This window comes from Stegostoma tigrinum, chromosome 7 (genome assembly GCF_030684315.1).
Source record: "Stegostoma tigrinum isolate sSteTig4 chromosome 7, sSteTig4.hap1, whole genome shotgun sequence".
Classification (NCBI taxonomy): Eukaryota; Metazoa; Chordata; class Chondrichthyes; order Orectolobiformes; family Stegostomatidae; genus Stegostoma; species Stegostoma tigrinum.
This window is the reverse complement of record NC_081360.1, coordinates 106,963,564-107,506,760: the sequence shown is the minus strand read 5'-3', so window position 1 is coordinate 107,506,760 and position 543,197 is coordinate 106,963,564. Positions and strand designations below refer to the sequence as shown.

Genomic DNA, 543,197 nt, shown 5'->3' with positions numbered 1-543,197 from the left:
CCCTACCGAAGCCCAAACCCCGCCCCAACTCCAAACCCCGCCCCAACCCAGTCCCTACCGAAACCCAAACCCCGCCCCTAACTCCAAACCCCGCCCCAACCCAGTCCCTACCAAAACACAAACCCCGCCCCTAACTCCAAACCCCGCCCCAACCCAGTCCCTATCGAAACCCAAACCCCGCCCCAACTCCAAACCACGCCCCAACCCAGTCCCTACCGAAACACAAACCCCGCCCCAACTCCAAACCCCGCCCCAACCCAGTCCCCACCGAAACCCAAACCCCGCCCCAACTCCAAACCCCGCCCCAACCCAGTCCCTACCGAAACCCAAACCCCGCCCCAAACTCCAAACCCCGCTCCAACCCAGTCCCTACCGAAACACAAACCCCGCCCCTAACTCCAAACCCCGCCCCATCCCAGTACCTACCGAAACACAAACCCCGCCCTAACTCCAAACCCCGCCCCAACCCAGTCCCTACCGAAACCCAAACCCCGCCCCTAACTCCAAACCCCGCTCCAACCCAGTCCCTACCGAAACACAAACCCCGCCCCTAACTCCAAACCCCGCCCCAACCCCGTCCCTACCGAAACACAAACCCCGCCCTAACTCCAAACCCCGCCCCAACCCAGTCCCTACCGAAACCCAAACCCCGCCCCAACTCCAAACCCCGCCCCAACCCAGTCCCAACCGAAACCCAAACCCCGCCCCAACTCCAAACCCCGCCCCAACCCAGTCCCTACCGAAACCCAAACCCCGCCCCTAACTCCAAACCCCGCTCCAACCCAGTCCCTACCGAAACACAAACCCCGCCCCTAACTCCAAACCCCGCCCCAACCCAGTGCCTACCGAAACACAAACCCCGCCCTAACTCCAAACCCCGCCCTATCCCAGTCCCTACCGAAACACAAAACCCCGCCCCAACTCCAAACCCCGCCCCAACCCAGTCCCTACCGAAACCCAAACCCCGCCCCTAACTCCAAACGGCGCCTATTCCCCTAACCCCGCCCCCGTGGAATTTTCCAGTTCTCCAGGTTTGGTGACACGGGAGGCTGTAGGCTTGATTGTCCGCAATGGCAGGTTAAAACATTAAGTTTTAGCTCTTAGGATCCAATTCGGCTTTAGCTCAACGTCAGTAACAGGGAAAGTCGTGTTATACAGGACGGAAACAGCTTATCCGCGCTGACTAGACATCCCAATCCGACTTACTCCCATCTGTCAGCATTTGGCCCATGTCCCTCTAAACCCTTCCTATTCATGTACCCATTCAGATGCCTTTTAAATGTTGTAATTATACCAGTCTCCAACATTTCCTTTGGCAGCTCATTCTCTACGCCCTCTGTGTGAAAAGGTACCCCTTTGTGCCTTTTAAATTTTTCTCCTCTCACTTTAAAATTATGGCCTGTAGTTTAGAAAAGACCTTGTCTATTTACCCTGTCCATGCCCTCACGATTTTATAAACTCACCCTTCAGTCATATAAAGTCACCCTTCAGCCTCTGACACTCCAGGGAAAATAGAATATAGAACAGTACAGCACAGTACAGGTTCTTTGACCCATGATGCTATTATCCTACCCCTGACATCTCCCATAATTTTAAGGTGACTGGTGGAAGATATTGGGGCGATGTCAGAGGTAGGTTCTTCACACAGAGTGGTGGGTGTGTGTGGAATGTGCTGCTGGCAGTGGTAGTGGAGTCAGATACTTCAGAGACATTTAAGTGACTCTTGGATAGGCACATGGAGGATAGTAAAATATAGGGTATGCAAGAGTAGTTTGATCTTAGAGTAGGATAATAGTTTGGCATAACATCATGGGCCGAAGGGTTACTGTACTGTTCTGCGCCAGGGGTGCAGGTTTAATTCCAGACTCAGGTGACAGTTTGTGGAGTTTGCACATTCTTCCCGTGTCTATCTGGGTTTCCTCCAGGTGCTGCAGTTTCACCCCACAGTCTGAAGGCATACAGGTTTACTAAATTGGCCATAGTGTGCAGGCTAGCTGGGTTAGCCATTGCAAAGTAATGAGTTACAGGAATGGGCAGGTCATGGGACTCGTTGGAATATTCTTTGGACGGTCAATGTAGCCTTAACCGGCTGAATGGCCTGGGTCTACACTGTGTGGATTCTGTGATTCTGTACAGTTTTTAAGGAATGTAATAGAGTAGATAAAGGAGAACAAGTCGCTGTGGTGTGTTTAGATTTTCAGAAGGCTTTTGATAAGGTCCTACTGAATGAGTTTATTGTGGAAATTCAGAGCTCAAGTAATAGGGAGTAATATTTCAGCATGCATTGAGAATTAATTGATAGACTGAAATCAGAAAGCTGGAGAAAAATGATTTTGGAATGTATGGAAATTGGCGTGCCACAGGGACGAGAACCAGGGTCCTAACTATTCACATTTTGAAATATAAAATATGATTTTCCCAAGTTAGTATGGCTTCATAACTGGGAAATCATGCCAGATACATTTATGGGAATTCTTTGAGGAGCCGGATAGATAAGATGGAAGTGGTGGATGTAAAATATTTGAACTTTGAGGAAGTAGTTGATGAGATAACACACAGTAGGCTAATTAATTTAAAAAAAGAGCCCATGGTTTTGGACATGGTAGAAAGAACAGTAGAGCATAGTACCGAGCCCTTTAGCCCATCACGCCTGTGATGAAAAACGATACCTTTTTAAACTAAAACATTTTGCTTCTACATGGTCCATATTCCGATATTCCCTGCCTGTTCATGTACCTGTCAAGATGCCTCTGAAACATTGCATCTGTTTCTACCATGTCTACAGGCAGGACATTTCAGACACTTGCAGCTCTCTGTGTAAAACAAAATTGCCTTGCATCTTTAAACTTTCACCCTTTTACCTTAAACCAATGTCCCCCAGTAATTGACATTTCTACCCAAGGGAAGAGACTCCTACTATCCATTCTATACATTGCCTGTCATAATTTTGTAAACTTCTTTCAGAGCCCTCAACCTCTGATGTTGAAGTAAAAATAGACCAAGTTTATCTAACCTCTCCTTATAGCTAATACTCTCCAAACCAGGCAACATCATGGTCATCTATTTCTATCCCCTGTCCAAAGCCTCCACATCCTTCTGATAGGATGGTGACCAGAACTGTATGCAGTATTCCAAATGTGGCTTAACTAAAGCTCATTAGAGCTTCAATATGGCTTGCCAATTTTTATGCTCTATGCCCTGACTGATGAAGGCAAACGTGCCCTACACTTTGATTACTTTATTCACTGATGTTGCCACTTTCAAGGAACTATGGGCTGTACACCGACATACCTTTGGATGTTAGGAACAAAAACAAAGTTGCTGGAAAAGCTCAGCAGGTCTGGCAGCATCTGTGAAGGAAAAAACGGAGTTAACGTTTCGGGTCCGGTGACTCTTCGTCAGAACTCTGAAATGTTAGCTCTATTTTTTCCTTTTCAGATGCTGCCAGACCTGTTGAGCTTTTACAGCAATTTTGTTTTTGTTCCTGATTAACATGCATCCACAGTTCTTTTGGCTTTTACCTTTGTATGTTAATGCTTATAAGGGTTCTGCCATTTTCTGTGTACTTTGCCCCTGCATTAGACCTTCCAAAATGTATCATTTTGCATTTGTCTGGACTAAATTCCATTTTCTGTTGCTCCAACCAAGTCTGTAGCCTGTCTGTACTCCATTACATCCTCTGGCAATCCTCCTCATTATCCACAGCTTCCCCAAACTTTGTGTTGTCTGCAAACTTACTAATCAGACCACCTATATTCCGCTCTAAATCATTTACATACTTTCCAAACAACAGTGAACCAGCACCGATCCCTGAGGAACATCACTGGTAACAGATCACCATGTCAAAAAGACACCTTCCTAAACAACACCTATCTAGGCCCTCTGTCTTGACTGACCAAGCCAGTTCTGTATCCATCTTGCCAGTTCACTGCTGATCCCATGTGGCTTCACCTTCTGTATTATCCTGCCATGAGGTACCTCATCAAAGGTCTTACTAAAGTCCATTTAGATAACATCCACCACTCCATATTAGCACAGTTAGAGGGCTAGTTAAATAATAGAAGTCAGAGAGTTGGGATAAGGAAGGTCTTTTCAGAATGGTAAATTGTAACTAGTGGAGAGACCCAGAGATCAGTGCTTGGGCACAATTATTTACAATATGTAAATGACTTGAATAACAGAAGTGAATGCATTATAGCCAATTTTGTGCATGACCCAAAAATAGGTGGGAAGGCGTGTGCTGAGAATGACACAAAGAATCTACAGAGGGGTGTAGACAGGTGAAGTGAGTAGACAAAAGCTTGATCCATTAAATATAATGTGGGAAAATGTGAGGCTATGTACTTTGGCAGGATGAATGGAGGAACAGAATATTATTTAAATGTAGAGCGATGCAGAAAGCTACAGCACAGGGGGAATTAGAAATCCTGTGTGTAAAAAGTTAGCATTGAAGTTCAGGAGGTAATAGACAAGGAAAATGAAATGCTGGTCTTTGTTTCAAAGGGAATGCAGTATAGATACGGGAGAAGTCTATAGATAGGGAATCTACACCAGTCACTAATTAGACCATACTGAGAATATACTGTGAACAGTTTTGGTCCTCATGTGCATTATACTAGCATTCGAGGCAGTCCAGGGAAGGCTTACAAGTCTGATATCTGGTATGGAGGGATTTTCTTATGAGGAGATATTGCGTAGATTGGATTTGTATTCATTGCACTCGAGGAGAACGATACAAGACCTCACTGAACATATCCGATCTTTAGGAGTGTTGACAGAATAGATGCAAAAAAGTTGTTTTCCCTTGTGGGAGAGTTTAGAACCAGAGAGCATAATCTCAAAATCAGGGGCCACCCATTTAAGACAGAGATAAGGAGGAATTTCTTACTTCAGAGTGCAGATGATGTATATTGTGGATAAATGTGAGGACTTCCATTTTGGTCAGCGGAATAGAAAGAAACTTTGTATCCAAATAAAGGGAAGTTTCAGAGTGTTTCAGTGCCAAAGGATCTGGGTGCCCTCATTGGATGAGCATATGTACATACATGGAATAGTGTAGGTTAGATGGGCTTCAGATCGGTATGACAGGTCGGCACAACATCGAGGGCCGAAGCACTTGTACTGTGCTGTAATGTTCTATGTTCTATGTATGAATTGCAGAAAACTAATAGGCAGGTGCAGCAGATAATAAGGAAGGCAAACAGAATTTTGGCATTTATTGCCAGAGGTATAAAAGTAGGGAAGAATTGTAATTCTGTAATTGTACAAGGCATTAGTGAGACTGCACCTGAAGTATTGCAAACAGATCACAGAATCCCTATGGTGTGGAAACAAGCCCTTTGGCCCAAAAAGTCCACATTGACCCTCAGAGCATATTGCTCAGACCCATCCCACCTAATCCACACTATGGGCAATTTAGCATGGCCAATCCACCTAGCTTGCATGTCCTTGGACTATGGGAGGAAATCCATACAGACAGTTGTTTGAGAATGGAATTGAACCCAGGCCCCTGGTGATGGGAGGCAGAGGTGCTGATCAACGAGCCACTGTGCCATCCTTAACAATTTTGGTCAACCTGAGGAGGGATGTCGTTGCAATAGAGGCAGGTCAGAGGAGGTTTACTAGATTGATCCCGGAGGTGACGGATTTTTTTTTGAGGAGAGATTGAGCAGTTTAGGCCTATACTCCCTGGAGTTTAGAAGAATGAGAGGAGATCTAATTGAGGTATATAAGATGCGAAAGGGGATTACCACTGTACACATGGAAAGGATGTTTCCTCATATGGGGCAATCAAGAATGAGTTGTTATAAAGAGTAACAGATTTAAAACAGATGACGAGAAAATAGAAATTGCAGGAGAAGCTCAGCAGGTCTGGCAGCATCTGTGAAGAGAAGGCAGAGTCAACATTTTGGGCCCAGTGATCCTTCATGAGATTTCTGATTGGATGAACACAGCAGGACAAGCAGCATCAGAGGAGCAGGAAAGAAAGAAGAAAGGGTCTAGGCCTGAAACGTCAGCTTTCCTGCTCCTCCGATGCTCCTTGGCCTGCTGTGCTCATCCAGCTCTACACCTTGTTATCTCAGCTTCTCCGGCATATGCAGTTCCTACTATCTCTGAGATTTCTGATTCTCTGTTTTTGTTTCAGATTTCCAGCAAGTCCTTGGTTGCTTGATTAGTTCGTTTGCCGTGCTGGTTCATCAATTCACAGACGTTTCATTACCCCACTGGGTAACATCGTCAGTGTAGCTTCCGGTGAAGTGACTACACTAATGATGTCACATAGCAGGGTGATGAAACGTCTGCGAACTAATGAGCCAGCTCGGCAAGTGAACCAACCACTGCATTCATAACCTGAGCTACAAATTTACTCAAGAACCTTAGCCCTTGTTTTTACTGTATGAGGAAAAATTATTTTGCTTAAAGGTTTGTGAATCTGTGGAATTCAGTATGCCAAAATGCAGTGAATGCTGGGACAGTGAGTACATTTAAGGAGAAGATAGAAGACAGAACATAGATCATTACCACGCAGTACAGGCCCTTCGGCCCTCAATGATGCGCCAACCCGTGAAACCAATCTGAAGCCCATCTAACCTACACATATGTTTATCCAATGACCATTTAAATACTCTTAAAGTTGGCGAGTCTACGACTGTTGCAGGCAGGGCATTCCACACCCTTACGTAAAGAACCTACCTCTGACATCTGTCCTGTATCTTTCACTCCTCAGTATAAACCTATGTCCCCTCGTGCTAACCATCACCATCCGAGGAAAAAGGCTTTCATTGTCCACCCTATCTAATCCTCTGATCATCTTGTATGTCTCCATTAAGTCACCTCCTAACCTTCTTCTGTCTAACAAAAACAGCCTCAAGTCCCTCAGCCTTTCCTCATAAGACCTTCCCTCCATACCAGGCAACATCCTGGTGAATTTCCTCTGCACCCTTTCCAATGCTTCCACATCCTTCCTATAATGTGGCGACTAGAACTGTATGCAATACTCCAAGTGCGGCCGCACCAGAGCACAGCTGCAACATGACCTCATGGCTCCGAAACTCAATCCCTCTGCCAATAAGACCTAACACACTGTACGCCTTCTTAACAACCCTATCAATCTGGGTGGCAACCTTCAGCGATCTAAGCACATGGACACCGAGATGTCTCTGCTTATCCACACTACCAAGAATCTTACCATTAGCCCATGTATTCCTGTTACTCCCATTCTTCTACGCCCTCATCCAGGTCATTTATAAAAATGACAAACAGCAGTGGCCCCAAAACAGATCCTTGCGGTACACCACTAGTAACCAAACTCCAGGATGAACATTTCCCATCAACCACCACCCTTAGCCTTCTTCTAGCTAGCCAATAGCTCGTGATCCAAACCGCTAAATCACTCTCAATCCCATGCCTCCGTATTTTTTGCAGTAACCTACTGTGGGGAACCTTATTAATCACTTTACTGAAATCCATATACACCACATCAACCACTTTACCCTCATCCACTTGTTTAGTCACCTTCTCAAAGAACTCAATAAGGTTTGAGAGGCACGTTCTACCCCTAACAAAACCCTGTTGACTATCCCTAATCACATTATTCCGTTCTAGATGATTATAAATCCTATCTCTTGTAATCCTTCCCAACAGTTTACCCACAACCGAAGTAAGGCTCACTGGTCTATAATTACCAGGGTTGTCTCTACTCTCCTTGAACAAGGGGACAACATTTGCTACCTTCCAGTCTTCAGGCACTATTCCTGTAGACAAATCTTCAGTTACTAATGGGTTGAAGGGTTGTGGAGAATAGGCAAAAAAGTGACATTAAGGCTATGATGAGATTAGCTACGATCATATCAAATGGTGGAGCAGGCTTGAGGGACTGAATTGCCTACTCCTACTCCTAGATCTTAACCTCGAATGTATTCATGTTGTGCTGTTATGTTATGTCTCAGTGAACCTGTGGAATTTTTTACCACAGTGGGCTATTAAAGCTACATCACAAAGTATATTCAAGACTGAGATGGATAGATTTTTAATCAGTAAGGGAATCAAGATTAATGGGGAAAAGACAGGAAAGTGGAGCTCAGCAGGAGAGTAAAGGAGCGGAGTGAACCTGAGGGTGGAGCTTCTGGATAAAAATCTGAGGAGTGGGGCCTGTGAGATATTGTGTTAAGGTTCTCTTTATTAACTCACACATGGCTACTCTTTGCTTACTATACTACATTTCCATGCATTCATTTATAACTCTTTACTAACTCACTCACAAATACACAAATGTTTACTTTCCCGTGTTTCTATTCATTCATTCATAAAACTGCATTCAGCTAAATTAAACATCCTTTCCAACCCATTACTGCTTCTTTTCACCCTTCGATTCTTGTCGACCCCATGCTGCAATCGGTGTTTAGACCTGTTTTTGTATCAAAGGCTAATCCTGAATAAGTGTTTGAACCGTAACCTACTCAAAACAATACCATCCCCGCCATCATGTCTCCATAACTCACTTTGGGGTGGAACAGTGACTCAGTGGTTAGCACTGTTGCCTCACTGTTGTGAAGTTTGCACATTCTCCCCGTGTCTGCGTGGGTTTGCTCCAGGTGCTCCAGTTCCCTCCCACAGTCCAAAGATCCACAGCTTAGGTAAATTGGACATGCTAAATTGCCCATAGTGTTCAAGGATGTGTAGATTAGGGGATGGGTCTGGATGGATACTCTGAGGTTCGGTGTGGACTTGTTGGACCGAAGGCCCTCTTTCTACACTGTAGGGATTCCAAGATATTCAATGAAAAGTATGGAAAGATGTTAATATTAATTAGCCCTTAGTAACTGTCTCTCAGGACCTGAATACATCGTAGAATATCAAACAGTTTTCTCACTAGTATGTACTTTGTAAAGACATATTAAATAAGGCTGCTGCCCCTTTCAGAAACTTACCATCAAAACAACGCTTCCATGAAACTGCATGAATAAATGTGTAAGGACAGTCAAAACTGGCAATAGTGAATGAAAACTCACGACCCAGTTGCGGCAGATCAGTTTAATGTCCTCAACACTTTTATTTCGTGCATGTATAATTACTTACTTATTTAGATCATATAGGGTCTTGTATTTTGACTAACATTATTAACTTTAAAGACCAGACAGAGATTCTAATCTAGCCAGCATTCAGCAAGTACTTAAACCATTTCCTGCTTCCCCAGGATAGAGGTCACGCAAACTCGTGTTGCGTAGATACAACAATGTGACACCAGAATGCTAATATTTTAATGTATGTAAAAACTGTACACAGGAGACCACAGTAAAACTGTATTTTGAATTCCAACAGAAATAGTAGGAACTGTTGATGCTGGAGACTCTGAGACAACAAGGTGTACAGCTGGATGAACACAGCAGGCCAAGCAGCATCAGAGGAGCAGGAAGGCTGACGTTTTGGGTCTGGACCCTTCTTCAGAAATGGAAGGGAGGAGGGTAACCTCTTCAAGGTAGGCATCCTTAGAAGATACTTCGCAGTGGGGTTAAAATTGATTCAGAGATAGTGGGAACCGCAGATTAGATTACCTACAGAGTGGAAACAGGCCCTTTGGCCCAGCAAGTCCACACCGCCCCTTGAAGCGTCCCACCCATCCCCCTATAAGCAAGTCCACAGCGCCCATTGAAGCATCCCATCCATCCCCCTATAACCCACAGACCCCTAAACGCTACCGGCAATTTAGCATGGCTGATCCACCTAGCCTGTGGATCTTTGGACTGTGGAAGGAAACTGGAGCATCCGGAGGAAACCCACGCAGACACGGGGAGAAGGGGAACTCCACACAGACTGTTGCCCGAGGCTGGAACTGAACCTGGGTCCCTGGTGCTGTGAGGCTGGAGTGCTAACCACTGAGCCACCGTGCCACCTGAGATGCTGGAGAATCTGAGATAACCAGGTGTAGAGCTGTATGAACACAGCAGGCCAAGCAGCATCAGACGAGCAGGAAAGCTAACGTTTCGGGCTAGACTCTTTAGAAATTGAAGAAGGGTGTAGGCCTGAAACATCAGCTTTCCTGCTCCTCTGATGCTGCTTGGCCTGCTGTGTTCATCCAGATCTACACCATGTTATCTTTGAATTCCAATACTGCTTTGAACTATACTACTGCAGATGCTCAACAAATGGGCTATTTTCGCTGCTCATCGATCTTGGGCTTTACTGAACATGTCTCCAGTTTGAGCTCCGTCAGAGCGGGAGTGGGAGAGGAGTAGATTGAGCTCAGTCAGAGCAGGAGAGGAAGAGGAATGGATTGAGCGCAGTCAGAGAGGGAGAGAACTGAATTGAGCTCAGTTGGAGTGGAAGATGGAGAGGACTGGATCGAGCTCAGTTACAGCGGGAGCAGACAGGGAGTCGATCAAGCTCAGCCAGAGTGGGAGAGGAGTGCATCAAGCTCAGTTGGAGCAGGAGAGGAAGCGGATTAAGCTTAGTCAGAGGAGGAGAGGAACAAGGGAACTCAGTTGGAGAGGAAGAGGAGTGGTTTGAGCTCAATAGGTGCACCTCACGCCTACCTAAATTAAACTCCATCTGCTGCTCCTCAGACCATTGGACCATCAGAGGTCTCGTTGTACTCTGTGGTAACCTTCTTTGCTGCATACTACACCACCAATTTTGGTATCATCTGCGAACATAGTAATGGTACCTCCTATATTCACATCCCAAAACAGTGGACCCAGCACCAGTCCTTGTGGCACACTGCTGGTCACAGGCCTCCAGTCTGAAAAGCACTTCCACCACCACCCTTAGATAATAAAGTGTGGGGCTGGATGAACACAGCAGGCCAAGCAGCATCACAGGAGCACAAAAGCTGATGTTTCGGGCCTAGACCCTTCATCAGAGAGGGGGATGGGGAGAGGGAACTGGAATAAATAGGGAGAGAGGGGGAGGCGGACCGAAGATGGAGAGAAAAGAAGCTAGGTAGAGAGGAGAGTATAGGTGAGGAGGTAGGGAGGGGATAGGTAAGTCCAGGGAAGACGGACAGGTCAAGGAGGCGGGATGGGGTGGTAGGTAGGAAATAGAGGTGTGGCTTGAGGTGGGAGGAAGAGATGGGTGAGAGAAAGAACAGGTTAGGGAAGCAGAGACAGGCTAGGCTGGTTTTGGGATGCAGTGGGGGAAGGGGACGAGCTGGGCTGGTTGTGTGGTACAGTGGGAGGTGGGGAAGAACTGAGCTGGTTTTGGGATGCAGTGGGGGAAGGGGAGATTTTGAAGTTTGTGAAGTCCACATTGATAGCATTGGGCTGCAGGGTTCCCAAGCGGAATATGAGTTGCTGTTCCTGCAACCTTCAGGTGGCATCATTGTGGCACTGCAGGAGGCCCATGATGGACATGTCGTCTGAGGAATGTGAGGGGGAGTTGAAATGTTTCGCGACTGGGAGGTGCAGTTGTTTATTGTGAACCGAGCGGAGGTGTTTTGCAAAGCGGTCACCAAGCCTCCATTTGGTTTCCCCAATGTAGAGGAAGCCACACCGGGTGCAATGGATACAATACACCACATTGGCAGATGTGCAGGTGAACATCTGCTTGATATGGTAGGTCATCTTGGGGCCTGGGATCGGGGTGAGGGAGGAGGTGTGGGGGCAAGTGTAGCACTTCCTGCGGTTGCAGGGGAAGGTGCTGGGTGTGGTGGGGTTGGAGGGGAGTGTGGAGCGGACAAAGGAGTCGCGGACAGAGTGGTCTCTTTGGAAGGCAGACAAGGGTGGGGATGGAAAAATAGCTTGAGTGGTGTGGTCGGATTGTAGATGGCGGAAGTGTCGGAGGATGATACGTTGTATCCGGAGGTTGGTGGGGTGGAATGTGAGAACGAGGGGGATCCTCTGGGGGCAGTTGTGGCGGGGGCGGGGTGTGAGGGATGTGTTGCGGGAAATGCAGGAGACGCAGTCAAGGGCGTTCTCGACCACTGCGGGGAAAAGTTGCGGTCCTTGAAGAACTTGGACATCTGGGATGTGCGGGAGTGGAATGCCTCATCCTGGGAGCAGATGCGGCGGAGGCGGAGGAAATCGGAATAGGGGATGGAATTTTTGCAGAAGGGTGGGTGGGAGGAGGTGTATTCTAGGTAGTTGTGGGAGTCAGTGGGCTTGAAATGGACATCAGTTTCTAGCTGGTTACCTGAGATGGAGACTGAGAGGTCCAGGAAGGTGAGGGATGTGTTGGAGATGGCCCAGGTGAACTTGAGGTTGGGGTGGAAGGTGTTGGTAAAGTGGATGAACTGTTCGAGCTCCTCTGGGGAGCAAGAGGCGGCGCCGATACAGTCATCAATGCAACGGAGGAAGAGGTGGGGTTTGGGGCCTGTGTAGGTGCGGAAGAGGGACTGTTCCACGTAACCTACAAAGAGGCAGGCATAGCTTGGGCCCATGCGGGTACCCATGGCCACCCCCTTAGTCTGTAGGAAGTGGGAGGAATCGAAAGAGAAGTTGTTGAGGGTGAGGACGAGTTCGGCTAGGTGGATGAGGGTGTCGGTGGAGGGGGATTGGTCGGTCCTGCAGGACAGGAAGAAGCGGAGGGTCTTGAGGCCATCTGCATGAGCAATTCAGGTGTATAGGGACTGGACGTCCATGGTGAAAATGAGGTGTTGGGGGCCAGGGAATTAGAAGTCCTGGAGGAGGTGGAGGGCGTGGGTGGTGTCACAGACGTTGGTGGGGAGTTGCTGGACCAAAGGGGAGAAAATCGAGTCCAGATAGGTGGAGATGAGTTTGGTGGGGCAGGAACAGGCTGAGACAATGGGTCGACCAGGGCAGGCAGGTTTGTGGATTTTGGGAAGGAGCCGTGAGGGGTTGGGGAACAATGAGGTTGGAGGCTGAGGGTGGGTGGTCCCCTGAGGTGATGAGGTCATGGATGGTGTTGGAGATGATGGTTTGGTGCTGGGGGTTGGGGTCATGATCAAGGGGGTGGTAGGAGGAGGTGTCGGAGAGTCTAGCCGAACCCGTCCTCACCCTTAACAACTTGTCGTTCGATTCCTCCCACTTCCTACAGACAAAGGGGGTGGCCATGGGTATTTGCATGGGCCCAAGCTATGCCTGCCTCTTTGTACGTTACGTGGAACAGTCCCTCTTCCGCACCTACACAGGCCCCAAACCCCACCTCTTCCTCCATTACATTGATGACAGTATCGGCGCCGCCTCTTGCTCCCCAGAGGAGCTCGAACAGTTCATCCACTTTACCAACACCTTCCACCCCAACCTCAAGCTCACCTGGGCCATCTCCAACACATTCCTCACCTTCCTGGACCCCTCAGTCTCCATCTCAGGTAACCAGCCAGAAACTGATGTCCATTTCAAGCCCACTGACTCCCACAGCTACCTAGAATACACCTCCTCCCACCCACCCTTCTGCAAAAATCCCATCCCCTATTCCCAATTCCTCCACCTCTGCTGCATCTGCTCCCAGGATCACATCCGCAACACATCCCTCACACCCTGCCTGCGCCACAACCGCCCCCAGAGGGTCGGCCTTGTTCTCACATACCACCCCACCAACCTCCGGATACAACGTATCATCCTCCGAAACTTCCGCCATCTACAATCCGACCCCACCACCCAAGACATTTTTCCATCCCACCCCTGTCTGCCTTCCGGAGAGATCACTCTCTCCGCGACTCCTTTGTCCGCTCCACACTCCTCTCCAACCCCACCACACCCGGCACCTTCCCCTGCAACCGCAGGAAGTCCTACACTTGCCCCCACACCTCCTCCCTCACCCCGATCCCAGGCCCCAAGATGACCTACCATATCAAGCAGATGTTCACCTGCACATCTGCCAGTGTGGTATATTGTATCCATTGCACCCGGTGTGGCTTCCTCTACATTGGGGAAACCAAATGGAGGCTTGGTGACCGCTTTGCAGAACACCTCCGCTCGGTTCGCAACAAACAATTGCACGTCCCAGTCGCGAAACATTTCAACTCCCCCTCCCATTCCTCAGACGACATGTCCATCATGGGCCTCCTGCAGTGCCACAATGATGCCACCCGAAGGTTGCAGGAACAGCAACTCATATTCCGCTTGGGAACCCTGCAGCCCAATGCTATCAATGTGGACTTCACAAACTTCAAAATCTCCCCTTCCCCCACTGCATCCCAAAACCAGCCCAGTTCTTCCCCACCACCCACTGCATCACAAAACCAGCCCAGCTCGTCCCCTCCCCCAACTGCATCCTAAAACCAGCCCAGCCTGTCTCTGCTTCCCTAACCTGTTCTTCCTCTCACCCATCCCTTCCTCCCACCTCAAGCCGCACTTCCATTTCCTACCTACCACCTCATCCCGCCTCCTTGACCTGTCTGTCTTCCCTGGACTGACCTATCCCCTCCCTATCTCCTCACCTATACTCTCCTCTCTACCTAGCTTCTTTTCTCTCCATCTTCGGTCCGCCTCTCCCTCTCTCCCTCTCTCCCTATTTATTCCAGTTCCCTCTCCCCAACCCCCTCTCTGATGAAGGGTCCAGGCCCGAAACGTCAGCTTTTGTGCTCCTGACATGCTGCTTGGCCTGCTGTGTTCATCCAGCTCCACACTTTGTTACCTTGGATTCTCCAGCGTCTGTTGTTCCCATTATCGCTCCACCACCACTCTCAGTCTCTTATGTTCGAGCCAATTTTGTGTCCAAATGGCTAATTCTGCCTGTATTCTGTGCGATCTAACCTTGCTAAGAAGGTGCCCATGCAGAACCGTATTGGACACCTTACTGAAGCCCATATAGACAACATTCACCACTCTGCCTTCATTAATCTTCTTCAACACTTTTTCAAAAAACTCAGTCAAGTTAGTGAGACTCTATTTCCCACACACAAAGCCATGTTGACAATCCCTAGTCAGTCCTTGCCTTTCCAAATAAACGTAAATACTGTCCTTCAAAATCCCTTCCAACAACTTACCCATACTGATGTCAGGCTCACTAGTCTATAGTTCACTGGCTTTTCCTTACCATCTTTCATAAATAGTGGTACCTCAGCAGCCAACCTCCAGTTTTCTGGATTCTGAGGAATGGTCATGGGACCCAAAATGTTAACTCTGTTTTGTTCTTAACAGATGCTACTAGACCTGATGAGGTTTTCCAGCGACTTTGTTTTCATTCCAATCTTCTGGCACCTCACCCGTGTCTACTGATAATACAAATATCTCCGGAAACAGCCCAGTAAGCATTTCTCTGGCTTCTCACAGGTTCTCAGAAACACCTGATCAGGTCCCAGGGGTTTACCCCATTTTTATGCATTTTAAGACACCCAGCACCTCCTCCTCTGTAATATGTACACTTCTCACGATATCACATTTGTTTCCCGAAGTTCTCTAGTTTTCATATCCTTCTTCACAGAAATATTGATGCAAAATACTCATTCAGTATTTCACCCATTTCTTGTAGTTGCACATCTAGGTGGCCTTGCTGATCTTTAAGAGGCCCTATTCGGTCGCTTGTTACCCTTCTGTCCTGAATGTATTTGTAGAATCCCTTTGGATTATCCTTAACTTTATTTGCCAAAGCTATCTCATGTCCCCTTTACTTCCTCTCTTGATTTCCCTTGGATATTCCTACTTCCTTATATTCCAGAAGGGATTCACTCAACTCCTGCTGTCTATACCTGACATTTGCTTCCTCCTTTTTCTTGACCAGAGTCACAATTTCTCCAGTCATCCAGCATTCCCTACAAGCCTTACCGTTCACCCAAACAGGAACATAGAACATAGAACATTACAGCGCAGAACAGGCTCTTCAGCCATCAATGGTGCGCTGGCCTGAGAACTAATCGAAGCCCCTCCCCCTACACTATCCCATCATCATCCATATGCTTATCCAAGGACTGTTTAAATGCCCCGAATGTGGCTGAGTTAACTACATTGGCAGGCAGGGCGTTCTACGCCCTTACCACTCTCTGAGTAAAGAACCTGCCTCTGACATCTGTCGTAAATTTATCACCCCTCAATTTGTAGCTATGCCCCATCATACAAACTGAAGTCATCATCCTTGGAAAACGACTCTCACTGTCCACCCTATCTAATCCTCTGATCATCTTGAATGTCTCTATTAAATCCCCTCTTAGTCTTCTTTTCTCCAATGGGAACAGACCCAAGTCCCCCAGCCTTTCTTCATAAGGCCTTCGCTCCACACCAGGCAACATCCTGGTAAAGATAACAAAGTGTGAAGCTGGATGAACACAGCAGGCCAAGCGGCATCTCAGGAGCACAAAAGCTGATGTTTCGGGCCTAGACCCTTCATCATCCCATTATCTCTGATACAACATCCTGGTAAATCTCCTCTGTACCTTTTCCAATGCTTCCACATCCTTCTTATAATGGGGCGTCCAGAACTGCATGCAATATTCCAAGTGAGGCCGCACTAGCATTTTGTACAGTTGCAGCATGACATCACGGCTCTGGAACTCAATCCCTCTACCAATAAAGCGTTACACACCGTAAGCCTTCTTAACAGCGCTATCAACCTGGGTGGCAACTTTCAGGGATATATGTACATGGACACCAAGATCCCTCTGCACATCTACACTGCCAAGAATCTTTCCATTGACCCAGTATTCTGCCTTCCTATTATTCTTCCCAAAGTGAATCACTTCACATTTATCTGCATTGAACTCCATTTGCCACCTTTCAGCCCAATTCTGCAGTTTATCCAAGTCCCTTTGCAACCTGCAACATTCTTCCACACTGTCCATGACTCCATGACTTTAGTGTCATCTGCAAACTTACTAACCCATCCACCTATGCCTGCGTCCAAGTCATTTATAAAAATGACAAACAGCAGTGGACCAAAAACAGATCCTTGAGGCACACCACTAGTAACTGGACTCCAGGCTGAATATTTTCCATCAACCATCACTCGTTGGCTTCTTACAGAAAGCCAGTTTCTAATCCAAACTACTAAATCTCCCCCAACCCAGTGCCTCTGTATTTTCTCCAATAGCCTACCATGTGGAACCTTATCAAAAGATTAACTGAAGTCCATGTATACCACGTCAACTGCCCTACCTTCATCCACATGCTTGGTCACCTTCTCCAAAAACTCAATGAGGTTTGTGAGACATGACCTGCCCTTGAAGAATCCATGTTGACTATCTCCAATCAAATTGTTGCTTGCTGAATGATTGTAAATCCTATCTCTTATAATCCTTTCCAAAACTTTTCCTACAACAGACGTAAGACTCACAGGTCTCTAATTACCTGGGTCATCCCTACTGGCCTTCTTGAACAAGGGCACAACATTTGCAATCCTCCACTCCTCTGGTACTAAACCTGTAGACAACGAGGACTCAAAGATCAAGGCCAAAGGCTCCGTCACCTCCTCCCTAGCTTCCCAGAGAATCCTCAGAAAAATCCCATCCGGCCCAGGGGATTTATCTACCTTCACACCCTCTAGAATTGATAATACCTCCTCCTTACTAACCTCAATTCTTTCAATTCTAGTAACCCGTAACTCAGTCATCTCCTCTACAATATTCTCCTTTTCCTGAGTGCAAACAGATGAGAAATATTTGTTTAGCACCTCTCCAATCTCCACAGGGTCCACACACAACCTCCTACTTCTGTCTTTGACTGGCCCTATTCCTACCCTAGTCATCCTCTTATTCCTAACACCATATAGAAAGCTTTAGGGTTCTCCTTTATTCTACCTGCTAATGTCTGCTCATGTTCCCTCCTTGATCTTCTTAACTCTCTCTTTAAATCCTTCCTAGCTTATCTGTAAATCTCCATCGCCTCATCTGAACCATCTCGTCTCATTGTCACATAAGCCTCCCTCTTCTGCTTAACAAGAGACACAATTTCTTCAATAAACCACGGTTCCCGTACCTTATCACTTCCTCCCTGCCTGACAGGGACATACCTGTCAATGACACGCAATATCTGTTCCTTAAACCAGCTCCACATTTCGATTGTCCCCATCCCCTGCATTTTGCTACCCCATTCTATGCTTCCTAAATCTTGCCTAACCCCAGTCTACAGTGTTTTAGCTTTTAATAATAGAGGGATCGAGTTCCGGAACCAAGAGGTTATGGTGAAGCTGTACAAAACTCTGGTGCGGCCGCACTTGGAGTATTGTGTACAGTTCTGGTCGCCGCATTATAAGAAGGATGTGGAAGCTTTGGAAAGGGTGCAGAGGAGATTTACTAGGATGTTGCCTGGTATGGAGGGAAGGTCTTATGAGGAAAAGCTGAGGGACTTGAGGCTGTTTTCATTAGAGAGAAGAAGGTTGAGAGGTGACTTAATTGAAACATATAAAATAATCAGAGGGTTAGATAGAGTGGATAGGGAGAGCCTTTTTCCTAGGATGGTGATGGCAAGCACGAAGGGGCATAGCTTTAAATTGAGGGGGTGAAAGATATAGGACAGATGTCAGAGGTAGTTTCTTTACTCAGAGAGTAGTAAGGGAATGGAACGCTTTGCCTGCAACGGTAGTAGATTCACCAACTTTAGGTACATTTAAGTCGTCATTGGATAAGCATATGGACGTTCATGGAATAGTGTAGGTTAGATGGGGTTGAGATCGGTGTGACAGGTCGGCACAACATCAAGGGCCGAAGGGCCTGTCCTATGCTGTAATGTTCTATAAGAACTCACCAACTGGATTCTATAATTGCCCTTCCCCCATCTATAACTCTTGCACTGTGGCATGTTCCTATCCCTTTCCATCGCTAAACTAAACATGACCGAATTATGGTCACTCTCTCCAAAGTGGTCACCTGCCACTAAATCAAATACCTGGCCTGGTTCATTACCAATTACCAGATCCAGTGTGGCCTCCCCTCTTGTTGGACCTTCGACATACTGAGTCAGGAAACCCTCCTGCACACATTGGACAAAAACCGATCCATCCAACGTACTGGATTATGGCATTTCCAGTCAATGTTAGGGAAGTTAAAGTCTCCCATAATGACCCCCCTGTTCTTTTCACTCCTGCCCAGAATCGTTCTGCCAATCCTTTCCTCCACATCCCTGGAACTTTGCGGAGGCCAATAAAAAACTCCCAGCAGTGTGATCTCTCCTCTCCTGTTTCTGACCTCAGTCCTCACCACCTCAGTAGACGAGTCCTCATCAAAAGTTCTTTCAGCCACCGTTGTACTGTCCTTGACTAACAAAGCCACACCTCCCCCTCCTTTCCCTGACCTTAATGAAAGATCTAAGCCCTGGAACCTGCAACATCCATTCCTGACCCTGCCTTATCCATGTCTCCGAAATGGCCACAACATCGAAGTCCCAGATACCTATCCATGCTGCAAGCTCACCTACCTTATTCCAGATATTCCTGGCAACATACTGTTTCTGGACTCTCGTCTCATTTTTTTAGGGCACTCCAGTTTCCAGCTATCCCTCCACTCCCCGTCAACTTTTGACAGTTCTTGCCTAAAACCATTAAAATTGGCCTTCCTTCAAATTAGAACTTTAATGCTAGTGAGTTTTGAGAAGATTTGTAGCTCAGGTTGAGGTTCTGGATGTGAGTTTGCTCGCTGAGGTTTCGTCACCATTCTAGGTAACATCATCAGTGAGCCACCGACGAAGTGCTGGTGTTATGTCCCACTTTCTATTTATCTGTTTAGGTTTCCTTGGGTTGGTGATGTCATTTCCTGCGTTGGTGATGTCATTTCCTGTTCTTTTTCTCAGAGGATGGTAGATTAGCTCCAAATCAATGTGTTTGTTGATGGAGTTCCGGTTGGAATGCCATGCTTCTAGGAATTCTCGTGCGTGTCTCTGTTTGGCTTGTCCTAGGATGGATGTGTTGTCCCAATCAAAGTGGTGTCCTTCCTCATCTGTATGTAAGGATACGAGTGATAGTGGGTCATGTCGTTTTGTGGCTAGTTGATGTTCATGTATCCTGGTGGCTAGCTTTCTGTGACGAACAATACCTTGCAAGAACTGTGACAAACACTACATTGGACAAACAAGCAGAAAGCTCGCCACCAGGATACATGAACATCAACTAGCCACAAAACGGCATGACCCACTATCACTCGTATCCTTACATACAGATGAGGAAGGACACCACTTTGATTGGGACAACACATCCATCCAAGGACAAGCCAAACAGATGCACGCACGAGAATTCCTAGAAGCATGGCATTCCAACTGGAACTCCGTCAACAAACACATTGATTTGGAGTCAATCTACCATCCTCTGAGAAAAAGAACAGGAAATGACATCACCAATGCAGGAAATGACATTACCAATCCAAGGAAACCTAAACAGATAAATAGAAAGCGGGACATAACACCAGCGCTTCACCGGAGGCTCACTGATGATGTTACCTAGAATGGTGACGAAACGTCTGAAAACTAACCTTCCAGCTCAGCGAGCAAACTCACGTCTCGAACTTTAATCTTTAGATCAGGTCTATCCTGTTCCAAACTAATTTGAAACCAGCAGAACTATGATCACTGGCTCCAAACTGCTACTGCAGTGACACCCTCGTCACTTGCCCTGCCTTATTTCCCAAGAGAAGGTCAAGCTTTGCTCGTTCTCTAGTAGATATATTCACATACTGAATAAGAAAATTTTCTTGCACATACTTAACAAATTCTTCTCCATCTGATTCCTAAATACTATAGCAGTCCCAGTCTATGTTTGGAAATTTAAAATCCCCATCACTACAACCTTACTATTCTTATAGATAACTGAGATCTCCTTACTAAATTTGTTTCTCAAATTTCCACTGACTATTGGGATGGTCTATAGTGCAGTCTCAATAAAGTGATCATCCCTTTCTTATTTCTCAGTTTGACACACATAATTTCACTGGATGTTTTCCCCAGTATATTTTCCCTAAATGTAGCCGCAATGTTAGCCTGAACAAAAACACCACACCCCCTCCTCTCTCGACACCTCCCCCCCATCCGTTCTATCTTTCCATGGCATTTATACCCTTGAACATTAAGCTGCCCATCCTGTCCATCCTAAGCCGCATCTCTGTCATTGCTGTGATATCCCACTTCCATGTTCCCAACCATGCCCTGAGTTCATCTGCCTTACCTGCCCTGCCTCTTGCATTGAAATAAATGCAGTTTAATATATTAGTCCTACGTTCTTCTCTACCTTGATCTTGCCTTGAACTGACAGTTCAACTTGCTCTTTTTTTCAACTGTACCAGCCTCAAATTGATCTCTTTCTCAGTGTCTATCTCTGTCTTCCCCCACCCCCACCATCCTTTCTGGTTTTAATCTGCTTGAGTAGCTTAGCAAATCTCCCCGCCAGTATATTAGTCCCCTTCCAATTCAGGTGCAGCCCATCCTTCTTGTACACGTCATTTCTACCCCAGAAGGGTTCCAATGATCCATAAAATGTGTAACTTTCTCCTCTGCACCAGCCCCTCAGCTATGCATTCATTTTCTTGAGCCTCCTATTCCTATTCTCACTCGCACATCGCACTAGGAGCAATCCAGATATCACTCCCCTCGAGTACCTCCTTTTTAACTTCCTCCCAATTTCCTATATCCTTTCCTTAGAGCCTCACTTTTTGTCTTCCTATATTGTTGCTACCACCATGTAGAACAACCTCCTGCTGGCCACTGTCTCCTTTGATAATGTTCTGCACCATCTCTGAGACACCCTTGACCCTGACACCAGCGAGATAACACACAATTCTGATGCCTCACTGTTGGCCACAAAATGCCTGTCTGTGCCTGTCTAGAGAGCCCCCCATCACAACTGATCACTTGGAACTTGATGGATCCCTGGTTACAATAGAGCCAGCCTTCGTACCAGAAACTTGGCTCTCAGAGCTACATTAGGAGCAGGGGAGGAGCAGATCAAGCTCAGTTGGAGCGGGCAAGAAGTGGATCAAGTTCAGTCAGAGCCAAAGTGGGAGAAGAGAAGATCAAGCTCAGTTGGAGTGGGAGAGATTGGACCAAGCTCAGTCAGAGTAGCAGCAGAAAAGGAATGGATCGAACTTATGAAGGGTCCAGGCCCGAAACGTCAGCTTTTGTGCTCCTAAGATGCTGCTTAGCCTGCTTTAATCATCCAGCCCCATGCTTTGTTATAATGGATCGAACTTAGTTGGAGCGGGGAGTGGGAGAGGAGAAGAGAGGAACCTTCACTGAATCTAGGGGCAGAGTTCCTGAGGTGTTGTCAGGGTTCAAAAAAGTGATGTGGGGAAGTGGCTTGGTGACTTCAGAATTAGCTTTAGGGGCTGAGTGAATGGTACTGGGAGGGAGACAGTGTACAATGTCTGTATTTTTGTTGTTTATAGCTTTTTAGGAATAGAGAGAAGAGAAATTGTGAATTAGGTTTATTGCCACAAGCACTCACGTGAGTACAGTGAAAAGTTTACAAGTCTCCACTTACAGTGCTATCTTAGGTACAAAGGTACCTAGGTACAGAATCTGATTTGGTGAGCAGTGGGTAGTTTTTAGTAATTAATTCCTAGTTTATCGTATGTAGTTGGTAAGGTTCACAATGGCAGGAGAACTCAGCCTGTGGAATGGTCCTCCTGCAGTATGTGGGAAATCAGGGATACTTCCAGTGTCCATGGTAACCACACATACAGAAAGTGTGTTCAGCTGCAACTTCTAATTGGCCATCCTGAGGGAGTATCCCTGATGCTGAAGACATCATGGATAGCATATTTAGTAAGCTTGTCACAGCACACATAAAGGATACACAGACAGAAAGGCATGAATGACCACCAGGAAGACTTGTGAGCACGAATAGGCAATGTAGGAGTCCCTTGTGGCTACTCCCCTCACAAACAGATATACTGTTTTGGATACTGTAGGGAAGGATGGCCTCTCAGAAGAAAGCAGCAACAGACAAGTTTGTGGCAGCACAGTTGGCTCTGCTACACAGCAGGGGAGTAAAAAGATTGAGAGAGCTTTAGCATCAATTCGGGGATTGATTAGGAAGGGGAAAATACAGTACAAAAGTAAGCTTGTGGGGAACATAAAGACTGAAGATATGGGTTTCTATAGGTACGTGAAGAGAAAGAGATTAGCAGGGATAAATATAGGTTCCGTACAAACAGAAATGGGGGAATGTATAATAGGTGACAAAGAAATTACTGAGGAACTGAATACATACTATTTTTCTGTCTTCACAAAAGAGGACCCAAATCAGATGAAGGGGAAATCATGCTTGACAAATCTGTTGGAATTCTGTGACGATGTAATTAGTAGAGTTGACAAGTTGGGGGGGCAGTCAATATAATATATTTGGACTTTCAGAAAGCATTGACAAAGTCTTACATATGAGATTAAAGTACAAGATAAAATATTAAAGTGCATGGGATTGGGGCAAGTGTATTGAGATAGATGGGATTCTGGTTGGCAGAGAGGAAACCAAGAGGAGAAATAAATGAGCCGTTTTCAAATTGGCAGGCAATAACTAGTGGGGTGCCCCATGGGTCAGTGCTGGTACCCTGGCTATTCACAATATATATTAATGATTTGGATGGGGGAACAAAATGTAACATCTCCAGGTTTGCAGATGATACCGAGTTGGGTGGGAGGGTGAACTGTGACAAAGATGCAGAGATCCTTCAGCATGATCTGGACAGGTTGGGTGAGTGGGTAAATAAAAGGCAGATGCAGCATAATTTGGATAAATGTCAGGCTATTCACTTTGGAAGCAAACATAAGAATGCAGATTACTATCTGAATGGCTGTAAATTGGGAGAGGAGAGTAGAAACAAACAAAGAAACCTACAGCACAGGAACAGGCCTTTCGGCCCTCCAAGCCTGCGCCGATCCAGATCCTCTATCTAACCTGTCATCTATTTTCTGACGGTCTGTGTCCATTTGCTCCCTGCCCATCCATGTACCTGTCCAAATATATCTTAAAAGATGCTAACGTGTCTGCATCCACCACCTCCGCTGGCAACGGTTCCAGGCACCCACCACCCTCTGTGTAAAGAACTTTCCACGCATATCTCCCTTAAACTTTCCTCCTCTCACTTTGAACTCATGACCCCCAGTAATTGAGTCCCCCACTCTGGGAAAAAGCTTCTTTCTATCCACCCTGTCTATACCCCTCATGATTTTGTAGACCTCAATCAGGTCCCCCCTCAATCTCCGTCTTTCTAATGAAAATAATCCTAATCTACTCAACCTCTCTTCATAGCTAGTACCCTCCATACCAGGCAACATCCTGGTGAACCTCCTCTGCACCCTCTCCAAAGCATCCACATCCTTTTGGTAATGCGGCGACCAGAACTGTACACAGTACTCCAAATGTGGCCGAACCAAAGTCCTATACAACTGCAACATGACCTGTCAACTCTTGTACTCAATACCCCGCCCAATGAAGGAAAGCATGCCATATGCCTTCTTGACCATCCTATTGACCTACGTTGTCACCTTCAGGGAACAATGGACCTGAACACCCAGATCTCTCTGTTCATCAATTTTGCCTAGGACTTTTAGATTTACTATATGGTTCGCCCTTGAATTTGATCTTCCAAAATGCATCACCTCACATTTGCCTGGATTGAATTCCATCTGCCATTTATCTGCCCAACTCTCCAGTCTATCTATATTCTGCTGTAATTTCTGACAGTCCCCTTCACTATCAGCTACTCCACCAATCTTAGTGTCATCAGCAAACTTGTTGATCAGACCACCTACACCTTCCTCCAGATCATTTACATATATCACAAACAACAGTGGTCCCAGCACAGATCCCTGTGGAACACCACTGGTTACAGGTCTCCAACGTGAGAAACTCCCTTCTACTACTACCCTCTGTCTCCTGTTGCCCAGCCAGTTGTTTATCCATCTAGCTAGCACACCCTGGACCCCATGTGACTTCACTTTCTCCATCAGCCTACCATGGGGAACCTTATCAAATGCCTTACTGAAGTCCATCTGACATCTACAGCCTTTCCCTCATCAATCAACTTTGTCACGTCTTCAAAGAATTCTATTAAGTTGGTAAGACATGACCTTCCCTGTACAAAACCGTGTTGCCTATCACTGATAAGCCGATTTTCTTCCAAATGGGAATAGATCCTATCCCTCAGTATCTTCTCCAGTAGCTTCCCTACCACTGACGTCAGGCTCACCGGTCGATAATTACCTGGATTATCCTTGCTGCCCTTTTTAAACAAGGGGACAACATTAGCAAGTCTCCAGTCCTCTGGGACCTCACCCATGTCTAAGGACACTGCAAAGATGTCTGTTAGGGCCCCGGCTATTTCTTCTCTCGCTTCCCTCAACAACCTGGGATAGATCCCATCCGGACCTGGGGACTTGTCCACCTTAATGTCTTTTAGGATACCTAACACTTCCTCCTTCTTTATGCCAACTTGACCTAGACTAAGCAAACATCTATCCCTAACCTTAACATCCGTCATGTCCCTCTCTTTGGTGAATACCGATGCAAAGTACTCGTTAAGAATGTCACCCATTTTCTCTGACTCAGCGCATAACTTTCCTTCTTTGTCCTTAAGTGGGCCAATCCTTTCTCTAGTTACCCTCTTGCTCTTTATATATGAATAAAAGGCTTTGGGATTTTCCTTAACCACGTTTGCCAGCAATATCTCATGTCCTCTCTTAGCCCTCTTAATCCCTTTTTTCAGATTCGCTCTACATTCCCGATATTCTTGCAAAGCTTCGTGTGTCTTCAGTCGCCTAGACCTCATGTATGCTTCCTTTTTTCTCTTGGCTAGTCTCACAATTTCACCTGTCATCCATGGCTCCCTAACCTTGCCTTTTCTATTCCTCATTTTCACAGGAACGTGTCTCTCCTGCCCGCTAATCAACCTCTCTTTAAAAGCCTCCCACATATCAAATGTGTATTTACCTTCAAACAGTTTCTCCCAATCTACATTCCTCAGATCCTGCCAAATTTTGGTATAGTCGGCCTTCCCCCAGTTTAGTACTCTTCCTTTAGGACCACTCCTATCCTTGTCCATGAGTATTGTAAAACCTACAGAATGATGGTCGCTATTTCCAAAGTAGTCTCCTACTGTAATATCAACCACCTAACCGGGTTCATTCCCCAGCACCAGGTCCAGTATGGCCCCTTCCCGAGTTGGACTACATACATATTGCTCTAGAAAACCCTCCTGGACACACCTTACAAATTCCACTCCATCTTGATCCCTAACACTGAGTGAATCCCAGTCAATGTTGGGAAAATTAAAATCTCCCATCACCACCACCCTGTTTGTCCTACACCTTTCCATTATCTGTTTACATATTCGCACCTCTATCTCACGCTCGCTGTTGGGAGGCTTGTAGTACAGCCCCAACATTGTTACTGCATCCTTTCTGAGTTCTACCCATATTGCCTCACTGCTTGAGTCCTCCATGGGGCCCTCCTTCAGTACAGCTGTGATATTGTCTTTGACCACTATTGCAACTCCTCCACCCCTTTTACCTCCCTCTCTATCCCGCCTGAAGCATCGATATCCTGGGACAACTAGTTGCCAGTCATGCCCTTCCCTCAACCAAGTCTCAGTAATAGCAATAACATCATACCTCCAGGTACCGATCCAAGCCCTAAGCTCATCTGCTTTGTCTACTACACTTCTCACATTAAAACAAATGCACCTCAGACCAGAGATAATGGGAACTGCAGATGCTGGAGATTCCAAGATAATAAAATGTGAGGCTGGATGAACACAGCAGGCCAAGCAGCATCTCAGGAGCACAAAAGCTGACGTTTCGGGCCTAGACCCTTCATCAGAGAGGGGGATGGGGGGAGGGAACTGGAATAAATAGGGAGAGAGGGGGAGGCGGACCGAAGATGGAGAGTAAAGAAGATAGGTGGAGAAGGTGTGGGTGGGGAGGTAGGGAGGGGATAGGTCAGTCCAGGGAAGACGGACAGGTCAAGGAGGTGGGATGAGGTTAGTAGGTAGCTGGGGGTGCGGCTTGGGGTGGGAGGAAGGGATGGGTGAGAGGAAGAACCGGTTAGGGAGGCAGAGACAGGTTGGACTGGTTTTGGGATGCAGTGGGTGGGGGGGAAGAGCTGGGCTGGTTGTGTGGTGCAGTGGGGGGAGGGGATGAACTGGGCTGGTTTAGGGATGCAGTGGGGGAAGGGGAGATTTTGAAACTGGTGAAGTCCACATTGATACCATATGGCTGCAGGGTTCCCAGGCGGAATATGAGTTGCTGTTCCTGCAACCTTCGGGTGGCATCATTGTGGCAGTGCAGGAGGCCCATGATGGACATGTCATCAAGAGAATGGGAGGGGGAGTGGAAATGGTTTGCGACTGGGAGGTGCAACCTGTCCCTTTGTGTTCATCATCTGCTCCCCGACTACTATTCCCTTTAGTCACACTGACTCCATTATCTAGTTCCCTACAGGCTTTCGTTTCTACCTCTTTTCTGTCCAATATTTGGTTCCCATCCCCCTGCCATATTAGTTTAAACCCTCCCCCACAGCATTAGCAAAAGCACCCCCAAGGACATTGGTTCCAGTCCGGTTCAGGTGTAGACCGTCCAATTTGTAATAGTCCCACAAGAGTATGCAGTGGGACCTGGGTGTCCTTGTGCACCTGTCACTGAAGGTAAGCATGCAGGTACAGCGAGTGGTAAAGGAGGTAAATGGTACATTGGCCTTCATTGCAAGAGGTTTCAAGTCCAAGTTTAGGATGTGTTGTTGCAGTTATACAGGGCTTCGGTGAGGCCACACCTAGAATATTGCGTGCAATTTTGGCCTCCTTTTCTGAGGACGGATACTCTTGCTCTTGAGGGAGTGCAGCAAAGGTTTACCAGGCTTATTCTGGGGTTGGTAGGTCTGACATATGAGGAGAGATTGACTAGGTTGGGACTGTTTTCACTAGATTTCAGACGAATGAGGGGGGATCTCATAGAGACTTATAAAATTCTAACAGGCCTGGACAGGATGGACGCAGGGAGGGCGTTCCTGATGGTGGGTATGTCCAGAACCAGGGATCACCGTGTGAGGATTCGGGGTAGACCATTCAGGAAGGAGCAAGAAAACACTTCTTCACTCAAAGAGTGATGAGCCTGTGGAATTCATTACCACAGGAAGTATTTGATGCCAAGACATTGAATGTATTCAAGAGGCAACGATGTGTAGCACTTGGGGCGAATGGGATCAAAATTTATTGAGAGAAAACAGGATTAGGCTATTGAGTCGATGATCAGCCATGATTGTGAAGAATGGTGGAACAGGCTCAAAGGGCTGAATGGCGTCCTCCCGCTCCTATCTTCTATGTTTCTATTTGTAAGAGACAAACAAAGATCAGAGTCTAGAATTTTGGATTTACATAAGGCAGACCTTTCATGTGATGAGGCACATACTATCCACAGTAAAGTAGGAAGCTTTGCTTATAAGGTTAATCAGATGAAGAACAGTGGAGGGTGTTCAAAGAAACATTTAATGCTATTCAGAAGCAGTTTGTATCCATGAGAAGGAAAATTCTGTCTCTCAAAAGAAACAGACATAGACATATAAGTAGGTGAGAGATAGCACCAAATTGAAAGAAATGTCTTACAAAAATACTAAAAACAGTACAGATTCCACAGAATGGGACAAATACCAAAACCAACAAAGGGCCACTAAGCGGCTTACAAGAGTGGCTAAAAAGTAATATAAGGAAACTTGCATGTGACACAAAAGACATTAAGAAGAGATTTTACATTACATAAAGAGAAATTCAGCTACTGAAGGCTGATAGTGGAGATATTGTCAATGACCTTGGGGGATTGGCAGGCATGCTGAATAATTATTTTGCTTCAGTATTCTCAGCAGAAAAGGAGGCAAGCTTGCTAGAAGGCCCAAAAAAATTTACAGAAGATCAGGGATAGGGTCCAAATAAAATTAGCTTAAGTGAATCATCAATAATGGGGAAATTAATGGAACTGAAGAGTGATAAAACCTCAGGACCTTACCCTTAACCTTACCCTTAACAACTTCTCCTTCAACTCCTCCTACTTCCTACAGATGAAAGGGATCGCCATGGGTACCACATGGGCTCAAGATATGCCTGCCTCTTTGTAGGATACGTGGAACAGCCCCTCTTCCACAGCAACACTGGCACTATCCCCCACCTCTTCCTCCATTACATCAATGACTGTATTGGCGCTGCCTTGTGCTCCCACGAGGAAGTCGAACAGTTCATCCACTTTACTAACATGAGAGGCTGACTGAGCTCGGACTTTTCTCTCTGGAGAGAAGGAGGAAGAGAGGTGACCTGATCGAGGTGTACAAGGTAATGAGAGGCATGGATAGAGTCGATAGTCAGAGACTTTTCCCCAGGGCAAGATTGCCTGCCACGAGGGGTCATAGTTTTAAGGTGTTAGGAGGAAGGTATAGAGGAGTCGTCAGAGGGAGGTTCTTCACCCAGAGAGTTGTGAGAGCATGGAATAGTTTACCAGTGGTAGTCGTGGAATTGAAGTCATTAGTGACATTTAAGCGACTGCTGGACATGCACATGGACAGCAGTGAATTGAGGGGAATGTAGGTTAGGTTATTTTTGGATTAGGATTATTCCACGGCACAACATTGTGGGCCGAAGGGCCTGTACTGTGCTGTATTGTTCTATGGTCTATGTTCTATGTTCTAACACCTTCCACCCCAACCTTAAGTTCACCTGGACCATCTTTGATACCTCTCTCTCCTTCCTGGACCTCTCTATTTCCATCTCTGGTAACCACCTGGAAACTGATATCTATTTCAAACCCACCAACTCCCACAGCTACCTATACTACACCTCCTCTCACTCAACTTTCCTGCAAGAATGCTATCCCTATTCCCAATTCCTTCGCCTCCGCTGCATCTGCTCCCAGGATGAGGCGTTCCACTCCCAGACATCACAGATGTCCTCATTTTTCAAGGACCGCAATTTCCACCCTACAGTGGTCAAAAATGCCCTCAACAGCATCACTTACATTTCCCAGATCTCAGCCCTCACACCTGCTTCCTGCAATAACAACAAAATCAGAGTTCCCTTTGTCCTCACGTATCACCCCAACAACCTCCAGATTCAACGCATCATTCTCCAACACATCCGCCACCTGCAATCTGACCCCACTACCATGGGTATATTTCCCTCTCCTCCCCTATCTGCCTTTCGAAGGGACTGTGCTCACTGCGACTCCCTCATTCACTCCACACTCCTCACTAGCCCCACCACCCCAACACTTTTCCCCGCAACTGCAGGAGGTGCTACACCTGCCCCTACACCTCTCCCCTCACCCCCATCCCAGGCCCCAAAAAACCCTTCCACATTAAACAGATGTTCACCTGCACATCTGCTAATGTGGTATATTGTAACTGCTGTTCCCAATGTGGCCTCCTCTACGTCGGGGAATTCAAGCAAAGGCTTGAAGGCCACTTTGTGGAGCACCTGTGCTCAGTTCGTGACAAACGCCAACACCTCCCAGTCGCAAACCACTTCAGCTCCCCCTCCCACTCCTTGGACGACATGTCCATCCTGGGCCTCCTCCAGTGCCACAACATTGCCACACGAAAACTGGAGGAACAGCACCTCATATTCTGCCTGGGAACCCCATGACCCAATGGTCTCAATGTGGACTTTACAAGCTTCAAAATCTCCCCACCCCTGACCTCATCCCAAGACCAGCACCCCTCCTTTGTCCCTGCCTCCTTGGCCTTTTCTCCCATTTATCCGCTCCTCAGACCTCACCGACCAACCCCCACCCCAACTTCCTACCGACACTCACCTCCCCTCAACTTGCCTCATCCCTGCCTCCTTAACCTGTCCTTCTTCCCTTCCACCTATCTGCTCCACTCTCCACTTTCTTTCATTGCCTTCCCCTCTCTCTAATTATTTCAGAGCCCCCTTCCCCTCCGTCATTTCTGAAGAAGGATCCAGACCTGAAACAGTAGCTTTCCTACTCCTAAGATGCTGCTTGACCTGCTGTGTTCATCCAGCTCAACACCTTGTTATCTCGGTTTCTATCCATGGGTGTTATAGGAGATCGAGTGCACATCACAGCTACCATAACTATAATTTTTCGGGTTCGCTGGATTCAGGAGTAGTATCTCTGGATTAAAAATTTGCTTGTGTCACTCCGCTATTAAAGAAGAGTGACAGAATGAAACCGGGGAATTATAGACTAGTTAGTCTGACATCTGTGGTGAAATTGTTGGAGTCTATACTCAAAGATAGGGTAACTGGTGCACCTCAAAAAGTTTCAGTTAATTAGAGTCAGCATGGATTCATGATGGTAGGTTATGCCTCAAAACCTCATAGTTTTGTGAAGATGTGACAAAGGTGGCAGGCAGAGGCAGGTCGTTGGATGTTGTTTATGTGGACTTCCAGAAGACTTTTGATAAAGTCAACACAAGACAGTATTAAATAAGGTGGAAGCCCACAAATTACTGACGTGGATAGAAAATTGGATGAGTGGAAGGAAACAGCGCTGGAATAAAACATAGAACATAGAACAGGACAGCGCAGTACAGGCCCTTCAGCACATGATGTTGTGGCGAACTTTTACCCTATTCCAAAGACCTATCTAACCTCCACCCTTACCTTATGCTATCATCCATATGCCTATCTAATAGCCACTTAAATGCCCCTCATGAGGCCGACTCCACGACCCTATCCTGCAATGCATTCCACTCCTCTACCACTGTCTGAGTAAAGAACCTACCTCTGATGTCTCCCCTATATCTACCTCCACTCACTTTAAAACTATGCCCCCCTGTAATAGCTACCTCCACCCTAAGGAAAAGTCTCTGGCTGTCTACTCTATCTATACCTCTGATCATTTTGTATACCTCTATCAAGTCACGTCTCATCCTTCGTCGTTCTAAAGAGAAAAGCCCTTACCCTCTCAACCTTTCCTCATTAGACCTTCCCTCCATTCCTGGTAAATCTCCTCTGCACCTTTTCCAATACTTCCTGTAATGAGACAACCAGAACTGGACACAATACTCTAGATGTGGCCAAACCAAGCTTTTGTACAGCTGGAGCATAACTTCATGGCTGTTGAACTCAATCCTTCCATTAATGAAAGCTAACACACCATACACCTTCTTAACAACTGGTAGCTTTCAGGGAGCTGTGAACATGAACCCCAAGATCTTTCTGCAGCTGGACCCATGCAAGAGAATCTGGCTCCTGTGCTGCAAGGGGATGAATAATCTGCTGCACTCTCCTAGGCTATGTACCACTGACTACTTAATGATTCATAGTCTCTGAGTGCGTGTCAGTATTAGTTAGTATTTGTAACGCGGCCACCATGAGGGACTATCACACTGACGGGCTTTCGTACATTTATAAAATGTAGCAGCAGGAAAAGAGAGATTGAATAACACTGAAATCACTTTGGGTGCAGAGGTGTTGACTTTTTGTAAACGCGACATTTGACACAATAGAGCAATTTGTTCAACAGTCCCATGATCTGTTTTCAATCTGCCAAAGCTTTGGAGTATTTATGTTTTTCCAAGACTATCTTGAGGATGAATGATCATGGAGACCCTCATGTGCACATCGTATGCTACAGTGCAAACAGCCAAGATCGTAGAACATAGAACAGTACAGCACAGTACATGCCCATTGGCCAATGTTGTTCCACCAAACTTTTACCCTAATCCTCAGGCCTATCTAACCTCTACCACTACCTTATACTATCATCCATATGCCTATCTAATAGCCGGTTAAATGCCCCTAATGAGGCCGACTCCACTACACTCTCCAGCAATGCATTCCACGCTCCTACCACTCTCTGAGTAAAGAACCTACCTCTGACATCTCCCCTATATTTACCTCCACTCATTTTAACATTATGCCCCTCATAATAGCTACCTCCACCCAGGGAAGAATTCTCTGCTTGTCCACTCTATCTACACTGCTGACCATTTTGTACACCTCGATCAAGCCACCTCTCAACCATTGTCATTCGAAGGAGAAAAGCCTGAGCTCTCTCAACCATTCCTCGTAAGGCAACATCCTGGTAAATCTCCTCTGCACCTTTTCCAACACTTCCACATCTTTCCTGTAATGAGGTGACCAGAACTGGACACGATACTCCAGATGAGGCCAAACCAGGCTTCTGTATTGCTGGAGCATAACTTCACGGCTCTTGAACTCGATCCTTCTATTAATGAAAGTTAACACACCACACCCCTTCTTAACAACTCTATCCACCTGGGTGGCAGCTTTCAGGGAACCATGGACATGAACCTCAAGATCCCTCTGCTCCTCCACACTGCCACGAATCTTTCCCTTAATCCTGTATACTGCTTTCAAATTTGTCCTTCCAAAGTGAATCACCTCACACTTTTCAGGGTTAAACTCCATCTGCCACTTCTCAGCCCAGCTCTGCATCCTATCAATGGACCTTTGTAACCTAGAACAGCCCTCCACACTATCCACAATGCGACCCACCTTCGTATCATCCAGGAACTTGCTAATGCACCCTTGTACTTCTTCATCCAAATCATTTACAAAAATCACAAATAGAAGAGGACCCAGAACAGATCCATGTGGTGCACCACTCATAACTGAGCCCCATGTTGAATATTTCTGCCCACCACCACCCTTTGGTTGGAAAATATGGGTCAGTACTCAAATTGGATGCAGTGATTAGTGGGGTCCCACGAGAATCTATTTTATGGCGTCAATCATTCGCAATATTCATTGACGACTTGGATAAAAGCATTAAAGGTCAAATGACCGAATTTGCTGATGACACATATGGGCAGCATTGTAGATAGTGTTGACGAAGCATTAATTTACAACAGGATATTGATAGATTAGGTGAATGGACAAAGCTGTGGCAGATGGAGTTTAATAAGCCCACCGACTCCCACAGCTACCTAGAATACACCTCCTCCCATCCACCCTCCTGCAAAAATTCCATCCCCTATTCCCAATTCCTCCGCCCCCGCCGGATCTGCTCCCACGATGAGGCATTCCACTCCCACACATCCCAGATGTCCAAGTTCTTCAAGGACTGCAACTTTCCCCCCACAGTGGTCGAGAATGCCCTTGATCGCATCTCCCGCATTTCCCGCAACACCTCCCTCGCACCCCGCCCCCGCCACAACCTCCCAAAGAGGATCCCCCTTGTTCTCACACACCACCCCACCAACCTCCGGATACAATGCATCATCCTCCGACACTTCCACCATCTACAATCCGACCCCACCACGCAAGACATTTTTCCATCGCCACCCTTGTCTGCTTTCCAGAGAGACCACTCTCTCCGTGACTCCCTTGTTCACTCCACACTGCCCTCCAACCCCACCACACCCGGCATCTTCCCCTGCAACCGCAGGAAATGCTACACTTGCCCCCACACCTCCTCCCTCACCCCTATCCCAGACCCCAAGATGACTTTCCATATTAAGCAGAGGTTCACCTGCACATCTGCCAATGTGGTATACTGTATCCATTGTACCCAGTGTGGCTTCCTCTACATTGGGGAAAGCAAGCGGAGGCTTGGGGACCACTTTGCAGAACACCTCTGCTCGGTTCGCACTAAACAACCCCACGTTCCAGTCGCAAACCGTTTCCACTCCCCCTCCCATTCTTTTGATGACATGTCCATCATGGGCCTCCTACAGTGCCACAGTGATGCCACCCGAAGGATGCAGGAACAGCAACTCATATTCCGCTTGGGAGCCCTGCAGCCCAATGGTATCAATGTGGACTTCACCAGCTTCAAAATCTCCCCTTCTCCCACCGCATCCCAAAACCAGTCCAGTTCGTCCCCTCCCCCCACTGCACCACACAACCAGCCCAGCTCTTCCCCTCCACCTACTGCATCCCAAAACCAGTCCAACCTGTCTCTGTCTCCCTAACCTGTTCTTCCTCTCACCCATCCCTTCCTCCCACCCCAAGCCGCACCTCCATCTCCTACCTACTAACCTCATCCCACCTCCTTGACCTGTCCATCTTTCCTGGACTGACCTATCCCCTCCTTACCTCCCCACCTATACTCTCCTCTCCACCTATCTTCTTATCTCTCCATCTTTGGTCCGCCTCCCCCTCTCTCCCTATTTATTCCAGAACTCTCACCCCATCCCCCTCTCTGATGAAGGGTCTAGGCCCGAAACGTCAGCTTTTGTGCTCCTGAGATGCTGCTGGGCCTGCTGTGTTCATCCAGCCTCACATTTTATTATCTTGGATTCTCCAGCATCTGCAGTTCCCATTATCACTGAGGTTATCCATTGCAGGCCGAGAAAGAATAGAGCAGAGTACTTTTTAAAGAGATAGTGGGAACTGCAGATGCTGGAGAATCCGAGATAACAAAGTGTGGAGCTGGATGAACACAGTCGGCCTAGCAGCATCTTAGCAGCACAATTTTAAATATAGATGGGGTCAGTATACTATTCCCATTTGTTGACCATTCTCGAACCGGGGCATAGTCTAAGAATTAAGAACAGGCCACCCAGGAGCGATGTCAGAAAGCACTTCTTCATGTAAAAGTAATGGAAGTTTTTGAACTCTCCTCCTCAAATGGTGATTGATGCTAATTCAATCATTAAATTTAAATCTGCGAGAGACAAATTTTCATTATGCAAGAGTATCAGGGGATATGAGCCTAAGGCAGGCATGTGGAGTTAGGCAATATATCAACCATGATCTCACTGAATTGTGGAGGAGGTTCAAGGGGCTGAATGCCCTACTCCGATATTCCCTCAAGAAAGTGTTTGCTTATATAAGAGAAATATTCAGTTTTTTTTTGCTCTTAGTTGTAAGTTACTTTGCTCCACTTTCAACAATAACTACCTGTTCAGTTCCCTGGCCAGAGCAACCATGTGGAGTTATGCCTTAGGTCGACATGTTAATGACTCAGACTTCAGTTTGCAAAGATCATTTATCTATTGCAGAGAGTGTTAAGTTTGTAATTCGCTGGAAACTAGGAATGACACACAAGGGAGGCACAGGTAAAACTCTGAACAGAAACAATTTATTTTAGATGTTCACACCTCCACAGCCTGAGTTCCTGGCTCTGTGCCTTTTGAGTAAGCTGACCAGATCTCTTAAAGGGGCAGCACCACGACTATGTATGTACGGAAAGGTAGAGTGATTAAATAATGTTGATTGATCCAACATCCCAAGCATTAGACTTGCATTTCTATTTTCCTGATGTTAAGTTCCTTCTGGAGGACAGCAGTGAATGTGAGTCTTAGTGCAGATAGACCAACATGAGGAGAGGCCACTTTGGATCTGGTGCTTGGCAACGAACTGGGCCAAGTGTTAGACCTGTTAGTAGGAGAGCATTTTGGCGGTAGCAATCATAACTCTGTTTTTGACAATCGTCATGGGAAAGGGTAGGTATATACAGCAGGGTGAGGTTTATAACTGGGGGAAGGGTAATTATAATTCTGTAAGGCAAGAACTGGGAAACATAAAATGGGAACAGATGCTGTCAGGGAAGAGCACTATTGAAATGTGGAGATTGTTTAAGGAATGCATACTGCATGTGCTCGATATGTTTGAACCCAGCAGGCAGAGAAGATGCGGTCGAGTGAGGGAGCCATGGTTCTCAAGAGAGATCGAACATCTGGTTAAGAGGAAGAAGGATGCTTCTGTAAGATTTAGGAAACAAGGAACGGAAAAGGCTCTAGAGGGATACAAGTTATCCCGGAAGGAGCTGAAGAAAGGGCTTAGGAGAGCTATTAGGGGACATGAGAAAACCTTGGCAGATAGGATCAAGGAAAACTCCAAGCCTTTTTACACGTACTTGAGGAATAAGAGAATGACCAGACAAAGGGTAGGGCCTTTCAAGGATTGTAAAGGGAATTTGTGCACGGAACCTAAAGAGATAGGAGAGGTCCTTAATGAATACATTTTATTACTTCACAACCGAGAGGGACCTAGTTCATAGAATCGTAGAATTCCTACAGTGTGGAAACAGGCCCTTTGGCCCAACCAGCCTACACCAAACCTCAAAGCATCCCATTCAGACCCACCGCGCTATAACCCACCTAATCTACACATCCTGAACAATTTAGCATGGCCAATCCACCAAGCATGCACATCTTTGGACTGTGGGAGGAAACCGACGCAGACACAGGGACAATTTGCAAAATCTACGCAGACAGTCACCCGAGGGTGGAATCAAACCTGGCTTCCTGATGCCATAAGGCAGCAGTGCTACCCAGTGAACCACCGTGCCACCCCTGTAGAGGAGCTGTAGAGGAGGACAGTGGGAACAGGCTGGTAGGCTAGAGGAGGTGGATGTTAGTCAGGAAGGTGTACTAGGAATTTTGAGGAACTTGAAGATAGGTAAGTCCCCTGGGCCTGATGGGATTAATCCAAGGATTCTGTTGGAAGTGAGGGAAGAAATCACACGGTCTTTGGCGATGATATTTTCGTCCTCACTATCCACAGGTATAGTGCTGGAAGATTGGCGAGATGCAAACTTTATTCCCTTGTTCATAAAAGGGAATAGGGATAACCCCGGAAATTACAGGCCAGTTAGTCTTACTTCAGTGGTGGGCAAATTATTGGAAATGGCTCTGAGAGATAGGATTTATGATCACTTGGAAAGGCACAGTTTGATTCGTGATAGTCAGCATGGATTTGTGAGCAGTAAATCATGCCTCACAAACCTTATGGAATTCTTTGAAGAGGCGACCAAACATGTGGATGAAGGTGGAGCAGTGGGTGTGGTATACATGGATTTAAGTAAGGCGTTTGATAGGGTTCCCCATGGTAGGCTCATGCAGAAAATAAGGAGGCATGGGATGGGGAGTAATGTGGCAGATTGAATTCAGAATTGTCTGACCCTTCGAAGACAAAGGGTCGTAGTGGATGGAAAATATTCAACATGGTGCTCAGTTATGAGTGGTGTACAACAAGGATCTGTTCTGGGTCCTCTTCTATATGTGATTTTTGTAAATGATTTGGATGAAGGAGTAGAAGAGTGGATTAGTAAGCTCATGGACAATACAAAGGTGGGTCACGTTGCGGACAGTGCGGAGGGCTGTTCTAGGTTAAAAAGGGACATTGATAGGATGCAGAGCTGGGCTGAGAAGTGGCAGATGGAGTTTAATCATGAAAAGTGTGAGGTGATTCATGTTGGAAGGACAAACTTGAAAGCAGAATACAGCGTTAATGGAAAGATTCTTGGCAGTGTGGAGGAACAGGGGCATTTGGGGTTCATATCCATAATTCCCTGAAAGCTGCCACCCATATGGATAGAGTTGTTAAGAAGACATATGGTGTCTTAGTTTTCATTAAAAGAAGGATCGAGTTCAAGAGCCGTGAAGCTATGCTCCAGCAATACAGAAGCCTGGTTTGGCCACATCTGGAGTATCGGGTCCAGTTCAGGTTGCCTCATTACAGGAAAGATGTGGAAGTGTTGGAAAAGGTGCAGAGGAGATTTACCAGGATAATAAAGTGTGAAGCTGGATGAACAGAGCAGGCCAAGCAGCATCTCAGGAGCACAAAAGCTGACGTTCGGGCCTAGACCCTTCATCAGAGAGGGGGATGGGGTGAGGGTTCTGGAATAAATAGGGAGAGAGGGGGAGGCGGACCGAACATGGAGAGAAAAGAAGCTAGGTAGAGAGGAGAGTATAGGTGAGGAGGTAGGGAGGGGATAGGTAAGTCCAGGGAAGACGGACAGGTCAAGGAGGCGGGATGAGGTTAGTAGGTAGGAGATGGAGGTGCGATTTGGGGTGGGAGGAAGGGATGGGTGAGAGGAAGAACAGGTTAGGGAGGCAGAGACAGGTTGGACTGGTTTTGGGATGCAGTGGGTGGAGGGGAAGAGCTGGGCTGGTTGTGTGGTGCAGTGGGGGGAGGGTACAAAATGGGTTGGTTTTGGGATGCAGTGGGGGAAGGGGAGATTTTGAAGCTGGTGAAGTCCACATTGATACCATTGGGCTGCAGGGTTCCCAAGCGGAATATGAGTTGCTGTTCCTGTAACCTTTGGGTGGCATCATTGTGGCACTGCAGGAGGCCCATGATGGACATGTCATCTCAAGAATGAGAGGGGGAGTGGAAATGGTTTGCGACTGGGAGATGCAGCTGTTTATTGCAAACCGAGTGGAGGTGTTCTGCAAAGCGGTCCCCAGATTTACCAGGATGTTGCCTGGAATGGAGGGACGGTTTTATGAGGAAAGGTTGAGAGAGTAAGGGCTTTTCTCTTTAGAATGACGAAGGATGAGAGGTGACTTGATAGAGGTGCACAAAATGATCAGAGGTATAGATAGAGTAGGCAGCCAGAGACATTTTCCTAGGATGGAAGTAACTATTATGAGGGGGCATAGTTTTAAAATGAGTGGAGGTAGATATAGGGGAGACATCAGAGGTAGGTTTTTGACTCAGAGAGTGGTAGAGGCGTGGAATGCATTGCAGGAGAGGGTCGTGGAGTTAGCCTCATTATGGGCATTTAAGCAGCTATTAGATAGGCATATGGATGGTAGTGTAAGGTAGGGGTGGAGGTTAGATTGACCTTAGGATTAGGGTAAAAGTTTGACACAACATTGTGGGCTGAACGGCCTGTCGCGCTGTACTGTTCTATGTTCTATGTTCTAAAGGAACATTGATAGGATGCAGAGCTGAGCTGAGAAGTGGCACATGGAGTTTAACCCTGAAAAGTGTGAGGTGATTCATTTTGGAAGGACAAACTTGAAAGCAGAATACAGGATTAAGAGAAAGATTCTTAGCAGTGTGGAGGAGCAGAGGGATCTTGAGGTTCATGCCCATGGTTCCCTGAAAGCTTCCACCCAGGTGGATAATGAAATGTGAGGCTGGATGAACACAGCAGGCCCAGCAGCATCTCAGGAGCACAAAAGTTGATGTTTCGGGCCTAGACCCTTCATCAGAGAGGGGGGTGGGGTGAGGGTTCTGGAATAAATAGGGAGAGAGGGGGAGGCGGACGAAGATGGAGAGAAAAGAAGGTAGGTGGAGAGGAGAGTATAGGTGGGGAGGTAGGGAGGGGATAGGTCAGTCCAGGGAAGACGGACAGGTCAAGGAGGTGGGATGAGGTTAGTAGGTAGGAAATTGAGGTGCGGCTTGGGGTGGGAGGAAGGAATGGGTGAGAGGAAGAACAGGTTAGGGAGGCAGAGACAGGTTGGACTGGTTTTGGGATGCAGTGGGTGGAGGGGAAGAGCTGGGCTGGTTGTGTGCTGCAGTGGGGGGAGGGGACGAACTGGATTGGTTGTGGGATGCGGTGGGGGAAGGGGGGATTTTGAAGCTGGTGAAGTCCACATTGATACCATTGGACTGCAGGGTTCCCAAGCGGAATATGAGTTGCTGTTCCTGCAACCTTTGGGTGACATCATTGTGGCACTGCAGGAGGCCCATGATGGACATGTCATCTAAAGAATGGGAGGGGGAATGGAAATGGTTTGCAACTGGGAGGTGCTGCTGGGCCTGCTGTGTTCATCCAGACTCATTTCATTATCTTGGATTCTCCAGCATCTGCAGTTCCCATTATCACCCAGGTGGATAGAGTTGTTAAGAAGGGGTGTGGTGTGTTAACTTTCATCAATAGAAGGATCGAGTTCAAGAGCCGTGAAGTTATGCTCCAGCAATGCAGAAGCCTGGTTTGGCCTCATCTGGATGTCAGAGGTAGTTTCTTTACTCAGAGAGTAATAAGGGAATGGAACGCTTTGCCTGCAACGGTAGTAGATTCGCCTACTTTAGGTACATTTAAGTTGTCATTGGACAAGCATATGGACGTACATGGAATAGTGTAGATTAGATGGGCTTGAGATCGGTATGACAGGTCGGCACAACATCGAGGGCCGAAGGGCTTGTACTGTGCAGTAATGCTCTATGTTCTATGTTCTAAATGCATTCAGGAAAGTTTCCTCGAGCAGTGTATAGAAGATCTTAATCGGGAAGGGGCAAAACTCAACCTGCTCTTGGGAAATAGGGCAGGACAGGTGACTGAGGTGACAGTGGGGATGCACTTTGGGACCAGTGACCATAGTTCTTTTAATTTTATCATAATTATGAAGAAGGACAACACTGGTCCATGGGTTCAGGTTCTAAACTGGGGCAAGGTAAATTTTCATGGAATTAGACAGGAATTCCCAGGGGTTGATTGGCATAATTTGTTCACAGGTAAAGGAATCTCTGGCAAGTGGGAGGCCTTTAAAAGTGTGATTGCGAGAGTTCAAAGTCTATTTGCTCCTGTGACGGTTAAGGGCAAGGTTGGCAGGAGTAGGGAAACCTACATGACAAGAGATATTGAGGTTTTTACCAGAAAAAAGGTTGAGGCATGGCTCAGGTAGAGGCGGCTGGGATCAAGTGAATCCCTGGAGGTATATAGGGGATACAGGAGCTTACTGAAGAAGGAAATCAGGAGGGTGAAAAAGGGGCACAAGATAGCTTTGGCTGAGAAGATGAAAGTGAATCCAAAGAGATTCTTTAAATATATTAAAGGCAAGAGAGTAACTAGAGAGAGAATAGGACCCCTCAACAAACACAATAGACAATAGACAATAGGTGCTGGAGTAGGCCATTCGTCCCTTCGAGCCAGCACCACCATTCATTATGATCATGGCTGATCATCCACAATCAGTATCCTGTTCCTGCCTTATCCCCATAACCCTTGATTCCACTATCTTTAAGAGCTCTGTCTATCTCTTTCTTGAAAGCATCCAGAGAGTTGGCCTCCACTGCCTTCTGGGGCAGAGCATTCCATATATCCACCACTCTCTGGGTGAAGAAGTTTTTCCTGAACTCTGTTCTAAATGGCCTACCCCTTATTTTTAAACTGTGTCCTCTGGCCCTGGACTCACCCATCAGCGGAAACATCCTGCCTCCACAGTGTCCAATCCCTTAATAATCTTATACGTCTCAATCAGATCCCCTCTCATCCTTCTAAACTCAAGAGTATACAAGCCCAGTCACTCCAATCTTTCAACATATGATAGTCCCGCCATTCCGGGAATTGACCTTGTGAACCTACGTTGCACTCCCTCAATAGCAAGAATGTCCTTCCTCAAATTAGGAGACCAAAACTGTACACAATACTCCACGTGCGGTCACACCAGGGCCCTGTACAGCTGCAGAAGGACCTCTTTGCTCCTATACTCAATTCCTCTTGTGATGAAGGCCAGCATGCTATTAGTTTTCTTCGCTACCTGCTGTACCTGCATGCTTGCTTTCATTGGATAGAGATAATGGGAACTGCAGATGCTGGAGAATCCAAGACAACAAAATGTGAGGCTGGATGAACACAGCAGGCTAAGCAGCATCTCAGGAGCACAAACTCTGATGAAGGGTCTAGGCCCGAAACGTCAGCTTTTGTGCTCCTGAGATGCTGCTTGGCCTGCTGTGTTCATCCAGCCTCACATTTTGTTGTTTGCTTGCTTTCATTGACTGATGTACAAGAACACCTAGATCTCGTTGTGCTTCCCCTTTACCTAACTTGACTCAATTTAGATAGTAATCTGCCTTCCTGTTCTTGCCACCAAAGTGTATAACCACACATTTATCCACATTAAACTGCATCTGCCATGCATCCGCCCACTCACCTAGCCTGTCCAAGTCACCCTGTATTCTAATAACATCCTCCTCACATTTCACACTGCCACCCAACTTTGTGTCATCAGCAAATTTGCTAATATTACTTCTAATGCCTTCGTCTGTATCATTAATATATATCGTAAACAGCTGCGTCCCAGCACCGAACCTTGTGGTACCCCACTGGTCACTGCCTGCCATTCCAAAGGGACCGGTTTATCACTACTCTTTGCTTCCTGTCAGCCAGCCAATTTTCAATCCAACTCAGTATTTTGTCCCCAGTACCATGCGCCCTAATTTTGTTCACCAACCTTCTATGCGGGACTTTATCAAAGGCTTTCTGAAAGTCTAGGTACACTATATCCACTGGCTCTCCCTTATCGATCTTCATAGATACATCCTCAAAAAATTCCAGAAGATTAGTCAAGCACGATTTCCCCTTCGTAAATCCATGCCGACTCTGACCTATTCTGTCACTGCTATCCAAATGAGTCGTAATTTCATCTTTTATAATTGACTCCAGCATCTTTCCCACCACTGACGTCAGGCTAACTGGTCTGTAATTTCCTGTTTTCTCTCTCCCTCCTTTCTTGAATGGGCATGTATGTGTGGAACCATAGGAGATTGGCAAGGTCCTGAATGAATATTTCACCTTTGTGTTTACTGTGGAGAAAGCCATGGAGATTTGGGAACTTGGGGAAGTTAGTGGCGATATACTGGAGAGGTCCATATCTCAGTCGAGGATGTGTTGAGAGTACTAGAATTTATAGAGGTGGATAAATCTCATGGTCCTGATCAGATATATCCAAGAACCCTGCAAGAGGATAGGGAAGAAATTTTGGGGCCCTGGCTGATATATTTGCATCATCGTTAGCCACAGGTGAGGTCCTGGAAGCCTGGAGATTAGTGAATGTTGTGTCCTTATTCAAGAAGGGCTGCAGAGAATTATAGACCATTGAGCTTGACATCTGTGGTAGGTGAGTTACTTCAGAAAATTCTGAAGGATAAGATATACGTGCATTTAGAAAGACAGGATTTGATTATGAGTACAGTGTGGAGCTGGAGGAACACAACAAGTCAGGCACCATCAAAGGAGCAGGATAGCTGACATTTCAGGTCAGGACCATTCATCAGAACTGCACCCTTCAGAGTCGTATTGAAGAGTCCTGACCTGAAACATCAACTTTCCTGCTCTTCTGATGCTGACTGACCAGGTGTGTTGCTCCATCTCCACACTGTATTGACTCTGACTCCAGCATCTGTAGTTTTTGCTATCTCTTTGATTAGGAGTATTCAGCATGGCTTTGTGCTTGGGAGATTATGCCTCACAAATTTATTAGAGTTCTTTGATGAATTGGCCAGGAAGGTTGATGAGGGCATGGAGGTAGGCATAGTCTGTATGGATTTCTCTAAGGCCTTTGATAAAGTTCCACAGGGTAGGCTGCTCTGGAAGGTTAGATCACATGGATTCCAAAGAAAGCTGGCAAATTGGATATACTGGGAGCCTGTACCACTGCCAGCTGCTCAGCTGCATGAGCTGCACTTTTCTGCCTAGCCGCACCATCCTTCACTACCTCAAGTTCCACCTAAAGAGGTTTGTTTCACAGATAACACTTCCCCTTCCAGCGTCCTCATCCAGAAACTCTCCCCCTATTCTCCTCCTGAACCCCCCCGCATTCTCCATTCCCCTTTCCCTCTCCCACCATTTTCCTCACCACACTCCATCCATCTCCCCCTGCTCCTTCCCCCACATCAGTCACTGCCTATCTACTCCTACATCCTACCCTGACCACTTCCATATCCCTCCCCAACTCTCACTTCTCTAATTGAATGCACAGTTGGCTTGATGGTGGCAGGCAGAGACTGATAGACGAACGATGTCTATTGTACTGGAGACCGGTGATTAGTGATGTCCCGTGGTCGGTGGTGGGCCCATTGCCATTTGTTATCGACGTCAATGATTTGGTGAACAGTGTACAAGGCATGATTACAACATAGAACATAGAACAGTACAGCACAGCACAGGCACTTCAGCCCAGGATATTGTATTGAACATTTCCCCCAATTCTAAGGTCTATCTAACCTCTGCCACTACCTTATGCTATCATCCATATGCCGATCTAATAGCTGCTTAAATGCCCCTCATAAGGCCAACTCCATTACCCTCTCCAGCAATGCATTCCACGCCCCTACCACTCTGAGTGAAGAACATACCTCTGACATATCCCCTATATTTCCCCTACTCACTTTAAAACTATGCCCCCTCGTAATAGCTACCTCCACCCTAGGAAAAAGTCTCTGGCTGTCCACTCTATCTATACCTCTGATCATTTTGTACACCCCTATCAAGTCACCTCTCATCCTTCATTGTTCTAAAGAGAAAAGCCCTTACTCTCTCAACGTTTCCTCTTAAGACCTTCCCTCCATTCCAGACAACATCCTGGTAAATCTCCTCTGCACCTTTTCCAACGCTTCCACTTCTTTCCTGTAAGGAAGCGACCTGAACTGAACACAATACTCCAGATGTAGCCGAACCAAGCTTTTGTTCAACTGGAGCATAACTTCACAGCTCTTGAACTCCATCCCTCTATTAATGAAAGCTAACTCACCCACCTTCTTAACTCTCTCAGTTCTGCTCCCACCCAGGCTCTGGCCAGTAAAAGAGAGCAAACAAAGAAAGAAAAAGGAAAAGGAACTAGCGAGCAGAGAAACTTCAATTGAAGCTTGTTCAGGCCCATTGTGATTAGAGCAGGGTACTGGCACGGATAAAGGATTGGCTGACTGGCAGAAGGCATAGATTGGGGATAAAGATGTCTGTTTCAGGGTTGCAGCTTGTACTAGTGGAGATCCGCAGGGGTCAGTGTTGGGACCACAATTATTCACATTATACATTAAAGATCTGGACAATGTAACAAGGGGCATTGTTGCAGATGACACAAAGATAGATGGAGGGACACGTATTGTTGAAAAAGCTGGGAGGCTGCAGGAGGATTTTGTCATGCCAAGTAGCGAGCAAAGAAGTGGTAGATGGAATAAAATGTGGGAAAGTGTGAGGCCATGCACTTTGGTAAAAGGAACAGAGGCATAGACTATTTTCTAAATGTGGAAATGCATCAGAAATCTGAAACACAAAGGAACTTCAGGAGTCCTAGTTCAGAGTACTCTTAAGGTTAACATGCAGGCTCAGTTGGCAGGTAGGAAGGCAAATGCAATGTTTGCACTCATTTCAGGAGGACCAGAATTAAAAAACAGAGATGTGCTGCTGAGGCTATATAAGTCTTTAATTAGACCACATTTGGAACAATGTCAGCAGTTTTGGGCCCCATATCTCAGAAAAGATGTGCTGGCCTTGGAGGAAGTCCAGAGGAGGATTACAAGAATACTATTGGATTAAAGGGACAGTCATATGAGGAACAGTTGAGGACTCTTGTTCTGTACTCAGTGGAGTTTAAAAGGGTAAGAGGGGATCTGATTGAAACTTACAGAATACTCAGAGGCCTGGATTGAGTAGGTTTCCACCAGTAGGAAAGACTACACCCAAGGACACAGTCTCAGAATGAAGTGATGACTCTTTAGAACTGAGGTGATAAGGAATTTCTCCAAATAGAGACTGGTGACTCTGTGAAACTCATTGCCACAGAAGGCTGTGGAGGCCAGGTCATTGACTGTATTTAAGACAGAAATAGATAGGTTATTGATTGGTGAGAGACACAAGGGTCATGGGGAGGAGGCAGGAGAATGGGATTGAGAAATATCAAGCGTTATGAAATGGCAGAGCAGACTCAATGTGCCGAATGGTATAATTTTGTTCCTGCATCTTATGGCCTCGTGGTCTTGAGCCACCTCTGATCGCTGACCTCTGGAGCCATCTCTGTCAAGTCTGCCTTTTTCAACTTGTTGCCATCACATAAGAAAAGCTCCCCCTTTTTCATGGACTGCCTTCAGGAGACAGCCAGTGCTTAGGAGTGGCACCACCACTTGTTGGGCCTCTGCCATCTTTAAGAGTTTATGGAGTAAAGAGCAGAATGCGAGGGATATTCCTGTGGGCAGAGTAAAAAGGGTTAGGGTTCAATGCAGGGAGATGGGGCAGAACTTCTTGCTGGTTGGTATTTTATTCATGCCTAATGATGCAATGAGCTGAAAAGAATGTAAATTCAGCAGAAAGCACCCATTCCCTGAGCAGACAAACCTCCCATTTTAATGCTCGCTTTCACACTTCTCCAAAACAAAATTTCTGCCCCACCGCTTCAAACTCTGCCTCCTGATTCCAATCCATACTCTAACCCCAAACCTAACCCCTCCAGTCTCAACGCTTATCCATCTCCAAACAATGCCCATCTCTAAACCTATCTCCATCCCCAAATCCCAATTCCATCTCCAAACCCCACCCCATTTCCAAACTCCACCCCAACTCCAAACCCATCTCCACCTCCAATCCGCAACTCCATCTCCAAACTCGACCCCACATCTAAACTCATCTCCATCTCCACACCCCACCCCATCTCTAAACTTCATCCCCACCTCCAAGCCCCAACTCCATTTCAAAACCACATCTCATTTCCAAACCCCACCACATCTCCAAACTCCATCCTATCTCCAAACTCCAGCCCGATTTCCAAACCCCAACATCATCTCCAAATCCCATCCCATCTAAATTCCTCACTTTCACCCCCAATCCATCCCAAAATCCTACTCCCAAGCTGTAATCGACGCATTTACCTTCAAACCCTAAACCATCTCCAAACCCCAACTCTAGCCCCATCTCCAGTTTCATCCTATCTCCAAACTCCACTCCATCTTCAAATTTCACATCTGTCTCCATTTGCTGCCCCAATGTTCAGACTTTGGTCCTATTTCCAAACTCTGCTTATATTTCCAAACCGCATTCCCATTTCCAAACCTCAATTCTATTCCAAAACTCCACCTCCATGTCAAATCTTCTACCCCATTTCCAAACCCCACCTCCATAGAACATAGAACATAGAACATAGAACACAGAACATTTCAGCACAGTACAGGCCCTTCGGCCCTCGGTGTTGTGCCGACCTGTCATACCAATCTGAAGCCCATCTAACCTACACTATTCCATGTATGTCCATATGCTTGTCGAATGACAACTTAAATGTACCTAAAGTTGGCAAATCTACAACCGTTGCAGGCAAAGTGTTCCATACCCTTACCAGTCTCTGAGTAAAGAAACTACCTCTGACATCTGTTCTATATCTTTCACCCCTCAATTTAAAGCTATGCCCCCTCATGCTCGCCGTCACCATCCTAGGAAAAAGGCTCTCCCTACCCACCCTAGCTAACCCTCTGATTATTTTAAATGTCTCCATCTCCAAATATTGCCTCTATCTCCATCTTTACACCATGGCCACACCTCCAAACTATGACTCCATCTTCAAATCTTGCTTCTATCACTAAACCACATGACCACTACCATGTAGAAGTACAAGACCTGCACATACATGTTCTACAACCAAGATGGCAGTAGTGGAGTAGGTGGCGTTCAGGCTTCTGTGCCTGGACTTGTTCTCCTTATCTGTATTTTTCTTTATTTCTTTTTCCTTCTACACCTTTTTCTCCTCAAACGTACCTGATAAAATGAGCTATTCGGCAGGAAGTGTTTTTGATGGACTCCAGAGCAGCAGTGATATTTTCAGAAGCAGCGTTGCTGCAGAAGAGGTTGGTTAGCCTGGAAGGACATGGAGCAGGACTGTGTCTGCAGCATGGCATGGGCTGGGAATCCCAGAGCGGGGCACTCCTGACAGACATGGCATGGGCTGGGAACCCTGGAGTGGGAAACTCCTGATGGGCATGGCATGGACTGGGAATCACAGAGCGGGACAATCCCAGTGGCATGGCATGGCCCGAGAAGCTTGGACTGTGTCACTGCAGCATGGTGTGGAGTGGGAAGCTTGGAACATGTCACTCTCTCAGTGGCACAGTGTGAGCTGGGAAGCCTGGATCAGAATTCTGGTGGCAGTATGCTGTAGCAGCAGAGGAGGAAATGTTAGACTCTGTTTAAGTTATTTTTTATTATTGTGTGGAACAATGGTCCACAATTTTCACTGTATTTTATACTGAATGCACGTGACAGTAAAGGATATTCACTCATTCACTCATGGGAACTTCATGCCCTGCAAGTTTCCCTGTAAGCAACTTACTATCCTAACTTGGAAAAAGATTGCTGTTCCTTCAATGTCACTGGGACAAAATCCTGGAATTCCGTCCCTAAAAGCACTGTGGGTCTACCTACAGCATATGGATTGCAACAATTCAAGATCAGCTCACCATCAACCTTTCCCGGGCAATTAGGGATGGAAGCTAAATTCTGATGAAGCCAGCGATGGCTGTGTCCCGCAAGTGAATAAGACAAAGTTCGGGTTGAAGAATTTCTGCTCCTGTCGCCAATGGGATTTCCATTCCAATCCTTTCTCTTGATCACCGACCGTAATTTCACTGTCAGTCCTGGTATTTGACCAGGTATTTGCTAAAACCCGATTCCACAGTCATATAGCATTCCTCAGTGACCACCTCTGGCTCAGGATCATCCTTCGTGCTTTGAATTCAACCAGGATCACAGGTATCTCTGTGATGTTCAACATTCCACAGACAGCTGCTCTTGCTGCATCCTAAGATCCACACTCAGTGCCAGGTGATGTCGCATGCACACTCTTGGCCTCTCTCTCCAACAGCATTGCATGATGCTGGTTCAGGGCTGCACCACTCCATAGTTCTGATTCATCCTACAGCTCATTCACAGTGCTAACAAGAAACTTTCCCATTTCCTTTTCCTTTTCCTTTCGGGCAAGAAGGCACACAAGATGCAACAACTCAAAAATTGGCTGGCCAACAGAAGACAGCGAGTGGTAGTAGAAGGAAAATATTCTGCCTGGAAGTCAGTGGTGAGTGGAGTTCCACAGGGCTCTGTCCTTGGGCCTCTACTGTTTGTAATTTTTATTAATGACTTGGACGAGGGAATTGAAGGATGGGTCAGCAAGTTTGCAGACGACACAAAGGTCGGAGGTGTCGTTGACAGTGTAGAGGGCTGTTGTAGGCTGCAGCGGGACATTGACAGGATGCAGAGATGGGCTGAGAGGTGGCAGATGGAGTTCAACCTGGATAAATGCGAGGTGATGCATTTTGGAAGGTCGAATTTGAAAGCTGAGTACAGGATTAAGGATAGGATTCTTGGCAGCGTGGAGGAACAGAGGGATCTTGGTGTGCAGATACATAGATCCCTTAAAATGGCCACCCAAAAAGTGGACAGGGTTGTTAAGAAAGCATATGGTGTTTTGGCTTTCATTAACAGGGGGATTGAGTTTAAGAGTCGTGAGATCTTGTTGCAGCTCTATAAAACTTTGGTTAGACCGCACTTGGAATAGTGCGTCCAGTTCTGGTCGCCGTATTATAGGAAAGATGTGAATGCTTTGGAGAGGGTTCAGAGGAGGTTTACCAGGATGCTGCCTGGACTGGAGGGCTTATCTTATGAAGAGAGGTTGACTGAGCTCGGTCTCTTTTCATTGGAGAAAAGGAGGAGGAGAGGGGACCTAATTGAGGTATACAAGATAATGAGAGGCATAGATAGAGTTGATAGCCAAAGACTATTTCCCAGGGCAGAAATGGCTAGCACGAGGGGTCATAGTTTTAAGCTGGTTGGTGGAAAGTATAGAGGGGATGTCAGAGGCAGGCTCTTTACGCAGAGAGTTGTGAGAGCATGGAATGCGTTGCCAGCAGCAGTTGTGGAAGCAAGGTCATTGGGGTCATTTAAGAGACTGCTGGACATGTATATGGTCACAGAAATTTGAGGGTGCATATATGAGGATCAATGGTCAGCACAACATTTTGGGCTGAAGGGCCTGTTCTGTGCTGTACTGTTCTATGTTCTATGTTCTATGTTCTATACCCATGGCCCTCTAGAATCTTCATCCCCTCCACCCACCCCACCTCCTGTTGGGTATTCACCATCTTTCCTAACTGTTATAAAGCAGAGATTGACCACCCTCTCTCTGAGAACTAAAACCTAAACACCCATTTAGGAGCACCTTCACCCTAAATTCTGTGAAAGGTGTGTGTAAACTGGTGTACACCTGCTTTTCTGCAACTTTTCGTGGTTAAATAAAGTAAATCCATGGCACTCACTTTAAAATTGACAAATAAAAAGTTGTTTATCTAACTCTAACAATGAACAAATTAACTAGGCTAATAACAAACTGAATAAATCCATTCTAACTCCTAACTATTCCTGAATAAAGCAAAATTCTAATAGTATGCTGTTCTAATAAATACAAGTCCCACTTATATAAAATGGAAATAGAATTCAGTATCTCGAAATTATAGCCAGGTTACGTGTCTTCTGGAATGCAATGTGTTGTCCATCAATTCTTCTGTCAGGAATGCTTTCTTCTGTCAGGAATTTTAACCAGTTATGTTTTTATTTCGATGTTGTTGTTTAGATGGTACTTCCTATGAATCATAGAGGAGACTATGAGATCCAGCAATTCTCTCAAGAGCTAAGGGCTGTTGGCACTGGGGTTTGTGCAACTGCCTCCTTCTTTTATACCTTGTATGACATATCAATATTTCTTATAATAGAATTGATCCCATGTTGTCAAAACCAACAGATTTAAATTTGGTAGGTTTTTTTGTTATCTATGTGCCCAGTTTAAATTGATTGGCTAAATTCAAAATTTGTTGACTTGGTAAATACTGTTGCTTGGCCTTCCAACTGTACAGCCTTATGGTACAACAGTTTCAATTTGGGAGCACTCTGTGTATTTGCAAACTTTTAAGCTGCAGCTCACAGACATACATTTTAAATCTCTAAGCATAGAAAAAGCACATCATCTTTTAAAGGGACCATACAATGCTTTCCCCCATGCCCCAGCATTTTACAGACACCAAATTCTAAATTCCTGCCTCCCAATCCACAAGTACTCTACCAACTTCACAACATAACCTTCTTCTCTATGATACAGAACATTGTATGCTCAACAAACATTTCAGTTTTATCTCTCTGCATCTCCACCTGAATGAATTTCTCATTCAACATGACATCGAACCGTTCTTCTGTCATCTTCACTTCTGTGCCCATTTCTTTAGACAAGAGCCCTCTCCCCATCCCACAAGCCCCTTTGCCCATTTCAAATACTGTCCCTTCACCTGGACCCCTCCATCTGGCCTTTTACTATACTTGATCTGTTCATTAAGAACAGTTGATGTGATATTGGTTGCCTCAATTTCTCTGCCTCCTCTCATCCAAATCAACTTGCCTCCCTTGGACCTGACTGCACTCTATGCACTTAGACCCAACCCTGGCTTTGTTATTAAGCCTGCCGATAATGGTGATGCTGTTGTAGTCTGGTGTACTGACCTTTACATTGCAGAGGCTGAACACCAACTCTCAGATACCTTCTCCATCTCCCTTGAACCATGACCCCACCATGGAACATCAGGCCATTATATTGACTATGGTCACTGAACACATTTCATCTGGTGATCTCCTTCCAGTTGCCTCCAAGCTAATAGTTCCCCAGCTCACCCCGAGTAGCTCACTTCCACCTCCTCCGGAAAATCCACAAACAGGACTGTCCGGGCAGACCGGTTGTTTCTGCCTGCTCCTGCCCCACAGAACTTATCTTTTCCCACCTTGACTTGGTCTTTTCTCCTCTGTCCAGTCTCTGCTCATTCACATCTGCAATTCCTCTGAAGCATTACACCAGTTTTAGAATTTCCAGTTTGCCAGCTGTAGCCACCCCCTCTTTACCATGGATGTGCAATCCCTTTACATGTCCATCCCCACCAGGATGGTATCAGGGCTCTCCATTTCTTCCTGAACCTTCTGCACTCACCACCACCCTCTTCCGCTTGGCCAATCTCATTCTCACCCTCAACAACTTCTCTTTTAGTATGTCTCATTTTCTTCAGGTCAGAGGGGTGGCCATAGGTATGTGCATGAGCCCCAGTTATGACTGTCTCTTCATGGAGTATGTGGAACATTCCTTATTTCAGCCCTTCCCACAACTCTTTCTCCAATAGATTGATGATATCATTGGTGCTGTTTCCCTCTCCTGTCTAGGATTGGAAAAGTTCATTGATTTCACTTTCAATTTTTACCCAGTTCTCACTTTCACCTGGTCTATTTTTGACTCCTCCTGTTCTTTGCACAATATCTGTTTTCATATCTGGGGATAAACCGGCCAGTAATGTCCATTACAAACCCACTAACTCCCACAGCTACCTGGACAATACATCCTCACGCCTCGTTTCCTGTAAAGACTCGATTCCATTCTCCCAATTCCTCAGTTTCTGTCATATATGTTCCGATGAGGCTAACTTCAACCAGAGACCCTCTGAGATGAGAATTCAGCCGAGGAGTCCCCAGCACCGTGGCCAACAGTGCCCTCAACTGGATCCAACCCATCTCCCACACTTCCGCCCTCACCCCCCCCTTACCTCCTGCAGCAGCGATAGGGTTCCCCTTGTCCTTACCTACCATCCCACCAGCATTGACATCCAGAAGATCACCATTTCTACCACCTCCAGTGAGATACCACCACCAGACACATATTACCCTCTCCTCCCCTGTTCACCTTCCACAGGAACCATTCCCTCCAGGACGCCCTGCTCCATTCTTCCTTCACTCCCAACATGACCCCTCCCCCCACAAGCCCATGGAACTTGCAACTGCTGAAGGTGTAACACCTGCCCATTTACCTCCTCTCGCTCCCTAATATCCAAGGGCCCAAACATACCTTCCAGGTGAAACAGCACTTTATCTGCACTTCACACAATTTAATCTTTTGCATTCGCTGCTCACAATGTGGTTTCCTCTAAATTGGGGAAATGAAGGGTAGGTTGGATGTCTGCTTCGCGGAACATTTATGTTCTGCCTGCAAAAAAGACCCAGAGCTTCCAGTTGCCTGCCACTTCCCCACACCACCCTGTTCCTTGGCCAACATCTCTGTCTCTGGCTTGTTACAGTGTTTCAGTGAAACTCAGCACAAGCTGGAAGAACAACACCTCATTTTCTGCTTGGGGACCCTGCAGCCTCCCAGACTCAATATCAAGTTCAGAGATAATGGGAACTGCAGATGCTGGAGATTCCAAGATGATAAAATGTGAGGCTGGATGAACACAGCAGGCCAAGCAGCATCTCAGGAGCACAAAAGCTGACGTTTCGGGCCTAGACCCTTCATCAGAGAGGGGGATGGGGAGAGGGAACTGGAATAAATAGGGAGAGAGGGGGAGGCGGACCGAAGATGGAGAGAAAAGAAGATAGGTGGAGAGGGTGTAGGTGGGGAGGTAGGGAGGGGATAGGTCAGTCCAGGGAAGACGGACAGGTCAAGGAGGTGGGATGAGGTTAGTAGGTAGCTGGGGGTGCGGCTGGGGGTGGGAGGAAGGGATGGGTGAGAGGAAGAACCGGTTAGGGAGGCAGAGACAGGTTGGACTGGTTTTGGGATGCAGTGGGTGGGGGGGAAGAGCTGGGCTGGTTGTGTGGTGCAGTGGGGGGAGGGGATGAACTGGGCTGGTTTAGGGATGCAGTGGGGGAAGGGGAGATTTTGAAACTGGTGAAGTCCACATTGATACCATATGGCTGCAGGGTTCCCAGGCGGAATATGAGTTGCTGTTCCTGCAACCTTCGGGTGGCATCATTGTGGCAGTGCAGGAGGCCCATGATGGACATGTCATCAAGAGAATGGGAGGGGGAGTGGAAATGGTTTGCGACTGGGAGGTGCAGTTGTTGGTTGCGAACTGAGCGGAGGTGTTCTGCAAAGCGGTCCCCAAGCCTCCGCTTGGTTTCCCCAAGCGGAGGCTTGGGGACCGCTTTGCAGAACACCTCCGCTCAGTTCGCAACCAACAACTGCACCTCCCAGTCGCAAACCATTTCCACTCCCCCTCCCATTCTCTTGATGACATGTCCATCATGGGCCTCCTGCACTGCCACAATGATGCCACCCGAAGGTTGCAGGAACAGCAACTCATATTCCGCCTGGGAACCCTGCAGCCATATGGTATCAATGTGGACTTCACCAGTTTCAAAATCTCCCCTTCCCCCACTGCATCCCTAAACCAGCCCAGTTCATCCCCTCCCCCCACTGCACCACACAACCAGCCCAGCTCTTCCCCCCCACCCACTGCATCCCAAAACCAGTCCAACCTGTCTCTGCCTCCCTAACCGGTTCTTCCTCTCACCCATCCCTTCCTCCCACCCCCAGCCGCACCCCCAGCTACCTACTAACCTCATCCCACCTCCTTGACCTGTCCGTCTTCCCTGGACTGACCTATCCCCTCCCTACCTCCCCACCTACACCCTCTCCACCTATCTTCTTTTCTCTCCATCTTCGGTCCGCCTCCCCCTCTCTCCCTATTTATTCCAGTTCCCTCTCCCCATCCCCCTCTCTGATGAAGGGTCTAGGCCCGAAACGTCAGCTTTTGTGCTCCTGAGATGCTGCTTGGCCTGCTGTGTTCATCCAGCCTCACATTTTATCAATATCAAGTTCAATAACTTTAGAGTCTGAACTCTCCCATTTCCTAGCCCTCTACTCCACACATCAGGCCTTGTTATCAGTGATAATGGGAACTGCAGATGCTGGAGAATCACACAGTCTGCCATTGCACACAACCTATTGTTAGCCACTAACTATCTCCATTAATAGCTGTTCACTGTCCTAGACAGATTGTTATCCACTGATTGTTTCCTATCCCCTCCTCCCACCTCAAAACCCCACCCCCATCTCCTACTTACTAACCTCATCCCACCCCCTTGACCTGTCCATCCTCCCTGGACTGACCTATCTCCTCCCTGCCTCCCCACCTATACTCACCTTTACTGGCCCCATCCCCACCTCTTTGACCTGTCTGCCTCCTCTCCACCTATCTTCTCCTCTATCCATTTTCTATCCGCCTCCCCCGCTCACCCTATTTATTTCAGAACCCCCTTCCTCTCCCCCATTTCTGAAGCAGGGCCTAGGCCGGAAACATCAGTCTTCCTGCCCCTCTGATGCTGCTTGGCCTGCTGCGTTCATCCAGCTCTACACCTTGTTATCTCAACCTTAGCCATTGCTTTGTCTGTCGAACTGTTCTTCTTTCACTTTGGATGTTATCTCTACCCATTGTTTACTCGTTACTCCCTCCTCCTACCATATCTTCTGAATATGGACCGACATTTTCCTTGCTATCAGTTCTGAGGAAGGGTCACCAGATCGGAAACATTAAATCTGATTTCTCTTTACAGATGCTGCCAGACCCGAGCTTTTCCAGAGACTTCAGCTTTTGTTTAAGACAAAGTTCAGTTTGTGGTTTGGCCACTATGCATTAATTTGTAGCTTCATACTTGTAATTTCATCCTTTGTTTGCTTTGTGGAGCACCTGTGTTCAATCTTGACCCCAGTTTCAGCAATCTCTGTTAGCCAGGACCCAAGAATGGCCTTGTTTTCGTACTAACCTGCCCAGCATTATCTGACATCTCTCAACAGGAATTGAGCTCTGAACAGGATGACCAAATATCTCACATTTCCAGCATTGTCACATAAATTCCCGATTTTTCCCCTGTCTAATATGCTGGCCTCCATTGTCTGATCAGTGAGAGACGAAACTAGTGACTTACCTCTGCATGAGAAGCCTAGAGCCCATTTATTGCCATGAACTGTCACAGGCAGACCTGCCAGTCTTTCTGTAAAGGCCATCTATTGAGCAGATGGTTGTTTGGAATTTCAGAGGAGGAGAACTATGATAAGACTAAGGGAGCTCCAGTGAGAAGGGTCTGGGCCCAAAACATCAGCTTTTGTGCTCCAAAGATGCTGCTTGGCCAGCTGTGTTCAAGCAACTCCACACTTTGTTATCCAGTGAGGATCAAGCTGGATTCAGCAGGCCTGGAGGGGAGGTGGGAGCAGGTAAGTGAGCTGCTGCATGAGTGAGCGGGATAGAGGTTTGGAGAGCGAGCCTTCTGTCAGAGGAACAAACACAGAAATTGTTGGAAAAGCTCAGCAGGTCTGACAGCATCTGTTAAGAAAACTCAGTTCTGAGGAAGGGCCACTGGTCCCAAAACATTAGCTCTGATTTTATTTCACAGATGCTGCTAGACCTGCTGAGCTTTCCCAGCAACTTCTGTTTTTGTTCCTGATTTACAGCATCTGCAGTTTTTTGATTTTTATTCTGTCAGAGGAGTCAGGTTGGACAGATGTGTCTGCGTCTTATAGAATACCACGCAGAATGGATGGGGTTGTGAAGGCAGACTGTAAGTAAAGAATTTTTTATGTGGAATGTTGCAAAGGGTATATTTTGTATTTGTAACTTTTCTTGGACCTTCTCAACTCTGTGAAGTTAAGGTCCACTCAGTGGTACTGACCTCCCATCTCACAGCCCCGAGACTTGTTCCCAGATACTCACCCCAACACCAAATCCCCAAGAATCACACTGATATTCACTTGCTCAATCTTGCAGTCTCACTGTCTTGCAGCAGTATTGGCCTCTATTTCATTGAACATTTTAAAAATTAAGCCTGGATATTGTCTGGGTCTTGTATTTAAACACAGACTGCTTCAGTATCCGAGTAATTGTGAATTCTGCCAAACATTGTGCAATCATTGGTGACATTTTCACTTCTGACCTTTCGATGGAGGGAAGGTTGTTAATGAAGCAGCTGAAGATAGTTTGGCTGAGGACATTATTCTTATTAACTCCTGCAGTGATGTCCTGGTGCCAAGATGACCAACCTCCAACAGCCATCTTCCTATGCGTCAGGTATGGCTTCAACCAGTGGAGAGCTTTCCCCCGATTCCTACTAACTACAACATTGCTAGGTCTCCTTGATCCCACACTCGGTTAAATGCAGCCTTGATGTCAAAAAAGTCACTTTCACTTCAACTCTGGGGTTAAGTTCTTTTGTCCATACTTGGACCAAGGTTATAAGGAGGTCAGCAGCCGAGCCTGGGAGAACTCAAACTAAGCATCAGTGAGCAGGTTATTATATTACACAAGATTGTGAGTACATATCAGTCCTGAAATGCTCAATAAGCAGCAGCAGACCCCACACCCCCACTCAGTGATAATCCAGCTCTTTAACAGGATTAGCTCTGACACCTCTCATCTTCAATAATCCATTTACATTCAGCAATCCTCAATTTAATGACATTACACATCCCATATGGAAGCTGCACTTCCCATCCCCCTCACTATGTTGTTGTCTTCGTTTCCTCTATAACTTGCTCTGTCCTGTCTCCGTCTCTCTTTCAACTCACCCCCACATCTTCCTCTGTTTCTCACTTTTTCCCTCCACTTCTCTGTCTCGTCTCAGTGAGAAGGCACGGGAATGACGGTAGATGTATTGCTCATTTGGAGACCTAGTGTAAACACACTTGGCAAAATGGCCTCCTGTTGTGTTGTAACCATTATGTAGTTGTCTGTCCTTCTCTGTGTGTATTAATACACTGAAATTGCTGTGTGTGCAGTGAAGAGTTGTGCCTAGGGAATGCATTAATTCTTCAAATTGACTGGTGTAAAATATCATGAGCTCAACCTTATCTATCTTTAATGCGAAATGATTGCCTGAAGCTTGGTGTGTTGTATTGGGAATTTACTAGTCACTTGCTCGTAAAGAGAATCCTGTGTCAGGATTTTGGTTAAATTCTTACAATTAGAGGAATATTCTCTGTGTTTTGTGACCTTAACTCTTCAGAGTATAAAAGTAGGAGACCTTGCTAATACAAAAATGGCAGTTGTCAGACCTCAGCTGGAATACTGTGAATGGTTGTGAGCCCCTAATGTAAGGAAGGGTACACTGGCATTGGAGGTAGTCCAAAAAAAGTTCACTAGACTGAAAATGGCCATAGAGGGGCTGTCTTTTGTGGAGAAGTTGAGTAGATTAGGCCTACATTCACTGGAATTTAGAAAAATGGGAGGTGACCTTATTTAAGTATGTGGGCTTATTTGAGTAGATGTGGAGAGATTGTGTCCCTTTGTGGGACCAGAGAGCATAATCTGAGAATAACGGATCACCCACTGAAAGTAGGAATAAGGAGGAATTTCTTCTCTCAGAGTCTAGCAAATCTGTAGAATTCTTTACAGCAAATGGCTGTCAAGGCTAGGTCATTAAGTAAATCAATGGGAGGCAAAAGCTCAGTGGTATTTTTCTTTGTTTATTCATTAACAGGATGAGGATTTTGCTGGCTAGGCAGCATTTATTACTCATCTCTAATTGTCCAGAGGACAGTTAGGAGTCAACCAAATTGCTATGGGCCTGGAGTCACATGTATGCCAGACCAAATAAGGACAGCAGTGACTCAGATGGGTTTTTCCTAACAATCAATTCATGGCTATCATTAGACTTTTAATTCTTTGAACCTGGATCCTCAGAACGTTATCCGGGTCTCTGGATTAACAGCCCAGCAATAATACCACTAGGCCATTGCCTCCCCTTATTATTACTGGACTGTTAATTCAGAGACTCAGGTAATGTTCACAGAACCCCCACAGTGTGGAAACACGTCATTCAGCCCAATGAGTCCACACTGCTCCACTGAAGGGGAGCATCTCACCCTGACTCATTCCCCTATCCCTGCATTTCCCCATGTTTAAAGCCCTAACCTAAACATCCCTGAACACTACAGGCAATTTCCCATGGCCAATCCACCTAGCGTGCACATCTTTGGACTGTGGGAGGAATCCAGAGCACCCGGAGAAAACTCACGCAGACCAGGGGAGGATGTGCAAACTCCACACAGACAGCCACCTGAGAGTGGAATCGACCTGGCGCTGTAAGGCAGCAGTTCTGACCACTGAGACACCATGCTGCCCTTGAAGGGGAACTTGATGTTCTGGACAACTGAGTTCAAATCCCACTATGCCAGATGGTGGAATTTGAATTCAATAAATAACTGGAATTAAGAGTATAATGATGACTATAAATCCATTGCCAATTGCCGGAAAAAGCCATCTGGTTCACTAATGTTGCTTAGGGAAGGAAACTGCCATCCTTACCTGGTTTAGCCTACATGTAACTCCAGCCTGACAGCAATGTGGTTGACTCATAATCAAAGGTTTTGGGGAAAGGCAGGAAAATGGAGTTAAGGGTCAACAGATCAGCCATGATCTCATTGAATGGCAGAACAGACTTGGTGGCAGAATGGCTTACTTCACTGACATCTTGTATTCTTACAATCTTATGCAGAAACATGGAAACTAAACATGTAACGTGTAATCATGGCTGTTCCTCTATTTCAATGCCGTATTCCTCCTTTCTTCCCATATGCCTTGCTACCTTTAAAATCTGAAAAATATCTATCTCTGCCTTGAACTATTCGGTAATTTGGCCTCCACAGCCTTGACAACTGACAATAGACAATAAACAATAGACAATAGGTGCTGGAGTAGGCCATTCAGCCCTTTGAGCCAGCACCACCATTCATTATGATCATGGCTGATCATCCATAATCAGTATCCTGTCCCTGCCTTATCCCCATAACCCTTGATTCCACTATCTTTAAGAGCTCTTTCTTGAAAGTAACCAGAGAGTTGTCCTCCACTGCCTTCTGGGGCAGAGCATTCCATATATCCACCACTCTCTGGGTGAAGAAGATTTTCCCTCAACTCTGTTCTAAATGGCCTACCCCTTATTTTTAAACGGTGTCCTCTGGTTCTTGAGTGGGAGTAATTTTCTCAGGTTCACTGCCCTTTGAGTGAAAATGTTTTTCCTTATCTTGGGGTGAACAGGGCTGTTTACTGCTGGGTGCCATACTGAAACCATACCAAAAACAGAACAGCACAGCCCTCCCCCCGCCACCAATCCCCACCAATCTTCAACTGCAGCCTTTGTTTCACTGGTCTGATCTCATCCATTGTGGTACTTGTTGCATATTTTATTCCATATGTGTTCCATAGCTTCTATTTCCTGTGTCCAATGCCTGCCCTCTCATATATAATGAAAACAAAGTTGCTGAAAAAGCTCGGCAGGTCTGGCTGCCTCTGTGAAGGAGAAAAACAGAGTTGACGTTTTGGGTCCAGTGACCCTTCCTCAGAAGTCAAGTGCTCTCATGCCCTCTGTGTCCTGGGTTGGGTCTCTTTTTTTTGGTGCTCCCTGTCCTGCATCCCACGTCTCTTGTTTTTAGAATTCTGAATATCTCAACCACCTTTCAGTTTACAGGATTATATCTGAGGAGTGTCTGCTCTGCCAGGAATCACCACACTGTCTGGTTTCCTGTTTGGCCAGCTCCAGAATAATGGAGACAGGTTCCGGAAATCAGAATGTTCCTAACTGTAGTCAGGAGAGTTTCTGCACCCATTTGCATCAAACTGACTGAGACTATTGCCAAGCCTGAATGTGGAATATGAGATTTGCTGCTCGGCATTGTGGGCCTCAGAACTGCACTGGGGTGAAATTGGCACATTAAGCAGTGGATGGGATGCAGTTTCAGATCTGCTCTAACTGCTTCTGTCACCGAACTTTGGGTGAGTCACAAATCCCTCAGGGAGCTTGATGTGGTTTCATTACAGACCAAGTCTGTTCTATAAATGATCAAAGGACTGAAATCTCAGCAGCAACAAAGGATGACTTGAAAGGCCGTGGACTCTGTAATCTTGTGACGAGGAGTTAGTTAGATGGGAGGGAGTTGTAGATCAGAAGTCTGTGGCCCTAGGGATTGAAGCTTTGCTGAAACACAAGGAAAGGGCGGTGGCAAGTGCTCAGCTGTGACTTGATGAATCAAGAAAGCAGATGGTCTGTGATATCCTGGGAAGGAGCAGAGTGATTCAGTGAAACCAAGCCTCAATCCCAACACAGATCTCAGAGCCCCACTGAAAACAGACCCCTCCAACCAGACTGGGATGGTCCTGACCTCATTTACGCTAAGCTCTAATTGGAGGGTCAGTGCTTAGGGAACGCTACAACACTTCTGGAGGGTCAGTATTGAAGGGAAATCAAAGTGTCAGAGAATCAGTATGGACGGAATGCTGCAGTATCAGAGGGTCAGTGTCAAGGATATTCTGCACTGTTGGACAGTCAGTGCAAAAAGAGGGCCACCCCTCACTGGGCTGCTCTCGCATTAGAAACAGACAATTCGCGTGATTGAACCTGACAGTCGCCATGTCCCAGAAGAGGGGAGAGGTTGAGTAGGAGAGTGCTTGATGGTGACATCAGCTAGTGATGGTATTTGAACGCACACTGTTGGTATCATACTGCTTTGCAAGCCAATTGTCCAAAAGCAACCCCTACTGATGGAGTGCTGCACTGTCGGAGGGTCAGTACTGAGGGAGTGCGGCATTGTTGGAGGGTCACTGCTGAGCGAGTGCAGTACTTTCAGAGGGAGTGCAGCACAGTTGGAGGGTCAGTACTGAGGGAGTGCAGCACAGTTGGAGGGTCAGTGCTGAGGCAATGCCGCACTGTCAGAGTCAGTGCTGAGGGAGTGCCGCACTGCCGGAGGGTCAGTGCTGAGGGAATGCTCCACTGTCAGAGGGTCAGTGCTGAGGGAGTGCCACACTGTCAGAGGGTCAGTACTAAGGGAGTGCCGCACTGTCGGAGGGTCAGTACTGAGGGAGTGCCACACTGTCAGAGGGTCAGTACTAAGGGAGTGCCGCACTGTCGGAGGGTCAGTACTGAGGGAGTGCCACACTGTCAGAGGGTCAGTACTAAGGGAGTGCCGCACTGTTGGAGGGTCAGTACTGAGGGAGTGCCGCACTGTCGGAGGGTCAGTAGTGAGGGACTGCCACACTGTCGGAAGGTGAGTACTGAGGGAGTGCTGCACTGTCAGAGGGTCAGTACTGAGGGAGTGCCACACTGTTGGAGGGTGAGTAGCAAGGGATTGCCGCACTGTCAGAGGGTCAGTACTGAGGGAGTGCTGCACTGTCAGAGGGTTAGCACTGAGGGAGTGCCACACTGTCGGAGAGTGAGTATTGAGGGAATGCCACACTGTCGGAGGGTCAGTACTGAGGGAGTGCGGCACTGTCAGAGGGTCAGTTCTGAGGCAGAGCCACACTGTCGGAGGGTCAGTACTGAGGGAGTGCCGCACTGTCAGAGGGTTAGCACTGAGGGAGTGCCACACTGTTGGAGAGTGAGTACTGAAGGAGTGCCACACTGTCGGTGGGTCAGTGCTGATGGAGTGCCACACTCTTGGAGGGTGAGTATTGAGGGAGTGCCGCACTGTCAAAGGGTCATTGCTGAGGGAGTGCCGCACTGTCGGAGGGTCAGTGCTGAGGGAGTGCCACACAGTTGGAGGGTGAGTGGCGAGGGAGTGCCGCACTGTCGGAGGGTCAGTACTGAGGGATTGCCGCACTGTTGGAGGGTCAGTACTGAGGGAGCGCTGCACTTTCAGTGGTGCCATGTCTTGAATTAACCATTAAACATGGCCCAACCAACCGTGTATGTGCGTGGAAAGATCTCACTGCTTCTAATTCGAGGAAGACCAGAGTTATTCTTCCAGAATCAAGAGGCCAATATTTATCTCTCATCCCTTCTCATCCCACAGAATCACTGGAACAAATGACCTGGTTATTATCATTTTGTTGATTGTGGGATTTTGCTGTGAACTACTTGACTTCCATGTTTCCTGTTACTAAGTAAATGCAATTCAAATTGCCCTAAATATTTTGGGATGTCCTCAGCTGGTGAAAGGCGCTGTGGGAATGTTGATTTCTGTCTTTATTAAATTTTCTACTGGGGCGTGCGTTGGGACTGTGTCCCTGAGAGTTCAATTCCTGTGTAGGCTGATATCAGTTTGGCCAAAGTCAGAGGGTAAGATCTGTCAATTGAACTTTTGGGAAGATGAACAAGTTTCCTTGGTTATTTACTTCTAAGACCAGAAATCTTTCAAGAAATGCTTTGGGGTGACAGCTCATATCCTTGTTGTACAGCTCACCCCCAGACTCTTACTTTTATCAATTCCATCACAGAACAAGAAGCAGAAGTTTGCTCAGTCTCAGGATGAGGGCAATCCTGCAGCGATACTTCCCCAAGGCAGGCCAACTGTAATTTCAGGAATTGTGCAGCTCTCGCATGAGCAGGATATGTGTTACATTCAGTAACTCCAAGCTCTGTTTGTGCTGCTGGGGGAGGGGAATAGAGATTCTAATTAAATTGAAAATCCAGAAATAGTTTCCAATTTGACCTCTGAGGTTCACTTCACAGCTGCTACTGTGTCACTAAATTTGTGAGGATGGGGAATGGAAGTAGTGGGAGGCATGGGAGCATGAGAAAGCGTAGAAAGTATATTACGAGTCTCTCTCAGCAGTGACCGCCTGTCAGTGCAGCACTCACTCAGAATTGATCCTCCAACGGTGCAACGGTCCCTCAATACTGACCCTCCAACAGTGCAATGCTCCCTCAGCACTGACTGTCCAACATTACAGCACTCCCTCAGTACCGACCCTCTGACAGTGCGGTGCCCACTCAGTACTGAGCCTCCAGTGGTGTGGTTTTGCTTGGGTTGGGTTAAATATGTGACTGGGTTGTGGGTGTGGGATGGGTGAGAGAGGATGTGGGGATGAGGGTTTATTGAGAGGGAGGGTAGGTATGGATTGAAGGTTTGTGTCAGGGTGATGTGTGTGATGTGTGGGCATGATGGTCTGTAACAGTGGTGAGGTTAGGGGCTTTGGGGGTTTTGTGGGCATGGGAGTTAGATGTGGCTGGCTTTATTGTCAGTGAATGTCAGCGTCAGATCTGGTGTGAGTACCATGGACCAATAGCAAAGCCCACATTCCCCGTTGCCAGTTCTTACCCTATCTGTCCTTGAGGCCTGATCCTTGCAGAGTCACAGAATCCACATCTCACGGTAAATCCAGGACCGGTAATTTCAAAAATTCCATACCGATACAGTGTGGGACTAGCTCAGCTCAGGTCTCAGTGAAACATTCTCCCAGCGAAGTTTGGATAATAGCCCAGGGTGCAGTCTTTGGAAGTCAGTGGTTTCTGAATCAGAGGCTGTGTCCTAGAGCACACAACAAGCTGTATCTCAGCCACACACAATTTGTATCAATGAGACAAAAGTGAAAGAAAGATAGTGGGTGGGAGAATGCAAGTGAGTGAGGGAGTTGGTGAATAAGGCAAAGCTGGATAAATGGAAGTGAGTTACTGAGTGAGTGATCAAATCAGCGACAGACCCCCGTCTCATACCCCTCAACTGATACAGGAACTGAGCACGAAATGACCAGGAAAGAGTTAATCTTATGTCCTGCGTTCTATTTTTGATGCAATGATTAAAGACGAGGAAACTCCAAGCTTCCTTGCTGAGATTCCCAGCTGGAGCGACTTGTATTTATGCACTGTTTGCTTGTCTGTGGCCTTAGCTCCATCTCTGTTCTTAATACTCACATACATAAACTTTTACAAAATATGTTCACCCACACACATGCTCAAACAAATATAAGCACACACAAACATGTATACACAGAAATGTACACACACATATAAACATAACACAAATATTTACACACACACAAATGTACACGCACGTGTATGCAGATGTGTACACAAACACACACAGACAAACACACACACGCAGACAAACACACACACAGACAAACACACACACACTCACACAAACACACACACACAGACAAACACACACACACACTCACACAAACACACACACACAAACACACACACACACACACACACTCACACAAACACACACACACACACACACACAAACGCACACACACACAAACACACACACACAGACAAACACACACACGCACACACACACACACAAACGCACACCGTGGATGCTGTAGAGTTCCAGGCAAGGCATTCCTCTGATGCGTGGTGATGAACACAATGTTTCAGCTTTCAGTGAAACTATCTGCTTCCTCTAATTGAACCGATTTAAGTATCACACTGGCACCTTAGGAAGGGTGCCTCGGTATTGTATTATTAGGAATCAAAAAATACAATTCACTAATTACTCAGTGCCATTGACTGCTTGGTTATGACCATACTCAACATTCCAAGGCCTAGTGATCAGAGCCTGCAGATAAGATCCTTTCAGCTAGTTTAGTTAAGCCTCTGTCAGTGACTCTTCCTTTTCAATGGTCACCTTATCACACCCCTTACCACCTTTCTCATTCCACCCTCCACTTATTCCTATGCTCCCAGCCCATTCAGCTTCAAATTAGGAACAGCAAGGGAGTAGTCACCTCGTTAGGGGTTTACTACAGGCCCCCCAATAGCAGCAGGGAGATTGTAGAAAGCATAGGTCGACAGATTTTGGAAAAGTTTGGACGCAGTAGGGTTGTTGTAATGGGTGACTTTAACTTTCCTAATATTGATTGGAACCTCCTTCGAGCAGAAGATTTGAATGGAGCTGTTTTTGTAAGGTGTGTTCAGGAGGGTTTCCTAACGCAGTACGTTGACAGGCCGACGAGGGGAGAGGCCATTCTAGACTTGGTGCTCGGAAACGAGCCGGGGCAGGTATCAGATCTTGTGGTGGGAGAGCATTTTGGTGATAGTGACCATAACACTCTCTCATTCTACATAGCTATGGAGAAGGAGAGGATTAGGCAGAATGGGAGGATATTTAATTGGGGAAGAGGAAACTATGATGCGATTAGACACGAGTTAGGAAGCATGGACTGGGAGCAGTTGTTCCATGGTAAGGGAACTATAGACATGTGGAGATGGTTTAAGGAACAGTTGTTGGGAGTGATGAGTAAATATGTCCCTCTGAGACAGGCAAGACGGGGTAAGATAAAGGAACCTTGGATGACGAGAGCGGTGGAGCTTCTTGTGAAAAGGAAGAAGGTAGCTTACATAAGGTGGAGGAAGCTAGGGTCAAGTTCAGCTAGAGAGGATTACATGCAGGCAAGGAAGGAGCTCAAAAATGGTCTGAGGAGAGCCAGGAGGGGGCACGAGAAAGGCTTGGCAGAAGGAATCCGGGAAAACACAAAGGCATTTTACACTTACGTGAGGAATAAGAGAATGGTCAAAGAAAGAGTAGGGCCGATCAGGGATAGCATAGGGAACTTGTGTGTGGAGCCTGAGGAGGTAGGGGAAGCCCTAAATGAGTTTTTTGCTTCTGTCTTTACGAAAGAAACGACCTGTGTAGTGAATGAAACCTTTGAAGAGCAGGTGTGCATGCTGGAATGGATAGAGATAGAGGAAGCTGATGTACTGAAAATTTTGTCAAACATTAAGATTGACAAGTCGCCAGGCCCGGATCAGATTTGTCCTCGGCTGCTTTGGGAAGCGAGAAATGCAATTGCTTCGCCACTTGCGAAGATCTTTGCATCCTCGCTCTCCACTGGAGTCGTACCTGAGGACTGGAGAGAGGCAAATGTAATTCCTCTCTTCAAGAAAGGAAATAGGGAAATCCCCGGCAATTATAGACCGGTAAGTCTCACGTCTGTCGTCTGCAAGGTGTTAGAAAGGATTCTGAGGGATAAGATTTATGACCATCTAGAAGAGCATGGCTTGATCAAATACAGTCAACACGGCTTTGTGAGGGGTAGGTCATGCCTTACAAACCTTATCGAGTTTTTTGAGGATGTGACTAGTAAGGTTGATGAGGGTCAAGCTGTGGATGTGGTGTATATGGACTTCAGTAAGGCATTTGATAAGGTTCCCCATGGAAGGCTCATTCAGAAGGTCAGGAGGAATGGGATACAGGGGAACTTAGCTGCTTGGATACAGAATTGGCTGGCCAACAGAAGACAGCGAGTGGTAGTAGAAGGAAAATATTCTGCCTGGAAGTCAGTGGTGAGTGGGGTTCCACAGGGCTCTGTCCTTGGGCCTCTACTGTTTGTAATTTTTATTAATGACTTGGACGAGGGAATTGAAGGATGGGTCAGCAAGTTTGCAGACGACACAAAGGTCGGAGGTGTCGTTGACAGTGTAGAGGGCTGTTGTAGGCTGCAGCGGGACATTGACAGGATGCAGAGATGGGCTGAGAGGTGGCAGATGGAGTTCAACCTGGATAAATGCGAGGTGATGCATTTTGGAAGGTCGAATTTGAAAACTGAGTACAGGATTAAGGATAGGATTCTTGGCAGCGTGGAGGAACAGAGGGATCTTGGTGTGCAGATACATAGATCCCTTAAAATGGCCACCCAAGTGGACAGGGTTGTTAAGAAAGCATATGGTGTTTTGGCTTTCATTAACAGGGGGATTGAGTTTAAGAGTCGTGAGATCTTGTTGCAGCTCTATAAAACTTTGGTTAGACCGCACTTGGAATACTGCGTCCAGTTCTGGGCGCCCTATTATAGGAAAGATGTGGATGCTTTGGAGAGGGTTCAGAGGAGGTTTACCAGGATGCTGCCTGGACTGGAGGGCTTATCTTATGAAGAGAGGTTGACTGAGCTCGGTCTCTTTTCATTGGAGAAAAGGAGGAGGAGAGGGGACCTAATTGAGGTATACAAGATAATGAGAGGCATAGATAGAGTTGATAGCCAGAGACTATTTCCCAGGGCAGAAATGGCTAGCACGAGGGGTCATAGTTTTAAGCTGGTTGGTGGAAAGTATAGAGGGGATGTCAGAGGCAGGTTCTTTACGCAGAGAGTTGTGAGAGCATGGAATGCGTTGCCAGCAGCAGTTGTGGAAGCAAGGTCATTGGGGTCATTTAAGAGACTGCTGGACATGCATATGGTCACAGAAATTTGAGGGTGCATCCATGAGGATCAATGGTCGGCACAACATTGTGGGCTGAAGGGCCTGTTCTGTGCTGTACTGTTCTATGTTCTATGTTCTATGTTCTAAATTGCAGTCTGTCCCTGCCACATTTTTCTCTCCCATTTCACTGCCTTCCATGGTGTTTCCTCTCCACCACTGCTCCTTCAATTTTGCTGACTCTTGCCCTATTTTCTTGGGTTCCAAAACCTTATACTTTCCGTGTATCAATGGTGAGAGGAGTGTAATGAGGGGTAATTGGAGGATGAGATTGAAGCAAATACAGAGTTCACTATCTCTGAATCCAAATGCTCATGAGCTGTGACCTTGACACAAATGAATGGCCACAGGCAGTGTGTAGGAGAACGGTATACCCTCTTTGTCTTCCTGTACTGATTGGAAGAATAACAGTGTCTTTGTATAATGCTGTAGATAGTTGCTGCTTAACAAGAAAGCGATAGCCTCAAGGTCAGTCCATTTAGCTGTTAGACTCCAATTCAAAAGTGTTATTCAGTCGAATTTGGGAGCTGGGTAACATCTACAAATTTACATGAACTCCAGAATCTGTTGGAAGGTCAGTACTGAGAGTCAGCTGCACATTTGGAGGGTCAATACTGAGGAGAGTTGCATTGGAGGATCAGTAGTGAGGGAGAGCTGCACCGTAAGAGGGCCAGGACTGAAGGAGAGCTGCACCATCAAACGGCCAGTACTGAGGAGCACTGCATTATTGGAGAGTCAGTTCTCAGGGAGTGCTGGACTGTCAGATAGTTGATACTGAGGGAACAAAGCACTACCTAAGGGTCTGTACTGAGGTAGGACTGCAATGTTAGAAGGTCAGTACTGAGGAAGTGCTGCACTGTCAGAAAGACAGTGTTGAGGATGTACCTCACTGTTGGAGGGTCAGGGCTCAGGGAGAGTCACACTGTCAGTGGGTCAGTACTGAAGGAGTGCCGCACTGTCAGAGGGTCAGTACTGAGGGAGTGCCGCACTGTCAGTGGGTCAGTACTGAAGGAGTGCCGCACTGGCAGATCGTCAGTGCTGAGGGAGTGCCGCACTGTCGGAGGGTCAGTACTGAGGGAGTGCCACACTGTCAATGGGTCAGTACTGAGGGAGTGCCGCACTGGCAGAGCGTCAGTACTGAGGGAGTGCCGCACTGAGGGAGGGTCAGTACTGAGGGAGTGCCGCACTGGCAGAGCATCAGTACTGAGGGAGTGCCGCACTGTCAGTGGGTCAGTACTGAAGGAGTGTCGCACTGGCAAAGGGTCAGTACTGAGGGAGTGCCGCACTGTCAGAGGGTCAGTACTGAGTGAGCACCGCACTGTCGGAGGGTCAGCACTAAGGGAGTGCTGCACTTTCAGAGGGTCAATACTGAGGGAGTGCTGCACTGTCGGAGGGTCAGTACTGAGGGAGTGCCGCACTGTCAGTGGGTCAGTGCTGAGGGAGTGCCGCACTGTCGGAGGGTCAGTACTGAGGGAGTGCCACACTGTCGGAGGGTCAGTACTGAGGGAGTGCCACAATGTCGGAGGATCAGTGCTGAGTGAGCACCGCACTGTCGGAGGGTCAGCACTAAGGGAGTGCTGCACTTTCAGAGGGTCAGTACTGAGGGAGTGCCGCACTGTTGAAGGGTCAGTACTGAGGGAGTGCCGCACTGTTGAAGGGTCAGTACTGAAGGAGTGCCGCACTGTTGAAGAGTTAATACTGTTTCTGTCAGATATTCTACACTAAAACAGAATTGCACTGTTGGAGGGTCAGAACTGAAGAAATGCTGCATTGTTAGAAATTCAGTACTGTAGTATTACTGTGCTGTCACAGGGCTAATACTCAGAAGTACGGTGTCAGGTGGTCAATAATGTGAGTTTGCAGCATTGTTTGAGGGCCGTGACTGAGTGACCACTGCTTTGCCAAAGAGTCGGCAGCTGGTAAATTCTGTACTGTCGATGAGGGACTGCTGTGCTGAGGTTAGTTTCTGTCAATCATCATTATTTGTTGCATTTTTCATGGCACCATTTCTATCAATCAAAATCTAGTTACCAACCAAAAAGCACTTTCCTTTCATGAAGTATAAATGTTGGATTTTCCCCTTCAATTTCTGTTATTACAAATCGTCCTGATGAGTGCGCATTGGAAAACTTCATCAAAGTCTTTTTTCAGAAAAATATAGACCTATTACTCTTTGCCTTTTGTTAAAATATCGTCCATGGGATGTAGATGTTGCTCATTGGGCCATTATTATTGCCCATCCCTAATAACCCAGGAGAAGTTGTGATGATCAGCCATCTTGAACTACAGCTACAACACCATTAGGGAGGGAATTCTCGGACTTTGACTTAGTGAAGGAATGGCAATATCTTTCCAAGTCAGGGTAGTGAGTGGTTTGGAGGAAACCTTGCGGGTGCTGGTATTCCCATGTATTTGCTGACCTTACCTTTTTAGATCGAGCTGGTCATGAATTTGGAATGTAGGGTCTAAGAAGGAATGATGAATTTTTGCAATGCATCTTGAAGATGGGACACACTGCTGCTATTTGTCATGACAATGGATCAAAAGCCCAAAGTGATAGTGGGCATGTTGAATGTTTAGTTCAAAAAAAGTGCCTTTTTAATAGCGGATTGCTACAACCAAAACACAAGCGTGGACTAAATTCCATGACCATGTGGCAGAGACCCTATGTGGACCCAGGAAATGTGACCCCTGTACAGAATCAGGGAAACTTTAAACAGAAGGACCAAAAAGGAAGAGATAATGACAGGTTGACTGCCCAGCCCTCTCTCAATAGCAAGCTATCTCCTTTGGACATGTTTGTGTTTTTTCCTTCCATGGAGACACAAAAAAATAGTTGAAAACTGACTGCAGTGTGGGAACAGGCCATTTGACCTAACAGGTCCATATTGACCCTTTTAAGAGTATCCCACCCAGAACCATCCCCCTATGCTTTCCCTGTAACCCTGTATTTCCCAGGACTGACACATCTAACCCACACATCCCTGAAAACTGCAGATAATTTAGCATGGCCAATTCACCTAGCCTGTGGAAGGAAACCAGAGCACCTGGCAGAAACCCACACAGAGATAAAGAGAATGTGAAAACTCCACACGGACAGTCACCTGAGGGTGGAATTGAAACCAGGTCCCTGGTGCTGTGAGGCAGCAGCGCTTACCACTGAGCCACTGTGCCACCCCATTTAACGCTTCCCTGATTCTCTACAGGTGTGACATTCCCTGGGTCCACACAGGGTCTCAGGCCCACGTTTGTTTGTAGCCTGACACCTAAGTGTGTGGGCATTTGCTGCAAGGGTCACAGCTTTGAAATTTTGAGCCTTGAGCTTAAACATCCCTGCACTGAAGGTGAAAAAGGGAGCAGACTTTATCTCACTCTAAGTGTTGCCAACCAGTTCTGTCAAAACAAAAAAAGCCAAAAGAATTTCAGCCAACCTGAAAATCAAGCAGGAATCTTGAAATTGTCTGCTCACCCACCAATGTCAATGCTGCTGCTACCATTCAATGTAACAACTGTGATGTTCTACTACTTACCTTTTATGACTGACATCATCATTTTATTATATTTCTATCATTTTTGTACTCACTTCTTATTCTTAAACTGTGTGTTGGTTTGTTTTTTGATATTCACTCATGGGATATTGGTACTTTAGCTGGGCCAGCATGTATTATCATAATAAGCCCTAGTTGCCCTTGAGAAGGTGGTGGTGAGTTGCCTTGTTGAACTGCTGCAGTCCATGTGCTATTGCATTATTGTTTGTTCTCATGTTTAGTAACTAATAAACTCACTTAACTGTCAACTCAGGAATACCGAGTTAAATTTGCTCCTTTTAAAGTATGAAGTCATTTGGGTGTGGGAGAATAGTGTGAGCTAGAGAAGGGATCCTTTCTAAATTAACCTAATTACAACTAACCAAGGGGTTGAGTGAATAAAGAAAAAAAGCCAATCCAAAATCCCTCACCCAGCAGATTAATTTTGGGATATTCTGCTTGGAGCCATAATGAATTAGGGAACTTCACCCAAGGACTGTTTGTAATACATTGTACATTGATGATGAGGGGAATAAATGTTGAATTGATGGATAAGATGTCAATTAAGTGGGTCCCTATGTGGTGTTGAGCTTCTCTGGTGTTGTCAAAGCTGCACTCATCCAATGGGGAGAATTCATAGAGTCCCTATCTGACATTGTCCAGGTCTTGCTGCAAATGACAAAGACTACTTTATTGTCTAAGGAATCATGAATGGTGAAGAATAATGTTCAATCATCAGCAAGAACCCCCATTTCTGGCCCTTTGATGGAGTAAAGGTTGCTAATGAAGCAGCTGAAGATGGTTCGGCCTTGGACACTAACGTGAGAAATTTTTGCAGAGATGTCCGAAAGTTGAGATGACCGACCAGCAGAGTTTTTCCTCGATTCAGGTTTTGCTGGAGCTCCTTGATGCACCTCCCAAACCCATGACCTTTGCCATCTTGAAGCACTAGGGCAGCAGATACCTTGGAAGACCCCCACCCGCAAGTTCCCCTTCAAGCTGCACACCATCCTATCTTTTATATCACAGTTTCTGGGTCAAAATCATCTAATTACCTCCCAAACAGCAGTGTAAATATACCCACAAATCCCTGTGGCCTGCAGTGGTTCAAAAAGGCAGCTCAGCACCACATTCTCCAGGGCAATTATTTTTCTTTTAGTTCATTCACAGGGTGTGGGCATCATTGGCTGACCATCATTTACTGCCTGCTCCTAAATGCCAAAGGGTTGATTTCAGTCAATCACATTGCTGTGGGTCTGGACTCACATATAGAGCATATAGAGTGGGGGACTCAATTACTAGGGGTCATGAGTTCAAAGTGAGAGGAGGAAAGTTTAAGGGAGATATGCGTGGAAAGTTCTTTACACAGAGGGTGGTGGGTGCCTGGAACGCGTTGCCAGCAGAGGTGGCAGACGCAGACACATTAGCGTCTTTTAAGGTGTATCTGGACAGGTACATGGATGAGCGGGGAGCAAATGGACACAGACCATTAGAAAATAGATAGAACATTACAGCACAGTACAGGCCTTTCGGCCCTCGATGTTGTGCCGACCTGTCATTCCGATCTCAAGCCCATCTAACCTACACTATTCCATGTACGTCCATATGCTTATCCAATGACGACTTAAATGTACCTAAAGTTGACGAATCTACTACCGTTACAGGCAAAGCGTTCCATTCCCTTACTACTCTCTGAGTAAAGAAACTACCTCTGACATCTGTCCTATATCTTTCACCCCTCAATTTAAAGCTATGCCCCCTCGTGCTCGCCGTCACCATCCTAGGAAAAAGGCTCTCCCTATTCACCCTATCTAACCTTCTGATTATTTTGTATGTCTCAACCTTCTTCTCTCTAATGAAAACAGCCTCAAGTCCCTCAGCCTTTCCTCGTAAGACCTTCCCTCCATATCAGGCAACATCCTAGTAAATCTCCTCTGCACCCTTTCCAAAGCTTCCATGTCCTTCTTATAATGCGGTGACCAGAACTGTATACACAATATTCCAAGTTCGACCACACCAGAGTTTTGTACAGCTTCACCATAACCTCTTGGTACCGGAACTCAATCCCTCTATTAATAAAAGCTAAAACACTGTATCCCTTCTTAACAGCCCTGTCAACCCGGGTGGCAACTTTCAAGGATCTGTGTACATGGACACCGAGATCTCTCTGCTCATCTACACTACCAAGTATCTTACCATTAGCCCTGCACTTTGCCTTCCGGTTACTCCTACCAAAGTGCATCACCTCACACTTGTCTGCATTATACTCCATTTGCCACCTCTCAGCCCAGCTCTGCGGCTTATCTATGTCTCTCTGCAACCTACAGCATCCTTTGTCACTATCCACAACTCCACCAACCTTAGTGTCATCTGCAAATTTACTAACCCATCCTTCTATGCCCTCATCCAGGTCATTTATAAAACTGGCAAACAGCAGTGGACCCAATAGCGACCCTTGTGGTACACCACTAGTAACTGGTCTCCAGGATGAACATTTCCCATCAACCACCACCCTCTGTCTTCTTTGAGCAAGCCAATTTCCGATCCAAACTGCTATATCTCTCACAATTCCATTCCTCTGCATTTTGTACAATAGCCTATTGTGGGGAACCTAATTGAACGCCTTGCTGAAATCCATATACACCACATCAACCGGTTTACTCTCATCCACCTGTTTGGTCACCTTCTCAAAGAACTCAATAAGGTTTGTGAGGCACGACCTTCCCTTCACAAAACCGTGCTGACTATTTCCCTTCACAAAACCGTGCTGACCGTGTCAGGTTAGACACAGGATCTTGATTGGCGCTGGCTTGGAGGGCCGAAGGGCCTGTTCCTGTGCTGTAGGTTTCTTTGTTCTTTGGTTTCTTTGTATATCAGGTAAGGACAGCAGATTTCCAACTCTAAAGGATAGTTTTGAACCAGATGGATTTTTCCCCAAACAATAATTTCGTGGTCATTGCTAGACTCTCAATTCCAGATTTTTTAAAAAATTGAATTCTAACATGACTTTCTGTCATATTAGGATTTGAACCTGGGTTCCCAGAGCATTATCTGGGTCTCTGATTTGAACTGATTTGATGTATTGTAATCACATGTACATAATAACAGTGAAATGTTTTGTTTGTGAGCTGTACAGGCAGATTGTAGTAAAAAAGGACATACAGATCATAAGGTGGAAAAAAAACTCGGACAGAGTGAGGCATACAGGCTACACTGCACAGGAGGTGCACTTGGCAATATCATCATTAACATGAACTGCGTTATTTGAAGTTAGAGAATCCACTCATTAGTCTGATAACAGACGGGAAGAAGCCATTCCTGAACCTGCTGGTGTGTGTGTTCAGGTTTCTGTACCTCCTGCCTGACAGAAGAGGCTGTAGGAGATCATTACTGGGATGTGATGGGTCTTTGTTGACGTTGGCCGCCTTCCCACAGCAGTGAGCCGTGTAAATGGAGTCCATGGCCCTACAGAATCTTTTGACTCCTCCCACTTCCTACAGAGCTCAACAACTTCTCTTTTGACTCCTCCCACTTCCTACAGACTAAGGGGGTGGCCATGGGCACCCGCATGGGCCCCAGCTATGCCTGCCTCTTTGTAGGTTACGTGGAACAGTCCCTCTTCCGCACCTACACAGGCCCCAAACCCCACCTCTTCCTCCGGTACATTGATGACTGTATCGGTGCCGCCTCTTGCTCCCCAGAGGAGCTCGAACAGTTCATCCACTTCACCAACACCTTCCACCCCAACCTTCAATTCACCTGGGCCATCTCCAGCACATCCCTCACCTTCCTGGACCTCTCAGTCTCCATCTCAGGCAACCAGCTTGTAACTGATGTCCATTTCAAGCCCACCGACTCCCACAGCTACCTAGAATACACCTCCTCCCACCCACCCTCCTGCAAAAATTCCATCCCCTATTCCCAATTCCTCCGCCTCCGCCGCATCTGCTCCCACGATAAGACATTCCACTCCAGCACATCCCAGATGTCCAAGTTCTTTAAGGACCGCAACTTTCCCCCCACGGTGATTGAGAACGCCCTTGACCGCGTCTCCCGCATTTCCCGCGACACATCCCTCACACCCCGCCCCCGCCACAACCGCCCCAAGAGGATCCCCCTCGTTCTCACACACCACCCTACCAACCTCCGAATACAACGCATTATCCTCCGACACTTCCGCCATTTACAATCCGACCCCACCACCCAAGACATTTTTCCATCCCCTCCCCTGTCTGCTTTCCGGAGAGACCACTCTCTCCGTGACTCCCTTGTTCGCTCCACACTGCCCTCCAACCCCACCACACCCGGCACCTTCCCCTGCAACCGCAGGAAATGCTACACTTGTCCCCACACCTCCTCCCTCACCCCCATCCCAGGCCCCAAGATGACATTCCACATTAAGCAGAGGTTCACCTGCACATCTGCCAATGTGGTATACTGCATCCACTGTACCCGGTGCGGCTTCCTCTACATTGGGGAAACCAAGCGGAGGCTTGGGGACCGCTTTGCAGAACACCTCCGCTCAGTTCGCAACAAACAACTGCACCTCCCAGTCGCAAACCATTTCCACTCCCCCTCCCATTCTCTTGATGACATGTCCATCATGGGCCTCCTGCACTGCCACAATGATGCCACCCGAAGGTTGCAGGAACAGCAACTCATATTCCGCCTGGGAACCCTGCAGCCATATGGTATCAATGTGGACTTCACCAGTTTCAAAATCTCCCCTTCCCCTACTGCATCCCTAAACCAGCCCAGTTCATCCCCTCCCCCCACTGCACCACACAACCAGCCCAGCTCTTCCCCCCCACCCACTGCATCCCAAAACCAGTCCAACCTGTCTCTGCCTCCCTAACCGGTTCTTCCTCTCACCCATCCCTTCCTCCCACCCCAAGCCGCACCCCCAGCTACCTACTAACCTCATCCCACCTCCTTGACCTGTCCGTCTTCCCTGGACTGACCTATCCCCTCCCTACCTCCCCACCTACACCCTCTCCACCTATCTTCTTTACTCTCCATCTTTGGTCCGCCTCCCCCTCTCTCCCTATTTATTCCAGTTCCCTCCCCCCATCCCCCTCTCTGATGAAGGGTCTAGGCCCGAAACGTCAGCTTTTGTGCTCCTGAGATGCTGCTTGGCCTGCTGTGTTCATCCAGCCTCACATTTTATTATCCATGGATGGAAGGTTGGTTTCTGTGATGGGTCTGGGCTGTGCACACCACCTTCTGTACTTTCTTACGGTCCTGGGCAGAGCAGTTGCCGTACCAGGCTGTGATGCACCTGGACAGAATGCTTTCAGTGGTGCATCTGTAGAAGTTGGTGAGGGACATTATGGAGATGCCAAATTTCCTGAGTCGCCTGAGGAAGAAGAAGCATTGTTGTGCCTTCTTGGCCATTGCATCTACATGGGAAGCCCAGGACAGGTCGCCGTCACTCCTCAGAACTTGACACTGTCAACCCTCTCACACCTCAGTTCCATTGATGTAGATAGGGGTGTGTTCTCTTCCTTTCTTTCTGACACCAATGATCAGTTCTTTTGTTTTGCTGACATTCAGGGAGAAGTTGTTATCATTGCACCATATCACCAAGCCCTCTGTGCCTTTTCTGTATTCTATCTCATCATTGTTTGGTCACTGTCCTACCACGGTTAGTCAGCAAACTTGTGGATGACATTTGTTTGGAGTTTGGCAATACAGTCCTGCGTGTGCAGGGAGTAGAGTAGGGGACTGAGGTTTCATCCCTGGGGGGCTCCAGTGTTGAGTGTTATCGTGGAGGAGGTGCAGGTGTCTATCTTCACTGATTGCGGTCTGTGGGTCAGGAAGCTGAGGATCTAGTTACAGAGGTTGGAGCCATGAACCAAGGTCCTGGAGTTTTGAGATCAGTCTGGAGGGGATAATGGTGTTGAAGGCGGAGCTGTAGTTGATGAATAAGTATTTGAGGCAGATGTCCTTCAATCCAGATGTACCAGGGATGAGTGCAGGGCTGGAGAAATGGCGCCTACTGTCTACCTGTTTCATCTGTTGGGGACCGAGGCAGGCTGGGAGACTGGAGTTGATGTGGATCATAACCAGCCTCTCAAAGCTCTTCATGATTATGGAGGTCAGAGCCACTGGGAGGATAGTCATTAAGGTACGTTGCATGTGCTTTCATAGGTACTGGGATGATGGTGGTCTTCTAGAAACAGGAGGGGACTTCAGCTTAAAGGAGGGAGAGGATGAAGATTTTGGTGAATACTTCCACCAGTCAGTCAGCACAGAATCTGAGTGCATAACCGGGAACACCGTCCGGGCCCATCACTTTCCTTGGGTTCATGCCCAGGAAGACAGATCCGCCACAGTGACAGAGGGAGCTGGTGGGTCTGGGGCTATTGGGGCAGGTGACACTGTGCCACTGGCATTCTGCTTGAACCGAACATACAGCGCATCAGGGAGGTATGTGACTTTGTCCACTGTCTTGCTGTACTTCATTTTGTATCCTGTTACATTGTCCAGAACCAGGGATCACAGAATGAGGATTCGGCAAAGACCATTTAGGACAGAGATGAGGAGACAATTCTTCACCTGAAGAGTGGTGAACCTGTGGAATTCATTCCCACAGGAAGTAGTTGATGCCAAAACATTGAGTGTTTTAAGAGGTGGCTAGATATAACACTTGAGGCGAATAGGATCAAAGGTTTTGGGGAGAAAGCAGGATTAAGCTGTTCGGTTGGATGATCACCCATGATTGTAATGAATGGTGGAGCAGGTTTGAAGGGCCAAATGGCCTCCTCCTGCTCCTATCTACTTTGTTTCCATAATAGACATTGCCACTGGTGGTGGGAGACCATATAGTTGGGCCTGTTACTTAATTTGGTTTTGCCTGGCTTAGCTCGCAATAATACCACGCGGCCACCACCTCCCCAAAAAGTTCTTGCTCAGTCAGATATGGCCCATACCCCATGAATGAATAAAAAAGAAACTTCATCAAAATCTGTCTCAATGTGAAGATTAGTCCATCTTACCTCACCTCTGGAATTCAGTTCCCTCTTTTATTCATGTTTGAACTTGGGCTGTGATGTCATAAGAAGTTGAGAGGCATGCTACTCAAACTAAATCTACCCTATTGATGACATCCTGGAAAAACCCCAGTGAATTTGTCAGACATTTCCCTTTCGTAGAGCCAGGTTGAGTTTGTCTGATTATATTTTGATTTTCTAAGTCTATGATTAAGACTTTCCGAATAATAACTTTTCTGAAGACTGTTTTCTGATTGACTTACGTGGAGTTCCCTTCTTTTCTTCCTTCCTTTCTTAAATAGAGGTGTAACAATTGGAAACTACTAATTTGTCGGGACCATTCCTGAATCTAGGTAATCTTGGAAAAATCATAGCTAGCACAACCACTCTGTCAAAATCAATCTCTTCAAAGCCTGCAATGTAGGACTTTAACTCCTCAGATTTCTGGTATAATGGTCCTTTATGTTTCTTGTACATTTTCTCTCCTGATGTTAATTAATTCTTCTATCTTCTTAGCTCCCCATCATCCTCTATTTCTGGAATGCAATTTGTCCCTTCTACTGTCAAGACAGATTTGAAATATTTATTAAAAACCAAAAGAACTCTGGATGGTGTAAATCAGGAACAAAAGCAACAGTTGCTGGAAATGCTCTGTAGGTCTGGCAGCATCTCTGAAGGAAAAAATCAGAGTTAACATTTCAGGTCTGGTGACTCTTTCTCAGATTTGATAGTAGCTAGGAAAATGTTGACTGGGTGACCGCTTCGCAGAACTTCTACATTCTGCCTGCAAAAAGACCCTGAGCTTCCAGTTGCCTGCCACTTTAACTCACCACCCTGTTCCCTGGCCTACATGTCTGCCTTGGGGGTGGGCAATGGCCTAGTGGTATTATCACTGGGTTGTTAATCCAGAGACCCAGATAATGTTCTGAGGATCCGGGTTCAAATCCCACCTTGGCAGGGATGGAATTTGAAATCAAAAAATATCTGGAATTAAAAATCTAATGATGATCATGAATTCATTGTCAATTTTCAGGAAAAACCCATCTGGTTCACTAATAACCTTTAGGCAACAAAACTGCAATCCTTACCTGGTTTGGCCTACATGTGACTCCAGACCCACAGCAATGTGGTTGACTCTTAACTGCCCTCTGGGCAATTAGTGATGGGCAATAAATGCTGCCTGACCAGCGACACTCTCATCCCACAAATGAATAAAGGGAAAAAAGAGGCTAGCTGCAGTGTTCCAGTGAAGCTCAGTGCAAGTTGTAAGGACAAACACCTCATTGCCCATTTGGGAACCCTGCAGCCTTCCAGACTCAGTATCCAGTTCAATAATTTTAAGGTCTAAACTCTCCCATGTCCTAGCCGCCTACCTCACACATAAGGCCTTGTTATCACATAGCCTGCCATTACATACGACCTATTCTTAGTCACTAGAAGTCCCATTAACAGCTATTCCCCCTCCTAGACAGATCGTTATCAAATCCTTTGCCTATCCAACTGCTCTTCTCTCTCTTTGGGCTCCATCCTTAATCTTATCATTTACTCCCTACCCCACCTCCCTCCCTCTTTTCTGTATATAAACTGATGTGGACTGAACATTGTGGGCTGAAGGGCCTGTTCTGTGCTGTACTGTTCTATGTTCTATGTTTTCCCTGCTACCATCAATTCTGAGGTAGGGTCACCGGATCCAAAATATTAACTGTGATTTTTTCTTCACAGATAGACCAGACTTGCTGAGATTTTCCAGCAACTTCTGTTGAAATATTTGTTCACTGACTTTTATTTTTCCATTCCCCATGATAATTTCTCCTGTCTCTGCCTCAAAGAGATCAATGAGATAATGGGAACTGCAGAAGCTGGAGAATCCAAGATAACAAAGTGTGAAGCTGGATGAACACAGCAGGCCAAGGCCTTTTCTGATGAAGGATCTAGGCCCGAAACGTCAGCTTTTGTGCTCCTAAGATGCTGCTTGGCCTGCTGTGTTCATCCAGCCCCACACTTTGTTATCAAAGAGATCAATGTTTACATCAGCTGCTGTCCTGCTTCTTAAAACATGCGCAAGCTCTTTTAACCTGTTTTTATGTTCTGAGTTATTTTATCAGTTTGTATGGGTAACAGTATTGGGCTAGTAATCATTGATAAATGCTCAGATGATATGGGTTCAGAACTAATTTTAGCTGCTAGTGCTAGTAGAATTTGATTCTTTTCCCGTCTTATTCTTTCACGTGACATGGTCATAGCTGTCAAGGTCAGCACTTGTGGTTCTTCCTTAACTGCCCTTGAACTGAATGGCTGCTCAGAGTCAATCACATTACTGTGGGACTAGAGTCACATACAGGCCAGAAGAAGGGTCTAGGCCTGAAATGTCAGCTTTCCTGCTTCTATGATGCTGCTTGGACTGCTGTGTGCATCCAGTTCTACACCTTGTTATCCCAGAATGGGTAAAAATGGTTTTGAAACTATCATTGATTGTAATAAAAACCCATCTGGTTCAGTAATACCCTTGAGGGAGGGAAACCTCCTCTTCTTGCCTGGTATGATCTCATGTGACTCCAAACTCACAGCAATGTGGCTGACTCTTAAATTGTTCTGAGGAAGAGTCACTCGACACAAAATTTTCACTCTAATTTCTCTTCACAGATGCTGCCACGCCTGCTGAGCTTTCCCAGCAATTTCTGTTTTTGTGACTCTTAAAAAGCCTGTGAAATAGCCCTCTGAGATGGACCAAAATGCTGACCTTGTCAGTGATTATTCTATCCCAGGCCAAAAAATAATGAGAGAATTCAGTCCAAAAGAAAAACTTGGAACTCTGTGAGCAAACTCAGTGAATGTGATTATGTTTTCCACAGTTGTTTTTGTGTCAATCCTTTTAGTCTACTTCCCCAATTAGTCTTGGCCAGTTTTCCCTTGTAACTGTGTAATTGGCTTTCTTTAAGTTTAACATTCTGTTTTAAGACTGGAGTATGTCATTCTCAAATTTATTGCATGGATTCATTATTATTAGCACAATTTCCCAATGGATCTTTATCTGATACTAATTACCAATAATTTACATTACTAATTAACCATGCTTCATCACACAATACTAAGTGAAAAGTAGCTGTGGGAAGTGAGTGAATGGACTGAAGTGGAGGTGCAGTGATGAGGTGGATGGTTAGGGAATGGAGGAGAGGTGATGAGGGGTCAATTATGGAGGGAGAAAGCTTAAGACGGCAGAGGAGTAGAGCAGAGAGATACCCTTCTCATAACAGTATTGTGGCCCCTGTTTCTTCTGTCACAACAATGACAATTCAGAGAGCCTCTGTTGGCTGCAAAACGTTGGAATATTGGGGGTTGCATATTATGTGCAATGGGATACAGTAATTACTGATGGATTGAGAAGCTGTTGTACAGTCTGCCATTCTGAAATGTCAATATGTGGAGTCTCAGCAAACCTCCAATTTGAAGGTTGATGCTTGCAGCCTTGCTGTTGGTGCAGTCTGTGTTTGTGGTTGGGTTTGGGGAGATAGGCTCCCTGCCAGACCCTGTTACTCATTTATCAAGATCACTCTATGTTCGAGAGAGTGAGAATTCCTCTCGGCGATTGAATTTGAGCAGTGATTGAAATAGCTTTAGCCTGATTCTGTTTCTAAGCATTTGCCTGTTAGTTATTGTTTAAAGTTCCTCCGTTATCAGATCTAACGGCGATGGGTCCAGTTGTGAATGAGTTAAATTGGTTGCAGGGCAGGAACTGGGGGAGGGGAATGAGCCGGGTCCATATATGGACGGGTGGGAGGAGAGAGGATCCTGAAGCTCTGACCCAGCCTGGCTCAGATACTGAGTGTGCCGGCAGCGATGACGAGGGAGAAAGGGAGAGGGACAGAGAGAGATACGGGCAGATAGTCAGGGGGAAGAGAAAGAGGAGTAGGGAGTGAGGGGGACGGAGTGAGTGAGAGAGTGTGTGAGTGTGTGCCTGCTTCCCTACAGGATCGGTGTAGGCACACCTCTTTCTCTCTCTGGGCTCCCTGTTTATCGACAGATCCAACATGTTCTTCGTCCACATTTCCTACACCTTCTGCCCCTGAACTGAGATCAGGAGCTGCATTGCTGGCTTTGAAACGTCATGGACAAGTTCCTGAGAGAGGTGAGTGAGCTTCTAGTCTGCCCCTGATGGTTAATGCCCACCCCACTGCCCCCCGACTCTCCGTTACATCCCATCAGTATCAGACAATTAAGTAAACTTCACGATTTATAGGAACCGGACTGTTTTAGCACTGAGACCATTCATTGCTCGGGTTTGTCCGGAACTGTCCCGGGATGAGTCCAGCCCGGGTCTGGAATTGTCCCAGGACTCGATTGGGAGTGTCCGGGGCTGGTCTGGGATTGCCAAGTCTGGGAATGACTTGGAATTGGCCTGCGATTGGCTCAGCACTACCGAGGGATTGGCCTGGGATTGGCACGGAGCTGGAGCATGAGTGGTTTGGGATTGTCATGTAAAATTTGGTCTGTGGCAAGTTAGAAGTTGTATCCTGATCGTGAGAGTATTTGGAACCCCGAGATCCCTGTGATTCTGTCCCTTCAACATTCATGGAATCATACAGCACAGAACAGGACCTTTAGCCCATCCAGTCTGTACCAAACTACACGAATACCAACACCAGTTTTACTTTCCTGCACTAGGCCCATAGCCTTGAATGTTTTGACATTTCAAGTGCTTTTTAAAGGTTGTGAGATTTGGTGACGGTCCTGGGCAACACATTCCAGACCCCCACCACCCACTGGGTGAATAAATAGTTCCTCAAATTCCTTCTAAACCTCCTGCCTTTCATTTTTTTAAAAAATGTGCTCCCTTGCCCATGCCCCTCCGATTTGTATACGCCTCTATCAGGTCCCCTTCAAACTTCTCTCCTTGAAAGAAAATAGCCTGAGTTTATCCATCCTCTCTTCATCACTGAAATGCTCCATCCCAGGCAACATCCTGGTGAAGCTCCTCTGTAGTCCCTCCAATGCAATCACATCTTTCCGATAGTGTGGTGACTAGAACTTCATACAGTATTCCAGCTGTGGTCTAACGTGCTGCACAGTTCCAACACAACCTCCCTGCTCTTATAATCTATACCTCGACTGATCAAGGCAAACATTCATCTGCTGCCTTAGCTACCCTATTAATCTGGCCTACCACCTTCAGGGACCTGTGGGCAAGTACCCCCAACATCCCTCTGTTCCTCTGGGCTTCTTCGTGTTCTGCTATTCATTAAACACTCCCTTGTTTTCTTGGCTCCTTCCAAACTGCAGGGGATGGGCACATTAGAAATGTGGAGCTTATTCAAGGAAAAGCTTCTGTGTGTCCTAGATAAGTATGTACCTGTCAGGCAGGGAGGAAGCTGTAGAGTGCGGGAGCCGCGGTTTACGAAGGAGGTGGAATCTCTGGTCAAGAGGAAGAAGAAGGCTTATGTTAGGATGAGATGTGAAGGCTCAGTTAGGGCACGTGAGGGCTACAAGGTAGGCAGGAAAGACCTAAAGAGAGAGCTAAGAAGAGCCAGGAGGAGACATGAGAAGTTGTTGGCGGATAGGATCAGGGTAAACCCTAAGGCTTTCTATAGGTATTTAAGGAATAAAAGAATGACGAGAGTAAGATTAGGGTCAATCAAGGATAGTAGTGGGAAGTTGTGTGTGGAGTCAGAGGAGATGGGGAAGCACAAAATGAATATTTTTCAACAGCATTCACTCTAGAAAATGACAATGTTGTCAAGGAGAATACTGAGATAGAGGCTACTAGACTAGGTGGGATTGAGGTTCACAAGGAAGAGGTATTAGAGATCCTACAGAGGGTGAAGATAGATAAGTCCCCTGGGCTGAATGGGATTTATCCTCGGATCCTCTGGGAAGCCAAGGAGGAGATTGCCGAGCCTTTGGCATTGATCTTTAACTCGTCATTGTCTACAGGAATAGTGCCAGGTGACTGGAGGATAGCAAATGTGGTTCCCCTGTTCAAGAAGGGGAGTAGAGACAACCGTGGTAATTTATAGACTAGTGAGCCTTACCTCATTTGTTGGTAAAGTGTTGGAAAAGGTTATAAGGGATAGGATTTATAATCCTCCAGGAAAGAATAAATTTATTAGGGATAGTCAGCACTAGGGAAGGTCGTGCCTCACAAACCTTATTGAGTTCTTTGAGAAGGTGACCAAACAGGTAGATGAGAGTAAACCAGTTGATGTGTATATGGATTTGAGCAAAGCGTTCGATAAGGTTCCCCACAATAGGTTATTGTACAAAATGCGGAGGAATGAGATTGTGGGAGGTAAAGCACTTTGGATCGGAAATTGGCTTGCTGAAAGAAGACAGAGGGTGGTGGTTGATGGGAAATGTTCACCCTGGAGTCCAGTTACTACTGGTGCACCGCAAGGGTCAGTGTTGGGTCTGCTGCTGTTTGTCATTTTTATAAATGACCTGGATGAGGGCGTAGAAGGATGGGTTAGTAAATTTGCAGACGACACTAAGGTTGGTGGAGTTGTGGATAGTGACAAAGGATGCTGTAGGTTGCAGAGAGACATAGATAAGCTGCAGAGCTGGGCTGAGAGGTGGCAAATGGAGTTTAATGCAGACAAGTGTGAGGTGATGCACTTTGGTAGTAGTAACCGAAAGGCAAAGTACAGGGCTAATGGAAAGATTCTTGGTCGTGTAGATGAGCAGAGAGATCTCGGGGTCCATGTACACAGATCCTTGAAAGTTGCCACCCAGGTTGACAGGGCTGTTAAGAAGGCATACAGTGTTTTAGCTTTTATTAATAGAGGGATTGAGTTCCGGAACCAAGAGGTTATGGTGAAGCTGTACAAAACTCTGGTGCGGCCGCACTTGGAGTATTGCGTACAGTTCTCGTCACCGCATTATAAGAAGGATGTGGATGCTTTGGAAAGGGTGCAGAGGAGATTTACTAGGATGTTGCCTGGTATGGAGGGAAGGTCTGATGAGGAAAGGCTGAGGGACTTGAGGCTGTTTTTGTTAGAGAGAAGAAGGTTGCGAGGTGACTTAATTGAGACATATAAAATAATCAGAGGGTTAGATAGGGTGGATAGGGAGAGCCTTTTTCCTAGGATGGTGACAGCAAGCACGAGGGGGCATAGCTTTAAATTGAGGGGTGAAATATATAGGACAGATGTCAGAGGTGGTTTCTTTACTCAGAGAGTAGTAAGGGAATGGAACGCTTTGCTTGCAACGGTAGTAGATTCGCCAACTTTAGGTACATTTAAGTCGTCATTGGACAAGCATATGGACGTACATGGAATAGTGTAGGTTAGATGGGCTTGAGATTGGTATGACAGGTTGGCACACCATCGAGGGCCAAAGGGCCTGTACTGTGCTGTAATGTTCTATGTTCTATGTTCTATGTGCATCACTTATAGTTATCAGTGTTAAATTTCATCTGCCACTGAATTGCCCGTCTAACAACCTGTCTATATAACCCTGTAACCCAAGACCTTACTCCTCACTGCCAATTTTTGTATTTACCATTGACCCCAATGTTTTCATCTACATTATTTATAAATATCACTACTGCAAGGGACCAGCACTGATCCTTATGGTACACGACTGCACACCCAGCTCCAGTCACACAAACAGCCTTTTATCACAACTCTGGATCTCCTTCCACAGAACACAAATTTTGGATCCAACTAGTCGGGTTTTCCTGGATCCCATGAGCTTGTACTTTTTTTATCAGTTTCCCATGAGGGAGTTTGTCAAGTATCCATATAAACTGCAACAAATACCATACCCTGATCAACACATTTGGCCACATCCTCAAAAAAAATTAGTGAAATTCATTCGGCATGAATATTCTTTGATAAAGTCATGCTGACTACCCCTGATCATACCTCGCCTCTCTTCAGTAGAGACCAATTTTCCCCTTCACTGTTTTCTCCATTAGTTTACCTGCCACTGATGTAAAACTCACTGGGTTATATTTCCTAGCTCTACTTCTATTATGTTTCTTGTAAAGTGGAAGCACGTTAACTGTCCTCCAATCCTCTGGCATTTCCCCTGAGGCCATAGATGATTTAAAAATTTGGGCCCCTGCTATTTCCTCCCTCATCTCCCACAGCAGCCTGGGATACAACTCATCCAGAGCTGGGGATTTGTCCATTTTTAAACTCATCAAACTCCAATATCTCCTTACTTCTTGTATCAGTCTTCTCAAGAACTTCACAGTCCATCTTGAATTCCGTACTTGTATCCTTCTCATGAGTAAAGACAGATGTGAAGTACTCATTCACCCACTGTACCAATATCCTTTGGCTTCATGCACAGATTGGTTTCTAATGGATCCTACTGTTTAAAAACCAAAAGAACTGCAGATGCTGAAAATCAGAAACAAAAATAGAAATTGCTGGAAAAGCACAGCAGGTCTGAACAAAAGAAACAAAGAACAAAGAAACCTACAGCGCAGGAACAGGCCCTTCGGCTCTCCAACCCTGCGCTGATCAAGATCCTCTGTCTAACCTGTCATCTATTTTCTAACGGTCTGTGTCCATTTGCTCCCTGCCAATCCATGTACCTATCCAAATATATCTTAAAAGACACTAACGTGTCTGCGTCTACCACCTCCACTGGCAACGCGTTCCAGGCACCCACCACCCTCTGTGTAAAGAACTTTCCACGCATATCTCCCTTAAACTTTCCTCCTCTCACTTTGAACTCATGACCCCCAGTAATTGAGTCCCCCACTCTGGGGAAAAAGCTTTTTGCTATCCACCCTGTCTGGAAGCATCTGTGGCAAAAAATCAGAGTTACCGTTTCTGAATGATTTTGAGGAAGGGTCACTTGATCCGAAATGTTAACCCTGATTTCTCTCCACAGATGCTGCCAGACCTGCTGAGCTTTTCCAGCAATTTCTGTTTTTGGATCCTATTCTTTCCCTGGTAATTGTCCTTTCCCCTTTAGATACTTGTAGAGTATCTTGGGATTCTTCCTAATCTTGCCTACCTGTGTTTTCTCATACCCCTCTTTGATCTCCTAATTGCCTTCTTGAGTTCAAACCTGCACGTTCTATACTCCTCTCAGGTGACTATTGATTTTTTTTTCTTTGTACCTATATAAAAGTCTGTCTTTCCCTTTATCCAGTCCCGAATATTCCTCAACACCCAGGGTTCTCTGGGCTTATTGCTCCTACATTTCACCCTTAAGGGAACATGTTTGGCCTGTACTCTCACCAGTACCTTTTTGAACACTCTCCTCTGTTCTGTTGAAGATTTGGCCTCAACTAGCTGTTCCCAGTCTATTTTGGCCAGACTCCTGCCTTACTTCAATAAAATCTGCTCTGCGCCAACTCAAAACCCTTATCACTAAAATGCTCCTCCACTGTCACCTCCAACACCTATACTTCTTCCTTCCCCAGAATCAAGTCCAAGAAATTTCAAGAAATTTTCCCCCTCTGAAACCTTTATACTGTTATAATAATTATAGTGTTGCAGTTAACCCGATCGTTAGCATTTTTACATGGCTCAGTGAATTGACTACACATCTGCTCCTTAATTATCAACCGACTGTTTGGAGGCCTATAATGCACTCCTAACAGTGTGATTGTCCCCGTTTTATTTCCAAATTCTATCCCCAAAGCCTCGTTTGATGACCCTTCCAAGATATCATTCCTCCTTACCGTAGTGACTGACTCTTGAACTAATAATGCAACACCACCTCCCCCTCCCCGTCCTGCCTGAAGATCATATACCCTGAAATATTGAGTTGCCAGTCTTTCTCTCCCTCAACCACATCCCAGTGTTGCAGCAATATTGCAATTCCGTGAGTCAATCCACACTCAACTCACCTGTTTTACCTTTAATACTCCTGGCATTAAAATAGAGGCCGCCCAGCTTCGTCTTACTCCCTTGAGACACACATGACTGAACCAGCTCTGCCTTAGTTCCTTTTCTGAACTATGCTGTGACACTATTGAACGAACACATTGCGTCCCCTGTCCCTGCTGAAATAGTTTAAGCTGCTGTCATCAGCACAAGCAAACCATCCCACGAGGATGTTAGTCCCATTCTGATTCAGAGTACAGACAGGCCTGTTTGTAAAGGCCCAACCTACCTGAAAACCTGTCCCAGTGATTCAGGAGATCATTGAAGAGTTCAAAGCATGTAGCAGGAATGAATTGATTAAAAAATAGACTGGAAGATCTGTACTGACAGAGTATTGCATTGTTGGCCAGTCAGTACTCGGAGAGCACTGCGCTGCCAGAGGGCCAGCGCCAAGGGAGCACCGCGCAGTGCCAAGGGAGCACGACGCTGCCGGAGGGCCAGCAGCAAGGGAGCACTGCGCAGCACCAGGGGAGCACCATGCTGCCAGAGGGTCAGCGCCAAGGGAGCACCGCGCAGCACCAGGGGACCACCATGCTGCCGGAGGGTCAGTGCCAAGGGAGCACCGCGCAGCACCAGGGGACCACCGTGCTGCCGGAGGGTCAGTGCCAAGGGAGCACCGCACAGCACCAGGGGAGCACCGCGGTGCCGGAGGGTCAGTGCCAAGGGAGCACCACGCAGCACCAGGGGAGCACTGCGCTGCCGGAGGGTCAGTGCCAAGGGAGCACCGCGCTTTCGGAGGGCCAGTTGGAGGGTGTTGCCCAAGATGAAAAGTTTCAGTTGTGAGGAGAGACCGAATAGGCTGTGTTTGTTTTTCTTGGAGCGGAGGAGGCTGAGGGGATACTGAATGAGAAATATAAAATTATGAGAGGCATTGAGAGGGTAGATCATGGGAATGTCTTCCTTATGGCAGACTTCTCAATAAGACCACAAGATATAGGAGCAGAATTAGGGCACACAGCCGATTACATCTGCTCTGCCACTCAATCAAGACTGATATATTTCTATACCCAACTCTCCCGCCTTCTCGTAGTAACCATACCAATCATGAACTTATCTATCTCTGTCTTAAATACGTAATATGATAGAATTCACCCTGCAGTTTGAGAGGGAGAATTTAAGATCAGATATAATATTATTACAGTTGAGTCAAGGTAACGAGAAAGACATGAAGGAAGACCTGGCCAGAGTTGATCGGAAAGACCACCTAGCAGGGAAGAGAGTGGAACAGCAGTTGTTGGAGCTTCTGGGTAAATTTTGAGAGGCACAGCAGAACTTCACCCTAAGGAAGAAGAAACATATAAAGGGAGGATGAGGGAATCCTGGCTCACAAGGAAAGTCAGAGAAAGTGTACACGCAAAACGAAACTGCATACAATGTGAAGATTGGCAGCAAGAGAATTGGGAAGACTTTTAGAAACCATAGAAACATAGAACATTACAGCACAGTACAGGCCCTTCGGCCCTCGATGTTGTGCCGATCTGTCATACCGATCTCAAGCCCATCTAATCTACACTATTCCATGTACGTCCATATGCTTATCCAATGACGACTTAAATGTACCTAAAGTTGGCGAATCTACTACCGTTGCAGGCAAAGCGTTCCATTCCCTTACTACTCTCTGAGTAAAGAAACTACCTCTGACATCTGTCCTATATCTTTCACCCCTCAATTTAAAGCTGTGCCCCCTCGTGCTCGCCGTCACCATCCTAGGAAAAAGGCTCTCCCTATCGCACCCTATCGAACCCTCTGATTATTTTATGTTTCAATTAAGTCACCTCTCAACCTTCTTCTCTCTCATGAAAACAGCCTCAGGTCACTCAGCCTTTCCTCGTAAGACCTTCCCTCCATACCAGGCAACATCTTAGTAAATCTCCTCTGCACCCTTTCCAAAGCTTCCACATCCTTATAATGCAGTGACCAGAACGGTACACAATAGTCCAAGTGCGGCTGCACCAGAGTTTTGTACAGCTTCACCATAACCTCTTGGTTCCGGAACTTAATCCCTCTATTAATAAAAGCTAAAACACTGTACGCCTTCTTAACAGCCCTATCAACCTGGGTGGTAACTTTCAAGGATCTGTGTACATGGACACCGAGATCTCTCTGCTCATCTACACTGCTAAGAATCTTACCATTAGCCCTGTACTTTGCCTTCCGGTTACTCCTACCAAAGTGCATCACCTCACACTTGTCTGCATTAAACTCCATTCGCCACCTCTCAGCCCAGCTCTGCAGTTTATCTATGTCTCTCTGCAACCTGCAGCATCCTTTGTCACTATCCACAACTCCACCAACCTTAGTGTCGTCTGCAAATTTACTAACCCATCCTTCTACGCCCTCATCCAGGTCATTTATAAAAATGACAAACAGCAGTGGACCCAACACCGCCCCTTGCGGTACACCACTAGTAACTGGTCTCCAGGATGAACATTTCCCATCAACTACCACCCTCTGTCTTCTTTCAGCAAGCCAATTTCCGATCCAAACTGCTATATCTCCCACAATTCCATTTCTCCGCATTTTGTACAATAGCCTATTGTGGGGAACCTTATCAAACGCCTTGCTGAAATCCATATACACCACATCAACTGGTTTACTCTCATCTACCTGTTTGGTCACCTTCTCAAAGAACTCAATAAGGTTTGTGAGGCACGACCTTCCCTTCACAAAACCGTGCTGACTATCCCTAATAAATTTATTCTTTTCTGGAGGAGTATAAATCCTCTCCCTTATAACCTTTTCCAACACTTTACCAACAACTTTGCTAAGGCTCACTGGTCTATAATTACCAGGGTTGTGTCTACTCCCCTTCTTGAACAGGGGAACCACATTTTCTATCCTCCAGTCGTCTGGCACTATTCCTGTAGACAATGACGAGTTAAAGATCAATGCCAAAGGCTCGGCAATCTCCTCCCTGGCTTCCCAGAGGATCCGAGGATAAATGCCATCCGGCCCAGGGGACTTATCTATCTTCACCTTCTGAAGGATTTCTGATACCTCTTCCATGGGAAGGTTTTTAAAACCAACAGAGGATAACTGAAAAAACAGTAAAGGAGGAGAAAATGAAATATGAGAGTAAGCTAGTTAGTAATGTAAAAGGAGATTGCAAGAGTATTTTGAGATATCTAAAAAGTAAGAGAGAGGCAAGAGTGGACATTGGGCCACTGGAAAATGAGGCTGGGGATGTGGTAATAGGGAATAAACAAATGGCAAAGGAACAATTTTCAGTGGAAGACACCAGTAGTATACCAGTGAATCAGGGAGCAGAAATAAGTGTAGTGGCAATCAGTAAGGAGAAGGTGCTGAAGAAGCTGAAAGGCCTGACGATGGGCAAATCACTTGGACCAGGGGAGATCTTATAGAAACCTATAAGATTATGAAGGGAATAGATAAGGTGGAGGCAGGGAGGTTGTTTCCACTAGCAGGTGAAACTCGGCCTAGAGGGCATCGCCTCAAAATAAAAGGAAGCAGATGTAGGACTGAGGTCAGGAGCAACCTCTTCACCCAAAGGGTTGTGAATCTGTGGAATTCTCTGGCCAGCAAAGCAGTTAAAGCTACCCTACTGAATGTTTTTAAGACGAGGCTAGATAAATTTTTGAACATTAAAGGAATTAAGGGTTATGGGGAGTGGGCGGGTAAGTGGAGCTGAGTCTCAAAAAGATCAGCCATGATCTTATTAAATGGTGGGGCAGGCTCGAGGGGTCAGATGGCTTACTCCTGCTCCTAGTTCTTATGTTCTTCTGGACTACACCTCACATTCTGAAGTAGATAGGTGAAGAGATTGTAGAGGTATCGGTGGTGATCTATTAGGAATCAATGGAGTCAGGAAGGGTCCTAGAGACTGGTAAATGGCTAATGTAACACCCTATTTAAGAAGGGATGAAGCAGAAGACAGAAAACTGTAGCACAGTTAGCCTGACCTCGGTCATTAGTAAGATTTTAGAGTCCATTTTTAAGGTTGAGATTGCAGAGTACTTGGAAGTGCATGGTAAAATAGAACATAGAACAATACAGCGCAGAACAGGCCCTTCGGCCCTCAATGTTGCGCCGACCTGTGAACTATTCTAAGTCCATCCCCCTACACTATCCCATCATCATCCATATGCTTATCCAAGGACTGTTTAAATGCCCCTAATGTGGCTGAGTTAACTACATTGGCAGGCAGGGTGATCCACGCTCTTATCACTCTCTGAGTAAAGAACCTGCCTCTGACATCTGTCTTAAATCTATCACCCCTCAATTTGTAGCTGTGTCCCCTTGTACAAGCTGAAGTCATCATCCTCGGAAAAAGACTCTCACTGTCCACCCTATCTAAGCTTCTGATCATCTTGTATGCCTCTATTAAATCCCCTCGTAGCCTCCTTCTCTCCAATGAGAACAGACCCAAGACCCTCAGCCTTTCTTCATGGGGCCTGCGCTCCAGACCAGGCAACATCCTGGTAAATCTCCTCTGCACCTTTTCCAATGCTTCCACATATTTCCTGTAATGGGGCGACCAGAACTGCATGCAATATTCCAAATGAAGCCGCATTAGCGTTTTGTACAGTTGCAGCATGACATCACGGCTCCAGAACTCAATCCCTCTACCAATAAAACCTAACACACCATTAGCCTTCTCAACAGCACTATCAACCTGGGTGGCAACTTTCAGGGATCTATGTACATGGACACCAAGATCCCTCTGCACATCCACGCTACCAAGAATCTTTCCATTGAGGTATTCTGCCTTCCTATTATTCCTTCCAAAGTGAATCACTTCACATTTATCCGTATTAAACTCCATTTGCCACCTTTCAGCCCAATTCTGCAGTTTATCCAAGTCTCCCTGCAACCTGCAACATTCTTCCACACCGTCCACCACTCCACCAACTTTAGTGTCATCTGCAAACTTACTAACCTATCCACCTATGCCTGCGTCCAAGTCATTTATAAAAATGACAAACAGCAGTAGTCCCAAAACAGATCCTTGAGTTACACCACTAGTAACCTGACTCCAGGCTGAATATCTTACAGAAAGCCAGTTTTTTGAGGTAATGAGCAAGTCAGACAAAGGAGAGCCAGTGGACATGATCCATTTGGATTTCTAGAAGGTCTTTGACAAGGTACTACACAGGATGCTGCTAAATCAGATAAGAGCCCACGGTGTAAAGGGCAAGGCATTGGCATGGATAGAGGATTGGCTGACTGGCAGAAGTCAGAGTGGGTATAAAAGGATGTTTTTCAAGATGGCAGCCAATGACTGGTGGAGCTCCTCAGGGGCCAGTGTTGGCACCACAATTTTTCACATTATGTGTTCACGAATTGGACAAAGGAACTGAGAACATTGTTGCTAAGTTTGCAGATGACACAAAGTCAGGTGGAGTGACAACCTCATGGCATCTTCTGCTGCAACTGTTGATGGTGTAACACCTGTCCATTTATTTCCTCTCTCCCCCAGCATCCAAGGGCCCAAGCACACCTTCCAGGTGAAGCAGTGCTTTACCTGCACTTCACATGGTCTAGTCTGCTGCATTTGCTGCTCACAATGTGGTCTCTACATTGGGGAAATCAAGTGTAGACTGGCTGACTGCTTTGCAGAACACCTATGTTCTGTTCGCAAAAATGACCTGAAGTGTTCAGTTGCCTGCCACTTCAAGACACCACCCTGTTCCCTGCCCAACATCTCTGTTTCTTGCTAGCTGCCGTTTTGCAGCGTAGCTCAGCATAACTGGGAAGAACAGCACCTCATTTTCTGCTTGGGGATCCTTCAGCCGTCTGGATTCAATACAGAGTTCAGTAGAACTTGAGCTCTCCCATGCCCTAGCCCCAAACACCACACACCAGGCCTTGTTATCACACAGCCTGCCATTCCACACTACTTATTGTTAGCCACTAACAGTGTCCATTAACAGCTATTCACACCCCCAGCCAGATCATTGGGTAGAAGACCTAAAAGGGTCTAAGAGGGCATAAAAGGGTGTTTTTCATGATGGCATCCAATAGCTGGTGGAGTTCCTCAGGGGCCAGTGTTGGCACCACAATTATTCACCACGAGAGTGTGCAAAGAATTGATAGATGGAATACAATGTGGGAAAGTCTGAGGTTATGGTGGGGAGAATAGACTGAGATCTTAGGAAAGCAAATTAAATGATAGCATTCATTTCAAGAGAGCTGGAATACATGAGGAGAGATATGTAGCCTCAGTGTTATAAGGCTCTGGTCAGACCACATTTGGACTATTGTGAATCGTTTTGGGCTCTAAAGATGTGCTGGCATTGGAGAACATCCAGAGGAGATTTACAAAAATGATCGTGGGGATGAAGGGCTTGTCATATGAGGTGTGGTTATGGACTACAGGTCTGTACTTCATGGAATTTAGAAGGTTGAGGGGGATTTGATTGAAATTTACAGAATACTGAGAGGCCTGAATAAAGTTAGTGTGGAGAAGATATTCTCACAAGGAGGAGAGACTAGGATCCGAGGGAGTGTAGGGAACATCCTAAGAAATGAGATGGAGTAATTTCTTCAGCCAGAGAGTGGTTAATCTGTGAAATTTAGTGCCGCAGAGGGCTGTGGAGTGCAATTCATTGAGTGAATATAAGACTGATCTAGGTTCTTGATTGGTAAGGAAATGAAGGGTTATGGGGAGAAGGCAGGAGAATGAGGTTGAGATTCCAATCAGCCATGATTGAGTGGCAGCACAGACTCGATGAGCTGAATGGCCTAATTCTGTTCCAATTTCTTCTGGTCTTATGGTGATTGGTAGTGCATTTGGGGAGGGCTTACAAGGCAAGGGGTTATAGTATAAATGGTAGGGCCCTGGAAATTACTGAAGATGATAGGGCCTTGATGTGTATTTCCACAGATCTCTGACGGTAGCAGGGCAGTTAGATAAATTGGTTCAGAAGTTATGTAGGATACTTGCTTTTGTGAGCCAATGCATTCAATGCAAGAATCAGGATGTTATGCTCAAACTGAAAATTCTGATTAGAATCCTGATCAATACACTAAAGGAAGGATGTGATTGTACTAGAGAGGGTGCAGAGGAGCCTTATCAGGAAACCTCCTGTGATGGAGGCTCTGAGATATGAGGAAGGATTGGATTGGCTGGGATTTTCTTCCTTGGAGCAGTAATGGTTGAGATGAGATCTGATAGAGGTGTTTGATATTGAGGGGCACAGATTGGAGAGATAGAAATATAACTTTTCCATTATAAGAGAGATCAATAACCAGAAGGCATAGAGTTGATAGTAAAGAAGGCATATGGTGTGTTGGCTTTCATTGACAGGGGAATTGAGTTTAAGAGCTGTGAGGTAATGATGCAGCTCTATAAAACCCTGGCTAGATCACAGTTGGAATATTGTGTTCAGCTCTAGTCACCTCATTGTAGGAAAGATGTGGAAGCTTTAGAGAGAGTGCAGAGGAGATTTACCAGGATGCTGCCTGGACTGGAGGGCAGGTCTTATGAGGAAAGGTTGAGGAAGCTAGGGTTTTTCTCATTGGAGTGAAGAAGGATGAGAGGTGACGATGGAGATGTACAAGATGATGTAGATAGAGTGAATAGTCAGAGACTTTATCCCAGGGCGGAAATGACTATTACTAGGAGACGTAATTTTAAGGTGATTGGAGGAAGGTATAGGAGAGATGTCAGAGGTAGGTTCTTCACATAGAGAGTGATGGGTGTGTGGAATGCGCTGCCGGCAGTGGTAGTGGAGTCAGATACTTCAGAGACATTTAAGTGACTCTTGGATAGGCACATGGAGGATGCTAAAATGTAGGGTATGCGGGGCAGATTGATCTTAGTATGATAATAGGTTGGCATAATATCAACAAAGAACAAAGAAAATTACAGCACAGGAACAGGCCCTTTGGCCCGACAGGCTGGCGCCAATCCAGATCCTCTATCTAAACCTGTTGCTTATTTTCCAAGGATCTGTATCCGTCTGCTCCCTGCCCATTCATGTATCTGTCTAGATACATCTTAAATGATGCTATTGTGCCCGCCTCTACCACCTCCACTGGCAACGTGTTCCAGGCACCCACCACCCTCTGCGGAAAGAATTTTCCACGCATATCTCCATTAAACTTTCCTACTCTCACCTTGAAATCGTGACCCCAAGTAATTGAGTCCCCCACTCTGGGAAAACGCTTCTTGCTATCCTCCCTGCCTATACCTCTCACGATTTTGTAGATCTTAATTAGGTCCCCCCCTCAACCTCCATTTTCTAATGTAAATAATCCTAATCTACTCAACCTCTCTTCATAGCTAGCACCCTCCATACCAGGCAACATTCTGGTGAACCTCCTCTGCACCCTCTCCAAAGCATCCACATCATTTTGGTAATGTGGCGACCAGAACAGTACGCAGTATTCCAAATGTAGTTGAACAAAAGTCCCATACAACTGTAACAAGACCTGCCAACTCTTGTACTCAGTACCCCAGAGAGTGGGACATTCTGATGAATGAAAGCATGCCATATGCCTCCTTGACCGCTGTATCGTCTGTGTTGCCACCTGCAGGGAACAATGGACCTGAACACCCAGATCTCTCTGTGCATCAATTTTCCCCAGGGCCTTTCCATTCACCGTAAAGTTCGCTCTCGAATTGGATCTTCCAAAATGTATCACCTCGCATTTGCCTGGATTGAACTCCATCTGCCGTTTCTCCACCCAACTCTCCAGTCTATCTATGTTCTGCTGTATTCTCCGACAGGCCCCTTCACTATCTGCTGCTCCACCAATATTGTGCGCTGAAGGGCCTGTTCTGTGCTGTACTGTTTTATGTTCTGTGTTCTACGTTAAGGTGTGAGGCAGAAGGTCAAGAGGAGAGTTGAGGAGAATGTTTTTTGCCCAAAGGATGGTGGGAGCCTGGAACTCACTGCCTAAAAGGAAGGCTGAGTCAGAAACTCCTTGTAATATTTAAACAGTATTTAGAAATTCACTTGTGTTGTCATAGCCTCTAAGCCAAATTGTTCAAGGTTCCTAGAGGGCTACAGCACAGAAAACACTCTCTGGCCCATCAAATCTGTCGCAGTCAAAAATAACCAGCTAACTATGCGAGCTTAGCCATAGCTTTGTTTGGCTTGGTATTGCAAATACATTGTAAATACTTCTTCAATGTATGAAGATGTCTATTTCTCTCACCTTTACAGGCAGTGAGTTCCAGATTCCCACCACCCTCTGGGTGAAGAAGTTTCTCCTTACACCTATTTGAAACCACCTGCCCCTCACCTTAAATCTGTACCCTCTAGTCATTGATCCCTTATTCAAGGGGAAGAATTTCTTCCAATTCACCCTCGCTATGCCTCTCTAATTTTATACATCTCAATCATGTACCCTCCTCAATCTCCTCTGCTTCAGCAAAAACAACTCCAGTTTGTCTAATCTCTCCATAACTAAAACTCTGCAGCCTAGACAACATCCTGGTAAATCTCCCCACGTCTTCCCAGTGCAATCACATACCTCCTATTCTGGAAGAGCTGAAAAATTGGATGAGTGTGGTCAGACCTTCTTCTAGTCAGTAAGGCCTTTCACCAAATGTCACACGGAAGACTATTAAAGAAACTAAAAGCACATGGGATCCAGGGTAACTTGACAAGATGGATCCAAAATTGGCTAATGGCAGGAGACAGGATGGTGGCAGAGTCTATGTGACTGGAGTCTAATGTCCAGTGACATTCCATAGGGATTAGATCTGGGTCCCTTTATTGTTTATGATATTCATAAATAACATGGTTGAGAACATGGGGGTGAAGAGGAGGAAGATAAGTAAGTTTGTGGATATCACAAAGTTTGGTTGGTGATTAGCAATAAGGTTACAAGAAGTTATAAAGGGTATGGACAGCTGAGCAGATCAGTGGTAGATAGAATTATAATGCTGATATCTGGGAAGTGATGCACTTTGGAAAACGTAACAAGACAAGGGAGTACTTACTAAATGGTAGGGCATGGCGAAGCTCAGAGGAACAAAAGGATCTTGGAATGCTTGTCTAGATTCTTGAAGGTGGTTGGACAGGTTATTAGGGTAGTTAAGAAAACATACGGGACAGTTACCTTTATCAGTTGCGGCATAGATTATAAGCACAAGGAGGTTATGATGGAGTGATACAGAAATTTGGTTAGACCATGGTCGGAGTACTGTGTGCATTTCTAGTCCCTACGCTTTAGAAAGGATGTGATTGCCCTGGTGGGGGTGCACAGAAGATTCACCAGGATGTTGCCTGGCTTGGAGCATTTCAGTGATGAGGAGATGTTGGGTAAACTCAGGTTGTTTTCTTTGGAGCTGGGAAGGTTGGGGGGGACCTGACAGAGGTGTAAATGAATCTGAGGGGCTTGGACAGAGTGGATAGGAAGCAGCTGTTCCCCTTAGTTAAAGGTCAATAACAAGGGGGCACTTTTTTAAAAGTGAAAGGCAGGATGTTCAGAAGGGATTTGAGGATTGTTTTTCACGCAGAAGTTGGTAGATGTCTGGAATGCAGTGCCTGGGAGGAGAGTTGAGACAGGTAACCACACAGCCTTTTAAAAAGTACCTGGCTGAACACGCTGAAGTCTCATAACATTCAAGGGTAGGGGCCTAGTGCAGAAAAGTGGGCCTAGTGCAGGTAGTACTGCATGTTTTTGGCAGTACACACATGATGGACTAACGGACTGCTGTACTGTATGATTCTATGATCTTTGTTGACTAGCAAGGACGTGATGGGCAGAATGTCCTATTTCTTTGCTGTAAAATTCTAGGAATTTTAATTGGTTTGAAATCATGCCATCTGTCAAAGTATCGTCATCTGGGTTTCTGGATTATTAGCCTGGCAAGAGTATGCTGAAAGAATGTTTGATGGGGAATGTGTCTATTCCCAAATACTCATTCAGTATTTTAAGCTTGGTATCGTTGCTTTACATTGAGCAGATCAGTCAGAAAGACCATAAGACATAGGACTGGAAGTAAGGCCATTCGGCCCATCAAGTCCACTCCGCCATTGAAACCATGGCTGATGGGCATTTCAACACCACTTCCCTGCACTCTCCCCGTAGCCCTTGATTCCTTTTGAGATCAAGAATTTGTTGATCTCTGCCTTGAAGGCATCCAACGTCCCAGCCTCCACTGCACTCTGCGGCAATGAATTCCACAAGCCTACCACTCTCTGTCTGAAGAAAAGTCATGGACTAGTCAGGAATAGTCAGCATAGCTTTAAGGGAAGGTCATGCTTTACAAGTTTGATTGAATTCTTTGAGGAAGTGATGAGGAGGATTGATGAAGGTAGAGCAGTGGATGTTGTTTATATGAATTTTAATAAAGCATTGAACAAGGTCCCACATGGCAGACAGGGTTGAAAAGTTAAAATACAGTGGGATATGGGATAATGTGTTGAATTGGATCCAAAGTTGGCTTAGTAACAGGAAACAAAGGGTAATGTTTGATGGCTGCCCTTGTGAATGGAAAACTGTTTCAAGTGTTGTTCGACAAGGCTCAGGGGTAGGGTCTCTGCTGTTTTGTTTTATACATTAACAATTTGGACTTGAACTTGGAGTCACAGGCAATTTCAGATGATTCAAGAGCTAGCTGTGTAGTGAATTGTGTAGACAATAGCTTTAAGCTCCAAAATGATGTTGATAGGTTCGTGGATTGGGCTAGAAAGTGGCAGATGGAGTTTAACTCTACGTGTGAGGTAATGCATTTAGTGAGGTCAAACAGGAAAAGGGGATACCCAATAAATGGGAATATACTGAGAAGAATAGGTGAAGTGAGAGATCTTGATGTGTAAGTGGACATATCCCGAAATGTAGCGTTATAGGTAAATAAGGTTGTAAAGAAGGCATATGGAATGCTTTCCTTTTGTAGAGGTAGGGAATACAAACGTTGTGATATAATGATGAAACACTATAAGACAGTATGGTGAGGCCATAACTGTAGAATTACCACCACATTACAGGAAGGATGTATTTGCTCTGGAGAGAGTGCAGAGAAGAATGTTGCCAGGGCTGGAGAACCGTAGCTACAAGGAGAAATTTGGGGAGATTGGAGTTGTTTTCCTTGGAATAGGAAAGGCTGAGGGGTGACATGATTGAGGTATACAAAGTTGAGTTGTAGAGAGAGTAGACAGGAGGAACCTGTTTCACTTGGCAAAGAGTTCAAAAACCGTGGGTCATATATCCAAACTAAAGATTAGAGGGGACATGTGGAAAAATGTCTTTACTCAGTGGATGGAGTGCACTGCCTGAGTTGGTGGTAAGGCAGAGTTCTGAAACTCTTTCAAAAAGTACCTGGATCTGCACCTTGAGAGCTCGGCTATGAGTCATGTGCAGGAAAATGAGATTAGAAAGGACACCTGGGTTTCTTTAGGTTGGCGTGGGCAAGATGGAACATGTCGCCCCCCTCTCTGATGTATCATTTCCCTGGTTCTATGGTTTCTATCATGGCAATATTTGAATAGGGACAAAAATCTCAATTTTGTTGTCATTTAATCCCTGATCTTTATTTTGGGATATTTCCAATTATTAAATGGAAAGGACATTTCCTGTCTGCTCGGTCTCCTGTGAGACTCTCAGCCAGTTGTGAGAAAGGTCATTAACAGCATCCATTAGTCAGCATCTCATTGACCAGAGTCGCTGAATGTTACTTATTGATGAACAATCTGCTGTGCTTGTTACAATCAGATTAGCACAACAGGACACAGGATCAGGCTGGGGATATGATTCCCAGTACTGAGAGCAGGCCATTTTAAAACTCCAGTAATATTCAGCTTTGCAAAGCCTATCTCATGTGGTCCCTGCTGAATTCACTGATCTGAGCCAGTCTGGTTTCAGCAGAATCAAGGGACTTGGTCTTAGCCCTGGTCCAGCACAGAACAAAGAATGAAATTGGTCAGGATGTGACAGAGACAGAGACAGAGACAGAGAGGCCATCTCCGTTTCATGTCAATTACTAGGGTCTCGCATCTGACCTCTTTTAGGAACTTGAGAATGACAATATCCCATCCCCAATTCTGCAATTTGCACTGGTTTCACTCATTTACTACAAGGTCAAGGGTTGCAGGGATTCTGTGCAAAGGACAATGGGATCAGAGGTCACAGGGTGCTGTGCATTTAGGAATGGTCTTCAGCCAGTTAACCCCTAATGGTTAGTTTGTATCTTCTAATCAGCCTGTTCAGAGGTGTTATTACACACCCCTAGAGGAGGTGGGACTTGAACCTGGGTATCCCAGTCCAGAGGTAGGAACACTACCACTACACTACAAGAGCTGCCAGTTTATCCTGGGTCTGTTGACTTTATCATCTACATCAGCTGGTTTTTGTTAAAGGCTTTCAGCCTGATTAACTGGCTTACGGTTTGCTCAGGAGTTTGTGGGAGAGTCTGAATTCAAACACACCATCTGCTCCCTTGTCTTTTACTTAATAAAAGCCCAGCCGGGCCTGTCTCTTTCAGGATCAGCATGGAAAGAGTTCCTCCCCCATACACCAAACAATCTGGTCTCCCTCTGAAAAAGTGCTTCTCGAATATCTGTTTAACCTGGTCTTCCTGGTCCCAGTGAAGCTGATTCAGTTGGCTGCAGTCATTTACGAATTAATATCTCAAATCAGCAGCAACTATTCTTCATTGATAAACTGTTCTCGAATATTCATGTTCATTTAAGTGCCATTGAATATCTGATCGACATAGGCTGATCTAACTTGGGTTCACGGCGACAGGGGTGGGGGGAGAGGTCAACATTACACTGGATGGGGGCAGATCCATCCACAGGTGCCATGAGGCGGGTCTACCCCCTCCTGTCCTCTCTTGTTGGTATCTCACCACCAAGGCCCTGGTGACATTCTGGATTTTCTGGTGGATAGGGTCTCTGATGCACTTCCGACTGACTGTGACCCTGATCCTGGGAGGGGTTAAAATGCGGCCAGTCTCTGATTCGATTCATTCAGTTGCTGCCACCAAGTTGGGTGGACAGATCTGGTGTCCAACCGTGTCCCCTTTGATTCCTGACCTATCTGCTTATGCCCTTTGCCTCATCAATCCCATCAACACTGGCCTAAGCCCGATCACCCCGGTATCATCTGGGCATTTTTGTAAGCCTACATTATGCTTCTTTGAAGGTCTTATGAGGAAAGGCTGAGGGACTTGAGGCTGTTTTCATTAGAGAGAAGAAGGTTGAGAGGTGACTTAATTGAAACATATAAAATAATCAGAGGGTTAGATAGGGTGGATAGGGAGAGCCTTTTTCCTAGGATGGTGATGGCGAGCATGAGGGGGCATAGCTTTAAATTGAGGGGTGAAAGATATAGGACAGATGTCAGAGGTAGTTTCTTTACTCAGAGAGTAGTAAGGGAATGGAACGCTTTGCCTGCAACGGTAGTAGATTCGCCAACTTTAAGTGCATTTAATTCGTCATTCGACAAGCATATGGACGTACATGGAATAGTGTAGGTTAGATGGGCTTCAGATTGTTATGACAGGTCAGCCACAACATCGAGGGCCAAAGGGCCTGTACTGTGCTGTAATGTTCTATGCTCTATGGTCTCTGTGTTCGAAGGCTAATACATACTTCCGAAGGTGTGGTGCGCAGACTACTCACAGTACTCTGAGTGGAGTCTAACCAGAGTTTTGTGTAAAAGCAGCATTACTTCTGCATCCTTTACTGCAGTCCTTTAGAGTTTAAAAAAAAACAGCATTCCTTTAGTTTCCTAGATTGTTAGCTACATCTAGTCATGACATTTTAAAGATCTGTCTTTTTCAAGTTAGCAACCGGTGACAGGAGGAGTTCCTCAGGGGTCAGTGTTGGGGCAACAGCCATTCACAACTATGAACCAAAGATAGGCGGAGAGACAGGTAAGTGTTGAGGAAGCAGGGAGGCTGCAGAAGGACTCAGACAGGCTAGGATTGTGGGCAAAGAATTAGTAGATGGAATACAATGTGGGAAAGAATGAGGTTATACACTTTGGTAGGAAGACGAGAGGCATTGACTATTTTCTAAATGGGGGAAGGAGCTTGGAAATCTGAAGCACAAAGGGACTTGGGAGTCCTAGTTCAGGATTCTCTTAAGGTTGACATACAGGTTCAATTGGCAGTTAGGAAGGCAAACACAATATTAACAATCATTTCAGGAGGGCTGGAATGCAAGAGAAAGGATGTACTGCTGAGGCTGTATAAGGCTCTAGTTAGATCTCGTTTGGAATACTGTGAACAATTTTGGGTCCCATATCTAGGGAAGGATGTGCTGGCATTGGAAAGGGTTCAGAGGAGGTTTACAAGAATAATTCAGAGTTAAAGGGCTTGTCATAAGAGGAGTAGTTGAGGACACTGGGTCTGTATTCGATGGAGTTTAAAAGGACAAGTCTGGAATCTCATTGAAACTTCCAGAAAACTGAGAGATCTGGATAGAGTGAATGTGGAGAAGATGTTTCCACTAGTGGGTGAGCCTAAGACCTGAGGGCACAGCCTCATAGAGGAGGAAAGATGCTTTAGAACTGAGATGAGGAGGAATTTCTTCAGCCAGAGGGTGGTTAATCTGTGGATTGCATTGCCACAGGGACTGTTGAGGTCAAGCCATTCACTATGTCTAAGACACAGATAAATTTTTGATTGGTAAAGGGATCAAGGGTTACTGGGAGAAGGCAAGAGAACTTGTTTAAGAAACATATCATCCACCATCGAATGTTACTGCAGACATGATGGGCTGAATGGCTTAATTCTGCTCCTAAAGTTTATGGCTTTATAGCCTTATGCACCCGACGTACCAACTGTCTTTGGACATCCACTAGATTAAACATTATACTCTCTAGAAAGTGCCATGACCTATCTTTTATCTGTACAAAATGGACAATCTCTCAAATGCTTACATTGAACACCATCGACCACAGTTTTGTCCAATCACTTAGCATAAAATTACAATGGACATTGATAGACTATCATCTACACTGTCTTCAATGCGATGTAACTTGGTGTAATCAGCAAACTTGAATATATGACTCCCTTCACTTGCTGATTACTCCCACTTTCTCTTTTGCACCCCAACACAGTTTAAACTTAAGATCGATGAGGAGACACTGCATTCTGTCAGAGGGTCATGAATTTTTGGAACTCTTCCTGAAAAGGTAGTGGAACCAGAGATTTTGTATATTTGAAAGGCAGGGGTAGAGAGATCCTAGATAATAGAAATTGCAGATGCTGGTGAATCCGAGATAACAGTGTAGAGCTGGATGAACGCAGCAGGCCAAGCAGCATCTTAGGAGCACAAAAGCTGACGTTTCAGGCCTAGACCCTTCTGATGAAGGACCTAGGCCCGAAATGTCAGCTTTTCTGCTCCTAAGATGCTGCTTAGCCTGCTGTGTTCATCCAGCTCTACACTTGGTTATCCATGATAAGCAGGTGGTCAAAGGTTATCAGGATACAAGAGTGTGGAGTAAGCAGATTAACCATACTGTCTCTCAGTGCTAGGGACCTGGTTTCAGTCCCACCACTGTGTGGAGTTTGCACATTCTCCCTGTGTCTTCATGGATTTTCATTGAGTGCTCCAGTTTCCTCCCACAGTCCAAAGATGTGCAGATTGGGTGGATTGGCTTTAATAAAAAGAACTGCCCACAGTATCAAGGGATGTGCAGGTTAGGTGAGTTAATTCAAGGTTTTAAAACAAAAACCCATGCAGGGGGCATGGGGTGTGGAGGGGGGTGGTGGTGTGGGACATGTGTGAGAACGTGGTGTATGGAATGGTGTAGGTTAGATGGGCTTCATATCGGTATGACAGGTCGGCACAACATCGAGGGCCGAAGGGCCTGTACTGTACTGTAATGTTCTATGTTCTATGTTCTATTTGAGGGGGTTGGTGCAGACTTGATGGGTGATTCTATTGTCTGATTGAGTGGCATAACCGGCTAGAGAGGGGCTGAATGGCTCCAAACTCATATGTTTGGATGTCTGACCGCGATGATGTATACAAAATGTTATCTCCAGCTAATGATTCTAAAATTGGGGGATTCAATCTCAGGATTAGGGGCAGACCATTTTGGACTAAGGTGAGGAGATTTTTTTTTCACTTTGAGATGGTGAATCTTTGGAATTCTTTACCTTAGAGGTTTGTGGAGGCTCAATCATGAGGCAACTTCAAAACTAATAACATCAAAGATTATGGGTGATGGTGCGGAAGTGGTTTGAAGTAGGTGATAGTCTGTGACCTAATGGAATATGGAGCAGATTGAATAGGCTGCATGCCTTGTCCCTATATTCCTGTATCATTATCTTGCAGTCTGTTTCAGTTCAACTATTATCTGGCATAACAGAATCAAGTGTTAAATGACCTGCTCCTATTCCTATATTTCAAAGAACTAAGAACAAAGAAAATTACAGCACAGGAACAGGCCCTTCGGCCCATCCAGATCTCTATCTAAACCTGTCACCTATTTTCCAAGGATCTGTATCCCTTTGCTCCCTGCCCATTCATGTATCTGTCCAGATTTATCTTAAGTGAGGCTACCATGCACCCCCCCACCTTAACCACCACCATTGGCAATGCATTCCAGGCACCCACCACCCTCTGCATAAAGAACTTTCCACACATATCTCCCTTAAACTTTTTCCCTTTCACCTTGAAATCGTGATCCCTAGTAATTGAGCCCCCCCAATCTGGGTAAAAGCCTCTTGCTATCCTCCCTGTCTATACCCCTCATGATTTTGTGGACCTCAATCAGGTTCCCCCTCAACCTCCATCTTTCTAATGTAAATAATCCTAATCTACTCACCCTCTCTTCATAGCTAGCACCCTCCATACCAGGCAACATCCTGTTGAACCTCCTCTGCACCCTCTCCAAAGCATCCACATCCTTTTGGCAATGTGGTGACCAGAACTGTATGCAGTATTCCAAATGTGGTCGAACCAAAGTCCTATACAACTGTAACATGACCTTCCAACTCTTGTACTGAATACCCGTCCAATGAATGAAAGCATGCCGTATGCCTTCTTGACCACTGTATTGTCCCCTTCACTATCTGCTACTCCACCAATCTTAGTGTCGTCTGCAATATTGCTAATCAGACCATCTATACCTTCCTGCAGATCATTTACGTAATTTACAAACAACAGTGGTCCCAACATGGATCCCTGTGGAATACCACTGGTCACAGTTCTTCATTTGAGAAACTCCCTTCCACTACAACTCTCTGTCTCCTGTTGCCCAGCCAGTTTTCTATCCATGTAGCTAATACACCCTGGATCCCATGCGACTTCACATTCTCCATCATCCTGCCATGGGGAACCTTATCAAATGCCTTAATGAAGTCCATGTATATGACATCTACAGCCCTTCCCTCATCTATCAACTTTGGGAAGTTTCCTTTTTCTGCGAACTTTTTGTTCTATCTGCCTCTTTCTGTTTTCTTTCCCTTTGTACCTCTTTCTCTGTCCCACTCTCCGTCTGTCTCTTTCTCTCTCTCAGTCCATGTGTCTCCTTCACTTACCCCATTTCACACTCTGTCTTTCTCTCACTCTCACTCATTGTCTTTTTCTGTCTTCCTTCTTTGTCGTACTTTCTGTTTCACTCAGTTTTGTACTAGTTCTCTCTGATAACTCAGTCTCTGTGCCTAGGGTTCTTCTGTATGGCTTCGAGTGAAAGATCAGCTGCTGCCGAGCAGTGTTAGCTGCACCTCCAATGGGATTGCCCTACTCACAACTGAATATGGAGAGGTGAGAATTCATTGGCCCCCGTTATTCTTATTTGCTGATTATTGCCACTCTTTCTATTTCCCACCCTTCACTAATACTCCTCCTGTCAGTCCAAAGTGGCCTGATCCTTATTCTGAGACTGAAGAAAATACCCTTCCTCCTGCATTGACTCAGTTTATCCCTTTAAGTAGGTTTCAATGCAATCACTCCTCAGTCTTCGGAACTCCAGAAAATACAAGCCAAATCTCTTCCATCTCCCTGCATTGGACAGCCCAATCATCCCAGGAATCAGCTTGGTGAATTTCCATTGCACTTAATCAATGGCAAGGATATCCTTAGAGTCATTGTCGTACAGCATGGAAAGAGACCCTTTGGTCCGACCAGTCCATACTGAGCATAATCCCAAACCAAACTAGTCCCACCTACCTGCTCCCAGCCCATGTCCTTTCAAACCTCTCCTATTCATGCATCTATCCAAATGTCTTTTAAATATTGTAATTGTACCCGCATTCACCACTTCCTCAGGAAGTTCATTCCATACACGAATCACCCTCTCTATAAAAATTTTGCCTCTTTTGTCTTTTTAAAATCTTTCTCCTCTCTTCCTAAGAATGTGCCCCCTAGTCTTGAAATCCCCACCCCCCATCTTAGAGTAAAGACAACTACCATTAACTCTATCTAAACTTCTTATTATTTTATAAACTTCCACCAGGTCACCTGCCAACCTCTTACACTCCAGTGAAAAAAGTCCCAGCTTATTCAGCCTTCCATAATCGGCAACATCCCAGTAAATCTCTTCTGACGCTTCTCCAGTTTAATAATATTCTTCCCATAACTGGGTGACCAGAACTGGACACAGTATTCCAGAAGAGGCCTCACCAATGTCCTGTACAACCTCAACATAACTATCCAACTCCTATACTCAAAGGATTGAGCAATGAAGCAAGCGTACCAAATGCCTTTTTAACCTCCCTATCTATATTTGATGCAAACTTTAAAGACTTATGGACTTGAACCCGCTGTTCTACAACACCGCCCAAGGCCCTACCATTAATTGTATATGCCCCACCCTTGTTTGTTGCACCAAAATGCAATACCTTGCATTTATCCAGATTGAACTTCATCTGCCATTCTTTCAGCCCATTGACCCATTAGATCAAGATCCCTTTGGAATCTTAGTAGAAGAAGAAGATAGAAGAAGTAGGCAGTGAAGAAGATTTTCTATGCCACCAATTCTGGTGTCGTCTGCAAACTTACTAACCATGCCTTTTTTTAAAATCTGAATCACTTATATAATTGACAAACAAAAGAGGATCTAGAACTGACCCCTCTGGAACACTGCTGTTCACAGGCCTCTAGTCCGAAAAACAACTCTCTACCATTACTCTCTGTCTCCTGCCATTAGGTCAATTATGTATCCAATTGACAAGTTCACACTGAGTCCTATGTGACCTACCTTTACTAATTATTCTACCATGCTGAACCTTGTCAAAGGCTTTAATAAAATCCAAATAAACAGTGTCCACTGGTCTGCCATCATCAATCTTCTTGGTAACTTCCTCAAAAAACTCAATCAAGTTTGTGAGGCACTATTTTCCTTGCCCAAAGCCATGTTAACTGGGCTGAATTGATTTTTGCCTCTCCAAATGTCCATTACGCCTAACTTTCATATCATCTCCAACAATTTACCCACAACCGAAATTAGGCCCACAGGTCTATAGTTCCCCAGTTTCTCCTTACAGCCTTTCTTAATTGAGGAGACCAGAATAGCACACAATAGTCCTGGAGTGGTCTAACCAAGCTGCTATACAGTTGAAGCAAGACTTCATAATTCATGTACTCAAATCCCTTTGCAATAAAGGCAAGCATTCCATTAATCTTTTTAACAGCTTGGTGCACCTGCATGTTAACCTTCAGTGATGTATTGAAAAGGACACCTATGTCCCTTTGTACATCTAAACTTTCCTGCATCTTACCATTTACGAAAAACCCTGTAAATCTTTCTCTCTCCTACCAAAATGGATAACTGAGGTTGTTGACTTGCTTGCCGAGCTGGCTTGTTTTCGTTCAGACGTTTCATCACCATGCTAGGTGACATCATCAGTGAAGCCTCTGATGAAACCATGTTATTCTACTCCACTTGGAATTCAGACTATCTGGTCTGTCATGGTGAGTACTGTCATTTCCAGTTTTGATCTGTAAGGGTTTGTATATGGCGACCAATTCTATATGTTTGTTGATTGCATTATGGATGGAGAACCATGTCTCTATGAACTCCCATGCATGTCTATGTTTGGCCGGACCAGTAAGGTTACTTTGTCCCAGTTTAACTGATGGCCTTCATTGCCTGGGTGTACTGATATCAGGGAGAGTATCCAATTTTGGGCCCCACACCTCAGGGAGGACATACTGGCGCTGAAGCGTGTCCAGCGGAGATTCACACGGATGATCCCTGGAATGGTAGGTTTAACGGATGATGAAAGGCTGAGGATCCTCAGATTGTATTCATTAGAGTTTAGAAGGTTGAGGGGAGATCTAATAGAAACTTACAAGATAATGTATGGCTTAGAAAGAGTGGACGCTGGGAAGTTGTTTCCGTTAGGTGGGGAGACTAGGACCCGTGGGCACAGCCTTACAATTAGAGAGAGTTTATATAAAAAGGAAATGAGGAGACATTTCTTCAGCCAGAGAGTGGTGGGCCTGTGCCATGGAGCGCGTGGAGACCGGGACATAGAACATAGAACATAGAAAGGTACAGCACAGCACAGGCCCTTCGGCCCACGATGTTGTGCCGTGGAATAATCCTAATCCAAAAAGAAAATAACCTAACCTACATTCCCCTCAATTCACTGCTGTCCATGTGCATGTCCAGCAGTCGCTTAAATGTCACTAATGACTCCGCTTCCGCGACTACCACTGGCAAAGTATTCCATGCGCTCACAACTCTCTGGGTGAAGAACCTCCCTCTGACATCTCCTATACCTTCCTCCTAACACCATAAAACTATGACCCCTCGTGGCAGTCAATCCTGCCCTGGGGAAAAGTCTCTGGCTATCGACTCTATCCATACCACTCATCACCTTGTACACCTTGTTAAATGTCTTCAAGGCAGAGATTGATAAATTCTTGATTTGGCAAGGAATCAAGGGGAATGGGGAGAGTGCAGGGAAGTGGAGTTGAAATGCCCATCAGCCATGATTTAATGGTGGTGTGGACTCGATGGGCCGAGTGGCCTTACTTCCACTCCTATGTCTTATGATCTTATGGTTTTGCCATTTTGTTGCTCGTTGATGCTCATGATGGTTAGTTTCCTTCTTATCTGTCCAATATAATGTTTATGGCAGTTGTTGCATGCTATTTTGTAAACCATGTGGTTCTGCATGTTGTGGGAATGTGGTCTTTAATCCTTGCGAGTGTTTTTTGTAGATTGGCTGTGAGCTGGTGGGCTACCATGATTCCTAGTGGTCGTAGGTGTTGTCAGTTCCGATTATGTTCTTTATGTAGGGCAATGTGGCCAGTGTGTTAGGAGGTACTCCTGTTGCCTGTTTAAGAAGCATCTGCGGATGAAATTGCATGGATATCCGTTCATAGTGACAATTTCCGTACATAGTGATGATTTTATGTAGGTGCTGTTCCTCTCTCCTGCGTAGTTCTGGAGTGTTGTAGTGTGTCATGGCCTGTTTAAGTAGTGTCCTAATACAGCTTTGTTTGTAGGCGTTGGAGTGGTTGCTGTGAGTGTTGAAGATTTGATCAGTTTGGGTTGTTTTTCTGTATACCTAGCATGGTGATGAAACGACTGAACGAAAATAAGCCAGCTCGGCAAGCAAGTCAACAACCTCACCCACAACCCGAACGACAGGTCTTAGCCAAAACTTGAAAATGGATAATTTTTATCTCACGAGTCATTAGCTACTATTGTGAGATTAATCCTTTTCTTCCAGTCTCTGTTTTCAGTCTGTTAGTCAATCATTAATCCAAGCCAGTATATTTCCTCCTGCGCCATGTTCTTTAATTTTGCTTTCAATTTGCAGAAACCATTCCAAAATCAATTGAGTTTCAGCAGATGGTCACCAATGCATCCTCTAACTTTGTAGCTACCTCTTTCAACATTCTAGGACGTAGAATATCAGGTCCCAGCGACTTAACAAAATCAGACGTTAATTTCTCCAACACAACCTTTTTACTAATAGTAATTTCTTTTAATTTCCATTCTTCCCAGTCTCTTAGATTTCTTATACTTTCCTCACCAGCTCACCGAATTCTAACATGCTGCAAATCTTCAAGTCAACTTTTTTTTTGGTGAATTTATTAACCCATTCCTTCAACCTAATATAATCTATAATTCCCCTTATTCAACAGAATTGACTTTCTTTTTCAGTTGCGCTTTGGTACCTTAATGTGTACTTGTTGTAATGTATTCATTTTTTAATACAAGATGTTGCCAGTCTCAATCATTTATTTTAATGTAATGCAGCATTTTTAACATATTATGCTCACATTTCCCTAAAGGTTCTTTTATAACAAAATTACTCGTTAATTCCTTCTCCTTAAACAATAGTAGATCGAAAATAGCCTTTCCCGATTTCATCCCTCGACACATTGTTCCAGAAAACAATTTTGTCCACATTCCAGGAATTTATCCTCCAAAGCATTAGATTTACCCAATCTAGACATAGATTGGAATGCTCCATATTGCTGCATTGTCATTGTTACATGCCCCTCTACTTTCCTGACTCTTACTGTGCCAAAACTTACCACTTAGTGAAATAAAACAAAGAATTTGTTGGCGGATAGGATCAGGGTAAACTCTAAGGCTCTCTATAAGTATTTAAGGAATAAAAGAATGACGAAGGTAAGGTTAGGGCCAATCAAGGATAGTAGTGGTAAGTTGTGTGTGGAGTCAGAGGAGATAGGGTAAGCGCGAAATGAATATTTTTCAACAGTATTCACTCCAGAAAACGACAGTGTTGTCGAGGAGAATACTGAGATACAGGCTACTAGACTAGGTGGGATTGAGGTTCTCATGGAAGAGGTATTAGGAATCCTACAGAGTGTGAAAATAGATAAGTCCCCTGGGCCGGATGGGATTTTTCCTCGGATCCTCTGGGAGGCCAGGGAGGAGATTGCCAAGCCTTTGGCATTGATCTTTAACTCACCATTGTCTACAGGAATAGTGCCAGACGACTGGAGGATAGCAAATGTGGTTCCCCTGTTCAAGAAGGGGAGTAGAGACAACCCTGGTAATTATAGACCAGTGAGCCTTACCTCAGTTGTTGGTAAAGTGTTGGAAAAGAAGGTGACCAAACAGGTAGATGAGAGTAAACGGCTGATGTGATGTATATGGATTTGAGCAAGGCGTTCGATAAGGCTCCCCACAGTGAGCTATTGTACAAAATGTGGAGGAATGGGATTGTGGGAGATACAGCAGTTTGGATCGGAAATTGGCTTGCTGAAAGAAGACAGAGGCTGGTGGTTGATGGGAAATGTTCATCCTGGAGACCAGTTACTAGGGGTTTACCGCAAGGGTCAGTGTTGGGTCCACTGCTGTTTGTCATTTTTATAAATGACCTGGATAAGGGTGTGGAAGGATGGGTTAGTAAATTTGCAGACGACACTAAGGTTGGTGGAGTTGTGGATAGTGACGAAGGATGTTGTAGGTTACAGAGAGACATAGATAAGCTGCAGAGCTGGGCTGAGAGGTGACAAATGGAGTTTAATGCAGACAAGTGTGAGGTGATGCATTTTGGTAGTAGTAACCGGAAGGCAAAGTACAGGGCTAATGGTAAGATTCTTAGTAATGTAGATGAGCAGAGAGATCTCGATGTCTATGTACACAGATCCTTGAAAGTTGCCACCCAGGTTGATAGAAGAAGGCATACAGTGTTTTAGCTTTTATTAATAGAGGGATCGAGTTCCGGAACCAGGAGGTTATGCTTCAGCTGTACAAAACTCTGGCGCGGCCTCATTTGGAGTATTGCGTACGGTTCTGGTCACCGCATTTTAAGAAGGATGTGGAAGCTTTGGAAAGGGTGCAGAGGAGATTTACTAGGATGTTGCCTGGTATGGAGGGAAGGTCTTACGAGGAAAAGCTGTGGGACTTGAGGCTGTTTTCGTTAGAGAGAAGAAGGTTGAGAGGTGACTTAATTGAGACATGTAAGATAATCAAAGGGTTAGATAGGGTGGATAGGGAGAGCCTTTTTCCTAGGATGGTGACGGCGAGCATGAGGGGGCATAGCTTTAAATTGAGGGGTGAAAGATATAGGACAGATGTCAGAGGTAGTTTCTTTACTTGGAGAGTAGTAAGGGAATGGAACGCTTTGCCTGCAATGGTAGTAGATTCGCCAACTTTAGGTACATTTAAGTCGTCATTGGACAAGCATGGAATAGTGTAGGTTAGATGGGCTTAGATTGGTATGACAGGGTCGTCAAAACATCGAGGGCCGAAGGGCCTGTACTGTGCTGTAATGTTCTATGTTCTGTGTTTAACTGTGGACTCTGGAAATCTGAAACGTAAACAGAAATTGCTGGCAAAACTCAGCAGGTCTGGCAGCATGTGTGGAAGCAAGCAGATTTAACATGCGTCAGAACTTATGGTCATTCAATTTCCACTTATTGTTTGGTGGCCTATGAACAACTTGTGTCATTGTCTGCTACTATTTTCTATTTCTTAGTTTTCCTCTCTAACAAACCAGGACCCGACCAGTCCCCCTCCACCGACACCCTCATCTGCCCAGCTGAACTCGTCCTCACCCTCAACAACTTCTCTTTCGCTTCCGGCCACTTCCTACAGACAAAGGGGTTAGCCATGGGTACACGCATTGGCCCAAGCTAAGCCTGCCTCTTCATAGGTTACGTGGAACAGTCCCTCTTCTGCGCCTACACTGGCCCCAAACCCCACCTCTTCCTCCGTTACATTGGTGACAGTATCGGCGCCGCCTCTTGCTCCCAAGAGGAGCTCGAACAGTTCATTCACTTCACCAACACCTTCCACCCCAACCTCAAGTTCACCTGGGCCATCTCCAACACATCCCTCACCTTCCTGGACCTCACTGTCTCCATCTCAGGTAACCAGCTAGATACTGATGTCCACATCAAGCCCACCAACTCCCACAGCTAGCTAGAATACACCTCCTCACATCCCTGCAAAAATTCCATCCCCTATTCCCAATTCGTTTGCCTCTGCTGCATCTGCTCCCAGGATGAGGCATTCCACTCCCGCACATCCCAGATGTCCGTGCTCTTCAGGGACCGCCACTCCTACCCCCCGCCCCCCCCGCACTGGTCAAGAATGCTCTTGACCGTGTCTCCCGCATTTCCCGCAACATATCCCTCACATCCCGCCCCCACCATAACCGCCCTAAGAAAATCTCCCTCGTCCTCACATACCACCCCACCAACCTCCGGATACAACACATCATCCTCCGACACTTCCGCCATCTACAATCCGACCCCACCACCCAAGACATTTTTCCCTCCCCACCCTTGTCTGCCTTCCGGAGAGACCACTCTCTCCGGGACTCCCTTCGCCGTTTTCACACTCCCCTCCAACCCCACCACACCCGGCACCTTCTCCTGCAACCACAGGAAGTGCTACACTTGCCCCCACACCTCCTCCCTCACCCACATCCCAGGCCCCAAGATGACTTTCCGTATTAAGCAGATGTTCACCTGCACATCTGCCAATGTGGTGTACTGTATCCACTGTACCCGGTGTGGCCTCCTCTACATTGGGGGAACCAAGCGGAGGCTTAGTGACTGCTTTGCAGAACACTTCCGCTTGGTTCACAATAAACTGCACCCCCCAGTCGTGAACCATTTCAACTACCCCTCCCATTCCTCAGATGACATGTCCATCATGGGCCTCCTGCAGTGCCACAATGATGCCACCCGAAGATTGCAGGAACAGCAACTCATATTCCGCTTGGGAGCCCTGCAGCCCAATGGTATCAATGTGGACTTTACAAGCTTCAAAATCTCCCCTTCCCCCATCGCATCCCAAAACCAGCCCAGTTCGTCCCGTCCCCCCACTGCATCCCAAAACCAGCCCAGCTCTTCCCGTCCCCCCACTGCATCCCAAAACCAGCCCAGCTTGTCCTTGCCTCCTAACCTGTTCCTCGTCTCACATATCCCCTCCTCCCACCTCAAGCCGCACCTCCATTTCCCACCTACCAACCTCATCCTGCCTCCTTGACCTGGCCATCCTCCCCTGACTGACCTATCCCCTCCCAATGTCCCCACCTAAACTCTCCACCTATCTTCTCCTCTCTCCATCTTCGGTCCGCCTCCCCCTCTCTCCCTATTTATTCCAGAACCCTCTCCCCATCCCCCTCTCTGATGAAGGGTCTAGGCCTGAAACATTAGCTTTTGTGCTCCTGAGATGCTGCTGGGCCTGCTGTGTTCATCCAACTTCACACTTTGTTAACAACATTTTGTTCTTCTTTTCTACAATCCTTTTTCTCCAATGGCTTGATCCTATCCCTTATGATCTGCACCTCCCTTCTCTCTTTTGTTTTTGCATATCCGTCCTGAATGTCAACTATGTTGAATGTTCAGTTCCCAGTCCAGGTCACCCTGCAACCATGTCTCCATAGTTCTGGATGTGAGTTTGCTTGCTGAGCTGGAAGGTTCGTTTTCAGACGTTTCGTCACCATTCTAGGTAACATCATCAGTGAGCCTCCGATGAAGTGCTGGTGTTATGTCCCGCTTTCTATAAGCGGGACACAACACCAGCACTTCATCGGAGGCTCACTGATGATGTTACCTAGAATGGTGACGAAACGTCTGAAAACGAACCTTCCAGCTCAGCAAGCAAACTCACATCCAGAACTTCAACCTGAGCTACAAATCTTCTCAAAACTTGATATCTCCATAATGACAATTGGATCTCCCCATTTTTGGCTATTTGTACCATCAACTCCCCTACCTTTTTGTGGATGCCGTACACATTCAGACAGAGTACCTGTAATTCTACCTTTTTAATACTGTTCTGACTTATACATGATTTGATGTTGGAATTTGTTTCTGCTGCCTTCTCGCTCCCAGTTACCCCCTCAACCTCACTTACATCTGGTATCCCAACTCCCTTGTTACTTCCAAACTTCCTGATTTTACCCAGGAAGGTGCTGTATAAATGTATTTTCTCGTTTTAGTTTCTCATTCACAGTCTATCAACTGAGTGGGAGAGGTTGAGGTCTGAAACACTGAGACTGATGGCCACCTTGTTTGGCTTAATGTGCTAATAACTTGCCCTTTTCTCTCCCTCTCTTTCTCTCAATCTTTGTGTCATTTGCTCTTTGTCTGCCTCTGTATCTCCACCTTTTGTCTTTTGTATTTCTGTCTCATTGTATTATTGTCTCTGTGTCTCCAACTCTGTTCTCTGTATCTGTCTCTCGGTCTGTCTCATTTGCGTGTCTTTCTGTCTTTTGGTCTCTTGGTCTCTGTCTACCTGTATTGTTTCTATTTTTATCTCATGTCCATACTCTTTGCCTTCTCTCGTTCTCACTCTCTTTTGCGCTCTCTCTCTTCCCCCTCTCTCTGTTTCTTTCCCACTCTCTTTAGGTTTTCTCCTATGAACTGGCTGAACTATCCGAGGGGATTGTTGTTCCAATGCACCAGACCAGTGTTGATGGGGTGGATGACATGTCAAGTCTCACAGATCTCCATGAAGCTGCCATTCTGTACAACCTCTTTCTCCGATACAAACAGGATAAGATCTATGTACGTCAATTTTCTATCACCGCGGTTTCCTTTTCACTTACTGAGTGCCTGTGTTTGGAGTGATAGAATGTCGGTTACTCCTGTTCACTCTGTATATTGTCATCAGTCACCCAGCGGTGCTCCTCTAGAATATTGAGAATCCATTCAGCTCATCAGCTCTAATATAACTAAACTGTGTCTGATTTTGTTTTATTTGTTTATGGGATATGAATGTCATTTTTAGTGCAGCGTTTATTGCCTATACCTAGAGGCCCCTTGAGAAGGTGGGGGTGAGCTGTCATCATAAGCCGCTGTGGTCCATGTGCTGTAGTTTGACCCACAATGCCCTCAGGGAGGAAATTCCTGGATTTGACCCAGCAACACTGAAGGAACAGTGATATATGTCCGCGTCATGGCGGTGAGTGACTTGGAGGGGAATTTGCAGGTAATGTATACCTGTTGCTCCTGTCCTAAATGGAAGTGGTCATGAGTTTGGAAGTTGCTGTCTGAGGATCTTTGGCAAATTTCTGCAGCGTATTATGTAGATAGTACACATTGCTGCTTTTGAACGTTAGTAGTGGAGGGAGTGGATATTTATGGATGTGATTGCATTGTTCTGGGTGGTATCAAGCTTCTTGAATGTTGTTGGGGCTGTACTCATGCAGTCAATTGGGGAGAATTCCATCACACTCCTGACTTGTGAGATAACAAAGTATGGGGCTGGATGAACACAGCAGGCCAAGCAGAGTCTTAGCAGAAAAGCTGTGTTTCAGGCCGAGACTCTTCATCAGAAAAGGGGGAGGAGGAGAGGGTTCTGAAATAAATAGGGAGAGAAGGGGAGGCAGATCGAAGATGAATAGAGGAGAAGATAAGTGGAGAGGAGACAGACAAGTTAAAGGGGCAGAGATGGAGCATATAGAGGTGAGTGTAGGTGGGGAGGTGGGGGCGTGGTGGATAGGTCAGCCCAGGGAGGACAGACAGGTCAAGGGGGCGGGATGAGGTTAGTAGGAAGGAAATGGAGGTGAGGCTTGAGGTGGGAGGAGGGGATAGGTGAGAGGAAGAACAGGTTAGGGAGGCGGGGACGAGCTGGGTGCATTTTGGGATGTGATGGGGGGAGGGGAGATTTTGAAGCTTGTGATGTCCATATTGAGACCATTGGGCTGCAGCGTTCCCAGGCGGAATATGAATTGCTGTTTCTGCAACCTTCAGGTGGCACCGTTGTGGCACTGCAGGAAACTCAGGATGGATATATCATCTAAGGAATGTGAGAGGGAGTTGAAATGCTTCGCAACTGGGAGGTGCAGTTGTTTATTGCGAACCGAGCGTAGGTGTTCTGCAAAGCGGTCCCCAAGCCTCTGCTTGGTTTCCCCGATGTAGAGGAGGCCACAACGTGAACAGCGGATGCAGAGTACCACATTAACAGATGTGCAGGTGAACATCTGCTTGATGTGGAAAGCCTTCGTGGGGCCTGAGATGGAGGTGAGGGAGGAGGTGTAGGGGCAAGTGTAGCACTTCCTGCAGTTGCAGGGGAAAGTGCTGGGTGTGGTGGGGTTGGAGGGGAGTGTGGAGCGGACAAGGGAGTCATGGAGAGAGTGGTCTCTCCAGAAAGCAGACAAGGGTGGGGATGGCAAAATATCTTGGGTGGTGGGTTCGGATTGTAGATGGCGGAAGTGTCGGAGGATGATGCGTTGTATCCGGAGGTTGGTGGGTTGGTATGTGAGGACAAGGGGGATTCTCTTTTGGCGGATATTGCGGGGACGGGTGTGAGGGATGAGTTGTGGGAAATGTGGGAGACACGGTCGAGGGCGTTCGCGACCACTGCGGGGGAGATGTTGCGGTCCTTGAAAAACAAGGACATCTAAGATGTGCAGGAGTGGAATACCTCATCCTGGGAGCAGATGCAGCAGAGGCGAAGGAATTCGGAATAGGAGATGGAATTTTTACTGGAAGGTGGGTGGGAGGAGGTGTATTCTAAGTTGCTGTGGGAGTCAGTGGGCTTGTAATGGATATCGGTTTCTAGCTGGTTGCCTGAGATGGAGACAGAGAGGTCCAGGAAGGTGAGGGATGTGTTAGAGATAGTCCCCGGTAAACTTGAGTTGGGGTGGAAGGTGTTGGTGAATGGATGAACTGTTTGAGCTCCTCTTGGGAGCACGAGGCGGTGCTGAAACAGTTCATCAATGTAACGGAGGAAGAGGTGGGGTTTGGGGCCAGTGTAGGTGCGGAAGAGGGACTGTTCCACGTAACCTACAAAGAGGCAGGCATAGCTTGGGCCCATGCAGGTACCTATAGCCACCCCCTTTGTCTCAGAAAGTGGGAGGAATCGAAAGAGAAGTTGTTGAGGGTGAGGACGAGTTCAGCTAGGTGGGTGAGGGTGTCGGTGGAGGGGGACTGGTCGGGCCTGCAGGACAGGAAGAAGTGGAGAGACTTTAGGCCATCTGCATGGGGAATGCAGGTGTCCATTTCCTACTACTAAACTCATCCCGGTCCCTTGACCTGTCCGTCCTCCCCGGACTGACCTATCCCCCCGTCTACCTCCCCACCTACACTCACCTCTACTTGCTCCAAGCCCGCCCCTTTTACTTGTCTGTCTCCTATCCACCTATCTTCTCCTCTATCCATCTTCATTCCGCCTTCTCCTCTGTCTCTATTTATTTCAGAACCCTCTCCCCAGCCCTCTTTTCTGAAGAAGGGTCTAGGCCCAAAACATCAGCTTTCCTGCTCCTCTGATGCTGCTTGGCCTGCTGTGTTCATCTAGTTCTACACCTTGTTATCTCAGATTCTCCAGCATCTGCAGTTCCTGTTATCTCTAATACACTTCTGACTTGTGCCTTGTCGATGGTGGACAGGCTTAGGGGAGTACTGAGGTCAGTTACTCACTGCAAGATTCTTAATTTCTGATCTTCTTTTGTAGTCATTTTATTTATATGACTTGTTTCAGGTCAGTGTTAAACTCTCAGGATGTTGACACTAGGGGATTTGGTGATGGTAGGACCATTGAATGCCAAAGGAGTGATGGTGAGATTCTCTCTTGTTGGTGATGGTCATTGCCTGGCATTTGTGCGGCATGAATATTACTTGCCATTTGCTAGCCCAAGCCTGGATATTGTCAAAGGCTTGCTGCATTTGTACATGGACTGCTTCAGTATCTGAGGAGTTGCTAATAGTGCTGAACATTATATAATCATTGGCACACACCCCCACTCCTGACCTTATGATGGAGGGAAGGTCCTTGATGAAGCAGCTGAAGATGATTGGGCCTACGACACTACTCTTGAGGAACTCCTGTAGAGATGTCCTGGAGCTGATATGATTGACCTCCAACGACCACAGCCATTTTCCTATGTGTCAGGTATGATTCCAACCATAAAAGAGCTTGCTGAAAACTGAAAGAACTGCAGATGCTGTAAACCAGGAACAAACCAAACTTGCTGGAAAAGCCCAGCAAGTTTGGCAACATCTGTGAAGGAAAAAACAGAGTGAACGTTTCGGGTCCAACAACCCTTCGTCAGAACAGAGGGTCACCAGACCCAAAACATTAGCTCTGTTTTTCCCTTCACACATGCTCCCAGACCTGCTGGGTTTTTCCAGCAAGTCTGTTTTTGTACCAAAGAGCTTGCACCCCCCGATACCCACTGGTTCCAGTTTTGCTGGGGCTCCTTGATGCCACACTCAGTAGAATGCAGCTTTGATATCAAGGGCTGTCGCTCTCACCTCACCTCTGGAATTCACCTCTTTTGTCCATGTGTGAACCAAGGCTGTAATGAAATCAGGAGCTGAGTGGTCCTGGCGGGACCCAAACTGGGTGTCGCTGAGCAGGTGCTGCTTGATAGCGCTGTTACTGACACCTTCCATCACTTTACTGATGATTGAGAGTAGATTAATGGAGCGGTAACTGGCCAGGTTGGATTTATTCTGCTTTATGTATTCATGCCATATCTAGGTAATCCTTCACATTATCAGGTAGATATCAGTGTTGTAACTGTGTCAGAACAGCTTAGCTCACGGTGCAGCAATTTCTGTAGTACAAGTCTACAGTAGTATTTCTGGAATATTGATAGGGCCCGTGGATTTTGCAGTAAGTAGTGCCTCTAGCTGCTTCTTGATTTCACGTGGAATGATTTGAATTGGTTGAAGACTGGCACCTGTGATGGTGGATCTCTGGAGGAGGCTGAGTGGAACCATCCACTCGTTTTGTCACCATTGCTTCAGCTTTGTCTTTTATACTGATGTGCCAGACTCTCTCATTATTGAGGGTTGGGATGATTGCCACCTCCACCAGATTTCATTCTGTGCCTTAGCCACCCTTAGTGCTTCCCCCAAGATATTCCCATTCTGGGGCATTCCTACTATGAAAATTCCCGATTGCCAGATATTTCCATTTTGGGAAAATATCAGTGTGGATATTCCCAGTTACAGGATAGACAAACACTCCAGTGATCACATTGTTTTGCTTCCAAAGCCTAATCCAATATTTTTTCCAGACTAACATAGGTTCCATCCTGACTGCAGTGAATCCCTACAAATGCATCGAGGGTCTGTACAGTGTCAACACAGTCGAGTTGTACAGCAAACACCAGCTCGGAGAGCTTCCACCGCACATCTTTGCTATTGCCAATGAGTGTTACCACTGCCTGTGGAAACGTCAGGATAGTCAGTGCATTCTCATCAGGTACGTGGGTTACACTGGGTCCCACAGTAGGAAGGTTGGGAATCACCAAAACCAATTCTAATCTTCACCAACTCTGTCTACCGATCTCAACAAATGATATTAAGCAATTTGAATTAGGAACAGGAAAGCCATTAAAACAACTATTTCCCACCCACCTCTCCACATTCCTCATTCTCATCTTCTCACCTATGACCGTCATTCCATATGCCCATCTTCTCCCCATATTCCTAAATCCCAAATAAGAGTCAACGCGACTGTGAGTCTGGAGTGACATGCATACCAGACCAGGTAGGGATGGCAGTTTCCTTTCCTATGGCACAGTATTAAATCAGAGGTTTTTACAATAATCTGATTGCCGTATGCCACATTCACAAAGACCAATGTTGGAGTTGCCAGATTTATAATAAAATTTAGAATAAAATTTACTGAAGGTTTTCTCTCACGATCTGGATTGTTTAGCTTGCAAGAAAATCACTCCACGTCTGTAACCTACACCAGTGAAGTAGTTAAATGGTGGACAGTAAATGATACTCTAACTTCTGGATTTTTTACTCATTGACCTGTGACCTGTGACCTGTACAGTGGTGAAAGTGGAGCTGGTAAGACAGAGAGTACAAAGTTACTACTTCAGTTTCTGTCTGTAACAAGCCAGAGATCGTTGGGAGGCTCATCCCATGAGAGGAGCACACACGTGGAACAAGCCATCCTCGGGAGCAGGTATGCAAATTGCGAATCTTGCCGTGAAAACACAAACTCGTTACTTGGTCCAACATTACAAAGTAGAAAGAGCTATTAAAATACTATTACTCAAAAGAGCAATTCTTCAGATAACACTGTTCAGCAGGAAACAAATAACTCATTGAAGCATACATCATTGAAAATACACTGACTCTCACTGGGTTACAGTCCCACACACACTGACTCTCACTGGGGTACAGTCCCACGCACACTGACCCTCACTGGGGTACACTCCCACACACACTGACTCTCACTGGGATACAGTCCCACACACACTGACCCTCACTCGGGTACAGCCCCACACACACTGACTCTCACTGGGATACAGTCCCACACACACTGACTCTCACTGGGGTACAGTCCCACACACACTGACTCTCACTGGGGTACAGTCCCACACACACTGACCCTCGCTGGGGTACACTCCCACACACACTGACTCTCGCTGGGGTTCACTCCCACACACACAGACTCTCGCTGGGGTTCACTCCCACACACACAGACTCTCCTTGGGGTACCGTCCCACACACGCGGACTCTCGCTGGGGTACCGTCCCACACACGCGGACTCTCGCTGGGATACAGTCCCACACACACGGACTCTTGCTGGGGTAGGAGAGACAGGAGGAGACAGGGTTCTGGCCCCAGATACCCCAGGTCGCAGTGCCAATAGTGGAGTGATTTAAATCAGCGGATGTGGAACAGCCAGTATTTTAGGATTTGAATGATGTGATGTTTGAGATGTTTCAAGGGTAAGGAGGGGGTGAGGACATTGATGGGTTGGAAACAAAGACAAGAATTTTAAAATCCAGATGCTGGTTGACCCGTGCCAAAGTGCGTTAGTGAATGTTGGATTGACCATGAAACGGGACTTTGTGCGAGTTGGAAAATTGGCATCAGGTTTCAGGTACACCATTAATGTTGATAATCTTTCTCTGCAGCCCAGTCATGGAAGCTTTCGGGAATGCCAAGACTGTTTACAACAACAACTCCAGCCGATTTGGGAAATTCATCCAACTTCACTTTTCTCAGAATGGAAACATTCAGGGAGGTGCCATTGTTGATTGTATCCTTTTGATCAAGGAGCGACTGAAAGCTCTATATCTGCCCACTATCCTTTGTCAATGACCCAGTCATTCCAGTGGTCCTGCACACTGACTGTACAAATGTCCCCATGGCAGCAATGTACTAATAGCGAGACAGCTAACAGTAGAGTTTGGGCTGAGAAGATTGTGAGTCAATTGAAAGCCAGTAGCTGAGGGGAATTGGGTTAGGGTTTGACTTTGGGATTGGGATGAATGTTTGGGGTTTGGGATTGTGGTGAATATTTGCAATTTGGGATTGGGTAAATGTTTGGGTTTTGGAATTGGGTGAGCGTTTGGAGTTTAGGGTTGAGATAAGTGTCTGGAGTTTGTTTGATTATGACCGTAGAATGTTAAGACCTCCAAGCTAACAGCTCCCAGCAGAAAATGTTTTAAATGTACAGATGACCCTTTAAAATCCTTAACTTCTGATTCAGATTTACTGGAAAAGGTGAGCTCCCTCCACTTAGTGTTGCACAGCACAAGAGGAGGCCATTCAGCCCACTGAGTCATTGGATCCATTCCACCATTCAGTCTGATTGTAGGAATTGGTGCCCAGCTGCCTTCTTTCTGATTCCCTTCACCCAAAAAGAATCTGTTTGTTTCCATCTTAAAGGCTTCAGTTGATCCGAGCCTTAACAGATTTACAGTGGAGAGAGATCCAGATTTCAATGACCTGTATTGTGAAAAAGTGCTTCTTGACAGTACCCCTGATCCAGGCTTAAAGTGGGTGATGTTCTCTAAATGGACTTCAGTAAAGCCTTGACAGGGTCCCTCATGGCAGGCTGGTACATAGTGCAAGTCACATGGTATCAGAGTGACCTGGCAAAATGGATACAGAACTGGCTCAGTGATAGGAAACAGAGGGTAGCGGTGGAAGGATACTTCTCAGAATGGAGGGCTCTGACTAGTGGTGTTCCACAGGGATCAGTGCTGGGTCTTGTGATGTTTGTGCTCGACATGAATGATTTGGAGAAAAACACCGCTAATCTAATCAGTAAGTTTGCAGACTCCACAAAGATTGGTGAAGTTGTGGGTAATGAGGAGGAGTGTCAGAGAATACAGCAGGATGTAGATCAGTTGAAGGCCTGGGCAGAAAAATGGCAGATGGAGATGCATTTTGGAAGGTTAAGTACAGGTGGAAATTATACAGTAAATGCCGGAAGCCTTAGGATTAGTGATATGCAGAGAGATCTGGGTGTACAGGTCCACAGATCACTGAAGATGGCAGCACGGGTAGATAAGGTGGTAAAAAAGGCCTATGGCATGCTTGCCTTCATTGGAAGGGGCATTGAGCACAAGGGTAGGCAAGTTATGCTGCAGCTTTGTAGAACTTTATTCAGGTCACGTTTGGAATATTGTGTACAGCTCTAGTCACCGCACTAGCAGAGGAACTTGGATGCTTTGGAGAGGGGACAGAGGATTTTAGCTGTGAAGAAAGGATGGATAGGATGGATAGGAAAGCCGTAGATAGAATGAACACATATAGCCTCTTTCCCAGGGATGGGGAATTGAAAACCAGAGGGCATAGGTTTAAGGTGAGAGGGAGATGGATTTAAGAAGGATCTGAGGGGCAACTTCTTCACACAGAGAATGATGTGTATATGGGATGGACTGCCAGGGAAAGTGGTTGAGGCAGGTACAAGAGGGATATGGACCAAGTGTAGGCAATTGGAACTAGCTGAGTAGGCACCAATTTCAGCATGACATTGCTGCAGAGTGCAGTGGAGGCCGGGATGTTGGATGCCTTCAAGGCAGAGATTGACAAATTCTTGATCTCGAAAGGAACCAAGGGCTATGGGGAGAGTGCAGGGAAGTGGTGTTGAGATGCTCATCAGCCATGATTTAAATGGCGGAGTGGACTTGATGGGCCGAATGGCCTTACTTCCACTCCTATGTCTTATGGTCTTATGGTCTTATGAACCAGTTTGGGCCGAAGGACTTGTTTCCATGCTGTATCACTGTATGACTGGGTTTGTTTTCACTGGAATGCAGGAGGTTGAAGGGTGACCTGATAGAAGTTGGTGAATTGCATGGATAGAGTGTAAAGTATGAGGCTTTTTCCCAGGGAGATGGGGTCAATTACGAAGGGACACAGGTTCAAGGTGTGAGGTGGGGGTTGCAGTTTAAAAGTGATGTGAGAGCCAGGTTTTTCACACATAGGATGGTGAGAGCCTGGAACATGCTGCAAGAGGAGGTGGTGGAAGCAGATACAATAGCAGCATTCGAGAAGGTCCTGGATGAACACATGAATAGAAAGGGAATAGAGGGATTTAGATCCTGTAAGTGTAGACAGTTTTAGTATGGAAAGGCAAAATGTGTCAGTGCAGGTTTGGAGGGCCGAAGGGCCTGTTCCTGTGCTGTATTGTCCTTTTGTTCTAAATTGTAACCTCCTGCTCCCCTCCTGGAAGAAGTATTTTCTGCCCAACCTGATCAGAGCCTGTGAATGTTTGAACTAAACATTTGCCCAGCCCTCGCTGATCTTGAGAAGGAAGTGTTACACAGCCTTCCTGTGCCATTTCAGAGGTCAGAGGTCAGTTAAGAGTTAACGGAATGCCGTGGTTCTGGAGTTATGTGTATTCCAGACAGGGTAAGGATAGCAGATTTCCCTATCTGAGTGACATTACTGAACTGGATAGGTTTTTATGACAGTCAATTCATGGTCACCGTGATACTAGCATTTAATTCCAAATTTAATTCAATTGAAATTCCGCCACCTTCTATGCTGTTTTCTGAACCTGTGTCCAAGAATGCTAGCCTGGAGCTCTTGATTAAGACCTGAAGGTATGGAAGCAGAAGTAGGCCATTTAGCCTATAAAGCCTGCTGTGCCATTCAGTGAGATCACGGCTGATCTGATAATCCTTTATTCCATTTTCCTGCCTTCTCCAGGATTGCTAGTCTAATAACATTACCAGTCCACCACTGCCTTCCCTAGTGATCATTTTATTTCAGTATTTGTTGTGTATATTTTGATATAGAATATATTTATATTTATTGATATATATTTATTTCTAGTTTTTGTGCTGTCCTTTAATAGGGATTCCATCACTACTGTTTCAACTGTAAGTGCGCTGTATAATTCCTGAACACACCTGTCCTACTTTCAATCTATAGGAATTCTAAGGTGCCTTGCTGAACGCCTTCTTGAAGTCCAAATACAAAACATCTACCAGTTCCACTCTGCTCAATCTGTTTGAGACTACCTCAAATTGCTGATAAGAGAAACAATTTCCCTTCCATGAAGCCGTGCTGACTCTCTCTGCTTGATTTAGATTATGATTTTCCAAATGTTCTGCTGTGACTTCTTTGATAATTAATTCCAATACTTTGCCGGTAATAAATGTTTGACTAATTGGCCGATAGTTACCCACTTTTTGCCTTTCTCCCTATTGCTTCCCAAATTGAACATGCTCAATGACCAAGCCTCCATTGCCTTCTGTGTAGAAAATTTCAAAGGCTCAACGTCCTTCAAGTGAAGAAATTCCTCCTCATTTCAGCCCAAAGTAGCCTGTCCTGTGTTCTGAGACTGTAGGCCTGGTTTAACCCCCCCTTCGCCAACACTGGGGGCAGCATCCTTCCTGCATCTACCCTGTTGAACCCTGGAAGAATGTTTCATGCATCAGTGTGATCACTTCACAATTCTCAAAATTCTAGAGAATCTAGAACCAGTCTCCTCTATCACTTGTGGGACAGTCTGCCATCCCATGAATTAGTCCAGTAACCTTCCCTGCACTCCATCTTTGGAAAGTATTCTTTTGGCTGAAGTTAGTTGTGACTGCTTTGGGATGTGGGCCTTTAACCTCTCTGACAGTTTAAAATGCCATTTTATTCCCTTTGATCATGAAGAGAGAATTCTCTTGTCTGAATTGGGGATAATTTCCTGTGTGTTCTCATTTCTGGTGATCCACCTCAATTTAATCATTTTTTACCCTGCAGTGTGACTCACAGCCTAGTGATCACCTTCTGGTGAACATAAAACATAGAATAGTACAGCACAATACAGACCCTTCAGCCCGCGATGTTGTGCCGACCTATTATCCTACTCTAAGATCAAACTACCCTGCATATCCTACATTTTACTATCCTCCATGTGCCTATCCAAGAGTCGCTTAAAAGTCTCTAATATATCTGACTCTACTACCACTGCCGGCAGCGCGTTCCACACGCCAACCTCTCTCTGTGTGAAGAACCTACCTCTGACATCTCCCCTATACCTTCCACCAATCACCTTAAAATTAAACCTCCTCGTAATAGTCATTCCTGCCCTGGGAAAAAAGTCTCTGGCTAGCCACTCTATCTATGCCTGTCATCATCTTGTAAACCTTTATCAAGTCACCTCCCACCCTTCTTCACTCCAATGAGAAAAGCCCTAACTCGCTCAATCTTTCCTCATACGATCTGCTCTCCAGTCCAGGCAGCATCCTGATAAATCACCTCTGCACACTCTCCACAGTTTCCACATGTTTCCTATAATGAGGTGACCAGAACTGAACACAATATTCCAAGTGTGGTCTAACAGAGTTTTATAGAGCTGCAGCATAACCTCATGACTCTTAAACTCAATTGCCCTGCCAAAGAAAGCCAACATACCATATGCCTTTTTTACAACTCAATCAACTTGTGCAGCAACTTTGATCTATCCCTCTGTTCCTCCACACTGCCAAGAATCCTGCCATTAACCCTGTATTCTGCATACAAATTCAACCTTCCAAACTGAATCACTTCGCACTTTTCTGAGTTGAATTTCATCTGCCACTTCATTGCCCAGCTCTGCATCCTGTCACTGTCCTGTTGCAACCTACAACAGCCCTCCATGCTGTCTACAACTCCACCAACCTTTGTGCCATCAGCAAACTTACTAACCTCCGCCTTCCACTTCCTCATCCAAGTCTTTAATAAAGATCACAAAGAGTAGAGGCCCCAGAACAGATCCCTGTGGAATACCACTGGTCACCAAGCTCCAGGCTGAATACTTTCCATCTACTTCCACCCTCTGTCTTCTATTGGACAGCCAGTTTTGTATCCAGGCATACAAATTTCCCTGAATCCCATGCATCCTTCCTTTCTGCATGAGTCTACCATGGGGAGCCTTATCAAATGCCTTGCTAAAATCCATATACACCACATCCACTGCTCGACCTTCATCAATGTGTTTTGACATATCCCCAAAGAATTCAGTAACGCTTGTGAGGCATGACCTGCCCCTCACAAAGCCCGACTATCTCTAATCAAACTATGCTTTTCTAAATAATCAGAAATACTGTCTCTCAAATAATTTGCCAACCATAGAAGTAAGACTGACTGACATAGAACATAGAACATAGAAAAGTACAGCACAGTACAGGCCCTTCGGCCCACGATGTTGTGCCGTGGAATAATCCTATTCCAAAAATTAAATAACCTCTCCTACATTCTCCTCAATTCACTTCTGTCCATGTGCATGTCCAGCAGTCGCTTAAATGTCACTAATGACTCTGCATCCACGACTACCACTGGCAAACTATTCCATGCGCTCACAACTCTCTGGGTGAAAAACCTCCCGCTGACGTCTCCTCTATACCTTCCTCCTAACACGTTAAAACTATGTCCCCTCGTGGCAGTCAATCCTGCCCTGGGAAAAAGTCTCTGGCTATCAACTCTACCCATGCCTCTCATTACCTTGTACACCTCGATCAGGTCACCTCTCTTCCCGCTTCTCTCCAGAGAGAAAAGTCCGAACTCAGTCAACCTCTCCTCGTAAGACAAGCCCTCCAGTCCAGGCAGCATCCTGGTAAAACTCCTTTGCACCCTCTCCAAAGCCTCCACATCTTTCCCATAATAGGGCGACCAGAACTGGACACAATATTCCAAGTGTGGTCTCACCAGGGTTTTGTAGAGCTGCAGCATAACCTCGCGGCTCTTAAACTCGATCCCCTGTTAATGAAAGCCAAAACACCATATGCTTTCTTAACAACCTTATCCACCTGGGTGGCAACTTTGAGGGAGCTATGCACTTGAACGCCAAGATCCCGCTGTTCCTCCACACTGCCGAGAATCCTGCCTTTAATCCTATATTCAGCATTTAAGTTTGACCTTCCAAAATGCATCACTTTGCATTTATCCAGGTTGAACTCCATCTGCCATGACTCAGCCCAGCTCTGTGTTCTGTCAATGTCTCGCTGAAGCCTGCAATAGCCCTCAATACTATCAACGGCACCTCCAACCTTTGTGTCATCAGCAAACACACTAACCCACCCCTCAACCTCCACATCCAAGTCATTTATAAAAACTACAAAGAGCAGAGGCCCATGAACAGAGCCCTGTGGGACACCACTCAGCACTGACCTCCAGGCAGAATACTTACCATCTATAACCACTCTCTGCCTCCTTTCAGCCAACCAATTCTGAATCCAGACAGCCAAATCACCCTGTATCCCATACCTCCTGACTTTATGAATGAGCCTGCCGTGGGGAACTTTATCAAATGCCTTGCTGAAGTCTATGTATGCCACATTCACTGCTCAACCCTCATCAACCTGTCTCGTGACTTCCTCAAAGAACTCAATAAGATTTGTAAGGCATGACCTGTCCCTCACAAAGCCATGCTGACTCCCTTTAATCATGCTATGCTTTTCCAAATATTCATAAATCCTATCCCTCAGAATTCTTTCCAAAACCTTGCTGCCCACAGACGTAAGACTGACTGCTCTATAATTTCCAGGATTATCTCTATTCCCTTTCTTGAATAAGGGAATAATATTTGCCACCCTCCAATCATCTGGTACTACTCCAGTGGACAGTGAGGATGCAAAGATCATTGCCAAAGGGGCAGCAATCTCTTCCCTTGCTCCCTGTAGAACCTTGGGTATATCCCGCCTGGCCCAGGGGACTTATCTATCCTCATGCTTTTCAAAATTTCTAGCACATCCTCCTTCCTAACATCAACCTGTTGGAGCATATATGCCTGTTTCACGCTGTCCTCACAAACATCAAGTTCCTCTCACTGGTGAATACTGAAGCAAAGTATTCATTTGGGATCTCCCCTACCTGCTCTGACTCCAGGCACAAGTTCCCTTCACTGCCCCTAATAGGCCCTACCCTCACTCTGGCCAGATGTTTGGTCCTCTATTGCTAACTCTCACTCCTAATTCTGCTCTGACCCTTCACCCTACAGTGTCATCTTGCTGAGCTCTAAATCTTGACCTGTACTAACATTAGGTGAACTTTGGTCCATGGTTACTCCAGTCCTATGGTGACTCCTTGTAGTGACCTCCAGAGACCCTTTCCCTGTGGCATCCCCGTACCAGTGTCTCTCCCCTCCTGCTGACCAATGTCCTATATCCCTCTGTGTGGGATTGGGGGAGGTGGATTGGGGTGTGCGAACATGTGGGAGGGGGTGCTCTGTTTTCCCACAGACTCTGATGACTGTGAAATTTATTCCAGAACCGAGTGGTCAGACAGAATCCAGCTGAAAGGAATTACCACATCTTCTATGCTCTGTTGGCTGGAACTGACTCACAGCAGAAAGGTGAGCAAGGAATGTGACCTGGGGTCGTGAGAATGGCCTTCACCATGGGACAAACCAGCAAAGACCGCCAGACTCTCCCTTACCCTTGGTATCAGTGCCCAGAGAATTCCCAAATTCCAGGGGCTCAAAGGACCCCCTCACATCTGTTCCATCTCTTCCATCCATCCTCTCCCCAATCCTTTTCCTTCCCCATCCCACCCATCCCCACTCTGTACATGGAGTGAGAAAGAGTGGGAGCGATAGGGGTTGTGAGAAGATAGAAGGGAGGAGGGGGTTGGGAGAGGTAGAAAAGGGTGGTGATGGGCATGGGGAGGGGTTCGTCTTTGAAATGTAAGAGTATGGAGTCTGCCTTTCTTCTGCTGATCTGCCTGTTTTTCTGTTCACTGTTTGTTTGGGCAGAGGCCTTGTACCTGTCAGACACTGAATCCTACCACTATCTGAAGTCTGGGTGTGTGAGCAACAAGAATCTGGACGACAAACTAATGTTTGAGAAAGTGATGGTGAGTTGAAAGAGGCAGGTGCCATGGTTCACTGTTTGACCACACCAAAGAAGATTGCGGTGGGTCAATGGTTAGTAGCCAGATTTGGAGCAGGGGTCAGATTCTTTGGGGTGCTGAGGTTGGGTGGGCAGGTTTAGGAGAATCAGTCAACTGTACCATAGTGTGGAATCTGTATTGATTAACACAGTAAGTGTTTCAGGCACTGAGTCTTTGGAGAGGCTTGGGGTGGATCCCAAAGGCATTAAACGTGGGGAGGGTACATGGTCCCTCTGTAGGCTCCGAGGGAGGGTCATGGCCCTTGGGAAAGGGTCATGACCCATGGGATTGAATACAGCCCGTGGGGAGGAAGTTGTAGTAGATAGTAAAGAAATGGCAGGTAAAGTGAACAAATATTTCACTTCCATCTTCACTGTACAGAATACAAAACTCATCTCAGTAACAGCTGTAAATCATAAGCTGGGGGAGAACTTGGTAAATTACAATCACCGGGGAGGTGGTACAAGGTAAACTGATGGAACTGTTGGCTACAAATCCCCAGGTCCAGGTGGATTTCATCCGAGAGTCTTAAAGAATTGGCTAATGAGGTACTTGATGCTAATCTTTCAAACTTCTCTCGATCCAGGAAAAGTTCCATCAGACTGCTTAGTAGCAAATGTCACCCCTCTATCCAAGAAGGGAGAAAAGCAGAAAGCAGGAATTTGTTGGCTCGTTAGTTTGACATATTTGTTTGGGAAGCTGTTAGAATCAATCTTTAAAGAAATTAAAATTGCACACTAATTTGAACTCTTAAAAGTAGAATAAGCCCTAGTCATTTACCATATTCTTGCTGTTAAATCAATTTCTTCTCCTGTAGCAGAGTAAAAATTGATTCCTGGGGGCTGAAAAAGTTAGAAATAGCAAAAACAATGGAACAACTGTTTTTGTTTCTTCCCTAGCTCCCTTAATCACTAACCCTACCTTGTATTATAAATTTCACCTCCTAAGGCAACATTAAAAGTTTGCAGATGGATCGATGTAGGTTGAGTGAGTGGGCAAAATAGAGCCAAATATAAAGGAAAATTAGGGACATTAATGTGAGAGGAACATGTGCAAAAGTCTGCTTACACCTCCAATACGCCCTCCTTACTCATGTTCAAAACACATTTTTAGTACCCCTGCCAATACTGCCAGTGTTATCTCTCAGATTGACTGTGCTTGTTTCGGTGATGCCATATATTTTGCCAAAAGAACATTTTCTGCTCATAATGTGCATGAGCAGAATCTTCATGGGCATTAGGAGACGCGCAGCCAGAATATATTCTCTCTGAGAGTTATGTGACTTTCGGACTCTGCATCAGAAGGTGGTAGAGGCAGGTTCTCTGAAATATTTTTAAGGTAGAGGTGGATAAGCTCTTAAAACTACAACAGAAAAATGCTTGTGAAACTCAGGAAATCTGGCAGCATCTGTGGGAAGAAAGCAGAGTTGACATTTTGAGTTTGGTGCCTCATTAGAACTGATGGCAGCTGGGAAAAAGTGATATTTATGCTGAAGACAAGTGTCAAGGGTAGGGGGAAAGAGAGGTGAGCTGATAGATGGAGACAGATCCCAGAGAGTGAGAGGGAGATATAATAAGGGTGGGCAGATGAGACGATATTGATTGTAGGCCAGGACTGAAGAGAAGCTAAGTGATAATGAGATTGCTCGGTTTGCTGGGTGGCTGGTATTGCTATCATTTCCAACAATCCCAGCAAACTGAGGCATATAAATAGCAAGAGGACAGAACACCAAAACTTCACCAGAGGTGCACTGACCATGTTACCTAGCAGGGAGACAGAATGTTTGCAACCAAACCTACTGGCTCGGCGAGCAAGTCTGCAACCCTCATCCACAACCTAAGCTACAAATCTTCTCAAGCTCCAAATAAACCATTTGGACTACGACCTGGTGACGTGTGACTTCTGACTTTGTCCACCCCAACCCAACACCGGCACCTCCACATTATAACTATGATCTGAAGAAAGTGAGAGGAGACAAAGGAGAAGCTGTTCAAAGTGAGGATGAGCTCAGCCAGGCAGAAGAAGGCACTGGACCCGAAACATTAACTCTACCTTCTCTTCAGAGATGCTGCCAGACCTGCTGAGACTTTCCAGCAGTTTTTGATTTTGTTTCAGCCAGGCAGAGGAGCATGGTGGTGGAAGGGGACCTTTCCAGAAAAAAGTGGAGAGCCCTGAGGCGATTCTGTGCTAAAAACAGCCAAGGTCACAAAGGAACCAGGATGTGCGGTGGGTAAAAAACACAGAAGGACAGGTTCAGAATTGCAGGTAAAGGGATTGCATGTACGTGGTGAAGACGAGGCAGCTGGGCGCCCGCAAAATGGAAATTTTGAAACAAATTTTAAGCATCAGAATAATCACCAATGTAAGTGGGGAGGAACTGGAAAAGGGGAGAAAAATCCAGTTGAGTTTGGAAGAAATGAGTTCTGTGGGGCAGGAACAGGTAGAAGCAATAGGTCTGCCTGGGTAGTCTTGTTTGTGAATTTTGGGGAGAAGGTAGAAACAGGCTGTATGGGGTTGCGAAGCTGTCAGAGGAGATCTCCAGATGAAATGAGGTCGTGACAGTTGACAGCCTGTCCTGATGCTCAACAGTGGGATCGTGGTTCAGGGCACATAGAAGGAAGTGTTTAAGAGCTGGCGCTCAGCCTCCACAATGAAGAGGGTCAGCCTGCCAGTCCACAACAACAACAAAAACAACAACAAAAACAAAGTTGCTGGAAAAGCTCAGCAGGTCTGGCAGCATTTGTGAAGGAAAAAAAATAAGAGTTAACATTTCGGGTCCGGTGACCCTTCCTGAGCACCATCCTTGCCTGCAGATTTGATGACAAAATCAGGATTTGATCTGGCTATGAGCATGGTCGGTTCAGAGGGCCATAGTTTCCCTGCCCTCCCTCCACATTTGCAACTGTGGTGACCACTGTCACATCATCTATCCTCAGTGAACAGATCAAGTGTACATAAAAGGCCAGAGGGAAGGGCCCAGGTGGGGGAGAATGTTGGAGGAGTGTGAAGGGATCTGTAGGACAGGGAGAGGACCGCACTCCAAAGAAGTAGTCATGGAGGTGATGGAAGAAGTGTTCAATGTCATGTCTTGCCCAAAATTCATTGCGCCCCAACCTCAGGGGATAAAACTAAGACCTTTTGCTGAGTACAGAATGTTCAGCATCAGAGAGAGGACAGTTAGAAGGTATTGTAGAAGTTGATGTTAGGCAGGTGAATCAAAGATTATTGTATTTTATTGAGATCTACAGTTCAAAACACAAATAGATCAACTAAGATCTCATTGAATGGCAGAAGATGCTCAGGAGGCTGATTGTCTGAACTTGTATGATGTGGAGGTCCAGATGGGGTGAACAAAATCAGAAGTGACATGACACCAGGTTATAGTCCAACAGGTTTATTTGAAATCACAAGCTTTTAGAGTGATGCTCCTACACTTCATCTGATGAAGGAGCAGTGCTCTGAAAGCTTGTGATTTCAAATAAACCAGTTTGACTATAACCTGGTGTCGTGTCACCTCTGACCTAAATTGTATGAATGTGGCAGGCAATATCCTGTTTGAAATGCTGAAGCTGTTGCTTATGAACGTTTTCCTGTCCCCAGGCTGCTTTCTTTGTCATGGAGTTTGACAGCGAGGAAATCCATGATATTTTCAAGTTGCTGTCTGGAGTTTTACAGCTTGGAAATATTGAGTTCATCACTGCTGGAGGTGCCCAGATAACAACAAAAGAAGGTACTTGGAGGCAGGGTTGGGGGCTTGTGTTGTAGGTAGGTGAGGTCAGAGGGTTAGGGATTGTGAATGCAAAGTATTTACGGGAGAAGTCAGCAATAGCCAGGTAATGATAATGATCTAAACATCAATCATTCATCAGAAATTTATTTACACCGTTTGTTGGTTTATTGAAAACAGTAAAAATCAAATAAGTTATGAAGTAGACATTGCAACTTGCAGAATAACAGTCAGGCAGAGTTATAGAATTGTATATATAACACATGGAGTCCTTAAAAGTAAACTCCCTTAATGGTAAGGTACACAAACATTCCCTCTTTTCTAAGACTGTTTAACTACTTACAACAACAAGTGAGCCTTTGAGCCTCTGTAACAAGTTGATGCATCCAGATTGCATGATGGTGAATTTGAATTGAGGTGTTGATGATTACTCTTAGTCATACTAGATAACAAAGTGTGAAATTGGATGAACACAGCAGGCAAAGCAGCATCTTAGGAGCACAAAAGCTGACATTTCGGGCCTAGACCCTTCATCAGAAAAGGGGGATGGAGAGAGGTCCGCCTCCCCCTCTCTACCTATTTATTTCAGAATCCTCTCCCCATCCCCCTCTCTGATGAAGGGTCTAGGCCTGAAATGTCAGCTTTTGTGCTCCTAAGATGCTGCTTGCTTTGCTGTGTTCATCCAGCTCCACACATTGATAATAAAATGTGAGGCTGGATGAACACAGCAGGCCAAGCAGCATCTCAGGAGCACAAAAGCTGACGTTTTGGGCCTAGACCCTTCATCAGAGAGGGGGATGGGGGGAGGGAACTGGAATAAATAGGGAGAGAGGGGGAGGCGGACCGAAGATGGAGAGTAAAGAAGATGGGTGGAGAGAGTGGAGGTGGGGAGGTAGGGAGGGGATAGGTCAGTCCAGGGAAGACGGACAGGTCAAGGAGGTGGGATGAGGTTAGTAGGTAGCTGGGGGTGCGGCTTGGGGTGGGAGGAAGGGATGGGTGAGAGGAAGAACCGGTTAGGGAGGCAGAGACAGGTTGGACTGGTTTTGGGATGCAGTGGGTGGGGGGGAAGAGCTGGGCTGGTTGTGTGGTGCAGTGGGGGGAGGAGACGAACTGGGCTGGTTTAGGGATGCAGTAGGGGAAGGGGAGATTTTGAAACTGGTGAAGCCCACATTGATACCATATGGCTGCAGGGTTCCCAGGCGGAATATGAGTTGCTGTTCCTGCAACCTTTGGGTGGCATCATTGTGGCAGTGCAGGAGGCCCATGATGGACATGTCATCTAGAGAATGGGAGGGGGAGTGGAAATGGTTTGCGACTGGGAGGTGCAGTTGTTTGTTGCGAACTGAGCGGAGGTGTTCTGCAAAGCAGTCCCCAAGCCTCCGCTTGGTTTCCCCAATGTAGAGGAAGCCGCACCGGGTACAGTGGATGCAGTATACCACATTGGCAGATGTGCAGGTGAACCTCTGCTTAATGTGGAATGTCATCTTGGGGCCTGGGATGGGGGTGAGGGAGGAGGTGTGGGGACCGCTTTGCAGAGCGGAGGCTAGGGGACCGCTTTGCAGAACACCTCCGCTCAGTTCGCAACAAACAACTGCACCTCCCAGTCGCAAACCATTTCCACTCCCCCTCCCATTCTCTAGATGACATGTCCATCATGGGCCTCCTGCACTGCCACAATGATGCCACCCGAAGGTTGCAGGAACAGCAACTCATATTCCGCCTGGGAACCCTGCAGCCATATGGTATCAATGTGGACTTCACCAGTTTCAAAATCTCCCCTTCCCCAACTGCATCCCTAAACCAGCCCAGTTTGTCCCCTCCCCGCAATGCACCACACAACCAGCCCAGCTCTTCCCCTCCACCCACTGCATCCCAAAACCAGTCCAACCTGTGTCTGCCTCCCTAACCGGTTCTTCCTCTCACCCATCCCTTCCTCCCACCCCAAGCCACATCCCCATCTACCTACTAACCTCATCCCACCTCCTTGACCTGTCCGTCTTCCCTGGACTGACCTATCCCCTCCTATACTCTCTCCACCTATCTTCTTTTCTCTCCATCTTCAGTCTGCCTCCCCCTCTCTCCCTATTTATTCCAGAACCCTCACCCCATCCCCCTCTCTGATGAAGGGTCTAGGCCCGAAACGTCAGCTTTTGTGCTCCTGAGATGCTGCTTGGCCTGCTGTGTTCATCCAGCCTCACATTTTATTATCTTGGAATTCTCCAGCATCTGCAGTTCCCATTATCTCTCCACACATTGATATCTTGTTTACTGGTTCAGAATTTGTTTATCCTGACATCAGTGTAAATAGTTGTGGGCTGAGGACCGAACCTTGTGACACCCCACTAGTGACAACTTGCTAACCAGGAAAAGGCCAATTTCTCTGGATACTCTGCCGTGGATTCTTCAGATTTTATCAGTTTTAGCCTTCTGTTTATTCGGTAAACGTTCTCTTTCTTAAACTTATAACAGGTTCTCCAACTTTTTTTTGTACTTGTTTTAGATTAGATTCCCTACAGTGTGGAAACAGGGCCTTCGGCTCAACAAATCCACACCGCCCCTTGAAGCATCCCACCCAGACCTATCCCCCTATAACCCACCCCCCACCCCCCCCCCCCCACCCCCCCCGTACACTTCGGGCAATTTAACATGGCCGATCCATCTAGCCTGCACATCTTTGGACTGTGGAGGAAACCGGAGCACCCGGAGGAAACCCATGCAGATACAGGGAGAATGTGAAAACTCCACACAGCCAGTCGCCTGAGGCTGGAATCGAACCCAGGCCCCTGGTGCTGTGAGGCCACTGAGCCACCGTGCCACCCTTCTTTGATGCTTGGCCCTGTCCTGTTTGCTGCTTTAGTTATTCTAGTTTCTTCTAAGCCCTGCTACTATTTAATTTGGAAAGGACAGGACCTTGGGTGATTTGCAGCTCCACATTATGTGCATTGCACATCCCCATCTGCTTCTGTAGGTCTGTTTTTTTCACCAGCATTGCTTGGAGCTCAAACGGATGTTTCTGTAGCTATTCTGTTGAACCTGATCTGTTTATGTGAATTGTATATATTCCAGTATACCAGAAATCTTTGCATTGCATTAATGGTACAGACCTTGTAGCTCATCCTACTTTCTTTTTCTTTTCTTCCATCAATTCTCACATTTTTGTGAGTTAAACAGATGTATCCCTTCTAATGAAGGGTCTAGGCCCGAAACGTCAGCTTTTGTGCTCCTGAGATGCTGCTTGGCCTGCTGTGTTCATCCAGCTCCACACTTTGTTATCTTGTATCCTTTAAAGACTTTGTTGTCGTAGAGTTCACTGACACCTGAAGAGGGATTGAGACTCTGAAAGCTTGTCTTCAAAATATCCTGTTGGACTATAACCTGGTGTTGTGATTTTTAACCTTGCGTCCACGTTACATAGATACCTCCACATCTTGTCTTGGAGATGGTATTGCCAAGTCTGGATATATCCTGAGATAGTTGTTTAACCTTTTCCACCTAAACATTCATTTTTTTCTCTGTAGCGGAGAATTGAGATTTAACTTCATTAATTCACCTGCAAATATTTTGAAAGGTTGCAAACATTAATGTTCCCATGAGATTGAAGTGTGGAACCTGTTTATCACAGTTTGTCTCATTGTCAGATTCTGGTTTGTCAATTGCTTCATGCCTGTGACTCTGGCAGGATATCAGATGGTCTTTGTTGTAGTTTGAAAATGCTCTGGTGTGCGGGTCGTTTGAATCGGTTAATGGCTCTTGGCAGCTGCATCAGCGTCTCCTCTTGTGCACTGCATCTACTAAAGGTCTTTATTGCCACCTGCATTGCAAAATTTCTTTGGTGTATATAGGAGGCCACATTTGTCTGTTTGTCTTGCTGTGTCCAGGTGCTTCAGTGCTTGTGTTAACCATCTCACATATACTTAGTGCATATAAGCACACCAACCTGCGAGGATTGCTTCATATTTATGCCCAGCTTTTTGTAGGTTTATCTAACATTTTTATTTGGAAATTTTCTGTGGGAGTGAAAGCAGCCATTAACTCAACAGCCCTGTTTTCTAGCACCCCATCTGACCAATCTCCCAATGAGCCATTTTCTCAACATCTGCTCAGGAAATGTTGAATGGATTCTGTAGGATCTGCCTAACTGACATGAATACAGAAGATTAAGATGACTCTGAGTCTTCCAATATGGCTATATGCTTTAGGTATATTTTAGCTCTTCAGCTGTTCGTCCTAGCAGTCTGTGTATACCTACATAAGCAAATCTTAATGGCTTATCTGACTGTAGAAAGCAAAGCTCTGAATACTGTCCAAGCATTTTAAATTCTATTAGAAGGCCTGCTGTGTCTCAATTTAAACTAGGGCAATTTATTGACATTCTGGAAAAACACCTTACCTCTCTGATGAAGGGTCTAGGCCCGAAACGTCAGCTTTTGTGCTCCTGAGATGCTGTTTGGCCTGATGTGTTCATCCAGCTTCACACTTTGTTATCTTTGACAATCCCATGCTTGCTATAGATTTGGTAAATATCCCAACCACTTACTTTCTGCCATGAGCTCAACTGGCCACTGCATAGGGATCTGTCTGGTTATAACCACGATTTTCTTTCAAAACTATTTGATGCATTCCTCAGTAAAAACATTGAGGGTTGTCTCGTGCATGGTTTAAGACTGACAGCCATGTATTTCATCTTGACATTAACTTGCTTTCTGATTTGTTCAAGCATTTGAAGGTTCTTGAGCACCATGTTTTCTGTCACTGGTCACCATCACATGAGCAATTTTCTAACAATCATTCTGTCATCATAAATTGATTAATTCCATGGATTGTTTATTTAAAACATTCAAACAGATTACAAGCTATGAACAGAAATTACAGAAAACTAATGGATTTCTGGATAAGTAGGAGACCCACAGCAGAATAACTGTGAGGCAGTGCCATAATATTGTATACACAGAGTGCTTGGAGTCCTTTTTAAAGATGAACTCTTCTAAACCAGATAATGAATTGTTTTCCTGGTCAGTAACGTTAATCATATGCTCTCTCTCACTCTCACTCTCCCTCTCTCCTGCTCTCTCGCTGTCTTTCCCACTCTCTCTTGCCTGCCCTTGCTCTCTCTCACTCTCTTGCCCGCTCTTGCTCTGTCGCTCTCTCTCCCACTTTCATGCTCTCATGCTGTCGCTCTGTCCCCCACTCCCGTTCTTCCCTGCTCTCTCACGCTCTCTCGCTCTTACTCTCTTGCCCGCTTCCACTCGCTCTCCCGCTGTCACACTCTTGCTCTCTCTCCCACTCCCGTCCTCTACCATCTGCTCTCACTCTCTCATTCTCTCTCCCACTCCCACTGTCTGTCGCTCACTCTTGTTCTCTCCCACTTGCTCACTCCTGTTCTCTCTTGCCTGCTCCCGCTCTCTCTCCCGCTGTCTCTCCCTCTCACGCACGCCCTCTCCCGCTCCCACTCTCTCTCGCCTTATCCTTCCTCTGTCTGCCCCCTCTATCTGCTTACAGTGCTCAACAATGTCAGTGATTTGTTGGGTTTGGATTCTTTTCAACTGGCGGAGTTGCTGACCCAGCGGTCGATTTTCCTGCGAGGAGAGGAGATCAGCACCCCCATGACCATACAGCAGGTATGTGTACGTCCCTCCCCTTACCCCTCCAACCCCCATCATCACTTCACTTCACCCTCTTAGTGTCATGTTTTAAATTTGAAGCTGGGGAATGATGTATTTAAATTGGATGGTGAGTGTCTGTGTGGGTTCTGTGGTGATTTGCTGGGAGGAGGATGATGTATGTTTGTTCCTGAAAGTGAAGCTAGGCATGGGAAGGCTTTTACATTACCACTACCACAGGATTCTTACCAACCAGGCAATTTTCCCAATCTTACCCGGCTGCAGGTCAGTTGGAAGGATTTAGAGATAATGGGAACTGCAGATGCTGGAGAATTCCAAGATAATAAAATGTGAGGCTGGATGAACACAGCAGGCCAAGCAGCATCTCAGGAGCACAAAAGCTGACGTTTCGGGCCTAGACCCTTCATCTGATGAAGGGTCTAGGCCCGAAACGTCAGCTTTTGTGCTCCTGAGATGCTGCTTGGCCTGCTGTGTTCATCCAGCCTCACATTTTATTATCTTGGAAGGATTTAGAGGTTGGTAATCCACCCGTTGAGAAGCACACTTTGTTTGGCCATTTGGGAGGGATTCAAACCTAGTGTTTTGGTGTAGAAGCCTGGGTGCTACCCACTGTGCCACAGAATCCCTGCTACTTCAATTGACTTACTGTAATAGAAGGTCAATCAAGAAGCTTCCAAACATAGATCAAGTCCAGGTGTATTCATGTAACATAGCAAAGTATAGCAGAGGAATCAGCTCACCATGTCTGTGCCAACTTTGATGCCATTCTAATCTGAGCTCATCTGTACACGGTCAATATCCCCCATTCCCTAACTGTTCATGTGTTTGTCTAAATGCCTCTTGTTTTTGTATCTGCTTCTACTGCCTCTCCTCACGGCGTGTTCTAGGCACTTATCACCCTCCGTGTAAAAAAAACTTGCCTTGCACATCTCTTTAAACTTTATCCCTCTCTCCTTAAACCTATGATGTATTTCACACATCCACTTATCGGGGGGGAAGGACTCAGATCTTCATCCTATCAATGCCTCTCATAATTTTATATACTTCTATCAGATCACCCCTGAACCTCTGATGCTGAAGTGAAAACAATCCAAATTTGGCCAATCTCACCTTATAGCTAATACACATGAATCTAGGCAACATCCTGATAAACCTCCTTTGCACCTTCTCTAAAGCTGCCTCGTCCGTCCATAGTGTAGCAACTGGAACTACACACAATACTCCAAATGTGGCCTAACTAAAGTTTTATGCATTTTCTTTCTATTTATTTGTGGGATGTGAGCGTCCGTGTCTCAGCCCAGCATTCATTGTCCATCTCTAGTTGCCCCTTAAGGTGGCGGTGAGCTGCCTTCTTGAACCACTCTAGTCCTCCTGCTGTGGGCTGACCCACAATGCCCTTAGGGAGGGAATTCCACGTAAGACCTCACCTAATCAAAGCCATGCTGACTCTCCCCAATAAGTGCATTCTTTTCTAAATCAAAGCAAACCCTGTCACTCAGAACCTTCTCCAATAATTTCTCTATCACTGGCATTTAATTTAATAGAGTATCACTGTTCCTCTGAAACAAAGGAACAACATCGGTGATTCTCCTGTCTTCAGGGACCTCACCTGTGCCTAAACAGGGTACATAGATCACTGCCAAGCCCCGGCTTTCTCCTCCCTTGCCTTACTCAGCATCCTGGGTTAGATCCCATGAGGCTGTGGGGACTTATCTACCTTAATGAGTTTCAAGACACCCAACATCTCTTCCTCGTTAATATCAACATACCCTAGAATATCAAAATACCACACCCTATTAATTTCATTGCAAATAATATTTTAAACAAAGGTGCTATCGAGATAAATAAGTTCGAAGTAGAGTCTTTTAATATTAAGTGTGAATAACCGAGACGTGTCTCTTGTAATGGATGGTCAATGTAGGAATTTCAGTAAACTAGTGCTTCTTGGGAGCATGTGTATGAGAAGCATCTATGACTTGCGCTCAGGGTAACTGCATGAGAACGGACAGCCCAAGTCACTGAAGAGCATTACGGAGGATAAGACCACAGGAAATAGGAAAAAGAGAAGGCCTTTAGGCCCCTTGACCCTGCTACAGAACATAGAACAGTACAGCGCAGTACAGGCCCTTCAGCCCTCGATGTTACGCCGACCTGTGAAACCAATCTGAAGCCCATCTAACCTACAATATTGCATTATCATCCATATGTTTATCCAATGACCATTTGGCTGTCTGGATTCAAAATTGGTTGGCTGAAAGGAGGCAGAGAGTGGTTGTAGATGGTAAATATTCTGCCTGGAAGTCAGTGGTGAGTGGGGTTCCACAGGGCTCTGTCCTTGGGCCTCTACTGTTTGTAATTTTTATTAATGACTTGGACGAGGGAATTGAAGGATGGGTCAGCAAGTTTGCAGACGACACAAAGGTCGGAGGTGTCGTTGACAGTGTAGAGGGCTGTTGTAGGCTGCAGCGGGACATTGACAGGATGCAGAGATGGGCTGAGAGGTGGCAGATGGAGTTCAACCTGGATAAATGCGAGGTGATGCATTTTGGAAGGTCGAATTTGAAAGCTGAGTACAGGATTAAGGATAGGATTCTTGGCAGTGTGGAGGAACAGAGGGATCTTGGTGTGCAGATACATAGATCCCTTAAAATGGCCACCCAAGTGGACAGGGTTGTTAAGAAAGCATATGGTGTTTTGGCTTTCATTAACAGGGGGATTGAGTTTAAGAGTCGTGAGATCTTGTTGCAGCTCTATAAAACTTTGGTTAGACCGCACTTGGAATACTGCGTCCAGTTCTGGGCGCCCTATTATAGGAAAGATGTGGATGCTTTGGAGAGGGTTCAGAGGAGGTTTACCAGGATGCTGCCTGGACTGGAGGGCTTATCTTATGAAGAGAGGTTGACTGAGCTCGGTCTCTTTTCATTGGAGAAAAGGAGGAGGAGAGGGGACCTAATTGAGGTATACAAGATAATGAGAGGCATAGATAGAGTTGATAGCCAGAGACTATTTCCCAGGGCAGAAATGGCTAGCACGAGGGGTCATAGTTTTAAGCTGGTTGGTGGAAAGTATAGAGGGGATGTCAGAGGCAGGTTCTTTACGCAGAGAGTTGTGAGAGCATGGAATGCGTTGCCAGCAGCAGTTGTGGAAGCAAGGTCATTGGGGTCATTTAAGAGACTGCTGGACATGCATATGGTCACAGAAATTTGAGGGTGCATCCATGAGGATCAATGGTCGGCACAACATTGTGGGCTGAAGGGCCTGTTCTGTGCTGTACTGTTCTATGTTCTATGTTCTATGTTCTAAATGCGAAGTCATGCATTTTGGAAGATCGAATTTAAATGCTGAATATAGGATTAAAGGCAGGTTTCTCGGCAGTGTGGAGGAACAGCAGGATCTTGGCGTTCAAGTGCATAGCTCCCTCAAAGTTGCCACCCAGGTGGATAAGGTTGTTAAGAAAGCATATGGTGTTTTGGCTTTCACTAACAGGGGAATCGAGTTTAAGAGCCACGAGGTTATGCTGCAGCTATACTAAACCCTGGTGAGACCACACTTGGAATATTGTGTCCAGGTCTGGTCGCCCTATTATAGGAAAGATGTGGAGGCTTTGGAGAGGGTGCAAAGGAGGTTTACTAGGATGCTGCCTGGACTGGAGGGCTTGTCTTACGAGGAGAGGTTGACTGAGCTTGGACTTTTCTGTCTGGAGAGAAGGAGGGAGAGAGGTGACCTGATCGAGGTTGTACAAGGTAATGAAAGGCATGGATAGAGTCGATAGCCAGAGACTTTTTCCCAGGGCAGGATTGACTGCCACGAGGGGTCATAGTTTTAACGTGTTAGGAGGAAGGTATAGAGGAGACGTCAGAGGGAGGTTCTTCACCCAGAGAGTTGTGAGCGCATGGAATAGTTTGCCAGTGGTAGTCGTGGAAGCAGAGTCATTAGTGACATTTAAGCAACTGCTGAACATGCACATGGACAGCGGTGAATTGAGGGGAATGTAGGTTAGGTTATTTTAGTTTTGGATTAAGATTATTCCACGGCACAACATCGTGGGCCGAAGGGCATGTACTGTGCTGTACTTTTCTATGTTCTATGTTCTATGTTCTAAATATATTGGAGGCTGTTCAGAGAAGATTTATCAGACTAACAGCTGGGATGTGCGGTTGCCTTATGAGGAAAGGTTGGGCAGGCTTATTTTGTATGCTCTGGTGTTTAGGAAAGTAAGAGGTGATTTGCAGTAAGAGGACTTTGGATTATTACTTAGATAAAAACAGAGTGCAAGGATATGGAAAGAAAGTACGAGATTGGCACTCTGTGATTATGCTGGTTTTGTAGAGCCAGTGCTTGCAATGGGCCAAATTGTGTCGTAAGGATTCTGTGAAGTATTCATAGTAAATCTGGGTTCTTGAATTTTGTTTTCACCTGTAGGTTAATATTTACACTATATATTTACTTCTTAAATTTTTTTTTATATGTATTGAGATGGGAATAAAAACACCATTTAAACAGAAACAAAAACCGAAACTGTTAGGAAAAACTCAGCATCTATGAAGAGAAATCAGATTTTAAAGTTTTTTGGCTCGTGTAACCCTTCGACCTAGGAACTCCACAGCCTTCCAGACTCAATGTCAAGTTCAAAAGCTTTAAGGCTTGAGCATCCTCCCCACACTACCCCCACCCCACCCCCACCGCCCAGAAACCAAGCCTTGTTATCAAATGATCCGTTATTACACGCAGCCCATTGTCAACTACTAATAGTCCCCATTAACAGCCATTCATTCTTGTTGGCTGACTGTTATCCACTTCTTTGTCTGTCCAACTGGTTTTCTTTCTCTTTGGGCTCAATGCCCATCTATCGTCTAGTCACTACCCATGCCCCCAACTCCATCTTCTGCATTTTAAAAAGAAGCAACTTCCCACATTGCCGAGAGACCACTTAAGTGCCAACCACATTGCTGTGGGTCTGGAGTCACATGTAGGCCAGACCAGGTAAGGACAGCAGTTTCTTTCCCTAAGGGACATTAGTGAGCCAGATGGATTTTTCCTGACAATCAACTTGGTAATCATTAGATTGTAAATTCCAGATATTTATTGAATTCACATTCCACCATCTGCCATGGTGGGATTTGAAACCAGGTCCCCAGAACATCAGAGATAATAGGAACTGCAGATGCTGGAGAATCTGATGAAGGGTCTCGGCCAAAACGTCAGCTTTTGTGCTCCTAAGATGCTGTTTGGCCTGCTGTGTTCATCCAGCTCCACACTTTGTTACCCCAGGACATCACTTGGGTCTCTGGATTAACAGTCCAGTGATAATTGAACAAGGCTATAGAGTTCCCATAGCTCATGTGCTCTCATGTTCTATAAATGTTCTAGGTGTGTATAACACGTGCATAAAAATTAGGACCAGCAGAAGGCCAGTCAAACCATTGAGCTTACTCTGCCATACAACGTAATTACGGCTGATCATTCAATTCAGCAATTAACCTGACTTAGACATACCCGAATCAAAGACCAGCAGACAAAACTATAACGGAAACAGGACTGCCCTTAGAAGAGAGGTAGTTCACCTATAGTCAGGATACGTTCCGCAAAATAGAGAAGTAGGGCAAATAAATCCAGAGCATTCTGGTTAATGCAAAACATAGAGATTACGATGAAGAAGAGAAAGTGTGCTTAAGACAGATGTCAGATGGGTAATGCAACTGAGAAAAGGCTGAATTTAGAAGATTCAGAGAGGAATTAAAATTGCAAATAAGAGCAGAAAAGAAGCATTATTAAAACAGACTGGCTCCTAAGATGCTGCTCCTAACATGCTGCTTGGCCTGCAGTGTTCTTCCAGCTCTACACTTTATTATCTCGGATTCTCCAGCATCTGCAATTCCTTTTATCTCTGATACAGTCAGCAAGATGTCAGGCAGGGGCCTTGGTACTTGAGTTGGGTGCAGGGAGCATGAATAGATGTTGGCCACTGGCAGAAAACAGACAATATGCATAACGGTCTTGTCCATATTGGCAGGATGGGATGAGTGGGGTTCCATGGGAGTCTGTGCTGGGCCCTCAATTTCCACAATTTACATCAATGTTTCTGATGAGCAGATTGAAGACGTAGAACATAGAACTGTACAGCACAGGAACAGGCCCTTCAGCCCATGATGTTGTGACAAACATGGCAGCTAAATTTGCAGATGACATGAAGCAAAAATAGGTGGGAAGGCAAGTTGTGAGGATGACAGAAACCTGTAGAGGGATATAGATGGGTTAAGTGAGTAGGTAAAAACTTGGTAGATGGAATATAATGAGATCAAGTGTGAGATTATACTCTTTGGCAGGAAGAACAGAAGAACTGAATACGATTTAAGTGGAAAAAGACTGTAGAAAACTGCAGAACAGGTGGATTTGGGCATCCTCATGCATGATTTAAAAAGACTAGCATCCAAGTTCTGCAAGTAATAGGGAGGGTAAATGGAAAGTTGGCCTTTATTTTGAAGGGAATGAGGTATAAAAGTAGGAAGGTTTTATTAAAACTGTACAAGACATTGGCCAGGCTATGACTGGAATACTGTGATCAATCTTGGGCCTCTTAACTAAGGAACTATATACTGACATTGGAAGCAATCCTGAGAAGATTGCTTGGCTGATAGAAGGTATGAAGGAACTGTCTTATGTGGGACAATTCTGCAGAGTTCTGATTCTATGATTCTGTGAGAAGTTGAGTTAGTTGGGCTAATGATGAAATTTAGAAGAATGAGAGGCACCCTTTCAGACAAGGAAGATTCTTAGAGGACTTGACAGTGTAGATGTGGAAAGGTGGCTCAATCTTGAGAGAGAGTCGAGGACCAGAAGCATCATCTCAGAGTAAGGAGTTGCATGTTTGAGACAGAGATGAGGAGGAATTTCTTCTGTCAGAGGGTGGTGACTCTATGGAATTCTTTTCCACAGGACTGTCGAGGCTGGGTTATTATGTATACTTAAGGCTGAGATAGTTTGACTTTTAATCAGTAACAGAATCGAGGGTTACAGGGAAAAGTGGGAAAGTGGAGTTAAGAATTGGCACTGCTTCAAAGGAGTGAGTGTCTTGAAATAAATACATGGTCTCTTTGGCATGAAAGTGTCTAACTGTTGTAAAAAACCAACAGCGACACCATTTTCCTTCAAGAAAGGAAATACACTATCCATCGCTCTGGCTCATATGTGACTCCAGTTCTAAACCATTATGCTGAACTTTTAACTTGCCTCTGAAGTGGTTCAGGGACATAGCTGACTGTTATGAAGAAAGGGTACACCACAAAGTTCTTTAGTAATTCTTTACTACTGTGTTCGAAGATAAAGCTGGTAGCCAGACATTGTGAGAACTTTAGACAAGCAGATGAAGAAAGCTATTGATACCTAAATTGAGAGCAATCAAATTCTCTTAAGGGGTGGTACAGTGGCTCAGTGGTTAGCACCACAACCTCAGGGACCCAGGTTCAATTCTACTTTCGGGTGACTGCCTGTGTGGAATTTGCACATTCTCCCCATGTCTGCATGGGTTTCCACAGGATGCTCCAATTTCCTCCCACAGTCCAAAGATGCGCAGGCTAAGTAGATTGGCTGTGCTAAATTGCCTATAGTGCTCAGGAATGTGTAGATTATTGGGGGGATGGTTCTAGGTGAGATGCTCTGAGGGTCAGTGTGGATGTGTTGGGCCAAGTGGCCTATTTCCACACAGTAGAGATTCTGTAATTTATCAGATCAACCATGAATGTCCTACTTTTGCTCCAATGTTTTATAGTCATCTAATATAAAGACAGTTTGGAAAGCAACAATTAATATCGATAGAAATAGGTTAAGTGAGTGAGCAAAACTCAGGCAAAAGGTGTGTACAATGTGAGAAAATGTGAAATTTTTCACTTTGGTAGAAAGAATAAAAATCAGAGCATTAAAATCCTCAGAATAACTGCAGTATTCCACAGTGCAGAGGGAGCTGGGTTTTTTAATGCATGAAACACAAAAAGCCAGGATGTAAATACACCAAGTAATCAGAAGACTAATGGAACATAAAGGAAAGGATGACGTGCTTCTGTTATACAAGGCATTGCTGAGACCACATCTTGACTACCTTCTGCTGTTTTGGTCATTATATTTAAAAGAATGATGTGTACAAGATGATTAGAGGCATAGAATGGATAGCCAGAGACTTTTTCCAAGGGCAAAAATGACTATTACGAGGGGCATAATTTTAAAGGGATTGGAGGAAGGTTTAATGGAGATATCAGAGGTAATCCTTCACACAGAGAGAGTGGGCGTATGGAATGTGCTGTTGGCAGTGGTAGTAGGGTCAGATACATTAGGGACATTTGAGTGACTCTTGGATAGGCACATGGAGGAGAGTAAAATGAAGGGTATGCAGGTTAGCATGATTTTAGAATAGGATAATAGTTCGGCACAACATTGTGGGCCGAAGGGCCTGTACTGCTCTGTGTTCTGTATTGGAGGTGGTTCAGTTGTAGTTTACCAGCTTGTAACTTGAAATGAGTGAGTTGTCTTAAGCAGACAGACTGGGCTTGTTTCCACTGGAGTTAGTGAGAGGTGACTTGATTGAAGTGTATAAGATTCTGAATGGGCTACACAAGTTAGACGTGGAAAGGATACTTCCTCTTGTGGGTCAGTCCAGAACAAGTGGGGAACTGTTTTAAAATTCAGGGTGACCATTTCAGGATAGAAGTGAGGGAATTTCTTTTCTCTAAGGATTAAGTGACATTGAAAGTTTCTGCCTCAGAAGGCGGTGTGGATCATAGAAACGTAGAAAAGTTACACACAGAAATGCCCATCATGTTAAGAATAACTACTGAATAAATTAGCTACTCAGCAAAGAATGAGGAAATGCAACAGAAGTGAATGATGTAATTTTAGAGGGTAGAGCATTTGTGCACAAAGTGACAGTGGCAGAATGGATTAACAAAACAGATAAACATAAAATCTTGAGTTTATAAATTCAGGCAAAATGTACAAAAACCTGGAAGTTTTGCTAATTTCTATATATTGCAGCTTTGGCCCAGTGGGAATATTGTGTTCAGATCTGGGCCCTCCACATTTGTGAGAATGTCAAGGGGGAGCAGAGGAGATTTACAGCAAATGTAACAGGTATGATAAATGTAATTAGAGAGACTACAGAAGCTGCAATAGCTCTCCTTAAATTTGAGAAAGAGGTTTAACAAGGTGTTGGCGAAGTAAATAATCAGAAGGATTGGCTGCTAGAGAAAACAGAATTAATCACAGAGAAACCTGTTATCGTGTCATAGAGTCAACATCGACGAGACCCTATGGCCCGTTATGTCTGCACTGATCTATCTACACTAGCATCACTCTCCATTGTCTTGATTATTATGGCACTTAAGTGTTTGTCCGAGTACTTTTTAAATGTTGTGAGGCTACCTGTTTCAACTACCCTCCCTGGCAGTGCATTCCTGAACCCCACCAGCCTCTGGGTAGAATAGATTTTCTTCAAATTTCCTCTAAAGCACCTGCCTTTCACCTTAAAATTATGCACCCATGTTATTGACCTTCAACAAAGGGAAACAGCTTTTTTTTTTATCCCTCTTGTCCATGCCCCTAATACTCTTTTACACCTTTATCAGGTCTCATTTCAGCCATCTTTGCTCCAAAAAAAACAACCTGAGCCCCCTAGACCTGTCTGTCTTCCCCAGACTGACCTGTCCCCTCCCTACCTCCCCACCCATACTCTCCTCTCCACCTATCTTCTCCTCTATCCATCTCCAGTCCGCCGCCCCCTCTCTCGCTATTTCAGAATCCTCTCCCCATCCCCCTTTTCTGATGAAGGGTCTAGGCCCAAAACGTCGGCTTTTGTGCTCCTAAGATGCTGCTTGGGCCTGCTGTGTTCATCTAGCCCCACACTTTGTTATCTTATATTAGCAACTCCTTTGTCCGTCCAACTGTCTTTCTCTCTCTCTGGGCTCTATCCTATCGTTTACTCCCTACCCCACCCACCTCCCTGTTTTCTGCATATAAACTGATGTTTTCTCAGCCACCATCAGTTCTGAGGAAGGATCACCGGACTGATAATCTTATATTGGTTATCATTGGATTGGATCTATCAGTACATTCAAGGAAATTCAGCAAGTGCCATCCCTAACCATTATTCTGGAGGCTGGTCACTGTCCTGGAGGATGCTCCATTCTTGTATTTGTCTGAATGAGTAAAATAAGAAGGTAACACCTACAGGTCTCTCTTGTGTGTTAGTCCCAGTTCTGTCTCAACAAATGATTGTAGATGGGTTTAATGTGATTGACCAGATGAGGAAAAACACTTTTCTTCTGGGGTTGGGTTTGGAAAATACTACCTAAGAGAGCAATGGATATAGATTCAATCGCTGCTTCCTGAAGGGAATTGTTGAACTATGATGGAGCAAAAAGTTCAGCATTGTTGTGAGGAGTGAGCAGGGTCATTGTGCTAGTGGGATCAATTTTTGGTAAAGCTGAATGGCTGTCTGTATGATGCTTTCTGTGATAATGCTTCTTCTCTCTCTAATCTCAGTATAAGACTATCTATTAAAGCTGTCCCCCTATTGCATTCTGCAATCTCAGTATGGAACTGTCTGTTTACTGATGTTCTTGGATATTTCTGCCTGAAACATGTTTGGAATTTCTGTGGTTTTGCTGTTTCCTGTCAGTATTGAATTGGTTTAAAAATATTTTGCTTGTAACGTGAATGCTAAGTTAGTTGTACATCCTGTAAGATTACTGAACAATGTGAAGTTCCTGAACTATCTGCTTTGCTGTCATTCAGATGATATTTTTCTACACGTTGAAATGATAACCAGTCATTAGTTAACCTGGCTGACTGATCTATGACAATGATATTACCAGTAGGTGTCAGTGTCAGATCAGATTCACTGAGCTTCTCACGAGGATCTGATTTGGATTCACGGACCCAGACGAAGGCCCTGGGCCACTGACAACTACCACATGTTCTTGAACAAGAGTGCCTTTCATATTCTGACGCAGAGCTGAACAAGACTGAGTCCATGCCTGCCCTTTGGAGATATTATACAAGCCAGGAATTGTGCATGAAGCCCCTTGTATCCTGACTTCTCAGGGATGGGCAAGAAACCTTGATCTAGCCAGAAGCACCCATATCTCAACAATGAACAAAATAAATACAGCCTCAGGATGGAATGAAGAGTCTCGGGGACAGGCAATGGCCTACTGATATTATCCCTGAACTATTAATCTGTAGACGCAGGTAACGTTCTGGCAACCTGGGTTTGAAACCCACCAGAGCAGATGATGGAACTATAATTTAATAAAAATCTGGAATTAAGAATCTAATGACCGTAAATCCTTTGTCAATTGTTGGAAAATATCTGGTTCACCAATGAGAATGAAACTGCCATCCTTATCTGGTCTGGCCTACATGTGGCTCCAGACCCACTTAACTGCCCTTTGGGCAATTAGGGATGAGCAATAAATGCTGGCCCAGCCTGAAATGCCTTCATCCATGAATGAATGAAAAAACGGGTCTCAACTTCTGATGATATTCCGCTGCCTGTCCTCCATTTTCCACTTCATTGACAATCCTGTCCATGGGCCTCCTTTCATAGAGTCATGCAGGCATACAGCATTGAACTAGGGCCTTTGTCCCACCATTTCCATGCTGAAGAACAAAACCAAACAACACCAATCCCATTTGGCTGCACCTGAACTGAACACAATACTCCAAATGTGGTCTGACCAATGATTTGTAGAGGTATACAAGGCTTTTTAACAACTGTTTCAACTTGCCTGACCACCCTCAGAGAATCATGCACATGAACCCTGAGGTCCATCTGCTCCTGCACTTCCCTCAAAGTTGTACTATTTAGTCTGTACTGTCTCTCCATGTGTCTTCTAGCAAAATACAATACCTCACATTTCTCTGCACTGAAATTCATCTGCCAGGTATCTGCTCATTTGACCAACTTGTCAGTGCCCCTCTGAAGTCACTACAGCATCACCCTCACAATTCACTCTCTTGTTAACTTAGTATCATCTGCAAATTTAAAGATTTTGCTCTCAACACCCATCTCCAAATTGTTTTATAAATCAGAAGCAAGGGTCCCAACAATAATCCCCGGGGTACACCTCTTTCAATTTGCCTCCAATCTGAGAAATGCCTTCTGTATCCTGTCCTTTAGCCAATTTCTAATCCAGGCTGCCAAGGACCCAATAATGTAGGTTAGATGGGCTTCAGTTTGGTTTCACAGGTCGGCACAACATTGAGAGCCGAAAGGCCTGTACTGTGCTGTAACATTCTATGTTCTATGTCCTATGATCCATCAGTCCCAAACATTTTTAATTTGCTAACCAACCTGCCATGTGACACAGTATCACATGCTTTCTGAAAGTGCAAATATACAACACCCCCAGCACCCTCATCCACTGCCCGTGCCACCTCATCAGAGAACCCAATGAAATTAGTCAGACATGACCAGCCCTTGACAAAATCATGCTGACTGACTAGTATTAATTTATTTTTCTCTATATATTTATCTTATCCCTTATTATGACCTCCATTGGTTTTTTCACTGTTGAGTTTCCTGGGTTATCCTTTGCCCCTTTCTCAAACAATGTTGTCACATTTGCAATCCCCCAGGACTAATCCTGTGTTCAGATAGGCCTGGAAAATTTCTATCGATGGTGCCACAATTTGCTCCATTAACTTCTGAGCAACCTAGAATGCATTCTATCCCGGCCTGGTAACTTCTCTACCTGGACTGTTGCCCTTTTAGCACCTCTTTATCAGTCAGATTATAGTCTGAGATCATCCTCCTCACTGTCAACAATACCACCGATTTTTGTGACATCTGCAAACTTTCTAATTATGCTATTTACATTTACAAACAAGTTATTAATGTTCCATAAACAACAACAATTCTCCACCTTCATCTTTTGCCTCCAATTTTGGATTCAATTTGTTAACTTGCATTGGATCCCAAAGGCTGTATCAGTGAAAATGGGAACTGCAGATGCTGGAGAATCCAAGATAATAAAATGTGAGGCTGGATGAACACAGCAGGCCCAGCAGCATCTCAGGAGCACAAAAGCTGACGTTTCGGGCCTAGACCCTTCATCAGAGTCTCTGATGAAGGGTCTAGGCCCGAAACGTCAGCTTTTGTGTTCCTGAGATGCTGCTGGGCCTGCTGTGTTCATCCAGCCTCACATTTTATTATCTTGGATCCCAAAGACTGTTACATTTGGACCAGCCTTCCACGTGGTACCTTGTCAAAGGCCTTACTGAGGTCCATGTAAACTACATCAACTGCACAATCCTCATCAATACATTTTGTTACCTTTTCAAAAAATTTAACTGAGTTGAGGATCTCCCTTTAATAAATTGTGCTGACTATTCCTGATCAATTGCCTCTCTAAGTGTTGATTAATCCTGTCTGTCAGAATTTTTTCCAATCATTTCCCTACCACTGACATCGGACTAACTGTAATTTCCTGGCCATCCCTGCTGCCCATCTCGAACAAAGGAACCACATTAGCCATCCTCCAGTCATCTGGCACTTGTGGCCAGCAAAGCATTAAATATTTCCACCAAGGTTTCAGAAATCTCTTTCCTTGTCTTCCAACACAGCCTGGATTACATCTCATCAGGCCCTGAGGATTTATGCACCTTTGTGTCCACTAAAACATATAATACCTCCTCCTTATTAATCTTCACATGATGGCAGGCATGATCCCTTTTTCAGCTCCCACCCCAGGATTGAACACTGATTGTCACCCTTTGTCCTGCATGTTTGGTGGGTGACTGTGTAGATTCTTGGCCTGAAACTATGATCTGATTCCAGGAAGAAGGGGGACTGGATTATGTGCTGTCTCATTGTCAGTGTGCTGTAGACAAGCTTTCTCACTGCGGTCTCAGTGGCAGTGGTGGGAAACGTTGTCTGCACATTCTGCACATATTTTCAGACTGTTGTCATGTTCCAGATTGAGTGTGAGAGGATCTGAGACTTTGACCTTTGTGAGTTGCAGGCGGTAACTTGAGCCTTTGTGTGTGCTGGGGCAGAGACTGTGTGGGTTGCACAAACCAGCTGATCGTCACAGTTGCCTATCGATTAAAGCTGACTGCAAAACAGAAAAATGCTGATCTCTTAGAAGTGTAAATGGTTGAAACAATCTTTATGATGTTTTAGGAGGCCCCTGTCAGATAGTTCAAACTCAGCAAATATCTGGGATCTAAATCTGTGTCCTTGTGAGAGCTCGTGTTGAGAGATGGATTTAAGATACACTTATTTAATGGGAGGAATACCATTGAAGAAGCAATGTGCAACATCTTAGCTCACTGCTCTGGGACATGGAACTGTACCTTACACTCTTCATCCTTTACCAGGGTTCACAGTGGGATTCAGAGTGGCCAAGGAGATGAGGAGATGAGGGCTAAAACTAGAACCACTCTTTCCACAGTTACAGTGTTCATTTACAGGTACACATGGTACAAATATACATCTTCAAAACCCATAACCACAGTTCCTGTCTGCTTCTTTATATAGAAGCACAACTGAAGTCACGCACTGAACAAATGAAACGTTAAGTAGAGAATCATAGAAATCAGCACTCGGAGTGATGGAGTTGTATATCCTGAGCACCTGCAATCAGGCCTGAACAAGTTATTTTTAAAGTATACTCATTCATTGAATGTGTGTGTCACTGGCTAGACCAGCATTTACTACCTGTCCTTGGATGCCCCTTGAGAAGGTGGAGGTGAGCTGCCTCCTTAAACCACTGCAGTCAATGTGCTGTGGGTTAACCCACAATGTCCTTAGGGAGGGAATTCCAGGGTTTTGACCCAGCGACAGTAAAGGAATGGCAATATATTTCCAAGTTAGTCCTGTGGCCTGGAAGGGAACTTGAAGGTGGTGGTATTCCCATGTATCTGCTGCCCTTGTCCTTCCAGGTGGAAGTCTTTGTGGGTTTGGAAGGTGCTGTCTGAGGATCTTTGGTGAGTTTCTGTAGTGCATCTTGTAGATAGTGCACATTGCTGTTACTGAGTGTCGGTGGTGGAGGGAGTAAATGCTTGTGGATGCGGTGCCAGTGAAGCGGGATGCTTTGTCCTGGATGTGTCAAGCTTCTTGAGTGCTGTTGGGGCTGCACTCATCCAGGCAAGTGGGAAGTATTCCATCATACTCCTGACTTGTGCCTTGTAGATGGTGGACTGGCTTTAGTGAGTCAGGAGGTGAGTTACTTGCCGTAGAACTCCTAGTTCTGACTTTGCTCGCATAGCCACAGTATTTGTAAGGCTGGTTCAGTTTGGTTTCTGGTTAGTGATAACCCCTATGATGTTGATATGGGTATTCAGTGATGATAATGCCATTGAAAACCAGTGGTTAAATTCTCTCCTGTCAGAGATCTGCTGGCAATTCTGTGATGCAAATGTTACTTGTCAGTTGTCAGCCCAAGCCTGGATATTGTCCAGTCTTGCTGCATTTGGACACGGACTGCTTCAGTACCTGAGGAGTAGTGAATGATGATGAACATTGTGCAATTACTGGCAAACATCCCCATTTCTGACCATACAATGGAGATAAGGTCATTGATGAAGCAGCTGAAGATGGTTGGGCCTCGGATACTACCCTGAGGAACTCCTGTAGAGATGTCCTGGTGCTGAGGTGGCTGATCTCCAACTGCCACAATCATCTTCCTATCTGTCAGGTATGATTCCTACCACCAGCGAGGTTCCTCCGTTTACCATTGATTCCAGTTTTATCAGGGCTCCATGATGCCACACTCAGTTGAATGCAGGACGTGAAGAGTTGTTACTGTTATCTCATCACTGGAATTCAGCCCTTCTGTTTGATGGAAGGCTGGTCAAAGGCTGACTGACCCTGCTGGAACCCAAACTTGGCAACGTTGAGCAGGTTACTGCTGAGCAGGTGCTGCTTGATAGCCCTGTTGATGACACTTTCTATCAGTTTACTGATGATCGAGTTTAGACTGATGGGGCGGGAATTGGCCGGGTTGGATTTATCCTGCTTTTTGTGTGCAGGACATACTTGGGCAATTTTCCACATTGTCCGGTAGATACCAGTGTTGTAACTGTACTGGAACAGCGTGGTCAGGGTCTTGTAACATAGAAACGGGAGGAGATCATTCTGCCTGTTGATGCACCCTGTCATTCAGCCATGGCTGATTAGACAGCCCAGTGCCTTTGCCCTCCCAATTTGCATAACCCTGTACTCCATTGTTTAAGGTAAAGAATGAAATCTTCCATTCTTTACCTTAAACATATGCAATGCCTGATCATCCACAGCTGTCTATGGTAGGGAATTCTGAAGATTCACACCACTGTGTTTTAAGACAAAATAATCTCAGACCTAAGTCACAGCATCCACATTGTTAAATATTGACCCCTAGTTCTAGACTGCCCAACCTGTTGAAACGTTTTACCTACATCTATATCCTGTCTATTTCTTTTAAGTGTTTTGTAGATTTCAAAGTGATCATCTCTCATTCTTCAAAACCATGATATACGTAACATTTTACCCAATCTCTCCTCAAAAGCCAGTCCCACCATCCTAGGACCAAGCCTGGTGAACCCTTTCTTGCATTCCTTCGATAGAATAGAGACCAAATGCACACACTGCTCCAGGTGTAGTCTAAGCAAACTCCTATACAATTGACACAACACTTCATAAAGCTGAACGAGACTTCACTGTTTCTCTATTCAAACCCTCATGCACAATTAGCCATTCTGGAGCTAAAGCCTTCCATATTATTGCTGGAACATTGTTAGGGGAAGTACAGTGAAACTTGGTCTGTGCTTTCTATCAGCTGGGTCTATAAGGAAGGTAAATTGGGGAATTTATAATCTTTAATTTTTGTGACAACTCCAGGAATGGTAGCAAGGTGTAAAGCTGGATGAACACGGCAGGCCACGCAGCATCTTAGGAGCAGGATACAATTTTAACTCTGGGAATGGTAGCACTTGGTTTCCAGCACATCACCACAGTGAGATATAACACATTGCCCTAAAACCCCATTTGGTTCACTAACGTCCTTTAGGAAAGGTTCCTGTGACTCCAGCCTGACAGCAATGTGGTCAACATTTTAGCGTCCTTTGAAATAGCTGGCTAAGCTCAAGGATCATTAGGAATGTGCACAAATGATGGCCTTAGCATTGATGATCTCGTTGGGTAAATGAATGAGATAGTGTTCCCATTTTGACAAAATCCCTAGAGTACTGAGTTGTATCCTGTGCTTATCTCTGTATCCTGTGCCTGTTTGCCCATGCCATGTCAGGAACAGCAGCGAGGTGCCATGATGTGGTGTGGGGGGATAACTCTGCTCTTGTGCTGTGACTCTGTCTGTGAGCAGACGCTAATGTTCCTCTCTCTGTATTTCAGGCTGCTGATTCCCGGGATTCCATGGCCATGGCACTATATTCCCAGTGCTTTTCCTGGATCATCAGGAAAATCAACACAAAGATTAAAGGGAAAGAGAGTTTCAAATCCATCGCCATTCTTGACATCTTTGGCTTTGAGAACTTTGAGGTGGGTGAATAGTTCAGACCCTAACTGAGGAGAAAGTGGGTGGGGAGGGATCTGCCATCTCCATGGTCTCAGCTTCGCCCACAAGCAAAGCGTGAGGTATCAAGGGGTCAGTTGTGTTTTGAGGGATCAAGAGGTTCTCATGAAGAGCTGAAGGATGAGGAGCCACAAGGTCTTGGTTGAGGGGTAAGAGGTTGAAAGATTGTGATGAGGCTTTGAGAGGTTGTTATTGAGATTCAGGGGTAAAAGGTTGCAAGTGTGGTTCATGGGTTAGTGGCTAAGAGGTTGGGGTGAGGAATTATGGGATTAAGACATTGTGCTAAGTAGTAGAGGAGTGAGGAATGAGGGCTTGAGAAGTTATGGAGGGAGCAGAGAGGCAGGGATTTGAGGAGTAAGGGATCTCGAGGTTGTGGTTGAGGTATGAGAGATGAGGGTTTGATCATTGCAGAGCTGACACTGACTGTCTTTTGTCACAGATTAATCGTTTCGAACAATTCAACATAAACTATGCCAATGAGAAGCTGCAGGAATATTTCAACAAACACATCTTCTCTCTGGAGCAACTAGAGTATAACAGGTGAGGTCACTTGAGCAAGCTTAAACCTGTGAACCAATCCTTAAAGCTGCCCTGTCCTTCCTGACTGTAGCCAACTGATCCCATCCTCTTGGGCTGCCCCTACCTCCTGTGTCAAAATCACACCAACTCATGTTTATTTCTTTATTTCTGTAGAGAAGGAATGTGTTGGGAAGCAATTGATTGGATGGATAATGCCGAGTGTTTGGACCTGATTGAAAAGGTAGGAAACTTTGCAATTTCTGAATTCCAGGAAATAAGCAAAATCCCAGGAAGTAGTCCATAAATCCTAGATTATATGATGGCAAAATTACAAACTTGGACCTGATTTAATTCAAGAACCACAATGTCACTCAAAAATCCAATGGAGTGAGAGAGAAAGCACTGCCATATTGATGTCATAGAACAGTGTAGCAGTAGCTCTCCTATGTATCTAACCCCGTGCTGTCCCTGTCCTTGGGAGTGTTTGATGGGGGACAGTGTAGAGGGAGCTTTACCCTGTATCTAACCCCATGCTGTCCCTGAGAGTGTTTGGTGGGGGACAGTGTAGAGGGAGCTTTACTCAGTATCTAACCCCGTGCTGTCTCTGTCCTGGGAGTGTTTGATGGGGATGGTGTAGATAAAGCTTTAGTCAGTATCTAACCCCGTGCTGTCCCTGACCTTGAATGAGTGATGGGAAAGTGTAGAGTCACAGAGTTATACAATACCTACGGTCCAACTAGCCCAAGCTGACCATGTTTTTAAACTAACCTAGTCCCACTTGCCTGTGTTTGATCTGTATCCCTCCAAACCTTCCTATTCATGTACTTATCCAAATGTCTTTTAAATGTTTAACTGTACCCGTATCCACCACATCCTCTGGCAGTTCATTCCATACATGAACCACTCTCTGTGTAAAAAATGTTGCCGTCATGTCCAGGACTTAGCCTATGCAGCCTATTCCTATAACTTAAAACTTGCATTTCTGGCAATGTCTTGGTAAATCTTTTCTTCACCCAGTCCAATTGGATAATATCCTTCCTGTAGAGGGGTGACCAGAACCTCTAACCCCATGCTGTCCCTGTTTTGGGAGTGTTTGATTGGCCAGTGTAGAAGGAGCTTTACTCTATGTCTAAGTGGTATCTAACGCTTAGTTTTTCTACTTGTAGAAACTGGGCCTCCTTGCTCTGATCAATGAGGAGAGTCGGTTTCCAAAAGGCACTGACTCCACACTGCTTGAGAAATTGCACAGTCAGCACCAGGTGAGGGGGGTCTTTGTGTCATTCAAGTTGCAGGGATCAGTCTGAGCACCAGAGAAATTCTCCTCTCCATCTCACTATCTCTATTTTCATCACTTCTCTCTCTCTCCATCTCCTCACTCTTCATTCATTTTCAGTTTCTCACTCGCTGTCTTCTATTTCTACCCTCCTATTCCATGAGACTGAAGGATGTTTTACTGTCTTTTGCAGTGTAACTCGTTCTATGTGAAGCCACGGGTAACTGATCATCAGTTTGGGATAAGACATTATGCTGGTGAGGTGAGTCTGTCTGAGAGTAGTCTGATACCAGGGCTGTATTAGACCGCATCATGCACAGTAACAATAACATACAGTGCCCATATCACACAGTGCCTGTATGACACAATGTCCATAGCACATAGATACACCACAGGGTTCAGTGCATGGTTCCTTATGTTAGTGATATAATATATATATATATAAACAATATGGATGATTAGTGGTGGGCAGGGTGGTGGTGGCAATGACTGATAAGTTTGTGAATGACATGGAGATTGTTAGGTGGTAGAAGTGAAGAGGAAGGTCTTGGGTTACAGGAGGTTTTAGACAGTTTGGTCAGATGGGCAGATCAGCTACAGATGGTGTTTAACATTGAAAAGTATGAAGTGATGCACTTTGGATGAAGGAGCAAGACCAGGGAATACTCAATAAAACATCAGAGGAACAGAGGGATATTGGGATGTTTGTCTACAGATCCCTGAGGATGGCAGGACATGTTTATAGGGTAGCTAAGAAGGCACATGGCATCCTTCCTTTATCAGTCATGGAATAGATTAAATGAGCAGGGAGGTTATGTTGGAGCTGTACAGGACTTTGGTTAGGGCACAGCTGGACTATGATGCGCGGTTCTAGTCATCACACTATAGGAAAGATGTGATTGCGTTAGAGGGCATGCAAAGGAGAATCACCAGGACATTGGTAAATCACCAGGGAAAAAGAGGAGGGGGCGTAGCGTTGCTAATCAGAGAGTGCATCACAGCAAGAGAAATGAAGATTGCCGAGGAAGGTTTATCAACTGAGTCAGTATGGGTGGAAGTTAGGAACAGCAAGGGGGCAGTCACCTCACTGGGGGTTTTCTACAGACCCCTAAAAATGCAGTAGGGAGTTCGAAGAACTCATAGGCCAGAAGATTGTCGAAAAGTGCAAACGTGGCAGGGTTGTGCAGATGGTTTGGATGGAGCCGTTTTCGTCAGGAGTGTTCAGGAGGGTTTCCTTACTCAGTATGTGGACAGGCCGACGAGGGGAGAGGCCATTTTGGATTTGGTGCTCGGCAATGAGCCAGGACAGGTGTCAGATCATGCAGTGGGAGAACATTTTGGCGACAGTGACCACAACAGCCTCACATTTACCATAGCCATGGAGAGGGAAAGGAGCAGTTACCAGGGGAAGATATTTAACTGGGGAAAAGGAAACTATGACGCTATCAGGCAGGAGTTGGGAAGTACAGATTGGGAGCAATTGTTCCACAGAAAGGGCACAGCGGACATGTGGAGACTGTTTAAGGAGCAGTTGTTGCGAGTGATGCATAAATTTGTTCCAATGAGACAGGTAAGAAGGGGTAAGATTAAGGAGCCTTGGATGATGGGCACAGAGGTGCTTCTTGTCAAAAAGACAATGGCAGATTACGTAAGGTGGAGGAAGCAAGGGTGTAGCACAGCTTTAGAGGATTATAGGCTTGCTCGGAGGAGCTCAAAAGTAGACCTAGGAGGGGGCATGAGAAAGGCTTGGCAGGAAGGATTAGGGAGAACCCGAAGGCATTTTAGTCATACGTGAGAAATAAGAGAATGATCAGGGAGAAGGTAGGGCCGATCAGGGATAGCGTAGGGAACTTGTGTGTGGAGTCTGAGCAGATAGGGGAAGCCCTAAATGAGTTTTTTGCTTCGGTTATCACTAAGGAAAGGGACCTTGTTGTGAATGAGAACTTTGAGGAGCAGGGAAACAGGCTTGAACAGATCGAGATTGAGGAAGTTGATGTGCTGGAAATTTTGGCAAACATTAAGATTGATAAGTCCCCAGGGCCAGACCAGATTTATCCTAGGTTGCTCCGGGAAGCGAGAAAGGAGGTTGCTAAGCCGCTGGCGAAGATCTTTGCTTCCTCACTCTCCACGGGAGTCGTACTGGAAGATTGGAGGGAGGCAAATGTTGTTCCTCTTTTCAAGAAAGGGAATAGGGAAATCCCTGGAAATTACAGACCAGCCAGTCTTATGTCTGTGGTTAGCTAGGTTTTGGAAAGAATTCTGACGGAGTCAGCATGGCTTTGTGAGGGGCAGGTCATGCCTCACAAATCTTATTGAGTTCTTTGAGGAGGTAACGAGACAGGTTGACAAGGGTCGAGCAGTGGATGTGGTTCACATGGACTTCAGCAAGACATTTGATAAGGTTCCCCATGGCAGGCTCATTCATAAGGTCAGGAGGTATGGGATACAGGATGATTTGGCTGTCTGGATTCAGAATTGGTTGGCTGACAGGTGGCAGAGAGTGGTTGTAGATGGTAAGTATTCTGCGTGAGGTCAGTGCTGAGTGGTGTCCCACAGGGCTCTGTTCTTGGGCCTCTGCTCTTTGTAGTTTTTATAAATGACTTGGATGAGGAGGTTGAGGGGTGGGTTAGTATGTTTTCTGATGACACAAAGGTTGGAGGTGCCGTTGATAGTGTCGAGGGCTATTGCAGGCTTCAGCGAGACATTGACAGAATGCAGAGCTGGGCTGAGAAATGGCAGATGGAGTTCAACCTGAATAAATGCGAAGTGATGCATTTTGGAAGGTCGAACTTAAATGCTGAATATAGGACTAAAGGCAGGATTCTCGGCAGTGTGGAGGAACAGCGGGATCTTGGTGTTCAAGTGCATAGCTCCCTCAAGGTTTCCACCCAAGTGGATAAGGTTGTTAAGAAAGCATATGGTGTTTTGGGTTTCATTAACAGGGGAGTCGAGTTTAAGAGCCACGAGGTTTTGCTGCAGCTGTACAAAACCCTGGTGGGACTACACTTGGAATATTGTGTCCAGTTCTGGTCGCCCTATTATAGGAAAGATGTGGAGGCTTTGGAGAGGGTGCAAAGGAGGTTTACCAGGATGCTGCCTGGTCTAGAGGGCCTGTCTTATGAGGAGAGGTTGACTGAGCTCGGACTTTTCTCTCTGGAGAGAAGGAGGAAGAGAGGTGACCTGATCGAGTTGTACAAGGTAATGAGAGTCATGGATAGAGTCGATAGCCAGAGACTTTTTCCCAGGGCAAGATTGACTACCACGATAAGGTGTTAGGAGGAAAGTATAGAGGAGATGTCAGAGGGTGGTTCTTCACCCAGAGAGTTGTGAGCGCATGGAATAGTTTGCCAGTGGTAGTCGTGGAATTGGAGTCATTAGTGACATTTAAGCGACTGCTGGACTTGCACATGGACAGCAGTGAATTGAGGGGAATGTAGGTTAGGTTATTTTATTTTTGGTTTAGGATTAATCCACGGCACAACATCGTGGGCCGAAGGGCATGTACTGTGCTGTACTTTTCTATGTTCTATGTTCTATTGCCTGGGATGGTGCATTTTAGTGATGCAGAGAGACTGGATGAGCTTGGGTTGTTTGCTTTAGCACAAAGTCAGCTGAGAAAGGACCTGATAGAGGTACGTAAGATTATCAGGGGCATGGACACGGTGGATAGAAAGCAACTAAATCCCCTTAGCTGAAGGCTCAATAAAGAGGGCGTATAATTTTAAGGTGAAAGGCAAAAGGTTTGGAAAGAATTTAAGAAAATGTTTTATTCTCCCAGAGGGTGATGAGGGACTGGTATTCACTTGCGTGGGAGGATGGTTGAGGCAACAAACATAATCTTCAAAAAGTATTTGGATGAGTATCTGAAGTATCATAACGTTGAAAGCTGTGGCCCCAATGCTGGAAAGTGGACTTATGTAGATTTACAGTAGTTTTTTTGTTGGTGTAGACTTGATGGGCCAAGGGTCTTCTTCTGCACTATGTGATTCTCTGATTCTATAATACGATCTTAGAATAATAACAGCCTAGGAGGAGGCTTTTAACCCATTATGCCTATGCTTGTCCTTCAAGCATTTCACTTAATTTCTTGCCTTTTCCCTGTACCCTTTCTATTCTCTTCAATGTAAAGCTCTTTTGAATACCTGGACTGAAGCCGCCTCCACCACTCTGTCAGACAGTGTGTTCCAGATCATAACCACTCGTGATAAAATTCCTCCTTGTGTCAACATTACTCCTTTCGCTAATTGTCTTGAATCTGTGTGGTCTTGTTGCAAAGAACAAAGAACTCCACAGCACAGGAACAGGCCCTTCAGCCCTCCAAGCCTGCACTGATACATTTTCCCCCTCCACACTAAAACTGTCTTCACTTACAGGATCCATGTCCTTCTGTTCCCTTCATTTGTCCAGTTACTTCTCGAATGCTGCTGATGTGTCTGCTTCTACCACTTCCTCTGGCAGCGTGTTCCAGGCTTTCACTATCCGTTGTGTAAAAAACCTGCCGCACACATCTCTTTTAAACTAACCTCCCAACCTTGCACCTTGAACCTATGTCCCTTAGTAATTGACCCCTCCTCCCTGGGAAAAAGTCGCATACTTTCCACTCTATCCATGCCATTCACAATCTTATAAACTTCTATCAGGTCATCCCTCATCCTGCATTCTCATGTAAATAAACTTACTAATTAGAACTGCGTCATTTTTCTCCAAATGATTTATGCAGACCACAAACAGCAGAGGTCCCAGCACTGATCCCTGTGGAACACCACTGTTCATACATATCCATTCTGAGAAGCATCCTTCCACTGCTACCCTCTGTCTCCTATCACTGAGCCAGTTGTGTATCCATCTTGCCAGCTCACCCTGATACCATGTGACTTCACCTTTTGTACCGGCCTGCCATGAGGGACCTTGTCAAAGGCTTTACTGAAGTCCATGTAGACAACAGCACCCATTTTTCCCTCTCAAATCATCTTTGTCACTTCCTGAAAAAACACAATTAAGTTAGTGAAGCACAACCTACCCTGTACAAAGCCATGCTATCGCTAATAAATCCATTTGCTTCTAAACGCATACACATCCTGTCCCAGAGAGTCTTTCCCAATAATTTCCCTACCACCGACATGAGACTTACAGGCCTGTAATTTCCAGGATTATCTCTGTTACCCTTCTTAAACAATGGAACAACATTGGCTATTCTCTCGTCCTCTGGGACCTCAGCTGTGGCCAAAGACGATACAAAGATATCTGTCAATGCTCCTGCAGTTTGTTCGCTTGCCTCCCTCAATATTTTGGGATAGATCCCATCAGGACCCAGGGACTTAACTACTTGAATACTTTTTAAGGTGCACAACACCACTCTCTTTTTAATAGCAACTTGACTTACAAACTGGACACTCCCTTCCCGGAGATCATCGTTCATCAATTCCTTCTACTTAGTGCAAACTGATGCAAAGTAATCATTTGGGACCTCACCTATCTGTTTTGTCTCCACACATTGATTCCTTCCTTTGACCTTGAGTGAGTCAACCCTTTCCCTGGCTACCCTCATGCTTTTTATATATGTATAAAAAGCCTTGGGATTCTCCTTAATGCTGTTTGCTTTTCATGACCCTCTTTAGCCTTCTAATTCCTTGTTTAAGCTCTTTCCTATTTTCCTTAGGCTTTATCAGTTCCCATTCTTCCTACACCTTATGCATGTTTCCTTTTTCTTTCTGTCAATGGTAGTAACATCCATGGTCATCCAAGGTTCCAAACTTGCCATTCCTATCCTTCATTCTCACAGAACTGTGCTGCTCCTGAACCCCTATCACCTTGTGTTTGAAATACTCCCACATGTCTGATGTAGACTTGCCCTCAAACAACCGCCTCCAATCACACATTCTCCAGTTCCTGCTTAATATTGTTGGTGTTCACCTTCCCTCAATTTAACACCTTCACTCAAGGACTGCTGTTATCTCTATCCATGAATATCTTAAAACTCTCAGTATTACAGTCACTACCAACATACCATGTTGTCGGTCTCTCCATGTTGCTGGTCTTCACCAGCTGTTTTCCCCTCATAATTTTGAACACTTTCATTCAATCTCCCTTCAACCTTCTCTTCTCAATGGAAATAGTCCTAACCTCTCCAATCTATGTTCACAACTAAAATTCTTAGAAACAATCTTTTACAACCTTCTTCTGCATGCAGCCCAATGGATTCTCATCTTTCCTGTGGTGTGGAGCCCAGAACTGTGCACAGCACTCTTGTTGAAGCTGAACTTGCATTTTACTCAAGTTCAGCATCCCTCCACGCTCTTGTGCTCCTATTGAAGATTTTCTTCTGTGTTTTTCATTGGCTGTGGACATTGCAGATATGGCCAGTATTTGCTGCCCATCCCATTTTACAGGACCACTATGTGTTATATCTGGAGTCACATGTAGGTCAGACCAAATAACAATGTCAGATTTCCTTCCCTAAAGGATATTAGTGAACTAGTTAGATTTTTATAACAATTGATGGTAGTGCCATGGTCACCGACACTGAGTTGAGCTTTCACGTATATTAGCCAGATTTAAATCGCATGAGCTGCAAGGTGCAATTTAAATCCATATCCCTAGAGCATTAGACTGGGCGTTGGGATTACTAGCTGTCATCACCCGCACCACAATATTAAAATATAAAATTGAAGCTGTTTTATACTTGCATCATCTGTATCATTGCCTCTGTCTCACTTGGTGCAGAGGGATTTCTTCCTGAGGACAGCACTGTCCCCATACGTGCGTGTCCCTGACACACTGACTGACTGCCTACTTCCCGTCCTAGGTCATGTATGATGTTCATGGGTTTCTCGAGAAGAATAGGGACACTTTTCGGGATGACATTCTGAACCTCCTCAAGGATAGTCGGTAAGAATGCTCGCTTCGCGAAGCTGGACTTTTCTGGATATTTCACTGATTTAGAAGTTGCCTTAGGGCCCCATCCAAATAAGCAGAGTGGATGGAGCAAGGCTGAGGAAGATCCAGAGGCAGGACTTGATGTAATGTCTGGCCAACTCTCAACCGGGAGAAGTGGACACTGCTGAGACTGGAAAGACACCACATGCTGCAAACTGGAGGCACTCTCTCCAGGACTGGGACAAAGTAATAGCCCTGTGTGCCAGGCCACCATAGTGTAGGGGGGGCTAGCTGTATGGTAGTTTTGACGATTGCCTCCCACTGTTTGGTTGATAAAGAAGAGGTGTCGATGACTCCTGTCCTCTTACCAAATTCTTAACTTAGGACATTGTGGGAATGTTCACTCAGGCCCCTATCATGTTGACCCAAATTAGACTGATCAGAGGGTATTATAGAATCCCTACAGTGTAGAAACAGGCCATTCAGCCGATTGAGTCCATACTGACCCCCCCCCCAAAAAAACCTATCTCACCACCCTAGCCCTGTATTTCCCATGGCTATTCCACCCAGCCTGCACACAATGGGCAATTTAGCACCGTCAATCCATCCTAACTTGATGTGGGACAAAACTGGAGCACCTACGCAGACACAGGGAGAATATGCAAACTCCCCACAGACAGTCACCCGAGGGTGGGATTAAACCTGGTGCTGTGAGGCTGCAGTGCTAACCACCATTGAGCCACCGTGTCAGTTAGCAAGTGGATGTTGTCAAAAGAAACAGTCAATAATATCCAGATTTATTCCTGGCTCTGACCCCTGCCTTGGCTCCACAGGACTGTGAAAATTCAGTTATCGTTCTCTTTGTGCCTGTCTGTCTGTCTGTCTGTCTCTCTCTCTCTCTCTCTCTCTCTCTCTCTCTGTTTGCCTATCTGTCTCTCTCCATCTATCACTCATCTCTCTCTCTCTCTGACCCCTCTCCATCTGCTGGTCTTTCTCTGTGTCTGTCTCCAAGTCTGTCAATCTCTGTCCCTGTCTCTGTCTCTGTCTCTCTGTCTCTCTGCCTCTCGCTGTCTGCCTCTCTCTGTCTATCTCTCTAAAACAGTTACAAACTATGAGAAGCAGTGTTCCTGTTATAATGAAATCTGCTCTCTGTGTTTATGGCCCATGTTCTGCGTGTCGTGTTTCAGGCTGGATTTTATATATGATTTGTTTGAGCAAGTTTACAGTCGCAATAACGGTGATGACACAATGAAAATGGGAACACAGCGTCGCAAACCGACTGTCAGCTCCCAGTTCCGGGTAAGTGTGTGTTATGGGTCCCCTCAAAATATTTTAAGAAAATAGTGCCGACCCTAACTTTTTCTTATTTTAAAGGTAGATGTGAAGTGTGTGTTGCAGATGTGACCTGGCTGTTCAAACTCCTCAACATTAAGCAAAACACAAATTATTTAAAAACCATAGTTAAAACCCAGCTAAAAGAAAGAAGAATTTAACTTAACTACTGGAAAACATAACTGAATAATAGACACAGTTCCTGTTACTAATTAACTGTTCCAATATTGTAACATTCCGTAAACACACCCTTTGACAAAAAAGGCAAATTCAGTCACAGATTCTTACATGCAGTTATCCAAACCAGGTTGTGGAGGCATCTTACTGAAGCTTCTAGATTAGACTAGATTCCCTACAGAGTGTAAACAGGCCCTTCGGCCCAACAAGCCCACTCCGCCCCTTGAAGAATCCCACCCAGACCCATCCCCTTATAACCCACACACCCATGAACACTACAGGCAATTTAGCATGGCCGATCCACCTAACCTGCACATCTTTGGACTGTGGGAGGAAACCAGAGCACCCGGAGGAAACCCACGCAGACACGGGGAGAATGTGCAAACTCCACACAGAGAGTCGCCTGAGGCTGGAATTGAACCTGGGTCCCTGATGCTGTGAGGCTGCAGTGCTAACCACTGAGCCACCGTGCCATCCTAAACTCTTTTTCTAACTCTTTTGAGACTCCAAGCAGCTTCTGCTGCTAAAGCTAATAAAAACCAGAAGTTTTCTGAAGAAGGGTCTAGCCCTGAAATGTCAGCTTTCCTGTTCCTCTGATGCTGCTTCACCTGCTGTGTTCATCCAGTTCTACACCTTGTTATCTCAGATTCTCCAGCATCGGCAGTTTCTACTATCTCCAAAAACTAGAAAGCCTGGTTTGTGAGAGCTGACCACACCCAGACTGCTTCCATTGTTCCAACTCTTAGAAAAACCCCAAGATCTCACCAACTGTTTACTGACAGTGCAAACAATAGTCGGTTCAGAGCCTCTACGTTACAACTCTTCACAGGAAACCAGGACAAAATAACCTTTTAAAGTGACAGCATCATCACATGTGTGCCCAGCTTACCCTTGAAGCCCTAACTCTTTGAGGTAAGACCTTTGACCCCTGAAACTCTGATCTCTTCCTTGCTACTGACCTCACAAGCCTTGACCTCAAAAGAACAAAAGAGAAGCTACAGCACAGGAACAGGCCCTTTGGCCCTCCAAGCCTGTGCCAATCATCATGCCCTGATAAACTAAAAAATAAACCTTCTGCCCCTTTTCGGCCTATATCCCTCTATCCCTCTAGTCCCTCCTGATCCATGTAACCATCCAGATGCCTCTCAGTGTCACCAATGTGCCTGCTTCCACCACCTCCTCTGGCAGTGTGTTCCACGCTCCCACTACTCTCTATGTGAAAACCTTCCCTCATGCATCTCCCTTAACCTTTTATCCTCTCACTTTGAACCTGTGCCCCCTACAATTGAAACCCTGGGGAAAAAAAAAACATAGAATATAGAACATTACAGCACAGTACAGGCCCTTCGGCCCTCGATGTTGTGCCGACCTGTCATACCGATCTCAAGCCCATCTAACCTACACTATTCCATGTACGTCCATATGCTTGTCCAATGATGACTTAAATGTACCTAAAGTTGGCGAATGTACTACCGTTGCAGGCAAAGCGTTCCATTCCCTTACTACTCTCTGAGTAAAGAAACTACCTCTGACATCTGTCCTATATCTTTCACCCCTCAATTTAAAGCTATGCCCCCTCATGCTCGCCGTCACCATCCTAGGAAAAAGGCTCTTCCTATCCACCCTATCTAACCCTCTGATTATTTTATATGTTTCAATTAAGTCACCTCTCAACCTTATCCACCCTATCTTTGCCTCTGATAATTTTATAGGACTCTATCAGATCTCCTCTCAGCTTCCATCAGTATCTCCTGACCCTTTGTGCCCTGGCACCATGATGCTCAAACCCTGACCCCTTAGCACCTTAAGTTTTGACTTTTGACCTCTTGGGCCGAACCACCAGACTGCTCAAACTCTGGCACCCTTATCTCAAAGTTCTGATCCCTGATCTCCTGACTCCTTAAACCTTGGGGATAATGGGAACTGCAGATGCTGGAGAATTCCAAGATAATAAAATGTGAGGCTGGATGAACACAGCAGGCCAAGCAGCATCTCAGGAGCACAAAAGCTGACGTTTCGGGCCTAGACCCTTCATCAGAGAGGGGGATGGGGGGAGGGAACTGGAATAAATAGGGAGAGAGGGGGAGGCGGACCGAAGATGGAGAGTAAAGAAGATAGGTGGAGAGGGTGTAGGTGGGGAGGTAGGGAGGGGATAGGTCAGTCCAGGGAAGACGGACAGGTCAAGGAGGTGGGATGAGGTTAGTAGGTAGCTGGGGGTGCGGCTTGGGGTGGGAGGAAGGGATGGGTGAGAGGAAGAACCGGTTAGGGAGGCAGAGACAGGTTGGACTGGTTTTGGGATGCAGTGGGTGGGGGGGAAGAGCTGGGCTGGTTGTGTGGTGCAGTGGGGGGAGGGGATGAACTGGGCTGGTTTAGGGATGCAGTGGGGGAAGGGGAGATTTTGAAACTGGTGAAGTCCACATTGATACCATATGGCTGCAGGGTTCCCAGGCGGAATATGAATTGCTGTTCCTGCAACCTTCGGGTGGCATCATTGTGGCAGTGCAGGAGGCCCATGATGGACATGTCATCAAGAGAATGGGAGGGGGAGTGGAAATGGTTTGCGACTGGGAGGTGCAGTTGTTTGTTGCGAACTGAGCGGAGGTGTTCTGCAAAGCGGTCCCCAAGCCTCCGCTTGGTTTCCCCAATGTAGAGGAAGCCGCACCGGGTACAGTGGATGCAGTATACCACATTAGCAGATGTGCAGGTGAACCTCTGCTTAATGTGGAATGTCATCTTGGGGCCTGGGATGGGGGTGAGGGAGGAGGTGTGGGGACAAGTGTAGCATTTCCTGCGGTTGCAGGGGAAGGTGCCGGGTGTGGTGGGGTTGGAGGGCAGTGTGGAGCGAACAAGGGAGTCACGGAGAGAGTGGTCTCTCCGGAAAGCAGACAGGGGAGGGGATGGAAAAATGTCTTGGGTGGTGGGGTCGGATTGTAAATGGCGGAAGTGTCGGAGGATAATGCGTTGTATCCGGAGGTTGGTAGGGTGGTGTGTGAGAACGAGGGGGATCCTCTTGGGGCGGTTGTGGCGGGGGCGGGGTGTGAGGGATGTGTCGCGGGAGATGCGGGAGACGCGGTCAAGGGCGTTCTCAATCACCGTGGGGGGAAAGTTGCGGTCCTTAAAGAACTTGGACATCTGGGATGTGCTGGAGTGGAATGTCTTATCGTGGGAGCAGATGCGGCGGAGGCGGAGGAATTGGGAATAGGGGATGGAATTTTTGCAGGAGGGTGGGTGGGAGGAGGTGTATTCTAGGTAGCTGTGGGAGTCGGTGGGCTTGAAATGGACATCAGTTACAAGCTGGTTGCCTGAGATGGAGACTGAGAGGTCCAGGAAGGTGAGGGATGTGCTGGAGATGGCCCAGGTGAACTGAAGGTTGGGGTGGAAGGTGTTGGTGAAGTGGATGAACTGTTCGAGCTCCTCTGGGGAGCAAGAGGCGGCGCCGATACAGTCATCAATGTACCGGAGGAAGAAGTGGGGTTTGGGGCCTGTGTAGGTGCGGAAGATGGACTGTTCCACGTAACCTACAAAGAGGCAGGCGTAGCTGGGGCCCATGCGGGTGCCCATGGCCACCCCCTTAGTCTGTAGGAAGTGGGAGGAGTCAAAAGAGAAGTTGTTGAGTGTGAGGACGAGTTCCGCTAGGCGGATGAGAGTGTCGGTGGAGGGGGCCTGGTCGGGCCTGCGGGACAGGAAGAAGCGGAGGGCCTTGAGGCCATCTCCATGCGGAATGCAGGTGTACAGGGACTGGACGTCCATGGTGAATATGAGGTGTTGGGGGCCAGGGAATTGGAAGTCCTGGAGGAGGTGGAGGGCGTGGGTGGTGTCACGGACATAGGTGGGGAGTTCCTGGACCAAAGGGGAGAAAATGGAGTCCAGATAGGTGGAGATGAGTTCGGTGGGGCAGGAGCAGGCTGAGACGATGGGTCGACCGGGGCAGGCAGGTTTGTGGATTTTGGGAAGGAGATAGAAATGGGCCGTGCGGGGCTGGGGAACAATGAGGTTGGAGGCTGTGGGTGGGAGGTCCCCTGAGGTGATGAGGTCATGAATGGTGTTGGAGATGATGGTTTGGTGCTCGGGTGTGGGGTCATGATCGAGGAGGCGGTAGGAGGTGGTGTCGGAGAGTTGGCGTCTGGCCTCGGCGATGTAGAGGTCAGTACGCCATACTACCACTGCGCCACCCTTGTCTGCGGGTTTGATGGTGAGGTTGGGGTTGGAGCGGAGGGAGCGGAGGGCTGCCCGTTCTGCGGGGGAGAGGTTGGAGTGGGTGAGACGGGTGGAGAGGTTGAGGCGGTTGATGTCTCGACGGCAGTTGGAGATGAAGAGGTCGAGGGAGGGGTAGGAGGCCTGGGGGTGGTGTCCAGGAGGAGGACTTGTGTTGGAAGCGGGTGAAGGGGTCAGTGGAAGGAGGGTTAGGTTCCCGGTTGAAGAAGTAGGCATGGAGGCGAAGACGGCGGAAAAACTGCTCTATGTCCGACCGTGACTGGTATTCGTTGATGTGTGGTTGTAGGGGGACAAAGGTGAGCCCCTTGCTCAGGACTGACCGTTCGTCCTCAGTCAGTGGGAGGTCTGGGGCGATGGTGAAGATGCGGCAGGACTCGGTGTGGCTGTCTTCTCTGGGGTTGCAGGCTGTGGAGGTTGTGGGCGGAGCGATGATGTCGTCGGCCGTGGGCGGGGTTCCGTCGGCCGTGGGCAGGGTTCCGTCGGCCGTGGGCGGGGTTCCGTCGGCGTCGACCGTGGGCGGGGTTCCGTCGGCGTCGACCGTGGGCGGGGTTCCGTCGGCGGTGGGAGGATCGGGGTGGGCGGCAGCAGCTGAGGTGAGGGTGGTGTGTGGAGACTCCCTTGTTCGCTCCACACTGCCCTCCAACCCCACCACACCCGGCACCTTCCCCTGCAACCGCAGGAAATGCTACACTTGTCCCCACACCTCCTCCCTCACCCCTATCCCAGGCCCCAAGATGACATTCCACATTAAGCAGAGGTTCACCTGCACATCTGCTAATGTGGTATACTGCATCCACTGTACCCGGTGCGGCTTCCTCTACATTGGGGAAACCAAGCGGAGGCTTGGGGACCGCTTTGCAGAACACCTCCGCTCAGTTCGCAACAAACAACTGCACCTCCCAGTCGCAAACCATTTCCACTCCCCCTCCCATTCTCTTGATGACATGTCCATCATGGGCCTCCTGCACTGCCACAATGATGCCACCCGAAGGTTGCAGGAACAGCAACTCATATTCCGCCTGGGAACCCTGCAGCCATATGGTATCAATGTGGACTTCACCAGTTTCAAAATCTCCCCTTCCCCCACTGCATCCCTAAACCAGCCCAGTTCATCCCCTCCCCCCACTGCACCACACAACCACCCCAGCTCTTCCCCCCCACCCACTGCATCCCAAAACCAGTCCAACCTGTCTCTGCCTCCCTAACCGGTTCTTCCTCTCACCCATCCCTTCCTCCCACCCCAAGCCGCACCCCCAGCTACCTACTAACCTCATCCCACCTCCTTGACCTGTCCGTCTTCCCTGGACTGACCTATCCCCTCCCTACCTCCCCACCTACACCCTCTCCACCTATCTTCTTTACTCTCCATCTTCGGTCCGCCTCCCCCTCTCTCCTTATTTATTCCAGTTCCCTCCCCCCATCCCCCTCTCTGATGAAGGGTCTAGGCCCGAAACGTCAGCTTTTGTGCTCCTGAGATGCTGCTTGGCCTGCTGTGTTCATCCAGCCTCACATTTTATTATCCTTAAACCTTGGCCCCTGATTCCCTGCACCCTAACGCAGCCCACAGGCTGTAACAGGTTATTTGCTGACATCATTCCCTCTCCCCCCTGGTCTGACAATATCAATCTCAGGTAGAGATTACCAAAGTTTGAGAATTCCATTGATTTAGCACCAAGGAAACACAATCTTCAAAATGCCCACACAAGAGGCCAGGATTTTGTAGTGGACGGTAGTGTCTCCATTTTTCACTTGCGTGCTCCCCATGTTCCCTCAGCACACTGACTCAGCCCTCCCATGTCCTCTGTCACCTCTCTTCCCTGTGAAGGAGAGAATGAGGATGTGGGAGGAGGAATGGGGTTGGCGTGGTATAGGAGAGTGTGGGTAAGGGTGAGGATGATAGGGTTTGTTGGAGTGATGGACTGAGTGGATGACAGTGATTGGAATTTTGCTGACTCTCCTCTCTCTCCACTGTGTTTGTTTTCTCTAGGACTCTCTGCACTCACTAATGGCAACCCTCAGCTCCTCAAATCCCTTTTTCATTCGCTGCATCAAGCCCAACAATCAGAAGGTGGGATAATTTACACCTTTAAGTTGAGATGGATTTTAAAGGAGTGATCAGTTGGGCATTGTAGAGATTGGGCAGTGAAGTGCATTGGGATTTTTTTGAGTGTGAGAGCTTCCTAGGTACATGTCAGTTCTAGTTTCTGCTCTGTTCTTCCTGTTAAGACCATAAGAAATAGGAGCAGGAATACACCTTTGGCCTTTTGAGCCTGGCCCACCATTCAGTAGGATCACAGCTGATCCGATATTCCTCGCTTCTTGCCCTTTCCCTGTAACCCTTGATTCCCCGACTGATCAAGAGTCTGTCTCAACCTCAAATATACACAAGGCCTTAGCCACCACAGCTCTCTGTGACAGGGAGTTCCAAAGGCTCACGACCCTCTGGGAGAAGAAATTCCTCCTCATCTCAGTCATAAATTGCTGCCCCTTTATTCTGAGACTGTGTCCTCTGGTCCTAGACTCTCCTATGAGGGGAAACATTCTGTCAGCATTTACCCTGTCAAGCTCCTTAAGAATCCTATATGTTTCAATGACATCACTTCTCATTCTTGTGAACTCCATCAGTAAAGCCCTGACCTGTTTAGTCTTTGTAATAAGAGAATCCCTCCATTCTGGGAATCATTCTCGTGAACCGTTTCTGAGCTGCCTCCAATGAAATAAACTGCTCATAGTACTCCTGATGAGGTATCACCAGCCCCTTGTACAGTTGCAGTAAGACCTTCCTGTTGACCCCAGAAGTACTCAAGAAATAGACCGACGGTCTCTGCTGATTGAGGAAGCAGCGAACAAAATCTTGAGTTCTGGCCACCTTGTCATGGGAAGGATGTTATTAAACTGGAAAGTGTGCAGATAAAATTTACAAGGATGTTGCCAGGACTCAAGGGACTGAGTTATAGGGAGACGCTGGACAAGCTTGGACTTTTTCCTTTGGAGAGTAGGAGACTGAGGGGGGAATCTGATAGAAGTATGTGCGATCATGAGGCATGGATAGGGTGAGTGCACTCAGTCTTTTTCCCAGGGTTGGGAAATCAAGGACTAGAAGGCATCAGTTTAAGGTAAGAGGGGAAAGAATGCATTGGAACATAGAACATAGAACAGTACAGCCCCTTCGGCCCATGATGTTGTGCCGAACTTTTACCCTAAACCTAAGGTCTATCTAGCCTCCACCACTACCTTATACTATCATCCATTTGCCTATCTAATAGCCGCTTAAATGCCCCTAATGAGGCTGACTCCTCTACCCTCTCCGGCAATGCATGCCATGTCCCTACCACTCTCTGAGTAAAGAACCTACCTCTGGCACCTCCCCTGTGTCTACTTCCACTCACTTTAAAACTATGCCCCCTCATAATAGCTACCTCAACCCGAGGAAAAAGCCTCTGGCTGTCTACTCTGTCTATACATCTGATCATTAATATGGAAGGAACCTGAGGGGCAACTTGTTTCGACAGAAGGTGGTACACATATGGAATGAGCTGCCAGTGGAAGTGGTTGAGGTGGGTACATTAACAACATTTAAAAGATGGTTGGACAAATACATAGATAAGAAAGATTTAGAAGGATATGGGCCAAGTGCAGGGGAATGGGGTTAGCATGGTTTTGGTTGGCATAGACCTGTTTGGGCTGAAGGGCTTGTCTCTGTGCTGTAGGATTCTATGATGCAATGACTCTAAATTAATGCAGCAAAATGCTTGAGGCTGACCAATAATGAATGGGCAGTGAATTGGCAGATTGTGATAGACATTGCTTTCACTGACGCACTGGGAAATCTTACATTTGTCTGATTCTGTCGGTTTTCTGTCTACATGCTCCCCCATCTTGTGAATAGTATGGAGCATGTAACAATTGCAGGGATATCCATGAACAACATAAGGTCACATCAAAATACTGCAGACACTGAAATCTGCAATAAAAATAGCAAAGTCCAGAAATATTCACTAATCTCTCTTTACAACTGGTTCAAGGTCTGCTGAGTATTGCCATCATTTCCTGCTTTTATGTCACTAGAGGGACATGGCAGTGAGGAAACACAGCACTGGGGAGTCTCACCAGTGGGGAGACACAGCACTAGGAAGACTAACAAAGAACACCACAGCACAGGAACAGGCCCTTCGGCCCTCTAAGCCTGCGCTGACTCATTTTGCCCTTCCATACTAAAACTGCCTTCATTTACAGGATCCCTATCCCTCTGTTCCCTTTCTGTTCATGTATTTGCTCAGGAGCTTCCTGAATGCTGCTATAGTGTCTGCTTTCACCCCTCCTCTGGCAGCGCGTTCCAGGCACTCCCTACCCTTTGTGTGAAAATCCTGCCTCCCACATCTCTTTTAAACTAAAGCCCCCCTTGCACCTTGAACCTGTGACCCCCAACAATTGACTCCTCCCCTCTGGGAAAAAGCCTCATACTTTCCACTCTATCCATGCCATTCACAATCTTATAAACTTCTATCAGGTTGTCCCTGAACCTCCTGTGTTCCAGTGAAAACAAACCTAGTCTATCCAACCTTCCTTCATAGCTGAAATCCCCTGATGCCAGGCAACATCCCCTGTAAGCATTTTCTGTATTCTGTCCAAAGCATGCATACCCTTCTAGTAGTGTGGTGACCAGAACTGTACATAATATTCCAAATGCACCTAACTAAAGTTCAATGTAGCTACATATGAGACGCGCCAGTGGGGAGACACCACACTGGGGAGATATGCCAGTACACAGACATGGCACTGGGGAGTCACGCCAGTGGGGAGACACCGCACTGGGTAGACATGCCAGTGGAGAAACACCACACTGGGGACACACGCCAGTGGGGAGACACAGCACCAGGGAGGCACGCCACTGGGGAGACGCTGCACTGGGAAGACACACCAGTGGGGAGACACAGCACCAGGGAGACACGCCGGTGGGGAGACACAGCACAGGGGAGACACACCAGTGGGGAGACGCAGCACAGGGGAGACACGCCAGTGGGGAGACGCAGCACAGGGGAGACACACCAGTGGGGAGATGCAGCACATGGGAGACACACCAATGGAGGGACACAGCACAGGGGAGACATGCCAATGGGGAGACACAGCACTGGGGAGGCACGTCCATGGGGAGACACAGCACCGAGGAGACACACCGCCAATGGGGAGACAGAGCACTGGGGAGACACGCCAATGGGGAGACACAGCACAGGAGAGACACACCAGTGGGATAATACATCTGTGGACAAAAAACATTGGGGAGATGTCTGAAGAACTTGTTTCTTGAGTGTTTTGAGGTTGGACGTTCTCTGGGATTCAGAATACTTATTCTAATGATATTGATGTCAAAGGAACTATGATAACAAGGTGTAGAGCTGGATGAACTTAGCAGGCCATGCAGCATCAGAGGAGCAGGAAGGCTGGGTCTAGGCCTGAAACATCAGCTTTCCTGCTCCTCAAATGCTGCTTGGCCTACTGCATTCATTCAGCTCTACACCGTGTTATCTTGAATTCTCCAGCATCTGCAGTCCCTATTATCTCTCAAATGAACCATGTTGCTTGGACCTGTAGATTCAGAAGTGGAGGAGCAAAAAATTACAAAGATAATGATGAAAATGAAGAATTTCCTTTTGTAATTCCCAGAGGCCGGAACAGTTTGATGAAGGATTTGTTCGGAACCAGCTACGTTATTCTGGGATGCTGGAAATGGTGAAAATTCGACGTGCTGGATTCCCGGTCCGACGACCATTCCAGGAATTTTATCTGAGGTGCGAGTTAGAATTTCCCGCCATCTCGCCACCCTTTCTGAAAAGCATTGTTAAATTACTCATGTTATCTCAGAGTCGTCTGTCAGAGAGCAAACATTAGGGAGAGAGGATAGTGAAATAATGGTTCTGTTTCCTTCTGTATCCTTCTGTTTCTGCATGTAGCATCACGGAAGCATTCAGTACAGAAGAGGCCCTTTGGCTCATTGATTCTGTACCAACAAATATCTGAGTTTCTGGCTCACTGTCTCTGTCTCTGTGTCTGAGTCACGCTATGTCTGCCTGTTGTCCTGTGCCTCTCCCTGTACTATTTTTATTCGCTTGTGGGACATGGATGCCTCTGGCTGGTCAGTAGTTATTGCTCATTCCTCGTTGCCCTTGGAAGGTCTACTGCAGGAGGGAAGTACACAGAAAGTGGAAGAACTTTATGTAGCATCAACATACAGAGGGATTGAGGCGTAGAGGTCCACAGTTCCTTGAAGTGGCAACATAAGTGGGTAAGGTGGCCAAGGTGCCATATGGCATGCTTGCCTTCATCAGTTGGTGCATAGAGTATAAAAGTTGACAAGTCATGATGGAGCTGTATAGAACTATAGTCAGGCCACGTTTGGAATATTGCATGTAGTTCTGGTCACCACACTACCAGATAGATGTGGAGGCTTTGGAGAGGCTACAGAAATGGTTAACTGGGATGTTGAAGGGTATTAGCTATGAGAAGAAATTTCACAAACTTTGTTCTCGACTGAATGTCAAAGGATGAGGGCAACCTGATAGAAGTTTTCAAAATCATGAAAGACATGGATAGAATGGATAGAGACCTTCTCCCAGGGTAGAAATGTCAATTACCAGGAGACGTAGGTTTAGGGTGAAAGAGGGTTTAATGGTGATGCGAGAGGCACATTTTTTTACACAGAGGGTGGTAAGCGCCTGTAATGCTCTGCCAGAGGAGGTGGTGGAGGCAGATACAATAGCAACATTTAAGTGGCATCTTGACAGATTCACGAATAGGCAGGGAATAGAGGGATATGGACAGCCTAGAGGCAAAACGTTTTTAGTTTAGAAAGGCGTCGTGTGCTGGCACAGTTTTAGTGAGCCAAAGGGCGTGCTCCTGTGTTGTATTGTTCTTTGTATCTTTCGATGCCCCATGTACTGTGCCCAAAGGCTGATCCTTGTTTTATTGAGTCTTCATCCTGAGCTGTTCCTGGCAGATGTTGTCAGTGGTGTTATAGCTTTGCTGTCCAATCTCGGGTTGGGGTGATAATCCAGGAATTGAAACTGTGTTGTAGCATTTGTCTGAGCTATACACTGGTTGGCTGGCCAACCCCATGCTCCCAGCATCTGGCCACTGTAAACTTTAACCCATTCAAATTTTGTGTTCTTATTCCAATAAGTCACAAATCTTATTCCCCATTTTAATTTTTAAATTGTCCTCTTTGTGGTCAAATCCTTGTGTAGCCTCATACCTTCCTCTTTTTCTGATCTCTGAGATCTCTGTTCTCCTTTGGTTCTGGGCAGTTGTGCATCCCTGATTTTAACCATCACTGTTGGCAACTGTCTTAACTATTGGGCCCCAAATTCTGGAAGTTTCTCCCTGAACCTGTTGATTACCTGATCTTGTGTGTCAGTGTAGAGTTTTCTTTGATCATGCTCTTGTAAAGCACTTTGGAGAATGTTATTACACTAAATAAACTAAATAAATGCAGATTGTTGTTGCATTCAGCCTGTAAGTTATTGCTGTCCCCAGACAGTCGGGACAGTGCAGCCTTGGAAGGCTGATGTTGATTGACAGCTGTCTGTGTATTCCCAGCACAATCTTGTTGGGTCATACAGTAGCCCTAGATATGAAGTGAACTACTTTCACATTGCTGTACATTGGTCTCACAGTCAATCAGTACACGGTACACCAATAAAGAAATTACCAACGTTTTTATCATTCTTTAGGTACAAGATGCTTTTGAAAAATCAGAAGATCCCAGAGGAAGAAAAGGAGCGCTGCACAATATTGTTAAAACTCTATGATGAGTCCAATTCTCATTGGCGTTTGGGAAAGACCAAGGTTAGTTAACCCAGTTAGTGTGTATTAATTCATTAGCGTATGTTAGTCCAGTTAGTGAATGTAACCTTGCTTAGAGAAAATAAACTCAGCTGGGGAATGTGACCCAGAGAACATGACCTAGATTGGAGAGTCTTAGTGATAGCAGGAACTGCAGATGTTGGAGAATCTGAGATTACCAGGTGTAGAGCTGGATGAACACAGCAGGCCAAGCAGTATCAGAGGAGCAGGAAAGCTGATGTTTTGGGCCTAGACCCTTCTTCTGAAAGAAAGTCTTAACCTAGTAAATAAGTTTAACCCTGAGATAAGTCATGATGAATAAATAAGACAGTCATTGCAATAAAAATCAGTTCCCTTAATTTTGGAGAGCAGATGTAGAAACAGTTTGGCTGAAGGTGAGGAATAGTTTAAGCCTTCCTAACAATAACCAACTGTAAGATTGGGTACGTATATGGGACAAAGTAACAGGAGCCTCTGAGGAAGGTACAGCAATAATCACTTAAATAAAAGCAAAATACTTGGGATGCTGGCAATTTGAAACAAACAAAGAAACTCAGCACATCTGACAGCATCTGTGGAGGGAGAAGCAGAGTTAATGTTCCGAGTCTGGTATGGCTTCTTCAGAACTCCAGCAGATTTTTTGTGTCTTCGTCAGTGAAAACAGTTACAAAATAGTTATTTAGCTCCTGTGGCCATGCCTCTATTTCCTATTGCACTGATAAAATGATCAGTATGTTTTAAGAGTTGGATACATCACTAAATTTCTAAAGAAATCATTCACAGGATATGGTATCATTGACTGGGTCAGCATTCATTGCCCACTTATCAGAAGAGCCAACGACATTGCTGCAGGTCTGCAGTCACATGTAGACCAGACCAGGTAAGGATGGCAGTTTCCTTCCCTAAAGGACATTGGTGAACCAGATGAGTTTTTCCCTCAGCAATGGTTTCATTGTGATCATTAGACACTTAATTCTGTTGCCATAAGATTTGAACCAGGATCCACTGAACATTACCTGGGTCTCTGGATTAATTGTCTCATGTAAAAGCACTAGGCCATTGCCTCTCTTGTCCACCAACATATTGAATAATATGTGAAATATCTGGGAGCAACCAAGAACAGCTGATTTATTTACAGGACACCAAATACGGTATTAATCAGGAGGTGAGAGAAGACTGTAGCCTGGAGTACACAATTAACATGGTGACTTCAAGCTGTATATGTAATGAATTAGGCTCATTAGGGTGACCCAGTCTATTTGAAGATTGAATTCATCCATTACTGTAGTCTCATGCTACACACTTCAATAATCTGCTGATCCATACCATGGCCCACACTATTATACTACTTGGTGGCCAAAAAATAACGTCTTTTTAAAAAATGTTTATTCTTGCCTCGCCCAATATTTCTTGCCCATCCTTGTTGCCCTTGAGAAGGTGGTGGTGAGCTGCCTTTTTGAACCACTGCAGTCCACCTGTTGTAGTTGACCCACAATGCCCTTAGGGAGGGAATTCCAGGATTTTGACCCAGTGACAGTGAAGGAACGGCTATATATTTCCAAGTCAAGATGGTGACTGGCTTGCAGGGGGTGGTGTTCCCATGCATCTGCTGTCCCTGTCCTTCTAGATGGAAATGGTCATGGGTTTGAATGGTGTTGTCAGGATAGCCTTTGTGAATTTCTGCAGTGCGTCTTTTAGATAGTACATGCTGGTGCTACTGATCGTCAGTGGTGGAGGGAATGGGATGTTTATGGATGTACTGCCAATCAAGTGGGCTGCTTTGTCCTGGATGCTTATTAAGTTTCCTAAGTGTTATTGGAGCTGCACCCATCCAGAGAAGTGGGGAGCATTCCATCACCCTTCTGACTTGTGCCTTGTAGATGGTGGACTGGCTTTGCGGAGTCAAAGGGGAATTACTTGCCACATTGTCCCATGGGGTGGTGCAGTGGCACAGTGGTTAACACTGCTGCCTTGTGGCACCAGGGACCTGGGTTTGGGTTCCACCCTCAGGTGACCGTCTGCGTGGAGTCTGCACATTCTCTCCGTGTCTGCATGGATTCCCTCTGGGTGCTCCAGTTTCCTCCCACAGTTCAAAGGTGTGCAGAAAGGGTGGAGTGGCCATGGGAAATTACCCATAGTGTCCAGGTATGTGCAGGGTAGATGCATTAGCCTTGGAGTGTACAGCGTACAGGAAAGGGGTATGGGTGGGATGCTCTTTGCAGAGTTGATGTGGACTCAATGGGCTGAATGGCCTGCTTCCACACTGTAGGGATTCTATGACCTAATGAATTATTCCTAACCTCTGACCTGCTGGTGTAGCCACTGTAATTGTATGTGTGTACCATTTAGTTTTTAGTCAATGGTAACCTCCAGAATGTTGAACCTGATGAATTCAGTGATGGTGATGCCATTGAATATCAAGGGGTGATGGTTAGATTGTCTCTTATTGGTGATTAGTGATGGTCATAGCCTGGTACTAATGGGGTGGGAATGTTACTTGTCAGCCCAAGCCTGGATATTGTCCAGATCTTGCTGCATTCGAACATGGACTATTTCAGTAAATGAACAGTCACAGTTGTTGCTGAACATTGTGCAGTCATCAGCAAAAGCCCCCATTTCTGAATGAAAACTAAAAGAATTGAGGATGCTGTAAATCAGGAATAAAAACAGAAGTTGCTGGAAAAGCTCAGCAGTATCTGTGAAGAAAAGATCAGTTCTGAGGAAGGGTCACTGGACCTGTTAACTCTGATGTTTTCTTTACAGATGCTGCCAGACCTGCTGAGCTTATCCAGTAACTTCTGTTTTAGTTTTTATCCCCATTTCTGATCTTATGATGGAGGGAAGGTCTTAGATAAAGCAGCTGAAGATGGTTATGCCTAGGACACTACCCTGAGGATCTCTTGCAGAGTTCCTGGGGTTGAGATGATTGACCTCTGACAACCACAACTATCTTCCTATGTGTCAGGTAAGACTGCAGCTGGGGGAGAATTTTCACCGAATTCCCTTTGAGTCCTGTTTTGCTAGGGCTCTGTGTGCTATTCTCAGTTAAATATGGCCTTCGTGTTAAGGACTGTTGTTCTCAATTCCTTTCCCCGCCACTCCCTTTCCATTGCTGTCCCTTGCTGTTTCTTCACTTCACCCAAACAAATCTCACACAATATTCATGAATATTTAGTTTATGGTCCTGGTCTTAATGGAGTTGACTGGACACAGGAGCAATTACAATGCCGATGGGAACAAAGTGATCCAAGCAAGAGCAGAGAAGATTAAACCAGTGAAAGGCAACCATTCAGTTTTGGAGATTTATATTCATCATGAACAGAGACAGGGAGGGGGTAGCTGCTCACTGAAAGAGGCTCATTGTCATTCCAGGGTCAGAGGTGAGAGTTGCTGAACCACTTCATTTGATTGTTACGACAGCAGCCACTGGAACTCCTTAACCCTTACTTTCCCTCACCGCAAGATTGAAATCAGTGTGTGTGGGACTGTATCCCAGTGAGAGTCAGTGTGTGTGGGACTGTGCCCCAGTGAGAGTCAGTGTGTGTGGGACTGTATCCCAGTGAGAGTCAGTGTGTGTGGGACTGTACCCCAGTGAGAGTCAGTGTGTGTGGGACTGTGCCCCAGTGAGAGTCAGTGTGTGTGGGACTGTATCCCAGTGAGAGTCAGTGTGTGTGGGACTGTACCCCAGTAAGAGTCAGTGTGTGTGGGAGTGTACCCCAGTGAGAGTCGGTGTGTGTGGGAGTGTAGCCCAGTGAGAGTCAGTGTGTGTGGGACTGTACCCCAGTGAGAGTCAGTGTGTGTGGGACTGTATCCCAGTGAGAGTCAGTGTGTGTGGGACTGTACCCCAGTAAGAGTCAGTGTGTGTGGGAGTGTACCCCAGTGAGAGTCGGTGTGTGTGGGAGTGTACCCCAGTGAGAGTCAGTGTGTGTGGGACTGTACCCCAGTCAGAATCAGTGTGTGTGGGACTGTACCCCAGTGAGAGTCAGTGTGTGTGGAATTGTACCCCAGTTGAACTGACTGTGTGTGTGGGAGTGTACCCCAGTTGAACTGACTGTGTGTGTGGGAGTGTACCCCAGTGAGAGTCAGTGTGTGTGGGACTGCACCCCAGTGAGAGTCAGTGTGTGTGGGAGTGTACCCCAGTGAGAGTCTGTGTGTGTGGGACTGTACCCCAGTGAGAGTCCGTGTGTGTGGGAGTGTACCCCGGTGAGAGTCAGTGTGTGTGGGAGTGTACCCCAGTGAGAGTCAGTGTGTGTGGGAGTGTACCCCAGAGAGAGTCAGTGTGTGTGGGAGCTGTACCCCAGTGAGAGTCAGTGTGTGTGGGAGTGTACCCCAGTGAGAGTCAGTGTGTGTGGAACTGTACCCCAGTTGAACTGACTGTGTGTGTGGGAGTGTACCCCAGTTGAACTGACTGTGTGTGTGGGAGTGTACCCCAGCGAGAGTCAGTGTGTGTGGGAGTGGACCCCAGTGAGAGTCAGTGTGTGTTGGACTGTACCCCAGTGAGAGTCAGTGTGTGTGGGACTGTACCCCAGTGAGAGTCAGTGTGTGTGGGACTGTACCCCAGTGAGAGTCAGTGTGTGTGGGAGTGTACCCCAGTTGAACTGACTGTGTGTGTGGGATCCGTACCGCAGTGAGAGTCAGTGCCTGTGGGACTGTACCCCAGTGAGAGTCAGTGTGTGTGGGACTGTATCCCAGTGAGAGTCAGTGTGTGTGGAATTGTACCCCAGTTGAACTGACTGTGTGTGTGGGAGTGTACCCCAGTTGAACTGACTGTGTGTGTGGGAGTGTACCCCAGTGAGAGTCAGTGTGTGTGGGACTGCACCCCAGTGAGAGTCAGTGTGTGTGGGAGTGTACCCCAGTGAGAGTCTGTGTGTGTGGGACTGTACCCCAGTGAGAGTCCGTGTGTGTGGGAGTGTACCCCAGTGAGAGTCTGTGTGTGTGGGACTGTACCCCAGTGAGAGTCTGTGTGTGTGGGACTGTACCCCAGTGAGAGTCCGTGTGTGTGGGAGTGTACCCCAGTGAGAGTCAGTGTGTGTGGGACTGTACCCCAGTGAGAGTCAGTGTGTGTGGGAGTGTACCCCAGAGAGAGTCAGTGTGTGTGGGAGTGGACCCCAGTGAGAGTCAGTGTGTGTTGGACTGTACCCCAGTGAGAGTCAGTGTGTGTGGGACTGTACCCCAGTGAGAGTCAGTGTGTGTGGGACTGTACCCCAGTGAGAGTCAGTGTGTGTGGGAGTGTACCCCAGTTGAACTGACTGTGTGTGTGGGATCCGTACCGCAGTGAGAGTCAGTGCCTGTGGGACTGTACCCCAGTGAGAGCCAGTGTGTGTGGGACTGTATCCCAGTGAGAGTCAGTGTGTGTGGAATTGTACCCCAGTTGAACTGACTGTGTGTGTGGGAGTGTACCCCAGTGAGAGTCAGTGTGTGTGGGACTGCACCCCAGTGAGAGTCAGTGTGTGTGGGAGTGTACCCCAGTGAGAGTCCATGTGTGTGGGAGTGTACCCCAGTGAGAGTCTGTGTGTGTGGGACTGTACCCCAGTGAGAGTCAGTGTATGTGGGAGTGTACGCCAGTGAGAGTCAGTGTGTGTGGGAGTATATCCCAGTGAGAGTCAGTGTGTGTGGAACTGTACCCCAGTTGAACTGACTGTGTATGTGGGAGTGTACCCCAGTTGAACTGACTGTGTGTGTGGGAGTGTACCCCAGCAAGAGTCAGTGTGTGTGGGAGTGGACCCCAGTGAGAGTCAGTGTGTGTTGGAGTGGACCCCAGTGAGAGTCAGTGTGTGTGGGAGTGTACCCCAGTTGAACTGACTGTGTGTGTGGGATCCGTACCGCAGTGAGAGTCAGTGCCTGTGGGACTGTACCCCAGTGAGAGTCAGTGTGTGTGGGACTGTACCCCAGCGAGAGTCAGTGTGTGTGGGAGTGTACCCCAGTTGAACTGACTGTGTGTGTGGGACTGTACCCCAGCGAGAGTCAGTGTGTGTGGGAGTGTACCCCAGTTGAACTGACTGTGTGTGTGGGACTGTACCCCAGCGAGAGTCAGTGTGTGTGGGAGTGTACCCCAGTTGAACTGACTATGTGTGTGGGAGTGTACCCCAGCGAGAGTCAGTGTGTGTGGGAGTGTACCCCAGTGAGAGTCAGTGTGTGTGGGACTGTACCCCAGTGAGAGTCAGTGCCTGTGGGACTGTACCCCAGTGAGAGTCAGTGTGTGTGGGACTGTACCCCAGTGATAGTCAGTGCCTGTGGGACTGTACCCCAGTGAGAGTCAGTGTGTGTGGGACTGTACCCCAGTGAGAGTCAGTGCCTGTGGGACTGTACCCCAGTGAGAGTCAGTGTGTGTGGGACTGTACCCCAGCGAGAGTCAGTGTGTGTGGGAGTGTACCCCAGTTGAACTGACTGTGTGTGTGGGACTGTACCCCAGCGAGAGTCCGTACTTAGAACATAGAACATAGAACATAGAACAGTACAGCACAGAACAGGCCCTTCAGCCCACAATGTTGTGCCGACCATTGATCCTCATGGATGCACCCTCAAATTTCTGTGACCATATGCATGTCCAGCAGTCTCTTAAATGACCCCAATGACCTTGCTTCCACAACTGCTGCTGGCAACGCATTCCATGCTCTCACAACTCTGAGAGACCAGTACTACAATTGCAGCTTTGTGGACTGACATTCTGAATGGATCATTTTCAGGTGTGATGATTAAATCTCGGTAATCCAAAGTGAGTAGATACTAGTAGAATTCTGTAAGAAGCTTGCCGAGTTGCGTAGCCCTCTTCTGTCCTGAGTCTTTTATTTCTTCCGTATGTTAAATTAATCTGATGCTATTGTTGGTTGAAATGATGGTGTCATGGGACCTACTTCCTGCAAAAGGTGACTGTACTTCTAATTTTACTGTTGTTGATTGTTCTAAAATTGGAGTGAATTGCAAAGATTCACATTTCCAGGAAGGAAAGGAACACAAACACTGCCAGAACTCTGCTCTATTTTCACGGAAACAACTGTGGCAGTAACATCTGGAGGAGGGGACGGTGGTAAAGAGACAAGCGGGAGTGTGGGGTTTTTGTGTTTGATTGAGGGGTTTGGAGTGAAAGCTTTGTGCTGAAAGAGGTACTGTCGCAGGGGGTTTTGTTTAGGGATGGGTTTAAGTGTTTGCAGTTAGTTTCAATGGACTTGGATGAGAGCTCTGGGACAAAAGTGTGTGTTGAGTGAGTGATGTGGGTTTAGAATGTCCAGGTGGGTTTAGGGGTCTTTGTATGGGGTTCTTGGATTTGTGGTGGGATTAAGGGTTGGGTGTGGGATTAGAGGTTTGAGTTGGGGTTTTGGGACAGGGATGGTTTAAGGTTTGGGGTGTTCTTGCTGTGTTCTTGCTTTGATGCAAAAGTCACACTTGACATGTGACTCTCACTCTTCACTCACCTGTACACATTGACCTCCATTTTCAGGAGATTTTTTTCTGAAACTGGTTGGCACTGCAGGGGTTAAGCTATCTGTGCCAGGGTGAGTAAGCTGTGATTGGTTACACTGTCTGTATCTGAGCAAATTGACGTCCACTAACAGTGGGAAAGTAAAGCGCTTTATCCATTTGTTCACAGACAGTGAGAAAGAGTAACAGAGAGAGAGATAGGGGAAGGAGAGTGAGCAGTTCCAGTTTGTAATGAGCCAGCCATTGGCAGGTTGAGCAACACAGAGACACAGCCTGCATTCTCTGCAAGGACAACATTTAAATCACTTCTTTGAAGAGATTATGGGACGGTGCTAGGAACCAGAGCGATTTAATTAAAGTAACCGGATTTTTAAAAAATCCTTGCAGTAAACTATGCAGACAGACGGCAGGCAGGACAGAAGACAGTTCACAGTGGAACATCTCTCTTCTTCTGTTTTCTCCCTGTTGCTCCACTTTCCCCGATGCCGTGGAAATGTTGCCGTTAACTTTTCCAAATTCACTCATTGTTGATTGACTTTTTTTGCAGGTATTTTTGAAGGAGGTTTTGGAACAGAAACTGGAGAAAGTTCGAACAGAGGAGTTGCGGGGAGCTGCCATGGTCCTGCGAGCTTATATCATGGGCTATCAGGCAAGGTTAGTGTTTACTGCGGCAAAGCTAACAGTACAGTCCATGCACAGTTGCGCACACAAGCAATCCCACACACACTGATTCTGACTGGGGTACAGTCCCACGCACACTGACTCTCACTGGGGTACAGTCCCACACACACACTGACTCTCACTGGGGTATGGTCCCACACACACTGACTCTCACTGGGGTACAGTCCCACACACACACTGACTCTCGCTGGGGTACAGTCCCACATACACTGACTCTCACTGGGGTACAGTCCCACAGACACTGACTCTCACTGGGGTACGCTCCCGTACACACTGACTGCCAGTGAAGTACAATACATTAATCATGAACATCTTCAATCTTCCTATTGACTGGAATTGTCTGATTGGCAGATTTAGCCATGAGGAAGAGTTCACAGTGTGTATAAAGCAGTTTCCTAGAACAATATGCATAGATCCAATGAACAATCAGTCTATTTTGGATCTGATGATGTGTGATGAGGCAGATTTAATAAATGATCTCAAAGTAAAAGATGCTCTCAGAAAACTGTGCCCAGAGCATTATAGAAATCAGAATTTATTTTTAGATCGAAGTATCTGGATCAGAACCAACTTTAACAACTTAAATAAGGGAAATTATGAAAAAGCAAGAGAAGAGCTGGCTGGAGTAAACTGGGAAAGGATTTAACAGCAAAGGTAGTTGAGGAACAATGGCAGAAATTTAAGAATATCGTTGATGGCTCATATCGCAGTGAGAAAGAACGATTCTAGGAAGCAGATGAGGCAACCAGGTTAACTTGGAAGGTAAGAGCAACATCAGATTGAAAGAAAAAACATACAGTGTGGCAAAGATTAGTGATAACTTATTGGGATCATCCAGTATGGGTTCATGAAGGATAGGTCATGTTCAACTAATTTGATGGAATTCTTTGAGGACATTACTTGCATGGTGAACAATGGGGAACCTGTGGATGTGGTGTATCTGGCTTTCCAAAAGGCATTTGACAAGGTACCACACCAAACACTGCTAAATAAGATAAAGTTGTATGGTATTACAGGTAATGGATTGGTTGACCAGTAGAAAGCAAACAGTAGGGGTAAATGGGTGTTTTTCTAGTTGGCGATCAGTGGCCAGTGGTGTGCCTCAGGGATCAGTGTTGGGACCACAATTATTTACAATTTACACAGATGATTTGGAGTTGGCGACTAAGTGTGGTGTGTCAAAATTTGCAGATGACACTAAGGTGAGTGGCAGAGCAAAGAAGACACAAAGTCTGCAGAGGGATGTTGATGGTCTTAAGTGAGTGGGCAAAGATCGGGCAGATGGAGTACAATGTTGATAAGTGCGAGGTCATCTATTTTGGTAGGAATAACAGCAAAATGGACTGTTTTAAATGGTTAAAAAAATGCTGTACGCTGCTGTACAGAGGGACTTGGGTGTCCTTGCGCATGAATCGCTAAAAGTAGGATTGGAGGTGCGACAGGTAATTAAAAATGCAAATGGAATTTTGTCTGCCATTGCTAGAGGGATGGAATTTGAAAACAGGGAGGCTATGCTGCAGCTGTATAGGGTCCTGGTGAGGCCACACCTGGAGTACTGTGTGCAGTTTTGATCTTACTTGAGAAGGGATATACTCGCACTGGAGGGGGTGCAGAGGAGACTCAGTCAGTTGATTCCAGAGTTGAGAGGATTGGATTATAGACTGGGATTATACTCATTGGAATTTGGAAGAATGAAGGGAGATTTTATAGAAACATATAAGATTATGAAGGGAATAGATAGGGTAGAGGCAGGGAGCTTGTTTCCAATCACAGGTGAAACGAGGACTCGGCGGCATAGCCTCAAAGTAAGGGGAAGCAGATGTAGGGCTGAGGTCAGGAAGAACTTCTTCACTCAAAGAGTTGTGAATCTGTGGAATTCCTTGCCCAGTGAAGCGTCTGAAACTACCTCACTGAATGTTTTCAAAGCAAGGCAAGATAAATTTTTGAACATTAAAGGAATTAAGGGTTTATGGTGAGTGGGTGGGTAAGTGGAGCTGAGTCTCAAATAGATCAGCCATGATCTTATAAAATGGCGGGGCTGGCTCAAGGGGACGGATGCTCCTAGTTCTTGTGTTCTTTTAAGCCAGACTCTCACTCGGGTATGGGGGCCCACACACACTTACTCTCACTTGGGTACAGGCTCCGACACACACTGACACTCTCTGGAGTACAGTCCCACACACACACATTGACTCTCACTGGGATACACTCTCACACACACTGACTCTCGCTGGGGTACAGTCCTACAAACACTAACTCTCGCTTGGGTACACTCGCACACACACTGACACTCACTGGGGTACAGCTCCCACACACACGGACTCTCACTCAGGTACAGGGTCCCACACACATCTCTCTCACTGGAGTACAGTCCCACACACTCCGACTCTCAATGGGATACACTCCCGCGCACACTGACTCTCAATGGGATATAGTCCCACACACAGACTGACTCTCACTGGGGTATTGTCCCACACACACTGACTCTCGCTGGGGTACAGTCTCACACACACTGACTCTCGCTGGGGTACAGTCCCACACACACTGACTCTCACTGGGGTACAGTCCCACACACACTGACTCTCGCTGGGGTACAGCTCCCACACACGCTGACTCTCACTCGGGTACAGGGTCCCACATACACTGACTCTCACTGGAGTACAGTCGCACACATTCTGACTCTCACTGGAAAACACTCGCGCACGCACTGACTTTCATTGGGGTATAGTCCCACACACACACACTGACTGTCACTGGGGTATTGTCCCACACACACTGACTCTCACTGGGGTACAGTCTCACACACGCCGACTCTCTCTGGGGTGCAGTCCCACACACACTGACTCTCACTGGGGTACAATCCAACACACATTGACACTCGCTATGTTACAGTCCCACCCACACTGACTCTCACTGGGGTACAGTCCCACACATACTGACACTCGCTACGGTACAGTCCCTTCGACACTGACTCTCACTGGGGGACACGCCCAAACACACTGACTCTCATTCTTGTACAGGGTCCCACACACACTGACTCTCACTGGGGTACAGTCCGACACACACTGACACTCGCTACGGTACAGTCCCACCCACACAGACTCTCACTGGGGGACAGTCCCACACACACTGACTCTCACTATGGTACACTCCCACACACTGACTCTCACTGGAGTACAGTCCCACACACACTGACACTCGCGACGGTACAGTCCCATCCACACTGACTCTCACTGGGGTACACGCCCAAACACACTGACTCTCATTCTTGTACAGGGTCCCACACACACTGACTCTCACTGAAGTACAGTCGCACACACACTGACTCTCTCTGAGGTCCAGTTCGACACACACACGAACTCTCACTGGGGTACAGTCCCACACACACATCTCTCTCACTGGATTACAGTCCCACACACTCCGACTCTCACTGGGATACACTCCCACACACACTGACTCTCACTGGGGTACAGTCCCACACACACTGACTCTCTCTGGGGTACAGTCCCACACACACTGACTCTCTCACTGGGGTACAGTCCCACACACACTGACTCTCACTGGGGTACAGTCTCACACACGCTGACTCTCTCTGGGGTACAGTCCCACACACACTGACTCTCACTGGGGTACAGTCCCACACACACTGACTCTCACTGGGGTACAATCCAACACACATTGACACTCGCTGGGGTACAGCTCCCACACACACTGACTCTCATTCTTGTACAGGGTCTCACACACGCTGACTCTCTCTGGGGTACAGTCCCACACACACTGACTCTCGCTGGGGTACAGTCCCACACACACTCACTCTCGCTGGGGTACAGCTCCCACACACGCTGATTCTCACTCGGGTACAGGGTCCCACACACACTGACTCTCACTGGGGTACAGTCCCACACACACTGACTCTCTCTGGGGTACAGTCCCACACACACTGACTCTCGCTGGGGTACGGTCCCACAGACACTGACTCTCATTCTTGTACAGGGTCCCACACACACTGACTCTCACTGGGGTACAATCCAACACACACTGACACTCGCTACGGTACAGTCCCACCCACACTGACTCTCACTGGGGTACAGTCCCACACACAGTGACTCTCACTGGGGTACAATCCAACACACACTGACACTCGCTACGGTACAGTCCTTTCCACACTGACTGTCACTGGGGGACAGTCCCACACACACTGACTCTCACTCGGGTATTGTCCCACACACACTGACTCTCTCACTGGGGTACAGTCCCACACACACTGACTCTCACTGGGGTACAGTCCCACACACACTGACTCTGACTGGGGTACAATCCCACACACACTGACTCTCACTGGGATACGGTCCCACAGACACTGACTCTCATTCTTTTACAGGGTCCCACACACACTGACTCTGTCTAAATTACAGTCGCACACACACTGACTCTCACTGCAGTACAGTCCCACACACACGGACTCTCACTCAGGTACAGGGTCCCACACACATCTCTCTCACTGGAGTACAGTCCCACACACTCCGACTCTCAATGGGATACACTCCCGCGCACACTGACTCTCAATGGGATATAGTCCCACACACAGACTGACTCTCACTGGGGTATTGTCCCACACACACTGACTCTCGCTGGGGTACAGTCTCACACACACTGACTCTCGCTGGGGTACAGTCCCACACACACTGACTCTCACTGGGGTACAGTCCCACACACACTGACTCTCGCTGGGGTACAGCTCCCACACACGCTGACTCTCACTCGGGTACAGGGTCCCACACACACTGACTCTCACTGGAGTACAGTCGCACACACTCTGACTCTCACTGGAAAACACTCCTGCACGCACTGACTTTCACTGGGGTATAGTCCCACACACACACACTGACTGTCACTGGGGTATTGTCCCACACACACTGACTCTCTCACTGGGGTACAGTCCCACACACACACTCTCTCACTGGGGTACAGTCTCACACACGCTGACTCTCTCTGGGGTACAGTCCCACACACACTGACTCTCACTGGGGTACAGTCCCACACACACTGACTCTCACTGGGGTACAATCCAACACACATTGACACTCGCTATGGTACAGTCCCACCCGCACTGACTCTCACTGGGGTACAGTCCCACACATACTGACACTCGCTACGGTACAGTCCCTTCAACACTGACTCTCACTGGGGGACACGCCCAAACACACTGACTCTCATTCTTGTACAGGGTCCCACACACACTGACTCTCACTGGGGTACAGTCCGACACACACTGACACTCGCTACGGTACAGTCCCAGCCACACAGACTCTCACTGGGGGACAGTCCCACACACACTGACTCTCACTATGGTACACTCCCACACACTGACTCTCACTGGAGTACAGTCCCACACACACTGACACTCGCGACGGTACAGTCCCATCCACACTGACTCTCACTGGGGTACACGCCCAAACACACTGACTCTCATTCTTGTACAGGGTCCCACACACACTGACACTCACTGAAGTACAGTCGCACACACACTGACTCTCTCTGAGGTCCAGTTCGACACACACACGAACTCTCACTGGGGTACAGTCCCACACACACTGACTCTCACTGGAGTACAGTCCCACAAACACTGACTCTCACTGGGGTATAGTATCACAGACACACCGACTTTCACTGGGGTACAGTCCCACACACACAGACAGGGGTACAGTCCCACACGGACTGACTCTCAGTAGGGTACAGCCGCACACACACTGTCTGTCACTGGGGTATGGTCCCACAGACACTACTCTCATTCTTGTAAAGGGTCCCACACACACTGACTCTCACTGGGTTACACTCCCACACCCACTGACTCTCACTGGAGTACAGTCCCACACACACACATTGAGTCTCACTGAGATACACTCTCACACACACTGACTCTCACTGGGGTATAGTCCCACACACACTGACTCTCACTGGGGTACACTCCCACACACAGTGACACTCGCTGGGGTACAGCTCCCACACACACTGACTCTCACTCAGGTACAGGGTCCCACACACGTCTCTCTCACTGGAGTACAGTCCCACACACTCCGACTCTCACTGGGATACACTCCCGCACACACTGACTCTCACTGGGGTATAGTCCCACACACACTGACTCTCACTGGGGTACAGTCCCACACACACTGACTCTCGCTGGGGTACAGTCCCACACACACTCACTCTCGCTGGGGTACAGCTCCCACACACGCTGACTCTCACTCAGGTACAGGGTCCCACACACACTGACTCTCACTGGGGTACAGTCCCACACACACTGACTCTCTCTGGGGTACAGTCCCACACACACTGACTCTCGCTGGGGTACGGTCCCACAGACACTGACTCTCATTCTTGTACAGGGTCCCACACACACTGACTCTCACTGGGGTACAATCCAACACACACTGACACTCACTACGGTACAGTCCCACCCACACTGACTCTCACTGGGGTACAGTCCCACACACAGTGACTCTCACTGGGGTACAATCCAACACACACTGACACTCGCTACGGTACAGTCCTTTCCACACTGACTGTCACTGGGGTACAGTCCCACACACTCTGACTCTCACTCGGGTATTGTCCCACACACACTGACTCTCTCACTGGGGTACAGTCCCACACACACTGACTCTCACTGGGGTACAGTCTCACACACACTGACTCTGACTGGGTTACAATCCCACACACACTGACTCTCACTGGGATACGGTCCCACAGACACTGACTCTCATTCTTTTACAGGGTCCCACACACACTGACTCTGTCTAAATTACAGTCGCACACACACTGACTCTCACTGCGGTACGGTCCCACACACACTGACTCTCACTGGGGTACAATCCAACACACACTGACACTCGCTACGGTACAGTCCCAACCACACTGACTCTCACTGGGGTACACGCCCAAACACACTTACTCACACTGGGGTACAGTCCCACACACACTGACTCTCACTGGGGTACAGTCCCATACACATTGACTCTCACTGGGGTACAGTCCCAGACACACTGTCTCTCTGACTGTGGTACAGTGCCACACACTCTGACTCTCACAGGGGTACAGTCCCACACGCACTGACTCTCATTGGGGTACAGCCCCACACACACTGACTCTCACTACGGCACAGTCCCAGCCACACTGACTCTCTCTTTGGTACAGTCCCACACCCACTGACTCTCTCTGGGGTACAGACCCACACACACTGACTGTCACTGGGGTACTATCCCACACACACTGTCTCTCACTGGGGTACAGTCCCACATACACTGACTCTCTCTGGGGTACAGTCCCACACACAGTGTCTCTCACTGTGATACAGTCCCACACACTCTGACACTCGCTACGGTACAGTCCCACACACACTGACTCTCACTCGGGTACGGGGTCCCACACACACATCGAATCTCACTGGGGTACAGTCCCACACGCACACTGACTCTCACTGGGGTACAGCTCCCACACACTCATTGAATCTCACTGGGGTACAGTCCCACACACACTGACTCTCTCACTGGGGTACAGTTCCACACACACTGACTCTCACTGGGGTACAATCCCACACACCCACCGACTCTGTCTGGGATACACTCCCACACACACTAACTCTCACTGGGATACACTCCCACACCCACTGTCTCTCACTGGCGTACACTCCCACACACACTGACTCTCATTGAGGTACAGTCCCACATACACTGACACTCGCTAGGGTAGAGTCCCACACAAGCCGACTCTCACTGGGATACACTCCCGCACACACTGACTGTCACTGGGGTATAGTCCGACACAGACATCGAATCTCACTGGGGTACAGTCCCACACACACTGACTCTCTGACTGTGGTACAGTCCCACACATACTGACTCTCACAGGGGTACAGACCCACACACACTGACTGTCACTGGGGTACTATCCCACACACACTGTCTCTCACTGGGGTACAGTCCCACATACACTGACTCTCTCTGTGATACACTCCCACACACACTGACACTCCCTACAGTACAGTCCCACCCATACTGACTCTCACTGGGGTACAGTCCCACACACATTGACTCCCACTGGGATACAGTCCCACACACAGTGACTCTCTCACTAGGGTACAGTCCCACACGTACTAACTCTCATTTGGGTACAGTCCCACACGTACTAACTCTCATTTGGGTACAGTCCCACAAACACTGACACTCGCTACGGTACAGTCCCAGCCACACTGACTCTCGCTGGGGTACAATCCCACACACACTGACTCTCTCTGGGGTACAGTCCCACACACTCCGACTCTCACTGGGATACACTCCCGAACACACTGACTCTCACTGGGGTATAGTATCACACAGACACCGACTTTAACTGGGGTACAGTCCCACACACACTGACTCTCACTGGTGTACAGTCCCACACGCACTGACTCTCAGTAGCGTACAGACGCACACACACTGTCTCTCACTGAGGTACGGTCCCACAGACACTGACTCTCATTCTTGTACAGCGTCCCACACACACTGACTCTCACTGGGATACACTCCCACACACACACTGATTCCCACTGGAGAACAGTCCCACACACACACACACTGACTCTCACTGAAGTACTGTCGCTCACACACTGACTCTCTCTGGGGTCCAGTCTGACACACACACTGACTCTCACTGGGGTACAGTTCCACACACACTGACTCTCTCTGGGGTACCTTCCCACACGCACTGACTCTAATTCTTGTACAGGGTCCCAGACACACTGACTCTCAGTGGAGTGCAGTCGCACACACACTGATTCTCTCTCGGGTACAGTCTTGCACACACACTGACTCTCTCTGGGGTACAGTCCCACACACAGTGACTCTCACTGGGGTACAGTCACACACACAGTGTCTCTCACTGGGGTACGGTCCCACAGACACTGACTCTCATTCTTGTACAGGGTCCCACACACACTGACTCTCACTGGGGTACAGTCCCACACGCACTGACTCTCAGTAGGGTACAGTCTCACACACACTGTCTCTCACAGGGATACACTCCCACACACACTGACTCTTACTGGGGTACAGTCCCACACACACTGACTCTCACTGGGGTACAATCCCACACACCCACTGACTCTATCTGGGATACACTCCCACACACTCTGACTCTCACTGGAGTACAGTCCCACACACACTGACTGTCACTGGGGTACAGTCCCACACACACTGACTCTCACTGGGGTACACTCCCACACTCACTGACTCTCACTGGGGTACAGTTCCACACACACTGACGCTCTCTGGGGTACCTTCCCACACGCACTGACTCTAATTCTTGTACAGGGTCCCACACACACTGACTCTCAGTGGAGTGCAGTCGCACACACACTGACTCTCTCTCGGGTACAGTCTTGCACACACACTGACTCTCTCTGGGGTACAGTCCCACACACAGTGACTCTCACTGGGGTATATTCACACACACAGTGTCTCTCACTGGGGTACGGTCCCACAGACACTGACTCTCATTCTTGTACAGGGTCCCACACACACTGACTCTGACTGAATTACAGTCGCACGCACACTGACTCTCTCTAGGGTACAGTCCCACCCATACTGACTCTCACTGGGGTACACTCCCACACACACTGACTCTCACTGGGGTACAGACCCACACACACTGACTCTCACTGGGGTACACTCCCACACACACTGACTCTCACTGGGGTACAGTCCGACACACTCTGACACTCGCTACGGTACAGTCCCACCCACACTGACTCTCACTGGGGTACAGTCCCACACACAGTGACTCTCACTGGGGTACAGTAGCACACGCACTGAATCTCACTGGGGTCCAGTCCGACACACACACTGACTCTCACTGGGGTACAGTCCCACACACACTGACTCTCACTGGAGTACAGTCCCACAAACACTGACTCTCACAGGGTTACTCTCCCACACACTCCGACTCTCACTGGGATACACTCCCGCACACACTGACTCTCACTGGGGTATAGTATCACACACACACCGACTCTCACTGGGGTACAGTCCCACACACATTGACTCCCACTGGGGTACAGTCCCACACACACTGAGTCTCACTGGCGTACAGACCCACAGACACTGACTCTCACTGGGGTACAGACCCACACACACTGACTCTCACTGGGGTACACTCCCACCCACACTGACTCTCATTGAGGTACAGTCCCACATACACTGACTCGCTAGGTTAAAGTCCCACACACTCCGACTCTCACTGGGATACACTCCCGCACACACTGACTGTCACTGTGTTATAGTCCCACACACGCATCGAATCTCACTGGGTTACAGCCCCACACACACTGACTCTCACAGGGGTACAGTCCCACACGCACTGACTGTTATTGGGGTACAGTCCCAGCCACACTGACTCTCTCTGGGGTACAGTCCCACACACACTGACTATATCTGGGGTACCGTCCCCCACACACTGACTCTCACTGGGGTACACGCCCAAACACACTGACTCTCATTCTTGTACAGGGTCCCACAAACACTGACTCTCACTGGGTTACACTCCCACACACTCCGACTCTCACTGGGATACACTCACGCACACACTGACTCTCACTGGGGTATAGTATCACACACACACCGACTTTCACTGGGGTACAGACCCACACACACTGACTCTCACTGGGGTACAGTTCCACACACAATGACTCTCTCTGGGGTACCTTCCCACACGCACTGACTCTAATTCTTGTACAGGGTCCCACACACACTGACTCTCAGTGGAGTGCAGCCGCACACACACTGACTCTCTCTCAGGTACAGCCTTGGACACACACTGACTCTCTCTGGGGTACAGTCCCACACACAGTGACTCTCACTGGGGTATATTCACACACACAGTGTTTCTCACTGGGGTACGGCCCCACAGACACTGACTCTCATTCTTGTACAGGGTCCCACACACACTGACTCTCACTGGGGTACAGACCCACACACACTGACTCTCACTGGGGTACACGCCCAAACACACTGACTCTCATTCTTGTACAGGGTCCCACAAACACTGACTCTCACTGGGATACACTCCCGCACACACCGACTTTCAGTAGCGTACAGTCGCACACACACAGTCTCTCACAGGGGTACAGTCCCACACGCACTGACTCTCAGTAGCGTACAGTCGCACACACACTGTCTCTCACTGGGGTACGGTCCCACAGACACTGACTCTCATTCTTGTACAGGGTCCCACACACACTGACTCTCACTGGGGTACAGTCCCACACGCACTGACTCTCAGTAGGGTACAGTCTCACACACACTGTCTCTCACAGGGATACACTCCCACACACACTGACTCTTACTGGGGTACAGTCCCACACACACTGACTCTCACTGGGGTACAATCCCACACACCCACTGACTCTATCTGGGATACACTCCCACACACTCTGACTCTCACTGGAGTACAGTCCCACACACACTGACTGTCACTGGGGTACACGCCCAAACACACTGACTCTCATTCTTGTACAGGGTCCCACAAACACTGACTCTCACTGGGATACACTCCCGCACACACCGACTTTCAGTAGCGTACAGTCGCACACACACTGTCTCTCACAGGGGTACAGTCCCACACGCACTGACTCTCAGTAGCGTACAGTCGCACACACACTGTCTCTCACTGGGGTACGGTCCCACAGACACTGACTCTCATTCTTGTACAGGGTCCCACACACACTGACTCTCACTGGGGTACAGTCCCACACGCACTGACTCTCAGTAGGGTACAGTCTCACACACACTGTCTCTCACAGGGATACACTCCCACACACACTGACTCTTACTGGGGTACAGTCCCACAAACACTGACTCTCACTGGGGTACAATCCCACACACCCACTGACTCTATCTGGGATACACTCCCACACACTCTGACTCTCACTGGAGTACAGTCCCACACACACTGACTGTCACTGGGGTACAGTCCCACACACACTGACTCTCACTGGGGTACACTCCCACACTCACTGACTCTCACTGGGGTACAGTTCCACACACACTGACTCTCTCTGGGGTACCTTCCCACACGCACTGACTCTAATTCTTGTACAGGGTCCCACACACACTGACTCTCAGTGGAGTGCAGTCGCACACACACTGACTCTCTCTCGGGTACAGTCTTGGACACACACTGACTCTCTCTGGGGTAGAGTCCCACACACAGTGACTCTCACTGGGGTATATTCACACACACAGTGTCTCTCACTGGGGTACGGTCCCACAGACACTGACTCTCATTCTTGTACAGGGTCCCACACACACTGACTCTGACTGAATTACAGTCGCACGCACACTGACTCTCTCTAGGGTACAGTCCCACCCATACTGACTCTCACTGGGGTACACTCCCACACACACTGACTCTCACTGGGGTACAGACCCACACACACTGACTCTCACTGGGGTACACTCCCACACACACTGACTCTCACTGGGGTACAGTCCGACACACTCTGACACTCGCTACGGTACAGTCCCACCCACACTGACTCTCACTAGGGTAAAGTCCCACACACAGTGACTCTCACTGGGGTACAGTAGCACACACACTGAATCTCACTGGGGTCCAGTCCGACACACACACTGACTCTCACTGGGGTACAGTCCCACACACACTGACTCTCACTGGAGTACAGTCCCACAAACACTGACTCTCACAGGGTTACTCTCCCACACACTCCGACTCTCACTGGGATACACTCCCGCACACACTGACTCTCACTGGGGTATAGTATCACACACACACCGACTCTCACTGGGGTACAGTCCCACACACATTGACTCCCACTGGGGTACAGTCCCACACACACTGAGTCTCACTGGCGTACAGACCCACAGACACTGACTCTCACTGGGGTACAGACCCACACACACTGACACTCACTGGGGTACAGTTCCACACACACTGACTCTCTCTGGGGTACCTTCCCACACGCACTGACTCTAATTCTTGTACAGGGTCCCACACACACTGACTCTCAGTGGAGTGCAGTCGCACACACACTGACTCTCTCTCGGGTACAGTCTTGCACACACACTGACTCTCTCTGGGGTACAGTCCCACACACAGTGACTCTCACTGGGGTACAGTCACACACACAGTGTCTCTCACTGGGGTACGGTCCCACAGACACTGACTCTCATTCTTGTACAGGGTCCCACACACACTGACTCTGATTGAATTACAGTCGCACACACACTGACTCTCACTGGGGTACCGTCCCCCACACACTGACTCTCACTGGGGTACACGCCCAAACACACTGACTCTCATTCTTGTACAGGGTCCGACAAACACTGACTCTCACTGGGATACACTCCCGCACACACCGACTTTCAGTAGCGTACAGTCGCACACACACAGTCTCTCACAGGGGTACAGTCCCACACGCACTGACTCTCAGTAGCGTACAGTCGCACACACACTGTCTCTCACTGGGGTACGGTCCCACAGACACTGACTCTCATTCTTGTACAGGGTCCCACACACACTGACTCTCACTGGGGTACAGTCCCACACGCACTGACTCTCAGTAGGGTACAGTCTCACACACACTGTCTCTCACAGGGATACACTCCCACACACACTGACTCTTACTGGGGTACAGTCCCACACACACTGACTCTCACTGGGGTACAATCCCACACACCCACTGACTCTATCTGGGATACACTCCCACACACTCTGACTCTCACTGGAGTACAGTCCCACACACACTGACTGTCACTGGGGTACACGCCCAAACACACTGACTCTCATTCTTGTACAGGGTCCCACAAACACTGACTCTCACTGGGATACACTCCCGCACACACCGACTTTCAGTAGCGTACAGTCGCACACACACTGTCTCTCACAGGGGTACAGTCCCACACGCACTGACTCTCAGTAGCGTACAGTCGCACACACACTGTCTCTCACTGGGGTACGGTCCCACAGACACTGACTCTCATTCTTGTACAGGGTCCCACACACACTGACTCTCACTGGGGTACAGTCCCACACGCACTGACTCTCAGTAGGGTACAGTCTCACACACACTGTCTCTCACAGGGATACACTCCCACACACACTGACTCTTACTGGGGTACAGTCCCACACACACTGACTCTCACTGGGGTACAATCCCACACACCCACTGACTCTATCTGGGATACACTCCCACACACTCTGACTCTCACTGGAGTACAGTCCCACACACACTGACTGTCACTGGGGTACAGTCCCACACACACTGACTCTCACTGGGGTACACTCCCACACTCACTGACTCTCACTGGGGTACAGTTCCACACACACTGACTCTCTCTGGGGTACCTTCCCACACGCACTGACTCTAATTCTTGTACAGGGTCCCACACACACTGACTCTCAGTGGAGTGCAGTCGCACACACACTGACTCTCTCTCGGGTACAGTCTTGGACACACACTGACTCTCTCTGGGGTAGAGTTCCACACACAGTGACTCTCACTGGGGTATATTCACACACACAGTGTCTCTCACTGGGGTACGGTCCCACAGACACTGACTCTCATTCTTGTACAGGGTCCCACACACACTGACTCTGACTGAATTACAGTCGCACGCACACTGACTCTCTCTAGGGTACAGTCCCACCCATACTGACTCTCACTGGGGTACACTCACACACACACTGACTCTCACTGGGGTACAGACCCACACACACTGACTCTCACTGGGGTACACTCCCACACACACTGACTCTCACTGGGGTACAGTCCGACACACTCTGACACTCGCTACGGTACAGTCCCACCCACACTGACTCTCACTGGGGTACAGTCCCACACACAGTGACTCTCACTGGGGTACAGTAGCACACACACTGAATCTCACTGGGGTCCAGTCCGACACACACACTGACTCTCACTGGGGTACAGTCCCACACACACTGACTCTCACTGGAGTACAGTCCCACAAACACTGACTCTCACAGGGTTACTCTCCCACACACTCCGACTCTCACTGGGATACACTCCCGCACACACTGACTCTCACTGGGGTATAGTATCACACACACACCGACTCTCACTGGGGTACAGTCCCACACACATTGACTCCCACTGGGGTACAGTCCCACACACACTGAGTCTCACTGGCGTACAGACCCACAGACACTGACTCTCACTGGGGTACAGACCCACACACACTGACACTCACTGGGGTACAGTTCCACACACACTGACTCTCTCTGGGGTACCTTCCCACACGCACTGACTCTAATTCTTGTACAGGGTCCCACACACACTGACTCTCAGTGGAGTGCAGTCGCACACACACTGACTCTCTCTCGGGTACAGTCTTGCACACGCACTGACTCTCTCTGGGGTACAGTCCCACACACAGTGACTCTCACTGGGGTACAGTCACACACACAGTGTCTCTCACTGGGGTACGGTCCCACAGACACTGACTCTCATTCTTGTACAGGGTCCCACACACACTGACTCTGACTGAATTACAGTCGCACACACACTGACTCTCTCTAGGGTACAGTCCCACCCATACTGACTCTCACTGGGGTACACTCCCACACACACTGACTCTCACTGGGGTACAGACCCACACACACTGACTCTCACTGGGGTACACTCCCACACACACTGACTCTCACTGGGGTACAGTCCGACACACTCTGACACTCGCTACGGTACAGTCCCACCCACACTGACTCTCACTGGGGTACCGTCCCACACACAGTGACTCTCACTGGGGTACAGTAGCACACGCACTGAATCTCACTGGGGTCCAGTCCGACACACACACTGACTCTCACTGGGGTACAGTCCCACACACACTGACTCTCACTGGAGTACAGTCCCACAAACACTGACTCTCACAGGGTTACTCTCCCACACACTCCGACTCTCACTGGGATACACTCCCGCACACACTGACTCTCACTGGGGTATAGTATCACACACACACCGACTCTCACTGGGGTACAGTCCCACACACATTGACTCCCACTGGGGTACAGTCCCACACACACTGAGTCTCACTGGCGTACAGACCCACAGACACTGACTCTCACTGGGGTACAGACCCACACACACTGACTCTCACTGGGGTACACTCCCACCCACACTGACTCTCATTGAGGTACAGTCCCACATACACTGACTCGCTAGGTTAAAGTCCCACACACTCCGACTCTCACTGGGATACACTCCCGCACACACTGACTGTCACTGTGTTATAGTCCCACACACGCATCGAATCTCACTGGGTTACAGCCCCACACACACTGACTCTCACAGGGGTACAGTCCCACACGCACTGACTGTTATTGGGGTACAGTCCCAGCCACACTGACTCTCTCTGGGGTACAGTCCCATACACACTGACTATATCTGGGGTACAGACCCACACACACTGACTCTCTCTGGGGTACAGTCCCACACACAGTGTCTCTCACTGTGATACAGTCCCACACACAGTGTCTCTCACTGTGATACAGTCCCAAACACACTGACACTCGCTACGGTACAGACCCACACACACTGACACTCACTGGGGTACAGTTCCACACACACTGACTCTCTCTGGGGTACCTTCCCACACGCACTGACTCTAATTCTTGTACAGGGTCCCACACACACTGACTCTCAGTGGAGTGCAGTCGCACACACACTGACTCTCTCTCGGGTACAGTCTTGGACACACACTGACTCTATCTGGGGTACAGTCCCACACACAGTGACCTTCACTGGGGTATAGTCACACACACAGTGTCTCTCACTGGGGTACGGCCCCACAGACACTGACACTCATTCTTGTACAGGGTCCCACACACACTGACTCTCACTGGGGTACAGACCCACACACACTGACTGTCACTGGGGTACAGTCCCCCACACACTGACTCTCACTGGGGTACAGTCCGACACACTCTGACACTCGCTACAGTACAGTCCCACCCACACTGACTCTCACTGGGGTACAGTCGCACACACAGTGACTCTCACTAGGGTACAGTCGCACACACACTGACTCTCTCTGGGGTCCAGTCCGACACACACACTGACTCTCACTGGGGTACCGTCCCCCACACACTGACTCTCACTGGGGTACACGCCCAAACACACTGACTCTCATTCTTGTACAGGGTCCCACAAACACTGACTCTCACTGGGTTACACTCCCACACACTCCGACTCTCACTGGGATACACTCACGCACACACTGACTCTCACTGGGGTATAGTATCACACACACACCGACTTTCACTGGGGTACAGACCCACACACACTGACTCTCACTGGGGTACAGTTCCACACACACTGACTCTCTCTGGGGTACCTTCCCACACGCACTGACTCTAATTCTTGTACAGGGTCCCACACACACTGACTCTCAGTGGAGTGCAGCCGCACACACACTGACTCTCTCTCAGGTACAGTCTTGGACACACACTGACTCTCTCTGGGGTACAGTCCCACACACAGTGACTCTCACTGGGGTATATTCACACACACAGTGTTTCTCACTGGGGTACGGCCCCACAGACACTGACTCTCATTCTTGTACAGGGTCCCACACACACTGACTCTCACTGGGGTACAGACCCACACACACTGACTCTCACTGGGGTACACGCCCAAACACACTGACTCTCATTCTTGTACAGGGTCCCACAAACACTGACTCTCACTGGGATACACTCCCGCACACACCGACTTTCAGTAGCGTACAGTCGCACACACACAGTCTCTCACAGGGGTACAGTCCCACACGCACTGACTCTCAGTAGCGTACAGTCGCACACACACTGTCTCTCACTGGGGTACGGTCCCACAGACACTGACTCTCATTCTTGTACAGGGGCCCACACACACTGACACTCACTGGGGTACAGTCCCACACGCACTGACTCTCAGTAGGGTACAGTCTCACACACACTGTCTCTCACAGGGATACACTCCCACACACACTGACTCTTACTGGGGTACAGTCCCACACACCCACTGACTCTATCTGGGATACACTCCCACACACTCTGACTCTCACTGGAGTACAGTCCCACACACACTGACTGTCACTGGGGTACACGCCCAAACACACTGACTCTCATTCTTGTACAGGGTCCCACAAACACTGACTCTCACTGGGATACACTCCCGCACACACCGACTTTGAGTAGCGTACAGTCGCACACACACTGTCTCTCACAGGGGTACAGTCCCACACGCACTGACTCTCAGTAGCGTACAGTCGCACACACACTGTCTCTCACTGGGGTACGGTCCCACAGACACTGACTCTCATTCTTGTACAGGGTCCCACACACACTGACTCTCACTGGGGTACAGTCCCACACGCACTGACTCTCAGTAGGGTACAGTCTCACACACACTGTCTCTCACAGGGATATACTCCCACACACACTGACTCTTACTGGGGTACAGTCCCACACACACTGACTCTCACTGGGGTACAATCCCACACACCCACTGACTCTATCTGGGATACACTCCCACACACTCTGACTCTCACTGGAGTACAGTCCCACACAAACTGACTGTCACTGGGGTACAGTCCCACACACACTGACTCTCACTGGGGTACACTCCCACACTCACTGACTCTCACTGGGGTACAGTTCCACACACACTGACTCTCTCTGGGGTACCTTCCCACACGCACTGACTCTAATTCTTGTACAGGGTCCCACACACACTGACTCTCAGTGGAGTGCAGTCGCACACACACTGACTCTCTCTCGGGTACAGTCTTGGACACACACTGACTCTCTCTGGGGTAGAGTCCCACACACAGTGACTCTCACTGGGGTATATTCACACACACAGTGTCTCTCACTGGGGTACAGTCCCACAGACACTGACTCTCATTCTTGTACAGGGTCCCACACACACTGACTCTGACTGAATTACAGTCGCACGCACACTGACTCTCTCTAGGGTACAGTCCCACCCATACTGACTCTCACTGGGGTACACTCCCACACACACTGACTCTCACTGGGGTACAGACCCACACACACTGACTCTCACTGGGGTACACGCCCACACACACTGACTCTCACTGGGGTACAGACCCACACACACTGACTCTGACTGAATTACACTCCCACACACACTGACTCTCACTGGGGTACAGTCCGACACACTCTGACACTCGCTACGGTACAGTCCCACCCACACTGACTCTCACTGGTGTACAGTCCCACACACAGTGACTCTCACTGGGGTACAGTAGCACACACACTGAATCTCACTGGGGTCCAGTCCGACACACACACTGACTCTCACTGGAGTACAGTCCCACACACACTGAGTCTCACTGGGTTACACTCCCACACACTCCAACTCTCACTGGGATACACTCAGGCACACACTGACTCTCACTGGGGTATAGTATCACACACACACCGACTTTCACTGGGGTACAGACCCACACACACTGACTCTCACTGGGGTACCGTCCCCCACACACTGACTCTCACTGGGGTACACGCCCAAACACACTGACTCTCATTCTTGTACAGGGTCCCACAAACACTGACTCTCACTGGGTTACACTCCCACACACTCCGACTCTCACTGGGATACACTCACGCACACACTGACTCTCACTGGGGTATAGTATCACACACACACCGACTTTCACTGGGATACAGACCCACACACACTGACTCTCACTGGGGTACAGTTCCACACACACTGACTCTCTCTGGGGTATCTTCCCACACGCACTGACTCTAATTCTTGTACAGGGTCCCACACACACTGACTCTCAGTGGAGTGCAGCCGCACACACACTGACTCTCTCTCAGGTACAGTCTTGGACACACACTGACTCTCTCTGGGGTACAGTCCCACACACAGTGACTCTCACTGGGGTATATTCACACACACAGTGTTTCTCACTGGGGTACGGCCCCACAGACACTGACTCTCATTCTTGTACAGGGTCCCACACACACTGACTCTCACTGGGGTACAGACCCACACACACTGACTCTCACTGGGGTACACGCCCAAACACACTGACTCTCATTCTTGTACAGGGTCCCACAAACACTGACTCTCACTGGGATACACTCCCGCACACACCGACTTTCAGTAGCGTACAGTCGCACACACACAGTCTCTCACAGGGGTACAGTCCCACACGCACTGACTCTCAGTAGCGTACAGTCGCACACACACTGTCTCTCACTGGGGTACGGTCCCACAGACACTGACTCTCATTCTTGTACAGGGTCCCACACACACTGACTCTCACTGGGGTACAGTCCCACACGCAATGACTCTCAGTAGGGTACAGTCTCACACACACTGTCTCTCACAGGGATACACTCCCACACACACTGACTCTTACTGGGGTACAGTCCCACACACACTGACTCTCACTGGGGTACAATCCCACACACCCACTGACTCTATCTGGGATACACTCCCACACACTCTGACTCTCACTGGAGTACAGTCCCACACACACTGACTGTCACTGGGGTACAGTCCCACACACACTGACTCTCACTGGGGTACACTCCCACACTCACTGACTCTCACTGGGGTACAGTTCCACACACACTGACTCTCTCTGGGGTACCTTCCCACACGCACTGACTCTAATTCTTGTACAGGGTCCCACACACACTGACTCTCAGTGGAGTGCAGTCGCACACACACTGACTCTCTCTCGGGTACAGTCTTGGACACACACTGACTCTCTCTGGGGTAGAGTCCCACACACAGTGACTCTCACTGGGATATATTCACACACACAGTGTCTCTCACTGGGGTACGGTCCCACAGACACTGACTCTCATTCTTGTACAGGGTCCCACACACACTGACTCTGACTGAATTACAGTCGCACGCACACTGACTCTCTCTAGGGTACAGTCCCACCCATACTGACTCTCACTGGGGTACACTCACACACACACTGACTCTCACTGGGGTACAGACCCACACACACTGACTCTCACTGGGGTACACTCCCACACACACTGACTCTCACTGGAGTACAGTCCCACACACACTGACTGTCACTGGGGTACAGTCCCACACACACTGACTCTCACTGGGGTACAGTTCCACACACACTGACTCTCACTGGGGTACACTCCCACACACACTGACTCTCACTGGAGTACAGTCCCACACACACTGACTGTCAGTGGGGTACAGTCCCACACACACTGACTCTCACTGGGGTACACTCCCACACACTCTGACTCTCACTGGAGTACAGTCCCACACACACTGACTGTCACTGGGGTACAGTCCCACACACACTGACTCTCACTGGGGTACAGTTCCACACACACTGACTCTCTCTGGGGTACCTTCCCACACGCACTGACTCTAATTCTTGTACAGGGTCCCACACACACTGACTCTCAGTGGAGTGCAGTCGCACACACACTGACTCTCTCTCGGGTACAGTCTTGGACACACACTGACTCTCTCTGGGGTAGAGTCCCACACACAGTGACTCTCACTGGGATATATTCACACACACAGTGTCTCTCACTGGGGTACGGTCCCACAGACACTGACTCTCATTCTTGTACAGGGTCCCACACACACTGACTCTGACTGAATTACAGTCGCACGCACACTGACTCTCTCTAGGGTACAGTCCCACCCATACTGACTCTCACTGGGGTACACTCCCACACACACTGACTCTCACTGGGGTACAGACCCACACACACTGACTCTCACTGGGGTACACTCCCACACACACTGACTCTCACTGGGGTACAGTCCGACACACTCTGACACTCGCTACGGTACAGTCCCACCCACACTGACTCTCACTGGGGTACAGTCCCACACACAGTGACTCTCACTGGGGTACAGTAGCACACACACTGAATCTCACTGGGGTCCAGTCCGACACACACACTGACTCTCACTGGGGTACAGTCCCCCACACACTGACTCTCACTGGGGTACACGCCCAAACACACTGACTCTCATTCTTGTACAGGGTCCCACAAACACTGACTCTCACTGGGTTACACTCCCACACACTCCGACTCTCACTGGGATACACTCATGCACACACTGACTCTCACTGGGGTATAGTATCACACACACACCGACTTTCACTGGAGTACAGACCCACACACACTGACTCTCACTGGGGTACAGTTCCACACACACTGACTCTCTCTGGGGTACCTTCCCACACGCACTGACTCTAATTCTTGTACAGGGTCCCACACACACTGACTCTCAGTGGAGTGCAGCCGCACACACACTGACTCTCTCTCAGGTACAGTCTTGGACACACACTGACTCTCTCTGGGGTACAGTCCCACACACAGTGACTCTCACTGGGGTATATTCACACACACAGTGTTTCTCACTGGGGTACGGCCCCACAGACACTGACTCTCATTCTTGTACAGGATCCCACACACACTGACTCTCACTGGGGTACAGACCCACACTCACTGACTGTCACTGGGGTACACGCCCAAACACACTGACTCTCATTCTTGTACAGGGTCCCACAAACACTGACTCTCACTGGGATACACTCCCGCACACACCGACTTTCAGTAGCGTACAGTCGCACACACACAGTCTCTCACAGGGGTACAGACCCACACGCACTGACTCTCAGTAGCGTACAGTCGCACACACACTGTCTCTCACTGGGGTACGGTCCCACAGACACTGACTCTCATTCTTGTACAGGGTCCCACACACACTGACTCTCACTGGGGTACAGTCCCACACACACTGACTCTTACTGTGGTACAGTCCCACACACACTGACTCTCACTGGAGTACAGTCCCACACACACACACACTGTCTCTCGGTGGGGTACAGTCCCACTCACAGTTACTCTCACTGGGGTACCCTCCCACACACTCCGACTCTCACTGGGATACTCTCCCGCACACACTGACTCTCACTGGGGTATAGTATCACACACAGACCAACTTCCACTGCGGTACAGTCCGACACACACTGACTCTCACTGGGGTACAGTCCCACACGCACTGACTCTCAGTAGGGTACAGTCTCACACACACTGTCTCTCACAGGGATACACTCCCACACACACTGACTCTTACTGGGGTACAGTCCCACACACACTGACTCTCACTGGGGTACAATCCCACACACCCACTGACTCTATCTGGGATACACTCCCACACACTCTGACTCTCACTGGAGTACAGTCCCACACACACTGACTCTCACTGGGGTACACTCCCACACTCACTGACTGTCACTGGGGTACAGTCCCACACACACTGACTCTCACTGGGGTACACTCCCACACTCACTGACTCTCACTGGGGTACAGTTCCACACACACTGACTCTCTCTGGGGTACCTTCCCACACGCACTGACTCTAATTCTTGTACAGGGTCCCACACACACTGACTCTCAGTGGAGTGCAGTCGCACACACACTGACTCTCTCTCGGGTACAGTCTTGGACACACACTGACTCTCTCTGGGGTAGAGTCCCACACACAGTGACTCTCACTTGGGTATAGTCCCACACACAGTGTCTCTCACTGGGGTACGGCCCCACAGACACTGACTCTCATTCTTGTACAGGGTCCCACACACACTGACTCTCACTGGGGTACAGACCCACACACACTGACTCTCACCGGGGTACAGTCCCCCACACACTGAATCTCACTGGGATACACTCCCACACACACACTGATTCCCACTGGAGAACAGTCCCACACACACACACACTGACTCTCACTGAAGTACAGTCGCACACACTGACTCTCTCTGGGGTCCAGTCTGACACACACACTGACTCTCACTGGGGTACAGTTCCACACACACTGACTCTCTCTGGGGTACCTTCCCACACGCACTGACTCTAATTCTTGTACAGGGTCCCACACACACTGACTCTCAGTGGAGTGCAGTCGCACACACACTGATTCTCTCTCGGGTACAGTCTTGCACACACACTGACTCTCTCTGGGGTACAGTCCCACACACAGTGACTCTCACTGGGGTACAGTCACACACACAGTGTCTCTCACTGGGGTACGGTCCCACAGACACTGTCTCTCATTCTTGTACAGGGTCCCACACACACTGACTCTGACTGAATTACAGTCGCACGCACACTGACTCTCACTGGGGTACACTCCCACACACACTGACTCTCACTGGGGTACAGACCCACACACACTGACTCTCACTGGGGTACACTCCCACACACACTGACTCTCACTGGGGTACAGTCCGACACACTCTGACACTCGCTACGGTACAGTCCCACCCACACTGACTCTCACTGGGGTACAGTCCCACACACAGTGACTCTCACTGGGGTACAGTAGCACACACACTGAATCTCACTGGGGTCCAGTCCGACACACACACTGACTCTCACTGGGGTACAGTCCCACACACACTGACTCTCACTGGAGTACAGTCCCACAAACACTGACTCTCACAGGGTTACTCTCCCACACACTCCGACTCTCACTGGGATACACTCCCGCACACACTGACTCTCACTGGGGTATAGTATCACACACACACCGACTCTCACTGGGGTACAGTCCCACACACATTGACTCCCACTGGGGTACAGTCCCACCCACACTGACTCTCACTGGGGTACAGTCCCACACACAGTGACTCTCACTGGGGTACAGTAGCACACACACTGAATCTCACTGGGGTCCAGTCCGACACACACACTGACTCTCACTGGGGTACAGTCCCACACACACTGACTCTCACTGGAGTACAGTCCCACAAACACTGACTCTCACAGGGTTACTCTCCCACACACTCCGACTCTCACTGGGATACACTCCCGCACACACTGACTCTCACTGGGGTATAGTATCACACACACACCGACTCTCACTGGGGTACAGTCCCACACACATTGACTCCCACTGGGGTACAGTCCCACCCACACTGACTCTCACTGGGGTACAGTCCCACACACAGTGACTCTCACTGGGGTACAGTAGCACACACACTGAATCTCACTGGGGTCCAGTCCGACACACACACTGACTCTCACTGGGGTACAGTCCCACACACACTGACTCTCACTGGAGTACAGTCCCACAAACACTGACTCTCACAGGGTTACTCTCCCACACACTCCGACTCTCACTGGGATACACTCCCGCACACACTGACTCTCACTGGGGTATAGTATCACACACACACCGACTCTCACTGGGGTACAGTCCCACACACATTGACTCCCACTGGGGTACAGTCCCACACACACTGAGTCTCACTGGCGTACAGACCCACAGACACTGACTCTCACTGGGGTACAGACCCACACACACTGACTCTCACTGGGGTACACTCCCACCCACACTGACTCTCATTGAGGTACAGTCCCACATACACTGACTCGCTAGGTTAAAGTCCCACACACTCCGACTCTCACTGGGATACACTCCCGCACACACTGACTGTCACTGGGCTATAGTCCCACACACGCATCGAATCTCACTGGGTTACAGCCCCACACACACTGACTCTCACAGGGGTACAGTCCCACACGCACTGACTGTTATTGGGGTACAGTCCCAGCCACACTGACTCTCTCTGGGGTACAGTCCCACACACACTGACTATATCTGGGGTACAGACCCACACACACTGACTCAAACTGGGGTATTATCCCACACGCACTGTCTCTCACTGGGGTACAGTCCCACATACACTGACTCTCTCTGGGGTACAGTCCCACACACAGTGTCTCTCACTGTGATACAGTCCCAAACACACTGACACTCGCTACGGTACAGACCCACACACACTGACACTCACTGGGGTACAGTTCCACACACACTGACTCTCTCTGGGGTACCTTCCCACATGCACTGACTCTAATTCTTGTACAGGGTCCCAGACACACTGACTCTCAGTGGAGTGCAGTCGCACACACACTGACTCTCTCTCGGGTACAGTCTTGGACACACACTGACTCTCTCTCAGGTACAGTCTTGGACACACACTGACTCTCTCTGGGGTACAGTCCCACACACAGTGACTCTCACTGGGGTATATTCACACACACAGTGTTTCTCACTGGGGTACGGCCCCACAGACACTGACTCTCATTCTTGTACAGGGTCCCACACACACTGACTCTCACTGGGGTACAGACCCACACACACTGACTCTCACTGGGGTACACGCCCAAACACACTGACTCTCATTCTTGTACAGGGTCCCACAAACACTGACTCTCACTGGGATACACTCCCGCACACACCGACTTTCAGTAGCGTACAGTCGCACACACACAGTCTCTCACAGGGGTACAGTCCCACACGCACTGACTCTCAGTAGCGTACAGTCGCACACACACTGTCTCTCACTGGGGTACGGTCCCACAGACACTGACTCTCATTCTTGTACAGGGTCCCACACACACTGACTCTCACTGGGGTACAGTCCCACACGCACTGACTCTCAGTAGGGTACAGTCTCACACACACTGTCTCTCACAGGGATACACTCCCACACACACTGACTCTTACTGGGGTACAGTCCCACACACACTGACTCTCACTGGGGTACAATCCCACACACCCACTGACTCTATCTGGGATACACTCCCACACACTCTGACTCTCACTGGAGTACAGTCCCACACACACTGACTGTCACTGGGGTACAGTCCCACACACACTGACTCTCACTGGGGTACACTCGCACACTCACTGACTCTCACTGGGGTACAGTTCCACACACACTGACTCTCTCTGGGGTACCTTCCCACACGCACTGACTCTAATTCTTGTACAGGGTCCCACACACACTGACTCTCAGTGGAGTGCAGTCGCACACACACTGACTCTCTCTCGGGTACAGTCTTGGACACACACTGACTCTCTCTGGGGTAGAGTCCCACACACAGTGACTCTCACTGGGGTATATTCACACACACAGTGTCTCTCACTGGGGTACGGTCCCACAGACACTGACTCTCATTCTTGTACAGGGTCCCACACACACTGACTCTGACTGAATTACAGTCGCACGCACACTGACTCTCTCTAGGGTACAGTCCCACCCATACTGACTCTCACTGGGGTACACTCCCACACACACTGACTCTCACTGGGGTACAGACCCACACACACTGACTCTCACTGGGGTACACTCCCACACACACTGACTCTCATTGGGGTACAGTCCGACACACTCTGACACTCGCTACGGTACAGTCCCACCCACACTGACTCTCACTGGGGTACAGTCCCACACACAGTGACTCTCACTGGGGTACAGTAGCACACACACTGAATTTCACTGGGGTCCAGTCCGACACACACACTGACTCTCACTGGGGTACAGTCCCACACACACTGACTCTCACTGGAGTACAGTCCCACAAACACTGACTCTCACAGGGTTACTCTCCCACACACTCCGACTCTCACTGGGATACACTCCCGCACACACTGACTCTCACTGGGGTATAGTATCACACACACACCGACTCTCACTGGGGTACAGTCCCACACACATTGACTCCCACTGGGGTACAGTCCCACACACACTGAGTCTCACTGGGTTACACTCCCACACACTCCAACTCTCACTGGGATACACTCACGCACACACTGACTCTCACTGGGGTATAGTATCACACAAACACCGACTTTCACTGGGGTACAGACCCACACACACTGACTCTCACTGGGGTACCGTCCCCCACACACTGACTCTCACTGGGGTACACGCCCAAACACACTGACTCTCATTCTTGTACAGGGTCCCACAAACGCTGACTCTCACTGGGTTACACTCCCACACACTCCGACTCTCACTGGGATACACTCACGCACACACTGACTCTCACTGGGGTATAGTATCACACACACACCGACTTTCACTGGGGTACAGACCCACACACACTGACTCTCACTGGGGTACAGTTCCACACACACTGACTCTCTCTGGGGTACCTTCCCACACGCACTGACTCTAATTCTTGTACAGGGTCCCACACACACTGACTCTCAGTGGAGTGCAGCCGCACACACACTGACTCTCTCTCGGGTACAGTCTTGGACACACACTGACTCTCTCTGGGGTACAGTCCCACACACAGTGACTCTCACTGGGGTATATTCACACACACAGTGTTTCTCACTGGGGTACGGCCCCACAGACACTGACTCTCATTCTTGTACAGGATCCCACACACACTGACTCTCACTGGGGTACAGACCCACACACACTGACTGTCACTGGGGTACACGCCCAAACACACTGACTCTCATTCTTGTACAGGGTCCCACAAACACTGACTCTCACTGGGATACACTCCCGCACACACCGACTTTCAGTAGCGTACAGTCGCACACACACTGTCTCTCACAGGGGTACAGTCCCACACGCACTGACTCTCAGTAGCGTACAGTCGCACACACACTGTCTCTCACTGGGGTACGGTCCCACAGACACTGACTCTCATTCTTGTACAGGGTCCCACAGACACTGACTCTCACTGGGGTACAGTCCCACACACACTGACTCTTACTGTGGTACAGTCCCACACACACTGACTCTCACTGGAGTACAGTCCCACACACACACACACTGTCTCTCGGTGGGGTACAGTCCCACTCACAGTTACTCTCACTGGGGTACCCTCCCACACACTCCGACTCTCACTGGGATACTCTCCCGCACACACTGACTCTCACTGGGGTATAGTATCACACACAGACCAACTTCCACTGCGGTACAGTCCGACACACACTGACTCTCACTGGGGTACAGTCCCACACGCACTGACTCTCAGTAGGGTACAGTCTCACACACACTGTCTCTCACAGGGATACACTCCCACACACACTGACTCTTACTGGGGTACAGTCCCACACACACTGACTCTCACTGGGGTACAATCCCACACACCCACTGACTCTATCTGGGATACACTCCCACACACTCTGACTCTCACTGGAGTACAGTCCCACACACACTGACTCTCACTGGGGTACACTCCCACACTCACTGACTCTCACTGGGGTACAGTCCCACACACACTGACTCTCACTGGGGTACACTCCCACACTCACTGACTCTCACTGGGGTACAGTTCCACACACACTGACTCTCTCTGGGGTACCTTCCCACACGCACTGACTCTAATTCTTGTACAGGGTCCCACACACACTGACTCTCAGTGGAGTGCAGTCGCACACACACTGACTCTCTCTCGGGTACAGTCTTGGACACACACTGACTCTCTCTGGGGTAGAGTCCCACACACAGTGACTCTCACTGGGGTATATTCACACACACAGTGTCTCTCACTGGGGTACGGCCCCACAGACACTGACTCTCATTCTTGTACAGGGTCCCACACACACTGACTCTCACTGGGGTACAGACCCACACACACTGACTCTCACCGGGGTACAGTCCCCCACACACTGACTCTCACTGGGATACACTCCCACACACACACTGATTCCCACTGGAGAACAGTCCCACACACACACACACTGACTCTCACTGAAGTGCAGTCGCACACACTGACTCTCTCTGGGGTCCAGTCTGACACACACACTGACTCTCACTGGGGTACAGTTCCACACACACTGACTCTCTCTGGGGTACCTTCCCACACGCACTGACTCTAATTCTTGTACAGGGTCCCACACACACTGACTCTCAGTGGAGTGCAGTCGCACACACACTGATTCTCTCTCGGGTACAGTCTTGCACACACACTGACTCTCTCTGGGGTACAGTCCCACACACAGTGACTCTCACTGGGGTACAGTCACACACACAGTGTCTCTCACTGGGGTACGGTCCCACAGACACTGTCTCTCATTCTTGTACAGGGTCCCACACACACTGACTCTGACTGAATTACAGTCGCACGCACACTGACTCTCACTGGGGTACACTCCCACACACACTGACTCTCACTGGGGTACAGACCCACACACACTGACTCTCACTGGGATACACTCCCACGCACACTGACTCTCTCTGGGGTACAGTCCGACACACTCTGACACTCGCTACGGTACAGTCCCACCCACACTGACTCTCACTGGGGTACAGTCCCACACACAGTGACTCTCACTGGGGTACAGTAGCACACACACTGAATCTCACTGGGGTCCAGTCCGACACACACACTGACTCTCACTGGGGTACCGTCCCCCACATACTGACTCTCACTGGGGTACACGCCCAAACACACTGACTCTCATTCTTGTACAGGGTCCCACAAACACTGACTCTCACTGGGGTACAGTCCGACACACTCTGACACTCGCTACGGTACAGTCCCACCCACACTGACTCTCACTGGGGTACAGTCCCACACACAGTGACTCTCACTGGGGTACACTCCCACACACACTGACTCTCACTGGGATACAGTCCCACACACACTGACTCTCACTGGGGTACAGTCCCACACACACTGACTCTCACTGGAGTACAGTCCCACAAACACTGACTCTCACAGGGTTACTCTCCCACACACTCCGACTCTCACTGGGATACACTCCCGCACACACTGACTCTCACTGGGGTATAGTATCACACACACACCGACTCTCACTGGGGTACAGTCCCACACACATTGACTCCCACTGGGGTACAGTCCCACACACACTGAGTCTCACTGACGTACAGACCCACAGACACTGACTCTCACTGGGGTACAGACCCACACACACTGACTCTCACTGGGGTACACTCCCACCCACACTGACTCTCATTGAGGTACAGTCCCACATACACTGACTCGCTAGGTTAAAGTCCCACACACTCCGACTCTCACTGGGATACACTCCCGCACACACTGACTGTCACTGGGCTATAGTCCCACACACGCATCTAATCTCACTTGGTTACAGCCCCACACACACTGACTCTCACAGGGGTACAGACCCACACACACTGACTGTCACTGGGGTACAGTCCCCCACACACTGACTCTCACTGGGGTACAGTCCGACACACTCTGACACTCGCTACAGTACAGTCCCACCCACACTGACTCTCACTGGGGTACAGTCGCACACACAGTGACTCTCACTAGGGTACAGTCGCACACACACTGACTCTCTCTGGGGTCCAGTCCGACACACACACTGACTCTCACTGGGGTACCGTCCCCCACACACTGACTCTCACTGGGGTACACGCCCAAACACACTGACTCTCATTCTTGTACAGGGTCCCACAAACACTGACTCTCACTGGGTTACACTCCCACACACTCCGACTCTCACTGGGATACACTCACGCACACACTGACTCTCACTGGGGTATAGTATCACACACACACCGACTTTCACTGGGGTACAGTCCCACACACACTGACTCTCACTGGGGTACACTCCCACACTCACTGACTCTCACTGGGGTACAGTTCCACACACACTGACTCTCTCTGGGGTACCTTCCCACACGCACTGACTCTAATTCTTGTACAGGGTCCCACACACACTGACTCTCAGTGGAGTGCAGTCGCACACACACTGACTCTCTCTCGGGTACAGTCTTGGACACACAATGACTCTCTCTGGGGTAGAGTCCCACACACAGTGACTCTCACTGGGGTATATTCACACACACAGTGTCTCTCACTGGGGTACGGTCCCACAGACACTGACTCTCATTCTTGTACAGGGTCCCACACACACTGACTCTGACTGAATTACAGTCGCACGCACACTGACTCTCTCTAGGGTACAGTCCCACCCATACTGACTCTCACTGGGGTACACTCCCACACACACTGACTCTCACTGGGGTACAGACCCACACACACTGACTCTCACTGGGGTACACTCCCACACACACTGACTCTCACTGGGGTACAGTCCGACACACTCTGACACTCGCTACGGTACAGTCCCACCCACACTGACTCTCACTGGGGTACAGTCCCACACACAGTGACTCTCACTGGGGTACAGTATCACACACACTGAATCTCACTGGGGTACAGTCCCACACACACACTGACTCTCACTGGGGTACAGTCCTACACACACTGACTCTCACTGGAGTACAGTCCCACAAACACTGACTCTCACAGGGTTACTCTCCCACACACTCCGACTCTCACTGGGATACACTCCCGCACACACTGACTCTCACTGGGGTATAGTATCACACACACACCGACTCTCACTGGGGTACAGTCCCACACACATTGACTCCCACTGGGGTACACTCCCACACACACTGACTCTCACTGGGGTACAGACCCACACGCACTGACTCTCACTGGGGTACACTCCCACCCACACTGACTCTCATTGAGGTACAGTCCCACATACACTGACTCGCTAGGTTAAAGTCCCACACACTCCGACTCTCACTGGGATACACTCCCGCACACACTGACTGTCACTGTGTTATAGTCCCACACACGCATCGAATCTCACTGGGTTACAGCCCCACACACACTGACTCTCACAGGGGTACAGTCCCACACGCACTGACTGTTATTGGGGTACAGTCCCAGCCACACTGACTCTCTCTGGGGTACAGTCCCACACACACTGACTATATCTGGGGTACAGACCCACACACACTGACTCAAACTGGGGTATTATCCCACACGCACTGTCTCTCACTGGGGTACAGTCCCACATACACTGACTCTCTCTGGGGTACAGTCCCACACACAGTGTCTCTCACTGTGATACAGTCCCAAACACACTGACACTCGCGACGGTACAGACCCACACACACTGACACTCACTGGGGTACAGTTCCACACACACTGACTCTCTCTGGGGTACCTTCCCACACGCACTGACTCTAATTCTTGTACAGGGTCCCACACACACTGACTCTCAGTGGAGTGCAGTCGCACACACATTGACTCTCTCTCGGGTACAGTCTTGGACACACACTGACTCTATCTGGGGTACAGTCCCACACACAGTGACCTTCACTGGGGTATAGTCACACACACAGTGTCTCTCACTGGGGTACGGCCCCGCAGACACTGACACTCATTCTTGTACAGGGTCCCACACACACTGACTCTCACTGGGGTACAGACCCACACACACTGACTGTCACTGGGGTACAGACTCACACACACTGACTCTCACTGGGGTACAGTCCGACACACTCTGACACTCGCTACAGTACAGTCCCACCCACACTGACTCTCACTGGGGTACAGTCGCACACACAGTGACTCTCACTAGGGTACAGTCGCACACACACTGACTCTCTCTGGGGTCCAGTCCGACACACACACTGACTCTCACTGGGGTACCGTCCCCCACACACTGACTCTCACTGGGGTACACGCCCAAACACACTGACTCTCATTCTTGGACAGGGTCCCACAAACACTGACTCTCACTGGGTTACACTCCCACACACTCCGACTCTCACTGGGATACACTCACGCACACACTGACTCTCACTGGGGTATAGTATCACACACACACCGACTTTCACTGGGGTACAGACCCACACACACTGACTCTCACTGGGGTACAGTTCCACACACACTGACTCTCTCTGGGGTACCTTCCCACACGCACTGACTCTAATTCTTGTACAGGGTCCCACACACACTGACTCTCAGTGGAGTGCAGCCGCACACACACTGACTCTCTCTCAGGTACAGTCTTGGACACACACTGACTCTCTCTGGGGTACAGTCCCACACACAGTGACTCTCACTGGGGTATATTCACACACACAGTGTTTCTCACTGGGGTACGGCCCCACAGACACTGACTCTCATTCTTGTACAGGGTCCCACACACACTGACTCTCACTGGGGTACAGACCCACACACACTGACTCTCACTGGGGTACACGCCCAAACACACTGACTCTCATTCTTGTACAGGGTCCCACAAACACTGACTCTCACTGGGATACACTCCCGCACACACCGACTTTCAGTAGCGTACAGTCGCACACACACTGTCTCTCACAGGGGTTCAGTCCCACACGCACTGACTCTCAGTAGCGTACAGTCGCACACACAATGTCTCTCACTGGGGTACGGTCCCACAGACACTGACTCTCAATCTTGTACAGGGTCCCACACACACTGACTGTCACTGGGGTACAGTCCCACACGCACTGACTCTCAGTAGGGTACAGTCTCACACACACTGTCTCTCACAGGGATATAATCCCACACACACTGACTCTTACTGGGGTACAGTCCCACACACACTGACTCTCACTGGGGTACAATCCCACACACCCACTGACTCTATCTGGGATACACTCCCACACACTCTGACTCTCACTGGAGTACAGTCCCACACACACTGACTGTCACTGGGGTACACGCCCAAACACACTGACTCTCATTCTTGTACAGGGTCCCACAAACACTGACTCTCACTGGGATACACTCCCGCACACACCGACTTTCAGTAGCGTACAGTCGCACACACACTGTCTCTCACAGGGGTACAGTCCCACACGCACTGACTCTCAGTAGCGTACAGTCGCACACACACTGTCTCTCACTGGGGTACGGTCCCACAGACACTGACTCTCATTCTTGTACAGGGTCCCACACACACTGACTCTCACTGGGGTACAGTCCCACACGCACTGACTCTCAGTAGGGTACAGTCTCACACACACTGTCTCTCACAGGGATACACTCCCACACACACTGACTCTTACTGGGGTACAGTCCCACACACACTGACTCTCACTGGGGTACAATCCCACACACCCACTGACTCTATCTGGGATACACTCCCACACACTCTGACTCTCACTGGAGTACAGTCCCACACACACTGACTGTCACTGGGGTACAGTCCCACACACACTGACTCTCACTGGGGTACACTCCCACACTCACTGACTCTCACTGGGGTACAGTTCCACACACACTGACTCTCTCTGGGGTACCTTCCCACACGCACTGACTCTAATTCTTGTACAGGGTCCCACACACACTGACTCTCAGTGGAGTGCAGTCGCACACACACTGACTCTCTCTCGGGTACAGTCTTGGACACACACTGACTCTCTCTGGGGTAGAGTCCCACACACAGTGACTCTCACTGGGGTATATTCACACACACAGTGTCTCTCACTGGGGTACGGCCCCACAGACACTGACTCTCATACTTGTACAGGGTCCCACACACACTGACTCTCACTGGGGTACAGACCCACACACACTGACTCTCACCGGGGTACAGTCCCCCACACACTGACTCTCACTGGGGTACAGTCCGACACACTCTGACACTCGCTACAGTACAGTCCCACCCACACTGACTCTCACTGGGGTACAGTCGCACACACAGTGACTCTCACTAGGGTACAGTCGCACACACACTGACTCTCTCTGGGGTCCAGTCCGACACACACACTGACTCTCACTGGGGTACCGTCCCCCACATACTGACTCTCACTGGGGTACACGCCCAAACACACTGACTCTCATTCTTGTACAGGGTCCCACAAACACTGACTCTCACTGGGGTATATTCACACACACAGTGTCTCTCACTGGGGTACGGCCCCACAGACACTGACTCTCATACTTGTACAGGGTCCCACACACACTGACTCTCACTGGGGTACAGACCCACACACACTGACTCTCACCGGGGTACAGTCCCCCACACACTGACTCTCACTGGGGTACAGTCCGACACACTCTGACACTCGCTACAGTACAGTCCCACCCACACTGACTCTCACTGGGGTACAGTCGCACACACAGTGACTCTCACTAGGGTACAGTCGCACACACACTGACTCTCTCTGGGGTCCAGTCCGACACACACACTGACTCTCACTGGGGTACCGTCCCCCACATACTGACTCTCACTGGGGTACACGCCCAAACACACTGACTCTCATTCTTGTACAGGGTCCCACAAACACTGACTCTCACTGGGATACACTCCCGCACACACTGACTCTCACTGGGGTATAGTATCACACACAGACCAACTTCCACTGCAGTACAGTCCGACACACACTGACTCTCACTGGGGTACAGTCCCACACGCACTGACTCTCAGTAGGGTACAGTCTCACACACACTGACTCTTACTGGGGTACACTCCCACACACACTGACTCTTACTGGGGTACAGACCCACACACACTGACTCTCTCTGGGGTACCTTCCCACACGCACTGACTCTAATTCCTGTACAGGTTCCCACACACACTGACTCTCAGTGGAGTGCAGTCGCACACACACTGACTCTCTCTCGGGTACAGTCTTGCACACACACTGACTCTCTCTGGGGTACAGTCCCACACACAGTGACTCTCACTGGGGTACAGTCACACACACAGTGACTCTCACTGGGGTACAGTCACACACATACTGACTCTCTCTGGGGTCCAGTCCGACACACACACTGACTCTCACTGGGGTACAGTCCCCCACACACTGACTCTCACTGGAGTACAGTCCCACAAACACTGACTCTCACAGGGTTACACTCCCACACACTCCGACTCTCACTGGGATACACTCCCGCACACACTGACTCTCACTGGGGTATAGTATCACACACACACCGACTTTCACTGGGGTACAGCCCCACACACACTGACTCTCACAGGGGTACAGTCCAACACGCACTGACTCTCAGTAGCGTACAGTCGCACACACACTGTCTCTCACTGGGGTACGGTCCCACAGACACTGACTCTCATTCTTGTACAGGGTCCCACACACACTGACTCTCACTGGGGTTCAGTCCCACACACACTGACTCTTACTGTGGTACAGTCCCACTCACACTTACTCTCACTGGAGTACAGTTCCACACACACACACACTGACTCTCGGTGGGGTACAGTCCCACACACAGTTACTTTCACTGGGGTACCCTCCCACACACTCCGACTCTCACTGGGATACTCTCCCGCACACACTGACTCTCACTGGGGTATAGTATCACACACAGACCAACTTCCACTGCAGTACAGTCCGACACACACTGACTCTCACTGGGGTACAGTCCCACACGCACTGACTCTCAGTAGGGTACAGTCTCACACACACTTTCTCTCACAGGGATACACTCCCACACACACTGACTCTTACTGGGGTACAGTCCCACACACACTGACTCTTACTGGGGTACAGACCCACACACACTGACTCTCTCTGGGGTACCTTCCCACACGCACTGACTCTAATTCCTGTACAGGTTCCCACACACACTGACTCTCAGTGGAGTGCAGTCGCACACACACTGACTCTCTCTCGGGTACAGTCTTGCACACACACTGACTCTCTCTGGGGTACAGTCCCACACACAGTGACTCTCACTGGGGTACAGTCACACACACAGTGACTCTCACTGGGGTACAGTCACACACATACTGACTCTCTCTGGGGTCCAGTCCGACACACACACTGACTCTCACTGGGGTACAGTCCCCCACACACTGACTCTCACTGGAGTACAGTCCCACAAACACTGACTCTCACAGGGTTACACTCCCACACACTCCGACTCTCACTGGGATACACTCCCGCACACACTGACTCTCACTGGGGTATAGTATCACACAGACACCGACTTTCACTGGGGTACAGTCCCACACACACTGACTCTCACAGGGGTACAGTCCCACACGCACTGACTCTCAGTAGCGTACAGACGCACACACACTGTCTCTCACTGGGATACTCTCCCGCACACACTGACTCTCACTGGGGTATAGTATCACACACAGACCAACTTCCACTGCGGTACAGTCCGACACACACTGACTCTCACTGGGGTACAGTCCCACACGCTCTGACTCTCAGTAGGGTACAGTCTCACACACACTGTCTCTCACAGGGATACACTCCCACACACACTGACTCTTACTGGGGTACAGTCCCACACACACTGACTCTCACTGGGGTACACTCCCACACACACTGACTCTCACTGGGGTACAGTCCCACACACACTGACTCTCACTGGGGTACAGTCCCACACACTCTGACTCTCACTGGAGTACAGTCCCACACACACTGACTGTCACTGGGGTACAGTCCCACACACACTGACTCTCACTGGGGTACACTCCCACACTCACTGACTCTCACTGGCGTACAGTCCCACACACACACACTGACTCTCACTGGGATACACTCCCACACACACTGTCTCTCACTGGAGTACAGTCGCACACACACACACACTGTCTCTCTGACTGTGGTACAGTCCCACACATACTGACTCTCACAGGGGTACAGGCCCACACGCACTGACTCTCATAGGGTACAGTCCCACACACACTGACACTCGCTACTGTACAGTCCCACCTACACTGACTCTCTCTGGGGTACAGTCCCATACACAGTGCCTCTCACTGTGATACAGTCCCAAACACACTGACTCTTACTGGACTACAGACCCACACACATTGACTCTCTCTGGGGTACCTTCCCACACGCACTGACTCTAATTCCTGTACAGGGTCCCACACACACTGACTCTCAGTGGAGTGCAGTCGCACACACACTGATTCTCTCTCGGGTACAGTCTTGCACACACACTGACTCTCTCTGGGGCACAGTCCCACACACAGTGACTCTCACTGGGGTACAGTCACACACTCAGTGACTCTCACTGGGGTACAGTCACACACATACTGACTATCTCTGGCGTCCAGTCCGACACACACACTGACTCTCACTGGGGTACACTCCCACACACTCCGACTCTCACTGGGATACACTCCCGCACACACTGACTCTCACTGGGGTATCGTATCACACACAGACCAACTTCCACTGCGGTACAGTCCGACACACACTGACTCTCACTGGGGTACAGTCCCACACGCACTGACTCTCAGTAGGGTACAGTCTCACACACACTGTCTCTCACTGGGGTACGGTCCCACAGACACTGACTCTCATTCTTGTACACGGTCCCACACACACTGACTCTCACTGGGTTACACTCCCACACCCACTGACTCTCACCGGAGTACAGTCCCACACACACACACTGACTCTCACTGAATTACAGTCGCACACACACTGACTCTCTCTGGGGTCCAGTCCGACACACACACTGACTCTCACTGGGGTACAGTCCCACACACACTGACTCTCACTGGAGTACAGTCCCACAAACACTGACTCTCACTGGGTTACACTCCCACACACTCCGACTCTCACTGGGGTACACTCCCACACACACTGTCTCTCACTGGAGTACAGTCCCACACACACACACACACACACACACACACACACACACTGACTCTCACTGGGCACAGTCCCACACACACTGACTCTCACTGGGGTACACTCCCATACACACTGACTCTCGCGAGGGTAGAGTCCCACACACTCCGACTCTCACTGGGATACACTCTCGCACACACTGACTGTGACTGGGGTATAGTCCCAGACACACATCGAATCTCACTGGGGTACAGTCCCACACACACTGACTCTCTTACTGGGGTACCGTCCCACACACACTGACTCTCTGACTGAGTACAGTCCCACACATACTGACTACCACAGGGGTACAGTCCCACACGCACTGACTCTCATAGGGTACAATCCCACACACACTGACACTCGCTACGGTACAGTTCCAGCCACACTGACTCTCTCTGGGGTACAGTCCAACACACACTGTCTGTCACTGGGGTACAGTCCCACATACACTGACTCCCTCTGGGGTACAGTCCCACACATAGTGTCTCTCACTGTGATACAGTGCCTCACACACTGACACTCGCTATGGTACAGACCCACCCACACTGACTCTCACTGGGGTACAGTTCCACGCACACTGACTCTCTCTGCGGTACATTCCCACACGCACTGACTCTAATTCTTGTACAGGGTCCCACACACACTGACTCTCAGTGGAGTGCAGTCGCACACACACTGACTCTCTCTCGGGTACAGTCTTGGACACACACTGACTCTCCCTGGGGTACAGTCCGCCACACTCACTGACTCTGACTGGGGTACAGTCACACACACACTGAGTCTCACTGAGGTACAGTCCCACACACACTCACACTCGCTACGGTACAGTCCCACACACAGTGACTCTCACTGGGGTACAGTCCCAGACACAGTGTCTCTCACTGGGGTACGGTCCCACAGACACTGACTCTCATTCTTGTACAGGGTCCCACACACACTGAGTCTGACTGAATTACAGTCACACACACACTGATTCTCACTGGGGTACAGTCCCACACACACTGACTCTCACTGGGGTACAATCCAACACACACTGACACTCGCTACGATACAGTCCCACCCACACTGACTCTCACTGGGGTACAGTCCCACACACAGTGACTCTCACTGGGGTACAGTCCCACACACACTGTCTCTCACTGGGGTACACACCCACACACACTGACTCTCATTCTTGTACAGGGTCCCACAAACACTGACTCTCACTGGGGTACAGTCGCACACACACTGACTCTCACTGGGGTACAATCCAACACACACTGACACTCGCTACGGTACAGTTCCACCCACACTGACTCTCACTGGGGTATAGTCCCACACACACTGTCTCTCACTGGGGTACAGTCCCCCACACACTGACACTCGCTACGGTACAGTCCCATCCACACTGACTCTCACTGGGGTACACGCCCAAACACACTGACTCTCATTCTTGTACAGGGTCCCACACACACTGACTGTCACTGAAGTACAGTCGCACACACACTGACTCTCTCTGGGGTCCAGTCCGACACACACACTGACTCTCACTGGGGTACAATCCCACACACACTGCCTCTCACTCGAGTACAGTCCCACAATCACTGACTCTCACTGGGTTACAATCCCACACACACCGACTCTCACTGGGGTACAGTCCCACACACACACACTGACTCACTGGGATACGCTCCCCCACACACTGTCTCTCACTGGAGTACAGTCCCACACACACACACACACACACACACACTGACTCTCGCTGGGGTACAGTCCCACACACACTGACTCTCACTGGGATACACTCCCACACCCACTGACTCTCACTGGAGTACAGTCCCACACACACTGACTGTCACTGGGGTACAGTCCCACACACACTGACTCTCACTGGGGTACACTCCCAAACGCACTGACTCTCACTGGGGTACAGTCCCACACAGACACACTGACTCTCACTGGGATACACACCCACACACAATGTCTCTCACTGGATTACAGTCCCACACACACACACACACACACACACACACTGACTCTCACTGGGGTACAGTCCCACACACACTGACTCTCATTCTTGTACAGGATCCCACACACACTGACTCTCATTGAGGTACAGTCCCACCCACACTGTCTGTCACTGGGGTACGGTCCCACAGACACTGACTCTCATTCTAGTACAGGGTCCCACACACACTGACTCTCACTGGGTTACACTCCCACACCCACTGACTCTCACTGGAGTACAGTCCCACACACACACACTGACTCTCACTGGGATACAGTCCCATCCACACTGACTCTCACTGGGGTACACGCCCAAACACACTGACTCTCATTCTTTTACAGGGTCCCACACACACTGACTTTCACTCTAGTACAGTCGTACACACACTGAGCCTTTCTGGGATCCAGTCTTGCACACGCACTGACTCTCTCTGGAGTCCAGTCTGATACACACACTGACTCTCACTGGGGTACAGTCCCACACACACTGACTCTCTCTGGTATACAGTCCCGCGCACACTGACTCTCACTGGGATACACTCCCGCACACACTGACTCTCACTGGGGCATAGTACCACACACACACCGAATTTCACTGGGGTACAGTCCCACACACACTGACTCTCACAGGGGTACAATCCCACACGCACTGACTCTCAGTGGGGTACAGTCCCACAAACACTGACATTCACTACGGTACAGTCCCACACACACTGACCCTTCTCTGGAGTACAGTCGCACACACACTGACTCTCATTGGGGTACAGTCTTGCACACACACTGACTCTCTCTGGGGTACAGTCCGACACACACACTGACTCTCACTGGGGTACAGTCCCACACACACTGACTCTCACTGGGGTACAGTCCCACACGCACTGACTCTCACTGAGGTACAGTCCCACATACACTGACTCTCGCTGGGGTAGAGTCCCACACACACCGACTTTCACTGGCGTACAGTCCCAGACACACTGACTCGCACAATGGTACAGTCCCACACGCTCTGACTCTCAGTGGGGTACAGTCCCACACACACTGACACTCGCTATGGTACAGTCCCACACACTCTGACACTCGCTACGGTCCAGTCCCACCCACACTGACTCTCTCTGGAGTACAGTCGCACACACACTGACTCTCACTGGGGTACAGTCTTGCACACACACTGACTCTCTCTGGGGTACAGTCAGACACTCACACTGACTCTCACTGGGGTACAGTCCCACACACACTGACTCTCACTGGGGTACAGTCCCACACACACTGACTGTCACTGAGGTACAGTCCCACATACACTGACTCTCGCTGGGGTAGAGTCCCACACACTCCGACTCTCACTGGGATACACTCCCGCACGCTCTGACTCTCACTTGGGTATAGTCCCACACGCACTGAATCTCACTGAGGTACAGTCCCACATACACTGACTCTCGCTGGGGTAGAGTCCCACACACACCGACTTTCACTGGCTTACAGTCCCAGACACACTGACTCGCACAATGGTACAGTCCCACACGGACTGACTCTCAGTGGGGTACAGTTCCACACACACTGACACTCGCTACGGTCCAGTCCCACCCACACTGACTCTTTCTGGTGTACAGTCCCACATACACTGACTCTCTCTGGGGTACAGTCCCACACACACTGTCACTCACTGTGATACAGTCCCCCACACACTGACACTTGCTACGGTACAGTCCCACACACACTGACTCTCACTGAGGTATAGTCTCACATACACTGACTCTCGCTGGTGTAGAGTCCCACACACTCCGACTCTCACTGGGATACACTCCCGCACACACTGACTCTCACTGGGGTATAGTCCCACACACACACCGACTCTCACTGGGGTACAGTCCCACACACACTGACTCTCTCACTGGGGTACAGTCCCACACACACTAACTCTCACAGGGGTACAGTCCCACACGCACTGACCCTCACTGAGTACAGCCCCACACACACTGACACTCGCTACGGTACAGTCCCACCCACACTGACTCTCTCTGGGGTACAGTCCCTCACACACTGGTACTCTCTGGGGCACTGACCCACACACACTCACTCTCACTCTCACTGGGGTACAGTTCCACATACACTGACTCTCACTGGGGTTCATTCCCACACGCACTGACTCTCACTGGGGTATAGTCCCACACACACACACTGTCTCTCACTGGGGTACAGTCCCACACACACACACTGTCTCTCACAGGGGTACAGTCCCACACACACTGACTCTCACTGGGTTACGGGGTCCCATACACACCGACTTTCGCTACATAGAACATAGAACAGTACAGCACAAAACAGTCCCTTCAGCCCACAATGTTGTGCCGACCATTGATCCTCATGTATGCACCCTCAAATTTCTGTGACCATTTGCATGTCCAGCAGTCTCTTAAATGACTCCAATGACCTTGCTTCCACAACTGCTGGCAACGCATTCCATGCTCTCACTACTCTCTGTGTAAAGAACCTGCCTCTGACATCCCTTCTATACTTTCCTTCAACCAGCTTAAAACTTTGACCCCTCGTGCTAGCCATTTCTGCCCTGGGAAATAGTCTGTGGCAATCAACTCTATCTATGCCTCTCATTATCTTGTATACCTCAAGTGTATACCTCTCCTCCTCTTTTTCTTCAATGAAAAGAGACTGAGCTCAGTCAACCTCTCTTCATAAGATAAGCCCTCCAGTCCAGGCAGCATCCTGGTAAACCTCTTCTGAACCCTCTCCAAAGCATCCACATCTTTCCTATAATACGGTGACCAGAACTGGACGCAGTATTCCAAGTGCGGTCTAACCACAGTTTTATAGAGCTGCAACAAGATGTCACGACTCTTAAACTCAATCCCCCTGTTAATGAAAGCCAAAACACCATATGTTTTCTTAACCACCCTGTCCACTTGGGTGGCCATTTTAAGGGATCTATGTATGTGCACACCAAGATCCCTCTGTTCCTCCACACTGCCAAGAATCCTATCCTTAATCCTGTACTCAGCTTTCAAATTCGACCTTCCAAAATGCATCACCTCGCATTTATCCAGGTTGAACTCCATCTGCAACCTCTCAGCCCATCTCTGCATCCTGTCAATGTCCCGCTGCAGCCTACAACAGCCCTCTATACTGTCAACGACACCTCCAACCTTTGTGTCGTCTGCAAACTTGCTGACCCATCCTTCAATCCCCTCATCCAAGTCATTAATAAAAATTACAAACAGTAGAGGTCCAAGGACAGAGCCCTGTGGAACCCCACTCACCACTGACTTCCAGGCAGAATATTTTCCTTCTCCTACCACTCGCTGTCTTCTGTTGCCCAGCCAATTCTGTATCCAGACAGCTAAGTTCCCCTGTATCCCATTCCTCCTGACCTTCTGAATGAGCCTACCATGGGGAACCTTATCAAATGCCTTGCTGAAGTCCATATACACCACATCCACAGCTCGACCCTCATCAACTTTTCTAGTCACAGCCTCAAAAAAACTTGATAAGGTTTGTGAGGCATGACCTACCCCTCACAAAGCCGTGCTGACTGTATTTGATCAAGCCATGCTCTTCCAGAAGGTCATAAATCCTATCCCTCAGAATCCTTTCTAACACCTTGCAGACGACAGACATGAGACTTACTGGTCTGTAATTGCTGGGGATTTCCCTATTTCCTTTCTTGAAGAGAGGAGTTACATTTGCCTCTCTCTAGTCCTCAGGTACGACTCCAGTGGAGAGCGAGGATGCAAAGATCTTCGCAAGTGGCGAAGCAATTGCATTTCTCGCTTCCCAAAGCAGCCGAGGACAAATCTGGTCCGGGCCTGGCGACTTGTCAATCTTAATGTTTGACAAAATTTTCAGCACATCAGCTTCCTCTATCTCTATCCATTCCAGCATGCACCCCTGCTCTTCAAAGGTTTCATTCACTACAAAGTTCGTTTCTTTCGTAAAGACAGAAGCAAAAAACTCATTTCGGGCTTCCCCTACCTCCTCAGACTCCACACACAAGTTCCCTATGCTATCCCTGATCGGCCCTACTCTTTCTTTGACCATTCTCTTATTCCTCACATAAGTGTAAAATGCCGTTGTGTTTTCCCTGATCCCTTCTGCCAAGCCTTTCTCGTGCCCCCTCCTGGCTCTCCTCAGATGATTTTTGAGCTCCTTCCTCACCTGCCTGTATTCCTCTAGAGCTGAGCTTGACCCTAGCTTCCTCCACCTTATGTAAGCTACCTTCTTCCTTTTCACAAGAAGCTCCACCGCTCTCATCATCCAAGGTTCCTTTATCTTACCCCTTCTTGCCTGTCTCACAGTCCCACCCACACTGACTCTCACTGGGGTACTGTTCCACACACACTGACTGTCTCTGGGGTACAGTTACACACACATTGACTCGCACTGGCATACACTCCCACACACACTGACTCTCATTCTTGTACAGGGTCCCACACACTCTGATTCTGACTGGAGTACAGTCGCACACACACTGACTCTCACTGGGTTACACTCCCACACACTCCGACTCTCACTGGGTTCCACTCCCGCACACACTGATTCTCAATGGGTTATCGTCCCACACACACACCGACTCTCACTGGGGTATAGTCCCACACACACACCGACCCTCACTCGGGTACAGTCCCCCCGACACTGACTCTCACTGGGGTTCATTCCCACACGCACTGACTCTCACTGGGGTATAGTCCCACGCACACACCGTCTCTCACTGGAGTACAGTCCCACACACACTGACTCTCACTGGGTTACGGGGTCCCACACACACTGACTCTCACTCAGGTGCAGTCCCACACACACTGACTCTCACTGGGGTACAGTCCCACACACACTGACTCTCACTCAGGTGCAGTCCCACACACACTGACACTGGCTACAGTACAGTCCCACCAACACTGACTGTCATTGGGGTACAGTTCCACACACACTGACTCTCTCTGGAGTACAGTCCCACACACACTGACTCTCACTCCGGGACAGTCCCAGATACACTGACTCTCACTGCCATATCAGCCGCACACACACTGTTTCTCTCTGGGGTACAGTGTTGCACACACACTGACTCTCACTGGGGTACAGCTGCCACACACACCGACTCTTACTGGTGTACGGGGTCCCACACACTCCGACTCTCAGTGGGGTACACTCGTGCACACATTGACTCTCACTGGGGTATAGTCCCACAAACACACCGACTCTCACTGGGATATAGTTCCACACACACACTGACTCTCACTCGGGTACAGTCCCACACACACTGACTCTCACTGGGTTACGGGGTCCCACACACACTGACTCCCACTGGGATACACTCCCGCACACACTGACTCTCACTGGGGTATAGTCCCACACACACACCGACTCTCACTGGAGTATAGTCCCACGCACACACCGACTCTCACTGGGATATAGTTCCACACACACACTGACTCTCACTCGGGTACAGTCCCACACACACTGACTCTCACTGGGTTACGGGGTCCCACACACACTGACTCTCACTGGGGTATAGTCCCACACACACACCGACTCTCACTGGAGTATAGTCCCACACACACACCGACTCTCACTGGAGTATAGTCCCACGCACACACTGACTCTCACTCGGGTACAGTCCCACCCACACTGACTCTCACTGGGGTACAGTTCCACAGACACTGACTCTCACCGGGGTACACTCCCACACACACTGACTCTCATTCCTGTACAGGATCCCACACACACCGACTGTCACTGGGATACAGTCCCACACACACTGACTCTCGTTGGGGTGCAGTCCCACACACACTGACTCTCACTGGGGTACAGACCCACACACCCTGACTCTCACTGGGTTACGCTCCCACACACACTGACTCTCTCACTGGGTTACAGTCCCACACACACTGACTCTCACGGGGTACAGTCCCACACACACTGACACTGGGTACGGTACAGTCCCACCCACACTGACTCTCACTGGGGTACACTCCCACACACACTGACTCTCTCTGGGGTACAGTCCCACACACACTGACTCTCACTGGGGTACAGTCCCACACACCCTGACTCTCACTGGGTTACGCTCCCACACACTCTGACTCTCACTGGGATACACTCCCGCACACACTGACTTTCACTGGGGTATAGTCCCACACACACTGACTCTCACTGGGATTCAGTCCCACACACACTGACTCTCACTGGGGTACAGTCCCACACACACTGACTCTCGTTGGGGTGCAGTCCCACACACACTGACTCTCACTGGGGTACAGACCCACACACCCTGACTCTCACTGGGTTACGCTCCCACACACTCTGACTCTCACTGGGATACACTCCCGCACACACTGACTTTCACTGGGGTATAGTCCCACACCCACTGACTCTCACTGGGATTCAGTCCCACACACACTGACTCTCACTGGGGTACAGTCCCACACACACTGACTCTCACTGGGGTACAGTCCCACACACACTGACTCTCACTGGGAAACACTCCCACACACACTGACTCTCACTGGGGTACAGTCCCACACACTCCGACTCTCAGTGGGATACACTCGTGCACACATTGACTCTCACTGGGGTATAGTCCCACAAACACACCGACTCTCACTGGGGTACAGTCCCACACACACTGACTCTCTCACTGGGGTACAGTCCCACACACACTGACTCTCACTGGGGCACAGTACCACACACACTGACTCTCTCACTGGGGTACAATCCCACACACACTGACTCTCACTGGGGGTACAGTCCCACACACACTGACACTGGCTACGGTACAGTCCCACCCACACTGACTCTCTCTGGGGTACAGTCCCACACACACTGACTCTCAGTGGGGTATAGTCCCACATACACTGACTCTCACTGCCGTATCAGTTACACACACTGATTCTCTCTGGGGTACAGTGTTGCACACACACTGACTCTCTCAGGGGTATAGTCCCCCACACACTGACTCTCACTGGGGTACTGCCCCACATACACTGACACTCACTGGGGTACAGTCCCACACACACTGACTCTCACTGGAGTACAGTCCCACACACACACACTGACTCTCACTGGGGTTCACTCCCACACACACCGGCTCTCACTGGGGTACACTCCCACACACACTGACTCTCGCTGGTGTACAGTCCCACGCACACACACCGACTCTACTCACTCGGGTAGAGTCCCACACACACTGACTCTCACTCAGGTTCACTCCCACACACACTCCGACTCTCACTCGGGTACAGTCCCACGCACACTGACTCTCACACAGGTACAGCCTCACACACCCACTGACTCTCACTGGGCTACACTCCCACACACACTGACTCTCATTGGAGTACAGTCCCACACACACACACACACTGACTCTCACTGGGATACACTCCCACACGCTCTGACTCTCACTGTGGCACACTCACCACACACACCGACTCTGACTGGGGTACAGTCCCACACACACTGACTCTCACTTGTGTACGGGGTGCCACACACACTGACTCTCACTCGGGTACAGTCCCACACGCACTGACTCTCACTTATGTACGGGGCCTGCGCACACTCACACTCGCTTGGATAGGCATTTTCGATGTAGTGTTCCCAGTATCATCACGGACTGGTAATCCAGAGGGCACGGCTTCTGTTTTTAGCGAGTGTTATTGCATCATCTATTTCACTTAGTAAATTTAGAAGGAAATGGTCATCACAGAGCACACTTTTTCTGCAGGCGTATTGTCCCTTCTCTGGCCAAGGAGTCCTAAGGTCAAGTTTCACCTGCTGCAGAAGTGTGTCATAGTATCTGTGAAGATGTTTTTCGAAAGTGCCTACAAAAATCATCTCATTGATGGTGACCATAAAACTTCCACTGGCTTCTGAAAGTTTGCCTGGTTCACCACTATCCTTACCTGGTCTGGCCTGCATGTGACTCTAGACTCACAGCAATATGTGTGACTCTAAACTGCCCTCTCGGCACTTAGGGATGACAATTAATTGTCATCTCCCCCACCTGCCGTAAAATGATGTAAACAAAAGAATGAGTGTCCCACTGCACTGTCCGCTGTCAGTCTCTTGTTTTTCTGCTCTTTGGGCTGTAGGAGACACTACCGGAAGGTTCTGGCGAGCTTACTGATCATTCAGAAGAATTACCGAGCACACTTCTGGAGAAATGTCTTTTTACGTTTGCGCTCAGCAGCAATTGTTTTCCAGAAACATCGCAGAGGGCAGCTTGCTCGCCGTTTGTTCCTGCAGCTGAAAGCAAAGAAGCAGATGTTAGAGGAGCAACGGCAAGAGGAGGAAGAACAGAGAAGGAGAGAAGAGGAGGACAGACTGAAATGGCAAGAGGTGAACAAAGGGCTGCCGGGTGAGGATGTGAATCTGCAGCAAAAGGATGAAATGAGGTATGGAGTCTCCTTTTCAAACACACCACAGTGTCATACAGCCAATCAATAACAAGATGAATAATTTTCATTAGAACCATTTTCGTGGATTGAGGCATCTCAAGGTGCTTCATAGGAACATAGTAAACAAAACTTAACACTGAACACACAAGGAGACTAAATACTTTGTCACAGCAGTTGGTCATAGGAAGTGTTTTAACGGGGAAAAGAGAGGTAGAGGTGGAGAGATTAAGGGAGGGAATTTCTGAGTTTCAAGGCCCAGGTAGCTGAAGGCATGGCCTCCACCTGATGGAGCAGCAAGAATCAGGAAATGTTGAAGATGCTGCAATTAGAGGAATGCAGAGAGAGGACCATAAGCGATGGGAACAGAAGGAGGGCATTCAGCTGATCAAGCCGGCCAGTCAATGCCAGTGCATCTTGCCTTAGATAAGAGGCCCAAAACTATTTGCAGTGTTTCAGCTGTGGTCTGACTAGTGCCTTGTATAGTTTTAGTAAAACTGTGCGGCTTTTAGGCTCAATTCCCTTTGAAATAAAAGGCCAGCATTCCATTTGCCTTCTCTATTACCCACGATTGTCAGCTAGCTTTTTCTGACTTATGCACGAGGAATCAGTATCACTTAGTACTGTAGCTTTCTGCAGTCTTTCATCATTTAAGCAATTTTCACCTCCTGTATGCTTCCTGCCAATGTGCATTCTTTCATTTCTCCACCTTAGAGTCAGTCCGTCAAGTTATTGCCCACTTGTGTAGCCTGTCTGTATCCTTTTGTAGAGCCTTTGTGTCATCCTCACCAACTGTCTTCCAACCTATTTCTGTGTCAATTTGGCTGATGCATTCATTTTCCTCATCCAGGTCGTTAACATATTATAAATAGTCATGGCTCCAACCATGAATCTCCTGGCCCTCCATTATTTACAGGTTGCCATCTTAAAAATGCCCCCCTTATTTCAACTCATTCTTGTATTAGTTAACCAATCCTCTGTCCATGCTAACGCACAACATCCAATACCATGGGCTCTTATCTTAAGATATCACACATTATTTTAATTATCAACTAAACTAATTACTATCAACTCTAAACTATCAGTTATTAATTATCAAGCACCTATTGAAAACAGCAAGAAAGTACATTGACTGTTTCTCCTTTATCAATCTTCCTAGTTACCTCCTTAAAGAATTATAATACATTTGTCAGGCATAATTTCCCTTCATGAAGCCATGTTGACTCTGCTTGATTGTATTATGTATTTTGCAGGATTGTGTTACAGGCAATCAGAGTTAGGGAAGGGTGAGAGCATTGAAGGATTTGAAAATGAGGTTAAGAATTTCAAAGCCTAATCATTGTTTGACCCGGGATTAATGTTGCTCATGGGTGACAGGGAAATAGGAGTTGATACAAAGTAAGACCAGGGCAGTAGAGATTTTGATGATGAGTACTTGAGGGACCTCTTCTGGGGCAGGGATGACTTGTACAAGAGGGATGGGTTACACCTAAACTGGAGGAGAACCAATATCCTTACAGGGAGAGTTTCACAGGTAGTAGGGACTGCTGGAGAATCTGAGATAACAAGGTCAAGAGCTGGATGAACACAGTAGGCCAAGCAACATCAGAGGAGCAGGAAGGCTGATGTTTCGGGCCTAGACCCTTCTTCAGAAAACGATTTTCTGAAGAAGGGTCTAGAACGAAACGTCAGCCTTCCTGCTTCTCTGATGCTGCCTGGCCTGCTGTGTTCCTTCAGCCCCACACTGTGTTATCCTTACGGGGAGGTTCCCTAGTGCTACTCGGGAGGGTTAAGAGTGGCAGGAAGCTGGGAATCAAAGCAACAGATCAGCAAGTAGAGGGATTGAGAGGAAGATAGATGTCAGGACCAATAAATCAGAAAGAGAGGATAGGCAGAGACAGGTGAATGAACATGATGGTACTAATGGGCTGAGTTGTGTTTATTTCAACACAAGGAATGTTAAGGAAAGGCAGATGTGCTTAGAGCCTGGATCTACATGGGACAATGATGTTGTGGCCATGACAGAGATGTGGTTGAGAGTGGGACAGGACTGGCTGCTCAATGTTCCACAGTTTCATTGTTTTAGATGAGCTAGAGAGGAAGGTGAAAGAGGTGGAGGAGTTGCATTACTAATCAGGGAGAATGTTACATTTGAGCTTGGAATAGACATACTGGAGGGTTCATCCATTGAGGCAATATGAGTAGAGCTCCAAAATAAAGAAGGTGCAGTCATTCTGATAGGAATGGACTAAAGGGCCCCCAACAGCCACCAAGAGATTTAGGAACAGATATGTCAGGTGATTATGGAGAGATGCAGGAACAACAGAGTTGACAGAGTGGCTGACTTTAGCTTCCCCAATGTTCAGAGGCTTAGACAATGCAGAATTTGTTCGGCGCATCCGAGAGGTTTTCTTGAAATGTTGATGGTACAACAAGAGGAGGGGGCAGACTGGACCTTGTTATTACCTGATTGGCTGTCAGTTGGCAGCAGGGTGTGTGCAGAGATAAAGAAGGCAAATGGTATGTTGGCCTTCATTGTGAGAGGTTTCGAGTACAGGAGCAGGGATGTGTTGGTACAACTATACAGGGCCTTGGTGAGGCCACACCTGGAATATTGTGTTCAGTTTTGGACTCCTTTTCGGAGGAAGAATGCTCTTGCTCTTGAGGGAATGCAGTGAAGATTTACCAGGCTGATTCTGGGGATGGTGGGTCTGACGTTTGAGGAGAGATTGACACAATTGGGATTATTTTTGCTAGGGTTCAGATGAATGAGGGGGTGGGATCTCATAGGACTTACAAAATCCTAACAGGTTTGGAAAGGGTAAATGCAGGGGGGGTGTTCCCGATGGTGGGTGTGTCCAGAACCAGGGATCACAGTGTGAGGATCCGGGGTAGACCATTTAGGACGGAGATGAGGAGACCTTTCTTCACCCAAAGAGTGGTGAGCGTGTGGGATTCATTACCACAGGAAGTAGTTGATGCCAAAGCATTGAATGTATTTAAGAGGTGACGAGATACAGCACTTGGGGCGAATGGGATCAAAGGCTATGGGGAGAAAGCAGGATTAGGCTATTGAGTTGGATGATCAGCCATGATCATGAAGAATAATGGAGCAGGCTCAAAGGGCCGAATGGCCTCCCCGTGCTCCTATCTTCTATGTTTGTATTGGCTAATGAACCTGGATAGGTGACTGACCTTTCAGTTGGATGAGAAGTTTGGAAACAATGATTCTAAAGTTTCAAGATAGCTATGAACAAGGATAAGTCAGCACCTTGCGGGAAGGTACTAAATTGGGGGAGGGCAAATTACATCAGTATTAGGCAGGAACTAGGGAGTGTTAATTAGAAGGAAGCTGTTATCATGCAAGTCCACATTTGACATGTGGGAACTGTTTAAAGACCCACTGACGAGAGTTCAAGATCAGCATGTTCTCAGAAGGAGGAAGAATAAGGATGGCAAGATAAGTGACTCTTAGATAATGAAGGAGGTTATGAAATTAGTCAAAAAGAGGAAAGAACCAGACATTAGGTTTAGGACGCTGAAATTGGACAGGCCCTGTGAGGAATATAAGGAAAACAAGAAAGAACTCAAGCAGGGAATCAGGAGAGCAAAAAGAGGCCATAAAATGACCTTGACAACGAGGGTTAAAAAGAATCCCGAGGCATTCCGTAGATAAGGTGAGAATAAGAGATGTTAAGAAAGACAGCAGAATCAACGGAGCAGAAAACTCAAGAAGGGATCGTACAGTATGGCAAGTGAAATAGGGATTGATAGGAAGGGTGAGGGGAGAAACAAATTAAAGTATTATATATGAATGCACGAAGCATAAGAAATAAGGTGGATGAGCTATACATGCCATTGAAAGAACAGACTGACGAGCAGAGGGGGTCGGGTGGCCCTGTTGGTGAGGAATGATATTCAGCCCCTTGCGAGGGGGTCGTAGAATCAGGAGATGGAGAGTCAGTATGAATAGAGCTGAGGAATTCTAAGGGTAGAAATACCATAATGGGAGTTATCTACAGGCCCCCAAACAGTAGTCTGGATGTAGGGTATAAATTGAATCAGGAGTTGAAATTGGCCTGTCACAAAGGTATCACTACAGTTGTTATGGGGGATTTCAACATGCGGGTAGACTGGGAGAATAAGGATGGTACTGGACCCCAAGAAGGGGAGTTTGTGGAGTGCCTCCGAGTTGGATTCTTGGAACAGCTTGTATTGGAGCCTACCAGGGAGGAGGCAATCCTGGATCTGGTGTTGTGCAATGAACCGGATTTGATCAGGGACCTCTAAGTAAAGGAGCCATTAGGAGGTCGTGACCATAATATGATAAGTTTTAGTCTGCAGTTTGAGAGGGAGAAGGGAGAATCGGAACTGTCAGTATTGCAGTTGAATAAAGGGAACTATGGAGCTATGAGGGAGGAGCTGGCCAAAGTTCAGTGGTACAAAACCTTCGCAGGGATGGCAGTGGAACAACAATGGCAGGTATTTCTGGATATAATGCAGAAGGTGCAGGATCAGTTCATACCAAAGAGGAAGAAAGATCCTAAGGGGAGGCGGGGGCAGCCGTGGCTGACGAGGGAAGTTAAGGGCTGTATAAAAATAAAAGAGAAGTATAACATAGCAAAGATGAGTGGGAAGCCGGAGGACTGGGAAGGTTTTAAAGAGCAACAGCAGTTAACTAAAAAGGCAATATACAGAGAAAAAATGAGCTATGAAGGAAAACTGGCCAAAAATATAAAGGAGGATAGTAAACGCTTTTTTAGGTATGTAAAAAGAAAAAAAGTGGTGACGACGAAAATTGGGCCCTTGAAGTCAGAAACGGGTGAATTTATTATGGGGAACAAGGAAATGGCAGATGAGTTGAATAGGTACTTTGGATCTGTCTTCACTAGGGAATACACAAGCAATCTCCCAGATGCAGTAGTGGCTGAAGGACCGAGGGTAATGGACGAACTGAAGGGTATTTATATTAGGCAGGAAATGGTGTTGGATAGACTGTTAAGTCTGAAGGCTGATAAGTCCCCGGGACCTGATGGTCTGCATCCCAGTGTACTTAAGGAGGTGGCTGTAGAAATTGTGGGCGCGTTGGTAATTATTTTCCAAGGTTCTATAGATTCAGGATCAGTTCCTGCGGATTGGAGGGTGGAAAATGTTGTCCCACTTTTCAAGAAAGGAGGGAGAGAGAAAACAGGAAATTACAGACCGGTTAGCCTGACGTCAGTGGTAGGAAAGATGCTGGAGTCAATTATAAAAGATGAAATTACGACTCATTTGGATAGCAGTAACGGAATAGGTCAGAGTCAGCATGGATTTACGAAGGGGGAATCGTGCTTGACTAATCTTCTGGAATTTTTTGAGGATGTATCTATGAAGATGGACAAGGGAGAGCCAGTGGATGTAGTGTACCTGGACTTTCAGAAAGCCTTTGATAAAGTCCTACATAGGAGATTAGTGAACAAAATTAGGGCACATGATATTGGGGGCAAAATACTGAGTTGGATTGAAAATTGGCTGGCTGACAGGAAGCAAAGAGTAGTGATAAACCGGTCCCTTTCAGAAAGACAGGCAGTGACCAGTGGGGTACCACAAGGTTCGGTGCTGGGACCGCAGCTGTTTATGATATACATTAATGATATAGACGAAGGCATTAAAAGTAATATTAGCAAATTTGCTGATGACACAAAGTTGGGTGGCAGTGTGAAATGTGAGGAGGATGTTATTAGAATACAGGGTGACTTGGACAGGCTAGGTGAGTGGGCGGATGCATGGCAGATAATAAAATGTGAGGCTGGATGAACACAGCAGGCCCAGCAGCATCTCAGGAGCACAAAAGCTGACATTTCGGGCCTAGACCCTTCATCAGAGAGGGGGATGCGGTGAGGGTTCTGGAATAAACAGGGAGAGAGGGGGAGGCGGACTGAAGATGGAGAGAAAAGAAGATAGGTGGAGAGGAGAGTATAGGTGGGGAGGTAGGGAGGGGATAGGTCAGTCCAGGGAAGACGGACAGGTCAAGGAGGTGGGATGAAGTTAGTAGGTAGGAGATGGAGGTGCGGCTTGGTGTGGGAGGAAGGGATGGATGAGAGGAAGAACAGGTTAGGGAGGCAGAGACAGGTTGGACTAGTTTTGGGATGCAGTGGGTGGAGGGGAAGAGCTGGGCTGGTTGTGTGGTGCAGTGGGGGGAGGGGACGAACTGGGCTGGTTTTGGGATGCGGTGGGGGAAGGGGAGATTTTGAAGCTGGTGAAGTCCACATTGATACCATTGGGCTGCAGGGTTCCCAAGCGGAATATGAGTTGCTGTTCCTGCAACCTTCGGGTGGCATCATTGTGGCAGTGCAGGAGGCCCATGATGGACATGTCATCTAAAGAATGGGAGGGGGAGTGGAAATGGTTTGCGACTGGGAGGTGCAGTTGTTTGTTGCGAACCGAGCGGAACCAAAGCGCTTTGCAGAACACCTCCTATTCCATGTACGTCCACATGCTTATCCAATGACGACTTAAATGTACCTAAAGTTGGCGAATCTACTACCGTTGCAGGCAAAGCGTTACATTCCCTTACTACTCTCTGAGTAAAGAAACTACCTCTGACATCTGTCCTATATCTTTCACCCCTCAATTTAAAGCTATGCCCCGTCGTGCTCGCCATCACCATCCTAGGAAAAAGGCTCTCCCTATCCACCCTATCTAACCCTCTGATTATTTTATATGTTTCAATTAAGTCACCTCTCAGCCTTCTTCTCTCTAATGAAAACAGCCTCAAGTCCCTCAGCCTTTCCTCGTAAGACCTTCCCTCCATACCAGGCAACATCCCAGTAAATGTCCTCTGCACCCTTTCCAAAGCTTCCACATCCTTCTTATAATGCGGTGACCAGAACTGTACACAATAGTCCAAGTGCGGCCGCACCAGAGTTTTGTACAGCTTCACCATAACCTCTTGGTTCCGGAACTCGATCCCTTTATTAATGAAAGCTAAAACACTGTATGCCTTCTTAACAGCCCTGTCAACCTGGGTGGCATTCCATATGGAATGCTCTGCCCCAGAAGGCAGTGGAGGCTAACTCTCTGGATACTTTCAAGAAAGAGATGGATCGAACTCTTAAAGATAGTGGAATCAAGGATTATGGGGATAAGGCAGGATCAGGAATGCTGGTTGTGGATGATCAGCCATGATCATAATGAATGGTGGTGCTGGCTTGAAGGGCCGAATGGCCTACTCCTGCACCTATTGTCTATTGTCTATTGATACATTACTACCGGAAGATTGGAGGGAGGCAAATGTTGTTCCTCTTTTCAAGAAAGGGAATAGGGAAATCCGTGGAAATTACAGACCAGTCAGTCTTATGTCCGTGGTCAGCAAGGTTTTGGAAAGAATTCTGAGGGATAGGATTTATGACTATTTGGAAAAGCATAGCGTGATTAAAGGGAGTCAGCATGGCTTTGTGAGGGTCAGGTCATGCCTCACAAATCTTATTGAGTTCTTTGAGGAGGTCACGAGACAGGTTGATGAGGGTTGAGCAGTGGATAGGGTGTACATAGACTTCAGCAAAGCATTTGATAAGGTTCCCCACAGCAGGCTCATTCATAAAGTCAGGAGGTATGGGATACAGGGTGATTTGGCTGTCTGGTTTCAGAATTGGTTGGCTGACAGGAGGCAGAGAGTGGCTATAGATGGTAAGTATTCTGCCTGGAGGTCAGTGCTGAGTGGTGTCCCACAGGGCTCTGTTCTTGGGCCCCTGCTCTTTGTAGTTTTTATAAATGACTTGGATGAGGAGGTTGAGGGGTGGGTTAGTATGTTTGCTGATGACACAAAGGTTGGAGGTGTCGTTGATAGTATCGAGGTCTGTTGCAGGCTTCAGCGAGACATTGACAGAATGCAGAGCTGGGCTGTGTCATGGCAGATGGACTTCAACCTGGATAAATGCGAAGTCATGCATTTTGGAAGGTCGAACTTAAATGCTGAATATAGGATTAAAGGCAGGATTCTCGGCAGTGTGGAGGAACAGCGGGATCTTGGTGTTCAAGTGCATAGCTCCGTCAAAGTTGCCAACCAGGTGGATAAGGTTGTTAAGAAAGCATATGGTGTTTTGGGTTTCATTAACAGGGAACTCGAGTTTAAGAGCCGCGAGGTTATGCTGCAGCTCTACAAAACCCTGGTGAGACCACACTTGGAATATTGTGTCCAGTTCTGATTGCCCTATTGTAGGAAAGATGTGGAGACTTTGGAGAGGGTGCAAAGGAGGTTTACCAGGATGTTCGCTGGACTGGAGGGCTTGTCTTACGAGGAGAGGTTGACTGAGCTTGGACTTTTCTCTCTGGAGAGAAGGAGGAAGAGAGGTGACCTGATCGAGGTGTACAAGGTAATGAGAGTCATGGATAGAGTCGATAGCCAGAGACTTTTCCCCAGGGCAGGATTGACTGCCATGAGGGGTCATAGTTTTAGGGTGTTAGGAGGAAGGTATATAGGAGATGTCAGAGGGAGGTTCTTCACCCAGATAGTTGTGAGCGCATGGAATAGTTTACCAGTGGTAGTCGTGGAAGCGGAGTCATTCGTGACATTTAAGCGACTGCTGGACATGCACATGGACAGCAGTGAATTGAGGGGAATGTAGGTCAGGTTATTTTATTTTTGGATTAGGATTATTGCACAGCACAACATCGTGGTCTGAAGGGCCTGTACTGTGCTGTACTTTTCTATGTTCTATTAAATACAAAAGGATAAATTGGGAGAAGGTAGGACCACCCAAGGATAAAGGAGGTGATTTGTGCTTGGAGACAGAGGATGTGGCTGAGATCCTAATTGAGTACTCTGCCTCGGTATTCACTCAGGAGAAGGAAATGGGGAATCGTGGGATTAGTGCGGAGCATGCTAAAATGCTCGGGCATTTTGAGATGAAGAAAGAAGAGGCGTTGGGTCTCTTGCAAAGCATTCAGGTGGATAAGTCCCCAGGGCCCAGTGGTACACACTACAGAGAGGCAAGAGAGGAGGCTGTGGGAGGTTTGACCAAGATCTTTGCCTCCTCACTAGCTGCTGGAGAGTCCCAGAGGACTGGCGAGTAGCTAACGTTGTTCCTTTCTTCAAGAAGGGAAATAGGGATAATAGCTGGAAGCTATAGACTGGTGAGTCTTTGATCGGTGGTTGGGAAGCTATTGTAGAGAATTCTTAGGGATAGGATTTACGCACATTTGGAAAAGCATTGCCTAATTATGGACAGTTAACATGGCTTTGTGCAGGGCAGGTCATGTCTTACAAATTTGAATGAATTTTTTGAGGAGGTGATGAAGATGATCGATCAGGGTAGAGCAGCGGATGTTGTCTAACTTGGATTTTAGTGAGGGTCTCGACAAGGTCCTTCATGGTAGGCTCATCCAGAAAATTAAGATGCTTGGGACCCACAGTGACTTGGCTGCATGGATTCAGAATTGGCTTGGCCATAGAAGGCAGAGGGTAGTGGGGGAAGGGTGTTCTCCAGCCTGGAAGTGGTAAAGAAGGTGTATGGCATGCTTGACTTTATTGGTCAGGGAATTGAGTACAAGAATCAAGATGTCATGTTGCAGCTTTATAAGACTTTGCTTAGGCCACACTTAGAGTATTGTGTTCAGTTCTGGTCGCCATATTACAGGAAGGATGTGGTGGCTTTGGAGAGGATGCAGAAGGGGTTTACCAGGATGCTGCCTGGATTAGAGGGTATGAGCTATAAGGAGAGGCTAGAAAAACTCAGGTTGTTTTCTCTGGAGCGGCAGAGGCTGAGGGGAGACTTGATAGAAGTCTGTACAATTATGAGATGCATAGATGACGTCGACAGCCAGAATCTTTTTTCCTACAGTTGAAATGCCTAAAACAAGGGGACAGACATTTCAGGTGAGAGGGGACAGTTGAAAGGAGATGTGAGGGGCACGTTTTTTACACAGAGAGTGGTAGGAGTGTGGAACACACTGCCAGGGGGTGGTGGTGGATGCAGATATGACAGGGGCATTTAAGGGACTTTTGGATAAGCACATGGCTATGCAAGGAATGGAGGGGTAAGGACCAAGGGCAGGCGGAAGGGGTTAGTTTCATTTGGTGTCTTGTTCAGCACAAAATCATGGGCCAAAACGCCCGTTCCTGTGCTGTACTGTTCTATGTTCTGTGAGTTTAGAGGGTGGAATAAAGAAGAAAACCAGGAGTGAGTTGCAGAGTGACTCTGATTGTAATGAAGTGTGGATTTGGGTTTCACTAGTGGATGGGATGAGATAGAATCAGCATCAGTGATGTTTCAGCAGTTGCAACAGACTATCTCAGTGAGAGGACAGACTTGGGGTTGGAATGTTGTTCTCTCTTTCAATTAATTTTTCCTTTTCTTTCCGTGCAGATGTCAGGAAAGGCAAGAAACACCATTATCACCCAGCCAGGTAATGGACTGTCTGTTTCTCATTCCTCTAGCAAGCAGCACCTCCATTGTGGTCTTTCTGTTTCGTGGTGATTGGAGATTGAATAGGAAGTGTACGAACCGTACTCCCCTTCCTGATCTCCTCTTCTCTCCAATAGCTCTCCCCTTCCCCATGCACACAAACATTGTCTCTCGCCCTGTTACCTCCTCTCTCTGACACCTCCTTGCCCCTACCCATACTCTGTTCTCCCCATCACCCACCCCTTCCAATCTTCAGTGCTCTTGAGGCACCCCCTCCCCTGTGTTTACATTTTTAATTAATTCACTGTAATCTGTGGTGTAGGGATATTGTCATGAACTAGTCATCCACCCTTGGTTGATGTTCTGGCGTTCAAATACTCACCATAGCAGCTGGTGGAATTTAAGTTCAATTAATAAATCTGGAATTGAAAGCTGGCCTTAAAAATGGTTACCATGAAACTGTCAATGTTTTAAAACCTCACCTGGATCGTTAATGTACTTTGGGGAAGGAAATCTGTCATCCTTACCTGGTCTGGCATATATCAGACTCCAGACCCACAGCAATGGGGTTCTCTTTTAACAGCCCTCTATAATGGCCCTAGCAGGAGATATGAAGTACAAGGATCCAGAACCAGGGGTTACAGTTTGAGGAAATGGGGTAAGCTATTTAGGACTGAGAGGAGAACTTTCTTACCCAGAGAGTGGGGAGCCTGTGGAATTCGCTGCCACAGAAAGTGATTGAGGCCAAAACTTTGAATGTTTTCAAGGAGGAGTTAGGGATCAAAGATTATGGCGAGAAAGTTGCAACAAGGAACTGAGTTGGATTAACAGCCTTGATTATATTGAATGGCAAAGCAGACTTGAAGGGCCAAATGGCTAACTGCTCCTCTTATTTTCTGTGTTTCTGGGTAACTATGGGCAATCAATAAATGTGCAATGCCCACATCTCGTCTAATGAATAATTTTTAAAACAGCCCCCGTCATGTGGCCCTGAGCCTCAAAATGGGTGTAGCGCGGGCAACAGCCATTGCCTTCTCTCTGATTCTGCTTTCTCACTGGATTTCTCCCTATTACCTCCACAAGATCCTGTCCCAGATCTGTCCACTATGCTCAGTGTTTTAGGTGGAAGATTTTGCAAAATGGATAATTAAAATTGTGTTGTGTGTCCTTTCTTTAGCTCAGTGAAAGCACGCCGTTGGTGGAGCAGGAGAATGATGTCGAAGTGCTGTCAGATTTGGCGCAGGCGGAGAGGAAACAAATACAAGAGATAGTGCGTCTCGAGCATGAAATCCAACGGTTGCAAAATGGAAGGGGATTGAGCTGTGGGAATGCCATCTGTGCTCTATCACGGAGAGAGATGGAGAGCCAACGTAAGGAGGAGATCAGACGCTTGGAGAAGGAAGCATCCAGAGTGGCACAGGAATTCCTGGAGTTGCTGAACTTCGGAGGGTTGGATGAGAGTGTCCGGAGTGTTGAGCAGTCTCCATCGAGTAGGGACAATCTCTGCAGTAGGAGCTGCATTGGGCAGTGTCCTGAGCAGGAGCTGGACAAAGAATTTCAAACTGATGAGGAAATGTCAACAGTGACGTATACAGGTCAGAATGATGGATCAACGAGTCAAATGCAAATCAGTAACTATGTGCAGGACAATGAGTATGTGAGCTTGCCTTTGTCCATTGAATCACTGGAGGAGAGAGAGAATCCCCAGGATAGGAGAGGCAGCAATCGGAGTCCACTGTGGGAGAGTGAGGAAATCTCAAACACTGGGCCTGGCTCTCTCTACGCAACTGACAACAGTGAAGAACCGATTTACAGTCTCCCCCCTGATGTTGAATCAGATTATGATCATGATGAGTTTGATGATCCAGTTACAAATCATGGCGAGTCACAGGACAGTTTGAAAATATCCAACTTTAATCCCAGGAACATGGGGATGTGTCGCTGCAGCACTGACTCGGTGAGATATCGACTCATAAAAAAATCATTGCAGGTCTGCACACTTCAGTTTTCATCAGGAACAGAGAAGCTGCTACCTATTCGACGGGACAGAGCGGTGTTTGTAGGGAATGGGAATCATAAGGCAGTGACCTGTTTTAGAGAGAATTACATTTACACAGTGCCTGTGCACCCTATACCCTCTCACAGAGCCTGAGCTCCCTCACAGTCCCTGTCCTCATAGACCCTATACCACCTCACAGGCCCCAATCTTTGTTACAAAGGATCTGGGTTTGGAGTGAGTGTGAGGTGACATAACAAAATGGAATAAAGAGAAGGCCATTCAGCTCCACAATACTGTTCCAGCATTCAATTACATAAGAACATGAGAACTAGGAGCAGGAGTAGGCCAGCCAGCCCCTCGAGCCTGCCCCACCATTTAATAAGATCATGGCTGATCTTTTTGAGACTCAGCTCCACTTACCCGCCCACTCACCATAACCCTTAATTCCTTTACTGTTCAAATTACATTATGGATGATGTGAATCTTGACTCCATTCAGCCACTTTGGTTCTGTTATGTCAATCCCTCCTTGCTTTAACTAAAAATAACCTGCCACAGCTTTGTCTACTGCAGCCCCTACGTTATTTGGGGCTCACGTCTAGAAATCCACTCGTGCTTGTGTGAGGGAATAGTTCCTGACTTCACCCTTGATCTTGACTTGAATGTTGTACTTGTTCTGATATCCCCCTGCCCACTGGAAGAGATGGTTTCTTCCTGTCCATTGATGGAGTGAGAGAAGTAAAAGCAGTGCAGGACGGATTCTAAACAGGATCATAAAATAATCTCTGGGACTGACGGAGCACTGGTCTTCAGATCCAGACATCTAGAATACAAGGGGATAGAATATTTTCAGATGAACCAAGCCTTGGTTAAACCACACCTGACTGGGCCACTGGGGGCAGTGCTGAGCACACCTGACCGGGCCACTGGGGGCAGTGCTGAGCAGACCTGACCAGGCCACTAGGGGCAGTGCTGAGCACACCTGACCGGGCCACTGGGGGCAGTGCTGAGCACACCTGACCGGGCCAGGGGGGCAGTGCTGAGCACACCTGACCGGGCCACTGGGGGCAGTGCTGAGCACACCTGACCAGGCCATTGGGGGCAGTGCTGAGGGCACCTGACCAGGCCACTGGGGGTAGCGCTGAGCACACCTGACCAGGCCACTGGGGGCAGTGCTGAGCACACCTGACCAGGCCGGGGTCAGTGCTGAGCACACCTGACCAGACCAGGGGGACAGTGCTGAGGGCACCTGACCAGGCCACTAGGGGCAGTGCTGAGGGCAGCTGACCAGGCCCGGGGGGGCAGTGCTGAGCACACCTGACCAAGCCACTGGGGGCAGTGCTGAGCACACCTGACCGGGCCAGGGGGACAGTGCTGAGGGCACCTGACTGGGCCACTGAAATCCTCCCTTTTGAATATGCTGATCCCATCCCTTATTACCAGAATAAGTCCGCCTCTTTTTCTTTCTTGTCTGTCTTTCCTAAACATCCTGCTTTTTCCCCATGCCCTTTTGCCCCGGTGAAGTTCCGGAAGACTGGAGCGTGGCTAATGTTGTTCCATTGTTTAAGAAATGGAGCAAAGACAAGCCAGGGAACTACAGGCCAGTGAGCCTGACATCAGTGGTAGGCAAGTTATTGGAGACGATACTGAGGGACAGGATCCACCAACATTTGGATAGTCAAGGTCTGATTAGGGATAGTCAGCACGGATTTGTGCGCAGGATAACGTCTGACAAATCTTTTAGAGTTTTTTGAAGAGGTAGCCAAAAGGATAGTTGTGGGTAGGGCAGTGGATGTTGTCTATATAACAAGGTCCTGCATGGCAGGCTAATCATGAAGATTAGATCATATGGGATCAAGGAAGAGCTGGCTAATTGGATTCAAAACTGCCACAAGGGTCGGTGTTGGGGCCTTTGTTATTTATTATTTACATAAATGATCTGGATTTTAATGTACAAGGCATGATTAGTAAGTTTGCGGATGATACAAAATTAGGAAGTATCGTTGATAACAAAGAAGATTATCAAAGATTACAGAGGGATCTTGATCAGATGGGAAAGTGGGCTAAGGATTGGCAAATGCAATTTAATACAGATAAGTGTGAGGTGTTGCACTTTGGAAGGTCAAGCCAAGGTAGGACATGTATAGTAAATAATAAGGTCCTGAGAAGTATTGTGGAACAGAGGGACCTAGGAGAACAAGTACAAAGTTTGGTGAAAGCGGCCTCACAGATAGCAGGGTGGCGAAGAAGGCATTTAGCATATTGGCTTTCATTGGTCGAGATATTGAGTATAGGAGTTGGGATGTTATGTTACAGTTGTATAAGTTGTTAGTGAGGCTGCACTTGGAGTATTATGTACAGTTTTGGTCACGCTGTTGTAGGAAAGGAAAGAGATAGTTAAACTGGAAAAATGTGCAAAGAAGATTTATGAGGGTGTCGCCAGGACTAGTAGGCCTGAGTTATAGGGAGAAGTTGGCCGGGATAGGACTTAATCACCTATGTTCCAAGGAAAGAGGGGTGACCTTATTGAAGTGTATAAAATCATGAGGAATAGGATAGATAGACAGATAGGGTGAATGTATGTAGTCTTTTTCGCAGGAATGGGGAATGGAAAACGGGAGGACATAGAGTGGGAAAAATTAAGATCGACCTGAGAGGCAATTTCTTCTTACAGGATAGCAGCATTAAAAAAAATTTGGATAGGTACATCGATGGGAAGAATTTAGAAGTGATATGGACCAAATATGGGCAATTGGAATTAGCTGAGTGGGCACCATAGACCAGTTTGGACCAAAGGGCCTGTTTCCATGTTGCAATACTCTCTGACCCCTTGCAGCCTTTTGTCCTAAGAGTTATATCTAAGTCCATCTTGAAAACATTCAATGTTTTGACCACAATGGCTTTTGCTGGCAGAGAATGCCACAGGCTTGCTACTGTCTACAATGAAGATGTTTTTCCTCATCTCAGTCCTAAATGGCCTACCCTATGGCCTTAAGCTATGATCCCTGGTTCTGCATTCCCCAGCCATCAGGAACATTCTTCCTGCACTTACCCTGTTTACTTCTGTTAACAACTTCATATGATTCCCCCTCCACCCGAATGTTCTTTTAAATTCCGGTGAATATAGCCGTAACTGATACAGTTTCTCGTCATATATCAGTCCTACCACCCCATCAATCAGTCTGGTTAAATTAAACATGCAATTTATTTTCATGCTCCTTTCTCAGTTTGACCCAAATTCATGGATGCTCATGCTGTCTCAGTCTCATTGTGGTGAAGTCTCCATCATTCTGACCAAGTGGTTTACTCTGACCTGATTAGGAAAGGGAGGTGGGGAGGGTCAGGAAGAGAATTCCATAACTTGGGTCCATGCAGCTAATGCCAAAGTGATTACTATCAGGAAGAGTTATAGAACTAGGATCAGGGAAGTACTGAGATAATGGAGGCTTATAGGGCAAAAGGGGTTTAAAAAGATCGGGAGGGGTGAGGCCACGGAGGAATTTGTAAACACACATGAAAACTTTTAACTTGTGTCGTTGCTTTACCAGTTTTTGATGACATTGAGTTTCTGCGGGGATAGAATGCAGGAGAGCAGCTGGGAGCACATTGGAATAGTTGAGTCTTGAAGGAGAAAAGGCTTGCGTGAGGGTTTCAGCAGCAGATGAGCTGAGGCGGGGGGTAGAGCTGGATGTTGTTATAGAGGTAGAGAGAGATGGGTCTTAGTGATGGAACATCTATGAAGATGTAAGGACAGAAATTGTTCTCAGAGTGTAAAATGTTACCTATGTTTGAATAGTCTGGTTCTACCAGGCAGAGGGATGGGTTTGAAAGTGGACACCTGAGACACTGGCTTCAGTTTTCCCAATGTTTGGTTGTAAATACAGTATGTCATTGGAAACTGTTTCTAGTGACTGGAGTACTGGGACCAGTTGACACAGATTGAAGCCATTTGTCAAAAGAACCAGGTGGTGGTGGAGGTGGGGTATTGAAGGTGGTGGGTTGGGATGGGGTGGGGAGGAAGTTGGGTATAGCGGTGTCTACCACTGGTGGAAGCAAATTCAATAGGAACTTTCACAGAGGAATTGAGGGAAGAGCAAAGGTGTGTGAGAAATAATTGTACAGATCTTTCCAAGAGCTGGCACAAGTTAGAAATGTTGATTGGCCACTTACTGTGATTGTTTTGTTTAAATGCATAGTTTTAGCAATGTTCTACACCAATGATTGGATCCTTGGACATTATATTTCAATACTGACAATCATAGAAACTCCAATTCTGGTTCAAAATGTGAAGCAGGCATCAGGGAGAAAACACCAGCACAATTAGGAAGTGTTGCAATATAAAATTCATGCAACTCTGTTTCTAATTAAGATGTTGCAAATGGTATTCTCTTCTTTGACTTTACTTGTAGGGCAGGTTAGCAGAAAAGCATCATTGCATATTGATACAGCCTCATGTGCAAAGCACAAAGTCAGCACCAACAAGGAAGCTTCTACGTTAGAGTTAGATTGAAGGATAATTTTTATTAAATATTCGATAACCCTTATCGAATTGGGAACTGCTGAATAAACATTAATATCTCAAAACATATCAAAAGCTTAAAAACTGCAACTCTGAGAACTTTTGCCAATTATAAATGTTCTCAATGAAGTAACTGGCACCATATTATACAATGGCAATCGTGCTGTGAGCTCTCACCCTCAGAATGCCAGTGGGTGTTCTCTCCCCACTGTCCTTCCCCACACTAAACTCTGAGGTTGTGGAGAGGGCAAACAGTTTCTGGGATCAAACTATTCAGAGGAGTTTCTTGGATTGCCCAATGCAGGGTATTCTGGCATCATGGATAACAAAAGCTCCTATAAGTATATAAAAAGGAAGAAACAAGACAAGATGAATATTTTCTCCTTAGAGGATGAGATTGGGAGTTAATAGTGGGGAACTGAAATGGCAGAGGCACTAAAGTTCTTTGAGAAGGTGACCAAACAGGTAGATGAGAGTAAACCGGTTGATGTGATGTATATGGATTTCAGCAAGGCGTTCGATAAGGTTCCCCACAATAGGCTGTTGTACAAAATGCAGAGGAATGGGATTGTTATTGAGGTTATGCTGCATCTGTACAAAACTCTGGAGCAGCCGCACTTGGAGTATTGCGTACAGTTCTGGTCACCGCATTATAAGAAGGATGTGGAAGCTTTGGAAAGGGTGCAGAGGAGATTTACTAGGATGTTGCCTGGTCTGCAGGGAAGGTCTTACGAGGAAAGGCTGAGGGACTTGAAGCTGTTTTTGTTAGAGAGAAGAAGGTTGAGAGGTGACTTAATTGAAACATATAAAATAATCAGAGGGTTAGATAGGGTGGATAGGGAGAGCTTTTTTCCTAGGAGGATGATGGCGAGCACGAGGGGGCATAGCTTTAAATTGAGGGGTGAAAGATATAGGACAGATGTCAGAGGTAGTTTCTTTACTCAGAGTAGTAAGGGAATGTAACGCTTTGCCTGCAACGGTAGTAGATTCGCCAACTTTAGGTACATTTAAGTCGTCATTGGATAAGCATATGGACATACATGGAATAGTGTAGGTTAGATGGGCTTGAGATCGATATGACAGGTCGGCACAACATCGAGGGCCGGAGGGCCTGTACTGTACTGTTATGTTCTATGTTCTAAATCAATACTCTGTCTCAGTTTTCATGGTGGACTAGTACAATCCCAATAGTAACAGGTAATGCAGAGTTTATAGAAAGGGAGGAATTTGCAATGGTGATCATCACTAGGGAAATACATTGAGGAAACTTTTGGCATTAAAGAAAGTTCAGTCTCTAGAGCCTACATCCCAGGGTCTTAAGGGAAGTGGCAGCAGAGATAGTGAATCCACTGGATATAATACTTCAAAATTCCCTGGATGCAGAAAACATTCCAGTGGTTTGGGAAAATGCCAATGGAACTCCTTTATTCAAAAAGGGAGGGAAGTAGAAAGTAGGAAATCGTAGGCTACTTAATTCCAAATGACACATGTTAAAGTTGTTGGAATCCATTGTTAAGAAAGTAGTAAAAACCAAAAGAACTGCGGATGCTGTAAATCAGGAACAAAAATAAAGTTGCTGGAAAATTTCAACAGGTCTGATAGCATCTGTGAAGGCAAGAAACAGAGTTAATGTTTCGGGTCCTGTGACCCTTCTCAACTTTGTTAAGAAAATAGTATTGGGACACTTAGAAAATTAAAAAAACAATCCATTAGAATTAGCATGGTTTTATGAAAGGTAAATTGTGGATGTGAGTTTGCTCGCTGAGCTGGAAGGTTAGTTTTCAGACGTTTCATCACCATTCTAGGTAACATCATCAGTGAGCCTCCGACGAAGCGCTGGTGTTATGTCCCGCTTTCTATTTATCTTTTAGGTTTCCTTGGGTTGGTGATGTCATTTCCTGTGTTGGTGATGTCATTTCCTGTTCTTTTTCTCAGAGGATGGTAGATTGGCTCCAAATCAATGTGTTTGTTGATGGAGTTCCGGTTGGAATGCCATGCTTCTAGGAATTCTCGTGCGTGTCTCTGTTTGGCTTGTCCTAGGATGGATGTGTTGTCCCAATCAAAGTGGTGTCCTTCCTCATCTGTATGTAAGGATACGAGTGATAGTGGGTCATGTCGTTTTGTGGCTAGTTGATGTTCATGTATCCTGGTGGCTAGCTTCCTGCCAGTTTGTCCAATGTAGTGTTTGTCACAGTTCTTGCAAGGTATTTTGTAGATGATGTTCGTTTTATTTGTTGTCTGTACAGGGTCTTTTAAGTTCATTAGCTGCTGTTTTAGTGTGTTGGTGGGTTTGTGGGCTACCCTGATGCCAAGAGGTCCGAGTAGTCTGGCAGTCATTTCGGAAATGTCTTTGATGTAGGGGAGAGTGGTTATGGCTTCTGAGCCTGTTTTGTCTGTCTGTTTGGGTTTATTGCTGAGGAATCGGCGGACTGTGTTCATAGGGTACCCATTCTTTATTTTTCATCTGAAAACGAACCTTCCAGCTCAGCGAGCAAACTCACATCCAGAACCTCAACCTGAGCTACAAATCTTCTCAAAACTCGCAAGGTAAATTGTGTTTAACTGATTTGCTAGACTTTGTCAAAGATATAGCAAGCAATGTGAATAATGGGAATCCAGTAAATGTAGTGTATCTGCACCTCCAGAAGGCATGTGATAAGGTGCTGCACAAAAGGTTGGGTCACTGTGTCTACGCCATCCAATAAACACCAAAACAACATTAATCCCATTTACAAACTGAAAGAATTGCTGTAAATCAGAAATAAGAGCAAAAATTACTGGAAAAGCTCAGCAGGTCTGGCAGCATCTGTGGAGAGAAATCAAAGTTAATATTTTGGGTTGAATGATCCTTACTCAAAACAAATCCCATTTACTTCCATTTGGCCTATTTTGTCCTGGAATTTCAAGTGTTCATCCAGCTGCTTGTTAAATGTTGCTTCCACCATCCTCTCAGGCAGCATGCTCCACATTTCTACTGCCCTCTGGAGGAAAAAATGTTTCCTCAGCTCCCCTCTAAGCCACTTGCTCCTCATCTTAAATTTATGCCATCTGGTCTCAGACACATTTGCCATGGGGAAAATATTCTCACAATCGACCCTGTGTGTGCCTATCATAATTTTTTATCCCTCAATTAGATTCCCCCTCAGCCTCCTCTGTTCCAGGGAAAACAAACCCAGTCTTCCAGTCTCTCTTTATAACTGAAACTTTCAATCCCAGGCAACATCCTGGTGAATCTCCTCCATAACCCCCCTCCAGTTCAGTCACATCCTTCTGATAGTGTGGCAACCAGAACTGCACACAATATTTCATCTGTAGCCCAAGCAATGTTTATAAAGTTGTAAAAGGACTTATTTGCTCCTATATTCATTTGTGCAGCACGGTGTCTCAGTGGTTAGCACTGCTCCCTCACAGCGCCAGGGACCCGGGTTCCATTCCAGCCTCGGGTGACTGTCTGTGTGGAGATTGCACATTCTCCCTGTGTCTGCAGGGGTTTCCTCCCACAGTCCAAAGATGTGCAGGTTAGGTGGATTGGCCATGCTAAATTGCCGGTAGTGTTCAGGGGTGTGTAGATTAGGTGGGTTATAGGGGGATGGGTCTGGGCAGGATGCTCTGAGGTACGGTGTGGACTTGTTGGGCCGAAGGGCCTGATCCACACTATAGGCATTCTATGATTGACTCTATGCCCCAGCTAATAAAGGCAAACATATGATATACCTTCTTCACCAGTGTGTTGACCTTCAGAGATCTATGGACTTGTACACCAAGTTCCCATTGTTCCTCAGTACTCCCTAGGCACCTACCATTCATTGTCTAAGTCCTTCTGTCATTAGATCTCACACTTAGTGGGATTAAATTCCATCTGCCATTGCTCTGCCCAATTTACCAGCTGATCAATATCAGACTGTAGCCTGAAACCATCTTCCTCACGATCAATTGACACCTAGATCTAGAACGAGGGGTCATAGTTTCAGGATAAGGAGTAGCAGATATAAACAGTGGAAAAAGTGTAACTAACCTTAAAGATCAACCTGACTATCTTTTGTGGACCCACAGGAGATGGATGAGATCCTAAACAAATGTTTACTGTAGAGAAAGACATAGAAGCTAGGGTACTTGGGGAAATGAATAGCGATGTCTTGAAAAGAGTTCACATTACAGAAGTAGTGATGGAGGTCTAATATATATAAAAGTAGATAATTCCCCAGGACCTGATAAGATGTTTCCCAGAACATTGGAGAAAGCTAGGAAGGAGGTTACTAGTCCCCTCGGTGCGATATTTGTGTCATCAGTAGCCAGGGGTGAAGTACTGGAAGACTAGGGGTTGGCTAACATGGTGGTATTATTTAAGAAAGGCTGTAAGGAAAAGCCAGGGAACTGTTAGACTGGTGAGCCTGACATCAGTGATGGGTGAGTTGGAGTTCTGAGGGACAGGATTTACATACACTTGGAAAGGCAAGGACTGATTAGGAATAGTCAACTTTGCTTTGTACATGGGAAATCATGTCTGACTAACTTGATGGAGTGCTTTGAAGAAGGGTCAAAGAAGATTGAAGGCAGAGCGGCTGACAAGGCCCATATGGACTTCATCAAAGCATTCAACAGGGTTCCACTTGGTAGACTAGTTAATAAGGTTAGAGCACATGATATTCAGAGGGAACAAGCCATTGGATTCAAAATCGGCTCAAAGGTAGAAGGCAGAGGGTGGTGGTGGAGAGTTGTGTTTCAGACTGGAGGCCTGTGACCAGCGGTGTGCCACAAGGATTGCTGCTGGGGTCCACTGCTTTTTGTCATTTATACAAATGACTTGGATGTGAGCATACAAAGTATGGTTAGTAAGTTTTCAGATGACACCAAAATTAGTGGTGTAGTGGACAGTGAAGAAAATTATCTTAGAGTGACAGGTGGAATTTAATTTAGATATGTGAAGTGTTGAATTTTGGAATAGCAACCTAGGGCAGGACTTATATAGTTAATGGTAGGTCCCTGGTGAGTGTTGCCAAGCAAAGAGACCTGGGGGTGCAGGTGCATTGGTCCTTGAAAGTGGAGTCTCAGGTGTAGAGGTGATGAAGAAGGTGTTTGGAACACTTGCCCTCAGTGGTCAAAATTCTTAGTATAGGAGTTGGAATGGCATGTTGAGGGTGTATGGGATATTGGTGGGGCCATTTTTAGACTACTGCGTACACTTCTGATCACCCTTCTATGGGAATGATGCTAAACTTGAAGGTGCAGAAAAGATTTACAAAGATGTTGCCAGGACTGGAGAGTTTGAGTTCTAGGGAGAGATTGAATCGACTGGGACTACTTGCCCTGGAGCGTCAGAGGCTGAGGGGTGACCTTATAGAAGTTTATAAAATCATGAGGGGTAGGGATAGGGCGAATAGCCAAGGTCTTTTTCCTAGGGTGGGGGAGACCAGAACTGGAAGGTGTAAGTTTAAGGTGAGACAGAAAAGATCTAAAAAGGAACCTGATTGGTAACGTTTTCATGCAGAGGGTGGTGCGTGTATGGAATGAGCTGCCAGAGGAGGTGATGGAGGCTGGCACAATTACGACATTTAAAAATAATCTGAATGGGTACATGAAAGGGACGGGTTTAGAGGGACATGGGAGAACTGCTGGCAAATGGGACTCGGTTAGATTGGGATGTTTGGGTGGGGTGGAAAAGTTGGACTAAAGGGTCTGTTTCCATTATATATGGCTCTGTGAGGTGGAATCACTTCTCTGAAAGGGTTGTAAATCTATGGAATTCACTACTGTAGAGTGCAGTAGACACTGGGAGACTGAGTAGGTTTAAGAAGGAGATAGACCATTTTTGAATGAATAATGGGTTGAAGGATTATGGGAAGGGTTATGCGGGCTGGAAAGTGGAGTTGGGGCTGATATGAGATCAGCTATGGTCATATTAAATGGTGGAGCAGACTTGAAGGGCTGAATTGCTTACTCCTGCTCCTAACCCTTATGTTGTTAGAATGTTGTATGTGGGGCTTCTGAGATCACGCATTCTCTCTCTTTCTGGACAGTTTATGGACAGCGAGGAGGAGCTTGACCTGCGAGCAGATACTGACGAAGAGTTCAACACTTGTCGAGTGCCCATTACCAGTGGGTCCAGGGCCCCATACTTCCATGGTTACTTGTACATGAAAGGTGAGCTAATGTGTGGATCACAATACTGGGAGCAGAGAGTCTGTAATACCGGGGGTAGGACTCAGTCTTCCAGGCACTGGGGGAAGGCTTCAATCCCTTTGGGCACTGGGGCGAAGGTCCTTCTCCCAGAGGGCAATACAGGGTAGGCCCAGTTCCACAGGTACCAACGTTGTAGGAAGGGCCCTGACCCACAGGGCTATGAGGGGAAAGGTTACCGGGATTGTTGGGGATTACCCTTTGCCCTTTATTTCCATTGTCCTTGTCTGACCTTTGACCTTTGACTTGTTCAGGAGGCCTGATGATCCCATGGAAACGGCGCTGGTGTGTTCTAAAGGATGAGACCTTCATGTGGTTCCGAGCCAAGCAGGAGGCCCTGAAGTCAGGCTGGCTGTACAAGAAAGGTGGTGGCATGTCCACGCTATCGCGCAGGAACTGGAAACGCCGCTGGTTTGTGCTGCGAGAAACCCGGCTCATGTATTTTGAAAATGACAGCGAAGAGAAGCTGAAAGGGACAATCGATGTCCGAGGGGCAAGGTGAAACGGCTACCTGTTCAGTCAGCTGTTCTATGGCATGAAGACCCTGCCCTCCCCACTCCCCCTGATCAACCACCACCAACACTGATTGTCATTGAGGGCCCATTTTCATAACATAACACAGGACATGACCAAAGTGGATTGGGAGCCGCCAGTTTTGGAATATGCACATCAGAGCAGTAGGAGCATTCAAAAGGGTATCATGAGTGTAAGGCCAACATGATCCCGTAGAGGAGATGTCTGGGACCAGTGGGTGCACAGATGTCTGGATGTCAAAGGAAGTACAAGCTTGGATAAGAAAAAAAGCAAGGCTCATTGCCAATACTGAAGGCTCAAAACACAGGTGCCCTTGAGGAGTATAGAAAATACAAGGTGTAACTTTAAAAAAAGGAGAGAATTAGGAGAGATGTAAAAACAGCAGGTGTTGTGGTGGGTGGTTTTAACTTCCCTTATATTGACTGGGCTGACAAAGTGGTGGGAGCTTGGATGGGGCAGTGTTTGTAGGGACGATTCAGAAGTGTTTCTTGATTCAATATGTAAACGAGCAGTAGTCTTGGAGGGGATTTAAGAATTTCTGTTTACCCACAGGGTTATGAGTACTCGAGTAACTGCCTTAATTTTCAACACTTTTAAATACGGGATCTTGTATGGTTTTAAACAGAGTTCTGGATTTGTCCCACCACCTTCAACAATTTGTGTATGGTTATCTCACACCCCCAGCAGAATTTTCTGTTCTGAACCCCTGTAGAATTGTGCCATATACTTTAATCTGCATCTCCTCAATTTCTTGAAACCTCACAGCTCTCTAGACTGGATTTTACCTACCATGGATCAACAATCTCCCCTGCCTGATGATGCATTCCTGATTCCTGTCCTCGAGCGCAGGAACAGGCCCTTCGGCCCTTCAAGCCTGTGCCGATCCAGATCCTCTGTCTAAACCTGTCGCCTATTTCCCAAGGATCTGTATCCCTCCGCTCCCTGCTCATTCATGTATCTGTATAGATACATCTTAAATGGCACTACTGCTACCTCTACCACCTCCACTGGCAATGCGTTCCAGGCACCGACCACCCTCTGCGTAAAGAACCTTCCACGCATATCTCCCCTCTCACCTTGAAAATGTGACCCCTAGTAACTGAGTCCCCCACTCTGAGAAAATGCTTCTTACTGTCTACCCTGTCTATACCTCTCACGATTTCGTAGACCTCAATCAGGTCCCCCCTCAATCTCCATCTTTCTAATGTAAATAATCCTAATCTACTCAACACCTCTTCATAGCTAGCACCCTCCATACCAGGCAACATCCTGGTGAACCTCCTCTGCTCCCTCTCCAAAGCATCCACATCCTTTTGGTAATGTGGCGACCAGAACTGCACACAGTACTCCAAATGTGGCCGAACCAAAGTCCGATACAACTGTAACATGACCTGCCAACTCTTGTACTCAATACCCCGTCCAATGAAGGAAAGCATGCCATATGTCTTCTTGACCACTCTATCCACCTGCGTTACCACCTTCAGGGAACAATGGACCTGAACACCCAGATCTCTCTGTGCATCAGTTTTCCCCAGGGCTTTTCCATTTATGTATAGTTTGCTCTTGAATTGGATCTTTCAAAATTGTCCTGATTCTCCTCCCTCACTATATTTGTTTTCAAAGCTGATGATGTATTATTATGTTGTTTCACTGTCTCTGTAGAGAAATTGTGGATAATGGGGAGAAGGAAAATGCTCTGGATGTGGTGACGGATGAGAGAATCTATCACATCATCGCCGAGTCTCCTCAAGATGCCAGGTATCCTTTTCTTTTGTTGTTCAGTGGGGAGGTGCAGATTAAAGTATGTGGTACACTTCTCCAGGGTGTTCAGGACAGACAAACCAGTGGGGATGCGTAGATGGGGTGTGGGTGTCACTGGCTGGGTCAACATTTACTTCATGTCTCTAATTGCTTTGGCAAAGGTTGTTGTGAGCTGCGTTCTTGACCTGCTGTGTCCTTGCGATAGCGAATTATACAACGGTTCCAACACAGCAGGAAGCCATTCAGCCTATCTGTGTACTCACTGAGTGCTACTCCTCTGCCACTGCCAGTGCTCTCCAGTTGTCCATTGTCTAGCTACATATTTCCTTATGTTTAACCATTCCGAGGAGCTGGCCTCTAACCTGATAGCCATGTAGATAGCAAGAACTGCCAATGTTGGAGTCAGAGATAACACAGTGTGGAGCTGGAGGAACTCAGCAGGCCAGGCAGCATCTGAGGAGCAGGAAAGTTGATGTTTAGAGCCGGGACCCTACTGCAGAATTTATAAAGAAGGATCTTGACCCAAAATGTCAGCTTTCCTGCTCCTCTGATGCTACCCGGCCTGCTGTGTTCCTGATAGCCATGTCCTTTCACCCAGCCATGTGTATGTAAAACAGCAACAACTTTTATTCATATAACTCCATGAAAGTAGTGAAAGAGCAGAAGGTGCCTCATGGGAGCTTGCTAAACAAAGCATTCCAACAAGCCACATGGAAAGAGGGACTAGGAATTACATGAGGTGGCTGGACAATTACTCAGAGAAAAGTTAAGACCATTTTAAAGGTAACATGATATTGAGAAGTGGAGAGGTTCAGGGAGGGAATTCCTGAGCTCAGGGCCAAGCAAGTTAAAAGCCCAGCATCCAATGTTGGAATTTTATGACTGTAATGGGAGGAATGTGGCTGAGAGTCAGCACCCACTGCATCACTGTTGGCGTAAATGTGTTGATTCATTTCCGAAAATGGCTCATTGTTGCTCTCCTGTTGCGTGAGTCTTGAAGAGAAAATTGTCTGGCTGATGGTGCAGAGGAGATAGTTGGGAAGAGGAGGTGTGGAAGTGGGGCAGGGGTGAGAGAGGAGAAGGTACATGGGGACACAGTGATGATGAGATGCTGTTCATTGATGTGTTTTTTTCTGGACAGTGATTGGTTCAATGTACTAAGTGGTGTACACAGTGCGACACAGCAGCAGTTGCGAGAGATGCGTGATGAACAGGCAAATCCAAAGAATGCAGTGGTAAGTGTCGGCTTACTGCACCTCAACCTCACAATGACACACAGAATGAAGCCATCAAAGAGGCGCTGAATTCTTTTAGATGGAGAGAAGCCACATAAGAGGGAGTTTTACTTTGTATTGAACACTGTATACTGTTCTGGAAATGTTTGAAGGGGCAATGTTGAGGGGGCTTTGCTTTCAGTTTAAAAGAGTTGAGTGAGCTTTACGCTGTATCTAACCCCATGCTATCCCTGTCCTTGGAATGTTTGATGGGAACAGTTTAGATGAGAGCTTTTACTTTCAGCTCCAGCAGGGTGGGTACCAGAGCAGAGGGTCAGCAAGTGAAATGACTGAGGAAAAGCTCAAGACTGTGACTATTAAGACTAAGAGGAGAATAGTCAGGGGGATGTCACTGGCTCAATGGAGAGTGCAGGAGGGCAATCCAGCAGCAGCACCAGGCAAACCTGAAGATGAGCTGTCAACCTGGTGAAGCCACCAAACAGGACTACTTGTATGTCAAACAACATAGTAACAAGATGATAATGCCAAGCTCTGCAGTCCTGCCACACCAATTAAACAACTCACTAGAGGAGGAGGCTCCACAAATATCCCCATCTTCAATGATGGAAGAACCCAGCACATCAGTGCAAAAGATAAGGCCAAAGCATTCTCAGCAATCTTCAGCCAGAAGTGCCGAGTGGATGATCCATCTCAGGCTCCCCCAGTGGTCCCCGGCATTACAGATACCAGTCTTCAGCCAATTTGATTCACTCTACGTGAATCAAGAAACAGCTGGAGACACAGGACACTGCAAAGGCCATGATAACATTCTGTCAATAGTACTGAACTCTTGTGTTCCAGAACTTGCTGCTCCCTGAGCTAAGCTGTTCCAGTACAGTTATAACACTGGGATCTACCCGATAATGTGGAAAATTGCTCAGGTATGCCCCGTACGTAAAGAACAGGACAATCCAACCCGGCCAATTACCGCCCCATCGGTCTCCTCTCGATTATCAGTAAAGTGATGGAAGGTGTCAGTAACAGCCCTATCAAGCAGCACCTGACCAGCAATAACCTGCTTAGTGACGCCCAGTTTGGGTTCCGCCAGGGCCACTCATCTCCTGATCTCATTGCAGCCTTGGTTCAAACATGGACAAAAGAGCTGAATTTCAGAGGTGAGGGGAGAGTGACAGCCCTTGATATCAAGGCTGCAATCTACTGAGTGTGGCTTCAAAGAGCCTGAGCAAAACTGGAATCAATGAGTATCAGGCGGCAAACGCTCCTGTGGTTGGAGTCATACCTGAGACATAGGTAGATGGTTGTGGTTGTGGGACGTTAGTCATCTCAGCTCCAGGGCATCTCTGCAGGAGTTCCTCAAGGGAGGGTCCTAGGCCCAACCAGCTCCAGTTGCTTCATCAATGACCTTCCCTCCACCATAAGGTCAGAAATGGGGATGCTCCCCGATGATTGCACAATGTTCAGTACCGTTCACGACTCCTCAGATACTGAAGCAGACCAAGTTCACATACAACAAGATCTGGGCAGTATCCGAGCTCAGGCTGACAAGTGGCAAATAACATTTGCACCACACAAATACCAGGCTATGACCATCACCAATAAGGGACAATCTAACCACTGCCCTTTGACATTCAATGGTGTTACCATCACTGAATCCCCCACTATCAACATCCTGGGGGCTACCATTGACCAGAAACTCAACTGGACTCACCACATAAACACAGTGGATACAAGAGCAGGCCAGAAGCTGGGAACACTGCAACTAGTAACTGACTTCCTGACTCCCCAAAGCCTGTCCCACCAGCTACAAGGCACAAGTCAGGAGTGTGATGGAATACTCCCCACTTACCTGGATGAGTGCAGCCCCAACAACACTCAAGAAGCTTGACACCATCCAGGACAAAACAGCCGCTTGATTGGCACCACATCCACAAACATCCCACTCCCTCCACCCCCGACGCTCAGTAGCAGCAGTGTGTACTAACTACAAGATGCACTGCAGAAATTCACCAAAGATCCTCAGACAGCACCTTCTAAGCCCATGACCACTTCCATCCAGAAATACAAGGGCAGTAGACAATTGAGAACTCCACCATCTTTAAGTTCCCCTCCGAGCCACTCACCATCTTGACTTGGAAATATATAGCTGTTTCTTCACTGTCACTGGGTCAGAATCCTGGAATTCCCTCCCTAAGGGCATCGTGGGTCAACCTACAGCGCATGGACTTCAGTGGTTCAAGAAGGCACCTCACCCCCACCTTCTCAAGGGGCAACTAGGGACGGACAAGAAATGCTGGGCCCAGCCAGAGACACCCACATACCACAAATGAATATAAAGAAAAACATGACAGGACGGGAGGTATGAAGTGCATTTATTTCAATGTGAGGAGCATGATGGGTAAAGCAGATGAACTTAGAGTCTGGAGTAACATATATAGCTGTGATGTTGTAGCTGTGACAGAAACTAGGTTGAAAGAGGGACAAGACTGGTAGCTTAACATCCCAGATTTAGTTGTTTCAGGCAAGATAGGAATGTAAAAGAGGTGAGAGAGTTGCATTTTTGATAAAGGAGAATATCAGAGCTGTACAGGGGGAGGACACTTTGGAGGGCTCATCCAATGAAGCCATATGGATAGAGCTCAGAGTTGGAAAGGTGCAGTCACTTTAATGGGATGGTACTACAGGGCTCCCACAGCCAGCAACTGATAGAGGAACAGATATATGGACAGATTACGGAAAAATGTGAAAACAACAGCGTGGTTGTGGTGGGTGATTTTAACTTCCCCTGTATTGATTGGGATTCCCTTAGTGTTTAGGGGCTTGTTTGGGGGGAGAGTTTGTTAGGTATGTCCAGGACAGTATTTTAAAATAATATGTAAATAATCCAACTGAAGAAGAGACCACACAAGGTCTAGTACTAGGCAATTAGCGCGGCCAGGTGATTGAAGTTTCAGAGGTAAAGTATTTGGGGAAGAATGACCATAATTCCCCAAATTTTAAGTTACTTATGGATAGGGATAAGAGTAGTCCTCACTTGGAGGTACTACACTCAGGGAAAGCTGCCTACGACAATATTAGACAGTAACTGAGGAATGTAGGTTAGGAGCAGATGTTTGAGGATAATTCCACATTTGACAAGTGGGGTAATCTTTTAAAGGCCAGTTGATTAGAGTTCAGGACCAGCATGCGCTTGTATACATGAAAGATGCGGATGGCATGTTTTGCGAACCTTGGATGACGAGAGAAATTATGAGCTCAGTTAGAGAGGAAAAAGAGGCATGTATAAGGTTAAGGAAACAGAAGACAGGCAGAGCGCTCGAAGAAAAAAAGTAAACAAAGAGTTAGCAGAACTGAAAGGGATGTCGAAATGATCTTGGCAAACAAGATTAAGAAAAATCCCAAGTTTTTTTGATACATATATCAACTACAAGAAAAGTCCTGGGGAAAATTAATGAACAGAGAGATCTGGGTTTTCCCTGAAGGTGGCAACGCAGGTCAGTAGGGTGGTCAAGAAGGCATATGGCATGCTTTCCTTCAATGGACAGGGTATTGAGTACAAGAGTTGGCAGGTCATGTTGCAGTTGTATAGGACTTTGGTTCGGCCACATTTGGAGTACTGTGTACAGTTCTGGTCGCCACATTACCAAAAGGATGTGGATGCATTGGAGAGGGTGCAGAGCAGGTTCACCAGGATGTTGCCTGGTATGGAGGGCGCTAGCTGTGAAGAAGGGTTGAGTTGATTGGGACTATTTTCATTAGAAAGATGGAGATTGTTGGGGGACGGGGAGAGTGCAGGTAAGTGGAGTTGAAATGCCCATCAGCCATGATTTAAATGGCGGAGTGGACTTGATGGGCCGAATGGCCTTACTTCCACTTCTATGTCTTATGGTCTTATGGTCTTATGGACCTGATTGAGGTCTACAAAATCATGAGAGATATAGACAGGGTGGATAGCAAGAAGCTTTTTCCCAGAGTCGGGGACTCAATTACTAGGGGTCATGAGTTCAAAGTGAGAGGAGAAAGTTTAAGGGAGATATACGTGGAAAGTTCTTTACACGGGGGTGGTGGGTGCATGGAACACATCGCCAGCGGAGGTAGTAGATGCAGACACGATAGTGTCTTTTAAGATGTATCTGGATAGGTACTTGGATGGGCAGGGAGCAAAGGGATACACACGCTTAGAAAATAGGTGACAGGTTTAGACAGAGGATCTGGATCGGCGCAGGCTTGGAGGGCTGAAGGGCCTGTTCCTGTGCTGTAATTTTCTTTGTTCTTTGTTCTACAAAATGGCAGCTAGGAAAAGGGTAGGTTCACTCAAGAACAAGTTCACTCAAGAACAAAGAAGGGAATTTATTCCTGAATCTGGAAGAAGTGGGTGAGGTCCTTCATGAATACTTGGTGGATGGTGATTCTAGAGAGGGGTATGTTCAAATTATAGGACATTTTAGAGAGGGATGAGGCATTGAGTGTTTTGAAAAGTATTAAGTTAGACAGGTCCCCAGGGCCTGATGGAAACAATCCCAAAAAGCTTAGGGAGTGGAAATTGCTGAGGCCTTTTTTGAAGTCCCTGTATCTTCTTTAGTCGCAGGTGAGGTCCCAGAGAACTGGAAAATATCCAACATTGTTCCTTTTTTTAAGAAAGGCAACAGGGATAATCAGAAAATTTACAGGCCTGTAAGCATAATGTCAGTAGTAGGGAAATGTTTGGAGAAGATTCTTAGGGATGGGATTTAATCATATTCAGAAAAATATTGCCTCATTAGCAATAGGCAATAAGCCTTGATCCAGGAGAGTTTATGTCTCAGAAACTTGATTGAGTTTTTTGAGGAAGTGACAAAGGAATGAGGGCACGCCATTGGATGTTGTCCATGTGGACTTTAGCAAGGCGTTTGAAAAGGGCCCTCATGGCAGGCTGATACAAAAGATGAGGTCACATGGTGAGCTGGTAAAATGAATAAAGAACTGGCTGAGCCAGAGAGTAGCTGTGGAATGATGTTTTTCTGACCGAAGATCTATGCCCAGTGGTATTCTGAAGGGATCAGTGCTGGGACCCCTGTTGTTTGTAATGTATATATATAAATGATCGGGAGGAGAATGTAAGTGGCCTGATGAGTAAGTTTGAGAATGACACAAAGATTGGAGGAGCTGAGGATGGTGAGCAGGATTACCAGAAGATGCAGCAGGATATAGATAGGCTGGAGACTTGGACAGAGAAATGGTAGATGGAGCTAATCTGGATAAATGTGAGGTGACGCATTTTGAAAGGTCTGATGCAAGAGGAAAGTAGACAGTAGTACCCTTGTTAGCATCAACACACAGAGGGATCTAGGCATGGAGGTGCACAGTTCCCTGAAAGTAGCAACATAAGTGGATAAGATGGTCAAGGAGCATGTTTCAACAGCTGGAGCATAGAGTATAAAAATTGGCAAGTCAAGTTGCAGCTGTACAGAACTTCAGTTCTGCCACATTTGGAATATTGTGTACAGTGCTTGTCAGTACACAACCAGAGGGATGTGGATTTGGAGAGGGAACAGAAATGGTTTACTTGGTTAGTTTTCACTTGAATGTCAGAGACTGAGGAGCAATCTGATAAAGGTTTACAAAATTACGAGAGGCATTGATAGAGTGGATGGTCAGAGTCTTTCTCCCAGGGTAGAAATGTCAATTTCTAGGGGACAGTTTTAAGGTAAAAAGGGGGTAGGTTCAAACGGAATGTGAGAGGCAGGTTTTTTTACACAGAGGGTGATAAGCACCTAGAATGTGCTGCTGGAGGAGTTGGTCGAAGCAGATACAGTAGCAGTATTTAAGAGGCATCTTGACAGACACATGAATAGGCAGGAATAGAGGGATATGGACCATGTAGAAGCAAAAAGATGTTAGTTTAGAAAGGCATCATGTGTCAGCACTGTCTTGGTGGGCTGAATGGCCTGTCCTGTGCTGTACTGTTCTTTGTTCTGAAAAAAAGAGAGGGAATTTTGCTCTGTATCTAACCCCATACTATCCATATCCTGGGATTGTTTGCTGGGGACAGCATTGAGGCAGCTTTACTCCGTATCTAACCCTGTGCTGTCCCTATGCTGGGAATGTTTGATGCAGGACAGTGTAGAGGGAGCTTTACTCTGTATCTAACCCTATGCTCTGCTTGCCCTAGAGTTTTTGAGTGGGGCAGTGTTGAGTAAGCTTTACCTTTAGTGTAAAGGAGTAGAGAGAGCTTTACTCTGGATCTAACCCCACTTGTGTTAATTTGATTTTGGGTTATTCTGAAAAGTCATGCCTATTTGACTAATGATATTGCTTAGATGGTCTCTTGTGTTTGCTGAGGTATATAAGCCAGAGATCTGAAAGCTACAAAAGGGTGGCACGGTGTCTCAGTGGTTAGCACTGCAGCCTCACAGCACCAGGGACCCGGGTTCCATTCCAGCCTCGGGCAACTGTCTGTGTGGAGTTTGCGCATTCTCCCCATGTCTGCGTGGGTTTCCTCCGGGTGCTCCAGTTTCCTCCCACAGTCCAAAGATGTGCAGGCCAGGTAGGTTGGCCATGCTAAATTGCCCATAGTGTTCAGGGGTGTGTGGGTTATAGGGGGATGGGTCTGGGTGGGATGCTGCAAATGGCGGTGTGGACTTGTTGGGCCAAAGGGCCTGTTTCCACACTGTAGGGAATCTAATCTAAAATTGAGAATTCTGAGACTGGTCAATGTAGGATAAGTGCCACTGTGCCTACAAGTGACAATGATTAATCTGATTCTGTGTTCTGTTTCTTTGGTGCAGGGCACTGTGGATGTTGGATTGATTGAGTCTGTATGTGCCTCCGACAACCCTGACAGGTAACATTGAGTGTCTCGGGAACAGGAGACCATTCAGTCCCTTACGCCTGGTATACAAACAGGGAGGATGCCTTTCAGCCTTTTGAGTCCATTACACAGGAACAGGAGGAGGCCTGTTAGTCCCTGGATTTATCTGGATCAGCCTGATCTGTACCTTTACCCTGTTCCTTGCCTTTCTTCATATTCCAGTTACCAAGCAAAAATCTATCGACCTCCAGCGTCATCAGATTTCTGCAGTAAGACAGTTCCAGATTCCTCCTCTCCTTTGTGTGATGAAGTGCTTCCTGACATATTATCCTTGATGGCTTGGACTGAGAGACCAGAACTGCTGCTCCTCTCTTTCTCAATTTCCCTGGATGCTAGAATGGAGCCAGCCAATGGGAAATTAGCAGATATTCAATAAAAGAGAGAGAGGGAGAGAAAACAGAGAACTACAAACTAATTAAACCTAACATCAGGCATAGGGAAAGGGTTGGACAGTGATGTAGCAAAGTCCCCAGTGCATTTAGACAATCAAAGAAACATCAACATCAACATGGTTTTCCAAAATGAAAATTGAATATGACATATTAACTAATTTTAAGAACATAATTTATAGGTGCAGAGATGGGCACAAGTAGATACTTTATAATAGAATCTCTAGTGCTGGACCTGTCCTGAGAATTGTGGGGAATGCTGTACTTTCTGTCAGAAGAAGAGAGGAAACTTTCCTCTGTATCTAACCCCATTCTGCCCCTGTCCTGCGAGTGTTTGATAGGGACAGTGTAGAGAGAGCTTTACTCGTGTCTAACCCCATGCTGTCCCTGTTTTGGAAGTGTTTGCTGGGGGCATTGTAGGGGAAGCTGTACTATTTATCGAACCACATGCTGTCCCTGCCCTGGGAATGTTTGATTGGGGACAGTGTAGAGGAAGCTTTACTCTGTATGTAACCCTGTGCTGTCCCTGTCCTGGGTGTGTTTGTTAGGGACAGTGTAGAGGAAGCTTTAGTCTGTATGTAACCCTGTGCTGTCCCTGTCCTGGGAGTGTTTGTTAGGGACAGTGTAGAGGAAGCTTTAGTCTGTATGTAACCCTGTGCAGTATTGGAACCTATTCTTCAGTGAGAGTCAACACCTCCGGGACAGGATGGGAATGTGGGGAAGGTGAATGTTTTTCCAATCTGTTTTGTACTTTCAGACCAAATTCTTTTGTGATTATCCTGGCGACACGTGTGATTCACTGTAACTCCGTCAGTCCGGAGGAAATGCATCACTGGATATCCCTCCTTCAGAAATCCAAGGGAGATGCCATGAACCTGGGACAAGAATTCATTGTTCGTGGTAAATGAAGCTCAGGGATTGGAGTTGGAGGAGGGAAGCTGGCTCTACTGGGGTTGTGGGTGGCGGGTTAACGCTGATGTATGTATGTTTGGGGAAATATGCCTGAAACAGATGTAGAACACACTTTGTTTGTTGTTATTTGCTTGGTGTCCCATCCTCATAGTTCCCTGTTCCCTCTGAGTCTCGTGGTCACAGAGTCTCCCAGCCCCGTGCAGATTGTACAAATTGGCTCATTGTGAGATGTGAGTGTCACTGCTAGCATTTACTGACCATTCCTAATTACGCTTGAACTGAGAGGCTTTTAGGTTATTTTGGAAGGATCGTTAAAAGTCAAATGTATTTCTGTGTGTCTGGAGTCAGGTTTAGGTCAAAACAGGTAAGGATGGTTGGATTATCTCCTTAAAGAACACGAGTTATTTTGGTTTTAAAGAATTTGGTTATTGCTGAGAAAAGGCATATTTTGTTAAAGCTTTTTGCATTGCTCTCATCTGGACAATTTGGAGAAGTATCAATTTAAGGGGTAAACGCAGCATTTTAGAATGTAGGAACAGGCCATTCAGTCCATTGAGCCTGCTACACCATTTAACATTATCATGGTTGAAGAAACATTTCCCTGCCTTTTATCCACTCCGCTCCATCCCCATGATGTTGTACACCACTGGGACTCAGAAATCTATCTGCCTCTACCTTAACCATACTCAAATACTGAGCTTCTACAGCCTTCTATGGTAAAGAATTCCAAAGATTCACAACTGAGTAAAATAAATTCGCCACATCTTGGCCTTAAATTGTATCTCCCTTAATTGTGCCCCTGGTTATTAACACTCCAACCAGAGAAAACATCTTACCTGCATCTACCCTGTCTATACTGACCCAGTTTGCCCAAACTTTGCACAGCTCAGTCCTGCTTCCCCAGGACCGTGTTTAGTAAACCTTCGCTGCATTCCCTCTCGATGGCAATAACATCTTTTTAGAGATAAGGAGACAGAACTGCACACATTACTCCAGAAGCAGTTTAACCAAGCTCCTGTACACCTAAAGCAATACTTCACTACTCGTGTACTCAAATCCCCCAGCAATAAAGGCAAACATTCTGTTCGCTTTCCTAATAGCTTGTTATAGCTTCACAATGCATGTCAGCTTTCAGTGCCTCATTAATGTGTGTTCAGTGAGTGAGGGGGTCTCTGCCTGGCCAGGTACAAATGGTGAAGGTAGTGAGGGCAAAATCTCCTTGTGAAGGGTTCTTTGGCTGCTGGGTCCTTGTGGTGAGGGTTCTCAATGCGGGCATTTGGTACCTGTTCTGGGCCTGGGTGTCGGGGTGGGGAGGTGGTGGTAGGGGATCTCTGGGTCTCTGTGCTGAACCTTGTGTTCTCTTGTTCAAGGTTGGCTCCATAAAGAGATGAGGAGCAGTGGGAAAACCTCGTCATTGAAACTGAAGAGACGTTGGTTTTTGCTGAATAGTAACTCACTGGATTATTACAAGTCTGCTGAACGGACCTCAACCAAGCTGGGCACCTTGGTCCTGAACAGTCTCTGCTCTGTCATTCAACCTGATGATAAAACCTTCAGAGAAACAGGTGCTGAGAGAGTGTGAGAACACACATGAGAGAAGATGATTACTGCAGTCTTCTCCTAACTAACATGACTTAACACCTCTTAAAATATTATCAGTGTCAATGAGTGTGACTCCTTGATATCAGTATACTTCCTACTTTCAGTGTTTGGGAAACTTACTCCTGACGTATTAGTGTCCAGGAAAATTACTAACGACCATAAGCAAAAAAAGAACGTTACTCCCAGTGTGCAGGTGTGTTACTCCTTGGAGTATCACTGAGCAGGAGCGTTACTTCTGGAGTATCGCTGAGCAGGAGCGTTACTCGTGGAGTATCGCTGAGCAGGAGCGTTACTCGTGGAGTATCGCTGAGCAGGAGCGTTACTCGTGGAGTATCGCTGAGCAGGAGCGTTACTCCAGGAGTATCACTGAGCAGGAGCGTTACTCCTGGAGTATCGCTGAGCAAGAGCATTACTCGTGGAGTATCGCTGAGCAGGAGCGTTACTCCAGGAGTATCGCTGAGCAGGAGCTTACTCCCGGAGTATCGCTGAGCAGGAGTGTTACTCCTGAAGTATCGCTGAGCAAGAGCGTTACTCGTGGAGTATCGCTGAGCAGGAGCGTTACTCGTGGAGTATCGCTGAGCAGGAGCGTTACTCGTGGAGTATCGCTGAGCAGGAGCGTTACTCCAGGAGTATTGCTGAGCAGGAGCTTACTCCAGGAGTATCGCTGAGCAGGAGTGTTACTCCTGAAGTATCGCTGAGCAAGAGCGTTACTCGTGGAGTATCGCTGAGCAGGAGCGTTACTCGTGGAGTATCGCTGAGCAGGAGCGTTACTCGTGGAGTATCGCTGAGCAGGAGCGTTACTCGTGGAGTATTGCTGAGCAGGAGCATTACTCGTGGAGTATCGCTGAGCAGGAGCGTTACTTGTGGAGTATCGCTGAGCAGGAGTGTTACTCGTGGAGTATCACTGAGCAGGAGTGTTACTCGTGGAGTATCGCTGAGCAGGAGCGTTACTCCTGGAGTATCGCTGAGCAGGATCGTTACTCCTGGAGTATCGCTGAGCAGGAGCGTTACTCGTGGAGTATCGCTGAGCAGGAGCATTACTCCTGGAGTATCAGTGTGTGATGTAGTAATAGAGTAGTTGGTGTTTCTTCCTATCAGTGACCATACCCCACTAAGCTAACTGTGTTGGTTGTTCTGACCCTTTGCTGGCTCTAGGTTATTGGCACTTTGTGGTTCATGGCAGGAAACACTCCTATCGACTTTACACCAAGTTACTGAATGAGGCCACACGCTGGACAAGTGCCATTCAGAACGTCATCGACAGCAAAGTTCCCATAGAAACTCCAACCCAGCAGCTGATTCATGATATCAAGGTAAGGAGAGCCAATGGACACTGTCAACATGGATAACAGGAGCAGGAGTGGGCCATTCGGCCTTTTGATTCTGCTTGACCATTCAATATGATCATGGCTAACCATCCAACTCGATCTCCTGTTCCTGCTTTCTCCACATACCCTTTGATCCCATTAACCCCTAGAACTGTATCTAACTCTTTCATGAAAACATTCAACATTTTGGTCTCAACCACTTTCTGTGGCAGAGATTTCCACAGGCTCTCCACTCTCTGCTGAAGACATTTTTCCTTATCCCAGTCCAAAATGGCCAGCCCCGTATCCTGGCTATGGTCAACTTCCTTCCTGACCCTGTTAGAGTTTTAAAGGTTTCTCCAAGATCTCCCCTCATTCTTCAAAAGTGATATAGCCCTAACTGAGATAATAAAATGTGAGGCTGGATGAACACAGCAGGCCAAGCAGCATCTCAGGAGCACAAAAGCTGACGTTTCGGGCCTAGACCCTTCATCAGAGAGGGGGATGGGGGGAGGTTGATCAACCGCCTCAACCTCTCCACCCCTCTCACCCACTCCAACCTCTCCCCCGCAGAACGGGCAGCCCTCCGCTCCCTCCGCTCCAACCCCAACCTCACCATCAAACCCGCAGACAAGGGTGGCGCAGTGGTAGTATGGCGCACTGACCTCCACATCGCCGAGGCCAGATGCCAACTCTCCGACACCACCTCCTACCGCCTCCTCGATCATGACCCCACACCCGAGCACCAAACCATCATCTCCAACACCATTCACGACCTCATCACCTCAGGGGACCTCCCACCCACAGCCTCCAACCTCATTGTTCCCCAACCCCGCACGGCCCGTTTCTATCTCCTTCCCAAAATCCACAAACCTGCCTGCCCTGGTCGACCCATCGTCTCAGCCTGCTCCTGCCCCACCGAACTCATCTCCACCTATCTGGACTCCATTTTCTCCCCTTTGGTCCAGGAACTCCCCACCTACGTCCGTGACACCACCCACGCCCTCCACCTCCTCCAGGACTTCCAATTCCCTGGCCCCCAACACCTCATATTCACCATGGACGTCCAGTCCCTGTACACCTGCATTCCGCATGGAGATGGCCTCAAGGCCCTCCGCTTCTTCCTGTCCCGCAGGCCCGACCAGTCCCCCTCCACCGACACTCTCATCCGCCTAGCTGAACTCGTCCTCACACTCAACAACTTCTCTTTTGACTCCTCCCACTTCCTACAGACCAAGGGGGTGGCCATGGGCACCCGCATGGGCCCCAGCTATGCCTGCCTCTTTGTAGGTTACGTGGAACAGTCCCTCTTCCGCACCTACACAGGCCCCAAACCCCACCTCTTCCTCCGGTACATTGATGACTGTATCGGCGCTGCCTCTTGCTCCCCAGAGGAGCTCGAACAGTTCATCCACTTCACCAACACCTTCCACCCCAACCTTCAGTTCACCTGGGCCATCTCCAGCACATCCCTCACCTTCCTGGACCTCTCAGTCTCCATCTCAGGCAACCAGCTTGTAACTGATGTCCATTTCAAGCCCACCGACTCCCACAGCTACCTAGAATACACCTCCTCCCACCCACCCTCCTGCAAAAATTCCATCCCCTATTCCCAATTCCTCCGCCTCCGCCGCATCTGCTCCCACGACAAGACATTCCACTCCCGCACATCCCAGATGTCCAAGTTCTTTAAGGACCGCAACTTTCCCCCCACGGTGATCGAGAACGCCCTTGACCGCGTCTCCCGCATTTCCCGCGACACATCCCTCACACCCCGCCCCCGCCACAACCGCCCCAAGAGGATCCCCCTCGTTCTCACACACCACCCCACCAACCTCCGGATACAACGCATTATCCTCCGACACTTCCGCCATTTACAATCCGACCCCACCACCCAAGACATTTTTCCATCCCCTCCCCTGTCTGCTTTCCGGAGAGACCACTCTCTCCGTGACTCCCTTGTTCGCTCCACACTGCCCTCCAACCCCACCACACCCGGCACCTTCCCCTGCAACCGCAGGAAATGCTACACTTGTCCCCACACCTCCTCCCTCACCCCCATCCCAGGCCCCAAGATGACATTCCACATCAAGCAGAGGTTCACCTGCACATCTGCCAATGTGGTATACTGCATCCACTGTACCCGGTGCGGCTTCCTCTACATTGGGGAAACCAAGCGGAGGCTTGGGGACCGCTTTGCAGAACACCTCCGCTCAGTTCGCAAAAAACAACTGCACCTCCCAGTCGCAAACCATTTCCACTCCCCCTCCCATTCTCTTGATGACATGTCCATCATGGGCCTCCTGCACTGCCACAATGATGCCACCCGAAGGTTGCAGGAACAGCAACTCATATTCCACCTGGGAACCCTGCAGCCATATGGTATCAATGTGGACTTCACCAGTTTCAAAATCTCCCCTTCCCCTACTGCATCCCTCAACCAGCCCAGTTCGTCCCCTCCCCCAACTGCACCACACAACCAGCCCAGCTCTTCCCCCCCACCCACTGCATCCCAAAACCAGTCCAACCTGTCTCTGCCTCCCTAACCGGTTCTTCCTCTCACCCATCCCTTCCTCCCACCCCAAGCCGCACCCCCCGCTACCTACTAACCTCATCCCACCTCCTTGACCTGTCCGTCTTCCCTGGACTGACCTATCCCCTCCCTACCTCCCCACCTACACTCTCTCCACCTATCTTCTTTACTCTCCATCTTCGGTCTGCCTCCCTCTCTCTCCCTATTTATTCCAGTTCCCTCCCCCCATCCCCCTCTCTGATGAAGGGTCTAGGCCCGAAACGTCAGCTTTTGTGCTCCTGAGATGCTGCTTGGCCTGCTGTGTTCATCCAGCCTCACATTTTATTATCTTGGAATCTCCAGCATCTGCAGTTCCCATTATCTCTAGCCCTAACTGATCCAGTCTCTCTCCACATGTAAGTCCCAGAATTCCAGGAATCAGTCTGGTAAACATTCATTGCACTCTTTCCATTACCAGGACATCCTTCCACAGTACAGGAGATCAAAATTGCACACAATATTCCAGGTATTATCTCACCAATGCCCTTTATAATTGCAACATAACATCACTTCTCCTTTACTCAAGTCCTGTGTGTGTGTTTGTGTGTGTGTGTGTGTGTGTGTGTGTGTGTGTGCGCGTGCGCGCTGTCTATCCGTGTGGAAATGAACACACAATGCTTCTTCAAGTTCACAGTCTAGTCTGCAATCGCCCTGTCTAATGGTCAGGTCCAGCTTGGTTTTGGATGGTCAGTTTTATGTAGGCAAGACTTCCTCATTATTGTGTGTTCAAGTTGGGATATAGTTAGGTTTATTGAAATGGCTAATGAGATTTTGGGAAGTGATGATGCCAGCATGTTTTATGCTGCCATCCACTTTTGATATTGATCTGAGAATCTACTTTATTTTTCAGGAGAACAGTGTGAACGTGGAGATTGTGGAGCAGATTTACAAAAGGAACCCAATCCTACGTTATACCCAACACTCCCTGCACTCGCCTCTTTTACCATTGCTCTATGGAGACATCGACCCCAGTTGTGAGTATCTGCTTGACATCTCCTTTAGACTTTGAATAAATCTAACAGAAAATGGTAATTGTGGAGATAGTGGATGTATTTGTGCAAACACAGAATCCTAAACACAGAAAGAGGCATCATGCCTCTGCCAGGTCCCTGAAAGATTGATCAGTCTAGTCCCACTCTCCTGAAAAGCCTGAAAATTATTTCCTTTCAATGTTTCTAATTCCTCCCCATTTTCTTTTCTCCATCTCCCTCAGGGTTAGGAGTGGGGTCAGTAATTCTGCGAAAAATAGCTTCAGTGTTGCTGTTTACATCACACTCAATACCCTCCCTTCCAGATTTCACACTGAATCTGAGTGATTTTTACTGCTCATAGAACATAGAACAGTACACTACAGTACAGGCTCTTCAGGTCCACCGTGTTGTGCCGACCTATTATCCTATTAAGATCAATCTACCCTGCAGACCCTACATTTTACTATCCTCCATGTGCGTATCCAAGACTCACTTAAAAGTCCCTGAAGTATCTGACTCCATTACCACTGCTGGCAGCACATTCCACGCACCCACCATCCTCTGTGTGAAGAACCTACCTCTGACATCACCCCATACCCTCCTCCAATCACCTTAAAATTATGCACCCATCGTAATAGTCATTTCTGCCCTGGGAAAAAGTCTCTGATTATCCACTCTATCTATGCCTCGCATCACCTTGTAAACCTCTATCAAGTCACCTCTCATCCTTCTTCACTCCAATGAAAAATACTCTAGCTCCCTCAACCTTTCCTCATAAGACCTGCCTTCCAGTCCAGGCAGCATCTTAATAAATCTCCTCTGCACTCTCTCTAAAGCTTCCACATCTTTCCTGTAATGAGGTGACCAGAACTGAACACAATATTCCAAGTGTGATCTAACTAGAGTTTCATAGAGCTGCAGCATAACCTCACGGATCTTAAACTCAATTCCCCTGCCAATGAAAGCCAACACACCATACGCCTTCTTTACAACCCTATTAACTTCGGCTGCAACATTGAGAGACTTGTGGACATGGACCCCAAGATCCCTCTGTTCCTCCAACTGCCAAGAATCCTGCCATTAACACTGTATTCTGCATTCAAATTTGACCCTCCGAAATAAGCCACTTCACACTTTTCTGGGTTGAATTCCATCTGCCACTTGTTTGTCCAGCTCTGCATCCTGCCAATGTCCCATTGCAACCTGCAACAGACCTCCACACTATCCACAACTCCAACCTTTGTGTCTTCGGCAAACTTACTAACCCACCCTTCCACTTCCTCATCCAAGTTATTTATTAAGATCACTAAGAGCAGAGGTCTCAGTACAGATCCCTGTGGAACACCACTGGTCACCGAGCTCCAGGCTGAATACTTTCCATCAACTATCACCCTCTGTCTTTTAATGGACAGCTAGTTTTATATCTAGACAGCCACATATCCCTGAATCCCATGCCTCCTTACTTTCTGAATGAGCCTACCGTGTTGATAGAATGCCTACGGTGTAGAAACAGGTCCACTGCTCTCCCTTCATCAGTGTGTTTTATCACATCCCCAAAAAATTCAATAAGGCTTGTGAGGCATAACCTGCCCCTCACAAAGCTGTGCTGACTGTATCTAATCAAAAATTTGATTGCGATTGTCATGATCATGAGCAGGCTAGATAGAGTAGATAGGGAGAAGCTGTTCCCTCCAGTGAAATGATTGAGAATCACGGGGACAAATTTAAAGTGCTTTATAAAAGAAACAAATGCAAGGTGAGGAAAGTCCTTTTTCTCACAGTCAGAGGCGATCAGAATCACTGTCTGGGACTGGAGTGGAGGCAGATTCAATTAAGGCATTAAAGAGGGAATTAGATGATAATTTAAATAGAAACGTGGAGAAGCAGGAGAATGTACAAAATTAGAATTCTCAAAGAGTTGGTGCAGGAATGGCGGGCTGGATGGCCTCCCCACTCTAATAATTTTGTGATTTTATGAACTCTGATTCCCTCATCTATCAATAAGCTCATTTTTGAATTAATTTAAAGACTAAACCTCCACGACCTTCTGGGAACAGAATTTCACATCCTAATGACCCTCTGTTCCTTAGTTCTCATCTCCCACAGACAGAAACATCTTCTGGAAACTCACCCTGTCCAGTCACCTTGTGATCTGATTTTTGTCAATAAGATCATCTCTCATCCTTCTAAACCCCAATGGTTATAGGTCCAACCCCCTTCAATCTTTCTTCATAAAATAACCTCCCAGTCCAGGACTGGATTAATCCGTGGACGATGAGTGTCCGTAAATGTCCCCATCCTTAATGATGGAAGAGTCCAGTACACCTGGCAAAAGATAAGGCTGAAGCATTCGCAGCAATCTTCAGCCAGAAGTGCTGAGTGGATGACTTATCTCGGCCTCCTCCAGTGGTCCCCAGCATCACAGATACCAGCCTTCAGCCAATACAATTCACTCCACATTATATTAAGAAACGGTTGAAGACACTGGACACTGCAAAGGCTATGGGCCCTGACAACATTCTGGCAATAGGACTGAAGACTTGTGCTCTAGAACTTGCCGCTCCCCTAGCCAAGCTATTCCAGTACAGTTACAACACTGGGATCTACCTGACAATATGGATAATTACCCAGGTATGCCCTGTACACAAAAAGCAGGGCAAATCCAACCTGGCCAATTCCCGTCCCATCAGTCTCCTCTCGATCATCAGTAAAGTGATGGAAGGTGTCAGTAACAGTGCTATCAAGCAGCACCTGCTCAGCAATAACCTGCTCAGTGATGCCCAGTTTGGGTTCTGCCAGCGCCACTCAGCTCCTGATCTCATTACAGCCTTGGTTCACACATGGACAAAGCAGCTGTGTTCCAGAGGTTGAGGTGAGAGTGACAGCCCTTGATATCAAGGCTGCATTTGACTGACTGTGGCATCAAGGAGCCCTGGTAAAACTGACATCAGTTGGCATCAGGGGGCAAACTCTCTGGTGATTGGAGTCATACCTAACACATAGGAAGATGATCGTGGTTGTGAGAGGTCAGCCATCTCAGCTCCAGGACGTCTCTGCAGGAGTTCCTCAGGGTGGTGTCCTAGGCCCAACCATCTTCAGCTGCTTCATCAATGACCTTCGCTCCATCATAAGGTCAGAAGTGGGATGTTCACTGATGATTGCACAATGTTCAGCTCCATTTGCAACTCCTCAGGTACTAAAGCAGTCCATATTTAAATGTAGCAAAAACAAGATGATATTCAAGCTCGGGCTGATTGGTGGCAAGTGACATTCACGCCACACAAATGCCAGGCTATGATCATCCCAATAAGACACAATTTGACCATTGCCCAATGCCTTTCAATGGTGTTACCATCATCATATCCCCACTGTCAACATCCTTGAGGTTACCATTGACCAAAACTTCAACTGGACTCACCACATAAACACAGTGGCAACAAGAGCAGGTCAGAGGTGAAGAATATTACGCTGATTAAATCAACTCCCGCCTCCCCCAAATCTGTCCACCATCTACAAGGCGCAAGTCAGGAGTGGGATGGAATACTCCCCACTTGCCTGGATGAGTGGAGCCCCAACAACACTCAAGAAGCTTGACACCATCCAGGCCAAAGCAGCCGCTTGATTGGCACCACATCCACAAACATTCACTCCCTCCACCACCGATGCTCAGTAGCAGCAGTGTGTACTATCTACAAGATGTACTGCAGAAATTCACCAAAGATCCTTAGGCAGCGCCTTCCAAACCCACACTGAAAACAGCAAATGCTGGAGATCACAGCGAGTCAGGCAGCATCCATGGAGAGAGAGCAAGCTAGCTTTTCGAGTCTAGATGACTCTTCATTAGAGCTTCAGCTGATCAGAGTATTCTAGATTTGAAACATGAGCTTGCTGTGTTTCGATGGATGCTGTGATCTCCAAAGTTTATTGTTTACAGCACAGATTCCAACACATACAGTAATTTATTCCTTTTAAACCCATGGCTACTTCCATCTAGAAGGACAAGGGCAACAGATAGATGGAAAAACCATCCCCTGAAAATTCCCCTCCAAGGTACTCCTCATCCTGATTTGGAAATATTTCACCATTCCTTAAGTGTTGCTGGTTCAAAATCCTGGAATTCCCTCCCTAATGGCATTGTGTGTCTACCTATGGCAGGTGATTACAGCGGTTAAGGAGGGCAGCTGACCACCCTGTTCTCAGGGGAAATTAGGGATGGGTAATAAATGCTGGGCCCAGCCTGTGACACCCATGTCCAACAAGTGCATAAAATATTGTCCATTCTCTATGAGCTAACCAACCCTTTGTCCATTATAAGACGTTAACTTAGCATCATGAGCTGTTATTTTGTACATGAAGTTTGATGTGGCTCCTTGTTTTAAAGGACAGGATTTTGGGAAATAATTTATTTGAGTAGTTGAATGTGTTATAGACTCCAGACCAACCTCTCATCTTCCTGTCTCCCCATCCCATCTCTCCTATCTAACCAACCCCACCTCTCACCGGCTCTAGTGCAAAAGGAGAAAGGATACACAAATCTGCAGGACGAGGCTGTCAGGATCTTCCATTCCCTGCAGGAGCTCGAGGCTATCTCTGATCCCATTCCAATCATCCAGGGGATCCTGCAAACTTGCCAGGACCTCAAATCGCTGCGGGATGAGGTTTACTGTCAGCTCATCAAACAAACCAACCACATGCCTCACCCATACGGCACCGGGAGCCTGCACCACTGTCGGCTGCTCAGCTGCATGAGCTGCACCTTTCTGCCTAGCCGCACCATCCTTCGCTACCTCAAGTTCCACCTGAAGAGGTTTGTTTCACAACGTCCTCATCCAGACTCTCCCACCATTCTCCTCCTGAACCGTCTCCCCATTCTCCATACCCCTTTCCCTCCCCCACCATTTTCCTCACCACACTCCATCCACCTCCCCCTGCTCCTTCCCCCACATCAGTCACTGCCTATCTACTCCTACATCCTACCCTGACCACTTCCATATCCCTCCCCAACTCTCACTTCCCTAACTGAATGCACAGTTGGTTTGATGGTGGCAGGCAGAGAGTGATGGTTGAATGATGTTTGTCGCACTGGAGACCGGTGATTAGTGATGTCCTGTGATCGGTGGTGGGCCCATTGCTGTTGTTAGCTATGTTGATGATTTGAATGAGAATGTACAAGGCATGATTAGTGCTTTTGCGGATGTCACTAAAATAGGCGGTATCATGGACGGTGAGGAAGATTATCAAAATTTGCAGCAGGATCTTGATCAGCTGGGGAAGTGGGCCAAGAAATAGCAAATGAAGTTTAATATAGATAAGTGTGAGGTGTTGCATTTTGGAAAGTCAAAACCAGGCAGGAGTTTCATGGTGTCAGAGATAATGGGAACTGCAGATGCTGGAGAATTCCAAGATAATAAAATGTGAGGCTGGATGAACACAGCAGGCCAAGGAGCATCTCAGGAGCACAAAAGCTGACGTTTCGGGCCTAGACCCTTCATCAGAGAGGGGGATGGGGAGAGGGCTCTGGAATAAATAGGGAGAGAGGGGGAGGCGGACCGAAGATGGAGAGTAAAGAAGATAGGTGGAGAGAGTACAGGTGGGGAGGTAGGGAGGGGATAGGTCAGTCCAGGGAAGACGGACAGGTCAGGAGGTGGGATGAGGTTAGTAGGTAGATGGGGGTGCGGCTTGGGGTGGGAGGAAGGGATGGGTGAGAGGAAGAACAGGTTAGGGAGGTAGAGACAGGTTGGACTGGTTTTGGGATGCAGTGGGTGGGGGGGAAGAGCTGGGCTGGTTGTGTGGTGCAGTGGGGGGAGGGGACGAACTGGGCTGGTTTAGGGATGCAGTAGGGGAAGGGGAGATTTTGAAACTGGTGAAGTCCACATTGATACCATTGGGCTGCAGGATTCCCAGGCGGAATATGAGTTGCTGTTCCTGCAACCTTTGGGTGGCATCATTGTGGCACTGCAGGAGGCCCATGATGGACATGTCATCTAAAGAATGGGAGGGGGAGTGGAAATGGTTTGCGACTGGGAGGCGCAGTTGTTTGTTGCGAACTGAGCGGAGGTGTTCTGCAGGTTGGACAAGCTAGGACTTTTATCGTCAGAGCATAGGAGACTGAGGGGGGACCTTACACAAGTGTATAAGATCATGAGAGGCATGGATAGGGTGAATGCACCCAGTATTTTTCCCAGGGTTGGGGAGTCAAGGACTAGAGAGCATCAGTTTAAAGGTCAGATGAGAAAGAATACCTGGGAACCTGAGGGGCAATTTTTTTACACAGGCTGGTACGCATATGGAATAAGCTGCCAGCGGAAGTGGTTGAGGCGGGTACATTAACAACATTTAATGGGCATTTGGATGAATATGTGGGTAGGAAAGGTTTAGAAGGATATGGGCCAAGTGCAGGGAAATTGCATTAGCATGGATGGACATTTTGGTCGGCACGGACCAGTTTGGGCCGAAGGGCCTGTCTCTGGCTGTGTCTAGCTGGGACAGTATTTCTGGAGCAGTATCTCTGGGGCTGTGTGGCTGGGACAGTATCTCTGGGACAGTATCTCTGGGGCACTGTGCGGCTGGGACAGTATCTCTGGGGCACTGTGTGGCTGGGACAGTATCTCTGTGGCTGTGTGTGGCTGGGACAGTATCTCTGGGGCTGTGTGTGGCCGGGACAGTAGCTCTGGGGCTGTGTGTGGCTGGGACAGTATCTCTGGGACAGTATCTCTGGGGCACTGTGCGGCTGGGACAGTATCTCTGGGGCACTGTGTGGCTGGGACAGTATCTCTGTGGCTGTGTGTGGCTGGGACAGTATCTCTGGGGCACTGTGTGGCTGGGACAGTATCTCTGTGGCTGTGTGTGGCTGGGACAGTATCTCTGGGGCTGTGTCTAGCTGGGACAGTATCTCTGGGGCTGTGTGTGGCTGGGACAGTAGCTCTGGGGCTGTGTGTGGCTGGGACAGTATCTCTGGGGCTGTGTGTGGCTGGGACAGTATCTCTGGGGCTGTGTCTAGCTGGGACATTATATCTGGGGCAGTGTGTGGCTGGGACAGTATCTCTGGGGCTGTGTGGCTGGGACAGTATCTCTGGGACTGTATTTCTGGGGCTGTGTGCGGCTGGGACAGTATCTCTGGGGCTGTGTGTGGCTGGGACATTATATCTGGGGCAGTGTGTGGCTGGGACAGTATCTCTGGGGCTGTGTGGCTGGGACAGTATCTCTGGGACTGTATTTCTGGGGCTGTGTGCGGCTGGGACAGTATCTCTGGGGCTGTGTGCGGCTGGGACAGTATCTCTGGGGCTGTGTGTGGCTGGGACAGTATCTCTGGGGCTGTGTGTGGCTGGGACAGTATCTCTGGGGCAGTGTGTGGCCGGGACAGTATCTCTGGGGCAGTGTGTGGCCGGGACAGTATCTCTGAGGCTTTGTCTAGCTGGGGCAGTATCTCTGGGGCAGTGTGTGGCCGGGACAGTATCTCTGGGGCTGTGTCTAGCTGGGACAGTATCTCTGGGGCTGTGTGTGGCTGGGACAGTAGCTCTGGGGCTGTGTGTGGCTGGGACAGTATCTCTGGGGCAGTGTGTGGCCGGGACAGTATCTCTGGGGCTGTGTGTGGCTGGGACAGTATCTCTGGGGCTGTGTGTGGCTGGGACAGTATCTCTGGGGCAGTGTGTGGCCGGGACAGTATCTCTGGGGCAGTGTGTGGCCGGGACAGTATCTCTGAGGCTTTGTGTGGCCGGGACAGTATCTCTGAGGCTTTGTCTAGCTGGGGCAGTATCTCTGGGGCAGTCCCCTCTGCCCTGGCACTTTGAGTTTTGTTTTTCTCTCTCTCTGCACTATCTGTTTTCTGAGTGGATAGCTGTACACTGCCTGAGTCCAATTGTGTTTTCCTACAGGGTTAGAGAGCAGTTCCCAGCAACAGAGATTGAGAAATACGCCCACTTTATTAATGAATCTCTGAAGAAAACCAAAGTGCGGGAGTTTGTGCCATCGCAGGAAGAGATTCAGGCATTAATTGGTCGGCAGGAGATGGTGACGACTGTTTACTGTCATGGTGGAGGAGCCTGTAAAATCACCATCAACTCACACACAACAGCAGGAGAGGTGAGTCACCATCAACTCACACTCAACAGCACGAGAGGTGAGTCACCATCAACTCACACCCAACAGCACGAGAGGTGAGTCACCATCAACTCACACACAACAGCACGAGAGGTGAGTCACCATCAACTCACACCCAACAGCACGAGAGGTGAGTCACCATCAACTCACACCCAACAGCACGAGAGGTGAGTCACCATCAACTCACACTCAACAGCAGGAGAGGTGAGTCACCATCAACTCACACCCAACAGCACGAGAGGTGAGTCACCATCAACTCACACCCAACAGCACGAGAGGTGAGTCACCATCAACTCACACCCAACAGCACGAGAGGTGAGTCACCATCAACTCACACCCAACAGCACGAGAGGTGAGTCACCATCAACTCACACCCAACAGCACGAGAGGTGAGTCACCATCAACTCACACCCAACAGCACGAGAGGTGAGTCACCATCAACTCACACCCAACAGCACGAGAGGTGAGTCACCATCAACTCACACACAACAGCACGAGAGGTGAGTCACCATCAACTCACACTCAACAGCACGAGAGGTGAGTCACCATCAACTCACACCCAACAGCACGAGAGGTGAGTCACCATCAACTCACACTCAACAGCACGAGAGGTGAGTCACCATCAACTCACACCCAACAGCTATATAACTAGCGTGTCAGGCACTCCCCTCTGCCTGAAGACGGTCCCTATCCCTTTATTCCCCACCTGTTCATGTGTCTCTCAAAATACCTTGTAAACTTCGCTTCATATCTGCTCCTGACACCTCTCCTGGTTCCAGTCATCGACCACCCTCAGTGTAAGTAAAAACTTGACTTGCTCATCTTCTTTAAACATTCCCCCTCACACGTTAAACCCATGCCCCTAGTATGTGACATTCCCACCCAGGGAAAGAGACCCCAACTATCCACCCTATCCATGCCTCTCATAAATTTATACACTTATCTCAAGAGGGTTGGAATATAAAAGCAGCAATGTGCTTCTGAGGCTTTATAAAGCTCTAGTTAGGCCCCATTTAGAATACTGTGTCCAATTTTGGGCTCCACACCTCAGGAAGGACATACTAGCCCTGGAGCATGTCCAGCAGAGATTGACACGGATGATCCCTGGAATGGTAGGTTTAACGTATGATGAACGGCTAAGGATCCTGGGGTTGTATTCATTAGAGTTTAGAAGGTTGAGGGGAGATCTAATAGAAACTTACAACATAATGTATGGTTTAGAAGGGGTGGAGGCTGGGAAGTTGTTTCCGTTAAGCGGGGAGACTAGGACCCGTGGGCATAGCCTTAAAATTAGAGGGGGTAAATATAAAACGGAAATGAGACGACATTTCTTCAGCCAGACAGTGGTGGGCCTGTGGAATTCATTGCCACGGAGTGCAGTGGAGGCCGGGACGTTAGATGCCTTCAAGGCAGAGATCGACAAATTCTTGATCTCAGAAGGAATCAAGGGCTACGGGGAGAGTGCAGGGAAGTGGAGTTGAAATGCCCATCAGCCATGATTTAAATGGTGGAGTGGACTTGATGGGCCGAATAGCCTTATTTCCACGCCGATGTCTTATGGTCTTATGGTCTTAAATCAACACCCAGCCTCTGACCCTCAAGCAAAACCCAAGTTTGTACAATTTCTGCTTACAGGCACCATCCTGGGAAACCTCTTTTGCACACTGTCCAAAATCTCCACATCTTCCGATAGTGTGGTGACCAGAACTCTGCACAATACTGTAAATGTGACCTAACTAAACTTTATATGGCTGTGACATGACCTTCCAACTTTATACTCAGTGCTCTGACTGGTGAAGGGAAACATGCTGTATGCTTTCTTTACCACCTCATCCACTTATGTTGCCACTTCCAGGGAACTATTGACTTGCACTTGCTGTTCCCCTCAATAATAAGTATACCGTTTTAGATATTGGTGGAGGGGATGTCCTATCAGGGGAAGGCCATAGCGGACAGGTCTCCAGCACTGAGCCTGGCCTGTGGCACAGAAGGGAAGGGGGTGAATAGGAGAGCAATTGTCGGGGATTAACAAAGGACAAAGAACAAAGAAAATTACAGCACAGGAACAGGCCCTTCAGCCCTCCAAGCCTGCGCCAATCCAGATCCTCTGTCTAACCTGTCATTTATTTTCTAACGGTCTGTGTCCATTTGCTCCCTGCCCATTCATGTACCCGTCCAAATATATCTTAAAAGATGCTAATGTGTCTACGTCTACCACCTCTGCTGGCAACACGTTCCAGGCACCCACCACCCTCTGTGTAAAGAACTTTCCACGCATATCTCCCTTAAACTTTCCTCCTCTCACTTTGAACTCATGACCCCTAGTAATTGAGTCCTCCACTCTGGGGAAAAAGCTTATTGCTATCCACCTTGTCTATACTCCTCATGATTTTGTAGACCTCAGTCAGGTCCCCCCTCAATCTCCGTCTTTCTAATGAAAATAATCCTAATCTACTCAACCTCTCTTCATAGCTAGCACCCTCCATACCAGGCAACATCCTGGTGAACCTCCTCTGCACCCTCTCCAAAGCATCCACATCCTTTTGGTAATGTGGCGACCAGAACTGTACATAGTACTCCAAATGTGGCCGAACCAAAGTCCTATACAACTGCAACATGACCTGCCAACTCTTGTACTCAATTACCCGCCCAATGAAGGAAAGCATGCCATATGCCTTCTTGACCACCCTATTGACCTGTGTTGCCACCTTCAGGGAACAATGGACGTGAACACCCAGATCTCTCTGTTCATCAATTTTCCCTCAGACTTTTCCATTTACTGTATAGTTCGCCCTTAAATTTGATCATCCAAAATGCATCACCTGGCATTTGCCCGGATTGAACTTCATCAGCCATTTATCTGCCCAACTCTCCAGTCTATCTATATTTTGCTGTAATCTCTGACAGTCCCCTTCACTATCTGCTACTCCACCAATCTTAGTGTCATCTGCAAACTTGCTGATCAGACCACCTAGACCTTCCTCCAAATCATTTACATATATCACAAGCAACAGTGGTCCCAGCACAAATCCCTGTGGAACACCACTGGTCACAGGCCTCCAATTTGAGAAACTCCCTTCTACTACTACCCTCTGTGTCCTGTTGCCCAGCCAGTTTTTTATCCATCTAGCTAGCACACCCTGGACCCCATGTGACTTCACTTTCTCCATCAGCCTGCCATGGGGAATCTTATCAAACGCCTTACTGATTCAACAGTATGAGGCACAGACAGGTGGTGCTGTGGAGGCGAATGAGATGAAAGGATGGAATGTTACCTCCTGGGTCCCAGAGTCTGTGACGTCTCGGATTGTATCTTCAAGATCTTTAAAGGGGAGGGTGAGCAACCAGCAGTCATGGTACACATCGGTGCCAACGACACAGGCAGAAAAAGGACTGAGAATGTGAAAAGCGAATACAGGGAGTTAGGTTGGAAGCTGAAGTCCAGGACAAACAGGGTAGTCATCTCTGGGTTACTACCAGTGTCAAGTGATAATGAAGTAAGAAATAAGGAGAGACTGCAGCAAAACATGTGGCTACAGGGCTGGTGTAGGAGGGAGGGCTTCCATAATGTGGATAATTGAAGCACATTCTGGGGAAGGTGGGACCTGTACAGTAAGGATGGGTTGCACCTGAACCGGAAGGGCACAAATATCCTGGGAGGGAGGTTTGCTACAGCGGTAGGGGATGGTTTAAACTAGTTTTGCAGGGGGTGAGGAACCGGCTTTATAATTCAGAGGATGAGGTATTCGGCCTTCCAACAGACACAACAGGGAGTGAGGCGGTTTGTAAAGAAATGTGGTCGATGGAGCGTAATTGTGGACACAGGGGTGGTGTGAGGTGTGTATACTTCAATGCTAGAAGTATCAGAAATAAGGCAGATGAACTTAGAGCATGGGTTGGTACTTGGAACTGCGATGTTGTGTCCATTACAGAAAATTGGGTAACTCAGAGACAGGAATGATTGTTGGAAGTTCTGGGATTTAGATGCTTTGAAAGAAATAGGGAGGATGGAAAAAGAGGCAGTGGAGTGGCAGTGATAATGGGAACTGCAGATGCTGGAGAATTCAAGATAACAAAGTGTGGAGCTGGATGAACACAGCAGGCCAAGCAGCATCTCAGGAGCACAAAAGCTGACATTTCGGGCCTCGGCCCTGGGTGGACTGGCAGTGCTGGTCAGGGCAGTCACTTTGTTGGGGTTTTTAGACAGACCCCCAAATAGTTGCAAAGAAGTAGAAGAGCGGATTGGGAGGCAGATCCTGGAAAGGTGCAGGAATCACAGGGTTGTAGTCATGGGTGACTTCAACTTTCCAAATATTGATTAGAAACATTTTACTTGTAACAGTTTAGATGGAGCAGATTTTGTCCAGTGCGTTCAGGAAGGATTCCTGACACAGTATGTAGATAGACCAACACAGGGAGAGGCCACTTTGGATTTGGTGGTTGGCAATGAACCGGGCCAAGTGTTAGACCTGATGGTAGGAGAGCATTTTGGCAGTAGCAATCATAAATCTGTTACGTTTACAATAGTCATGGAAAAGGATAGGTATATACGGCAGGGTAACGTTTATAACTGGGGGAAGGGTGATTATAATTCTGTTAGGCAAGAACTGGGTAACATAAAATGGGAACAGATGCTGTCAGGGAAGATCACTATTAAAATGTGGAGATTGTTTAAGGAATGCGTACTGCGTGTGCTCGATACGTTTGCCCCCAGCAGGCAGAGAAGATGTGGTCGAGTGAGGGAGACTTGGTTCTCAAGAGAGGTCGAACGACTGGTTAAGAGGGAGAAGGATGCTTATGTAAGGTTTCGGAAACAAGGAATGGAAAAAGCTCTAGGGGGAGACAGGTAAGGAGCTGAAGAAAGAGCCTAGGAGAGCACAAGGGGACCTGAGAAAACCTTGGCAGATAGGATCAAGGAAAACTCCAAGGCTTTTTACACGTATGTGTGGAATAACAAAATGACCAGACAAAGGGTAGGGCCGATCAAGGATTGTAAAGGGAAGTTGTGCATGGAGCCTAAAGAGATAGGAGAGGTCCTTAATGAATACTTTTCTTTGGTATTCACAACTGAGAGGGACGTGGTTGTAGAGGAGGACAGAGTGAAACAGGCTGGTAGGCTAGCGGAAGTCGATGTTCGTAAGGAAGATGTACTAGGAATTTTTAGAAACTTGAAGACAGATAAGTCCCCTGGCCCTGATGGGATTTATCCTAGGATTCTATAGGAAGCGATAGACGAGATCGCAGGGCCTTTGGCGATGAATTTTTCGTGCTCACTGTCCACGGGTATAGTGCTGAAAGATTGGAAAGAGGCAAACGTCATTCCCTTGTTCAAAGAAGGGAAAAGGGATAACCCGGAAATTACAGGCCAGTTAGTCTTACGTCAGTGGTGGGCAAATTATTGGAAAGGGCCCTGAGAGACAGGATTTATGATCACCTGGTAAGGCACAGTTTGATTCGTGATAATTCAATATGGTGCTCAGTTACAAGTGGTGTACCACAAGGATCTGTTCTGGGTCTTCTTCTATTTGTGATTTTTGTAAATGATTTGGATGAAGGAGTGGAAGGGTGGATTAGCAAGTTCACTGACGATACAAAGGTGGGTCACGTTGTGGATAGTGCGGAGGGCTGTTCTCGGTTACAAAGGGGCATTGATCGAAGGATAGAGTTGTTAAGAAGATGTGTGGTGTGTTAGCTTTCATTAATAGAGGGGTTAGGTTCAAGAGCCGTGAAGTCATGCTCCAGCTGTACAAAAGCCTGGTTCGGCCACATCGGGAGTGTTGTGTTCTCAGGAATGGTCACTGGACCCGAAACGTTAACTCTGTTTCTCCTTCACAGATGCTGCCAGACCTGCTGAGCTTTTCCAGCAACTTTGTTTTTGTTTCTGGAGTATTGTGTCCAGTTCTGGTCGCCTCATTACAGGAAAGATGTGGAAGTGTCAGGAAAGGTGCAGAGGAGATTTACTAGGAAGTTGCCTGGAATGGAGGGAAGGTCTTACAAGGAATGTTTGAGAGCGCTAGGGCTTTTCTCTTTAGAATGACGAAGGATGAGAGGTGACTTGATAGAGGTGTACAAAATGATCAGAGGTATAGATAGAGTGGACAGCCAGAGACTTTTTCCTAGGATGGAGGTAGCTATTACGAGGGGACATAGTTTTGAAGTGAGTGGAGGTAGATATAGGGGAGACGTCAGAGGTAGGTTCTTTACACAGAGAGTGGTCGGGGCCTGGAATGCATTGCCAGAGAGGGTAGTGGAATCGGCCTCATTAGGGGCATTAAATCAGCGGTGTGTGTGTTATAGGGGGATGGGTCTGGGTGGGATGCTTCAAGGGGCAGTGTGGACTTGTTGGGCCAAAAGGCCTGTTTCCACACTGGAGGGAATCTAATTTAAAGTGATTATTAGATAGGCATATGGATGATAGTATAATGTAGGGGTGGAGGTTAGATAGACCTTAGGTTTAGGGTAAAAATTCGGCACAACATTGTGGGTCAAAGGGCCTGTACTGTGCTGTTCTGCTCTATGCTCTATGTTTTATGTTTCACGCACACCAGGATCCCTTAGCATGTGAATGCTCCTGTGATAAAAGCATCCTGCAATTTACTGTGTAGATTCCTCTTTCATTTGACCTCCCAAAATGCATCACCTCACACTTGTCTGGATTAAGCTCCATCTACTACTTCTCTCCAGCCAACTTCCAACTGATCCATATCCTACTCAATCCTTTGACAACCTCCCTCACTATCTAAAACCACCAATTTTCAAGTCACCTGCAAACTTTGTAATCATACCGCTGACATTTTCATCCATCAGTTATGTAAATTACAAAAAGCTGAGGGCCCGGAACTTTCTCGTCCTCCCTCTGAAAGTGACTGCTACTGTCTTGATACTCCAGTTTAGGGCAGACATTACTTTCTGATACTCCCTCTCAGGATGAATAATAATCATTGGTACTCCCTCTTGGTGGTGGAGGGAGTTATTCAGTGTCGGGTCATGGCTATGACTATGAGTTACTCTTTTCTGCCGGTTTCCAGGTTGTTGAGAAGTTGATCCGGGGTCTGGCGATGGAGGACAGCAGGAATATGTTCGCTCTCTTTGAACACAGTGAGGACGGTGACAAGGCAATTGAGAGCCGGGTCATTGTGGCTGATATTTTGGCGAAATTCGAGAGGTAAGGTCCTGCCACTCACGGTCTGCCTCCTGCACCCCTGCTAGGTTCTGAATCGGGAAATATCAGCTGATGTCTGCCAAGGCAGAGGCTGTGAGCGAGGGTCAGCTTGGTGCTGGGGACAATTGGTATGGAGCAGGACTGGAAAGAGGGAGAAGGGCTCAGTGCTTGTGGTGCTGGCAGTGATGAGGATTAGTCGTGGTGAACATAGAACATAGAAAAGTACAGCACAGTACAGGCCCCTCAGCCCACGATGTTGTGCCGTGGAATAATCTTAATCCAAAAGTAAAATAACCTAACCTACACTCACCTCAATTCACTGCTGTCCATGTGCATGTCCAGCAGTCGCTTAAATGTCACTAATGACTCTGCTTCCATGACTGAGAGGGTGATGAAACTTTCTTTCTTGGGATGTTGATGTCATGGGCTGGGCCAGCATTTGTTGCCCCTTCCTAATTGCCCTTGAACAAAGTGCCTTGCACAGCCATTTCGGAGGGCTAAGTCACACAACACCGGATTACTGTCTGATAAATTTGTTTGAAATCACAAGCTTTCGAAATGCTGCTGCCTGGTCAAATAAACTGGTTGGACTGTAACCTGGGGTTGTCGTGGCTTTGTCGCCGCCCAGTGCAACACCAGCAACCCCGACATCATTTCAGAGGACAATCAACCACATTACTGTTGTAATAAAAACTGACTGAGACAGAAACACAGCAGGACCGGCAGTATTCAGAGTGGAGTATCAAGACAGTAGCAGTCACTTTATACTGCGTCCAGTTCTGGTCGCCCTATTATAGGAAAGATGTGGATGCTTTGGAGAGGGTTCAGAGGAGGTTTACCAGGATGCTGCCTGGACTGGAGGGCTTATCTTATGAAGAGAGGTTGACTGAGCTCGGTCTCTTTTCATTGGAGAAAAGGAGGAGGAGAGGGGACCTAATTGAGGTATACAAGATAATGAGAGGCATGGATAGAGTTGATAGCCAGAGACTATTTCCCAGGGCAGATAAGGCTAACATGAGGGGTCATAGTTTTAAGCTGGTTGGAGGAAAGTATAGAGGGGATGTCAGAGGCAGGTTCTTTACGCAGAGAGTTGTGAGAGCATGGAATGCGTTGCCAGCAGCAGTTGTGGAAGCAAGGTCATTGGGGTCATTTAAGAGACTGCTGGACATGTATATGGTCACAGAAATTTGAGGGTGCATACATGAGGATCAATGGTCGGCACAACATTGTGGGCTGAAGGGCCTGCTCTGTGCTGTACTGTTCTATGTTCTATGTTCTCTATGTTCTATGAGGACCGGTATGACTCCTCTTCAAATTTGCTGTGGGTCCAGACTCACATGGAGGCTAAACAGGGTAAGGATGACCTTTCTCAAGGATATGAAAGTGAATTTAGCAACAACTTTATTCATTCTGGTCGCCATCACTGAAACATACTTTTAAATTCGACCCAGTTGCTGCAGTAGGATTTAAACCGTGTTCTCAGATCATTGACCTGGGGCCTGGATCATTAGTCTATAACATTACTGTTATATCCATGTCCAACCTGACTGGGTGAGCGTGAGAGGTTGGCAATGTGCCCCGCTGTGTCCTCCTGTGTAACTGTCTCGTGCCCTGTGCTCTGTGCCCTGTGTGCTCCTGGATAACAATCTCGTGCCCTGTGCTCTGTGCCCTGTGTTCTCCTGTGTAACAGCCTCATGCCCTGTGCTCTGTACCCTGTGTCCTCCTGTATAACAGTCTCATGCCCTGTCCTGTGTCCTCTTGTGTAACAGTCTCGTGCCATGTGCTCTGTGCCCTGTATAACAGTCTCGTGCTCTATGCTCCGTGCCCTGTGCGCTCCTGTGTAATTGTCTCGTGCCCTGTCCTCTCTGCCCTGTGTGCTCCTGTGTAACAGTCTCGTGCCATGTGCTCTGTGCCCAGTGTAACAGCCTTGTGCCCTGTACTCTGCCATCCTGTGTAACAGTCTCGTGCCCTGTGCTCTGTGCCCTGCGTAACAGTCTCATGCCCTTTGCACTGTGCCCTGTGTAACAGTCTCATGCCCTGTGCTGTGTACCCGATGTACTCCTGTGTAACAGCCTCATGCCCTGTGCTCTGTACCCTGTGTAACAGTCTCGTGCCCTATTCTTTGTGCCCTGTGTGCTCCTGTGTAACAGCCTCATGCCCAGTGCTCTGTGCCCTGTATGGTCCTGTGTAACAGTCTTGTGCTATGTGCTCTGTGCCCTGTGTGCTCCTGTGTAACAGTCTGATGCCCTGTGCTCTGTACCCTGTGCGCTCCTGTGTAACAGCCTTGTGCCATGTGCTCTGTGCCCTATGTAATAGTCAAGTGCTCTATGCTCTGTGCCCTGTGTGGTCCTGTGTAACAGTCTCGTGCCCTGTGCTCTGTACCCTGTGTCCTCCTGTGTAACAGCCTTGTGCCCTGTCCTCTGTGCCCTGTGTACTCCTGTGTAACAGTCTCATGCCCTGTGCTCTGTGCCCTGTGTAACAGTCTCATGCTCTGTACTCTGTACCCTGTATGCTCCTGTGTAACAGTCTTGTGCCCTGTGCTCTGTACCCTGTGCGCTCTGTGTAACAGCCTTGTGCCCTGTATTCTGTGCCCTGTGTAACAGTCTCGTGCCCTATTCTCTGTGCCCTGTGTGCTCCTGTGTAACAGCCTCATGCCCTGTGCGCTGCACCCTGTGCGCTGCTGTGTAACAGCCGTGTGCCCTGTGCCCTGTGCCCTGTGTGCTCCTGTGTAACAGTCTCGTGCCCTGTGCTCCGTACCCTGTGCGCTCCTGTGTAACAGCCTTGTGCCCTGTACTCTGCCCGCCTGCATAACAGCCTCATGCCCTGTGCACTGTACCCTGTGTGCTCCTGTGTAACTGTCTCATGCCCTGTGCTCTGTACCCTGTGTCCTCCTGTATAACAGTCTCATGCCCTGTCCTGTGTCCCCCTGTGTAACAGCCTCATGCCCTGCGCTCTATGCCCTGTGTGCTCCTGGATAACAATCTCGTGCCCTGTGGTCTTTACCCTGTGCGCTCCTGTGTAACAGTCTCATGCCCTGTGCTCTGTGCCCTGTGTGCTCCTGTGTAACAGTCTTGTGCCCTGTGCTCTGCCCTCCTATGTAACAGTCTCTTGCCCTGTGCTCTGTGCCCTTTGTAACAGCCTCATGCCCTATTCTCTGTGCCCGACGTGCTCCTGTGTAAGAGCCTCTTGACCTGTGCTCTGTGGCCTGTATGCTGTTGTGTAACAGCCTTGTGCCCTGTGTGCTCCTGTGTATTTTCTCATGCCCTGTGCTCTGTACCCTGTGTGCTCCTGTATAACAGTTTCATGCCCTTTGCTCTGTGCCCTGTGTAACAGTCACTTGCCCTGTGCAGTGTGCCCTGTATGCTCCTGTGTAACAGCCTTGTGCCCTGTGCGCTCCTGTGTAACAGTCTCATTCCCTGTGCTCTGTGCCCTGTGTGCTCCTGTGTAACAGTCTTGTGCCCTGTACTCTGCCCTCCTGTGTAACAGTCTCTTGCCCTGTGCTCTGTGCCCTTTGGAACAGCCTCATGCCCTATTCTCTGTGCCCGGTGTGCTCCTGTGAAACGGTCTTGTGCCCTGTGCTCTGTACCCTGTGTGCTTCTGTGTAACAGCCTCATGCCGTGTACTCTGTGCCCTGTGTAACAGTCTCGTGCTCTATGCTCTGTGCCCTGTGTGCTCCTGTGAAACGGTCTCATGCCCTGTGCTCTGTACCCTGTGCGCTTCTGTGTAACAGCCTCATGCCGTGTGCTCTGTACCCTGTGTGCTCCTGTGTAACAGTCACATGCCCTGTGCTCTTTACGCTGTGTGCTCCTGTGTAACAGCCTCATGCCCTGTGCTCTGTACCCTGTGTGCTTCTGTGTAACAATCTCATGCCCTGTGCTCTGTGCCCTGTATGCTCCTGTGTAACAGTCACATGCCCTGTGCTCTTTACGCTGTGTGCTCCTGTATAACAGCCTCGTGCACTTTGCTCTGTGCCCTGTGTGCTCCTGTGTAACAGTCTTGTGCCCTGTGTTTTATGCCCTGTGTGCTCCTGTGTAACAGCCTCGTGCACTTTGCTCTGTGCCCTGTGTGCTCCTGTGTAACAGTCTCATGCCCTGTGCGCTCCTGTGTAACAGTCTCATGCCCTGTGTGCTCTGTGCCCTGTGTGCTCCAGTTTAACAGTCTCATGCCCTGTGCTCTTTACGCTGTGTGCTCCTGTATAACAGCCTCGTGCACTTAGCTCTGTGCCCTGTGTGCTCCTGTGTAACAGTCTTGTGCCCTGTGTTTTATGCCCTGTGTGCTCCAGTTTAACAGTCTCATGCCCTGTGCTCTGTACCCTGTGTACTCCTTTATAACAGTCTCGTACCCTGTGCTCTGTGCCCTGTGTGCTCCTGTGTAACAGTCTCATGCCCTGTGCTCTGTGCCCTGTGCGCTCCTGTGTAACAGTCTCATGCCCTGTGCTCTGTGCCCTGTGTGCTCCTGTGTAACAGTCTTGTGCCCTGTGCTCTGCCCTCCTGTATAACAGTCTCTTGCCCTGTGCTCTGTGCCCTTTGTAACAGCCTCTTGCCCTATTCTCTGTGCCCGGCGTGCTCCTGTGTAAGAGCCTCTTGACCTGTGCTCTGTGGCCTGTATGCTGTTGTGTAACAGCCTTGTGCCCTGTGTGCTCCTGTGTATTTTCTCATGCCCTGTGCTCTGTGCCCTGTGTGCTCCTGTGTAACAGCCTTGTGCCCTGTGCACTCCTGTGTAACAGTCTCATGCCCTGTGCTCTGTGCCCTGTGTGCTCCTGTGTAACAGTCTTGTGCCCTGTACTCTGCCCTCCTGTGTAACAGTCTCTTGTCCTGTGCTCTGTGCCCTTTGTAACAGCCTCATGCCCTATTCTCTGTGCCCGGTGTGCTCCTGTGTAAGAGCCTCATGACCTGTGCTCTGTGGCCTGTATGCTGTTGTGTAACAGTCTCGTGCCATGTGCTCTGTGCCCTGTGTGTTCCTGTATAACAGTCTCATGCCCTGTGCCCTGTGCCGTGTATGCTCCTGTGTAACAGCCTTGTGCCCTGTGTGCTCCTGTGTAACAGTCTCATGCCCTGTGCTCTGTGCCCTGTGTGCTCCTGTGTAACAGTCTTGTGCCCTGTGCTCCGTACCCTGTGTGCTTCTGTGTAACAGCCTCATGCCGGGTGCTCTGTACCCTGTGTGCTCCTGTGTAACAGTCTCATGCCCTGTGCTCTTTACGCTGTGTGCTCCTGTGTAACAGCCTCATGCCCTGTGCTCTGTACCCTGTGTGCTTCTGTGTAACAATCTCATGCCCTGTGCTCTGTGCCCTATGTGACGGTCTCGTGCTCTATGCTCTGTGCCCTGTATGCTCCTGTGTAACAGTCACATGCCCTGTGCTCTTCACGCTGTGTGCTCCTGTATAACAGCCTCGTGCACTTTGCTCTGTGCCCTGTGTGCTCCTGTGTAACAGTCTCATGCCCTGTGCGCTCCTGTGTAACAGTCTCATGCCCTGTGCTCTGTGCCCTGTGTGCTCCTGTGTAACAGTCTTGTGCCCTGTGCTTTGTGCCCTGTGTGCTCCTGTGTAACAGCCTCGTGCACTTTGCTCTGTGCCCTGTGTGCTCCTGTGTAACGGTCTCATGCCCTGTGCGCTCCTGTGTAACAGTCTCATGCCCTGTGCTCTGTGCCCTGTGTGCTCCTGTGTAACAGTCTCATGCCCTGTGCTCTGTGCCCTGTGTGCTCCTGTGTAACAGTCTCATGCCCTGTGCTCTGTTCCCTGTGCGCTCCTGTGTAACAGTCTCATGCCCTGTGCTCTGTGCCCTGTGTGCTCCTGTGTAACAGCCTTGTGCCCTGTACTCTGCCCTCCTGTGTAACAGTCTCTTGCCCTGTGCTGTGTGCCCTTTGTAACAGCCTCATGCCCTATTCTCTGTGCCCGGTGTGCTCCTGTGTAAGAGCCTCATGACCTGTGCTCTGTGGCCTGTATGCTGTTGTGTAACAGTCTCGTGCCATGTGCTCTGTGCCCTGTGTGTTCCTGTATGACAGTCTCATGCCCTGTGCTCTGTGCCCTGTGTAACAGTCTCATGCCCTGTGCTCTGTGCCCTGTATGCTCCTGTGTAACAGCCTTGTGCCCTGTGTGCTCCTGTGTAACAGTCTCATGCCCTGTGCTCTATGCCCTGTGTGCTCCTGTGTAACAGTCTTGTGCCCTGTGCTTTGTGCCCTGTGTGCTTCTGTGTAACAGTCTCATGCCCTGTGCTTTGTGCCCTGTATGCTCCTGTGTAACAGCCTCGTGCCCTGTGCTCTGTGCCGTGTGCGCTCCTGTGTAACAGTCTCATGCCCTGTGCTCTGTGCCGTGTGTGGTCCTGTGTAACAGTCTTGTGCCCTGTGCTTTGTGCCCTGTATGCTCCTGTGTAACAGTCTCATGCCCTGTGCTCTGTTGCCCTGTGTGCTCCTGTGTAACAGCCTTGTGCCCTGTGTTTTGGAGAGGGTTCAGAGGAGGTTTACCAGGATGCTGCCTGGACTGGAGGGCTTATCTTATGAAGAGAGGTTGACTGAGCTCGGTCTCTTTTCATTGGAGAAAAGGAGGAGGAGAGGGGACCTAATTGAGGTATACAAGATAATGGGAGGCATAGATAGAGTCGATAGCCAGAGACTATTTCCCAGGGCAGAAATGGCTAGCACGAGGGGTCATAGTTTTAAGCTGGTTGGTGGAAAGTATAGAGGGGATGTCAGAGGCAGGTTCTTTACGCAGAGAGTTGTGAGAGCATGGAATGCGTTGCCAGCAGCAGTTGTGGAAGCAAGGTCATTGGGGTCATTTAAGAGACTGCTGGACATGCATATGGTCACAGAAATTTGAGGGTGCATCCATGAGGATCAATGGTCGGCACAACATTGTGGGCTGAAGGGCCTGTTCTGTGCTGTACTGTTCTATGTTCTATGTTCTATGTTCTAACTGCCTCATGCCCTGTGCTCTGTACCCTGTGTGCTTCTGTGTAACAATCTCATGCCCTGTGCTCTGTGCCCTGTGTGACGGTCTCGTGCTCTATGCTCTGTGCGCTGTATGTCCCTGTGTAACAGTCACATGCCCTGTGCTCTTTACGCTGTGTACTCCTTTATAACAGCCTCGTGCACTTTGCTCTGTGCCCTGTGTGCTCCTGTGTAACAGTCTCATGCCCTGTGCGCTCCTGTGTAACAGTCTCATGCCCTGTGCTCTGTGCCCTGTGTGCTCCTGTGTAACAGTCTTGTGCCCTGTGCTTTGTGCCCAGTGTGCTCCTGTGTAACAGCCTCGTGCACTTTGCTCTGTGCCCTGTGTGCTCCTGTGTAACAGTCTCATGCCCTGTGCGCTCCTGTGTAACAGTCTCATGCCCTGTGCTCTGAACCCTGTGTGCTCCTGTGTAACAGTCTCATGCCCTGTGTGCTCCTGTGTAACAGTCTCATGCCCTGTGCTCTGTACCCTGTGTGCTCCTGCGTAACAGTCTCATGCCCTGTGCTCTGTTCCCTGTGCGCTCCTGTGTAACAGTCACATGCCCTGTGCTCTGTGCCCTGTGTGTTCCTGTGTAACAGCCTCGTGCACTTTGCTCTGTGCCCTGTGTGCTCCTGTGTAACAGTCTCATGCCCTGTGCGCTCCTATGTAACAGTCTCATGCCCTGTGCTCTGTGCCCTGTGTGCTCCTGTGTAACAGTCTTGTGCCCTGTGCTCTGTACCCTGTGTGCTTCTGTGTAACAGCCTCATGCCGTGTGCTTTTTACGCTGTGAGCTCCTGTGTAACAGCCTCATGCCCTGTGCTCTGTACCCTGTGTGCTTCTGTGTAACAATCTCGTGCCCTGTGCTCTGTGCCCTATGTGACGGTCTCGTGCTCTATGCTCTGTGCCCTGTATGTCCCTGTGTAACAGTCACATGCCCTGTGCTCTTTACGCTGTGTGCTCCTGTATAACAGCCTCGTGCACTTTGCTCTGTGCCCTGTGTGCTCCTGTGTAACAGTCTCATGCCCTGTGCGCTCCTGTGTAACAGTCTCATGCCCTGTGCTCTGTGCCCTGTGTGCTCCTGTGTAACAGTCTTGTGCCCTGTGCTTTGTGCCCTGTGTGCTCCTGTGTAACCGCCTCGTGCACTTTGCTCTGTGCCCTGTGTGCTCCTGTGTAACAGTCTCATGCCCTGTGCTCTGTACCCTGTGTGCTCCTGTGTAACAGTCTCATGCCCTGTGCTCTGTACCCTGTGTGCTCCTGTTTAACAGTCTCATGCCCTGTGCTCTGTACCCTGTGTGCTCCTGTGTAACAGTCTCATGCCCTGTGCTCTGTACCCTGTGTGCTCCAGTGTAACAGTCTCGTACCCTGTGCTCTGTGCCCTGTGTGCTCCTGTGTAACAGTCTCATGCCCTGTGCTCTGTACCCTGTGTGCTCCTGTGTAACAGTCTCATGCCCTGTGCTCTGTTCCCTGTGCGCTCCTGTGTAACAGTCTCATGCCCTGTGCTCTGTGCCTTGTGTGCTCCTGTGTAACAGCCTTGTGCCCTGTACTCTGCCCTCCTGTGTAACAGTCTCTTGCCCTGTGCTCTGTGCCCTTTGTAACAGCCTCATGCCCTATTCTCTGTGCCCGGTGTGCTCCTGTGTAAGAGCCTCATGACCTGTGCTCTGTGGCCTGTATGCTGTTGTGTAACAGTCTCGTGCCATGTGCTCTGTGCCCTGTGTGTTCCTGTATGACAGTCTCATGCCCTGTGCTCTGTGCCCTGTGTAACAGTCTCATGCCCTGTGCTCTGTGCCCTGTATGCTCCTGTGTAACAGACTTGTGCCCTGTGTGCTCCTGTGTAACAGTCTCATGCCCTGTGCTCTATGCCCTGTGTGCTCCTGTGTAACAGTCTTGTGCCCTGTGCTTTGTGCCCTGTGTGCTTCTGTGTAACAGTCTCATGCCCTGTGCTTTGTGCCCTGTATGCTCCTGTGTAACAGCCTCGTACCCTGTGCTCTGTGCCGTGTGCGCTCCTGTGTAACAGTCTCATGCCCTGTGCTCTGTGCCGTGTGTGGTCCTGTGTAACAGCCTTGTGCCCTGTGTGCTCCTGTGTGACAGTCTCATGCCCTGTGTTCTGTACCCTGTGTGGTCCTGTGTAACAGTCTTGTGCCCTGTGGTTTTTACCCTGTATGCTCCTGTGTAACAGTCTCGTGCCCTGTGCTCTGTTGCCCTGTGTGCTCCTGTGTAACAGCCTTGTGCCCTGTGTGCTCCTGTGTAACAGCCTCATGCCCTGTGCTCTGTACCCTGTGTGCTTCTGTGTAACAATCTCATGCCCTGTGCTCTGTGCCCTGTGTGACGGTCTCGTGCTCTATGCTCTGTGCCCTGTATGTCCCTGTGTAACAGTCACATGCCCTGTGCACTTTACGCTGTGTACTCCTTTATAACAGCCTCGTGCACTTTGCTCTGTGCCCTGTGTGCTCCTGTGTAACAGTCTCATGCCCTGTGCGCTCCTGTGTAACAGTCTCCTGCCCTGTGTGCTCCTGTGTAACAGTCTTGTGCCCTGTGCTTTGTGCCCTGTGTGCTCCTGTGTAACAGCCTCGTGCACTTTGCTCTGTGCCCTGTGTGCTCCTGTGTAACAGTCTCATGCCCTGTGCGCTCCTGTGTAACAGTCTCATGCCCTGTGCTCTGAACCCTGTGTGCTCCAGTGTAACAGTCTCGTACCCTGTGCTCTGTGCCCTGTGTGCTCCTGTGTAACAGTCTCATGCCCTGTGCTCTGTACCCTGTGTGCTCCTGCGTAACAGTCTCATGCCCTGTGCTCTGTTCCCTGTGCGCTACTGCGTAACAGTCTCATGCCCTGTGCTCTGTGCCCTGTGTGCTCCTGTGTAACAGTCTTGTACCCTGTACTCTGCCCTCCTGTGTAACAGTCTCTTGTCCTGTGCTCTGTGCCCTTTGTAACAGCCTCATGCCCTATTCTCTGTGCCCGGTGTGCTCCTGTATAACGGTCTCATGCCCTGCGCTCTGTGGCCTGTATGCTCCTGTGTAACAGTCTCGTGCCCTGTGTGTTCCTGTGTAACAGCCTTGTGCCCTGTACTCTCCCCTCCTGTGTAACAGTCTCATGCCCTGTGCTCTGTGCCCTTTGTAACAGCCTCATGCCCTATTCTCTGTGCCCTGTGTGCTCCTGTGTAACAGTCTGATGCCCTGTGCTCTGTGCCCTGTGTGCTCCTGTGTAACAGTGTCGTGCCATGTACTCTGTGCCCTGTGTAACAGTCTCGTGCCATGTGCTGTGTGCCCTGTTTGTTCCTGTATAACGGTCTCATGCCCTGCGCTCTGTGGCCTGTATGCTCCTGTGTAACAGTCTCGTGCCCTGTGTGTTCCTGTGTAACAGCCTTGTGCCCTGTACTCTCCCCTCCTGTGTAACAGTCTCATGCCCTGTGCTCTGTGCCCTTTGTAACAGCCTCATGCCCTATTCTCTGTGCCCTGTGTGCTCCTGTGTAACAGTCTGATGCCCTGTGCTCTGTGCCCTTTGTGCTCCTGTGTAACAGTGTTGTGCCATGTACTCTGTGCCCTGTGTAACAGTCTCGTGCTCTATGCTCTGTGCCCTGTGTGCTCCTGTGAAACGGTCTCATGCCCTGCGCTCTGTCGCCTGTATGCTCCTGTGTAACAGTCTCGTGCCCTGTGTGTTCCTGTGTAACAACCTTGTGCCCTGTACTCAGCCCTCCTGTGTAACAGTCTCTTGCCCTGTGCTCTGTGCCCTGTGTGCTCCTGTGTAAGAGCCTCATGACCTGTGCTCTGTGGCCTGTATGCTCCTGTGTAACAGCCTTGTGCCCTGTGTGCTCCTGTGTAACAGTCTCATGCCCTGTGCTCTGTGCCCTGTGTGCTCTTGTGTAACAGTCTCATGCTCTGTGCTCTGTGCCCTCTGTAACAGTCTCATGCCCTGTCCTCTGTACCCTGTGCGCTCCTGTATAACAGCCTTGTGCCCTGTACTCTGCCCTCCTGTGTAACAGTCTCGTGCCCTGTGCTCTGTGCCCTGTGTGCTCCTGTATAACAGTTTCATGCCCATTGCTCTGTGCCCTGTGTAACAGTCACTTGCCCTGTGCACTGTGCCCTGTATGCTCCTGTGTAACAGCCTTGTGCCCTGTGTGCTCCTGTGTAACAGTCTCGTGCCATGTGCTCTGTGCCCTGTGTGTTCCTGTATGACAGTCTCATGCCCTGTGCTCTGTGCCCTGTATGCTCCTGTGTAACAGCCTTGTGCCCTGTGTGCTCCTGTGTAACAGTCTCATGCCCTGTGCTCTGTGCCCTGTGCGCTCCTGTGTAACAGTCTCATGCCCTGTGCTCTGTGCCCTGTGTGTTCCTGTGTAACAGCCTTGTGCCCTGTACTCTGCCCTCCTGTGTAACAGTCTCTTGCCCTGTGCTCTGTGCCCTTTGTAACAGCCTCATGCCCTATTCTCTGTGCCCTGTGTGCTCCTGTGTAACAGTCTCATGCCCTGTGCTCTGTACCCTGTGTGCTCCTGTGTAACAGTCTCATGCCCTGTGCTCTGTACCCTGTGTGCTCCTGTTTAACAGTCTCATGCCCTGTGCTCTGTACCCTGTGTGCTCCTGTGTAACAGTCTCATGCCCTGTCCTCTGTTCCCTGTGCGCTCCTGTGTAACAGTCTCATGCCCTGTGCTCTGTGCCTTGTGTGCTCCTGTGTAACAGCCTTGTGCCCTGTACTCTGCCCTCCTGTGTAACAGTCTCTTGCCCTGTGCTCTGTGCCCTTTGTAACAGCCTCATGCCCTATTCTCTGTGCCCGGTGTGCTCCTGTGTAAGAGCCTCATGACCTGTGCTCTGTGGCCTGTATGCTGTTGTGTAACAGTCTCGTGCCATGTGCTCTGTGCCCTGTGTGTTCCTGTATGACAGTCTCATGCCCTGTGCTCTGTGCCCTGTGTAACAGTCTCATGCCCTGTGCTCTGTGCCCTGTATGCTCCTGTGTAACAGCCTTGTGCCCTGTGTGCTCCTGTGTAACAGCCTCGTGCCCTGTGCTCTGTGCCGTGTGCGCTCCTGTGTAACAGTCTCATGCCCTGTGCTCTGTGCCGTGTGTGGTCCTGTGTAACAGTCTTGTGCCCTGTGCTTTGTGCCCTGTATGCTCCTGTGTAACAGTCTCATGCCCTGTGCTCTGTTGCCCTGTGTGCTCCTGTGTAACAGCCTTGTGCCCTGTGCGCTCCTGTGTAACAGTCTCATGCCCTGTGTTCTGTACCCTGTGTGCTCCTGTGTAACAGTCACATGCCCTGTGCTCTTTACGCTGTGCGTCCTGTGTAACAGTCTCATGCCCTGTGCTCTGTGCCGTGTGTGGTCCTGTGTAACAGTCTTGTACCCTGTACTCTGCCCTCCTGTGTAACAGTCTCTTGTCCTGTGCTCTGTGCCCTTTGTAACAGCCTCATGCCCTATTCTCTGTGCCCGGTGTGCTCCTGTATAACGGTCTCATGCCCTGCGCTCTGTGGCCTGTATGCTCCTGTGTAACAGTCTCGTGCCCTGTGTGTTCCTGTGTAACAGCCTTGTGCCCTGTACTCTCCCCTCCTGTGTAACAGTCTCATGCCCTGTGCTCTGTGCCCTTTGTAACAGCCTCATGCCCTATTCTCTGTGCCCTGTGTGCTCCTGTGTAACAGTCTGATGCCCTGTGCTCTGTGCCCTGTGTGCTCCTGTGTAACAGTGTCGTGCCATGTACTCTGTGCCCTGTGTAACAGTCTCGTGCCATGTGCTGTGTGCCCTGTTTGTTCCTGTATAACGGTCTCATGCCCTGCGCTCTGTGGCCTGTATGCTCCTGTGTAACAGTCTCGTGCCCTGTGTGTTCCTGTGTAACAGCCTTGTGCCCTGTACTCTCCCCTCCTGTGTAACAGTCTCATGCCCTGTGCTCTGTGCCCTTTGTAACAGCCTCATGCCCTATTCTCTGTGCCCTGTGTGCTCCTGTGTAACAGTCTGATGCCCTGTGCTCTGTGCCCTTTGTGCTCCTGTGCAACAGTGTTGTGCCATGTACTCTGTGCCCTGTGTAACAGTCTCGTGCTCTATGCTCTGTGCCCTGTGTGCTCCTGTGAAACGGTCTCATGCCCTGCGCTCTGTCGCCTGTATGCTCCTGTGTAACAGTCTCGTGCCCTGTGTGTTCCTGTGTAACAACCTTGTGCCCTGTACTCAGCCCTCCTGTGTAACAGTCTCTTGCCCTGTGCTCTGTGCCCTGTGTGCTCCTGTGTAAGAGCCTCATGACCTGTGCTCTGTGGCCTGTATGCTCCTGTGTAACAGCCTTGTGCCCTGTGTGCTCCTGTGTAACAGTCTCATGCCCTGTGCTCTGTGCCCTGTGTGCTCTTGTGTAACAGTCTCATGCTCTGTGCTCTGTGCCCTCTGTAACAGTCTCATGCCCTGTCCTCTGTACCCTGTGCGCTCCTGTATAACAGCCTTGTGCCCTGTACTCTGCCCTCCTGTGTAACAGTCTCGTGCCCTGTGCTCTGTGCCCTGTGTGCTCCTGTATAACAGTTTCATGCCCATTGCTCTGTGCCCTGTGTAACAGTCACTTGCCCTGTGCACTGTGCCCTGTATGCTCCTGTGTAACAGCCTTGTGCCCTGTGTGCTCCTGTGTAACAGTCTCGTGCCATGTGCTCTGTGCCCTGTGTGTTCCTGTATGACAGTCTCATGCCCTGTGCTCTGTGCCCTGTATGCTCCTGTGTAACAGCCTTGTGCCCTGTGTGCTCCTGTGTAACAGTCTCATGCCCTGTGCTCTGTGCCCTGTGCGCTCCTGTGTAACAGTCTCATGCCCTGTGCTCTGTGCCCTGTGTGTTCCTGTGTAACAGCCTTGTGCCCTGTACTCTGCCCTCCTGTGTAACAGTCTCTTGCCCTGTGCTCTGTGCCCTTTGTAACAGCCTCATGCCCTATTCTCTGTGCCCTGTGTGCTCCTGTGTAACAGTCTCATGCCCTGTGCTCTGTACCCTGTGTGCTCCTGTGTAACAGTCTCATGCCCTGTGCTCTGTACCCTGTGTGCTCCTGTGTAACAGTCTCATGCCCTGTGCTCTGTACCCTGTGTGCTCCAGTGTAACAGTCTCGTACCCTGTGCTCTGTGCCCTGTGTGCTCCTGTGTAACAGTCTCATGCCCTGTGCTCTGTACCCTGTGTGCTCCTGTGTAACAGTCTCATGCCCTGTGCTCTGTTCCCTGTGCGCTCCTGTGTAACAGTCTCATGCCCTGTGCTCTGTGCCTTGTGTGCTCCTGTGTAACAGCCTTGTGCCCTGTACTCTGCCCTCCTGTGTAACAGTCTCTTGCCCTGTGCTCTGTGCCCTTTGTAACAGCCTCATGCCCTATTCTCTGTGCCCGGTGTGCTCCTGTGTAAGAGCCTCATGACCTGTGCTCTGTGGCCTGTATGCTGTTGTGTAACAGTCTCGTGCCATGTGCTCTGTGCCCTGTGTGTTCCTGTGTAACAGTCTCGTGCCCTGTGCTCCGTACCCTGTGCGCTCCTGTGTAACAGCCTTGTGCCCTGTACTCTGCCCGCCTGCATAACAGCCTCATGCCCTGTGCACTGTACCCTGTGTGCTCCTGTGTAACTGTCTCATGCCCTGTGCTCTGTACCCTGTGTCCTCCTGTATAACAGTCTCATGCCCTGTCCTGTGTCCCCCTGTGTAACAGCCTCATGCCCTGCGCTCTATGCCCTGTGTGCTCCTGGATAACAATCTCGTGCCCTGTGGTCTTTACCCTGTGCGCTCCTGTGTAACAGTCTCATGCCCTGTGCTCTGTGCCCTGTGTGCTCCTGTGTAACAGTCTTGTGCCCTGTGCTCTGCCCTCCTATGTAACAGTCTCTTGCCCTGTGCTCTGTGCCCTTTGTAACAGCCTCATGCCCTATTCTCTGTGCCCGACGTGCTCCTGTGTAAGAGCCTCTTGACCTGTGCTCTGTGGCCTGTATGCTGTTGTGTAACAGCCTTGTGCCCTGTGTGCTCCTGTGTATTTTCTCATGCCCTGTGCTCTGTACCCTGTGTGCTCCTGTATAACAGTTTCATGCCCTTTGCTCTGTTCCCTGTGTAACAGTCACTTGCCCTGTGCAGTGTGCCCTGTATGCTCCTGTGTAACAGCCTTGTGCCCTGTGCGCTCCTGTGTAACAGTCTCATTCCCTGTGCTCTGTGCCCTGTGTGCTCCTGTGTAACAGTCTTGTGCCCTGTACTCTGCCCTCCTGTGTAACAGTCTCTTGCCCTGTGCTCTGTGCCCTTTGGAACAGCCTCATGCCCTATTCTCTGTGCCCGGTGTGCTCCTGTGAAACGGTCTTGTGCCCTGTGCTCTGTACCCTGTGTGCTTCTGTGTAACAGCCTCATGCCGTGTACTCTGTGCCCTGTGTAACAGTCTCGTGCTCTATGCTCTGTGCCCTGTGTGCTCCTGTGAAACGGTCTCATGCCCTGTGCTCTGTACCCTGTGCGCTTCTGTGTAACAGCCTCATGCCGTGTGCTCTGTACCCTGTGTGCTCCTGTGTAACAGTCACATGCCCTGTGCTCTTTACGCTGTGTGCTCCTGTGTAACAGCCTCATGCCCTGTGCTCTGTACCCTGTGTGCTTCTGTGTAACAATCTCATGCCCTGTGCTCTGTGCCCTGTATGCTCCTGTGTAACAGTCACATGCCCTGTGCTCTTTACGCTGTGTGCTCCTGTATAACAGCCTCGTGCACTTTCCTCTGTGCCCTGTGTGCTCCTGTGTAACAGTCTTGTGCCCTGTGTTTTATGCCCTGTGTGCTCCTGTGTAACAGCCTCGTGCACTTTGCTCTGTGCCCAGTGTGCTCCTGTGTAACAGTCTCATGCCCTGTGCGCTCCTGTGTAACAGTCTCATGCCCTGTGCTCTGTGCCCTGTGTGCTCCAGTTTAACAGTCTCATGCCCTGTGCTCTTTACGCTGTGTGCTCCTGTATAACAGCCTCGTGCACTTAGCTCTGTGCCCTGTGTGCTCCTGTGTAACAGTCTTGTGCCCTGTGTTTTATGCCCTGTGTGCTCCAGTTTAACAGTCTCATGCCCTGTGCTCTGTACCCTGTGTACTCCTTTATAACAGTCTCGTACCCTGTGCTCTGTGCCCTGTGTGCTCCTGTGTAACAGTCTCATGCCCTGTGCTCTGTGCCCTGTGCGCTCCTGTGTAACAGTCTCATGCCCTGTGCTCTGTGCCCTGTGTGCTCCTGTGTAACAGTCTTGTGCCCTGTGCTCTGCCCTCCTGTATAACAGTCTCTTGCCCTGTGCTCTGTGCCCTTTGTAACAGCCTCTTGCCCTATTCTCTGTGCCCGGCGTGCTCCTGTGTAAGAGCCTCTTGACCTGTGCTCTGTGGCCTGTATGCTGTTGTGTAACAGCCTTGTGCCCTGTGTGCTCCTGTGTATTTTCTCATGCCCTGTGCTCTGTGCCCTGTGTGCTCCTGTGTAACAGCCTTGTGCCCTGTGCACTCCTGTGTAACAGTCTCATGCCCTGTGCTCTGTGCCCTGTGTGCTCCTGTGTAACAGTCTTGTGCCCTGTACTCTGCCCTCCTGTGTAACAGTCTCTTGTCCTGTGCTCTGTGCCCTTTTTAACAGCCTCATGCCCTATTCTCTGTGCCCGGTGTGCTCCTGTGTAAGAGCCTCATGACCTGTGCTCTGTGGCCTGTATGCTGTTGTGTAACAGTCTTGTGCCATGTGCTCTGTGCCCTGTGTGTTCCTGTATAACAGTCTCATGCCCTGTGCCCTGTGCCGTGTATGCTCCTGTGTAACAGCCTTGTGCCCTGTGTGCTCCTGTGTAACAGCCTCGTGCACTTTGCTCTGTGCCCTGTGTGCTCCTGTGTAACGGTCTCATGCCCTGTGCGCTCCTGTGTAACAGTCTCATGCCCTGTGCTCTGTGCCCTGTGTGCTCCTGTGTAACAGTCTCATGCCCTGTGCTCTGTGCCCTGTGTGCTCCTGTGTAACAGTCTCATGCCCTGTGCTCTCTTCCCTGTGCGCTCCTGTGTAACAGTCTCATGCCCTGTGCTCTGTGCCCTGTGTGCTCCTGTGTAACAGCCTTGTGCCCTGTACTCTGCCCTCCTGTGTAACAGTCTCTTGCCCTGTGCTGTGTGCCCTTTGTAACAGCCTCATGCCCTATTCTCTGTGCCCGGTGTGCTCCTGTGTAAGAGCCTCATGACCTGTGCTCTGTGGCCTGTATGCTGTTGTGTAACAGTCTCGTGCCATGTGCTCTGTGCCCTGTGTGTTCCTGTATGACAGTCTCATGCCCTGTGCTCTGTGCCCTGTGTAACAGTCTCATGCCCTGTGCTCTGTGCCCTGTATGCTCCTGTGTAACAGCCTTGTGCCCTGTGTGCTCCTGTGTAACAGTCTCATGCCCTGTGCTCTATGCCCTGTGTGCTCCTGTATAACAGTCTTGTGCCCTGTGCTTTGTGCCCTGTGTGCTTCTGTGTAACAGTCTCATGCCCTGTGCTTTGTGCCCTGTATGCTCCTGTGTAACAGCCTCGTGCCCTGTGCTCTGTGCCGTGTGCGCTCCTGTGTAACAGTCTCATGCCCTGTGCTCTGTGCCGTGTGTGGTCCTGTGTAACAGTCTTGTGCCCTGTGCTTTGTGCCCTGTATGCTCCTGTGTAACAGTCTCATGCCCTGTGCTCTGTTGCCCTGTGTGCTCCTGTGTAACAGCCTTGTGCCCTGTGTGCTCCTGTGTAACAGTCTCATGCCCTGTGTTCTGTACCCTGTGTGCTCCTGTGTAACAGTCACATGCCCTGTGCTCTTTATGCTGTGTTCTCCTGTGTAACAGTCTCATGCCCTGTGTTCTGTACCCTGTGTGCTCCTGTGTAACAGTCACATGCCCTGTGCTCTTTACGCTGTGTGCTCCTGTGTAACTGCCTCATGCCCTGTGCTCTGTACCCTGTGTGCTTCTGTGTAACAATCTCATGCCCTGTGCTCTGTGCCCTGTGTGACGGTCTCGTGCTCTATGCTCTGTGCCCTGTATGTCCCTGTGTAACAGTCACATGCCCTGTGCTCTGTGCCCTGTGTGTTCCTGTGTAACAGCCTCGTGCACTTTGCTCTGTGCCCTGTGTGCTCCTGTGTAACAGTCTCATGCCCTGTGCGCTCCTATGTAACAGTCTCATGCCCTGTGCTCTGTGCCCTGTGTGCTCCTGTGTAACAGTCTTGTGCCCTGTGCTCTGTACCCTGTGTGCTTCTGTGTAACAGCCTCATGCCGTGTGCTTTTTACGCTGTGAGCTCCTGTGTAACAGCCTCATGCCCTGTGCTCTGTACCCTGTGTGCTTCTGTGTAACAATCTCGTGCCCTGTGCTCTGTGCCCTATGTGACGGTCTCGTGCTCTATGCTCTGTGCCCTGTATGCTCCTGTGTAACAGTCACATGCCCTGTGCTCTTCACGCTGTGTGCTCCTGTATAACAGCCTCGTGCACTTTGCTCTGTGCCCTGTGTGCTCCTGTGTAACAGTCTCATGCCCTGTGCGCTCCTGTGTAACAGTCTCATGCCCTGTGCTCTGTGCCCTGTGTGCTCCTGTGTAACAGTCTTGTGCCCTGTGCTTTGTGCCCTGTGTGCTCCTGTGTAACCGCCTCGTGCACTTTGCTCTGTGCCCTGTGTGCTCCTGTGTAACAGTCTCATGCCCTGTGCTCTGTACCCTGTGTGCTCCTGTGTAACAGTCTCATGCCCTGTGCTCTGTACCCTGTGTGCTCCTGTTTAACAGTCTCATGCCCTGTGCTCTGTACCCTGTGTGCTCCTGTGTAACAGTCTCATGCCCTGTGCTCTGTACCCTGTGTGCTCCAGTGTAACAGTCTCGTACCCTGTGCTCTGTGCCCTGTGTGCTCCTGTGTAACAGTCTCATGCCCTGTGCTCTGTACCCTGTGTGCTCCTGTGTAACAGTCTCATGCCCTGTGCTCTGTTCCCTGTGCGCTCCTGTGTAACAGTCTCATGCCGTGTGCTCTGTGCCTTGTGTGCTCCTGTGTAACAGCCTTGTGCCCTGTACTCTGCCCTCCTGTGTAACAGTCTCTTGCCCTGTGCTCTGTGCCCTTTGTAACAGCCTCATGCCCTATTCTCTGTGCCCGGTGTGCTCCTGTGTAAGAGCCTCATGACCTGTGCTCTGTGGCCTGTATGCTGTTGTGTAACAGTCTCGTGCCATGTGCTCTGTGCCCTGTGTGTTCCTGTATGACAGTCTCATGCCCTGTGCTCTGTGCCCTGTGTAACAGTCTCATACCCTGTGCTCTGTGCCCTGTATGCTCCTGTGTAACAGACTTGTGCCCTGTGTGCTCCTGTGTAACAGTCTCATGCCCTGTGCTCTATGCCCTGTGTGCTCCTGTGTAACAGTCTTGTGCCCTGTGCTTTGTGCCCTGTGTGCTTCTGTGTAACAGTCTCATGCCCTGTGCTTTGTGCCCTGTATGCTCCTGTGTAACAGCCTCGTACCCTGTGCTCTGTGCCGTGTGCGCTCCTGTGTAACAGTCTCATGCCCTGTGCTCTGTGCCGTGTGTGGTCCTGTGTAACAGCCTTGTGCCCTGTTTGCTCCTGTGTGACAGTCTCATGCCCTGTGTTCTGTACCCTGTGTGGTCCTGTGTAACAGTCTTGTGCCCTGTGGTTTTTACCCTGTATGCTCCTGTGTAACAGTCTCGTGCCCTGTGCTCTGTTGCCCTGTGTGCTCCTGTGTAACAGCCTTGTGCCCTGTGTGCTCCTGTGTAACAGCCTCATGCCCTGTGCTCTGTACCCTGTGTGCTTCTGTGTAACAATCTCATGCCCTGTGCTCTGTGCCCTGTGTGACGGTCTCATGCTCTATGCTCTGTGCCCTGTATGTCCCTGTGTAACAGTCACATGCCCTGTGCACTTTACGCTGTGTACTCCTTTATAACAGCCTCGTGCACTTTGCTCTGTGCCCTGTGTGCTCCTGTGTAACAGTCTCATGCCCTGTGCGCTCCTGTGTAACAGTCTCCTGCCCTGTGTGCTCCTGTGTAACAGTCTTGTGCCCTGTGCTTTGTGCCCTGTGTGCTCCTGTGTAACAGCCTCGTGCACTTTGCTCTGTGCCCTGTGTGCTCCTGTGTAACAGTCTCATGCCCTGTGCGCTCCTGTGTAACAGTCTCATGCCCTGTGCTCTGAACCCTGTGTGCTCCAGTGTAACAGTCTCGCACCCTGTGCTCTGTGCCCTGTGTGCTCCTGTGTAACAGTCTCATGCCCTGTGCTCTGTACCCTGTGTGCTCCTGCGTAACAGTCTCATGCCCTGTGCTCTGTTCCCTGTGCGCTACTGCGTAACAGTCTCATGCCCTGTGCTCTGTGCCCTGTGTGCTCCTGTGTAACAGTCTTGTACCCTGTACTCTGCCCTCCTGTGTAACAGTCTCTTGTCCTGTGCTCTGTGCCCTTTGTAACAGCCTCATGCCCTATTCTCTGTGCCCGGTGTGCTCCTGTATAACGGTCTCATGCCCTGCGCTCTGTGGCCTGTATGCTCCTGTGTAACAGTCTCGTGCCCTGTGTGTTCCTGTGTAACAGCCTTGTGCCCTGTACTCTCCCCTCCTGTGTAACAGTCTCATGCCCTGTGCTCTGTGCCCTTTGTAACAGCCTCATGCCCTATTCTCTGTGCCCTGTGTGCTCCTGTGTAACAGTCTGATGCCCTGTGCTCTGTGCCCTGTGTGCTCCTGTGTAACAGTGTCGTGCCATGTACTCTGTGCCCTGTGTAACAGTCTCGTGCCATGTGCTGTGTGCCCTGTTTGTTCCTGTATAACGGTCTCATGCCCTGCGCTCTGTGGCCTGTATGCTCCTGTGTAACAGTCTCGTGCCCTGTGTGTTCCTGTGTAACAGCCTTGTGCCCTGTACTCTCCCCTCCTGTGTAACAGTCTCATGCCCTGTGCTCTGTGCCCTTTGTAACAGCCTCATGCCCTATTCTCTGTGCCCTGTGTGCTCCTGTGTAACAGTCTGATGCCCTGTGCTCTGTGCCCTTTGTGCTCCTGTGTAACAGTGTTGTGCCATGTACTCTGTGCCCTGTGTAACAGTCTCGTGCTCTATGCTCTGTGCCCTGTGTGCTCCTGTGAAACGGTCTCATGCCCTGCGCTCTGTCGCCTGTATGCTCCTGTGTAACAGTCTCGTGCCCTGTGTGTTCCTGTGTAACAACCTTGTGCCCTGTACTCAGCCCTCCTGTGTAACAGTCTCTTGCCCTGTGCTCTGTGCCCTGTGTGCTCCTGTGTAAGAGCCTCATGACCTGTGCTCTGTGGCCTGTATGCTCCTGTGTAACAGCCTTGTGCCCTGTGTGCTCCTGTGTAACAGTCTCATGCCCTGTGCTCTGTGCCCTGTGTGCTCTTGTGTAACAGTCTCATGCTCTGTGCTCTGTGCCCTCTGTAACAGTCTCATGCCCTGTCCTCTGTACCCTGTGCGCTCCTGTATAACAGCCTTGTGCCCTGTACTCTGCCCTCCTGTGTAACAGTCTCGTGCCCTGTGCTCTGTGCCCTGTGTGCTCCTGTATAACAGTTTCATGCCCATTGCTCTGTGCCCTGTGTAACAGTCACTTGCCCTGTGCACTGTGCCCTGTATGCTCCTGTGTAACAGCCTTGTGCCCTGTGTGCTCCTGTGTAACAGTCTCGTGCCATGTGCTCTGTGCCCTGTGTGTTCCTGTATGACAGTCTCATGCCCTGTGCTCTGTGCCCTGTATGCTCCTGTGTAACAGCCTTGTGCCCTGTGTGCTCCTGTGTAACAGTCTCATGCCCTGTGCTCTGTGCCCTATGCGCTCCTGTGTAACAGTCTCATGCCCTGTGCTCTGTGCCCTGTGTGTTCCTGTGTAACAGCCTTGTGCCCTGTACTCTGCCCTCCTGTGTAACAGTCTCTTGCCCTGTGCTCTGTGCCCTTTGTAACAGCCTCATGCCCTATTCTCTGTGCCCTGTGTGCTCCTGTGTAACAGTCTCATGCCCTGTGCTCTGTACCCTGTGTGCTCCTGTGTAACAGTCTCATGCCCTGTGCTCTGTACCCTGTGTGCTCCTGTGTAACAGTCTCATGCCCTGTGCTCTGTACCCTGTGTGCTCCAGTGTAACAGTCTCGTACCCTGTGCTCTGTGCCCTGTGTGCTCCTGTGTAACAGTCTCATGCCCTGTGCTCTGTACCCTGTGTGCTCCTGTGTAACAGTCTCATGCCCTGTCCTCTGTTCCCTGTGCGCTCCTGTGTAACAGTCTCATGCCCTGTGCTCTGTGCCTTGTGTGCTCCTGTGTAACAGCCTTGTGCCCTGTACTCTGCCCTCCTGTGTAACAGTCTCTTGCCCTGTGCTCTGTGCCCTTTGTAACAGCCTCATGCCCTATTCTCTGTGCCCGGTGTGCTCCTGTGTAAGAGCCTCATGACCTGTGCTCTGTGGCCTGTATGCTGTTGTGTAACAGTCTCGTGCCATGTGCTCTGTGCCCTGTGTGTTCCTGTATGACAGTCTCATGCCCTGTGCTCTGTGCCCTGTGTAACAGTCTCATGCCCTGTGCTCTGTGCCCTGTATGCTCCTGTGTAACAGCCTTGTGCCCTGTGTGCTCCTGTGTAACAGCCTCGTGCCCTGTGCTCTGTGCCGTGTGCGCTCCTGTGTAACAGTCTCATGCCCTGTGCTCTGTGCCGTGTGTGGTCCTGTGTAACAGTCTTGTGCCCTGTGCTTTGTGCCCTGTATGCTCCTGTGTAACAGTCTCATGCCCTGTGCTCTGTTGCCCTGTGTGCTCCTGTGTAACAGCCTTGTGCCCTGTGCGCTCCTGTGTAACAGTCTCATGCCCTGTGTTCTGTACCCTGTGTGCTCCTGTGTAACAGTCACATGCCCTGTGCTCTTTACGCTGTGCGCTCCTGTGTAACAGTCTCATGCCCTGTGCTCTGTGCCGTGTGTGGTCCTGTGTAACAGTCTTGTGCCCTGTGCTTTTTACCCTGTATGCTCCTGTGTAACAGTCTCATGCCCTGTGCTCTGTTGCCCTGTGTGCTCCTGTGTAACAGCCTTGTGCCCTGTGTGCTCCTGTGTAACAGCCTCATGCCCTGTGCTCTGTACCCTGTGTGCTTCTGTGTAACAATCTCATGCCCTGTGCTCTGTGCCCTGTATGCTCCTGTGTAACAGTCACATGCCCTGTGCTCTTTACGCTGTGTGCTCCTGTATAACAGCCTCGTGCACTTTGCTCTGTGCCCTGTGTGCTCCTGTGTAACAGTCTTGTGCCCTGTGTGCTCCTGTGTAACAGTCTCATGCCCTGTGCTCTGTGCCCTGTGCGCTCCTGTGTAACAGTCTCATGCCCTGTGCTCTGTGCCCTGTGTGTTCCTGTGTAACAGCCTTGTGCCCTGTACTCTGCCCTCCTGTGTAACAGTCTCTTGCCCTGTGCTCTGTGCCCTTTGTAACAGCCTCATGCCCTATTCTCTGTGCCCTGTGTGCTCCTGTGTAACAGTCTCATGCCCTGTGCTCTGTACCCTGTGTGCTCCTGTGTAACAGTCTCATGCCCTGTGCTCTGTACCCTGTGTGCTCCTGTTTAACAGTCTCATGCCCTGTGCTCTGTACCCTGTGTGCTCCTGTGTAACAGTCTCATGCCCTGTGCTCTGTACCCTGTGTGCTCCAGTGTAACAGTCTCGTACCCTGTGCTCTGTGCCCTGTGTGCTCCTGTGTAACAGTCTCATGCCCTGTGCTCTGTACCCTGTGTGCTCCTGTGTAACAGTCTCATGCCCTGTCCTCTGTTCCCTGTGCGCTCCTGTGTAACAGTCTCATGCCCTGTGCTCTGTGCCTTGTGTGCTCCTGTGTAACAGCCTTGTGCCCTGTACTCTGCCCTCCTGTGTAACAGTCTCTTGCCCTGTGCTCTGTGCCCTTTGTAACAGCCTCATGCCCTATTCTCTGTGCCCGGTGTGCTCCTGTGTAAGAGCCTCATGACCTGTGCTCTGTGGCCTGTATGCTGTTGTGTAACAGTCTCGTGCCATGTGCTCTGTGCCCTGTGTGTTCCTGTATGACAGTCTCATGCCCTGTGCTCTGTGCCCTGTGTAACAGTCTCATGCCCTGTGCTCTGTGCCCTGTATGCTCCTGTGTAACAGCCTTGTGCCCTGTGTGCTCCTGTGTAACAGCCTCGTGCCCTGTGCTCTGTGCCGTGTGCGCTCCTGTGTAACAGTCTCATGCCCTGTGCTCTGTGCCGTGTGTGGTCCTGTGTAACAGTCTTGTGCCCTGTGCTTTGTGCCCTGTATGCTCCTGTGTAACAGTCTCATGCCCTGTGCTCTGTTGCCCTGTGTGCTCCTGTGTAACAGCCTTGTGCCCTGTGCGCTCCTGTGTAACAGTCTCATGCCCTGTGTTCTGTACCCTGTGTGCTCCTGTGTAACAGTCACATGCCCTGTGCTCTTTACGCTGTGCGCTCCTGTGTAACAGTCTCATGCCCTGTGCTCTGTGCCGTGTGTGGTCCTGTGTAACAGTCTTGTGCCCTGTGCTTTTTACCCTGTATGCTCCTGTGTAACAGTCTCATGCCCTGTGCTCTGTTGCCCTGTGTGCTCCTGTGTAACAGCCTTGTGCCCTGTGTGCTCCTGTGTAACAGCCTCATGCCCTGTGCTCTGTACCCTGTGTGCTTCTGTGTAACAATCTCATGCCCTGTGCTCTGTGCCCTGTGTGACGGTCTCGTGCTCTATGCTCTGTGCCCTGTATGTCCCTGTGTAACAGTCACATGCCCTGTGCACTTTACGCTGTGTACTCCTTTATAACAGCCTCGTGCACTTTGCTCTGTGCCCTGTGTGCTCCTGTGTAACAGTCTCATGCCCTGTGCGCTCCTGTGTAACAGTCTCCTGCCCTGTGTGCTCCTGTGTAACAGTCTTGTGCCCTGTGCTTTGTGCCCTGTGTGCTCCTGTGTAACAGCCTCGTGCACTTTGCTCTGTGCCCTGTGTGCTCCTGTGTAACAGTCTCATGCCCTGTGTGCTCCTGTGTAACAGTCTCATGCCCTGTGCTCTGTGCCCTGTGTGACGGTCTCGTGCTCTATGCTCTGTGCCCTGTATGTCCCTGTGTAACAGTCACATGCCCTGTGCACTTTACGCTGTGTTCTCCTTTATAACAGCCTCGTGCACTTTGCTCTGTGCCCTGTGTGCTCCTGTGTAACAGTCTCATGCCCTGTGCGCTCCTGTGTAACAGTCTCCTGCCCTGTGTGCTCCTGTGTAACAGTCTTGTGCCCTGTGCTTTGTGCCCTGTGTGCTCCTGTGTAACAACCTCGTGCACTTTGCTCTGTGCCCTGTGTGCTCCTGTGGAACAGTCTCATGCCCTGTGTGCTCCTGTGTAACAGTCTCCTGCCCTGTGCTCTGAACCCTGTGTGCTCCAGTGTAACAGTCTCGTACCCTGTGCTCTGTGCCCTGTGTGCTCCTGTGTAACAGTCTCATGCCCTGTGCTCTGTTCCCTGTGCGCTCCTGTGTAACAGTCTCATGCCCTGTGCTCTGTGCCTTGTGTGCTCCTGTGTAACAGCCTTGTGCCCTGTACTCTGCCCTCCTGTGTAACAGTCTCTTGCCCTGTGTTCTGTGCCCTTTGTAACAGCCTCATGCCCTATTCTCTGTGCCCGGTGTGCTCCTGTGTAAGAGCCTCATGACCTGTGCTCTGTGGCCTGTATGCTGTTGTGTAACAGTCTCGTGCCATGTGCTCTGTGCCCTGTGTGTTCCTGTATGACAGTCTCATGCCCTGTGCTCTGTGCCCTGTATGCTCCTGTGTAACAGCCTTGTGCCCTGTGTGCTCCTGTGTAACAGTCTCATGCCCTGTGCTTTGTGCCCTGTGTGCTCCTGTGTAACAGCCTCGTGCACTTTGCTCTGTGCCCTGTGTGCTCCTGTGTAACAGTCTCATGCCCTGTGTGCTCCTGTGTAACAGTCTCATGCCCTGTGCTCTGAACCCTGTGTGCTCCAGTGTAACAGTCTCGTACCCTGTGCTCTGTGCCCTGTGTGCTCCTGTGTAACAGTCTCATGCCCTGTGCTCTGTACCCTGTGTGCTCCTGTGTAACAGTCTCATGCCCTGTGCTCTGTTCCCTGTGCGCTCCTGTGTAACAGTCTCATGCCCTGTGCTCTGTGCCTTGTGTGCTCCTGTGTAACAGCCTTGTGCCCTGTACTCTGCCCTCCTGTGTAACAGTCTCTTGCCCTGTGTTCTGTGCCCTTTGTAACAGCCTCATGCCCTATTCTCTGTGCCCGGTGTGCTCCTGTGTAAGAGCCTCATGACCTGTGCTCTGTGGCCTGTATGCTGTTGTGTAACAGTCTCGTGCCATGTGCTCTGTGCCCTGTGTGCTCCTGTGTAACAGTCTCATGCCCTGTGCTCTGTACCCTGTGTGCTCCTGTGTAACAGTCTCATGCCCTGTGCTCTGTTCCCTGTGCGCTCCTGTGTAACAGTCTCATGCCCTGTGCTCTGTGCCTTGTGTGCTCCTGTGTAACAGCCTTGTGCCCTGTACTCTGCCCTCCTGTGTAACAGTCTCTTGCCCTGTGTTCTGTGCCCTTTGTAACAGCCTCATGCCCTATTCTCTGTGCCCGGTGTGCTCCTGTGTAAGAGCCTCATGACCTGTGCTCTGTGGCCTGTATGCTGTTGTGTAACAGTCTCGTGCCATGTGCTCTGTGCCCTGTGTGTTCCTGTATGACAGTCTCATGCCCTGTGCTCTGTGCCCTGTATGCTCCTGTGTAACAGCCTTGTGCCCTGTGTGCTCCTGTGTAACAGTCTCATGCCCTGTGCTTTGTGCCCTGTGTGCTCCTGTGTAACAGCCTCGTGCACTTTGCTCTGTGCCCTGTGTGCTCCTGTGTAACAGTCTCATGCCCTGTGTGCTCCTGTGTAACAGTCTCATGCCCTGTGCTCTGAACCCTGTGTGCTCCAGTGTAACAGTCTCGTACCCTGTGCTCTGTGCCCTGTGTGCTCCTGTGTAACAGTCTCATGCCCTGTGCTCTGTGCCCTGTGTGCTCCTGTGTAACAGTCTCATGCCCTGTGCTCTGTTCCCTGTGCGCTCCTGTGTAACAGTCTCATGCCCTGTTCTCTGTGCCTTGTGTGCTCCTGTGTAACAGCCTTGTGCCCTGTACTCTGCCCTCCTGTGTAACAGTCTCTTGCCCTGTGTTCTGTGCCCTTTGTAACAGCCTCATGCCCTATTCTCTGTGCCCGGTGTGCTCCTGTGTAAGAGCCTCATGACCTGTGCTCTGTGGCCTGTATGCTGTTGTGTAACAGTCTCGTGCCATGTGCTCTGTGCCCTGTGTGTTCCTGTATGACAGTCTCATGCCCTGTGCTCTGTGCCCTGTATGCTCCTGTGTAACAGCCTTGTGCCCTGTGTGCTCCTGTGTAACAGTCTCATGCCCTGTGCTTTGTGCCCTGTGTGCTCCTGTGTAACAGCCTCGTGCACTTTGCTCTGTGCCCTGTGTGCTCCTGTGTAACAGTCTCATGCCCTGTGTGCTCCTGTGTAACAGTCTCATGCCCTGTGCTCTGAACCCTGTGTGCTCCAGTGTAACAGTCTCGTACCCTGTGCTCTGTGCCCTGTGTGCTCCAGTGTAACAGTCTCATGCCCTGTGCTCTGTGCCCTGTGTGCTCCTGTGTAACAGTCTCATGCCCTGTGCTCTGTTCCCTGTGCGCTCCTGTGTAACAGTCTCATGCCCTGTTCTCTGTGCCTTGTGTGCTCCTGTGTAACAGCCTTGTGCCCTGTACTCTGCCCTCCTGTGTAACAGTCTCTTGCCCTGTGTTCTGTGCCCTTTGTAACAGCCTCATGCCCTATTCTCTGTGCCCGGTGTGCTCCTGTGTAAGAGCCTCATGACCTGTGCTCTGTGGCCTGTATGCTGTTGTGTAACAGTCTCGTGCCATGTGCTCTGTGCCCTGTGTGTTCCTGTATGACAGTCTCATGCCCTGTGCACTTTACGCTGTGTACTCCTTTATAACAGCCTCGTGCACTTTGCTCTGTGCCCTGTGTGCTCCTGTGTAACAGTCTCATGCCCTGTGCTCTGTGCCCTGTGTGACGGTCTCGTGCTCTATGCTCTGTGCCCTGTATGTCCCTGTGTAACAGTCACATGCCCTGTGCACTTTATGCTGTGTACTCCTTTATAACAGCCTCGTGCACTTTGCTCTGTGCCCTGTGTGCTCCTGTGTAACAGTCTCATGCCCTGTGCGCTCCTGTGTAACAGTCTCCTGCCCTGTGTGCTCCTGTGTAACAGTCTTGTGCCCTGTGCTTTGTGCCCTGTGTGCTCCTGTGTAACAGCCTCGTGCACTTTGCTCTGTGCCCTGTGTGCTCCTGTGTAACAGTCTCATGCCCTGTGTGCTCCTGTGTAACAGTCTCCTGCCCTGTGCTCTGAACCCTGTGTGCTCCAGTGTAACAGTCTCGTACCCTGTGCTCTGTGCCCTGTGTGCTCCTGTGTAACAGTCTCATGCCCTGTGCTCTGTACCCTGTGTGCTCCTGTGTAACAGTCTCATGCCCAGTGCTCTGTTCCCTGTGCGCTCCTGTGTAACAGTCTCATGCCCTGTGCTCTGTGCCTTGTGTGCTCCTGTGTAACAGCCTTGTGCCCTGTACTCTGCCCTCCTGTGTAACAGTCTCTTGCCCTGTGTTCTGTGCCCTTTGTAACAGCCTCATGCCCTATTCTCTGTGCCCGGTGTGCTCCTGTGTAAGAGCCTCATGACCTGTGCTCTGTGGCCTGTATGCTGTTGTGTAACAGTCTCGTGCCATGTGCTCTGTGCCCTGTGTGTTCCTGTATGACAGTCTCATGCCCTGTGCTCTGTGCCCTGTATGCTCCTGTGTAACAGCCTTGTGCCCTGTGTGCTCCTGTGTAACAGTCTCATGCCCTGTGTGCTTCTGTGTAACAGTCTCATGCCCTGTGCTCTGTGCCCTGTCTGACGGTCTCGTGCTCTATGCTCTGTGCCCTTTATGTCCCTGTGTACCAGTCACATGCCCTGTGCACTTTACGCTGTGTACTCCTTTATAACAGCCTCGTGCACTTTGCTCTGTGCCCTGTGTGCTCCTGTGTAACAGTCTCATGCCCTGTGCGCTCCTGTGTAACAGTCTCCTGCCCTGTGTGCTCCTGTGTAACAGTCTTGTGCCCTGTGCTTTGTGCCCTGTGTGCTCCTGTGTAACAGCCTCGTGCACTTTGCTCTGTGCCCTGTGTGCTCCTGTGTAACAGTCTCATGCCCTGTGTGCTCCTGTGTAACAGTCTCATGCCCTGTGCTCTGAACCCTGTGTGCTCCAGTGTAACAGTCTCGTACCCTGTGCTCTGTGCCCTGTGTGCTCCTGTGTAACAGTCTCATGCCCTGTGCTCTGTACCCTGTGTGCTCCTGTGTAACAGTCTCATGCCCTGTGCTCTGTTCCCTGTGCGCTCCTGTGTAACAGTCTCATGCCCTGTGCTCTGTGCCTTGTGTGCTCCTGTGTAACAGCCTTGTGCCCTGTACTCTGCCCTCCTGTGTAACAGTCTCTTGCCCTGTGTTCTGTGCCCTTTGTAACAGCCTCATGCCCTATTCTCTGTGCCCGGTGTGCTCCTGTGTAAGAGCCTCATGACCTGTGCTCTGTGGCCTGTATGCTGTTGTGTAACAGTCTCGTGCCATGTGCTCTGTGCCCTGTGTGTTCCTGTATGACAGTCTCATGCCCTGTGCTCTGTGCCCTGTGTATCAGTCTCATGCCCTGTGCTCTGTGCCCTGTATGCTCCTGTGTAACAGCCTTGTGCCCTGTGTGCTCCTGTGTAACAGCCTCGTGCCCTGTGCTCTGTGCCGTGTGCGCTCCTGTGTAACAGTCTCATGCCCTGTGCTCTGTGCCGTGTGTGGTCCTGTGTAACAGTCTTGTGCCCTGTGCTTTGTGCCCTGTATGCTCCTGTGTAACAGTCTCATGCCCTGTGCTCTGTTGCCCTGTGTGCTCCTGTGTAACAGCCTTGTGCCCTGTGTGCTCCTGTGTAACAGTCTCATGCCCTGTGTGCTTCTGTGTAACAGTCTCATGCCCTGTGCTCTGTGCCCTGTGTGACGGTCTCGTGCTCTATGCTCTGTGCCCTGTATGTCCCTGTGTAACAGTCACATGCCCTGTGCACTTTACGCTGTGTACTCCTTTATAACAGCCTCGTGCACTTTGCTCTGTGCCCTGTGTGCTCCTGTGTAACAGTCTCATGCCCTGTGCGCTCCTGTGTAACAGTCTCCTGCCCTGTGTGCTCCTGTGTAACAGTCTTGTGCCCTGTGCTTTGTGCCCTGTGTGCTCCTGTGTAACAGCCTCGTGCACTTTGCTCTGTGCCCTGTGTGCTCCTGTGTAACAGTCTCATGCCCTGTGCGCTCCTGTGTAACAGTCTCATGCCCTGTGCTCTGAACCCTGTGTGCTCCAGTGTAACAGTCTCATGCCCTGTGCTCTGTACCCTGTGTGCTCCTGTTTAACAGTCTCATGCCCTGTGCTCTGTACCCTGTGTGCTCCTGTGTAACAGTCTCATGCCCTGTGCTCTGTACCCTGTGTGCTCCTGTGTAACAGTCTCATGCCCTGTGCTCTGTACCCTGTGTGCTCCTGTTTAACAGTCTCATGCCCTGTGCTCTGAACCCTGTGTGCTCCTGTGTAACAGTCTCATGCCCTGTGCTCTGTACCCTGTGTGCTCCTGTGTAACAGTCTCATGCCCTGTGCTCTGTTCCCTGTGCGCTCCTGTGTAACAGTCTCATGCCCTGTGCTCTGTGCCTTGTGTGCTCCTGTGTAACAGCCTTGTGCCCTGTACTCTGCCCTCCTGTGTAACAGTCTCTTGCCCTGTGTTCTGTGCCCTTTGTAACAGCCTCATGCCCTATTCTCTGTGCCCGGTGTGCTCCTGTGTAAGAGCCTCATGACCTGTGCTCTGTGGCCTGTATGCTGTTGTGTAACAGTCTCGTGCCATGTGCTCTGTGCCCTGTGTGTTCCTGTATGACAGTCTCATGCCCTGTGCTCTGTACCCTGTGTGCTCCTGTGTAACAGTCTCATGCCCTGTGCTCTGTACCCTGTGTGCTCCTGTTTAACAGTCTCATGCCCTGTGCTCTGTACCCTGTGTGCTCCTGTGTAACAGTCTCATGCCCTGTGCTCTGTACCCTGTGTGCTCCAGTGTAACAGTCTCGTACCCTGTGCTCTGTGCCCTGTGTGCTCCTGTGTAACAGTCTCATGCCCTGTGCTCTGTACCCTGTGTGCTCCTGTGTAACAGTCTCATGCCCTGTGCTCTGTTCCCTGTGCGCTCCTGTGTAACAGTCTCATGCCCTGTGCTCTGTGCCTTGTGTGCTCCTGTGTAACAGCCTTGTGCCCTGTACTCTGCCCTCCTGTGTAACAGTCTCTTGCCCTGTGCTCTGTGCCCTTTGTAACAGCCTCATGCCCTATTCTCTGTGCCCGGTGTGCTCCTGTGTAAGAGCCTCATGACCTGTGCTCTGTGGCCTGTATGCTGTTGTGTAACAGTCTCGTGCCATGTGCTCTGTGCCCTGTGTGTTCCTGTATGACAGTCTCATGCCCTGTGCTCTGTGCCCTGTGTATCAGTCTCATGCCCTGTGCTCTGTGCCCTGTATGCTCCTGTGTAACAGCCTTGTGCCCTGTGTGCTCCTGTGTAACAGCCTCGTGCCCTGTGCTCTGTGCCGTGTGCGCTCCTGTGTAACAGTCTCATGCCCCGTGCTCTGTGCCGTGTGTGGTCCTGTGTAACAGTCTTGTGCCCTGTGCTTTGTGCCCTGTATGCTCCTGTGTAACAGTCTCATGCCCTGTGCTCTGTTGCCCTGTGTGCTCCTGTGTAACAGCCTTGTGCCCTGTGTGCTCCTGTGTAACAGTCTCATGCCCTGTGTTCTGTACCCTGTGTGCTCCTGTGTAACAGTCACATGCCCTGTGCTCTTTACGCTGTGCGCTCCTGTGTAACAGTCTCCTGCCCTGTGTGCTCCTGTGTAACAGTCTTGTGCCCTGTGCTTTGTGCCCTGTGTGCTCCTGTGTAACAGCCTCGTGCACTTTGCTCTGTGCCCTGTGTGCTCCTGTGTAACAGTCTCATGCCCTGTGTGCTCCTGTGTAACAGTCTCATGCCCTGTGCTCTGTGCCCTGTGTGACGGTCTCGTGCTCTATGCTCTGTGCCCTGTATGTCCCTGTGTAACAGTCACATGCCCTGTGCACTTTACGCTGTGTACTCCTTTATAACAGCCTCGTGCACTTTGCTCTGTGCCCTGTGTGCTCCTGTGTAACAGTCTCATGCCCTGTGCGCTCCTGTGTAACAGTCTCCTGCCCTGTGTGCTCCTGTGTAACAGTCTTGTGCCCTGTGCTTTGTGCCCTGTGTGCTCCTGTGTAACAGCCTCGTGCACTTTGCTCTGTGCCCTGTGTGCTCCTGTGTAACAGTCTCATGCCCTGTGTGCTCCTGTGTAACAGTCTCATGCCCTGTGCTCTGTGCCCTGTGTGACGGTCTCGTGCTCTATGCTCTGTGCCCTGTATGTCCCTGTGTAACAGTCACATGCCCTGTGCACTTTACGCTGTGTACTCCTTTATAACAGCCTCGTGCACTTTGCTCTGTGCCCTGTGTGCTCCTGTGTAACAGTCTCATGCCCTGTGCGCTCCTGTGTAACAGTCTCCTGCCCTGTGTGCTCCTGTGTAACAGTCTTGTGCCCTGTGCTTTGTGCCCTGTGTGCTCCTGTGTAACAGCCTCGTGCACTTTGCTCTGTGCCCTGTGTGCTCCTGTGTAACAGTCTCATGCCCTGTGCTCTGAACCCTGTGTGCTCCAGTGTAACAGTCTCGTACCCTGTGCTCTGTGCCCTGTGTGCTCCTGTGTAACAGTCTCATGCCCTGTGCTCTGTACCCTGTGTGCTCCTGTGTAACAGTCTCATGCCCTGTGCTCTGTTCCCTGTGCGCTCCTGTGTAACAGTCTCATGCCCTGTGCTCTGTGCCTTGTGTGCTCCTGTGTAACAGCCTTGTGCCCTGTACTCTGCCCTCCTGTGTAACAGTCTCTTGCCCTGTGTTCTGTGCCCTTTGTAACAGCCTCATGCCCTATTCTCTGTGCCCGGTGTGCTCCTGTGTAAGAGCCTCATGACCTGTGCTCTGTGGCCTGTATGCTGTTGTGTAACAGTCTCGTGCCATGTGCTCTGTGCCCTGGGTGTTCCTGTATGACAGTCTCATGCCCTGTGCTCTGTGCCCTGTATGCTCCTGTGTAACAGCCTTGTGCCCTGTGTGCTCCTGTGTAACAGCCTCGTGCCCTGTGCTCTGTGCCGTGTGCGCTCCTGTGTAACAGTCTCATGCCCTGTGCTCTGTGCCGTGTGTGGTCCTGTGTAACAGTCTTGTGCCCTGTGCTTTGTGCCCTGTATGCTCCTGTGTAACAGTCTCATACCCTGTGCTCTGTTGCCCTGTGTGCTCCTGTGTAACAGCCTTGTGCCCTGTGTGCTCCTGTGTAACAGTCTCATGCCCTGTGTTCTGTACCCTGTGTGCTCCTGTGTAACAGTCACATGCCCTGTGCTCTTTACGCTGTGCGCTCCTGTGTAACAGTCTCATGCCCTGTGCTCTGTGCCGTGTGTGGTCCTGTGTAACAGTCTTGTGCCCTGTGCTTTTTACCCTGTATGCTCCTGTGTAACAGTCTCATGCCCTGTGCTCTGTTGCCCTGTGTGCTCCTGTGTAACAGCCTTGTGCCCTGTGTGCTCCTGTGTAACAGCCTCATGCCCTGTGCTCTGTACCCTGTGTGCTTCTGTGTAACAATCTCATGCCCTGTGCTCTGTGCCCTGTGTGACGGTCTCGTGCTCTATGCTCTGTGCCCTGTATGTCCCTGTGTAACAGTCACATGCCCTGTGCACTTTACGCTGTGTACTCCTTTATAACAGCCTCGTGCACTTTGCTCTGTGCCCTGTGTGCTCCTGTGTAACAGTCTCATGCCCTGTGCGCTCCTGTGTAACAGTCTCCTGCCCTGTGTGCTCCTGTGTAACAGTCTTGTGCCCTGTGCTTTGTGCCCTGTGTGCTCCTGTGTAACAGCCTCGTGCACTTTGCTCTGTGCCCTGTGTGCTCCTGTGTAACAGTCTCATGCCCTGTGTGCTCCTGTGTAACAGTCTCATGCCCTGTGCTCTGAACCCTGTGTGCTCCAGTGTAACAGTCTCGTACCCTGTGCTCTGTGCCCTGTGTGCTCCTGTGTAACAGTCTCATGCCCTGTGCTCTGTACCCTGTGTGCTCCTGCGTAACAGTCTCATGCCCTGTGCTCTGTTCCCTGTGCGCTACTGCGTAACAGTCTCATGCCCTGTGCTCTGTGCCCTGTGTGCTCCTGTGTAACAGTCTTGTATCCTGTACTCTGCCCTCCTGTGTAACAGTCTCTTGTCCTGTGCTCTGTGCCCTTTGTAACAGCCTCATGCCCTATTCTCTGTGCCCGGCGTGCTCCTGTATAACGGTCTCATGCTCTGCGCTCTGTGGCCTGTATGCTCCTGTGTAACAGTCTCGTGCCCTGTGTGTTCCTGTGTAACAGCCTTGTGCCCTGTACTCTCCCCTCCTGTGTAACAGTCTCATGCCCTGTGCTCTGTGCCCTTTGTAACAGCCTCATGCCCTATTCTCTGTGCCCTGTGTGCTCCTGTGTAACAGTCTGATGCCCTGTGCTCTGTGCCCTGTGTGCTCCTGTGTAACAGTGTCGTGCCATGTACTCTGTGCCCTGTGTAACAGTCTCGTGCCATGTGCTGTGTGCCCTGTGTGTTCCTGTATAACGGTCTCATGCCCTGCGCTCTGTGGCCTGTATGCTCCTGTGTAACAGTCTCGTGCCCTGTGTGTTCCTGTGTAACAGCCTTGTGCCCTGTACTCTCCCCTCCTGTGTAACAGTCTCATGCCCTGTGCTCTGTGCCCTTTGTGCTCCTGTGTAACAGTGTCGTGCCATGTACTCTGTGCCCTGTGTAACAGTCTCGTGCCATGTGCTGTGTGCCCTGTGTGTTCCTGTATAACGGTCTCATGCCCTGCGCTCTGTGGCCTGTATGCTCCTGTGTAACAGTCTCGTGCCCTGTGTGTTCCTGTGTAACAGCCTTGTGCCCTGTACTCTCCCCTCCTGTGTAACAGTCTCATGCCCTGTGCTCTGTGCCCTTTGTAACAGCCTCATGCCCTATTCTCTGTGCCCTGTGTGCTCCTGTGTAACAGTCTGATGCCCTGTGCTCTGTGCCCTGTGTGCTCCTGTGTAACAGTGTTGTGCCATGTACTCTGTGCCCTGTGTAACAGTCTCGTGCTCTATGCTCTGTGCCCTGTGTGCTCCTGTGAAACGGTCTCATGCCCTGCGCTCTGTCGCCTGTATGCTCCTGTGTAACAGTCTCGTGCCCTGTGTGTTCCTGTGTAACAGCCTTGTGCCCTGTACTCAGCCCTCCTGTGTAACAGTCTCTTGCCCTGTGCTCTGTGCCCTGTGTGCTCCTGTGTAAGAGCCTCATGACCTGTGCTCTGTGGCCTGTATGCTCCTGTGTCACAGCCTTGTGCCCTGTGTGCTCCTGTGTAACAGTCTCATGCCCTGTGCTCTGTGCCCTGTGTGCTCTTGTGTAACAGTCTCATGCTCTGTGCTCTGTGCCCTCTGTAACAGTCTCATGCCCTGTCCTCTGTACCCTGTGCGCTCCTGTATAACAGCCTTGTGCCCTGTACTCTGCCCTCCTGTGTAACAGTCTCGTGCCCTGTGCTCTGTGCCCTGTGTGCTCCTGTATAACAGTTTCATGCCCATTGCTCTGTGCCCTGTGTAACAGTCACTTGCCCTGTGCACTGTGCCCTGTATGCTCCTGTGTAACAGCCTTGTGCCCTGTGTTCTCCTGTGTAACAGTCTCATTCCCTGTGTTCTGTACCCTGTTTGCTCCTGTGTAACAGTCACATGCCCTGTGCTCTTTACGCTGTGTGCTCCTGTGTAACAGCCTCATGCCCTGTGCTCTGTACCCTGTGTGCTTCTGTGTAACAATCTCATGCCCTGTGCTCTGTGCCCTGTGTGACGGTCTCGTGCTCTATGCTCTGTGCCCTGTATGCTCCTGTGTAACAGTCACATGCCCTGTGCTCTTTACGCTGTGCACTCCTGTATAACAGCCTCGTGCACTTTGCTCTGTGCCCTGTGTGCTCCTGTGTAACAGTCTCATGCCCTGTGCGCTCCTGTGTAACAGTCTCATGCCCTGTGCTCTGTGCCCTGTGTGCTCCTGTGTAACAGTCTTGTGCCCTGTGCTCTCCCCTCCTGTGTAACAGTCTCTTGCCCTGTGCTCTGTGCCCTTTGTAACAGCCTCATGCCCTATTCTCTGTGCCCGGTGTGCTCCTGTGTAAGAGCCTCATGACCTGTGCTCTGTGGCCTGTATGCTGTTGTGTAACAGTCTCGTGCCATGTGCTCTGTGCCCTGTGTGCTCCTGTGTAACAGTCTCATGCCCTGTGCTCTGTGCCCTGTGCGCTCCTGTGTAACAGTCTCATGCCCTGTGCTCTGTGCCCTGTGTGTTCCTGTGTAACAGCCTTGTGCCCTGTACTCTGCCCTCCTGTGTAACAGTCTCTTGCCCTGTGCTCTGTGCCCTTTGTAACAGCCTCATGCCCTATTCTCTGTGCCCGGTGTGGTCCTGTGTAAGAGCCTCATGACCTGTGCTCTGTGGCCTGTATGCTGTTGTGTAACAGTCTCGTGCCATGTTCTCTGTGCCCTGTGTGCTCCTGTTTAACAGTCTCATGCCCTGTGCTCTGTACCCTGTGTGCTCCTGTGTAACAGTCTCATGCCCTGTGCTCTGTACCCTGTGTGCTCCAGTGTAACAGTCTCGTACCCTGTGCTCTGTGCCCTGTGTGCTCCTGTGTAACAGGCTCATGCCCTGTGCGCTCCTGTGTAACAGTCTCATGCCCTGTGCTCTGTGCCCTGTGTGCTCCTGTGTAACAGTCTTGTGCCCTGTGCTCTCCCCTCCTGTGTAACAGTCTCTTGCCCTGTGCTCTGTGCCCTTTGTAACAGCCTCATGCCCTATTCTCTGTGCCCGGTGTGCTCCTGTGTAAGAGCCTCATGACCTGTGCTCTGTGGCCTGTATGCTGTTGTGTAACAGTCTCGTGCCATGTGCTCTGTGCCCTGTGTGTTCCTGTATGACAGTCTCATGCCCTGTGCTCTGTGCCCTGTATGCTCCTGTGTAACAGCCTTGTGCCCTGTGTGCTCCTGTGTAACAGTCTCATGCCCTGTGCTCTGTGCCGTGTGCGCTCCTGTGTAACAGTCTCATGCCCTGTGCTCTGTGCCCTGTGTGTTCCTGTGTAACAGCCTTGTGCCCTGTACTCTGCCCTCCTGTGTAACAGTCTCTTGCCCTGTGCTCTGTGCCCTTTGTAACAGCCTCATGCCCTATTCTCTGTGCCCGGTGTGGTCCTGTGTAAGAGCCTCATGACCTGTGCTCTGTGGCCTGTATGCTGTTGTGTAACAGTCTCGTGCCATGTTCTCTGTGCCCTGTGTGCTCCTGTTTAACAGTCTCATGCCCTGTGCTCTGTACCCTGTGTGCTCCTGTGTAACAGTCTCATGCCCTGTGCTCTGTACCCTGTGTGCTCCAGTGTAACAGTCTCGTACCCTGTGCTCTGTGCCCTGTGTGCTCCTGTGTAACAGGCTCATGCCCTGTGCTCTGTACCCTGTGTGCTCCTGTGTAACAGTCTCATGCCCTGTGCTCTGTTCCCTGTGCGCTCCTGTGTAACAGTCTCATGCCCTGTGCTCTGTGCCTTGTGTGCTCCTGTGTAACAGCCTTGTGCCCTGTACTCTGCCCTCCTGTGTAACAGTCTCTTGCCCTGTGCTCTGTGCCCTTTGTAACAGCCTCATGCCCTATTCTCTGTGCCCGGTGTGCTCCTGTGTAAGAGCCTCATGACCTGTGCTCTGTGGCCTGTATGCTGTTGTGTAACAGTCTTGTGCCATGTGCTCTGTGCCCTGTGTGTTCCTGTATGACAGTCTCATGCCCTGTGCTCTGTGCCCTGTGTATCAGTCTCATGCCCTGTGCTCTGTGCCCTGTATGCTCCTGTGTAACAGCCTTGTGCCCTGTGTGCTCCTGTGAAACAGCCTCGTGCCCTGTGCTCTGTGCCGTGTGCGCTCCTGTGTAACAGTCTCATGCCCTGTGCTCTGTGCCGTGTGTGGTCCTGTGTAACAGTCTTGTGCCCTGTGCTTTGTGCCCTGTATGCTCCTGTGTAACAGTCTCATGCCCTGTGTTCTGTACCCTGTGTGCTCCTGTGTAACAGTCACATGCCCTGTGCTCTTTACGCTGTGCGCTCCTGTGTAACAGTCTCATGCCCTGTGCTCTGTGCCGTGTGTGGTCCTGTGTAACAGTCTTGTGCCCTGTGCTTTTTACCCTGTATGCTCCTGTGTAACAGTCTCATGCCCTGTGCTCTGTTGCCCTGTGTGCTCCTGTGTAACAGCCTTGTGCCCTGTGTGCTCCTGTGTAACAGCCTCATGCCCTGTGCTCTGTACCCTGTGTGCTTCTGTGTAACAATCTCATGCCCTGTGCTCTGTGCCCTGTGTGACGGTCTCGTGCTCTATGCTCTGTGCCCTGTATGTCCCTGTGTAACAGTCACATGCCCTGTGCACTTTACGCTGTGTACTTCTTTATAACAGCCTCGTGCACTTTGCTCTGTGCCCTGTGTGCTCCTGTGTAACAGTCTCATGCCCTGTGCGCTCCTGTGTAACAGTCTCCTGCCCTGTGTGCTCCTGTGTAACAGTCTTGTGCCCTGTGCTTTGTGCCCTGTGTGCTCCTGTGTAACAGTCTCATGCCCTGTGTTCTGTACCCTGTGTGCTCCTGTGTAACAGTCACATGCCCTGTGCTCTTTACGCTGTGCGCTCCTGTGTAACAGTCTCATGCCCTGTGCTCTGTGCCGTGTGTGGTCCTGTGTAACAGTCTTGTGCCCTGTGCTTTTTACCCTGTATGCTCCTGTGTAACAGTCTCATGCCCTGTGCTCTGTTGCCCTGTGTGCTCCTGTGTAACAGCCTTGTGCCCTGTGTGCTCCTGTGTAACAGCCTCATGCCCTGTGCTCTGTACCCTGTGTGCTTCTGTGTAACAATCTCATGCCCTGTGCTCTGTGCCCTGTGTGACGGTCTCGTGCTCTATGCTCTGTGCCCTGTATGTCCCTGTGTAACAGTCACATGCCCTGTGCACTTTACGCTGTGTACTCCTTTATAACAGCCTCGTGCACTTTGCTCTGTGCCCTGTGTGCTCCTGTGTAACAGTCTCATGCCCTGTGCGCTCCTGTGTAACAGTCTCCTGCCCTGTGTGCTCCTGTGTAACAGTCTTGTGCCCTGTGCTTTGTGCCCTGTGTGCTCCTGTGTAACAGCCTCGTGCACTTTGCTCTGTGCCCTGTGTGCTCCTGTGTAACAGTCTCATGCCCTGTGCGCTCCTGTGTAACAGTCTCATGCCCTGTGCTCTGAACCCTGTGTGCTCCAGTGTAACAGTCTCGTACCCTGTGCTCTGTGCCCTGTGTGCTCCTGTGTAACAGTCTCATGCCCTGTGCTCTGTACCCTGTGTGCTCCTGCGTAACAGTCTCATGCCCTGTGCTCTGTTCCCTGTGCGCTACTGCGTAACAGTCTCATGCCCTGTGCTCTGTGCCCTGTGTGCTCCTGTGTAACAGTCTTGTACCCTGTACTCTGCCCTCCTGTGTAACAGTCTCTTGTCCTGTGCTCTGTGCCCTTTGTAACAGCCTCATGCCCTATTCTCTGTGCCCGGTGTGCTCCTGTATAACGGTCTCATGCCCTGCGCTCTGTGGCCTGTATGTTCCTGTGTAACAGTCTCGTGCCCTGTGTGTTCCTGTGTAACAGCCTTGTGCCCTGTACTCTCCCCTCCTGTGTAACAGTCTCATGCCCTGTGCTCTGTGCCCTTTGTAACAGCCTCATGCCCTATTCTCTGTGCCCTGTGTGCTCCTGTGTAACAGTCTGATGCCCTGTGCTCTGTGCCCTGTGTGCTCCTGTGTAACAGTGTCGTGCCATGTACTCTGTGCCCTGTGTAACAGTCTCGTGCCATGTGCTGTGTGCCCTGTGTGTTCCTGTATAACGGTCTCATGCCCTGCGCTCTGTGGCCTGTATGCTCCTGTGTAACAGTCTCGTGCCCTGTGTGTTCCTGTGTAACAGCCTTGTGCCCTGTACTCTCCCCTCCTGTGTAACAGTCTCATGCCCTGTGCTCTGTGCCCTTTGTAACAGCCTCATGCCCTATTCTCTGTGCCCTGTGTGCTCCTGTGTAACAGTCTGATGCCCTGTGCTCTGTGCCCTGTGTGCTCCTGTGTAACAGTGTTGTGCCATGTACTCTGTGCCCTGTGTAACAGTCTCGTGCTCTATGCTCTGTGCCCTGTGTGCTCCTGTGAAACGGTCTCATGCCCTGCGCTCTGTCGCCTGTATGCTCCTGTGTAACAGTCTCGTGCCCTGTGTGTTCCTGTGTAACAGCCTTGTGCCCTGTACTCAGCCCTCCTGTGTAACAGTCTCTTGCCCTGTGCTCTGTGCCCTGTGTGCTCCTGTGTAACAGCCTCATGACCTGTGCTCTGTGGCCTGTATGCTCCTGTGTAACAGTCTCGTGCCCTGTGTGTTCCTGTGTAACAGCCTTGTGCCCTGTACTCAGCCCTCCTGTGTAACAGTCTCTTGCCCTGTGCTCTGTGCCCTGTGCGCTCCTGTGTAACAGTCTCATGCCCTGTGCTCTGTGCCCTGTGTGTTCCTGTGTAACAGCCTTGTGCCCTGTACTCTGCCCTCCTGTGTAACAGTCTCTTGCCCTGTGCTCTGTGCCCTTTGTAACAGCCTCATGCCCTATTCTCTGTGCCCTGTGTGCTCCTGTGTAACAGTCTCATGCCCTGTGCTCTGTACCCTGTGTGCTCCTGTGTAACAGTCTCATGCCCTGTGCTCTGTACCCTGTGTGCTCCTGTTTAACAGTCTCATGCCCTGTGCTCTGTACCCTGTGTGCTCCTGTGTAACAGTCTCATGCCCTGTGCTCTGTACCCTGTGTGCTCCAGTGTAACAGTCTCGTACCCTGTGCTCTGTACCCTGTGTGCTCCTGTGTAACAGTCTCATGCCCTGTGTTCTGTACCCTGTGTGCTCCTGTGTAACAGTCTCGTGCCCTGTGCTTTGTGCCCTGTATGCTCCTGTGTAACAGTCTCATGCCCTGTGCTCTGTTGCCCTGTGTGCTCCTGTGTAACAGCCTTGTGCCCTGTGCGCTCCTGTGTAACAGTCTCATGCCCTGTGTTCTGTACCCTGTGTGCTCCTGTGTAACAGTCACATGCCCTGTGCTCTTTACGCTGTGCGCTCCTGTGTAACAGTCTCATGCCCTGTGCTCTGTGCCGTGTGTGGTCCTGTGTAACAGTCTTGTGCCCTGTGCTTTTTACCCTGTATGCTCCTGTGTAACAGTCTCATGCCCTGTGCTCTGTTGCCCTGTGTGCTCCTGTGTAACAGCCTTGTGCCCTGTGTGCTCCTGTGTAACAGCCTCATGCCCTGTGCTCTGTACCCTGTGTGCTTCTGTGTAACAATCTCATGCCCTGTGCTCTGTGCCCTGTGTGACGGTCTCGTGCTCTATGCTCTGTGCCCTGTATGTCCCTGTGTAACAGTCACATGCCCTGTGCACTTTACGCTGTGTACTCCTTTATAACAGCCTCGTGCACTTTGCTCTGTGCCCTGTGTGCTCCTGTGTAACAGTCTCATGCCCTGTGCGCTCCTGTGTAACAGTCTCATGCCCTGTGCGCTCCTGTGTAACAGTCTCATGCCCTGTGCTCTGAACCCTGTGTGCTCCAGTGTAACAGTCTCGTACCCTGTGCTCTGTGCCCTGTGTGCTCCTGTGTAACAGTCTCATGCCCTGTGCTCTGTACCCTGTGTGCTCCTGCGTAACAGTCTCATGCCCTGTGCTCTGTTCCCTGTGCGCTACTGCGTAACAGTCTCATGCCCTGTGCTCTGTGCCCTGTGTGCTCCTGTGTAACAGTCTTGTACCCTGTACTCTGCCCTCCTGTGTAACAGTCTCTTGTCCTGTGCTCTGTGCCCTTTGTAACAGCCTCATGCCCTATTCTCTGTGCCCGGTGTGCTCCTGTATAACGGTCTCATGCCCTGCGCTCTGTGGCCTGTATGTTCCTGTGTAACAGTCTCGTGCCCTGTGTGTTCCTGTGTAACAGCCTTGTGCCCTGTACTCTCCCCTCCTGTGTAACAGTCTCATGCCCTGTGCTCTGTGCCCTTTGTAACAGCCTCATGCCCTATTCTCTGTGCCCTGTGTGCTCCTGTGTAACAGTCTGATGCCCTGTGCTCTGTGCCCTGTGTGCTCCTGTGTAACAGTGTCGTGCCATGTACTCTGTGCCCTGTGTAACAGTCTCGTGCCATGTGCTGTGTGCCCTGTGTGTTCCTGTATAACGGTCTCATGCCCTGCGCTCTGTGGCCTGTATGCTCCTGTGTAACAGTCTCGTGCCCTGTGTGTTCCTGTGTAACAGCCTTGTGCCCTGTACTCTCCCCTCCTGTGTAACAGTCTCATGCCCTGTGCTCTGTGCCCTTTGTAACAGCCTCATGCCCTATTCTCTGTGCCCTGTGTGCTCCTGTGTAACAGTCTGATGCCCTGTGCTCTGTGCCCTGTGTGCTCCTGTGTAACAGTGTTGTGCCATGTACTCTGTGCCCTGTGTAACAGTCTCGTGCTCTATGCTCTGTGCCCTGTGTGCTCCTGTGAAACAGTCTCATGCCCTGCGCTCTGTCGCCTGTATGCTCCTGTGTAACAGTCTCGTGCCCTGTGTGTTCCTGTGTAACAGCCTTGTGCCCTGTACTCAGCCCTCCTGTGTAACAGTCTCTTGCCCTGTGCTCTGTGCCCTGTGTGCTCCTGTGTAAGAGCCTCATGACCTGTGCTCTGTGGCCTGTATGCTCCTGTGTCACAGCCTTGTGCCCTGTGTGCTCCTGTGTAACAGTCTCATGCCCTGTGCTCTGTGCCCTGTGTGCTCTTGTGTAACAGTCTCATGCTCTGTGCTCTGTGCCCTCTGTAACAGTCTCATGCCCTGTCCTCTGTACCCTGTGCGCTCCTGTATAACAGCCTTGTGCCCTGTACTCTGCCCTCCTGTGTAACAGTCTCGTGCCCTGTGCTCTGTGCCCTGTGTGCTCCTGTATAACAGTTTCATGCCCATTGCTCTGTGCCCTGTGTAACAGTCACTTGCCCTGTGCACTGTGCCCTGTATGCTCCTGTGTAACAGCCTTGTGCCCTGTGTTCTCCTGTGTAACAGTCTCATTCCCTGTGTTCTGTACCCTGTTTGCTCCTGTGTAACAGTCACATGCCCTGTGCTCTTTACGCTGTGTGCTCCTGTGTAACAGCCTCATGCCCTGTGCTCTGTACCCTGTGTGCTTCTGTGTAACAATCTCATGCCCTGTGCTCTGTGCCCTGTGTGACGGTCTCGTGCTCTATGCTCTGTGCCCTGTATGCTCCTGTGTAACAGTCACATGCCCTGTGCTCTTTACGCTGTGCACTCCTGTATAACAGCCTCGTGCACTTTGCTCTGTGCCCTGTGTGCTCCTGTGTAACAGTCTCATGCCCTGTGCGCTCCTGTGTAACAGTCTCATGCCCTGTGCTCTGTGCCCTGTGTGCTCCTGTGTAACAGTCTTGTGCCCTGTGCTCTCCCCTCCTGTGTAACAGTCTCTTGCCCTGTGCTCTGTGCCCTTTGTAACAGCCTCATGCCCTATTCTCTGTGCCCGGTGTGCTCCTGTGTAAGAGCCTCATGACCTGTGCTCTGTGGCCTGTATGCTGTTGTGTAACAGTCTCGTGCCATGTGCTCTGTGCCCTGTGTGTTCCTGTATGACAGTCTCATGCCCTGTGCTCTGTGCCCTGTATGCTCCTGTGTAACAGCCTTGTGCCCTGTGTGCTCCTGTGTAACAGTCTCATGCCCTGTGCTCTGTGCCCTGTGCGCTCCTGTGTAACAGTCTCATGCCCTGTGCTCTGTGCCCTGTGTGTTCCTGTGTAACAGCCTTTTGCCCTGTACTCTGCCCTCCTGTGTAACAGTCTCTTGCCCTGTGCTCTGTGCCCTTTGTAACAGCCTCATGCCCTATTCTCTGTGCCCGGTGTGGTCCTGTGTAAGAGCCTCATGACCTGTGCTCTGTGGCCTGTATGCTGTTGTGTAACAGTCTCGTGCCATGTTCTCTGTGCCCTGTGTGTTCCTGTATGACAGTCTCATGCCCTGTGCTCTGTGCCCTGTATGCTCCTGTGTAACAGCCTTGTGCCCTGTGTGCTCCTGTGTAACAGTCTTGTGCCCTGTGCTCTGTGCCCTGTGTGCTCCTGTGTAACAGCCTCGTGCCCTGTGCTCTGTGCCGTGTGCGCTCCTGTGTAACAGCCTCGTGCCCTGTGCTCTGTGCCGTGTGCGCTCCTGTGTAACAGCCTCGTGCCCTGTGCTCTGTGCCGTGTGTGGTCCTGTGTACCAGCCTTGTTCCCTGTGCTTTGTGCCCTGTATGCTCCTGTTTAACAGTCTCGTGCCCTGTGCTCTGTGCCCTGTGTGCTCCTGTGTAGCAATCTCGTGCCCTGTGCGCTCCTGTGTAACAGTCTCATGCCCTGTGCTCTGTACCCTGTGTGCTCTTGTGTAACAGTCTCATGCTCTGTGCTCTGTGCCCTCTGTAACAGTCTCATGCCCTGTCCTCTGTACCCTGTGCGCTCCTGTATAACAGCCTTGTGCCCTGTACTCTGCCCTCCTGTGTAACAGTCTCGTGCCCTGTGCTCTGTGCCCTGTGTGCTCCTGTGTAACAGTTTCATGCCCTGTGCTCTGTGCCCTGTGTAACAGTCACTTGCCCTGTGCACTGTGCCCTGTATGCTCCTGTGTAACAGCCTTGTGCCCTGTGTGCTCCTGTGTAACAGTCTCATGCCCTGTGTTCTGTACCCTGTGTGCTCCTGTGTAACAGCCTCATGCCCTGTGCTCCGTACCCTGTGTCCTCCTGTATAACAGTCTCTTGCCCTGTCCTGTGTCCTCCTGGATAACAATCTCGTGCCCTGTGCACTGTGCCCTGTGTGCTCCTGGATAACAATCTCGTGCCCTGTGCACTGTGCCCTGTGTGCTCCTGTGTAACAGTCTCATGCCCTGTGCTCTGTGCCCTGTATGCTCCTGTGTAACAGTCTCATGCCCTGTGCTCTGTGCCCTGTGTGCCCCTGTGTAACAGTCTCATGCCCTGTGCTCTGTGCCCTGTGTGCTCCTGGATAACAATCTCATGCCCTGTGCTCTGTGCCCTGTGTCCTCCTGTGTATACCATCTCGTGCTCTCTGCTCTGTGCCCTGTGTGATTCTGTGAAACAGTCTAGTGCCCTGTGCTCTGTCCTCTGTGTGCTCCTGTATAACTGTCTTGCTGCTTGTGCTCTGTGCCCTGCAGGCTGGAACTTGGTGCTGAGGGTGGTCCCAGGTTGTCTGGCCTGTACTTCAAACTGTACTGTTTCCTGGATGTGGAGAACGTGGCAAAGAATGGAGTGGAGTTTGCCTTCATGTTCGAACAGGTACAAACCCAACTCAATAACTTGCGATAACCAACAGCAGCAATGTCAGTTTATTAATAAGGTTGTCAGTGATGAAATAGTGAAGCAGTGGAGCTTCTCCCTGTCGAGTCTCTAACCTGGACCACGGTTAGCACAGTGGCTCTGTGCTTCGCACTGTTGCCTCATAGGACCACCGACCTGGGTTTGATTACACCCTTGAGCGACTCTCTGCGTGGAGTTTGCGCATTCTCCCTGTGTCCGCATGGGTTTCCTCCGGGTTTTCCGGTTTCCTCTAAATCTGTGCAGGTTAGGGTGGATTGGTCATGCTAAATTATCCAGAGTGCTCTGGGATGTGCAGGCTGGCTGTGTTAGCCATGGAAAATTCAGGGTCACAGGAATATCTGGGTGAGTGCTCTTTGGAGGATCATTGTAGACTCAATGGGCCAAATCGCCTGCTTCCGCACTGTAGGGTATCTATGATTGAGAATCAAATTGTTTCAGATCCAGTTATCCAACAAAATGTGGTGTTAGTTTTTACAAAATGGAGCTGACACTCCCCTCCCCCAGAGCAGCAGGTGCCCCCCTCCTCTAGACGCAGAGGAGCAGCTGCCTCCACCCACACAGAATGACATGACTGTTACACTGTTGGAGGCTATTCAGCCCATTGTGTCTGTACCAGCTCTCTCGATATTGTAACTTAGCACCAGTCTACCCCCATAACCCTGCACATTGTTTCTATTTAAATAACATGTTGGTTCTGTTCTTCTGGTGTTTCATTCCAACAAGGACCAGGAAGCTGCAATGTTAATCAACAGCTGTGCTTTATTATGGAGATGTTCACAGCGCAGTCAGCAGGTTACACCAAGCTACTTCCCTTCAAACAGCTGAAAACTTCAGCATTTCATCACGAGGTTGGACTGTTAAAGTGATAGTCCATCATACTTACCAAATATACAACATCCCTCCCATCCTTACATTGGAGTTCCTTAATGTCAGCATTCAACATATTTCTCATCAGGTGTACTATAATTATTAGGTTAGAAGTTCCAGAGTATATTGATTCCTGTGAGAGTGCTGGCACACATCTGACATCTCTTTACATTACCCGCTGGCGTTAACCTCTGGTGTTATAGGTGTCTGAGGAATATCATCTGTTGTTGTCTTTTCCTGAGATTTACACAATGTCATTGTATTTTCCACTGAGGTACTCTCTCCCTCAGATACTCCAGGATTCAACCTAGCCACACTGAAAGAACAACTCTCTTGACAATGTTTAAACCAAGATCCCAAATGAGGTCAGAAGCTGAGTGGTCCTGGCAGAACGTGATCTTTATCAATTTCTTGAATGAGGAAGTAGAGGAGTGGGTTAGTAAGTTTGCCAATGGAATGAAGGTTGGTGGAGTTGTGGGCAGCATGGAGGGCTGTTGTAGGTTACAACGGGACATCGACAGGATGCAGAGCTGGGCAAAAAATTGGCAAATGGCATTCAACCCAGAAGAGTGCAAAGTGATTAATCTTGGAAGGACGAATTTGAATGCAGAATACAGGATTAATGGCAGGATTCTCAGCAGTGTAGAGGAACAGAGGGATCTTGGGATCCATGTCCATAGATCCCTCAAAATTGCTACCCAAGTTCATAGGGTTGTAAAGAAGGCGTATGGTGTGTTGGCTTTCATTGGCAGGGGAATTGAGTTTAAGAGCCGTGAGATTATGCTGCAGCTCTACAAAACCCTGGTTAGACCACATTTGGAATATTGTGTTCAGTTCTAGTCACCTCATTGTAGGAAAGATGTGGAAGCTTTAGAGAGAGTGCAGAGGAGATTTACCAGGATGCTGCCTGGACTGGAGGGCAGGTCTTATGAGGAAAGGTTGACGGAGCTAGGGCTTTTCTCATTAGAGCAAAGAAGGATAAGAGGTGACTTGATAGAGGGCATTTACAAGATGATGAGAGACATAGATAGAGTGGATAATCAGAGACTTTTTCCCAGTATGGAAATAACTATTATGAGGGGGCATAATTTTAAGGCAATTGGAGGAAGGTATAGGGGAGATGTCAGAAGTAGGTTCTTCACACAGAGAGTGGTGAATATGTGGAATGCACTGAAGGCAGTGGTAGTGGAGTCAGATACTTCAGACACATTTAAGTGAGTCTTGGATAGGCACATGGAGGATAGTAAAATGTAGGGTATGCAGGGTATGTTCACTGCACAGTCAGCAGGGTTACACCGAGCTATATTTTGTAGCTGGTACACACTGCTGCTACTGAGCGTCGGTGGTAGAGGGAACGGGATGTTTGTGCTTGTGGTGCCAATCAAGCGGGGGCTGCCTAATCCTGGATGGTGTGAAGCTTCTTGAGTGTTTTTGGAGCTGTACTCATCCAGACAAGTGGGGAATATTCCGTCACAGTGCTCCTGACTTGGGCCTTCTGTGAAATAAGGGACACTATTTCAGGAGACAGGGTAGACCATACATTTCTGAGATAAGGAAACATTTCTTTACTCAAAGGGTGGTAACCCTGTGGAATTCTCTGCCAAACTAAGCTGTGGAGGCTAGGTCACTTAGTATATTTTTAAAAATGAGATGATTAATTTTTTAGGCATTAAATACATCAAGGGTAATGAAGAGAAAGTGAGAAAGGGACATTCAGATAGAGCCTTTGAGCACGGAAACAGACCTTTTGGGCCCAATTCATCCATATCGACCAGGTTTTCTGAACTTAACTAGTCCCATTTGCCTATATTTGGCCTATAACTCTTCAAACCTCAACTTTTCATGCACCTGACAAATGTTTTTAAATGTTGTACTTGTACCTGCTGTGGAGAAGCAGGGTAGAGTACTTGTGGACTGGAAGTCAGGGTGTTCGAATTTTTTGTGGTGGGGAGAGTATATGGTTCCTTTAAAAGATGATACACATTTCTAGGTTCGGAGATTTAAAGAAAATGCCAGCATAGATCGATCTACTTCCTGCATAAAGAGTTCTCAAATTGAAACATTTGTACTGTATGTTTACAATAAAAAGGCCTCAGTTTGTTTTGTTAGCAAGGCGACCAGTTTGAATATCAGCCAATTAATTTAAACCAGGCACTTAGAAAGTGAAAACCAATTAAATTTAAATATCAGAGATAATGGGAACTGCAGATGCTGGAGATTCCAAGATAATAAAATGTGAGGCTGGATGAACACAGCAGGCCAAGCAGCATCTCAGGAGCACAAAAGCTGACGTTTCGGGCCTAGACCCTTCATCAGAGAGGGGGATGGGGGGAGGGAACTGGAATAAATAGGGAGAGAGGGGGAGGCGGACCGAAGATGGAGAGTAAAGAAGATAGGTGGAGAAGGTGTGGGTGGGGAGGTAGGGAGGGGATAGGTCAGTCCAGGGACTGACCTATCCCCTCCCTACCTCCCCACCCACACCTTCTCCACCTATCTTCTTTACTCTCCATCTTCGGTCCGCCTCCCCCTCTCTCCCTATTTATTCCAGTTCCCTCCCCCCATCCCCCTCTCTGATGAAGGGTCTAGGCCCGAAACGTCAGCTTTTGTGCTCCTGAGATGCTGCTTGGCCTGCTGTGTTCATCCAGCCTCACATTTTATTAAATTTAAATATGGTGGTTTTGACAACTCAGGACCGATCCTAATGTAAAAAAAAGATAGATCATCAAGGATATAAAAGAAGAGGCCATTTGAAAATCGGTGTGATAGTGAACAACCATCTGAAGAGAAACTCACTGGCTCTCACAGAAATCTCTAAGCTCTCAGAGTAAGCACCAATTAAATAAAGATATTACAGCACTCTTAGCTAATATTCCTGACACAAGATTTTGATAGAGGATGGCATTCCTGACTGGAACACAATGGAGAGAAGGCAAAGGACATTCTGGAAGACTTATTCTGGCTATAATTTGAGAGATTAACTTTTATTTTTTTAAAAGTTAATTTGGTTTAGATAGGTATTACATGTATCTATTGGAACAGCATATCATTAGAATCTTGTTTTATTCAGGAACAGTTAGTAGTTAAGGGTGAATTGTTTGGCTGGTTAGTAGTTTTGTTAATTTGTTAACTGTTAGAGTTAGATAAATAAATTGTTACCTGGTGCATGTAGGGTGACTGTCAGGAGTTCATTTTATTTCACCTCTCTATAACAGATTAGGAGGTGACAGGCATTTTGCACATTTCCTTTAACAGATTATGAGATGAGGTGAGCTTCTCCAGGTGTTTTGGTTCCAGTTGTTCGGGGGAGGACCTCACCTCTGCTTCATAACACCCACCTCAATGACTTTCTCTGGCATTTCATTCCTTACTTGCACCACCCTCTGTGAAAAAGTTGCCTGTCAGGTCCCTCTTAAATCTTTCCCCTCCCACCTATGTCCTCTCGTTTTGGAATCCCCTACCCTGGGAAAAAGATATTGGCTATTCACCCGAACCATGCCTCTAATGATTTTATAAATCTCTAAACCTCCGACACTCTGGTAGAAAAAGCCACAGCCTATTCAGCCCCTCCCTTTAACACAAACCCCCCAGTCTCAGCAACGTCCTGGAGGTTCTAGCTGGTGTGTTTGATTGCAGACATTTTGTCACCATGCCAGGTAACACCGTCCGTGCATCTCCAGTGAAGCGTTGGCATTCTGTCCCATTTATTATTTAAATGCCTCAGTTTGCTGGGGTGGTTGGCACCACTTCCGGTTCCGTTTTTCAGTGGTTTCTGTATCAGGTCCAGATCAATGTGTTTGTTGATGGAGTTCCAGTTGGAATGCTAGGTGATCAAGAATTCCCTGGCATGTCTCTGATTGGCTTGTGCTATAATGGATGCCATGAGGAGAAGTCTCTCATGAACTACCCTGTCTCTGCCTAACATAATCTTGTACAGCTCAGTCAGATGCCCCCTTCAGCCCCCTCTGCTCCAGGGAAAACAAACCAAGCCTATCCTGTTACTCCCATAACTGAGACATTCACATCCTGGTGGATCTCCTCTGCATCCCCTCCAGTACAACCATATTATTCCTGTAGCATGACAACCACAATTGTTTACATTATTCCATCTGTGGTCGAACCAATGTTTTACAAAATTGTATAGACTTTCTTGCTTCTATATTCTATGTCCTGCTTAATGAAGACAAGGATCTGTATGCTCTGTACATCACTCTCTCTGCCTGTGACTGACACCTTCAGGGATCCACAGACTCGTACACCATGGCCCTTTGTTCCTCAGTACTCCTTAGGGTTTATCATTCATTGTGTATATCCTTCCTCATTAGACCTCTCAAAATGCATCATGTTACATTTATCGGGATTAAATTCCATCTGCCATTGCTCTTTCCAATTTACCAGCCGATGAAGATCAGAGTGTCGCCTGGGACCTTTCTTCTACATGTCAATAATACCACCAACTTTCCTGTCATCGGCAGACTTACTAATTATATCTTCTACATTCACACCCAAGTCATTTATGTATATAACAAGCTGCAAGGGTTCCAGCATCAGAGATAGTAGGCACTGCAAACGCAGGAGAATCCAAGATAACAAGGTGTTCATCCAGCTCTATACCTTGTTATCTGGGGTTCCAGCATCGATCCCTGTGGTACATCACTGGTCACAGGCTTCCATTCACAAAAACAACCTTGCACCATCACAGATAATGGGAACTGCAGATGCTGGAGAATCCAAGATAATAAAGTATGCAGCTGGATGAACACAGCAGGCCAAGCAGCATCTCAGGAGCACAAAAGCTGACATTTCGGGCCTAGACCCTTCATCAGAGAGGGGGATGGGGAGAGGGTTCTGGAATAAATAGGGAGAGAGAGGGAGGCAGACCGAAGATGGAGAGATATGAAGATAGGTGGAGAGGAGAGTACAGGTGGGGAGGTAGGGAGAGGATAGGTCAGTCCAGGGAAGAAGGACAGGTCAAAGAGGTGGGATGAGGTTAGTAGGTAGGAAATGGAGGTGCAGCTTGAGGTGGGAGGAAGGGATGGGTGAGAGGAAGAACAGGTTAGGGAGGCAGAGACAGGTTGGACTGGTTTTGGGATGCAGTGGGTGGAGGGGAAGAGCTGGGCTGGCTGTGTGGTGCAGTGGGGGGAGGAGACGAACTGGGCTGGTTTTGGGATGCGGTGGGGGAAGGGGAGATTTTGAAGCTTGTGAAGTCCACATTGATAGCATTGGGCTGCTGGGTTCCCAAGCGGAATATGAGTTGCTGTTCCTGCAACCTTCGGGTGGCATCATTGTGGCACTGCAGGAGGCCCATGATGGACATGTCATCTGAAGAATGGGATGGGGAGTTAAAATGGTTCGCGACTGGGAGGTGCAGTTGTTTGTTGCGAATCGAGCTGAGGTGTTCTGCAAAGTGGTCCCCAAGCCTCCGCTTGGCTTCCCCAATGTAGAGGAAGCCACACCAGGTACAATGGATACAGTATACCACATTGACAGATGTGCAGGTGAACCTCTGCTTAATATAGAAAGTCATCTTGGGACGTGGGATGGGGGTGAGGGAGGAGGTGTGGGGGCAAGTGTAGCATTTCCTGCGGTTGCAGGGGAAGGTGCCGGGTGTGGTAGGGTCGGAGGGTAGTGTGGAGGGAAAAAGGGAGTCACAGAGAGAGTGGTCTCTCCGGAAGGTGGTCAAGGGTGGGGTGGGAAAAATGTCTTCAGTGGTGTGGTCAGATTGTAGATGGCGAAAGTGTCAGAGGATGATGCGTTGTATCCGGAGGTTGGTGGGTTGGTGTGTGAGAACGAGGGGGTTCCTCTTGGGGTGGTTGTGGCAGGGGCAGGGTGTGAGGGATGTGTTGCGGGAGATGCGGTCAAGGGCGTTCTCAACTGCTGCGGGGGGAAAATTGCAGTCCTTGAAGAACGTGGACATCAAGGATGTGCGGGAGTGGAATGCCTCATCCTGGGATCAGATGCGGCGGAGGTGGAGGAATTGGGAACAGGGGATGGAATTTTTGCAGGAGGGTGGGTGGGAGGAGGTGTATTCAAGGTAGCTGTGGGAGTCGGTGGGCTTGAAATTGACATCAGTTTCTAGCTGGTGACCTGAGATGGAGACTGAGAGGTCCAGGAAGGTGAGGGATGTGTTAGAGATGGCCCAGGTGAGCTTGAGGTTGGGGTGGAAGGCGTTGGTGAAGTGAATGAACTGTTCGAGCTCCTCTGGGGAGCAAGAGGTGGCGCCAATACAGTCATCAATGTAACGGAGAAGAGGTGGCGTTTGGTGCGTGTGTAGGTGCGGAAAGGGACTGTTCCACGTAACCTACAAGGAGGCAGGCATAGCTTGGGCCCATGCGGGTACCCATGGCCACCCGCTTTGTCTGTAGGAAGTGGGAGGAATCGAAAGAGAAGTTGTTGAGGGTGAGCACGAGTTCGGCTAGGCGGATGTGGGTGTTGGTGGAGGGGGACTGGTCGGGCCTGCGGGACAGGAAGAAGCGGAGGGCCTTGAGACCATCTGCATGAGGAATACCGGTGTATAGGGACTGGATGTTCATGGTGAAAATGAGGTATTGGGGGCCAGGGAATTGGAAGTTCTGGAGGATGTGGAGGAAGTGGGTGGTGTCACGGATGTAGGTAGGGATTTCCTGGACCAAAGGGGAGAAAATGGAGTCCAGATAGGTGGAGATGAGTTTGGTGGGGCAGGAACAGGCTGAGACAATGGGTCGACCAGGGCAGGCAGGTTTGTGGATTTTGGGAAGGAGATAGAAACGGCTGTGCGGGGTTGGGGAACAAAGAGGTTGGAGGCTGTGGGTGGGAGGTCCCCTGAGGTGATGAGGGCATGGATGGTGTTGGAGATGATGGTTTGGTGCTGGGGGCTGGTGTCATGATCAAGGGGGGCAGTAGGAGGAGGTGTTGGAGAGTTGGCGTTTAGCCTCAGCGATGTAGATGTCAGTGCACCATACTACCACTGCGCCACCCTTGTCTGCGGGTTTGATGGTGAGGTTGGGGTTGGAGCGGAGGCAGCAGAGGGCTGCCCGTTCTGCGGAAGAGAGGTTGGAGTGGGTCAGAGGGGTGGAGAGGTCGAGGCGGTTAATGTCTCGACGGCAGTTAGAGATGAAGAGGTCAAGGGAGGGTAGGAGGCCTGGGGGTGGTGTCCAGGAGGAGGACTTGTGTTGGAGGCGAGTTAAGGGGTCAGTGGAGGGAGGGTTAGGCTCCTGGTTAAAGAAGTAAGCGTGGAGGCGACAGTGGCAGAAAAACTGCTCAATGTCCAAATGTGACTGGTATTCGTTGATGTGTGGGTGGAGGGGGACAAAGGTGAACCCTTTGCTTAGGACTGACCATTTGTCCTCAGTCAGTGGGAGGTCTGGGGGAACAGTGAAGATGCGGCAGGGCTCAGTGTGGCTGTCTTCTCTGGGGTTGCTGGCTGTGGAGGTTGTCGGTGGAGCGATGAGGTCTGTGGACGGAGTTCTGCCGGCGTCGGCTGTGGGCGAAGTTCCAGCGGCGTTGACTCCCTTGTTCGCTCCACACTCTCCTCCAACCCCACCACACCCGGAACCTTCCCCCGCAACCACAGGAAGTGCTACACTTGCCCCCACTCCTCCTCCGTCACCCCCATCCCAGGCCACAAGATGACCTTGCATATTAAGCAGAGGTTCACCTGCACATCTGCCAGTGTGGTATACTGTATCCATTGTACCCGGTGTGGCTTCCTCCACATCAGGGAAACCAAGCGGAGGCTTGGGGACCACTTTGCAGAACACCTCCGCTCGGTTCGCAATAAACAACTGAACCTCCCAGTCGCGAACCATTTTAACTGTCCCTCCCATTCCTCAGACGACATGTCTATCCTGGGCCTCCTGCAGTGCCACAATGATGCCACCCGAAGGTTGCAGGAACAGCAACTCATATTCCACTTGGGAACCCTGCAGCCCAATGGCATCAATGTGGACTTCACAAGCTTCAAAATCTCCCCTTCCCCCACCGCATCCCAAAACCAGCCCAGTTTGTCCCCTCCCCCCACTGCATCCCAAAACCAGCCCAGCCTGTCTCTGCCTCCCTAACCTGTTCTTCGTCTCACCCATCCCTTCCTCCCACCTCAAGCCGCACCTCCATTTCCTACCTACTAACCTCATCCCACCTCCTTGACCTGTCTGTCTTCCCTGGACTGACCTATCCCCTCCCTACCTCCCCACCTATGCTCTCCTCTCCACCTATCTTCTTATCTCTCAATCTTCGGTCCGCCTCCTCTCTCCCTATTTATTCCAGAACCCTCTCCCCATCCCCCTCTCTGATGAAGGGTCTAGGCCCGAAACGTCAGCTTTTGTGCTCCTGAGATGCTGCTTGGCCTGCTGTGTTCATCCAGCTTCACCCTTTATTATCTTGCACCATCACTCTTTGCCTCCTAGTTGTAAGCCAGTTTTGCATCCAGTTTCCCACCTTGCCTTGGATCCCATGGAATCTCACCTTTTGTAACAGCCTTCCATGTGGGACCTTGTTATTGGCCTTCAATATATTTGGTCAGCTTTACAAAAACTCACTTTACTTAGTCAGACAGGATCTCCCACCAACATACCTTAGCCATCCCACCTTTCCAAGTGTTGATTAATCCTGTCCATCGGAAGTTTTATCGGTAATTTCCCTACCACTGATGTCAGACTAACTGCTCTGTAATTCCCTGGCCTATCTGTGCTGTTCTTCTTGAACAAAGGGACCACATTAACCATCCTCCAGTCATCTGGCACTTCACCTGTGGTCAGGCTCAGTGAGTATTAAATTTCTCTGCCAGGGCCCCAGTAATCTCCTCCCTTACCTCTCATAGCAGCCTGGGATTTCATCAGGCCCTGGGATTTATTCACCTTCATATCTGTTAAAACATCTAATACTCTTCTCCTTAATGATCTGAAGGGCTGTAGAACCTCACCATTCTAACTGAAATCCCCAGCTGCAATGTCGTTCTCTTTTGTGAACACAGATGAGAAATAATCATTTAAGACCTGACCCATGTCCACTTGCTCGATGCACAGTTTCCCGCTTTGGTCTCCAATCAGCCCCACCCGTATCCTGGTAATCCCCCTTACTCTTAACGTATTTACAAAATACCGTGGGTTTCCTTAAACTCATCTTCCAAGGTATTTAGTAGCCCCTCTTAATTTCTTTATTTAACCACTTCCCCTGCTTAATTATCGTGTTAAATTTCTAAATAGGCTTGATGGACTGAATGGTCTCCTCCTCTTCCCGTTCCCAGGATAGTGTTGAGAGTGGTAGGACTGGTGATGATGGGTTCCAACTAATGCCAGCGGCATGATCTCTGATGTCTCCAGCATTTCTTGTAAAATAGTTTGGTTTGGAAGTAGCGGTTGCTCAGAGCCCGCAGCAACAGTGTAGCTCCTGAAGGTCTGTGTATGTTGTTCATTTTGCCAATTCCCCAGTTCCATCTGCACGTGGACAGGCTGTGTAATTTATACTAATTCTTGCATTAAGGTCCATTTGAAGGTACAGCCCCCTCATATTGGGAATTCTGCTGATGGCAGCACCAAGTGTAGGCATGCATTTAGGGTGAGAGGGGGCGCGTTCAAAGGAAATATGAGGAACAGGTCTTTTACGTAGAGAGTGGTAGGAGTGTGGAACGCACTGCCAGGGTGGTGATGGAAACAAATATAGTAAGGACATTTAAGGGACTTTTAAATAAGCACATGAGCACCAAGGGCAGACAGAAGGGGTTAGTTTCTTTGGTGTCTTGTGCAGCACAGCTTTGTGGGCCGAAAGGCCTGTTCCTGTGCTGTACTGTTCTGTGTTCTATGTGTCTTGGATAGAGCTGTGTGTTAGGGTTCAGATGCAGGTGAGATTAAATGGGGTCCTGTTTGATGACTATCAAAAAGCACAGGGTATGCATGTGCCCTCTGCATGGTGTTCAGTTACCGTGAGTAATTACCAGCGAGTTACTGTGAAATCCATTTCATAGACATGGTACCTCCTGAGATTTCCCCTGCCAGAGGAATGTGTAGTGCTTCTGTTGGGAATCCAGCATGAGCAAGTTTAATTACCTGCAGCACAGTATTAAGCATTTAAATTCTTTATTGGACTCAGCTGCCCTTTACAAATCACAAACCTATGGAAGGTCAGTGGTAGGGTTCATGTGGTGCAGTGGCAGTGCCTTACCTCTGGGCTAGGAGATCTATGTTCAAGTTCCACTTTCCCTAGCAATGTGCAATAATGTCTCTGAGCAGGTTGATTAGGAAAATATCCAGAAGGTCAGTTGTGGGACGTGGTGGTGGAGTGATGTTAATTTTACCAATTGAGTAATCATAAACCCTTGACATAGATTTGGGAGCATGGGTTCAAATCACACTATTGTAATGAAATAGAGAAGGTTGTTGGTAAGAGCAGGACATGTAGTCTTTACCACACAGCCTGCAATGTCATAGAGGTCTGTTTGCCTGATACTTGGATTAGCTGGGAAATAACCGTCTGAACTCCAAACACCCACCAAAGCAAGCAGGCAGCTGGAGCAACAGAGCAGCCAACTGGCTGTGAAGCAGCAATCCATTGAAATGCAATGATCTCTTCCACTTTTAGAGTGACAGGGGAGTAATGGTCTCTTGTTCAAGAGGGAGACAGAATTAAATACTTAAGTAAAATAAAACAGTGAATTGTGGATGCTGTAGATCTAAATGACATGGTGATTTGAGTGGCACGGTGGCTCAGTGGTTAGCCCTGCAGCCTCACAGCACCAGGGACCCGGGTTCGATTCCAGCCTCGGGCGACTGTCTGTGTGGAGTTTGCACATTCTCCCCGTGTCTGCATGGGTTTCCTCTGGGTGCTCTGAGTTTCCTCCCACAGTCCAAAGATGTGCAGGCTAGGTGGATTAGCCATGCTAAATTGCCTGTAGTGTTCAGGGGTGTGTGGGTAATAGGGGGATGGGTCTTGGTGGGATGCTTCAAGGGGTGGTGTGGACTTGTTGGGCCGAAGGGCCTGTTTCCACACTGTAGGGAATCTATTTAAACAAAAACAGAAATTTTGAAGAGTCACCACACTGAAAACGTTGACTCTGTTTTCTGCCCACAGATACTGCCAGACTTGTTGAGTTTCACCATCAGCATCTGTTTATGTGACCCACTTAACCATTTACCAGTAGTCACATCAAACTGTTCAGAAATTACTTTACTGGGGCAGCTATTATTAGCTTGAACATTCTGGACAGTATTATCATTGTGGAGACTCTAGGCCAGGATTATTACTATAGTCACTAGTTACTGGAGTTTGTGTTTCCCTCCGTCCAGGCCCATGAGAGTTTACTCAGTGGACATTTCCCTGCACCCGAGGATACCCTGCAGCTTTTAGCAGCTTTGAGACTGCAAAACATTCATGGAGATTACAACAAGAGCTCCTTGAATCTCCAGGAAGTTTATCCTGTCTCCAAACTGAGAAACAAGATCTTGCAATCCACAAAATTCAACTCGCAGACCCTAAAGAGGAGGACCAGTTTTTTGGAGGGGACATTGCGCCTCGGCCTTCGCACAGGCTCTGTGAAGAAACAGAGGATGGAAGAAGAGCAAATGTTAGAGATGTGGTTGAAAGAAGAACTGTCTGCTACTCGCACAAGCGTCGCTGATAAATGGAAAAGGCTACGGGGAATGACGCAGCAGCAAGCCATGCTGCGGTACATGGCCATTGTCATGGAGTGGCCTGGCTATGGTTCGACTCTCTTTGATGTAGAGGTATGTTCACCTGTAATTTCTGTCTGCAGTTTTCACTCTGTCACAGAATATGTCCGTTCCAAATATCTCACTAACGCCCTTCACTTTACCATCAACCTAGCCAAGGGATTTATTGAGGGTAACTACTATCTCATTCTTAGTCACTTAAAAAAAAACCTAATCTTGAGTTATTTTAGCGTTTGGAAACATTGTGACTGATATTACTTGATTTGGGGAGTTTGACAGTCCTTCCTTCCCTCCTCTACTTCTTTCAATCTGTCATTCTATTTTCCATTCCCTACCTACTCTGCCTCTCTGTCCTCTTCCGTCTTCTTCCCCAGTACTTGCTTTACCTCAGCCCCCTTCCCCTGTTCCCTTTCTCGAGTGTACTAACGAAGTAGAGGTGCTGGTGTTGGACTGGGGTGGACAAAGTCAGAGGTCACATGACACCTGGTTATAGTCCAACTGGTTTACTTGAAATCACAAGCTTTCAGAGCTGCACCTTCGTCACCTGATGTCATGTGACCTCTGACTAGGGGTACTAATGCTGTCTGGGTGGATCATGATGCCCCTTTATTGGGCCCTACAAGTGGTATTCCGTACTAACAGGATACTGTCCTCAGCTAAAATATGTTCTACTTACTACACAAGTGAGTAATAGAGCATAATAAAATGTGAGGCTGGATGAACACAGCAGGCCAAGCAGCATCTCAGGAGCACAAAAGCTGACGTTTCGGGCCTAGACCCTTCATCAGAGAGGGGGATGGGGGGAGGGAACTGGAATAAATAGGGAGAGAGGGGGAGGCGGACCGAAGATGGAGAGTAAAGAAGATAGGTGGAGAAGGTGTGGGTGGGGAGGTAGGGAGGGGATAGGTCAGTCCAGGGAAGACGGACAGGTCAAGCAGGTGGGATGAGGTTAGTAGGTAGCTGGGGGTGCGGCTTGGGGTGGGAGGAAGGGATGGGTGAGAGGAAGAACCGGTTAGGGAGGCAGAGACAGGTTGGACTGGTTTTGGGATGCAGTGGGTGGGGGGGAAGAGCTGGGCTGGTTGTGTGGTGCAGTGGGGGGAGGGGATGAACTGGGCTGGTTTAGGGATGCAGTGGGGGAAGGGGAGATTTTGAAACTGGTGAAGTCCACATTGATACCATATGGCTGCAGGGTTCCCAGGCGGAATATGAGTTGCTGTTCCTGCAACCTTCGGGTGGCATCATTGTGGCAGTGCAGGAGGCCCATGATGGACATGTCATCAAGAGAATGGGAGGGGGAGTGGAAATGGTTTGCGACTGGGAGGTGCAGTTGTTTGTTGCGAACTGAGCGGAGGTGTTCTGCAAAGCGGTCCCCAAGCCTCCGCTTGGTTTCCCCAATGTAGAGAAAGCCGCACCGGGTACAGTGGATGCAGTATACCACATTGGCAGATGTGCAGGTGAACCTCTGCTTAATGTGGAATGTCATCTTGGGGCCTGGGATGGGGGTGAGGGAGGAGGTGTGGGGACAAGTGTAGCATTTCCTGCGGTTGCAGGGGAAGGTGCCGGGTGTGGTGGGGTTGGAGGGCAGTGTGGAGCGAACAAGGGAGTCACGGAGAGAGTGGTCTCTCCGGAAAGCAGACAGGGGTGGGGATGGAAAAATGTCTTGGGTGGTGGGGTCGGATTGTAAATGGCGGAAGTGTCGGAGGATAATGCGTTGTATCCGGAGGTTGGTAGGGTGGTGTGTGAGAACGAGGGGGATCCTCTTGGGGCGGTTGTGGCGGGGGCGGGGTGTGAGGGATGTGTCGCGGGAAATGCGGGAGACGCGGTCAAGGGCGTTCTCAATCACCGTGGGGGGGAAGTTGCGGTCCTTAAAGAACTTGGACATCTGGGATGTGCGGGAGTGGAATGTCTTATCGTGGGAGCAGATGCGGCGGAGGCGGAGGAATTGGGAATAGGGGATGGAATTTTTGCAGGAGGGTGGGTGGGAGGAGGTGTATTCTAGGTAGCTGTGGGAGTCGGTGGGCTTGAAATGGACATCAGTTACAAGCTGGTTGCCTGAGATGGAGACTGAGAGGTCCAGGAAGGTGAGGGATGTGCTGGAGATGGCCCAGGTGAACTGAAGGTTGGGGTGGAAGGTGTTGGTGAAGTGGATGAACTGTTCGAGCTCCTCTGGGGAGCAAGAGGCGGCGCCGATACAGTCATCAATGTACCGGAGGAAGAGGTGGGGTTTGGGGCCTGTGTAGGTGCGGAAGATGGACTGTTCCACGTAACCTACAAAGAGGCAGGCATAGCTGGGGCCCATGCGGGTGCCCATGGCCACCCCCTTAGTCTGTAGGAAGTGGGAGGAGTCAAAAGAGAAGTTGTTGAGTGTGAGGACGAGTTCCGCTAGGCGGATGAGAGTGTCGGTGGAGGGGGCCTGGTCGGGCCTGCGGGACAGGAAGAAGCGGAGGGCCTTGAGGCCATCTCCATGCGGAATGCAGGTGTACAGGGACTGGACGTCCATGGTGAATATGAGGTGTTGGGGGCCAGGGAATTGGAAGTCCTGGAGGAGGTGGAGGGCGTGGGTGGTGTCACGGACATAGGTGGGGAGTTCCTGGACCAAAGGGGAGAAAATGGAGTCCAGATAGGTGGAGATGAGTTCGGTGGGGCAGGAGCAGGCTGAGACGATGGGTCGACCAGGGCAGGCAGGTTTGTGGATTTTGGGAAGGAGATAGAAACGGGCCGTCCATTTCAAGCCCACCGACTCCCACAGCTACCTAGAATACACCTCCTCCCACCCACCCTCCTGCAAAAATTCCATCCCCTATTCCCAATTCCTCCGCCTCCGCCGCATCTGCTCCCACGATAAGACATTCCACTCCCGCACATCCCAGATGTCCAAGTTCTTTAAGGACCGCAACTCCCCCCCCACGGTGATTGAGAACGCCCTTGACCGCGTCTCCCGCATTTCCCGCGACACATCCCTCACACCCCGCCCCCGCCACAACCGCCCCAAGAGGATCCCCCTCGTTCTCACACACCACCCTACCAACCTCCGGATACAACGCATTATCCTCCGACACTTCCGCCATTTACAATCCGACCCCACCACCCAAGACATTTTTCCATCCCCACCCCTGTCTGCTTTCCGGAGAGACCACTCTCTCCGTGACTCCCTTGTTCGCTCCACACTGCCCTCCAACCCCACCACACCCGGCACCTTCCCCTGCAACCGCAGGAAATGCTACACTTGTCCCCACACCTCCTCCCTCACCCCCATCCCAGGCCCCAAGATGACATTCCACATTAAGCAGAGGTTCACCTGCACATCTGCCAATGTGGTATACTGCATCCACTGTACCCGGTGCGGCTTTCTCTACATTGGGGAAACCAAGCGGAGGCTTGGGGACCGCTTTGCAGAACACCTCCGCTCAGTTCGCAACAAACAACTGCACCTCCCAGTCGCAAACCATTTCCACTCCCCCTCCCATTCTCTTGATGACATGTCCATCATGGGCCTCCTGCACTGCCACAATGATGCCACCCGAAGGTTGCAGGAACAGCAACTCATATTCCGCCTGGGAACCCTGCAGCCATATGGTATCAATGTGGACTTCACCAGTTTCAAAATCTCCCCTTCCCCCACTGCATCCCTAAACCAGCCCAGTTCATCCCCTCCCCCCACTGCACCACACAACCAGCCCAGCTCTTCCCCCCCACCCACTGCATCCCAAAACCAGTCCAACCTGTCTCTGCCTCCCTAACCGGTTCTTCCTCTCACCCATCCCTTCCTCCCACCCCAAGCCGCACCCCCAGCTACCTACTAACCTCATCCCACCTGCTTGACCTGTCCGTCTTCCCTGGACTGACCTATCCCCTCCCTACCTCCCCACCCACACCTTCTCCACCTATCTTCTTTACTCTCCATCTTCGGTCCGCCTCCCCCTCTCTCCCTATTTATTCCAGTTCCCTCCCCCCATCCCCCTCTCTGATGAAGGGTCTAGGCCCGAAACGTCAGCTTTTGTGCTCCTGAGATGCTGCTTGGCCTGCTGTGTTCATCCAGCCTCACATTTTATTATCTTGGAATCTCCAGCATCTGCAGTTCCCATTATCTCTGAGTAATAGAGCATGCAGGTTTTACTGCTTGCATGATGCCAGGTACGTAGACCATATCAAACACCACTTCTCCATGCCTTTTCTCAGTGGGTAACGTGCTGACTGTGCTCAACCAGCCCATCTTTATAAACCTTCGCACATAGTGTCCAGTTTCCAGGGCAGTATTCAGGTTTGGGGGCTGACAAGTGGCAAGTATCATTCAGGCCACACAATGACTATCACCAATAAGAGACAATCTAACCATTGGCCCATGACATTCAATGGCCTCAACATCACTAAATACCCCAATGTTAACATCCTGGAGGTTGCTATTGACCAGAAACGGAACTAGGCTCCCCCTATAAATACAATAGTTACAGGCCAGAGGCTAAGAACACCGCAGGGAGTAACTCACTTTCTGACTCCCCAAGGCCTGTCCACCATCTACAAGGCACAAGGCAGGAGTGTGATGGAATACTCCCGATTTGCCTGGATGGGTGCAGCCCCAACAACACTCAAGAAGCTCAACACCATCCAGGACAAAGCAGATCATTTGATTGGCTCCACATCTACTCCCTCTACCATCAACACTTAGTAGCAGCAGTGTATATTACCCACAAGATGCACTGACAGAAATTCACTAAAGATCCTTGGGTAGCACCTTCCAAATCCATGGCTACTTCCATCTAGAAGGACAAGGGCAGCAGATACATGGGAACACCCCCCCCCCCCCCTCCAAGTTCCCCTCCGAGCCACTCACCATCCTGACTTGGAAAATATCGCCATTCCTTCACTGTTGCTGGGTCAGAATCCTGGAACTCCATCCCCCAGAGCATTGTGGGGCTACCTACAACACACTGGTTCAGATCAACTCCCGACCCTACTGAATGGCACAGCAGGCTCGAGGGGCCAAATGGTCTACCCTTGTTCCTGTGTCTGATGGCGTAAGAAGGTACTGACCACCACCTTCACCAGGAGTGACCGGAATAAATGCTGGCCCTGCCGGTGCTGCCCATGAATGAATAGAACAAGTTAGATCTGATACCATATTGAATGTTTACTAAATAATCCTGACTGTGCTGTGAATTACACTCAAAACACATTGAAAGATTATCAGTCGCCGTGAGATACATTTGCACATGGTGGAAGCTACATCTGTTAATATATAGAACCCTGATCTTTGTAGGTAGAAGAATTTTGTGCATGAATTACACCCTTTTCATTGAGACTGCCAGTCCTTGCTGCCTTCCCCTAGCAACACCCTGACCAATCCGGGTCCACCTGCCTGGTCTGTGTTAAATCAGCAAGTTACATTGTCAGTTAATAATTTCTGCTGGACATCCAAACCAACCATGGCCCAAACAATCAGCATCCTCTTCTCATGGTGTCTAAATTAACATTGTCTTTCTCACTGTCATTTCTTGTATTTCAGTCCTGATAAATGCAAGGCAAAAACCTTTGTGTCTGTTTTTTGTTATGTTTATCTTCCTTCAGGTACTAAACATTAAACTTCTAATTAGCCAGTTTGTTAAGGAGAAAACCAGAGCTTGTCTTTTCTTGGAATGAATTTATTAACAGAGTGAAACCTTACAGATAAATACCGCCCCCCCCCCCCCCCCACCACCCAATTCCATTCTACCCAAGTCAGTAAGTTTCTCTAGATATGTGCTGGCAACATTTTCATGTGACCAGAATAGATCACCGAACAGTGGGATACATTAACAATCTTGCTAGGCTGAACCAGTAGATATTTTCTCTTCTATCTGTTCAGAGATATTATGGCACATCTCTGGCACAGGTGGGACTTGGACCCGGGCCTCCTGGCTCAGAGGAATGGACATTGCCACTGTTCCACAAGAATCTCTGTAAATGCTGAAGTAACCACCCAGTCAATGCGCTCCACCTGAATATACTTAGACCTCGGTTGATAATAATGAACACTGATGTCCTTTGGTTATTTACAGTGTAAGGAGGGTGGATTTCCCAATGAACTGTGGTTGGGAGTCAGTGCTGAGAATGTTTCAATCTACAAACGAGGTGATGCCCGGCCTCTGGAAACCTTCCAGTATGAACAGATTGTTTTCTTTGGTGCTCCACTCCCAAATACTTACAAGATAACTGTGGAAGAGAGGGAAATGTTCTTTGAGACTCCACAGGTAAGAGAGCTGATGGGTAACCTCAGGCATGAGCTTGGGACTGAGGGAGCGTGAGGGAGCTTTATTGATGGTGCTTAGTCCAGGACATAGACACACAGTCTTAGGATAATCATTTAGGAGTGAAATGGGAAGGAATTTCTTCACTCACAGGGTTGTGAATTTTAGGAATTCTCGAACCCAGAGGGTAGTAAAGGCTCATCCTCTGGATGTATTGAGATAGAGCTTGAGAAATCTTTTAGGCTGTAAGAGATTCAGCTACAGAAGTGGAGGTGAGAAGAGTAGATCAGCCATGAACGTCATGAACAGTGGAGCAAGCTGAACAGGCTGAATGGCCCACTTCTATTTGTTGTGAAGGATCGTCCTGAGTTCAAAAATCAACTGTGTCCATTTTATTTAATTTAAATAAATTTTAAATTAACACAGTGTTAAGTCCTGTGTCTCATCTGCTGTGGGTCAGTGCATGTCAGGCAGCTGTAGGGACAAAGGAACATAGGAGCAGGAGTTGGAAAACTTTTATATAAGGGGTCTTCCACATTTAAGAGAGAAACTGAGGAAAGACGTTCTCTCACTTGATTGTGTGTGACTCTGTAGAATTGTCTGTCCCAGAGAATGATGGAGGAGGGTTCATTGAATACTTCTAAGATGGATGTGGATTAATTTTTAAATGGCAGAGGAATTGATGGTTTTCAGGAATAGATGTGTGTGTGGAAACAAGGCCACAATCACTTCAGCCAGCGTCATTTTTTCTCATTCTTTTGTAGAATGTGGGCAGCGCTGGCTGGGTCCGAACTCTTCGCTTGTCCCAGTTACTGAATGTTGCAGCAGGCTCAATGGGCCAAATGACTTCCTCCTTCTTCTGATTTGTACATTTAGAAAAAACAAGCAAAAAGGGAAAGCAGTTGCAGTAGAGCAAAGTTCTGTTCATCTGGAATGGAATCAGTACTTGAATGTGAGGGGGTTTAGAGCAGAACAATATGAAATCTGTTTGGGATGGAGCTTAGAAACAGAAAGGAGCAACAGATATTGGAAGGAGATGTTCATGGGCCACCAAACAGAAGTGGCAGTGTTGAGCACAGTAAAAAAATCAGGATATGAGATGAATGTGACAAAGGTAATGCAGCAACTGTAAAACACGTCAAAAAAAAATCGAGATTGTGCAGCCAGAAATCGTGTTACATATTGGCACAAATGATATAGCCAGAAATAGGATAGAGGATATAAAAAGTGATTTCAGGGAGTTAGGATGGAAGCTGCAGAGCAGGACGAACAGAGTAGTGTTCTCTGGTTTACTACCGGTGCCACGAGATAGCGAGGCAAGGAACAGGGAGCGGGCGCAGCTTAACACGTGGCTACGCAGCTGGTGTAGGAGGGAGGGCTTCAGATATGTAGATAATTGGGATGCCTTCTGGGGAAGGTGGGACCTGTACAAGAAGGACGGGTTGCATCTGAACGGGAAGGGGACCAATGTCCTGGGTGGAAGGTTTGCTCGAGTAGTTCAAGAGGATTTAAACTAGTATGGCAGGGGGGGTGGGAACCTGAGCTGTATACCAGAGGGGAGAGTTGATGCAGGTGAGGCAGTAGCAAGAGGTAGACCAGCTAGTGGGAAGGATTTTCCTGGGAAGGAACCAAGGGATCGGTTAAAGTGTGTTTGCTTTAATGCAAGGAGTATCAGGAATAAAAGTGATGAACTTAGAGCATGGATCAGTACCTGGTGCTATGATGTTGTGGCCATAACAGAGACATGGGTTTCTCATGGGCAGGAATGGTCGCTGGATGTTTCAGGGTTTAGAACATTTAAAAAGAATAGGGAGAGGGGAAAAAGAGGAGCAGGTGTAGCACTACTAATCAGAGAGGGCATCACAGCTACAGAAGCTTCCATTGTCGAGGAAGATCTGCCTACTGAGTCAGTATGGGTGGAAATTAGGAACAGCAAGGGAGTAGTCACCTCGTCAGGGGTTTACTACAGGCCCCCCAATAGCAGCAGGGAGATTGAAGAAAGCATAGGTCGACAGATTTTGGAAAAGTGTGGACGTAGTAGGGTTGTTGTAATGGGTGACTTTAACTTTCCTAATTTTGATTGGAACCTCCTTCGAGCAGAAGATTTGAATGGAGCTGTTTTTGTAAGGTGTGTTCAGGAGGGTTTCCTAACGCAGTACGTTGACAGGCCGACGAAGGGAGAGGCCATTCTAGACTTGGTGCTCGGAAACGAGCCGGGGCAGGTATCAGATCTTGTGGTGGGAGAGCATTTTGGTGATAGTGACCATAACTGCCTCACATTCTACATAGCTATGGAGAAGGAGAGGATTAGGCAAAATGGGAGGATATTTAATTGGGGAAGAGGAAACTATGACGCGATTAGACATGAGTTAGGAAGCATGGACTGGGAGCAATTGTTCCATGGTAAGGGAACTATAGACATGTGGAGACTGTTTAAGGAACAGTTGTTGCGAGTGATGAGTAAATATGTCCCTCTGAGACAGGCAAGAAGGGGTAAGATAAAGGAACCTTGGATGACGAGAGCGGTGGAGCTTCTAGTGAAAAGGAAGAAGGTAGCTTACATAAGGTGGAGGAAGCTAGGGTCAAGTTCAGCTAGAGAGGATTACAGGCAGGCGAGGAAGGAGCTCAAAAATGGTCTGAGGAGAGCCAGGAGGGGGCACGAGAAAGGCTTGGCAGAACGAATTAGGGAAAACACAAAGGCATTTTACACTTACGTGAGGAACAAGAAAATGGTCAAACAAAGAGTAGGGCCGATAGCATAGGGAACTTGTGTGTGGAGCCTGAGGAGGTAGGGGAAGCCCTAAATGAGTTTTTTGCTTCTGTCTTTACGAAAGAAACGAACTTTGTAGTGAATGAAACCTTTGAAGAGCAGGTGTGCGTGCTGGAATGGATAGAGATAGAGGAAGCTGATGTGCTGAAAATTTTGTCAAACATTAAGATTGACAAGTCGCCAGGCCCGGACCAGATTTGTCCTCGGCTGCTTTGGGAAGCGAGAAATGCAATTGCTTCGCCACTTGCGAAGATCTTTGCATCCTCGCTCTCCACTGGAGTCGTACTGAGGACGGGAGAGAGGCAAATGTAATTCCTCTATTCAAGAAAGGAAATAGGGAAATCCCCGGCAATTACAGACCAGTAAGTCTCACATCTGTCGTCTGCAAGGTGTTAGAAAGGATTCTGAGGGATAGGATTTATGACCATCTGGAAGAGCATGGCTTGATCAAATACAGTCAGCACGGCTTTGTGAGGGGCAGGTCATGCCTCACAAACCTTATCGAGTTTTTTGAGGATGTGACTAGAAAAGTTGATGAGGGTCGAGCTGTGGATGTGGTGTATATGGACTTCAGCAAGGCATTTGATAAGGTTCCCCATGGCAGGCTCATTTCAGAATGTCAGGAGGAATGGGATACAGGGGACCTTAGCTGTCTGGATACAGAATTGGCTGGCCAACAGAAGACAGCGAGTGGTAGGAGAAGGAAAATATTCTGCCTGGAAGTCAGTGGTGAGTGGGGTTCCACAGGGCTCTGTCCTTGGACCTCTACTGTTTGTAATTTTTATTAATGACTTGGATGAGGGGATTGAAGGATGGGTCAGCAAGTTTTCAGACGACACAAAGGTCGGAGGTGTCGTTGACAGTATAGAGGGCTGTTGTAGGCTGCAGCGGGACATTGACAGGATGCAGAGATGGGCTGAGAGGTGGCAGATGGAGTTCAACCTGGGTAAATGCGAGGTGGTGCATTTTGGAAGGTCGAATTGGAAAGCTGAGTACAGGATTAAGGATGGGATTCTTGGCAGTGTGGAGGAACAGAGGGATCTTGGTGTGCAGATACATAGATCCCTTAAAATGGCCACCCAAGTAGACAGGGTTGTTAAGAAAGCATATGGTGTTTTGGCTTTCATGAACAGGGGAATTGAGTTTAAGAGTCATGAGATCTTGTTGCAGCTCTATAAAAGTTTGGTTAGACCGCACTTGGAATACTGCGTCCAGTTCTGGTCGCCGTATTATAGGAAAGATGTGGATGCTTTGGAGAGGGTTCAGAGGAGGTTTACCAGGATGCTGCCTGGACTGGAGGGCTTATCTTATGAAGAGAGGTTGACTGAGCTCGGTCTCTTTTCATTGGAGAAAAGGAGGAGGAGAGGGGACCTAATTGAGGTATACAAGATAATGAGAGGCATAGATAGAGTTGATAGCCAGAGACTATTTGCCAGGGCAGAAATGGCTAACACGAGGGGTCATAGTTTTAATCTGGTTGGAGGAAAGTATAGAGGGGATGTCAGAGGCGGGTTCTTTACACAGAGAGTTGTGAGAGCATGGAATGCGTTGCCAGCAGCAGTTGTGGAAGCAAGGTCAATGGGGTCATTTAAGAGACTGCTGGACATGCATATGGTCACAGAAATTTGAGGGTGCATACATGAGGATCAATGGTCGGCACAACATTGTGGGCTGAAGGGCCTGTTCTGTGCTGTACTGTTCTATGTTCTATGTTCTATGTGTAACTCTAATGAGTGCTAAATAAAAAAAAACTGCACAAAAACCCAACAGGAAAAGCAAGTTCACAGTACAGAATGTTTAAAATTATAGTAGATCGAAAGAGGAGGCTTATAAAGCTACCAATAAATACAGTAACCAGGGGATTAGAAACATTGTAGAATTCAACGAAGGAAGACCAAGAGAAATGAAAAATACAACATGAAAATGTACTCGCAAGAAACATAAAGCCGGATTGTAAAAGCTTCCAACGTAAAAAATAGAATAATGCAAAGACAAATGTAGATCCATTATGGGCAAATCTAGGAGAATTTATAATGGGAAATAAGGAAGTGGCAGAATCTAGATAATTACTTTGTGTTTGTCATCATGATGGAAGGTACAAGAAATCTCCCAGAAATAATACAGATCTAAGGGATGAGTAAGAATGAGGAACTAAAAGAAGTTACTATCAGTAAAAAGCAGTTTTAGACAAACTAAAGGACTGAAAATTACTAAAACCTCAGGATTCAATAAACATCCCAGGATGTTGAAAGAAATAGGTATAGAGATAGAAGATGTAATGGTAACCAACCTTCACAATTCTACAGATTCTAACATAGTTCTTGCAGATTGGAATATTTCAAATGTAATCCCATTATTTAAGAAAGGAGAGAACTATAGATCTGTTAGCCCTATGTCAGTAGTAAGGAAAACTTAAGGTTTTTGCAAAGATCTATGTTCTATCAGTGCACTCGGACAATGAAGGCCATCAGTTTAACTGGGACAATGTAACCTTAGTGGCCTAAGCCAAACATAAATTCCCAGCCGAGTAGGATAACATCGCTTCATCAGAGGCCTCACTGATGGTATCACCTGGCATGGTGATATGGGTGGAAGTAGGAACAGCAAGGGAGCAGTCACCTCATTGGGGATTTTCTACAGGCCCCCAAATATCAGTAGGGAGATCGAAGAACTCATAGGCCGGCAGATTGTCAAAAAGTGCAAACGTAGCAGGGTTGTTGTTATGGGTACTTCAACTTTCCCAATATAGATTGGAACCTCCTTAGTACAGATGGTTTGGATGGAGCCGTTTTTGTCAGGTGTGTTCAGGAGGGTTTCCTTACTCAGTATGTGGACAGGCCGACGATGGGGGAGGCCATTTTGGATTTGGAGCTCGGCAATGAGCCAGGACAGGTGTCAGATCTCATGGTGGGAGAACACTTTGGCGACAGTGACCACAACAGCCTCACATTTACCATAGCCATGGAGAGGGAAAGGAGCAGTTACCAGGGGAAGATATTTAACTGGGGAAAAGGAAACTATGACACTATCAGGCAAGAGTTGGGAAGTACAAATTGGGAGCAATTGTTCCACAGAAAGGGTACAGCAGACATGTGGAGGATGTTTAAGGAGCAGTTGTTGCGAGTGACGCGTAAATTTGTTCCTCTGAGACAAGTAAGAAGGGGTAAGATTAAGGAGCCTTGGATGATGGGTACAGAGGTGCTTCCTGTCAAAAAGAAAAAGGCAGGGTACATAAGGTGGAGGAAGCAAGGGTGTAGCACAGCTTTAGAGGGTTACAAGCTTGCTCGGAAGGAGCTCAAAAGTGGGCTGAGGCGGGCCAGGAGGGGGCACGAAAAAGGCTTGGCAGGAAGGATTAGGGAGAACCCGAAGGCATTTTACTCATACATGAGGAATAAGAGAATGATCAGGGAGAAGGTAGAGCCGATCAGGGATAGCATAGGGAACTTGTGCATGGAGTCTGAGCAGATAGGGGAAGCCCTAAGTGAGTTTTTTGCTTCGGGTTTCACAAAGGAAAGGGACCTTGTTGTGAATGAGAACTTTGAGGAGCAGGGAAACAGGCTTGAACATATCAAGATTGTGGATGTTGATGTGTTGGAAATTTTGGCAAACATTAAGATTGATAAGTCCCCACGGCCAGACCAGATTTATCCTAGGTTGCTCCAGGAAGCGAGAAAGGAGGTTGCTAAGACACTGGCGAAGATCGTTGCTTCCTCACTCTCCATGGGAGACGTACCAGAAGATTGGAGGGAGGGAAATGTGATTCCTCTTTTCAAGAAAGGGAGTAGGGAAATCCCTGGAAATTATGACCAGTCAGTCTTACGTCTGTGGTCAGCAAGGTTTTGGAAAGAACTCTGAGGGATAGGACTGATGACTATTTGGAAAAGCATAGCATGATGAAAGGGAGTCAGCATGGCTTTGTGAGGGGCAGGTCATGCCTCACAAATCTTATTGAGTTCTTTGAGGAGGTCACGAGACAGGTTGACGAAGGGTCGAGCAGTGGATAGGTTGTACATAGACTTCAGCAAGACATTTGATAAAGTTCCCCACGGCAGGCTCATTCATAAAGTCAGGAGGTATAGGATACAGGGCGATTTGGCTGTCTGGATTCAGAATTGGTTGGCTGACAGGAGGCAGAGAGTGGTTATAGATGGTAAGTATTCTGCCTGGAGGTCAGTGCTGAGTGGTGTCCAGCAGGGCTCTGTTCTTGGGCCTCTGCTCTTTGTAGTTTTTATAAATGACTTGGATGAGGAGGTTGAGGGGTGGGTTAGTATGTTTGCTGATGACACAAAGGTTGGAGGTGCCGTTGACAGTATCGAGGACTATTGCAGGCTTCAGCGAGACATTGACAGAATGCAGAGCTGGGCTGAGAAATGGCAGATGGAGTTCAACCTGGATAAATGCGAAGTGATACATTTTGGAAGGTCAAACTTAAATGCTGAATATAGGATTAAAGGCAGGATTCTCGGCAGTGTGGAGGAACAGCGGGATCTTGGTGTTCAAGTGCATAGCTCCGTCAAAGTTGCCACCCAAGTGGATAAGGTTGTGAAGAAAGCATATGGTGTTTTGGCTTTCATTAACAGGGGGATCGAGTTTAAGAGCCGCGAGGTTATGCTGCAGCTCTACAAAACCCTGGTGAGACCACACTTGGAATATTGTGTCCAGTTCTGGTTGCCCTATTATAGGAAAGATGTGGAGGCTTTGGAGAGGGTGCAAAGGAGGTTTACCAGGATGCTGCCTGGACTGGAGGGCTTGTCTTACGAGGAGAGGTTGACTGAGCTCGGACTTTTCTCTCTGGAGAGAAGGAGGAAGAGAGGTGACCTGATCGAGGTGTGCAAGGTAATGAGAGTCATGGATAGAGTCGATAGCCAGAGACCTTTCCCCAGGGCAGGATTGACTGCCACGAGGGGTCATAGTTTTAAGGTGTTAGGAGGAAAGTATAGAGGAGATGTCAGAGGGAGGTTCTTCACTCAGAGAGTTGTGAGTGCATGGAATAGTTTGCCAGTGCTAGTCGTGGAAGCGGAGTCATTAGTGATATATAAGCGATTGCTGGACATGCACATGGACAGCAGTGAATTGAGGGGAATGTAGGTTAGGTTATTTCATTTTTGGATTAGGATTATTCCATGGCACAACATCGTGGGCCGAAGGACCTGTACTGTGCTGTACTTTTCTATGTTCTGTGTTCTAAAAACAAACCAGCTCGGTGAGCAAGTCATCAACCTCAGTCTTGAAAGTATTTAGAATCTATTATAAAGTATACGATCATCAGACACATGGAGAAGCATGGTTTGTTGTGAGGCCTTTCAAAATGGAAATCATGTTTGACGAAGCTGTGGGATGTTTTTAGGATGTTACCGTCAAAGTACATAAAGGGAAGCTGGTAGTTATATTTGGGGCTTAAAGAAGGCATTTGATAAGGTCCCACATTTATTTGTAACGGAAGTTTGAGAACAGATGATTGGCGGGTATATACTGCTATGGATTGAGAACTAGTTAATGGACAAGCAATGGTCAGGATAAATGTGTGTGAGCATGTGATTGTAGGATGCCACAATGTTTGGAGCTCAGCTGTTCACAATATTTATCAATAATTTGAACATCAGGACCAAAGAGAATATTTACAAATTTCAGGTGAAATTCAGACAAAACCAGGTTGGAATGGTAGTATTGGGAATGATAGAAAGAGGCTTCAAGGGGATTTAGACAGACTGAATGAGTGACAAAAACATGGGAAATAATGAAGTAACAAGGTGTAGAGCTGGATGAACACAACACACCGGGCAGGATTAGAGAAGCAGGAAAGCTGATGTTTTGGGCCTGGACCCTTCTTCAGAAAATCTTCATTCTTCATTTCTGAAAAAGTGTCTGGGCTCGAAATGTCAGCTTTCCTGTTCCTCTGATGCTGCTTGGCCTGCTGTGTTCGTCCAGCTCTACACAGTATTATCTCAGTCTCTCCAGCATCTGCAGCTCTTACTATCTTGGAAATAATGAGAATTTGTTAGGAGGAATGGAGGTGCAGTGTATTTCTTAAATGGTAAGAGGTTGAAAGAGTTGATGTCCATAGGGACTTGGTGCCACTGTTCATGAGTTACTGAAAGCTAGTTGACAGGAACAGCAAGGAATGAGGAAGACAGATATATGTTGGCTTTTAACATAATGGGATTTGAGTGCAGGAATAAATACATCTTGCTGAAATCATACTGTGCCTCGGTGAGGCCACACCTAGATTATTGTGCGCAGTTTCGCTGTCATTTGAGGAATGATGTTCTGACCATAGAAAGAATGAAGTGGAGGTTAACCCAAAGAATGTCTGGGATGATGGAATTGCCTTTTGAGGAAAGATTAATTAAACTGTGTCTCCAGTATACACTGGAGTTGATTGAAAATTACAAAATCCTTCTAGGAAATGCCAGGGTGGATATAGATAGCATGTTTCCCCGAAAGACAAGTCTAAATCCAGGGAAATAATCTCAGCATGAATGATGGGCTAACTTTGAATGAGATGAGGTAATATCTTCATTCAGAGTGTGATGAATCTTAAAATTTCCTACTCAGTTACTGAGCATGTTCAAGAGAGAGAAATTGATAGATTTCTACTTACTAATGACATCAAAAAAAAGGGGGCGCTTGGGAATATTGAGGATGGTGGTAGATGATCAACAATAATTTAGGATAGGAGACAGGCTCAAGGGGCTGAAAGGCCTACTCCTGCTCCTATGTTCTTCACTGAGATATTGGTGTAGATGCTCTCTCTCATTGGCTGAGAAATACTGTTGTCTTTCTCTCATTGCCTTTGTCTTCTTGCAGGTTGGTGAAATCACCAAGATAATGAAGGGCTACATCAACACGATTGTGAAGAAACGATACAGCATCAAGTCTGCAGTCACTAACCGCAGCGAGACCAGTGACTGGACCAGATGAGCAGGACCACTCCCCTAGTCCCTCCTCACACCCCTACCCTCCCCTTGCCCTCCTCTCACTGACCAAGGAAAGACTGATGAAGGGAATGATGATGGGTTATTGGCACCTCCTGTGGTGTGGTCAATAGTGGTCAAAGGGCAGTTGGAGGTGGGAGGCCATGTGATGAGATCTCCAGGAGTACATCCAATCACAGTCGGCAGTCTGAGAGGAGATGAAAAGCCAGGGTGGAGCTGGTTCAGTCCTGACACAGCCGTTCTCAATGACTCTGAGGTCACCACACCAGCTCGGCCTGCGATACTGCGGGCAGTGTTGCTGAGAGGAATACAACGTGGAAACGATGGGTCGAATAGCCAGCTTTGGTGCTCTGCCATTCTTTGACACTTCCTGCTGATCAGAGAGGTTTCTCTGTCAGTCTTTGTCTTCTTTTCTCCCTGTTTACTGTGTTTCTGTCTCTCTTTCACTCTCTTTCTTGCCTTGTCTCTGACTTGAGCAATCTGTTTCTGGCCATCCCTCCCACTTGGCCCTATGCCCCCTTCTCTCAGTCTGTCTCATTTTCTCTCTGTCACTTTCTTTCCCATTTTGACTTTTCTTTCCTTAGAGATTTGTAACTGGCTTTACAAAGCAATTCCTCGAATGTACCAATTTATTTAAACATTGTATTGAGATTGGACAGATTAAAGGAGATTCTGCAGCTGCTCAACATCACAAAATAACCAAATATCCCAAATTGGAGTTTTGTAAGTTTGTTTTTTCACTGACAAATACAAACAGCAATTGTCTGAAATGTGTTCTCTGATGATTTTGTACAGTCTGATCTTTGGGCTGATGTTTAGGATTTGAAAGGAAAAGCCCAGTGTCCCGTGTTGCTGATTGCTGCAGGAAAGTATTTCTTAAAGCGGGATGCTGAAAGAGTAGGCCTGGGCTCCATCACCCCGGCGTGGTCTCGAGGCCCAGGCTCTATCACCCCGGCGTGGCCCTGAGGCCCGGGCTCCATTCCCCCCCACCCCCGGTGAGAACCCAAGGCCTGGGCTCCATCCCCCCCAGCCAGGTCCCGAGGCCCGGGCTCCAACTCCCCACCCACACACTCCCCCCCACCCTCGGCGTGATCCCGAGGCCCGGCTCCATTCCCCCAGTCCCCAGGCCCAGACACACAGAAGGAAGGAAGCACAAGAAACAAAAACAGTGGGTAATTGCTGGTTGGAGGTCAATCATCTCAGCTCCAGAATATATCTGCAGGGGATCCTTAGGAGGGTGTCATAGACCCAACCATTTTCTTCAGCTGCTCCATCAAAACTGTTCTCCCCATCATAAGGACAGATGGCATCTTCCAAACCCATGATCACTCCTTTCTAGAAGGACGAGGGCAGCAGACGTATTGGAACATCACCCCCTGCAAACTATCTTCCAAACCAATCCCCATCCTGACTCGGAAATACATCGCAGTTACTTCACTGTCGCTGGGTCAAAATTCTGGAATTCCCTCCCTAAGGGTATTGTGGGCCTACATGCCGCACATGGACTGCAGTGGAGCAAGAAGACAGCTCACAATCACCTTCTTAAGGGTGACTAAGGACAGGCAATAAATGCTGGGCCCAGCCAATAATGCCCATGTCCTCTGGTTGATAAAACAAACAATGATCATGACACAGGCCCACATGCAGGCTCACAATGGAGCAACTCATTCAGTTGCACTCAGTCCCACTCCCTGCTTGATCCCTGTAGCCCTGCACATTTATTTCCTTAAAGTGTCCATTCAATTTCCTCTTGAAATCATTCATCTCTGTTCCCACTGCTCACAAAGAGCAGCTAGTTCCAGGTCTTGACCACTCATGGTGTAAAAACGTCCCTCCATAATCCCCCTGCAGCTCTTACCTAAGATGTGGAGGTGCCGGTGTTGGACTGGGGTGAACAAGGTCAGAAATCACACGGTGCGAGGTGAAAGTCCAACAGGTTTAGTCGAAGACACAAGCTTTTGGAGCCTGCCTCCTCCTTCAGGTATCTAACACCTGAAAAAGGAGTAAGACTCAAAGCTTGTGACTTCAACTAAACCTGTTGGGCTTTCACCTGGCATCGTGTGATTTCTGACCTCTGACTTAAAATCTTAAAACTGTCCAAATTTGGTGAGTCTGTGCTCACAAAGCACAGGTTTTGTTCAGTTGAGATTTTGAGTGTTCAGGTAATTGGAGATGGCTTGTTGATGTCATTGAGGAAATATTTATTCAGCCGAAAACATGATACCTTTTTATTCTTTAATCATTCACGGGATGAGGGTGTCGCTGGCTAAAGGCAGCATTTAATGCCCATCCCTAATTGCCCAGAGGGCAATTAAGAGCCAACCACATTGCTGTGGGTCTGGAGTCACATGTGGGCCAGACCTGATAAAGATGGCAGTTTCTTTCCCTGAAGGACATTAGTGAAACAGATGGAATTTTTCTGACAATCAACAATGGATTCACGGTGATCATTAGAATCTTAATTCCAGATATTTAATGAATTCAAATTTCACCATAAGCTGTGGCGGGATTTGAGCCCAGATTCCTAGGACGTTCCCTGAGTCTCTGGATTAACTGTCCAGTGACAATACCAGATTGTTGCCTCCCCATTGTGAGGAGGCAATGGCATCATGGTATTTGAAACATAGAAAAGTACTGGACTGGGCCCTTTGAGCCTGCACCACCATTCAGTACGATCATGGCTGACCATGCAATCTCAGTATCCCATTCCTGCCCTCTCCCCATACACCTTGATCCCTTTAGCCACAAGGCCCACATCCAGCTCACTCTTGAATGTATCAAATGAACTGGCCCCAATAGCTTTCTGTTGGAGAGAATTCCACAGCTTCACAAGTCTCTAAGTGAAGAAATTATTCCTCATCTCAGCCTGAATGGCTTACCCGTTATTCTTAGACTGTGACTCATAGTTCTTTTCCCCAACATCTGGAACATTCTTCCTGCATCTAAACTGTCCAGTCCCATCAGGATTTTATATGTTTCTATGAGATTCCCCCTCATTTTTCCAAATTCGAGCAAGTACAAGCCCAGTCAATCCAGTCTTTCCTCAAATGTCAGCCTTGCCATCCTAAGAATCAGTCTGTCCCTGGGCTATTGATTCAGAACCTCAGGCTAATGTGGGCAGCATGGTTGCTCAGTGGTTAGTACCACTACCACACAGTGCCAAGGACCCACATTCAGTTCCAGCCTCATGCAACTGTCTGTGTGGAGTTTGCACATTCTCCCCGTGTCTGTGTGGGTTTCCTCCAGTTTCCTCCCACAGTCCAAAGATGTGCAGGCTAGGTGGATTGACTGTGCAAAATTGCCCATAGTGCCCAAGGAGATAGGCTAGGTGGATTAGCCATGGTAAATGCAGGGTTACAAGATTAGAGTAGGTGAGTCTGGGTGGAATGCTGTTTGGAAGTTCAGTGTTGATTCAATGGGCTGAATGGCCTGCTTCCATACTGTAATAATTCTATCATTCTGGGGTTATGGATTCAAATTTCACCATGGCAGATGATGAACTAAAGATGACACCTATATTGGAGAAAGACTGCAGAAAGCTATGGAACAAAAGGATTTCGGAGTCTACCATCAGATCGTAAGGTGACCTCCCAGCCGGGCCCAGCGACCTCCCGGCCTGGAGTAGAGACCTCCCGGCCTGGCACAGTGACCTCCCGGCCTGGAGCAGAGACCTCCCAGCCTGGCACAGTGCCCTCCTGGCCTGGAGCAGGGACTTCCTGGGCTGGTGCAAATTTCTGTGATGACAACAATATCATCCTTCCATGTGTCAATCCATGCCATTATCTCATCAGTTTTACCCATTACCGATGAAGTAAACTCCAGAACTGCATGTGGCCAAATCAAAGTTTTGTACACTTCCAAACTTAGACAAATGTGAGGCGCTGCATTTTGGAAAGGCAAATCAGGACAGGATTTGTCCACTTAATGGTAAGGTTCTAGGGAAGGTTGCTGAGCAAAGAGACCTTGGAGTGCAGGTTCATAGTACCTTGAATGTGGATTGGACAGTGAAGAAGGTGTTTGGTATAGAACAAAGAACAAAGAGAAGAACGGAACAGAAACAAGCCCTTCGGTCCTCCAAACCTGTGCTGATCAGCATGCCCTAACTAATCTAAAATAAACAAGCTTTCTTCCCTTATTCAGTCTATATCCCTCTATTCTCTCCCTATTCATATAAACATTCAGGTGCCTCTTAAATGTCACCGATGTGCCTGCTTCTACCACCTCCTCTGGCAGTGCATTCCAGGCTCCTACCACTCTGCGTGAAAAACTTTTCTTGCACATCTCCCTTAAACTTTTTGCCCTCTCAAATTGAACCTTTGTCTGCTTGTAATTGAAACTTCAACCCTGGGAAAATGCCTCTGACTATCTACCCCATCTATGTCTCTCGTAATTTTGTAGACCTCTATCTGGCCACCTGTTAGCCTCCGTCTTTCCACTGAAAACAGCCCGGGTCTTTTTAACCTTTCCTCATAGCCAATGCCCTAGAGACCGGTCAAGATCCTAGTGAACCTAGTACTCTCTCCAAAGTTTCTATGTCCTTCTGGTAATGTGGTGACCAAAACTGCACACAATGCTCCAAATGCAGCCTAACAGGGGTTTTATAAAGCTACAACACGGTTTGCCAACTCTTGTACCCCATGCCCCGGCCGATGAAGGCAAGCATGCCATATGCCTTCTTAATCATCTTGGCCACTGGTGTTGCCACTTTTAGGAAATTATGGACCTGCATGCCCAGATCTGTACGTTAATGTTCCTAAGGGTTCTGCCATTTACAGTAGAATTCACACCTAAATTTGATCCTCCAAAATACCTTGTATTTGTCTGGATTAAACTCCATCTGCCATTTCTGTGCCCTAGTTGCCAATCTATATCCTGTTGTCTACTTTCACAATTGTTGGCACAACTCTGCCGAATTTCATGTTATCTGCAAACTTACTAATCAGAGCACCCACATTTTCCAGCCGATTGTTTATATATATTACAGATAACAGAGGGCCTAAGGCTGATCCCTATGGAACACCACTAGTTACTAGTCTCCAGTCTGAAAAACACCCTTCCATGACTACCCTCTGTCCTCTCTGATCACGTTAGTTTTGTATCCATCTGGCCAGCCCACCCAAATCCAATGTGATGTTAGTTTTTGCACCAAACTACCATGTGGGACTTTAGCAAATGCCTTATTGAATTCCACATAAACTACATCCACAGCCCTTCCCTCATCAATTATCTTTGTAACCTCATCAAAAGATTCAATCAGGTTGGTGAGACATGATCTTACCCTTACAACACCATGTTGCCTTTGCTAACTAGCCCATTTTCTTCCAAATGTGCATATATCCCATCCCTCAGTATCTTCTCCAAGAGCTTCCATCCCCCACAGATGTCAGGCTCACTGGCCTACAATTTCCTGGATTATCCCTGCTTCCTTTCTTAAACAAGGAAATGACATTGGCTAAGCTTATAAAATCATGAATAAAATCTTATAAAATCTTAAATGCCCCCCACCACTAAGTTTTTAGTTTAGAAAATGTATCAGCAGAGGCTAGTTGGGCCGAAGGACCGTTCTTTGTGCACTATTGTTCTTGCTCAATGGATCAAAACCCCTGCCACGTCCAGCTGTGAATGATGGTGAACAATTGAACTACAAAAAGATGGAAGAGCTTGATAAATATTCCCATCTGTAATTTCTGTACCTGTGATTCATTTTTTCCTGGAATGATATGGGTGCTGAGACTGGTTTGATTCTTTTCTTCTAATGCTTTTAGTGACTTATTTTTGTATATTTATGGATCTATAACTACTTTGGAATCTCTAGCTATGATTATTTGAAGGATCATAACTAAACCTGCTCTTAATATTGTAACAGATTGATGAAATAATTTGAGAGAAACTAATTAGTGTGACATGTTTTTATCTATGTCTTACGTATAAGTAACTGCAGCTGCACATCGCAGTAACCTTGAGTGTACAGAGTTCTAATTGTTCTACTTGTGAAGACTACGTTAATCTAATACTTTCTTAACTACTGTCAGCCATGTTCTACTTCATTAGCCACAGGCAACCATCAGCCATTTTGTGCTGCTCAGCCCTAACAGTCCCCCCTTTTGATTCTCCCTTAAGTGAATTATGAAGCACACAAGCGAAAGTTGGCATTAGACGCAGTATGCGTGGTGCAGAAAAAGCCTGCCAGAAATGCCAAGGCATCTCACCTACAAAGAAGCAGCTGTGGCCCCCTGTTGGTAGTAACATTTAACTAACATGTAACTAATGAGAATTACTACAATGAAGTACGTCAGATCCTGTACCAGTGATGTCCCCAGTAAACCCTGCCAGCCAGTTGCCCAGGTGGGAGATGGGGAATGTTTTAGTTTGACCATCTCTTTCAGAAACATGCTGCTGCTAAATTGGTGATTGTTTTGAAGTTGTCTGGAATATAAGTACATCATTTGGCCCCGATTAGGACACAAGTGCCTCCCTTTTCAGAACCCGCCGCTTTTGGGGATCGGATATGCAAACCCAGCACACTCCTGTTCCTGCTGAGGATTGCTGTGTCGGTCTTTCCGGACCTCTAAGGAGATGTTCTGGCAAGTTACCCATTCTGTCATTTTGGATGCATTAAAAGGGATGGGGCATAAGGGAATGCCCGCTTTCAAGTGGGTGGGTATATGGGAACATACCCAATAACTGGAAACATTGGCTTATTTGGCACAGGTATAGGACATGTACAAAAAGCTGTTTACTTGTAATTATGATGTAGGGTCTAGGTCCGAAATGTCAGCTTTTGTGCTCCTAAGATGCTGCTTGGCCTGTTGTGTTAATCCGGAACACACTTTGTTATCTCGGATTCTCCAGCATTTGCAGTTCTCATTATCTCTGATTACTTGTAATTATATTTTTGTTTGTCTCCCTGTGGTGCATGGGATAGGCAAGTTACTAACAAACACTCAAAGTACACATGGTTAGTAATACAGTTTCCACGTTTTGGATCAAACATTATAGAACATAGAACATTACAGCACAGTACAGGCCCTTCGGCCCTCGATGTTGTGCCGACCTGTCATACCGATCTCAATCCCATCTAACCTACACAATTCCATGTACGTCCATATGCTTATCCAATGACGACTTAAATGTACCTAAAGTTGGCGAATCTACTACCGTTGCAGGCAAAGCGTTCCATTCCCTTACTACTGTTTGAGTAAAGAAACGACCTCTGACATCTGTCCTATATCTTTCACCCCTCAATTTAAAGCTATGTCCCTTCGTGTTCGCCGTCACCATCCTAGGAAAAAGGCTCTCCCTATCCACCCTATCTAACCCTCTGATTATTTTATATGTTTCAATTAAGTCACCTCTCAACCTTCTTCTCTCTAACAAAAACAGCTTCAAGTTCCTCAGCCTTTCCTCGTAAGACCTTCCCTCCATACCAGGCAACGTCCTAGTAAATCTCCTCTGCACCCTTTCCAAAGCTTCCACATCCTTCTTATAATGCGGTGACCAGAACTGTATACAATACTCTTAAGTGCGGCCGCACCAGAGTTTTGTACAGCTTCACCATAACCTCTTGGTTCCGGAACTCAATCCCTCTATTAATAAAAGCTAAAACACTGTATGCCTTCTTAACAGCCCTGTCAACCTGGGTGGCAACTTTCAAGGATGTCAACCTGGGTGGCAACTTTCAAGGATAGTTATAGTTCTTATCAAGCTTTGAGTTCAGTTACTGGTTGCTCATTAACATCATATATGGGTTAGTTAATAGAGGTTTAGTGCTGGCTTAAAGGGGTGGGGTGAAAACTCCTAGAAGTAACTACGTCAACAGCCTCTCTTCCTCCTGTAAGACAATAAGTATGTTATAATTAACAAAGAAAAGGCCTGCCACCTTTGTTAGATTGTACACTTGTTTTAAAGCCTTCATATCAGTTTCTAGAACATATCATCAGATAATTTTGTTCAGGGAGACCTGTTTTTTTTCAAAATTTCAGTTTCTCTATTACTTAGATACTTTCACACCAAAGTACATTTACAATGAGCAAATCTTATCATCTGAAATTAAAGATTCACTTGTGTTAAAACAATATTTAGAAGTTCATTCTGGCCAAAAAATAAAGTTCCAAATGTGGTAATTTAAATGCAAAGCTTCTGAAATTAAAATTTACGTAAGAAACTTTCTTCAATCCAAACACAACACAGACAGCACACTAATCTGAGGAGTGAATAAGTTATATCATTTGGCTTAATTTTTACTTCTTCAATTAACTTTAAACAACGATAGCTAATTCCAAAAGATAAGTTTTTCCCAAGCTTTACGAACCAAATTTTTTAATTAACATTTTGTTGCAGATTTTTGCTTTACTCAACCACTGACAGATCCTTAAAAGGCCATTACATTAACCAAACATGATTCACACTGATACAGGCACATATCACCCTTTCAAATCACCATATAGTCCCAAAATGAAAACTGAATTCAAAGCCTCTCAAGCTCGAGGGAATGAAAACACCATATTACGCCAGTCAGCATTTAACAACCAGTGAACAAAGGTGCATTCAAACCAGACCACAAAGAGTTAACACTTACTCCAGGGAATGCAGCGCTGAAAGCTGGCCTCTCACTCACTTAAGAAAATTTTCTAACTTTCTTCCTATCTCAGTTCTGAGGATGGGTCACCGGACCTGAAACGTTAACTCTTTTTTCTCCTCCAAAGATGCTGTCAAACCTGCTGAGCTTTTCCAGCAACTTTGTTTATGTAGCTTCTTATGTCTATCTGCTTCCCTTTATTTTGAGGCGATGCCCTCTAGTCCTAGTTTCACCTGCCCGCGGAAACAACCTCCCTGCCTCTACCTTATCTATTCCCTTCCACAGGTTCCCCATTGTACACCATGCAAGTCATGTCCTCAAAGAATTCCACCAAATTAGTTGAACATGACCTAAGCTTCATGAATCCATGCTGGGTGTTCCCAATGGGAGAATTTATATCTATATGTCATTAGTGACATTTAAGCGACTCGACTGCTGGACATGCACATGGACAGCAGTGAATTGAGGGGAATGTAGATTAGGTTAGTTTATTTTTGGATTAGGATTAATTCACGGCACAACATTGTGGGCCGAAGGGCCTGTACTGTGCTGTACGTTTCTATGTTCTATGTTCTATGTCTTGCTATTTCTTCCTAAATGATAGATGCAAGCATTTTTCCCACTACCGAAGTTAAGCTAACTGGCCTATAGTTAGAGATAATGGGAACTGCAGATGGTGGAGAATCCAAGATAATAAAGTGTGGAGCTGGATGAACACAGCAGGCCAAGCAGCATCTCAGGAGCACAAAAGCTGACGTTTCGGGCCTGGACCCTTCATCAGAGAAATATAGTTACCCTGCTTTTTGTCTACTTCCTTTTTTAAACAGTGGCGTCACATTGACTGTTTTCCAATCTACGGGAACCACCCCAGAGTCCGGTGAATTTTGGTGAATAATTACTAGTACTACCTACCTAGGATAGGTACGGGGAAGTTACATGAACCTTGGATGACCAGAGATGTTATGACCTTGGTCAGAAAGGAAAGGCATATGTAAACTCCAGGAGATCGGGAACTGATGAAGCCCTTGAACAATACCAGGGAAGTAGGAAAGAAATTAAACAAAGAATTAGAAGGTCTAAAAAGGGTCATGAAAAGTCATTAGCAAACAGGACTGAGGGGAGTCCCAAAGGTTTTTATGTATAAATAGAAAGCAAGAGGGTAGAAAGGGAAAGGGTTGGCCCACTCAAGGTCAAAGGAGGGAGTCTATGTGTGGAGCCAGAAGAAGGAGGTGAGGCCCGAAATGATTACTTTGTGTTAGTATTCACCAAAGAGAAGGATTGGTGGAGAATGATCTCTGGGAAGGGAGTGTCAAATTTTTAGATCAAGTTGCTAATAATAAAGAAGAGATATTGTGTGTCTTAGAAAGTATTTAGGTAGATAAGTCCCTGGGTCCTGGTGGGATCTATCCCAGAATATTGAGGGAAGCAAGAGATCAAATTGCTGGAGCACTGACAGATAGTATCCCCTTTGGCCACAGGTAAGGTCCCAGGGGACTGGAGGATAGCCAATGTTGTCCCATTGTTTAAGCAGTCAAGGTACACATCGGTACCAATGACATAGGCAGAAAAAGGAATGAGAATGTGAAAAACGAATACAGGGAGTTAGGTTGGAAGCTGAAGTCCAGGACAAACAGGGTAGTTATCTCTGGATTACGACCAGTGCTACGTGATACCGAGGAAAGAACTAGGGAGAGACTGCACCTAAACACGTGGCTACAGGGCTGGTGTTGGGGGGGGGTGGGCTTCCATTATGTGGATAATTGGAGCACATTCCGGGGAAGGTGGGACCTGTACAGTAAGGGTGGGTTGCATCTGAACCGGAAGGGCACAAATATCCTGGGAGGGAGGTTTGCTACAGCTTGTAGGGGATGGTTTAAACTAGTTTTGCAAGGGGCGAGGAACAGGATTTATAATTCAGAGGATGAGGTATTCGGCCTTCCAACAGACACAACAGGGAGTGAGGCGGTTTGTAAAGAAATGCGGTCGATGGAGTGCAATTGCGGACACCGACATGGTTTGAGGTGTGTAAACTTCAATGCTAGAAGTATCAGAAATAAAGCAGATGAACTTAGAGCATGGGTCAGTACTTGGAACTACGATGTTGTGGCCATTACAGAAACTTGGGTAACTCACGGAGAGGAATGGTTGTTGAAAGTTATGGGATTTAGATGCTTTTTAAAAAAAAGGGAAGGTTGAAAAAGAGGTGGGGGAGTGGCATTGCTAGTTAGGGCTAGTATAGCAGCCACTGAAAGGCAGTTCGAGAATGATATGTCGACAGAGTCAGATTGGGTTAGGGTCAGGAACAAGAAAGGAGCAGTCACTTTGTTGGGGTTTTTTTCACAGACCCCCTAATAGTTGCAGAGAAGTGGTGGAGCGGATTGGGAGGTAGATCCTGGAAAGGTGCAGAAGTCACAGGGTTGTGAAGGAGGGCCTCATGGAGGACTCAAGGAGTGAGGCAATATGGGTAGAACTCAGAAATCGGAAGGGTGCAGTAACAATGTTGGGGCTCTACTATAGTCCTCCCAACAGCGAGCGTGAGATAGAGGTACAAATATGTAAACAGATAATGGAAAGGTGAGGAGAAACAGGGTGGTGGTGATGGGAGATTTTAATTTTCCCAACATTGACTGGGATTCACTCAGTGTTAGGGATCAAGATGGAGTGGAATTTGTAAGGTGTGTCCAGGAGGGTTTTCTAGAGCAGTATGTATGTAGTCCAACTCAGGAAGAGGCCATACTGGACATGGTGTTGGCTGGTGTTGGGGAATGTACCAGGCCAGGTGGTTGAAATTACAGTAGGGGACTACTTTGGAAATAGCAACCGCAATTCTGTAAGTTTTACAATACTCATGGACAAAGATGGGCGTGTTCCAAAAGGAGGAGTTCTAAACTGGGGGAAGACCAATTATACCAAGATTCGGCAGGATCTGGGGAATGTAAATTGGGAGAAACCATTTAAAGGTAAATCCACATTTGATATGTGGGAGGCTTTTAAGGAGAGGTTGATTAGCGGGCAGGAGAGACATGTTCCTGTGAAAATGAGGAATAGAAAAGGCAAGATTAGGGAACCATGGATGACAGGTGAAATTGTGAGGCTAGCCAAGAGAAAAAAGGAAGCATACATGAGGTCTAGGCGACTGAAGACAGACGAAGCTTTGCAAGAATATCGGGAATGTAGAGCGAATCTGAAAAAAGGGATTAAGAGGACTAAAAGGGGACATGAGATATTGTTAGCAAACATGGTTAAGGAAAACCCCAAAGCCTTTTATTCAAATAAAAAGAGCAAGAGGGTAACTAGAGAAAGGATTGGCCCACTTAAGGACAAAGCAGGAAAGTTATGCGCTGAGTCAGAGAAAATGGGTGACATTCTTAATGAGTACTTTGCATCGGTATTCACCAAGGAGAGGGACATGACGGATGTTGAGGTTAGGGATAGATGTTTGCTTAGTCTAGGTCAAGTTGACATAAGGAAGGAGGAAGTGTTAGGTATCATAAAAGACATTAAGGTGGACAAGTCCCCAGGTCCAGATGGGATCTATCCCAGGTTCCTGAGGGAAGCAAGAGAGGAAATAGCCGGGGCCCTAACAGATATCTTTGCAGCATCCTTAAACACAGGTGAGGTCCCGGAGAACTGAAGAAATATGAATGTTGTTCCCTTGTTTGAGAAGGGTAGCAGGGATAATCCAGGTGATTATCGACCCGTGAGCCTGACAGCAGTGTTAGAGAAGCTGCTGGAAAAGATACTGAGGGATAGGATCTATTCCAATTTGGAAGAAAATGGGCTGATCAGTGATAGACAGCATGGTTTTGTGCAGGGAAGGTCACGTCTTACCAGTTTAATAAAATTCTTTGAGGACGTGACAAAGTTGATTGATGAGGGAAAGGCTGTAGATGTCATATACATGGACTTCAGTAAGGCGTGTGATAAGGTTCCCCATGGCAGGCTGATGGAGAAAGTGAAGTCACATGGGGTCCAGGGTGTGCTAGCTAGATGGATAAAAAACTGGCTACGCAACAGGAGAGAGAGAGTAGTAGTGGAAGGGAGTTTCTCAAATTGGAGGCCTGTGACCAGTGGTGTTCCACAGGGATCTGTGCTGGGACCACTGTTGTTTGTGATATACGTAAATGATCTGGAGGAAGGTGTAGATGGTCTGATCAGCAAGTTTTCAGATGACACTAAGATTGGTGGAGTAGCTGATAGTGAAGGGGACTGTCAGAGATTACAGCAGAATATAGATAGACTGGAGAGTTGGGCAGATAAATGGCAGATGGAGTTCAATCCGGGCAAATGTGAGGCGATGAATTTTGGACGATCAAATTTAAGGGCGAACTTTACAGTAAATGGAAAAGTCCTAGGGAAAATTGATGAACAGAGAGATCTGGGTGTTCAGGTCCATTGTTCCCCGAAGGTGACAACGCAGGTCAATAGAGTGGTCAAGAAGGCATTTGCCATGCTTTCCTTCATTGTACGGGGTATTGAGTACAAGAGTTGGCAGGTCATGTTTCAGTTGTATAGGACTTTGGTTTGGCCACATTTAGAGTACTGCATACAGTTCTGGTCACCACATTACCAAAAGGATGTGGATGCTTTGGAGAGGGTGCAGAGGAGGCTCACCAAGATGTTGCCTGGTATGGAGGGTGCTAGCAATGAAGAAAGGTTGAGAAGATTAGGGCTATTTTCATTAAAAGGACAGAGATTGAGGGGGGACCTGATTGAGGTCTACAAAATCATGAGGGGTATAGACAGGGTGGATAGCAAGAAGCTTTTTCCCCAGAGTGGGAGACTCAATTACTAGGGGTCATGAGTTCAAAGTGAGAGGAGGAAAGTTTAAGGGAGATATGCGTGGAAAGTTCTTTACACAGAGGGTGGTGGGTGCCTGGAACGCGTCGCCAGTGGAGGTGGTAGACGCAGACATGACAGTTTCTTTTAAGATGTATCTGGATAGGTACATGGATGGGCGGGGAGCAAAGAGATACAAATCCTTATCTGTATAATAGATGACAAAATAGAAAATAGATGACAAGCTTAGACAGAGGATCTCAATTGGCGCAGGCGTGGAGGGCTGAAGGGCCTGTTCCTGTGCTGTAATTTTCTTTGTTCTTTGTTCTTTGATATTGACTGGAAACTTTTTAGTTGTAATAATTTAGATGGAGCGGATTTTGTCAAGCGCATTATGTTGCACCTGTACAAGGTGCTGATGAGGCCACACCTGGAGTATTGTGTGCAGTTTTGGTCTCCTTGCTTGAGGAAGGATGTGCTGGCACTGGAGAGGGTACAGAAGAGGTTCCCTAGGTTAATTCCGGAGTTGAGGGGGTTGGCTATGAGGGGAGACTGAGTAGATTGAGATTATATTCATTGGAATCCAGAAGATTGAAGGGGGATCTTATAGAAACATATAAAATTATGAAGGGAATAGATAAGATAGAAGTAGAGATGATGTTTCCACTGGCAGGTGAAGCTCGGACAAGAGGGCATAGCCTTAAGATTAGTGGGAGCAGATATAGGACTGAATTGAGGTGGAACTTCTTCACCCAGAGGGTTGTTAATCTATGGAATTCCTTTCCCAGTGAAGTAGTTGACGCTACTTCAGTAAACGTTTTTAAAGCTAAGGTCGATTTTTTTGAACAGCAGCGGTGTTTTCCCTTTCACAAAAGGAGCGGGAGCAGCGGAGGAAGTGACGAGGACTAGAGGGGCAGCCGGGAAGGAAAGCAGTGACCATATGTATCAGCAAGGCGGCTAAACCCGAGACTCTACAACTATAGTGTCTCCCACCCGCCCTCCTCCTCTAACCTAGTTAATAGGGTAAGGTTCATTCTAAACTTTCTCTATTGAATATAAGTTTGTTATTAATTTGTTATTATTACTTGAAGTAAGCTTTCTACTTTAGTACTGAGTGGGTGTTCAGATAAGTGGGGTATGGATGCTAGGGCAGTTGCTTGCTCCTCCTGCAGAATGTGGCAGTTGGGAGACGTGGCACACGTCTCCGCTGGCTACATCTGTGGGCAGTGCACCCAACTCCAGCTCCTTGAAAACCGTGTTAGGGAAATGGAGCTGGAGCTGGATGAACTACGGATCATTCGGGAGCCAGAGGGGGTAATTGAGAGGAGTTACCGGGAGTTGGTCTCTCCTAAGGCTCAGGACAAGGATAGATGGGTTACAGTTAGGGGGAGGAAAGGAGACAGACAGACAGTGCAGAGATCCCCTGTGGGCATTCCCCTCAGCAATAAGTATACCGTTTTGGATACTGCTGGGGGGGATGACCTACCAGAGGAAAGCCATAGTAGTCAGTTCTCTGGCACTGAGCCTGACACTGTGGCAAAGAAGGGAAGGGGGCAGAATAGAAAAGTACTCGTGGTAGGGGACTCGATAGTTAGGGGAATCGACAGGAGATTTTGTAGTCAGGATTGGGATTCCCAGAAGGTTTGTTGCCTCCCTGGTGCCAGGGTCCGGGATGTCTCCGATCGGGTGTATAAGGTTCTAAAAGGGGAGGGCAAACAGCCAGAAATCGTGTTACATATTGGCACTAATGATATAGCCAGAAAAAGGATTGAGGATATAAAAAGTGATTTCAGGGAGTTAGGATGGAAGCTGCAGAGCAGGACGAACAGAGTAGTGTTCTCTAGTTTACTACCGGTGCCACGAGATAGCGAGGCAAGGAACAGGGAGCGGACACAGCTGAACACGTGGCTACGCAACTGGTGTAGGAGGGAGGGCTTCAGATATGTAGATAATTGGGATGCCTTCTGGGGAAGGTGGGACCTGTACAAGAAGGACGGGTTGCATCTGAACTGGAAGGGGACCAATGTCCTGGGTGGAAGGTTTGCTCCAGTAGTTCGAGAGGGTTTAAACTAGTATGGCAGGGGGGGTGGGAACCTGAGCTGTATACCAGAGGGGAGAGTTGATGCAGGTGAGGCAGTAGCAAGAGGTAGACCAGCTAGTGGGAAGGAACCAAGGGATCGGGTAAAGTGTGTTTGCTTTAATGCAAGGAGTATCAGGAATAAAAGTGATGAACTTAGAGCATGGATCAGTACCTGGTGCTATGATGTTGTGGCCATAACAGAGACATGGGTTTCTCATGGGCTGGAATGGTTGCTGGATATTCCAGGGTTTAGAACATTTAAAAAGAATAGGGAGAGGGGAAAAAGAGGAGCGGGTGTAGCACTACTAATCAGAGAGGGCATCACAGCTGCAGAAGCTTCCATTGTCGAGGAAGATCTGCCTACTGAGTCAGTATGGGTGGAAATTAGGAACAGCAAGGGAGTAGTCACCTTGTTAGGGGTTTACTACAGGCCCCCCAATAGCAGCAGGGAGATTGAAGAAAGCATAGGTCGACAGATTTTGGAAAAGTGTGGACGTAGTAGGGTTGTTGTAATGGGTGACTTTAACTTTCCTAATATTGATTGGAACCTCCTTCGAGCAGAAGATTTGAATGGAGCTGTTTTTGTAAGATGTGTTCAGGAGGGTTTCCTAACGCAGTACGTTGACAGGCCGACGAGGGGAGAGGCCATTCTAGACTTGGTGCTCGGAAACGAGCCGGGGCAGGTATCAGATCTTGTGGTGGGAGAGCATTTTGGTGATAGTGACCATAACTGCCTCACATTCTACATAGCTATGGAGAAGGAGAGGATTAGGCAAAATGGGAGGATATTTAATTGGGGAAGAGGAAACTATGACGCGATTAGACATGAGTTAGGAAGCATGGACTGGGAGCAATTGTTCCATGGTAAGGGAACTATAGACATGTGGAGACTGTTTAAGGAACAGTTGTTGCGAGTGATGAGTAAATATGTCCCTCTGAGACAGGCAAGAAGGGGTAAGATAAAGGAACCTTGGATGACGAGAGCGGTGGAGCTTCTCGTCAAAAGGAAGAAGGTAGCTTACATAAGGTGGAGGAAGCTAGGGTCAAGTTCACCTCTAGAGGATTACAGGCAGGCGAGGAAGGAGCTCAAAAATGGTCTGAGGAGAGCCAGGAGGGGGCACGAGAAAGGCTTGGCAGAACGGATTAGGGAGAACACAAAGGCATTTTACACTTACGTGAGGAATAAGAGAATGGTCAAAGAAAGAGTAGGGCCGATCAGGGATAGCATAGGGAACTTGTGTGTGGAGTCTGAGGAGGTAGGGGAAGCCCTAAATGAGTTTTTTGCTTCTGTCTTTACGAAAGAAACGAACTTTGTAGTGAATGAAACCTTTGAAGAGCAGGTGTGCATGCTGGAATGGATAGAGACAGAGGAAGCTGATGTGCTGAAAATTTTGTCAAACATTAAGATTGACAAGTCGCCAGGCCTGGACCAGACTTGTCCTCGGCTGCTTTGGAAAGCGAGAAATGCAATTGCTTCGCCACTTGCGAAGATTTTTGCATCCTCGCTCTCCACTGGAGTCGTACCTGAGGACGGGAGAGAGGCAAATGTAATTCCTCTCTTCAAGAAAGGAAATAGGGAAATCCCCGGCAATTACAGACCAGTAAGTCTCATGTCTGTCATCTGCAAGGTGTTAGAAAGGATTCTGAGGGATAGGATTTATGACCATCTGGAAGAACTCGGCTTGATTAAATGCAGTCAACACGGCTTTGTGAGGGGCAGGTCATGCCTCACAAACCTTATCGAGTTCTTTGAGGATGTGACTAGAAAAGTTGACGAGGGTCGAGCTGTGGATGTGGTGTATATGGACTTCAGCAAGTCATTTGATAAGGTTCCCCATGGTAGGCTCATTCAGAAGGTCAGGAAAAATGGGATACAGGGGAACTTAGCTGTCTGGATACAGAATTGGCTGGCCAACAGAAGACAGCGAGTGGTAGTAGAAGGAAAATATTCTGCCTGGAAGTCAGTGGTGAGTGGTGTCCCACAGGGCTTGTCCTTGGACCTCTACTGTTTGTAATTTTTATTAATGACTTGGATGAGGGGATTGAAGGATGGGTCAGCAAGTTTGCAGACGACACAAAGGTCGGAGGTGTCGTTGACAGTATAGAACATAGAACATAGAACATAGAACAGTACAGCACAGAACAGGCCCTTCAGCCCACAATGTTGTGCCGACCATTGATCCTCATGGATGCACCCTCAATGTCCCGCTGCAGCCTATAGAGGGCTGTTGCAGGCTGCAGCGGGACATTGACAGGATGCAGAGATGGGCTGAGAGGTGGCAGATGGAGTTCAAACTGGATAAATGCGAGGTGGTGCATTTTGGAAGGTCGAATTTGAAAGCTGAGTACAGGATTAAGGATAGGATTCTTGGCAGCGTGGAGGAACAGAGGGATCTTGGTGTGCAGATACATAGATCCCTTAAAATGGCCACCCAAGTGGACAGGGTTGTTAAGAAAGCATATGGTGTTTTGGCTTTCATTAACAGGGGGATTGAGTTTAAGAGTCGTGAGATCTTGTTGCAGCTCTATAAAAGTTTGGTTAGACCGCACTTGGAATACTGCGTTCAGTTCTGGTCGCCCTATTATAGGAAAGATGTGGATGCTTCGGAGAGGGTTCAGAGGAGGTTTACCAGGATGCTGCCTGGACTGGAGGGCTTATTTTATGAAGAGAGGTTGACTGAGGTTGGACTCTTTTCATTGGAGAAAAGGAGGAGGAGAGGGGACCTAATTGAGGTAGACAAAATAATGAGAGGCATAGATAGAGTTGATAGACAGAGACTATTTGCCAGGGCAGAAATGGCTAACATGAGGGGTCATAGTTTTAAGCTGGTTGGAGGAAAGTATAGAGGGGATGTCAGAGGCGGGTTCTTTACACAGAGAGTTGTGAGAGCATGGAATGCGTTGCCAGCAGCAGTTGTGGAAGCAAGGTCATTGGGGTCATTTAAGAGACTGCTGGACATGCACATGGTCACAGAAATTTGAGGGTGCATACATGAGGATCAATGGTCGGCACAACATTGTGGGCTGAAGGGCCTGTTCTGTGCTGTACTGTTCTACGTTCAATGTTCTATGTTCTATGTGTTAGACCTGATGGTAGGAGAGCATTTTGGCCGTAGCGATCATAAATCTGTTAATTTTACAATAGTCATGGATAAGGATAGGTATATACAGCAGGGTAAGGTTTATAACTGGGGGAAGGGTAATTATAATTCTGTTAGGCAAGAACTGGGTAACATAAAATGGGAACAGATGCTGTCAGGGAAGAGCACTATTTAAATGTGGAGATTGTTTAAGGAATGCAGACTGCGTGTGCTCGATATGTTTGTCCCTCACAGGCAGAGAAGATGCGGTCGAGTGAGGGAGCCATGGTTCTCAACAGAGGTTGAACAACTGGTTAAGAGGAAGAAGGATGCTTCTATAAGGTTGAGGAAACAAGGAACAGGAAAGGTGCTCGAGGGATACAAGTTATCCCGGAAGGAGCTGAAGGAAGGGCTTAGGAGAGCACAAGGGGACATGAGAAAACCTTGGCAGATAGGATCAAGGAAAACTCCAAGGCTTTTTACACACACCTGAGGAATAAGAGAATGACCAGAGAAAGGATAGGGCCGATCAAGGATTGTAAAGGGAATTTGTGGGTGGAGTGTAAAGAGATAGGAGAGGTCCTGAATGAATATTTTTCTTCAGTATTCACAACTGAGAGGGACCTAGTTGTAGCGGAGGGAAGTGCGAAACAGGGTGTTAGGCTGGAGGAGGTGGATGTTCATAAGGAAGATGTGCTAGGAATTTTGAGGAAGTTGAAAGTAGGGAAGTCACCCAGGCCTGATGGGATTTATCCAAGGATATGATGGGAAGCGAGGGAAGAGATCGCAGGGCCTTTGGCAATGATCTTTTCGTCCTCACTGTCCATGGGTATACTGCCAGAAGGTTGGAGAGAGGTAAACGTCATTCTCTTGTTCAAAAAAGGGAATAGGGACAGCCCTGGAAATTACAGGCCAGTTAGTCTTATGCCAGTGGTGAGCAAATTATTGGAAAGGGGCCTGAGAGACAGGATTTATGAGCACTTGGAAAGGCACAGTTTGATTTGTGATAGTCAGCATGAATTTGTGAGGGGTAGGTCATGCCTTGCAAACCTTATTGAGTTTTTTGAAGAGGTGAACAAACACGTGGATGAAGGTAGAGCAGTGGGGGTGGTATACATGGATTTAAGTAAGGCATTTGATAAGGTTCCCCATGATAGGCCCATGCAGAAGGTAAGGAGGCATGGAATAAGAGGAAATGCTGCAGATTGGATTCAGAATTATCTGACCCTTAGAAGACAAAGAGTGATAGAGGACGAAAAATATTCGACATGGTGCTCAGTTACGAGTGGTGTACCAAAGGATCTGTTCTGGGTCCTCTTCGATTTGTGATTTTTGTAAATGATTTGGATGTAGGAGTGGAAGGGTGGATTAATAAGCTCGTGGACAATACAAAGGTAGGTCACGTTGTGGACAGTGTGGAGGGCTGTTCTAGGTTACAAAGGTCCATTGATAGGATGCAGAACTGGGATAAGAAGTGGCAGATGGAGTTTAACCCTGAAAAGTGTGAGGTAATTCATTTTGGAAGGACAAATTTGAAAGCAGAATATAGGGTTAACGGAAAGATCCTTGGCAGTGTGGAGGAGCAGAGGGATTTGGGGTTCATGTTCACAGTTCCCTGAAAGCTACCACCCAGGTGGATAGAATTGTTAAGAAGGCATATGGTGCATTAGCTTTCATTAATTGAGGGATTGGGTTCAAGAGCCGTGAAGTCATGCTCCAGCTATACAAACGCCTGGTTCGGCCACATCTGGAGTATTGTGTCCAGTTCAGGTCGCCTCATTACAGGAAAGATGTGGAAGCATTGGAAACGGTGCAGAGGACACTTACCAGGATGCTGCCTGGAATGGAGGGAAGGTCTTATGAGGAATGACGAAGGATGAGAGGTGACTTGATAGAAGTGTACAAAATGATCAGAGGTACAGATAGAGTGGACAGCCAGAGACTTTTTCCTTAGGGTGGAGGTAGCTCTTACAAGGGGGCATGATTTTAAAGTGAGTGGAGGTAGATATAGGGGAGACGTCAGAGGTAGGTTCTTTACTCAGAGAGTGGTCGGGGCGTGGAATGCATTGCTGGAGAGGGTAGTGGAATCGGCCTCATTAGGGGCATTTAAGCGGCTATTAGATCGGCATATGGATGATAGTATAAAGTAGGGTGGAGGTTAGACAGACCTTAGGATTAGGGTGAAAGTTCTGCACAACATCGAGGGCCGAAGGGCCTGTACTGTGCTGTACTGTTCTATGTTCTAAGGGTAACAGGGATAATCCAGGAAATTACAGGCCCGTAACTCTCATGTTGGTAGTAGGGAAATTTTTGGAAACGATTCTCAGGGACAAAATCTGCACACATTTCGAAGCAAATGGACTTATCAGCGATAGACAACATGGTTTTGTTAGTGACTCATGTCTCACTAATTTGATCGAGTGTTTTGAGGAGGTGACAAAGATGATTGATGAGGAAAAAGCTGTTGATGTTGTCTACATGTTCTTCAGTCAAGCCTTTGGCGAGATCCCTAATGGCAGACTGGTATATTGGGAAAGTCACATGGTATCGGGGGTGAGCTGGCAAGATGGATACAGAACTAGCTTCGTGATAGGAGATAGATCGGGCAGCGGTGGAAGGAAGCAGTTCAGAATTAAGGATTGTGACTAGTGGTGCTCCACAGGGGCCAGTGCTGGGGCTAGGGATGTTCTTGATCCACATAAAAGGCTTGGAAGAAAATGTAGTTGATCTAATTAGTAGGTTTGCAGACATTTCAAAGTTTGGAGTTATGGATAGTGAGGGTGGTTGTCAGAGGGTACAGTAGGATACAGATCAGTTGGAGGTATGGACAGAAAAATGGTAAATGGAGTTTGATTTGATGTGATTTAATGTGGTTTCGTGTACCTGAGTACAGTGAAAAGCTTTGTTTATGAGCAGTATAGGCAGATCATAGTAAGCAAGTACATACAGTTCATACAGTGCTTAGACTGAGTGAAGCATGCAGGTTACATTGGCACAGGAGATGCACAGAGCAAGATCATCATTATTTAAAGTCAGAAAGTCCATTCATCAGTCAAGTAACAGCCGGGAAGAAGCTGTTCTTGAACCTGTTGGTGCGTGTGTTCAGGCTTCTGTATTTTCTGCCTGATGGAAGAGGTAGTAGGAGATCATTACCAGGGTGTGGTGGTTCTTTGATGATGTTGGATGCCTTTCTGCGGCAGTGAGCCATGTAAATAGAGTCCATAGATGGATGGTGGTGGGCTGTGCACGCCACCTTCTAGAGATTCTTACAGTCCTAGGCAGAACCAGGCCATTATGTACCCAGATAGGAAACTTCCATGATGCATCCCTCTGGACTTGCTGAATTTCTTAAGCCGCCTGAGGAAGATGATCCAGACAAACGTGAGCCGATGCATTTTGGAAGGACAATTACTGGTGTGGCATTGTTAGTCAAGGACAGTATTACGGTGGCAGAAAGGACGTTTGATGAGGACTCATCTACTGAGGTAGTACGGGCTGAGTTAGAAACAGGAAAGGAGAAGTCACCCCGTTGGGAGTTTTCTATAGGCCTCTGGAATGTTCCAGAGATGTAGAGGAAAGGATTGCAAAGTTGAGTCTGGATAGGAGCGAAGGTAACAGGGTAGTTGTTATGGGGGACATTACCTTTCCAAATATGGACTGGAAACGCTATAGCTCGAGTACTTTAGAGCGGTCAGTTTTTGTATAATGTGCGCAGGTGGGTTTCCTGACACAGAATGTAGATAGGCCAACAAGAGGTGAGGCCACATTGGATTTGGTTCTGGGTAATGAACCAGGCCAGGTGTTAGATTTAGAGGTAGGTGAGCACTTTGGTGATAGTGACCACAATTTAGTTACATTTACTTTAGCAATGGGAAGGGATAGGTATTCACCGCAGGGTAAGAGTTACAGCTGGGGGAAAGGCAATTATGAGGCGATTAGGCAAGACTTAGGATGCATAGGATGGGGAATGAAACTGCAGGGGCTGCGCACAATTGAAATGTGGAGCTTGTTCAAGGAACAACTACTGTGTGTCCTTGATAAGTACGTACCTGTCAGGCAGGGAGGAAGCGGTCGAGTGAGGGAACCGTGGTTTACTAAAGAAGCTGAATCTCTTGTCCGGAGGGAAAAAGGGGGCTTATGTAAAGATGAGGTGTGAAGGCTCAGTTAGGCGCTTGAGAGTTACAAGTTAGCCAGGAAGGACCTGAAGAGAGAGCTAAGAAGAGCCGGAGTGGGGGGGGGGGGGGGTACTTGAGAAGTCTTTGGCAGGTAGGATCAAAAGAAAACCCTAAAGCTTTCAATAGGTATGTCAGGAATAAAAGAATGACTGGAGTAAGATTAGCGCCAGTCAAAGGCAGTAGTGGGAAGTTGTGCGTGGAGTCCTAAGAGATAGGAGAGACATTAAACGAACATTTTTCGTCAGTATTCACAAAGGAAAAAGACAATGTTGTCGAGGAGAATACTGAGATACAGGCTATTAGACCAAACGGGACTGAGGTTCATAAGGAGGAGGTGTTAGCAATTGTGGAAAGTGTGAAAATAGATACGTCCCCTGGGCCAGATGGGACTTATCCTAGGATTCTAGGGGAGGCTAGGGAGGAGATTGCAGACCCTTTGGTTTTGATCTTTATGTCATCATTGTCTACAGGAATAGTGCCAGAAAACTGGAGGATAGCAAATGTTGTCCCCTTGTTCAAGAAGGGGAGTAGAGACAACTCTGGTAATTATAGACCAATGAGGCTTACTTCGGTTGTGGGTAAAGTGTTGGAAAGGATTATAAGAGACAGAATTTATAATCATCTAGAAAGGAAATAATTTGATTAGGGATAGTCAACACGGTTTTGTGAAGGGTAGGTCATGCCTCACAAACCTTATTGAGTTCTTTGAGAAGGTGACCAAACAGGTAGATGAGAGTAAAGTGGTTGATGTGGTGTATCTGGATTTCAGTAAAGCGTTTGATCAGGTTCCCCACAGTAGGCTATTGCAGAAAATACAGAGGCATGGGATTGAGGGTGATTTTAGTGATTTGGATCAGAAATTGGCTTGCTGTAAGAAGACAGAGGGTGATGGTTGATGGGAAATGTTCATCCTGGAGTTCAATTACTAGTGGTGTACCGCAAGGGTCGCTGTTGGGTTCACTGCTGTTTGTCATTTTTATAAATGACCTGGATGAGGGCGTAGAAGGATGGGTTAGTAAATTTGCAGATGACACTCAAGTCGGTGCAGTTGTGGATAGTGCAGAAGGATGTTGCAGGTTACAGAGGGACATAGATAAGCTGCAGAGCTGGGCTAAGAGGTGGCAAATGGAGTTTAATGTGGAAAATTGTGAGGTGATTCACTTTGGAAGGAGTAACAAGAATACAGAGTGCTGGGCTAATGGTAAGATTCTTGGTAGTGTAGATGAGCAGAGAGATCTTGGTGTCCATGTGCATAGATCCCTGAAAGTTGTCTCCCAGGTTGATAGAGTTGTTAAGAAGGCGTATGATGTGTTAGATTTTATTGGTAGAGGGATTGAGTTTTGGAGCCATTAGGTCATGTTGCAGCTGTACAAAACTCTGTTGCGGCCGCACTTGGAGTATTACGTACAGTTCTGGTCGCTGCATTATAGGAAGGATGTGGAAGCATTGGAAAGGGTGCAGAGGAGGTTTACTAGTATGTTGCCTGGTGTGGAGGGATGGTCTTATGTGGAAAGGCTTGAGGGGCTTGAGGCTGTTTTTGTTAGCCAGAGGAAGGTTAAGAGGTGACTTAATAGAGACATATAAGATGATCAGAGGATTAGATAGGGTCAACAGTGAGAGTCTTTTTCCTCGGATGGAAATGGCTAGCATGAGGGGACATAGCTTTAAATTGATTGGTGATAGATATAGGACAGATGTCAAAGGTGGGTTCTTCACTTCGAGAGTAGTAAGGGCGTGGAATGCCCTGCCTGCAACAGGCTCGCCAGGTTTAAGGGCATTTAAATGGTCATTAGATAAAAAATGGATGATAATGGAATAGTGTAGTTTAGATGGGCTTCAGATTGGCTTCACAGGGCTGAACAGTCTGTACTACGCTCTAGTGTTCTATGTTCTATGAAATTACACAGTGAATAACAGAACTCTTAGGAGTAATGATATGCAGAGGGATCTGGGTGTGTTGGTCCACAGATAGAGTTATAGAGCTGTACAGCAGGGAAACAAATCCTTTGGTCCAACTCGTCCATACCAACCAGATATTCTAAATGAATCTAGCCTCATTTGCCAGCATTTGGCCTAGATCCCTCCAAACCCTTCCTGTCCATGTACCCATCCAGATGCCTTTTAAATGTTGTATTCGTACCGGCCTCCCCACTTCCTCTGGCAGCTCACTCCATACATGCTCCATCCGTTGCATGAAATAGTTACCCCTCAGGTCCATTTTAAATCTTTCTCCTCTCACCTTAAACCTATGCCCTCTCATATTGGCATCACCCACCCTGAGGAAAGGACCCTAACCATTCACCCCATCTATGCCCCTCAGGATTTTATAAATCTTGATAAGGTCACACCTCAGCTTCTGATGCACCAGGGAAAATAACCCTAGTTTGCAGGAGCCTCTCCCTGTGGCTCAAACTGTTCAACCCTGGCATCTTTTCTGAACCCTTTCAAGTTTCACAACATACTGCCTAAAGCTGGGAGAACAGAATCACAGACATTATTCCAAAAGTGGCCCTAACCAATGTCCTGTACATTGTTCCGCAATATGACCCTCCCAACTCCTACATTCATTGCACTGACCAGTGAAGGTAAGCGTACCAAACATCTTCTTCACGTGGAGGCTTGGGGACCGCTTTGCAGAACACCTACTCTCGGTTCGCAACAAACAACTGCACCTCCCAGTCGCGAACCACTTCAACTCTCCCTCCCATTCCTTAAACGACATATTCCATCATGGGCCTCCTGCAGTGCCACAATGATGCCACCCGAAGGTTGCAGGAACAGCAACTCGTATTCCGCTTGGGAACCCTGCAGCCTAATGGTATCAATGTGGACTTCACCAGTTTCAAAATCTCCCCTTCCCCCACTGCATCCCAAAACCAGCCCAGTTCGTCCCGGCCTCCCTAACCTGTTCTTCCTCTCACCTATCCCCTCCTCCCACCTCAAGCTGCACCTCCATTTCCTACCTACTAACCTCATCCTGACCCCTTGACCTGTCTGTCCTCCCTGGACTGACCTATCCCCTCCCTATCTCCCCACCTACACTCACCTTTACTGACACCATCTCCATCTCTTTAGCTTGCCTGTCTCCTCTCCACCCGGGAACGAAAGAGACTCACGATTGGTGTGTTGCCTCCCAGTTGCCAGGGTCCATGATGTCTCGGATCGTGTCGTTGGGGTCCTGAAGGGAGAGGGTGACCAGCCCCAAGCCGGGTCCACAGAGGCACCAACGACATAGGTAGAAAGAGGGATAGGGATGTCAGGCAGGATTTCCGGGAGCTAGGGTGGAAGCTGAGAGCTAGAACAAACAGAGTGGTTACCTCTGGTTTGTTACCCGTGCCAGCGAGGCAAAGAACAGGGAGAGATTTCAGCTGAGCATGTGGCTGCAGGGATGGTGCAGGTGGGAGGGCTTTAGGTACATGGACAATTGGGGCTCATTCTGGGGTAGGTGGGACGTCTACAAACAGGACGGTCTCCACTTGAATCAGAGGGCCACTAATACCCTGGGTGGGAAATTTGCTAGTGCTATTCGGGTGGATTTAAACGAGCTCAGAAGGGGGATGGGAAACTGAGGTGTAATCCTAGTACACAGGAGGATGCGCGTAGGGAGGACATGGTCAGGACCTCACTGTCACAGAAGTGTGCTGGCAGACAGCAAGCTGGGTTGAAGTGTGTCTACTTTAACGCAAGGAGTATCTGGAAAAAGGTAGGTGAGCTTGCAGCTTGGATAGGTACCTGGGACTTCGATGTGGCCATTTCGGAAACATGAATAGAGCAGGGCCAGGAATGGATGTTGCAGATTCCAGGGTTTATATCTTTCATTAAGGCCAGGGAAGGTGGTAAAAGAGGGGGAGGGGTGGCTTTGTTGGTCAAGGACAGTATAACGGTGGCTGAAAGAACCTTTGATGAGGACTCGTCTACTGAGGTGGTATGGGCTGAGGCTGCCGAGGAAGGTTTATTGACTGAGTCAGTATGGGTGGAAGTTAGGAACAGCAAGGGAGCAGTCACCTCACTGGGGGTTTTCTCCAGACCCCCAAATAGCAGTAGGGAGATCGAAGAACTCATAGGCCGGCAGATTGTTGAAAAGTGCAAACGTATCAGGGTTGTTGTTATGGGTGACTTCAACTTTCCCAATATAGATTGAAACCTCCTGAGTGCAGATGGTTTGGATGGAGCCGTTTTTGTCAGCTGTGTTCAGGAGGGTTTCCTGACTCAGTATGTGGACAGGCCAACGAGGGGAGACGCCATTTTGGATTTGGAGCTTGGCGATGAACCAGGACAGGTGTCAGATCTCGTGGTGGGAGAACACTTTGGCGACAGTGACCACAGCAGCCTCACATTTACCATTGCCATGGAAAGGGAAAGGAGCAGTTACCAGGGGAAGATATTTAACTGGGGAAAAGGAAACTATGACACTATCAGGCAGGAGTTAGGAAGTACAGATTGGGAGCAATTGTTCCACAGAAAGGGCACAGCAGACATGTGGAGGCTGTTGAAGGAGCAGTTGTTGCGAGTGATGTATAAATTTGTTCCTCTGAGACAGATAAGAAGGGGTAAGATTAAGGAGCCTTGGATGACGGGTACAGAGGTGCTTCTTGTCAAAAAGAAAAAGGCAGCTTACGTAAGGTGGAGGAAGCAAGGGTCTAGCACAGCTTTAGAGGATTACAGGCTTGCTCGGAAAGAACTGAAAAGTGGACTGAGGAGGGCCAGGAGGGGACACGAGAAAGGCTTGGCAGGAAGGATTAGGGAGAACCCGAAGGCATTTCACTCATACGTGAGGAATAAGAGAATGATCAGGGAGAAGGTAGGGCTGATCAGGGATAGCGTAGGGAACTTGTGCGTGGAGTCTGAGCAGATAGGGGAAGCCCTAAATGAGTTTTTTGCTTCAGTTTTCACTAAAGAAAGGGACCTTGTTGTGAATGAGAACTTTGAGGAGCAGGAAAACAGGCTTGAACAGATCGAGGTTGAGGAAGCTGATGTGCTGGAAATTTTGGCAAACATTAAGATTGATAAGTCCCCAGGGCCAGACCAGATTTATCCTAGGTTGCTCCGGGAAGCGAGAAAGGTGGTTGCTAAGCCGCTGGCGAAGATCTTTGCTTCCTCACTCTCCATGGGAGTCGTACCGGAAGATTGGAGGGAGGCAAATGTTGTTCCTCTTTTCAAGAAAGGGAGTAGGGAAATCCCTGGAAATTACAGACCAGTCAGTCTTACGTCTGTGTTCAGCAAGGTTTTGGAAAGAATTCTGAGGGATAGGATTTATGACTATTTGGGAAAGCATAGTGTGATTAAAGGGAGTCAGCATGGCTTTGTGAGGGGCACTTATTGAGTTCTTTGAGGAGGACACGAGACAGGTTGACGAGGGTTGAGCAGTGGATGTGGTGTACATGGACTTCAGCAAGGCATTTGATAAGGTTCCCCACGGCAGGCTCATTCATAAAGTTAGGAAGTATGGGATACAGCGTGATTTGGCTGTCTGGATTCAGAATTGGTTGGCTGACGGGAGGCAGAGAGTGGTTGTAGATGGTAAGTATTCTGCCTGGAGGTCAGTGCTGACTGGTGTCACACAGGGCTCTGTTCTTGGGCCTCTGCTCTTTGTAGTTTTTATAATTTTTATCGTTTTTATAAATGACTTGGATGAGGAGGTTGCGGGGTGGGTTAGTATGTTTGCTGATGACACAAAGGTTGGAGGTGCCGTTGATAGTATTGAGGGCTATTGCAGGCTTCAGCGAGACATTGACAGAATGCAGAGCTGGGCTGAGAAATGGCAGATGGAGTTCAACCTGAATAAATGCGAAGTGATGCATTTTGGAAGGTCGAACTTAAATGCTGAATATAGAATTAAAGACAGGATTCTCGGCAGTGTGGAGGAACAGCGGGATCTTGGTGTTCAAGTGCATAGCTCCCTCAAAGTTGCCACCCAGTTGGATAAGGTTGTTAAGAACGCATATGGTGTTTTGGCTTTCATTAACAGGGGGATCGAGTTTAAGAGCCGCGAAGTTACGCTGCAGCTCTACAAAACCCTGGTGAGATCATACTTGGAATATTGTGTCCAGTTCTGGTCACCCTATTATAGGAAAGATGTGGAGGCTTTGGAGAGGGTGCAAAGGAGGTTTACCAGGATGCTGCCTGGACTGGAGGTCTTGTCTACGAGGAGAGGTTGACGAGCTCGGAGAGAAGGAGGAAGAGAGGTGACCTGATCGAGGTGTCCCAGGTAATGAGAGGCATGGATAGAGTCGATAGCCAGAGACCTTTCCCAGGGCAGGATTGACTGCTACGAGGGGTCATAGTTTTAGGGTGTTAGGAGGAAGGTATAGAGGAGATGTCAGAGGGAGGTTCTTCACCCAGAGAGTTGTGAGCGCATGGAATAGTTTGCCAGTGGTAGTCGTGGAAGCAGAGTCATTCGTGACATTTAAGCGACTGCTGGACATGCACATGGACAGCAGTGAATTGAGGGGAATGCAGGTTAGGTTATTTTATTTTTGGATTAGGATTATTCCACGGCACAACATCGTGGGCTGAAGGGCCTGTACTGTGCTGTACTTTTCTATGTTCTGTGTTCTAAAAACAAACCAGCTCGGTGAGCAAGTCATCAACCTCAGTCATGAAAGTATTTAGAATCTATTATAAAGTACATGATGATCAGACACATGGAGAAGCATGGTAACAAAATGTGAGGCTGGATGAACACAGCAGGCCCAGCAGCATCCCAGGAGCACAAAAGCTGACGTTTCGGGCCTAGACCCTTCATCAGAGGGGGGGATGGGGTGAGGATTCTGGAATAAATAGGGAGAGAGGGGGAGGCGGACCGAAGATGGAGAGAAAAGAAGATAGGTGGAGAGGAGAGTATAGGTGGGGAGGGGATAGGTCAGTCCAGGGAAGACGGACAGTTCAAGGAGGTGGGATGAGGTTAGTAGGTAGGAGATGGAGGTGCAGCTTGGGGTGGGAGGAAGGGATGGGTGAGAGGAAGAACAGGTTAGGGATGCAGAGAAAGGTTGAGAGATAATGGGAACTGCAGATGCTGGAGAATCCAAGACAACAAAATGTGAGGCTGGATGAACACAGCAGGCCAAGCAGCATCTCAGGAGCAGAGACAGGTTGGACTGGTTTTAGGATGCAGTGGGTGGAGGGGAGGAGCTGGGCTGGTTGTGTGGTGCAGTGGGGGGAGGGGACGAACTGGGCTGGTTTTGGGATGCGGTGGGGAAAGGGGAGATTTTGAAGCTGGTGAAATCCACATTGATCCCATTGGGCTGCAGGGTTCCCAAGCGGAATATGAGTTGCTGTTCCTGCAACCTTCGGGTGGCATCATTGTGGCACTGCAGGAGGCCCATGATGGATCCAAAGAATGGGAGGGGGAGTGGAAATGGTTTGCGACTGGGAGGTGCAGTTGTTTATTGCGAACCGAGCGGAGGTGTTCTGCAAAGCGGTCCCCAAGCCTCCGCTTGGTTTCCCCAATGTAAAAGAAGCCACACCGGGTACAGTGGATGCAGTATACCACATTGGCAGATGTGCAGGTGAACCTCTGCTTAATATGGAAAGTCATCTTGGGGCCTGGGATAGGGGTGAGGGAGGTGGTGTGGGAGCAAGTGTAGCATTTCCTGCGGTTGCAGGGGAAGGTGCCGGGTGTGGTGGGGTTGGAGGGCAGTGTGGAGCAAACAAGGGAGTCATGGAGAGAGTGGTCTCTCTGGAAAGCAGACAAGGGTGGGGATGGAAAAGTGTCTTGGGTGGTGGGGTCGGATTGTAGATGGCGGAAGTGTCGGAGGATGATGCGTTGCATCCGGAGGTTGGTGGGGTGGTGTGTGAGAACGAGAGGAATCCTCTTTGGGCGGTTGTGGTGGGGATGGGGTGTGAGGGATGTGTTGCGGGAAATGCGGGAGACGCGGTCAAGGGCGTTCTCGACCACTGTGGGGGGAAAGTGGCGGTCCTTGAAGAACTTGGACATCTGGGATGTGCGGAAGTGGAATGCCTCATCGTGGCGGCAGATGCTGGGGAGGCGGAGGAATTGGGAATAGGGGATGGAATTTTTGCAGGAGGGTGGGTGGGAGGAGGTGTATTCTAGGTAGCTGTGGGAGTCGGTGGGCTTGAAATGGATATCAGTAACAAGTTGGTTGCCTGAGATAGAGACTGAGTGGTCCAGGAAGGTGAGGGATGCGCTGGAGATGGCTCAGGTGAACTGAAGGTTGGGGTGGAAGGTGTTGGTGAAGTGAATGAACTGTTCGAGCTCCTCTGGGGAGCAAGAGGCGGCACCGATACAGTCATCAATGTAACGGAGGAAGAGGTGGGGTTTGGGCCTGTGTAGGTGCGGAAGAGGGACTGTTCCACGTAACCTATAAAGAGGCAGGCATAGCTGGGGCCCATGCGGGTGCCCATGGCCACACCCTTAGTCTGTAGGAAGTGGGAGGAATCAAAAGAAATCATGTTTGATGAAGCTGTGGGATGTTTTTAGGATGTTACCGTCAAAGTACATAAAGGGAAGCTGGTAGTTATATCTGGGGCTTAAAGAAGGCATTTGATAAGGTCCCACATTTATTTGTAACGGAAGTTTGAGAACAAATGATTGGCAGGTATATACTGCTATGGATTGAGAACTAGTTAATGGACAAGCAATGGTCAGGATAAATGTGTGTGAGCATGTGATTGTAGGATGCCACAATGTTTGGAGCTCAGCTGTTCACAATATTTATCAATAATTTGAACATCAGGACCAAAGAGAATATTTACAAATTTCAGGTGAAATTCAGACAAAACCAGGTTGGAATGGTAGTATTGGGAATGATAGAAAGAGGCTTCAAGGGGATTTAGACAGACTGAATGAGTGACAAAAACATGGGAAATAATGAAGTAACAAGGTGTAGAGCTGGATGAACACAACACACCGGGCAGGATTAGAGAAGCAGGAAAGCTGATGTTTTGGGCCTGGACCCTTCTTCAGAAAATCTTCATTCTTCATTTCTGAAAAAGTGTCTGGGCTCGAAATGTCAGCTTTCCTGTTCCTCTGATGCTGCTTGGCCTGCTGTGTTCGTCCAGCTCCACACAGTGTTATCTCAGACTCTCCAGCATCTGCAGCTCTTACTATCCTGGAAATAATGAGAATTTGTTAGGAGGAATGGAGGTGCAGTGTATTTCTTAAATGGTAAGAGGTTGAAAGAGTTGATGTCCATAGGGACCTTACCCTTAACAACTTCTCCTTCAACTCCCCCTACTTCCTACAGATGAAAGGGATCGCCATGGGTACCTGATGACCTCAAGCTATGCCTGCCTCTTTGTAGGATACGTGGAACAGTCCCTCTTCCACAGCAACACTGGCACTATCCCCCAGCTCTTCCTCCATTACATCAATGACTGTATTGGCACTGCCTTGTGCTCCCATGAGGAATCGAACAGTTCATCCACTTTACTAACACGAGAGGTTGATTGAGCTTGGACTTTTCTCTCTGGAGAGAAGGAGGGCGAGAGGTGACCAGATCGACGTGTACAAGGTAATGAGAGGCATGGATAGAGTCGATAAGCAGACACCTTTCCCCAGGGCAGGATTGACTGCCACGAGGGGTTATAGTTTTAAGGTGTTAGGAGGAAGGTATAGAGGAGACGTCAGAGGGAGGTTCTTCACCCCAGAGGGTTGTGAGCGCATGGAATAGTTTACCAGTGGTAGTCATGGAAGCAGAGTCATTAGTGACATTTAAGCGACTGCTGGACATGCACATGGACTGCAGTGAATTGACAGGAATGTAGGTTAGGTTATTTTATTTTTGGATTAGGATTATTCCACGGCATATGTTCTATGTTCTACCTTCTCCTCTATCCATCTTCGATCGCCTCCGCCTCTCTCCCTATTTATTTCAGAATCCTCTCCCCATCTCCCTTTTCTGATGAAATGTCTAGGCCCAAAACGTCAGCTTTCCTGCTCCTAAGATGCTGCTTGGCCTGCTGTGTCCATCCAGCTTCACACTTTGTTATCGCGGATTCTCCAGCATCTGCAGTACCCATTATCTCTGATCTAATCTTAACCTCACTGCGAAGCCTCTTCCAGGGTGCCGAACCTGAAGTCCTCCCTCCGGACCAACCTGAGGGGATCTCTCTCCCAGTGCAACTCTCCTGTAATCTCTTCAGCCTTGAACCTGCTCGACCATGTCCTGAAGCAAACCAGGTACCACAGTCACATCAGCTCCCTCAGCACCTGCCTATGGAACCAGATCATCCCCAATGGACTACAGCCCACATTCAGGACTTCCCAATTTGGACCAAACCTTCAGAGACCGTTCAGAAGCGTTTCTCCCTGCGAGTCCTGAGGCACACACTCGCATTAATGCGCCAGCATCTCCAGGCGCTGCAATCCAGCCTGCCCCAGCTCAGAGCCTCCCTCTCCCAGACCTGCAAAGGACCCCTCCTGCTTTTTATTCTTTGTGAGTACAGGGGAGTGGTTAGTGAGGGGAGGGGGTGGGGATGGGAGTGAGTACAGGGGAGTGGTTAGTGAGGGGGTGGGGCTGGGGATGGGAGTGAGTTCAGGGGAGTGGTTAGTGAGGGGGTGGGGGTGAGTACAGGAGAGTGGTTAGTGAGGGGAGGGGGGGTGGTGAGGGTTAGTACAGGGGAGCGGTTAGTCGGGGGGTGGTGGTGGGGGTGAGTACAGGGGAGTGGTTAGTGAGGGGGTGGTGGTGGGGGTGAGTACAGGGGAGCGGTTAGTGAGGGGGTGGTGGTGGGGGTGAGTACAGGGGAGTGGTTAGTGAGGGGGTGGTGGTGGGGGTGAGTACAGGGGAGTGGTTAGTGAGGGGAGGGGGGGTGGTGAGGGTTAGTACAGGGGAGCGGTTAGTGAGGGGGTGGTGGTGGGGGTGAGTACAGGGGAGCGGTTAGTGAGGGGGTGGTGGTGGGGGTGAGTACAGGGGAGTGGTTAGTGAGGGGAGGGGGGGTGGTGAGGGTTAGTACAGGGGAGCGGTTAGTGAGGGGGTGGTGGTGGGGGTGAGTACAGGGGAGCGGTTAGTGAGGGGGTGGTGGTGGGGGTGAGTACAGGGGAGTGGTTAGTGAGGGGAGGGGGGGTGGTGAGGGTTAGTACAGGGGAGCGGTTAGTGAGGGGGTGGTGGTGGGGGTGAGTACAGGGGAGTGGTTAGTGAGGGGGTGGTGGTGGGGGTGAGTACAGGGGAGCGGTTAGTGAGGGGGTGGTGGTGGGGGTGAGTACAGGAGAGTGGTTAGTGAGGGGAGGGGGGGTGGTGAGGGTTAGTACAGGGGAGCGGTTAGTGAGGGGGTGGTGGTGGGGGTGAGTACAGGGGAGTGGTTAGTGAGGGGGTGGTGGTGGGGGTGAGTACAGGAGAGTGGTTAGTGAGGGGGTGGTGGTGGGGGTGAGTACAGGGGAGTGGTTAGTGAGGGGGTGGTGGTGGGGGTGAGTACAGGGGAGTGGTTAGTGAGGGGGTGGGGGTGGTGTTGAGGGTGAGTACAGGGGAGCAGCTAGTGAGGGGCTGGGGGTGGTGTTGAGGGTGAGTACATGGGAGCGGTTAGTGAGGGGGTGGGGGTGGGGATGGGGTGAGTACAGGGGAGTGGTTAGTGAGGGGGTGGGAGTGAGTACAGTGGAGTGGCTAGTGAGGGGAGGGGGTGGTGTTGGGGGTGAGTACAGGGGAGTGACTAGTGAGGGGAGGGGGTGGTGTTGGGGGTGAGTACAGGGGAGTGACTAGTGAGGGGAGGGGGTGGTGTTGGGGGTGAGTACAGGGGAGTGACTAGTGAGGGGAGGGGGTGGTGTTGGGGGTGAGTACAGGGGAGTGGCTAGTGAGGGGAGGGGGTGGTGGTGGGGGTGAGTGCAGGGGAGTGACTAGTGAGGGGAGGGGGTGGTGGTGGGGGTGAGTGCAGGGGAGAGGTTAGTGAGGGGAGGGGGTGGTGGTGGGGGTGAGTGCAGGGGAGTGACTAGTGAGGGGAGGGGGTGGTGGTGGGGGTGAGTACAGGGGTGTGGCTAGTGAGGGGAGGGGGTGGTGGTGGGGGTGAGTACAGGGGAGAGGTTAGTGAGGGGAGGGGGTGGTGGTGGGGGTGAGTACAGGGGAGAGGTTAGTGAGGGGAGGGGGTGGTGGTGGGGGTGAGTGCAGGGGAGAGGCTAGTGAGGGGAGGGGGTGGTGGTGGGGGTGAGTGCAGGGGAGAGGTTAGTGAGGGGAGGGGGTGGTGGTGGGGGTGAGTACAGGGGTGTGGCTAGTGAGGGGAGGGGGTGGGGGTGGTGGTGAGTACTGCGGAGTGATTAGTTGGGGGATGGGGGTGGGGGTGTTTGTGAGTACAGGGGAGCGGTGAGTCAGGGGGTGGGGGTGGGAGTGAGGGTGAGTACAGGGGAGCGGTTAGTGAGGGGGTGGGGGTGAGTACAGGGGAGCGGTGAGTGAGGGGGTGGGGTTGGTGGTGAGGGTGAGTACATGGGAGTGGTCAGTGAGGGGGTGGGGGTGGGAGTGAGGGTGAGTACAGGGGAGTGGTCAGTGAGGGGGTGGGGGTGGGAGTGAGGGTGAGTACAGGGGAGCGGTTAGTGAGGGGGTGGGGGTGGGAGTGAGGGTGAGTACAGGGGAGCGGTTAGTGAGGGGGTGGGGGTGGGAGTGAGGGTGAGTACAGGGGAGCGGTTAGTGAGGGGGTGGGGGTGGTGGTGAGGGTGAGTACAGGGGAGCGGTGAGTGAGGGGGTGGGGGTGGTGGTGAGGGTGAGTACAGGGGAGCGGTGAGTGAGGGGGTGGGTGTGGGAGTGAGGGTGAGTACAGGGGAGCGGTGAGTGAGGGGGTGGGGGTGGTGGTGAGGGTGAGTACAGGGGAGCGGTGAGTGAGGGGGTGGGGGTGGTGGTGAGGGTGAGTACAGGGGAGTGGTCAGTGAGGGGGTGGGGGTGGGGTGAGTACAGGGGAGCCGTTAGCGAGGGGGTGGGGGTGGAGGTGTCTACAGGGGGTGGTGTTGGGGTGTTGGGTGAGGGTGTGAGTACAGTGTCAGGGTCACGCTTAGGGGCTGTGGTCAGGGTGAGGGTTTGGGGTGTGTGAGGGGGTGTGGTTGGGGTGAGGGGTGTGGTCTAGGTGAGAGGGTGTGGTCAGGGTGGGGGTGTGGTCAAGGTGAGGGTTTGGGGTGGGGGGCTGTTGTCTAGGCTTTGGGGTGTGGTCATGGTGAGGGATTGTCCATCGGTGAGGGGGTGTGGTCTAGGTGAGGGGGTGTGGTCAGGGTGAGGGGGTGTGGTCAGGGCGAGGGGGTGTGGTCAGGGTGGGGGTGTGGTCAAGGTGAGGGTTTGGGGTGGGGGGCTGTTGTCTAGGCTTTGGGGTGTGGTCATGGTGAGGGATTGTCCATCGGTGAGGGGGTGTGGTCTAGGTGAGGGGGTGTGGTCAGGGTGAGGGGGTGTGGTCTAGGTGAGAGGGTGTGGTCAGGGTGGGGGTGTGGTCAAGGTGAGGGTTTGGGGTGGGGGGCTGTTGTCTAGGCTTTGGGGTGTGGTCATGGTGAGGGATTGTCCATCGGTGAGGGGGTGTGGTCTAGGTGAGGGGGTGTGGTCAGGGTGAGGGGGTGTGGTCAGGGCGAGGGGGTGTGGTCAGGGTGGGGGTGTGGTCAAGGTGAGGGTTTGGGGTGGGGGGCTGTTGTCTAGGCTTTGGGGTGTGGTCATGGTGAGGGATTGTCCATCGGTGAGGGGGTGTGGTCTAGGTGAGAGGGTGTGGTCAGGGTGGGGGTGTGGTCAAGGTGAGGGTTTGGGGCGGGGGGATGTTGTCTAGGCTTTGGGGTGTGGTCATGGTGAGGGATTGTCCATCGGTGAGGGGGTGTGGTCAGGGCGAGGGGGTGTGGTCAGGGCGAGGGGATGTGGTCAGGGTGAGGGAGTGTGGTCAGGGTGGGGGTGTGGTCAGGGCGAGAGGGTGTGGTCAGGGTGAGGGAGTGTGGTCAGGGTGAGATTTTGGGGAGGGGGGTGTGGTCTGAGTGGGAGGTGTGGCCGAGGTGAGATGTATGGGCAGGGAGAGGGTTTTAGGGTGAGTGCGTCGGTCTAAGCCTGGGGGTGAGGTCATGATGAGAGGTGGTGGTCTAGGTGAGGGGGTGTGTTGGTGGTGGGGGGTGTGGTCTAGGTGAGAGGGTGTTGTCAGGGCGAGGGTTTTGGGGTGAGGGGGTGTGGTCTAGGTTCAGGGGCGCGGTCAGGGCGAGGTGGTGTGGTCGAGGTTTGAGTGCGTGTGCAGGGCGGAGGGGTGAGATCTAGGTTTGGGGGCGGGGTCAGGGTGAAGGGGTGTGGTCTAGTTTTGGGGGCGTGGTCAGGACGAGAGGTGCGGTCTAGGCTTGGGGGCGTGGTCTCGGCTTGGGGCGTGGTCTCGGCTTGGGGCGTGGTTAAGGTTACGGAGCCTGGGCCCTGTTGAGGAGGAGCGCTCCCCCTGGCGGGCGGTGCCGTGCGGAAGGGGGTTGGCCCCGGGACGGGACTTCGTTCCATTTTCGAACCGCCGCCGGTTTATATCAAAAACCGCCAACTGCCCTTGGCCTCCGGCCCCCGGCGGCGCTCAGGCTCAAGCCTCGGCCCCGGCCCCGGCCCCGGCCCAGGCCCAGGGATGGCTCCCATTCTCTGGCTACTCCTGCTCCTGGCCCCGGGGCTGGCGATGAGTGAATGTACAACCCAGCCCCCGGGATCGCTGCCTCACCAACAACCGGTAAATACCCCCGCCCCATTACTGCCCCCCCCCGTGTAGAGGGAGCTTTACCCTCTATCTAACCCTGTGCTGTCCCTGGGAGTGTTTGATGGGGGATAGTGTAGAGGGAGCTTTAGCCTGTATCTAACCCCGTGCTGTCCCTGTCCCTGGGAGTGTTTGATGGGGGACAGTGTAGAGAGAGCTTTACTCTGTATCTAACCCCGTGCTGTCCCTGTCCCTGGGAGTGTTTGATGGGGACAGTGTAGAGGGAGCTTTAGCCTGTATCTAACCCCGTGCTGTCGCTGTCCGTGGGGGTGTTTGATGGGGACAGTGTAGAGGGAGCTTTAGCCTGTATCTAACCCCGTGCTGTCGCTGTCCGTGGGAGTGTTTGATGGGGGACAGTGTAAAGAGAGCTTTACTCTGTATCTAACCCCCTGCTGTCCCTGTCCCTGGGAGTGTTTGATGGGGGACAGTGTAGAGAGAGCTTTACTCTGTATCTAACCCTGTGCTGTCGCTGTCCCTGGGAGTGTTTGATGGGGACAGTGTAGAGGGAGCTTTAGCCTGTATCTAACCCCGTGCTGTCGCTGTCCGTGGGAGTGTTTGATGGGGGACAGTGTAGAGGGAGCTTTACTCTGTATCTAACCCCGTGCTGTCCCTGTCCCTGAGAGTGTTTGATGGGGGACAGTGTAGCGGGAGCTTTACTCTATATTTCTCTGTATATCTTTGACGTGCTGTTGGTGAGTTGGACTTTTTGTGCCTCATGAAACTTGTCTTTTACAGACCTCTAAGTCAGGGACGTTCACAGTTGATTATGAAAACGAGTGCTTCAGCAAAGATGGTTCCTGTTTCCGGTATATCTCTGGGAGTATACACTATTTCCGAATTCCTCGTATCTATTGGAAGGACAGGCTACAGAAAATGTACATGGCTGGGCTGAACACGATCCAGATGTAAGTGTGGCTCAACCATGGGTTATTGTAGCAGTACTGAAGGAGGGACTGCTGCTCTGCTGGACGAGGGATGGTCTATTCAGGAGTAGGGTAGGTCTCCCCAGAATCTTGGACCAATCATTTTATTTCAAACAGCATTATTTACCAGATTACTCTGGTTATTTATTTACAAATGCAGATATGGTCAAAACAGTCAGGCACAGGCAAAACCATTCAGCCCCATCCTCCTGACTGATCTGATTGTAATCTCCAATCCACATTTCCCCACTACCCTGATAACGTTTCACCCTCATGATTAACAAGAACCATCTTAGCCATCTCTGCCTTAAAAATGTTCAAGAACTGTGCTTCCACCACGCTTTCAAGAAGAGAACTCCAAAAGTTCACAACCGTCTAAAAGAAGTGTTTTTGTCTCATCTCAGTTTTAAATGGGTAATCCCTGACTTGTGACCTGCAGATTGACCTTTTGTGATTCATGCACAAGGGCATTTAGATGCCTCTGCATCTCAAGAGTTCTGCAATCTCTCACCGTATAGATCATATCCTTTCCGATTCTTCCTGCCAGAACAGACAATTTCACATTTTCTCACATTTTCACACATTACAATCCATTTGCCACACCCTCACCCATTTACTTAATCTTTCAATTTATTTATAATCTCATTGTGTCCTCTTCAGTCCTGGATGAGGAAATCAAGCGTAATGTTTCCATATTTGCTGATGATTGAGAGTAGAAGGTTAGCGTAAAGACGCAGCAAGGTGAATTAGACATATCGAATGAGTGGGCAAATGCAATGTTGATGAGTATGAAGTTATTCACCTCAGTAGGAATAGAGAATGGGAGAGTCCTATTTAAATCTAGCGTTTGCCGACACTTACAGTTAGAACAGTACACCATGATGTTCTGCCGAACTATTATCCTACTCTGAAATCAAACTACCCTGCATACCCTACATTTTACTACCCTCCATGTGCCTATTCAGAGTTGCTAATAAGTCTCTAAAGTATCTGACTCCACTACTCTCTCCGGCAGCACGTTCCATGCTCCCACCGGTTTCTGAGTAAACAACCTACATCTGACATCTCCTCTATTCCGTCCTCCAATCACGTTAAAGTTATGCCCCTCATAATAGTCATTTCTGCCCTGGGAAAATGTCTCTGACTATCCACTGCACCTATGCCTCTCATCACCTTGTGCATCTCTATTAAGTCAGCTCTCATTCAAGGATGCAGACCCTCGGAAAATAGGTGACAAGTTTAGGTAGAGGATCTGAATAGGCGCAGGCTTGGAGGGCCGAAGGGCCTGCTCCTGTGCTGTAATTTTCTTTGTTCTTTGTCCTTCTTCATTCCAATGCGAAAAGCCCTAGCTCCCTTAACCTTTCCTCATAAGGCCTGCCCTTCATTCCAGGCAGCAACATGGTAAATCTCCACTGCACCCTCTCTAAAACTTCCACATCTTTCGTATAATGAGGTGACCAGAATTGAGTGTGGGTTTTATAGAGCTGCAGCGTAACCTTACGGCTCTTAAACTCAATTTCCCTGCCAATGAAAGCCGACACACTTCTTAACAACCCTATCAATTTCCGTTGCAACTTTGAGGGATCTATGGATGTGGTCCCCAGGATCCCTCTGTTCCTCCACACTGCTGAGAATCCTGTCACTAACCCTGTATTCTGCATTCAAATTTGACCTTACAAAATGAATAACTTCACACTTTTATGGGTTAGAATAAAGAACAAAGAAAACTACAGCACAGGAACAGGCCCTTCGGCCCTCCAAGCCTGCGCAAATTCATATCCTCTATCTGAACCTGTCATCTGTTTTCCAAGCATCCGTATCCCACTGCTCCCTGCCCATTCATGTATCTGTCTAGATACATCTTAAATATTGCTATTGTGCCCACCTCTACCACCTCCGCTGGCAACACGTTCCAGGCACCCACCACCCTCTGTGTAAAGAACTTTCCACACATATCTCCCTTAAACTTTTCCCCTCTCACATTGAAATAGTGACCCCTAGTAATTGGGTTGAATTCCATCTGCCACTTCATTGCCCAGCTCTGCATCCTGTCAATGTCCTGTTGAAACCTACAACAGCCCTCCATGCTGTCCACAACTCCACCAACCTTCGTGTCATCGGCAAACTTACTAACCTCCGCCTTCCACTTTCTCATCCAACTCATTAATAAAGATCACAAAGAGCAGACGTCCCAGAACAGATCCCTGCGGAACACCACTGGTCACCGAGCTCCAGGCTGAATACTTTCCGTGTACTACCACCCTCTGTCTTCTATTAGACAGCCTATTCTGCACCCAGACAGCCACATTTCCCTGAATCCCAAGCTTTCTTACTTTCTGAATAACCTTCCCATGTGGAACCTTGTTATGTACCTTACTGAAATCCATATACACCACATACACTGCTCTACCTTCATCAATGTGTTTTGTCTCATCCTCAAATAATTCACTAAGTCTTGTGAGGCATCACCTGCCCCTCACAAAGTCATGCTAACTATTTCTAATCAAACTGTGCTTTTCCAAATAATCATAAATACTGTCTCTCCAATAATTTACCCACCACAGAAGTAAGACTGACTGGTCTGTAATTCCCAGGATTATCCCTATTTTCTTTCTTGAACAGCTCCAGTTTCCTAACGCGGTCTCTGAGGAGCTGGAATTGGGTGCACTTCTCGCAGGTGAAGTCAGAAGGGACACTGACCGAATATATTAGTCCACTTACCCAGCAGTCCCCGTATCTGTGCTTGCTCCTGCTCAGCCTTTGCTCCGGCTATACATGAGGCAAGTTTTTTAAATACAGAAACCTTACCTTCCCGGCTTCCCCTGGCTTGGGCTGTCACCACTTACGCCGCTGAATTTCAGCTCTGATAAGTGCTAATTGCGCATGCTCACCTCTGACTTATTATCATTCTGCACATACCTGTGCACATAAAAATGGTGAGTTTTGTTTGAACAAACGTTCAAATATATGGCACAGTGGCTCAGTGCTTAGCACTGGTACCTGCCTCAAGAGCGCCAGGGACCTGGGTTTAAATCTACCCTTGGGCGACTGTCTGTGTGGAGTTTGCATATTCTCCCTGTGTCTGTGTGGGTTTCTTCCAGTTTCCTCCCACGGTCCAAAGATGTGCTGGTTAGGTGGATTGGCCATGCTAAATTGCCGATCGTGCTCAGAAACTTTTGAAGAAGGGTCCCGACCTGAAACATAAGCTTTCCTGCTCCTCTGATCCTGCCTGATCTGCTGTGTTCCTCCAGCTCCAAACTGTGCCATCTCAGACTCCAGCATCAGCAGTTCTTACTATCTCCCATAGTGTTCAGGGATGTGTAGATTAGGTGGGTTGTAGGGGGATAGGTCTGAGTAGGATGCTTTGAGGGTCGGCGTGGACTTGTTGGGCCAAAGGGCCTGTTCCCACACTGGAGGGGTTCTATGATATACTTTGCAATATATACTTTCATTCAGTTCTTTTCAGTTTTATGTGTTCACTAACTTTTTATCACACTTTTTTTGAAATCTGTCTTGGGTGTCAGCAGTTGCTACCTTATTAAAATGGTGATAGATTGGGAAGTGTGGTCTTAATCTAGTTAAGCAGGCAGGCAGCTGCAGCAACCAGTTAGGAAGGTAACTGGTATATTGGCCTTCATAGTGAAAGGCTTTGAGTACCAGGCCCAGGGATGTCGTGAACCCCCAAACCCTTCGATTATATCCCGGTCTGTAAATTAGTCCCAGATACCTGCTATTTTACGTCTAAACTGCCCTGACCACCTTGATTAGACTAGTGTCTGAGGTTCACTCCCAGGTAACTAAAATTCTGTATGTAAACATCCCCTACAAACTCCTCCATTAGATTGCAGTCTGTAAATCATTCTGGATATTTGTTATTGTTTACATAAATTAAGAACTTAGTAAAGGAGGACTCAAAAGACAATAAACAGAGTGAAAGTAAACTGCCATCAAACTAGCAAGGAGAGAGGGAGTGTGTGTGTGTCTGTGTGGTTTCAGATTTCCATCATATGTAGTGTTTTGCTTTTATTATTTAGCAACAATTGCTCCTTGCTCTATGCCCCTACTAATAAAGCCTAGGATACTGTATGCCTTATTAACTACTGTCTCCACCAGTGGTGCCACCTTTAATAATTTGTACACATATAGTAGTAGCAGATAGTGAAGGGGACTGTCGGAGAATGCAGCAGAATATAGATAGAGTGGAGAGTTGGGCGGAGAAATGCAGGTGGAATTCAATGCGGGCAAATGCGAGGTGATACATTTTGGAAGATCTAATTCAAGAGTGAACTAATCGGTAAATGGAAACGTCCTGGGGAAAATTGATGCACAGAGAGGTCTGGGTGTTCAGGTCCATTGTACCCTGAAGATGGCAACACAGGTGGAAAGAGGGGTCAAGAAGGCATACGGCATGCTTTCCTTCATCTGAGGGGCTGTTGAGTACAAGAGTTGGCAGGTCATGTTGCAGTTGTATAGGACTTTGGTTCGACCACATTTGGAATACCGTGTACAGTTCTGGTCGCCACGTTACCAAAAGGATGTGGATGCTCTGGAGAGGGTGCAGAGGAGGTTCACCAGGATGTTGCCTGGTATGGAGGGTGCTAACTATGAAGAGAGGTTGAGTAGATTAGGATTATTTACATTAGAAAGACGGAGATTGAGGGGGGACCTGATTGAGGTCTACAAAATCATGAGGGGTATAGACAGGGTGGATAGCAAAAAGCTTTTTCCCAGAGTGAGGGACTCAATTACTAGGGGTCATGAGTTCAAAGTGAGAGGAGGGAAGTTTAAGGGAGATATGCGTGTAAAGTTCTTTACACAGAGGGTGGTGGGTGCCTGGAACGTGTTGCCAGCAGAGGTGGTAGAAGCGGGCGCAGGGCACCATATAAATGTATCTAGAGAGATACATAAATGGGCAGGGAGCAGTGGGATACAGATCCTTGGAAAATAGGTGATAGGCTCAGATAGAGGATCTGGATTGATGCAGGCTTGGAGGGCTGAAGGGCCTGTTCCTGTGCTGTAATTTTCTTTGTTCTTTGCTCAAATAGATTGACAAGTAAATTAGTCCCATATACCTGAACATTTGTGCAATCATGGATGAACATCCCATGTCCATCTATAACGTGGTGCCGGGTATTTTTCGTTCATCAGATGTGGATATTGATGACAGTGCCAACGTTTACTGTCCATCCTTAGTTGTCCTGGGGAAGTTGGTGGTGAGCTGCCTTCTTGAACCGCTGCAGCCCATGTACTGTATGTTGACCAACATTGCCCTCAGGGAGGGAATTCCAAGATTTGACCCAGTGATAGTGAAGTAACAGCGATATATTTCCAAGCCAGGATGGTGTATGACTTGGAGGGGAACTTGCAGGGGGTGGTGTTCCCTGCACCTGCTGTTCCTGTCCTTCTAGACGGAAGTGGTCTTGGTTTTGCAAGGTGCTGCCTGAGGATCTCTGGTGAATTTCTGCAGTACACCTTGTAGATAGTACACACTGCTGCTACTGAGTGCCGGTGGTGCAGGGAGTGGGATGTTTGTAGGTGTTGTGTCAGTCAAGTGGGCTGCTTTGTCCTGGATGGTGTGATGTGCCTTGAATGTTGTTGGAGCTGAACCCATCCAGACAAGTGGGGAGTATTCCATCACACTCCTGACTTATACTTTGTATGTGGTGGGCAGACTTTGGGATGTCAGGAGATATGTTACTTGCTGCAGCATTCCTAGCCTCCGACCCGCTCTTGTATTTAGTTGGCTAGTCCAGTTCAGTTTCTGGTCAGTGGTAAACCCCAAGATATTGATAATGGGGTCATGCCATTGAATGTCAAGGGACAGTGGTTAAATTGTCTCTTGTCGGAGGTGGATATTGCCTGGCATTTGTATGAAGTCAATGTTATTTGTCACTCGTCAGCTTGTTGCATGTGAACATGGACTGCTTCAGTGTCTGAGGAGTGACGAATGGTGCTGAACATTGTGCAGTCATTGGTGAACTTCCTCACTTCTGACCTTATGATGGAGGGAAGGTCATTGATGAAGCAGCTGAAGATGGTTGGGCCTAGGACACTATCCTGATGAACTCCTGTAGAGATGCCTTGGAGCTGAAATGATTGATCTCTAACAGTCACGACCATCGTCCTACATACCAAATGTGGCTCCTCCCAGCAGAGACTTTGCTCCTGGTTCTCACTGATTCCAATTTTTCCAGGGCACCTTGATGCACCCTTGACACCAAGGGATGCCACTCTCACCTCACCTCTAGGATTCACCTCCTTTCTCCATGTGTGAACCAAGGCTGTAGTGAGGTCAGGAGCTGGGTGGCTCTGGCAGAACCCAAACTGTGCGTCACTGAGCAGGTTTTTGCTGAGTATGAACTGCTCAATAGCACTGTCAATGATAATTACCAGCATATTGAATCCTCAATGAGTTTCCAGTTTGTAACATTGATGGTAAATACCAGGATTGTGGAATAGTTTCAATTTGGCACTTGTGGGATTGTGTGGATCTTTTCTGGACAGTAAATAACTTTGTATCTGTTGTTCTGTCCTCTCGTTCACCTCCTCAGGTACATTGCCTGGAATTACCACGAAACGACCCCTGGGGAATATGACTTCAGCAACGCCAAAGATATTGTGTATTTTCTGAGCCTCGCTCAGGAGATAGGTCTGTTTGTCATTCTGCGTCCTGGACCCTACATCTGTGCTGAGTGGGATCTGGTGAGAACCATTAAAACACTATATGTGCTGTCATCCTGGGAGCTCAAGGGTCATGGGGATGTAATCTAGGGATGCTGTCTTGCTTACAGGAGTTGGGGTCAGGAACAGAGTCTGCTAAATGAAGGGGTTTAGACAGGGTGGCTAGGAGAGGAATGTTACGGGGTCTAAGATCTGCCAGGCTGGGGTAACTGAGACCTGACTGAAGTGGGTGGGGTGCAGCCAAACCCAGCCATAGAGTGTTAGGGGAACCAGGCTTCTACTGCCCCCACTAACCCAAATCCTGTCAGCTGAGACCCTGGTCTCCCTTCTCACTGTCGGGCACTGGCTGGGACTTAAGGTGCAGCCTTCTGGTTTACAATTTGTTTTTGTTTGTTTTCAGGGTGGTCTTCCAGCTTGGCTTCTGCAAAATTCAACAATCAGTTTACGATCTTCTGATCCAGGTAGAAAGAGTTTGTTCTAAACTGGGACACTGAGGGGAAAGTAGTTTGGCAAGAGATGGGCCCAAAAATGAAATTATTACAGCAAAGGATGAATAAAGTACTGAGCACTCACAACCATACAGTACAAAAGAGGCCCTTTAGCCTATCGAGCCTGCAGCAACAAAATCAACCTGATCTGCATATCGAGATAGTAGGAACTGCCGATGCTGGAGAATCTGAGATAACAAAGTGTGAAGCTGGATGAATACAGCAGATCACGCAACATCATAGGAGCAAGAAAGCTGATGTTTCGGGCCTAGACCCTTCACCCTTCTTCAGAAATGGGGGAGGGGAAAGGGATTCTGAAATAAATAGGGAGGGGGGGAGGTGGATAGAAGATGGATAAAGGAGAAGGTAGGGTGAGAGGAGACGGACAGGTCAAAGAGGCGGGGTTAGAGAAGATAACAAAGTGTGGAGCTGGATGAACACAGCAGGCCAAGCAGCATCTTGGGAGCACAAAAGCTGACATTTCGGGCCTAAACCCTTCATCAGAAAAGGGGGAGGGGGGAGAGGATTCTGAAATAAATAGAGAGAGAGGGGGAGGCGGACTGAAGATGGATAGAGGAGAAGATAGGTGGAGAGGAGAGTATGGGTGGGGAGGGAGGGAGGGAATAGGTCAGTCAGGGGAGGACCGACAGGTCAAGGGGATGGCATGAGGTTAGTAGTTGGGAAATGGAGGTGTGGCTTGAGGTGGGAGGAGGGGATGGGTGAGAGGAAGAACAGGTTAGTGAGGTGGGGACGAGATGGGCTGGTTTTGGGATGCAGTGGGGGAGGGGAGATTTTGAAGCTTGTGAAATCCACATTGATACCATTGGGCTGCAGGGTTCCCAAGCGGAATATGAGTTGCTGTTCCTTCAACCTTTGGGCACCATTGTGGCACTGCAGGAGGCCCATGATGGACATGTCGTCTAAGGAATGGGAGGGGGTGTTGAAATGGTTCACGACTGGGAGGTGCAGTTGTTTGTTGCGAACCGAGCAGAGGTGTTCTGCAAAGTGGTCCCCAAGCCTCCGCTTGGTTTCCCCAATGTAGAGCAAGCCACACCGGGTACAGTGGATACAATATACCATATTGGCAGATGTGCAGGTGAACCTCTGCGTAATATGGAAAGTCTTCTTGGGGCCTGGGATGGGGGTGACGGGGGCTGGTGTGGGGGCAGGTGTAGCACTTCCTGCGGTTGCAGGGGAAGGTGCTGGGTGTGGTGGGGTTGGAAGGGAGTGTGGAGCGGACAAGGGAGTCACGGAGAGAGTGGTCTCTCCGGAAAGCAGACAAGGGTGGGGATGGAAAAATGTCTTGGGTGGTGGGGTCAGATTGTAGATGGCGGAAGTGTCGGAGGATGATGCGTTGTATCCGGAGGTTAGTGGGGTGGTATGTGAGAACGAGAGGGAATATCTTCTGGCGGTTATGGCGGGGGCGGGGTGTGAGGGATGTGTTGTGGGAAATGCGGGAGACGCGGTCAAGGGCGTTCTCGACCGCTGTGGGGGGAAAGTTGCGCTCCTTGAAGAACGTGGACGTCTGGGATGTGCGAGAGTGGAATGCCTCATCCTGGGAGCAAATGTGGGGGAGGCGGAGAAATCGGGAATAGGGGATGGAATTTTTGCAGGAAGGTGGGTGGGAGGAGGTGTATTCTAGGTAGCTGTGGGAGTCAGTGGGCTTGAAATGGAAATCAGTTACAAGCTGGTTGCCTGAGATGGAGACAGAGAGGTCCAGGAAGGTGAGGGATGTATTGGAGATGGCCCAGGTGAATTTGAGGTTGAGGTGGAAGGTGTTGGTGAAGTGGATGAGCTGTTCGAGCTCCTCTTGGGAGCATGAGGCGACGCTGATACAGTTCATCAATGTAATGGAGGAAGAGGTGGGGTTTGGGGCCAATGTAGGTGCGGAAGAGGGACTGTTCCACGTAACCTATAAAGAGGCAGGCATAGCTTGGGCCCACGCGGGTACCAATAGCCACCCCCTTAGTCTGTAGGAAGTGGGAGAAATCAAAAGAGAAGTTGTTGAAGGTGAGGACGAGTTCGGCTAGGCGGATGAGGGTGTTGGTGGAGGGGGACTGGTCGGGCCTGCGGGACAGGAAGAAGCAGAGGGCCTTGAGGCCATCTGCATGAGGAATGCCGGTGTATAGGGACTGGACGTCCATGGTGAAAATGAGGTGTTGGGTGCCAGGGAATTGGAAGTTCTGGAGGAGGTGGAGGGCGTGGGTGGTGTCACGGACGTAGGTAGGGAGTTCCTGGACCAAAGGGGAGAAAATAGAGTCCAGATAGGTGGAGATGAATTCGTTGGGGCAGGAGCAGGTGGAGACAATGGGTCGACCAGGGCAGGTGGGTTTGTGGATTTTGGGAAGGAGATAAGAACGGGCCATGCGGGGTTGGGGAACAATGAGGTTGGAGGCTGTGGGTGGGAGGTCCCCTGAGGTGATGAGGTCATGGATGGTATTGGAGATGATGGTTTGGTGCTCGGGGGTGGAGTCATGATCAAGGGGGTGGTAGGAGGAGGTGATGGAGAGTTGGCGTTTGGCCACGGCGATATAGAGGTCAGTGCGCCATACTACCATTGCACCTCCCTTGTCTGCAGGTTTGATGGTGAGGTTGGGGTTGGAGTGGAGGGCTGCCCGTTCTGCGGGGGAGTGGTTGGAGTGGGTGAGAGGGGTGGAGAGGTTGAGGCGGTTAATGTCTTGACGGCAGTTGGAGATGAAAAGGCCGAGGGAGGCTAGGAGGCCTGGGGGAGAGGTTTCGCAGTGGGGTTAAAATTGTTACAGAGATAGTAGGAACTGCCGATGCTGGACAATCTGAGATAACACGGTGTGAAGCTGGATGAACACAGCAGGCCAAGCAGCATCAGAGGAGCAGGAAAGCTGACGTTTTGGGCCTAGACCCTTCTTCAGAAAAGAGGGCTGGGGAAAGGGCTCTGAAATAAATAGGGAGAGAGGTGGAGGCAGAATGAAGATGGATAGAGGAGAAGATAGGTGGAGAGGAGACACAAGTTAAAGGGGCGGGCTTGGAGCAAGTAGAGGTGAGTGTAGGTGGGGAGTTAGGGAGGGGATAGGTCAGTCCAGGGAAGACAGACAGGTCAGGGAGGCGAGAAGCGGGTAGTAAGAAGGAAATGGAGGTGGGGCTTGAGGTGGGAGAAGGAGATAGGTGAGAAGAAGAATTTGTTAGGTAGGCGGGGACGAGCTGGGTTGGATTTGGGATGTCAAAGTGATGTGAACAAAGAACAAAGAAAATTACAGCACAGGAACAGGCCCTTCGGCCCTCCAAGCCTGCGCCGAGTGAGATCCTCTGTCTAACCTGTCATCTATTTTCCAAGGATCTGTATCCCTCTGCTCCCTGCCCATCCATGTACCTGTCTAGACACATCTTAAATGACACTATCGTGGCCCCTCTACCACCTCCGCTGGCAACGCGTTCCAGGCACCCACCACCCTCTGTGTAAAGAACTTTACACGCATATCTCCCTTAAACTTTCCTCCTCTCACTTTGAACTCATGACCCCTAGTAATTGAGTCCCCCACTCTGGGGAAAAAGCTTCTTGCTATCCACCCTGTCTATACCCCTCATGATTTTGTAGACCTCAATCAGGTCCCCCTTCAATCTCTGTCTTTCTAATGAAAATAATCCTAATCTACTCAACCTCTCTTCATAGTTAGCACCCTCCATACCAGGCAACATCCTGGTGAACCTCCTCTGCACCCTCTCCAAAGCATCCACATCCTTTTGGTAATGTGGCGACCAGAACTGTACACAGTACTCCAAATGTGGCCGAACCAAAGTCCTATACAACTGCAACATGACCTGCCAACTCTTGTACTCAATACCCCGTACAATGAAGGAAAGCATGCCTTATGCCTTCTTGACCACCCTATTGACCTGTGTTGTCACCTTCAGTGAACCATGGACCTGAACACCCAGATCTCTCTGTTCATCAGTTTTCCCTAAGACTTTTCCATTTACTGTACAGTTCGCCCTTGAATTTGATCGTCCAAAATGCATCACCTCGCATTTGCCCGGATTGAACTCTATCTGCCACTTATCTGCCCACCTCTCCAGTCTATCTATATTCTGCTGTAATCTCTGACAGTCCCCTTCACTATCTGCTACTCCACCAATCTTAGTTGGTTGGGGAAGGGGAGATTTTGAAGCTTGTGAAATCCACATTGATACCCTTGGGCTGTAGGGTTCCCAAGTGGAATATGAGATGCTGTTCCTGCATCTTTCAGGTGGCATCATCGTGGCAATGCAGGAGGCCCTGATGGACATATCATCCGAGGAGTTGGTGGGGTGGGAGTTGAAATGGTTCGCGACTGGGAGGTGCAGTTGTTTGTTGTGAACCGAGTGGAGGTGTTCGCAAAGCAGTCCCCTGTGTACAGTAGATACAGTATATCACATTAACAGGTGTGCAGGTGAATATCTGTTTGATGTGGAAAGTCTCCTTAGGGCCTGGGATGGGGCTGAGGGCGGAGGTATAGAGGCAGGTCTAGCACTTGTGGCACGGTGGCTCAGTGTTTAGCACTGCTGCCTCACAGCACCAGGGACCCAGGTTCAATTCCAGCCTCGGGCAACTGTGTGTGGAGTTTGCACATGCTCCCCGTGTCTGCGTGGGTTTCCTCCGGGTGCTCCGGTTTCCTTCCACAGTCCACAGATGTGCAGGCCAGGTGGATTGGCCATGCTAAATTGTCCATAGTGTTCAGGGAGGTGTAGATTAGATGGGTTATAGCGGGATGCGTCTGGGTGGAATGTTCTGAGTTTCATTGTGGACTTGTTGGGCCTAAGGGCCTGTTTTCGCACTGTAGGGATTCTACTTCTATTCTACTCTCACTGTCCACCCCATCTAATTCACTGATCATCGTGTATGCCTCTATTAAGTCACATCTTAATCACTTTCTCTCTAATGAAAACAGCTCAAGTCCCTCAGCCTTTCCTCGTAAGACCTTCCCTCCATACCAGGCAACATCCTAGTAAATCTCCTCTGCACCTTTTCCAAAGCTTCCACATCCTTCTTAGAATGCGGTGACCAGAACTGTGCGCAATACTCCAAGTGCGGCTGCACCAGAGTTTTGTACAGCTGCAGCATGACCTCTTGGTTCCGGAACTCGATCCATCTATTAATAAAAGCTAAAACACTGTATGCCTTCTTAACAGCCCTGTCAACCTGGGTGGCAACTTTCAAGGATCTGTGTACATGGACACCAAGATCTCTCTGCTCATCTACACTACCAAGAATCTTACCATTAGCACTGTACTTTGCCTTCCGGTTACTCCTACCAAAGTGCATCACCTCACACTTGTCCGCATTAAGCTCCATTTGCCACCTCCCAGCCCAGCTCTGCAGCTTATCTATGTCCTTCTGTAACCTGCAACATCCTTCCGCACTATCCACAACTCCACCGACCTTAGTGTCATCTGCAAATTTACTAACCCATCCTTCTACGCCCTCATCCAGGTCATTTATAAAAATGACAAACAGCAATGGACCCAACACCGACCCTTGCAGTACACCACTAGTAACTGAACTCCAGGATGAACATTTCCCATCAACTACCACCCTCTGTCTTCTTACAGCTGGCCAATTTTTGATCCAAACTGCTAAACCACCCTCAATCCCATGCCTCCATATTTTCTGCAATAGCCTACTGTGGGGAACCTTATCAAACGCTTTACTAAAATCCATATACATCACATCAACCGGTTTACTCTCATCCACCTGTTTGGTCACCTTCTCAAAGAACTCAATAAGGTTTGTGAGGCATGACCTACCCTTCACAAAACCGTGTTGACTATCCCTAATCAAATTATTCTTTTCTAGATGATTATAAATCCTATCTCTTATAACCTTTTCCAACACTTTACCCACAACCGAATTAAGGCTCACTGGTCGATAATTAAATGTGAGGCTGGATGAACACAGCAGGCCAAGCAGCATCTCAGGAGCTTTTGTGCTCCTGAGATGCTGCTTGGCCTGCTGTGTTCATCCAGCCTCACATTTTATTATCTTGGAATTCTCCAGCATCTGCAGTTCCCATTATCTCTGGTTGATAATTAGCAGGGTTGTCTGTACTCTCGTTCTTGAACAAGGGGACAACATTTCCCATCCTCCAGTCATCTGGCACTATTCCTGTAGACAATGACGACATAAAGATCAAAGCCAAAGGCTTTGCACTCCCCTCCCTAGCTTCCCAGAGAATCCTAGGATAGATCCCATCCGGCCCAGGGGACGTATCTATTTTCACACTTTCCACAATTGCTAACACCTCCTTTTGAACCTCCATCACGTCTAGTCTAATAGTCTGTATCTCAGTATTCTCCTCGACAACATTGTCTATTTCCTGTGTGAATAAGGAACTTAGGAACGAAGAACTTAAGTTACAAACACAGGAACAAAATCAAAGTTGCTGGAAAAGCTCAGCAGGTCTGGCAGCATCTGTGAAGGAAAAAACAGAGTTAACGTTTCAGGTCCAGTGACCCCACCTCAGAACTGTGTGTGAATGACACAGGGAGAAACCTTCAGGTCGCAGGAAGGACAGGCTTTGTGTGTGGCTCTATTTCTCTGCAGTGCGAATACCCAAGGCCTAAAAAAGGACAGTTTTCTTTTGCACCAGTTTTTGTCAGCTGTTGCCTTTAGCCAATAACTAAGACTTTGTAGCTAAAATACCAACTGCCTGGTGCATCTTGCAAAGAAATGAAAGAACGGGGAGAAAGGGGATTGAAGAATAGGAAGTCCTGGTAAGTCAAAACGATGTCTTAATGAATCCTTGGACTGGGTACTATTGGACTGTTTTTTTTTTCCCAGGCATTTTTTCCCTCCACCCATAAAACCAATGCCTTTCTGTTTATGATTGTCTGTATGGGTTTTAATGAGGAGAGCCACTTTTTGACAGTTCTTAGAGATTACTTGAGATTAGAATTTACTTGTAAGAAACAGTAGTTCTTCATTGAATCATAGAATCCCTACAGTGTGGAAACAGGCCCTTTGGCCCAACAAGTCCACACCGACCCTCACAGTATCCCACCCAGACCCATCCTCCTATAACACACCTAATCTACACTATAGGCAATCTTCGGACTGTGGGAGGAAACCGGAGCACCCGGAGGAAACCCACGCAGACATGGGGAGGATGTACAAACTCCGCACAGACAGTCGCCCGAGGGTGGAATTGAACCCAGGTCCCTGGCGCTGTGAAGCTGCAGTGCTAACCACTGAGCCACCGTGCCACCCTATTACTAAGAACAGGAACCTTGTGGATATTTTTTGTGAGCCTGACTCCAACAGACCACTAAATGAGGACTTTATGAACTTCAATTAGTGCCTGGAGTAGAGGCTATTCTCCAAGTGAATCGTAACGGTGTGCAGCCTTGTTCAAGAATGACTTTCAGAAGGGAACTGGGTAAAAGGTTGAAAAGACATGGCGAGCTCAGACTGATGATACACCTGATAAATTCTCATCTCTCTCAGATTACCTGGCAGCAGTGGATAGGTGGTTTGCAGTTCTGTTACCAAAGATGAAACCCTTATTGTACCAGAATGGAGGCCCCATCATCAGTTTTCAGGTGAGAGTGGATGGTTCGAGGCCCCCTCCCCTAAACAGCTGACCATAACAAACTGACACACCCTCCATTCATGGCTAAGCTCTCTGTCTGCCCGGTACACTCACTAACTGACCTGAGGATTATCTTTGCTCCTTTTGCAGGTGGAGAACGAGTATGGGAGTTATTTCACATGTGATTATGATTACCTGCGCCATCTTCGCGAGGTCATGCGCAAATTCCTGGGTGAGGACGTCTTACTTTTCACCACTGATGGGAACCAGCTACAGGACCTCTACTGTGGCACCTTACAGAGGCTGTACTCGACTGTGGACTTTGGCACAAGTAAGCTGTAATCACTCACTCACACACCCACTAGGCTACAGTCCCACACACACTGACCCTCGCTGGGGTACGGGGTCCCATGCGCACTGACCCTCGCTGGGGTACGGGGTCCCACGCGCGCTGGGGTACGGGGTCCCACGTGTGCTGACTCTCACTGGGATATCGCCATTTTTGCAACTTTTAAGACAGTGGTTTGTAATTATTTTTGGTGGCTTGCAATATTGAACTGTACAGAACAAATATGTGAAAATGGCGTTCGGGTGCAGAGTAGCTATGATTTCCATGAGGTAGAATATTCTACCTGTTCTTGTTCCTGGTAACTGCCCATTGAATTAGCTGAATTGGAACTGCGACATGGACAAGTTCCTTCGCTTGCCCAGCCCATGTCAGTATCTTCCCTCCATAGAATACTAAACCCAAAATCCACAATTCGTTCCATTAACCCATTGCTAACCTACTCTTTGTTGTGATGTTCTCTGATTCGGCCCTGAATTTAGTTTTTACCCTCTGCCTCAGTCTAGTTAAAAATAATTCCCCTGCAAGCCCCTAAATCACGAGCATTTGCTCTTGTATTCCAGTTCCATTCTTTTTGATCACAGGCCGTTAGCAATGGATTTCTTGCCCAGTGATAACTGTTGGTGATGGCCTTTTCTGGCTGAATTTTGTGTGGTTTTGAATAATCGCTTTGTTTCTTGACCCTGCAGCTGATGACGTAAGTTCTTCGTTTCGAATCCAAAGGCAGTTTGAACCTGAAGGTCCACTGGTGAGTGTAGCTGCTGCTGGGGGTCACAAAGTGAGCTCTGGCTGGTGTGGGATGGACTCATTTGTTTGGACTGGGTTGGACTAGGCCTTTTGGTCAGGTTTTCTTGACCCTGGAGGGTGTGTGGAGATGGCCTGAGATGGAGAGTGAAATGGTTTGATGGTTTACGAAGTGGGGACAGACTAATGTAGTCAGTCTATACCTGACTCAGTCTGCTACTATCAGTTCTTGACCCATGCTGTTTAATTTCCATTCTCCCAGGTGAATTCCGAGTTTTATGTGGGATGGTTGGATTACTGGGGAGTGGAACATTCAGTTGTTCCAATTGAAAATGCTACTGGAATGCTGGAGGAGATGCTGCTACTTGGAGCCAGTGTGAATATGTAAGCTCATGTCTTTAATTACTTACTCCCTGTGGGGCAAGTCTGATGCTCTGACACTGCCCCTCGGAATACCCCGCTCCTGGATACCCCACTTGGCTCCCTTGTGTTACTCACATTATCCTTGATAATGGATTCCCCATCTCCAGCTGCCTGCCTCATCCCCACTCTCACCCCCAACCCTGATCCTCATCACCCCACTCCCTCACCCCCACCTCCACCCTGACTCTTAGCTTCACTCTGACCCCCCACCTCCAGCTGCCTGCCTGTACCGCCACCCCACCCCCCCACCACCACCACCACTCTCCCACAGTTGAGGATTGGCCAGCTCAGTGTGTGAATTTTAATTTTTTTTTTATTTTGCTGCTGTTTTCTCAGGTACATGTTTGAAGGTGGAACTAATTTTGGATACTGGAATGGTGAGTCTCTGAAACTGAGTTGCTGAATCTCTTTATTCATTCACTGGATGAGGGCATTTATTGCCCATCCCTAGTTACCCAGAGGGCAGTTTAGAGTTGACCATATTGCTGTGGGTCTGGAGTCACATGTAGGCCAGACCAGGTAAAGATGGCAGTTTCCTTCCCTGAAAGGACATTAGTGAGCCAGATGGGTTTTTCCCCCAACAGTTGATTCGTGGTCATCATTAGATTTTTAATTCCAGATATTCTATTGAATTCAAATTCCACCATCTGCCATGGCAGGATTTGAACCCAGGTCCCCAGAACATTATCTGGTTCTCTGGATTAACAGTCCAGCGATAAAACTACTAGGTCACCGCCTACCCATTGATTGTACTAAAACCCCATCTGGTTCACTATAGGGAGTGACATTTACAATCCTGACCCAGTCAGGCCTAGATGCGATTCCACAGCAATACGGTTGACTCGTGGTGCCTTTTGAAACAGTGAGCTACTGTGTTCAAAGGCAATTTTAAAAAAAATTCATTTGTCGGTAGTGGGCATCGCTGGCTGGGCTCAGCATTTCTTGCCTGTCCCTTATTGACCCTTGAGAAGGTGGGGGTGAGCTGCCTTCTTGAACCGCTGCAGTCGTCCTGCTGTCGGTTGACCCACAATGCCCCAGGATTTTGACCTAGTAATGGTGAAGGAACAGCGATGTATTTCCAAGTGAGGATGGTGAGTGGCTTGGAGAGGAACTTGCAGGGAGTGATGTTCCCATGTACCTGCTGCCCTTGTCCTTCTAGATGGAAGTGGTCGTGGGTTTGGAAGGTGCTGTCTGAGGGTCTTTGGTGAATTTGGGAGAGGCAAAAAATACCGGCCCAGCCAGCGACACCCACATTCCAAAAACAAATTAAGAAGAAAACAAAAATTATCAGAGGTCAAGAAGTCTAAGAGGAGGGGAAAAACTGTCACAGATTTTCTTCCCATTCTCTTGTGGGATATATGGTGTCGCTGGCCGGTTGAGCATTTATTGGTCATTTCTAGTTGCTCCCTTTTGAGAAGGTGGGGATGAGCTGCCTTCTTGAACCACTGCAGTCCATGTGCTGTAGGTGGATTCACAATACCCTTATGGATGGAATTCCAGGATTCTGACCCAGTGACAGTGAAGGATCGGCGATATATTTCCCAGTCAGGATGGTGAGTGGCTTGGAGGGGAACTTGCAGGGGGTGGTGTTCCCATGTATCTGCTGCCCTTGTCCTTCTAGATGGACGTGGGTTGTGGGTTTGGAAGGTGCTGTCTGAGGATCTTTGGTGAATTTCTGTAGTGCACCTTGTAGATGGTACACACTGCTGCTACTGAGTGCCGGGGGTGGAGGGAGTGGGATGTTTATGGATGTGGTGCCAATCCAGCAGGTTGCTTTGTCCTGGATGGTGTCAAGCTTCTTGAGTGTTGTTGGAGCAATGGGGAATATTCCATCCCACTCCTGACTTGTGCCTTGTAGATGGTGGACAGGCTTCAGGAAATCAGGAGGTGAGTTACTCATCACAGTATTCCCAGCTTCTGACTTGCTCTTGTAGCCACAGTATTTATGTGACAAGTGCAGTTGAGTTTCTGGTCAATAGTAACCTCAAGAATGTTAATAGTGGTGGGATTCAGTTACAGAAACGCCACTGAATGTGAAGGGCTGGTGGTTAAACCTTCTGTTATTGCAGATGGTCATAGCCTGGTATTTGTGTGGCATGAATATTACTGGCCACTCATCAGCCCCGAGCCTGGATATGGTCCAGATCTTGTTGCATTTGAATGTAGACTGCTTCAGTATCTGAGGAGTGACGAATGGTACTGAACACTGTGCAATCATCAGTGAACATCCCCACTTCTGACCTTATGATGGAGGGAAGGTCATTGATGAAGCAGCTGAAGATGGTTGGGCCTAGGACACTACCCTGAGGAACTCCTGTAGGGATGTCCTGGAGCTGAGATGGCTGACCTCCCACAACCACAACCATCTTTCTATGTGTCAGGTATGAGCCCAACCACCAGAGAGTTTGCCCCCGATACCCATTGATTCCAGTTTTGCTCAGGCTCCTTGATGCCACAGTCAGTCAAATGCAGCCTTGATATCAAGGGATGACACTCTCACTTCACCACTTTTTTGTCCATGTGTGAACCAAGGCTGTAATGAGATCAGGAGCTGAGTGGTCCTGGCGGAACCCAAACTGGGCGTCACTGAGCAGGCTATTGCTGAGCAGGTGCTGCTTGATAGATCTGTTACTGACACCTTCCATCACTTTACTGATGATCAAGAGGAGACTGATGGGGCGGGAATTGGCTGGGTTGAGTTGTCCAGCTTTTTATGTGAGTGGGGGATGGAGTGTATTTAATGGTTGTGTACCAATGGTCACGAGTATTTGGCTCCCTGGTGGGGTAGGAGATGTGTTGATGGTTTGTTGGTAGCACACTCCTGAGTTTGGCCAATTGAACAAGGCATCAGGGTGGTCTGTCTCAAGGCGATGTATATCTCATCAAGTATGCTGCTCACTTCCACATGGGGTGGGATGTAAACTGCTGCCGGTTAACTCCCACGGCAGCTAGTCAGGACGGCTTTTCATCATCCGATGCTCCAGGTCCGCGGACTATTAACTCACCAGGGTCATCATGTCGCCAAGGTCATTCAGGCAACTGAGCACTTGGGGAAACAAAGCTTAATTCACCAGCATCAGCATGGTTTCATGAAGGGCAAGTTGTACTTACGAATTTGCTGGAATTCTTTGAGGATGTAACTAGCAAGGTTGATAATGGCCATTCGGTGGATTTTCAGAAGGCACTTGCCAAGATGCGGCATAAAAGACTGATCCAGCAGGTTAGATCCCAGGGAGTTAATGGTGGAGTATTGACTTGGATAGAGGATTGGCTGACTGATAAAAAACGGAGGGTGGGGTTAAATGGGTCCTTCTCTGCATGATGAACTGTAACTAAAGGGGTGCTGCAGGGTTCGGTTTTCAGAACTCAAGTATTTACCATCTATATAAATGATCTGCAAACGGAGACAGAGTGTAACACAGCAAATTTCATGGATGATACTAAAATAGGTGGGAAGGCAGGAAATAATGAGGAGATAAAAAGTTTACAGATGGATATTGACAGGCTCGGAGAATGGGCCAGAATCCAGCAGATGGTGTTTAATGTGGATAAATGTGAGGGTGTCCATTTTGGTCGGAAAAATAAAAGGGCAAGTTATTATTGAAATGGGAAGCAGATTCATAATGCTTCAGTGCAGCGGAATCTGGGTGTCCTTGTGCGTGAATCACAGGAAGTGTAGCATCTGGAGGTGCAGCGTATAATAAGGAAGGCAAATGGAATCCTGACATTTATTGCAAAAGGACTGAAATATAAAAATAAAATGCGCTGTTACAATTATATAACGTATTATGTCCAGTTCTGGTCTCCTTACATAGAACATTACAGCACAGTACAGGCCCTTCGGCCCTCGATGTTGTGCCGACCTGCCATACCGATCTGAAGCCCGTCTAACCTAACTATTCCATGTACGTCCATATGCTTATCCAATGACGACTTAAATGTACCTAAAGTTGGTGAATCTACTACCGTTGCAGGCAAAGCGTTCCATACCCTTACTGCTCTCTGAGTAAAGAAACTACCTCTGACATCTGTCGTATGTCTTTCACCCCTCAAGTTAAAGCTATGCCCCCTCGTGCTCGCCGTCACCATCCTAGGAAAAAGGCTCTCCCTATCCACCCTATCTAACCCTCTGATTATCTTACATGTCTCAATTAAGTCACCTCTCAACCTTCTTCTCTCTAACAAAAACAGCCTCAAGTCCCTCAGCCTTTACTCGTAAGACCTTCCCCCCCATACCAGGCAACCTCCTAGTAAATCTCCTCTGCATCCTTTCCAAAGCCTCCACATCCTTCTTATAATGCGGTGACCAGAACTGTATGCAATACTCCAAGTGCGGCCGCACCAGAGTTTTGTACAGCTGCAGCATAACCTCATGGTTCCGGCACTTGATCCCTCTATTAATAAAAGCTAAAACACTGTATACCTTCTTAACAACCCTGTCAACCTGGGTAGCAACTTTCAAGGATCTGTGTACATGGACACCGAGATCGCTCTGCTCATCTACACTACTAAGAATCTTACCATTAGCCCAGTACTTTGCATTCCGGTTACTCCTACCAAAGTGCATCACCTCACACTTGTCTGCATTAAACTCCATTTGCCACCTCTCAGCCCAGCTCTGCAGCTTATCTATGTCTCTCTGTAACCTACAGCATTCTTCGTCACTATCCACAACTCCACCAACCTTAGTATCGTCTGCAAATTTACTAACCCATCCTTCTACGCCCTCATCCAGGTCATTATTAAAAATGACAAACAGCAGTGGACCCAACACCGACCCTTGCGGTACACCACTAGTAACTGGTCTCCAGGATGAATATTTCCCGTCAACCACCACCCTCTGTCATCTTTCAGCAAGCCAATTTCCGATCCAAACTGCTATATCTCCCACAATCCTATTCCTCCGCATTTTGTACAATAGCCTGCTATGGGGAACCATATCGAACGCCTTGCTGAAATCCATGTACACCACATCAACTGGTTTACTCTCATCTCCCTGTTTGGTCACCTTCTCAAAGAACTCAATAAGGTTTGTGAAGCACGACCTACCCTTCACAAAACTGTGCTGACTATCCCTAATCAAATTATTCTTTTCTAGATGATTATAAATCCTATCTCTTATAACCTTTTCCAACACTTTACCAACAACTGAGGTAAGGCTCACTGGTCTATAATTACCAGGGTTGTCTCTACTCCCCTTCTTGAACAGGGGAACCACATTTGCTATCCTCCAGTTGTCTGGCAGTATTCCTGTAGACAATGACGAGTTAAAGATCAATGCCAAAGGCTCGGCAATGTCCTCTCTGGCTTCCCAGACCATCCTATGATAAATCCCATCCGGCCCAGGGGACTTATCTATTTTCACACTCTGTAGGATTTCTAATACCTCTTCCTTGTGAACCTCAATCCTACCTAGTCTAGTAGCCTGTATCTCGGTATACTCTTCGACAACATTGTCGTTTTCTAGAGTGAATACTGTTGAAAAATATTCATTTAGTGCTTCCCCTATCTCCTCTGACTCCAACAACAACTTCCCACTACTATCCTTGATTGGCCCTAATCTTACTTTCGTCATTCTTTTATTCCTTAAATACCTATAGAAAGCCTTAGGGTTTACCCTGATCCTATCCGCCAACAACGTCTGTCTCCTGGCTCTTCTGAGCTCTCTCTTTAGGTCTTTCCTGGCTACCTCGTAGCCCTCAAGCGCCCTAACTGAGCCTTCACATCTCATCCTAACATAAGTCTTCTTCTTCCTCGTGACCAGAGATTCCACCTCCTTTGTAAATCACGGCTCCCTCCCTGCCTGACAGGTACATACTTAACTAGGACACACAGGAGCTTTTCCTTGAATAAGCTCCACATTTCTAATGTGCCCATCCCCTGCAGTTTCATTCCCCATCCTATGCTCCCTAAATCTTGCCTAATCTCATCGTAATTGCCTTTCCCCCAGCTATAACTCTTGCCCAGTGGTATATACCTGTCCCTTTCCATCACTAAAATAAACATAACAGAATTGTGATCGCTATCACCACCAAAGTGCTCACCTACTTCCAAATCTAACACCTGGCCGGGCTCATTCCCCAGTACCAAATCTAATGAGGCTTCGCCCCTTGTTGGCCTATCTACATACTGTGTCAGGAAGCCCTCCCGCACACTCTGGACATAAACTGACACATCTATAGTACTCAAACTATAGTGTTCCCAGTCAATAATTATTTGAGGAAGAATTAGGTGGCACTGGAGGCAGTTAAAGAACATTCACCAGATTGATTCCAGCGATGGAAGGGCTGATTTATGAGCAACGCTTGAATAGTTTGGCCTTGTGCTCGCTGGAGTTCAGAAGAATGAAGGGATCAGATTGAGATATTTAAACTGCAAAACAGAATTGATAAGGCTGAATAGATATTCCCCTTTGTGGGACAGTCTCAAATAAGAGGACGTAGATGTAGAGTGAAAGGGGGTAGGTTCAAAACTATGATGAGGAGGAACAACTAGGGTGGCATGGTGGTTCAGTGTTTAGCACTGCTGCCTCACAGCGCCAGGGACCCGGGTTCAATTCCACCCTCAGGCGACTGTGTGGAGTTTGCACATTCTCCCTGTGTCTGTGTGGATATCCTCCAGGTTCTCCAGTTTCCTCCCACAGTCCAAAGATGTGCATGCTAGGGTGAATTGGCCATGCTAAAATGTCCATGAGTAGATTAGGTGAGTTATGGGGCTTGGGTCTGGTTGGGATGTTGTGGGAATTGGTGTGGACTTGTTGGGCCAAAGGGCCTATTTCCACACTGTAGGGATTCTATTAAAAAAAACTTCTCTCAGAGGGTTGTGATTCTGGAACTCACTGCCCCAGAGTGCACTGGAGGCAGAATCAACCAATAGATTCAAGAAAGAAATGGATATGTTGCTGATGAGAAGTGGGATAAAGAGCACTAGGGAACAAAATCAAAGTTGCTGGAAAAGCTCAGCAGGTCTGGCAGCATCTGTGAAGGAAAAAACAGAGTTAATGTTTCAGATCCAGTGACCCTCCCTCAGGACACTAGACCTGAACATTTCGGGTTACTGGATCTGAAACAATAACTCATTTTTTTCTTCACAGATGCTGCCAGACCTGCTGAGCTTTTCCAGCAACTTTGTTTTTGTTCCTGATTTACAGCATCCGCAGTTCTTTTGGTTCTTATTAAAGGGCTATAGGGAGCAGGCAGGAGAGTGGAGTTGGGACCAGGTCAAGATCAGCCAGGATCATGTTAAGTGGCAAAGTGGGCTCAAAGAGTTGAAGTGCCTGCTCCTGCTCCTAATTTCTGTCTTTGCTGAAATCTGTATGAACTACATCAACTGCACTATCCTCATCCCACACACCTGGGAATCTGCATGAAAGGTTCAATCTAATTTCTGACAAAGGTAGGCTGACTACTGCTGATCAACTTTGCCTCTCAAGAGGAGATTAATGCTCTCTTTCAGAATTTTATCCAGTAGTTTTCTGATCACTGATGTGAGTCTCAGTGGTCTGTAATTTCCTTGTTTGTCTGTCGTATCCTTGATAAATGGAAGCACATTCGTTCTCATTTGTGTTGAAAATCATGTCTCATGAATCTGATTGAATTTTTGAAGAATTAATGAAGAGGATTGATGAAGGTAGAATGGTGGACATGATCTATATGGACTTCGGGAACGAATTCAACAAGGTTCTGCGCGGTAGACTGGTTAGCAAGGTTATGTCACATGGAATACTGGGAGAGCTATCCATTTGGATACATAAGTGGTAGGAGACAGAGGGTGGTGCTGCAGCATTGTTTTTCAGACTGGATACCTGTGACCAGCGCTGTGCCACAAGAATCGGGGCAGGGTCCATAGCTTTTTGTCATTTATATAAATAATTTGGATATGAGCATACGATGTGTGGTTAGTAAGTTTACAGATGACACCAAAATGGGAGGTGTCATGGACGCCTCAGAGTACAATGGGACCTTGATCAGATGGGCCAATGGGCCAAGGAGTGGCAGATGGTGTTTAATTTAGATAAATGTGAGGGGTTTTAGCTTTTATTAATAGAGGGATCGAGTTCCGGAACCAAGAGGTTATGGCGAAGCTGTACAAAACTCTGGTGCGGCCGCACTTGGAGTATTGTGTACAGTTCTGGTCACCGCATTATAAGGAGGATGTGGAAGCTTTGGAAAGGGTGCAGAGGAGATTTACTAGGATGTTGCCTGGTATGGAGGGAAGGTCTTACGAGGAAAGGCTGAGGGACTTGAGGCTGTTTTCATTAGAGAGAAGAAGGTTGAGAGGTGACTTAATTGAGACATGTAAGATAATCAGAGGGTTAGATAGGGTGGATAGGGAGAGCCTTTTTCCTAGGATGGTAACAGCAAGCACGAGGGGGCATAGCTTTAAATTGAGGGGTGAAAGATATAGGACAGATGTCAGAGGTAGTTTCTTTACTCAAGAGTAGTAAGGGAATGGAACGCTTTGCCTGCAATGGTAGTAGATTCGCCAACTTTAAATACATTTAAGTCGTCATTGGACAAGCATAGAACGTAGAACATTACAGCAAAGTACAGGCCATTCGGCCCTCGATGTTGTGCCGACCTGTCATACCGATCTCAAGCCCGTCTAACCTACACTATTCCATGTACGTCCATATGCTTATCCAATGACGACTTAAATGTATCTAAAGTTGGTGAATCTACTACCGTTGCAGGCAAAGCGTTCCATTCCCTTACTACTCTCTGAGTAAAGAAACTACCTCTGACATCTGTCCTATATCTTTCACTCCTCAATTTAAAGCTATGCCCCCTCGTGCTTGCTGTCACCATCCTAGGAAGAAGGCTCTCCCTATCTAACCCTCTGATTATTTTATATGTTTCAATTAAGTCACCTCTCAACCACCTTCTCTCTAATGAAAACAGCCTCAAGTCCCTCAGCCTTTCCTCGTAAGACCTTCCCTCCATACCAGGCAACATCCTAGTAAATCTCATCTGCACCCTTTCCAAAGCTTCCACATCCTTCTTATAATGTGGTGACCAGAACTGCACATAATACTCCAAGTGCGGCCGCACCAGAGTTTTGTAAAGCTTCACCATAACCTCTTGGTTCCGGAACTCGATCCCTCTATTAATAAAAGCTAAAACACTGTATGCCTTCTTAACAGCCCTGTCAACCTGGGTGGCAACTTTCAAGGATCTGTGTACATGGACACCGAGATCTCTCTGCTCATCTACACTGCTAAGAATCTTACCATTAGCCCAGTACTTTGCCTTCCGGTTACTCCTACCAAAGTGCATCACCTCACACTTGTCTGCATTAAACTCCATTTGCCACCTCTCAGCCCAGCTCTGCAGCTTATCTATGTCTCTCTGCACCCTACAGCATCCTTCGTCACTATCCACAACTCCACCAACTGTAGTGTCATCTGCAAATTTACTAACCCATCCTTCTACGCCTTCATCCAGGTCATTTATAAAAATGACAAACAGCAGTGGACCCAACACCGACCCTTGCGGTACACCACTAGTAACTGGGCCTACGTTGAATAGTGTAGGTTAGATGGGCTTGAGATCGGTATGACAGGTCGGCACAACATCGAGGGCCAAAGGGCCTCTACTGTGCTGTAGTGTTCTATGTTCTATGGTTGTGTTTTGGAAAGGGAAATCAATACGGGGCATGTATACTTAATGGTCCTGGGGAGTGTTGCTGAACAAAGAGACCCTGGGGGGAGCAGGTTCATAGTTCCTTGAAAGTGGTGTCGCAGGTAGACAGGGCGGTGAAGATGGTGTTTGGAACACTTGCCATTATTGGTCAGTGCATTGAGGATGGGAGTTGAGAGATCATGTTACAACTATATGGGGCACTTGTTAGGCCACTTCTGGAACACTGCATTCAGTTCTGGTCTCTCTGCTATAGAAACCATGTTGTGAAACTTGAAAACATTCAGAAGAGATTTACAAGGACGTTGCCAGGGTTGGAAAGTTTGAGCTATGGGGATAGGCTGAACAGACTGGGGCTATTTTCTCTGGTGTGTCGGCAGCTAAGGGGTGGCCTTGTAGAAGCTGGTAAATTCATGAGAGGCATGGATAGGGTGAATGGTCAGAGTCTTTACTCCAGGGTAGGGGAGTCCAAAATTAGAGGGCCTAGGTTTAATGTTAGAGGAGAAGGATTTAAAAGAGGCTCGGGGAACAACTTTTTTACACAGAGGGTGGTGTGTGAAGGGAATGAGCTGCCAGAGGAGGTGGGGGAGGCTGGTACAGTTACATTATTTAAAAGGCATCTGGATGGGTCCATGAATAATAAGTGTTTAGAGGGATATGGGCCAAAGGCAGGCAGATGAGTCTGGATTAATTTAGGATATCTGGCTAGCATGGACAAGTTGGGCGAATGGTCTGTTTCTGTGCTGTACATGTCAATGACTGTATGGCTTTATACCTCTTTACCAGCCCTCAGTGGCTGAGACACCTGACTTGGACAGGTGCTGGAAGCTATTTCCATAAGCAATATTAACCCAGAGATGGCAAGAATCTGAACTATGAGGAAGTTTGAAGACAAAAAATGCCAAATTAGAACTAAACACAAACAGACCTCCATTGAGCCAGCACGGCTACATGGGCAGCTGTTTAATCTGTTTGTACTGAGAGAGTGGTGGGGACTAGGGAGGACTGTGTATGGGAGATGGTGGAGAGGTGATGGGGTTTTGGGGAATACCATGATATAACAATCCTGACCTATGCCTCCTGCAGGTGCTGACTACAACACCAAATACCGTCCTATTACCACCAGCTATGATTACAATGCCCCTCTGTCCGAAGCAGGAGATCCCACACAGAAGTTTTATGCACTGCGAGATGTGATTAGTAAGGTATGAACCATTTATCATCGCCTGCAATATCAGCACAGGATGATGTAACTAGGACTCTGGGCAGACTAATGCGACAAGAGGGAGCATTTAAGAAGATTTGGGGAGGGAGTTGGATGAATGGATGGGATCAGGGATCAAATCAAAGATTTTCTGGTTGAAGTCTGCAGCGGAATCCATTTATGCACAGCAAACTTCCCAAAACTGCAATGGTTTTATGAATAGTTAATCTGTTATTAGTGGTTGCTGTTTTAGGAGGGAATGTTGGTCAGGGTAAGGTCTTGATATCTATTACATTTCCCACAGCTTGATGTGCTCCCTGGTTCACAGAGGCCTCGGACAGTCCGGCGCTCCCTCGGCACTGACCCCCTGCGTTGAGCCTCAATAGCGCAGCATTCCTTGGCCAATGCACTTGGGTCCACCTGGGCTCGGATTTACATAGAACATTACAGCACAGTACAGGCCCTTCGTCCCTCGATGTGCCGACCTGTCATGCCGATCTGAAGCCCATCTAACTACACCGTTCCATGTACGCCCATGTGCTTGTCCAATGACGACTTAAATGTACTTAAAGTTGGCGAATCTACTACCGTTGCAGGCAAAGCGTTCCATACCCTTACTACTCTCTGAGTAAAGAAACTACCTCTGACATCTGTCCTATATGTTTCACCCCTCAATTTAAAGCTCTGCCCCCTCGTGCTCGCCGTCACCATCCTAGGAAAAAGGCTCTCCCTATCCACCCTATCTAACCCTCTGATTATTTTATGTTTCAATTAAGTCACCTCTCAACCTTCTCTCTAATGAAAACAGCCTCAAGTCCCTCAGCCTTTCCTCGTAAGACCTTCCCTCCATACCAGGCAACATCCTAGTAAATCTCCTTCGCACCCTTTCCAAAGCTTCCACATCCTTCTCATAATGCGGTGACCAGAACTGTATACAATACTCCAAGTGCAGCCGCACCAGAGTTTTGTACAGCTGCAGCATAACCTCTTGGTTCCGGAACTCGATCCCTCTATTAATAAAAGCTAAAACACTGTATGCCTTCTTAACAGCCCTGTCAACCTGGGTGGCAACTTTCAAGGATAAATTTAATTCAGACTTTCTGCCAGCGAATTAATCTGTGACCCTGAGCTGCACTCCCTCAACATCTTCCTACACGTGAAACACAGTTTCTCAATGCAAATACGTCTCACCGCACCATCTCAAGCGCTGAGTTCTTTAGTTTGCAATGGGAGCAAACTTTACACTGTAACTAACCTTTGCTGTCCCTGTGCTGGGAGTGTTTGATGAGGCCAGTGTAGAGAGAGCCTTACACTGTACCTAATCTCATGTTGCCCCTGTCCTGGGAATGTTAGACGAGGGACAATGTAGAGAGAGCTTTACTCTCTATCCCTGTCCTGGGAGTGTTGATGGGGAGTGGACAATGTAAAGGGAGGTTTACTCTGTATCTAACCCTGTGCTGTCCCCGTCCTGGGGGTGTTTGATGGGGACAATGTAGAGGAGGTTCTTCGTAAGGGCTGGTAATTCATTTAGGAGACATGTTGCAACCTAATTTTTTAGCCCCTCTTGTATTTTCTCAGTTTCGAGCTGTCCCTGTGGGTCCAGTACCTCCAGCCACTGTGAAGTTTGCCTATGGTGCTGTCCCTCTGACCAAGGTAGGCATTGAGACTGTTGAGCTGTTTGCGGCTCCCCTATTCTCTCTGGCTGATTGCTGTGTTTATATTTCAGTACGGAGCACTGCTGGACTTCCTGAATGTTCTGTCACCCAGAGGACCTGTCAACAGCACCTACCCTTTGACCTTTGAGCAAATGCAACAGGTAGGAGGTCAGTGCATTGTGAAGGGCTGTTTGGGCTCTATCTAGGTGCCAGTTTCACTCTAATACAGTGGGCATCAAGAGGACATGGCATGTATTTCTAGGCTGCAGCTGTATAGGGTCCTAGTGAGGCCACACCTGGAGTACTGTGTGCAGTTTCGGTCTCCTTACTTGAGAAGGGATACACTAGCACTGGAGGGGGTGCAGAGGAGATTGATTCGGTTGATTCCAGAGTTGAGAGGGGTGGATTATGAGGAGAGACTGAATAGGCTGGGATTTTACTCATTGGAATTCAGAAGAATGAGGGGAGATCTTATAGAAACATAGTGAAGCGGCTGAAGCTACCTCGCTGAATGTTTTTAAGGCAAGGCTAGATAAATTTTTGAACATTAAAGGAATTAAGGGTTTATGGTGAGTGGGCGGGCAAGTGGAGCTGAGTCTCAAATAGATCAGCCATGATCTTATTAAATGGTGGGGCAGGCTCGAGGGGCCGGATGGCCTACTCCTGCTCCTAGTTCTTATGTTCTTACTTAAACTGTGATAAAATGCAGATTATTGACAATGTTTAAAAACAGAATTGAATTAGTTTTCACACGACCAGCACCACTTCCCCACTGTCCCCAGTTGTCCTGAATCACAGTGTAAATGAGCTCAGAATTTGTAGCTGTAGGGATTCCTGAGGAGCAGTGAGCAATGTGAGAAATGACAGGAAGGCAACGGCCTAGTGGTATTTTCACTGCACTGTTAATCCAGAGACCCAGGTAACGTTCCGCTCCTCCATGGAACTCGGGCCGCTCGCTGTGCTCCTCCGTGGGACTCGAGTGGGGTTGGGGGAGTGAGAAAGGGTAAATTACAAAGAGGAGAGATAGAGAGAGGGTAAAATGGTAAAAGGATTGGCGAGCAGAGGAGCTCTGAGCAGAGTGTCCTATTCTGCCATCATCTTGACCAGGTCTAATAGAATTCCCTGTTCCTAAAAGTAATTGAGAAATCATGAGATTTTTAGGAATGTATAGTTTTTACAGGACGTTTGTGCACCATTTCAGTTGTGTTTGAAAATTTAACAAATTAGTTGAAAAAGTAAACAAGCAAAGGTGACATGGTCAGCCGACTGCCTGGTAGCCTTTGAGAAATTGAAGGCATTCTGAATAAATGAACCTGTGTGGCCACCCCGGATTTTTCCAGAGCTTTCAAAATAGGAATTGGTGCTAGCAACCTTGGATGACTATTGTCTTGTTATTGGGTGAGGAGTCAGGAATAGAGAAGCCAGTGGGGTAATTCCTTTAAAAAAAACACTGAAGAAACTAAACCAGTGTCAGATGAAATATTCTACGGTGGGAAAAAGTATGAGCATTGGAGATGATGACAGAACCAGACATGACTCTAACCTGGTGAAGAGGAAGAGTGAAAATTGTTGATGCTTCTGACTCCCAGCATCCTGTTTGTATGTTTCAGTATTACGGATTTATGCTGTATCGTACAAAACTGCCTCAGACCATTGAGAAAGTTCTTCCTTTGATGCCAGAATTGAATGGAGTGCATGATCGAGGGTACGTCCTGGTTAATGGGGTGAGTGAGTGATGATTATTTGATTGTCATTTCAAGGCTTGAACACACTTGGCCATTAGCAGTGATCAGTGGGTGAGAGATGTTTCCTGTCTATATCGCAGGTATTTCAGGGTGTGTTAGAGCGTGACAATGTCCATTTAGTAAACATCACTGGCAGTAAAGGTGATTCGCTGGACATTGTGGTAGAAAACATGGGCCGCATCAACTTTGGAAGCTGTCTGATGGACCTTAAGGTAAAAGTGTTTTTCTAAAACAATTCAGTCACGGGAGGGGTCGTTGATGGGTGGTCCAACGTTTATTGCTTGTCCCTAGTTGCCCTCCAAAAGGTGATGGTGAGCTGCCTTCTTGAATCGCTGCAGTTTCTGGGGTGAGGAGACCCCCACAATGGCCTTCAGGAGTTCCAGGATTTTGACCCAGTGACCCTGGTTCTCTGGGGGATACTCAGGGATCCTGGAATCTGCACAGGATTTGGAGATGGTAAAGGTAGGTTTAGTCCCCAAGTACACACCACCAGATAACGCGCTGTAGTAGGGTGAAGCATGGGATGTCTTTGGAAGGCATGTTGGTTTATTTACTCGTTCCTCTTCACAAAACCAGCTGACTCTTCTTGGAGCATATTTCCATTGGGACCACTTGCCTCCCCTCACACACTAATGGGAAGTATGATATCCAACAGCAGGGGGCATCACAGCTGAGTCCATTGTTTCAGAAACAAAGACAAACTGCTCGAAAGTCACATTGGATTTGAAATTTTAACTGTTTCTTACACAGATCCTGCCACATTGGTTTTTATTTCAGAACTTTAGCATCCACAGTATTTTGCTTTGATTTGTTTTTGAGGAAGGATCACAGGAAAAGGGGAGTCAGGGTGTTCAGTGAGTTTGAGCCTTGGGGGATTTCTCCTGTCCATCTTCTTTGTACAAAGATGAAACCCTACTGATAACATGTCACTGCCTCCTGGAGCTTAGTCCCACGCTGAATGGGAGTGGAGGACAGTGCTGGTGTTTCCTTGCTCCTACACCCAGTGCTATAGTACTACAGCAGACAGGATATAAACTCCTGCCGTCAGCGCAACAGAAGCTGCACTTGGAAAGTTGAGGTTGAATTCATCCCCTCTCTTTTCCTGTACAGGGCCTCATAAGGAACCTCACACTCGCTTCTACCATCCTCACCAACTGGTCCATGTTCCCCTTGGCAATAGATGATGTAATTGAGAATGGCTGGCCACATTCTGTACAACAGGAAGATGTGAACTCGATGGCCCAAGGCCCTGCTTTCTATTATGGGACCTTTGAATCACAAATGGCTCAGGACACTTACGTCAGGCTGCAAGGCTGGGCAAAGGTGAGTATAGAAGGAGAGAAGACCCTGCCCCTCTCCCTGTGCTTGAACAGGATGTTGGAATGATTGTTGAGATGTAGTATTTTTTTGAGATGTTGGCATGATCCAGAAGGTGGATAGATGAGGGTGTCTTCCTGCTAACTCTTTGATCATCTTTCAGGGCCAGATCTGGATCAATGGTTTTAATTTGGGGCGCTACTGGCCGGAAAGAGGCCCCCAAGAGACTCTGTATGTGCCCAAGAACATTCTGAATGAAAACTCCCCGAACAATGTGACGGTGCTGGAGTTGGAAAGAGGTCCTGCCAAACCTTCAGTTGTATTTCAGGATCATGCAATCCTGACCGCAAAGCGCTAAGAGAAAGGAGCGATATATTGCTATTTATGTCATACTGCTGCAAGCTCCTAATCTGTTTGAGTGCAGCAACAGTTAATCTGTGTCCTGCTGCCATTATTTACAGGTGCTATATACATACTCATTTAAACACAAAGACACAGGAGCCATTAAAAATAATCAATTAATTAAACTAATGCTTGGAGCAGCATACAGCAATGAGCAGGGATAGTCTTGGGTCCGAAGGGGTACAAAGTGAATGTGCCAACTCCATTCTGTACTCTATGAAGGGCTCAAATGTAGCCAGCTGGCTCTCTGGGATGCAGCAATCCGCACAAACTGGCTTTTGCAGCAGGTGTGTAGGTGTAGAGGGCCTGATCTTGCCATTCCAGGCACTCATATAGGAGTCACAGGGCAGCAAGGCTGAGTATCTCCCACTGCAGAAACTAACTCCCCTGCCCATCACCTCTGCAACTGTGACCTCAGAACTGAGATGACCATGGATCAGGGCAGACCCTGGACTGTTCTGCTCAGGGGGGGGCTTAGTACCACAGCCCCATTGTCTTAGCCAAGAGACTGGTTGACTGTGAGACTGGGGGGAGGGGATAGTGTCTGTGTTGATGGCTGATATTGGGGAGTCCTGGTTTATCACTGCGAATTCCCAGGACTGACCCCTGTAAATTCGTCTCATGAGAAGTTTTAAGATCATTGCAAAACAATCACAAAGATTGCATCATGTGATTACCTTTGTATTGTACAAACTTCAGTAAATAACCAGCTTTATGGAGGAAGCATTATTGTAATTGGATTTGTATGGTATCTTATAGCACCTCCAAATGTCCCAACATAATTTACAGCCACTGAAATACTGACATGAAGTAGGTGTAGTCACTGTGCTAAAAGCAGAAACTGCAAGATAAACAAGCTAAGATAAGCTGCTTCAGTGCCTGATAGATAGGTATTGGCCAAAACACCAGAGAGAACTACTCCTTCTCTTCATGTTAGTGCCTATGACATCTTTTACATCCAGCCAGATGACAACAAAGCAGAGCACAGGGCAAACACTTTCAGGAATTGAGTCAATGTCTGAAGTTGTGTCCAGGACAGCTTCTTGGGTAATCCTGCTCCTTTTCCTATTGGCGCACAACCAGAGTTTGTTTTAGATTTCTGTTAATGCAAGACAAGAACGAGAGTTGAGCCAAGTGGGAAGCAGCAAATTCTTCTATAATTCAGAACCTCAGTAAGAAAGGAGCAGAGTGAGAGAGAATAGATCAGGCTCGGAAGTAAAACAGATTGGGGTGACAAGTGCCAGGCAATGGCCGACTCCAAAATGAGACGGTCTAACCACTGTCCCTTCACATTCAGTCGTGTTACCATCACTGAATTCCCCCCCACCACCACTGTTAACAATCTTGGGGTTACTGTTGACCAGAAGCTGAATTGCACTGGCCACATAAACACAGTGGCTACAAGAGCATGACAGAAGCTGGGAAGCAGCAAGTAACTCACCTCCTGACTCCCAAAGCCTGTCCACCATCTCCAAGGCACAAGTCAGGAGTGTGATGGAATGCCCCCCACTTGCCTGGATGGGTACAACCCCAACAACACTCAAGAAGCTTGATTGACACCACATCCCGTCCCTTCGCCACCAACACTCAGTAGTAGCAGTGAGTTCTATCTACAAGATGCACTGCAGAAATTCACCAAAGATCCCTATATAACACTTGCCAAACCTAGAATCACTTCCATCTAGAAGGACAAGGACAGCAGATATATGGGAACACCATCACCTTCAAGTTCCCCTCCAAGACACTCACCATCCTGACTTGGAAAATATATTGCCATTCCTTCACTGTCGCTGGGTCAAAATCCTGGAATTTCCTCCCTAAGGGCATTGTGGGTCAACCCACAGCACATGGGCTGCAGCGGTTCAAGAAGGCAGCTCACAATCACCTCAAGTTTGGAAGTGACTGCTGACCTTGGCGGCAACGTTTGCATCAAATGAGTGAATTAAAACGAGGGCTGTAAGGGCATTGGGGACAGCTTCAAGGGGAAGAGAAGCATGTTGAGATGGGTCAGTAGAGCAACACCAGCTGCAGATAACTTCCAATCCACAATGAACACAAAGTTTACATTGATCCTAGCTTGCCAGTGGATTTAAAGAGGGAATATTCCACAGATATGTTTGATAGCACAGGGGCACCTCAAATTACCAATGCCCTGCTTGCAAACACAATCCCATACAGGAATGTAATTTTAAAGGTCTAACACAGAAAATTTCCTGTACTATCCTGCATTGTGTTCTGACTTGCATACAAATCAACTTGGAAACAAACTCAGGAACGGAACTAGTCTGCAAACTGGGGGCTGCTCCAATGATGAGAGGCATAGTGTGGATAGTCACTTTGCTCCATGTTTTCAGCAGTGTGAGCCAGACTACTGACGGGAAGGTAAGGTTTTTTTTCCTGTATTCAAACTTAACTCGTGCAGCAAGCGGCCCTCTTGTTTTCAGCGGTGGGTGTGTGGAGGAAACACGAGCTGGGAAGAAACAGATAAATTCAAGCATTGGCTAAACCAGAAACACTACACGTGTAGTGTCTCCCACCCGTCGTCCTCCTCAAATCAAGCAGAAGTGTGCAGGCTGGGTAAGGTAAGGCTTTCTCTCATTCTTTTGGAAATCTAGAGTAGAGGGAATGGAAGCTAGGGCAGTTGCATACTCCTCTTGCAGGATGTGGGAGGTAAGGGTCACTGCTGATGTCCCTCTGACTTCACCTGCAAGAAGTGCTCCCAACTCCAGCTCCTCGCAGACCGTATTAGGGAACTGCTGGGTGAATTATGGATCATTCAGGAGGTTGAGGGGGTGATAGAGAGGAGTTATTGGGAGGTGATCACACCCAAGGTACAGGATAAAGGTAGCTGGGTGACTGTCAGGAAGGGGAAAGGGAATAGGCAGACAGAGCAGGGATTCCCTGTGTATACCGTTTTGGATACTGTTGGAGGGGACGACCTACCAGGGGAAGGCCATAGCAGACAGGTCTCTGGCACTGAGCCTGGTCCTGTGGCACAGAAGGGAAGGGGGAAGAATAGGAGAGCAATTGTCGGGGTTTCAATAGTAAGAGGCATAGACAGGTGGTGCTGTGGAGGCGAATGAGATGAAAGGATGGTATGTTGCCTCCTGGGTCCCAGAGTCTGTGACGTCTCAGATTGTGTCTTCAAGATCCTTAAAGGGGAGGGTGAGCAACCAGCAGTCAAGGTACACATCGGTGCCAACGACACAGGCAGAAAAAGGACTGAAAATGTGAAAAGCGAGTACAGGGAGTTAGGTTGGAAGCTGAAGTCCAGGAAAAACAGGGTAGTTATCTCTGGATTACTACCAGTGCCACGTGATAACAATGTAAGAAATAGGGAGAGACTGCAGCAAAACATGTGGCTACAGGGCTGGTGTAGGAGGGAGGGCTTCCATAATTTGGATAATTGGAGCACATTCTGGGGAAGGTGGGACCTGTACAGTAAGGATGGGTTGCACCTGAACTGGAAGGGCACAAGTATCCTGGGAGGGAGGTTTGCTCCAGGTTTGCAGGGGGTGAGGAACAGGATTTATAATTCAGAGGATGAGGTATTCGGCCTTCCAATGGACACAACAGGGAGTGAGACGGTTTGTAAAGAAATGCGGTTGATGGAGTGCAATTGCGGACACCGACATGGTTTGAGGTGTGTAAACTTCAATGCTAGAAGTATCAGTAATAAAGCAGATGAACTTAGAGCATGGGTCGGTACTTGGAACTAGGATGTTGTGGCCATTACAGAAACTTGGGTAACTCACGGAGAGGAATGGTTGTTGAAAGTTATGGGATTTAGATGCTTGAAAAGAAATAGGGAGGGTGGAAAAAGACGTGGGGGAGTGTCATTGCTAGTCAGGTCTAGTATAGCAGCTACTGAAAAGCAGTTTGAAAATGATGTGTATGGAGTCAGATTGGGTTGAGGTCAGGAACAAGAAAGGAGCAGTCACTTGGGGTCTTTATACAGACCCCCTAATAGATGCAGAGAAGTAGAGGAGCGGATTGGGAGGCAGATCCTGGAAAGGTGCAGAAATCACAGGTTTGTAGTCATGGGTGACTTCAACTTTCCATACATTGATTGGAAACATTTTACTTGTAATAGTTTAGATGGAGCAGATTTTGTCCAGTTCATTCAGGAAGGATGTAGATAGACCAACACGAACAAAGGCCATTTTGAATTTGGGGCTTGGAAACGAACCGGGCCAAGTGTTAGACCTGTTGGTAGGAGAGCATTTTGGCAGTAGCAATCATAACTCTGTTTCTTTCACGATAGTCATGGATAAGGACAGGTATATACAGCAGGGTAAAGTTTACATTTGGGAGAAGGGTAATTACAATTCAGTTTGGCAAGAACTGGGTAACATAAATTGGGGACAGGTGCTGTCAAGGAAGAGCACCACAGAAATGTGGAGATTGTTTAAGGAATGCATACTACATGTGCTTGATGTGTTTGTCCCTAGCAGGCAGAGAAGATGCGGTCGAGTGAGGGAGCCATGGTTCTTGAGAGAGGTTGAACAACTGGTTAAGAGGAAGAAAGATGCTTTTTGTAAGGTTTAGGAAAAGAGGAACGGAAAAAGCTCTAGAGGAATACAAGTTATCCTGGAAGGAGCTGAAGAAAGGGCTTAGGAGAGCTATAAGGGGACATGAGAAAACCTTGGCAGATAGGATCAAGGAAAACTCCAAGGCTTTTTACATATATGTGAGGAACAAGAGAATGACCAGAGAAAGGGTAGGGCCGATCAAGGATTGTAAAGGGAATTTGTGTGCGGAGCCTAAAGTGATAGGAGACGTCCTTAATGAATACTTTTCTTCGGTATTCACAACTCAGAGGGACCTAGTTGTAGAGGAGGACAGTGTGAAACATGCTGATAGCCTGGAGGAGATTGATGTTCGATGTGCTGGGAATTTTGAGGAAGTTAAGACAGATAAGTCCTCCGGGCCTAATGGGATTTATCCAAGGATTTTATAGGAAGTGAGGGAAGAGATCGCAGGGCCTTTGAGGATGAAAAGATCATCACCAATGTCCACAGAAGATTGGAGAGAGGCAAACATCATTCCCTTGTTCAAAAAAGGAAATAGGGATAACTCCGGAAATTACAGGCCAGTTAGTCTTACGTCAGTGGTGGGCAAATTATTGGAAAGGGCTCTGAGAGACAGGATTTATGATCACTTGGAAAGGCACAGTTTGATTTGTGACAGCATGGATTTGCGAGGGGTTGATCATGCCTCACAAACCTTACCAAATTCTCTGAAGAGGTGACCAAATGGATGGATGAAGGTAGAGCAGTGGATGTGGTTATACATGAATTTAAGTAAGGCATTTGAAAAGATTCCCCATGATAGGCCCATGCAGAAAGTAAGGAGGCATGGGATAAGGGGAAATGTGGCAGATTGGATTCAGAATTGTCTGACCCTTAGAAGACAAAGGGTGGTAGTGGATGGAAAATATTCAACATGATGCTCAGTTACGAGCGGTGTACCACAAGGATCTGTTCTGGGTCCTCTTCTATTCGTGAATTTTGTAAATGATTTGGATGAAGGAGTGGAAGGGTGGATTAGTTATTTTGTGAATGATACGAAGGTGGGTCACGATGTAGACAGTGCAGAGGGCTGTTCTCGGTTACAAAGGGCCATTGATAGGATGCAAAGCTGGGCTGAGAGATGGCAGATGGAGTTTAACCCTGAAAAGTGTGAGGTGATTCATTTTAGAAGGACAAACTTGAAAGCAGAATACAGGGTTAACGGAAAGATTCTTGGCAGTGTGGAGGAGCAGAGGGATCTTGGGGTTCATGTTCACAACTCCCTGAAAGCTGCCACCCAGGTGGATGGAGTTGTTAAGAAGGTGTATGGTGTGTTAGCTTTCATTAATAGAGGGATTGGGTTCAAGAGCCGTGAAGTTATGCTCCAGATGTACGAAACCTTGGCTTGGTCACAGCTGGAGTATTGTGTCCAGTTCTGGTCACCTCATTACAGCAAAGATGTGGAAGCACTGGAAAAGGTGCAGAGGAGATTTACCAGGATGCTGCCTGGAGTGGAGGGAAGGTCTTACAAGGAAAGGTTGAGAGAGCTAGGGCTTTTATCTTCATAGATAGAGTATACAGCCAGAGACTTTTTCCTAGGGTTGACGTAGCTATTAAGAGGAGACATAGTTTTAAAGTGAGTGGAGGTAGATATAGGGGAGAATCTTTCCGTTAACCCTGTATTCTGCTTTCAAGTTTGTCCTTCCAAAATGAATCACCTCGCACTTTTCAGGGTTAAACTCCATCTGCCATTTCTCAGCCCAGCTTTGCATCCTATCAATGGCCCTTTGTAACCGAGAACAGCCCTCTGCACTGTCTACATCGTGACCCACCTTCGTATCGTTCACAAAATAACTAATCCACCCTTCCACTCCTTCATCCAAATCATTTACAAAATTCACAAATAGAAGAGGACCCAGAACAGACCCTTGTGGTACACCACTTGTAACTGAGCAGAGGTAGGTTCTTTACTCAGAGTGATCGGGGCATGGAATGCATTGCTGGAGAGGGTCCTGGGGTTGCCCTCAGTAGGGGCATTTAAGCCACAATTAGATAGGCAAAGGGATGATAGTATAAGGTAGGGGTGGAGGTTAGGTAGACCTTAGGATTAGGGCAAAAGTTCAGCACAACATCATGGGCCAAAGGGCCTGTACTGTACTGTTCCACGTTCTACAGTAAGAGACATTTTCCCAGGGTGGAAATGACTATTACGAGGGGGTATAATTTTAAGGTGATTGGAGGAATCAGAGGTCGGTTCTTCACACAGAGTGGTGGGTGTGTGGAATGCACTGCCTGCAGTGGTAGTGGAGTCAGATGCTTGAGAGAACAAAGAAAATTACAGCACAGGAACAGGCCCTTTGGCCCTCCAAGCCTGCGCTGATTGAGATCCTCTGTCTAACCTGTCATCTATTTTCTAAGGGTCTGTATCCCTTTGCTCCCTGCCCATCCACGTACCTGTCCAAATATATCTTAAAAGACGCTAACGTGTCTGTGTCTACCACCTCCGCTGGCAACGCATTCCAGGCACCCACCACCCTCTGTGTAAAGAACTTTCCACGCATATCTCCCTTAAACTTTCCTCCTCTCACTTTGAACTCATGACCCCTAGTAATTGAGTCCCCCACTCTGGGAAAAAGCTTCTTGCTATCCACCCTGTCTATACCCCTCATGATTTTGTAGACCTCAATCAGGTCCCCCCTCAATCTCCGTCTTTCTAATGAAAATAATCCTAATCTACTCAACCTTTCTTCATAGCTAGCACCCTCCATACCAGGCAACATGCTCTGCACCCTCTTCAAAGCATCCACATCCTTTTTGTAATGTGGTGACCAGAACTGTACACAGTATTCCAAATGTGGCCGAACCAAAGTCCTATACAACTGCAACATGACCTGCCAAGTCTTGTACTCAATACCCTGCCCAATGAAGGAAAGCATGCCGTATGCCTTCTTGACCACTCTATTGACCTGCATTGCCAACTTCAGGGAACAATGGACTGAACACCCAGATCTCTCTGTTCATCAATTTTCCCTAGGGCTTTTCCATTTACTGTATAGTTCGCCCTTGAATTTGATCGTCCAAAATGCATCACCTCACATTTTCCCTGATTGAACTCCATCTGACATTTATCTGCCCAACTCTCCAGTCTATCTATAACCTTTAAAGTGACTCATGGATAGGCACATGGATGATCATAAAATGTAGGGTATGCAGCGTAGTTTGATCTTAGTAGGACAATAGGTCAGCACAACATCATGGGCTGAAGGGCCTGTATTGTTCTATGCACTATGATTGTATTGGGAAGCTTTACAGTAATTATGCTCCTTGGTCTGTGAGACAGTGTGGAGGAATGCTTATTAAAACATCTCAGAACAGAAGCATCATACTGATTCCCACAATATTACAAAGCTTTTATTGAATGAATGTAGAGACACTGCAAAGTCCATGTAAAATCCCAATATTCAGCACACAGACTCCTGACAAGAATCAGGAAGGCCAATTTTAGAGGGAGAGGAAACCTCATTCTTAAACGCTTCCTTTCCCACGCTCACTGTTAATCAGTGCCTGCTGGTATTGCCATTGAGAAACTGTAGCTCAAATGAAGATGTGACATACAGATGCTGTTACAGGGTTAAACCATCCTCTGGATTGGGGATAGTGATCATTGCACTGGATGAAATCTGCCCCACGTCCACTCAGTCTGAGTGACTGAGATTAGCACTGGCCGATTCCTCAGGGACTAGTGACTGTGGAGAGGACCAATTTGATCAGTTAACACAGGCCATGGCCTTGTCCATTCTATGCAAGGGGATTGGCAGAACAGCTCTGGTGCAACACCTCACCTTTCAGTAGTCAGTGACAGCCTGACTGGAGACAGTTCCACACACTCGGGCAGTGGCAGACAGAGTCCGAAAGGAGGAAGCACAACTCCCTCGGTCAATGCTTACTGCAGCCTCCTACTGTGTAGGGCAGTTTGGCGGTCTGTAAGCTACATGTCGATGGTTCATCACATAGGGGTAACAGCGTCTGTGTGCAGTAATCAGTTCCTAGGATTTTTCCCTCACATTCGCTGCTGCTTCCTGTGCTCCTGTAGGCAGCGAGTGGTGCAGAAACTGTAATCCAGGTACTCAAAGGGAACTCTGCCCAACAGAGATTCTCCACAAAGCCAGCAGCGTCTACGCACAGGAAGAGGCAACAACACAATTACAACCATGAAGGAGAACAGCCCGGTATATCACAAGAATGACAGTGCAATAACAAGCATCAACACGTGCTTTCGATCAATGGCCTCTGCAACACATCAGAATCAGGGTGGTTGGGGAGAACATTTCTATCCAGAATAACAGATACTAGGGAGTGAGTTACAGATTGGAATCTAATTAAGGGGTTCAGGGTAGTTTACACAGACAATAACAAATACCCAGGAGTGATTATAGAACAGATTCTAATCGAGGGGTTAAGTGTGGTTTATTTATAGTACAAGTATCTGAGAATGAATTACAGACTGGAACATAATTGAGGGGTTCGGGATGGTTTGTATAGAGAATAACAGACACCCAGGACTGAGTTAAAGATGAACCTAATCGAGGTGTTCCACGTAGTTTACATTTAGAATAACAGACACATCAGAGTAAATTATTCTGACAGTGCAGCACTCCCACAGAACTGACCCTCCGACAGTGCCCACTCCCTCAGCACTGACCCTCCAACAGTGCCCACTCCCTCAGCACTGACCCTCCGACAGTGCGGCGCTCCCTCAGCACTGACCCTCCGACAGTGTGGCGCTCCCTCAGCACTGACCCTCCAACAGTGCGGCGCTCCCTCAGTACTGACCCTCCAACAGTGCAGCACTCCCTCAGCACTGACCCTCCAACAGTGCGGCGCTCCCTCAGTACTGACCCTCCAACAGTGCAGCACTCCCTCAGCACTGACCCTCCGACAGTGCGGTGCTCCCTCAGTATTGACCCTCTGACAGCACATGGCTCATCTTTAACAGTAGAATAGTAGTGTTCTCATTACCTTATATTATTTATTCTGTTTTCCAACTGCTGGGCGAAACGTTTCTCAGCAGCCAACGCACGCTAGAAAAATGGAGAGTGTGAATTTGAGTCACTCTGTCCTTACAACAATCCTCTGCTTGACTTTCACTCATATAACTAGCTTTATAAGGCTACTAGGAGGCATAAGCCCACAGGTGGTGTTTCTGCTCGAAATACTGTGCCTACTGATGTTGACCGTTCAGTACCATTTTGACAACATGTCTACAGTTTAGAATCTCAGATGCACAGCACAGAAACAGACCCTTTGGGCCAAGTCGTTCATGCTGACCAGATATCCTAAATTAATCTAGTTCCATTTTTTAGGATTTGGCCCATATCCCTCTAAACCCTCCTATATATATACACCCATTTAGCTGCCTTTTAAACCCTGTAACTGTACCAGCCTCCACCACTTTCTTTGGCAGCTCATTCCATACACTCACCACTCTCTGAGAAACAGTTGCCTCTGCTTCCTTTTAAATCTCGCCCATCTCATCTTAAACCTATCCCCTCTGGTTTTAGACCCCCCTACCCTGGGGAAAAGACCCTGCCTATTCACCCTCTCTATGCCCCTCATGATTTTATAAACCTCTATAAGGTCACCCCTCAGCCTCCGACGCTCCAGGAAAAATATCCCCAGCCTATCCAGCCTCGTCCTGTAGCTCAAACCCTCTAGCCCCGGGAACATCCTTGTAACTCTTTTCTGAACCCTTTCAAGTTTCACAACATCTTTCCTGTAACAGGGAGGCCAGAACTGATCACAGTATTTTGAAAATGGCCTTACCAATGTCCTGTACAGCTGCAACATGATATCCTAGCTCCTATACTCAGTGCATTAACCAATAAAGGCAAGCATAACAAACGCCTTCTTCACTACCCTGTCAACCTGCGACTCCATTTTCACGGAACTATGAACCTGCACTCCAAGGTCTCTTTCTTTGGCAACATTCCCAGGACCTCACCATTAAGAATAAGTCCTGCCCTGATTTTCCTTTCCAAAATGCAGCACCTCACATTGATCTAAACTCCATCTGCTACTCCTCGGCCCATTGGCCCATCTGATCAATGTCCACTGGTACTCTGAGGTAACTTTCTTTGCTGCCCACTACGCTGCCAATATCGGTGTTATCTGTAAACTTACTAACCAGACCTTCCAATGTTCACATCCAAATCGTTTATGTAAAGGCAAAAAGCCACGGGCCCAGCACTGATCCTTGCTTTACAGCGCTGGTCACAGGCCTCATGTCCAAAGAGAAACCCCCCACCACCATCCTGTCTCCTACCTTCAAGTCAATTTTGTTCCCAAATGGATAAAAATTATGATTAAACTCAACTTAAAACCTAATGCTATCCTGCCCCTAACCAATCCCAGAAATAGTTGGAACTGCAGGTGCTGGAGAATCTGAGATAACAAGGTGTAGAGCTGGATGAACACAGCAGGCCAAGCAGCATCTTAGGAGCAGGAAAGCTGACGTCAGCCTGCCTGCTGTGTTCATGCAACTCTACACCTTGTTATCTCCTAAAAATCCCAAATTGACACAAACTGCCACTGTCCAATAGAACATAGAACATTACAGCACAGTACAGGTCCTTTGGCCCTCAATGTTGTGTTGACCTGTCATACCGATCTCAAGACCATCTAACCTACACTATTCCATGTACGTCCATATGCTTATCCAATGACGACTTAAATGTACCTAAAGTTGGTAAATCTACTACCGTTGCAGGCAACGCGTTCCATTCCCTTACTACTCTCTGAGTAAAGAAACTACCTCTGACATCTGTCCTATATCTTTCACTCCTCAATTTAAAGCTATGCCCCTCGTGCTCGCCGTCACCATCCTAGGAAAAAGGCTCTCCCTATCCACCCTATCTAACCCTCTGATTATTTTATATGTTTCAATTAAGTCACCTCTCAACCTTCTTCTCTCTAATGAAAACAGCCTCAAGTCCCTCAGCCTTTCCTCGGAAGACCTTCCCTCCATACCAGGCAACATCCTAGCAAATCTCCTCTGCACCCTTTCCAAAGCTTCCACATCCTTCTTATAAATGCGGTGACCAGAACTATACACAATACTCCAAGTGCAGCCGCACCAGAGTTTTGTACAGCTTCACCATAACCTCTTGGTTCCGGAACTCGATCCCTCTATTAATAAAAGCTAAAACACTGTATGCCTTCTTAACAGCCCTGTCAACCTGGGTGGCAACTTCCAAGGATCTGTGTACATGGAACCGAGATCTCTCTGCTCATCTACACCACCAAGAATCTTACCATTAGCCCAGTACTTTGCATTCCGGTTACTCCTACCAAAGTGCATCACCTCACACTTGTCTGCATTAAACTCCATTTGCCACCTCTCAGCCCAGCTCTACAGCTTATCTATGTCTCTCTGCAACCTACTGCATCCTTCGTCACTATCCACAACTCCACCCACCTTAGTATCGTCTGCAAATTTACTAACCCATCCTTCTACGCCCTCATCCAGGTCATTTATAAAAATGACAAACAGCAGTGGACCCAACACCGACCCTTGCGGTACACCACTAGTAACTGGTCTCCAGGATGAACATTTCCCATCAACTACTGAGGTCATCCAGCCCACGTCTAATCATGGGCAGACCACCCCAACATCATGTTCCTGTCCAATCCTGGGCAGGCGCGGTCAACTCCCTGTCCAATCCCGGGCAGGCGCGGTCAGCACCCTGTCCAATCCCGGGCAGGCGCCGTCATGTCTCTGTCCAATCTCGGGCAGGCGCCGTCATGTCTCTGTCCAATCCCGGGCAGGCGCCGTCATGTCTCTGTCCAATCCCGGGCAGGTACCATCTTCACACCTTTTCTCGCTCACTCATAGCTGCATATTTTTTCTTCTCGATTTCCTCTTCTTCCAGTCTCTTTTTCTGTTCCTTCTGTTCTTTCTCTCTTTGTTTCTTTGCCATTTTCTGTGCTCGCCTTTTCTCAGCTTTTTTTAATTCAATTTCAGAGGTTAGTGGTCCAGAAATCTGTCAAAACAAAAGATAGGTGATGTCTGTGTGACCTGAGTGTAACTCCTGCCATGGCCTTCCTCGGTACAAAGCTGCAGTTCATCACCATCATCTTAAGGCCACAAGTGACCACAATAAATGCTGGCCTGGCCAGTACTAACCACAAGCATGCATAAATTAATAAGAAACAGTAACAAAAATGCTTAAAATTAAGTTTTCTTGGAGGATTTAAGCTTTGAAGGATCTTGGAAATCAAATTTACTTCAAGTTTTGTGGAAATACCTGGAGAGGATTATTTAAGGGGTAGTTGAAAGTTTACTGTGGACATTGGAGTTTTGCTTTGGAGGTTTCCTGGAACTCTCACGACTGGCTATAACTGCTTGCTTTGCTGTAACTCCTACTGTAACTGGATCAACAGTGACTTGGGGACAGAACACAGAACAGTACAACACAGGAACAGGCCCTTCAGCCCAACTTTCCAAACAAAACCTTTAGCCACAATACGATCTGATGGTGAAAAACTGCAGCACTCTGTTGGGCAGAGGGACCTGGGTGTCCTTGTACATGGATCACAAAATGTTAGTTTGCAGGTAATTAAGGCAGCAAATGGAATTATGGCCTCCATTTCTAGAAGGATGCAGTTTAAAAACAGGGAGGTTTTGCTGCAGCTGTATAAGGAACTGGTGAGGTGACACGTGGAGTACTGTGTGCAATTTTAGAACATAGAACATTACAGCACAGTACAGGCCCTTCGGCCCTCGATGTTGTGTTGACGTGTACAGCTGCAGCATAACACCAGAGTTTTGGTGTTATGTTTTGGTCGCCTAACTGAGAAAAGATGTACTGGCACTGGACGGGGTACAGAGGAGATTCACCAGGTTGCTTCTGGAATTGGGAGGGTTGGCTTATGAGGAGAGATTGAGTAGACTGGGACTGTACTTATTGGAATTTAGAAGAATAAGGAGGCCATGGATAAGACAGCAGGAAGGTTGTTTCTGCTGATGAGTGAAACTATAACTCGGGGCACAGCCTCAAAATAAGGCGGAGAGACTTTGGACTGAGCTGAGGAAGAGCTTCTTCACCCAAAGGACTGTGAATCTGTGGAATTCCCTGCCCACTGAAGCAGTTCAGGTGACCTCGTTGAATGTTTTTGGGGCGAGCTTATACTTTTGAACAGGAAAGGAATTAAAGGTTTAAGGTGAGCGGGCGGATATGCGGAGCTGAGACCACAAATAGGTCAGCCATGATCTTATTGAATGGTGGAGCAGCTCGATGGGCCGAATGGCTTACTCTGGCTCCTATTTCTTATGCTGCCAAACCTACTGAGAAAATACAGAATCTAGTGATTTCTGTTTTTGTTTTCGATTTCCTATATCTGCTGTTCATTCTTTAGTTTAGTGCTCCAGCCTCACTTGTAGCAACAGTTACTGGATATGACCCCTCCTGATCTATAATAACACAATGGGGTGGGGACATGCCTTCTAAGGGTGAAAGAGGACAACCTACATCTGTGCTGGGGTAATTGTTGGACTCCATAATCATGGGTGGGATAACTTTGTAAATTCTTAGTTACTCAGGAAAAGCCAGCATGGACTCATGGCATAACAAGGTGTATAGCTGGATGAACACAGTAGGCCAAGCAACATTAGTCCTGCTGTGTTCATCCAGCTGTACACCTTGTTATAGAACATAGAACATTACAGCACAGTACAGGCCCTTCGGCCCTCAATGTTGTGCCGACCTGCCATACCGCTCTCAAGCCCATCTAACCTACACTATTCTGAGTACGTCCATATGCTTGTCCAATGACGACTTAAATGTACCTAAAGTTGGCGAATCTACTACTGTTGCAGGCAAAGCGTTCCACTCCCTTACTACTCTCTGAGTAAAGAAACTACCTCTGACATCCGTCCTATATCTTTCACCCCTCAATTTATAGCTATGCCCCCTCGTGCTCGCCGTCTCCATCCTAGGAAAAAGGCTCTCCCTATCCACCCTATCTAACCCTCTGATTATTTTATATGTTTCAATTAAGTTAAGTTATCTCAGATTCTCCAGCATCTGCAGTTCCTACTATCTCATAGGCTCACGGCATGTAGGTCATGCCTGACAAACCTCACTGAACTTTTTCAAGAGGTGGTTAAGATAGTGGCCAAGGGAATGTCAATGGATGTTGTTTGTATGGCCTTCCGAAAGGAATTTGATAAAGTCTTATAAGAAACTGTTAACTCAGGTAGAAGCCCACAGAATAGAGGTCAAATCACTGACCTGGATGGGAAAGTGACTGATTGACAGGTGACAGAGAGAAGAGACTAATGGATGGGAACTCAAATTGGCAGGGTGGTGTCCCACAAGGATGCGTGTTAGGGCCTCAATTATTCACATTTTGTTTTCTTTATTCATTCATGGGATGAGGGCATTGCTGACCAGGCAGCATTTATTGACCATCCGTAATTGGCCAGAGGGAAATTAAGAGTCAACCACATTGTTGGGGGTCTGGAGTCACATGTAGGCCAGACCATGTAAGGATGGCAGTTCCCTTCCCTAAAGGATGTTATTTGTTAACAACCTGGATAAAGGCATAGGAAGACATATATCCAAATTTGCTGATGACACAAAATCAGGCAGCTTTGCAAACAGTAGAGATAATAGCATAGAATTATAAAGGGATATTGATAGACTGGATGAATAGGCACTACTGTGACAAATGAAGTTTAAAATAAGCAAGTGTGAGGTTATCAATTTTGGAGCTAAAAAGGATAATTCAGGGTACTTTCCAGATGGCATGAAGTTAAATACAGTCCAAAGAGACTTCAGGTGCATAGATTTCTAAAATGACACAAACACATGCAGAAAATAATCAAGATAACAGAATGCTGATCTTTATGGCTGGAGGACTGGAGTACAAGGATGCAGTTTTGCTACAGTCATATAAAATCCTGGTTTGACCCAACTGGAATTTTGTGAGCACCATACCTTAGGAAGGATGCACTGGCATTATCCTAACACAGGTTTACAAGAATGATACCTACACTTCAGCAGTTAGGTTATGAGGAGAGATTATACAAATTATGTCTATTCTCTCTAGAATTTATAACGTTATAAAGTTCTTTGTTAAAGTTCTTTGAGAAGGTGATCAAACAGGTAGATGAGAGTAAACCGGCTGATGTGGTGTATATGGATTTCAGCAAGGCGTTCAATGAGGTTCCCCACAATAGGCTATTGTACAAAATGCAGAGGAATGGAATTGTGGGAGATATAGCAGTTTGGATTGGAAATTGGCTTGCTGAAAGAAGACAGAGGGTGGTCGTTGACGGGAAATGTTCATCCTGGAGAGCAGTTACTAGTGGTGTACTGCAGGGGTCGGTGTTGGGTCCACTGCTGTTTGTCACTTTTATAAATGACCTGGATGAGGGCGTAGAAGGATGGGTTAGTAAATTTACAGACAACACTAAGGTTGGTGGAGTTGTGGATAGTGACGAAGGATGCTACAAGTTGCAGAGAGACATAGCTAAGCTGCAGAGCTGGGCTGAGAGGTGGCAAATGGAGTTTAATGCAGACAAGTGTGAGGTGATGCACTTTGGTAGGAGTAACTGGAAGGCAAAGTACAGGGCTAATGGTAAGATTCTTAGTCGTGTAGATGAGCAGAGAGATCTCGGTGTCCATGTACACAGATCCTTGAAAGTTGCCACCCAGGTTGACAGGGCTGTTAAGAAGGCAAGATAATAAAATGTGAGGCTGGATGAACACAGCAGGCCCAGCAGCATCTCAGGAGCTGTTAAGAAGGCATACAGTGTTTTAGCTTTTATTAATAGAGGGATCGCGTTCTGGAACCAAGAGGTTATGGTGAAGCTGTACAAAACTCTGGTGCAACCGCACTTGGAGTATGCTATGGAGGGAAGGTCTTACAAGGAAAGGCTGAGGGACTTGAGGCTGTTTTCATTAGAGAGAAGAAGGTTGAGAGGTGACTTTATTGAAACATACAAAATGATCAGAGGGTTAGATAGGGTGGATAGGGAGAGCCTTTTTCCTAGGATGGAGACGGTGAGCACGAGGGGGCATAGCTTTAAATTGAAAGATATAGGACAGATGTCAGAGGTAGTTTCTTTACTCAGAGAGTAGTAAGGGAGTGGAATGCTTTGCCTGCAACTGTAGTAGATTCGCCAACTTTGGGTACATTTAAGTCGTCATTGGATAAGCATATGGACGTACATGGAATAGTGTAGGTTAGATGGGCTTGAGATCGGTATGACAGGTCGGCACAACATCGAGGGCCGAAGGGCCTGTACTGTGCTGTAACGTTCTATGTTATGTGGTGACCTATAAGGTCCCAAGATATAGGAGCAGAATCAGGCCATTCACCCCATTGAGTCTGCTCTGCCATTCCATCGTGTCTGTTCGGGAAGATGATGGCCTAGTGGCTTTTATCACTGGACTGTTAATCCAGAGACCCAGGTAATGATGTATGAACCTAGAATCAAATCCCGCCACGGCAGATGGTGGAATTTTAATTCAATGAAAATCTGAAATTAAGAGTCTAATGATGACATTTTGATTGTCAGACAAGCCCATTTCATTCACTAATGTCCTTCAGGGAAGGAAACTGTCATCTTTATCTGGTCTGGCCTACATGTGACTCCAGATCGACAGCAATGTGGTCAACTCTTAACTGCCCTCTGGGCAATTAGGGATGGGATGCTGCCTGGCCAGTGATGCCCTCATCCACGAATGAATTAAAAAGGAATGTTTTTCAACTCCATTCTACTGGCTGTCCTGTTAATCTTTGATTTCCTCACTAATCTGATCAAATTCTTCAAGATATTAACATGAAAAGACAGGATTGATAAGATCAACTATTTCCATAAGTTGGGAATTCTAGAATTAATGGGTATAAGTCTGGGAATTAGGGCCACACCATTCAGGACAGATGTTACAAAACAATTCCACACACAAAGGGTGATAAACTGTGGGCCAAAGTCACAGATCAACCATGGTCTCATTAAATGGTGGAACAGGGTCAAAGGGCCTACTCCTGTTCCTATGTTCAATCACTCTCCTCTTTCCCCACAAGGTCCAGCACCATTTCTGCCTGTGCTTCCACCATCTCTACATACAGTTCATCCTCTGCCTGTCTCCATCCACTTTGCTACTCTGTCTACACTGTACTAGCTGCCTTTTGTGACCTACCAGAGAGTTTGGGATGTTAGACAAGGTAGGGATTGATGATTGCAGACAATGTATATGTTGCTCCTTTACCTGTGCTTTTTTGTAGTCATATCTCCCTGGGTGGGCTGCTACGTAACGACGAAACTCATTCCTTGTCTCCTTGTTTGCAGAAACAGCATAAGCTGGACGAGCATGTTTATCCCTGGAAAAGATACACTTACAAGTGAGCACACGGAAACATGGTATACTCACAGACATACAGGGAAACAGAGACATGGGGACACAGGAAAGAAAGCACACTCATTCAGGGATTTACGTAAGCAGGACACAGGGGCTTATAGAAACAGTTCACAACCTATACTTTAACTCCTGGATCAGTAGTTCAGAATTTCTGCAAACCGTTCTCATCCCTAACATGAACCGACATTCTAGCACAGGTGAAATTCTGCAAACTTGGGAAGACGATGGCCTAGTGGTATTATTGGTGGACTGTCAATCCACAGACCCAGGGAAAGTTCTGGGGACCTGGGTTCAAACCCTGCCATGGCAGATGATGGAATTTGAATTCCATAAAAATCTGGAATTAAGAGACTAATGAGACCATGAATCAATTGTTGATTATTGGATTCCCTCTAGGGAAGGAAACTACCATCCTTACAGAGTCAGGCTTACAGTGCCTAAATGACCCCCTTCTTTTTAAAAAAACGAATAGTGTATGTATAAATCTCCTTTGCCTAACAAAACAGTGCTTGAAGCTGTATTTGTAAATACTCAGGGCACATGCAAATACGTTGCAGGCCTGGCTGATGATCTTAAATTTGTTTTCTGTGTAACATTTAGCATTATCTGGATTATTTAGTAAGGATTCTCGTTAGCAGGTTCAAATCTAACGGTGGGTATATTTTTCAGAATTACAAGCAGGGGTTAGTTGACCAGGAGTGTCTGCTGTGAATGGTCAATGGGACATGGTTTTTCATAGTCAGTCATTGGAACATACAGCCAACATACCCACTGTTACATTGACATCGAAACTTATATCATGTTCCACACTTAGATCCTAAACGCAATGACTTTTTGACTTGATGGCAGCATCGTGATCTGGACAAAATCACTTGTGCATTTACCAACAGCCGCAGCACGAAATAGCCAGCATCACTTGTGCCGGATTTGAGATACCTTCGCCTTCCTGGGTAACCTAGGGCTGACTGAGCACTGCTCGGGACCAAAAATAGTGGAGGTAGAGCATTTCACAAGTTTTTACAATGTATCAGTGATGATTTGATCAGGGTGTTATCATCATATTGGATAGTTTTGACATGGTTCAATCTCAGCATTAAGCTTTCACTGAGCGGATGGTTAGGGCTGCCAATAAGATTAATCTTGTGCACTGGACTGTAGGAATTCCAATGTGTTTATTGACTGGTGAATTCATTTCCTAACTTCTCAACTAATTCACAGAATCGTACGGGAAAGAGGCCCTTCGGCCCACTGAATCCACACTGACAGAAACTACTCTAATTCTACACTAGTCCCACTTTTCTACACTTGGCCAATAGCCTTCAACATAATACAAATACTTATGCAAACACTTTTTAAAGGTTGTGAGGGTTGCCGCCTCAACTATCCTCCCAGGCAGTGCAAACCAGATCCTACCACTCTCTGTGTAAATAAATCTTTCTTCAAATTTTCTCTAATCATTCAGCATTTCACCTTAAAATTACGTCCTTTTATTACTGACCCTTAAACTACTTTTATCCACCCTATCTGTGCTCCTCAACCTTAACGTGGCCATCTCAGTTAGAACTGGTGGCAACAGCTCACAAAGCCATTTGGCTGATTCATGCTGGGCAAATCCAAGCACAGATAGAACACAGCATCAAGAAACATCGTTTCTGAGCAATGCCTGTGCTTAGAGTTACACCATAAATCAATTCAACATCATCAGTTGGGTCTGCGGTGCGATGTATGCATGTGTGCTAGAAGTTACACACATTAATACTCAGGATGCTGTTGTATGTAGTTGAAAACAATTATTTACGTACATTGCAACATTTTCAAATGAAGGTATCATGGAGAAGCTGAACACTGCTGCATTCCCATGGCAACACTCTGAACAATGAGTGTCTAGTTGCCCGATCTGAGAATTAAAATTGAACATTAATTGCTCTTGCCACATCTACATCCAGATTATGGCCCTACCAATCAGCACTCGCTTCACATTATATATAAAATGTTTTTTTTTCCAAAACTGATTCTTGCAAGTTTGTATGCGTACAAGGGAAAAAAACTTCAAATTTTAGATTCCTTTGAGCAGGGCCTTAACAGATATCTTTGCAGCATCCTTAGACACAGGTGAGGTCCCAGAGGACTGGAGAATTGCTAATGTTGTCCCCTTGTTTAAGAAGGGTAGCAGGGATAATCCAGGTGATTATCGACCCGTGAGCCTGACGTCAGTGGTAGGGAAGCTACTGGAGAAGATACTGAGGGACAGGATCTATTCCCATTTGGAAGAAAATGGGCTTATCAGTGACAGGCAACATGGTTTTGTGCAGGGAAGGTCATGTCTTACCAACTTAATAGAAGTCTTTGAGGACATGACAAAGTTGATAGATGAGGGAAAGGCTGTAGATGTCATATACATAGACTTCAGTAAGGCGTTTGATAAGATTCCCCGTGGCAGGCTGATGGAGAAAGTGAAGTCACACAGGGTCCAGGGTGTGTTAGCTAGATGGATAAAAAACTGGCTGGGCAACAGATGACAGAGTAGTAGTGGAAGGGGGTTTCTCAAATTAGAGACCTGTGACTAGTGGTGTTCCACAGGGATCTGTGCTGGGACCACTGTTGTTTGTGATATACGTAAACGATTTGGAGGAAGGTGTAGATGGTCTGATTAGCAAATTTGCTGATGACACTAAGATTGGTGGATTAGCAGATAGCGAAGGGGATTGTCAGAGATTACAGCAGCTTATAGATAGATTGGAGAGTTGGGCAGATAAATGGCAGATGGAGTTCAATCTGGGAAAATGTGAGGTGATGCATTTTGGACGATCTAGCTAAAGGACAAACTATTCAGTAAATGGAAAAGTCCTAGGGAAAATTGAAGAACAGAGAGATCTGGGTGCTCAGGTCCATTGTTCCCTGAAGGTGTCAACGCAGGTCATTAGAGTGGTCAAGAAGGCATAAGGCATGCTTTCCTTCATTGGACGGGGTATTGAGAACAAGAGTCAGCAGGTCATGTTACAGTTGTACAAGACTTTTGTTCGGCCACATTTAGAATAATGCATACAGTTCTGGTCACCACATTACCAAAAGGATGTGGATGCTTTGGCGAGGGTACAGAGGAGGTTCACCAAGATGTTGCCTGGTATGGAGGGTGCTAGCTATGAAGAAAGGTTGAGGAGATTAGGTTTATTTTCATTAGAAGGATGGAGATTGAGGGAGGACCTGATTGAGGTCTACAAAATCATGAGGGGTATAGACAGGGTGGTTAGCAAGAAGCTTTTTCCCCCAGAGTGGGGGACTCAATTACTGGGGATCACGAGTTCAGAGTGAGAGGAGGAAAGTTTAAGGGAGATATGCGTGGAAAGTTCTTTACACAGAGGGTGGTGGGTGCCTGGAACGCGTTGCCAGCGGAGGTGGTAGACGCAGACACGACAGTGTCTTTTAAGATGTATTTGGACAGGTACATGGATGGGCAGGGAGCAAAGGGACACAGACCCTTAGAAAACAGATGACAGGTTAGACAGAGGATCTCGATCGGCACTGGCTTGGAGGGCCGAAGGGCCTGTTCCTGTGCTGTAGGTTTCTTTGTTCTTAATATTTGGTATTTCTGTTTTCAGAACGCGAATGGGAGCTCAATTTACCATCTCAATTGACAAGATATCATCCCTGCAGGTCAGCATACTGCCAGCACTGGGCCTTTAATGCCATGTGTATAAAGCCCAGGTCGCTGTGCGTTTCATGAAGAGGTGCCAGTGCCCTGCAATCTTGAATGATTTCTGCATTTCTAATCCCAGATCTATGTTCCTGCACACCCTGTAGAATTCTACCCATTGTTTTTATTTTATATCTCCTCATGCTTTCTGCTAAAATGAATTTCTTCCCATTTAATTCCACCTGCTAAATGTCGTCATTCCACCAGCCTGTGTATATTCTTCGCAACTCTATTGCTATGTGCCAGTGCTGTCTCTACAAAATCGTGAAATCTTCCATGAAGTGGGGTACCCAGAATAAGAGACTTGACAGCGATTAAGAGACACTGATTTTGTAACAGTGGGCGCAGCCTCACCTTGTGGCAGGATCACAGCCTGCATCCATCAGCAAACGCACAACAGCAGCCTGACCAGATGCTGCTGCCACATGTAGAAGGGTGAATCCTGATTCATCCAGCACCTCGCATAATATCGACATCGCCCCCACAGAAGGACACAATCCCTGCTTTATGGGAGATCCAGGGTTAAGCCTGTTCGCCAGGCGACACTCTAATCCCACCTCATTATCTTCACTGTGACCTGTTTGCCTGGGTCTCTGTGATTGTCGCTGCTCATCAGTTCCTACTGCACTCTCAGTCTCACTGGAAGACTTGATCTGGTCAGAGTGGCCATGTTCAGTATTGTGAAGCAAAAACACATTGCGGAGTAACCCCTGCAGGTGCTCTATGTTTCCAGTCTTACATGCTGTATACAAATCGTTCTTCAATTGATAATATTCAATCTCTGGAAGGCAGAAGGGTTTTATTGTTATTCTAGTGCACATTGGGTCACTCTTCAAATCATTACCCGCCGTGAGCTTTAGCTCAGCCAAACCTCCGAATTAGAGTTATATTTTATTGTCACATGTACTCAAGTATAGGAATATAAGAGTACAGTGAAAAGTGTACAAAGTCCCCATTCTCTAGGGCCATCTTGGTTATAAAACTGAAGTTTTAAAAAAAAAGTGAGAATAAAGGAAACACACAAACACACGCTGCTTGCTAAACTGCACCAGCTTCAAATTAAGAAGTACCTGGATTGACAAACGTTCACTCCCTTCCCCAACAATGCTCAGTAGCAAGGAGCAGCTTGAGATGGGGAATGAAGTTGGCCCAGTCAGCAACACCCATGTTCCACGAGTAAGTTTAAACAATATGCCAGGTATGATTCCAACCAGCGACAAGTGTTCCCTCTGATTCACTTTGTCCATGGTTGGATCAAAAATAAAGAGGTCTGAAGCTGAGTGGCACAGGCAGGACCTAATCAGATGGCACAGTGGCTCAGTGGTTCGCTGTTTAATGCCTCGGCTATTTCTCCATTCCAAGTTATGAAATTGGCCTTCTCATCCTGTACAGCGCCAGGGACCCAGGTTCAACTCCACCCTCGGGGGACTGTCTGTGCGGAGTTTGCACGTTCTCCCCGTGCCTGCGTGGGTTTCCTCCGGGTGCTCCGGTTTCCTCCCACAGTCCAAAGATGTACAGGCTAGGTGGATTGGAAATATTTAGTTTATGGTCATAATTTACGTGTATAACTTCTAGGAACTTTCACGAATTCATCTTTAACTGCAGAATATTAGATAAAAGCAATTAAAGTAAGCTTGGAGTGTATTACATTTAAAGATTGGTTTTCAATTTAGGAGGTTAAATACTGGAAACATATGATCAGAAAACAGCAGGTGGCCAACAGCAATACAAATGGCTGTAGTCCAACAAATATTCTTGTTGTGAGAGCTGACTTACATTAGTTTGAACGCATTCAGTAAATACCCAAACTTACTTTATCAAAAATGAAATGTTAAATGAGGACTGTTAATCTGAAGCTAAGTTTGAGGACAGTCCAAAGCAGGCTATATTGTCATGAAGATAGGTAGAGTTGAGGAAGATTCTCTGGTTTCATCATCTGGGTGTTTGCTGACATGGATAATTATAATGTAGACTATGAATGTTTTAAAGCTTACAAAGAGATAGTGAAATAAATGGTAGTTAACTAGGTATGTACTGCACAAAATGTTTCATCAAATAAATGAAGATGCAACACAAAAATGGTAAAATTCATTCCAATAATCATGAAAAAAATGACAAGTGATTATTTGTTTTGCAAAAACAAAATCACCCTTTCCAAATGCAGTCTGCAATAGTTTCCCAACTCTGGAAGTTAAATCATTCAACGGAGTGAAATATGACTGGTGAGGATAAACAGTTCAGCTGTCATCACCTTCAAGGTTAATGCAGTTTCTGAATTTTATGTAGAACTAGACTATGGATCTGATAACATCTTTTGAATTAAATCATCAGTCACAGTATGGAATATGGGTTGATCTTAAACTCAGTTTGAATGTTGTGAGGGAAGAGAAATGGGAATGTTGCCTTTGAAACAAGCAGAAACGAGCAGGTATTGTAAAGTAACCAGAACAAGTGATAGAGGTCTCCTCAGTTAAAAAAGGGTGAAGTTAGATTTTACCTCCTAGAAAAGGCAAAACTGAGAAGAATAAAAAATCATTTCCACAGGGCTGTGACATACTTCTGGGTGATCCCTATTTTAGTAACTAAGATATCGCAATATATGAAACTTCTTAATGGAACTAAGCAGTTAACTTTGGAACTTGGCATATTTGGAATTAAGCTATAATGTTAAACAAATTGTATTAGCATTGTTTAATTAGTCCCATATACAAATATGTTTGTTATTTGTTAAAGAGGTGTAATCTTGTGGCAAAGTGCAAAGATTATTGGAAATCTAGTAGACTGGGAAACCTTCAAAGGCCAACAGAAAGCCACAAAAAAAGTTATAAAGAAAAGTAAGGTAGATTATGAGAGTAAACTATCTCAGAATATGAAAACAGTCAGCAAAAGTTTCGATAAATATGTAAATAGTAAAAGAATGATGAAGGTAAACATTGGTCCTTTACAGGATGAGAAGGCCAATTTAAGAACTGGGAATGGGGAAATAGCCGAGGCATTAAACAGTTATTTTGTTTCGGTCTTCACAGTAGAAGACACAAATAACATGCCGAAAACTAATGACAAGAAGGTTATAGCAGGCGAGGACCTAGAAACTATCATTATCACTAAGGAGGCAATGCTGGGCAAGCTAATGGGGCTAAAGGTAAACAAGTCTCCTGGCCCTGATGAAATGTAGCCCAGGGTACTAAAAGAGGTGTTGGGGGAAATAGCAAATGCACTAGTAATTATTGACCAAAAACCACCGGACTCTGGGGTGGTTCCTGCAGATTGGAAAACAGCCAATGTGACGTGACTGTTTAAAAAAGGAAATAGACAAAAAGCAGGTAACTATAGGCTAGTTAGCTTAACTTCGGTAGTGGGGAAAATGCTTGAATCTATCATGAAGGAACAAATAGCAAGACATCCGGATTCAAATTCTCCCATTCGGAACTCCCAGCATGGGTTCATGAAGGGTAGGCCATGTTCAACTAATTTGGTGGAGTTCTTTGAGGACATTATTTGCATGGGAGGGGCTTAGATTAGTTCACAGGTCGGCGCAACATCGAGGGCCAAAGGGGCTGTTCTGCGCTGTGTTGTTCTATGGTGGACAATGGGGAACCTGTGGATGTGGTGTATCTGGATTTCCAGAAGGCATTTGACAAGGTGCCACACCAAAGGCTGCTACATAAGATAAAGTTGCATGGTGTTACAGGTAATGTATTGGCATGGGTAGAGGATTGGTTGACCAGTAGAAAGCAAACAGTAGGGGTAAATGGATGTTTTTTTGGTTGGCGGTCAGTGGCTAGTGGTGTGCCTCAGGGATCAGTGTTGGGACCGCAATTGTTTACAATTTACATGGATGATTTGGAGTTGGAGACTAAGTGTGGTGTGTCAAAATTTGTAAATGACACTAAGGTGAATTGTAGAGCAAAGTGTGCAGAAGACACCGAAAGTCTACAGGGGGATATAGATGGTCTAAGTGAGTGGGCAAAGGTCTGGCAGATGGAGTACAGTGGTGATAAGTGTGAGGTCATCCATTGTGGTACGAATAACAGCAAAATGGACTATGTTTTAAATGGTAAAAAATTGCAGCACGCTGCTGTGCAGAGGGACTTGGGTGTCCTTGTGCATGAATCACTAAAAGTAGGATTGCAGGTGCAGCAGGTCATTAAAAAGGCAAATGGAATTTTGTCTGTCATTACTAGAGGGATGGAGTTTAAAAACAGGGAGGCTATGCTGCAGCTGTATAGGGTCCTGGTGAGGCCACACCTGGAGTACTGTGTGCAGTTTTGGTCTCCTTACTTGAGAAGGGATATACTAGCACTGGAGGCGTGGGGGGGTGGGGAGGGGGGCAGAGGAGATTCACTCGGTTGATTCCAGAGTTGAGAGAGTTGGATTATGAGGAGAGATTGAGTCGACTGGGATTATACTCATTGGAATTCAGAAGAATGAGGGGAGAGGCCATTCTAGACTTGGTGCTCGGAAACGAGCCGGGGCAGGTATCAGATCTTGTGGTGGGAGAGCATTTTGGTGACAGTGACCATAACTGCCTCACATTCTACACAGCTATGGAGAAGGAGAGGATTAGGCAAAATGGGAGGATATTTAATTGGGGAAGAGGAAACTATGATGCGATTAGACATGAGTTAGGAAGCATGGACTGGGAGCAATTGTTCCATGGCAAAGGCACTATAGACATGTGGAGACTGTTTAAGGAACAGTTGTTGCGAGTGATGAATAAATATGTCCCTCTGAGACAGGCAAGAAGGGGTAAGATAAAGGAACCTTGGATGACGAGAGCGGTGGAGCTTCTCGTCAAAAGGAAGAAGGTAGCTTACATAAGATGGAGGAAGCTAAGGTCAGGCTCAGCTCCAGAGGATTACAGACAGGCGAGGAAGGACCTCAAAAATGGTCTGAGGAGAGCCAGGAGGGGGCACGAGAAAGGCTTGGCAGAACGGATTAGGCAGAACACAAAGGCATTTTACACTTATGTGAGGAATAAGAGAATGGTCAAAGAAAGAGTAGGGCCAATCAGGGATAGCAAAGGGAACTTGTGTGTGGAGTCTGAGGAGGTAGGGGAAGCCCTAAATGAGTTTTTTGCTTCTGTCTTTACGAAAGAAACCAACTTTGTAGTGAATGAAACCTTTGAAGAGCAGGTGTGCATGCTGGAATGGATAGAGATAGAGGAAGCTGATGTGCTGAAAATTTTGTCAAACATTAAGATTGACAAGTCGCCAGGCCCGGACCAGATTTGTCCTCGGCTGCTTTGGGAAGCGAGAAATGCAATTGCTTCGCCACTTGCGAAGATCTTTGCATCCTCGCTCTCTACTGGAGTCGTACCTGAGCATTGGAGAGAGGCAAATGTAATTCCTCTCTTCAGGAAAGGAAATAGGGAAATCCCCAGCAATTACAGACCAGTAAGTCTCATGTCTGTCGTCTGCAAGGTGTTAGAAAGGATTCTGAGGGATAGGATTTATGACCATCTGGAAGAGCATGGCTTGATTAAATGCAGTCAACACGGCTTTGAGAGGGGCAGGTCATGCCTCACAAACCTTATCGAGTTCTTTGAGGATGTGACTAGAAACGTTGATGAGGGTCGAGCTGTGGATGTGGTGTATATGGACTTCAGCAAGGCATTTGATAAGGTTCCCCATGGTAGGCTCATTCAGAAGGTCAGGAGGAATGGGATACAGAGGAACTTAGCTGCCTGAATACAGAATTGGCTGGCCAACAGAAGACAGCGAGTGGTAGTAGAAGGAAAATATTCTGCCTGGAAGTCTGTGGTGAGTGGTGTTCCACAGTTCTCTGTCCTTGGGCCTCTACTGTTTGTAATTTTTATTAATGACTTGGATGAGGGGATTGAAGGATGGGTCAGCAAGTTTGCAGACGACACGAAGGTTGGAGGTATCGTTGACAGTATAGAGTGCTGTTGCAGGCTGCAGCGGGACATTGACAGGATGCAGAGATGGGCTGAGAGGTGGCAGATGGAGTTCAACCTGGATAAATGCAAGGTGATGCATTTTGGAAGGTCGAATTTGAAAGCTGAGTACAGGATTAAGGATAGGATTCTTGGCAGTGTGGAAGAACAGAGGGATCTTGGTGTGCAGATACATAGATCCCTTAAAATGGCCACCCAAGTGGACAGGGTTGTTAAGAAAGCATATGGTGTTTTGGCTTTCATTAACAGGGGGATTGAGTTTAAGAGTCGTGAGATCTTGTTGCAGCTCTATAAAACTTTGGTCAGACCGCACTTGGAATACTGCGTCCAGTTCTGGTCGCCCTATTATAGGAAAGATGTGGATGCTTTGGAGAGGGTTCAGGGGAGGTTTACCAGGATGCTGCCTGGACTGGAGGGCTTATCTTATGAAGAGAGGTTGACTGAGCTCGGACTTGTTTCATTGGAGAAAAGGAGGAGGAGAGGGGACCTAATTGAGGTATACAAGATAATGAGAGGCATAGATAGAGTTGATAGCCAGAGACTATTTCCCAGGGCAGAAAAGGCTAACACGAGGGGTCACAGTTTTAAGCTGGTTGGAGGAAAGTATAGAGGGGATGTCAGAGGTGGGTTCTTTACACAGAGAGTTGTGAGAGCATGGAATGCGTTGCCAGCAGCACTTGTGGAAGCAAGGTCATTGGGGACATTTAAGAGACTGCTGGACATGCATATGGTCACAGAAATTTGAGGGTGCGTGCATGAGGATCAATGGTCGGCACAACATTGTGGGCTGAAGGGCCTGTTCTGTGCTGTACTGTTCTATGTTCTATCTTATAGAAACATATAAGATTATGAAGGGAATAGATAAGGTGGAGGCAGAGAGTTTGTTTTGCACTCGCAGGTGAAGCTAGGACTAGAGGGCATCGCCTCAAAATAAAGGGAAGCAGACGTAGGGCTGGTGTCAGGAAGAACTTCTTCACCCAAAAGGTTGTGACTCTGTGGAATTCCCTGCCCAGTGAAGCGGCTGAAGCTACCTCGCTGAATGTTTTTAAGGCGAGGCTAGATAAATTTTTGAACGTTAAAGGAATTAAGGGTTATGGTGAGTGGGCGGGTAAGTGGAGCTGAGTCTCAAAAAGATCAGCCATGATCTTATTAAATGACGGGGCAGGATCACGTGGTCAGATGGCCTACTCCTGCTCCTAGTTTTTATGTTCTTACGTTATGTAAAGTTCTCTCAGTCAAAAATCAAGTTCTTCAGATTTCACTTTAAAAATTCAACGTACAGAACAGGATTGTAACCATGGTACCTTGCTCAGAAAGCCCAGCAGTAATTACTCGAGCATTTTGCAGCTGCATCTTGGTCTGCTTTTCTTCGGTGGAGAACGGACCAGCTCTAGAATCAACAGCATCTGTCACTTCATTTTGTGTCATCTCATCATCTCCCTCTTCAAGAAGCACGTCAGGAGCTACTCAAAAGAAAGACACATAATCAGGATAAAAACAGACTTCAAACACCCAAAAACAATGAAAATAGGAGGAATAGGCCATTCAACCCTTCAAGTCTGTTCCACCATTCCATCTGTTCATACCTGATCATTCTCCTTAGGACAGAATTCCTGCCTTCACGCATACCTTTCAGACCCAAGATCTATATCTAATTTCTTCCTAAAAACATTCAATGTTGTGGCCACAAATGCTTTCTGCAGCAGAGAAATTCATAGGCTCACCAATCTCTGGCTGAAGAAATTTCTCCTCAACTCACTTCTAAACTACCTACCCTGTATCCTTAGACTGTGACTACTGGTTCTGGATTCCCTCCTCTTTGGAAATATCCCTCCTTCATTTATTCTGTCTAGAATTTTACAGGTTTCTATGAGATGCTCCCTCATTCTTCTAAGGCTCAGGAATATAATTTAAATAATCCAGTTGCTCCCCATATGTCAGTCCCATCATCTCCGGAATCAATCTGATATTTGATTTATTATTGTCACATATACCAACATACAGTGAAAGTCTTTTTTATATACTTCATGTAAGTACACCAGGGTAATAGAACAGAATGCAAAACAAGATCACAGTTGATCGGTATCTAACTTCATGTCCTTTTGCCCATATCCCTTAAAACCTTTGCTTTACAAACATTTTTCTGTTTCAGATTTAAAATTAATAAATGATCCAGCATCAATTGTTGTTGTGGAAGAGAGATCCAAACCTCTGCCACTCTGTGTGTATAGAGCTGCTTCTTAACATCTCCCCCAAACAGTCTGGCCCCAATTCTCAGACTATGCCCCTAGTTCTAGAATCTCCAAAAACTGGAAATAGTTTATCTTCATCTACCTTGTCTTGCCGTGTCAATAGCTTGAAGACTTTGATCAGATCACCCCTTAGGTCACCTCTTTCCTAGGATGGTGACGGCGAGCACGAGGGAGCATAGCTTTAAATTGAGGGGTGAAAGATATAGGACAGATGTCAGAGGTAGTTTCTTTACTCAGAGAGTAGCAAGGGAATGGAACGCGTTGCCTGCAATGGTAGTAGATTCGCCAACTTTAGGTACATTTAAGTCGTCGTTGGATAAGCATATGGACGTACATGGGATAGTGTAGATTAGATGGACTTGAGATCAGTATGACAGGTCGGCACAACATCGAGGGCCAGAGGGCCTGTACTGTGCTGTAATGTTCTATGTTCTATTAACTTTCCGAATTCTAGAGAAAACAAGCCTAATTTGTCTAACCTCTCCTCAGAATTTAACTCCCGAAGTCAAGATATTATTCCTGTAAACCTACATTGTACTCTCTCTAAGGCCAATCTGTCCTTCCAAAGGTGTGCTGCCCAGACCTGCCCAGAGTACTCCACGTGGGGTCAAACCAGGGTTTTGTACAATTGCTGCATCATAACTTTTGCGTCCTTGTACTCCCGTCCTCCAGATATAAAGGTCCGGTAAAACTTTTATAGTGGGCTCAAGCATTATCTACACTGTTGCCATCAAACGCTCCCAGCAGAGATACAGCATGAGGTCACATACAGAATAAAGCTCCCTTTTTACCTTGGCTCCGGACCATCTTCTCATTAACTTTGTTCTTTTTCTTCCTCCTCTTCTTTCTCTTTTTCGGGGACATGTCGAATTCCTTGAGCTCCAACGTTCCCAGTGTTTCTTCCAATATTTCTAAGGAAGTCGGTGCTTCAGCGAGACTGAAAACCTCTCCATCACATTCTGCATGACAAGTATATAAAAGGGCATGCTTACAACATGTGGGTGTGGCACTTGTTCAGAGAACAAGAAACTCCAGCCTCTGCACCAAGGAAGACAGTCATCTTTCTGTCCAAAGTAGGAATTGAGAATGCAAGACAATATGGTCCTTCTACTTTGTGTAAGATTCCTAATCAACAACATCATTGCTCTGTGGTTTTAATTATTCCTTCCATAAATTCCCAGAACTGCAAACTTTGTCACTGCAACAGTTTTTTAGTCAACAACACTGCATGAACAATCAATGCTTAAATCGGGAGAAGGAAAATTACTAGTGTTTTATTTCTCGACTGTGCTGACATATTTAGGCAATTATGTATTCAAAAGTTTAGATCAATGCTCATCCACACGATTTCCATGCAGAAGCTACCTGCCCAAACCCACTAAGCTAAAGCAGTATCTGCCCTCTATGTGCTAATACAACTGACCTATACTGGAGCTCTGTCTCTCCTGGCCACCGTCTACAAGGCAAAAGCCAGGAGTGTGATGGAAAACTCCCCACAAGTATGAGTAAGTGCAGCTCCAACAACACAACATGCTCGACAGTAGCCAGCACGAAGCAGCCTCCTTGCTGCCTCATTTGATACATTGTACAATCATGGCCTTCATCCCTAAACCCAGTTGCAGCAGTGTGCAGCATCTATTAGATACATTGCAGCAACTAACAGGATCCTCCAAAAAGCAGTTTCAAAACCCTTGGTCTCCACCACTTAGAAGGACATGTGAACACTACTGTGCAGTTTCCCTCCAAGCCAATCACTGTCCTGACTTGGAAATATATTGCCATAAGACGTAGGAGTGTAAGTAAGGCCATTCGGCCCATCGAACCCACTCCTTCACTGAGTCAGAGCCCTGGGACACCCTCCCTAACAGCATAGTGGTACAACCATATAATCATTGAATCCCGACAATGCAGATGGGGGTCACTTGGCCCACTGAGTCTGCACCGACCCTCCAAATAGCATCACAAGCACTCATCCTATCCCTCTAACTCTGCATCTCTCGTGGCTAACCCACCGAGCTTGTACATCCCTGATACTACGGAAAATTCAGCATGGTCAATCCACCTAATCTTTTCTTCCTCGTCATTTGTGGGAATGTGGACATTGCTGGCTGATCATTATTTCTTGCCCATCCCTAGTTGCCTCTTGAGAAGGTGGGGGTGAGCTGCCTTCTTGAACTGGTGTAGTCCTCCTGCTGTGGATTGACCAACAATGCCCTTAGGGAGGGCATTCCAGCATTTTACCGCAGTGTCAGTAAGGGAGCAGTGATATATTTCCAAGTCAGGATGGCGAGTGGCTTGGAGGGGAACTTGCAGGGGGTGGTGTTCCCATGTATCTGCTGCCGTTGTCCTTCTAGGTGGAAGTGGTCGTGGGTTTGGAAGGTGCTGCCTGAGGATCTTTGGTGAATTTCTACAGTGCATCTTGTAGATAGTACACACTGCTGTTACTGAGTGTCGGCGGTGGAGGGAGTGGGATGTTTGTGGATGTGGTACCAATAAAGTGGCTGCTTTATTCTGGATGGTGTCAAGCTTCTTGAGTGTTGTTGGGGCTGTACCCATCCAGGCAAGTGGGGAGTATTCCATCATATTCCTGACTTGTGCCTTGTAGATGGTGGACGGGCTTTGGGGAGTCAGGAGGTGAGTAACTTGCTGCTTCTGGCCTGCTCTTATAGCCAATGTGTTTATGTGGTGAATCCAGTTCAGTTTTTGGTCAATGATAACACCCAGGACATTGATAGTGGGGAATTCAGTGATGGTAGCACCGCTGAACGTCAAGGGATGTTGGTTAGAACATTGAACAGTACAGCCCCTTCGGCCCACGATGTTGTGCCGACCCACCACTCTGTGTGAAGAACCTACCTCTGACATCTCCCTTATACCTTCCTCCAATCACCTTAAAATTATGCCCCCTCGCAATAGTCATTTCCACCCTGGTGGACCCCAAGATCCCTCTGTTCCTCCACACTGCCAGGAATCCAGCCATTAACCCTGTATTCTGCTTTCAAATTCAACCTTCCAAAACGAATCACTTCTCTTTTCTGGGTCGAAGTCCATCTGCCACATCTTTGCCCAGCTCTGCATCCTGTCAATGTCCTGTATTGCGACCTACAACAGCCATCCACGCTGGCCCCAGGTCCACCAACCTTTGTGTCATCGGCAAACTTACCAACCCACTCCCCCTTCCACTTCCTCATCAAAGTCATTTATAAAGATTACAAAGAGCAGAGGTCCCAGAGCGGATCCCTGCGGAACACCAATGGTCACCGAGCTCCAGGCTGAATACTTTCCATCTACTGCTACCCTCTGACTTCTATTGGACAGCCAGTTTTGTATCCAGGCATACAAATTTCCCTGAATCCCATGCCTCCTTACTTTCTGAATGAGCCTACCATGTGGAACTTTATCAAATGCCTTACTAAAATCCATATGCACCACATCCACTGCTCTACCTTCATCAATGTGTTTTGTCACATCCTCAAAAGAATTCAGTAAGGTTTGTGAGCATGACCTGCCCCTCACAAAGCCATGCTGACTATTTCTAATCAAACTGTGCTTCTCCAAATAATCATAAATACTGTCTCTCAGAATCCTCTCCAATAATTTACCCACCACAGAAGAAAGACTGACTGGTCTGTAATTCCCAGTATTATCCCTGTTCCCTTTCTTGAACAAGGGAATGACATTTGCCACCCTCCATTCTCCTGGTACTACTCCAGTGGATGGTGAGGGCACAAAGATCTTCAACAAAAGGGCAGCAATCACTTCCCTCGCTTCCCACAGGAACCTGAGGTATATCTCAACTAGCTCAAGGGACTTATCTATCCTGACATTTTTCCAAATTTCAGGCACATCCTCCTTTCTAACAACAACCTGTTTGAGCATATCTGCCTATTTCACGCTGTCCTCACAAATGTCAAGGTCCCTCTCACTGGTGAATACTGAAGCAAAGTATTCATTAAGGACCTACCCCCTCCTCTGATTCCGCACATAACTTTCCTCCACTATCCCTGATTCTACCTCCCCTCACTCTGGCCATCCTCTTGTTTCTCTCGTAAGTACAGAACGCCTTGGGGTTTTCCTTGATCTTACCCACCAAGGCTTTTTCATGCCTTCTTCTAGCTCTCCTAAGTCCATTCTTCCGTTCCTTCCTGGCTACCTTGTAGACCTCTAGAGCCCTGTCTGATCCTTCCTTCCACAACCTTCAGCATGCTTCCTTCTTCCTCTTGACTTGGTGTTCAACAGGTCTTGTCATCCAAGGTTCCTTCGTGTTACCATGCCGTTCCTTGCCTCAGTGGGACAAACCTATCCAGTACCTGTAGCAACTGCTCCCTAAACAACCTCCACATTTCTGTCCTGCGTTTCACTAAGAATATCTGTTTCCAATTTATGCCTCACAGTTCTTGCCTAATAGCATTGTAATTCCCGCTCCCCCATTAAATACTTTTCCATACCATCTGCTCTGTCCCTCTCCATGATAGTAAAGGTCAGGGAATTGTGATCACTATCACCGAGAGATCTGACACCTGACCTGGGTCATTGCCAAGCACCAAATCCAATATGGGCCTCCCCTCTAGTCGGCCTGTGTACATATCGAGTCAGAAATCCTTCCTGGACACACCTGACAACATCTGCTCCAACCAAACTATTTGCACTTAGCAGGTTCCAGTCTATATTAGGGAAGTTGAAGTCTCCCATGACAATAACCCTATTACTTCTGCACCTTTCCACAATTCGTCTCCCAATCAGTTCCTCAGTGTCTCTGATGCTATTTGGGGGGGATCAATAGAAAACTCCCAATAAAGTGACTGCTCCTTTCCTGTTTCTGACTTTCACCATACTGACTCGGTAGACAAACCCTCCTCCATGACCTCCCTTTCTGCAGCTGTGATACCATCGCTGATTAGCAATGCCACTCCCCCAACTCTTTTACCTCTTGCTATTTCTTTTCAAACATCTGAACCTGGAACAACCAACAACCATTCCTGCCCCTGTGATATCCAAGTATCCCCAACGGCCACAACATCGTAGCTCCAAGTACAGACCCATGCTCTAAGTTCATCACCCTTATTCCTGACACTTCTTGCATTAAAATAGACAGACTTCAACCCGTCACACTGGATTGTCTTTCAGTGGTGATGGTCATAGCCTGGCATTTGTGAGGCGTGAATGTAGCCTGCCATTTGTCAGCACAAGCCTGGATATTGTCCAGATCTTGTTGCACGTGAACACGGACTGCTTCGGTATCCAAGGAGTCACAAAATGATGCAGAACATTGCACAATCATCAGCGACCATCCCCACTTCTGATCTTATATTGGAGGGAAGGTCATTGATGAAGAGCTGAAGATGGTTGGGCCGAGGGCACTCCCCTGAAGAACTCCTGCAGTGATGCCCTGGATCTAAGATGATTGACCTCCAACAATCACAACCATCTTCCTATGTGTCAGGTATGACTCCAACCACCAGAGAGTTTGCCCCCTGATGCCCACAACCTGCACAACTTTGGACTGAGAGAAGAAACTGAAGCACCCAGAGGAAACTCATACAGCCATGGGGAGAACACGCAAATTCCACACAGTTATCCAAGTGGAATCGAACCCAGGTCCCTGGGCTGTGAGGCAGCAGTGCTAACTACTGAGCAGCACATGAACTGCAGTGATTCAAGAAGACAATTCGCCACCACTACCTTCTCAAAAGGCAAATAGAGACAGGCAATGAGTGACTTGCACATCCCACGATCGAGCAAAACAAAACCAGATTAAACGAGGTCGACTTTGTCCTGACATCAGTCATAGTTGCCATAGTTCCACAGGATGATGCTCTCACTTTGGTGACTAGTGGAGGTTTGAACCTGAGGGTCATCACGCTTCAGGCAAGGGGAGAAATCGAGGAGCTGAAACCTTCATGGAAATGAACCATGCTCCTGACGTCACTCCGCATCACAAATCAGCTATCCAGTCAACTGAACTGACTCCATTGTCATCAGCAAATAACAAAGTAAATGAAAAGCTTACAGGGCTTCTCACCCTCTGTGTCAGAACCTGATGCCTCTCTCGCCACTTTCAGCTTCTCCTTCCAAACTCTTTTCTGTGGGCTGTGGATTGCAGTGACATCTGAATTGCTTGCTGCAAGGAAAAGAAAAATCACAACAGAAATTCACCACAGATCACTGTGACTAAGGAGATCCCTTAGTTGGGCTGTGTGCTTTATACTGGGCTCCCTGGGCTGTGTACAGAAAGGTGTCTGTGCAGAATGGTTGCTATGTATTCTGCACAGTTGAACAGGACTCACCGTAGATTTCCACATTGGAAAGGACTGCATGCACCCGCTTCACTTCACTGAATGTGGCTCTCCTGGTGTGGAAGGGAATGCTTCGTAACCGGCTGTCACTCCGGTGGAGGACAGGTTCTTTACCGCTGAAGAAGATACTCTTGCTGTAGTTGGGAGCCCGGAGGAAGATGGCACTGGCTGCTTGCAGAAATTCAGACCAACTCAGCAACAAATCCTCAACATCCTGAAACAAGGAACAAGCACAAAATGAGGAAATGAATCAATGCTACATTCTAGCTGTTGCACGTAGCCAGAGAAGGATATAGCACAGAAGGTCATTCTGCCCATTCAGGTAGGGACTGGCCTTTTAGGAGATATTTCACATGCCCCATAGTGCCTGCTCTCCAAATTCAATCCTAAACCTTTCTTTCCACTGAACACCCAATATTCCTTTAATCTTCCTCTCAGCTTGAGTCTCTTCAAATTCATTGAAGCCCCTCGTCCCTGAACCCCTTCAAGAAACTCTCTCTCCTCCATGCCCTCTCCAAGGTACTAAACTCGATTATATTTTCCTTGCATTTAGAGTCTGTTCATAAAACCAGACTGTTAATTTTTAAAAATAAAAACAGAAGTTTCTGGAAAAGCTCAGCAGGGCTGGTAGCATCTGTGAAGGAAATCAGAGGTAACATTTTGGGTCCAGTGACCCTTCCTCAGAACAGATAGTAGCTAGGAAAAAGTTGGTCTATATGGAGGACAGCGGGTAGATGGAGGGAGTAAGGTGTAAATGATAGGTGGAGCTAGACCCCAAAAAGAGAGAAGGACAGTTGGATAGACAAAGGAGTGGATAACGATCAGCTGAGGACAAATAGCTAGCTATGTTAACAAATAGGGGACTACTTGGAGCCAACAATGGGCTCTGTACAATAGCAGACCCTGTGATGACAAGGCCTGGTATGTGGGGGGGGTGGGGGGAGTTGGTTTAGGTAACGACATTAGGGAAGGTGCTCAAGCCCTAAAGATGTTAAGCTCGTTATTGAGTCCAAAAAGCCATGGAATTTTCAAGCAGAAAATGAGCTGGCGTTCTTCCAGCTTGTGCTGAGTTTCACTGCAGTAAGCCTGACAGTCAGAGTTATTGGCCAGGAAACATGGTGTGTGTTGAAGTGTCAGAGGATCGGTGCTGAGGGAGCGCCACACTGTCAGAGGGTCAGTGCTGAGGGAGTGTCGCACTGTCAGAGGGTCAGTGCTGAGGGAGCGCCGCACTGTCGGAGGGTCAGTGCTGAGGGAGCACCGCACTGTCGGAGGGTCAGTGCTGAGGGAGCGCCGCACTGTCGGAGGGTCAGTGCTGAGGGAGCGCCACACTGTCGGAGGGTCAGTGCTGAGGGAGCGCCACACTGTTAGAGGGTCAGTGCTGAGGGAGGACTGCACTGTCGGAGGGTCAGTGCTGAGGGAGTGCCACAATGTCAGAGGGTCAGTACTGAGGGAGTGCCGTACTGTTGCAAGATCGGTATGGAAGGGGTGCAACACTGATAAGATATGAAATTAAGCCAATTTTCCCTCCAAGGTGGATGCCAAAGGCTCAGATCACAGCTGGCAGAGAAGCAAAAAGTCCTGCTAATTTTTGGATCTTGCAGTAATAAACAGAGATAGTGTTTTTTTAAATTCTAACAATTATATCAGTTGAAAGACAAATCACCAGCTGTAAAGTGCTGAGGGTCAACTTGACTGGGAGGAACGCTATCAGAATCGATGGTTTTTGTACTGCTGCCCTGCATCAGCCGGAGGTAAATCTTTGAGGCTTGCGATCAGCATACATACGGAATTGAGGTCAGGGAGATTACAAACCAGTGACCTTGACGAGAGCGGCTTCATTGTAACGCCTGAGTGAGGCCCCAGCAGACTTTGGTGCCCGGGTTCTATTCTGCGCATCCTTTGCACCCTGAGTGACTCCACGCTTTGCCCTCACAGTGTATCGGTGAAACGTCTTGTGGAGAACAGCTTCATTCCTGTTGAAGAGGATGAACCAAACCAAACAATTAATAGAGCACAACCTATAACCTTTCCCTACACTTTCTCCATCAAACACTCCCAGGACAGGGACAGTACGGGGTTAGATACAAGTAAGGCTCCCTACACTGTCCACATCAAACATTCCCAGGAAAGGGAGAGCACGCCGTTAGAGACAGAGTAAAGCCTCACCTCACTGTCTACAGTGAAGACACTCAGGGCTCGCACATCACAGTATCAGACAGGCCCCTCGATACATTCTCCACCTGATTCTCCCAGCACAGGAACAGTCCAGGGTTAGAGTGAAGATTCCCCAAAGCTTTCACCATCAAATACCCCTAGGATTTTGTGGGCGGAAGGTGAGGTGCAGAGCACAGGTGAAAATAATGGGCCATTTGGTGTTCCAAGCTTACACCCCAGCTAGAAATGACATGGCTAACCGACAGCTAGGCTCATATCCCTTCCCACGTTTGAAGAACAAACAGTTCTCAATCTCCAATTTGCTGTTGTGCAGAGAACAATTCTCACATTCGAGAATGAAAGTGATCTCAAAAATGAGATTAGTGAAAAACTTCAATGTCATGGATAGAGGTGGTGGAATGGCTGGAGAATGAAAATTATTGCAGACACCTGTAAAATAAAATATTTTGAGGAAGACCAAAGAAAAATGATTTAATATGAACAGTGTACTGCTGGAGGACATACAGGAACAGAGAGAACTGGCCTTGTACAGACAGATCAAGAAGTTGGTAATAACGATTACTAGAAGTTGGAAGGTTACAGATCCAGGGATGAGTACAAAAGCAAAGAGGTCACACATAATTGTTAATCCACAGCAGAAGTGTACTGCATCCATTTCTGTGCGTCACACTTTAGGGAGGATGTGTTGGTCATTACAAACAGTGCAGAAATGATTTACAAGAAAGACTCCTAGGTATCAGGAATTTCAGTGATGTGCATAGATTAGAAGCTTTGCGGCCGTTCTCATTGGGAAAGATAGGCTCGACCCAGAGATTTGATAAAGGTGACCAAAATCATGAGGGCCATAGACACAGTGGATAGAGAGGAAATTATTCCCAGTGGAAATGTCAAAAACCAGAGAATGTTGATTGAAGGTATTTGGTAAAAGAAGCAAGAAGAGAAACATTTTTCATGCACTGAGTGGGAAGGATCTCCACAATGGCTGACAGTGGGATGGAGGCAGTTTTAATCATGACTCTTCAAAAAGACATTGGATAATTGTTTTTTCCAAAGATGCTGCTCAGGCTATTACACATTTCCAATGTTTTCTGTTTTTAAGGGGCATTTAAGATACTTTAGGGGTATTCAAGGAACTTTTAGATATAGAACATAGAACATTACAGCACAGTACAGGCCCTTCGGCCCTCGATGCTGTGCCGACCTGTCATACCAATCTCAAGCCCATCTAACCTACACTATTCCATGTACGTCCATATGCTTGTCCAATGGCGACTTAAATGTACCTAAGGTTGGTGAATCTACTACCGTTGCAGGCAAAGTGTTCCATTCCAATAGTATGCAAGGAATGAAGGGAAATGGGCCAAGGGCAGGCAGAATGGATTTGTTTCATTTGGCATCATGTTCGGCGTAACATCATGGGCTGAAGGGCCTGTTCCTGTACTTTACTGTTCTATGTTCTATCCCCACACCTGTCTCTTATCACTCTGAATCAGCTAAATAGTTTGTCATCGATTCCATGATGTAAGGTTCCCTTTCCTGTGGGAATGCTCTTTAACACACATTCCCACAGGCTATGCTATGCCCTGTCAATGTAGGTGTAATCACAGAGATGTTGTAACACTCGTCATAATGTCCACAGGCCAAAGCATAGGTTGGGATTGTGGTCCTTGACAAACCATTAGCCTCAGAGCTGCCCAACAGTTTAGAAAGGCATTGTGTATCTGCACAGTCCAGATGGGCTAAAGGGCCTGTTTCTGTGCTGTAGTGTTTTTGTTCATAACATAGACAGCATGCATTAGCAAGGTTCTCATAGAGCTTTCCCAACGTATAGGCCAGCTGGCAGTCGGTCCTATTACTGTGCATGCCCAGCCAGGAAAGAAAATTCATAAAAGTTATATTCTTCAACCAATCACCAATGTCATCGCTCCCCCACCCTTCCCCAAAAACTAGATAGCTGTCCAGCTGTTGTGTAGTCCTATACTTACCCTCGAAATACAGCTCCAGCAAAATGTCCACCGCCTGTCATCAGAATGACCCAGACAGTTTGAGGGTTGAGGCTGAGCAGTGATGACAAGAGACTATCCTCATTCTCATTCTCCCTGAGGGCCTATGGAGGCAAAGGTTCAGTCACCAGGACACAGCAACACAGAAGAACTGCAGTCTGCACATACCCTGTATGTCAACATATCCTTAACCAATTCAGCTTGACTGAAAACAAGGATACATATCTAGCTCACGTCACACCGGAAAGCCTGCTACAGCAGGCACACAGGAATTAGCTGTTTCCATCACCACCAACTACTTCCTCAGCACCTCAGGACAGGGGCACCTTTAATATCCGTGCTCAAGCCTGGCGTGGAACACAAAATTGGAACCTGCTGACTTGGAAAGGAATGAAACACAGTGAACTCAACAGTATGAGCAAGCAAAACCAAGAGGATGGAAACAGGGTTTGTGTCAAATTAAATAGGTGTATAGGCAGGAAAGTAATGTGTAAAGAGGGAATCGGGCAGTTCTTAAAAAATACTGATCAGTGAAGTGGGAAAAGATTGACAAAAAGAATAAAATGCGGAAAAATGTGAAATTCTCCTTTTTTGCATGAAGAATAAAAAAAAAGCATATCAGATAGAAAGATAGAAAATAAGAATATGGATAGGCCATTCAGCCCTTCAAACCTGCGGCATCATTCAATATGACTGTGGCTGATCATACAACTCAGTTCCCTTTTACCACTTACTCCCCATAACCTTTGATCCCTTTAGCCCCATGACTATATCAAACTCCTTCTTGGAAACATCTGACGTTTGGCCTCAAACGTTTTCTGTGACAGATAATTCTATAGGCTCCCCACTGTCTGGGTGAAGACATTTTTCCTAACACCAGTCCTGGCATACTGGCTCAGTGGTTAACACTTCTGCCTCATAGCACCAGGGATCTGGGTTTGATTCCAACCTCAAACGAAGGGCCTGTACTGTGCTGTAATGTTCTATGTTCTCAAACGGCTGTCTCGCTGGAGACTGCACATTCTCCCTGTGTCTGCACTGGTTTCCTCCGGTGCTCCAGTTTCCTCCCACACGCTAAAGATGTGCAGGGTAGGTGAACTGTCCCTGGGACATGCAGGGTTACAGGGATACGGTAGGGAGTTAGGTCTGGGTGAGATGCTCTTTGGAGACTCGGTGTGGATTTGATGGGCCGACTGACCTGCTTTCACACTGTAGGGATTCTATGATACCCTTGAATGGTGACTCCTGATTCTAGAATCCCCAATCACTGGGAACATCATCTTTGTGCTTCCCCTGTCTAGTCCTGTTCAAATTTTACAGTTTACTGTGAGATTGCCCCACATTTTTCTAAACTCGAGTGGATATAATTCTAACCGATCTAGCCTCTCTCAGTCCTGCCATCCCAGGAATCAGTTAGTAAACCACCATAGTCAGAACATCATTCCTCAGGTAAGAAGACCAAATCTACGCTTGATATTCCAGATGTGGTCTCCCCAAGGCCCTGTATAACTGCAGCAACACATCCCTGCACCTGTAGTTGAATCTTGTCGCTGTGAAGGCCAATGTGCCATTTGCCTTTTTCATCTCCTCCTGCACCTGCATATTTAGCTTCAGTGACTGGTGCACAGGGACACGCAGGTCGCATGGCACCTTCCCCTTTCTCAAATAATCACCGTTCAGATAATAAATCTGCCTTCCTGCTTTTGCTTCCAAAGTGAGCAACCTCACATTTATCCACATTATACTGCATTTGCCATGCTTTTACTCACACTGTCCAAATCACACTGAAACATCTCTGCAGCCTCCTCAAAGCTCACATTCCCACCCAGCTTTGTGCTGTCTGCAAATCTGGAGATATTACATTACGTTCCCTCATCTAAATCATTCAAATCACCTAAATCATATGAGTATGATATTAATCTGAATTAATATCATTATTATCCATCCCTTCAGTGTCGCTGGAATTCCCTCCTTAAGGACACTATGGGTCAAACCACAGCACATGGGCTGCATTGGTTCAAGAAGGCAGCTCACCCCACCTTCTCAAGGGGCAACTAGGGACAGGTAATAAATGCTGGCCAGGCAATGATACCCGAATCGCACAAATGAATAAAATGATCCCAACCAGCCGGGGTCCAAGTACTGACCCCCGCAGTAACCCACCTGTCACTGCTGCTTGGAAAATGATCTATTTATTCATTTGTTTCCTATCTAACACCATTTTTTAAATCCATGTTAGTACATGAACCCCAGTCCCATTCGTTTTTATTTTAAATGCTAATCTCTCATGACGGATCTTACTGAGTGCCTTCTGAAAATCCAGGTATACTGCATCTTCAGCGTCCCCTTATCCCCATGAAAAATTGCAGTAAATTTGTCAAAAATGATTCCTTTTCATAAATCCAGTCTGATGCTATTTGATTCTGTCACTGTCTTCCGAGTGCTCTGCTGTGAAAACTGTTATCCAAATGGTGATAGGTAACAGAGCTCTGAGATGCAGAGGGCTCTGGGCGATCATGTGCATGAACCACAAAAGGTTAGACTGCAGGTACAGCAAGTAATCAGAAAGCTAATAGAATGTAATCATTTATTGCACAGGAAGCTGAATACAGCAGTAAGGAGATTAAGCTTCGGCCTGACAGGACATAGCAATACATGGAGTGTAATGTGAGAAAATGTGAAGACGTTCATTTTGGAAGAGGAATAAAAAACAGTATTATTTAAATGGCGAAAAGGAAGCTGCAACAAAAAGACTTTGGGAGATTTGTGCAAAAAACACAAAGCTAGCATACTGTGGGTGGCAGGTAATCAAAAGGCTAATAAAATGTTGGCCCTTATTTCAAGGGGTTTGGTGTATAAGAGGAGGGAAATCTTACTGTAACTGGACAAGGGGCGAGGGAGACCACATCAGGAGTAGTGTGAGCAGTTTCAGTTCTCTTTTGTTTTAGAAAAAGTATCATTTCATTGGAGGAAGCTCAGAGAAGGTTCATGAGAATGATCCCCACTCTGAAGGGCTTATTGCCCTTAGCTCTTATGAGCTAAGGCTAAACAGGTTGGGAACCTGCTCATTGGAATTTAGAAGAATGAGAGGCCCTCCCGTTGAAACATAAAAGATTCTTAAAGGGTTTGATAGGGTAAATGCAGAGAGGATGTTTCTCTGCATGGAGATTCTTTGACCAGAGGGTATAGTCACAGAATAAAGGGATGCTAATTTAAGATTGAGAAGAGGAGAAATTTCTTCTCTCAGAGGTTTGAGTGTCTTTGGAACACCCTGCTAATGTGGGGACAGAGCTCTTATGTATATTTAAAGCTAACGGTACCAAGGAAAAGGGAGGAAAGTAGACATGAGAAATGTCAGCCATTATCCTACTGACTGGCAGATCAGGCTTGAGGACCTACTCCAGGTCTTTCTTCTTATGGCACTGATGAGACCACATCTGCGTATACCTTACTGAAGAAAGATGTAAATGCATTGGAGGCAATTCAGAGAGAGTAAACCAGACTAATACCCAGAACACGAAGGTTGTCTTATGAGGGGAGGTTGGACTGGCTGGGCTTACACAGAACATAGAACATTACAGCACAGTATAGGCCCTTCGACCCTTGATGTTGTGCCGACCTGTCATACCGATCTCAAGCCCATCTAACCTACACTATTCCATGTACGTCCATATGCTTATCCAATGACGCCTTAAATGTACCTAAAGTTGGCGAATCTACTACCGTTGCAGGCAAAGCGTTCCATTCCCTTACTACTCTCTGAGTAAAGAAACTACCTCTGACATCTGTCCTATATCTTTCACCCCTCAATTTAAAGCTATGACCCCTCGTACTTGCCGTCACCATCCTAGGAAAAAGGCTCTCCCGATCCACCCTATCTAACCCTCTGACTATTTTATAAGTTTCAATTAAGTCACCTCTCAACCGTCTACTCTCTAATGAAAAGGGGTAAGATTAAGGAACCTTGGAAGGGGTAAGATTAAGGAACCTTGGATGACGAGAGCGGTGGAGCTTCTAGTGAAAAGGAAGAAGGTAGCTTACATAAGGTGGAGGAAGCTAGGGTCAAGTTCAGCTAGAGAGGATTACATGCAGGCAAGGAAGGAGCTCAAAAATGGTCTGAGGAGAGCCAGGAGGGGGCACGAGAAAGGCTTGGCAGAAGGAATCCGGGAAAACACAAAGGCATTTTACACTTACGTGAGGAATAAGAGAATGATCAAAGAAAGAGTAGGGCCGATCAGGGATAGCATAGGGAACTTGTGTGTGGAGCCTGAGGAGGGAGGGGAAGCCCTAAATGAGTTTTTTGCTTCTGTCTTTACGAAAGAAACCAACTTTGTAGTGAATGAAACCTTTGAAGAGCAGGTGTGCATGCTGGAATGGATAGAGATAGAGGAAGCTGATGTGCTGAAAATTTTGTCAAACATTAAGATTGACAAGTCGCCAGGCCCGGACCAGATTTGTCCTCGGCTGCTTTGGGAAGCGAGAAATGCAATTGCTTCGCCACTTGCGAAGATCTTTGCATCCTCGCTCTCCACTGGAGTCGTACCTGAGGACTGGAGAGAGGCAAATGTAATTCCTCTCTTCAAGAAAGGAAATAGGGAAATCCCCGGCAATTATAGACCGGTAAGTCTCACGTCTGTCGTCTGCAAGGTGTTAGAAAGGATTCTGAGGGATAAGATTTATGACCATCTGGAAGAGCATGGCTTGATCAAATACAGTCAACACGGCTTTGTGAGGGGGAGGTCATGCCTTACAAACCTTATCGAGTTTTTTGAGGATGTGACTAGAAAAGTTGATGAGGGTCGAGCTGTGGATGTGGTGTATATGGACTTCAGTAAGGCATTTGATAAGGTTCCCCATGGTAGGCTCATTCAGAAGGTCAGGAGGAATGGGATACAGGGGAACTTAGCTGCCTGGATACAGAATTGGCTGGTCAACAGAAGACAGCGAGTGGTAGTAGAAGGAAAATATTCTGCCTGGAAGTCAGTGGTGAGTGGAGTTCCACAGGGCTCTGTCCTTGGGCCTCTACTGTTTGTAATTTTTATTAATGACTTGGACGAGGGGATTGGAGGATGGGTCAGCAAGTTTGCAGACGACACAAAGGTCGGAGGTGTCGTTGACAGTGTAGAGGGCTGTTGTAGGCTGCAGCGGGACATTGACAAGATGCAGAGATGGGCTGAGAGGTGGCAGATGGAGTTCAACCTGGATAAATGCGAGGTGATGCATTTTGGAAGGTCGAATTTGAAAGCTGAGTACAGGATTAAGGATAGGATTCTTGGCAGCGTGGAGGAACAGAGGGATCTTGGTGTGCAGGTACATAGATCCCTTAAAATGGCCACCCAAGTGGACAGGGTTGTTAAGAAAGCATATGGTGTTTTGGCTTTCATTAACAGGGGGATTGAGTTTAAGAGTCGTGACATCTTGTTGCAGCTCTATAAAACTTTGGTTAGACCGCACTTGGAATACTGCGTCCAGTTCTGGGCGCCCTATTATAGGAAAGATGTGGATGCTTTGGAGAGGGTTCAGAGGAGGTTTACCAGGATGCTGCCTGGACTGGAGGGCTTATCTTATGAAGAGAGGTTGACTGAGCTCGGTCTCTTTTCATTGGAGAAAAGGAGGAGGAGAGGGGACCTAATTGAGGTATACAAGATAATGAGAGGCATAGATAGAGTTGATAGCCAGAGACTATTTCCCAGGGCAGAAATGGCTAGCATGAGGGGTCATAGTTTTAAGCTGGTTGGTGGAAAGTATAGAGGGGATGTCAGAGGCAGGTTCTTTACGCAGAGAGTTGTGAGAGCATGGAATGCGTTGCCAGCAGCAGTTGTGGAAGCTAGGTCATTGGGGTCATTTAAGAGACTGATGGACATGCATATGGTCACAGAAATTTGAGGGTGTATACATGAGGATCAATGGTCGGCACAACATTGTGGGCTGAAGGGCCTGTTCTGTGCTGGACTGTTCTATGTTCTAAAACAGCCTCAGGTCCCTCAGCCTTTCCTCGTAAGACCTTCCCTCCATACCAGGCAACATCCTAGTAAATCTCCTCTGCACCCTTTCTAAAGCTTCCACATCCTTCTTATAATGTGGTGACCAGAACTGTACACAATACTCCAAGTGCGGCCACAACAGAGTTTTGTACAGCTGCAGCATAACCTCTTGGTTCCAGAACTCGATCCCTCTATTAATAAAAGCTAAAACACTGTATGCCTTCTTAACAGCCCTGTCAACCTGGGTGGCAACTTTCAAGGATCTGTGTACATGGACACCGAGATCTCTCTGCTCATCTACGCTACTAAGAATCTTACCATTAGCCCTGTACATTGCATTCCGGTTACCTCTACCAAAATGCATCACCTCACACTTGTCTGCATTAAACTCCATTTGCCACCTCTTAGCCCAGCTCTGCAGCTTATCTATGTCTCTCTGCAACCTACAGCATCCTTCGGCACCATCCACAACTCCAATGACCTTAGTGTCATCTGCAAATTTACTAACCCATCCTTCTACGCCCTCATCCAGGTCATTTATAAAAATGACAAACAGCAGTGGACCCAACACCGACCCTTGCGGTACACCACTAGTAACTGGTCTCGAGTATGAACATTTCCCATCAACTACCACCCTCTGTCTTCTTTCAGCAAGCCAATTTCCGATCCAAAATGCTATATCTCCCACAATTCCATTCTCCGCATTTTTTACAATAGCCTATTGTGGGGAACTTTATCAAATGCCTTGCTGAAATCCATATACACCACCTCAACCGGTTTACTCTCATCTACCTGTTTGGTCACCTTCTCAAAGAACTCAATAAGGTTTGTGAGGCACGACCTTCCCTTCACAAAACCGTGCTGACTATCCCTAATCAATTTATTCTTTTCTAGATGATTATAAACCCTATCCCTTATAACCTTTTCCAACACTTTACCAACAACTGAGGTAAGGCTCACTGGTCTATAATTACCAGGGTTGTCTCTACTCCCCTTCTTGAACAGGGGAACCACATTTGCTATCCTCCAATCATCTGGCAGTATTCCTGTAGACAATGACGAGTTAAAGATCAATGCCAAAGGCTCGGCAATCTCCTCCCTGGCTTCCCAGAGGAACACAGGATAAATCCCATCCGGCCCAGGGGACTTATCTATTTTCACCCTGTGAAGGATTTCTAATACCTCTTCCTTGTGATCCTCAATCCCATCTCGTCTAGTAGCCTGTATCTCAGTATTCTCCTCGACAACATTGTCGTTTTCTAGAGTGAATACTGTTGAAAAACATTCATTTAGTGCTTCCCCTATCTCATCTGACTCCACACACAACTTCCCACTACTATCCTTGATTGGGCCTAATTTTACTTTCGTCATTCTTTTATTCCTTAAATACCTATAGAAAGCCTTAGGGTTTACCCTGATCCTATCCGCCAACAACTTCTCATGTTCTTGTGGAGCTTAGAAAAGTAAGGCCCAACTTAATGAAAATATAAAATCCTGAGTGGTCTCGACAGGCTAGATAGAAGTTGAAGCACCGTAACATAGAAGACTACAGACCTAGTGCTGGAAAGTGTTTACATTCAGTGTATTTTTGGCAGTACAGATTTGATAGGGTGTCTTCTGAACTGTATGGTGCTTTGATGTGGAGAGGACATTTCCTCTTGTGGGATAATCTCAAACTAGGTCACTGCTGAAAAATCAAAAGTTTTGATCAAATTTCTAACATAAATTCAGCATTTCTTTTCTTCACAGAGAGTGGCGAGTCTTTGGAACTCTCTTCTTGTAAAGGTGGTGGAAGCAGAGTCCTTGAATATTGTTAAGGTCGAAGTAAATTGATTGTGTTGAAGAGGGTGTGAATGGCCATCAGGTGTATGCAGGTGGATTTGAGGTAAAAATCAGATCAATCATTACATATTATTGAATGGGAGAGCAAGCTGGAGGGGCCTATTGCTCACTGTTTGGATGCTCACAAATACTCTTCAAACACATTCCAAAGATCACCTTGTTTCACCACTTAACAGATTTACAGTGTCTGTCTTATTCCACTAAAATCAGCTATATCTGAATCTAGAAGCTGAGCACATTAGACTTTTCTTCGTTTTGCTCAATCTTTCTCATTTTCAACAGCTGAAATCAATCATGATCGTTTTTAATAAATGTTGACACACTTTGACATTCATTCCTTTTCTGAATTAGAACAGTAGAATACAGTACAGGCCCTTCGGCCCATGATGTTGTGCTGACTTATTATCCTACTGAGATCAATCTACCCTACATTTTACTATCCTCCATGTGCCTACCCAAGAGTCGCTTAATTGTCCCTAATGTATCTGACTCCACTACCACTGCAGGCATTGCATTCCACATGTCCACCATTTTCTGTGTGAAGAGCCTACCTCTGACATCTCGCCTCTATCTTCCTCCAATTACTTTAAAATTATACCCCCTTGAGATAGTCATTTCCATCCTGGGAAAATGTCTCTGACTATCCACTCTATCTATGCTTCTCATCATCTTGTAAACCTCTATCAAGTCACCTCTCATACTTCTTCACTCCAAAAAAAGAAGCCCTAGCTCGCTCAACCTTTCCTCATAAGACCTGCCCTCCAGTCCAGGCAGATTCCTGGTAAATCTCCTCTGCACTCTCTCTAAAGCTACCACATCCTTCCCATAATGAGGTGACCAGAACTGAAAACAATATTCCAAGTGTAGTCTAATCAGAGTTTAGTAGAGCTGCAGCATAACGTCACAGCTCTTAAATCAATTTCCCTGCCTAGGCAGTGGAAGCAGAGTTTTGAATATTTTAAGGCAGAGGTGGATCAATTCTTGACAGGCAATGTGGGTAAAAGGTTACTCTACATTCCTGTTTAATCCAAAATCAGATCAGTCATGTTCTCACTGAATGACAGTATCAAAGTGCAGCATCAAAGGACCTTCTCACATGAAGATCAGAACTATGAGCAGGAGTAGATACTTCAACCCCTTGAGCCTGCTCTACCATTCAATATGATCATGACTGATCTCACCTTGGGCTCAAATCCATTCTCCTGTCCATTCCCTGCAAACCTTTATCCCATTACTAATTAAAAATCTATCTCCTCCTAAATTAATTGTCCTGGAGTTTGCCACATCTGCAGTAGTGAGTTTTACAGATTCACGACCCTTTGAGAGAAGCAATTCCACTTCATTCCTATTTTAAATCTCCGACCTTCAGCTCAAAATTATGACGTCCCAGATTAGATTGTCCCGCAAGGGAAAATATCCACTCTCCTGTTCCTAATTCACATGGAGAATCACTGGAATGGAAGGATTGTCTTACGAGTGAAGGCTGAACAGGGTGGGAATCTACTCACTGCAATTTATAAGAATGGGTGGTCAAAACACAAAGGATTCTTAAAGGGGTTTGACATAGCAAATGTTTCCTCTCATGGGAGAGAGTGGGAACGGAGGGTACAGGCGCAGAATTAAGGGTCTTCAATTCCAGGCTGAGCTAAGGAGGAATTGCTTCTTTCCGAGGGTTGACAGTTTTTGGATCTCCAGGTCATTGGCCCTTCCTCAGAGCTGATTGCAGCTTGAAAAAGGTTGGTAAATATGCTAAAGAAGGGGGGGAAAGAGGGGAAGGAAAGGAATAAAAGAAAGGGTGGAGAAAGAGCTCAGAGAGAAAAAGAGAGAAAAGTGGTTTGGCGGACATATTGGATGTCACTGAGCAGGTGCTACACGGATAGCCCTGTTACTAACATCTTCCATCAGTTTACTGATGATCGAGAGGAGACTGATGGGGTGGTAATTGACCGGGTTGGATTTGTCCTGCTTTTCATGTGTAGGACATACCTGGGCAATTTCCCACATTGTCGGGTAGATCCCAGTGTTATAACTGTACTGGAACAGCTAGGCTATAGGGGGGCAGCTAGCTCTGGGGCACAAGTCTTCTGTAGAATCGCTAGAATGTTGTCAGGGCCCTAAGCCTTTGCCATATCTGTAGGCCTGCTGCTATTTTTTCTCCTCTCTTGCGCAGGAGGCCATCCACTGTCCAAAGTAGGTGGCTGCCCCTGTTTTTCTTGGCATAGTCATCTCCCCCAATAGTATCCAAGCCTTTCTATCAGTTAGAAAGGGGGTTGGCCACAGGGGACTAGCCTGCCTTCCTCTATTCTGGCTGGTGGTCATATGCCCTTTCTGCCCTTTGAGTCTTCCCCTGTGCTATGGTCACCTTACCGAACATGCTATCCATACTATCCATAACACAGTCAGCACTGCGAATGCTCCACACCGAATTCAGCTGCAGCTCTGAAACGTGGTTCACTAGGAGCTGCGGCTAGACACACTTGCTGCACATGTGGATACCAGGGACAACTGATGCATACAGGGTTTGCGACCTAGCACAGGAGGAGCACATCCCAGGTGTGAGCTCTGCTGCTGCAATTCCTTTAAGTCACTTAGTTTAAAAAATAACATATTATGCTTATATAAAAATATTATTAACTTACACAAAAACAAAGTTGCTGGAAAAGCTCAGCAAGTCTGGAAGCATCTGTGAAGAAAAAAATAGTTAACGTTTCAGGTCTGGTGACCCTTCCTCAGAACTGTTCTGAGGAAGGGTCACCGGACCCAAAGCAGGAAAGCTGTTTTTCCCTTCACAGACACTGCCAGACTTGCTGAGCTTTTCCAGCAACTTTGGTTTTGTTCCTGATTTATAGCATCTGCAGTTCTTTTGGTTTTTACATGCTATTAACCTACTTCCCTTACCCTATTCAGAGTCATAGAGCTGTACAGCATGAGAATAGACCCTTTGATCCAACTTGTCCATGCTGACCAGATATCTGAACCCTTCCTATTCATATACCCATCCAGATTCCTTTTAAATGTTGTAACTTTACCAGCCTCCACCACCTCCGCTGGCAGCACATTCTATATATGCTTCACACTGTGTGTGAAAAAGTTGCCCCTTGGTCCCTTTTAAATCTTTCCCCTCTCACCATAAAACTACACCGTCTAGGACTCCCCCACCCCAGGGAAAAGACCTTAGCTATTCACCCCATCCATGTCCCTCATGATTTTATAAACCTTGATAAAGTCACCTCTCAGCCTCCGACCCTCCAGGGAAAACAGCCCCAGCCTATTCACCCTCTCCCTGTAGGTCAATTCCTCTCATCCTGGCAACATCCTTGTAAATATTTTCTGAACCCTTTCAAGTTTCACAACATCCTTCCTACAGCAGGGAGACCAAAATAGAAGCAAAAATCCAAAAGTGGCCTAATCAATGTCCTGTACAGCTGCAACATGACCTCCCAACTCGCACACTCGATGCACTGACTAATAAAGGCAAGTGTACCGAACACCTCCTCCACTATCCTGTCGACCTACAAATCTACTCACAACAAACTACGAACATGTACTCCAAGGTCTCTTTGCTCAGCAGCACTCCCCAGGATCATTAAGTGTATAAGTGCTGCCCTGATTTGCTTTACCAAAATACAACACCTCACATTTATCCAAATTAAACTCCATCTGCTACTCCTCGTCCCACTGACCCATCTGATCAATGTACTGTTGTACTCTGAGATAATCTTCTTTGCTGGCCACTACACCTCCAATTTTGGTGTTATCTGCAAGCTTACAACTGTAGCTCCTACACTCACGTGCAAATCATTTATATAAATGACAAAAAGCAGTGGACCCAGCCCTGATCCTTGTGGCAAACTGCTGGTCACAGGTCTTCAGTCTGAAAAGCAACCCTCCACCACCACACCCTCTGTCTCCTACCTTCGAGCCAGTTCTACATGCAAATTGATAGTCCTCCCTGTATTCTGTGTGATCTAACCTCGCTAACCAGTCTGCCGTGAGGAACCTTGTCGAATACCTTATTGAAGTCTATACAGATCGCGGCTACCACTCTGCCCTTGCCCATCTTCTTTGGTAATTCTTCCAAAAAACTCAATCAAGTTAGTGAGACATAATTTCCCACACGCAAATTCATGCTGTCAATCCTTAATCAGTCCCTGCCTTTCTATACACTTGTAAATGCTGTCAATCCTTAATCAGTCCCTGCCTTTCTATACACTTGTAAATGCTGTCCCTCAGGATCCCCTCCAACAACTTTCCCACCACTGATGTCAGGCTCACCAGTTTATAATTCCCTGGCTTTTCCTTACCACCTTTCTTAAATAGTGGCACCATGATAGCCAGCCTCCACCTGTGGCTATCGATGATACTATCTCAGCAAGGGGCTTACTCATATTTTTTTGCTGTGTTGGCCCTGACATTCACTCATTCCTGTTGCTTATCACTTTAAAATTTCTGAGCCAATCAACGCACCACTTCCCTGTGATGTTGCTGTTTTGATTATTTTTCCCCAATCAGCAGTCTCCTGAACCTGCATCTGTTAACTATCCTCGCTCCCTCCCTCAATACAGCCCTCCTGTCATGGTATCCCCTCGGTGCCCCCATCTCAACAGTCCCACTTGCTACCTCCTCCACCCTCAATATACCCCCTTGTTCACTACCCCCTCTCAAATTACCGCCTTGTCCCCCCACCTCAATATAGCCTCCTCGGTGCTTCTCTGACCTCTGTTGTCCCTATCCTGGGCCACAACTTATCCTGTAGCTTTCTATGCTCGAACAGCACTAGAGTTATCTGTGGTACCCTGGAATGATATTTCTTCCTTAAACAATACTGGTACAGAGTACCTTGTCATTATCATGTTACCGAGGGTGGGGTCTTGCTGTATTTAACTGGTTGTTCCGTTTCCTACATTTAAACAGTACTACATTGGGTGTAGCGCACTGTGGAGAGGGTGATGGAAGAGCAGTTTCTTACCTGCTTACCCTGCAGGACACAGCGATATACAGAAAGATACTCGCCATCCGCAGTCTGGAAGAGAACGCGAAGGCTCTGCCGACCTTGTCTGCTCTCCTCTGCAGGAGGAACCTCATCTGTGGGACCAAGGGCACTTTGGATGGGGTGCTCCAACTCAGCATCAGAGTCCGAGCCAGAGTCCTCAGAGTCCGAGCCTGAAATACTGGAGATCTCACCTGACAGAGAGCGAAATAAACAAATAAACAGGGCCTGAAGCAATCACTGTCTTGCAGTAGACAAAGGAGCACTGCTCTGGAGAGGGTGTGAGACAATAAAGCTCTCTCTGCACTGTTCCCCATCAAATGCTTCCAGGGACAGGGACAGCACAGGGTTAGACACAGAATGAGGGTCTCTGCACTATTTCTTGGGAAGGTTATCAGTGAACATCAGATGGAATCCCATTTGAGTGATGAATCTGGTACCTGCTATTTTCTCAAAACTCTCTGTGGTGACTGGTTGAGCCCCAAGCAGCCTTTGTCTCAGGTTAAACCTGTGCCAGTCCAGTTTGTAGTGCTCCTTCTGGAGAGAAGCAGAGAGGAAACTGCATTAAGTAAACAAAGTTGATAACTGAGCAGCTGACAAAGACACTCCATGCACTTTACTGAATATTTCAATACATCTTAAGACTTGAATCAACTGAATTATTTCTTCTTGGCAAACTGGTGGACCTAGATCCGAGCTGAGGCAGGTGAAATCCAACAGTAACAAAACTGATGTCGTAATCCAGAGGCCCAGGATAATGCTCTGGGTCCAAATAGCATCACAATACAACTGGAAGTTAACCTCAATTAATAAATGTGAAACTGAAATCTAACTTCAGAATGTTTTGTTTATTAATTAACAGGATGCTTAATGCAGGCTGGGACAGTATACATTGCTCATCCCTAATTTCCCACAGTGTAACCACGAGAATTAGAAATTAGGTTTTATTGACACATGTACTAAGTACGGCGATATAAGAGTACAGTGAAAAGCTTACAATGCTGCCCAGCCTAGATAAAAAAAATCTTCACGAGTGTAACCATGGCGGGGGAGAGAACCACACAGCCCATCACTTACCTGATCCTCTCGGTTCTCGAAGGTGCACTGACAGGCAGAACAGTACATCCTGTCAGAGATCTCGAGCGGTGCCCGTACTTCACTGACCACATCATCCTCTACATCAGAAATGATGCATTAATTATTTCAAATACATTTATATATTACAGCAATCCAACTAACCTTTCAGCCCATCTGCATGGAACTATCCAGTTGGTGCCACTACCCCCACTGCTGACCCAGTGCCCTGTAATGACTCCTCTTTGAACTTTCTTTGTTCTTTATCTGTTCAATCGCCTTTTGCAGGATATGAGCAAGTCAGTATCCATCTCCCTATCAGGCTGGACACTCCAAAACCTAGTTATTTGTTGTGTAAGTTAGTGAGTTAGTTATGTTGTTTCAACTGCTTGTGCTAATCACCTTAGGTTTTTGGTTCAAGCTCTGGTTCCCAATCCTCCAGCTAGCAAAAAACAATTTCACATTATTATGAGATAACAAGGTATTGAGCTGGATGAAGAGCAGGCCAAGCAGCATCAGAGGAGCAGGAAAGCTGATGTTTTGGGTCTGGACACTTCTTCAGATTTTCTGAAGAAGGGTCTAGGCCCGAAACATCAGCTTTCCTGCTCCTCTGATGCTGCTTGGCCTGTTGTGTTCATCCCGCTCTACACTTTGTTATCTCAGATTCTCCAGCATCGGCAGTTCCTACTATCTCCTTCACTTCCTTATTGTAACTGAGTAGTTTGAGATTTTAAAAACCTCCAGCAAATCTTTTTTTTAAACGCACTTCTCTAAGAACGGCCATCAAATGATGCGATCCATTAAATGGATAAACAATTTTTTTTGTCAAAATCACAAGGGGTCTGGACAGAGCAGATGGGATGAAGTTCGTAAATTGTTCAAGAACTAGGGTATAGATTTAAAGTGATTAACAAAAGACACAAATGTGGCCGAGAACAGCATGCTTTCATGCAGGGAGTAATTAGGGTAAATGGGGCCAGTTAGATGGATTGCTAGTTAGTGATGCCAACAGCATGGGCTCAGTTTCTGCACAGGCTAAGGTTACATAGAACATAGAACAATACAGAGCAGAACAGGCCCTTCGGCCCTCAATGTTGCGCCGACCTGTGAACTAATCTGAGCCCATCCCCCTACACTATCCCATCATCATCCATATGCTTATCCAAGGACTGTTTAAATGCCCCTAATGTGGCTGAGTTAACTACATTGGCAGGCAGGGCGTTCCACGCCCTTACCACTCTCCGAGTAAAGAACCTGCCTCTGACATCTGTCTTAAATCTATCACCCCTCAGTTGGTAGCTATGCCCCCTCGTACAAGCTGATCTCATCATCCTCGGAAAAAGACTCTCACTGTCTGCCCTATCTAATCCTCTGATCATCTTGTATGTCTCTATTAAATCCCCTCTTAGCCTCCTTCTCTCCAATGAGAACAGACCCAAGTCCCTCAGCCTTTCTTCATAAGGCCTTCACTCCAGACCAGGCAACATCCCTGGACTGACCTATCCCCTCCCTACCTATACTCTCTCCACCTATCTTCTTTTCTCTCCATCTTCAGTCCGCCTCCCCCTCTCTCCCTATTTATTCCAGAACCCTCACCCCATCCCCCTCTCTGATGAAGGGTCTAGGCCCGAAACGTCAGCTTTTGTGCTCCTGAGATGCTGCTTGGCCTGCTGTGTTCATCCAGCCTCTCATTTTGTTGTCCAACATCCTGGTAAATCTCCTTTGCAGCTTTTCCAATGCTTCCACATCCTTCCTGTAATGGGGTGACCAGAACTGCATGCAATATTCCAAGTGAGGCCACACTAGCGTTTTGTACAGTTGCAGCATGACAGCACGGGTCCGAAACTCAATCCCTCTACAAATAAAACTTAACACACCGTAAGCCTTTTTAACAGCACTATCAACCTGGGTGGCAACTTTCAGGGACATGGACACCAAGATCCCTCTGCACATCCACACTACCAAGAATCTTTCCATTGACCCAGTATTCTGCCTTCCTATTATTTGTCCCAAAGTGAATCACCTCACATTTATCTGCATTGAACTCCATTTGCCACCCTTTCAGCCCAATTCTGCAGTTTATCCAAGTCTCCCTGCAACCTGCAACATTCTTCCACAGAAGGATTCTCCTTCTCAACCCCATCCTCTGTCTGGGTACCTTCAGTTTAAACCACCCATCAGTTGTCTCTCTCATGAGAGAGCAGTACTGTAGATGACTGGCATTAAAGTGGTTGTACGTTTACCAGTTAGGATTTGGAATGCTTTGCCTGGAAAGAAGGAGGCTGCATTTTCAGTTGGGACATTCAAGAGGGAATTGGATGATAGTTTTTATTTGAATAATGTTCAAAAGTACAGGGAAAAAAATTAAGAGACTGTCACTAAGTTAAAGCATTCAGAGAGCCAGGGCAGACATGACGGGGTAAACGTCATTCTTCTGAGCCATAACAATTGTGTGAATTGGAGACCAAGGAAAGTGGATCCAATTAGAGGCTGCAGTGATAGAAAAGTGGGCTAGAACATGGCAGGTGCAAAATAATATGATAAAGTAGAAGCAGAAAAAGTTTTAAAAGAAGCAATGACCTAAGTGTTCTTGTAGAGGGACTGCTGAATTTCAACATGTAAGCAAAGCAGGCAATTTGAAAGGTTAGGGGAACGTGAGCTTCAGTTACCAAGCGACAGGGTATGAGCAGAAGAGGTCGAGGACAATTCCACCGGCTGTTGGGGAGGACCCGAGCTGCAGGGCTGTGTACCACTGGGAGGTGAGGAGAGTACAGATACCCGACTGGGGAATGGTCCGTGAGCGTGGGGGCTGGGTTGAGAGAGTCAGGGGCAGTCCCTGAAGGCAGACGGGGCCTGTACTGTCTGCACTCGGCCCCAGTGAACCCGTCCAGAGGCCGGCGGTAACAGGGGGGTGTGTGGGAGACGAAGAAGCTGCAGCACGGCCCGGGGCTCACACGGAATAGGTCCCATTGCCCCGAGAGCGGAGCTCCTACGGGTAAGGCAGGTACCTGGCAGGCCAGAGCCAGGCAGGGCCGCGGTGTAGGTGACCAGCCGCAGTCCCGGACCAACACCGAGGCCTGGAGGCTCGAACAGCGAACGCATCCGGGGCATGGCGGAGCCGGCAACGCGCACGCGCACTGAGGCGGTCACAAACCGGTGGCACTACAGGCGCACGCGCAGTACGGTGAAAGGGGAGGAAAGCGGGCGGTTTGGCGCAGGCGCAAAGCGAGAGGGACAGCACCGCGCGGGAGCATTTCCGCCCCACTGGATGATGTCAGAACCGCCCCGCTCCTCCATTGTTTCCGGTTGTTGACGGCCGAGGGTCGCCCCGCTCCAGGAGAAGCTCCGGCCTCAGGTACCAGGACCAACCCGGGCGTGGGCATCCAGGGAGGACCGGGGCTTATTCTCATAGGCATCTCTGAGCCTGGGCCTTGGAGGGATGGCTTATGGTGACAACAAAATAAAAACAACCGGTTTGTACTGGTTCTGAGGAAGGGCTCACCGGACCCGAGACGTTTCCTCCGTTTGCTCCCGCACAGACACGGTCAGACCGCCTGAGCTTTTCCAGCAACTTCTGCTTCCGTTACTGATTTACAGCATCCGCTTGTACTAATGGATTTTAAAAACAACCAGGAAAGGGGAGGGTCAGTGCTGAGGGAGTGTCGCACTGTTAGAGGGTCAGTGCTGAGGGAGTGCCGCACTGTTAGAGGGTCAGTGCTGAGGGAGTGCCGCACTGTCAGAGGGTCAGTGCTGAGGGAGTGCCGCACTGTCGGAGGGTCAGTACTGAGGGAGTGCCGCACTGTCGGAGGGTCAGTGCGTCGGAGGGTCAGTGCTGAGGGAGTGTCGCACTGTTAGAGGGTCAGTGCTGAGGGAGTGTCGCACTGTTAGAGGGTCAGTGCTGAGGGAGTGCCGCACTGTCGGAGGGTCAGTACTGAGGGAGTGCCGCACTGTCAGAGGGTCAGTGCTGAGGGAGTGCCGCACTGTCGGAGGGTCAGTACTGAGGGAGTGCCGCACTGTCGGAGGGTCAGTGCGTCGGAGGGTCAGTGCTGAGGGAGTGTCGCACTGTTAGAGGGTCAGTGCTGAGGGAGTGTCGCACTGTTAGAGGGTCAGTGCTGAGGGAGTGCCGCACTGTCGGAGGGTCAGTGCGTCGGAGGGTCAGTACTGAGGGAGTGCCGCACTGTCGGAGGGTCAGTACTGAGGGAGTGCCGCACTGTCAGAGGGTCAGTACTGAGGGGGTGCCGCACTGTCGGAGGGTCAGTGCTGAGGGGAGCGCCGCACTGTCGGGGGGTCAGTGCTGAGGGAGTGCTGCACTGTCGGGGGGTCAGTACTGAGGGAGTGCCGCACTGTCAGAGGGTCAGTGCTGACTGAGCAACGCACTGTCAGAGGGTCAGTGCTGACTGAGCAACGCACTGTCAGAGGGTCAGTGCTGACAGAGCAACGCACTGTCAGAAGGTCAGTGCTGAGGGAGCAACGCACTGTCAGAAGGTCAGTGCTGAGGGAGCAACGCACTGTCAGAAGGTCAGTGCTGAGGGAGCAACGCACTGTCAGAAGGTCAGTGCTGAGGGAGCAACGCACTGTCAGAAGGTCAGTGCTGAGGGAGCAACGCACTGTCAGAGGGTCAGTGCTGAGGGAGCGCCGCACTGTCGGAGGGTCAGCGCTGAGGGAGTGCCGCACTGTCGGAGGGTCAGCGCTGAGGGAGTGCCGCACTGTCGGAGGGTCAGTGCTGAGGGAGCGCCGCACTGTCGGAGGGTCAGTACTGAGGGAGTGCCGCACTGTCGGAGGGTCAGTGCTGAGGGAGTGCCGCACTGTCGGAGGGTCAGTGCTGACTGAGCAACGCACTGTCAGAGGGTCAGTGCTGACTGAGCAACGCACTGTCAGAGGGTCAGTGCTGACTGAGCAACGCACTGTCAGAGGGTCAGTGCTGAGGGAGTTCTGCACTGTCAGAGGGTCAGTGCTGAGGGAGTTCTGCACTGTCAGAGGGTCAGTGCTGAGGGAGCAACGCACTGTCAGAAGGTCAGTGCTGAGGGAGCAACGCACTGTCAGAAGGTCAGTGCTGAGGGAGCAACGCACTGTCGGAGGGTCAGCGCTGCACTGTCGGAGGGTCAGCGCTGCACTGTCGGAGGGTCAGCGCTGCACTGTCGGAGGGTCAGCGCTGCACTGTCGGAGGGTCAGCGCTGCACTGTCGGAGGGTCAGCGCTGCACTGTCGGAGGGTCAGCGCTGCACTGTCGGAGGGTCAGCGCTGCACTGTCGGAGGGTCAGCGCTGCACTGTCGGAGGGTCAGCGCTGCACTGTCGGAGGGTCAGCGCTGCACTGTCGGAGGGTCAGCGCTGCACTGTCGGAGGGTCAGCGCTGCACTGTCGGAGGGTCAGCGCTGCACTGTCGGAGGGTCAGCGCTGCACTGTCGGAGGGTCAGTGCTGCACTGTCGGAGGGTCAGTGCTGCACTGTCGGAGGGTCAGTGCTGCACTGTCGGAGGGTCAGTGCTGCACTGTCGGAGGGTCAGTGCTGCACTGTCGGAGGGTCAGTGCTGCACTGTCGGAGGGTCAGTGCTGCACTGTCGGAGGGTCAGTGCTGCACTGTCGGAGGGTCAGTGCTGCACTGTCGGAGGGTCAGTGCTGCACTGTCGGAGGGTCAGTGCTGCACTGTCGGAGGGTCAGTGCTGCACTGTCGGAGGGTCAGTGCTGCACTGTCGGAGGGTCAGTGCTGCACTGTCGGAGGGTCAGTGCTGCACTGTCGGAGGGTCAGTGCTGCACTGTCGGAGGGTCAGTGCTGCACTGTCGGAGGGTCAGTGCTGCACTGTCGGAGGGTCAGTGCTGCACTGTCGGAGGGTCAGTGCTGCACTGTCGGAGGGTCAGTGCTGCACTGTCGGAGGGTCAGTGCTGCACTGTCGGAGGGTCAGTGCTGCACTGTCGGAGGGTCAGTGCTGCACTGTCGGAGGGTCAGTGCTGCACTGTCGGAGGGTCAGTGCTGCACTGTCGGAGGGTCAGTGCTGCACTGTCGGAGGGTCAGTGCTGCACTGTCGGAGGGTCAGCGCTGCACTGTCGGAGGGTCAGCGCTGCACTGTCGGAGGGTCAGCGCTGCACTGTCGGAGGGTCAGCGCTGCACTGTCGGAGGGTCAGCGCTGCACTGTCGGAGGGTCAGCGCTGCACTGTCGGAGGGTCAGCGCTGCACTGTCGGAGGGTCAGCGCTGCACTGTCGGAGGGTCAGCGCTGCACTGTCGGAGGGTCAGCGCTGCACTGTCGGAGGGTCAGCGCTGCACTGTCGGAGGGTCAGCGCTGCACTGTCGGAGGGTCAGCGCTGCACTGTCGGAGGGTCAGCGCTGCACTGTCGGAGGGTCAGCGCTGCACTGTCGGAGGGTCAGCGCTGCACTGTCGGAGGGTCAGCGCTGAGGGAGCGCCGCACTGTCGGAGGGTCAGCGCTGTGGGAGCGCCGCACTGTCGGAGGGTCAGCGCTGTGGGAGCGCCGCACTGTCGGAGGGTCAGCGCTGTGGGAGCGCCGCACTGTCGGAGGGTCAGCGCTGAGGGAGCGCCGCACTGTCGGAGGGTCAGCGCTGTGGGAGCGCCGCACTGTCGGAGGGTCAGCGCTGTGGGAGCGCCGCACTGTCGGAGGGTCAGCGCTGAGGGAGCGCCGCACTGTCGGAGGGTCAGCGCTGAGGGAGCGCCGCACTGTCGGAGGGTCAGCGCTGAGGGTAATGCCGCACTGTCGGAGGGTCAGTACTGAATGAGTAGTCTCTGTATTTCTGCTTGTTGGAGTTTTTTGTGTACAAACGTGCTGCAATGTTTCTTGTTTTGTCCGTGGTATTTATTTTACTGTGAAACCTGGTGTGATTTTGCGTTGTCTACTGTTAAAAGCCAGTACTGTGATTTGGGTTCTATTTATAATGCCTTTTTCAACATCTCGACAAACAAGTACTTTCTCATTCCAGTAAGCCTGATCTGCAAGCTGATGAAGATTGAAACTAAACCTTGGTGATTGAAACTGTGACTGAAGGTCAGCATTTTCAACCTTTCAATTGTGGCTTATTCAGTCTGTGATTTTCACAGTACTTTCATCGGGTAGTTACAACAGTTGCAGATTAAATCTTCCATCACTCTCTTAAAGTGAAAGTGAAGCTCCTGCTACACTGTCCCTCATTAAATAGTCCTAGGACAGGTACAACATCAGTGCAAATATAGAGTAAAGCCCTTTACTCTTAAATCACAATTAAACCTTGATATTGTCCCCATCAAACAGTCTGAGTATGAGGACTGCCTGGTGTTAAATATAAAGTAAAGCTGCCTCTATGCTGTCCCCATCACAAACATCCAGGACAGATTCAGCATAGGGTTTGACGTCCTTGACATCTAGTCTCTGTCCTCTGATAACTAATCACTTACCTCTTTCAAACTCGTTTTCCTGCTTATCGTTCAGGCATTAGTGGCATGGCAGTCGAATCTCATCTGTGTGCTAGAAGCTCCTGGTTCAAGTCCCATCTTCCCCAAGACATGTCATAGTCAAGTTTTTTGACTTTCTTTTGAAAAACCTAACTTGTCCCTTCATTTAAGTTATTTACATGGATTCAAATCAGTTGTTGCCCTCACATTGATCTCTGTGGCATTGGACTGGTTGCACTTTGCCACAATTAAAAACAACCCATTACATTCTATTTTATATATTCAGCCATGAGATGTGGGCATCACTGGCTAGTCCAGCATTTATGAACTAGCAGGCATTGAAAAGTGAACTGCATTACTGTGGTTCTGGAGTTATATTGGGGGCCAGACTGAGTAAGGATGGCAATTCCCTTTCCCAAAGGATGTTAATAAACCCAGTTGGATTTTACAAAAATTGATGGCTAGAAACTAGGTTTTCATTCTAGAATTTATTGAATTGAATCAAAACCAAAGGAATGGTGGATGCTGTAAATCAGGAATAAAAACAAAGTTGCTGGAAAAGCTCAGCAGGTCTGGCAGCATCTAGTTCAGAAACGGGTCATAGGAAAGGGTCACCGGACCCGAAACATTAACTCTGTTTTCTCCTTCACAGATGCTGCCAGACCTGCTGTGCTTTTCCAGCAACTTTGTTTTGTTGTTGTTGTTTGTTGAATTGAAGTTTCACTATCTGCTGTGATGGACTTCGAACTTGTGTTCCCCAAACATAAGCCTGGCATTCTGGATTACTTGTCCAGTGCTGTTACCATTCTATCTGTTAGCTAACCAATCCTCTACTTGTGGATACCCCCTCCCCACCACCTCCATCATAAGCAGTAACTTTTCCAGTAAACTTTGTACTTTTTAATCTTTAATTTTGGTAATCTTTATACACAACATGTACAGGTTCCCTGTTATCCACGTTGGCTATTACTTCCTAAACCACTCCAAAATATTAATGAAACGCTATTTCCCTTTTACAAAACCATGCTGCCTCTGCTTGATTTTACTGAGATTTTCTAAGTGCTATTTAGTAACCTTCTGAATAAACAATCCTGGTAATTTCTACTGACATATTAAACTAACTAGCCTGAAATTTCCTTCCTGGCTCACTGCTTTCTTCAACTGAGGAATTATAGTCGCTATTTTCCATCTGATGGGACCATTCCATAATTTAGGGAAATTTGACGACTGGTTCTTTTAAGACTCTGGGATGAAGTCTATCAGGACTGTGGAACTTGTCAACTTTTTTGTTCTAATAATTTTCTCAGTAGATTTTCCTGTAATTGTTTGAAGGGCGTCCTTCTGTCTCTCATCTTGATTTATAACTATTTCTGGACAGTTATCTGGATTGTTGAGATTGGTTGGCTTGCTGAGCTGGTTTCTCTCGCAGACGTTTCATTACCATGCTGGGTAACATCCTCAGTGCAGCCTCCAATGAAGTGTTGGTGTGTTTTCCCACCTAGCTTTTAAAGCTCTGGGGTCTGTTAAGATGGATTACCTCACTTCCAGGTTTCCTCTGTAGTGGAACGTATATGTGGTCGAGTTCAATCCGTTTATTAATAGCCTGCTTCGTGGAGTGCCATGCTTCTAGGAATTCTCGTGCTTGTCTCTGCCTGGCCTGTCCAGGATCTTGGTGTTGTCCCAGTTGAAGTGGTGGTTCTCCTTGTCCATGTGGATTGAGATGAGTGAGTATTGGTCATGTCTTTTTGTAGCCAGTTGGTGTTCATGTACTCTTATTGTTAGTTTCCTTCTCATTTGTCTGGTGTAGTGTTTCTCACAGTCTCTGAAGGGGATCTTGTGAATGACATTGGTCCTGTCCATGGCAGGGAGTGGGTCTTTAGTTCGGGCGAGCAGTTGTCGTAGAGTTGACATGGGCTTGTGTACCACTCCGATGCCCAGCGGTCGTAGAAGTCTTGTGGTGAGTTCCGATGTGTTTCTGATGTCGGGTAGTGTGATGTGCGTGTCGGGACGTGCAGAATCTTTCTGATGTTGTTCGTGTAGACATCTTCTGACCCAGTTTTTTGAATATCCATTATCCTTGAAAACCTGGAAGAGATATTCTTCTTCCTCTTGGCGTAGTTTTGTGTTGCTGCAGTGTGTAGTTGCCCTTTTAAATAGTGTTTGCACACAGCTTTGTTTGTGTGTGCTGGGATGGTTACTGTTGAAGTTCAGTACCTGCTCTGTGTGTGGGGCTTTTGGGTGTACTTTCGTTTGCAGTTCCCCATTTGTCTTGCACTCAACCATGAAGCCCAGGAATGGGAGTTGTTTGTTCTTCTCACGGGTGAATCTTATTCCGGTGAGGGTGTTGTTTATACATTTTTGTGTCTCCTCTAATTTGGTCCATTTAAAAGAACAAAAAACAAAGAATAAAGAAAATTACAGCACAGGAACAGGCCCTTCGGCCCTCCAAGCCTGCGCCGATCAAGAGCCTCTGTCTAACCTGTCATCTATTTTCTAACGGTCTGTGTCCATTTGCTTCCTGCCCATCCATGTACCTGTCCAAATACATCTTAAAAGACGCTAACGTATCTGTGTCTACCACCTCCGCTGGCAACGCGTTCCAGTCACCCACCACCCTCTGTGTAAAGAACTTTCCACGCATATCTCCCTTAAACTTTCCTCCTCTCATTTTGAACTCATGACCCCCGGTAATTGAGTCCCCCACTCTGGGGGAAAAAGCTTTTTGCTATCCACCCTGTCTATACCGCTCATGATTTCATAGAACGTTACAGCACAGTACAGGCCCTTCGACTCTCGATGTTGTGCCGACCCATCATACCGATCTCAAGCCCATCTAACCGACACTATTCCATGTATGTCCACATGCTTGTCCAATGACGACTTAAATGTGCCTAAAGTTGGCGAATCTACTACCGTTGCAGGCAAAGCGTTCCATTCCCTTACTACTCTCTGAGTAAAGAAACTACCTCTGACATCTGTCCTATATCTTTCACCCCTCAATTTAAAGCTGTGACCCCTCGTGCTCGCCGTCACCATCCTAGGAAAAAGGCTCTCCCTATCCACCCTATCTTACCCTCTGATTATTTTATATGTTTCAATTAAGTCACCTCTCAACCTTCTTCTCTCTAATGAAAACAGCCTCAAGTTCCTCAGCCTTTCCTTGTAAGACCTTCCCTCCATACCAGGCAACATCCTAGTAAATCTCCTCTGCACCCTTTCCAAAGCTTCCACATCCTTCTTATAATGTTGTGACCAGAACTGTACACAATACTCCAAGTGCGGCTGCACCAGAGTTTTATACAGCTTCACCATAACCTCTTGGTTCCGGAACTCGATCCCTCTATTAATAAAAGCTAAAACACTGTATGCCTTCTTAACAGCCCTGTCAACCTGGGTGGCAACTTTCAAGGATGTGTGTACATGGACACCGAGATCTCTCTGCTCATCTACACTACTAAGAATCTTACCATTAGCCCTGTACTTTGCCTTCCGGTTACTCCTACCAAAGTGCATCACCTCACACTTGTCTGCATTAAACTCCATTTGCCACCCCTCAGCCCAGCTCTGCAACTTATCTATGTCTCTCTGCAACCTACAACATCCTTCGTCACTATCCACAACTCCACCGACCTTAGTGTCATCTGCAAATTTACTAACCCATCCTTCCACACCCTCATCCAGGTCATTTATAAAAATGACAAACAGCAGTGGACCCAACACCGACCCTTGTGGTACACTTTTGTAGACCTCAATCAGGTCCCCCCTCAATCTCTGTCTTTCTAATGAAAATAATCCTAATCTACTCAACCTCTGTTCATAGCTAGCACCCTCCATACCAGGCAACATCTTGGTGAACCTCCTCTGCACCCTCTCCAAAGCATCCACACCCTTTTGGTAATGTGGCAACCAGAACTGTACACAGTACTCCAAATGTGGCCGAACCAAAGTCCTGTACAATTTCAACATGACCTGCCACCTCTTGTACTCAATACCCCGCCCAATGAAGGAAAGCATGCCGTATGCCTTCTTGACCACCCTATTGACCTGCGTTGCCACCTTCAGGGAACAATGGACCTGAACACCCAGATCTCTCTGTTCATCAATTTTCCCTAGGACTTTTCCATTTACTGTAGAGTTCGCCCTTGAATTTGATCTTCCAAAATGCATCACCTCGCATTTGCCCGGATTGAACTCCATCTGCCATTTATCTGCCCAACTCTCCAGTCTACCTATATTCTGCTGTAATCTCTGATAGTCCCCTTCACTATCTGCTACTCCACCAATCTTAGTGTCAGCTGCAAACTTGCTGACCTACACCTTCCTCCAAATCATTTACATATATCACAAACAACAGTGGTCCCATCATAGATCCCTGTGGAACACCACTGGTCACAGATCTCCAATTTGAGAACCTCCCTCTACTACTACCCTCTGTCTCCTGTTGCCCAGCCAGTTTTTTATCCATCTAGGTAGCACACCTGGACCCCATGTGACTTCACTTTCTCCATCAGCCTGCCATGGGGAACTTTATCAAACACCTTACTGAAGTCCATGTATATGACATCTACAGCCTTTCCCTCATCAATCAACTTTGTCTCGTCCTCAAAGAATTTTATTAAACTGGTAAGACGTGACCTTCCCTGCACAAAACCATGTTCCCTATCACTGATAAGCCCATTTTCTTCCAAATGGGAATAGATCCTATCCCTCAGTATCTTTTCCAGTAGCTTCCCTACCGCTGACATCAGGCTCACCGGTCAATAATTACCTGGATTATCCTTGCTGCCCTTCTTAGACAAGGGGACAACATTCACAAGTTTCCAGTCCTCTGGGACCTCACCCGTGTCTAAGGATACTGCAAAGTTATCTGTTAAGGCCCCGGCTATTTCCTCTCTTGCTTCCCTCAGAAACCTGGGATAGATCCCATCTGGACCTGGGGACTTGTCCACCTTAGTGTCTTTTAGGATACCCAACACTTCCTCCTTCCTTATGTCAACTTGACCTAGAGTAAGCAAACACCTATCCCTAACCTCAACGTCTGTCATGTCCCTCTCCTTGGTGAATACCGATGCAAAGTACTCGTTAAGAATGTCACCCATTTTCTCTGACTCAGTGCATAATTTTCCTTTGTCCTTAAGTGGGCCAATCCTTTCTCTAGTTACCCTCTTGCTCTTTATATATGAATAAAAGGCTTTGGGATTTTCCTTAACCGTGTTTGCTGGCAATATCTCATGTCCTCTCTGAGCCCGTTTAATCCCTCATTTCAGATTCACTGTACATTCCCGATATTCTTGCAACACTTTGTCTGCCTTCAGTCGCCTAGACCTCATGTATGCTTCCTTTTTCGTCTTGGCTAGTCTCTCAATTTCACCTGTCATTCATGGATGACAGTAATGATGACAAAGGTGTTGTCTACGTAGCGTATCCATAGTTTTGGTTGGATTTGCGGAAGGGTCGTCCTTTCTAGTCTTTGCATCACTGCTTCAACTATGACTCCAGAGATAGGTGATCCCATGGATGTCCTGTTGATTTGCTCGTATATTTGGCAATAACCGGCTATAAAAAGACATGACCAATACTCATCTTACTCCTCCTGGACAAGGAGAACCACTGCTTCGACTGGGACAACACCAAGGTCCTGGGACAGGCCAGGCAGAGACAGGCACAGAAATTCCTAGAAGCCTGGCACTCCACAAAGCAAGCTATTAATAAACACATTGAACTCGACCCCATATACATTCCACTACAAAGGAAAACTGGAAATGAGGCAATCCATCTCACCGGACCCCAGAGTTTAAAAACCAGGTGGGAAAACACACCGACGCTTCATCAGAGGCTGCACTGAGGATGTTACCCAGAACGGTAATGAAACGTCCGCAGAACAATAAACCAGCTCGGCGAGCCAACCAACCTCAACACCCACAGCCTGAGCTACAGATCTACTCCAAAACCTTAGTTATTTGGATTCTCTATGTTGAAGACAGACACACAATTTGTGATCAGTCTGGCTGTCTTCCTGATTTTTGTTTATTAATTTCTCACACTGTGTAAAGGACCACCATTCGCTTTAAATGGAAGAAAAAGTATCATGGAAATGCTTATTATTGATCTTTGTTTTCAGCTACGTTTTCCTCATTGAATTTCTCCCCCTCTTTAAAATCATTCATTGCTAGTTTTTAAATTGTCTCTCAATATCTGACCAGCTACTCATCTTTGTGAAGTTATGCACTTTTCATTTTTAATTTGATACAATCTTTAACTTTTTTAGACAGCCACAGATGGTATAGCTTTCTTCCTCACTACGATGTTCCATTGCTGAGTCTTATGAAAAATTTGCTACGCGTTTTTACTGTCCATCCCTTTAACCTAATTAGCTAGTTCACTTCGGCCAGCTTTGTAGTCATACTTTTGTAATTTGACCTCTTGGGGACCTCTTGTGGTGCAATGGTAGTATCTCTATTCCCGGACTGAGAAACCGAGGTTCAAGTACCCACCTGCTCTAGAGCTATGAGTGGAAACAAATAAGCCAGCAAAAAGCACTTATTTCCCATTTATACCTAATTCTTACATTGCCAACAAATTCCCCAAGTGATATACCTTTAAAAAGGGGAGGAAGGTCAAACTCCTCTGTTAATTACGCCAAAGCATTAGTCACAGTCTGTTTTGATGGGAATAGAGGTTCCCTTCTAATAGTTACCCCTGAAACTCCCAGAGAAGCTCACTTTGCCCCTCATAATCTGTTATAAGGATGGTTAAGAGAAAGAAAATCCCTGATCTCCATTTTATAAGCCACAGGTAACAATTAAATTAACCATGACAATGAACAGAGTTACTAACAAACTGAACAGATTTCCCCCTTAATTACTACCTATTCACTAAATGAAATAAATTCTACTGGAATACTCTTGAAATCATCACAAGTCCAACCTATATAAACCCAATTAATGAGAGCAGTAAATTAAAACTTAATCTCTCCAACTTCGCACAGAATGTGTCTTTTGGAGCACTCTGCCTTCTGTTGATTCCATGTCCCAAATGCCTTTCTTCTACTGATTCCGCTGGAGGGATGCTTTCTCAGTGAAGACTGTTAGCTACAAGTGCCATGGTGGTACCTTTCATGGATAGATGGCACTTTCTTAGGGAGCTTAGCGATTTCGTGTGAGAGCTAGATGCTTGTTTCTCAGATGGCAGTTTGTTCTCGCACCGATTTTCACAAAACCCTCAGCTTATATATGTTCGATAACACATCAATTTCATTACAATAGCATCAGTCCAAAGTTGTCAAAACCATTGGATTTAAATTCAATTGGCTTTTAGTTTCTAAGTGCTTTGTTTAAACTAATTAATTGCTTTCAGGCTAATTTACTAAAAGAGCTAAACAAGTCTAAGGGTTCCACTCACTCACCCAATCTATACGTATTTCAATTTTAGAACTGACTGTACATTTTTTCAGCTATTTTACAGACACATTCTCTGTGCAAAACTCTAAACTTAGAAATGCATTTATTTCGTGAAGGAACCACGCTTTTTTCCCCTTATTATTTTTCCAAACACCTAGCTTCCTGCCTTTCAATTCATGAATATTCTACACAACTTCATAACAATTCTCACTCAGGCTGTCTGTCACTCTGGATGGGATCTTCTTTCTGACTGGGTGAAGTTTGGTGCTTGCATTGAATTATAGACAATAGACAATAGGTGCTGGAGTAGGCCATTCAGCCCTTCAAGCCAGCACCACCATTCATTATGATCATGGCTGATCATCTACAATCAGTATCCTGTTCCTGCCTTATCCCCGTAACCCTTGATTCCACCTTGAATTAGATCTATTTGTATTTAATCTTAGACCACCATTCTCTCTAAAGAAGATACAATATTCAATCATGTTCGGCTACTTCATCATGTAGTCATTAGTTAAATGTGCCTATTGTACACTTGCTTGTGGGAGCAGTTGAAGAGGTCTGGAAATGAAACGAGACTCGGTAGGAAGCAGTAGAAACAGTGTCTGTGTTGGCTTTAATGTTGCATTTTTACGACGCTTTGTCCTGTTAGCAGTTTTGAGTCTTGCTGTCTGTCCAAGGGATCTTCCTGTGACATTGAATGATGAGAACGTCTGGCACCAGTTGAGGAATGGCAGCCTGAGATGGCAGCATTTACCACGGAGTACCAGCGACTGCAGTCCTCCTACACCGATTCACCACCCGGGGAGGAGGACCTGCTGGTTCATGTGGCTGATGGTGGCAAATGTAAGTTGAATGTTTTCTTACTGTCCCTATCCCCACCCTCTCCAAGAACCATGGAAGGGTTGCCCTTGTCCTCAACTTCTACCCCAGCAGCTGTTATCATTAATACCGTCTGAAGGAATGCTTGAGACCTAATGGAACATGGGAGCGGTGATAGATTTGTTAATTAAGGGTTAATTGGGTGTATAAAAAGTGAGGAGCTTGAGCTCATTGGGATGTGTTTTATGGAGTGCAGTTAACGGAACTAAAAGTGTGGTTTTGAACTCGGTTTGAATAGCATGTAATACCAGTCTCCGAATTCAGTGGATCATTCTCAACCATTCTGCCAGCTCCAACGTAATGCCACCACCAAACGCGTTGTCTCTTCCAACAGAACCATTTCCTCTACAGCACTCTTGTCTTTTCTTCGATTATCTCCAACTTCTGCAATCCTATGACATATTTCTGTACAAGCGCAGGAGAAGCATCACCCCTGTCCCTTCGTCTCTTTCCCGTCCAAGTCCCAGTACTTTTCTCAATGTTACTTTTTATTCACTGCTCTCAATGAGATTTACTATCCAAAATGAAAACTGAACAGAGATTGGGTAATTGATTTGTTTGATACCTTCAATCCAAGTTTCTGATTGTCTGTCATTTTAGTATTCCACCTTTGTTTCACAGTGACCTCACTGTCCTTAGTCTCCTATATCTTCCAGTGAGGTTCAGTGGAAACTTGAGGAACAGCCTCGAGATCTCAACAGTCAATTTCAAATCGTATCCATCAAGAAGTGGCTGTTGGTCATTCTGCATTCGCACCGTCTCTAGATTGGTCATCTGTTTCCTTAGATCTTTTGGCCCTGCACCAAATTTTGGGCATTTAATCTCTCTTGACTACCCCCTTTGTTACATACCTTCCTTTTGCCCCTGTCCCACTGGCTATCGCTCAAAACCCATTACGTTTTGACTTTTTCCCACTTCTGACAGGAACGAAGAAACAGGAGTAGGCCAATCGGTCCGAGCCTTTCCTGCCATACGATCGTGGCTGATTGAACTCTTCATTGTCTTTTACCTGCCCCTTCACCGTAACTCTGTACATTGCGGTAAACCAGAAATCTGTCAAACTCTACCCTAAACATACTCAGACTGAGTTCCCACAGCCCTCTGTGGTAGAGAATTCCAAAACACAGTAAAACAAAATTCTCTTCATCTCGGTCCTAAATTTCATCTCCTATATTTTTAAACTATGGCCTCTGGTCCGAGACTCCCAGCCAAGGGAAGCACCTTATCTGCATTTATCTTGTCTATTTGTTTCAATATTTGGTAAGCTTCACTGAGATCAATTCTCATTCTTTGAAACCCTGGAGAATACAGGCTCAGTTTGTACAAATCTGAGTGGGCCACTGAGCTGCTGGTCTTATTACAGCCTTGGTCCAAGTGTGCACAGAAGAGCAGAATTTCAGAGGTGAAGTGAGAGTGATTGCCCATGATATTGAGGCTGCATTTGACTGGGTTTGTTATTGAGGAGTTCTATCTGTTGCTGCTGTCTATTTTCTGCCTGTTAGCCAGCGTTTAGACCATGCCAATACATTATGTCCTATCCCATGTGTTTGAACGTGTACCACCCCATCCTCCTGGGGGGTACTTCATCAAAAACCTACTGAGAATCAAAGTATACTAAACCAATCAATTCCACTTGATCAATTTTGTTGCTAAAATATTCCAGTAACTCTTACAAGACTGTCAAACATGATTTCCCATACTCCAATCCAAGGTGATTCTGCCCAATCATCCAATTGTCTGATTATCTGATCCTTTATAATCAATTCTAGCATTTTCCCCTATTCCAGATGCTAGACTAGTAGTTCTATAGTGCTCTGTTTTCTCTCTCACACCCTGTTGTGAGCCACAAGTTGACTGACCTTGATGGAGATGTTGCACCTCAAAGGAATGTATAGTTGCTGTAAATTATACAACAGTTCTCTTAAAAAAAACCATTACCCATATACACTGCTGCCTTTTGATGTATTTCCTCAATCCATTCAGCCAATTTTTGCTCATGTCTTCATAATCTCCTTTATTCACGTTTAACAGTCATGCTTCAGATTGAATTACCTCCCTTTTAAATACAATGTGAAATTCCACCATATTTTGGTCACTCCTACTTAAAGGTTCTTACATCAATAAAAATCACTAATTCGCCCTTTATCAGGGCAATTCCAACCTAGTTTTCCTTCCTTTCTGAATATCGAATGCCCTTCAATGTTCTGGTCACATGCAGCCATGCTTCTTCAATGGTGATTAGATCATACCTATGTACCTTTTATTAATGGCTATAGATTGTCTCCCTTGTTACGAATACTGTGTGCATTCTGTGAAAATGCTCTTAACTTTATCTTTTTGACATCATTCTGCTTTTGAAGCATTCTCAATGCCCAGCTTTGGTATGCCTACCTTTGGTATTCTCCCTGGCAAATTCTTGATTTCTAGTGACCAACTGAATTTCCTTCCAATTTGGGTTACCGCTTGGCATTCCTATCCCCTTTACAAAATAGTTTGAACCAACCGCAGCAGCATTAATAAATATCCTCACAAGGAGATCATTTCAGTCCTGTAAAGGTGTAACATGTCCAGCTTGTGGAGTACTCATCAGCCCCAGAACCAGTCTCAATCCTGATTAAAGCTGATGGCCTCCCTCACATCAGTTCTTCAGCAACATTCTTCAAGCAGCCAGTGTTCCTAGTCTTCCCCTCATGCCGTGTGGTGCTGGGACTGAGTCTGCTGTAGTGAACTTACTGTTGTTTAAAGGTTTTCTTCCAACTTCCTTGAAATCACAATTGTTACAGGTGCCAAAGGATGCCATGTGGCCAGTTGTGCTGCACCAGATCAGCTTTTCTAATCCACATCATTATAGAGTGCGAATTTGCTGCTTATTCCCCCATGCACTCCCACTCTTTCTGTCTAAATAATCATCCAATGACTCAACTGAATCTGCCTGCACCACATTACCAGGCAGTGAGCTCCAGACCCTCACTACTTGTTGTGTGAAAAAGTTTTGTCTTGCATCACCCTTGCTTTTTTTGCACTTCACTTTAAATCTACGCCCCTCTCATTCTTCCTTCTTTCTTTACGAGTGAGAACAGCTTCTCCCACAGTACTCTGTCTAATCCAGTAATGATTTTGACAATCTGTGTCAAATTTTTCACTTGGCGTCTTCTCTCCAGAGAGAACAGTCCCAGCACTGATCTCTCCTCCAACCAAAGTTTCCTATCCCTGGATCCATTCTCATAAATCACTTCTGCACTGTCTCCAAGGAAGACACATCTTTCCGATAGTGTGGTGCCCAGGATTATACACAATCCTCCTGGTTGAGGTCAAACAAGTGTCTTATCATCTCCTTTCTCTTGCACTCTGTGCCTCTATTAATAAAGCTGAGGCCAATGTGTGATTTTATTAACTGCTATCTCCACCTGTCCTGCTACCTTCGATGAACTGTGCACATATACACTCAGGTTCCCCTGCTCCTGCATCCTCTTTAGAATTGTACCCTTTGTTTTATATTTTCTTACCATGTTCTCCTGAGTGAAGTGCACCACCTCTCACTTCTCTGCATTGACCCCCGTCTCCCATCTTTCCGCTCACTCCAACTTGCCAACATCCTTTTGAAATTCCTCACTATACTCTTCACAGTTTACAGTTCTTCAAAATCTTGTATCAAATTTATCTTCAGGGCCATATCCCTCTTCCAACTTATGTCATTGGTGCCAGTATAAGCCATGACTTCTAGCTGATCCCTTTCTCTCCCTGAGAAGGATGTGTGCGATATCCTTGACCCTGGCATCAGAGGGGAAAAGCGCCATCCTAGAGTCACATTTATGGCATAGAAACAACTGTCTACTTGCCCGAAACGCCAGTTTTCCTGCTCCTAAGATGCTGCTTAGCCTGCTGTGTTCATCCAGCTCCACACTTTGTTATCTCAGATTCTCTAGTGTCTGCAGTTCCTACTATCTCTTCCCTATAACTATTGCTCATCCATTCTTCTTCATCCTCCTTGAACAGATGAGTCTCCCTTGATGCAATGGCCATGGGTCAGGCTGTGTTCCCCTGAGGAACCATGATTCTCACCAGTATCCAAATGTAACACCAATCGGTAAGCATGATGTGGCCAGAGACTCCTTTATTACTTGCCCTGTTTACTTAGGCTGCCTCGTAACCACCCATTCTCTCTCTGCTTTTGAGCTTCTAATTTGCACTGTGACCACCGCTTATACATTTTATCCGCATAGTTCTCCACCTTGAGATGACTGCAGCCAATGCTCATGTTCCAAGGCCTGGAGCTTGGGTTTCTGTAGCTGGTGATACTCCCCATCTGAGGCACTGTGTATGTGTGTGTGCGCACGTGACTTCACACATAGCACAATGTGTACATGTCACTCAGCAATGCTAACCCGCCATTCCTTGACTTCAAAAACTATTTGTTACCCTCACAGTCAGTATGAACTTAGTATGAAAACTTAAACAACAAACACTGTCTTGGAGAAAGGGAGGTAAAAATACTAGAGACAAAGACTGATACCAACATCACTCTACAGATTAAAGATACTGACCAATTTTACTCGATCAGCTGCTTTCCATGTCTTCATGACACCACTCTGTCCTTGGTGTCAGTGCAGGAAGGTTTCTCAATCTGTGCCCTCCCTACTTTGTAGTAAGCCTTACTTATAGCATCTCTTTATTCCTCTACAATGAATTCCCACTCTGACCCTAATTCCCAGTTAGTCACTCTGTCTTGATCTCATTCCAGTGCAATCTCCCTCACTCTGACCATATGGTTTATTCTGACTGTACACTTTGAACAAGCCCTAATGTAGACAGCTCTGATGTTTTTCTTAACCACCTGTTACAGTAATCAATACCCAATTCAGGCAGAAATTTCAGGCGTTTGATGGATAATTTCCACGGTCATGGATTTTGCCTTTTTATCTTCTATAAAAGTTGTCGTTTCTAAGTCAGGTCCTGACTTTTACTCTATAACTAAACCTGCAAAGATTTATCTGTCTCAGTGAAGCCAAGTTTCGTTTATTCAGGTGTGTGGTACACTCTTGAAAATTTTCAGACCAGATATGAAACATTGTTTTTCCCTCCATAAATACTCCTATATTTGCTGAATGTTTGCAGCATTTTTCTTTCTCTTTTATTTGCAGCGTTTGCAATATCTTGCTTTTATCGCTGTATCAAGGAACAGAAGCAGCACTGAGGGAAGACCATTCAGCCTGTCATCTCTGTACTGATTCTCTAAGACTAGTTTCACTCACCCATTTTTTTCCCTTGTAGCATTGTAATTTTTATTCCATCCAGGTAGTAATCCAATTCCTTCTGAAAGGCCTCAATTGAACCTGCCTCTGTCATGCTCTTGGACAACGCGTTCTGGGCCTTACTACAGGAAAATGCTGATTTTTGTGTCACCATTCCTTAGAACGTAGAACATTAGAGCACAGTACAGGCCCTTCGGCCCTCGATGTTGTGCCGACCTGTCATACCTGTCCTTCTTTCGTCACTACATAGAACATAGAACAGTACAGCACAGAACAGGCCCTTCAGCCCACAATGTTGTGCTGACCATTGATCCTCATGTGTGCACCCTCAAATTTCTGTGACCATATGCATGTCCAGCAGTCTCTTAAATGACCCCAATGACCTTGCTTCCACAACTGCTGCTGGCAACGCATTCCATGCTCTCTCAACTCTGTGTAAAGAACCCGCCTCTGACATCCCCTCTATACTTTCCTCCAACCAGCTTAAAACTATGACCCCTCGTGCTAAACATTTCTGCCCTGGGAAATAGTCTCTGGCTATCAACTCTATCTATGCCTCTCATTATCTTGTATACCTCAATTAGGTCCCCTCTCCTCCTCCTTTTCTCCAATGAAAAGAGACCAAGCTCAGTCAACCTCTCTTCATAAAATAAGCCCTCCAGTCCAGGCAGCATCCTGGTAAACCTCCTCTGAACCCTCTCCAAAGCATCCACATCTTTCCTATAATAGGGCGCCCAGAACTGGACGCAGTATTCCAAGTGCGGTCTAACCAAAGCTTTATAGGGCTGCAACAAGATCTCACGACTCTTAAACTCAATCCCCCTGTTAATGAAAGCCAAAACACCATATGCTTTCTTAACAACCCTGTCCACTTGGGTGGCCATTTTAAGGGATCTATGTATCTGCACACCAAGATCCCTCTGTTCCTCCACACTGCCAAGAATCCTATCCTTAATCCTATATTCAGCTTTCAAATTCGACCTTCCAAAATGCATCACCTTGCATTTATCCAGGTTGAACTCCATCTGCCACCTCTCAGCCTATCTCTGGATCCTGTCAATGTCCCGCTGCAGCCTACAACAGCCCTCTACACTGTCAACGACACCTCCGACCTTTGTGTCGTCTGCAAACTTGCTGACCCATCCTTCAATCCCCTCATCCAAGGCATTAATAAAAATTACAAACAGTAGAGGCCCAAGGACAGAGCCCTGTGGAACCCCACTCACCACTGACTTCCAGGCAGAATATTTTCCTTCTACTACCGCTCGCTGTCTTCTGTTGGCCAGCCAATTCTGTATCCAAGAACCTTAAATCTGTTCCCCTTATCCCATGAATATATTACCATTGGGAGCATTATTCTCTAATAAATGTCCTCTTCTCCAATTTGATCCACACTGTTCATTAAATCTTTAAACATCCCTTTCAAATCATGTTTCCATGATAAGGGCCCAGTTCTCAAGTGCTTTCCTGCATCTGTATTTCCTCATAGCAGGTAGCATTCCCATTATTCTGTGTTTTTCCCCTCCACCTTCTCAGCTAAGTATCCTTCCTGCCAAGATCAACACTTAACCCTTCCCAACTCTGGACTTAATCGCTAGCCCATCATTGCTTTTAGGTTCTATACTAACTGTAAAAACAGGATTTCATTCATGTTTTCTGGCTTTTTCTATGCAAGATATTTGTTTTAAATGTCATGTGAACTCAAAACCCCCTCTATTTGTCCATGTCACCACTTCCTAGTGATGTAATTCTCATTTTTGTTTTTTGTAGTAGAATGTCCCGGCTGTCAGTTACAAATACTCCAATTGATCTCTCACTTTTATGCCCATTTTTGATGTTTACTTTGCCTAACGTGACTTCAGTCATTGTTGTTCTCAGAAACAGACTTGGCTCCAAAACGCATGTGGGGCACCTTGACCGCTCAGAAATTTAAACATTGTCCCTTGCCCTCTAAACAGCATGTAATCTTATCTTGTCCTCTAGGCTGATTCAATCAGTTTCAAGTTCACTGGGAGTCTGGCTGATAATGAGGAAAAGGTGCTTTAAGTAATCTCTAATCTTTTTGTTTACTTCTCCGTAGCTCCATGGCATCACATTGAAAACCTGGATTTGTTCTTCTCCAGAATATCCTTTATGAATTGTTCCAAGCCTGTTGCATCTTGGAGACAATATGGTTGAGCTCCCAACAGTTATCTGCTTGTTCCCTTCAGTGGCACTGAACAAGGAAATGAGGCTCCTGAAAATTGATGCATGTTGACTTCCCTCTCAGTCCTCTCCCTCTCAAGGAGATATCTGTACACTGGTGTGTCTCAGTATCCCCTCTCCCAGGGGGTCTCTGCGCACTGACTGACGTTGCTCAGTCCTCTGACCCTGCCTCCCTCTGCCACAGAGATAACTGTACACTGACTGGTGAATCTTAGTCTGCTCTCCCTGGGGAAATAGCGTGTGCATGATGGTGTCAGAGTAATAAGAGTGCAGAAAAGGCCCTCTTTCCCATTGAGTCAACTTTGTTGACAGTAGCTGAAATGTTCAGTGTGCGACACTGATTAACATTGCTATTACATTTCCTATGTGTAAATTGGGCTGCCTGAGTCTGTGTTGAGTTGTTTGCTCCTTCTGCTGTTTGGAATTTGAAGTTGCTCACCTTTCCTTAACTACATAATACGTCTATCACTTACACCAGAAGAATGGCTTCCTCTGTATGCTGCTGTCTGAAATGTTCGAATTGGTGTATGTATTCTTTGGTATTAACTACATTCTCGTAGGATCAAACCCAGCGCAGAGGGATTTGTATCTAACTTCATGCTGTTCCTGGCTTGGCGTGAGACAGTGTAGAGAAAGCCATACTCTGTAGCTAACTTTGTGCTGACTCTGTCCTGGAAGTGTTTGGGGACAATGGAGGGAGCTTTGCACTGTATTTGGCCCTTGTTGCCACTGTCCTGAAGGTGTTTAAAGGGGACAGTATTGAGGAAGCCTTTGCTTTGTGTAGAAGAGTAGAGAGAATTTTACTTTATCTAACCCCATGTACCTGTCTTGGGAGTGTTTGAAGAAGTCAGTGTCAACAGAGCTTTGCTTTCAGTGGTAAAGAACAGAGGGAGCTGTACTCTGTTTCTAACCACATGCAGTCTCTGCCCTGGGAGTGTTTTATGGGGACAGTGTTGATAGAACTTAATACTTTCAATTTAAAAGTGTAGAGGGAACTTTCATCTTTATTAAACCCGTGTAGTCCCTGCTTGATTCCTCATTGATAGTAATCTCTGTCTCCCCATCTTGATTTCTGCAGGCAGTTTGTTTTCGTCGTCACTTTCACCACGTTTCTGGTCAGTTGTGTTGATTACGACATCCTTTTTGCTAACAAGCTGGTGAACAATACGCATCGTGAAAACCAGCTGATCAAAGTGACACTGCCAGACGCCTTTCTGCCCCCATGTGTCTGCACTGCTCAGTAAGGATTGTGGAGATGGGGTTTTTGGGGCAGAGTGACATGTCCCTTTCAATGTATCTATGCCATTCACTTCAACAACTCCCTGCCACAGTGATTTGGGTATTTTGTAAACTCTTTCAAATAAATGTGGGCTTTGCTAGTTTGAACAGTCTGTATTTACAAAGAAAGGTGGTAGTGTGTTCTCAAACTACCGCAGCCCTCGTGATGTAGGATCAGCCACAGTGCTTTTAGGGTGGGAGTTCCAGAATTTGGATGTGGCACCAGTGGATGGAGCCTTGGTGAATTTCTGCAGGGCATCTTGCAATGGTACACACTGCTGGCAGTGCCTTCAGGGAAGGGGGTAGATGTGGATGAGGGAGGACAAAGTGAGGGTGGGAGAGGAGGGAGTGGGGATGGAGGAGACGGGGTATTGGGGAAGGGGATGGGGGTGGAGGAATGGGGAAGGTGACAGGCTTTGGTGGATGGGCAGGACATGGAATGGGGAAGCGGATGCGAGTGATGGGGTAGGTTGGGTTGGGTCAGGTCGAGGAGTGCGATGGGGAAGGTTGAGGTTGCTGGGTAGAGTGCCAGTAAAGCACCATGCCGCTATGATGGGGCTAGCTTTCACGTTATGGGTTCGACTTTTTTAGGATCCGACAGAACGTGCTGATCATCTTCATCCTGATGATTGCTGGTGTCTTTTGGATTCATCGGTTGGTTAAGTTCATCTACAACATCTGCTGTTACTGGGAAATTTGCGCATTTTACAAGAATGCTTTGAAGATACCAATGGTATGTTACTGCTCACTTTGACTCTTCCCAACTCCTCATTCCTCTTTCCTTGGGGTTAAAGTAAAAACAGCTGAGTGTGGAGCTTCATTTTCTGGAGTTGGGTTCGATATGCCCTCTGAGCTATAGCTGCAACTGAGTCACTGACATTGATCAATTTTCTGTTGTGTGGAGGTGGTTTAATGCAGCTTACACTGACCAAATGCATTTTAAAAATGTGGCCAGCATTTCCGGCCCACTTTGAATCTCTGGAGTCCATGGACATTGTAGGTTGATCCACAGTGTCCTCGGAGGGAGTTCCAGGATTTTAACCCAGCGACAGCAAAGAAATGGCAATATATTTCTAAATCATAATAGTGAGTGACTTGGAGGGGCTGGTGTTCCCATGTATCTGCTGCCCTTGTCTTTGTGGATGGAAGTGGTTGAGGGTTTGGAAGGTGCTATGGTACTCACTTGCTATTGAGCATCAGTGGTGAGCTGAGAGCATGGGTTTCGAAGCTGGGGAGTGGTAAGTTAGTGATTGGCTGTCAATCAGTGGGTATATTCTGTTCTGGATGTTTGCCAAGTGCTGCTGGAGGTTATGATATTGCCCAGGTTACTGCTGATGACACTGTGTGGTATTTGTCATCCCTGCCAGTTTGCAGAACTGGTCAAGGCTGGTTAGAGTAGTTTTCTACTCCTCTTGGTCTGCAGCTGGTCTAAATACTAATCGTAGAGAACAAAAACAGGGTTGCTGGAAAAGCTCAGCAGGTCTGGCAGCATCTTAAAGGGAGAAAATCAGAGTTAACGTTCTGGGTCGGGTGACCCTTCCTCAGATCCTTCTGTTGCCGGACCTGAGTTTCTCTAGCAACTTTGTTTTTGTTCCTGATTTACAGTATCCACAGTTCTTTCAGTTTTTAACCAATTGTAGGAGATAAGCTGTACATGAATGCAAACATAATTAGCACTTGTCTTTAACATGAGAGTTTATTGCGCGACAGCAATCGATGCAAATTGGGTAACTTATCAATTATAACACCAAAAAACCTTTTGGAACTTGACAGAGATGCATACTTCCTTCAGGTAGAGTGTTTTGGGGTGAAGGGTGTTTAAGAAAAGTGTGGGTTTGGTGGGTGGGTGTTGAGTGCTGAATGAGTCTAATAACATGGTGTTTTTGGGGATAGTGTTGGAGCTGGACTGTAGCAGTGTGAGCTCATGTTGTGGTTCTGTGTCTTCAGGCCCAGCTCCCATACTGTAGCTGGCAGGAGGTTCAAGCACGGATCATCCACATTCAGAAAGAACATCAAATCTGCATCCACAAGAGGGAGCTGAGTGAATTGGACATCTACCATCGTATCCTGCGTTTCAAAAACTACACTGTGGCCATGATTAACAAATCTCTGCTGCCAATCCGTTTTCACGTTCCCTTCCTGGGCGAGGTGGTTTTCTACACCAGGGGTTTGAAGTATAACTTTGAACTGATCTTTCTGTGGGGCCCTGGCTCGCTCTTCCAGAATGAATGGAGTTTGAAGCCAGAGTACAAACGAGCAGGCAATCGGTTGGAGCTGGCACAGAAGCTCAGCACGCGGATTCTGTGGATTGGAATCACCAACTTGCTCCTCTGCCCTATTATCCTGATCTGGCAGATTCTGTACGCTTTCTTCAGCTACACAGAGGTCATCAAGCGGGAGCCTGGCAGCTTAGGGGCTCGGTGCTGGTCACTGTATGGCCGGTGTTACCTGCGACATTTCAATGAGCTGGACCATGAGCTACAGTCCAGGCTCAGCAAGGGCTATAAGGCTGCCTCCAAATACATGAACTGCTTCCTGTCACCATTGCTCAGCGTCCTGGCTAAAAACCTGGCCTTCTTTGCTGGCTCCATCCTGGCTGTGCTCATCACTCTAACTGTGTATGACGAAGATGTTCTGGCTGTAGAGCATGTGCTGACCACAATCACTCTGCTCGGTCTCTGTATTACTGTGTGTAGGTGAGAATCCTGGACTGAGGGCCTCGCGCACTCGCACACATTCTGGGAGATACTGGCAGGGAATATGGAAAGAAAAGGCACTGAGGGACCCTGAAGGAGGAATCTCTTAGCTCACAAATTAGAAATAAAACAGAAAGTGCTCGAGAAACTCCAGCAAGGCTTGCAGCATCACTGACAGAAAGTCAGAATTAATATTCTGAGTCTAATATGATTCAGAAACATCAAAAATAGGAACTGGGGTAGGCAATTTATTCCTTTTGAGGCTGCCCATGGCATTCAGGATGATCATGGCTGATCATGCAACCCCACCCCCTGTTTCTGCTTTCTCCTCATACCCTTTGGCCCCTTTAGTCCTAAGAATATTTTTAACTCCATCTTGAGAGTATTCAATGTTTTGGTCTTAGCTGCTTTTTGTGGGAATAAGCTCCACTGAAGGCATTTCTCCTCACCTCAATCCTAAATGGCCTATCCCTTATCCTACAGTATGGCCCCTGGTTCTGGCCTCCCTGATCATTGGAAACATCCTTCTGTTGTTTACCCTGTCTAGTCTTGTTAGAATTTTATAGGTTTCTTTGGGATTTCCTATTCATTCTTCCCCTGCAATTAAGGTGATGGCCCAGTGGTGTTATTACTGGACTGTTAATCCAGAGACCCAGGTAACGTTCTGGGACCTGGGTTTGAATCCTGCAGGGGGATGGCACTGAGGGTGCAGCACGCTGTCGTTGGATGGGATCAGCGCTGAGGCGGCAGTGCGCTGTCGGTGGAGGGGAGGATCGGCGCTGAGGCAGCGGCACGCTGTCGGTGGGGAGTGTGGGGCGGGTCCACACTGAGGGTGCGGCACGCTGTTTGTCGGGGGGGTCGGCACTGAGGCATCAGCGAGCTGTCGGTGGAGGGGGGTGTCGGCGCTGTGGGAGCGGCGTGCTGTCAGTGGAGGGGGGGGGGGTCAGCGCTGAGGGAGCGCACAGTTTACTCTGCTGTTGATTTCTGTTCTTGTGATGTGAACCATCTTACTGTTTCCAGGTGTTTTATTCCGGACAAACATGTGGTGTTCTGCCCGGAACAATTACTCCGGGTCATTCTGTCCCACATCCACTACATGCCTGACCACTGGCAAGGGGCAGCCAATCGATATGAGACCCGTGATGAGTTTGCTCAGCTCTTTCAATACAAAGCGGTAAGGATCACACAGGTCAGGTGGAGAGTGAGTCAGTGTGGGCAACGGAGGTGGGGGAGGGTCAGTGCGGGAACGCGTGGGGTCCTGTGCGGGGATGTGGGGGGTGGTCCTGTTAGTAGGAGGGGCATTTATTGGGAATTGTGATGTGGGGGTCTGTTGTGGAGACATGGGTCCTTTGTATAATGTGCTGGGTTCTCGGAGCTCTGTTATCATCCACTAGACCAGTGAAGGAGAAGGTCATCCATCTCTCAGGTTGTATGGGCGAGGGACTTTCTGTCCAAGGAGCTGGCACTCTCCTGCAGTGAACCTGCTTCCGTCCACAGGTCTTCATCCTTGAGGAACTGCTGAGCCCCATCATCACCCCTTTCATCCTCATCTTCTGCTTAAGGCGCAAGTCCCTCGAGATCATCGATTTCTTCCGTAACTTCACAGTGGAGGTTGTGGGTGTTGGGGATACCTGCTCCTTCGCCCAGATGGATGTGCGGCAGCATGGACACCCTGCGGTAAGTGATGCCCAGTGTTGGTCCTTGATAGATTTTTCCTCCCCCAGGAGCAGTGGATGCTAGGGGATAATTAGAACATAGAACATAAAACATTACAGCACAGTACAAGCCCTTCGGCCCTCGATGTTGTGCCGACCTGTCATACCAATCTCAAGCCCATCTAACCGACACTATTCCATGTACGTCCATATGCTTATCCAATGATGACTTAAATGTACCTAAAGTTGGCGAATCTACTACCGTTGCAGGCAAAGCGTTCCATTCCCTTACTACTCTCCGAGTAAAGAAACTACCTCTGACATCTGTCCTATATCTTTCACCCCTCAATTTAAAGCTATGCCCCCTCGTGCTCGCCGTCACCATCCTAGGAAAAAGGGTCTACTTATCCACACTATCTAACCCTCTGATTATTTTATATGTTTCAATTAAGTCACCTCTCAACCTTCTTCTCTCTAATGAAAACAGCCTCAAGTCCCTCAGCCTTTCCTCGTAAGACCTTCCCTCCATACCAGGCAACATCCTAGTAAATCTCCTCTGCACCCTTTCTAAAGCTTCCACATCCTTCTTATAATGCGGTGACCAGAACTGTACACAATAGTCCAAGTGCGGCCGCACCAGAGTTTTGTACAGCTTCACCATAACCTCTTGGTTCCGGAACTCGATCCCTCTATTAATAAAAGCTAAAACGCTGTATGCCTTCTTAACAGCCCTGTCAACCTGGGTAGCAACTTTCAAGGATCTGTGTACATGGACACCGAGATCTCTCTGCTCATCTACACTACTAAGCATCTTACCATTTGCCCTGAACTTTGCCTTCTGGTTACTCTTACCAAAGTGCATCACCTCACACTTATCTGCATTAAACTCCATTTGCCACCTCTCAGCCCAGCTCTGCAGCTTATCTATGTCTCTCTGCAACCTACAGCATCCTTCGTCACTATCCACAACTCCACCGACATTAGTGTTGTCTGCAAATTTACTAACCCATCCTTCTACGCCCTCATCCAGGTCATTTATGAAAATGACAAACAGCAGTGGACCCAACACCGACCCTTGCGGTACACCACTAGTACCTGGTCTCCAGGATGAACATTTCCCATCAACTACCACCCTCTGTCTTCTTTCAGCAAGCCAATTTCCGATCAAAACTGCTATATCTCCCACAATTCCATTCCTCTGCATTTTGTACAATAGCCTACTGTGGGGAACCTTATCGAACACCTTGCTGAAATCCAGATACACCACATCAACCGGTTTACTCTCATCTACCTGTTTGGTCACCTTCTCAAAGAACTCAATAAGGTTTGTGAGGCACGACCTTCCCTTCACAAAACCGTGCTGACTATCCCTAATCAATTTATTCTTTTCTAGATGATTATAAATCCTATCCCTTATAACCTTTTCCAACACTTTACCAACAACTGAGGTATGGCTCACTGGTCTATAATTACCAGGGTTGTCTCTACTCCCCTTCTTAACAGGGGAACCACATTTGCTGTTCTCCAGTCATCTGGCACTATTCCTGTAGACAATGACGAGTTAAAGATCAATGCCAAAGGCTCGGCAATCTCCTCCCTGGCCTCCCAGAGGATAAATCCCATCCGGCCCAGGGGACTTATCTATCTTCACCCTCTGAAGGATTTCTAATACCTCCTCCTTGTGAACCTCAATCCTACCTAGTCTAGTAAGCCTGTATCTCAGTATTCTCCTTGACAACATTGTCGTTTTCTAGAGTGAATACTGTTGAAAAATATTCATTTCGTGCTTCCCCTATCTCATCTGACTCCACACACAACTTCCCACTACTACCCTTGAGTGGGCCTAATCTTACTTTTGTCATTCTTTTATTCTTTAAATACCTATAGAAAGCCTTAGGGTTTACCCTGATCCTATCCGCCAACAACTTCTCATGTCTCCTCCTGGCTCTTCTGAGCTCTCTCTTTATGTCTTTCCTGGCTACCTCGTAGCCCTCACGTGCCCTAACTGAGCCTTCACATCTCATCCTAACATAAGCCGCCTTCTTCCTCTTGACCAGAGATTCCACCTCCTTCGTAAACCACGGCTCCCGTGCTCTACAGCTTCTTCCCTGCCTGACAGGTACATACTTATCTAGGACACACAGGAGCTTTTCCTTGAATAAGCTCCACATTTCTCATGTGCCCATCCCCTGCAGTTTCCTTCCCCATCCTGTGCTCCCTAAATCTTGCCTAATCTCATCGTAATTGCCTTTCCCCCAGCTGTAACTCTTGCCCAGTGGTATATACCTATCCCTTTCCATCACTAAAGTAAACATAACAGAATTGTGATCGCTATCACCAAAGTGCTCACCTACTTCCAAATCTAACAACTGGCCAGGCTCATTACCCAGTACCAAGTCTAATGTGTCTTCGCCCCTTGTTGGCCTATCTACATACTGTGTCAGGAAGCCCTCCTGCACACACTGGACAAAAACTGACCCATCTATAGTACTCGAACTATAGTGTTCCCAGTCAATATTTGGAAAGTGGAAGTCCCCCATGACAACTACCCTGTCTCTCTCACTCCTATTGAGAATCATCTTTGCTATCCTTTCCTCTACATCTCTGGAACTATTCTGAGGCCTATAGAAAACTTTCAACAGGGTGACCTCTCCTTTCTTGCTTCTAACCTCAGCCCATACTACCTCAGTTGACGAGTCCCCAAACATCCTTTCTGCAACTGTAATACTGTCCTTGACCAACAATGCCACACCTCCGCCCCTTTTACCATCTTCTCTGTTCTTACTGAAACATCTAAATCCCGGAACCTGCAACAACCATTCCTGTCCCCGCTCTATCCATGTCTCCGAAATGGCCACAACATCGAGAATGTATTCACGCCTGATAAATGAGTCAGTCACAGGTTATGCGGGATGGATAGGAAAGTGTCGTTCAGGTTGCAAAAAGATCAGCTGTGATGGTGGAGTCGGGTGCGGGGCCACAAGTGACTGAGCCGCTGGGCCGGGGGGGTGCGTCCGCTGGTGGGGGGACACCTGGGCAGCTGGAGTCGGGGCCGGTGCAGGGCCACAAAGGAGTTATCTTCTTTGGAAAACGTGCAACATAGATTCACCAGAACAACACCTGGATTCAAGGAATTACATTACAGGGGAATGTTATGTAAATGAATGTTGTACTGCTCAGAATTTAGAAGGTACCAGATCTGATATCATTACAGAATTCACCACCGTAAGGGCAACTGATTGGGATCACTGGAAAGATACAATTTCTGCTGCTTGGGGCAGAAGCGTAAAACTAAAACCAGACCTTTCGGATGGTGCAATCTACTCAGAAGGTGGTAGAAATGTGAAATTCTGCAAAGAACAATTGATACATGGTGAATTTTAAATTAGTTAATAATTAACTTTATTTAGTGATTATCAAAGCAAAGAAGAACACTACAGCGCAGGAACAGGCCCCTCGGCCCTCCAAGACTGCACCAACACATTTTGCCCAACATACTAAAACTGCCTTCACTTACAGGATCCGTATCCCTTTGTTTCCTTCCTATTCATGCATTTGTCCGGGAGCTCCATGAATGCTGCTACTGTGTCTGCTACCACACCACCTCTGGCACTCGCCATCCTTTGTGTAAAAAACTTGCCCCCTTCCACCTGAACATCTGACCCCTCCACCAGCAGTGACCTGTGAACCTGCACACCCAGATCCCTTTGCAAACCAATAATCCTAAAGGTTCTGCCATTCACTGTATAATTTCCACCTGTACTTAACCTTTCAAAATATATCACCTCACATTCTCCAGATTAAATACCATCTGCCACTTTTCTACCCATTGCCTCCAACTGATCTACATCCTCCTGTATCCTCTGACAATCCTCCTTACTACCCACAACTCCACCAATCACTGTCTTACCTGCAAACTTACTAATTAGAGCAGCCACATTTTTCTCCAAATTATTTATGTAAACCACAAACAGCAGAGGTCCCAGCACTGATCCCTGTGGAACACCAACAGTCACAGCCCTCCATTCCAAAAAGCATCCTTCCACCGCAACCCTCTGTTTCCTATCACTGAGCTAGTTCTGTATCCATCTCGCTAGCTCACCCTGATACCATGTGACTTCCCCAAAGTGCTGATCTGCCATGAGCGATCTTGTGGAAGGTTTTACTGAAGCCTGTGTAGAAAACATAACTGCTTTTCCCTCATCAATATCTTTGCCATCTGAAAATGGAGACAAGGGATATGGGATAAAAGCTGGTATATATAATTAGTGTAAGACTCAGTGGGGCGAATGGCCTACTCCTGCACCTGTTTAACAGGTTCAAGGGGCTGAATGGCCTCTTCCTGTTCATAAAACCAGGCATTTACCACAACATCTTCATGTGTTACTGTATGTCATTTTCGTTTGATGCCCCTTATTAGAATATTTTAATTACCTATAAATGAATTTGTGTGTGTTGATTGTAACTCTGTTGTCTACCAGTGGTTTTCTGGAGGCAAGACTGAGGCCTCCATCTATCAGCAGGCTGAGGATGGCAAAACTGAACTCTCCCTCATGCACTTTGCCATCACGAACCCTCAGTGGCAGCCCCCACAGGACAGTACTGCCTTCATCAGCCAACTGAAGGAGAAGGTCAGCCGAGAAAAGGGCGCAGTGATTGGAAACCACAGCTTCCTTCCAGAGAATGGCGTGTTCACATCCTTACAGTCTGTACAGTCTGAGTCCGAGGTAAGGATCAACCTGGCGGGGGTGGGCCAGAGCTCGGTCCCTTGGGGTGCCGCGGGTTGGGAGGGCTAGAGCCTGGTCCCACAGGGCGTGGGTTGGGTTCAGAGTGGGCAGGGGCAGAACCTGTCCCGTGGGGCACCAGAGTGTTCAGAGTGGGCAGGGGCATAGTCTGGTTGTTGGGCACCCAGGGTTGGGGGGGGGGAGTGTGTTCAGAATGGACAGGGGCAGTTCCCGGTCTCGTGGGGCACCAGGGTGGGGGGTGTTTGAGGTGGGCAGGGGCAGAGTCCTTACCATTGGGGGTGGGGTTCGGGGTGGGGAGAGCCAGAGACAGGTCCTGCGGGGTGCTTGGGGATGGTGTGGATGTGACCTGCTTTGCAGGGCCTTTTGAGCAGGTCAGCTCAGTTTCCTAATGATGAGCCGTTGTGTTGTTGCAGCCTCACAGTCTGATCACGAACCTGATTGCAGGACCACCCTCCCTGGTATTTCAGAGAGGTCGAGACGGACCATTGGATCCAGCTTCCTCACTGCGATCATTCTCTCCAGGACAGAATGTTCCAGGCAGTCTCCACACCTCCCTGCTGCGGAACAAGACAGGGAGACACACAGCTGGATCTGGGTAAAATCAATAAATTCTGACTGATGGGCTTCTTGTGGTTAAGCAGCTGTTTGTCCAATCAGCTTCCTTTCTCTTAACTAGTGAATGTGTCCTCTCACCGTTACCATCCTATATCTAATCACCAGGCCACAGTGAAGCTGGCAAGAAAAGATCAAAGGATTGGTGTGAGAAGGGAGAGAGTGGCAAGGGGCAGTGCAGAGGGAGGAATTGTGACGCTGGTTAAGAATTGAATTGGGAACGGGGTGGAGGTTGAAATAGGAACATTGGAATTAGAAGGGGAGTAGGTAATTCAGCACTTTGAGCCCGCTCTGCCATTTAACATGATCCAGGCTGATCTTATCCTGGTCCCAGCTCCATACTCCTGCCTGCTTCCCACAGCCCTTTATCCTGCTTTTCATGTGAAACATATCCATTTCTTTCTTGAATCTGTTGATTGATTCTGCCTCCAGAGGACTCTGGGGCAAGTGAATTGCACAGATTCACAACCCTCTGAGAGAAGCAGTTTCTCCTCATCTCAGCTGTGAACCTACCCCCCTCTCACTCTATATCTATGCCGTCCTGTTCTAGACTGTCCCACAAGGAGGAATATCTGGTCAATGTCCACTTTATCAGTCCCCTTTATCATCATATATATCCCCATCAGGTTCCCCTTCATTCTCCTGAACTGCAGTGAGCACAAACCCAAACTGTTCAAGTGCTGCTCATATAATTGTCCTTTAATCCCGCGAATCAATCTGGTGAACCTCCTCTGAACTGCCTCCCAGTGCCACCCAATACTTCATCAAGTAAGGAGACCAGAACTGGATATAATGCATTATATAATTGTAACAACACATCTTTATTTTTATATTCTAGTCCTTTTGCAATAAATGCCAGGATTCCATTTGCCTTCCTTATTATTCGCTGCTGCTCCATACCTACTTCCTGTGATTCATACACAAGGACACCCAGATCCCTCTGCACTGAGGCACTTTGATTATGCTTCCCATTTAAATAATAACTTGCCCTTTTATTTTTCGGACCAAAATGGACACCCTCTCACTTATCCACATTAAACACCATCAGCCGGATTCTGGCCCATTCTCCGAGCCTATCAATATCCATCTGTAAACTCTTTATCTCCTCATTATTTCCTGCCTTCCCACCTATTTTAGTATCATCCATGAAATTTGCTGTGTTACACTCTGTCCCTGTTTGTAGATCGTTTATACAGATGGTAAATACTTGAGTTCTGAGAACTGAACCCTGCAGCACCCCTTTAGTTACAGTTCATCATGCAGAGAAAGACCGATTTAACCCCATCCTCTGCTCAATCCTCTATCCAAGCCAATACTCCATCCTTAACTCCCTAGGATCTAACCTGCTGGGTCAGCCTTTTATGTGAGACCTTGACAAATGCCTTCTAGAAGCCTTAGATATACCATAGAAAACATAGAAGATAGGAGGAGGAGGAGGCCATTCAACCCCTCAAGCCTGCCTCACTGATCATCACAATTGTGGTTGGTTGTCTAACTCAACAGCTTAATCCTGCTTTCTCGCTTTGAAACCTTTGATCCCATTTGCTGCAAGTGCTGTATCAAATCATCTATTCAATATATTCAATGTTCTGGCATCAACTACTTCCTGTGGTAATGAATCCCACACGCTCACCGCTCTTTGGGTGAAGAAATGTCTCCTCACCTCCGTACTAAATGCTCTAACCTGAATCGTCATACTGTGACCCCTGGTTCTGCACACACCCACCATCGGGGACACGATCCCTACATCTACCTTGTCTAGTCCTGTTAGAATTTTATAAGTCTCTGAGATCCCCCCCTAAATCGTCTGAACTCAATCCTAACCTGGTCAATCTCTCCTCATACGTCAGACTCACCAACCCCAGGATCGGCCTGGTAAACCTTCGCTGCACTCCCTCGCGAGCAACAGCATCCTTCCTGAGAAAAGACTAAAATTGCACACAATATTCCAGGCGTGGCCTCACCAAGGCCCTGTATAACTGCAACAACACATCCCTGCTCCTGTACTCGAAAAGTCTCACAGTGAAGGCCAACATAACACTCACCTTCTTTACCACCTGCTGCACTGGCATGCTTACCTTCAGCGACAGGTGCACAAGGACACCCAGGTCCCACTGCACACTCCCCTCTCCCAATTTACAGCTGTATCCACTGGGTGCTCATTACCCACTTTGCTGGTTACATCCTCAAAGAACTTTGGCGAGTTTATCAAGCATGACTTGTTTGTCATGAACATATGTTGGCACTGGTGAGTTCAGCTTTGTTTTCCCAGTGTTCAGTTATTTCCTCCTTTATGATTGACTCCAGCAACTTGCCCACTAACAAACTAAGGGTCTAGGCCCAAAACATCAGCTCTCGTGCTCCTCTGATTCTTCTTGGCCTGCTGTGTTCATCCAGCTCTACATATTGTTATGTCTCATGCTCTGCTGTTTGTCAATTTTTGCCTATGTCCTTTTCGTATAAGAGTGTAACATTTAGAGTGTTTCAGAACCATCGGTACCTTTCCAGAATCCAGGGAATTTTGGAATAACATATGAATACAGCCACTAGCTCTGCTGCAACTTCCTTTAATACCTCAGTCCCAGGGACTTGGCTGCCTTCAATCATGCATCAGTTTACTCAATATCTTCTCCCTAGCTATAGTAACTTCACCAAGTTCCTGTGTAGTTACCAAGATAATGAAATGTGAGGCTCGATGAACACAGCAGGCCCAGCAGCATCTCAGGAGCACAAAAGCTGACGTTTCGGGCCTAGACCCTTCATCAGAGAGTGGGATGGGGTGAGGGTTCTGGAATAAATAGGGAGAGAGGGGGAGGCGGACCGAAAATAGAGAGAAAAGAAGATAGGTGGAGAGAGTATAGGTGGGGAGGTAGGGAGGGGATAGGTCAGTCCAGGGAAGACGGACGGGTCAAGGAGGTGGGATGAGGTTGGTAGGTAGGAGATGGAGGTGCGGCTTGGGGTGGGAGGAAGGGATGGGTGAGAGGAAGAACAGGTTAGGGAGGCAGAGACAGGTTGGACTGGTTATGGGATACAGTGGGTGGAGGGGAAGAGCTGGGCTGGTTGTGTGGTGCAGTGGGGGGAGGGGACGAACTGAGCTGGTTTTGGGATGCGGTGGGGGAAGGGGAGATTTTGAAGCTGGTGAAGTCCACATTGATACCATTGGGCTGCAGGGTTCCCAAGCGGAATATGAGTTGCTGTTCCTGCAACCTTCGGGTGGCATCATTGTGGCACTGCAGGAGGCCCATGATGGACATGTCATCTAAAGAATGGGAGGGGGAGTGGAAATGGTTTGCGACTGGGAGGTGCAGTTGTTTATTGTGAACTGAGCGGAGGTGTTCTGCAAAGTGGTCCCCAAGCCCCCGCTTGGTTTCCTCAATGTAGAGGAAGCCACACCGGGTACAGTGGATGCAGTATACCACATTGGCAGATGTGCAGGTGAACCTCTGCTTAATGTGGAAAGTCATCTTGGGGCCTGGGATAGGGGTGAGGGAGGAGGTGTGGGGGCAAGTGTAGCATTTCCTGTGGTTGCAGGGGAAGGTGCCGGGTGTGGTGGGGTTGGAGAGCAGTGTGGAGCGAACAAGTGAGGCTTGGAGAGAGTGGTCTCTCCGGAAAGCAGACAGGGGAGGGGATGGAAAAATGTCTTGGGTGGTGGGGTCGGATTGTAGATGGCAGAAGTGTCTGAGGATGATGCGTTGTATCCGGAGGTTGGTGGGTGGTATGTGAGAATGAGGGGGATCCTCTTTGGGCAGTTGTGGCGGGATGTAGTTACTGCAGTTTTTGGGAAGAAATTATCATCTTCCACTGTCAAAACAGAGACAGAAGGTTTCTGTTGAGGGTTACCTTGGTTTTTGAGAGAGGTGAAGGCAGTGGGCTGTGTGCCCCCTGTAATTGATGTTGGGAAGTTTGTGGGTGAGAGGGTGAAAAGAACTGGGTCTTTTCCTATAAGTATCTCCACACCACATGGTCCTCCACCCAGCCAAATGTGTTGATGGTCACTTGGTGCAATCTCCGTTCTGCTTGGCTCTGCTACAGTAACTAGCTTGGACTTTGGTACTGGGCTTCCCAACTTCTGTCTGACTCCTCTTTCCATTTCTCTGCTGGCAGGCCCGATATGAAAATGATGAGTTCTGGGAGCAGTGCCTGGGAGGGACAACTCCAGAGTATGGTTCTCTCCGAGTATGCTTCGACTGAGATGAGTTTGCATGCACTCTACATGCATGAGGTAAGCAAGATTCCTCAGCACCACCACACCCTGCTCCTTTCAGTGCCACCCTCAGGTTTCCCAGCTGTGTGCGCCTGACCAGCAGCACCTCCAGTCACTGGTTTCTGCTCACTCCTGAGCAATGTCAGCTCACGGAACCACCCTGTCCCCACTAGGTCAGAGATCATTCACAAAGTTGTATCTTGGCTTCACTTGTCTCCACCAAGAACCCCCACCCCCGGAACTCTCCCCGTGCTCCCTGAGCCCTGACCAAGTTTCTTTATTAACTTTGTTCATGTCCTGTCCAAGCTCATTTTGTCCACAGGTCCCACCCCCTATTGTTGTAGCATCAGTTTGGCACAGCTAGAGGCCCTATTCCCTGTCAACTCCCTGCCAGCCATATTCCTGTTAAACTGCTGACTACTCAGACTCCCTGCTGAGCCACTGTTAGCCAACAGTCTAACTTTTTAAGTTATCTTTTCAATATTGATAAGGGGGGAGAAGATGAATTTTGAGGGTAAGCTAACTAGTAATATCAAAGAAGATTGTAAGACTATTTTTAGATATTTAAAAGGAAAGAGAGAGGCAGGAGTAGACACTGGACTGCCGGAAAATGAGGCTGAAGAAATACTAATGGCAGAGTAACCGAATAGGTGCTTGGCATCAGTTTTCACAGGGAAGACAATGGCAGCAAACTGGAACTTAGAGTGTCAGAGGTCAGAGGTGAGTGTAGTGGCTATAACATGCTGGGTCGCTGTAGGGTCTGAAGATGGAGAGTTCTGAAGGAGCTAGTTGAGGATATTGTAGTGACATTAGTAACTCCTGAAAGATCACTACCAGAGTCAGGGATAGTCCCAGAGAACTGGAAAATGGCTCATGTAACACCCCTGTTTAGGAAGGGAGGGAAGCATTAGACAGAAAACTATAGGCTGATTCACCTGACCTTGGTCATTGGTAAGATTTTAGAATCCTTTATTGAGGATGAGATTGCAGAGTACTTAGAAGTGCTTGGTAAAATAGGGCTGAGTCAGCACAGCTTCATCAAGGGAAGCCATGTCTGTCAATTCTGTTAAAATTTTTTGAGGTAATGAGCAAGTTAGCAAGGAGAGCCAGTGGGACATGGTCCATTTAAATTTCCCGAAGGTCTTTGACAAGGTGCCACACAGGCTGATAAATAAGATCAGAGCCCATGGTGTTAGGGGCATGGATAGAGGATTGGCTGACTGGCAGAAGGCAGAGAGTCGGGATAAAGGGGTCTTTTTCAGGATGGCAGCTGGTGACTAGTGGAGTTCTGCAGCGGTCAGAGTTGGGACCACAGCTTTTCACGTTATACATTAACGATCAGGACAGAAGAACCGAGGCTGTTGATATTTGCAGATGACACAAAGCTAGGTGGAGGGACAGGTAGTGTTGACTAAGCAGGGACGCTGCAGAATAATGTGGACAGGCTAGGGCAGGATCAAGGTCAGATTGAAGGAACAAACTTCTAAGATTGAGATGAAGAGGAATTTCTTCAGCCAGAGGGTGATGACTCTGGAGCTTGTTGCTGCAGAAAGCTGTGGACCCTAAGTCACTGAGTGTATTTAAAACAGGTTCTTGATTAGCAAGGGGATCAAGGATAACAGGCAGCAGGCAGGAGACTGGTACTGGGAAACATTCAGCATTGGTTAAATGGTGGAGTAGACTCGATGACCAAATGGCTTAATTGTGCTTTGATATCTTATGCTCTCTGTCTTCAGGGGTTGGCCCTTCACTTTTAGTCTGGTGTTGCAGCCACTCCTTTACAAAAAAAAAGCAGCCCTTGAGCTTTCTGTCCTCAAACAACCATCCCATTACCAGCCTCCCACACCCTTTTCCATCTTTCCCAGGACTGTAAGTCAGAATCTCTTTGACCAGCTCTTTACCCTGTCAATCTCTAAGGTACCAATTTCACTATCTGTGCCTGTCCCTGTCCCTGTGTCCAGGGTAAACACTCCCTCATTATTATTCTCCCCTGACAGTTACAGTCTTTATCTTGGTGACCCCTGCAACACCGGGCAGCACGGTATCTCAGTGGTTAGCACTGCAGCCTCACAGCGCCAGGGTCCCGTGTTCAATTCCAGCCTTGAGCAACTGTCCGTGTGGAGTCTGCACATTCTTCCCGTGTCTGCGTGGGTTTCCTCCCACAGTCCAAAGATGTGCAGGTTAGGTGGATTGGCCATGCTAAATTGTCCGTAGTGTTCAGGGGTGTGTGGGTTATAGGGGGATGGGTCTGGGTGGGCTGTTTCAAGGGGCGGTGTGGACTTGTTGGGCCGAAGGGCCTGTTTCCACGCTATAGGGATTCTAATCTAATCATGTCCAAGTAAATTGCTCCATCTCTGTTGTGACATTTTAAGTGGATGCTGAGCACCAGCAGCTGCATGGAGAGAGAGCACAAAATCGTGACTCTGTCGTAGGAGGCAATGTTTTCTGACATCAACCCTGAATAATGCTCACTTGTCTGTGCTTCCCAAACCACAGTTTCTTTCTGTTAATCCGAACAAATACTTAACCATTTAAAACATGTCAGTTAGATCACCCGTTAATCTTCCACACTCGAAGGAAGCAAATACACCCTGTTCTCGTAATTTAATCTGTCTCACCCCAGAATCATTCTGGGGAGTGTGCCCTGTTTCTCCCTTCAAGGCCTATATCTCCTGCCTGAGGTGTGGGACCCACAGTTGATGCGAATGTGCAGTTAAACTGCCAATACACCTCACCCAAATCTCTGTCTGCCTCCAGCTTCACAAGCAGCAAATGCAGGGAGAACCATCACGTCATGTATGGCACCGACAAGACAGTGATGACAGTGGTGAGAGCGGTGTGGAGGAGGCCGAGCTGAGGAGACCATCACTAATGACCATTCCACGATCCTCTACCTACCCTGTCACTACCAGCAGAACATTGGATCTCCGCGAGGAACCAACTGGTCTCCTACACACTGTCCACAGGCGATATGGAGGAATCAGCAGTAAGACTGGGACTTCAGGGGAGGACATGAAGGCGTTAATAACATAACCAGTAACTGGAAGCCAGTGTTCACATCTTGTGCTCAGTGCAGTCTCCAAGTGTTACACCTGCCTGTGCCCCTATAAATGTTTCACTTCCAGCTCTGAGAGGGATAGACTTTACTCCTACGTTTCCTGGTTGTAGGGGTTACTAGCTGCACTCTGAGTTTTTGTGCTATAACCATTCTTGGTGAGTTTCAGTGCTTGTTTCCTGACTTGTTGATACTAAGCTGCACAGCAGGCATGGACCTAACCCAATCCCATGGGTCTAGTAAGTGATCATCCGCATGCTTCAGGAGCAGCTCCTTTTTTATTCATTACCTTGATTTGATTTATTGTAGTCACATGTACCTGTGAGTACAGTGAAACACTTTGTTTTACAAGCAGTACAGGCAGATCATAGTGTGCATGGATAGGATATGGAAGTTGTTAAATGGGCCAACCTTTATTACCTGTCTCTAGCTACCCCTTGAGAAGGTGGCAGTGAGCTGCCTCCTTGAACTGCTGCAGTCTATGTGCTGTGGGTTGATCTGCAGTGCCCTTAAGGAGGGAGTTCAGCAGGGCTGGCATTCCCATTGTCTTTTCTGGTGTCAGATCTGATAGTTTGATTCCATCTTTTGTAGCAGTTTCTACAATGGAGGGGTTTGCTGGACCATTTCAGGGAACATTTAAGATCAAATTGCTGTAGGTCAGGAGTCACATGTAGGCCAGACCAGGTTAGGATGGGAGATTTCCTTCCCTACGGATATTAGTGAACTAGATGGACTTTTTCTTTTGTTAACAACAATCAATGATACTATCACAGTCACTATTACAGAGATTGACATTTTTATTCCAGTTCTGAGTTGACAGCTGCTGTGGTGGGGTTTGAGCCCATGTTTCCAGAATGCCAGCCTCTGGTTTAACTAGTAACATAGAACTAGAACATAGAACAAAACAGTGCAGAACAGAGCCTTCGGCCCTCGATGTTGCACCGACCTGTGAACTAATCTAAGCCCCTCCCCCCACTCTATCCCATCATTATCCATATTCTTATCCAAGGACTGTTTAAATGCCCCTAATGTGGCTGAGTTAACTACATTGGCAGGCAGGGCGTTCCACTCCCTTACCACTCTCTGAGTAAAGAACCTGCCTCTGACATCTGTCTTAAATCTGTCACCTCTCAATTTGTAGCTATGCCCCCTTGAACAAGCTGAAGTCATCATCCTCGGAAAAAGACTCTGACTGTCCACTCTATCTAATCCTAACAGTTCCACCACATTGCCATTCTCTGGGACAAATAGAAAATGCTGGAGAAACTCGACAGGTCTGCCAGTGTCAGTGAAGAGAGAAACAGAATTTGTTTGGAGTCTGGTCTGACTCTTGTTCATGAATTAGGTTTCCAGTATCTGCAGTATTTTGCTTTTGCCACCCAGGTTGATAGGGTAGTTAAGAAGGCTTACGGTGTGTTGGGTTTTATTGGTAGAGGGATTGAGTTTCAGAGCCATGAGGTTATGCTGCAGCTGTACAAAACTCTGGTGCGGCCTCACTTGGAATATTGCGTACAGTTCTGGTCACCGCATTATAAGAAGGATGTGGAAGCATTGGAAAGGGTACAGAGGAGATTTACCAGGATGCTGCCTGGTATGGAGGGAAGGTCTTATGAGGAAAGGCTGAGGGACTTGAGCTGTTTTTGTTCAAGAGAATAGGTTAAGAGGTGACCTAATAGAGACACACACGATGATCAGAGCATTAGATAGGGTGGACGGTGAGAACCTTTTTCCTCAAATGGAGATGGCTAGCACGAGGGGACATAGGTTTAAATTGAGGGGTGATAGATATAGGACAGATGTCAGAGATTCTTTACTCAGAGTAGTAAGGGCATAGAATGCCCTGCCTGCAACAGTAGTAGACTCGACAACTTTTAAGGGCATTTAAGTGGTCATTGGATAAACATTTGGATGATAATGGAGAAAGATACTAGGAACTGCAGATGCTGGAGAATTGAAGATAACAAAGTGTAGAGCTGGATGGACACATCAGGCCTAGCAGCATCTTAGGACCACAAAAGCTGCTGATGTGTTAGATGCGGAAGTTGGTGGGGTGGTACGTGAGGACGAGGGGGATTCTCTTTTGGTGGTTATAGCTGGGACATCTCAGGCAATCACCTAAAAGCTGATGTCCATTTCAAGCCCACCGACTCCCACAGCTACCTAGAATACACCTCCTCCCACCCACCTTCCTGCATAAATGCCATCCCCTATTCCCAATTCCTTTGCCTCCACTGCATCTGCTCCCAGGATGAGGCATTCCACTCCCGTACATTTCAGATGTCCTTGTTCCTCAAGGACCGCAACCCCACCCCCCCCCCCCCAAACAGTGGTCGAGATCACCCTTGACCGTGTCGCCCGCATTTCCCGCAACTCATCCCTCACACCCCATCCCCATAATAACCACCAACCACCAAAAGAGAATCCCCCTAGTCCTCACATACCACCCCACCAACCTCCAGATCCAACACATCATCCTCTCCCTACCTATCCTATCCCCTCCCTACCTCCCCACCCATACTCTTCTCTCCACCTATCATCTCCTCTATACATCTTCAATCCGCCTCCCCCTCTCTCCCTATTTATCTCAGAACCCTGTCCCCCTCCCCCATTCCTGATGGAGGGTCTAGGCCCGAGACGTCAGCTTTTGTGCTCCCAAGATGCTGCTGGGTCTGCTGTGTTCATCCAGCTCCGCACTTTGTTATCTTGAGTGATAATAGAATAGTGTAGGTTAGATGGGCTTCAGATTGGTTCCATTGGATGGCGCAACATCGAGGGCTGAAGGGCCTGTACTGTGCTGTTATGTTCTGTGTTCTATTTGTTACAAACTCTGGGGCTCCTAGTCCAAGCCCTCAGTTCCCTAACAGTGAACCACCTTATCTTAGTTCACCATCTATTCCATCATGCCACAATCTTCTTGTCTCTTCTTCCCCTCTCACCTCTAGGTTCGACTGAGCCCCAAAGGCCGTTCTCTCAACAGCCCATGGGGGGCTGGACAGAAAGCTCGCCCCCTCAACATCCTGCGCCTGTACCTGAGGAGGGATTGGAGGATGAACTGCCCCCACAAATGCACCAGGTAAACAACATTCCAGCCTGGTAACCAGAGCAGGACAGGCTCAGACTGTGCGGAGGTAGTTGATACTGAGGCCCACAGTACGTGAAGGATGAAGGCTGGGAAATTGAGGCCTGCATTCTCAGGAAAGGGATGGGGTTGGGCTGTTGTGGGGGAGGATCTGAGGATCAGAACCAGTTTGTTGACTGATTGTTTTGTTTTGAAGGTGTAGTTGATCTGGAGTATCTAACAGAGGCAATGAAGATGATCCGAGAGTTTGGGGCTTACAGGCTCTTGCTGCTGCTGGATTGTCCACTGCATGGCCCACTGGCATGTGTTTGATTGATTTAATTTGTTGCAATCAAATTGGTATTTGTGTCATTGGGTGATCAGGTATGTCAAACTGTGCCCCAACATGTTCTGATAAATTTTGCCATTTTCAATATATCATTGTGAAAGTGTTTGAATATTTAATTTTTAAAAATCCCTCTGGTTTCCTAACCATCCGAATTTTGAATATTGTTTGAAATAACCCAAAGTCTGCTACTCCCATGACAGTGCTGGGTCAGTGACAGAGTCTGTGTCTCTGTGTCTCTGTGTCTCTGTGTCTCTGTGTCTCTGTGTCTCTGTGTCTCTGTGTCTCTGTGTCTCTGTGTCTCTGTGTCTCTGTGTCTCTGTGTCTCTGTGTCTCTGTGTCTCTGTGTCTCTGTGTCTCCTCTCTCGTTGTCTTCTCTCCTCTCTCGTTGTCTTCTCTCCTCTCTCGTTGTCTTCTCTCCTCTCTCTCTCTCTCTCGTTGTCTTCTCTCCTCTCTCGCTGTCTTCTCTCGCTGTCTTCTCTCTCTCTCTCTCTCTCTCTCTCTCTCTCTCTTTCACTCTCTCTCTTTCTCTCTGTCTTCTCTCTCTCTCTTTCACTCTCTCTCTTTCTCTCTGTCTTCTCTCTCTCTCTTTCACTCTCTCTCTTTCTCTCTGTCTTCTCTCTCTCTTCTCTCTGTCTCCTCTCTGTCTTCTCTCTCTCTCTCTCTCTCTCTCTCTCTCTCTCTCTCTCTGGGCAGAGAAGCATTTTTGGATTGGTCATTGTTTGATCTTCTCTTAGTTGTTGCTTGACTCTTATTTTCAATGCAGTTCTGTTAAAGGGACTTTTTGTTGGTTAGATTTTAAAAGTCTGATCAAACAGAGTGAGAAATCTGTTTATCCCAGCATGGAGCAGCATTTCATTTGCAGGGAAGCTCATTGTTATAGGAACATAAGGACAGATGTCCATTCAACCCCTTGAGTCTGTTCTGCCGTTAATTCTGTCCTGATTGATCAGTTTCCATGTCCCTCCAAGGGGATAATTCAGTTGATCACATTCCTGTATCTGAATCATAAGGGTTTGCCTGAGGCAATCAGCTGACAGTGCCCCTGTGTGCCCAAGTGGCTGTAATGGCATTATCTCACAGACTAGTTTTAGTATTTTTCCCAATATCCAGGCCAATGTTTATCTCTCAAACAATATCTGATGAAACTGATGCTCAGATAATTACACAATTGCCATTGGCGGCAGTTTGAAGTGTGTTCATTGGCTGCTGCATTGTTTCCATTATCTGTTAACTGTAAAGCATTTGGAGATGTCCAGTGAGCTTCACCAAAACTTTACAAAGGTGTAGGCCTGGTGCTCTATTCTTTTTCTGAGAAGGAGTTATATTGGACTTGAAACATTAACCATTTCTCTCTGCACAGGCAGTACAAAAGCTGCTGAGTTTCTCCAGCACTTCTCTCTCTTTAATTTCAGCACCTGCAGTGAATAGCTGATACTCCGTCACAGCACAAATATCCATCAAACTCTGCTGATCCCCAGAATCCACAGCTTTTTCAAGTCCATGTACTCCAGATCTCCACTTGCTGTCAGTGAGGATTGTCTATTAGGAACAGGATACTGATTGTGGATGATCAGCCATGATCATAGTGAATGGTGGTGCTGGCTCAAAGGGCCGAATGGCCTATTCCTGCACCAATTGTCTATTAGGACCTGGTTCCTGACTTCACTCCCAAATGACCTGGCTCTGATTTTACAGTTCAGCTCCTTGTTGTGGACTCCCCCTCTCTGTAACCCCACACCCCAATTGATCCTAAGGCAGTAGTTTCCACCGATCTGCTCTGTAAACTCTCCATTAATCTTCTTGGTGAGATCACCCTCGTTGTATTACCACTAGACTAATAATCTAGAAACCCAGGTAAATTTCTGAGAACCTGGTTTTGAATCCCATCACAGCAGATGGTAAAATTCGGTGAAAATCTGTTGTTCATGGTCTAATGATGACCTTGAAAACCATTGTTGATTGCTGTTTTAAAAAAAACCCATCTCGTTCACTAATGTCCTTCAGGAAAGAAAATCTATCCTAGAACAAAGAACAATACAGCACAGGAACAGTCCCTTCGGCTCCAAACCTGCACTGAAACATTCTGCCCTTCCAAATTAAAACTGCCTTCATTCACAGGATCCGTATCCCTCTATTCCCTTCCTATTCATGTATTTGTCCAGGAGCTTCTTGAATGCTGCCACAGTGTCTGCTTCCACCCCCTCTTCTGACAGCACGTTCACTACTCTTTGCACGGAAATACCTGCCTCGCACATTTCTCTGAAACTCCACACCCTCGGCCCAGCACCTTGAACCTGGGTTGCCTAGTAATTGACCCTCCACCCTGGGAAAAAGCCTCATACTTTCCACTCTATCCATGCCATTAACAATCTTTTAAACGTTTGCGAGGTCACCCCTCAACCTCCTGTGTTCCAATGAAAACAAACTCAGCTATCTAAACTTTCTTCAGAGCTAAAATCCCCTAGACCAGGCAACTTCCTGGTTAAACCCTTCCTGTAATCTCTCCAAAGCATCCAGACCCTTCTGCTAGTGTGGTGACCAGAATTATATGCAATATTCCAACTGTGGCCTAAATAAAGTTCAATAAAGCTGCAGCTTAACTCACCTATCCTTATACTCAAAATCCCTTCCAATGAAGGCAAGCATGCCATAGGCCTTTTTTACCACCTTATCTACCCGTGCTGCCTCCTTCAGTGATCTGTGGACCTGCACACCCAGATCTCTCTGCATATCACTAATCCTAAGGGTTCTGCCATTTACTGTATAATTTCCACCTGTACTTGACCTTCCAAAATGCATCCCTCACATTTGTCTGGATTAAACTCCATCTGCCATTTTTTCTGCCCTTTCTTCCAACTGATCTACATCTTCATGTATCCTCTGACAATACTCCTCACATCTGCAACTCCACCAATCATTGTCTTGTCTGCAAACTTACTGATTAGACCAGCCACATTTTTCTCCAAATGATTAATGGACATAATGAACACCAGAGGTCCCAGCACTGATCCCTGTGGAACACCAACAGTCACAGCCCTCCATTCTGAACTGCATCCTTCCACCACTACCCTCTGTTTCCTATCACTTTGCCAGTTCTGTATCCCTCTTGTCAGCTCACCCTGATACCATGTAACTTCACCTTTTGAAGATCATCCTTACCTGGCTTATATTTAACTCCAGACCCACAGCAATGTGGGTAACACTTACCTGCCCTCAGAAACAGCCCTAACAAGCCACTCAGTTGTATCAATCATTATAAGGAAAAAAATAATGGAACTGTAATGATCACCTGGCATTGACCTCGGGAACAGAAACAATAACAGCAGAGACAACCCTATCGACCCTTTGGACTCCTCCTACTAACACCTGGGGATTAGTGCCAACATTGGGAAGAGCTGTCTCACAGACTAGGTGAACAACAGCCTGACATTGTCTGTAAAGTTTGATTCTGTGAGTATGACTATGTCCCAGACACCACCTTCCCTGGGACACATTCGGCCAAGAGTGTGGAGTCAGGAGGGAGTTGTCCTGGAGTCTTCTACACTGACTCTGCAGCCTGTGAAATCTGATGGTACCAGGTCGAGCATGGACGAGGAAACTTCTTGTTGATCAGACGTATCTTATTGAATGGCAGAGTAGACTCCAGGGATTGAGCAGCCAGTCCTGTTCTTTGTATCTTAATATGTTTATAACAGTGTAGATAAAAGAGAAGCAGTGGATGTGATATATTTGGATTTTTAGAAAGTCTTTGATCAGGTATTACATGCTAAGCTAATTAGTAAGAGCCCGTGGTGATGGGGGTAGTACTTTAGCATGGATAAGAGGATTGGCTAACTCATAAAAAACAGAATTGGATAAGGAGGGCATTTTCAGGATGGCAAACTAATTAGTGTTCGGTGATGGAGCCACAATTACTTACAATCTATATTAATGACTTGGAGGAGGGAAATGAATATACTGTCACAGAGTTGGGTGGATGACACAGAAATAGGTGGTAAGGCAAGTGGTGAGAATGACTGAGTCTGTGAGGGATAAAGGCATGTCAAGTCAGTGCGTGGATTATAATGTGGAAAAATGTGCGGTTTTGCACTTTGGCAGGAAGAATAGAGAAGCTGAATATTGTGTATTCTAAAAGTAGGGAGGTTTTGAAAAAAACTGTACGAGGCAGTAGTCAGACCACAGCTGGAATACTGTGAACAGTTTTGGGCGCCTTATCTCAGGAAAGATGGACTGCCTGCAACATTAGTCCAGAGAAGGTTCATTCAGCTGATCCTGGGTATAGTAGGACTCTCTAATGAGGAGAGGTTGAGTATGTTGGATCTGTACTGAGGAGTTTAGAAGAAAGAAGTGACCTTGTTGAAAAATATCAGAGTCTAGTGGTACTTGTCAGGGGGGAATAGTGAAGGGTTGTATCCTCCTTGTGGGAGGGTGTAGGATCAGAGGACATCATCTCAGAATAAGATAATGTCCCATTTAAGACAGATGAAGAATTTCTTCTCTGACGGGAGTGAATCAGTGGAGCTCTTTACCACTGAGGGCTGTCGAGGTTGGGTTGTTAAGTATTCAAGGCTGGGACAGATTTTTAATCAGTAATGGAATGGAGGGTTATGGGGAAAAGGCAGGAAAGTGAATTTGAAGATTATCAGATCAGCCATGATCTCATTGAATGGTAAAACAGATTTTTTTGATGGGCAGAATGGCCTACCGCTTCTACATTTTGTGGTCTACTGGTCTCATGCCTTCCTTGAACTGTGCTGATAGACTTGGTGTGCCCCTCCACACCTCTGAACCTCTCTCCCACCTTGTACAGCACAGCTCGGTCGCTCCTAGCATGACTCTCTCTCCTCCCCCATACCCACAAGCATGGGACTTTGTCCTCAACCCTGCCTTTCACTCCACTCAGACAGGATCCTGTGTCACCCCTTATTCAAGACAGGGTGCCCCCCAAACCAGAATGTGGCTCAGATTGCCCTCCCCAGCACTGCAATATACTTATTCTGTTGTAGGCCTGCTCGTCCTGAGATCTCTCCTACTGCTATTTTGTTACATTTCAATCAAACCCTTTGAGCTGAGCTTTACAAATAATCATTACTGTTCACCCACACTATCTTGATTGTAGCTGCAAGCACCATCCACATTTCTTTGAATCTCTAAATGTGAGGCCATTGTTTTATTGGCATTACAGCTCATATCCAAGTTCCCAGCTTTCTCAGTAAATGTTAAAGCTCCCAGGCTTCTGTCAGGACAGCAGAGCAGTTTACCCGGTGTCCCTCAGCCAGTATTTCTCCCCTCTGTCATTGCTGCAGCTCAGCTTCTTGCTGTTTGTGTAATCCTGCTGTATGTAATACCTGCTGCATGTCGCCACGTAAGTGGAGTGAGTATTTTAGAACAATTTATTGTCTGTGAAGTGCTTTAATGTTGAGAATGATAGGACCATGTTCCAATGCAAATCACTCTCTCTGTTATTCTTAATACTGACTGATTGTAACTTTGATTCTGTGCTTGGAGACTGCACTCTGCTAACAGTGAGTCAGCTCATTGGGTCCAGGTTATTTGCACTTTTTAATCATCTGTGTACAGACTGATTTTGTATAGAATCTGTATATTACACCTTTTTTACGGATGTATAAGTCATTGTTAATAAAATAACGTATTAGTCACAATGTTTTACATTATCTGTTTTACTTTCTCCCCCATATTGAGGGAGGTTGATCCTCATCGGTCCAACTCTCTGTGCAGCATAAACTGAGGCCACACGGTAAACCTCATCTTCAGCGTACAGAATGAAGTTTTGCTGATACCATACTGTCGCTGACGCTATTGTTCAGTGGGAAGAATAAAAGATTCCGGATGCTTGAGTCATGCACA

General features: G+C 47.8%; 4 protein-coding genes across 5 annotated transcripts; 3 read left to right on the top strand and 1 right to left on the bottom strand.

Annotated features, from left to right (window-relative positions):
* The first annotated feature begins 82,262 nt into the window (after positions 1–82,262).
* LOC125454312 (unconventional myosin-X-like) lies at positions 82,263–368,744 on the top strand. The gene is made up of 41 exons (XM_059647628.1): positions 82,263–82,552; positions 106,811–106,909; positions 116,447–116,605; positions 121,066–121,253; positions 121,836–121,970; positions 122,932–123,056; positions 123,510–123,523; positions 130,496–130,580; positions 130,980–131,080; positions 134,717–134,846; positions 140,343–140,461; positions 157,845–157,991; positions 158,465–158,565; positions 158,719–158,785; positions 159,711–159,803; positions 160,011–160,079; positions 166,623–166,705; positions 167,881–167,992; positions 174,405–174,485; positions 178,082–178,206; positions 180,145–180,259; positions 188,223–188,329; positions 237,729–238,031; positions 248,378–248,417; positions 249,594–250,373; positions 260,951–261,074; positions 261,365–261,608; positions 263,307–263,402; positions 264,547–264,640; positions 271,405–271,460; positions 272,634–272,776; positions 274,159–274,353; positions 275,546–275,703; positions 279,120–279,243; positions 283,750–284,047; positions 287,115–287,322; positions 294,369–294,505; positions 339,398–339,518; positions 351,683–352,120; positions 358,102–358,293; positions 367,868–368,744. The coding sequence occupies exons 1-41, from the start codon at positions 82,532–82,534 to the stop codon at positions 367,979–367,981; spliced, it is 6,141 nt and encodes a 2,046-aa protein (XP_059503611.1). The 5' UTR covers positions 82,263–82,531; the 3' UTR covers positions 367,982–368,744.
* A 36,199-nt stretch (positions 368,745–404,943) lies between these two features.
* glb1l (galactosidase, beta 1-like) lies at positions 404,944–439,124 on the top strand. The gene is made up of 16 exons (XM_048534359.2): positions 404,944–405,273; positions 406,033–406,202; positions 412,772–412,922; positions 413,302–413,362; positions 420,843–420,937; positions 421,078–421,258; positions 421,963–422,021; positions 422,280–422,401; positions 422,777–422,817; positions 433,165–433,283; positions 434,861–434,935; positions 435,009–435,098; positions 436,548–436,661; positions 436,763–436,894; positions 437,793–438,005; positions 438,163–439,124. Exons 1-16 carry the CDS (start codon positions 405,175–405,177, stop codon positions 438,355–438,357), a joined length of 1,917 nt encoding a protein of 638 aa, XP_048390316.1. The 5' UTR covers positions 404,944–405,174; the 3' UTR covers positions 438,358–439,124.
* A 7,177-nt stretch (positions 439,125–446,301) lies between these two features.
* On the bottom strand, positions 446,302–495,692 carry ankzf1 (ankyrin repeat and zinc finger peptidyl tRNA hydrolase 1). Its single transcript, XM_059647627.1, has 15 exons — positions 495,575–495,692; positions 492,570–492,667; positions 491,933–492,029; positions 491,472–491,686; positions 478,659–478,780; positions 476,318–476,471; positions 474,490–474,712; positions 474,225–474,323; positions 468,994–469,161; positions 467,255–467,413; positions 460,388–460,814; positions 456,190–456,301; positions 450,784–450,951; positions 447,932–447,993; positions 446,302–447,087 (listed from the first exon to the last, which is right to left on the bottom strand). The coding sequence occupies exons 1-15, from the start codon at positions 495,675–495,677 to the stop codon at positions 446,973–446,975; spliced, it is 2,322 nt and encodes a 773-aa protein (XP_059503610.1). The 5' UTR covers positions 495,678–495,692; the 3' UTR covers positions 446,302–446,972.
* A 147-nt stretch (positions 495,693–495,839) lies between these two features.
* atg9a (ATG9 autophagy related 9 homolog A (S. cerevisiae)) lies at positions 495,840–542,992 on the top strand. 2 transcript variants are annotated; one of them, XM_059647626.1, is made up of 16 exons: positions 495,840–495,921; positions 499,491–499,555; positions 507,994–508,184; positions 515,553–515,596; positions 516,138–516,202; positions 516,756–516,917; positions 517,547–517,688; positions 518,903–519,651; positions 520,672–520,825; positions 521,149–521,328; positions 525,788–526,033; positions 526,465–526,646; positions 530,768–530,885; positions 533,625–533,853; positions 536,865–536,995; positions 537,198–542,992. In XM_059647626.1, the coding sequence occupies exons 3-16, from the start codon at positions 508,082–508,084 to the stop codon at positions 537,201–537,203; spliced, it is 2,511 nt and encodes an 836-aa protein (XP_059503609.1). In that variant the 5' UTR covers positions 495,840–495,921; positions 499,491–499,555; positions 507,994–508,081; the 3' UTR covers positions 537,204–542,992. The 2 variants fall into 2 exon arrangements, with proteins under 2 accessions (XP_059503609.1, XP_059503607.1); XM_059647624.1 differs by lacking the exons at positions 507,994–508,184; positions 515,553–515,596; positions 516,138–516,202.
* The last annotated feature ends 205 nt before the right edge of the window (positions 542,993–543,197 follow it).

Coding starts and splice junctions, on each gene's coding strand:
- LOC125454312 (XM_059647628.1), top strand. CDS start 82,532: ATGGACAAGTTCCTGAGAGAG. Junction 140,462..157,844: donor CCCCCATGACCATACAGCAG/GTATGTGTACGT, acceptor TCTGTATTTCAG/GCTGCTGATTCCCGGGATTC. Junction 261,609..263,306: donor ATCGATGTCCGAGGGGCAAG/GTGAAACGGCTA, acceptor CTGTCTCTGTAG/AGAAATTGTGGATAATGGGG.
- glb1l (XM_048534359.2), top strand. CDS start 405,175: ATGGCTCCCATTCTCTGGCTACTCCTGCTCCTGGCCCCGGGGCTGGCG. Junction 412,923..413,301: donor TCTGTGCTGAGTGGGATCTG/GTGAGAACCATT, acceptor GTTTGTTTTCAG/GGTGGTCTTCCAGCTTGGCT. Junction 422,402..422,776: donor CTTGGAGCCAGTGTGAATAT/GTAAGCTCATGT, acceptor CTGTTTTCTCAG/GTACATGTTTGAAGGTGGAA.
- ankzf1 (XM_059647627.1), bottom strand. CDS start 495,677: ATGCCCCGGATGCGTTCGCTGTTCGAGCCTCCAGGCCTCGGTGTTGGT. Junction 467,414..468,993: donor GAAGATGGTCCGGAGCCAAG/GTAAAAAGGGAG, acceptor TCTTTTGAGTAG/CTCCTGACGTGCTTCTTGAA. Junction 450,952..456,189: donor ATGACTACAAAAAAGCACAG/GTAAAGGAGCAA, acceptor TTGTTTTGACAG/ATTTCTGGACCACTAACCTC.
- atg9a (XM_059647626.1), top strand. CDS start 508,082: ATGGCAGCATTTACCACGGAGTACCAGCGACTGCAGTCCTCCTACACC. Junction 508,185..515,552: donor TGTGGCTGATGGTGGCAAAT/GTAAGTTGAATG, acceptor ACTTCTCCGTAG/CTCCATGGCATCACATTGAA. Junction 526,647..530,767: donor AGACACACAGCTGGATCTGG/GTAAAATCAATA, acceptor CTCTGCTGGCAG/GCCCGATATGAAAATGATGA.